Source organism: Pogoniulus pusillus, chromosome 23, assembly GCF_015220805.1.
Source record: "Pogoniulus pusillus isolate bPogPus1 chromosome 23, bPogPus1.pri, whole genome shotgun sequence".
Taxonomy (NCBI): domain Eukaryota; kingdom Metazoa; phylum Chordata; class Aves; order Piciformes; family Lybiidae; genus Pogoniulus; species Pogoniulus pusillus.
The window spans coordinates 13,500,294-14,077,009 of record NC_087286.1 but is presented as its reverse complement, the minus strand read 5'-3'; the positions used below and the strand labels follow the sequence as shown (position 1 = coordinate 14,077,009).

General features: G+C 41.8%; 1 protein-coding gene and 3 long non-coding RNA genes across 22 annotated transcripts; all 4 read right to left on the bottom strand.

Annotated features, from left to right (window-relative positions):
- Positions 1-23,448: 23,448 nt before the first annotated feature.
- LOC135185665 (uncharacterized) lies at positions 23,449-25,033 on the bottom strand. The gene is made up of 2 exons (XR_010306567.1): positions 24,896-25,033; positions 23,449-24,799 (listed from the first exon to the last, which is right to left on the bottom strand). It is a non-coding gene; the product is annotated as an uncharacterized LOC135185665 (long non-coding RNA).
- A 9,181-nt stretch (positions 25,034-34,214) lies between these two features.
- On the bottom strand, positions 34,215-64,258 carry LOC135185664 (uncharacterized). Of its 3 annotated transcripts, none has more exons than XR_010306564.1 (7): positions 64,183-64,258; positions 54,653-54,764; positions 50,220-50,271; positions 48,621-48,692; positions 47,008-47,074; positions 41,059-41,198; positions 34,215-34,589 (listed from the first exon to the last, which is right to left on the bottom strand). It is a non-coding gene; the product is annotated as an uncharacterized LOC135185664 (long non-coding RNA). The 3 variants fall into 3 exon arrangements; XR_010306566.1 differs by lacking the exon at positions 34,215-34,589 and adding an exon at positions 36,467-37,793; XR_010306565.1 differs by lacking the exon at positions 34,215-34,589 and adding an exon at positions 39,794-39,965.
- Positions 64,259-105,628: 41,370 nt separating this feature from the next.
- On the bottom strand, positions 105,629-562,352 carry PARD3 (par-3 family cell polarity regulator). Of its 17 annotated transcripts, XM_064162594.1 has the most exons (26): positions 561,365-562,346; positions 518,790-518,891; positions 431,560-431,740; positions 404,088-404,266; positions 392,267-392,398; positions 355,003-355,094; positions 352,956-353,039; positions 342,529-342,654; positions 340,825-341,207; positions 333,154-333,293; positions 331,561-331,689; positions 328,041-328,079; positions 314,968-315,156; positions 314,112-314,282; positions 303,189-303,339; positions 296,192-296,381; positions 290,951-291,102; positions 289,801-289,845; positions 283,292-283,519; positions 275,532-275,748; positions 251,733-251,843; positions 233,478-233,735; positions 146,281-146,401; positions 134,100-134,227; positions 111,751-111,948; positions 105,629-105,798 (listed from the first exon to the last, which is right to left on the bottom strand). In XM_064162594.1, the coding sequence occupies exons 1-26, from the start codon at positions 561,482-561,484 to the stop codon at positions 105,714-105,716; spliced, it is 3,951 nt and encodes a 1,316-aa protein (XP_064018664.1). In that variant the 5' UTR covers positions 561,485-562,346; the 3' UTR covers positions 105,629-105,713. The 17 variants fall into 17 exon arrangements, with proteins under 17 accessions (XP_064018664.1, XP_064018657.1, XP_064018660.1 ...); XM_064162587.1 differs by lacking the exons at positions 105,629-105,798; positions 111,751-111,948 and adding an exon at positions 129,212-131,361 and having other exon boundaries at positions 561,365-562,350; XM_064162590.1 differs by lacking the exons at positions 105,629-105,798; positions 111,751-111,948 and adding an exon at positions 129,212-131,361 and having other exon boundaries at positions 146,281-146,398; positions 561,365-562,350.
- Positions 562,353-565,266: 2,914 nt separating this feature from the next.
- LOC135185824 (uncharacterized) lies at positions 565,267-568,112 on the bottom strand. The gene is made up of 2 exons (XR_010306640.1): positions 567,974-568,112; positions 565,267-565,413 (listed from the first exon to the last, which is right to left on the bottom strand). It is a non-coding gene; the product is annotated as an uncharacterized LOC135185824 (long non-coding RNA).
- Between the last annotated feature and the right edge of the window lie 8,604 nt (positions 568,113-576,716).

Below are 576,716 nucleotides of genomic sequence, written 5' to 3'. Positions count from 1 at the left end.
TCTCTCCCTTACTACTTCTAAAGAGAAATACCCTCCTACACAGATTTCACAACTCTTTGGTCCTAGCAGAATTTCCTGAGCCCACAGTGTATGAGTCAGTTGGAAATTTCCGTAGTATTTTCCTCTCAGCCTTGAAATAAATGTTAACTGAACTGTGAAAAGCAAACTATTCACCACATTTGTCAGAACAGGTTGACACCAACAGTATTCCACCTTGTACTGGCACCCTGCAGTTATTCTTTGCACTGAAACATAGAGAACTTGAATCCTCTAGCTAATACTCCATCAGTTTTGCTTTCCCATGTCTTCCTAATAATTCCAAGTCCTGAAGCATGAATACCTGTTCACAGTCCTCACCATGACCAGCCCAGTGAGACCAAGCTGTCCCACATGTTTACAGGAAGGTCTTGGTAACACAAGTGTCCTGTGCAATACAAAGGGAAGCAGAGGGGGAGTCCCCATCCTTAGCAAAGCTCAGGTACAGACCTTGCTTCTTCCCTTCCAGTACCTTTTGAGTCAGATCAAGTTCATAATGAAGCAGGGAGTCGCAGACTGTGTTTTGTTGCTTATACTACTGAAATAAATGGAATCACTTGGGTTGTCTGAGACTCCCTACCACAGATAAAACCAGAAACAGCATAGTCCCTAGTGGGTATATGTGATTAAAATTTGAATCACTTATAATACTTTTGCTTTTGACAGGCATTCAGAAACAACCACGACCTAGGCTACTACCATTCTTTTTCTAAATGTAATTCCACTTTTCCTTTTTTTTTCCCCTCTCAGCAAAGTTGCTGATAAGCCAGAAAAGATCAGAGAAATAGATGTATTAGAGACACGATTTTACATGATTATTGGATCTTTGTTCCAAGCAATTTCTGCATTTTAGGGATCAAGGTGAGCTTCCCATAATGCACCTACTAGTAGGCAGGTATTAAAGTTTTTCTAGGCATTTTTCTTTGAGACATCAGACTGTGAGATGAAAAGATGCCCCAGGAATTTGCTGACCATCACACACAATGGCTCACTCTGATTAAAGCTATGTTTGCTACCTGGACGAAGCTACATCAAAGTGCTAATTAGGAAACATGTATTCCTGACTGCTCACCTCTGAGGCTAATATGCTTCCACTTGTGCTAAAACCCCCAGCTGATGCAGAGAACCAGCGTGAGCTAGGAAGAGATGTCTGTATAATGGGCAGTATTGCTGCACTCGACCATATTTTCTGTGATATATTCCCTTTATGAAGAGGAACAAAATTTATGTTTATCTCACTTTACTGAGACGTCCAATTAAAGAGCCTTATCCTACAAAATCATCTGCCTGAAAGTAAAAATGAAAGGAAATTGGTCTGATTCATTTATTCCTGATGATAAGTACTTAACTACCAGTTTTCAGGAGCTTCTAATCCTATAATATTCCCAAAAGGCTTGCTATAATCGGTATAGGCCATGCTTATAGGAAGGAGAAAGGGAAAACATCACCCACATGTTGTTATTGAATATGAGTGCTTTTGAAAAGATTGTCTGATTTACCAAGGCAAGCAACTGTTAGTTCACAGATGAAGCAGTACACAGGACAGATATATACACTCGAGTTGTAGAATCATTAAGGGTGGTTTAGGTGCCCTTGAGCTGGGCTATCGATTTCACTCCTGATATGCTCTTGCCACCCCTAGGGTCATCTCTAGTCAGCTTAGGTTTATCCTCCTCCCACTTTGAACCTAGTTTCAAGCCCTAGCAATGAGCCTCTCCAGCTCATGCATGAGAATCATAGAATCACAGAATGGTTTAGGTTGCAAGGGACCTCAAAGATCAAACAGTTCCAACCTCCTGCCGTGGGCAGGGACACCTCCCACTAGAACAGGTCACTCAAGGCTTCATCCAACCTGGCCTTGAACACCTCCAGGGTTTGGGGATCCAGGACCTACCTGGGCAACCCGTGCCAGTGTTTCACCACCCTCACTGCAAAGAACTTCTTCCTAACATCCAGTTTGAATCTCTCCTCTGCCAGTTTAAACCCATTACTCCTCATCCTGTCATTACAAGACCTTGTAAACAGTCTCTCCCCTCTGCTGTAGCCCCCTTTAGATGCTGAAGTATCCGTCTCCCCCTTTGAGACAGCTGAACTCTGTCCCCAGCAGGAGCAGTGCCACAGAAATGTTCCCATGATCAGAGAAAACAAAGTTCTGCTTGTGGCACCAGCCCCACAAATCCATCAGTTGTGTTGTCCTGTTCCTTTCAATGTTCAGTGCATCTTCCCTGCCACTAAAGTGACTGAGGACAACAGTACCTGTGCTCCTGATCCTTCAACCAATTGCCCCAGTGCCCTGAAGTCGTTTTTAGTTGCTTTGGGCCACGCCACCTGAGCAGCCTGCCACAGGCTGCCAGTCCTCAGCACAGGTACTGAAGCAGGCAGGATGTAGCATGCTGTGTGTTAGAGATGCAGCCTGTCCGCAGCACCACATGTTCTGAAATCCCCTCTGATTGCAGAGGGCCTGTCGGGAGCAGGGTAGTGCCTCTCTTTGCAGGTATATTGCCTTTCTCTCCCAAACTGACACATAAGGGCAGTGGTACAACAAATCAAGTCATACTGAAGAGGGGGAAACATTATTCACCCTCAAGAAAACAGCATCCAGATCTTCTCCCAGCTAGTAAAAAGTTCTGCATACAGTTAAATGTAAAAGAAACCAGATCAGTCTCTCTGAGTCAGACAGGTTCTGATGCTTTCTTATCTAAGCAGCAACAGAACCTCATTGTTTCTTGGTCGAGCATGGGCCATTTGGAGGCCATATGGACATCCAGGTTTTATTACACATGCAACAGATATTTTACAGTAACAAGTCTACACTCTGAATGCATCTTCATAAGGTGAGAGTGAAGCTGCAGGGAGATCAAGTCATTTTTCCTTTAAAGAAGAAAGCAAAATAGTAGGACTAATACCACTAAGTGCATTACACTTAGTGTTCCACTTCATCTGTTATAGAAGTAGGCGAGGATAGCAGAGGTCTATTGAAAATGACTGTAAAGGTGCCGACCCTTCAGAAACTCAGCTGCTTTCATGTGTTGCTTACTTGAAGAAGTAATTAGAGTTCTCACTCCTTGGCTAATGCCTCCTAATGGTCACTTTAGTCTTGAAAATTGTACAGTGCCGTAATTGTTGGCAGGTAGAGTGATTGTGTAAAAAGGTTTATCAGGAATGACCCAGGAAAAAAATCCAAGAGGGTGGAGGGGGGAATTTTCTGACAGACTATCTAGACTTTATGCCCTTTTCTTAGAAAAAGAGGTAGAACAGAATAATTTGTTTCACAGTGTCTGGACAATACAGGCTATGGGAATACATAACAGAGGTCGAGCACTGCAGATGTGAAAGTCCAACCTTCTGGCCAAACAATGCTCTCCTGGTATATGCTCCTGGTTTTCCTTTGGATATTTCTCTTGGAGAACAGAGTTTCTTTCATCCTTTACAAAAAGTAGCTTCAATATGTATTTGAGAAAGCTAGAGGCAGCACTCTGGTACTTGGTACTTGGTTATTTTATTCTATTTGCTCATGTGCTGTCCCACTGCAGAAGGGTTAGAGTGGGTGAACAGCTTTGGAATGCCCAGCCTGAAGAAGATGCACGCAGATGACCCAGAGGTGCCAGAGCTGAGTAGAATGTGGGCCAGATAATGGTTCTTCTTTTGTCAATAAAACCTTGACTCTATTGAAGCATAACTGGCATGGCTAAACAAGGAATTATAGCTGAGAAAGGATTTCAGTACTTGGCTCATCACTTGTCTAGCAGAAGTCTCATCATAGTCAGAAATGCATCATTTCCAGTGTAGTTTAGCAGAAATCTTTGGGCTGAATCCCTACTTCCAGTGATGAAGCAAAGAGAAACTAAATGCACAGACTCCTGACTCAGGATCATCAATAACTGAGCTGTTAAATCAGTTCCTCCTTGCTGAATGGCACTTTGGTCACAGCTAGAGGCTGTTGCATGGGGAACAGGTTGTCTTTAAAATCTCGGCTGTGCTGTACTAAAATTGTGCCAATAGAAACATGCCCTTCTAAACTCTTATTGGCTTTGTCAGGGTGCAAAATTCCATTTTCCTCACAAATTCATAGTAATTCGAACAGGTGTCAGTCACTTTTTTCATTCCCAGGAAACAATTTTATCCTGTGGAATACATTTCGTTCCTGCCATGGCACAAAGCGAACTATCTGAAAAGGATAAATAATGCTTAAGGAAAGATATTTCACTCTGCTTCTGCAATGCCAATTTAAAAATTCTATTCCTTATTGCATTTTCTCCTACAACCTGCCTTTGTGATGCTGCTGCTGTTTGCATGCAAAAGCTATTTAAGTGGAACGTTGCCCTTCGCTTGTTCAGAGCTTATAATGAAGAAAAATGTGCAAAAGCATTACTTTGCAAAAACAGATAAGTAAGCAAACTGCCTGACAAATGATGTCACCCATGCTTGGCAGACAGAAAAAAGTAATGAATGACTGCATAAGCCTGCAATCCACAGAGCATGAAATGTCTTGGGGAGTAACAGTCTGCACTCTGCATTTCTTCATGCATCTTCCCAGTTTTCTGTTTCTTTTGCTAGGCTGCAGAACCTGCAGCCTATTGCAAAGCACTGGCTGGAGGGCTCCTGAAAGGTGTCCAGGATCAATCCCTCATGAGATATTATCTTCTTCGGACTGGCCTGAACTCCAACCTGCTCAGTGGTATTTAAGTTATTACATTAAGTCGACAGAATGCAAAGAGTCATTACACCAAGGTGCTCAGCACAGAGAATGTTTTGCTCTATAAAAGAAAGGGGAGAAGGCTTTATTAGCCTAATTGCTCTCATAGACAGCCAGAGGTAAGAAAATCTCTATTAGAACCATTAAGCTATGCTTCTTCAGGATCTGTCTTATGCTAGTTGTGTGTTACTCGTGGCATCTGGCAGCGTTTTCACTTAAAACAGGGCTGCTGTTTGCTTTTCTTGCCAGCTCTGCAATCCATATTTGCTTTTGTTAGGGGAAAGTGAGACTCTTTGGTGATGCCTCTGACAGAAAGACAATAAGCAGTTTGTATGCATCCAGTGTAGGTGAACTCACTGCTCTGCCGTGCCTGGCTAAGCACTGTGCTGCAGAGGGGAAAGGCAGCACTGTGGCTGTGTCTTGCAGCCACTCCTGAAATGCTGAAGCCGGGGAACAGGCTGCCCTGTGCTTCAGGCTGAACCTCCAGAGAGGTTGTAGAGTGACATTTTTCTGCCAGCCGAAAGTCATCCAGGCTTCTCCGACTTTGTCCTTTTCTGATCTGACACATCCCTTGTCCAGAGATGGAAAAAGGACATTTAAAGCACTAAAGGGAAAATTTCTAACTAAAATCTTATTTTAAGGAAAAGCTAACTTGCAATATGGTAGGAAACAGCGATAGTGTGTTCCTTTGGAGGGCTCAGAGTGAGGGCAGGGATCTGTGAGATATTTCACTTACAAGAAGAAGCAATTCAAGGTCCCCTGTTAGCAGCCAGCTCTGAGTAAGGGGCAAATCGTAGCTAGAGCTCTAGAGCTCCCTCCCTTCGTGGCTGAGAAGGAACAGCAAAGAGGAGCTCATGAATCATGGAGATAAATATGATGCAGAGCAAGAGATTTGACCAAATATTTCCTCAAATACCATCTAAAATAAATAGTAAGTTCTCCTTTCCCATGCCTGCCTGAGAAAGAGATGTGACAGCCACAGAGTGAGAAGAGATAAGAGAAAGTGTAGAAAATAAATTAATCCAGTTCTAACTATATGAAAGTACACAAAGCACAGAGCAGAGCTTGAAAGGAAGAACATTTTGCTTTGTAAAGGTAAATCAGAGGAGCAGATTTTTTTTTTTCCTGCTTTCAAGAACATGGCAACACCACTTACTTCCCACAGCAGGCTGAAAATCAGCATGAGGGGAGGAAGTGAGCACCAAAAACTAAAACAAAAGCTTGTGGTACGCAGGTCCTCAGGGGAAAGATATTTAGGGTTGGTTCTGAAGTTAGTAGTGTAACTTTTATAAGAAAAGGTTTGGTTTTTTTTTTCATTAAAAATAGGTTATTTTTTTGGTGCCATTATTTCCCAGATTCAGCATTCCAACATTAATTACATTCCATGATGAAACTGGAAGGTCCAGAATTATCGTGGGCTATTTCTCATGTGTTCTGAAACTAGGATATTTGATATGATAATTCAGACTAAATAGCAGTTGTCTGCTTTACATTATCACAGTATCTCACAGTATCACCAAGGTTGGAAGAGACCTCACAGATCATCAAGTCCAACCCTTTACCACAGAGCCCAAGGCTAGAGCAGCTTTCCATGACTATAGTTAATAAGTAAATAAATACATAAGTATCTGTAAATGGGAGTGTTTTCTTCTTTGCCAGTTGAATTTGAGTTCAAAATTTCCTGAGGTACCCTTTGAATCAAGAGGGAATGTGAGCTGATCAGCTGGGGATCTGGCTGGCTGCCTGCCAGGAGCTCTGGTTGTGTAAAGACTGATTCATTTACTGTCCCAACAACCAGAGGCTGTGTTGGTTGTAGCTGAGGACCAATGGTTATGGTGGTTATGCTTGAGCCTGAGCCCTCAGTCACTGACATTGCCTGACAGGAGGTCAAAGGGGACCCTCAGGCACAGCTTCCCTGTGGGAACTCTTGTTGGGTGTAGTTAACAGAGGCAGGACAATTACAATCAAAGCCTCACCATGGTTGATTCTATGATTCTATGATAGCTGTTGTTATTTTGAGTGGGACAACTTGGCAGCCCAGTGGTCCATACCCGTGCTGACATATGTGCAGTTTGAAAAGTGATCATACAAATAGAGTGGAGGAGAATGGGGTTTTTTCCTCAGGGGAAAAAAATAGTTAAGTGTAGTATCATATTTGGAGGTTCTCTTTCCTAATAACTGGAGAGGTTACTTGCAGATGCAGAATGCATACCCTAACACTATTCGGTGCTGTGGCATGCTGTAACGTGTACCCTTGACCTGATTGAGGGAATACCAAATATTTTAAGGAAAAAAAGAACAGGCTTCTGCCATGAGAGGAGTGGAACACTAGAACAGGTTGCCCAGGGAGGTGGTTGAGGCTCCATCTCTGGAGATATTCAAAGCAAGGCTTGACAGGGCTCTGGGCAACCTGATCTAGTGGAGGATGTCCCTGTTGACTGCAGAGGAGGTTGGACTGGATGATCCCCTCCAACTCAGACCATTCTGTGATTCTGTGAGTCTATGATTCCATGGCTATTCCTTTCTGTGATATATTTATGAGAGAGAGTTGGGAATATTATCTGTACAGAGTGGAACAATTCAGTTAATCACCAATTTGCTGACAAAAAAAATTAATCTTGCTCCAATCACGTGAAGCTCTTGAAAGACTTCCCTTGTGGGCCAGGATTACCCACTGCATGATTCTGCTGCTTATTTATGAGCAGTGTGTTACTGGTTAGACCACACCTTGAGTACTGTGTTCAGTTCTGGGCCCCCCAGTTTAGGAGGGACATTGAGATGCTTGAGCGTGTCCAGAGAAGGGCGACGAGGCTGGTGAGAGGCCTTGAGCACAGCCCTAGGAGGAGAGGCTGAGGGAGCTGGGATTGGTTAGCCTGGAGAAGAGGAGGCTCAGGGGTGACCTTATTGCTGTCTACAACTACCTGAGAGGTGGTTGGTGGCCAGGGGGAGGTTGCTCTCTTCTCTCAGGTGGCCAGCGCCAGAACGAGAGGACACAGCCTCAGGCTGTGCCAGGGGAGATTTAGGCTCGAAGTGAGGAGAAAGTTCTTCACTGAGAGAGTCATTGGACACTGGAATGGGCTGCCCGGGGAGGTGGTGGAGTCGCCGTCCCTGGAGCTGTTCAAGGCAGGATTGGACGTGGCACTTGGTGCCATGGTCTGGCCTTGAGCTCTGTGGTAAAGGGTTGGACTTGATGATCTGTGAGGTCTCTTCCAACCCTGATGTTACTGTGTTACTGTGTGATATTAATGTTCAATAGTCAACTTTTGTTTTTACTGATGTTCAGTAGTCAACCTTTCTATTTTCCCTAGAATCATTATGCACTATTTGCTTAAAAGCAAAGCTTAAGAGCTTGTTTTGCTGGAGTTACCTTCCAAGAACCTCATTTGCACACACCTTCTGACACAGATAATGTTACTGCACTCATAAAGGTGGATGCAAACTGGAATATCTGCATATACAAATACTAAAATATTCAGATAATATTAGTATCTCTGTTCAGATAATATTAGTATTGTTTACAAAGAGTAAAATATGCAGAACTCAAAATCTATCCCCCCAGCTGTCAAAAAATGCCTCTACTTCTAGCTGCACCATGAAGCAGGACATCTTTGTGTATGTGAGGCAGATTTTCACCAGCAGAAGAGATTCCCAGTGCAACAGGCTGGGTCCTGAGGAAATTTCCCTTCATTTCATGCAATTTTCCCCCCAAGTGCACGAGTGAGATAACTTGACTTAACGATGTCATTTCAGTGCCAGCCTCTTCAGCAGCAGTTACTGAAGGGGGGGAAAATAATACAAGAATTAATTCCCTGGGTGCTTTTGTTAGTTCTTCATTATTTTCTCTTTGAAAATTATTCTTCTATACTTCATCTTGAGCTGCCTTTTTTTTTTTTCCAGCTGAATAGCCCTATTGCTTCTGCTGAATACAAGGACATGACCACCCACACTTAGAAAAACCTTACCTCTTGCTGAGTTTCTCTGAAATGCTAGGCAGCAGGGCTCATGCAGCAATAAAACTTGGTGATCACAGGGGAAGGAAAGAGTGCAAGGCTAGGAATCCTCCTGCTGTTTCCATATGATTTCCTAATTTCAAAATAAGCTGGGAAATAATAGGGGGGAAATGTATTGTGAGAGTTTCCCCTGTGCTCTTCTGCAATTTCCCATCTAGCCTGTTCTGTGTATGAGGAACTCTATTAAACTGCTACCCCAAAAGCAGTAGCTTGGCAGTCAGTCTAACAAGCAGGAAAACTTTGTTCTCCTCTATTCTTTTGGACCAAGGTTAGTGGCTCTGGCATTTTGGTTATTTTTTCCCTGCTCCCCAACAGGAATAAGATCTTGATTTTGGATCAAAGCTAGAAATGAGTGGATTCAGACTGGATGTTAGGAAGAAGTTCTTCACCATGAGGGTGGTGAGACCCTGGAACAGACTGCCCAGGGAGATGGTGGAAGCTGCATCCCTGCATTACAAAAAGTGAGGACAGCAGGTCGAGGGAGGTGATTCTCTCCCTCTACTCTGCTCTGGTGAGACCCCACCTGGAGTACTGCATCCAGTTCTGGAGCCCCCGTTACAAGAGGGATGTGAACATGCTGGAGCATGTCCAGAGAAGGGCCATGAGGATGATCAGAGGGCTGGAGCACCTCTCCTGTGAGGACAGACTGAAAGAGTTGGGGCAGTTCAATCTGGAGAAGAGGAAGCACTGAGGTGACCTTATTGTGGCCTTCCAGAATTTGAAGTAGGGCTGCAAAAAAGCTGGGGAGGGACTTCTTAAGATATTAGGGAGTGACAGCACTAGGGGGAATGGAGCAAAGCTGGAGGTGGGGAGATTCAGAGTGCATGTGAGGAGGAAGTTGTTCAGATGAGAGTGGTGAGAGCCTGGAATGGGTTGTCCAGGGAGGTGGTTGAGGCCCCATCCCTGGAGGTATTTAAGGCCAGGCTGGATGAAGGCTCTAGACAGCCTGATCTAGTGTGAGATGTCCCTGCCTATGGCACAGGGTTGGAACTAGATGAACCTCGTGCTCCCTTCCAACCCTGACTGATTCTGTGATCCTATGATTCTGTGTTTACATTTGGTGCTCAGTTAGGTCCCATATTAAGGTGAGATCCAGCGGTGATGATTTTGACACGTGTCCACACAGACTGCCAGAACAACCCTGGCAGTTTGGGGACTGGGCTGCAGACACTTAGTGCTGCTATCATTAAGAACAGATAATGAGTCCTACTTTTTGAAATTAAAGTCAGACCTCTTCAGGCTGCAGCACTCTGTTGTATTTTATACTTCTTTCCTTCCCCATAAGGCTTTTTCTATAGAGGAAGAACCTGACTTGATTCCTCATCGCTGCCTACAGCTACCTGAAGGGATGCTGTGGAGAGGTTAGTGCTGGTCTCTTCTCACGGGTGATTAGTGATAGAACAAGAGGGAATGGCCTCAAGCTGCCACTGGATATTAGGAAAAAAAATTTCACAGAAGTGGGTTGCCCAGGGAGGTGGTAGAGTCACCAACCTTAGATGTGTTTAAAAGCAATTTGGAAGTGGTACTTGGGTTTAGGGTCAGCCTTGTAGAGTAGGGCTATCGGCTAGACTTGGTGAGTTGGTGATCCTGAGGGTCTTTTCTAACAGGAATGTTTCTGTGATTCCTTATCCTAAGCTACCATATTTTCAATTACAGTTTCACACAGAATGGTGATTTTAAGGATACAAAGTGGAAGCTAAGCAGAGTTTGTTTCACACCACAAATAGGATCATAGAATCAGTCAGGGTTGGAAGGGACGACAAGGATCATCTAGTTCCAACCCTCCTGCCATGGGCAGGGACACCCTACCCTAGAGCAGGCTGCTCACAGCCTCATCCAGCCTGGCTTTAAACACCTCCAGGGATGGGGCCTCAACCACCTCCCTGGGCAACCCATTCCAGGCTCTCACCATTCTCATGCTGAATAACTTCCTCCTCACCTCCAGCTTCATCCCCCCTGGTCCTGTCACTCCATAATATCCTAAGAAGTCCTTCCCCAGCTTTTTTGTAGCCCCCCCTCAGATCCTGGAAGGCCACAATAAGGTCACCTCGGTGCTTCCTCTTCTCCAGGCTGAACAGCCCCAACTCTTTCAGTCTGTGCTCACAGGAGAGGTGCTCCATCCCTCTGAGCATCCTCGTGAAGTTGCCTAGGAAAACAGTGATCTGGAATGTCAGGTGCTTTAGAAAATACCTAAACCTAAAAGCATTACAAACCCTATCAGTTATGAACACCAGGGCAAGCCCAGATCTACTCCTCTACCCAGAGGACCGCCAGCTTTACACTGCAGTATGAACAACCAAGGCAAAATCAGCCAAGCAACTACTAAATTCCCAGCTCTGTCATGTGCACATTTGAAATGTCTCTATTCCAAGGTACCATTTTCCACACCTCTCATCAACCACAATTTTTAGGGGAGGTTGTTTTTAACTTTTTTTTTTAGTTCAGAACAGTCTATTGGCATTATTTGAACTTTTGGGTTTGCTTGGGGTTTTTTTTGTGGTTTCCTTTTCCTTTTTGTCTGTATAATTGTTTAAAGGATAACCTGCTGAAGGAAACAAATGGAAAGTGACATCTCACTGTGACAGAGGATTAAGAATTCCAGGATTTTTATTGCAAAATGGAGTGGATCATTGTCGCTTCAGACAGTGGATTTTTACTGCCTTACCACCTAATGAGAGCACATGCGGTCTTCAGAGCTGAAGTCACAGAGGGGCACTGCTTTTAAATCCCATGAATTGTCTGGTAGACTTGTTATTTGCTTTTCCCTCTCCCTCCCCAGAGTTTCGCAGCCTTTGAACACCTCAGAAGAAGTGCTAATGCTTTACTTCACAGGCAACGTCCGAGCTGCAGACCCGCCCTGGCGCAACAGCAGCCAGAGTCCCATTGCTCCGCGGTGCTGCTCTGGGCTTGCTGTTTGTTTTAAAGCCTGTTAGGGGAGCGGGGAGGCAGCGAAAGGACAGGAGAGCGGTGAAAATATGTCCTTAGGGGGGCCGCCGCTGCGCGGGAGCGGAGCTCAGCCGCGCCGGGCTCCCTGCGCCGCCGCTCCCGCACTCCAGCTCCTCGCTCTCGGCATAGGCTGGCACAGGCCGAGTCCCACCGTGGGACTGTTGCTCAGCAACGGCGGTGAGAACAATTTGGTTTTGGACCATTCAGAAGATGATTACATTTGCGGCGTGGTGTTTTTTTGTTTCCCCCTCTGGTACCTATTCCTGGATGCTGTAAATATTCATCTGAGTGTTTGCATATACAGTAGTTTCCCCCTCTAGGTAAAAAACGCCATCCAAAGGAGCTTTTAGAAGTCCTTTGCTCTGATGCATGCCTACCTTTCCTCTCGTTCAGTAGATATAATGTGGCAGATGAAATGGCATTGCTGGGCTTCTGGGGGGTTTGTTTTGCTTTGTCTATGTCAGAGGAATTTCAGCTGGAGCAGGGCTGGGCTCTTTATGACAGTGCTGCTTCATTGCTTTGTTCAAGGCACAAACAAGAGAAGGATTTAAGTAGTTGTGAACACCTGAATGACTTTAAAGCGTTCGAGTAAAAGATAGCTCAGATCTCCAGATTTCCAGTTTCCTTCCTAATTGTTTCCTTATCTACACATCTTTCAGCGTCCCATTAGCAAAGCATTCCCATGCTCTTCACTTAAAAGGATTTCTCTAAGGTTTGTAACGCAGTATTTAAATGCCCGTTATAGATTTCTCCGTGCTTGCACTCACAGTAGTTTATTCTGAATCTTCCAGCTTTTTTTTCCCCCCACAAAACAGAGCTGCAATGGTCACTTCCCAAGCCTGCCATCCTGATCTGCCACCCTTTGGCAGGACCTTCCCTCACTGCTGAAGAACAGAGAAAACACTCCTGGGTCCTTCTGTCTATAGGGGCTTCCTTCGTGCCCTGCAGACCATCATACAGACATCCACCCATCCATGCCATGCTTAGCTCTGAATATCATCTTTACAAACACTACATGCAGTCTTCCCCTTATGTCTTTCCCTCAGACACGATGGTATACAAGAGGGGAGGGAGAGAAAATCAGGAGAGAAGAAGAATAGTTTAGAAATCAAGTTTTACCTGCCCAAACCCCAATGCGAACATGTGTGTGTGTGTGACTGAGGCACGTTGCCATGTTGCTAATTTAAGTCTGTAAAATGGGAGATTACTGTGCTTTTAGCAAGGTATGTGCTTGTGTGCTGTACCAGCTCGGGCAAGTGCAGTCTGTGCTCTGCTGGTGTAGATACATGATGGGAATTAGGTCTTTTAGCATAACCCTTGTCATACATTTCCTCTCTTGCCTTGTTCTGCCCTTGACACTCCCCCACACCAATCTAAGCTGCCAGTTTACAGGGAGGGGAAGAGGTGACAAATCTGGCATTTCTCTCAGCTTTTCAAGGACACTTTGCTTTGCCTTAGAGGTGTCCTTACAGCGTGGGCTGGGTGTCCATCAGAGGGGCTGGCAGGCACGCTGACACCCCCCTGCCAGCCAGCAGTTTGGGCCCCGTGCCATGACCAAGACTCCAGCTAATCCCTCTCCACACGCCACATGGCTCCTCGCTCCTGCAGCCTTGCCCTGAGACCTGCACTGCACAGAAGAAACCTTTTATGCACCTTAGTCTGCAAGATGTGCCTGTACAACACAGGAAGGAGCCAAGCAGGTAATGCACACACAGAGGCAAAGTCAAACAGCGCTCGGATAAGCTCTGTTTCAGACTCCCCTTTGTGCGTGCCCCATCACAAAAGCAATTTTTTCTTCCTAATTCATTGTATTAGAGCAAATGCTAATACAAGACTGATCTAAATACAATATTGTATTTTTTTTCCTCACTCTCCTCAGTTCAATTTAGCCTATGAGTGTTCGTTTTCTTTCCTTAGACAGTTTTTCCTCTTTAAAATGCAGGTTAAATGCTAATCAATGAGGTAATCTTCATAAAAATTACCAGATATTGATGCTCAGCTCAGGCCAGATATTTCCTCATTATTTTGAAGGAGTGTGTTACCAACTCCTCCTGCAGTGAACTCCTTGATACAACATATATTTATCCAGGCCCTGTGGGGGTCATTACAATGAGATTCACCTCCGTGTGTGCATGTGTAGCTATTTAAAAATAACCCCCTCAAATCTCTCCTTGGTCTTCCAGCAGGGAACATATCAAACAGAACGGCCAACCTCATACACACATCAGTATCATGCTAACATAGCTGAGTTTCACTGAACCCAATGCCAAATTAACTTTTACAGGGCAATTACAAAATCTTATAATCATGCAAATTAGTAGAAAGAAGCTTACATTTCCCAATTAAGTTGCCACCTGCTATTCCAAGATCCAAGTTAGCAGTGGTAAACTTTCCCTCTTTTCGTTTTGAAGAAGGACTCTTTATTCAGAGAGTCATCAGTGTATGGCTCAGCCTCTGTAGAGGCAGGGCTCCAGCCTGCAGTCAGTGTAGGCAGGTTATCTCAGCAAAAGACAGACAACCACACATCATAGTGTGAAGAAAAAAGGGCATCAAATCCAGAGTTATGAAATTTGAGTGTCCACACCCTGGCTTCAGCTTGAGTCCATGCCCAGGCACCATCTGTCCCCTTCCTTCTTCTTCCTACCTCCCTCTCCCTCCCTGTATGAAACTGAAAAGCTGTTGCTGGGTCAGGGTGGGTCTCTGAGTCCTGGAGATGAGCACACTGTCCCCCACCACAGTAACCCTCTCTCTGCTTAGTCCAGAAACACTCTGATATCCTGTACAGAATGAGCACATGGTACATTTCAAAGCTTTCTGCCAGCTCCCTGCAAGGTAAGCAGTAGGATGAAGTGACCAGTGGATGTAGTTAATTCACTTTAAGGAAGGGCAGGAAGGTGAGGTCATTAAATGGCTTTCTGCAAAGAAAACAACACCCCCTCAAAAAAAAAAAACAAACCAACCTAAAAGAAGAGGGAGATAAAAGAGTCAAATGCCTAAGTTCAGCACAGAAAAAGTGTGATTTTTTATTACTTATGAAGTTCAGATTTTGTCAGAGTTTTTCTTGCTAAAAGCAGCCAGAAGAAGATCGCAGTGCCTGGGCTCCTAAAACAGCAAAGATGCCAAAGCATACTGTGGCCTACAGAATTAGCTATGATGATGCAAATCAAGCATCTCAGAAGAGTCAAGCATAGCAGATAATGAGAACCAGTGTCAACTCTGGAAAATGTCAGAGAATTAAACTCTTATTTCTTTGCTCCTTCTCTTTACCTCCCTGCTCTTTGAAGTGCACCCACAAACTCTGACTTGCACAGCTGGGACAGGATCTATGCACATGTAAGGCACTGCCTTCAGTTTCCTAGAGGTTATTTGTCAGTGGTTTGTAGCCAACAGCACTGCTTTTCAGTATCAGCTTAGCTGACAACCATCCTGATGAGGTTCATATGGCTTTGACAGAAAGCTGAGCTTGTGCAAGGGACTGCAGAGTCTTAAATTTTTTTGAGTCATTAGTAATTTGTAGCCAGCAGCCCAGATCCATATGAGGGGCAACTTTTCAGGCCAACTTGACAGATCTCCTCAGGTGCTGAACACTTCCTGGGCTAGATTTCCATCTCTGGTGTATTGCCCTCATGGCAATATGAGTTTGATGGCTTTTCTGGAGCGAGTTCTTACTCATTCAGCCCACTACAGTGGTTCTTTCCTGACATGCAGCTCATAAACTTACTTGTAACTAAAAGGAGTTGGAGTTTGCTTTTATTATTTTGAGTGAGAAGTAAACTTCTGAAGAGAAAAAATAAACAGCTACTGAGCTGTAAAAACCAACTCCTATTACTTCTACCACCAGCCTCACTGCAGCTGTTCATAACCACAGCCACAGAGTATAAGGTCAGCACAAACCCAAGCAGATAACAGAAAACAGAGATATCTTCATTCAGAGTGAGAACTCCACTGTCTTCTGTCTTTCGAGGCACGACAAATGTAGCGACATCAGAGGACATGTGGATTAGCCTTTCTATCTTTGGATGCATCAGTGTTTGAGAACCCTGAATATGTTACAGTATCTCATCCTCAAAGATTTGCCACTAGGGTTCCAGCATGACAGAAATTTTGATTCATGGCTGAAAGCAGGAGTGGAGTTGGGTTTTTTTTGTGTGTTGCAGTTGTTTTTATACAGGTAGTTTTGATTGAAGATCAGAATACCAAATGACTACAGAAATTCCTACCTTGCCTTACAGCCCAGCATTTCTAGGGCCGAGCCGATGTATTTGCAATCAGTAGCAGTTGTAGTTTGTTTACAAGCAGAGTATCAAAGCACCATTTCATAGGTGGAAATGGGGAGAGAAAAACCCCACAGTTCTTGTGCCAGATCGATGTGAAAGATTACACAGCTGCAGTGTCTTGAGGTTACAAAGCTGCCAGTTTAACAAGCAAGATAAGCAGCGATGCTGATGTATTTATAGGAGTTGGGACATTTATATTGCTTTTTAAAAGAAATGTAATGAACCAATCCATAAATAGTACAAGGATCATAGGTTTATTGCTGCCTTTGTGTAATGGAAGCTTACAGTATAAAAACATGCCAGTAAGAAGCTTCTGTGATAATGACATTGGCAATAAAACGTTAGGGTCAGGGACTGCCTTTTTGGAGTGTGTGCATGGGCAGAGGCTAGCACAAGGCAGCAGTCAGCTGGCAAGGACCTTGAGCTGCCATTGTAATGTAAATATTAGAAAATAATGATGGGAGATCTGAAGGCTACGAGAGCCTGAGACAGGAAGCAGATCATTATCTTGAACAACAAAAATATGTTCAATTAATATTTATTTAATAGTCGAGATCTAATCTGCAGATCTTGTATGTGTTTCAATAGGTTTTGGAGCAAGTGCTTGGACATGGCAGATGGCAAATGTGCTGGATGAAGCAGCTGAAGACTATAAGCTGCTCCACAGGAAATCCAGGAAAGCACAAGGATCTTCTGACTCCTGAGACTTTAAGGTAGTGAGAAATGTTCTTATCTCATTCAAGAAAAGGTATGTCAAGCAACAAATTATATCCTTTTTTCTCAGTACCTCTGAAAAGTATTTTTTCCTCTCTCCTTTATCACTGATTGGCAAGCCAAAACAAGATGTAAAGTCTACTACCAAAATATCCTTTCACTGTCCCCAGCTACATGTAAATGGTGAACATTTCCCTTGTGTAATGTTGTCACATGTTACCAAGTGGGGCAGCTTCACCTTCTCCTACAGGCAAAAATGGTTTAGCATTATGATAAGAGGACTGCAGAGATAACTCAGCTGTCATCACTGAATTCTCACTCCTCTCTGTGTCATGCAGCACTGGTCAAGGATAAAGCTGTTGACTCTCCCCCTTGGCCATAGAACATAAATGAACAACGTATTAGGGGTTAAAATGAACTTTCTTGCCAAACCCTGGTCTGACTGGGGATTTCCTTTTGAATATCCTGGCTCTAGGAGGAAAGTTGGGTATGCTAAACACTTTACTACTTAAGTTTGAAAATATTGGGATGATGTCTCCAAAGTAAATACTGGCGAGATTCTTAAGCAATAAGTGCATTGGGCTGTAGCTGGAGGCTGGCACTCAGCCATGGTTAGGTGGTGTTTAGTTCTAGTTTCCCAGCCGACCACTCGTAAGTAAGTGTTAAAATGTGGAGTGAGAGTGATGAGGGAGAAGTGATGAGGGAAAGGCTGAGAGTACCTCTCTGACACAAATTGCCCTTTTGAGGTCAAGGCAGGTATTATTAGAAGGCAAAGTTAATCAGAACTCAGTACTATGGGAAACCCAGTGCCATGAAGTCTCCTCCTCTGAACTTTCAAGTCTGCATGGAGATGAGTGATGTCCCTCTTAAAGTGCTCATGTTCATACTCTTTGTTTAAACCCCCTACTCCTCAGACATCACCTCCTCATGATGGAAGCTCCTATTTCTCACTTTTGAGTCCTTTGATTTTCTAGACTTGGGGAAAGCCACTTTCAACTTGCATAACTGTGAGGCTCTCACTCAGCATTGCCACCTCTCTGTCACTTCCTCCTCTGAACAAAAGCCTGGGATCCCCGAGATGCCATTGTTGTTGTATCTGCTGGGGACTTTCAGAGTGCTGTACATCAGTGCACATGTGTTTGTTTTCAAAGTCAACAACAAATGTAACATTAAGCACCCTTGACTGCTCCACTGAACAGCCTTGTCTGCTTCATGTTGCAAAACAGACCTAATTCTTACTGGAGCTGGTTTGTGACTGAACTAATGGTGCATGCAGAATCGTAATTCAGTAAAGTGAATTAAATTATCAAAAGAGTCTTTTACACTCAACACTTATCATTGCCTATGCAAACTGTACTTGTGGGAGGGCAAATTCTTTCACAAAGCTTAGGGAGAAGTGGGTGGGAAGCTGTGGGCAAGAAGGAGGCAGAGGCATCAATTCACAGAAGAGCTGAGGGGCTGGAAATATGCAAACGACAAATCTAAACAAATCAGCAACCCCCCAAAGGAGAAGCATCAGCGGATTGCAGGAGCAATTTCCTCTTGCAGATCCCATTTGCAAGGCACTAACTGTCATTCACTATCTATACAGTTTAATAAGGGACAGGAATTCTTTGTTGAGGAGTATTTGGCCGTTTTGGGAGGGAGCTCCCTCAAGAGTTCCAGAGTAGTTGCAGGAGTTCGACCAAAGCATAGAAGTATTAATTTCTCTGAGCAGCAGCAGCATTTTACATGCATAGGTGACTGTTCATGTGTTTTTCCCTCCTGTACCTGCTTCACACTTGATATCATGTGATCTGTGTGATCACATTGTCCTGCTCTGGCAGGGGGGTTGGACTTGATGATCTCCTTGGGTTCCTTCCAACCCCTAATATCCTGTGATGCTGTGTGTGTGATCATCTGCTCCTTCAGCAAATGCAATCAGCTGGATTTTCTAGATCTCTGATCATCCTCAGTTCCTTAGTACGAGACTCTCCCCCTTTACTCCCCATGCATTTCAAAGCACCTCAGATTAGCAAGACCACTGCTGAGCCCACTGAGGACTGTGTGGAACAAAGAGACAGCTTCACCTGTCCCTCCAGCTATGCTTGCTTGTACGTCCCTGCAAAGAAGAAGAACATGGGACAACAGATTGGAATTACTGTCTTATGTTCACTACCAATCCACTGTAAACTCCTGCTCTGCCAGGCTGCCTGCTCTGTGTTATGTATTTGTGCAGATGATTAGCTCTGGTGTACCACACAACACTGCCACCAGACAAACAGCATTCTGGCCTCCAGCTTGTCAAGACTGCTTTGCATTCCAGAGCTGCGTGGCAGTAAATATTCTTGCAGTCTCTTCTGGGTGTCTCTGTCTGTATAATCTCTCTTCCATCATCTCTTAATGAAAGTGCCAAGTCAAGAATGGCCTCCTCTGTGGAGCCCCATTTGATGAATCCTTCCATTTTTAGGCTGCCCATGGGATTCAGGTCTGATCAGGGTTTTGTTGACCCAGTGCTGATGCCTGGGCAGGAGAGAACAATTTCACATAAAACTCTGACACAAGCCCTATTCTTTCCTACTTCTATTGTGTCCTGCGATACAACTAATACTAAGGCAATGAAATCATTGTCTCCAGCTGTTTCCCAATGGAATTTACCAAAAGGGTAGTGAAATGATCTCATTTAAATCCCTTTCCACACAGAGCATTGAACCGTACCAGCCAACACCAACACTGGTTCCAGTGCGATCATTTCCTTGACAGTCCTGGACAGTTTCAGGGAGATTACAGATGGATGGAGCCTGTTTCGTTCCAGCTGGACTGGAGTGCAGATGGATCCCAAATGTCAGAAAATAGATCCTCACAGTTGAAATACTTGTGGATACTCAAATTCCCTTCGAAAGTGACAGTTCTGGAAATAACATTTTCAGTACCAGTAAATTAGTCCCAGAATGGCATTTCCTGGCACGTCCACAATCTGGATGTGGTTAGCTTGAAAGAGACACAGAAAAAATATTGAAGTGAAGATACTCTTGTGCTTGGAGTTACCCCATGGGAAAATATCTAGGCTTGCTCGCTCCTATTTGAAAGCTCTTCCTTTCTATTTGGATAGTGTTAAGATCAATACAGGGAATGAAAATCAGGGAGGTTTCTGGCTTGTATGAAAAGCAGGACACTTATTTGGATGTGTTAAAGCTGCCCAGACAGCTAACATAATCTACAGTGAGTATTTTATTTCTTCAATGTGGAAGGATGTCTATCTGGCCAAAGCTGTTTGGCCTCCAGCTCCAGTGGTGCCACAGAGCAGGAGCACTACGAAGATCTTGTTGTCCAGATAAAGCCCTGTGGCAGCTGGCAGTGCTCAGCACTTTGCAGGATCACACAACAGCTGGTAGGAAAAATACTTGAAAGTAAAGTGTTAAGACTGTAAGAAGATAATCTAGTGCGTTTTCCTAAAAAGCAAGCAGAGCTCAAATGCTCTGAAGGACCTGAAGCCAGTGCTACCACCACGACAGCAGGCAGCAGCAGGCTGTGAAACCTGCTTTCCCTGGGATGCTCCGAAGCACTAGCAAAACACCCAGCAGATTCCAGCACTGACGAAAGCAGCCACAGGCACAGCAGGTCCAAGCACACCCGGATTTTATCCATGCAGCCAGGGAAGAAAAGAAACTTTGCTAAAATTCCTGCTGATTTCAAAGGAAGATCCTCAGAGCTTTCTACCATATAGCTCATGCTGTACTGTCCTTTTCTCTATTGGAGCCAGGAACAGAGACATACATCAAATATAGACCAGCTGCTCAGAAGGACATGAGATACCAACTCTTTAATCACTTTTATAGGGAATGCTTTATGCTGGTTCCCAGTAGGGACTGTAGTCTGGACTATAATTTTGAATGAAAGACTTTAAATTCAAGATTAGTCTTGAATGTGTATGGGAGAGAAAAGAAGAGAAATCTTCTTTCTCTGCTGTATAGATTGTTTCTATTTGGATTGAGTGATCTGCAGAGCAGATGGCTAAATAACTGCCAAGCTTCCCATAGGAAGCTGAATCCTCTGTGTTCACAGGTATGCCCATATAGATGTAATACATCTCCTTCTACCCTTTTACGTACTGTGAGATGTGTGATGTATTTAAGGGTCATTTGGATGTGATGCTTAGGGATATGATTTAAGGTGAAACTTGTTGAGTAGGGTTATAGGTTGGACTTGGTGATCCTGAGGGGCTTTTCCAACCTGGGTGTTTCTGTGATTGTGTGAGATGCATCAGCAAGCCTATGAGTTGCACACAGGGCATATTTGTGTCCTGACTACCTGGCTGCAAGAGTCTTCCTCCAGGTCTTCTGTGTAATAAATAGACCAGTGAAATTGTTTACCACAGAGCAAATCAAAACATTTCAGTCTGGAAATTGATGTCTGTTACCTGATATGATATATGAGCTGTGGTAACTCAGGATGCGGTGCGTGCTTTGCTCCAAGTTCAGACAAATGTCAGTGGATATTTAACAGATTTAACTTTTTTACCTTTTTTTTTTTTTTCCTTTCAACTGCATGAAGGGAATGCCTTTCTCCCTTCTCATTTTAAATATGAGCACTGAGTGACATTTCCTCTAATTTGGAAATAAAATATGGCAGTACTGTTACTCAGTCTGTGCAGGGGAAGATGGATGCCTCGCTCCTGCTACAGAGATAAAGCATGGCTCTTGGACCATCCCAGTAATAAACTATGAGGAGGACACAGCTTTACCAAGGTAATTTGCTTATGTATTTCTGTTTGGTTTGGTTTTTTTTCATTTGACTGCTGCAGCAGCATTGAGAAGCAAAGAAACTCATAAAAGTCATTGATTCCTGCACTAATTTCTCATTTCATGACCAGATTGGGCAAAACGTGGCATCTTTTGTAGCCCCAGAACCACCTTGTTTGTAAGTGAGGCTCATCACATGTGAGATGAGTTTGCTCTTAGATCTCAGATTTGGGGAAATCCTGCACTGCATCCTAGTATTTTAACAGCAGCAGTTTGCCAACTCCTAACCCATCCCAGTACCCACCAAAAGCTCGACCTGTTTTATTAAAGGCCTTTTAATATTTCAGGTCCAAACTCCCTTGTTGAGAATTCATATTGACTCACCATCTTTTTATTATTTATCTATGTGTTTCTCTTGATGCCAGAAGGGATTATTTGCAGATGTTAACATATTTATTTTTTCCTGATACATTCTAGCTTCCAGTTTAGCATTCCCTGTTTTGAATCTGCTGTTCCATAGCTAATTCCATGAATGTGATTGCCATAAGATGCACTCGAGTCTTAGCTGCTTGTTTTCTTTTAATGCTCTCATTAATAGAGCACCTCTACCTTATGGCAGTGAAGTGTCCTCCTTAGGCCTTTTGTAACCTGAACTGTATCCCATCAGAGAGCACTTCTCCACCCTTTTATGCCTCTAGAAATGTACTTCCACGTTATAAATATCAATAGAGCTGGAAGGAAGCAACATCAAAATCTCCAAGACAACACAGAGAGATACAACAAATCAAAGGCAAAATAGCAATGGTTTGATTAGACTTTTAAATAGGATATTAAAATGAGGTTTGCAGTTAAATACAATTGTCTCTCTGCATTTGGCAGGGAAATCATTAACCCAATGATGTTGAATTTGCACAGATTGCTAAATAGCATAGCATAACATAGAACAGAACAGAATAAGATAGAATAGAATCAACCAGGTTGGAAGAGACTTCCAAGATCATCCAGTCCAGCCTATCACTCAGCTTTATCCAATCAATCAAACCATGGCACTAAGTGCCTCATCCAGGCTTTTCTTGAACACCTCCAGGGACGGCAACTCCACCATCTCCCTGGGCAGCCCATTCCAATGCCAATCACTCTCTCTGCCAACAACTTCCTCCTAATATTCAGCCTATAGCTCCCCTGGCACAACTTGAGACTGTGTCCCCCTGTTCTGTTGCTGAGTGTCTGGAAGAAGAGACCAACCCCACCTGGCTACGGCCTTGCCTCATGTAGTTGTAGACAGCAATGAGGACACCCCTGAGCCTCCTCTTTTCCGTGCTGCACACCCCCAGCTCCCTCAGCCTCTCCTCATAAATGAGCAAGAATTGCTTTACATGGCAGTAAAGCAGACAGGAAACATACACACATGAACAAATAACTCACATGAGGATACAAGGGTCTTTAAAAGATCAATAACTGAATGGTTCCTGTTATCATTAGCTAGCCCTCTAGCTAATAGTTCCTATTGTCATTAGCTAGTCCCCTAGGTAATGGCAGGAGTAACCTTCTAGGAGTAGTCTTCTTATGGTCTGCACAACTAGAGAAGCAAAGGGAGGTATGGACTCATGTTCCTGTGTTTCTTCTTTAGAGCAGGAATGCTGTTAGCTGTGTGGATGTTACCAAACTTTATAGCTATATGCTCACAACATGTAAAAGATCCATAATATTATATCCCCATATATCAAGTTATTTTGATGTTGATGCTTTCTCTGTCTGACTCCTAGGATGCAGCCAGAGAAGTTCAGATATCTGGAGGCAAACACAGATTTGTTTTTCTGCAAAATAGACTTATCCAAACAGAACTTTCACATATCAATTCAGGATTTGGTTTTAGCTGCTGCTAGCAATAAATATTCAGGATATTTTTATAAACTGAGCTGTGATTTCTTCTGCTTAATGAAAAACTTAACTAAAATCCATCAACTTCTGGATATACACCACCTGTAGATACAGTTTAATATACATTATGTGTGTGAGAGCAAGCCAGAATAAACAAGAGCAAGGTGTAATCTTTCTTCCACAGGTGAAATGTAATTTTATTTAGGACTTAAAACCAGGATTATTTGTTATCATGTATTATATTGGTACTCATTTGATTATCATTGCACTAAAAGCAAGAGAAAAGACAGTCCTTTATCACAGCATGTGAAGCCTGTGACTGAAATGAGATCCTGAGTCTCATCTCAGCTTATAGAGTGGTTACTTCTGGGTAGTCCCAGTACAGTTAATCATTTCTCAGTCAGAACAGGAAAATCAGAATTTACAACTCTGCCATATCTTTGTTAATGTATCAAACAAGAGAGAGCAAGTGGCACATGGAAGCTTGTATAGAGATGGTAAACTTCATCCTCCTTGAAACTATCATTTGACTTTTGCTGCCCACTGGGAACCATCTCTGTGCTGTTACCTATATCCCTATCTGCAAGAGTGTGGCAGAAACAGCCTAATAATTAAACAACATCAACAGCTGTGGATAAGCACTTGAGCCTTATACACTGGTATGTGCAGGGCTAAAACAGGCAGAAGTAGGAGATGGTGATGACAGCTAAACATTAATTTAAATTGAGACCCAGAAAGGAGAGACCTTGATGGAAGACTGCTGAGCACACACGTGTCATCCATGGGAAAACAGTTTTCATTTGGGACCTGGAAAATCAGAGAGAAATGTGAACTAAAACTGATATTGACTGAGTGGGAGAGGAGGAGAGTCTAAGTAGCTGAAGGTCAGCCTAGAATTTGAAGGTGGGTGGGATATGCAGCACAGACTCACATTTGAAATAACAAAGTAATTCTCAGAAGTGATTTCTTCCAAAGTTTTTTTAAGCAATGAAATAACCACACTGGTCAGTGCCTACGACGTGATCTCATTCCCAGAAGTACAGTTCCAGTTTCACATAACCTCTTAAAGTGGTTATGTCATAGAGATGCTTCCAATTTTACACTTGAAATAAACTCCAATACAGCCTCTCTACCAACACAGGCTAAGCATATTGGAGAAAAGACCCTCCCCACTTATTAATGAAACTAACATAATGCCTCCAGAGAAATTAAAGGAGTTTGGGGCTATATTTAAAGGTGTGCTGTATTGAAAGGTATTGATATTTCCACTCCAAGGACTACAACACATCCACTTACAACATCTAGGCTCACAAGGCAACTCAATAAAGCAGTTCAGCTTGAGTGAGTTCGGTGGGGTTGTGCCAGCCATGGATTTGACCTGCTGATTGTAAAATACAGGGTTATGGTGTGAATGAGATGAAGTTTCAGATTCACATGAATATCAGACAGCAGCAGCTATAATCCAGTTATTTCAGGCTTCACCTGGGAATCTTGCATGAAGAGAAGTCCTGCTTCTGTCTGAAAAACACAGCGGGTGACTGAAGTATTCTAAAATTAAAAAGAAAGAAAAGAGGCAAATAAAAGGCTAAAGGGCAGAAGAGAGAGAAGACAAACCTTGCTAGGGAAGTGGCACACCACGGGCCAAATTTCTTGAACAACACACAATAGTGTGAGGATCTGATCTTTATCTTCAGCGTTGAATATGCAGGATACGTTTCATATGCTCAAGATATGCAGCATCTGTCTTGATTCAGGACTCTGCAGAAGAATCAAGAGGGGAGCCATGCAGTAAAAGGACCACACTAGGCACCTTGCTATGCATGTCCCCTGCTAGCTGTCACAACACTCCTTCCTTCTATTCAAATGCAGCACATAGCTGAGATTTCCCCAAATAGCAACGTTAAGTGTTTCACAGGAAAGACAAGCGAAGGAGAGTAACCCCTTTGTGTGAAATCAGCTGTACCCACTAACATTTCCACCAGAGATAACTATTTGTTGTTAAAATGTCAACTCAAAACAAGGAAATATCAAGGATTCAGACCTAAGGAAATCGTTAGGTGTTTTCCCCAAGAAGCTGTATCCATTTCAGAACTAGATCTTCACTGACACCCTGCTTCTGGAAAGCATCATTAATCATTTATGTTTTGCCTTCCTGGAACAGGAACGGATGTAAGCCTGACTTTCTGTGACTTAGAAGAATAAACTATTGTTACACAGACCATAAAATGGAGAAGAAAGGGAAAAGATATTGTTGCTTCTAGCCATTTAGTCTCCAAATCTGATCTTCTTTGCCACCATTTTGCATCTGTGGAGGAAGAGCATCCTTTCTGCTCCTTCATTTCTTTTAGTGCCCTCAAGCTGCCCTAGCCATATAACATCTTGTCCATTTGTTCCATTTTTGCCTTCATCTTATCACTTTGAGTCAGCCTCCTCTACACCTATTAGATGTCTGTACTCCCCCCTGTCCCACTTCAAAGACAGAAAGCATGAGCCAGTGGTCAGAGCATGTGTCAGATTTTCAAGGTGGCTTTCTTCTGCTCCTGTCACCATGCTGTTGTCTCTCCCTCTGCTATATTTTCTGCCTATCACTGCTAAGGATAGTGTGCAACTGAAATACACTACTTGTTCACAGGAAGACACACAGATTGAGATTGGCCACAGCCATAGACATTCACTTCTGGAGGTAAGAGTGCCATAGCTCCCAGCTGGTGGCCAGCAATAACCATCCTGTCCAGGGCTAGCATAGCATGAAGACTAACCTCTCTGAACACAGATCAGAATGCTTGTCTTGGGCAGCTGATTCAGGGAGATCCAAGCAAAGACTTTCAAGCCTGATGCTAAACTGCAAGGTGAAGATGCCCCTAGGCCGAGGGCACACGCAAAGAGAGGAACAGGACCCCTTCTGAAGAGCCCCTTCAAAGCAACAGCTGTTCATTGGACAACAGGTTGTAGCTGGGGCCAGTAGCTGAATCAGACTACCACTGGAGCATAGCTGGTGGCACAAGCTCATTATCTTGTTGCTCAGCAATGTGTGCTTACTGTGAGGACTTCTGCTGTTCTTCATGGGACATGGCAATGCATGATGGATTTTTTTGAGAGGAGTAACTGCAGAAGCCTCCTTACCTTTTTTCTGCTTCGAGTTGGAGAGAACCTGGAAGAAGAGAGAGGCTCTGTCATCTGAGGAAACAATAGAGCATGGTAAGGTGCAGGAAAAGGGAGATTGTAAGATTATGGAATGAGCATAAGGGACCCAGCAAAGGAGGGCATAGCCTGAAGTACTGAGAGACCATCCAGAGTGCAGAGAGCACAGGTTGACCTTTTAGTGTAGTAAGCAAAAGAGTCTGTAAATTTTGTCACAATCCAGCACATCCCTGAGGTGCTGACATTCAGAGCAGCCCTGCCAGAACATCCCTGATTTGCCAGGACACAGTGCAGGAGGAAGGTCATCTATAGACTCCGAGTTTACTGCATTTAGTTCTAGACTTCCTGCGGGGTAAGCTTGTTCCTTTGACTTTTACTCCAATAAAATCTACTTTTCAAGTTTAAGAAGTGCTTTTGGTCTTTTGGGCTGCCTACTACATGATTGTGCAGGATGTAGAGCTCTGCTGAACCTGCAATACTTTCACCTCCGAGTGACTTTGGACTGAACGTAGAAGTGCACTCGAACCTTTCATCTGGCAGATGAGGAGCAGCAAAGAGCTGAGGGAGGGAACATCTTCAGTCGTCAGAACCATCTGCAATGTCTCCTGTGGCCTAAATTGCTTTCAACTCCTGTGTGGACTTCCTTATCAGAGATAAAGTCTGAAAGATCAGAGCACCACCTGGGCACCAGCAACATGTCAAGATAGCACAATTAGAGCTTGCTAGCTTCTGGGTATGCCTTAGCAAGCATCACATCTGCTCCTGCACACACTCCAACCGGAGTCGGCAGATACACGTGTGGCTGAGCCACCCTGCAAAGCAAGGTGGTACTCAAACTGCTGCCTTACCTCTGCTGACCAGGCACCACGCTTAAAATCCATGTGGGCTGAGTAAATTTGGGTAAATACTGTCACATCTCTTCTAATGTGTAATTAATGTACCCAAACAGTAATTCAGTGCTTGAAGTTGTAGCTGCTCCTCTGTTTTTTTGTGTCGTTGTTGGTGGCTCTTGTAGTTTTGCTCAGTGTTGACTAATTGCTTTGTACTTTTAGTTATTGTAGGCAAAACAAAAAGCAGTTCGAGTTTTTATATCTATCTATCTATCTATTCACTTTATATATATACACATATACACACTTCTAAAGTATATATATTTACACTTTAGAAATGGCAATTTTATTTGCAGCTGTTGCAGCACCAACAGGATAAAATCTCATTTCTGCAGCATTTTCACTTGTTTCTAGTGAATTTTATCTGGCAGATTTTTTTATAGAGCAAAGCAGAGCCACAGAAAATGCAACATTTCATCCTTCTGCAAATTGGGAGGAAAAAAATTGCCAGGGTAGCATAGATTTGTTGTAGCTCCAGGTTTTATAACTCATCAATGACTGACAGAGTAAAAGGGGACTGCACAAAGTTTCACTGAGTTTCGACAGAGGGACAGATTTATCTCTGGCATAACTCAAGCAAAGTTAAGGGAAGAGTCTGGCTTGGAGACTCCAAGTGGATTTCCACAATTTATGGTTTACAAATCCACCTTAATCCTTGTCCTTCCTATCTGTTATGGGCTACTCACAGGCAATAAGTATTTGTCGGGTTGCCAAAGAGCTGTTGTTTATCTTGTTTTAAGTGAGTTTGGGAGTCTGTTTGTTTGTTTTCACAGGAACTATGACAGATGCAATTCCAGGGGCAACAATATGCATGGTTACAGTGTAACTGCTCTGCAGATCAGACAACAGCAAGACCATCCATCTTCCAGGTGAGACCTCTCAAAAAGTGTGCAGAAATTTCTCTTTAAGAAAGTCTGGGGTCACAATAGATTAAATCATTCCCCAGAGTGACCGTGGCATTAATGTGGCAGAAAGGCAGACTCTCTTTCTACTTAACTATGGGATGATTTGCATCTGGGCAACTCCTTCAACTTCCCTCTTCTCTGTTCAGGCACAAACATTTAGTAGTATTGTCACTACTGCGTTGTTGTCCAGGTGGGCTGTGTTCCTCTCCTCCATAGTGAGGGGTGCAGTCAAAGCTGGTGCTTCTGAATCAAGTAATGAACTGATTTTGGTCTTATTTTTGCACATTCATTTTCCACACAGATGATAAATTTCACTCCTGCTCTTATAAGTAGAGCTCTGTTGGGCACTCTTTCACTTGGAAGTGTGCAAATCCTGATCTGGCTTGTCTTCACTGATATATTCTCTCTGCCAGCACTTTTAGGGCCTCCAACCTTTTCTTCTGTCTAGACTCTATCTTTTGATTTATTCCCCAATTTGATTTCATCTCTGATTTAATAGTGTTCTCACTTCCACCTGCCCTTTTATTTTGTTATTTTTTTTCTTCTCAACTCTTTAGTATTTGACCTTTGCTAGACCTTATTTAAAAGATGTATTTTGCCCTTTCTATTGCTCTATTGTTCTTACTGGCCTTTATCTCCAGCCTCTCTCCAACCTCATAGTTCACTTTGGAGTGAAGCAGGGTAAGGAAAATAAGGGTAAGACAAAGCTGACCCTGATTTCCAGCAGACTTTGTGTTGGAGTACCAAAATCTTGAAAGGCTTTTGGGCATCAGTCCTGTAGCTGGGGCCCAATCTTTGGAGATATTCGAGATCAGGTTCAATAGGGCTCTGGGCAACCTGATCTAATGGAGGATGTCCCTGCTAACTGCAGCAGTGCCTTCCAAGCCAAACCATTCTATGACTATATGGGAAACTCTGAGGGGCCACATCATACCCCATGAGTACTGCAGATTTGTAATCACCTTTGCATTTGTTAAATGTTATCTGATCAACATTTGAGGTTCTTCTGTTACATTTTACTGTATAATACTATACGTTAGGCTGAATGAGGACTGAGAACTTAAGACATAGAGTAGAAAGCAAAGAGGAACGTCAGGATTCAGCCCACTGTTGTTACAGTCAAAAAATAACCTCCACCCTGAAGAGGTTCCACCACATTTAGGGAATTCCTGTTCTCAGTGTTGGCTTTGCTAACCCAGCAGAGCAGCATGACTGGAGCAGCCCACCACAGACAAGAGCAGCATTGTGTAAAGGCAGAGCTGGGGAAAACTTCTGTTACCATGATAGATTTGTGTAGTAACAGCCCAGGATGATAAATTTAACAAGTTGGTCAGGGTTAAATTGGTAAATCATGCAATCAGTTCTGGGTTAAATATTAACAGAAGATATTCTCTGGACCAAAAAAAAAAAAAAAAACAGGACAAAGTTGATTACATTCCTTCAAATGACTCCCAGATGTTAAAAGGGGCTTTCCAATGAAAATGATTACATAATCTACAAGCCTGAGCCCCCTCTTAAAGCAATGGCAGCAAAATTCCTGTGAATGATCTAGGCCCATGGCCATGTTGTCTCTCTACAGACAGATAGGGAACCTTCACATGTCCTGAGAGCTGTTGAATTGAAAAAATGTGAATTGAGCAGATTTCATACTTAATGCCTTAACCTAAGCCTTTTCACTGTAGGATGAAATGCAGCTATATTTGCAGTTTTGTGGCACTGATTTATAGAATCATAGAATGGTTTTGGTTGGAAGGGACCCAAAGATCAGCCAGTTTCAACCCCCCACCATAGGTAGGGACACCTCCCACTAGAACAGCTCACTCAAGGACTCATCCAACCTGGCCTTGAACGCCTCCAGGGAGGGAGCAGCCACAACCTCCCTGGGCAACCTGTGCCAGTGTCTCACCACCCTCACTGCAAAGAACTTCTTCCTAACATCCAGTTTAAATCTCCCCTCTTCCAGTTTAAACCCATTACTCCTTGTCCTGTCATTACAATACCTTGTAAGTAGTCCCTCCCCAGCCTTCCTGTAGCCCCCTTCAGATACTGGAAGGCCACTCCAAGGTGTCCTCAAAGCCTTCTCTTCTCCAGGCTGCAGAGCCTCAACTCTTGTCACCTGTCCTCATAGGAGAGGTGCTCCAGCCTGCTTCCTTTTTCTATGGCTTGCAATGTATGCCTTGGAACTGGGCAGCAAGCTCTCAGAGTCAAGTACATCTGTAACTGAAATGTCAGTGGAAATGAGGCACACTTACTAAATACACCTGACCTGCATATTTCTGCAGGCAAACGTGCCCCTGTTTAACATCTCATCCATTCCTTCTTCTTTTTCATTGAAGAATCGACAGCCCCAGGTGTCAAAACCATTCAGGTTACCAGTTCACCTTTCAGGTTCTAAATATTTCTTATAAACTATTGGACTAAAAATAACATTTGGGCTCTGTTTTTTAACTAACTTCTGTGATTTAGAATTCTTGGGGTGCTACTCCTGGTTTCCATGCTTGCTTCTTTGCCCTTCCTGTTGTTTTTCAAAGTGGGGATTAAACTCTCATCTAGCTCATGGAGCATCTGGGGGCTGGTAGCAGCATAACCCTTTCAAAATGGAATTAAAATAGACATGTGGTGTTCAGTAGCCTCTGTGTTGAAGCTGTGAGCATTACTTTTGCACCACTGGTTAACTAATTAGTAGACTCATAGGTAAATGTTTGTCCAACAGTTAATGCCTTGATGACTTTGCTTTTTTTTTGCTTGCAACAGTTAAATGAATCTTTGAGTGACTTCTCAAGAATGAAATTTGCTGGTAAATGTAATTCTTAATTAGATACCTGAGATGGACATACTGATCACATCTGAGATAGGGATCCCACTCTGCTGCCGAGCATAGGCAAAGTTGTGGTGGGTGCTCAAAACTGTTATGGAAAGAATGGGGGGATTAGAATTCTGAAAACATGTATTGTCAGTAATTAATGGTCCTGTCAATAGTGAAGACAAGGTTCCATCCACAGGACAAACACGAGGCAAAGAACAGCACACATGATTTTCATCTCTAAAATAATTTCTCTTCTGGTTTTTGGGTTTGGTTGGGTTTTTCTCTTTCTGTAGATCATAGAATCACAGAAACATTCAGGTTGGAAAAGCCCCTCAGGATCAATAAGTCCAACCTATAACCCTACTCTACAAGATTCACCTTAAACCATATCCCTAAACACCACACCCAAACGACCCTTAAACACATCCAGGGTGGGTGACTCCACCACCTCCCTGGGCAGCTCATTCCGGTCCCTGACCACTCCATGAAAAACATTTTCCTAATGTCCAATCTAAACCTACCCAGCCTCAGCTTGAGGCTCAGCACCAGCCTCTCCACAACTTCCCTTCAGGCAGATGTAGACAGCAATGAGGTCTGCCCTGAGCCTCCTCTTCTCCTGCAGGCTGCACACCCCCAGCTCCCTCAGCCTCTCCTCACAGGGCTGTGTTCCAGGCCCCTCACCAGCTTTGTTGCCCTTCTCTGGACACATTCCAGTATCTCAACACCTCTCTTGAAGTGAGGAGCCCAGAACTGGACACAGCACTCAAGGTGCGGCCTGACCAGTGTTGAGTACAAGGGAAGAATAATCTCCCTTGTCCTACTGGCCACACTGTTCCTGATCCAGGCCACAATGCCATTGTTATTGCTATTGCTACTATTATTATTCTCTTAGCTTTCAAACCAAATAAATCAAATAAATTCTTAGTACTAAAGAAAGCTCACGGACCCTGATGCTGTGCAGCCCTGACAGCCTCCGCTTACACTCCCTCAGTTAGTCCTCATAAAATTTATTCTTTAGGCCCTAGATCATCTTTGGTGACACTTTTGTTGCAACAGGTTTTAACACCAGGAAAACTGTGTTTTAAAAGCTAATGTTGCTCTTCTCAGGAATGATAAGGAAGTAGGCATCATTTAAATGCTTTATGCTGACCACAGATGCCTTAGTGATAGTGATCTTGTGCCATCTTTACAACTATTGGAGAAAAATAGGCACTGCCAGACAACAATTTATCAGACCTTTGTGCCCAGCATGCTTTAGATCTTGGGGATCTAGGAATGACCTAAGTGTCTCTCCAGTTGGCTTTTCTCCTCTTACATATGAGAAGCACCTGTGTTAATGAGATCTTGTGAGGTGGGGTTTTTTAATGTATCTACATTAGGAAAAAGATTCAAGATCCAAGCTGGAGCTACAGAGAAGACCTCCATGGCTGTCTAGTGTTTTGGAAGCCACAGGGATGCCCTCAAGGCAGAAGAGTCCCTGATACCCTTGGAAGGTTACTGAAAAACTGGTGTCTGAGCAGGTCTGAAAGCCTCATGGAACAATTCCTGCTCGTTAAAAGTCCCACCAACTCCATCTCCCAGTGAGGAGCAGATTGTGCTCACACCCATGCATACAAATGAACGGAGAAATTAGTTGCGGTGTTCCTGAAGTGCTATCATCTCCACCAACCCTAAAAATCCCCTTATTTTCCTGATAGGAGAGGTTCTATTTTTCTTTAAGTGCTGACAAATATATTTTCTAACTGAGATCAAAATGGTATGATTTTCCCTTGAGTGCACTAATGTTTTATTGATATATATTTATTTCTTATAATCTCTCTGATATTTAAGGAAGTTTATGAGTTTTGCTTTGGGTTTGTTTTTTTCTTAGCGGAGGTTTCTTTTAATCAAATGTGAGTATTAACTATTTATTAGCTATGGTCAAAAATAAACTTTCAGATCTGGAGGGCAAACACACGGTAAAGCTCTCACAGTTTAATCCTGGATTATGCAAACCCTTGAATACAGGGAAGCTCATTTGAGTGAGAGAAGCAGCAGGCCTGGGAGGGTCTGGGGCAGTGCTCCCTCAGCTCCATTCCCAGGCACCTGTATATCTGCCTCTGTTCTTGGGGGTGATGGATGCCCAACCTTTTGCATGCTGAGAGCCAAGAAAATAAAACACATTCTGGTTTGTGCCAGAATGAGAGGGAGCTCTGCCCTTAGTGTTTCCAGTGTTGCCCATCCTTATCTGCAATCAGATGTGTATAGTCCACCCAGCTTAGAACCCTCCTTCTTGTCCTGCTTGTATCCCACTGTCTGCTGCTTCATCCTATGCTGTGTTGGTTCCAGAATGGCAGTTTCTGACATTATGTTCTTACCAAGTAGCCACAAAAATATCTAAAGACCTGAATTACTGCACTTCCAGGAAAAAAAAGGTGGCAAAAGCCTATGTTAAGAAACTTACTGTGTTTTGGAAGGAGGCTTCACTGACCAGTGATAAATGATTTAGAGGAATCACAGACTCCTAGAAACAACCAGGTTAGAAGAGACCTCCAAGATCATCCAGTCCAACTTCTCACCCAGCTCCTCCATCCAATCAACTAGATCATGGCACTAAGTGCCTTATCCAGTCTTTTCTTCAACACCTCCAGGGATGGTGCCTCCACCATCTCCCTGGGCAGCCCATTCCAATGCCAATCATTCTCTCTGGGAAGAACTTCCTCCTAACATCCAGCCTAGACCTCCCCTGGCACAACTTGAGACTGTGTCCCCTTGTTCTATTGCTGGTTGCCTGGGAGAAGAGGCCAATCCCCACCTGGCTACAACCTCCCTTCAGATAGTTCTAGACAGCAATAAGGTCACCCCTGAGCCTCCTCTTCTGCAGGCTGCACACCCCCAGCTCCCTCAGCCTCTCCTCACAGGGCTGTGTTCCAGGCAGCAGCCTAAGAGTTGCACAGTGGTGCCACAGTTCATGTCCCTGCTTTCCTCACCTCTGGTTTTCTGCAAGTCCACCACCTGGTTGCTGCAAATGCAAACTCCAAGACACATTAGAGGAGAACTGATAATCCCCAACTGAAATGTCAGAAAGTAACTGGTGGTTTTGGCTCCTGTTAGTTGGGGCTCAGCTTGAGGTACCTTAAAGAGGCTTGACTACCAAAGTGGTAAGGGTAGCTCAAATCCATCATTCAGATGCAAGAAAAGAAACCAAAATCTTTTGATTTTGAAAGCTTTGGCTTAAATGTTTCAGGCTGGATGTCTTTGGTTGTTACATCTATGACACTGTCTAAAAAGAGTATCACTGTCCATGGCTGCAGTGGCTTTCTGTGGACTCAGAGGTTTCCTCAGCTCGTTTTTAACACAAGTTCATTACTTTTCCTGCTGTAGTTTTAAAGGACCTTAGAGAAACCGGCGATAAAATACTCACTTTTTGTTTACTTCTAAATGGTCATAACTATTGAAGAAGAAATTGTTCATGGTTCCCAGCAGCAATACAGGACAGGAAAGCAGAGGGTCCTTGTCCATAAATCCATTCTGAAGTGCAAAATAAATGTTCAGTGATCCAGGCCATAAAAATTCAAGACTAGAGACTGCAATTGGGAAAGAAAAAAAAAAGGTGGTCTATTAAATTAAGATGCTACTAGGTGTCATTGTGACTCTGTGGGTAGCATGTCTGTCTCACAGCCAACTACTTGTGGGTTCAAGTCCCATACTGGGAACTTTGGCTCCCATCCAGTGTACTGCAGTAATTATTACTGCAGCATGTGGCACTTTTAGAGGTGTCATCCTTCAGAGGAAACGTTAAACCTCCTGTCCTTCTGCCAGCTCTCCTGTTGGAAGTTAAAGATCTCCCAAGTCCCCTTGAATATAGTAAGTAATAACCTTGAGGCTCTGGCCAAGATTTCCTCTCTCAATAAAAGAGTTTGTAATGGACAAGGCGTATTTCAGAACACAGCAGAAGTCATAGAAACCAGTGGAAGAAGCCTCATTAAGATGTCATAGTTCCATTACATGTTTTTTTAATGTAGCAAATCATCTGTGTCCAGAAAAGGGCCACGAGGACGATCAGAGAACTGGAGCACCTCTCCTATAAAGGAGACTGAGGAAGTTGGGGCTGTTCAGTCTGGAGAGGAAAAGGCCCCGAGGTGACCTTATTGTGACCTTCCAGTATCTTAAGGGGCCTACAAGAAAGCTGGGGAGGGACTTTTTAGGATGTCAGGTAGTGATAGGATGGAGGGGAACAGAACAAAGCTAGAAATGAGTAGATTCAGACTGGGTGTTAGGAAGAAGTTCTCCACCATGAGAGTGGTGAGACCCTGGAATGGGTTGTCCAGGGAGGTGGTGGAAGCCTCATTCCTGGAGGTGTTTAAGGCCAGGCTGGATGAGGCTCTAGACAGCCTGATCTAGTGTGAGGTGTCCCTGCCCATGGCAGGGGAATTGGGACTAGATGATCCTAATGGTCACTTCCAACCCTGACTGATTCTGTGATTCTATGATCTATCTGATTGAGTTTCAACAGCATTTTCAAGCATCTGCCATGAATACAGGCACATTCGAAATGCAAACAATTTCCACTACACATCTTTGGAAGAGAGGTAACTTTCATCACCACCTTAGAAAAACTCAGTCCAGGTTCAGGAAGTACTGTAGGTTACTTCTCATCACCTAACCATCTTTCCTGGCTCCCAACTGATTGCCTCTACAGCTCCAATGAAAGCAGGGGCTTCCTCTGCCTTTGTGATGGACCCAGCTGACACCCAGGCAGGCAGGGCAGCAAAGAGGTGTAGGACCCCAATGCTAAGGGAACATTTCTTGTCATGTATCCTTAGGGAAGCCATGTGCTTATCACAGGAAAGGATAAGAGCTTTCACCTACTTCGCTATCCCCTGTTTTCTAATTGTAATAGGCTCCCAGCTCTCTGTAACCGTTTGATGATGGCACTTCTTGTGAGTCACATGCTCCAACCTGGGAAACAAAAATTAGCACCTCGTTCACTCACAGTGAACAGGGAGAAAGTCATTATAGAGAGCAGTTTATCTCTTGAAGGGTGCACCTAGAGAAGTCAGAGGAATTTGTTCTCTTGACAACTGAGGAAGCAGAAGTGCCTCTTGTGGACTTGGACCTCAGATAAAGGAACCCAACCCTTACATGCCTAAATCTTTCTTATGTCAGGTGAGAACGTCCTGCATTTGCACTGGGAGGAAGTCTGAGGCTGCCAGAACACAACAGCCTGCAATGTTGCATTGGACTCTCCTTTGTGCACTTCACCATTAATACTTTTTACAACTTTTTCTTTCTAAACACAGAATGTACCAGCAAGGGCCAAAAGCCTGAATGTGTGACAGAGAAGCTGCTCTTTGCCCTTAGTGTCAGAATGCTCACATTTTGTTTTAGCTTTTTTGGCATGTTTCTTTCCAGCAGCCAACAAAATGAGCTCCCTTGATGGTGTCTGGGCACAGCAGCATAGTACTGGTTAGCCATGTGCCAAAGACTTCCCAGCACTGCCCACTCGTTCCCATTGATGTTTTGGATGCAGTTTTAGGGGGGACGTTGTTGTGGTTTCTTGCTCCTGTCAAAGTTTCCCTTCTCTCTGCCCACTAGCCATTGAAGAAAATGAATGGAGGGAGCAGCAAATGTCTTCTGTCTCCCTTATACCTTTCTCATTTCAGTTCTGCTGTTCATTTCTCATCCTTCCAGTCTCAAGTGCTCTCCTGAACTCCTCACTTGGGTGACCTCCTTTCTTAATTTAATCTGGACAAAGCGCCAAGTTCATTTGGAGCCATAAAGCTTGATTTGCTGTGTGCTCTTGGCAAATGTGAATAAGCTCCCTGGCTCCTTTTAATCAGCTATCATCATCTTTTTTTTTTTTCCAAAAAGACCTGCTGCAATTAGGTCACCAAAGCAAGTAGTCTCTTGTGTTTTATTGAGAACAAATCTGTCCTACTCCGACTTGCTGCATAATTTAATTTTTAAAGCTTGATATCATTTTGGTTTCCATGTAAGGCAACCCCACAAGAGCAATTATATCCTTTCAAAGGCAAGGTTACTACTGCTAGAACCAGGACCCAGAGGGCCTGGTACTGTGCTGTGTATGGTAATAGTACTGATTACTACCACTTACATTGCAACATTCATCTACCTACCCAGCCAAAAAAAGCACTCTGCTGGCATCCTCCCTGCGACTCTGCACTGAGCTGGTGCATGGAGGGTCTGCTATCAATTAGTTAATCATTTAGCAATGTTTAGAAGATGTAAGGCAGCTGCTAAAATCCAAGTCTTATTGCTGTGTTAACTATTTACTGCTCCTTTTACCTTTCACTTTTTCTAGTTCCCCCTATCAGAAAGCATTATTGTGGTATTAACTGCATTTAGCATCTCCTGGCCCTGACATTTAGATGTCTGAAATGTTTTGGTATCGGAACACCTCAGGTGCAACATTCTGCATGAAAATTTGCTGTCCTAAATTTTGTTTCTATTAGCTACTTTGAAAAACACAAGAACATAGTATGGTACAGCAGCTTACTCATCTAGCTGGAGCAGCTTTCCAGATTAAATGATTTGAGGAGTTTGGGAAATGCTTTTGGCCACTGGGTTGGCTTTGGTTTCCAAACTCTGGTTCTCTCTCAGTTCCCCTCATCACCTCAGGACTAACAGATACTTCTGGTGCACTGGGAGAAATCTCAGCTGAGTCATATGTTTTGAGGCTCTGGTTGGCACTCAGATTGGGCTGCAAGGCACAATTAGAAAGCCTGTATTTCGAGAAAGACTTGTAGTAAACACATGTAGCTGGAAACCTGGGAGACAAGAGCAGAACTCAGTAAGGTGATTGCAAATGTTGCTGGTCAGAAGAATGCTGTATCTCCCCATCCACCTCACTACACTCTGTAAAGTGCTCAAAACACAAACACATTTTGTCTGATGTGGGCAGACACAACAAGATCTAACTGTAGTATGTGGAGAATGAAGGGGCCCTGCTCACTGAGCAAGCTTGTGTAGGTGTTGCACCATCCAAAGATAATACATTGCAATTATTCTAACACATGACTTGGAGCCACCACCTCATATTTAAGATGTTGATTTTCACTTCTATGCAGGACAGAATGAGAAGTAGGGGATATTGTCCTACTCTAACAGCAAGAGCTTGTTTAAAGGCTAGGATGACCTGTAGCTGATCTGTCTCACAAACTTCACAGGCTTTCTAGATTGAACGTTTCAAAATTCTTCTTGTGTTATAAATCATTAGCTACCCTCAGGACTGTCAGAAACAAACTGCTGATGTAACAACACTTCAGCTCCTTCTGGAGCAACTAATTAAAAGCCCCTTTCACACACTCGCCTTGTCCCGCCTGTAGCTATTGGGACATGTCATTTTTCAGTCAGTGTGAGGGCACTGGAGTTAGCTTCCTGGAATTCCATCAGGATAAAAATAAAGTTGCTCTTAATATGTGACACATCATTCAGAATGGCTCATTCCAGACACTCTGGGAGAGGAAAGTAATGTATGCTTTGTCACCTGGGGCTATGTTGTGCCATGTGGAACTATTTTAGAGCTCAGCGCTTTTGATGGGGACTGCAGCTAATCCTATTCTCAGGTACCAGTACCAAAAGAGCATGACTAACGTGCAAATCATACCCAAAACCTGTGAGCTAGCTTGTGCAGAAAATTAGGATCTTTGGAAGCCTCTCTGCCACAGGGGAAGCTGTTCTGCTTCTGAGCAGACAGTGCAAAGCGGAGTCTCTGCTTTTTGTGCTCAGCCCAGGAGGTCCAAGCAGTCCATCAGAAAGCACAGACTTGGCCCTGAGCTCAAATCCTGGCAAACCTCAACCATTCTTTGAAAATGACCACTGAAGTATAGCACTAAAGAAGGAAAAGAGGCAGGGCAGCACAGGCTCCTTACATTGCTAATATGAAATGGAATAAAGGCAGCTAAGTGTGGACAAGACAAGGATGTTAATTAACAGATAGATAAAGCCATAATCACAATAAGCTTTATCCAGCAGTATGTAGTACCTGGTATCCTTCTCTGTTTTGTTCATGCCTGCCTCAATATTCCCTTTAGGACTTCTCCAGAGCTTTTCCCAGTTGCTAAGGGCTCTGCACAGGCTCCTCAGGCCCTTTCCAGTCAGTGCCACCACATCTCGTCATGAACCTGCCACTCTCTTTCAGCATCAGCACCAGGAGTACAAGCCAGAAGGATTCCTGATGTTTGACCTCTTGTGCAGTTTGTGTATCAATTCTGCTTCAAGCTCATTCTCCTGCCTGCTCTGGGACTCCAAAGCCACAGTCAGATGCGCTACATTGATCTTGCCTCCAGAGACTGTGAGAATATTTGCTTTCTCTGGGAATATTTTTTTACTGTGGCAGAAAATCAGACGTGGGCACACATAAACAAAGAGAGCTGGAAGAACATCTGGGACAGCAGAATGCCCAACAGAGAGATATCCTGGCCTATTTCCACTCTTTTGCCTCTTGAAACTCATCCCTAGGGCCATAAAAAAGTAAAGAACAAGAGCATGAATGTTTTTCAAGGAACTCTTATCCTGCATCTCATAGTAATTGCTACGTGCCTTCATCTGCAACCCTGTTTTGTGCAGAACCTTCATTTGTCCTTAGACATCAAACACTCCTCAACTTTGAAGAAGTTTGAATACAGATCTGGCCTGTGCAGCTGAAGCACACCTCTGGCATAATGATTGGAAAAGAAAAAGGAATGTAGTGAAGCAGAGCACAGACAAATGTCTTCCAGAAATCACTGTAATCAAGCAGCTGCTTCCAGCATGAGATCATGTCAAGATGTCCTTCAACATGGTGAGCACAGTTTTGATGGGAGTTTATGAGGAGACTAACTCTATGAAGCTCACAGTGTTACTGGCTTCTTAAGGCAGGTGTTTGTTAGGAGATTAGTTTGTTTCACAGACACGGTTAGAATGTGCTACTCTCAGGGTTACTTCTGCCTCACTGGATCCTAAATGGGAAAGTAAATTGCAACGAGTTATATATCTGGGAGAGGAAAAGATCTACAGGGCAGATCTTTTACTAGTAGAGTAACTCAGCTGTACGCTTCACACTCCAGCAGTTGCCCAAATGAATTTCAAGCCACAATTTGTTAGTTTTTAAAGGAATATGTCTGGCATTTGAACATCAAAGACAGAGCAAGAATGTTATTGTGCTGTTGGTGCCACCCAGATGTCTTAAACATAGATTAGAAACGCAGTGGTTTAGGCAGCACAGAAAGGTGTAACAAGGAAGATGGCAAGGCATAAGCATCGACCACGTTTTACTTGTAGACACAGCATACAGAGACAACAATATTCTTCTCCAGTATGAGCTGCCATTTTTAACCTCAGTTGCTATGGTTGTGATGTAATTTGAGACAGAACAAGGGGGAATGGCCTTAAGCTGAGGCTGGGGAGGTTTAGATTGGACATTAGGAACAAGTTTTTCATGGAGAGAGTGGTCAGGCACCGCAATGCAGTGGTCAGGGAGCACCCACCCAGGATGTGTTTAGGGTCGTTTGGATGTGGTGTTTAGGGATATGGTTTAAGGTGAATCTTGTAGAGTAGGGTTATAGGTTGGACTTGGTGATCTTGAGGGGCTTTTCCAACCTGGATGTTTCTGTGATTCTGTGACTTGGCTGTAAAATATGAAGGGTGTCCTTGAGCAAGGGGACTGAAATACATATGAGAATAGAAGCTCAGAAGGAGACAGGGGACACCTCTGAGGCTGAATTGAAAGAAATTCTTCTTACAACAGGAATTCTTAAAGGGGATCTGATTTTTATCATGAGTATGGCACAACCTGAGAAGCTGTGGGACTGATTATGATAGCAATAAACTTGATAAGAGTAAAATAAGAACAAAAGCTAAAGAGGCAGATTTTGTGCAGCAAAGGGGTTCACTTTCAATCAGAGAGGCATGTTTAACCTCTTGGGCATCGAGAAGGTGATTGCTAGCATAGTTCAAGGATTTCCTGTTGTAATAGTTACTTGTTCAACAATGCAAAGTTTCTAGTACTATAGGTAAAGAATTACTCTGGGGAAAAATATTCTCCAAGTTTACCTGTGCTTTTAAACTTGTCAGGCCTTCTCACCAGCTCTTGTCCTCCCTTAGCCACAGAACTGAACTATGGGAATGCATCAAAGTTCATAGGATTCTTCATGTGCCTGGTGTTTGGACCATTCCTCCTGGTGAACAGCAGCCTGTGGAAAACAGCTCAAATCAGGACAAAGGACAATGGTTCAGTGTGAGGCTTTAATTAATGTCCTTTGACAAAAGAAATGCCAGATTTGACTGGGTAGCAGAAAAGGAGTGGAATATTAGGTAATAAACATCAAGCCAACTTCAAGGAAATTAAAATGTGATCATTACTGCTGGACTGTAAGGATATTATTTATTTTATTTGTGGTCAAGTGCCCCCGTGTTGGTGAAAACTGAATGCGAAGAAAGATGCAAGTGCAAGTTGAAGTAGCAAGGGAATTTCAGGGCACAGATGCTGCACTACTTTTGCTAGGTCATCACATCAGCAGAGGGCTTGTCACCACCTCTGGTGGTGTTAGGCAGACCGAAGAGAGAATACACTTTCATTTCTTCCTGCCACTATTTCCTATTCCAAGCAAAGTCTGCATCAAAGCTTGAGGCCTTTGCTGGTGCTAGTAGCACTTATACCTCCATAATGTTTTAGGAAATATCTTTATCAGATGTAATTTAATTAGAGATCACTCAGAACTGGTTCCTGTGCATGAACAGAGTGTACAATTTTGTCCTTCTAACACTCCCAAAGATATCCTTGTCTAAAGCCAGGCAAGGCAGGGAAGTGCTGTCATTATGCTTTCAGAAGACAACACTATCATATTTACTCTCATCTTTTACTCATCCTTTGATAGCTTTTTATGATTGTTCCCTGACTTTTGGCCTGCAGCCATTTCCCATCCTACGGGGAATGACAACCAGAGATGGTAAGAAAGAGGAAAAGATGACAGGAAGAAAAAAAGTCAAGTAAAACAAGATGAAATTCTGCGAGGTAAAAATGAAGGTTTAAAAGAAAAGTTTGAAATACAGCCAAACAAAATAAAATATTTAAGACACATTGCTAAATGCAAAAACCTTTGCTTTAAAGACATTTAACAAGCACAGCAAGACAGTGGCAGAGGAAGAAGAAAGGGGAAGGAGAGCAGTGGAGAAACTGTGTTGCATTGTCACACAGGCTTTTCTCACAGCGCATTTTGAATCTATGCTTTAAGGGTGGCTGGTTGTGATTCATAAAATAAATATCAAAAAATGTGCCTACTTCTGAGCAGGGAGAGCAAGAAAATCTCTCAGTCCAGAGACTCTCAGGAGGTGTATCTCAGCTGCGGTATGGTTATTGAAAACGTAAAGGGGCGTTTGACAGAATTGTTCAAACACGTTTTTGTAATCAAGGCAAAGAAATGCAATCAAAACATTCCCCCCCCCCAAAACGTTCACATCAGTTTCAAAATGTGGCATTTCTTCTGAGAATCAGAAAGTACCACCCTGCTCTAAGCCAAGTATTCTGAAGTCCTGAAGGAGTATCTGCCCTTTTACTTATGCCACACTGGGATGGGCAAGGAGATTCTTCTGCATTACATTTTTAGTAGCCTCTAGGTCCGTCTAATTGTGAACAGGACCAGGTTTGAGATCATGAAAACTTTTACAAGACACAAGAATTGCTTCCTGCCCAGCTCTAGCATGAAGGCTCTTATATCACCAAATAAAATGACCTATAATGGCTAAAATAGCTTCGTTAGGTAGGTTTACTATTGTGTAAATTGCAGCAAAGGCATGGGACTCCAAGGTGCCACGGTGGCAATCCCATTCCCTACCTTCCAGCACAAGGTATGTTTTGAATTTAAGCACGTTGTACCCATTTCCCAACTGCAAATTGGGCGGCACACAACGAAAACTGTGCTTTAAGAGCTTTAGCATTTTATAGACATTGCAGCCATGCACCAATCCTTTACCTTAGGAAAAAGTAAGGGTTGCAAAGAGCTTGCTATAAAAACACTTTAATCCCCTGCACTCACTGCATGGACTATGACACAAAACACACGAAGTCTTGTCCTTGAGGAAATATGCTTTGACCCTTTTGTTTCCATGTCTATAAAATGGGGTGATAATACTCATCTGCTGTGTAATTGTGTGCTCTGGAGAGAAGAGCAGGGTGTTTTCTGTGAAGTGGAGATCACTTGGTATTGCCAATAGCCTGAGTAATAATAATGCAACTTAACAAACGCAGCAGGAAATATTTAAGCAAGCTTCAGTGAATCAACTCAAAATGCCAAGACTATACTATAGAACTATGTAACTGCAGCTGCAACTTCTAATTTTGGGGTCTTATTTCCATTAGATTTTTAGTTCAGGTAAAGCACAAAGATAGGCTTTTTCAAAGTAAAAATGTTCCAGCACTTTGTAAACTTCAGTTACAAAACCAACAACTTCTGCCTTACCCAGAGGATGTTTTACAAGCCCCATTAATATCAAGGTCTGATATTCTGATGTACTTTTGGGGCTCATCTCTAGTCAACTGGCAAAATATTAAGCACAATGGCAGAATGTTATGAATAAAGGCCTGCCAAGATCTCTACATTTGTGTATATATTTATGTATTTGCTCATTCACTTAAATAAGCTGCAGATCAAAATACTTATTGTAAAAGTCTGGGAAGATCACTCTTCTTTTTTTTTCTCCCAGATCATCAATAATACCTTGTCTCCACTTAAGTCTCTTGGAGTTTTGCCCTTAATTCAGCAGGGCAGAGCTCTCAGAGTGGACTTTGAAACAACTGGATTAGGAACAGCTACTTTTCTGATCTCCCATATTTCACAGTGGGAGCTGAGAAACAACATTTTGAGGGTTGAAGTCATTTAAGCCAGCCAAGAAGGATGCAGGCAGTAAACTTGTTACTTTACTCAAAGATTGACTGTCTGGACAATGCTACAAAGCTGGACACTTACTATTTTTGCATTAGTTCTCAGAGGTCTGAGGCACAATCCATGGTGCGAATCACAGGAGGGAAGGTGCACACTGCATGCAGGGGCGTAGCAGTTCCCTGTTCACCACATGCACACAAACTCTTACACCCACACAAACTCCTACACTCATATGCAGCTCCATTGATACAACAGAGTTTCATGCATCTCAAATTAATAAGAAAGGAAACATAAAATACAGGGTAGTGCTTCCTCTAAATTCTGGAGACTATTATTTAACAATTTGATTAATGCATCTATTATACATTCTTAGTACTTTAGACCCCAGAAATACTTCTGTTGTGATACCACTCATTAAAGGAATCAACTTTCCCCCCTTTTTATATTCTATTGTCTATTTTAAATTTTTCAAAGAGAAATATAAATGTTCTCTTGTCTAGAAATTCAAGCCCTGGTACTACCAACCAAGTGTCCAAAGGACCTTGTTTCTCTTTTTGCTTTCTGCCAAGGTCACAGGGTCAGTGATCTTCCTGTTTTCTCTAGGCTACTTTCTGGTCATCCTCTCCTTCTGTACTCACATAATCAAAGCAATGTTTCTTTTCTTCTCCAGTCTAGGCCTGCCTAAAGGACAGTGACGTCTATTGTTTCACCCATCTACTTTTAGGGAGGAACTTACTTCTCCCACCTGAATGACAGAGAGTTTACATACTCATTACTATGGCCCGTGAGTGTCCAGGGACGAAAAGCATTTCTCCTGCATTTAACCACGTTCGGCAGCCCTCTACCATTTCACTATTTAACCCTGTGGGCTGAAGTCAGCCTCTGTGCCCACATTCTCATTTTGGCAATAATTAGGAGCCATATGATCCTACCAAGAGCTGTGTATTGAGAGGCCAGCAAAAATTCCTGCTGCTTGGATAAGCTCTGTCCAGTAAATTGGAAAGACCTAAGACCTCAAAAGATCTCCAAAATTTTATTTTACACACAGAGGAAACATATTTTTGGGGGGAAGGATAAGAAAAGGAAAGCCTGTAATGAACTCTGCAGTCAGGTAGCCTCACACAGACCAGTTTCTCTACTGCAACCGTTGCTGCATAAGTACCCTGCTGCGGTGAACTTTTTTTTCTAAGGGGCCAAAACTATTTGGAAGAATGCTCCACCTGTTTGCCCAGTTTTCTCCCTCACAAGAGCTGATTGGGGTAATTGATTGTGGGGGCTGATGGAGGGGGCGGGAAGATGAGGTCAGTTAATTGCTGCCTGGGGAAGAGGATGTAGGAGGTCTCTTTTGTTCCAGGCTGAGGGCCCACTTGTAGTAAATGACATACAACAGAGATGCTCAGAAGACACTCTTTTAAGACTTTTCCCACAAGGGAATAGCAGATGTTGTCTGTGATTTATGGGTCTGGCTTTTGGGGTCTAATACTGTAAAATGTCTGTGCAATCTGGGCTGGTATCACAAGTGAATGCAAATAAATTTACCCTGAATGAATGTATTACAGCTCACAGCAGAGCCAAACAGCAAGCACCCAGTCTGGGTGAAATACCTTTCAGTTCTCCTTCCGCATATCTGAAATACGTGTGGACCTCACACGCTTTGAGAATTTCCACAGACAAAGCTTTCTGGAAGAAAACAGCCCTCAGATCCTGAGCACTGCTGTCCCATGGGTTCTCTGCCTTTAGATTATGGGAGCTCTCACATCTGTGCTCAGACTTGCCAACTCTAATAAAATGCATTTATTTGAAGCTTTACTGATGACAAAAGGAAAAAAAAACCCTAATAACTATTGAAATGGAAATCAACAACTGTTCCAGGTCACACTAAATGGATTTGAGGACTTAGTAACCTGGCACCCTTGAAAATATCTTCTCCATAAGGCCAAACAAAATGAGCATATTTGGAAGCATTTGGTCAGGTTTCCTAAATGCACCCTCCTTTACCCAACAAATACAATTTCTCTTTCATTTCTTCCTTCTTTTTTTAATCCTCCCTAGACCAAGTCAAATACAGAAGCCCTAATACAATCTTTTCCATCTTCCCTATTCCTCTCTCTCTAGTGAGTGTCTTTGATGCAGCTGTGATTTACAGCGGAGAACAGCAAATCATCTGTACTCCACACACTGTTGTTTCAAGTGAGGACAAGGAGCTTTAGAATAGCACAATCCCAGAACAAATAGTTCTGCTCAACAAAGACACAAACAACCTGCTATACATTTGCTGTTAACACATACATGCATTTTCTTTTCCAATCCTTAATGAACATTTAAGAAAGCAAAAGCAAGTGGCTTTGAATTTTGGCTGGGAGAACATTTAATATGTTTTCACTTGTGTATTGATGCCATGGCTAGAAAATGGTATTTTAAATGGTATTCATATGCCATACCTCTCACTTCTCTGCCAACAGCCTCTTATTGTAAAGGGGTTTATATGGAAAATATCTCAGTTTATCTAAAACATCAAGGGAAAAAAATAGATCTATTTTCCTCCCTCCCCCATCTCTCTTCTCACACACATAATTAGCCAGCAATCAGGTATAATAGCTAGGCATGTAAATGCCTTTAGTTCTGTGCAGGTGCAAAAAACCAAGGTTACACACCAAATCAGGCCCAAAGGAATAGTTTTTCACTAAAGGACATAAAAACTGCTTTGATTCTCTCCTCCGAAGTGCTTCCTCACATACAGATACTTCTTTCACACATAGAATCATAATGTAATCACATCCCAGCCCCTGTGCTGTATAATGCAAAACCAATGTCATGTGGGCTACGAGTGAGTCAGTTTTGGCATCAGTTTCAGTAATCTGGAGATAGCAACACAGTGAAGAGAAGAAAATTAGCTCTGGAAGATGGAGAGATTACCAGGAGAGCAGCAGAGAAATGGAGATTTCCTTCACAAAAATCTTGGGGAACAGATTATTTTCTGAGGCACTAAGCTGTCTTTTTAGTTACAAGGAAAGAAAAAGCTAAGGCTCTGGGAATAACCTCTGTATATATGAGAACCTATGTAAGAGAAAAAGCTGTCAGAGTTTCTAGTTTTCCCATAGTTAGTGTAAAGGTTACTTACCTTTGTCTTCCACTAAAGCTGAATCAGCACTTTGAACTTACAAGCAGAAGGTAAGAATCTTCTTTTCCTGGGCATAAAGGAGATGAATTCAGAAACACCTTCTCTCTCAGATCTTCTGTCAAGCTTCAAAGCTAAAAACTTGGGCAGAACAAATTGCTCAAGGTACACAATCAGTCACCATCCAAAGAAAGGAGCTGTGAGGACAGGGGTAGGAACACAGCCTTTGTGGCATCCAGTCTAACTCTGCAGCTGACAGTGTGTAGAGTTACTGATTTATGAGGGATAGTAACTAAGAGAAGAAATTATTGAGGTGGTTGGATAGTTGGGTTAAAAGGTTTGTCATCACGAAAGTAACCCAGTCCAAACCCATCCTTACCGTGGCCAAAAAAACAAACACGAAACACAGACACTGTGAGAAGCTCTGGGTTTATGGTCAGAAAGGTTACTATGTTTTCCTTCACAGTCACAGATCATTAATTTGAAATAACTTTTCTGAGGGTCTGTGGAGGTCCTGACAAGGTAACTTGGCCAGTGTAAGAGAGACGATGGGAAAATAAGTATCATGCAACAAATTATCTTTACTGTCAGTTTTCAGACTTCAGCAATTAAAATTCCCACCTCTGTGCAGACACATTTGGATGGAGAGAAGCATGCTCTGACTTGTCTAAAGCTAAGTTAAACAAGCACAGGAAGGCAAGATCCCTGTAAGATCTGGCACCTTCGTGCTTAATAATGTGTTTAGATAGCAGCGATTGCAGCCTGTCCTCTGCTACACTCCTCTCCAGCCACAGAGCCAGAGCAAAGGGAGTGCTGAGTACTTGACAAGAAAGTAAACACTGCAAACATGCCTTTGCCTGCAGTATAATCTAACCCGGCTGGTACTGAGACAGATGAAGAGAGTTTGCCTCTGGCTCTGCTAGGCTCCCGGCAGGAGGATGGGGATGCACAGCAGCAGGGCAGCACCATCCGTGAGTGGCTCTGCAGAGCTCTGCTTCCAGCCCAGGGAGGTCTGATGGAAGGGCACAGCAAAGCTCTGAGCTTTCTGGGTGTTGGAGAGTTTGCATTACTATCTTTAAGCTCTCAGGCTGGCTCGTTTGCAAGAAAAGTCAGACTGCCTCAACACATGAGAATTTAGCACAGCATTAAACTGCAAATCCTAAAGCTGCAAAGACTCTTCTGTGGGAACCTGAACTTTCTGCCCTGCCATCCTATACAGTATCAGCTTTTCACATTGCAGCTCCTTCCTTCTAACTTAGTTTTCACTCTGCCTTTGGAGCCAAGTGCTCCGAAGCCCCCTCATACAGACACCCAGGCAGAGTCTGGAAGAGCTTCCAAACTGAAAAACTGAGCAAGAAGCCCAAGAAACCACATATACAAAATGACCACACTCACTGCCACAGACATTTGGTGCCTCTGGGAGTGCACTCTCTGAACAAAATTGAAATACAGTTATTTGTCCTCCTGAGCCTGGCAGCTTGAAGTCACTGCCAGGCTCTTTGGAAGAGGACTCTGCAAACACCATTGTAAGCCATTCCTGCTTCCCTTGCACTCCCTCCCCTGCCTTGTCTTTATAATCTATACCTTCTTCCCTCCATTATTGATGAGATTCTTACCTTTTGAGAGCCAAAAAGCCACCCATTGAGGCTTACTCCATTAGGCCATAAATGCTCTTGAGCTGCTGGAATCTGTTTTGAAAATAGACAATAAAAATTAAGAAGAAGAAAAAAATCCATCTCAGATCAGCTTCTCATAGTCAGAGGCCAAAGACAGCTGTTTTGAGGGGCTCAATCCTGCAAGTCATGAGAAGCTTCTGAACTGTGCTGAGCACCTTCATCTGAAAAGAGCTTAACTAGAGAGAAAGGTAGCAAAGCACCTTCAGCACCCCACTGGTTGAAGCCACATGTTATTGGGACTCCCATGGATTTCTGCCATCAGAGCAACTGGTTTTGAGAATAAGTAAAGAAAAAAGTCTCCAACTGATACCAGTAGGAATCCTTGGCACGTACAGGGAACTAAACATTGTGGTTGAGATCTTCTCTGCTTATGGGAACAGTCTTTCATTCTGCTTATGCAAATGATACATATTATACAAATTATGCAAATAATTACCAAGTCATTCTGGTAGACTGTATAATAATAACAACAATAATAATTATTGTCATTACTATTGTTGATGTTGTTTGTCAGGACTGTTGTTAGTCACATTTATTCTCATTGTGCCTTGGGGCCAGCCAAGAACAGTGTCCAGCAATGTCCTGTGCAGACAGGCAGTTGCTGCCCCAAAGAGTTTGCGAACTGAAGAAACCTCATGGATGCAGAAGAGGAGGGAGAGACAGAGGGACAGTGCTGGAAGGCAGAGCTGACAGCTGGGGACACCACAGCCCCCTGTGGCTGTATGTTTCCTGGTCATTTTCCTGGCTGTGGAAGGAGCAGTGCAGAGAGCCACAACAGAGCTGGCTTGGATGGACAGGGAGGCAGGGACTCATGGCCAGCATTTCTGGAGTACTGTGTACAGTTCTGGAGGCCCCAACACAAGAAGGACATGGAACTGTTGGAGCGAGTCCAGAGGAGGCCATGAAGATGCTCAGAGCGCTGCAGCAGCTCTGCTATGAGGACAGGCTACGAGAGTTGGGGCACTTCAGCCTGGAGAAGAGAAGGCTTCAAGGAGACCTTGGAGGGGCCTTCCAGTATCTGAAGGGTGCTCCAGGAGGGCTGGAGAGGGACTATTAACAAAGTCTTGTAATGACAGGACAAGAAGGCATGGGTTTAAGCTGCAAGAGGGGAGACTTAAACTAGATATTAGGAGGGTGGTGAGACACCAGAACAAGTTGCCCAGGTTGCCTGTGGATGCTCCTTCCCTGGAGGTGTTCAAGACCAGGTTGGATGAGGCCTTGAGCAACCTGTTCTAGTGGGAGGTGTCCCTGCCTATGGCTGGGGAGGTTGGAATTGGATGATCTTTGAGGTCCCTTCCAACCTAAACCGTTCTATGCCAGGGACATGTGAGGGTCAGCAGCATCCAGAGGTGTGTAACGAATACATCTACTCCTTGGTTATAGCTGTGTGAGAGTTCTGTGGGAAGTGTCTGCTCTATAAAGATACATTTTACCAACTCCTGGCTCAGTGCAGGTCATTCTCCTCGTACAGACTGGGACTGGGCACTGCTGATTCTCTGCCACTAGGTACAGCCTGTCTGGTTTAGCATTCACACCTACCCCCAAGAAAACTGCAGTGGCAGGAGGCTTTCTCTTCCTATTGTGTGCACACCTAAAGACAGAAGGGGAAAACTAAAACTTTAATAATTAATCAAAGCAAGAATGATCCTGAACCCTCTTTATTCTCCCATCAAACAGTTTCCAGGTGTTTTCTGGAATGAAGAAAAAGTCATTGCTAGCCACTGGTCCCTTCCCAAACTGGCTGCACTTAGGTTCCTTCCCATGACTCTGGAGCATCTGGAGTAACTTCATTGACCACTCCTCTAGTGATAAGTGAAACAAGCTGGGGCTGGTTCTCTGAGCTTTGCAGCAGGTAGCACAGCCCAGGTAAACCCACACAGCTAAATCCTCTTACCCTGCAAAGTAGGTTGGCCTTGGCTTTGCTGGGTGTCAGGCTCTGGCTGTGGCCCACGCCCTGCCTGGCAGAGCATGCTAGTGCAAGAAGGGTCTGAGCTGCCTCAGGGCAGTGCCTACAGCCTTGGTTAGTTTATTAATAGAGCTGCTAAATGTCTTGCGTTTGCCAGAGCTCTGCTGTTATTTCTCCTTCCTGCCATTTTCAGAGTTAGTTTGCTCATTGTTATTCCAAAAAAAAAAAAAAAAAAAAGGAAAAAAAGTGGTAAAAATGACATGTTCCCTAAAAAAAAAAAAAAAGGAAGAAATGGTCTCACTACTCAGGTTATGAAGATAATTGATCAGCCCTTTTGGAGCACACCCATGTAACATCTAGTGCCGTTTCACCAACAAGACCTTCAATCCAGTGAAATTTCACTGAAGTCTTTTATCCTTGATTAAAAGCTCTGGAGCTGTTTTGTGCTGGAAAACTGGAGGAACTTTTCAAATCTCAGCAGTCTGAATTTCTCAGAAGGACCTCCGTGGCTGTGATTTCCTGTGTGAAGCACAAATTATCAGGAATGTTTCTGGAGAGCTGAGAGATGCCAAAATGATGCCAAATCCTTTTTCCTTTGGTCTGCATTTCACCAGTTATTCCTGTCCTGTTTCAACTTCTAAGTAATATGGAAGGATGAACCTGCTCCCCTACATTTTTCACTCTGTTTTCACTCTTCTTGTCTGTGCCCTCCCCCTTTCCCACAGTCTCCTGTCAGTGACATACAAACTCATCTATTATCAGCTTGAATTGAACTTTCAGAACTATAATGTCCAAATGGGTCGTATATTAGGTGCAAACTAGTACATTTAAACTATTCAAACAGCATCATTGTGGTGCCTAGGAGTAGCTACCATCAGAGAAGTGTGTAACAACATCTTTCTGACAAGGTCTCTTACAATCAGAAAAGCTCTAATCTATTTACTTGTATTGGGTATGATGTGGGGAGTTCACAACTGCATATAGTAACCTGTCATTTGTGAAAGCCTCAGACTCATTGTGGAGGACACTCTGTCTGTTGTGGGAGGGATAAGACAGATGAATGTGAGGAAATAGTTGAAAGGTTCAGCTTCCACTAGAATAAATCTGAATAGCCTTGAGCTGACAGATGTAAAAGAACAATTGTTTAACAACTTCCTTTCTACAAAGAGACAATATTGCAAGTCCCTATAAAGTACAATACACCATAGAATATAAACACAATGCAAGTATGCTTAGCAAATTAAATAGCTGGGATGAGAATATTTGGAGAGCTGGCCTTATTTTCTTGACTTCTAGCTTCCCAGAAATGCTGGCTAGATCTCAGCTTACAAGTGTCTTAGTTACTTTAAATCTCCATTCCTATTATCCCTTACTGAGCCTCCTGGTAAGCTGAGTAGGTTTCATAGTTCCACAGAATAGCTTTGCTTAGTAGAATAGTATTTATCTTGGCCACCATAAAGTTCTTTGTGTCAAGCAGAACTCAGATTAAAAACTCAAAAGAGAGGAGAAAAGACCAAGAAGAAACACTCCTTTGAAGAAAATGAGCAGAGGCACTGCCAGATTAGCAGACCACCACAATACAGACAAATGTCCATATTATCTGAAGTGTACCTTCTTCCTATCGCTCCAAGTTTCCTCAGTGACTCTACTTGCTGATGAGGGAAGGAGGCAGGGAAGGACATCAGTAGTCAGTGGATGCAGGATCCCAGCTCCAATTCATAGCATGATCAGGAACTCTCAGCTGCACAGCTTGGTGCCATTTTCTCTGCTCCTCCCAGCAGTACTGTTGGGCTAAAAAAACCCCAAAACATTTTAGAAATCAGCTGGGAAAGAGAATCAGAGCAGGAAATCCATCACAATATGCCTTCTACTCTTGCCATACATATGGAGGCCAGAGGTAAGGAGATGTAGCCTGTAGTCCCTTTGGCACTGATTCACATACCATGTGCTTCTGCAGAGGACCAAATCGTGGCCATGCACCTGAACACCTTCCCGAGTTCAGTCAAGGCAGGCAACCCACTACCACCCTGCCAAAGCACACAGATCCAGTCCTGACTGTTCAAGCACTATTCCAATATCACCCTGGGGACTACAGCAACAGATTTTTCTGTACTTGTCCTTTTCTGCATCTCACCAGAACCTCCAGAGCCAGTGAAACAAAGTTCCGTTTACTTTTGCTTTGCTATGACTCTGTACATCAGCTGTGCACCAAAGGAATCCAATTTGTCCATTCAAATGGCTCAATTTCTAGAAACCATAGATAAAAAAGAATTGTCCCTAATTATTAAGCCATTGCTGTATCCTGAACAAAGAAATGTCACAATCCCTGTCTAATTGTTAGCCTGAAACAGGGCTAACTCTGAAACAGCAAGGAAAAAAATTCTCAAGACACTGCTGAGTAAATTCTGTATTTATGGAACTTTTGAGATAAGATGCTTTACACTCAAGCTGGCAGGAAAACTGAGAACAGCACTTCCCATGCAGGAATTGTGGCATGGGGATGGCAAGTTTTAAGGTCAGCTACAAGCCACTGTAAATACATTTGCATATTGTACAGTGGCTGGAAACGAATGTGCTATTGTGAGCATCTATTCAAGATCCCTGCACTCCAGTTGGCTCTGCCTGCTCCATTTCAGTGTAGTATCTGGCAATGGAATTATGCTGTGAACAATATACATGCTGGAGAATAATAGGTTGAAATTAATTCCCCCAGTGGTGTTTTCACCGCACATTCACCTTCTTGGCAAAAGTGAATATGTGTAGCTTATCTTAGACATTGCACTAGGAACAGACATTTAAATTCATTTTAAGCAGCTTGAATTTTAAAATAGTGCCCCCTCATCTTTCCAAAGTTGACTCCCTCCTTCTACTCTCAGCTCTTCAACTCTTTTTCAGAAGTGCTTGCATATACTTAAACAATAATTCTTTACCCTAAAGCATTATCTCAAGATTAAGAACATAACCAAGCATCATAGCATTTTTCCTGGCAACAATCAGGAGCTCATTTCAGCCCTAAAGTTTATCTGTTTGGTTCAAAATGCAGCAGGACTTTCTTTTTTTGACATAGAGCCCTACAAACATTTGCAAAATATGAAAGAGACAGACGTCCTCAGACTCCTGTCACAGGTAATCAGAAATCATACTCTGAATGTGTAGCTTTGCCTTGTACATCCATTTGTCAGGACAGTCCAGTCTTAGACACAGATCACTGCTTTGTAAATGGATCATCTCTTGTCTGAAATACTGAAGTGGAAATAAATCTTATGACATATCCTGAGCCTTTCTTCTGTTGACTTTTTTTCCTAACTTGGAATAAATTGAGGGATTATCTCTTGTATTTCCTGTATTTAAAAGAAAAACACTTAAAGATCTAATGAATATAGTTATCTCCTGGGAAAGAAAGAAAGAAAGAAAGAAAGGAGTCCACAAATAAAATGATGGCATAGATAAATATAAAGATCTGCCTTACACTGCAAAGGGATGAGAAAGAAAGGAAACAGAACTCATCAATAGATATAGTAGCCAAATTTGCCAGATTTTGCTAGATCACTGGCAAAAAAAAAAAAAGGCAGAGGTAAGCCTCATTAGCTCCTCTATTCATGAGTGTCCTCTGTAGTGGCTACAACTGAAATGGTGATTTTGGTTTGGGTTATATGTGTTGGCTTTAACAACACTTCCAGTTGTCATGTCTTGCAGAGGAAAGATTTTGCATGGGCCCACTGTGCAAAGAAAGAGTAAAATGTGACATTGAGAGGAAACACTAGGAAAGCCTGGGTTTTGGCTTATTTCTTACCTTTCGGGAGAAAGAGCATCTTTTTAGGCAGGTGCCTTTTGTCAGTCATTAGCCTTCCCATTCCCATTACAAGAGGTTGGGTTACTGGTCCTGATAACTGCATGGGTGCAAAGCCAGCAGCTTGATCAGTCTGTGAGTACCCATGATGAGGACACCACCTACCTTAATTCCAATTTCAGGATCTTTCACTGACTTGCTGTATGACCTTCAGTAAGAATCTTCCCTGCACACTGTTATTCCCAGCAGGATAAAGATATAATGATGTCTACCCACCTGGTAATGAGATTTGAGGGCTACTGATAAAGTGCAAGCCAAATTCTTAGTACCATCAGCATTTATTTGACTTCAGCAGCGTCAATCAGTCGGTCTTCATGGGAAGCAGCATCTGAATTTGGAAGCAAAAACTGTTAAGCAAAAATTGATACAGAGGTCTGTTTAATGCAATATTCTGGGTATTGAGTAGTAGCACAAAGGAGTTTATTTGTACCTTGTGAGCTTCTTCGTGTCTCAGCTGAAGAGAAAGTAGGCTCCTGTAGAAAAAATAGTTTTGCCTCTAACTAGTGATTTGCAAGTGAACTTCAGCCTGATTAATCTGGATGTTCCCTGCTACCTACTTCAGTGAGAAGATGGAGCAGATGACCTTCAGAGCTCCCTTCAAACAAGCTCCTCTATGATCCTAACTTGGTGCTGCTGCTTTCATTTCCTCTGTCCCTTGGCTGCTCTTTTTACAACACACTCTTCTTGCTTTGAATCCATGCTTCTTTCTCTGACATATTTCCCTCATTCTTTTTTACATGGGTTAAATAGTGACCAAGAGAAAGGTCTAAGCATAGTTAATTGCCTTACTAGATCATCCTTGTTAGTGAAATACACCCTAGGCAAAGGTGCTGGATGTACCAATTAACGGTCAGAACAGTTTTGACAACACAAATGCCAGGGAAGTTCTCTCTAAAGCTTCACTTGCTATTCATCCTTTGCATGTTTTCAGTGTAAACTCAAGAGCATCCCACTACCTTCCTTGTTATTGTTTATGATCTAACCAACTGCTTTCTCTTCAAGAACAGACGTCTATCTAAATTGATAAACTACATTTTACAAGCTTTGGCTTACTCAGAACGAAAATACAGAAACAGGTCCATGCCAGAAACTGAGAAGCTCCACCCCACTGCATCTGACCCCAGTACTCAGCTGCTCTTGCAAAGATTTTGAGTGCTGGAACTAGATCTGAGAGGAGAATGTTTGTGTTCTCTTAAAAAAAATGTAAACTAGTGCTCAGAACAGGTGTAATCTTTGCTTTTACATAAATATTGTGGTTATTCCAGCAGCAGAGACCTTTCACTAGAAGTCAATTCATTGCTTTCTTGCTGGAAGAGTGTGTTGAATTGATATCATTTTTTTAAAACAAAGTATCAAAGAAGATTTGCTTACAGGGAAAACAAGTCAAAGGGAAATTAATAGGATGTTTCTACAGAGGCCACATAGCAGGATTTGTAAAGTTCTCAACTGTTTACAGAAGTCTGTGACACTGCATTTTCTTCGTTCCTTGTCATTGGCAGGTCCTCATGTATGCAGATGTTCTCCTCTGGGGTGAGCAAGTGCTGTGCTGACATGGATAAAACCCCTAAGTGTTCTGATCTGCTTTCACCTTTTTTAAAAACACTTCATTTTATGATAGAATCATAGAATGGTTCAGGTTGGAAACGACCTCAAAGCTCACCCAGTTCCAAACCCCCACCATAGGCAGGGACACCTCCCACTACAACAGCTCACTCAAGGACTCATCCAACCTGGCCTTGAACGCCTCCAGGGAGGGAGCAGCCACAAGCTCCCTGAACAACCTGTGCCAGTGTCTCACACCCTCACTGCAAAGAACTTCTTCCTAACATCCAGTTTAAATCTTCCCTCTTCCAGTTCAAACCCAATGCTCCTTGTCCTGTCATTACAATACCTTGTAAGTAGTCCCTCCCCAGCCTTCCTGTAGCCCCCTTCAGATACTGGAAGGCCACTGCAAGGTGTCCTCGAAGCCTTCTCTTGTCCAGGCTGCAGAGCCCCAACTCTTGTAGCCTGTCCTCATAGAAGAGGTGCTCCAGAACCTGTAGAATTATTGAAACATAAAGCATAAGAGGAGGAGGGTGTGTTGCAGTAAAGAATCAGGCAGGCATTTAGGGAACAGGGTAAGCTCTGTGTTTTGGTTGGTTGTTTTTGTTTTCTTTTCTTTTGACACACTTTTAATCCTGCCTGTTCAGAGAGAAAACAAAGAAAGAAATGGCCACCTAAGTTTATGTAGAGATCAGGTTGACTATCAATGTCACCTGTGCATGTGGAAGTGTGAAGTATTTGGTGAATTGGTTTGCAGTCATCACTGTGACAGTGTGGAATCATAGAATTATAGAATGACAGGAGCTGGATGTGACCTCGAAAGATCATCTGGTCCAGCTCTCCTGCCAGAGCAGGATCACCTACAGCAGATCACACAGGAATGCATCCAGATGGTTATTGAATATCTTCAGAGAGAGAGACTCCACAACCTGCCTGGGCAACCTGCTCCAGTGCTCATCCTCTCAGTGAAAAAATTCTTCCTCAGGTTCACATGGAACCTCCTGTGCCTCAACTTCCACCCATTGCCCCTTGTCCTGTCACTGGGCATCACCAAGCAGAGCCTGGCTCCATCCTCCTGGCACTCAGCCCTTACATATCTATAAACACTAATGAGACCACCCCTTCGTCTCCTCCTCTCCAAGCTAACAAGCCCCAGCTCCCTCAGGCTCTCCTCATAAGGAAGATGTTCAACTGCCTTAATCATTTTTGTGGCTCTGTTCTGGACTCTCTGAAGCAGCTCCCTGCAAGGATAGGCTGCAGCTCATCAATATGCAGGCAAAGCAGCCTCAGCCATGTCTGCTCCCCAGTGAGGATCCCAAAAACGCATACATTTCCAAAACAAATGCATCGAAGTATTGGAAGAGACATTTGTCATCCATCTAGAAGGTTAATTAGGCACGAGTCAAACAAAGGCACTATCCATCTAGAGATCTGGAAGCTCAAACAGCCACTCACCTTGTGACTGTTTTAATGACTCAAAACCTCCTAGAAATAGTGCAGTGGCCCATCAGAGGGTGGACAGCAAACACATTTTGGGAAGTATAACTGGCAGCAACAAGCTCACTCCTAGGCTACTTTGGCAGCAGAAACAAAAATGAATGGCTTCACACTCTGCCTCAGTGCTAGCATAGCGACATGAGATGTTAGACTTCATATTAAACGTTGTCCAAGGCAAATGCTACGGTGGGAAAGCACCAATGTGAAGCATTAAGCATACCCTTACTGTCAGAACCAGTGACAGCTTTGTGAGCTTTTTATCTGAAGGATCAGCCAAGCTGGGAAGGAAAACTCTGCTGAAGTTTGCTAAAGGTTGGGTTATTTCTTGGTTTGAATTCTCAGAAGGCTTAACAGAGGGAGTGAATTTTCCCTGCAAACCTATGTGAGTACAAGAGGCCTGACTAAACATCGAACCAGGAAAACCATGAAGCATGAAGGTGATCAGTGCCAGGGTGGTGGTTAGGGAAGCGGTAGGGGCTGGTTATGCTGTGGTACAGGGAGGGGAGAAACAGGCGAGTGGAAATCAGCTGGGGTACTCATCTCTGTGTTACTTGGGATATATTGACAGAAGCAGACATGATGATTTATCTGGAAGAAAAGAGCCTGATGATAGATAGAGAACTCGACCTCATTAAGAGAGAGATGCATATGATATCCCTGCTACAGGCAATACAGAATATAAAATGGATCTGAAAGAAGTACTGTCAAATCAATGTTTAAAGTCAGTAAAACAAAAAACCAAACCCAAGCACTTGAAAATACTTTAGCAGAACAGAGATTTGATAATATGACCCTTCAGGCAATAAAATATGGTCTAAGATGTATTAGTGTTAGCAAGCCCAAAAAGCTTACACCTTAATTAACTAGATAGTCCAGCAGATGTAGTGAATGTAAGCTTGCTGGGCCTTTAAGGAAGTACCTGGCATGATGGGTTTTCTTGCTTCCCAAGAAAATCACTTAGAGACAGGAAAACCAACACTGATGTCTTGCCACCCACTGGACAGCAGTGTCACAGTATCATAGAATTGTCAGGGCTGGAAGGATCCTCAAGGATCATCTCATTCCAATCCCCCTGCCTTGGGTAAGGACACCTCACACTAGACCAGTTTGCTCAGATCCATATCTAGCATGGCCTTAAAGACCTCCAGAGATGGGGCTTCCACCACCTCTTTGAGAGGCGTCACTGACACCCAAGAGATACCACAAAGCCAAGGCTAGGTAAAGAACAAGGAAAGAGGCACGCAGCTAGATAAAAAAAGGAATACCAGGATAGCAAGAGTCACAGCTCATTTTAGTCCATGATCTATGCACATCAAGGGTTGCTTCCAACAAGACTGTGACTGATGATCATTGACCTTTGATGTTTGACTGATCTGAAGTTGTTTACTGATATTTATTATTTAACATATATTGACCAGAAGAGGAAAGAAAAAAAAAAACCCACAACTCCACTTGATTGCTACTCCAAGTTACTGAAGACTGCAGACTTCAGAAGCTATGAGAATTTGTAGAATCCGATCAGGTAATATCAGCAGATTTTCATGTCAAAGTTTTTTGATTGGGTATTGGGTTTTTTTGGGGAGGGAAAAGAAACAGATTGATACAGAGCAGTCATTATGCTGTTTAAAAATAAATTTCCTGTTATTAGAGTAGGTCACTATTACAGGATGTTTGCTATGTAGAATAAACCTTTGGGGATAGCAATCACGTTGGACAGAGAGCAGATTGTGACAGCAATAAGAAAGTGCACAGCACAACAGTGTGGGAAAGGCAAAAGGAAGACAAAAAAACACCCCTACACTGATGTATATTCTTAACAGAGATTCACACTGAGATATAACCTTAAATAATTGCAAGAGCCGAAAGTGTTTTATCTTCTTTTCCATCCATTTCCCTTGTCTGCTGGAATGAAAAAGGAATCAAGCTTTGGGGGATTTGTTTCGTTGTGCTTTGTTTATTCCCTGATCCCTACAAGACTCAGAGCGCTTGTGCAGCAGTGACAAACACTACATGTCCTGCTATTGATCAGTGCCAGCACAGAAAGTCACCAAGACAAATAAAGTAACCCCCAGCCCCTTTTGACAAAGCCTGAGAGAAAAGCCGAGCTGGCTGCCAGACCCTGAAAGCATCTTGTTTGTTTGGGTTGAGCACAGAAGATGAGACCATGAGAACTCCACCCTGCCTGGCTGCTTCCAGCAACTAAATATGAACATGAGTATCTTAGCTTAGGCTTTTACTGTCACTGCAAAATCACTACCAGGAGGCTGAGGCAGTCACACTAGAGCAGGACTCCAGCACACAGGACTTGGTGAGACACTGGCACAGGTTGCCCAGGGAGGTTGTGGCTGCTCCTTCCCTTGAGGTGTTCAAGGCCAGGTTGGATGAGGCCTTGAGCAACCTGTTCTAGTGGGAGGCATCCCTGCCTATAGCAGGGGGTTTGAACTGCATAAGCTTTGAGGTCCCTTCCAACCTAAACCATTCTATGACTTCAGAGAGCTGCCTCAGCTCTTTGACTGGAAGGCAGATGCAAAGAGAAACCAGTACAGCTGGCGGTGTCTGCTGCTGTACTTTTTTTTGTTATCTGGGGTTTTATTCTACATCCATTACCTCCTCCTCCCCCACTCCCCTCCGGCATCAGGGCACTTCTGCTCACAGCACCTAAAGCAATCATCTGCATCAGCTCAAGTTTCCAAAGGGCCCTCTGAGGTACCCTGAGGAAAGCACCATGAAGTAATTGGGTCTGGGATCTTGCAAAATCAAGACAAATATTGCCCAGTGTCACAGCTTTTATGTGACAGTTGTAAATAAATAGAAGCCAGCTGCAGCACTAAAGCCATCTTCAACAGGAGACCTTTCGGACCCGATGTGGAACAGCCAACACTCTTCTGTCATGCAGTGACACACTCCTGAAGTTTAATCACCTACCACCTGCTGATGTGGTATGGATAACATAAACACCTTGTGGCAGTGACTTAGGCATTTTTTCCTGAAGGCACAGGAGTTAGAGAAGCGCAGAACGCTCTGTCTGGATGAAAGTTTGGAAGTTCAGCAATAAAAATTAATCAGGAAGGACTGTGTTTGTCTTCTCTGGTGTGAGCTTCTGTCACCTCAGGCAATGCCTTAAGCAAATGGAAAAGGCAGCACTGGTCATCAGGTAGGTTCAGTAAAAAGGGAAAATGCAGCTCTCTATTTCCTGATTGATGGCAAGACAAGTTACTGCTTCTGTTATTTCTTCACTGAAAAGGAACAACTGCTTGAGGAATTGGAACCCTTTTACATAAGACTGGATTCTGACCAGTCAATGGACAAGTGCTTCATGTGAATGAAGACTTAGTGGACAAAAGCTCAGCTTCCTAGCTTTGACCAGCTTGACATAACTTGGTTCACAGTTGAGATGGAGGAGCTGTGTCCTTCAACTGTCCCAATGTCATTTCAGAGACTCTGAGCTGTGCAAGAGCTCTAAGGACACAGCCTGCCTAAGGCGTCTACTCCAAATCAAGACAGAACCTCTGCACACACTTGCCTCCACGTCCTCCTGGGGACACACCACGTCCTCTTGGGGCATGGTGCTGTTTGCAAAACACTTCATTGCTTTTTCTTGACACAGGCATTAGTGTTTGCAGCAATGAAGTGTAACACACATTTCCCAGAACCATTGGAACTAGATGACCTTTGAGGTCCTTTCCAACCTAAACCCTTCTATGATTGCCATGGCAGCAGGGTGAAATCACTGTTCATTAATCTCATGCCAGGGCACAAATTTATCTTTGCAAGGTGAATCCTTGCTGGCTGTGGGACATCAAAATGCAAACAGTGGGTGGGGTTCTCCAGTTCATTTGTAGTACCCTGTGTTTTTCCAGAGCTGCATGAAACCATTTAACTGCTTACTTGGCTTTAGTCCCCTTTGCGTGGTCCAGGTGCCAAGGCCTTGCTCATCCCTAGGCCGTTACCAGGGGAGGGAGGCGTGGTCATGAGCTCCATGCCCACCTTCTCCCCAGTTGCCCAAGACAGCTGTGCTAGCTATTTCCCATCACTATAAAACAGCCCGAAGCCTGCTTTGCTTTATGCCAAGGACTGGTGTAGGCAGTGCCCAGCAAAGGCAGAGCAAACTGCTGACCTTTGCCATTCTGTTCTCATAACTTGCAAATGAGCGCAGCTTAGCTGGCCCAGGAGCCTGGCCAGCATGTCACAAAAGAGAATGAGGAGTTAAGTGTTCCCTTCCTCTCTCAAATGTCTGAAATTCATTTGGCCACTCCATGGCTGGAAGCCACTGCACCTGTGAGTACGTCCCAGGGGGTCACTGTGTGGCCTGTCTGCCTCAGAAAAACTCGGCAGGTTCTACAGTGGGAAAGTGAGGAATAACAGGGTCTGCACCACGGGATTTTTATTTTGGATAGTAAACCACTATTTATTTTCCTTTAATTATAGAGCAATCATGCTCCTCTGAAACAGGGCTTGCAGATTTCACTGTAACTCCTCTCTTAATTGGTTGTTTGTGAATGCAAAGGTTTCTACCATGACTTGGGAAATGAAACAAAAACATAGTTTCTACATTAATTTAATTCTCTTATTTCCACCCATTCTCTCACAATCAGGTTTCCTTGATATGCCTAATCTTTTGCAATGGTTTCCATGGCAACTCCTCTTCATTGTAGTGCCACCAAGGACTCCTGTAATCAGGAAATTCAACTTTGCCAAGGGATCAGGTTTTGCTTTTCACCCCCTGCTCTGCTCTGGCAGACCTGAGCAGCTCCTCTGCTTCCTCCTGTCTGCTACACCTTCCCCACAGTCACACCCCAAGGCAAGGGCAGGAAGCACACAGAGGGATGTTATAAAGCCTTTAGGACTATTGTCACAGCCAAAGCTCCCTTTTTGAGCTCTGCTACACACGACTGCCTACTGCTGCACTCACAGTAATTGCCCATCTGAAAGGTGAGGTACTCACAGCTATTGATCTCCAGGACTTCAAAATGTTGCCCTTGCTGTAGTGTCCAAACCAACAAAATAGCTCCACAAAGCACATTCTCATCTGTGTGGTGTTCAGTTCCACAAAGAAGCCTCTTCTATTGGACACAATACCACAGCTGTAGTGTACAGTATGTGAATTAGCCCACACTGTCCTGCACACAGCCACAGCAGCAATACACAGATACATAACTTAACTCCTGCTGTACAGCACAAAACCACAGCCGTAGTACACAGCTGTATGAAAATAGCTGATGCCAAGCTGAGCTGGCTCCAGCAGTGTTTGGATTATACATTGCAAGAACTGTATTTTGTTGCTCTAATTTCCTTCCTACAATTTACCTCCCCCTCCTCCAGACCAACCAGCTCTGAGGAATGGACTGTGTGACTGGCAAATCAAACATTATTATTAATCACTGTAATTACTTTTCTTGGCCCAATTGCAGAGCCTGAGAAGCTAACCACAGTCTCTAGAGTGCAACCTTAACTACAACATGTTTCTGAGCCACCATTACCTCATTGTTACTCATGTTTAACCAGAAAGAATTTGAAACTCTTTTTGTTTTTTCTCCCTGAAACCTCCCAAACCACCTATGTGACACAAATCAGTGTGAGAATCTCTGTGTGTGTGTATCTCTCTGCTTCCAGCTAACCACTGACACTGCCAAAACCTCCAGTGTTTCATCCAGCCTGAGGGATAGGCAAGTACATTTTCCTCCCTTACTCACAAGTACTGTGTATGCTTTAAACCACGCCAATGATACCATTTTCCACTGCAAAGTAGTTACCTTCTTTGGAGAAAGCAATACTACATCCAGCCTACTGCTCAAGCCAAGCAAACTTTTTGTTCACTAATCACACAGCTTTGAATGCCCAGACAATAATACAAACACCCTCTTCCAAAAAATGTGGCAGCTCCGTGACAACTACAGAATGACTGTGAGGACACTGAATGCAGAAGGAGACTTAAAAAGAGCCATGCCCCTCAGCAGAGTGCCCACTTCTCATGTCCAATCACCTGCTTCTCATATCATAGAATCACAGAATGAAGCAGGTTGGAAGAGATCTCCAAGTTCATCCAGTCCAACCTAGCAGCCAGCCCTGTCCAATCAACAAGACCATGGCACTAAAGTCTTTTCTTGAGCACCCCCAGGGACAGTGGCTCCACCACCTCCCTGGGCAGCCCATTCCAATGCCAATCACTTTCTCTGTGAAAAACGTCCTCCTAACATCCAGCCTGGACCTCCTCTCGCACAACTTGAGGCTGTGTCCCCTTGTTCTGTTGCTGGGTGCCTGGCAAAAGAGACCGACCCCCACCTGGCTACAGCCTCCCTTCAGGTAGTTGTAGAGAGCAATGAGGTCTGCCCTGAGCCTTCTCTTCTCCAGGCTGCACACCCCCAGCTCCCTCAGCTTCTCCTTTTAAGGCTTTTGTATCAGGCCTCTCACCAGCTTCATTGCTCTGTTATGAAGGGGCTAGTTGAAATCTGAGTTTGGGGTGAAATGCAATGAGGCCAGTTCAAAAGTTATTAAATAATTCATTAACATACACAAAATAATTCCCCCCAAACTTATTTACCACCCTCCACACAAGCTCTTGGATGCAGTTAGCAGAACTACCTTACAGACTGTCTCTGTACGCTGGCTTTAGCAATGCCCTTGACAGAGTCCGGCGGCTTCAGTCACCGCCGGTGAGGTTAGTTAAATTCCTTTAGCAGCTTGAACAAGGAGTTAAGAATACTCACTAGTCCTCATGTCTGTGGCCCGAAACATCGGCAGGAAAATAGTCGGCAGAAGTCCTCTGGTGAGTTCCAGGTGGGCTGCAAAGGGGAATCAGCTGCTGCCTGAGGTGGCTGGAGAGGGCGCAGCAGCAGAGCGAGGAGCGAGCAGCACACAAGCAGCTTGTTCACCTGTTCAGCCCCTTTCATAGGACAATGGCCGAGGCTAACGGTCCCATTGGCCACACAATCACCCAATGGCCTCTGGCAATCCCCCAAACAGGCCCAGAAAAGGCAGAGCCCACAGGTGCTGTGTGCCAGAAACGGGCGGCACCTGCGCCTTGCACGGGGCAGGGGCGTGGGCCCCAGGAAGCCCCTCTCAGGCAACCGGATCAAACCAGACTGGGCTGCCTGGGCTGCCTTTGTCCTGTTCTCCGCCTCTGGCTGCAATGCAGGCAGGCAGGTGAATGTGGCTAGACAAGACAGGACATGCTGAAGCCCATTTTGTGCCCTTTGGGGCTATTCACCACACTCTGTATGTCCAGTCCGTGCCCCTTGGCCCAGACAGTCGTGCCCCGTCCCACGCTGCTGCCCACACAAGCACATTGCTCTCCCCAGAACTAACACTTGTTTGCAGGGTTCCTTGTCTCTTGGCTCAGTGAGCTGATGCAACTCACCTTGCCACCACATAGATGCTAGTGCCAACAAGAGGCAAGGAGCAGGAAGAAGAATGTCCAGAAGGGAATGAATTGGAGGAGCCCTTTCATGTCAGGTCTCATTTTATGCATTGTTTCCCAATGCTATACTGAATAATACTTAGCAATAAACAGACAGTGAAAAAGAAGATTTTTGTGATGGTTTCTTCTACACCCAGAATATCAGAGCCTTTTCTCAGCTCTAATGTCCTTTCTGCAGGGACTCACATAGGAATAGCCCTGCCTTTTCCTACTGGACAGTGTGACCTGAGATGGAGGAAATGCACAAACCTGCTTGTGGCTTACACTAAATTTGTACCTGGGGTCGTCCACATGAGAGCACAAAAATTATAGGTGTGTGGCAGCCCTTCCCAGCTACCCAATGAACATGGTCACCATATGGTTATGAATGTCACTGGCATTTTTCAGCCTCTACTCTTCAGCTAGCTGAAAAACAGGCTGAGTGGAAATGGCTGATGATTACAGAGCCAGCTGGGTGAGGGAGAAGGAAGGAACAGGTCAAACACTTTTCAGCGTTTGAGGCAGCCTTTCTTAGCAATCATAATCAAGCAGAAGGAGTGCCAGTTCTCATTGTCTTTGTACAGGCAGGGGGAGGCAGGTTATTGCTAATTGCCAGCTGCTTGTGAAGACTTGAATTAAAACTCAGCATCCACTTTGTTTTTTTTCCCAGGGCTGAAGTAGTCATCTGTGAAGTTGAGAAGCAGCAGGTGAGTGCTGCAGAGGCAGAGAACCGCTCACTGTCCCTGTGTAAAAGTGACCAGGAAGGCAGAGTAAAGTCCAAGACAAAGCAATAAAGCAAGAAGAGAGAGCAAGAGCAGCCCAGCTCTTCCTGTGGCACAGCCTTGCACCTGTGACCAGCTGCCCAGGGAAAGCAGCTTGGGTCTCTGTAATCATTTAAATGGCAGAAGAACTATGCCTCCAGGGCATAACATGTAGGAGAAATGCAGCCCATGACAGAAAAGAGTTAGGAGGGGAGAAGAGTGCTCAGTAGAGCAAACTTATTCATATCACTTACTGAAGGTGATAACATTTGGCAGGGACTCTGAACACAAAGCAAGAAGTTATTACAGTGTCCCCAGTCACAGAGAGCTTTACTGAGCGATCAGCTGTTCAGAACAACTCTCACTGCCATTCCTCAGTATTTGCCATCATGTACAAACGATACCGTAGTGGCATAGGAGACAGGTAAAAGAGGCAGAAAATCATCCTCCAGTAAGAAATCTGTTTATGTAGGAGGGACACAGCACCAGTTGTGTGTATAAGGAGCACTGAAAAGTCTTGGATTAGTCACTGTCAAAGCGCAGGTGAGACCCTGGCAATAAGCTTGTAAGGAAGAACGCTGAAGTAAAGTTAGAACAAATCTTTTGATGCAGGCTTAAAAGCCAAAACTCTTGCCAAAAAAGCCTACCTCTTTACAAAAATGCTCTCATTTTCATCCAGCTTAGATCTTATATCCAAATAATGGCTGCTTTTAGTTAGAAAATAATCCACAAGCTCTTTCCTGCCCTTGTTGCTATGCAAACATGGAGAATTTTCATCACAACTTAATGCAAATGTCCTTGAGTTTGACTTCTTGCAAAACATATGTAGATGGGAAATTCTAGTAAAGGTACTTCTAACTTTGACCTCTGATTTTCAGTTATAAATGTAAGTATTTTGCTTCTAAAACTTGAATGAAAACATCATGACTGCTTATATAAAAAAAGTGTCTGTAATTACTTACAGGCATGACATTTTATCTGCAAGGCAAGAAGTCAGTGCTGAAAATCTGACCCTAGGAAAAATTAGCAATGAATGTTCCAAGTAATATTTCCTCATTCCTCCATCACACATTTGGCCTAGCATTCTGGATGAGGCACCTGCAGAAGCACATTTTGCTCTAATATGGAAAGTTTTGCTATAGGACAGCAGAAGAAATTAACTCAGACATTTTTATGATCTTCACAGACAGCTATCCAGACTACAGATACAGAAGTCATCAGTCTCACAGTCCTAGCTGCTGGTTTGGTTTGATTTTCTGCCATGGCTGTAATTGGATCTTGCCTTTAGCCTTACCTCCCTGACCCAGCTCCCTGACTAGCAAGCTTACCAGCCAAAACCTTGACCATGGCTGGGGGAAGCACGTTGTGTTCAAACCTCTCAGATTTGAAGAGCTTTGTGCCCTCACATAACACTCAATTCATGGCACATATTTTGCACTTCCCAATCCTTACACACCCTTATTGAGGGGATGCCTGCATGTGCCTCATGCACACCTCAAGGAAGCTTTATCTCCACTTTTCCTTGCCACATTCCTTGAATTTCCTAGTATAAGTAAGTGGGAAGATTGACAGCCCCAGCAGAGCCTTACCCTTGTTTGTCCTTAGCCAGCGCTTCTGTCACTTTTAGCTGTCTTCTGCATCTCCAGCAAAGGCACAAGGCAAGCTGCAGGCACCTTAGCTGCAGGCTCCTCTAAAGACTGCTCCCTTCAGCAGCACTCTGCAGGGAAGGCATCCAGTCCATTAACTAATTTATCAACATTTACATTACAAATATTAGCTAATTAAGTAACACCACTTCTTTACCATTTACTGCATATCTCCAGCAAAACACTACTAGCTGGATAAAGAGTCTCAACAGGGCTGAGGAGTTTAGCTTTCCAGTCACTCATTCCATTTGGTGTTATCTATGTTTATTTTTGTTTCTCCACCTACAGATATACAAAGCAATGAAAACAAGCCACAAATCCACATACTTGCCTTTGGAGTCTTTGATCCTTAAGACAAATGTACAGTTATTAAAACAGTTATCAGACACTTACAATCTAAGTGTTGCTAATGGTTTTTTTCCCCCCCTCTCCTTTCCTCTCTTCATAATTTATGTAACATTTGTTCACAGGAGTGCAGCTCTGGCTGATGCAGCAGTATAAAGTAACTAACTCACCTGAAGCAAAATAATAACGGATCTTTGGGGAGATCCCACTGTGAAAAGAGCCAAGATTAAGGAAAGCAGAAGTTTAGAAAGCTGGCCTGAAACAAATCCAAGCAAAACATGCACACACCAGCTACTTCGTTCCAAAGGAGGCAGGTGGCAGGCTTACATCCTCCTGTTCTTCAGCTACCCATTTCCTTTTGTGGTCATTTTTCATAGGAGTTGCTTCCCCTTTTTTTTTTTCAGTCCTAAATCTGAATATATTCTTTCTGTACTGTGCTTGCAGTTTCCAACTCAGCTTACACATAAAATGATTTGACCGCAGCTTCCTACATTCCAAGTTTATCTTGCTTCTGCAATCACTTTCCACTCCTCTCTTTTGGATACTTCAGTACCAGGAGGATGTGGGCAAATCGAAGGGAACTGAGAGAAAATAAGTTGAAAGAATCAAGAGTCTGAATGAAGTCACATTAAAATATGGGTTAAAATAGCATAGGAGAATGAGATATCTGTCCAATATTTGTTTATTTGGCCTGATGTAATAATTGGAGGATTATATCCTGGACTCTCAAGTGACAACCAAATCACAGATGTATTCCAACAACTAATTTGTGAGAGCTCAAACAGTGAGGCACGCACAAAACCTTTGTTCTGCTTCTCCAGTGCCTAAGGATCACATCTATCTCTCTTTAAAAAATCCTGTCAGATAGGTCTTCTTCAATGCAGCCAGAGGTGGCCAAATTCAGACTACTAAAGATCATAGGAAAGTGAAGTGTCTTGCCAGTTAAATGCTGCAAGCATTCAGAAAGGTGAACAAATAATTAAAGCAGTAAGTGAAGACTAAAGGAAAATAATATCTCATGAGAATATCAGAAAACCAAATCCTAATAATGAGGTGATCATCAAGCAAAACTACAGCTTGCCATGAAAATATTTTCAGTAAGACAATTTGAAACTGGAACAACTGAAATTATAAATACAAGGCAAGGTTTACTACTCCTTTACTATTATTACTATTGCATTTAAGAGCACAAAGAGAGGGCAGGGTGGGAAAATGTTACAGGTCAGAATGATCATGCAAATGACTACTCCATATGCAGTACAGAATAAAGTCCATAAGCTACCAAAGAACAAAGTCAATGCCTTAAAATTTGTTCTTTGTTCCAGTTCATTGATTTTATTATGAATGCATAATAGCTGGGGGAAAAATAGCTGAGGTTTATGCCTTCAGATAGAGCATGTTTCTTTTTTGGATATACATGTTCAGCTCTTGGGACGAGGAAGCGGTGAGGATACTGCACTCATATGTTGCATAAACCTTGTTCAGCTTTACGATACACAATGCACACACAAGTAGTTGGCTAAGAAAAAGATGCATTGTATTTGTGACATACACCTTCCACTGGCACTTTGCCACATCTTGGGCAGGGGTTGGAGGGCTTGACAGCTCAGGGTTTCACACTCATGTCCTCCCCACCTCTGTGGTCAAGTGTCCAGACAGGCAGGATGGCTCTCTTGCTGCCATGGCATAGCTGTGAGCAGGCTGACTGGGACAGTGTGGACTGAACTCTCTCATGGATAAGCTATTTCTAAATTGGTCAACATAAAATTTAAATGCTCTTGGTATCTGTGAGACATTGAATGCTTTGTCAGATTTGCTAAACTTTCATCACAGCTTCTAAAACTGCTGAGGGAAGACATGAGCAGAGAGATGGACAGAGAGATAAACACAGACAAGTAGCACTGTTGGGCACACCTCCTTTTTTTCTTAGACAGCCAGGGACAGAAATTCAGGAGCCGAAACAGCAGCACTGCCTCTACCTCACCAAAGCAGCTGCTGAAACTGTATAGGAAGTTCCTGTACAGATTCCTGTTTCTCAGGAAAAAAACTAAATGTTTACTTCCATAATTAATTCTGTGCTCATTAGACCAAAGCATGAAATCATATTTCTCTGATCCAACTTTCCTGGACATCATTCTCTCCCAGTTTCCTTTTGCTCTGCTGAAGAAACTGTACAGTTGCACACACAGATACATACAATGCCTGTGCCCCACATTCTTGGTCAATAATTTAGCATAGTTATCTAAGAACTAAAGCAAGATTATTTTTTCCCCTGGAAATGCAAAACTCTTTTCACCAGCAAAAAGAATTTAAAATAGTCCAGGTTGGCAATTTGAAGTTATTACTGGATTCATTAGAGCTTCAATACCCTACCTACTGCTGAGCTGCTGACAGGACAAGATTTAGCTGAAATCAGTGGATCCAATTAGAGCCAGGGGTCCACACACTGAGCACTTCCAGAGTACAAATTATTGGTGACATTTCTAAACAGTGATTGACAGCCGAAGCCAGCACATAATTCCTACACTGCTTTGGAATTTCATTATGAGCAGGAGTGGACTTTGTAACCTTTCCATGGCACTAGCAAAAAAAAAATAATAGCAATAATAAAATCTTCCAGTTTTTGCTCTCCATTTTCCAGCATAGACAAGTTTTATTTTACTCTTGTTGGGTTTTTTTCCCCAGAACAATTGGACTTGCCCAGGATTCCAATTTGCATTCAAATTTACCAAGGCTGAAGTCACAAAGAGCCACCTCCAGACCTGGGGAATGTTAGATGTACCTTTGTGCAGAAGGTACTACACAGGTACTAACAGCTACTTAGTCTCCATTATCAACCTAATATGCCAAAAAAAACAGTGTTTACTCCTTTTCCTCTCTTACACAATGCCTCCTTGGGAATGTTTTTTTTTTCTGATCTCATTAAAATTCATTCTGGTATGTTATTTATTAGTCCAACTGATTCCCAATTATATCTCCCTACAAGCCTTGCCTCTGCTGGAATATTATAAACACATCCCATATATAAATAATTAATAAGACAAGCATGCCTTTCTTATCGTAAGTTGCATGTTATCAGCAGACTGACAGTTCACATTTGGGGCTGCAATCACTTTGCTTCCAGCATCCTCTCAAGTATCAGTCTTGCTTGTTGCCATTGCAAGGGAACACATTTAACCACCTTGGATGTTGTACATGGCGAGATAAAGAGGCGTGCACGTGTGAGAAGTCAAGGTCAATTATCCCAGTGTGCTTTTCCTGTTATTGGTATAACAAACTGTTAAAAATTTAGGCCCTGATCGTGTAATTATTTTGTGTGCAAGGAAATCACATGGACATCAAAGTGAATTAGTTCAGCACAGAGAGGGGCTGCACGATCAGGCATCTAGCAAAATGTTTAATATTTCAAGTGTATCATTCTTCACAATGCTGCACTGTCAAAGTAAATGAAGCAGAGTAATGCACACTGGGGAAAAAAAAAAAATCAACAAATTCCATTTCTGTCTTCCCCATATAAATAAATACTGAAGATTCTATGACATGAAATAAGGCCCTGAGAAATAAAATCTGATTGGTAAAATTTTGCCTAGGATGCTGTAAGAGAAAGCCCCAAATACACAATCAGTAGCTGAGTTTGCATCACGCTCTTCATTGCAGCTGCAATGGGCTAAATTATTCTGTAGAGATAATGCACTCAGTTAATTTATTACAATATTACTTACACAGTAGGAATGATCACCTGAGGCTGATGGCATTTGCTTGTGTTCTCCACTATGTGACCAAAACTTTACAGAGCGAGAACATATTCCCCATTTGCAAACTGCATCAGCAGCAGCATCATTATGGTTATTATTTTGTTCAATGAATTTTTTACTTAGCAATAAGGTAGTCATTTTCCAAATTACAAATGAAACAGAGTATGAACAACTGCTTTTATTCTCACTGAGCTGCACAATATTTTCTGGTCAAATCTGCAGGTAAAGTCTTAGTCTGTCTGAGTCCATTGAAATTTTATTTGTCATCAGTATAAGCAAAGCAAGAAGTGGTTCTAAGTCACATCAGTTGCTATTATATTGTAACAGAAACTCAAGGGAAGATGTCATTACTGAAGACATAATTGAAAACCATGTAGAGGGGCTCTACGAACCTGGACATCCAATTCTGTGGACAAGTCTTTGTCCCAAGGGAAGCTGCATCCTTCATCATCAATAGAGCTGAGGAGTCTCTGTCAGACATCTGCAGGAGTCCTGATCCTCTCTGTCACTCCTGTGGTATTACAAGAACTGGTTTTAGAAAATTGAGTTGGTTTACTCCTAAAACATATTGCTGTAATAGTCCTGATATGTCCTCAGCATAGCAGCACAGTCCTTGTGGATCAGCCAGACCAACAATCCCACCAGTGGAGTAGCAACAGTGATTGGGGCTCTAACATAAGGAAGGAAATCAGCTTCATACTTAGCTAAAGCCCACTTCATAACCTTCTTCCCTGCTCAGTATCTTTGCCTTTCTAGCCTAGTGGGCCTCATAAATTTGTGTGCTCTTCAAAGCTCCCTCCTTAATGCTTTTTTCCTTTACACCCTTTAGATAGAGCAAAGCACCCTTGCTTTTGTCATCAAGATTTTTGCCAGCTCATCTGATTCTCAGTCTTCTCCTTCAACAGGGAATTATTTCCTTCCTTATTCCCTTCCTTTCCTGGCTGCAAAGATCTCTCACATGATATCTGACTGTAATCTGTTGTACACAAATATCCTGTGAGAGAACAGAGGGAGGCCAGCAGGATCTGCTTGCTCAATATCCACCATTCCATCTGGGATGCATAAAATTCCTAAACAGTATGGGGTTTTGCCTAAAGATGCTTTCAATCTTCCTAGCTTTAGCTGTACTACTGAGTAAACAAGCACTTCACTGTCAAAACTCCCAGCCAAAAGTGACTGTCCCATGTCCAAGTTGAGCTTGGACCGAAGTGGCCCTAGCTGTGCACTCTACATCTGACCATTGCTGCATGTTCTGGAGATCTGTTTGTTTGATGACTTGCTTTCCTGCTCTAATTCCTCTGAAATGTGGATGTCTAAAACATATCTGTTGTTACAGAGCTCAATACCCTTAGCTTAGGTTATGTTACTTTACCATGGCTGAACTATTATTAGCCCTTAGGAGAAATAGCTGCCAAGCTGCCCAGAGGAAAATACTCTATCAACAGATCTTTTCTCATGTGCTGCCACACTGCAGTGGCTGCACAGCACGATCTCACTGCAGAGCTCTGCTGGAAGCAGCTGGACTCCTGAACTGACTGTGCAAACGGCCTCCAGCAAACTTCTGCAGCCTCTGCCCTTTCTTCTCCCAGGAACCATGCATGCTCAGTTGGGCAGGCAGTGGGTTTTTCTTATTGATCAGCCTCACACGCAGAAGACAAGAACGAAAAGGAGAAAGCAACCTTTGCTGGAACACTTCCTTCTCTTAGCCCATCCCAGAACCTACTATTCTTATTTTAACAGCACATCCCTGCTTCCGATCCAGGCAATGAATACAGCTGCTAGATCTTCCACATTCCTCTGGAGCCCTTTGCACCAAAGCTGCATGTACAGAGAAATCATTTATTCTAGGATAGGAATCAAGTCCTGAGGACCAGAGAGACGTTACTTTCCTCCACCTTCTCTAAGTTCTCAAAAGTCTGGGCAAGGCTTCGGCAACTAGACCCTCCTTCTCCTCTCAGCATGAGAATTCATCTTCCCAGTACACATAGAGGAAAGCACATTCAGGTCTAAGTCTCTGCTTACACCGTAGAGACAGAGTTACTGCTCCTATGGTCCTCTTCTGCAGTCTTTTGAGAACAGATATGAGCTCACACTGTCTAGTCTCCAAGACAGCTGCTGCTGCTACTGTCTTTTTTTTAATAGCAGAATGTGTTTGCTTGGTTTTGGCACTGGGCTAGCCACATCCTCAAAGCTTACAATTGTCTTGGAGCAAAAGAAGAATTTGTTCCCATAGAGTGCAGAAGATACTCTGGAAATGTTCTAATCTACACATTCTCCCATGCTCTGTTTTCCTTGGTCTGTGTTTTAATCCTGAGAGTTTCATAACTTTGAGTGGGAAATCTCCCAAGTCCTGGGACACTGATTCCAGCTCCAGTAAATAGGTTTGTGGAAGTCCAAAGGCTTTGCTGCACTTCCTTGCTCTAGGCAACATATAACAAATAAAATTCACTTCTCCTTAGAACTGCATCAGTGTTTAGTGTTTCAGAGCATGTCAGTGACCAGAGTATCAGTGTTCTTGCACTTTATTTCCTTTTACAGAACAGGTTAACAGACCTCAAGAAACTGTAGTCCCTAATTAGGAGTCTGCCACCTCCACAATGTCTATACATCCCAGGAGTCTGAAATTCCTACACCTTTAATTGTGCCCTGGATGTTCCTCTGCTTTTTCCTGTAGCTATTAATCTGATAGCATCACACTCCTGGTGTGCTTGGTCTCCTCATATCTAACACTTCCAGGATGTGTAAAGGACACCATTTTTTTGGTGGCCCTGTAAAGGACACCATTTCCACAGCCCAGAGATTAAAAAGCCCTTGCAGAGTGTTTAGAGTTGTCTAGTTTAAGAAGGCTCTGAAAAATAGGAATTAAGCCTTTCTTCCTTGCAGTCTGCTTTAGAACACAGTCACTTTCCCCTATGAATATTATTTCTAATATACTCTTCTTCTCAGAAGGTAACACTTACATGGACCATCATTCTTCAGTGATCTTCCCTGTTACTGCACACATTTCAGTCCAGTATTCAAACCTGTGTATTAGGCCTGAAAGGGAAGTTCATAGTCTCCTCGTTCTTGTACCAGCACTCAACAGACTCTTACAAGCACTGATGCAACTCGGTAAGTAAGCAGGAAATTGAGCTGGGCATAGAAAATCAATACTTTTGTGGGGGCTGTGTCAGTGAAGAGCCCAGTGAGTGCCAAGCTGAGAAAGAAGAGAAGGATGCATATGACACAGGTGATGCTCAGGAGCCAAAAGCAGGGAGAAGGGTGGTAAGGGCAGGAAAATAACATCTCCCATGTGCAGCCACAGGAAGCAAATAGGCCAACTCAGTTGTCCTCATCTTTCCCTCCAGACACACTTCCAGCTTGTTTGCCACAGCCTCACCAGGTAAGGTAGTGGGAAGGTGTAGCTGAGGAAGATGCATTAGTCAAGATTTAAAAACAAAGTCTCTCTACAGCCTAGCCCTGAGGTGGTCATTCCAATGCCAAGCAAATAAAAAACTGCTTCGGATGTTTGCATTGTTTGCAATTTCACTGTCCATTAAAGCACTTAAAGGAAAAGTCATATTAGGAAGTTGTGAGTGAAGTTTCCTTTTCTTGACAAGGAGTCTGACACTGACTTCCCATAATTTAGGCACATTGAGGTGGGTGGTTTTAGAAGTGTATTTACATCCCTGTATAGTGAGTTACAATTAGTCAGTAATTATGCCATGTGCTGTGGAGGTGACTGGTCCTGTACCACAATCAGCCAGCAGATAGCTTGCACAGCACAGTATTTCATTTAGTTGGAAAAGACTTCTGAATAGCAAATACATTCCAGGAATTCAGAATCAGATCTTAACTTGCAAACAAGGCAAAAAAAAACCAACAAAAAAAAAAGAGCTACATTTGCTGGGTAGTTTATTTCCAATAAATAATTCAACCTCTTTCAGTAGAAACTCCAGTGTTCTAAAACACCGAACTGGCTTTGCACAAATGATTCCCAGTGCAGTGTTTGTTCACTGGCAGAAGTCATCTCCACTGAACTCTAGAAAATAGCATACATCTCACTAAAACAGTTTGGATGTCCTGCAAAACGTTAGCTGCAAAACCTTCCCTGTTCTCTGAGCATAGGCTAGTGTACAAAACACTGTAAGCTTCAAGCATCTCCTGGTATTTTATGCCACTAGAGAGGAGGGAATCAGTGCAGAGAATGAATTATTCTTTCACTACAACACTGCCTTCCAAAAAGTCTATTTCAACCATCCTGGAGCAAACCTCAGTATATCATAGAATCACAGAAACATCCAGGTTGGAAAAGACCCCTCAAGATCACCAAATCCAACCTCTAACCCTACTCTACAAGATTAACCTTAAGCCATATCCCCAAGCACCGCATCCAAATGAGCCCTAAACACATGCAGAGCTGGTGACTCAACCACCTCCCTGGGCTGCTCATTCCAGTGCCTCAGATATTGACCAACAAGTGACAGAAGAATCCTTAAAACTAAACACCATCAAATCAGTTCCAAAGCCCACCGGAGAGCATGAGGTTTTCTGAATATGCGCTTACTCTTCCCAGCATCTGTTTTTTTATTCTTTTGCCCTTCAAGCAATGCAAATTAATTACAAAAATTAGGACATTCCTAATAGAATTTTTACTGAAATGTTACAAGGTTTAATTTGTGTGAAAATGCAGACAAGTTTATTTGTTTTGCAGGAGTGTGGAACTTGCCTCGCATAACACTCAAGACTTAGCTACAGCTTTGATAGAAATGTTATTTGGTAATTATCTGCTCTTCCCTCGGGGACAAAGTAATTAATTCTCCTCTGCAGTTCACAGCATATTTTGGGTTTCCACACATATGAAGGATGGAATTTGGAAGATTATGATCGATAGCTGCTTTATTGACAACCAATAACTCATCATCCTGGCAGCTCTGTCATGACTTTTAAAGAAAACTTGGGAACACAAAAGTCAAACTTCACTTCTTCACCTTGTTGTTTGTATTTTGGAGAGGGGGCAATAAATCTAAAGGGAAATGAACACTCAGAGTTAGCTTTCTTCAAAGAGGTTATATTTTGTACCTAAACAAATAGTGTGAGTGCGTTTTGACATGTCTCCCAACAGCAGGAAAACCTTTATGTCCCCGTCCCCATTTTTCTGACTCTTTGTTCCTTTCCTTCCCAGTGGAGAGTAATTTGAAGTACAGGTTAAATACAATATTAAGCAATAAATTTTAGGTGTAGGTGAGGAGCCTAACCTCCCCCTAAGATATAATTTAAGGAATATGAGTTATAATTGTTTGTCTGAAATTAAGGTGTTCATCACAGCCTCCACTGAATCACACTGTGGTGTGTTTCCCTCTTCCAAAGAGCACGGGAAGCACATGTCAGCTGATAGAACCCCAAACACAGAAGTGCTGTAAATGCTGTCTTTGTGAAGGCGAAGACAAAAATGTTCCTATCAGTGCTTTGGACTCAAACATAACTCAGTGGAAGTCACTGCTTTCAAGAAGAGCTTTTGTAGTAATTGGTTTTACAGACACTTCTGCCTGTGAGAAGGGAAGTCTTAATTCAGTAGGGCTATGGGGAAAAAGCTCACCTCTAGGGACTGTCACATCAGATCTGCCTCATTCTCCATCCCAGGTACAATGGCCTGGGTGAGCCATTTGGGCTAGAGAATTAGAAGTATGGTTTCCTCTAAGGATTTGTTATGAACAAAATCTCCTGGTAGAGATGAGAAAATACAGCATAGACTTCCCTTTTTTTTCAGTCTAGCCTACCTCTTGGCAGACTCAACAAAATGTTCATCTCCAAAGGCAATCTTGTATAACCTACTGCTCCTTCTAGCAAAGGTTCCCTCTTCTTCTGCATGTGATGTGCTTTCTGATAGAAACTTGGGCTTGTGGTTTGCCACTTGAAAAGTAACAACAATATTTCCTACCCAACAGGAAAGCTGTGTCAATAAACATATTAAAGATGTGAAAGGATGGGGCTACAGAAACACAAACACCAATTCTGTGGCTGAGAAATAGGAAATTAATGTTCTTAAGTTGTTACTGTCTAAAATGCAGTCAGCTCTGAAACAGAACCTGAGACTCTCATTTATTCCATCAGCAGCTGAGGGACTTGGCACCAGCCACTTAACTGGTGCTGGCCTTAGTCAGTTTTAAAAAAGCTCATGGATGTAATCTGTCAATAAGCCAACAATCAGATGTTTTACAGGAAACTATTCCATTGACAAAAATTAAGTTTAGGAAGAAGAAGCTAGAGGATTGGAACTGGCTGTACTTCACAACAATGCTGGTAATAAATCTTGACAATAAAAGGGAATGAAATAGCCAGAAAAGTGAAATCACTAAAAATAAAACTAGAGACAAATTACATTCATCCCTGGGATTTCATTCGGATATCTGACTGGAAAAATTTCCAGCCACAATAGCTGCAGCATCCCAAGAGATCCACAGCTACCTTCACCCATGCAAGTCTGCCAATCAAGAAGACAAATAATGAGTGATGCTCCTGTCCTCATTATTTATGCCTCCATTTGTGGCCAAGATAAAACACTCAAAGTGGATAGGAAAACAGTGGTCATGTCCAGCAAAGACATCCCTCTAGGACTCCTTCCAGACTCAAGAGCCACATTTGGTAAGGAAAATAAACCCTACAGTCTAAGGTATGAAAAATCCCTTCCAAGCCCAGACCACAGGACGCCTCCGTTTTTCTGCACAAGGCACAGCCTGGCTCTGGCAGTGAAACACTCACTCTTACCTCAGACAGCCAGCAACTCACGACATGAGTAGCCCTTGCACTCATCACAGGACTCATTAGCATCTTCTGCTCCTTTCATCACAGCTGAGAAATAAACTTTGTGCAAACCAACAGAAGAACCGGTGGAGTGCTCAGCAGCCCCTGCATCTCGTTTCCCCTGTCTTCTACAAGAGGTATCTCCCCTGAGGCTGAAACACATAATTTGCAGCAAGATTGTCAGCATGAAGAATGTCACTGGCTTCCTACTTTGTCCCTCCTTCTCCTGGGATAAGATACCATAGAGCTCCTTCAAGCACAATCTCTCCTGCAGCATCCGGACACGTGCATTGCCCAGCATATGCAAGCATCAGCCTCTCTGTGTGCTAGACTTTACGCTACAGACCCTCCAGCCAACACTGTGGGATCTGATGGCTGACACCTTGGGATCTGATGTTGCTCTATGGAGCAGACCATCACAAAGCAAGTGCCTTGCTTGGTTCACAGAACCACAGCCACAGGATTAGCAGAACACTGCTCTCAGGCTCATTAACATGCCCTTCCTGTCCACTGAGAAGCAGGGCTAATTACTGTGGCTGCAATAGTGGCTGCTAAAGGCTTAGGGTCTTGCTGTTCAGGAGCCAGTTTAGTTGGTACCAGTCTGAGATTACCCACATCACACTATATTGGATGTGGTGAATGAAATGAGGAATAATGAGGTGAAAAAAAAAAAACCTTCCTTTGCCTTCTTTTCATACTTCAGCTAAGGTTTGGGTCGTGCTTGATTTCAACACAGGGTGGCGGCTAGGGGTCAGTTTTCACTAGGGACAACTCAGTTCTTCTTATCCTAATCACTCAAGTCATACTCTTCATGATTAATTCTCTCATCAGCGCTTCAAGGTCTTTGGGGATTTTGGCAAAGATGGCTGTGCTACCAGCTGATCTAATGTGGCTTAGGTGCCCTCATCTATCATGATGTCCTCTCCCTCCCTCCTCAAGGTTTTATAAACCTTTCCAAGCTCAAGGTGAATTGTTGCAGTGTGACAGTAGCTTCTTGTCTAGTTCCATTCCTCCACGTGATCTCTCAACTTTTCTTGCCACTGCTTAGATGTCACTGCAACACACTGTCCACTTGCTCTGGGATTCTGAGCAATCCTTCTTCTTCCCCAGCATTTCTCAGGCTGGCTGTATCCAAGTCTCTTTGTCTACACCATTTCTATTACACATCTCATTAGAGGTGTGCACCTGCTCCTGTTGAAGCCAATAGGAAAATTCCCACTTACTTCAGTCAAGGCAGGTCTGGAGCCAGTGGAAGGCCAACTGATAAACTGACTTTCAGTCCAAACCCAGAGAGGCAGGAGATTTTCCAGGAACACGACTTGCCACTTGAACAAAGGAAGCTTTTTCTGACTGAAGCTGTCAGAAACTTTACTGTTTATAATCAATAGCTCCTTTGTTTATTCACTGCTGAAGACCTGAATCAAGACAGACTCCATAGAGCTGTTAATAAACACAATAAATCACAGTCCAGTAGCTTTTTCATAAAGTGAACTTCACTAATGTAGACACCATTATCACTGTGGACTACAACTGCTTATGGTGTAAAAGGATACCTGCTGTTGGAAATGAATGAAAGCACACTCCTGAATGGCCAGCACTGGATGTTCTCCAAGTAATAGATCTGCAGTGAGCTGTACTACATCAGTGTACAAGCACAATGTTGAGCTAACCATTTGATGCAAGAGAAAACAAAACAAAATGTATGTAAAAGGAGATAAGAAAAGCCATGATGTGTTATTTTGGGATCTATGGCAATTTGCAAACAAAGAATACATTTTTAATTTAAACAAGTCTGGGATCATGGAATTAAATGTATGGGTTGCTATGTCTTCAACATTGTTCTACTATCATTACTAGTTTGACTTTGTGGAGATGCTTCTTCTGTGAGAGTTAGAATGAGATCTTAGCACACAGTGGTTTGAAACAGAAGATGAGTTTCAGCTTCCTTTGCAGACAGCATCAGTCTCTCATCTCTGTAACCTAAAGTGTCTTTCTCCAAGCATTCCAACTAATCAGGACATATTTGAAGTTTTTAAGATAAAACACAAGACAATCCACCTTATTCCCAAACTGGAGTTGTTATTATTTGAAGTTGAAATCCTCAGGAAATCAACATCTGCTCAACATTTTCTCCAAATCTAAAAGCCTCTTTTGTCCTAGTTCTTGCTTGCCCCATGGCTGGCTCTAGCATCAGCCTTCTCGTGCCAGACACAAAGTGTTGCTGTCACTGGCTGTGGAGCTGTAATCTAGGTTAACGTCCACTGAGCTGTAGTTTGAGCTTAAATGAATGTCTTTCATGATATTTTAAGGCATTTAAGGCCAGGCTGTCTGAGGCTGTGGCCAGCTTGATCGAGGGTAGGGTGTCCCTGCCCATGGCAGGGGAACTGGAACTAGATGATCCTTGTGGTCCCTTCCAACCCTGACTGATTCTATGATTTCTACAATTCTATATAAACCAAATTTAAGTCCTGCCTTCCAGAAATTGTTCCATTAATGAATTTTCCCCCTATCCCTTCACCAGAAGTAACAAACCCAAACTGACAATCTTTAATCACATTCTCATGGAGCTCATTAAAGAAACTGGAAGTTTTACAGAGCGAGCTGTAGGATCAAATATATCCTTTGTATCACTAGTACTGCAGTGAGCTTTATACATCAGCTCATAGCTCCTCTGTGCTGCTGATCCATGTGTGTGGCCATGCTGTTCAGAGCATAGCTTACACAGGCAAAAATGACAACAGAGATAAAACTGAAACTCTGCTCTGTGTTCAGCAAATGTCACATAAGGCAGCATCACTTTACTTCTTGTCAGTGTTGTATAACTCTTAGGTTTCCATCCACCAAGGAACCTTTCTCTCCAGCACTTTTGCACAGATAAGAGTCTAGTGGGAGGTCAGTTGCCATGACTGCATGCCACATCCCTTTTCTACTTGATATCATGCTTCAGAGATATTAATTGCACTAGGTAAAAAAACTTAATCTTAGTGATTTGAAAGTTAATTGCCATGGAGAGTATGAAACAGCTCTTTACACCCTCTGCCAGTCATGCCTTCACTAGTGATTTGGTTAGGACTTTGGCTGCGTGCAGGTTTTCAGAAGATATCAGCCCAGCTTCCTGATTTTGGTTTTCATGACAAAAATCACCAAAGTTTCCTCTCCTTCCCTAGCAAATGCCTGTGAAACAATGCATAGGTGAAAGCACCATCAATTGCATAATGCTCTTCACTGTGACATCCTGTTCCATATGATGCTCTTGCACTTCAGCTAGCAGCTACACCCATCTTCCTGAGTGACACACTCTCAGTTTAACTGTGCACTTCATCCACAACCCACTGATTCCTTGGCTCCTGAGAACAGACTAATTGCAAGGGTGTGCTGGATTACAGAACACAATTTGCCTAAAAAGATTACCATCTAGCTCATTAATTTTACATTACCATACCATGCTTCTATTGATGTTATCACAATGCTTTCTACAACTACTTACTGCAATCACAAAACTACACATCACATAGCCATTAATGTGATGAAAAGGGGTTTAGAGATGTTATTATTTATTTATGTTATAGCAATGCCTCCTGGGCTTGGTCAATATTGGGACTTGCTGTGCCAGCCCAGAAAGTGTGCTCACCTGTCCTGTAAAACTTGGAGTCTAATTGCTCTTAGAGCTAACACACACATTATACCAAAGAAGAAGAAAGGAAAAAAAGCCCAGTAGATATGGTTTCCATTTAAGTAAAGCAAAAATTTACATAATTAGAGATCTTATGGGAATTTATGAATGTACATTATAGCATAATTACAAGAAAAGTTGTTAAACAACAGCACTGAGCAACAACAGGGTGGAAGACATTGGCGAAAGCAGAGATAAGAGAAGCCTGGACTGGTGAGAGCTTTCATCCCAAAGGGACAGCCTGATGTGGTATTTGAGGGACAGGAATTTAAATGGATCAGATAGAAGCTGATCTCATCAGTGAAACCAATGCTGCAGGGTTAGCATAATTAGATATAATATTTCTGAATGGTAATGACAATAGTACAATAATTTGTGAAGTGACTTAGACAAGGAACTAGATTAACTGAAGATGAGACATGTGAGCATCAGTATTCTGAGAGATGGTCTGGCAGAAGCAAAGAAGGAAATTCTATCAGCAGTCAGGGAGAAGCCAAGGAGGCGATTCTATCAGCACTTTTGAAGCAGTCAGAAGGAATCCAGGTCCCTTCTGTTCAAAAGCCAATGCTGACCTGGTCTGAAAGATGCATTCCCCTTTTACAGAGAGTTTTGCAATTCTGAGAAAAATAGCCTTTAATGGCAGAATTAAATGGTGTGTGGAAAGAAGAATTTTCACTTGAACATGAATCAAGATTCTGTTTGAAACAATAGACATATTGAGGTGAAATTCTGCAGCGTTACCCATATGTGTCCAGCATCATCTGAGACACTCACGACACCATGCAGAAGAGGCTGTGAGGAACCTGGCACAGCAATCTGGACTGCAAGGATTTAGGGATGTTGGCATTCACAGCTAACTTCAGAAAATTCTTCCCTTTTCTCCCACAGCAATAGGTATGAAGCCACGAGATTGACAGCTCAGAGGAGGACCCGAGGCTGCTAGACAGACTGTCAATCAGGAGCTGAATTATAGAGCTGAAGTCCTCAGGGCTTCCTGACTCCTTGCTGCAGAGGCAGGAGACTAAAGCAGTGAGATTTGCCCTGCCCCAGCTCATCACAGTAGTTCTTCACCCACACTGCTGCTCCCAGTTTCCCTCTTGTTGCAATGTTATCAAAAGGTCTTATGGGCAACACAATGGCTCTGAGCTTTGTTGACTGTCAGTCTAGCATGGGAAAACATCACTGGTATGGAGGTGGTGCTCCTGGGACTCCCTGTTCCATGTTAAGAACCTCTGCAAATTGAAGAATCTCAGCCAAAAAGAAAGATGAGCCTAAAGAGGTGCTGGAAGGTGTCCAGAGAAGGGCAACGAAGCTGGAGAACGGCCTGAAACACAAACCCTGTGAGGAGAGGCTGAGGGAGCTGGGGGTGTGCAGCCTGGAGAAAAGGAGGCTCAGGGCAGACCTCATTGCTGTCTACAACTATCTGAAGGGAGGCTGTAGCCAGCTGGGGGTTAGTCTTTTCTCCCAGACAACCAGCAACAGAACAAGGGCACACAGTCTCAAGTTGTGCCAGGGGAGGTCTAGGCTGGATGTTAGGAGGAAGTTGTTGGCAAAGAGAGTGATTGGCACTAGAATGGGCTGCCCAGGGAGGTGGTGGAGTCACCATCCATGGAGGTGTTCAAGAAAAGCCTGGATGAGGCACTTAGTGCCATGGTCTAGTTGACTGGATAGGGCTGGGTGATAGGTTGGACTAGATGATCTTGGAGGTCTCTTCCAACCTGCTTGATTCTATGATTCTATGACAGTAGGTCCCACCTGCAAAACTGATTCAAGGCTCTGTGGTTCACACATGCAAGGCAGGGAGTCTGCAGACTTGCAGGAAGTCCAAGCCCAGGGCACTGGTGTGACAAAGGTTCTCCAAATGGCAGATTCTGGAAAGCAGTTGCTTTGAAGCCCCAGCAGCCCATCAAACGAGCTGGCAAGGAACTCAGGCACGTTGCTATCAGAAACCCACCTGTGCTTCTCTTGTAGTTCTTCACAAACAGTGCAGTTCCAGAGGACAATCTGGATTTCATAATACAAAACACGGTTGGAAACAGCCAGTAGCTACAACAGGAAGGGCAAGCAGGGGAGGTAAGAGATTAGGAAAATTTAGACCACTTCATCAGCTTCTCACTGTGGCTAGACATAAACAATAAAAATATAGAGAAATAGCACACAAACCCAACCAACAGCAAGGAAATACATACATTTACAACTACTATTCATACTCACAGCTTTTTATACCTACAAAGAAATGCCAACAGCATTATAATTGTACCATAAATTCTTCCTGCAGCACAATCCAGGGCATTGCACAGAATTTGCTTATCCACAGTATTTGGTATTGGGTTTTATTTTCCCCATGCTAGCACTGTCTTTACATTGAAAAGATGCAGCTGTGGTGATGCTCCTAAAGGCATTTGTCCTCCTGTCTCACAGACATGGTTTCAATTAAGCTTAATTACAACCCCTGTAGTTTCAGACCAAAGCCTGCTTCACACCATGTGCAGCTTCTATTGCAGGACAGCTCGAACCTGAAAGTTCTGCAATGAGAATAGACGAACTGCTGCCACCCCAACAGTGTTACCTGTAGTGATGATGGGTCAGATCCAAAGTCTTTTTCTAGTAATATCATTCAAGTCTCTGCTGCTGCAACCTGTAAGCAAGCAAAAGGATGGAGTGAGTGAAAAATGAAAGCAGCCCTCCTGAGGCAGATTTTCATCGTGAATCTCACTGTCTCTGATGATTTTCTGAACCCCCCCAACTCCTGCTGTCAGTTGATTATAAAGACCAGCTTCCTTTTTTCCTTAAATAAATAAATAAAAAGAAAGAGTTACTATCACTGACAATTACAGGGAAAAGTCATGAAAACATGAGTGAAGTGCTCCTGCAGGGCTCCAAGGAGGCAAGGGGAAAGGGTTGAGCAGTCTGACAACCTCACTCTCAGCAAAACTCAAGGTTTTCGAAAGGGCTCTGGACTGTTAACAGGCACCTATGAGGAGTGAAGCAAAGTACAAATTCATGTCTGAAAGTTTAAGACTAGAGGAAGTCATTCCCTTACTGCTGAAACTCAAGGTTTTGACACAGATACAAGTGCAGTCATGGTAGAGTCACACACCCCTTATCCTACTCCAAGCTTAACTTCTTAACAGCGACACGCTTAAGGCTCTGAGTACTACCAGGTTTTTATGTCACCCAGATCTTTGCTGTTCAGAACCCAACACCTGCTGTGATGGATTCTGGAGATGTTGCAGTCTAGCTCTGCTCAAATACAGAAAATAGCATGGGAAAAAAACCTGTGAAATAAATGCAAATCCACCTTCTGAATAGGCCAGCTGCATGGCACCATATTAGGAGCTCTGTTTCTTAGGCACCAGACAAGTCAGTTCTGAATTTGTTGATGCCATGCACAGGATCCATATAAAGCCAGACACAGAATCCAAGAACAAACAGAAAAGGAAAAACAGGCAGCATTTGCTCCCAGCAGCGACTGCAGCCACATGGCAATCTTGGCTGCCATGCAGAAAACATTCATTAGCCTATTTAACCAAAATTAACTATAAAAATGCACTCTGTTTTCTCCCTGCATATTGGTAAGGTGTCTTTTAAGGTGTTTTCTAACCAATTTAAAGCAATTTTTTCCTGTAAATGGTATCATTATTATCATTATGCTGGAAAAGGTTAGATCATGATTTTTTTCTCAGAGTTCTCAGAATCACATTTTACTTGCTAAAATGTCAGGAAAAAAAATCCCTTGCATTTTAGATTCACTGAGGTGCAGTAAATTAATGTCAAGAGATATAGCAAAGAGCATCCTATTGGGCAAAATGAAAGTGATAGTTACAGATAAATGCCCCCCCAAATACCTTTCCTCTCAGACAAATTGAATCAATATCTCAGCTTCAATGGCAAATATTTCAGATGACCTGATCAGACCATGTCTCAGTCCATGGCCCTGACTCCACTGGAAACAGACACAAAGTCATTGTAGGTTGCAGTCCCAAGTTTAAGTCACTGAATCAAAGCACAAAGTTGGAGTTGACGATCTTAGTAGTCCATTCCAGACTATATATACATGTATATATATAAATATGTATGTATACGTATAAATACACTTGATTTAGAATCAACCAGGTTGGAAGAGACCTTCAAGCTCATCCAGTCCAACCCAGCACCCAGCCCTGTCCAATCAACTAGACCATGGCACTAAGTGCCTCATCCAGTCTTTTCTTGAACGCCTCCCTGGGCAGCCCATTCCAATAGCAGATCACTCTCTCTAATCACTTCCAACCTAATCAATTCTATCATTCTACCTCAGACTTTGTTCACTTGCCTTCCATCTCTTATGATGTGATGAATCAATTCAATTCTCCTTAGGAGAGTTGTCTGCATGTAAATCTGTATTTACCACCATGTGTACTCTTCAGCTGCAAATACCTATATCTATTTGAATTAGGTCTTTCTGGAAATAAAGAGCCTTTAAATGACATTTGTTTTTCAACCACCTGAAGATGGTGGAGATTTTTCTTTTTCAAGAGTGTTGGGGTTTCATCCTTTCCTCTTTAACAACCCTCATTTGTCATAAGAGAACATAAAAACACCTGTGCTGGACCAGAGTGGTCCATCTAGCTCAGCATCTTTGCTCCAGCAGGATAACAAGGCAAGCACAAACTGACACTTGCCCAAAATACAGTCCAGCAATTTGCAGCACACAGATTTTTAGCTAAAGATGATGCCCTTGAACTTCTTAGCCCTCACACTTTGTATTTTTGGAGTTGTTTTTTGAGCTCCATAAACTTTTAGCATCTCTAATATCCTGTGGCAAGAAATTCTACAGTTTGCTTACATGCCATGGGCACCTTCTCCTTTTTTTATGTTGAGCTTTTCAGCTACCAGCTTGTAGATGTAACTTGTCTGCTAGTTCTTGTGCTGCAAGAAATCTATGCTCACCTTCTCTGTGCCTCTGAGGATTTTATACACATTTGTCAATCTCAGATGGCTTCATTTGTCTGGAATTTCCCCTATTATTCAAGACACAGCTAAATAATGAGTTTATACAGTGAGGTAATACTTTTTGTTTTGCTTTCTGTCTTTCCTCTAGCATTTTTTAATGCTTGATTTGGATACTAATGGACACCAAGCTGATGTTTTCACAGGACCTTCTGATAGATCCCCTACAATTCCACTCCTATAACAATCAAGTCAGAGCTCATCACTTTTTGGGTGAAGTGAGATTATTTTTCTCCTGTGCACATCGCTTTACATTAATGATTTTGAATTCCTGTGCCAGTTTATTATCTCATAGGGTCCTTCTGCAACACTTTATTCATGTTGGCTGTCATGTCTACTACCCTGAATAACAGTCCCATCAGCAAGCTTTATCACTCTACTCTTTACTTCCTCAATAACTGCTTATTGTTTAATCTCTACTGCTAGCAGTTTCAAGTGTTAAGTGGCATGAGTTGTGTATGATTACAACACAGTACATCAGGAAGGAAAGATTTAGAAGAATTATTGCACAATATTTCTATCCCTTTTATCACCTTTTCCTCTTGCCCATCTGTCCTACGTTTTCCCTGTTTGTAATACTCTGCAGAGAAAAATTGTATGTCATTCAAGGAAATTACACTGCTAGCTACTCCCTGAAAAGAACATTTGGATAATTAAAAGGTGGTTTCTTGTTGTTCTGGAGCCTGTTCTAACCAAGCAAGACCTGAGGAGAGCTCCGAAAAAGAACTTTGGATGTACATGAAGGGAGAATCATCATTTTGTTCATTTAGCGTGATGTTCTGACAGAATCAACTGCAGTTTTCTTCATAGTGTCTGGTGGACTGACAAGAAATCTCTCCAAGGCCAGAACAAAGAATGCTCCAGGGACCTGACAGTACACAGGATTTATGTAGCAGCAGACCATCATCCTATTCAGAAGCATTTAGCCAGAGTAGTTTGCTTTGCCTCTGCATCCAATTTCCATCACTCAGAAATGTCAAGGGACCAGAAAGATTTAAGAGCAGAGGGTAACCTTTGTTTGAGGGTTGGTTTATTCATTCGCAACACGCAGGAAGTATGAGTATGTACTTTAAAAGGCAGGGGGAAATGTATAAAGTTGTTTTCAAACCTGACTGGCAACAGACTGTTGAAAAAAAATTATCCTAGAACCCTAAGATACACCTCCCTGGGCAGCCCATTCTAGTGCCAATCACTCTCTTTGCCAACAACTTCCTCCTAACATCCAGCCTAGACCTCCCCTGGCACAACTTGAGACTGTATGCCCTTGTTCTGTTGCTGGTTGTCTGGGAGAAAAGACTAAGCCCTAGCTGGCTACAACCTCCCTTCAGGTAGTTGTAGACAGCAATGAGGTCTGCTCTGAGCCTCCTCTTCTCCAGGCTATCCAGGTGATAGGGTGGACTTGATGATCTTAGAGGTCTTTTTCAACCTGGTTGATGCTGTGATTCTAGAGATACCTTTTTTATATTAGGAATAGATATGTGTGATGGTTTGGGTGTTATCCACCCCCCTACTCTTATGAAATCACTCAGACTAGACTCAGTCAAGCTGGAAATTAGAATGAAGCTTCATGTTTACAGCTTAGCGCAATATACAAACAGATATTTACAATATATATAGCAATATACAAGTTAAAGGTAATACAGAAACCAGAGTCCTCAGGAGGGGTTCCCAACCACCCTTCCACCTCCTTTCCACCCCTTTACCCTGTCCCAGACTTTACCTTATATTCAAGGTGAGCCTGGAGAATTAGCCAGGAGGGTTAGGAAGCAGACAGATTAGTTACACAGACAGCAGGTTAGGGAGAGAAATGCAGGCAGCCAGATCCAGAGAGCAACTCTGTTATCTATATTTATGTTCTTGCTTTTATACATCTCAGCAAGCCTATGAGTGAAGTAGACATCAGCATTGTTTCCTTTTCATGGCCTATATTCTAATTCTTCTCACCAAAATATTCTATAGCTAGCTTCAAACTAGCACAATGTGTTAAAATATATATAATTTTGCTGGTTTTCCTCGCAAATACTATTTGGTGGCCACAGGGTTCAGCAGCTACCTCTTAACACTCCAGCAGCCATCACAATTGAACTGCATTCTTCCCAAGAAATGTCACTTCCAGAATAACTTTGTTGAAAACAATATTAAATGCACACCAAAACATGCCTCAAAACATGCATATGGGAGGGTGTAGAACGAACCCTCAAACTCACCTTCATGTGATGAAAATTCCCTGTTTGTTGCAGGTGGACAGACTAGATTTTTCCCTCTCTCCTCTGAAAAAAAAAGGAAACATGGCAGCTGTACCTAGCACAAGGCATTGCCATCTGTATTCATTTGAGTAAGCCAATTTAGTTCGTACAATAATAGGAGTTTCCAAGCTTCCAAAGCTACAGGCAAAAATAATGCATTCCACTTTGCTTTCTCAGAGCTTAAACCTGATTTTCCTCCCAGCTGAACTGATTGCCTTAATGGTGAGTATTCATATTGCTATGTTTATTTGGTGGGCACATGTTTCAGAACAATATTGGGATCTATAATTCTGTAAAGGGAATAATGAAAGGCAAGTAAGGTCACCTGTCAGTTTTTGAGCCCTAAGAAAACACATCATTCTCAGAAAATCACTTTCTGTATTGAAAATGTGCAGGAGAAAATGAATGACAGAGGGATAGAGAAAAAAAAAACAGAAGAAAAGCTACTTTGTGTTTCCTTTTTGATAGAAGGGGAAAAAAACCTCTGTACCAACCAAATGAGGTTTTTGCTGTAGCATAATTCAGATGAGTCATAATGTTGATTCTTATACCAAATGCACCAGAGTCTCTGTGAGATAGCAAGTTCAGACCTACAGTTGAGAGAATTATTTATCAGTCTGAGTTGAATAAGACATCATTCATTTAACAGAAATTAGAAGTAGCTGCCTTGGCAGAGTTTGCCTGTGGAATTACAAGAGGATGGGCAAGAATTCTTATAAAGCTGAAGATGTCTGTTTACTGACTTGAGCAGACTTTGAAGGGAGTCTCTTTGCATTCTGCTTGCAGCGCTCTGTGCACAGAGTTATCCTTATCTTTAAATGAACAAATGCTGAAAATCTTCTACCCTACCAGTCTGTCTCAGCAGAGAAGGATAAACGTGCTCAGCTGAACGCACAGTTAACTCTCTTCACCAGGGCTTCACATGTGGACTGTTATTTTCATCCTTATTTCTAAAGATTTGCTTCAGTCTGAAATTCCAGTTGCCTTAGAGGGGACTTATGATTTTTTTTTTGGTGTAATCTCACCTTGGCTTCCCTTAATCCAAATTAAGCAACACAAACATGTTAACTGGTAAATCTGCTTTATTTTGCCCAGGGTAAAAGCTCTGTTTTAAATGGTTGCAGTCATAAGGCACTTCTTACAAATATGAGACTGAATTTGCACTCTGCCTGTTGCAACTTTTATTCCCCATGAAAGGAGCATTCAGGAAAGAGCTATATATTCTAGGCAGATAAGTGCATAGCTTCATTTCATAGTGCTCATGACAGCAAAGAATTACACTTAATGTTACAGTCAAGCTTCTAATTCATTGTTTTACCTCATTCATAGCTTTTTTTGGCAAAAAGGACCCTGTGGACTTGCTAATCTCAATGCCTGCATTAAAGCCTTTCCTAAGGAAACATCCTTCCATCCATTTCAAATTATACATTTTCAGTTTTAACACATGCTTAAACTACTCTTGGATAAGCAATAAAATAAGAACAGCTGGTCAAAACACTTCTAAATTTTGATATGGTGCCAATCACAAGAAAAGTAACTCTTTAAGGCCAAATTGGAGAAAAATATTTGAAAATAACATGCAGAATTAAAAATAAAAAGAATGAGATCTTGTAAGAAAAATGCTAGGCAGGGATCACCATTTCAGTCTAATCTATAATAGTAGTTCTAGCACTTAGCATAGAATCAGTCAGGGTTGGAAGGGACCACAAGGATCATATAGTTCCAATTCTCCTGCCATGGGCAGGGACACCTCACACTAGAGACACAGGCTGTCTAAAGCCTCATCCAGCCTGGCCTCAAACACCTCCAGGGATGAGGCTTCCACCACCTCCCTGGGCAACCCATTCCAGTGTCTCACCACCCTACTTATAACCAATTACAACACCTCCTACGTTCTACCAACAAGCTTTGAGCTCAGGTCAGGAGCCTAGAAGAGACCTTCACATCCATTAGGGATTTGAGCCCATCCTGCTTTTGCTGTTACTGTTCAGCACTACCTTTATTAAGCTTTGCAACGTTCCCAGCTAACACTGACATGCTAACAGCTGCAAAACCAATCCTGCAACACATAGCTTTATCTTCAATATTCTTCTCTTCTTCACTTGCCTCCTTCTCCTCTGCTGGTTCCCTGTGCAAGCTAAAGAGTTGTAACTTACCCACAGAGAGAGCACAGTCATAGCTGCAGTTCTGGATCAAACATCCCTCCTCTCCTCTTGCCTCTTGACCCCGCAGCACAGCTGGCAAGTGAAGCTGGTGATGCACACAGCCGTGGTACAGGTCAAGGGGAGGCTGAATATCACAAAGCAGGAGTTAGCAAAGAAGGTGACAAGAAGAAATAGAGTAAAAAAGTGGGAGAGTAAGAACATGAAAAAAAACAACAGCCACAACAACAACCTGTGACAGTTCCTCAGAACACAGCAACAGGTCTCCTAAAATGGAAAGAGAAACTAGGAGGTGCTGGGTTAACAGGAAGGGCTAGAAGAGGTTTGCTCTAACACATACCAAGAGTAGTACTTGAGGGAAATAATGTCTCTTTAAAGGTGCTGAAAGCCTGCTCAAAGCACTGAGATGCACTTTTTAAAAATAATGTGGGGGGAAGAGCAGTGCAAGAGGTCTAAGAGCAGAAGGAAATAGTCTTATTGTGCCAGTCCCAGACATGCTTCCACAATATTTCTCTGTATTCTTCCAACAGGGCTTGAGCCCATCCTACAAACTGCTACCTCTTAAGTGATTTCATCAGTGAAGCTGTTTCTTAAAGGAAGTCATGAAAGAACAAAGCCAAGCCCCAAAATGTCAGCCTGAAAATCCTGTTCTCTCTGTCAGCATTCACTTCTCTGGTCCTAATGAGGTCATGACTTGCCCAAGGTAGCTCCCAGCTAGCCAAGCCAACATAAAGATCAGACTTTAAGCATTAAATGTAGATAAATTCTCTACTTGGTTTAGGCATTAAATTGTAGAGGGAAAAAAAAACCCCAAACCTTTAGTGTAGGCAAAATATGGTCCCTGAGTTTACTTTAACATCAGACATAGAATCACAGAATCAAGCAGGTTGGAAGAGACCTCCAAGATCATCCAGTCCAACCTAGCACCCAGCCATATCCAGTCAACCAGACCATGGCACCAAGTGCCTCATCCAGATTTTTCTTGAACACCTCCAGGGATGGTGACTCCACCACCTCCCTGGGCAGCCCATTCCAATACCAATCACTCTCTCTGGCAACAACTTCCTCCTAACATCCATTCTAGACCTCCCCTGGCACAACTTGAGACTGTGTCCCCTTCTTCTGTTGCTGGGTGCCTGGCAGAAGAGGCCAACCCCACCTGGCTACAACCTCCCTTCAGATAGTTGTAGACAGCAATGAGGTCTGCCCTGAGCCTCCTCTTCTCCAGGCTGCACACCCCCAGCTCCCTCAGCATCTCCTCATAGGGTTTGTGTTCCAGGCCCTTCTCTGGCCACGTTCCAGCACCTCAACATCTCTCTTGAATTGAGGAGCCCAGAACTGGACACAGTACTCAAGGTGTGGCCTGGCCAGTGTCGAGCTTAGACCTTTGTTTCTCATGGTGAAACTTTGCTGCAAAATTGCTTGTGTTACTGAGTGTTTCCAGTGACAGAATGCTGGTGTTCAGTCTGCCAGGGATAGGATGTAGACACTTCAAGCAAGAGAATTAACTTTCCTATCAAAATAACTTCATTTTTGCAGCCTAATCAAAGGGGCACTGCGAGGGTTGTTAAGTATGAAAATGCTCAGCAATTGGCAGCTGTTCCATTTGGAAGTGCTCTCCTTCAAGGGACACTGCCGACTTTAAAAAGTCACATGCAAACTTGGTCTGAAGGCAGCGTGTGGTAATTAGGAAGTTTAAGGGTAATGTTTGGTTTCCCTTCTCATTTCTGTGAGGAATTTTGTGAAAGCTTTCCTGGCTCTAGCGAGACATCAACCTGTAATGTTTTTAAATGTCTGGCTGGAAAGCCATTGCTAAATCCTTTCTAAAGCAACTTCAGGCCTGTTTTTCAAAGGTAATTCGTAATTCAAAGATGCAGATCTGTGGCAGTGAAACGGAGCCTTGTTGGAATGGCAGGAGGCATGTATCTAAATTTTAGATTTCTAAATACTTTTGCAAACTGGGTCACTGAGTGGTTAAGAACCTGTGCCACTGACAAGACAGTGAGATTTGTATTCCTGACTCCTTTTAGTGCCTTTAAAGTTTTATTCTCCTGGAAAAAAAATTCTTTTCCCTGTTGCACTGTTGCTCCTCCGAGCAGCTTCACATCCTGCATGAATTCAGTCAGCTAAACTATGCCTCTAAACATTTCATCTTTTTTAAGCTCTAGCATTCAGCTATTAAATTTAACAAAGGACACACATTAGCCACTGTTAGAACCCAACACTGTCATACACATGCCAAGGGAAAAACATTACTCACATTCCCAGATCTGTTTCCCATTACAAATTTAGCAGATTGGGTACAGTTGTAAAGGTAAAGTTCAGCCTGCTCTGGGAGAAACAGTCTCTTCAAATAATTACTTGAATTCCTGTTACACCCTACTGTGTAGGTTCACACAGAGAATTTTGGTCTGTGTTGAGGCTATTTCAAAGGAAGTTGATGCACACAAGTGACCATTAATGCCGGGTTTCTTTTATGTGGCCAACAACGTGGCTGAATCTGCAAGAGGCTTTGACATCTCTTAAACAGAATGAGATTCAAGTGGGTCGTTTAGCAGCTGGTTGAGTCCACCAGTTACTCATTCCTGTTGAGTGGCTGACAGTTGCCTACTTCTGCCCTTTGCCAAGTGATATTGTAGCTCTGGAAGACATTCTGTGAAAGCCCTACAGCACTTAAATCCAGGGAAAAGGGAATCACTGTAGAGGAGATTCATACAACATGAAGTCTGGCTATATGTTCATTTCTGATACCAGCTTTCCAGACAAGCACCTGCCAATTCCCTTTTACTCACCTTTGGTAACTTCTGTTCCTCCGTGGAGCCTTGCAATGTTTTCAGACAATGCAATTCCACTGAATTTAGTGCCTGTGAACAGACAACTGTTGGTCAGCAAAGTCACCAAGCTCACCCAGGGAAGGGTGTCATGCAAACGGTTGCATTTTGCAACAGAACAAATCTGTTTGATATGAGCAGGCTCAGACTGCCTAAGATTGATTTTCTGCAGCTTACTTTGGAAAGAATCTGAAGGTCAGACAGCTACCAGCTCAAGACCTTCCATGCTATTCCTAGTACTACTGCTGAAGGTAACCAGTTGTGTTGGGTTTTATCCCATACATGTCTTGCAAGGCTTAGCATGAATACTACCAACACTGTACCAAAAGACATGTGGCTAGCAGGATCAGGGAGAGGATTCTGCCTCTCTACTCTGCTCTCATGAGACCCCACCTGCAGCATTGCATCCAGTTCTGGTGCCTCCAGTATAAGAGGGACATGGAACTGCTGGAGCAAGTCCAGAGGAGGGCCATGAAGATGATGAGAGGGCTGGAGAACCTTCCCTATGGAGACAGGCTGAGAGAGCTGGGGATGTTCTGGCAGGAGAAAAGAAGGCTCCAGGGAGACCTTAGGACAGCCTTCCAGTACATGAAGGAGGTTACAAGAAAGCCAGGGAGGGACTTTTTAACAAGGGCTTATAGTGATAGGATGAGCAGGAATGGCTTTAAGCTTGAGGAGGGCAGATTTAGACTGGAGATTAGGAAGAAATTCTTTAGAGTCATGATGGTGAGACTCTGGAATAGGTTGCCCAAGGAAGTTGTGAAGGCCAGGTTGGATGAGGTCTTGAGCAACATGGGCTAGTGGATGGTGTCCCTGCCCATGGCAAGGAGATTGGAACTGGATGGTCTTCAAGATCCCTTCTAACCCAAACTACTCCATGACTCTACAAATCTACCTTCTGGAGGAGAAATCTGGGCATACTTTAACCCACTTTTGGGGCAAACCCTTCTCAAAGGACCCTCAGTCCTTTGCAAACACATCAGGTCTGTAAGCAAGACAATTACTCCACCTCACACTCATGCTTTAAAATATGCTTTTCACATCAAAAGCATTACCACACTGCCCTTATTTCTGGTGACACATTATCTCCGCTTCTCTCAGACAGGTGGGCCTTATAAATGTTCAACATCATCTCATATCTCCTAGCTGTAATGTATGTTTCATTTGTCACACTGAAACAGAATTACCTCAACCCACTTTATCAGATCCCTTTGGAGAATCTGATTTTAACCTGACATGCTGGGAACATTAGAGACTGTAATTGTGTAGGGTTAATCGTACAGGTGTGGAATTAGGAAGGGTATGTTGAGTTGTGACAAATAGTATCAGGGTCAGACTTGAGGTTAAGAGAAGGAGGACGTGGGGTATTTCTTTTCCCCTCTAATAGAACAATTAACATTTAGCCCAATCAATCTTGCATTTTTAAATGTCCTGCTGATAGGTCATGCACCATTACATCAGCGTGGGAGGGAGAGCCAATGCAAATAGGCCACTGGATGTCACCTCAATGGCATCTTCCTGTAAATCTAATATGGTGTCAATGTAATAGAAGAGCACCAAGATGAACAAGAGAGGAAGAATCAGAGATTCAGAAAACTATTAGCTAAAAGGCGTGGGTTTTTAAGCAGGATAAGCAGCACAGCACTGACCCTATCACTGATGTCTGGGTAATGATATAGCTGGAGGTCTCTAAAGCTAACAATAACTGTAGAAATATCTTTAAACACTAAATCTCATTTTGCAGTTCGCTGTCCATGGGTTAACAGAGGGTTTTTTCCCCCTTTATTAAAGAACAAAGAGGCAGCAAACCCAGCTTTATTTGTTCAAACATTACTGGGTGGTGAATTTAAATGACAGTCTTTTTGCACAGACCCAGGCTCCTTGCTTCTCAGCAGCTCCTGATGGAACAATATGAGAAAGGTTCATCCAAGGAGCTCAGACAAGACTGCAAAGTGACTTGTTCCCCGTGGAGACACAGGTATCCTGGCAGGTGGGTGCATTATTGCAGCATAAGGAAGGGCATGGCTCTGCAGTATATTGGAGACCTAAGGGAACCCTCTGAGTGCACAGCATCCTGCTGTGGATGTAAAACAATTTCCTCATGTCCCTGCCCCACTGTGGGTCACTTATGGACTGCAATCCCTCTAGGGTGTCCCTGACCCTGGTATTAGTGTTGTGTCCCTCACCAAGGGTGCCTTCAGCTCCCAGTAGCTGCTGGAATTTTTAAGTCTACATTTGAGCATGCTCACTCTTTGCTTCTTTGATGCTTAAATGGTTAGTTTATGCATGCAGTGGTTAGATTTTGCTGGAAAGTGTGGGTTCCTCCACTGTTTGCCTCAGGGCAGTCTGTCCCATGGTGCTGCCTCCTGCCTCAACACCTGCAAAGCTGCCTACAGTGAGCCCTGCTGCTTGTGTCCTCACTAGTGTCCTCACTGCTGTCCTCAAGTAACTCAAATGTTGTCAACTGGCATGCAGCAGGACCACATCTTACTCACTCTGATGTTATTTGCATGTACAGGTCCTCAACTAATACCAAGAAATACACTCTTAACAGGTGTGGAAAAATAACACAATTTCCAACAGCTGATAAACAGCCTAATCAACTTAATTACTCACAACTCTGAAGTTCAGCTCCAGAAAGAGATCATGCAGAACTGCATCTCACATTATCATTTGTTTCCATCACTGCTATCCCACGGAGGAACACGTTTGTCAGCTGCACTTTTTGCATGTGTGTTGTGAAATCTTCTACAGCTGAAATGTTCAAAGCTTAAAATTCCAATTCCATATGATTAAAAAAAAACCAAACTCAACAAAAAAGCAACCACAACAACTCGCCAACAAAAAAAAACTATGACAAAACCAAACCCCAAATAAGCCTAAACCTCCACACCCAAGCCTGTATTTCATCCAGGATGAAATTATACTCCTTATAGCTTTTCAGATAAATGAAAACTTCATCCTTGCTTTCCTGCAATGGCAGCTCCTGGCTCCTGGGTCTCCTTGGCCTGTTTCAGACACAGCACAGAAGCACCAAATACTCACAATACCTGGTTTTGAGGTGCTTGGAGATTCCCAGCTCTGGCTGATCTGTTCAAGCAAATCTGTTAAGTCCTCAGACTTTTATCCCTCTTCTTTTCTGCAGGACCATCAGGGTGTCTTACTCAGGAGCAGGCTGCAACAAAGGACCCCAGTCTCTGGTCTTAGGCTGTAAAGTCAAAGGTTCAAGCTGGGGAGGGACTTTTTAGGCTGTCAGGTAGTGACAGGACTGGGAGGAACAGAACAAAGACAGAAATGGGTAGATTCAGACTGGATGCTAGGAAGAAATTCTTCACCATGAGGGTGGTGAGACACTGGAATGGGTTGCCCAGGGAGGTGGTGGAAGCCTCATCCCTGGAGGTGTTTAAGGCCAGGCTGAATGAGGCTCTAGACAGCCTGATCTAGTGTGAGGTGTCCTTGCCTGTGGCAGAGATGTTGGAACTAGATGATCCTTGTGGTCCTTTCTGACCCTGACTGATTCTATGGTTCTATGATTCTATGATCACAGAATCATAGAATCAACCAGGTTGGAGGAGACTTCCAAGATCATCCAGTCCAACCTAGCACCCAGCCCTAGCCAATCAAATAGACCATGGCACTAAGTGCCTCATCCAGTCTTTTCTTGAAGTCTTGACCTTCAGGGACAGCCAATCCACCACCTCCCTGGGCAGCCCATTCCAATGCCAATCACTCTCTCTGTGAAGAATTTCCTCCTAACATCCAGCCTATACCTCCCCTGGCACAATCATTCTGTAGTCAGGGTGTTTTAAAAAAAAAACCCTTTCACAAGGTCATCCTTGCACTGAAGAGCTGAGAAGTCTTTAGGGAAATTCACTTTCCCCATTTGCCTGGGGGCAAAAAAGAACAAATTGCCTGTACAACTTTGCCTCCCTTGAGGTGTCAATCTTGAACTCCACTCAGAGGTGGGATTGGCTTCTCTCTTTTCATTTATTATCATCTTCTGAAGAACTCTTTTAATAACAAGAGGCTATCTGCAGCGTCTCTGATTTAAGTAGCAACTATTGATTGACCAGTTAGAACTTCCGTGCTTTATGAATTGTTCTCTGGAGGTGACAAAATGGGGAAATCAATGCTTCAATCTGCTTTTAACCTGCACAGCTCCTCGTGCAGGTTACACTTCTCCTAAGCAAGCTTTGGAAGCTGAAGGAATATTTTTAAAGCACCATCAGATTTTGTAGGTGCAGAAGGGACCAACACATCAGAGATGCAGTTTATTAAGTAAGGCAATCAACAACAAAAAAAATTAGCACCTTAGGCCAGAGGTAACAACTTACTCCAACTAGAGCTCTTTATAGAAGTAGAACATTTTGTGAGTCTAAAAACATTTTAGACAGGAACAAAACCTGATAGTTTGAATTAGTGGGGAAATACTCTTACTGTGGCTGGCCTAAAGCGCCAAGGCACAACCTTCACTCCCTGATTGCTGTTATTACCATGGCAATAGTAGTTTACTTTATCAGCCTGAATCCTTGCAGGGGGAATAAAGAATGGATTTACACAGATTTGCAGTAAAAATACAGCGGAAAGTCATAATGCATAGGCCATAGAAGATGCTATTATCTGAGTCACTGTTTCATTCTCTGGGTGCCAGAGTAGTACTGCATGATAATTCACCTACCTTATCACAGCAGCAAAACCTCTTTACACTGAGAACGAGGTACAGGATAGGTTAATCTTAATGGCTTATCCTGATAGATTAAGTGCAGATGCATCAGATCTGAATTCAAATGAAGAGCTATACGCCGTGTGTTCTGGTCGTTGTTCCATGGAGGAGGCACTACAAAAGTTCAATATACTTGAAAAAAACCAACAACAAAACACTAAAAAACCCCAACAAAACAAAAACCCAACAAAACCAAACCCCAAACCCCATGTATCCTGCACAGCTTTTGTCAGAAATGAAAACAATGCACTCTGAGGTTTCCACACATTGCCAGGAATGTTTGGAATAAAGAGACTTTCAAGCTTATGAAAGACAGCTTTTGCTAAAAGAAGAGGCATGTATGAATAATGGCCACACCTGTTAGAAGCAGGTTATTGTTCTGGTTTCAGAATAGCCATAAAGTAATGATCACTTCCTCATTTATGAGGCAAAAAAAAAACACCAGGGAGAAGGGCAGTGTGTAGCCAGCCATTATTTCAGCAAATGAGACACATTATATTCATGGGTCAGATCTTGCACTGATGCAAAAACTGTACCTCCACCAGCTTTAAATACCTAATTCCACATCTTTTAAGGGTACTGTTTATCCTGAAAGGTCAATAATGCAATCAACCATTCATTATTGTGATGATTACCATGAAAAAAATTACCAGCTCTTGCTTAGATGAACACACCTTCTATTTTTATCTGTGCTTATTATAAGTTTAAACGTTGGATAGTCTAATGGGGTAGCAGGACTCTAGAAGTATTCATCATTAATCAAAAGCTTAACAAGCCACCAAAACAAGACTGAAAAATAAAATTTAAGTGGGACTAGCAAAGAGGAACATTTAAAAAAATCAAAAACGAAACAAACACCACAAATCACCTGAAAAGCAATCTAGGACAATAAGTACTGTGGGTAATAAAAGCAGCAGCATTTCCTTCTTTCCTGCCCAATTAAGTACAGAACTAATAATTACAATTAGAGCTGCAGTAATGAAAATGCATCGTAGCTGAAATAAAGGAATGTTGTATTCATAGCTGAAATGGTAATGCTCTGGGTTGACAGATCTTCAGGCAGCAGCAGATAGATGGAGCTTCAGTTCTTTGAGATAGAATGATAAAATCATAGAACCAACCAGGTTGGAAGAGACCTCCAAGATCATCCAGCCCAACCTATCACCCAGCCCTATCCAGTCAACTAGACCATGGCACTGAGTGCCTCATCCAGGCTTTTCTTGAACTCTTTCAGGGACAGCCAATCCACCACCTCCCTGGGCAGCCCATTCCAATGCCAATCACTCTCTCTGACAACAACTTCCTCCTAACATCCAGCACAGACCTCCCATCTGGCACAACTTGAGACTGTGTCCCCTTGTTCTGTTGCTGGTTGCCTGGGAGAAGAGACCAACCTCACCTGGCTACAACCTTCCTTCAAGTAGTTGCAGACAGCAATGAGGTCTGCCCTGAGCCTCCTCTTCTCCAGACTGCACACCCCAAGCTCCCTCAGCCTCTCCTCACAGAGCTGTGCTCCAGGCTTCTCACCAGCTTCATTGCCCTTTCTGCTTCCTCCTGGATTACAGGGAGGCTATACTGGGCCCTGGCTCCATCTGCTAGCTCAGGAGGCCAGTTGTCCTGGAGACAACCTGTCCCACTATTGAAGATTGAGGCAAAGAAGATGTTAAGTACCTCTGCCTTTTCCTCATCTTTTGTCACTATGTTCCCTTCTCCATGTAATAAGGACTGGAGGTTGTCCTTGCTCCTTCTCTTGCCTTGAATATACTTATAGAAACATGTTTTATTCTCCTTACCAGCAGTGGCAGCCTAAGTTCTAAATGGCCTTTTGCTTCTCTAATTTTTTTCCTGCAAGACCTAGCAACATCCTTGAACTCTTCCTGGGAAACCTCCCCTTGTTTCCAAAGGTGATACACCCTCTCTTTTCCTTAATTCCTTTAGCAGCTCCTTGCCCATCCAGTCTGGCTGCCTCTCTCATAGGCTCACCTTCCAGCATACTGGGACAGCCTGCTCCTGTCCCCTCCCTCCTGACCCCCAGCCCTCAGATATTTATAGACATTTATTAAATCCCCTTTCAGTATTCTCTTCTCCAGACTGAAAAGCCCCAGGTCCCTCAGCAGCTCCTCCCTGCTGCCCTCCTTCTCACTCTCTCCCCTCCGCCCACTCTCTGTTACAGGAAGATTTCCCAGCATCAGGTAATCTGCACAACCACCACTGCTTTAAAGTGCTGAGGGTGGTACAGCAGAAGGAGGGCACTGCTATCATGCAGCACATGGCTGAGGTCCAGCAGAGATAATCGTTTCAAACTACCCAGGAAAAAACTAAGCAGCATAATAATGTTAGTCAGGTAGCTTTTTCCACCTTATCAACACCTGCAGACAGAAACCTGCTCTGACAAATGCTACACCAGAGGGTAGGATAAGTGGAATTAGAAAATATTACCTTCAGGAACTGTTGGGCTCCCAAATACGAGGTGCAACAGTAATGTAGATAGCATGGCAACGCAGACAATAAGTACAGCTTTGAATTCAAACATGACCTTCAAAGAGCTTTTTCTTAGCAGCACAGAGTAAAAGCCCTAAACCTTTGAAAGAGCACAACCAAACAATAAGCCCCCAACTTTGTGTACACCTCTGAGAATTCACTCTCAATAATGAACTCTCAGAAGTCTTTCATCCCTGTTTTAAAGACTTTATTTATCAAATTTGAAAGCTATCTTCCCTTTGCCTCATTTTTATCAGGCTGAAGGTATCTTATCAATATTCACTCAGCTAGCACAAGCATATTTCTAAGTGACAGTATGGAACAGTAAGCGATAAACTGGAACATTTTTGCAGCTCAGACCACTGTGCAAGATAAAAGCCTATAGGCTCCTGCAAAAGCAGCAGGGCTTTGGCCAAAATGTCAGAAGCAACTATTTTGTGGGGAGTGATTCATTGAGCTGACACTTCAAAAGCTGGAGGAGCTGTTCTAGTGCTCCAAGCTAGGTTTGAAAAACCTAAACTCCCTTGAACTAGAGGTTGGAAACTGGCAGAGTCTAGGAACCCTACTCTCACTCTTCCAAGCGGGAGACAAATCATGCTCCTCGAAGGTTAGGACAGAATATTCCATAGGCAAGATCCTCTACAAAGTGGAGCTGTGTTTGCAATTCACAGGCAGTAGAAAGCCATGATGCTTTTATTAGAGAAAGGGACATTCCCAGATATTTTTTTTTTTGTCAAAGCTAAACAATTATTATTCTCTTTCAGCACTGGATTTCAAGAGTGGGTGTAGAAAACTCCTGTGTGAACATAGTTTGAGAATTCCCTAGGAGGAAATGTGCTTACCAGGAAAAAAAAGGAAAAAAAGAAGTCCTGATCATTAAATGCATTAAAAGCAGGTAATTCAAGTAACTATATAAAGCTTTGACAATGAAATAAACTGCCAAAAGAGTTTGCTCCTATCACTTCAGTGTGGAAAAGAGCTGGTTGATTGAGAAATCTTCATTGCCACAGGCACAGGCTGTGTGAATGCATGCAAGCTATAGAAAACATTTCTACACTACGTATGAGACAAATGAAAAAGCTTGGAAGACTACCAAAGAGAACACTCTGTGAATAAGCAACCCAAAAAAAAAATCATGTTGAAAGGATGAATTAAGCTATGTAAGGCCTTGTTAATGACCAAATCTTGCAATCAACCTGATGGCGAGTCCTGCAGGCGGTAAGGGATAGAGGGATAATGCTCTGCTCCCTCTAACTTACTTAGCAATAATATTCTACAGTGGAAGAAATACAATAGCAACAATAAATTCTGCAAAGGGAATGAAGTTTTACCTTGTACTAAAGCAGCAGACAGCACTTTGATTTAAGCATTCCCTTTCTTCATCTGTTAGGCAGCCAAGGCAGACTATTACAAAATTGATCTAAGGCACATCATGATTCAGTAAAATGATTCTTTTAGGACAATCTATTTTTTTTTACTACTCTTGATAATTTACTGTGTGCATTAAATCATACAAATCATATATGCATTCACCATGATGAAAGGTTGAACATGAGGCGGCAATGGGCTCTGGTGGCCAGGGAGGCCAATGCCATTCTAGGATATATTAAGAGGAGTGTGGTTAGCAGGTCAAGAGAGGTTCTCCTCCTGCTCTACTCTGCCCTGGTGAGGCCACATCTGGAATATTGTGTCCAGTTCTGGCCACTCAGGTCAAGAAGAAGCTCAGGGAACTGCTTGAGAGAGTCCAGCACAGAGCCACAAAAATTATAATGGGAGTGAAATATCTTCTTTATGAGGAGAGCCTGAGGGAGCTGAAGCTCTATAGCTTTGAGAGGAGGAGACCAAGAGGTGACCTCAGTCATGTTAAAGGTGAGTGCCAAGAAGATGGAGCCAGGCTCTGCTTGGCGACGCCCAACAACAGGACAAGGAGCAATGACTGGAAGTTGAAGCATAGGAAGTTCCATGGAAACATAAGAAAGAGATTTTTCCAGAACACTGGGAAAGGCTGCCCAGGGGGATTGTGGAGTCTCTCCCTCTGGAGATACTGAAAACGTGCATGGGTGCATTCCTGTGCGATGTGGTATAGGTGATCCTGCTCTGGCAGGGGGGTTGGACTGGGTAAGCTTTCTAGGTCCCTTCCAGCCCCTCACCTTATGTGATTCTGTGACCAAAACAAAGCAAGAATTATCCAAAGATATATTACAGAACCAAAACTTGTCACTGGAATGCATCCTGTTCGTTACAGATTTTAGTCTTTGTCTATCATTACCATGGTGGAAACAGCAGTGATGTAACTCTTCTTGGTCTCATAACAGCTAAGAATAAGTCCTAGATTCAGTTACATCACGAAAAACAGCTCAAAGTCTCCTGCTGTTGATGATATAGGATACTTTTTCCTGGTAGTGAATCTTTTCTAGAGGTGACATAAGACACAGTATCAGTGGCAGCACTTGTGGGGCTTTCTTATTCCAAGCACAAACTTCAGCAAACTACCAGTTGGCAGAAGAGCTTCTTTACTGCAAGCCTGTTAACTCCAGTGCTTGAGAAAACTGAGAGTGGGGAGGAGGTGGCTCACTGGTGGTGACAGAGCTGACCAAAGTCTAAAAATCAATTCATGTCATCAGCTTTAGAAAGGTAATCAAGGGTTACATCTACATTCCCCTAACAAGTGCTAATCTGCAGAAGGTTTAACTACAGTTGATTTAATGAGGCTACTCTGAGAGCTGGGAGAAGTTTGGGGATTTTACTTAAGAAACAGTAGATGCAGGAGCAGACACTTGGGATTTGGCAGCTGAGGATGAGAAGCCCTTGTTAATCATGTTTTCCTAGAAGTCAATAATTAAAATCTCAGCTTTTCCTAAAGGAATTCCTCACTCACTGTGCCTGCAAACAGAGTCCCTGACAATTGTCATATGACTTTCAGGCTAAATATTTTAGCCTCTAGGACAAAACTTTATAGGTCTTTTATTTTTCCAAAGTCTAATTAATTATTAGAGCTTCACCAAAAAAAAAGACATTTACTGCGGAATACCTCTGATATAAACAGCTAGGACCTGTTACAGCTTTCAAAACAGATTTAAGTCTCTCAGAGTCAAAAAGCAGTTCTGCCCTCATGAACTACCAGCTTGAGTACTGTGCTTGGTTTTGGGCTCCTCAGTTTAAGAGGGACAGGGATCTGCTGGGGAGGGTCCAGTGGAGGCTCTTTAGTCTGGAGAAGAGAAGAGAGGAGATTTAATCAATGTTTATAAATATCTGAGGGCTGGGAATCAGGAGTGGGGGGACAGGCTCTGCTCACTTGCTCCCTGGGATAGAACAAGGAGCAATGGATGAAAGCTGCAGCACAGGAGGTTCCAGCTCAACACTAGGGGGAACTTCTTTACTCTAAGGGTCCCAGAGCACTGGAACAGGCTCACCAGAGAGGCTGTGGAGTCTCCTTCTCTGGAGACTTTCAAGGCCTGTCTGAATGTGTTCCTCTGTGACCTGATCCAGATTGTATGGTCCTGCTCTGGCAGGGGCATTGGATTCAGTTATCTCTTTGGGCCACTTCCAACCCCTGATATCCTGTGATCCTTAGAAAGGGTTGAGGGAGCACATCAGCACGGTCCAGGACATCTTAATTTGGATTTTGGTGACTCTGTGTGAACTCTTCTTTCAAATTACTTTTTGTCTCAGTGAGAAAGGAAGCAGTGGTATCACAGAGATCACTTGAATGTAAGGAGACCTGAGAAGAGCCTTTCCAGTTGCTGTAGGAATGTTTCCTACACTAAGTCCATCATTCCTGTTAAATGAGTAACCTCAGGGTGAGGAAAAAGGAGTAAAAGTGGTGGAATCATCCAACCACTGCAAGTGGGCAGGTGACAATGCTTCACACTGCTCACCAGGACTTAGCAAATAGTTAAAAGACTTTATTGTTGTTGTTAGCTTAAACCGTATCAGCTGCAGAAAGGAACAATAGGGAACTGCTGAATTATCAGCTTAGCCAGCCTCCTCTTGAAGCTACCCTGGGTTCTCACTGTAATATTGGAACCTACAGCTCACCCCTCAGCTGACATCAAGGAACCAGTGATGTAATTACAGCTTGAAGAATAAACCAAACAAAATAATGAAGCAAATAATAAATAAATTCCCTGTGGATAGCAATAAGTAAAGGTCTTTGCACTGGCCCAAATTTTTCCATAGTATTAGTTCATGATATACAGGGCTGCTTTTTAAAAGCTGCTGGTAATAAAGACAACATCAAATCAAGTTCCTTTTGTCATAAAGTCTGCTCTAAGCTATATATAGTTTTCTTTTGATTATCTGAGCAGGAAATAAAAGTGCAATAAGAAAAAAGAAGACCAGCAAAAGCAAACACACCCATTTTCTTTTCCATTTCTCTTCTCACATGTCATTTATTTTCCCTTATGGAGGCCACCAAGGCTTTTAATATATTTGAATCTCATACTCACAGTCCTCCACAGGCATTGACCGGCGAGAAGTCATCTGCTTCTGCTCTCATATTCAGCGTGGTAATGCACAGTTCTGGTGCTCTGAAACACAGGTTTGGTTTTAGCCAGCTTTGCTTTCAGGCACACTCCTGAAAACTACCTGCTAAAGTGCAGACTGTCGCGGAGGGGGTTCTGCCGCCTGTGCCAATTGTGGCGGAGGGGAGAGATTAATTGGTGCAAGATGATATTCTATACAAATAGATAATTCATTCATTTCAATATTCTGAACTCTAGTCACCCCCAACCACTAAGTTTTAATATTAACATTTGTTCCACACGGTTATGAAAGACATTCTAGGAACAATATCAAGCAGTAACTTGTTAACAACTAGCATGCATTCAAACTATAAACAGAGAGGGGAGTTTCCCCACGGCAAATACTGCTTGGGGTCAATATGCTGCTTGCCCAGTAGGTGGGCTGAAGCTCTTTCTGCAATAGCAGGAGGCAATAGAAATTACAGAGGCATTAAAGCATTTGCTCACAAATTCTTACTAATTATCAATCACCCTCTGGGGCTACATCACAGCCAATTACAAGTGTCCAATCTTCAGGGGAGTCTGCCCGTGGATATTGAAGCTGGAATCCTCTGGCTTCAGGGGAAAGGAGAATCTTCCCAGCTTCTGGGGAAAGGACAGTCTCTGTCCTTGTTCTCCTGGCTTCTTCTGGACAATCTGTCCAGGGATTCTTAGGCAGGACCTCAGGTGCAGAAGGAGTACGATGCCGTGCAGTCTCAGCACGGTCTCACACTGGCCATGTAGGATGATTGCATGCAGACAATCCAGGGCCTGCTCCTGGTAACCTGTCTGGGGTTCACCAGGCAATAATAAGGCAGAGGGCGTGCAATAGGGTACACGGCTGCACGGGAGACTGAGCTCCATAGAGAATAGCAGGCGGTACAGGATCTAGTCCTGGTAACTCACCAACCACAGTGGTGTGCAAGTGTGCACAGCTGACTGGGAGCCCATGGGGGACTCTGTCTCTGTAGAGAAAGGTAGATGCACTGCGGGTGAGCCCTGAGGGTGAGGCTCCAGGGAGGCAATAAGCAGGCATCAGCAAAAGGCAGTGCGGGTGAGTCTAAGCCTAATAATGAGAACGAGTGAGCACCTTGTTGAGGTGTGTATCCTCCTTTATCAAATGTGGGCCGAGATTAATGACCCTTTGGACACCAAAATGACCAATCAGCTTATGGCAGTTAGCCACAACATACCATAATAGGCAAAATCCACAAGCCTGGACCTCCCAAATATGGGGATAGAGCGGGTCTAGCACCCAGTAAACATGAGCTGGGCGTGTGTGGTTACCTTACACAACCACATTATAGACCCTGGGCAGGCCAGACTTTATGGCACCAGGCCTATGTGCCCCTTTGTGCTCATTTAAGTGTTTACCTCTGGTTTGGGCAGAAAAACATGTCCAGGCAAGGCATATATAAGCCTATTTTTGGGCCTATGGGCCCTCCATGACACGCACCCATCACCTCTAATTGAAGTAAATATGCCCTTCCCACTAAGTGTACATCCCACTTGGTGAAACTTTAGGGCACACTGCATTAAATCCTTAGGATACCTTCCAGTTCCCAAATTTCTTCCCCCCACCCCTGCCTCCTTTTGCCATACCTCCATCAGGGAAATTGCTTCTATTGTAAGGATTAATGTCTCTCAATAATATGAATAGTTAATTTCCCAACAGGATATTTAATGCATTCACATCAGCACATCATAGTGGGAAATGTGTGGCCAATAACCACATGGGGTTAATACACACTAGCTTTGATGATCTCAAAGCCAGATATTCAGCTGGTGTTCATTGGAATGCATCTCCATTTCATTCTGTGAAGCAAGGCCAATCTATAACAGTTGAGAATTTGGCCTTTCATCCTCTTTCTTTTACAAAGCTAGAGCAGAAATAACTAGAATCAGTTCCTGGTAAACTTTTCATCTCGTTGATATTAAACTTGATCCCTCATAACCAGATCCTTCATGAATTCCAGAGACTTAATCTTTGCTAAATAGTTTTTCATGAGCAAACACTAATGACTTTGTGTCAGTGGAAAGGAAATTAAAAAAATATGTTTTTTTGCAGGGAAAAAGATGTGTTAGAAACACCAAATGAATGAATGAATCCCAGCTTTTACAAGGATTCCTAACTTTTGAGTGCTAACAATCAAGAAAGCTGCATGCCTTCTGGGGAGACAGGACTAACTCCTGCTATACCTGTGAGCTGTTCCAAGTACTAGCCAGAATAGTGGGGTTTAAATTAAAGGCATACTTTGCAAAGAATGACCTCAGCTTACTTCTGAAATACTCACCTTTTTTTTCCCCCTCCTAGCATAAGGAATTCAAAACATATGAAGCAGGGTGAAGATTACTCTTAACTCTGAGGTCCTAGTTAATTCTGTGGGACCTCAAGAGTGCTACTGGAGGCAGATCTTGCAGTAACACAGAATCACAGAAACATTACGGTTGGAAAAGCCCCTCAGGATCACCAGGTCCAATCAATATCCCTACTCCACAAGGTTCACCCTAAACCGTATCCCCAGGCATCACATCCAAACAACTTTTAAACACATCCAGGATTGGTGACTCCACCACCTCCCTGAGCAGCACATTCCAATGCTTGACCACTCTTTCTAGGGAAAAAAAAATTCCTAATGTCCAGTCTAAACCTACCCAGTTTCAGCTTGAGGCCATTCCCTCTTGTTCTGTCACTAATTACCTATGAGAAGAGACCAGCACCAACCTCTCCACAACCTCCTTTCAGGTAGCTGCAGACAGCACTGAAGTCTCCCCTGCAGGCTTCAGTGCATCAGAGAATCCAAATATTTGCTATCAGGAAAACTGGAAACTGTGGCACACAGAAATGGAAAAGCAAATGTGTTAATTGTGGCAATTTAGTCAAAGACTTTGCATTTTTGAAGTGGATCTTCTAGCTGTTCCTACAGCTCTAGAAAACCCCTGTGGGAAATGATGGTAGAGATGAAGAGTGGGCTGTTTACTGCTCATCCACGTAAGGGCACTGCATGAGAACAGCTGATATGGCAAAAGCCCAGGGAGTCAGTGAGAAAAGGAGAAACAAAATAATTGTGCCAAAAAAAAAAAAAAAGCTAAGGAATGCCAAAGTGGGAAAAAACCCTCAGAGCAGAACCTCAGGTCACCTTGAAAGGTTGTTGAGAGAAGGCTGATTACAACCTTGGTCTGATTTCCCATAAGGAAAACTTAGCATCTCATCAGTTCTGTGTTCACACAAACTCATGGAAACAACTTTAATTCAGCCAAGCTATGAGTTAGTGACTATTAGTTTGCTGTTGGGTTGCAAGCTTAAAAGTGAAATATTTGCTTTAAATGTGTTGCTGTTGTAGGCAAGCCACAAACATAATGAGGGAAAGTGAAGAAAGATCAAGATTTTCAAGTGGGATTCAGTTCAGATTAAATGGCTTCAGAAATCCAAGCAGATGATCTGTGAATAGAAACCGTATCATGTTTGCAGTCACTTTATAGAGAGCTGGGTAATGTACACCACGCTGCAGTGCTCAGCCCAGAAAATGTCTTCATCTCTGAAGTCCTTGCTCTGACTGTTTACAAAGACTCAGGAACAAGAGTGTGTCATTTACTCCTGTTGATAAATGGACTCATCAGCTACAAAACTGCCCTATGGCTGTGTTTAGTCATTGTTACTGAAGGTACAGAGATGGCAGGTGTCATGCATTTCAAACAAGTACATTCAAGTAATAACAGAGTGAACTTGTGCTGAACACTGCTACTGACATGCTATAGAACAAAACCCCAATGATTCAAAGGATAAAAGAAGTCAGAGAAGATAGGTAGTGGGTGGATGGATGTACTACACCAACAATTGCATCCTGCTGAATTAGAATGATGGGATCATCTAAGAGAAGATGTAAAGAAAAACTCAATTGCAAAGCCTTGGAGACCTTACCTTTAGCTCCTTCATATATAAAAAAGATGTCTAATATTTAGCTGTTTAAAAGGTAAAGCTTCTTCCTTGAAGTTTTAACTTTTGGGGCAAATGCAATCCTCCTCAATGCTTCCATTTGGAGAAGGAATGAGGGAATCACAGAATCATAGTATCTGAACTCCTTTTCAGCTCCTGGCATTCTAAAGATCATCTGGTCCAGCCTGCCTGCCAGAGCAGATCTGGGTGGGTTTTGAATATCTCCAGAGAGGGAGACTTCACAACCTCGCTGGGAAGCCAGTCCCAGTGCTCTGTCACCCTCACTGTGAAAAAAATCTTCCTCAGGTTCACATGGAACCTCCTATGCCTCAACTTATACCCATTGTCCCTTGTCCTGTCGCTGGGCATCACTGAGAAAAGGCTAGCTCCATCCTCCTGGCACTCACCCCTTACATATTTATAAACATTCATGAGGAATGAGGTACCAGATATTACCCTCCTAGAGACAAAGACATTTGGAAAGGTGGGGACATAAAAACATTTACTATTTATGTGTGCTCAATTCCTTCAGGCATTATTTAGCTTTTGATTATTTGTCTAACATACTAATGTAGGCAGTTATTCTGATTATTTGCAGGGCTAACTATGCCAGCATGACAGTCAAACATCCAGAAATGGCACTACCCAACCAGAGGTCCTGTTTGCATCTGGATTGCTTTACAAAAGGTTATTATACCTTGGGGGGAGGAGGGGAAGTGTATTTGCTTCTATAAAGTGTTCAAAACTACTGATGAAAAACATTTACAATAAAATCATCAAGGTATAGGAAAAGTTGCAAGATTAAAAGTGCCTTTTGCTAAGCGCTGAAAGCAGAGTGAAGATGGGCGACGCTTATCCAGATTGGCTTTAACGGATCTCAATAAAGCTTGGGCTGCTGCAGATGATTAAGTTAAAATCACGCCAACATACTAATGGTTCTGCATATTAGCAGTGTTAACTACTCACAAGATTGAGGAGGGATTATTACCTGACATTTTCATGTCCTTCCTGAACTCCAGAGTGTGACAGTTTGAATTAAAACAAAGTTATCTCTGTCAGGAAAGGATGAAATAGAAGCGGCAAATGCTTAATCAAGCCAGAACTTGGGACGCTGAATTGGGGCTAAAGGTGATTACAGTCACTGGTGATGGAATGTTATCCACCTACGTGTTATATTGGTGGAAAATAATAAGTTATTAGTTGGAAATTTGGGAAGTGATTCATCCCAAAATCTTACATTACGATGACAGAGGAAAATTACTGTATTTGTATTAGAAGAAGGTTAAATGTCTCTGCCTGGACTCTGAAAAGAACCACAAGAAGACATAAGAAGTTTAACTAAGCCATGGGAAGAGGAGACACTAAAAAGCTGACCCTGTTGTTTACATTCAAGCTGAATCAGGACCAAACCATGGATGGTAAATTTGGGGCAAGCTGTTTCCAAACGCCTAGGCAAAAAAAACTATCAGAGGAACTGTTTATTGTAAGCTTTCTACTTAATTACTAGCAATGAAATCAAGAAGCTTCCTACATCTGATCCAAAAAATCCTCAGAAGAAAGGCTACTTGCTTACACCTAAGCTAAAAGCAGGCATCCTCCTGGTTTTGGATCCAGTTCTGAACATGTCTGAAATCTGTGGGGTTTACTGCAGTGCTGGATATTTGCAACAACCAAATTAGTACTGGTAAGGAGATCTTTCTTTTCACATGCAGTCAGCTATTTCCTATTAATCTGCAACATACAAAATACCTGAAGCATCCTTCCCACGGGTTAAAATTACATATATGGAGGTGTTCAAGAAAAGCCTGGATGAGGCACTTAGTGCCATGGTCTAGTTGACTGGATAGGGCTGGGTGCTAGGTTGGACTGAATGATATTGGAGGTCTCTTCCAACCTGGTTGATTCTATGATTCTATATATATGAAAACAAACAAGATGCTCTGCTTCTAACTATCATCTGATGGCCACTGAAGCTGCCACAATCCACAGCTGTTTCATGGCTTTTTGCAGACCCTCAAATATGCCCATCAGGATTTTCTTACCTTCTGATTGTTGTCTTTAATCCTGCCAAAAAATGCAACTCCTGCTGCTCGCAGAAAAGCCTGAGCAGTGTCTTCTGTAACAAACCTTCGGTCTGTGGTGTAGAGCTGTAGGAAGTGGATGACCTCTTCTGTGCAGCAGGAGTGCTGCTGACCAGATGACTCGTGGAGGAAGCACGATGTTGACACAGACAGTCAATGCTGTTAAAAAGATTTTGTTTAGCAATCGTTTATTTACTCAGGAACTTGGTACTGCATTAGCACTTTTGTTCAGGCTTGGGATTCACTGATTACTTCCAGAAACCCTGACTGCTATCAGAGTCACAGTGCTAGAATGCTTAAAACCAAACACATGCTACAGAGACCCCTATACAACTGGGCTGGCTGCTGAATAACTCTGCCATGCTGTGCAAACAGGAGTTAAAACATTTCAGCCATGACTTTTTATTGGCTTGCCCACCAGTAAACATCTTCACCTAAACTTATCTATCATGTCATCTTGATGACTACAATTCACGGAATCAAAGGGGCTGGAAGGGACCTTGAAAGCTCATCCAGTCCAATCCCCCTGCCAGAGCAGGATCACCTACAGCAGATCACACAGGAACACATCCAGGCAGGTTTTGAATATCTCCAGATAGGGAGACTCCACAACCCTTCTGGGCAGCCTGTTCCAGTGTTCTGTCACCCTCACAGGGAAAAAAAATCTTTCTTGTATTTACATGAAACTTCTAATGCCTCAGCTTGGACCCAATGCCCCTTGTCCTGTTCTCAGGCATCACCGAGCTGAGCCTGGCTGCATCCTCCTGGCACTCACACTTTACATATTTATAAACATTAATGAGGTCACCCCTCAGGCTCTTCTTCTCCAAGCAGCAAAGCCTCAACTCCCTCAGTCTCTCCTCATAGGAGAGATGCTCCATTCCCTTATGCTTATCATCTTTTCAGCACAAGTGTGGCTGCAACAAAATCCCTCTTCTCCCAAGGAACACTTGAGGCAGACTTCTAAAGACTATGTCTTTTAAATCATTCCATTTGTGTTTGCAGCGAGGTGTAGGTGTTCCTTGTGTTCTCGCAGCGTTTGGTAATAAGCCATAAGACGCAGATGAAGGAATCTAGTGAGCTAAAGAGAAAGTCTGGTAGTACATTGTAAATACCGTTCCTCCCACGTGAAGATGATTGTATGTGTCACTATGAGAAGAAACATTTCATCATCATCCTGCAGGAAAATGCTACTATTACAAAAGCCAAGGTCATAAACATGAAGCAAGGAGAGGAGAAGAGTTTAGTTCTCATCTCTAAGTCTAAAGGCTACTTTGAAACAAAACTAGGAAATGAGGCAATACAGGTTCGATTAAATGCTTTTGAAGTGAATTGAAAGATCCTCATTTATGTCAAACGGTGTCAGATCTGTTCCTTTGTGATTCTGTGCTGCTGGTTGTGTTTTATTGTTGCTTTTTTCCCCTGGAACACAGCACTGCAATCATCTTTGTAGCTGCAAAGCATTTCTCTGTATTGTAGTTTAAAGACTGTGAGGGCTCAAGCCACAGGGACACTATATTTCACCTTGCCTATAAGGTGGGCAAGGGAAACTGAAGGCAGAGTGGTTGAGACAGGCAGTAGCAGCTGTCACTGGATCTTTACTGTCTAGCAAAGCATGAAACCTAAATTTTATTTATGAACGTGAAGTTTCAGCATGGAAAAAAACCACCAAAAATCCAACAACCCAGACCGAGCATCTCTTAGGGGTATGAATAAACCGATGGAACTATCACATGGCACTACATACCTTTTTTTTTCAGTCTCCTGCTTGGGTGAACTGTATCTGCACATCAAACATCAATTAAATAAGCAAAAATCAAGCTGAAAGAAAAATGCATCCAGCACACTCTGTGATTACTTGTAGAATTCAGTCTTTTCCCTGCAGCAGCCTGTCACTTCCTGCACGACAGGGAACTCAAAGCTTTCTCAAGATAGGAAAGATTTCCACAGACACTTTGACATGATTGCTTGTTTGTAGGAGTAACTTATCTTAGGGGAAGACCTCCTATTTCACACTACATGTCTAAAACTCAAAGCTGTGATACTTATATGTTCTCAGCTAGTTTCCCTCTCAGTGAGGAAGGTAACACCCTTGGTTTTGTTTTCCTCCTAACGTTTTTTTAATAGCTACATTCTCCTAAGGCTGGGAATCCTATCCTCAATCAGGCTTTGTGGTTACAAACCTTGCAAGTTAGAGGAAAAGAGTCTGGTGCCAGCTGCATGCTCGCTCAAGGTAAATACCTCACAAGTGTCAGGCTGATAGCTTTTAAACACCTTATGCTAATTATACTACTGAAAGAGAAAAGCATCAGGCAAAATTAAAGAAAAGCATGTGCACTAAACTCACTGCCATCAGTGAATGCATACAGGTTATTGAATAAATCATCAACAAACCACAACAGAATGAGGATGCAACAGGAGATAGGAAACAGCCACAGATGATCATCTGGTTTCCTTGAGCATTGCTGGTCAGAGTAAATACCATTAATTCCCCAAACATCTCCTTGATGGCAGACCTGGATCCACCTGTACAACGAAAGCTGGTGAGGGGCCTGGAACACAGCCCTATGAGGAGAGGCTGAGTGAGCTAGGGGTGTTCAGCCTGGAGAAGAAGAGGCTCAGGGCAGACCTCATTGCTCTCTACAACTACCTGAAGGGAGGTTGTAGCCAAGTGGGCTTGGTCTCTTCTCCCAGGCACCCAGCAACAGAAGAAGGGGACACAGTCTCAAGTTGTGCCAGAGGAGGTCTGGACTGGATGTTAGGAGGAAGTTCTTCACAGAGAGTGATTGGTATTGGAATGGGCTGCCCAGGGAGGTGGTGGATTGGCTGTCCCTGGAGGTGTTCAAGCAAAGCCTGGATGAGGCTCTTAGTGCCATGGTCTGGTTGATTGGATAGGGCTGGGTGATAGGTTGGACTGGATGACCTTGGAGGTCTCTTCCAACCTGGCTGATTCTAAGAAAAGACTACTAAAAATATCACAACTGCCACCTATGAGTTTCAGAGATTAAAAATGTATCTCCAAAGGTGACTGTACAGTGGGCTATTGAATTGGACCAGGGTGTGCCAGAAAAAGCAACAGAAAGAGCCTTCTTCTGTGCCTGTAAAGCTGCAAGCACATACTAAATTGATTTGCTTAATGTTAAATATAAGCCCACCTACAAGCTGCCTCCATGTAGCTAAACTGAATTAAGACAAATTAGTCTGAGCTGTGTCTAGTCACAGGCTCTGAGTACAAAGGCAATTGTGTATGAAGTGGAGCAACAGCCACACTAATGACAATCAGTGTCTTGATCTGCAGTTATTGGAATTTGGGGCTGGACCATCCTTCTAGTATTTTAACTGCTGAATGTCTCACATGAAGACTGGAAATGTCTGGTTAGCTTCCTTAATAGCGCATCTAATCTCTTTTATTTGTGCTGCACTGCCAAAAATATACAGACAGTAAAAACAGTTGGGGTTTTTGTTTGTTTGTTTTTAAAGGCAAGAATGAGCCCATACAGTTCAGAATCAAAATGCTTCCCTGTCTTTAGTGACTGCCATGGTCCAATCTGTAATTGCAAAGGCAATCAATACAGGACCTCTCAAGCAGTACTCCTGAAGGAAGATATGCCTTGCCAAAGCATCTGGATCTAGAATATAGCAATAAAGAACTACACAACTTGCCAATAGAGCTGAGATTTCTATTGGCATGCATTGTTTTATTAGATGCAAAGAGGTTTTCCATCTATGGGGCACAATGGCATGAGTTAAGAGGAGCTTTCCAGACACTGGATTTCCTTGCTACTGTGAGTTTAAAACAGATGGTGAGCATTTTAATAGAACTTTAAGGACAAAAGCTTTTATTTAGTGTTATTTTTTTCAAACAGCAAACAAGTTTTGTCAGACTGGTGATGAGTTGTGTTGGATTTGCCCAGAATGCAAACCATGTCCTGGGCTGCACCAGCAGGACAAGGGAGGTGATTCTGCCCCTCTGCTCTCATGAGACCTCAAGTGGATGACTGCATCCAGTTGTGGTGCCTTCAGCATAAAAGGAACGTGGAGGAGGTCCAGGTCTAGGGGCATGTGTCCCTGTCCATGGCAGGGGTGGTTGGAACTAGAGGCTCTTCAAGGTCCCTTCCAATCTAAACTACTCTATGAATCTTACCTGTGCAACACAGCAGTAGCACACATGATTCTGATGGAGACAGAACAAGGGGAAATGGCCTCAAGCTGAGGCTGATTAGGTTTAGATTGGATATCAGGAAAAAGTTTTTCATGGAGAGAGTGGTCAGGCACTGGAACGAGCTGCCCAGGGAGGCAGCAGAATCACCAACTCTGGTTTAAGGGTCGTTTGGATGTGGTGCTTATGGACATGGTTTAAGGTGAATCCTGTAGAGTAGAGTTATAGGTGATGCTGAGGGGCATTTCCAGCCTGGATGTTTCTGTGATTAGGACTAAGCATTCAACGCACATTGCCTTTACTAATAAACACAGGCTTTCATGCCTTTACAAATACTAATTACCTTTCTAAAGCAGCAGGTTTGTGAGCAAGGTAAGGATCAGGAAGAGATTAACCACAAAGCAAGAAGAGTTGTTTTTTCTCCCACTTAGCACTAACGAGTACAGCACTTGGCAGTGTAATACACCATGGGGCATGGGTGGTGGTATTCAGCTGGATCTGGGGGCTCAGGGACTTAAGCATGTTTTCTTCTTCAAATAAGAGAAAGAAATTCTCTCAAACAGAGAAGTAGAGGACACATCCTCATCCTACTGAAACACACAGGAATCTTGCTTTAAATTTCAGTGGGACAAGATTTTGACTTTAATAGGGTGGAAGTCATCAGACCTAACTTCAGTACTCAAAAAATCAGCTGCCAATCACCCAGGCTTTCTCTAAGGCTGGGGCAAGGCTCAGCATACAGTTTTGAAGCCTTATTTAGGATAAGCAGAAGTTCTTTCCACAGGTGGCTTGCCCTTCAGCTAACTCAGAAATATGTTTATACAAGCAACTTCTCCTAGATAATTAATTTTAGACAGCTGAAGTTAGATAATGTAAATCCCACCCTGAGTGGAGTGTGCATGATAAAGACACACATCCTAGAGAGCAGCATGGCTGGGGCAGGAGTTTACAAGTTCCTACTTCTCAGTCTTACGTTCAGTAAAACACATTACAAGGCACTAAATTCTTGTTCTGAAGATACTGCAGCCAGCACATTACCTTATTCCATAAAGGGTCCTGATTGCTTTGTTCGTTATCCCTGGCACACCCACTATTTTTAACGAGGATTGTTGTTTTCTTTGGAGCCAGCACATCCCTGTTGGCAGCCACTTAGATCTTTTCCAGTCTAACTGCATCCTGCAAAGGTGTAACTTTAAGCTCGGTCTGTGCACGCACAGGCGAGCACAGCCCCTTCCTCGGACGGCCTGCAGCCGTACCAGTAGACACTCTCAGGATCTGTGTGCTGCCCACAGCCTGTCCGGGAAGGTGGTTACGAGCACACAGAAGTGCCAGCTTGGCTCCTTCACCCTCGCGTTACTCAAGTGCTGAAATTCATGCGTGCTCCAGGTCTGTGCTATAATGAACGCTGAAAAAGCCTGCAGAGGTCAGACTGCCCGGCAGGAGAGCTCACAGAGATCTCAGCCAAGACGTGCAGCACAGGAGAGCGCTTCCTTAGCATTTCAAGCCTTTCTCACTCCCCTTTCAGGGCCAAATCAAAACCAGCTAGGGAGACAGGACTGAATACACAGCCTAGCAGTTAGGGCATTTATTGCACTACAATTTAAATCAAGATGAGAGAGTGCTTGACGCAGTCTCAGCTAGCTAGCAGCTCAGCGGCCGCAGCACTGTCCGGGCTGATCAGAATCAGGGGTTTGCACCATCGTGCTCTTGTGGGTGCTGTCACCTCCCGGGCTATTGATTGTTCTGCAGGCTTTGTCCTCACTTAAAAGTTTCCCTTTCGGCAGATAATTATTTTTTTTCCTTTAAGATGAAAACCTCTCTGTCAAAAAATTCCCAACCAGCTCTTTCACTAAGACAATCAGCAACTCGAATCAAAAGAACTGCGATAACCCCAAACCTTAGGACTGAATTGCCTTAATTATATATTACACTTGATAGAGCAATCAGAGTTGCTTTGATTTAGTATATGAATAGATAAGATCTGTGTGAAAGATTTAAAAAGTCACTCTGTGCCTCTCTTTTTTTTTTCTTCTCTCTCTCTTCTTCCCCCCTGCCCCCCCCCAGTTGACATTACCTTGACACGTTCATTTAGTCTTACATTCTCTCTCTGGCATAACTGAACTCTGTGTTGCTCACTGCTTATGACTGCAATGGTAAATGTCCTTTTGTGTTTAGAGGAAGAAACAGAGGAAAAAAAAAAAAACCAACCTGTCAGCAAAGAAATGCAAGAAGGGGGTTTGGAGTACTGGGTTTGGTTTAGGCTACTGGTTTTGGTTTAGGCTTTCTCAACAGACAAAAGCCTAAAGCTGAAGTTCTTGCTCTTCTTTTTGTTCCAGCCAGAAATAAAACCCTCTTAGAATACAAAATATTTAGCTTAGCTTTTAAAATCAGGTTTAAATTTTCAGCTATCAAATACATTCCTTTCTTTGAACACAGCTTCAGCCAGATCCTACGGTTTGACTGAAAAAAGGATATGAGAATGCATCTGTTCAACAAGGAGAATAAGATTAAAGGTAGAGGATGGTATGTTCAGGGTGACAATGCACCATGACTTTACACCAAACAGAAGAAGCATGAAGAATTATCTCTAGGTTACACCCCCGCCCCTCTCCCTGAGAAAAAAAGCAACCAAAAAAAACCCAACCTTAAAAAGCAGATACTGAAGCCTCAGGAGAATGTTAATGTGACAGAAGGCAGGACCTTGAAAATTTATTTCTGACTGTGAATTGTGGTATTTAGAGGCCAGGTTTCAAAAACTGGTCTCTATTGTTGCCTGCATAGTTTGCAGATGGAATTTCAGCACATGACATTTGTTCTAGGCTTCACCCTCCCTCTCTCTCTCTCCATCCTTTAGTGTGACTTTGTTGTTCATGTTTTCCATGTCTGAGGCTCAAGACTAACGTGTCTCATTTGGGCATGGTAAGCTCAGTGTATAAAATTACATCCATGTACTGTTGCTTTTAACTGAGCAAATAAAAAAGGCAGATGAAGATCAGCAAAGATGAAGTTAGAAGACTTCAGGTTACGATAACAAGAATTTTTATCAGTGTAGGCAACTAAAAAGTGAGGACATGCCAAAGCATGCAGTGAAGTCTCTGTCCTTTATCATCAGAACAAACTACAAGTCTTCCTGGAAGACTTTCTTGATTCCAGCCAGGAGCTATTGAGTTTGGTGTAGGAAGTACTGAGCACAGTCCTACAGCTGGTATTGAAAAGGAAGTTAGGTAATACAACAGGTTAGTAGAGAGGTCTCTTCTGACCTCAGAATCTCTGCAGAATCTGTATACTCAGGACTAATTTGTTAAAAGCCTGGCTGGCTGTTGTGGGCAATGAGGTATTGCAATACTTCAAGGGTTCTGTGAAAAAGGACTGTTGCCAACATTGCTGACTGCAGTCAGCATTTTCTGAAGATCACAGGAAGTGAAAATACAAAATAAGCATCCTTCTGATTCATGTACATTTTCCCCAAAATGCTTGCTTCCAAGCATTTTTCATTATCCAGCAACTGCACACCTTTACACGTGCAATAAAATACTAAAAATTAATATCTTCCACTGGCTTATGATACTGTCACACAAAATAGATGTCTAGGAAATATTACTACTGCACACTAAGTAGAGCTGCATCTTTGGCTGCGAAGATCTTGTCTGTAAAAGTCTGCCTGCCTGGGAGCACAGCCTAATCTGAGAAGGCTCAAAGAATCATCCAATTAGAAAGCTATCAGTATTAAAAATTCACATTTTCATTTGGTTCAAAGATATAAAAATGGGAACTAAAGTCTCCAAGGCCTGGTGCCAGGACATGGTTTGTCCAGTGCTTTTAGACAGCTCGGGGGCTTGTGTTAACACAATACAATCAGGCAGTCTGCTGCTTGCTGCTGGTTGGTGCCTGTTATGAAGGGGCTAGTTGAAATCTGAGTTTGGGGTGAAATGCAATGAGGCCGATTTAAAAGTCATTAAATAATTCATTAATATACACAAAATAATTCCCCCAAACTTATTTACCACCCTCCACACAAGCTCTTGGATGCAGTTAGCAGAACTACCTTACAGACTGTCTCTGTACGCTGGCTTTAGCAATGCCCTTGACAGAGTCTGGCGGCTTCAGTCACCGCCGGTGAGGTTAGTTAAATTCCTTTAGCAGCTTGAACAAGGAGTTAAGAATACTCACTAGTCCTCATGTCTGTGGCCCGAAACATCGGCAGGAAAATAGTCGGCAGAAGTCCTCTGGTGAGTTCCAGGTGGGCTGCAAAGGGGAATCAGCTGCTGGCTGAGGTGGCTGGAGAGGGCGCAGCAGCAGAGCGAGGAGCGAGCAGCACACAAGCAGCTTGTTCACCTGTTCAGCCCCTTTCATAGGACAATGGCCGAGGCTAACGGTCCCATTGGCCACACAATCACCCAATGGCCTCTGGCAATCCCCCAAACAGGCCCAGAAAAGGCAGAGCCCACAGGTGCTGTGTGCCAGAAACGGGCGGCACCTGCGCCTTGCACGGGGCAGGGGCGTGGGCCCCAGGAAGCCCCTCTCAGGCAACCGGATCAAACCAGACTGGGCTGCCTTTGTCCTGTTTTCCGCCTCTGGCTGCAATGCAGGCAGGTAAATAAGACAGGAGACGCTCAAGCCCATTTTATGCCCTTTAGGACTGTTCACCACAGTACCACAGCTGTTGGCCGACTTCTGCGACTTTCCTGTTTGGCTGCCAAATGGGACAAACAGAATTTCTCCCTCTTGGATCCTCAGGATCTCTGTTCTAACCCAAACAACTCTTCAACCTCTTTGGTAAAACGGTTGGGTAGAGGACCAGCTTCAGCACTCCATGAAAGGAGAGGTAAAGGAAAAAAATAACCCAACAATTTAAAAGGAATCCCATAGATTTTCCTGAGTTGTTCTCTCTGCAAGGGCTTACAAACTGTTGTGCAAATAGTTCACCACATCACTCACTCCTTAGTCTAACAAAGGGCAACCTGGAATGTCTGGAGGGGCTCTGCACTGTAACCTTCTGAGAAGACCTTGAGAAAACTCTAACCCCACATGCAAACCGACCACAGACGTGTGTGGCTTACCAGGGCATCTGTTCGGGGCTCCTCTTTGGTAGCACAGCTATCTGGGGGGTGTGAAACCAGCCCTTTTGGTTCCCCTCTCCAACCTACAAAACAAAGAGTGTTCTCCCTCTGTCCAGCTGTGTGGCTTTTTTGTCTCAGGCAAGAGGGAACAAGGAAAGAAACCACATGGAAGAACATTTAACACTAAGCTCTCTCCCATTCTCTACAAAATCTGGAGCTGGCTTTAAGCGAGAGAAGTTTGGTTTAGACTTTCCAACAGGCCAATATACCCCTTTGGCCCTCATGTCCAGCATTGATCCACAGAGTGCACTGTAATGAATTCTTGCGGGGAGGGAGGGGGAAAGAAAAGCTTTTTTCATTGATGGCCGTGTGAGGCCCTGTTTAAAAGAGAATTAAGTTCTTCTTTCCATATGTTGAATGGCATTCAAGATCCAAATGAGCATTCGTTTTTACCTTAGACATTCATCAAGAATGTGCTGGCAAATAGCAAAGGCAGGAAAATTGCTGGAAAAACTGGGCAGGAATTTCTGCTGTTCAATATGCTTTAACCATTCTGGCTGTAGCTCCTTTAATTAAAGGCTATTACTTTGGCATCGGGGTGCTCCAATTTTACCAGAAATCGTGACACTAAATGCACCATATATGTTATAAGGGCACAATCTAAAACATATTAGCTCGGTGGTTGCATCCTTAAATGCCTACACGTTACAATGTGTCAGAAAATCTGGGTTAAAAGGGTTCCAGAACTGAAGCCTAGTCAAAGGGAAACAGCAAGAGCTTTATTTTAGTGCCTGCTCTGACAGGTCACTGGATTGTGATTATGCAGTCAGATATGGTATTCATCCCCCTGATAATGAAAGGTGGCTGGGTGGCTGGAAGGGACAGGCACGCAAGGCAGCGCTTGCTCCTCGGCCGCACTATTTCTAGTCATCCTCCTTGCTGCCTCACTCGTGCTCAGGAAGGATTTGGGCCTGTGGCTTAAATGGAATTGGAATCTCTCAAGAGGAAAAACTGATAAGGAAACAATGTGTACTGGCCAGCGTTTTTGGGAGAGGATGCTTAACAAAAGCAGCCTGCGTTCTGCATTAGAGTCCTGCATTGCCTCCTGTATGTACCGCTTTCACTGCTGCCTCTCAGCACCAAGTCAAGACAATAGGGGGACTGTTGCTGCTCCTGGCTGAAACTCTACCAGGTGGATCTGAGCATCACCGATCAAATGTCATCATAATGCAAATCACTCAGCACTTAATAAGTATACATGGTATTTATAGGGAGATAAACCCTTAATCACATTTCATTTGTGGACTGGGAGAACACACGTGGTACACCTAGGAGATAGATCAGCTGCTATGTAACATACCTCCTTCTTTTCTTACTTAAATCTGCAGAGTGCCAAGGCAGATTTCCAGACCCTCCTCTCCAGGCTGAGTCCTGCATCCCAGTTAATTAAAGAGAAACTTAATACTTACATTAACATGATTGCTACAGTTTTTTCTGTGCTAATGTCAGCCTGTCATACAGACGAGGCAAAGCAGCTCCTTCCACCCTCTGGAGAAAAGTTGTCCTGGCCTTCCTGGACAGTGAGCTATGAGCTTTGAGTCAAAGCTTCTGAGGAGCAGCTACGATGGTGCTGTTGGCACAGTGTGGTGGGGCAGAACTCTGTATTTACTCTCATGCAACTAAAAGAAACCACACCTCAGCTGTACACCTGTGGACAAACACAGCCTTGAATCTTTAAAAGAGAAAGATGTGCCCCAGCTAAGATACACGTGGTGCCCTTCTACTCAGAAGGAATAAATGTGCTTCAGGCTCACGCTTACCATGGTCCTGTGCCCTCCATCTTTTCTCCTCGTCTTTCCAAACAGACTGCACCTGCTTCATGGTGTCCCACTCATTCTGTGGTGTAACATCAGGGTGTGCTTCCACCACGGCAGTGTCTGAAGCTCTGTTTGTCATTTCTATCTGTCACCCAAGTCCTCTCAATCAGTTTTACAGTTGTTCAGTTCCAATCACTGTAGACTGTGACATTTAATATCAAATACTCTTCCAACGTTCCCACATTAATAAACACAAACAGTGAATCCTCTCTCTGCTGTAATGATGACTTCTGGCATAATTTAAAAGTGCATATCATTATGCCAGCATTAAGAATTGGTACAGCTTCATGCAATGCTGGAATATATATCCAAAAACTAATTTACTTGAGTTGTAATGTTAGGATTATCCTTCTGTCTTTCATGACTGATGCTTCATCTGGAGAATGCTTAATGTTTTCTTGTCAATGAGCGTTAACTCAAACGAATTATTCCAATCTGTTTACTTTGTCCCTTTCTAACAAACACAAATTATAATTAAAAGGGGAGGGAAAAAAAGCAAGAAAGAAATGCAAGCAGCATTGAAAGCCTGGTATGACAACATCTTGCAGATTCTTCTACTCTTAAGTCCACGTCAATAAGCAATTTAACAATAGAAGAAATCTCACTGGGAGCCCAACAGATGAAATTATTGTGGAGCAGAGCCTTGGATAAAAGTTTTTTTCTGTGCCCATGTAATTGCATGCAGCCATCCTTGTGTGAAATCCCCCATCAGATTACAGGGTTTGTTGTATGTAAATTGAGGACTAAATGCTTGGTAGCACCTTTCAGCTCTGCAGTGCTGGAAATGAGTTTTCTAATAGGAAATTAGATTAGTAATATTTTAGTCAACAAAAAAAAAAGGCAGAAAATTTCTGCATAAAGATGAGAAAATTATTCTTGTGAGCTGACTTAAAAGAAATGAGAAGGAACAACTGTAAAGTTCTGTATACTACTATTGATAACAATTTCTGTGCATTATTTTTCAAAGAAAGAATAGGATATTCAGACACAAATTATTTCCACTTTGCTGGCTGTAGTATCAACTGAGCTTTTGGTTAGCATAATTTAGTGCCTTCTATTTGTAATATGATTTTATACAGTTCTCAAAGTGGGGAACAATATGTGGAAAATTACAATGAACTCAGTTCAGATTATAAAGTAGACTTTTGCAAATCACCAACCAGGCACTAATACAAGACATTGCCACCCTGCAATGGAACATTGCTGCTGATGATTAGAATAACCTTTAGTGAGTTTCAAAAGCTAATGTGAGAGAAGACTTCTTAAACCTCCTCTGCAAATGCAAAACAGCTCCTCTAGCACGAATTTGCCTTTCTTGGTAGCCCATAGCTGAGAAAAACACATCATCAGCTATTAATAAATTATTATTAATGTTATTCAAAAACATTTACTTGTTAAAATAGTTCTTGCAGTTGGGCTGAGCCACGGAGCACCGCTTCAATGTATGATACACTGAGAAACCTGAGGAAGCTGCGTGTCATGGACAGGAACCAACTGATGGTTGGAAAAATGAAACACACCATACATCATCACGAGAAAGGAAGTTCTAGGCAAAGGCATTCCCGTTCCTAAGAGCCTACTGGCTTTTAATAGCCTGGCTACAGCTGAAGTATTACAAAGCTTCATGCTTGCCTCTAAAGAAGGTATAAAATGTGATGGGTACCCAGAAGGGGGTCTCAGACTTCAGCAAGTTCTAAGAGGGAATAAGAACTATATTGCTGGAGCAGTGAAAACTAATGTCTTCTCCAGCTTGCTAAACACCAAGGTGATAACTGCCCAGAGCTCCTGGCAAAAGATTGTGGCTCCTTGAAGTCTCTTAAAATTCCTCAACATATTTCTTCAGCTTCAAACAGCGACCATGGGAATGTATTTCCTAGTTCCATGAGGAAGCAATCTCTCTCTCTCTCTCCCTCTATAAAAGCTTTAAAGCAGTCCCTTAGTTAAATGAAGAGATCTGAAGAACTCATTTGAACTGCCAAATGTGGCAAGTCCCCAGCTCTTACTGGCTCTAACAATGTGCTCTGTGCTTACAAATGAGAATACTGTTAGGACTAGGAATACATCTTAAAATGGGACAGCCATGCACTTGTTGCAAAAAATCTCTATCAGCAACTCCTAAAAAGCTCCATTCACACCAAAGAACTCCCAAATAGTTACCAGCTCTTACTGCCAGCAAGAGTATTCTGCCCTACACAGGATAAAAACAAACCACAGCCTCTAATCCCAAGGCCTGGCAATCTAAACACATCCCAGGAAATTCCATGGGTGGAGGGTCACTGAAGTTGTTTTACTTGTGCTGCCAATTCACATCTTACAGGCCATACAATAGAATGAATCTCTAGAAGGGTCATGAGTTTTGCACTGAGGTTACTCGCAGTTGGTTTATCCTTTTTTGATGCCTTTGGTCCGTAAAAAGGAAAATAAAGTAGCACTTACCTACCAGTTGCTCTAATGGTGACAATAATGTGAGGTTTAATTTTTTTTTTTTTGCTAATACTTCACTCCTTCCCCTCATTTTTAATTTCTTTCTTATTGTCCTGAGACAAAGATTACTCCAACAACAAGCAGATGAAAATCAAAGTGAAGCTATTATCACCCGCGGCTGTCATCCCTCCCTTTCTGACAGATGTCACTGCACTTCTCAGCACAATGTGTGAATGTAAGCCTATTCCAGACCTTGGTTGCTGTAAGATGTGCAGATGAAAACAGTATTTTTGGAGCCAGTTTGTGAGAGGAGTAGGTCCAGGCATCCTTTGGAAGGGCACAAGCAGCTTCCTCTTCCATCCATCTGTCTTTAAGCCACAGTCATGTCTGTCAGAGCTCTGAAAGCATCAGCCAGCCAGAGAGAGTGATACTTCATGCAGCTATTATTTTGTTCACAGTAGATAGCATGCAGTGAGCATAAATAGATGTTTTCAAAACTTTCCTGAACTTCCTCCAAAGCTCTTCAGTTTGATATTGTGGACATGCTGGAGCATGTCCAGAGAAGGCCCACGAGGATGCTCAGAGGGATGGAGCACCTCTCCTATGAGGACAGACTGAAAGAGTTGGGGCTGTTCAGTCTGGAGAAGAGCAGGCTCCCAGGTAACCTTCTTGTGGCCTTCCAGGATCTGAAGGGGACCTACAAAAAAGCTGGAGAGGAACTTTTTAGGCTCTCAGGGAGGGACAGGACTAGAGGGAACAGAGCAAAGCTGGAGGTGAAGAGATTCAGATTGGACATGAGGAGGAAGTTGTTCATCATGAGAGTGGTGAGAGCCTGGAATGGGTTGCCCAGGGAGGTGGTTGAGGCCCCATCCCTGGAGGTGTTTAAGGCCAGGCTGGATGAGGCTGTGGGCAGCCTGATCTAGGCTAGGGTGTCCCTGCTCATGGCAGGGGGGCTGGAACTAGATGATCCTTGTGGTCCCTTCCAACCCAGACTAATTCTATGATTCTATCTCACTCAGGCAGGACACTGTACAGTCTTCATGTCTTGCCTGGGCTGTGCATGCTGCACACAGAACAGGAATCAAAGCCAGATTCTGTAGTCTACTTTCCTGCAATCCCCGCTCAAGCTTCTAGTATCAATTTAAAAGATGTGATTAAAGTGTAAATTACAGCAGATAACTCTACTCCCAAGGACAGAAAAATATTAAAATAAGTTTGCAAAGCTAAGAGGGAAATATCAATCACTGGCAAGCTGCAGCCTACGTTATGAATGAATTGCATGTCATTTAGAGAAACAAATAAATGCAACAGAATTAATCAGTGGATGTAAAAGAGAGAGTGTGATGCTGACACCAAACAGAGGAGATGTATGAGAGAGCATGAAGCAATAATCATGTGCATCAAATCATCAGCTGGTTTCTGTATAGATGAAAAAAAAAACCTGAAGAAATGCTGCAAGAATTTTTGAAGAGGGTTTCAAGCTGGACACAAAGGCAAATAAATCCAATCTGTGCCTCTCTCTGTTGCATGCTTGCTTGCATGAACACGCACAAACAAATCCTACTTTCACACAGTCGGTTTCCCCATCCTGGATTTCTGACCCTTTCTCTGCCAAGTTAGGGCTAAAACTTAAACTAGAATGCCAGGGTGCAATGGCACAACAGCAGCATAAAAAAAATAGGTGAGGATTTTTGTGCATTTGCATTCCTGACAGATTCCTCCCAGCTACTATGAATTAAAGTGAGGACTGGGGAGAGAAAGATGTAGAAAGAGTCAGGCACAGCAAACAGAATTAGGAAACATTTTGAGAAAGACATGCAATAGCCAAACTCACTTCAAGTCTCAACACTGCGAGTTCAAAGGTTTGAGTCACTCAACAGTATCCTGTACGTGGCCAACACTGCTAATCTGGCACACATCTTCCTTGTCTGGCCAGTTTCTTCCCTCTCTTTCTCAACATCCTCTGCACAGATACACACAATGTTACAGCCACTCACAAGCAGAGTGAACATCAGCACAGCTTTGAAAGGCAAGCCATGCATCTGCAGTCGGGATGGGCTTACATTTTGTTTTGTTTTCCTTCCTGCTGTTTGCCAGCAATAAATGGCAATTGTATTTCCCAGCCATGCTCTGCTGGGCTCTGCGCCATTTTTCGGCTGGTTCTGATGGCAGAGCTCTCAAAGCCATATATTAAACTATCTGGCCTCTGCAATGACTCACCAGGCCTGCACTCTTGTTTCCAAGGAGGCTCTGTAAGAACAGGGGAAGTAGAGTTAGTTTTTGGTGGTATTTTTTTTTGCAGAAACTCTTCTGCATGAGTAATATTAAACTTTCCCATGGAATTTCAATAGCATTAACAAATTATTTTGATAAAAAACCAGCAGGCTTTGCAGATGGGTAGGGTTTTTTTTGTGTTAATGTTTAAACATAGAAAAATGTGCAAGCCTTACACCCACTCCTCCATGCTGTAAGCTCCCTTACAGGCTGTCCTGCACCCATCCTTCAATACACTAACGTTAGAGAGTTAATCTTGTAATGGCAATGCGTCCACAAACAAATCAGTGCAGTAATGCTGTTAGCTCAATTAACTTTTGGATCTATTCAGTATGCAGAACTAAAGGTCGTTTTCCATTCACACACCTCCCCTCCCACTCCCTTCTCGCCCTCTGCGGCTCACAGGAGTTAATATTAGAAATGCTGTCTACGCTGTGTCAGGGAGAAGAAAGGATGACGAAGCCAGAAACAGGCCTTATTCTTCACTAACATAACACAGGCATGGCCCACAGAGAACATCTGCCTTCTTTCATGAGCACATCTAATTATGGCAAATTGTTAACACCTTGAAGAGGAGTTTCATACAAGAGTAAACTTTAACATATGCCATCCCCACACGTAAAACACCCTGTACTTCATACTTCTCCAACATATGCCCTTTTTCCTACAACAGTTTATCAAAGGCCTGATTTTGAAAAGGACTTCAATCTGTTTTCAGTTCCTGGGGATACTTTTTTTTTTTTTTTGGTGCTTGCAATTATTTCCCTGTCCAAATAATTCTATAGCTACATCAAACTATGTAATCTAGGAATGCACTCGGAGGATGAGACAGCAAGGCCTATAAAACTGCAAATGCAATTATTTCCCTCCTCCTGCAAAATCATGCTTTGAGTTTACTTGGGCACCAAAAGCTGCCTGTCCACCCTGTAGTTGCTGCTACTCTTCCCCTTGAGATCCCACACTAAAGTCACAGTGAATAATTTGACACTTATTGCCATGGCAACGGCCTGATGTCATGCATATACAGAATTATGATAGACATTCCTGCAGTATTCAACAAAAGGAGGAATGAGGGGAAGAGGGAGAAAAACAGACAACTCCAATACTAATGAGGCAAACAGAGTATCACTGGCACTGTAAATATTGCTTTACTCATAAATCTGCCTTCTCCCATTTTTCACCACATTAACGTTCCTGCAAAGGGCTCCCATCAGAGCCCAAAACAGACACTTAGCACAGAAGAGGCTTCCTCACTCATGCCTGGATCTGACCAGAGCACAGCAGGTGCCCTTCTGACAGTGCTCTCCTTTGGGAGAGGACTCCACAGTACACCATGAAAGAGTTCTGCTACAGAGGTTACCCTTAAGAATGCACCTTTAAAATGTGACAGGTATGGCCTAAAACAACAAGAGTGTTAACCTGTGCTGTTCTACCCTCTGAGGACAGCCTTCAGGTGTCCAGTCGGGCTGTAAATCTTGCTTTCCTTTTGCCAGCATTTATAAGCGCTCGCGGAAAGACACACGCAAAACATTAGGAGCAGGATCAAATAACATCTGTTAAATATCTTTTTTAAACTCAGTGTCTGCAGCAATTCTCCTAAGAGTCTCCAGGCAATAGCAAGACGAGGATGGAAACAGCCTTTTTATTCTAAATTTCATCTGTACACGGGAAGCCGTTTTACACAGTTCCGTAAAGCCTGCGTAAAAGAGCCATTGTCAGCCACTTACACGAATAACAGATTTTCAACAGGGAGTACAATATTAACAAAATCATTAACAAACAGGCATAAAAGACACAGGTACATGTGCTGATATTCACAGGTATTCTAGAAACTAGTCGGCGCAAAAAGAAAACGTGCCAGGTAAAAAACATAGGCTTTGTGTTTGCTCGTTTGTTTGAAACCACGCGATACATGATCTTCTCGCTCACTTTCTCTCTTGCCTTTTTGTACATGATATGCTGAGATTCATTCTCCAGCCTTTTGGTTTTGGTGAGTTTGGGTTTTTTTTTTCACATCAGGATTTGCAGGCACTTCAGCAACCCAGCTGTATTTATTAACGATACATGAACTTCAGCCCAACGAACAAAACCAGCTACTGCAAGAGACAGTCTCACATCCCATACCCATAAATATCACTCACTAATGGAGCAATCTTTTCTTTTCTTTTGCTTTTTTTCCTCTTTCTTTCACTACTTTTGGACACTGACATGTTCTCAGGATGATGTGTAACAGTTTGTTCCTCTTATCTCACATTCATATACTTCAAGGTTTATTTGTAATGCAGCAACAACGCAACAATACGTATGGGGAAGCACAAGACATTTGTCCACAAAGCTTCACAAACTGTAAAAAATAAGATTAAAAAACAAAACAAAACAAACTTTTAATTTTTCCTGCTTTTGCTTTAAGCTATCTCCAAGATTTGTCCAAATAAAACAACTGCATAGCAGATGACTATGGGATGATACCCTCCCTAGTTCTCCATCTAGGCACAAGTGTCACAGGACCAAATTCATCTAGAAGTAAAGCAAAGCAGAACTCAGTTGTATGTTTGTTCAGAGTTTCCCATCTTTAATAAAACAGTAAAATATACTTATCAAGGGCTTGGCTGTGACTGTATAAATAGTCTCTCTCCAGTTATTTCATTTGTAATGGACTGGGTATTAAGATTATAAGGCAATTGTAACAGGATTCTCAGGATAACTGAAAGCTTAATATTGTTTTCCTCATGAGTCAGGATAAAGGCTTTTTTAATAAGCCCAGAGAATGGGCAGAGAGAAAAAAAGAGTGCATATGTGCATAATAGGAGAAGGATAGTTTTTCAGCATATAGACACTTAAATATTGATCAACAAAGACCTGTAATGACTCCATCACAAAACAGCTTAGAACTGAGACTGTGATCCAGAGCAGAGCTAAGCCTCATCCACTCACGAGTGATATGTAACTCTCCTCCTGATGCGAGGGAAATACAAAAGGACATGTCAATGATACTTTCAACCTCAAATTCATTAATTTTATGCCACAAAGCTGCATGTTGGTGTAGTAAGTCACTGCAAAGTGAAAAAATAATAATAAAAATGACAACAAATCCTAGTAATAAGCCATTGACAACTACTGGACCAGGCTATGGGACTCGTTACGCAGGGCGGCGCTGCTCACTTCTGCTATGATTGTCAACTGGTGGAACATCCTTCCATGTATTCAACACTTGAGACAGAAGGGAAAAGACAGAAGGCCCAGCAATGCTCTGCCCGTGTTTTTAAAGGCACTGAAACAGACAACAGATGTAGTCTTTAGTACCATCACTTGGGAAGGTCTGCAAACTGCGTCCCCATGTGAAAGTGTTCCTTATTGCATGAGAAGTTGATCTTCATTTTCTTCACCTCAGGAATAGAATGGTCTTCCCTTTTCTGGTGTTTGCAGTCTGTTCAGCCTTGCTACCTGAGATGGTGAAGGTGGTACATCTTGCCTGAAAGGACCTTTAGGAGGAGTATAATTAGGGTCCTGGATTTTCTTATATGAGTCATAGTTGCTAGGCCCTTCAGAAGTTTTTTTTTTTAGCTGTTGTTCTTTCCGCCTCTGCTCTTGTCGCAGCAGTTCTTGTGTCTCTAGCATTACCCTGGCATTGAAGCCATGTCCCCCCATATAGCCATTCCTTGATCCTTGGTAGCTGGAGTATCTGGGATTTTCTTTCGCAGTCTGGAACCCTTCTCCAGGGGAATAGTTCTGCTCCCATGAGTCTTGAGATACAGAACTGGCATTTTTTCTGCTTTGTCTGCAAAATAAAAGAGAAGAGGCTTTAAAGGCAGAAGTTGTGTTCCTCAGCTACGGTTACTGACAACAATCCCTGGAAAGAAGGATGCTTCTGCAGTGCCATCAGGGTTCTCCCAGCTGCAGGACTCTCCTGAAGTCATGCTCTCTTCTGCTCCGAATCTGTCATCTTGCCTCTTCTGCTGGCAGAACATTTCCTACTGAGTTGAGCTGTATTTCCAGGCCTCTCTGGGAGGACTGTGCCCCTGGAAACCTATCCAGTGCGACAACTACTACCATGTTCTCAAGAAAAAAGTGTGACAGTTCAGCTGCAAGCTAGGAAAGATCATACACATGGCTGTGCTTTCTCAGAAACCAGATAACAGCCAGCACTTGGAGAGTTACTCATGAAAGATTTGAATCTAGACTCACACTTGATTACAGTTTTTAAACACTCCTCTAACAGTGCACAGGTCAGAAGATAAAACTCATTATTGATAGGTAGCTACACAGCTGAGAGTAGCTTCCTCCCATTTCCAGAACTAAGGAATTTTGTGCTGTCGGGACTATCTCCCAGACTGCTATAGCTTTCATAAAAGAAAAGGCAGAGATAACCTTTTCTGCTCATTTTTTGGCTCCAGGGGGTAGATAAATAAATCAAATACATCCAGGAATTACAAATTCTTATCTCTTTTCTCAATAAATCATCACATTATTTTAAAGACAGATTATGGTTTTGAAACAGCTTTAATTTACCATCAAGCTGCTGGATGCTTTTATGGATTTCAAATGAGATTGGTGAAGATAAAGTAAAACAATTTTGTGCGGCAGCAAAAGCTGTACCCGCTTTGAGATGAAAATTAGCGTATGAGAATCATGGAGTAAACCAAAATATATCGAGACATTAATCAGTGAGGAAATAATTGAGTTGTCTATAATTGGCTTGGTTTTTCATGTCAACACACATGACTCAACGTGACCTCACCCAGATAGTACACAGTGGAGAGACATGAGACATGGAGAATTATTCCACCACGAGCAAAAGTAAAAAGCCACCCTAATGTTTTTGCAATCTTCCTTCCACACATGTAATTTGAAAATGGCCACATCCATCTTATTTCATAATAGAGTTGGAGACTTCTGGATGAAAATTGTTACTCAGGGTGAATTTAAATTATTACAGTTTAAATTACAACAGAATGTAAATTCTTATGTAAATCTTTATAGCTGTTCTTGGTAGTCTCACATCCAGCTTTGCCAAAGAAATGATGTTTCTGAGCCATGTTTTATCACTCCCTGGAACAAGAGCAAATTGAGCGAACCTCTGTAGGCTACGAAACTGTCAGGTTTCTGATCTAGAACAAGATAAATTTTAAGCACAAGAAAATTAACTTGGAGTTAAACATAGTTTGTACAGTTTCACATGGGACAAGAGGATGACTAGTCAAACTTATTTCATTTTTTGACTGTTTTCTGGTACTTGTTCAAAATTAGCTGGCCCATTTTCCCTATCTTTCTGGGAAAATCCTTTAAAATCGACTTGAGAGTTTATTTGCCTTCAGTACTAATGATTTGAAGGTACAAAGGAGGAAAAAAAAAAGAGGCTCCTAAGGGCTACACAATAGGAAAAGCAACAAAGCTCAAGAATGAAGCCAGTGCATAAACTTTAATCATTACAGCCACAGTTGCAACATTAAGCTTGGGACCCAAGTTTCAGAGTAACAGTAAGGTTTCCTTAAAGATCAGTTAGGAATAGCTTGTAAAGCTAAAGCTGGGTGTCCTAGCTTTTTATAGCAGTATGCTGGTATTTACAGTGCTTAACTTTAGCTCCAGGTCCTGTCTGCTTTCGGCACAGCTCCAATACCCAGAGTGCTCAAAATCATTAAATTATCATTAATTACTCAGCCATTATCATGGTGAAAACCACGGTGAGTGATTGTGCTAGTTTGAGCCTAGCTAGAATGTTTTGGTGAGAAGAATTAGATTACAGGCTGTGAAAAGGAAACAATGGTGATGTCTACTTCATGCATAGGCTTGCTGAGATGTATAGGAACAAGAACATAAATATAGGTAACAGAGTTGCTCTCTGGGCTTTGTGGGCTGCATTTCTCTCTCTAACCTAACCTGCTGTCTGTGTGACTAATCCATCTGCTCCCTAACCCCCCTGGCCGACCCTCTATTCTTCCTTGGGCATAAGGCAACATCTTGGGTAAGGTAGAGGGGTGGGAAGAAGGTGGAAGGGTGGTTGAGAGCCCCTCCTGGGGATTCAGGTTTCTGGGAGGGCTGTTGTGTTTCTGTATTACCTTTTAACTTGTACATTTCTGTATATAAGTGTATATATTGTAACTATCTGCTTGTATATTGTGCTAAGCTGTAAATATAAAGCTTCATCCAATTTCCAGAGCCGCTGAGTCTACTCTGTGTGATTTTCCCAAGTGTGTGGTGGGGGAGCAGGTAACACCCAAACCATCACAGTGATATTTTCAGTCACTCTTTTCAAAACAAGCACTGCTATGACACAATGCAATGATATCCAAATTTCCTGTACATTAACTTTCTCCTTACAATAATTTCTGCCACTGGAACTGCACTGCAACTGAATTCCAAGTTTGAAATACTACCATAATTGAGCAGAACACCGGAAGTGAATTTCTTGTATCCATGCTAAACAAAAGTGTCTGCATCAAGTGCAACATTTTCCTTCCACAAAACAAATCAGCTCCAGGCTGACACCCACGGAACAGCTTCAGACAGGCACCATACCTGGGTAAGGAGCTGTACTGCCGCTGAGCTTGCTGGAAGCTCTCTCTTTCTTCTTGTCTCTGCCGCTGCATTTGAACCTCTACCGATACTGAGTGTCTGCCGCTTTGTGAGTAGGTCTTGGTGTTTGGCTGCAAAATGAAAATGAAAATCTCTTAAAGAAAGCAGAAGAAAGCATTTCAACTGCTGTTGCACACATACAGCCCAGTTTGTTTCAACAGGTGGTGCAAGTAGCTACCCTTCAAGATAAGTAGGTTTATAAATATGTAAAGGTGAGTGCCAGGAAGATGGAGCCAGGCTCTTCTCAGTGATGCCTAATGAAAAGACAAGGGGCAATGGGTGGAAGCTGAGGCATAGGAAGTTTCATTTAAACGTGAGGAGGTTTTTTTTCCCCTGTGAGGGTGACAGAACACTGGAACAGGCTGCCCAGGGGGTTGTGGAGTCTCCCTCTCTGGAGATATTCAAAACCTGCCTGGATGTGTTCCTGTGTGATCTGCTGTAGGTGATCCTGCTCTGGCAGGGAGGTTGGACTGGATGAGTTTTTGAGGTTCCTTCCAGCCCCTGACATTCTATGATCCTGTAACTTCTGACTCACAGCAGTGGCCTGTGCTAGACTTTCTGTTTCTCACCTACCATTTCTCAGACGTACCAGTAAAATATTGGTCCAGATTGGGTTATGATTTTTTAGTAATACTGTAATTTAAATGAAGTTGCTGGGATAGATCCTCAGACACAGTAAGTTAGCATAGCCATTGAAATGCTACGCTTTACAGCTCACTGAGGATTGAGGGAGAGGGAGCACAGTGGCTCTTCTGAACCTCACCAGTATGCTCAAGATGCTGCTCTCCCTTAGTGAAGCCATCCTGTTTTGCTTTGGACCAGACACACAGCCTCTTCGGGGAAACATTTTCTGCTTCAATATGATCAAGTAGATAAATTTAACAAATCCCTTGTGGAAAATGGGCAATCCTGTATCTCTGAGAAGGACTTTAGATAACATCTTAATGAGGTGACAATTTGAAACTCTGAGGCCAATACTAAGAGCAAGCCTTTGTGTGGATAGAGAGCATTACCAGTCAAGATCTGGCAGAATGGCTTGATTCAAACTTTGGTTTATGACCACTTTTCCTTTCACATTACTACTTTGTTCAGGCTTTGTGATTTCAAGTTGCAAAATATGGTGCCACTAAAATGAAAGAATATTCTGGGCTTCTTGTTTTAGTAATGATGTTTCACCTAACAAAGACGCAGGGCATTATTTTATCTCCTTAAAGTTACCGGTTCTATTCAAAACACAGAAATCTGATCACTGGGAGGTTAAGGAGCACATCCACTTGCCTGAAATAGCTTGTCTCAGGCTTGCTTTTGTTAAAGCTTTTTTTTGCAGCTTTATCTTCCCTCAAAACAAACACCTCTTGGGTTTTGCCATTCTAATTTCTGCAGCAGAAAGATATAATGGCTCACAGTGATCTGCAAGATAAAAGGCTTTTCAAAAGCCTCCTGCATTGAAGACAAGTTTTAGAAACTAGAAAGTTGTCATTTGTGACACAAACTCCTTTGTCTTACTATATAGTCAAGTACCTGCAGGCAGTCAGAAACACAACAAATTTCAAACAGGTGTGCAACTTTCAGAAACCTCATTTTCAATAACAATACACTTCAGACAGAGCATCAGTCTCAGCTCTGCACTTACCAGACAAAATGTGCTGAAAAACTGCAGTTCCCATTACAAGATTATTGTGCAAGAGGATCGGAAGGAGAAAGCACAAAATATGAGCAATGGAGAACTTGGGAGGATCCTTAATGCAACATTGATGTCTACTTCAGAACAGATTTATCCTGCAAAACCCCTCTAATGAAAAATGCTTCAGGAGTGCTATGATGAAGCAACAAGTTGAGTAAAGAGAATTGTGTGTCAGCCTTGTGGGAAATTTTCTTAGAGATGAATAAGCTGTACATATGTATGTCCAAACCAACAACCTCCACGGAGATTTCTGACTATATTAAATAAGGGCAACACATACAGAGCAGTGTTTCAGTTATTGCATATGTCAACATTTCAAACTTTCTTGACTTTATTGAGAGTCTTCTGACATTTGGTATTTTATTGAAGGGCTCAGCTATGGAAGCAAGTGATTACCTGAAAATCACAAGATTTATTTGTGAATTCTCTCCAGTGTGGTTATAAGCAGCTTACAGAGAACCAGAGGGAAACTCGCAAGTTCCCATCTCAAGTTCTCCACAAGGAATACAAACATTCAAAATGAGATTTTAGACCAAATCTCCTCATTTCAAGGGTTCCACTTTAACAATGTGTTGCAGCTACATTATGTCATATATGGGAAAGCAGTTATCACAGATAAGACATGAAATCAGACAGATAAGACATCAATCTCTTTAATTGAAAACACAGTTTCACTGCTTTCAGTTCGCTGTAAATACAGTGGACTTCAGGATTTTAGAGTACAGCGAATGGTTACATCACCAAACAGGTGGAAGAAGAACTGAGCTGCTGCTCAGTTCAGGGTTATGTGAGACACTAAACCGCATCATAGAATCAACCAGGTTGGAAGAGACCTCCAAGATCATCCAGTCCAACCTATCACCCAGCCCTATCCAGTCAACTACACCATGGCACTAAGTGCCTCATCCAGTCTTTTCTTGAACACCTCCAGGGATGGTGACTCCATCACCTCCCTGGGCAGCCCATTCCAATGCCAATCACTCTCTCTGTGACGAACTTCCTCCTAACATCCAGCCTAGACCTCCCCTGGCACAACTTGAGACTGTGTCCCCTTGTTCTGTTGCTGGTTGTCTAAAAGCATGAATGCAAGGGGGAACACATACATGTGCAGAGAGTTGGTTACCACAAAAGCCTTTACTACAGTGCCAGAGTCTTTGAAAGCCTTAATGGACTACAGATGGACTAAGACCTAAATGTAGCTTCAGAGGTATTGTTTTTAAATGGGCAAGGAATCAATGGTTAAATAGACGATCACGTCTGTCTGCCTGCTGAAATGCATGCCCAGAATGACTGGATCTGAGGAGTCAGGTCCAGATTTCCTGCAGCTCACAAAGAATTTTGTCTAGTGGTCAGCATCTGGGTCTAAAGACAAACATCTAAAATCCATTATCTGATTTTCTGAAGATATGCCTGTATGGCCTGTTAAACTAAGTGGATTTGCAATGCTTAACTAATCTGAAAAAGGATACTTAGAGTCCTGTCTGCATGTTGTTCACATCTACAAGAAGCTCTTCACATAATCAAATCTGCTATCTGATTGCAAGCATCCAAAAGTATGGCACTGAGACATAAAAACATTCCCTCTGTATGCAATCAGATGCCACATAAGATGCCACATATACACCCAGATAGGTATGGTAGGGGTTGCAAGAGACCTCTGGAAACCATTTAGTCCAACCCCATTGCTAGGGCATGTTACACAGGATCACATGCAGGTGGGTTTTGAAAGTCTCCAGAGGAGACTTCACAACCTCTCTAGGCAGCCTCCTTCAGTGCTCTGTCACCCTCAGGCTAAATAGCTTCAGGTCCCTCAGCCTCTCCTTGTAAGAGAGAGACTTCAATCCCCTAATCATCCTCATGGCCCTTTGTTGCACTCTTTCTAGTAGCTCCCTGCCCTTCTTGAACTGGGGAGCCCAGAACTGGACACAATAGTCCAGATGCAACCTCACCACAGCAGTGTGGAGGAGGAGGAGAACCTCCTCCAGCTGCTGGCCCCACTCTTCTGAACACACCCCAGAATACTGTTGGCATTCTTGGTCATGAGGCCACACTGCTGGCCCACAGTGACCTTGTCCACTAGCACTCCCAGGTCTTTTCTTTGCAAAGATGCTTTCCAGCAGGGAAACCCCTAATAAGGGTTTATTATATGCATGGAGTTATTCATCCCCACGTGCCGGACACTACACTTGCCCTTGTTGAACTTTATGATGCCTACCTCTGCCTAGCTCTCCAGCCTGTACAGGTCTTGCTGCGTGGCAGCACATTCTGATGGGCTGTCAGTCACCCCTCCCAGCTTTGTATCATCAGCAAACTTGCTGAGTACACTCTGGTCCATCAGTCAGATCATTGATGAGTATGTTGAACAAAATGGGACCCAGTACTGACCCCTAGGGAGCACCACAGGCCTCCAACTAGGCCCTGCATCATTGTCACAACCCTCTGTGTTCTGTTCTCATTCCACCCCACTGTCAACTCAGCTAACCCTTAAGCTTACCTGCAAGGATACTATGTGAGACAGTGTCAAATGGCTTGCTGAAGTCAAGGTAAATAACATCCACTGCCCTCCCTTTGTCTATCCACCACCACCACAGAAGGCTATCATATTGGCCAAGCGTGATTTCTCCTTCATGAATCCATGCTGACTGCTCCTGATAATCTTCTTTTCCTCCATGTACTTAGAAATGACCTCCAGAATGAGCTGTTCAACCATCTTACTAATGAAAATCTCATTCTTTCAAATCCTTTTAGCAAAAACCTCAGTGATCCCACAGTGAATGTCTTTGATGCATGGTTATGATGATATAAGATCCTAACTTATTCCTTTTTTGAATCCTTAACTTGTTCAGAAGAAAGAAAATCTCCCTACAATGACTTATCTTTTCAACAAGCTTTCAATTAATATCATCTAAACCAAATATATTGATATGAGTAAACTTAGTCTTCAAAAGAGATAATTTTGTCTCAGTCCTCAGAGTATACTTTCTGTATTTATGTAAAATAGATATACAAGCACATATCTAAAGCCATGCACACTCCATTTATGCCAGCACAAAACAGAGGCAATTTAAAAAAGGTTGAACTCTTTTCACATCTTTTTACATCACCAGAAAAAACAACCAACCAAAAAAAAAAACAAAACCAAACAAGTGCAAGGAATACACAGAACACAGTAATTTTACACTGGTATCAGCACAAGGCTAAGTACAATTATAACAACCTGAAATCATCTCACAAACCTGGCAACAGCTCATTCTTCACAGCACAGATTGATAAGAACTCTGGCATTGTTTGCAATGAGATGTATGACAAGCTCTGACCTTTTAAATCAGGATGTGGTCAAGGCCACAATAACAACCAAGGCTGCATTACACAAATAAATGTATGTTCTTGCCTTCCACAATACATTAAGTGGCAGTGATAGCTATTGCATTCAGCATTGCTCAATACCCTGCAGAAGCTCACAGAATCAGTTTGGTTGGAAAAGACCTTTAAGATCATTGTAAAAGTGTGCTTTAAGAGACATGAAACTGCACAGTTCTCCCCTCAGATGCATTAATTTAAAACCAGGGCTGCTAAGTGAAAAGTTTCTGCAGGTTTCTCACTTTATGCAAACGACCTTTGTTATTTCACAGTGAATCTACCCCATGGCTCATCTTGCACTGACCACTCTCAGCCGTAACAGGCATCAAAGCCCCTCTTTCTTCTCTGTCCTGGTTAAAACAGCACTGTCCACACACTTTCTTTGCCTGCAGAGGGGCATTTCTGCCCACTGAGGGTAGCTCAGCATGGTGGCAACATGGATCTTCCAGGACTGGCCCAGATCAAAGATGCCACAGAAAGGATATGATGGAGGTGATCTAGGGCACTGGGCTTTCAGGCAGATGCAAACAGGTAGGAGACAGGAGATACATCAGAGGAGCTGACACACTTGACACTCTACTGCCACACTGAGAAGCTGGGAGAAATACTCTGACTCTTAGAACTCCTTTGTGTTGAACTAGAGAGATGACTAAAGGAACAAATCTCTTAGTGTTTTCCTAGTTACTAACAAACATAATTATTTAATACCATAATAAATGCGCTATTTTTTATCCAGCTTAAACTCTGGTTTTAATCAAGAAGTTTCAAGATCACCTGTAAAGTTGGTAGACAAAAGGCTTCCCAAAATATCCCTGGTACTTACAGTAGAGCACTAATTAGATAAGATTAAACAGCCATTCCTGCTCTATGTCCAAATGTGTTTGGCATGGATGACAAGCAGCCCAATAACTCAAAATTCAGAGGATAAAAAACATTCAAAGGTTCTGAGAGATGTCCCTGAAAACTGCTTTTACTTCCATCTTCCTGTTCATGCTGCTATGGTGAACTGAATACAGAGCATCATTCTTTGAAGAATAGCCAACAGGTGTGTGTATTAATTCAGACAGCACCTAAGAAGAAAATCCCATTCCTTTCTGTATCTTTTAATGGCTTTTATAGAGGAAGCTGTGGAGGGCAAAGTTTTCCATTCTGTGTACAGCAGCAGCAGAAAGAAAACCTTCAGGATGGTGGAATGGAAGCACTTAGCCCTGAAATTCTGCCTGGGATACATACCTGCACTGCATGCCTGTGAGCTATAAATATGGTTACAAACTGAAATTACTTAAAATCTTCTAACTTCATTTTCTGTTTCAAATAAATTAGTAGAGTGAAACTAGTGGAGGGAAAAAAAAAAGAGTTTAAAGTACAAAGTTTTAAAGTTAGAGCCTAAATCTTAGCAAGAAATTGCTGGTGTTTCATTAAATCCTTTGCATGAAATGAAAGTGTTTGTGAACTTATGTCCTGCATAACTTTGGTCTCCTCTCTGAAACAGGCTGGGGTAGAAGCAGCGATTTAGCCCCTAAGGTATTCTTTATCTCCTGCAATGCTCCATTAAGTATTGCCTCATACCCTGAATAAAATACCCTGAAAGTGACTCCTGAAATGGATTCATAATAGAAATAATTAATATGCTACTTCTCTTTCTCATTAATCTGCTGAGCAATTATATATAATTTACAGCCTGATATAAACTTTACAATGTTTGCTTTAAGGATAAGCTGTTAGTCGTTTTTCCAGGTAAAATGAGTATGTTATGTTCAAAATTGCAGCTACAAAAATCAGGCTTTTGGTTCTTCTCTGAAAGAATTTTAGATTATTTAGGAATCATCATGGCCTTGAATAGGTCAAGAACTTGGATACAGGGATCACAGGATGTTAGGGGCTGGAAGGGACCCAAGGAGATCATTGAATCCAACCCCCCTGCCAGAGCAGGACAATCCTATCTACCACAGGTCACAGAGGAACACATCCAGACAGGCCTTGAAAGTCTCCAGAGAAGGAGACTCCACAACCTCTCTGGGGAGCCTGTGTCAGTGCTCTGGGACCCTTAGAGTAAAGAAGTTCTCCCTTGTGTTGAGCTGGAACATCTTTTACTGCAATTTACACATTGCTCCTTGTCCTATCACAGGGAGTAAGTGAGAAGAGCCTGAATAAGAATGATAAGATATGAGTAACAAAACCACACTAAAAAGATTTTTTTTCATTGAATCTCTCTTATAGAGAAGATCTACAAACCAACACAGAGCAGAAAAAACAAGCACAGTCCCTAAATCTTCTGAATATTTATCTCTCTGGCCATGCCTAAGTATATTATTAGGATTTCTGAAGGTTTTCCTTATTGAAGATCACACACTTATTTATCTGCCACAAATCTGTGCACTTAAATAACAATACACTCAAGCCATTCAGGTAGTATATGTATTTTTACCTGGTTAGATGTCATCTTTGGGGAGAAAAAAAATAACCACATTTTTATTTGACTTCTGAATATTTAAATTAGAGTTTGCTTAGCTGTTCTCTCAGTGTCAGTTTTCTTCCACTACCCAAACAGATGACAGGAGATGAGTACATCCGTGAATGGAATTTGTAATTTTCTGCACTGATTTTTTTTAATTAAAGGTGAAGGAATAAGTGTCCAACATTGGTCCTTTCTGCATGATGGTGAATTGCTTTTGTGTTTGTATTGGTTTGGGTGTTTTTCACTGTTGACATGCTTCTACAAGCAGAAGGAGCAAGCAGCTGTAACATGTTGATTGAATTAAAATAATCCTTTTTTTTTTTTAATTGGATTGTTCACACCCATATCATTTGGGGCCAGGATGCTGTACTTGTGTTATTGAAGGTAAAGATCTGTTAAGTAGAACCATAGAATCAGTCTGGGTTGGAAGGGACAACAAAGACCATCTAGTTCCAACCCCCCTGCCATGGGCAGGAACACCCTAGCTTAGATCAGGCTGCTCACAGCCTCATCCAGCCTGGCCTTAAACATCTCCAGGGATGTGACCTCAACCACCTCCCTGGGCAATCCATTCCAGGCTCTCACCACATTCATGCTGAACAACTTCCTCCTCACTTCCAATCTGAATCTCCCCACCTCCAGCTTTGCTCCGTTCCCCCTAGTGCTTGTCACTACCTGAGAGCCTAAAAAGTCCTTCCCCAGCTTTTTTGTAGGCCCCTTCAGATCCTGGAAGGCCACAAGAAGGTTACCTGGGAGCCTGCTCTTCTCCAGACTGAACAGCCCCAACTCTTTCAGTCTGTCCTCATAGGAGAGGTGCTCCAGCCCTCTGAGCATCCTCGTGGGCCTTCTCTGGACATGCTCCAGCAAATCCACATCTCTCTTGTAATAGTGGCTCCAGACCTGGATGCAGTACTCCAGGTGGGCTCTCACCAGAGCAGAATAGAGGGGAAGAATCACCTCCCTCAACCTGCTGGCCTCACTTCTCATGATGCAGCTCAGGATCTGGTTGCTCTCTGGGCTGCAAGTGCACACTGCTGGCAGATGTTGAGCTTCTTGTCCACCAGCATACCCAAGTCCCTCTCCCCAGGGCTGCCCTCCAGCTAGTCACTGCCCAGCCTGTATTTGTATCACTGCCCAGCCTCCACTTGGGTATGGACCCATCGACAGCCCCTCTTTGGGTGCAGCCATCAAGCCAGTTCTTTATCCATCTCGTGGTCCACCCATCAAACCCATGTTTCACCAGCTTAGAGACCAGGATGTGGTGTGGGGCAGTGTCAAAGGCCTTGCTCAGGTCCAGGTAAATGACAAGTGAGATGCAATTGGGGAAAAAAATACAAGATACGGAACAAATTGCAACTGAAATGCCACAAACTTCAGAACTGTTGAAAGGAAGGTTCAACATCAGCAGACCCAATACTGCCCAGAAAAAGTAAACCAACAAAAAACTCCACAAAAACTAGAGGATTAATTTTGATACCAAACAGAAAAATCAGCTGCATAAAAAATCCTGCCTTGTTATAAAAATGTGATAGCAACAGCAATGGCCTTAAATATTATCAGCCCTACTCTGAGTCTATGCAGTTCTACACACACAGATATACATTGCCACAAACTCTGACTGGAATTAACAAGAGCAGGATTAAAATGGATTCTATATTTTGTTTGCTATTGTAACATCAGGCATAGACTATTGTCCTTGAAACCCTCTTGCACCTCGTTTTTAGAAACAGGGGGAAAAAAAGTCACATAAGAAAAAAAAATCTGTGTCACCTCATTCCACCACTATTACTTTTGTGTGTCTGTTAAGATGCTCAATGCTCTATGAACACTCGCAGGCAGTCAAGTATTTTGTTTACTGGCAGGGCATCCACAGCCAGGCAAGAAGCTCAGCTCTAGCACAGTGCTTATCAGTAGAAAAATAACCTTCACCTGATAGGCACATCCAGAAAGGGACGGGGTCAGGTGCAGGTCTCTCTGCCCCGTGTATCGCTCACAGCCCACATGATGTAGTGCTCCAGGGTATGGAGATCTGCCTCCAACCCATGGAGGGGACTGAAGGTATTTGTCACAGGTAACCAGACTCCTGTGTCACAGGCCATTAATAGTCTGGGATGGACTGGAGTTGGTGACGTTTGCAGGATCATTTTGATAATATATTAGCAGGTTTTCGAGCTGCTGAGCTCCTCTGAATATCCTCGGAGCTGCCAGATTTCCGTCAGCATCCATTACTCACGCTGCAAACTTTGTGTTCATTTACACCTTCTTAGAGTAACCAATAGTCTCAGCACTTTGTTCCCTATCCTCAACCCTCCCATCAGCCTGTTAATGAAAAACACAAACTACTTATCACCTCATACACACACTTCTTCATGGATGGCTTTTTCCTCTCTCTAGCCAAACCGGGTCAGAGGTGGCTGCTGTCTTGTGGCTCAGAGGCTTCTCTGGATGTGAAGCCTTTTGTTTATGTGGGCTGTGTAACCCTCAGGTGAAAACACACTTTTCAACAACAGTCCATGCACAGGTGCACTTCTCACTGCTGTGGTTTGTAACCAACAGCCTACAGATGGAGAAGGCTGGAAGGACATTGATGAATGTATCTAAGTGTTTCCCTGCACGTGTATTATAAACCATTTTTGCATTTTTCTGTGTCATTGGTATTTAATAATACATCTGGATCTGTTTTGAGGAGATGTCACAAAGTCCATCGTTTTAGACTAGTCTGTTAAAGTAACACACACCCCTGAAGAGAGATGGTTATGGCTCCTTAACATTGCAATGACTGCTGAAATGGATGAGATCATTGCTTTATCCTTTCCAAGCACTGTAAGCTTGAAAGGCTGGAGCACAGGATGGGGAAAAAAATAAAATAATGACAAAATGCTCTGGGCCAATTGTTTTTTTAAAGTACTTATCTGAAATAAAACATTTGGTCACCTAGGTATTTAGCAACAGAGCAGCTCTTACAAAAGCAACAATAAGCTTCAGAATTAATATTAATACACTGAAGCCGAATTAGTCACTTTGAGCTCATTTGCATGATCTAGAGAAGGGGAGTAAATAGAGAGATCCCATTTGTTTGACTAAGAGAAAAAGGAAAGGTCGTTCTTCTGACCCCCAATTTAGGAAATTATTCCATTCCTAAGGTAATCAGCCTGTCATCTAAATAATTCCCTCCTCGCTCATTACAAGAAACTATAATAAAAGCCAAGTTGCCTGTCTAAAGTTGCTATGGCATTTAGATATACAACAATCTGCCCCATGACCTTCAGTAGTTAAGTTCCAAGTCTTCAAGAGTGCAAGCTTTTTTCCATACAGTTTTCCCAAGAACACTGCTCAGATCTCACATTGGGAGACTAAACAGCAGTTGCCTAATGGGAAGTACCTTGTACACCCAGTCCCCTTTCGCCCCCAAACTGCTGCACTGTCACTGTGATGAGCTATTGCATTATCTTCACCACATCCTATCAAAAACATCTGGCCATAAAATAAATGTTTACTTAATTTATTCAATTCCAGAGAAGGTTAGAGGTTTTCTAACATGGGAAAAAAAGACCATGGCCTATGTTAAGCAGCATTAGGTCATTCAGGGATACATTTACCTTTGTTCTCCTCCATGCTGCACATCAAAAATACTACAGCTTCAAACTGGTGAATTTAAGGCAGATGAGGACATTTAGCCTCAATAAAAGTAAAAAAAATCTTCTGTACAGGGGCTAAGATGCCCTGTGCATTGTGATGTTACCTAGGTTGTCCTCAGTGACTGAATACATGCCTCCAGCTACTTCCATCTCTGTCTCGTGTGCACCCTAATGCTAAGTTAACAACAACCCATACCAGCTTCAGAGGAAGCTGTGAGAGTTTCAACTGCTGTCATCGCCCAGCTCCCTCTTTTCCTGAAGTGCAGACAAACTGTTCTCTGTCTTTACTGTGGAATTTTAAACAAAAATACAATAAAATAGTTGTCTCATATTTAAAGGAACCTCATTTAGGATACATAATTGATTAAAAGGCAGCACTGATTCATTCAATTACATTAAACAAGATAAGCACATGGATTTACATAATTGTATCACACTGCTAGATCAGACTGAACAGGATTTAATGATCAATTAGGACATATATCTCAAGACAGAACTGTCTTGGCTCATACAAGTGGCAAAGGGGTGCTGTGGTGAAGCAGGCTATTACGTGTATATCTTCTTTTTAACCCTGGAAATACATAGTTCTTCCTCTTAAGGGAAAGATTGATGTGTATGACAGTGTTTCAGAGGAAATACCATTAACAAGGTTACACATTCTCTCTAAGTACTTTATCATTAGTGTTGGTTTTATTCTTATTTTGCTAAAAAAATTCAGTCTAAGTGATACTGTATTTGAGGCAAAAAACAATCCAGGGAGTGAGTCACAGAACTGAGGGTCTAAACACAGATCAAATAATGCCAGGACAGGTGGCTGAAGAAGTTTCAAAATCAAATCAACCTCAATGAACCAAACATGAGGACAACAGAAAGGACATAAGTGTGGTGGCCTCTGCCCTGCATCCCTACGGGTCTGCTGCTAACCAGCCAGAGGCAGCAGGAGTCAGACAAGCTTTCTAGGTTCAACAGGCTCCACACACTTACCCATGGCTGCTCAAAGCTGTAAGTACGTCTCCTGTCTTCCACGTCCTCATCTTGCTTTGCCTGCTGAAATTCTTGTCTCAGGCGCTGTATCCGGTCATGATTGTTAGGGGTTGATCTGCTGCTAAGAGAGGAAGGATGGAAATGATCAATATACTTAGGAACTGCCATCTGTGCCTGTCATTTCTTAGCATGGGACTGTTACTACAGTGCAGGAGTACAGACTTAAAAATAAATTCCAAGAATTTAGTACAAAACCCTTTAGTATTTTTAAGATGATTAATGCTGTTTGACTGATAAAGAAACTGGAGATGCTGTAAGGGAAAGAAGAATGAGGCTATTCCTAAAAAATATCAAAAGTTACTGGTGTTTTTTCAGTCTGTGTTCCTTCTAGAAGTGAAGCAGAATGCACATGTTCTAGTCAGACTTACCATAGAGGGAAATTAAGAGAAAAGTCCTAATGATCTCTGCTACTGAATAAGCATGAAAGACACTTTTTCCCAATCAATAAATTCTAGTGTTGCCAGATCTTTACTCACATCAAGTTCATTATGGTGTCTGAAGGCCTCACCTGTATAAAATTTGATTATTTTCCCCAGTCAGTAAGATCCTCTCATCCCTTAGTTCTCTTTTTAACAAGTCTTTCAAACTGAGCACTGAAAGGCCTGGGGGCCAGTAAAACACAATCCATTTGATGGTGTGGTGGGCAAGAATGTCTCCAGTGCCAGCAAACCTTGTGGATGCTGTCTGCTGGAGAGGGCTTAGACCCACAGCCCACCCCAATTGTGATTTACCAGTTACCAGCACAACCAAACCCTGAAATTCTTCAATCCCATCAACTTTTACACTGTATCTATCCCAGGTAACCTGCTTTCCATAGTACAAGTTTATGTGAAGCCATAATGAAATCTGCCCAGCAATGGCTTATTTCACAGGACAGAGGGAGCAGGTACTTATGAATCTCATCGCCATTCCTCCAGCTGTGAGGCTCACACCTGACCCCTACAACTCCCATCATGTTTCAAACACATTAATGTGGGAACCACAGGAAGCCTGACAAACAAATATATTATATCAAAACTAAATAGAAGCATTTTAATCTCCTCTTACAGCCTGCCTAAACCCTGCAGTTCACAGTTGATTTCAAAAGAGCTGATGAAGAATGGGCAGTTATTTGTTCCAAAAGAGAAATCTTCAGGGAGTCAACAGAAAACAACTCCACAGATTCCTGTTCTTGGACACAGGATACAGCAAAACACTGTGAGTTTATATTGCATGTCTTCTCTCATAAGAAAAAAACAGATCACAGAATGGCTTAGGCTGGAAGGGACCTCAGAGCTCATCTACTCCAACCTCCCCACCATGGGCAGGGACACCTCTCACCTAGACACAGCTGCTCAAGGCCTCATCCAACTTGGCTTTGTCTACCCCCAGGGAGAAGGCAGCCACAATTCCCTGGGCAAGCCATTCCAGAGTCTCCTACTGAAGAACTTCCTAAGATCCAGGCTAACCCTGCTCTCCCTTGGTTTAAAACTATGTCCCATTGTCCTGTCTCTAGACACCCTTATGAAAAGTCCCTATCCAGCCTTCCTCCTGTAGGATCCCCTCAGGTATTGGAAGGCAGCGTAAGGTCCGTCCAGAATCTGCTCTCCTCTAGGCTGAACACCTTCAGTCTCCCTCAGCCTATTCTCATAGCAGAGGCACTCCAGCCCTTGGGGCATCTTTGTAGCCCCCTGCTCTGGACTGGCTCCAACAGCTTTGTGTTCTGGAGTCCGTTTGTGACTGGTTTCCATGTCTTTTGAGACTGGTAAGCAGTGTGGATGGGATGCTGTAGGTATTTGAGATGTTACCACCCATTCTTTTTAGTGCCATTAAATAGAGCTCGGTTGGCCAAACCAAAAAGCAACTCAACAAACCACAATTAGCATGGTTTTAGGAAAGGCTAAGTTTTGAAGAGGCTTGGAGTGTTTCTCTTTTCTTTGAAACTAAATTTAGCAAAGTGTCTTATTTATTTATTTATTGCAAATGAAAGCTTTAAGAAATGCTTTATCTAGAGAGCAGGTCAAATTCTATGTGCAAACTGCCATGTGGAAAAGCTGTTCAAGAAAGCTTTATTTTAGAACAGGCTGAAATGAAACATTGTGGTGTTTTCAAAACTTCACTGTAGGTGTGTTGCTAATTCTGCTTCCTTAATTCAACTTAGTTTTGTGGAACAGCTTATCTCCATTTGCAGTTTTATGTTATGCTAATTTATTCCTTTACTATATAGCCACTTGTTGTTGTCTTTTGTTCCCCATGCACATTTTAAATGCTATCATCACAATCCAGTACAAGCCACAGAAAACATTTCTAAGTGGTCTGATGATGTTTGAAACTGCTGTTGTTAATGTCCCATACTTTCTATATAGGGGTTTTTGTAAGATAGATTGCACTTAAGTGTAACAAATTACTTTAAATATTAGTATTTCAGATGTAAGAATATATGCTTGAGAGACAGATGGCATTGAACTTCAGTGCCAAATGATTAGAAAGGCACTGTGTGTAGACACCTTGAAGTACTCAGATGATCAGTAAATAATCACAGAATGACTTAGGTTGGAAGGAACCTTAGAGCTCATCTACTCCAACCTGTCTGCCATGGGCAGGGATGCCTCTCAACTAGACTTGGCTGATCAAGGCCTCGTCCAGCCTGGCCTTGAACACCCTCAGGGAGAAGGGTTGCCCACAATCTCCCTGGGCAACCTATTCCAGAGTCTCACCACTCTTGTTCTGAAGAACCTTCTAAGATCCAGTCTAAACCCTTTCTTCCCCAGCTCAAAACCATTCTCCTCTTATGAAAAATCCCTCTTCAGCCTTCCTTAAACAAAGGTCTTTTCAAACCCCTGTCATCCATTGACACTGGAGCAGTTATCCACCAGCAAAGAAAACCAGGAGGTAAACCTTAAGAATACTGAACTAAGTCCTGGGCATCATAAGGAATAGACACACTCTACCAGTCCCAAAACAGGCCACTGGAAGGGATATTATAGATCTGAGGACTTCTGTATGTTTTGGGATTGTGACTCATTAAAACAATTACATCAAAAGAGGAGCAGCAAGAAAATGCACAGCATCTATGCCATAAAACCATGTACCCTCCCAGACAGCAAATGCATGAACCTGACATCTCTTACACTGCAGACATGCAACAACAAAGGGCAAGGAAGATCATGCATTTATGACTAACTTGTTCCCAGACTTAAGAAGATCTTGGTCTAAAGCTGACTTAAGAAAAGTTATTCCAAGTTATTAGTAGGTTTGCTAAGGGCAGAGAAGAGAAATCTTTTAACATTACTTCTATTTTATCTGAAAAGCAAGAGACATGGCCCAAATTTAGAGAATTGCAAAAGAACTGAACTATAAAAAGGAACTATTTCACTGCATCTACTCAAATCTCTTTGCACTGAAGAAGTCTATGAGACACAAAAAGTGAGGTCAAGTCAGCAGTTTTTGAGTGATAATTAAAAATCCCAACAGTTTTATTTAGAAGAGGAAAAGGCAGACAGTTAGGGAGGGGCTATGATAGCCTTAAGAAAAGGTTATTTGAGGTCTTAGGCTATATCTCAGACTGGCTGCTTCTTGTTTCCATTTTCCTCTCAACCTTTTTCTGATACTCTAGGCTAAATTAGTCAGCTGCCCTAACTTTCCCACCAGCAGATCTCTATCCTGGCCTGCCATACTGTCTCCAGTTGCTTCTCATGCCTCTCTTCATCCAGCATATTTCATGATTAGTACTTTCTTGCTCTATTTTTCATGTTTCCCACTGCACTCAGGGAACACTTTGTGTACTCGCTTGATAGCTCATTCATCCCCCAGCCAACAATTACTAATTCCAGAAGGAGAGAAAAGCAAAAATCATAATCACAATAAACAGCTGTCACAAAGAAAATTTTGGAGTCAAAAGTGCAAACCTAACTTTATTCCTTTTCAGGCTCTGAGATACTGTTTTATCTACAACTCTTGGCTTAAGTCACATCATTACCCTTGGGACAGATGTAAACAAATTATATCCGATGTGAAAAGTCCTTAGCATATCTAAAGCAAAATTAATTTTGACTTATTGAATTAATTCATTCAAGAGAGGCAGGGTCATATCAACAGATTATGAGGATGCAGGGCTGCAGGGGTTCCATCTGCTTAAAGTCCTGTTTGGCTTTTGCAGATGTATGGTGCAAGCCCTCAAAAGTTTAACTGAATGGACCATGTTTTGTTGGAGCTTTTCATTCACATGAACTTAAAATCTGAAGGTAAATTCACCCCATGGAATGTAAGGCTACTAGTAGGAAGGAAAGAGTGTACTTTGAACTTCGTACAAAGTCTATAGAAGATTTGACCTATGCTAGTTTTAAACATTTAAGCAAAATTGGAATCACTGCTCTCTACAAACCCTTCCCTCTGCCTACTTCTTGACTGAACAGCTGTCAACTTACAGAGAACAATTAGTGCCTCTTAGCATCAGATGCAGAGGGCTGTCATTATTAAATGTCCTTAAATACAATAATAAACAAGGAAAGGTTTTTAGGGTGTGAGTTAACTTGGGTTGCAAAGTGGCTGGCCTACCTTGTAGCACATACTTGGCACCCCACTGCCTGCCAGCTGCAGACAGCACATTTCACAATCAGTTATTCTGTGAGCCCTGCTTTAAAACACAGCCCCACGGGCATAGGCTATAAATGCAACTCTAAGCAAAGCTTAGCCAGGCCCGAGCTGACACATACTTTCAGAAACAAGTAGCTGCAGCAATGACCATCATAGTCTCAGATCATTAAGCAGTGTGTCTGTGTGATGTCATGCAGTGATGTACAGAGCTGTAATCCCTTCAAAACAGACAGATTTTCAGTTTGATAAAGTAGATATAAACATGCTACTGACCAGGGATGACTAAAGCTTTGGAAAAAAATTAATTATTGACCTGGAAAAGCGTGGGAAAGGGTCCTAACAACATCACCAAGCAGCTGTAACATGGCTAGAATAACCAAAAGGTTAGTAAACAAACAGTGTTCTTTACACCTTGAAATCTTTTAACACAGATTGGATCTGCCAGGGACTCTCTGGCCTGACCAGCTGCTTAGATCTCTGGGTAGCAGCTACAAACCACAGATGGGTTCTTATTCACTTCAAACTGGCAAATAGCTTTCACCTCTTTGTATAAAATAAACTCCTTTCCATTTGGACACATTACTCTTGACATATTAGAAATCAAGTGTTCTACCTATGTTTACAGGTAGAGAAGAGCAGAAAAAGACTTTATTTCCATCCCACTGAGGTTTTATTATGTCCTCGCTCTGGTGGCCATCCTTCATTGGCAGTCTGCATCCATCCCAAAGTTCAAAACTAGCTGAATATCTATGAAATTGCCCCCTCCCTTCGTGGCTTCAGCAGGATGAAAACAGCCCAACAGAAAGCAGACTGTTTATAATCTAATAGAAAAGCTTCTGCTACGTTTAATGAAACTCAAGCACCCTCTCGCCACGGTGCTTACTCTGAGCAGATGGATTTGTCTGTTTTGGATGGCCCTCGAGGGTGGATAAGCAGAAACTGTCAAGTTGTTGCAAAATGCCACGGACATAAAATAAAATGAAAGTGTGCTCTTTACCAGGCTTAAAGTTAGCACCATGCTCCAATGCATGGTCTGCTGGTGTGTTCACATTAGAAAGACTGGTTAATCGTCAGTGACATGGACAACTCTGCCCACATGGCGTGGGGCTGGTGAGGGTTGAGGAGCAGCAGTCTGAGCCACCTTATTCCTGCTACTGTCTTGCCAGAGCAGGTTGGTCTTTTCTTATCACTTTGCTCTAAGGCTGGGGTTTTTTGACATCTAAATACCAGTCCTCAAGCAAACATCAATGTAATCATTTGGCTGGTCCTCTCCTTCCAGAGTGCTCCTCTCTGAGACACCAGGCAATAGGTTTTCCATGTACACATGGATGTTAACATACATAGACAGTACAGAGACAGGGGCAACAGCAGCCAGCACTGTATGGGAGAACTACCGTGTGACTACAGAATCACTATAGTCAGTCTGAGAAAAAAGTATTAGCTGAGCAAGGGATCAAATTTGTTAGGATACAAAGGTACTTGTAACATGGTGTAGTCATAGCTTGGGAGCTGTGGGGTTTATCCTGTGCTGTTTTGTTTTTCTTAAGTGTCAAAGAACTTATTATGAGTAAAGCATTAAAAGGTGAGGAAGAGGTACTCAAAAAAGTATCAATTATAAAACTGCACCTAAAAATAACTTTTCTGCACAAGCTTCATTAAGTGTTATCAGCTAGTATCTTGAGTGTATAACCCCAAAGCACAGGTCATAAATTCATAATAAATCCCCCATATGTTCACCAAACACTGGAATTCAATTTCTCTTCCAGTTGTAAGAAAAAGGAATGTGCTGCTCAAATTAATTATGCATGCAAAGTTAGTTTCTAACAAGGGCAGCTTCTTGTATGCTGAAGGGTATACATCCTATCTGAATTTCCACACCCACCCCCCCAAATCTCCTTCAATCTCAGCTTATTTCTATTCTTCACAAGGTTATAAAAATCCTTCTCTCTTGCCATTTCATATTTGCTAAATGAACACAAAGCATTACATATCCTTTAAAATCTGCAGCTTTAAAGGCAGCTGAATTCAGAGATTGGCTTAACATGACAGGCAAGATCTAACATATTACCTGTACACATACCCACAAACTTCAGCATATTAATGCCATCAAACCCAGGATTTAAATCCTAGGATTTTTGTCAATATGTGTGCATGTTCAACCAGCTCATCAGGAAGTTTTCTGCCGCTCTGTTTACCTCCAGTGTGGTAGTCATCAGTTCCAATACCATGAAAAAAATGAGGCAAGTCCCCAAATGTACTTGCTCTCTTCAGTGAAAGAAATTAATTTCCAAACTTTGGCATTGTGATTTGTCGATCATTGGACACCAATTTCCACAGAGTAAATCATTAAAAATCAAAACCATATATCTCTGTTCTCTGGGTTGAAAAAAGAGCACTCAAACACCCTCAATTCTGGGCTCGCTTCTGACACAACGCTCATAAACAACACGGAGAACTGGAGCTGATAGGGAGGTCACCTCACCACAACAGTCCCTTCCAACTTTCCAGACTAGATTTCACTCTGAGTCCCTCTGTGGCCCTTGTGTAGCAAGGCCATCATTTCACAGCCAGTGAAATCTGAAGAATGCACCCAAGACCCTTTTTATTGCCACCATCACTCTTCCTTATTAGCCTGTCAGAGCCTGCACACCGGAGACAGAAACCCAGTCTTACTTTTCAGGGGAATTCTTCTCCTAAAAAGAAGACCAGACTTTAGGAGCTTGCTACAAACTTCTGAAAACAGATTCTCAGCTACTGGGCTATCACACAGCCTAAGTCTTCCTTGGGATCTGTTAGATTTTACAGACAGAAGCAAAGTCAAATTTCAGCCACACATCACTTGCTACAGCCACTGTCATAGGCTACTGCAGCTTCTGAGTAAAACATAACAAAAAACACACCACAAACAAACAAAAACCACAAGCAACAACAACAGCAACAAAAGCCAACAACAAAACAAAGCAAAAAAAAAAAAGGAAAGAAAAAAATAAATCCAAAGAAGCCAACCCCCAAACAATAAAGAGAACCTCCCATGTAACCTAAAAAACAAAACAAACCCATGACTTCTAGCTGGGAATTTCTTATGAAGGTGCTAAGAAAAGGCAGAAATACAGATATAAGGATTGAATCAATTAGGACAAAAGAAACTACAACTATTGGTGATAAAGCAAAGGAGAGATTTGCATTTTTGGTTCTAAAGGAACCACAACGTTACTTCAAAGGCAGGCAGGGAGCAGTAGGCTTTTAACTTACAAGCATCTTCCTATTCTAACTGGAACAGACAATGATGGCTCCAGTGCTGCTGGGTCTGATGAACATCCACAATTAGTCATCACAGGCTATTTTGTGTCAGCACGAGGAGGGTTGCTTGGCACAGTAACGCAAAGGCATTTAACAAAGACCACAGAGAAGAAATCCTCTCCTGGACCTAGCTGGGTATCCCTGTGCCAGCAGAAGGGATCACTGGAGAGATCCCTCATGGGCTTTAGGCCATGTCAGCCTTTGTTTAAACTAATCCAGCTGCTTTGCTGGAAGCTATTTGGGGAGAGCTCCCTCTAATCTCCTCTCTGGATGTGATGTGGGGGCAGAACCCTTCAGGAGAGAGACAGCAGCAGGAGAGCAGCTACTTCTCAAAGCAGGGCAGCTACTTGCCAAAAGGACCAGCTGTTTGTAGGCACTACCGCCTATGTAGTGTGGATGTTGTTAGGTAGGTATAGGCCAGCTCCCTCTAGCACACCTCAGATGACTCAGCCACTGCTGTGTGGTGACACTACACCTTACAGATTAAAACCTGCTTCACAGCCCAACTCTAGCGAACAAAAAGAGCGGTGAAAAAGTCCTTATCTTTTCATGGGAGAAATCTTAAGACATAAAAAAGATAGAAACAAATAAAAATAGAAATCCTTGAAGCATTAGATTGGAAGAATTCATCAAAAGTGAGTATTATTTTACCCAAACCATGTGCTGTGTTTGAAAATGCTGAAATTTAGGTCTGTTGCAATGCAATAAACCCAGCCTTCTTTAAAATGTATATAGGTTACTTGAGCACAGAGTCACTATGGTTGGAAAAGACCTCTAAGATCATCAGGTCCAATCATTGTTTAACTCTAGCAGGGAGACTACTAGACCATATCCTTGAGCATCTAGACAGATGCACTGACATAAATTACACTGAAAACCTCAGAGATACTTTCTGTTGTTTAATTTCTCTTTAACCACAGAAAATGCTTAGGATCAGAGCATTGCAATGAGTAAAACACAACAGAATGTTTCTGACTCTCATGAACATCTACCCTCACTAAAAATGGCATCCTATTTTAAGGTATGACTAAAGCTACAGTACCAAGCAGCACATCACTAGACACACAGTGATGTATAGTCAGAGGCATCTCTTAAATTGCCCAAATATTAAAAAAGATAATATAGTGGGCAAAGTTCACAAGGCTCCCACAGTCCTTACTGCCTGCTAACATAATTACAGCATCATTATTTGTGTTCTTTGCAAGAGGGGCTGTTGCATTATCTATCTCCAAACAATATTTTGATTGATTTTATGTTATATCTTACTCTAACTATAGGCCATTTTCCAGGTGCAGAATGAGAGGCTGTCCATTAAAATCAGACAAACAGAAACAATTTGCCTAAGGACACCAAGGCTGGGGCAAAGCTTCATACAGCTTATGAAAGCTGAAACCTGGGGAGACTCTCTCTGCTAGAAGCATTACAGCTGAAATCCTGTACAAAAACCAGAGAAATGTGGAATCATTATTTTGCTTTTGGTACTAAATAATTTGCAGCCTCTAAATAAAAGTTTAAATCTGAGCTTACTGTGAAGATGTTTTTTCATCCTTTCATGCCTTACCCACATGACTCAACCAAGAAAAAAGAAAACAAAAATCAAAGCTAAGACTGATTACTTGAATTGGTGCCTACATTCACATGGCTGTTGCCACCTTATGAAGCCTATCACCAAGATTTACACCGATTAGCACAAAAACTAATTAAGATTTCTAATTAGGTATTATTTGCAGATGGAGATGTAAAAAAAATCAATATAATATTTGCAAAACAACTGATTTCTGGATGAATTCTTTCAGAGATTTGTCACAGAGATGAGGACTTTACTAAATAGATGTTTTAATCATGCTTTACCCCCACACTGTCTTCATTAACTTTAAACCTAGAAATTGCCATAAAATTAAAGTTCTGTTTGGATAAAAAGAAGAATCAATTGTAGATAAGAACAGCTCACAACTTTTCTCCAAAGATTCTAGTGGGTATTTAGTGTGTCAGCTGTAACTCAGCTTATACTAGCTAAGACATTTTCAAGTTCTTTCACTTCTTATTCCTCTTGGAAATACTGAAAATGGAATTCTATTTGTGTGGGATGCTCAGTAATTGCTGAAGGGTTTGCTATGTTTTCAAACACTGGATTAGAAATGTTGAATTCTAATACTTATAGTTGCTGGGCTGTCTCAACCTAAGTGCAGATTTCAGATACCCCAAAGTGCATTTTTCTTGCTGCAGAAGAAATACATTTACTTGTAACACCACCTTGGTGGTTTCACAAGAAAATTAGCCTGATAAAGGCCAGAGTAAAACTAATTTATTTAGTGGGAGAAGGTAAGATGGGATTTTTCTCAACCAATTTTAAACACCTAAAAGGCAGGCACGTAGTTAAAACTACCCCTCTAGACCCTTTCTTAGGGAAATACAGAGAAACAAGTTACTCCAGAGGACAATTCACAGTACCTGTTTTAGGATGTAATTACTTACCCTGGAGAGCTCATTAGTTCTCTTCATTGACAATGAAGAGTGGAGGGACAAGCTGAGGCTTAGATGGGGATCTTTAGACAACAACGTTAGAGCAGATAAATCCCTCTCTAGATGGTAAGTTTGACTTAAAGTAGGTGAGGTTTTCCTATGGAAATCTTGTACTAGGAATGCCTGGTAGAAGGTGATGGTCAGCTAGAATGGCAGCACAACCCAGCAGCTTAATCTTTAGCCAGAAAGATGAACAAGAACAAATTTATCTAAGTCACTCAGCCTCTCTCTGAATTCACATATCAACAAATGGACCATAGCCTTCTTTAAGCAGTGGGTTTTGAGACATTGTATAGAGTGATTAGTTCTCATTTACACTCATTTACAGTTCTCATTTACACTCTGCACTGGTGAGACCCCACCTGGAGTACTGCATCCAGTTCTGGAGCCCCTATTATAACAGGGATCTGGATGTGCTAGAAAGTGTCCAGAGAAGGTCCATGTGGATGATCAGAGGGCTGGAGCACCTCTTCTGTGAGGAGAAACTGAAGGAGTTAGGGCTGTTCAGGCTGGAAAGAAGAAGGCTCCGAGGTGACCTTATTGTGGCCTTTCAGTTTCTTAAGGGGGCCTACAAGAAAGCTGGGGGGGTAATTTTTAAGGATGTTAGGTAGTGATAGGACTGGGGGGAATGGAACAATGACAGAAATGGGTAGATTCAGACTAGACGATACAAGTCCTTCAGCATGAGGGTGGCTAGATCCTGGAACAGGTTTGCCCAGGAAGGTGGTGGAAGCCCCATCCCTGGAGGTGTTTAAGGCCAAGCCAGATGAGGCTTTAGACAGCCTGATCTAATGTGATGTGTCCCTGCCCAAGGCAGGGGGGTTTGAACTAGATGATTCTTGTGGTCCCTTCCAACCCTGACTGATTCTATGACTCTATGATAACTGTAATGGTTTGCTGCACAGTAGGCTGCACTCCTGTTTGTAATCCTTCTTTATATAAGGAAGAAGAGAGATTCTTAGTCTCTGAAACATACAGACATGTAAACCCATGCCTGAGATAAACCAAAGATTGCAACAGAACAGCTTCAGTGGTTAAAAACTCCTCACTATGGCTAATTTGTGCCTTAGTTTTCACCTTACTTTGGCAAATGCTATGCAAATGCTCCAAGGCTTTCCTGAGTAACGTAATTGCTATATGTTCTTTAGTAAATAGAAAGAAATTAAACACATATAATAAGCAATTCCACTTAGAATGTTCCATTACAAAGCTACAATGGTATTCTTTCATGTTGTTATTCTTGTTCTCTGAGGTTGATAATGTTTCATTTTGACACCATAATGGTGTCTCAGGGGGTTTTGACGACGATGTGTTTTGACATCACGTTAAAATATATCCAAACTGATAGAACTTTATTTTGTAATCACTACCTAGTTTCAGTTGGATTTCTAAGATACTGCTTTATTCTGGCATCATTAATTAGGGAGATTTCAGTCCAAGTGGCAAGTGCTAAAAAAAAAAAATAAGAAAAAAGTTTTGAAGATGTAAAGCATGGCTGTGTAGCACACCTCACTGCCACTCAAACTTGTGCTGGCCAGGTAGCCCAAAATATAGCAGATCAGTCACATGCAAAAACATGAAAAATGCTCTTCCTTCTACAGCATGAGAATAAAGTTAATAAAATGCACTGTAATTCTATTTCAGACACTTGAGGCAGGAGGCTCAGCAACAAAAATGCTGCTGCAAACCAGAACCTTCTGCTGCTGTTGGAGTGTCTGACGTGTGCTCACTTCATCAGTCCCTGTATAGAAACCAGAAATTATTTCCTGAACACTATTAATAAAGTGAGATTTCTAATTCATGAGCTTCACTGAAATGGAAATTGCTACATACGTGATTCTAACTAAAGAACAGCCATGCCAGTTCCTGTGCAGAGCTTTAAAATGCAGTGCTGGCCTTGAGCTTAAACAGCACAAGCCTCAATCATAGAATGGTTCAGGTTGGAAGTGACCTCAAAGCTCATCTAGTTCCAACCCCCTACCATAGGCAGGGACACCTCCCACTAGAACAGGTTGCTCAAGGACTCATCCAATTCTGCCTTGAACACCTCTAGGGAGGGAGCAGCCACAGCCTCCCTGGGCAACCTGTGCCAGTGTCTCACCACCCTCCTGGAAAGAACTTCTTCCTAACATCCAGTTTAAATCTGCCCTCTGTCAGCTTGAACCCATTAACCTTCATCCTATCATTACAAGGCCTTGTCAATAGTCCCTCCCCAGACATCCTGTAGGCTCTCTTCAGATACTGGAAGACTACTATAAGGTCTCCTTGAAGCCTTCTCTTCTCAAGGCTGAAGAGCCCCAATTCCCTAACGTACAGACCCACTGAACCCAACCCAAGTTACCCATTGAACCCAGCCCGACTTGAAGACTTTATTGGTATCTGAAGAGCTAGTCAAGAGCTTTGAAAATGTTTTAGGGGAAGAAATAAAAATAATTCTGAGCTCTAAGCTTCTTGTTACCAGCATGAAATTCACAGATTGATTCTGAAACAATTTGCTATAGAAGTGACCTGGTAAGTTATTCCTGAGCTACCAGCAAGATGTGGGTCATACCCATCTGAACATGGCTGCTTTATAGCAGTATCAATCAGTCTCATCTTTTTGTTATTTACTAGTTCTTCATTCACTCTCCACAATGAATTAAAGAGCAACTCCAGGGAAATCAACATATTACACGTACTAAGAAGTATATTTATTCAGCACAGCAGCTGAAGTTCTACTTACTAAAATGATTGCTGATAAAATCTCTAATTTTAAACATTAATGCATAAGATTTCTTTGCCATTCAAATCTGATCAAAGAGATTAAAGAATTTCTTCCTTTCCCCCCACTCTCCTAAAGCATAATGCTTAATAGAAATTGCTTGTATTATCTTATTTCAGAGAGCAGGCTAGAACTGAGACAATCCCTTGATCCCAGTTCATGAATAAAGCATTTAATGGGCTGCACTTGTCAAAGGACACACTAAGTATTTGATCTATACAGTAAACAAATGCCTATGAAAAACAGCCCCCTAAACAAAAAAAATCTGCCATTATTACTCCTTATTTAAGATACTTCCCCTTCCTTCCTCTCTTCTTTCAAGACTGAGACTCTGAAGACATAGTTGGGGGGAGAGAATCACATTGAGATGAAACCAGAATTTTTTCAAACAAATCCTGGCTGCAGGCAAACAGCTAACAAGTCCTTCTAAAGTTCATGCATAGCTACTGTCCAGTACAAGAATTAATTGTTACAATACTAAAAAATACATAATTATTACAAAATAACAGGAGTCTGAAGTTGTACCCTGACATTCTAATGTTCTCCACATCTTCTTTAAGAGTTTCCTCTGGGCATTTCCAGCAAAGAACTCCTGCCAGCAGAAGAAAATGAAGCTACAGAACTCTTGAGCCTGTGTAAGCCTGAACCCAGCTGACCTGAAGAATTTGATACATACCTTCAAGCTGCTCTTTCATGCTCCCAAAAGACAAGATGAAATATCACAAACAAGTAACTCTAGCTATTAACATAAGAAACAGCGCAGAGCCAGTTCCATTTCATGCAAATTAAAGACTTGTTTCTACTGGCACTGACCATTCTTCACTAGCCAAAACACCCTGAGAGGCCTGTATAAGAAGACTGTGTTATTGTTAACAAATGCATTTATTAAAAATGCATGAAACCAATTTTTTTCTACCTCTTGAGCCTAAAAATGCAGCCTATCTTCTTCGGATATCTTGAAGGAATTGAAATAAAATTGGTAATAATATTTTTCAATCCAATGAGCCTTATTAACTCAATGCCCCGTTAAGTGAGAGACTAATGAAACACCAGCACAAAGCTCCACTGGTATTTATCATTAATCTCTGCAACAAAGTTATCTCTGTACTTCAAAGGGCTATTTTGTAAAGGTCACGTTGTATTTTTTTGCCACATGCGACTGCCACGATCCTGCGAAGCAGGTAGTAGTAGAAGACACTGCACATCACTCGTGTAAGCAATTGCTTTCTCCAAAGATGAATTGTGCCCTACAAAAGGTAGCAGAAACTCCATGAGTATCTCTGGGAGTTTTCACAATTAGCTAAGGCCAGGCTTGGCTACCAGAGAGCAGTTTACATTGCTATGCTGCTAACTCAGATGAAGTTGAACTCCTGTGAATTTTCCATCTGAGCTGCACAGTAATTTGCTTCTCGAGGAAACCAAACCCAGGAATTAGAGGCTATCTAAGAAAAGAATGATAAATATCCTTAGAAAGTCTGACCTGCAGAGATCTGATTTTGCTGCCCTTTTGCTATTTACTTTTTATTATTTTGGCCACATTTCTGCATCATTAAGCACTACTCAAATAGCAGGATCCTATCTCCGGCAGACCCTGCACAGACTGCCTACTGTCAGCCCTTTACCAAAGATTTTACAGTTAAGAAGAGATTTATGCTTGCACAAAGGAGAATACACATATCTGTGAGATGGTCCTTTCCCCCCCAACAACTGCATGCAGTGAGTGGCCAGCTGGGTGCCTGCATCTCCATGGACTGCAAAGGGAGATGAGCTATACAGGACCACACTGGAGGCACCTGAAACCACATGGCTTAGGTATCAGGCAGACTTCTACAGCACCTTAATAAGAAAAATCCTCTTACAAATAGTGCTTGGAGAAATTCTGGGGGATTTAGATATCATCCAGACTTATGAAGAAGGCAACCTCACAGTTGCTCACTGGGTTAGGAGTTGACTATCATGCAAGATGGTGATGATATCTGCCATGACTGTGAAAAGAGCTGGCAGGAAAAATTGTGAGTGCAATAAGGACATTTTGCTATGTTGAAGTCAAGTAGTAGTAGGGGCTGTTAAAAGGAGCATCCTGCAAGACCTCCTTCAGCCCCTCCCTATTTCTTTGCAGTAAGAAGTATTGATTCCAGCCACCCCTACACACAATGGAAAAGGCAGTCAAGGGAAGTCAGAGCAGTTGGGGACAGCCCTCATTTTCAAGAGTTTTACTGTCACTCTGAGTAAGAGATAGCAAAGAAGCACAGTTGTGACTCTGTGATTCCACAAGTAGCTCCTCCAAAACATTTTGGGGACTTTTTTTTTCCCAAACAATACTATTTTAAGCCATTGGCAAAAACACAATAAGGCAGTCTCACAATTTACAGAAGGTCTCCTCCTTTCATTCTCCTGTTGGCCGAAGCCAAGCCAACAAAAGCCAGACACCAGTCTGGTTATCTGATTCCATGTAAGGAACTATACTTGCCCTGGTTGTGCACAGGTAATTGCTTCTTTTGCAAGGGCTGTAAAAGCCTGCACTGAGAGAACAATACAACTCATTAGCACAGGGGACTTACTTAAACCAAATGCCAGCTCTTATATTACAGCTACGGCTCTATTACTGGTGCCCAATTCAGCTTGCATTTTTCCCAGCTCGATCACTCCTAGTAAGTTGCTCACACTTGATGCAGAGCAGGCATAAAATGAGCAGAACACAAAACTTTGGCCATTTTAATTTAAATTCTCATAATGGCAGGTCAAATTTATGTGAACTCTTTAGTGAATTGGTTCCTTTATTAGTACCCATTTTAATTCAAATCAGAGTCTTCTACAGAAGATTAATTAAATATTAATCAAAAGTCCAGGGCAGTCTAAGCTTCTGTTCCATTAACCTACATGTGACTCCATACAGCACCACAACACCTCCCCAGCCCCCTCCCATTTCACAGAAGGCTTTTAGGGGGTTTTCTGTTACGGTGCAACTCCTTGTAAATGCAGCCATGCTATTTGCAGTGTGTATTTAGGGGTCACGATTCTTTTTACTCTTCCAATTAAAGCTGCTCTTAATCAAAATTAAGCTTTCAAGAAACAATTAACAGAAGTCAAAACTTTCCTCCAACAGTATGTTTAAGAGATGTACAGTGTGTACCCTCTATTACTACTGGTGTCACCGAACTAATTATGTGATGTTAAGGTTCACCTTCTTGGGCGTAAATTTTGGTTTGAGTTGACACTAAAAAGAAACATCAATTTATTAGGAGATAAAACTTGTTCCACAGTAATGGAACAGCTGTGTATATAAATTTATTGCAGCTTAATGTTCTCACACATAAAGCAATTAGAGCCTTCTGACAGACAGACTTGCTAAGTATAGTGTGGAGCATATAGTAATATGCAGTTACAGGCACAATATATTTAACAATGATCATATATATTCTGTACAGCAATATCCATTTCTCAAGCCTGTCCTACCCTAGATGTGTTCTTAATTAATGTAAACCTATACTTAGAGTCTTGTGAAATTCTCCTGCTGCATCGTTTTACTCATAGATACCTTCTGCTAAATTTGGTGCTAAATTCATTTGAAGATGATCAGGGGGCTGGGAGAACAGAAAGCTCCAAGCAGACCTAACAGCAGCCTTCCAGTACCTGAAGGTGGCTACAAGAAGGCCGTGGAGAGACTGTTTACTAAGGCCTGCAGTAACAGGATGAGGGACAATGGTTTGAAATGAGAAAAGTAGATTTAGATTGGATTTTAGGAACCAGTTCTTTACCATGAGGGTGGTGGAACACTGGAACAGGTTGCCCAGGGAGGTAGTTGAGGCCCCATCCCTGGAGATATTCAAGGTCAGGCTTGACAAGGCTCTGAGCAACCTGATCTAGTGGAGGATGTCCCTGCTGACTTAGTGATGCAGGACTGAATGATCTTTGGAGGTGTCTTCCAAGCCAGACTATTCTATGTGGCTTCCCTTCTCTGCCAAAACAGCAGCAAGATACCTGCCCCTAGAAACAAGAAAACTGCACAGGAACAGAGGTAACAAGTGGAGCTTCAGTGGTGTCACTATCATTAGGTGATCAAAACTGCACAATAAGGGGTGCTAAGACAACCAGCTTCTTCCTTTCATTGTCTTTTCTGCCTTTGTCTTGAGACGTGACACAGGTCAGGGAATGTGAGCACAGAGCAGAAGCCAGGAATTCTGACAGCTCTGGAAAAGCTCTTCTTAACCTATGTCTGCTGCAGCTTCAGGAGCCGCTACCTGAAAAACCCAACAACGTTTAACTTCATTGGTGGGGTTCATCCAAACAGTAAAGCTTCTGGAAGAGTCCTGAAGATACAGACTGACAACATTAAGTGTCCTCTGTTATGACATACTTGCAATATACAGATTGAAAGTAAGTGGTGAAAAAATCAAATGTTATTTTCAGTATTGCTGTTACAATAGAATTTTTTTCTACTACTAAAATGTAAATTAAACCATTTCTGCAGTTCCAGACTGTTTAGTTTGGTGTCTAATTTATTCTAAATAAAGTTCTTTAAAAGTACATCCTATCTCCTGTTTCTTTCATAAAACACACAAAGAGCTAAATGGTGGAGCAATGGTGGAGGTTTTGTTGTTTCTTTTCTGTTTCTTTTTTTTTAAACCATCACCTACCCACCACACTAAATAGATTCCTTTTCACTGTGCTGACAGCTGTTTCCCAGGTAACCAACCTAGCTAGAAGTTGACATCAAGCAGTGTAAGGGAACCAGCACTCACATCTCTGCATTTACATGTTCTGAGGAGCACTTTTTAACTGCTGCAGTGTCCCCAGTGCCTCTGGAAGTCAACAGAGCTGGGAGTATCCAGCAAGTAATGGAACAAAGCTCATCAACAGTCAAAAAGTACCAGCCAAGGGTGATTTTATATACAGAATAGTAAATGCCAGTGGCAGTTGGAAATTAAAATTATTCTCAGTGGTAAAGCAGCAGGATTAGACTTCACATGAGCTGTCACCTTTTACGGGTTCTACCTGCTCCTTCCCTTTTCCACAAGGGACCTGGGACAAAAGCAGCAGGTGTTTTGCTGCTTCTTTCCACAATCAGGAATCATTGTCCCTCCAGTTTCTGAAAGCAGCTGTTCAATACTCCTTACCTGATAAATCAGATCATCTGCTGTCAGATAATGTTCTCCTGCATTTCATGGGCACTGCAGCACACACAGTTCTAGTTATTTTGTGTCCATCTGTCTTTTGCTGCTATTAATTGAAAACTGAATTACTCTCTAAGGCACTGCCTACACTTCTATTTTATAGCTCTCTGTTATCCTGAGTTTGGCCACTTACTTTTCAAATCCATGCCATCTGATGCTGCAGTGTAAAGCACTGTAAGACAAGACTATATATTGGATATGGCACTGAAGGAGTAGGATTTACCCTACAAGCATTAAGGGCTTGCATTTGTTTTTTCTTTAATTAACAAAAAAGATAATAAACCCCTGTATCTTTGGGAAATTCACTGCCTGATCTAAGTGAGTATTCTTGTTGATCAGTCAGTTCCTAATAATACCTGCTATAGAAAAATTATCAAGCTTAGGTTGGATATTTTTATGAGCAGAGGAGTAAACTTCTTTTGGTTCCCTCTCTTCTGAAGAGGTGCAGGCATTATTACTGTTACTTCATTGGAGTATGGGGTTGCAGAGCCAACAAACGAGATGATCTCAACAGTTCTGTAGGCAATGCACAATGCCATACATGCATGAGCATATGCACACCCACCCTGCAACATGGGAAGACAGCTGAAAGTCTTGGACAAATATTGCACTCTGTTTTAAAACAAAATCAGGCTTTAGTGTGTAGAACAAGTAATTTGTTCACACTGTGCTCAACTGTTCAGATATTCAGCCACTCCAGAATTTCCTATTTCTAAATTAATATTAATTTCAGACACTGCTTTACTTCCAGTGTTAAAACAATGGTCTCTTACAGTTAGCAGCAATTGAATTTTCTTGGTGTTTTAGTATTCTGCACTGTGTCTTTTCATTGTCGAAGCATAACTGCTTTTAAAATGAACTGAATAGCTTTTCCTTTTAATAGTCCATGAAAGACTGACCCACCACTTTCCATGGTAAAGCAAACATCATCACAACTATTCTAGTTCTAGATAGAAAGACTCCATGGTGCCTCTTATCTAAAGGAGCATATCTACCAAATAATCTACTATGATTTCAAACTCTTGTTATCCTCAAGCCCTGAGGTCAGACCTTTTCAGATGGGGTCCAAGAAACAAACAGTGATGAATGGAATTAGCCTGTCTTGTGGTTTGCTAAGTGAGTGTGGCTGAACATACACCAAGACATCCCAAAGCTGTCCCATTTCTCTCTGGAACACAGTGATTCTGTGAGAGCTGGTCCCCACCACTCCACAGCACTAAAACCAGAAAGGGAATAAAAGAAACCTTCTTCTTTTCACCCTCGTGGGCATGGAAGAGAGAACACTACTGCACATTTCAGTACAGTACTGCAGCCTCTTCATCCACAGAATCACAGAATCGCTTAGATTGGAAAACTGCACCAGCACAGGATGGGAGGTGATCTGCTGGAAAGCAGTCCTGTGGAGAGGGACCTGGGGGTCCTGGTGGATAACAAGTTAACCATGGCACAGCAACGTGCCCTTGTGCCCAAGAAGGCCAATGGGATCCTGGGGTGTATTAGGGAGAGTGTCCAGCAGATCAAGGGAGGTTCTGCTCCCCCTCTACTCTGCCCTGGTGAGACCTCGTCTTGAATCCTGTGTTCAGTTTTGTGCTCCCCAGTTGAAGAGGGACAAGGATCTGCTGGAGAGGGTCCAGCAGAGGGCTATGAGGATGATTAGGGGACTGGAGGGCATGGCTTATGAGGAGAGGCTGAGGGACCAGGGGCTTTTTAGTCTGGAGAAAAGAAGACTTAGAGGGGATTTGATAAATGTTTATAAGTATCTGAAGGCTGCCAGGAGTGGGGGAGACAGGCTCTGCTCACTGCTCCCTGGGATAGGACAAGGAGCAAGGGGTGTAAGCTACAGCAAAAGTGCTTCTGCCTCAACACAAGGGGGAACTTCTTTATTGTAATGGTCCCAGGCACTGGCACAGGCTCCCCAGAGAGGCTGTGGGGTCTCCTTCTCTGGAGCCTTTCAAGGCCTGTCTGGATGTGTTCCTCTGTGATTGGTGTTAGATAGCATTGTCCTGCTCTGGCAGAGGCGTTGGACTTGATCTCCTTGGGTCCCTTACAAGCCCTACTATCCTGTGATCCTGTGATCATCAAGTCCAATCATTAGTTTCACACTGAAAAGTCCTTGACTAAACCAAATCACTCAGCACAACATCTAATCACTATGAATAGCTATGGTTGGAAAGGACCACCAGGATCATCCAGTCCAACCTTCATTCCAGCATCCTCACCAGACCATAACCATCCAACCTCAGTTATGTTGGTTTTAATAATTACATGGAATTTCTTTTGCACAATCTGTAATTTCTTCAAATTAAATTGTATTAATGATACATTATCTTGAGGTTTACATGGACAGATATTTTTCCTAAAGACAATGCTTCCAATCTATCTCCCGTCCCCAAAATATGCACAGGAGGTTACTGATTTCTAAAACCAGTTAAAAGAGAATTTCTACAGGGCATAAAATTCAGACTGGGATGAAACTCTCAAATGCTAGACTCTTCCATGGGAGAAGTAGCCACAAAACACACCGATGCAGAAATGATGAAAAATATTGCTCCATTTTTTTTTATCCACTGAAATGAAATACTTCATTATTCCTTAAATCAAAACATTCCTTTCAGTTCACCTGAACCGTACATGTTCCATTTGGGATCACTTCAAGAAACATCTGTGCGCCCACGAATTGCAAGAGGACTGCAACCCAAGTGCTTTATGTGGCTGATCTCCAATACAGGTTGGATTTGTCCACTAAAAATGATATATTTTGTGATGTACACCTCAAAAATTCAACCAGAAGTAAGCACATATTCCCCCATGAGACACAACCTCCAGGAACGAGTTGCCATAGAAGATTACATCAATGTTACCTGGCAATACTGACATGAAAAAAACCCAACCCTGCTTAACATATTAAAATATTTTATTGTGGATTGAATTGCCTGACCTTCAGTAATAAGTTGCAATTACATTCTCATAATGAATGGGAAAATGACAGCTTATATTTTAGTCACTACCATTGGTTTACTAAAACTTGGCTCATGGAGAAATTTTACCAGAAAATAAAGCCATAAATGTTTTAAAAAGTGAGAAATGGAAGCAAAGTGGTTTATTTCTAATTTGTGCAACTGTGTGGAAGCCATACAAAAATCTGTTGGAAAAGCAACATTTTCAGTACTGCTGGTCAAAAAAACCCACCCCACCCCCTTCAGAAATAATGGGCAATTTATGCTTTCTGAAGTCAGCTATGACAAAGTGAGTAATTGTTGGGCAAGGCATACCACACTTTACAGGCTGTGCTCTTCCTCGGAATGAGGTCCTGAGGCTGCTTTAAAAGGGGTAATCTTCTGTAATCTTTTCTGGTGCTCAAAGCAATTACTTTTCAATGGGAAAAAGCAAGTAGGAGAACAACAGTATCCAAGAGCAGAGTTCACTAGTTTGTAAACCTTGACCTTTCATACTACTCAGTTCTTGACCAAGTCGGTAGAAAGAGAGCATTACTATTAAATTGCTGCAACCCTCCTCTCAGGTGGCATGGACCACAACGAGGCTGGAGTCTGGGAAGAAGAATTTAATGAAGAAACCTGTTTAAGATCTGATCTTTTCACAGGGATTTTTCACTAGCCTGTTCCAAGAAGGGGAGAGTTTCATACAAGGACAATGCATGTAAGGCAGATGAGAAACAAGAAAGAAATGCTGCACCTGCCCCCCTCATTCTCCAGCAGCAAGTTAAGGGCAGCTGAGATGGAGAGGAGGGTGAGGCAGAACCCATTAAGAGCGCATGTGGGAAGCCTGAGAGAGGCAGGTGCTGCTGCTGCTACAACGTTTAAAGTCAGGAAAAGAAGCTGCCAATAAGAACATATGGTAATAGAGCAAATTTGCTGGATGGAATGTATATTTTCCCCCTGCTTACTCCCTCTCAAATAAAGAATTTGGTTTTATGTGTCAGAGACTTTAAATAATAATAGGCTGCTGCAGGAGGCAAATGTTAATGGCAGTAATACGAAATAGGCTGTTTCTGAGTAAAGGGGAAGGGTTTCTAAGGGGTTTAGGCTACCATTACTGCAGGCCAATACACACATCTGCTCTTCATGGGTTAGATTCATGTTTTTGCCCTCCATGGCATCTGACCACCTGCCTTCTGCAGGAAGAAAGTCAATGGAGCTGGAAAATTCCTAGCAGCATTGTAGGATACTGGGGACAGAGGGGATGTGGAGAAGGAAAGCACAACAGTGAAAATAGGTTGAGCATTCCCTGATTGTGTTTAAGCTGGTATAAAACTAGGAGAGACAATATCCAAAGCATTTCTGCCTCTCAGCTATTATCTTTACTTTTTCTGTAGATCCTCTAGGAAAGAAATGAAGAGAAGTGGGAGAACTCATGTGGGAGAAAGCAATTTTTGGAAGAGTAAATTTAAATTAGAGGAGAGCTAAGGGAACTTCGAGGCGGGAGGAAGAGACACAAACATATGTTTATTGAGATATCAAGAGATTTAAAGGCTGATGAAGTACTTATGCACAAATCTGAAGGGGAAAAGGAGAACCAGATAATAAAAAGGTGACAGCATTACTAAAGAAAATACTGGGAAAAGATGGAAAGAAGAATGGGGTTTAGAAAACCTATAATGAAACAAAGAGGCGATGGAAACTCTAAATGATCATGGTGAGGATCATCTCACTCAAATTTTACACAACCAAAGTTCAATGTCTCAGTGAAAACTTGCCAGTTTTTAAACTAGAGAGAGCAGTCAGTATACAGAGGCAATGTAGAACTTGCATTGGACACCCAAATTTTCCAGGGGACATGTTCTTTAGAGAGCTCTTTCTAGATATAAAGAGAGCTCAACAAAAGCTGAACTTGTATATGCCAAAATACAGAAAGGACTCCCACCCTATGAGCATGAGACTAGGAAGGAGAAGCCCAGTATTTTACCTCAAGGAGTACTTGACATAAACAAGTGAAGGCAGTAGTAGAGGGGAGGCAAAACCACCTGAGATTGAGAAGCAAGCCTGTAGAAATCACACAAGTGTGCAGAGAACAAGAAGCCATTGGAGAGAAAAAATTTTGAGGAGTGGAGTGCCAATAGAAAGTTTGTTTCTCTCTCGTTTTTAGTACGGAGTGAAATAACTGAAGTTGGACCTCTGAGATGATAGCCTTTACACCTGGAAATACAACCTTCCTTTGGGTTTAGTCTGAAAACTCTGCAGGCACAGACAGGGAGTTTTGCTTTCTCAGGAGGTGAATGTCTCACTACAGCACAGGAATGGAAGGTCAGCAAAATCCACCAATCTCTGCTCCCTGTAGCCTCAAGCTGAACAGGTATGCATTTTAGAAGAATCCTCCTTTCCACACTCTTGCCAGGATCAGCTTAAAAATTATGGAGTAGCCTAAGAAAAAACGAAAACTCTCAGTAAGAAAGACAGAAAAAGCCTAAGAAACTTGTGCCATGAAAAGAAAGACTTAGGGCACATGACATGCCTTTGAGGGCTGCATTTCATATTATAAAGAAAACAAACCTTTCCCCTTCATATGCAGGCCTCTAACAGAAAAAAACTAGGAAAAAGGGTCCTGGCTTCAAAAGATGTGTCCAGCTGATCCTTGGGATAAGAATGAAGGCCACAAGAAGTGTTTGTCAGTGTGACAAGGAGCATCAGACAATAGGCCTTGGTCCCTGACCACCTGCCTTACAAAGTCAAAATATTACTGGCCCTTTCTGGTGACTAATGGAGAAAGTGAAGCATGCAGCTAATTAGGTATCAAAGCACAGGGCTAATTAAATACCAAATACATGCAGAACAACAAACACAATCAAACTATGACCCTGTCTGCTGTCACGTTCCTGTTGGAGATACAACATCATGTGGTTTTCCCCACACGACAGCATGGAAATTGGGCAGCCACAGGAAAAGGCAGCTAGATATGACTAAAGAAATGCTACAACCTTTCAGAGACATTTGAGGACTGCATGTCCAGAGCCAATAAAAAGAAACCAGAGATGAAGCTAACAAGGAACAACACTGTCCATCCAAGCACTCCTTCCCTGAGTCTGCTTCCCTGTATTCAAGGAAGAGGTCTGAGCTCTTGAGTTATGTTTTCATAATTTATCAGGAGGTCAAAACGGCCTTTCTTGGGTCTCAGTATGCAAAACTCCTCAAATCACTCTAAGAGCTGAAACTCAGCATTTAAATTAATTAAAATTCAATAAGATCCTATTGAATGCATTCATTAGGAGGAGTTCACCTGCAGCAAAACTACAAATTTCTACCCCACTGTGTGCTGGGTCTTGTGCAAGACCCAGAATCAGACTCTTTGTAAGACGCTTCAGCATTAGGTATTCTAGGTCAGTCATACCAGGAGACCCGAACTCACAAAGTGCACTTAAGGTTTTATCCAGCTTCTCTCTCTCTCTTTTGTGTTTTGTTTTTTTCATTCTTCTTTTTTTTGTTTTATTTTCTTCTTACCATTTTTTCTCCCACCTAAGTATTCTTAACAGGCTTTGGCCAAAATCTGAAGTACTTTGCGTATCTTTTGTGTTTTGACTTGTCCTCTTAGATTAAAATAAAAGCGTAATGAAAGTCAAACAAGAACAGCCTGTAACATTTTCAAAGATATGTTCAAACATTAACTGATTCATCCTCCCTGGCTCATTAAGAAGAGGAAATCGCAGCAGAATTCTGTGTTAAAACTATTCAAAGAGGAGATGACAGATCCAGGATCAGTACTTGATGATCTGTGAGGTCTCTTCCAACCTTGGTGATACTGTGATACTTATAAATTCCTGCATCTCACCCTGAGTCTCAGTCACAGTCCTGCAATAAACATCTGTGGGAAAGGTCCCTGGGCAGGCTCAAAACCATCACATCCTCAATACAAAGTGAGAGATTTGCTCATCTTTTCTTTTTTAACATTTCAGCAAAGTTTTAGCCCTTTCAGGTTTATGATTTCAATAATCCACCGTGGTAAAAGTAATTTGTGGAACAAGATATATTGCAGGCTATTCAAATATTTTCCACTACCTATTAGTGCACTATACAGCACATCAATACAGAGCCCAGATATTACAGCAAGGCACATTCTGGACATACCCAAGCAGACTGATCAATTTAATCTCTGTTGCAATACAGTGCATTAGCGGGATGACTTTTTTTTCCCCCCACTCCTTCTTTTCCTTGGCACAGCTTAGGAAGCTCAGAATTAGGACAAATATTCTCTTTCCTCCTCAACAAACGCTTAACAAATGACAAAAGTGACAGCTTTGAAAGATTGATTTTTTTTAAGTGAGGTTCTGTGTGGTAGCTTATGAAAGCACTTTAATTTAGAATGATTATTAATCAACCATCCACTCAGATAATTTTCTAATTTGAGGGGGGGAGGGGGGAAATAATCTATATTCTGTCTCTTACATACCCATCAGGTACTAAAATATGAATGTCTGTGCTCATTAACAAATACAAATAGGGAGCATTATCTGATGCAGAGAGAGTTAATGATGAGATGCAACACTCCTAGCTGACAGAAAACATTCTGACTTTTAGTAGAGAAGAGATATAATCTGCGCTTTCAATATTTGATGACATTACAAATATTTTATCATATTATAGCCAGAAATACCATACATGTATGAAATGGCAAACCTGTTCTGACATACTGGAACACAGCTGCTTGTTCTCAGTGCTCTCTCCGGTAAATTCTACAGAAAGCAGAGACTCAGCTTCCTATTAACAAATCATGGGATAATAAAACACCAAGTGCAACTAAGGACAAAAAGATTAGAGTGCAATGCAAACAGCAGAACTGGCAAAGAGAATTTGCAACTTGATGATTAAAAGGTATTTTGACTGACATTTAGTCTACAACTACCTGAAGGGACATTGTGAGAGGCTGCTGCTGGTCTCTTCTCACAGGTAACTGGAGACAGAGCAAGGGGGAATGGCCTCAAGCTGAGACTGGGGAGGTTTAGATTGGACATTAGGAAAAGGTTTTTCACAGAGAGAGTGGTCAGGCTCTGGAATGAGCTGCCCAGGGAGGTGGTGGAGTCACCCACCCTGGATGTGTTTAAGGGTGGTTTGGATGTGGTGCTTATGGATTTGGTTTAAGATGAATCTTGTATAGTAAGGTTATAGGTTGGACTTGGTGAGGGTCTTTCCCAACCTGTATGTTTCTGTGCAATTTATAAACCCATCTTCACATTGATTTATTGGTGTGTGGCCTATCCATTTTCTTTTCCCAGCATGAATGCTAGACCAATTGGAAATCTAATGTAAGGATCTACCACCACACCATTATTCTGAAGTAACTCAAGGAATCCAAGCAGTGTGCAAATTCATTTTCTAAACAAAATAAAATTAAAGCTCAGTCCTGAGGAGTTAATGTGGGATGCAGACAAAAACCACCCACAGAGTAAGTCCTGTGCTTCCTGGTCAACTTTTCTATCTGCCTGGCTACTGAGTCAGAGATGAATGCTACCCTCACTGCAGCCACACTTAACGGAGCAAAACCCAACTTAAAAACAACAGTTGTATTCCTTCCTTGAATCACTCTATTAGTTGCATAGGAAGCTTCAGAAGAAAAACCAAATGAATGTACATCTACAACAAAACACTGGCTTTTTGGAGGCACACACCACTGACTTGGAGGCTGTCAGTTTTTAGGTGTGATCCACAATCCTTTCTAAACGGACCCTGGAAGCGTGTCTGGTTTAAAAATCCATGTTTCTTGTGACATGTATATACGAAGGCATAATTTATGAAGGAAGACATGCAAACACAATTGTAACACAAAATATGTGGCAAGGGAGTCATTTACTAGGCTTTCATACAAAATACAAATTTATTACTAAATGTCTATGCCTAAAAGTCAGTATGTAGTACATCATATTTTAAATTATTAACATCTCTGCTGGAGGAGCTTCCTTCATAAAATATTTACACAGCACATCTCAGGGCTCTGTATTTTGCCAGCAGTTACTCAAAGTGTAAGATAAATATAGTTAGCAGGTCATTCTTTTCTTTGATAAGCTATTCTTTTCACTACAAAAAAAAACCCCATGACTGTTTAAGCTGTTCTACTGCTATGTTTTTGTTATGAAATACTCTGATCCAATATAATGATATATTTTGATCCTTGAGAGCTTTTGGGGTCAGAGGGCACCGCTTTTGCTAATGACAATGCATGTCTGTAAAACACAAGAGGCAGGCATGTTTCAATTACTTTTCCAATTAGCAGCAACAATCAATGCATGCTGCAAAAAGCCTTAAGGAAAGTGGTGAAATGTGGCAAAGTATGGATCTGATTCTATAAAACAAACCCAGGAACAGTAAAGTATTAGCATTCCCTTTATTATCTCTTCAGTGCTGCAAGACCACACAACTCTTTACTTCAAATCAGGCAATCCGGAAGTGTTGCCTTTTCAAAACACAGGCAGCAATTCAAAGTAAGCATTAGGTAAGTTACTCTTTTCTATCCTAGGCAAGAAGAAAACTGCATATGGGACACTTTGTTAGAGAAAGTAAACTGAATTGATGATGCAAATTTCAAATTCATTGGATGCTTGTTTAAAACTAAGCAATAATTATGGTCTAATTTTATGTCTTTGCTCTACAGAAAAAGCAAAAAGATCCTCCAGTTTTTGGCATACAGTTGCCTGGACTACTAAAAAGCTTCTCAACACAGTATGAGAATTCTGCTGGCATTTGTATTTTGAGTTTGTCAATGTCAAAATAAAAGTGTAACGAAGAAGAAGCAGAACTATAGACTCAAATGGATCTTTAAATAAACCAAACCTAACTCTACCCAAGCTATAAGGCACATATGTTTTGTAACACGTAAGATCCTACTGTTACCAAACATTCACCTACATAGTTTAAAAATTCATTTGAAACCTTTTCTTGATGTTCATACAGCTTTATCAAAGATACAAAGTGAGAACTATTTGGGTCAATTTTAGGCTAATGGTTGGTATTAAATACAGAAACATGACGATGAGGGAGCATTAATTGTACACTTCATGATGCACACACATCGCTTTCTGTTGTGGGCTACATAGTCCACAGCAATACTTCCCAACTTTCTATACTCCTGGAAGCACAGAAAAGAGTATTCTCTGATCATTTAATTTCATTTCTAATTTAACATTATTTAAAACATACAGGGACATGGTTTAGTACTGGCCCTTTAGTTGGACTGGATGATCTTTACGGTCTCTTCCAAGCAGAAGAGTTCTGTGATATTTCTAATGAGAATTGCTTTCAAATCTGCAGAACCAGATAACTTGTGGCTTCTAATTCCTAAGGAACGGTCTAGGGGGTTTCCTCTGGACAATCAGTTTGAAGTGCAATAGCTACTGTGACACAGAAGACATTTTAAAACCTAGCTAAAAGACTGTGTTAGCATTTCAGTGAAGTGGGATCATCTCAATGTGACATCATAGTAAGGAAAAACTGGGAAAATAATGTTAAAAGGGACAATCAGCTGGATTGAGTGGGAGCATGATTAATACCAATCAACAATGTTTAATAGAAAACAAGTCTTCTGAGGCAACTTGATACCATTTTGTGATGATATTACAAATTCAGTGGATAAAGATAACTTTTGAAAATACTTGCTTTAATTTCTGTATAAATATCACTCCCTATTATCTCTCTGATGAAAAAAAGTAGCAGGGCAGAAAATCAACATGGCTTATATATTAAACATGTTAAAAAGAACACTGAGGAATCTGAAAGAGGAATTATAAAGGTGCAATCATTTACAATGTAGTGAGACTGCTGTTAGGTTCTTCTCCCAAATAATCAGTGACAGGATGAGAGAAAATGGCTTTGAATGGGGTTTAGATTGGGCACTAGGAAAAAATTCTTTACTGAGACAGTGGTGAGGCATTGGAATGAGCTGTCAAGAGAGGTGGTGGATCTGCCATCCCTGGAGGTGTTCAAAGAGTGTACTAAGGTGGTGCTTCAGGACATGGTTTAGTGGCCACTGTAGTTGGACTCAATGATCTCAAAGGTCTTTTCCAGCCTTAGTGATCCTAGGATTCTGTAACAGGACTGAACAGCAAACTCAAAACACATATCAAACCCTAAATATCTCAGAACAAACTTGTGGACAGCAGTGTTAACCAAAAGCACCCTAGAAGTCCTGATAAATACACAACATAAAATGAGTTCTTCCCACAGCACAATGGTTCTCAGAACTTGAGTATTTTGTGGATTCTTGCACCCCGATGTGCAACATAGGCCTGGAAAAATCACTTCTCTCTGCACATGGCAGTGATAATGTTAAAAGAAAGTCATTTGCAGTTCTTGTCACCACACTTCCAAGTGGCTGTCTATTAAAAGAACAGTGTATATTATCACAATAAAAGTGATTAATCTCTGGAATAATTTACAATAGAGGCGGTTATTTTTTCTCTCACCTGAAACCTTAAATTGAAATCAGAAATATCAAAGTGAACAAGGCAAAGAGGAATTGATCAAAAAACTCCAGATGAAAAGTATGAAGTAATTTCAAAAGATCAGAAAATCTCTTTCCCCCCCTCCTCCACAGGGAACATATTTTGGCACAGAGAGAAAGATCATTCATGTTAACCCTTCAGTGAGCAAAATATTTCCTTAGTTCACAGGGGAGCTGTGGGGACAAAACTGATTTTCATGTTTTCTGTAAGATTAATTTGATGCCAGCAAAGAGAGAATAAACACACCTCCTTCCATGTTAAGTGATCTTGTTTCTGGTGTTTCAATACTATTCATTAATTCTGTTGTGCTTTAAATGAAACATGTTCAAACAGCATCTGATCTCATCAGGGACCAGCTCAGCCTGCGGCCTCAATGACATGTTGAAACTCAAATTGTAAACAAGATTGTAACAATAGGAACAAGCCTAAATCAGCTCTAGGTAATAACAGTTAACAATTATCTTTCACTTTGGAACGTGATTTAATGGCCATGGTGGTGTTAGGGGGATGGTTGGACTCGATGATCTTAAGAGGACTTTTCCAACCAAAACAATTCTATGATTCTATCTGCCCTTCACTTCAGCCTTCTGAAAACAAGCTGGTTTAGACTACTCCCAGAGCTTCCAGCTATGATGGATAAATTCACTATAGTACTTCTGGAGTCAAGAGGCACTTGGCTGTGCACGACCCCTCTTTATTTACTTATTAATCAACCAAGAGTCACAGCGAGGTAAGTAAGAGTTAAACCTTTTTGCTGACTGAAAGGTTTACTAATAGCTGTGGAATTTGCATGTCAATACACACTTATTACAAAAAAGAAATATACTTGTTATCTTAGATGAACAAATGGACTACAAAGTTCAAAGAAATACTTTTAAAGTATACCTTAAAATGTTTTGTTCTTCATGCACTGTAATTGTTTTCACAGAATCATAGAAGAGTTTCAGTTGGAAAAGCTCTCTAAGATCATCGAGTCCAACCATGGACCTAACACCACCATGGCCATCAAACTGTGACCCAGAGTGCCATGTCCACATGTTTCTTGAACACCTCCAAGGATGGTGACTCCACCTCCTCCTCCTCCCTAGGCAGCCTGTTCCAATGCCTGACCACTCTTGCAGGGAAGAAATTTTTCCTAATATCCAACCTAAACCTCCCCTGGCCCAACCCAAAGCCATCTCCTCTTGTTCTGTCACCTAACCAAGAGGTTATTATAAATAAGGAGACTTACACTGTGTCATTTCATGTGCTTCAGGACCAGTGAGTAATGAATGATGCCAGCTGATCGCTGTTGGATTGAGTGAGAGAAGTTGCAGTAGGGGCTGCTTTGGAAGGTTTTCATGTTTTATTTTATATTTAAGGTCAAGGGTGCTATTAAATCACCTGACAAATGGCACAACATGTTCAGAAGGAAAGAAGCAGAAAACTTAGAAAGAAACCTGTTTAGTTGCACATCAGTATAGAAACTGCACCACACAGTAGAAATATGATAAAGTTACCACACAGTAGACATGTGGTAAACCTAATAACCTGAGCACTGCGGACATGATGATACAGGGGCAAATAAAAACATATTCTTGCTAGAAAAGCCTCATGGTTATCCATTAACAAGAACAATTAGCATTTAAAATTGCTGATCCTGGAAGTGGTGCAATTATTCCTGCCACTTCTGAGAAAGGTTCAGTTAGGTATTTGCAGGGAAAATAATAAGCACAGAGGTGATGTGCTTTGTCTCAGGGACAAAACTTGCACCTGCACAACTTTTTAGCACTCCAGGCTTGCTAGCACTGACAGTGAGCTCAGAGATTTCCACTTTGACCTCATCAAGAGGATAAAAATGTTGCACATGTCCAAGTGGGGGAGAATTAGATTTTCTTCACACTGCCTGCAAAAGCTAATTCAGAGCAAAGATTTGTTTCCTGAATGATTGGTGTCCCTGAACATGAATTTTAGATTCAATTAAAAGAAACAAGAAGGTAACTACCAGCAATTAAAATTCACAGAGCTTTTTGTGGTTATAAAATCACCAACAGCAATGCTGGTGAGAATAGAGGCTGTTATTCTCCTACTGAAAGACCTCTGTCTGGGGTTTCCACCTCAGCTTCCATTTAGTTGCTGTAGCTTTATGTAATAGTGCTTTTGCTTCCTCCTGCCAATAGTCTGCTGTGGTAAATAGGAAAAATGTTCTTGAAACTGCACAGCTCACTCACACATTTTATATCTGAGAAATTAGATCAGTTTATGAGCAGCATATAACAGTTCTCTTATCGAGGTCCCATGATTTAATCCCTAGTTTTATGACATTTATGTATTTTCCCAAAGCACCAACTGATGGGAGTTACACAACCCTTTCAGTTTTAATCCAGTTCCCTAAGAAAAGGAAGCTTTTATGATCACACTGGTCTGTATTTCAATCTATGAAGAGCCTTCTAATAAGTTTTGAACCTATGGGATGATTTAAGTTAAAATTAGGGATAAAAGTCTAAAAGATAATTCAGTTCCTAAGAGTTTCATACAAATGACTGCCTGAGCCAAGGGGAGAAGCTGAAATGGCTGGCCCCTCTGTGGGAAACGTGGTCATAACTCAGCCCTGAGATCACAGAATCACAGAATGTTAGGGGCTGGCAAGGACCTGGAAAGCTCATCCAGTCCAACTCCTTGCCAGAGCAGCATCACTTATACCAGATCACATAGGATCACATCCAGGCAGGTCTGGAATATCTCCAGAGGGGGAGACTCCACAACCCCCGCTGGGCAGCCTGTTCCAGTGTTCTGTCACCCTCACGGGGAAAACATTTTCCTCCCTTTTACATGAAACTTCCTATGTCTCAGCTTCCACCCATTGCCCTTTGTGCTGTCATTGGGCATCACCAAGCAGAGCCTGGCTCCAGCCTCCTGGCACTCACTCTTCACATATTTATAAACATTAATGAGGCAACCTCTTAATTTCCTCCTCTCCAAGCTCAAGAGCCTCAGCTCATCAGTCTCTCTTCATAAGGAAGACGTTCCACTCCATCATATTTGTGGCTCTGCCCTGGACCCTTTATGTAGTTCCCCAAGATCCTTTTTGAACTTGAGGGACCCAGAATTGGAGACAATATTCCAGATGCAGCCTCAACAAGGCAGAGTAGAAGAGAACTGCTCATGACCAGCTAACCACAGCTGTTCTAATACACCCCAGAATGGCACTGGCCTTTTTGGCCACAAGACCACATTGAGTGGAGCTGCTAGCTGGTTGACCAACATGCCTGTCCTGTCTGCTTGGTGTGCACACAGCTTTAGACAGGCTGAATTTGCACAAATGCTGCTACTTTTCTGTCAGTCATGTATTAGGAAGGGAAGATGTGGCATCTTGCTGGGGACAAAGAGTTTAAAAAATACAGGACAAAAATCTGTAGGACAAAAGACTTTCAGTTCTACTGCTCAAAAAAATCATTTTTTTTCTCCTTTAGGTAAGACCTGCTCACATGGCTGGTGCAGAAAAACCTGCAAACACAAGCCACTAAATCTCTAAAGGCTCAAAAATCAATAAAGTGAGTCTGAGAACAGAACAATTTTAATCTCAAGACTTCTTTAAGCACCCTTATGATCTTGGGATGACAAGCACTGATAATACTGTAAGAAGGTACATCAAAAAAGATGCCAGGGCCAAATCCTTGTTTAAAAGTGAGACACAATGCTCAGAGAGGCACAGAAAGGGAATTTCCCAATAGGGAATGTGAACAAGGAGATGAGGATGTGGTCTAAACTGCCTTTACATTGCTGTATCTTGAATCACTGCAAAACACACTGCGAATCAGAAATATACCTACTGTACAGCTCATAGCAGGGCACAGACTTGTAACATTAATGAGCAACCTTTTTATGGAAATATTTCTTTCCTTTCCATGAATTTGTCTGAGAGCCTTACAGGAAGTTTATGGAAAGAATGAGCCTCTAAAAACCCACAGTCAACCATTGCCTAAAAAGCTGCCTCTGCAAAGAAGTATTGAAACGATTAAAGGCTAATAGAGAGAAGAAACTAAAACATTACTTTGAAATGTTTCATTCCACCTTATTTTGAAGTTTGTACACTGGTACAATACTACCATTAGCAAATTAGATCTGAATCCTCCACAGCTACTACTATGTCATTATAAGTAATTGAATATAAGCCTATGGGTCATTGTAGCAGAAAAATAAAATCATGAAAGCAGAAATGGAGTCCTTTTTGCCTAATGCATTTCAAAAAATAAAAATACCAGATGGGTTTTAATTTAGGTAAAATGAATAGAAGCTCCCACAGTGTCTCCTTCTCCTCCCCTAACTGTCCCCCTCTTTCCACTCCCATTCGTTTATTCTGTGCAAGTTTCAGTTCCGTAGGCAATTAAACTGACCTCAAGCACAGGAGTCCAGCTACTCCCTCCTTAATAGCATGTCACAATCAACAAGTTCCCTCTAAAATTGTGGGAAGTCAGGCTTTCTGACTGAACATCAGAGGTGCTTTGATAGCCTCTCTCTGCCCTCACAGTGATACAGGCAGCTTTCCTCCTTGAGATACGCTGACATTACTTGTACCATCTCAAGATGAGAGCAATGCAAGAGAAGGATCATGTATGTGACTCAGGTTAGGCAGTTCAGATTCCTTAGCAGGAAGCTCTTAATGGAGAGGAAACCAAACTCCTCAGGAAGCCAAATTCAGACCATTTCTCTCTAAGGAGAAAACAGCTGGGGAAGACTAACTTGTGCATCAGTGTCGAACACTGAAATTCAGGAATAAAGAATTACCCCCAGATGTCACAATGAAGCTCTCCTTACCTTTTTAACCTGCATGACAAAAGTGCACTTTTAATCACACCTCACATTTCTACTGTGTAAAAGCTCTCCTTTCAAAAAAAAAAAGGGGGTAAAATTGTTCTGGTTTGTAGCCTGGATCTACCTTGTCAGAAAAACAAAATTAAAAAGCAAAATTGTAAATATTAAGGTCTGAAATGTTTAGGATTTCCTACATCTCTTGTCTCTTAGGGAAGGATTATTTTGGACTTGATTAAGGCAAAGGTCTAATGAAGTGGTTTGAGTTGGGTTATTTCTTCCTAAAACTGTGATATATAATTGAGGCATATTGCTGTAGGAAAAAATAGCAGCAGTGATCCACAAACTATCATCACTCAAACAAGTCTCAGGAAAACTCTGCTCAGTAACTTCAGTATGGACCAGGAAGGTCCTCATACAGCCAAATGAAGTGAAGGAAGGACAGGTACATAAGGAGAACAGAAGTAATACAAAACGCAAGTATCTGGGGGGGTTGGGTACCTGACAAAAACATGCACTAGATTTACTTGGAAATCCACTACTAAGAGCTTACTATTAAGAATACTACTAAGGCTCTTTTTTGATAGTGATAATTGTGATAAAACATCCTAGAATTCCTTTTGCTCAACTAACAAAGCTGCTAAACAGCACTGTGGCCTTGACATGAGCACAGCTTGGACCTGAACACACACCAGAGTGTACAATGTTCTTCTTTTATTCCAAAAGAGTAAATATAGTGAATTTCCTAAATCAGCTGACAGTTGGTAAATGACCACAAAGCACTTGTCTCATTTCTAGAACAGGGGCTGACAAATGTAAATCAATGGGCAGCTGATTTTCTATTATTCATATGACAAAACGAGAGATTTTGGTACAATTTTCTGTTCTGTTACTGCAGCTACAACAGCAAGCTCTACGAAGGAAGACCAGACCAATAAAGTCAACTGATATCTGCAAGAGCAAAGCTGGGCCCAAATTTATCAACAACAAAATCGTTAATAACTCTGCTTAATTACAACCTGTTCCATCCAGCACAGAATACACACGAGTATTCAAGGAGATTTAATTATTTAGAAAGTTGAAAGATGTAATAAGCTATTTTTGATATAGAAGGAGACAAAGAAAGAGACAAAAGTCAACATTTCAAACTGGTAATTTTTTAATGATCTGTACTCAAAAGCTGTCAGGAAATATTCTCTCTAATACAATGAGGCAAATTCATTCTTCAAGGCAAGGTAATAGTGGGTAAAATAGGCTTGGTAATAAAAGGAAGGCAGAAAAGTTATTACTCCATGGAATCATGGCATGAGCAATGAGAACAAACAAAAAAAACTTTGGACACTGACCAGCAGAGAGAAAGGAAAACTTAGACACAAAAGCTGAGTTTTAAAATCAGGCCCTACAAAAAATAGGTAGTTTGCACAGGACCACAAACACAGAGGAGAGTTATCAAATTCTTTAAATGAGCCACCAGTGCAAAGAAGCTTACAGACTTCTTGGAGAAGGGACTTAATATTCTGGCTGAACAGTATATTTATTAATATATCCTTTGTTTCTTGTGCTATTTTCACCCACACATAAATACTGATAGGGAAACATATACATGCATTGTTGATGGAGTTGCAGCTATGCCACATTTCTCTATCTCCACCTTCATGCTTAGTCTTGAGGGACCATCAATACCTTCAGCTCATTTATTTCATCAGAAAGGAAAAAGATTTTCTCAGCTTTTCCAAGGCTCACTGGATTCCTCTCCTTACAAACAAGCTGTGCTTCACGTTCTCAATCCCAGAATACAGCAGAAAGATGCCAGCTGGCTTCTAAAATGCCAGCCTAACAGGGACTAGGCTCAGCTAAGCTGCCTAGAGTCTGAATGCTGCGCAGCCCTGGGGGATATAAGCAAACTTTGGTGGCCCAAGAATTCTGGTTAAGTGGTGTTCTGTAAAATAGGGATATAATGTGCACTGCATGCCTGGCTCAGACAGATGCTATCTAAGCTGCTTGGATGCTGACATTTCAGCTGACTATTGCTCATTATTAGCATATGCTAATTACATGTTATTTATGAACAGCATACCATGCTAATCAGTTATCTGAGTCGTTCATGTTACACCCAGTTAATAAAGGACAAGGAGACCTCTTCTGAAACAAGCCAGGAGTCTCTAGTCCTGTACTCGCAAAATACAACACGAAGGAGTCACCTATATGTATGACCAACAGAAGCAGTGAACTCCCTTCTCCTTTTGCCACATCACCAGACAACACCTTACATCTAAACAAAGACTTGTGACCTGTAGCCCAGAAACTTGCCTTTTTCGACTACAGCAGAATGAGCTCTCAACAGACTATGGAAAAGGATTATAAACAATAAAAATCTCTAAATGCTACCCCAACAACAGAGTTTTGCTGTGAATAAGCATAAAAAGGAAAAAAATAATCCACAAATACTAAATAAGATGCAGAATACAAAACTGTTCCTGAGAATGTATGCAATGATTGAGGATTAATAACTGTGCCTACATCTAAAACTGTCACGTAAAACTGCTCTTTTTCTCACAATAAAACCAGACTTGCTATATAAATTATATCCAACTTCATCAACTCAGATTTGTATTAAGGACAGATTTATCTCCTAGCTTGTTATCCAACACTAGCATGTCATAGCTCATAAATTAAGACAGTTTTATGTGAGTTCAAACCTGAAAGCTTAAGCCTGTGGTGAGTACCAATAAAGACCTTACAACTACATTTGCCTTGCATAACCTGAAAGCATAAACTTTATCATTTATTCTCATGACCTGGTTTTAATGCACATTTCTTCATATGACATAAGTGTACATGAATTTTTAGTTCATACTTATTTGTACCCAATGACCATAATCCATCAAGTTCACTGCAATATAAAAATTCCAGTGGTTTCCAGAAGTATATTACCAACTATTTAAAACCAGTAAAATTAATCTATTTTTTACCTTCATTTTAATACAACATTATGAACTCTTTCTTTGCAACACTGAGCTCTGCTGTTGTTTCCATGCATCTCAAGAACAGCTCAGAGACTGATGAAAACACTACACTGGGCAATACAAAATAATCTAGATTCCTAATCCCAGTTTAATTAGGTGGATTTGAATTCCATAATAATAGCTACAAAGATGCTTAAGAGAAATATTAATAACAGTGTAACATCACAGAAAATATTGGCATAGCTACTTAGGCCTCATGGAGGACAAAAATTCCTACAAAGTCAGCCTAACACATCGGCTCTAACTTTTACGTCTGCTAAATTTGAGAGCTATCCTTCTGCAGCACACTGGAGATGGAAAGACAGATGTTTTAAATCTGCAGAGCCTCGATACCACTGAGCTCTGAAGGCAGCAGGGAACAGAATGGAAGGAAAAAAGTATCCTGATAGAAAAAAAATCCCCGGAGTTAACCCGCTTGATCTTTCACACATACCAACTAGATTTTACAGTGCCTCGACAGTTCTGCCACAGCCAGAGGTGCTCGCTATTGTACTTCTGCATGTGGCAGTCCTACCAGCAGATCATCATGATCTCCTCTGCTTTGTTCCAGTCTTAGAACTCTTTCAAAATAGACCTTTCTAAATATACTTCCTGAATAGTTCAGTTCTGTTGGAAGCTGAACTAAATAAGCTAAAAGAGATCACCTTTATACCCATTAGAAAGACTATCTAGCGACAGAGATAATCGCCTCCAAAAAGAAGGAATTAAACCAGCCAAGTTAAACAAAACAAACCAGAAATTATTAGCTGTATGAACACATCTTTGCATGTATGCTTTCTCATAAAGCAGAGAAAACCTGCTTCCAGTCCCAGGTTTTTATAAGCTGTTCTTCAGAAAAAAACAGTGAGTAAAAATAGAAAAGCCATTAACTGAATTGAATGGGAAAACTCCAGTTGATTTGAACCAGCTCAGGATTCTCGTTAATAAGTTTAGCTAGATATGCTAAGGCAAAAGTTCAGGTTACAATCTTCGTCACCCAGAAAAACAAAAGAGCTGTTATTTCTGCAGAAGAAGGAGGGACAGCATGCAGACTCCCAGACACCAAGCAAAAGCAGCACATATATCTAAAGAGTAACCCCTCTCTTGCTCCTGTAGAAATCCTGATCCCAAATCAAGCCACTGACAAACCTTAATCATCCACTTGAAATGAACAAAGGTTTATTCTAATATTCACTTTGTTATTGCTTCTGCCTCGTCGAACACATAAAGTATGATCATCAGTCACAGCCTCTCAGAAGGAAAATACACCAACGTAACATTCCTCTGGGAGGGAGGTCATTCAGAGCCAGTTAGTTATTCAGCTATAGGAATTAAGATCAAGCAAAATATAGTTTTACACCCTAAAGCTAAACCACTTCTTCCATGCTAATTGTCTGGAAAACAGAGTTACCTGCTACAAGCCATGGAGCAGGAAGATCTCCCACCAGCTCAGACACCAAATAAGGCACTTGGCGCCTCATAGGATGAGATTCCAAAGTCCTGTTTCTACAACACTTACATTTGAAGATCAAGGCTCAGAAATTAAGGACATGATGTTTTCCATATGCACAGTACTTAATGACTTAAAAATAAACATATGTACAAGTGTTTCTGTAATTAGGCTCTCTGACTGCAGTGCTGTCTCGATCATTTGACTCTTTAAAAATCTTAGTTTCCTAACATCCTCTAAGGAAAACGCAACCCTAAAACCTGAACTTTCCCACCTTGGAGACAGACACTTTTCATACAGGTTTTTTGTATCACTCCAAAGGAAAATGGATTCATCTCTTGCAGTACTGTGAAAACCCATGAGAACTCAGAAGCGATGCCTATACTCTCATTAGAGAGAAGTGGATGTTTATGATTATACATTCACTGGCTAATTTGGGAGAAATACAAGAAATACAACAAAGAATGGGAATTCAATTCAGGCCATTTCAAGAACGTGGGCTTCTTTTGTTATTATAAACAGAAACTTTCAGGGATGCACTTCCAGGGCATCCCACACTAGACCCCGAAAAGCAGCCACGAGATTGTCTGCAGCCTGAGGTTTTAGGGTAGTGTGACTCCCCTGGCACTTGATTTAGCTGGGCACAGGAGTCTCTTCAGGTTTCCCTGTTAGGCCTGTCAAGGGCATTTGAGAGAAGGGTTTGTACCACTGCAGTTGAAACAAAACATATCACGAGCATGAGTGAAACTGTATCACACTCTTTATCCTAATGATTTTTCATGATGACAGATGGCTCCATAACCTCATGCCTCAGTCCAGGTGCAAATTACTTTGAAAGGCTGTATTGACGAGCTCATGGACACAGCACAAATGCTGCTTCAGACTCACAGTAATATTTACAGGCATATTAAACCACATAAATATAAATATAATGAGAGAGTAATGCATATTTCAGGAATTTAATATCCACTGCAAATGAATTAATGATTTCACCTTTCGTCCTATAATGTTTCAAGCCTCTGTCTAAGTTTTGGTATCACGTTATCCTTTCAAATTAACTGTAATTTTCCACTGCTATGCTTGCTATGAATAAATTGCAAACATCCTAACAAATTACAAATATGCTGACACATTCACACACACCAAAAAAAAAACCCAAAAAAAACCCCACCAAAAACCAAGCCAACCCAACTGCTTTCTCATGTGGAAAAAGGTCTATTTTTCTTCACTTGGATATTAATTTCCAAAGTTGGTGTTTAATCCTAGGGTGTTTGCAGTTTTGATCTGAAAACTTGTAAGACAAAATATTGCCTGAAATGAAGAATGAGTGTATTTCTGAGGATAGCTCATCAGAAGGGGTTTATCACAGAATCAGAGAATCAACCAGGTTGGAAGAGACCTCAAAGATCATCCAGTCCAACCTAGCACCCAGACCTATCCAATCAACCAGACCATGGCACTAAGTGCCTCAGCCAGGCTTTTCTTGTACACCTCCAGGGATGGTGACCCCACCACCTCCCCGGGCAGCCCATTCCAGTGGCAATCACTCTCTGTGGCAACAACTTCCTCCTAACATCCAGCCGAGACCTCCCTGGCACAACTTGACAATGTGTCCCCCTGATCTGTTGCTGGTTGCCTGGGAGAAGAGATCAACGTGGCTACAGTCTCCCTTCAGGTAGTTGTAGACAGCAATGAGGTCACCCCTGAGGCTCTTCTCCAGACTAAACAACCACAGCTCCCTCAGCCTCTCCTCACAGGCCTTGCATTCCAGGCCTCTCACCAGCTTCATCGCCCTTTTCTAGCCATGTTCCAAGTATCTCAACATCTCTCTTGAATTGAGGAGCCCAGAACTGGACACAGAACTCAAGGTGTGGCCTGAGCAGCGTTGAGTACAAGGGAAGAATAACCTCCCTTGGCATACTGGTTCCTGATGCAGGCCAGGATACCTTTGGCTCTCCTGAACACCTGGGCACACTGCCGGGTCATGTTCAGCTACTAGCTACCAGTACCTCTAGGCCCCTTTCTTCACTATGGGACAATGTATTAAAACATGCAAACAAACAAAACAAAGCAACACACACACACAAAAAACCCCAACAAACCAAACCAAAAACAACCCCCAAAAAAAGGAAACACAAAAAAACCCAACTAAAAAAAGACTAAAAAAAGATATAGCTCTTCAGATAATTAAAGTGCTTTAGACCACTACCCAATTGATTTTCTCCTTGTAAAGGTACCTCAATTGAAATGTTCAGAATAAATCATGTGTTAAAATTATCTTCTAAAGTAAGAGCTGAGTGCATATTGATTAATAATTATTTGCACTAACAGACTGAACTAAAGCAATATCATCAATTACTTCAAAAATCTGTAAGATCAATCACGATGGAATCAACCATTGAAAGACTCACACCACTTTTCTCTCGATTTCAGAAGTGCTCATCAAATGGCTTTCTTAGAGGTATCTTGGCTTCCTGTTTCTAGAGCTGCAGCAATTTATTTCAAATCCCAATTAGCACTGGGAGGGTCAGCTACATCACACAGCTCTCACCCTTAAATGGCAGGACAGCAAGCAAAGGAAGTGTTTTCCACATCAAGCATGAATCATGAGGGGGCATTTTTGCCAAAGATGTTCAGCTAATATTTCATACTCATGCAGCAAAGAAAATGCATACAGCACAAACTAATGGCCAGAACAGGTGATTCACATAGAGCCACTTATACAAAGCTGGAGGATATTCAGTATAAATTAACTCCATTTTACACAATAATGAGTCCTACTTGCTGAGTTTGTCTGGGCAGCATAATAAAACCCTTGTAATTCTCCCCTGCCCCCCCCCCGAAAAATCACAATTTAGTTTGCATGGTTAAAAATAGCACCCTTATCATTAATCCCTTACAGCACCACAGGAATTACTCAAGTCTGGTATCTTACTGAAAAATCAAAGAGAATTTTCCTTTCTCATGATGTATGGCACCATTAGAGTCGAGTGGGGAGTTCTGCTGGCTGTAGCACCAGATTTTAAGCAGGTCTGAACTAAAAAAGAGCATCTCTCTGCTTCTGCTTTTCAGTTTCTTTTCTACTAGGTTTCAGAAGCACTGAATAGACAGAGAGGTAGACAACAGACCCTGAAATCTGGTGTTTAGTCCACAGACTGGTGGAAGACGTTCAGAATGGCAGCACTGACCGTTCAGTTATTCCTTAGATTTTTCTCTTTCTAGGTTGGCTTACACAGGACCAACTCCTACTTGCCACAACAACATTTTTATGCAGTTTCTTTCTCTGTAATGCACAACCTCCCCCTTTTAATTTAACTAATTGTCTCGGTTCTAATTTAAATTCCCAGAGACTCAAAATATATTTGATAGAAGCAATAACAATTTTATAGAGTGCCCTTCTCTCTTCCCTCCCAAAAGAAAAGAAATAGATGTAGAGAGAGGAAAAGGTAAGCACACCCAAATAAATAAATCTCACTTGATTTGGAAGTTAAAAAGATTACCAATACATTAAAAAGGAATTTGAGGGAGGGATGTTACAAAGGTGATGGGAAAACAAATACAAAACGTGTAAATACAACCAGATTTTGATGGTGATGGCTTCATCTGTCTCGTGGGTGATGGCCACATGGTAAAACAAAGAGGAACCAGGAACAGGTTGGTGATGCTGGTAAGCAGGGAGTAAGAAGAGGAAGCCCCCTGCTTTTATGTATCTTTAGATAGGAAGGGGGAGTGGGCTAACCATGAATCACCTGGTGGTGTTCAGACCCACCCCAGGGAGTGGTCAAGACCACCTGGGGTCAGGTTCAAGGTTTACTCCCCCTGGACAGTTAACCCTGTACAGTTGGCTTACACAGGACCAACTACTTGCCACAATATCTTTATGCAGTTTCTTTCTCTGTAATGCACAACCCCCCCCCCCCCCTTTTTTTTTTTACCTGAAACAGTAACAATTTTAGCTAAAATATCTAATTTAAATTTAAACATCCTTTCCATAAATGAGATGCACAGCTCTGTCTGAGCATCTTAATTTTATGCATTTTTATACTTCTAAGCAACTTAGTAGTGAGGACTGCTTATTTGCATTCATTTACATACAATTTGCAGGAAAAGCTGGGGGAAAAAAAAAGTTAGCAAGGAAATCGATCATTTTGACTTTAAATAAAAATATTTTTGTAAGAATAAAAACCATCCTGAATGTTGACTGTCTTATTTTACTTAGAAAACTGCTTTTGATACCTCCATAACTATCGAATGGCACTTCTCAGAACTGGCAAAATTTGTTGACCCAACAGGTTTAAAAAAGAAGAAAAATCCAGCAATATTTTGGAAGCACACAGATGAAAAGAGAATTTAGTTTCCTAGCCAAGGTCAATCACTACCCTGATATGTTCTGTCTCTTCTCTGAATTTATGTTTTACTCATTTTATAAGCCTCCATCTTTGTCGGCTTAAAGGGCAAAATATGGACCCACTACTGAAAAATAGTGCAACTCACACAAATTAAAAGTGTTTCTGCCACTGATTTTAGGTCCTGTGCTATCTGTGGGTTCCTTCATAGATGATGTTACAGTATATTCAAAACAATCTAGTGGTAATTTCACATCTACATTCAGCATACCTGCATGTGCTTTTAAAGCAGTGATTTTTCAGATGTAGCCACATTGCTCCTCCCTATCAGCTGTAGCTCTAATTAGCTGTTACTAAATCATGCCTGTTCTCAGAATGAAAATGGCCAATGGCTTCTCATTCCTTAGAGACCGCACACAGTTTAACTCAGTTTATTTCTTCGTCACATCCAATCTGTCTCCTATTACATCCTCCTGCCTCTGTAACACACATGTAAAATCAGGAACTCAGTAGAAAAGGCAAAGGGAGAGAAAAACATGGAACAGATGCTGTGCTACAACTGAGCTTTCTGAGGAGGCACATTAGGAAATTCTGCAGCGCAGAAGTGGTCTCAAGAAATAATCATGACTGTGTTTTGCTAAAACATGCACCAGTTCCTACCGTCTGCCAAAGTGATAATTTTATCTGGCTTTCCTCACAGCCTGGGTGTGGGGAACTCAGGGAAGTGTCAGGGACAGCTCACGCCTGAAGGACTTCAACACACCTAAGGAAAGCCAGCAGAAGCATGCACTTGGTACAGACCTCACTTAGCTCTGTCTGCAATGGCTAGGCGAGGTGAGACCTCCAACCCACAGCTCCTGCCTTGGCAGTGGGACTGGGAGACACCCCTTTCTCTGCAGGGCATACACAAGGGAGGGCAAAGCCCAGGGTCACTGTGAATGCAGCCCAGTGGCCTAAAAGCAGAGCTGCCTCAAGTTAATGTAAAAGGAAAGACACGCTTCCTATGTCCTGCTTCAAGTATGCTGACAAGCAGCAGGAAACAAAGTATGTTTTCAGGCTTCCATGATCATTTCATGTCTTTGCCAGCCCCTCTTTTGCTCATGTGTGTGCTCCTCTACATATCTTCCAAATTCCTGTGTGATTCAATATATGCATCCCTAACATTTTCCTTACATGACTTCAGCTGCTAAGTACTTTGAAAAACAATTCTGTGCTGATTTTCATCAGGCCAGTAACAGATTGCTTTGTATTATATTGTCTTTATATCATAACACCTCACACCATAAGATTCTAGACTTTCAAACTCACAACATTCCTCTACTGCACACTTTTAAATCTGACTGAAACACTAAAGAAGGAGATTTTTACTCTGCCAAATGGAAATACAGCACAAGCCCATTAATTTTTGTAATCAGATTAAGGCGTTGTAATAAAACTTTTAGTGACTCAAGGGAAAGATTGTTTGAGAGAGAAAAGTGTAATTAAGCAAAACTATTGTATCTGTATCACTAAAGAAAACACTAAAAGTAATTTGAGTCTAGGGATCAGCACTTCGAACCTTCCCTAACCCTAGCCTTAACCCACAACCTAACTTTGTGGCGTAAGCACATTTTGTCAACAGCAGCCCAGATGCCTGATGAAATTAATTAAGTCTGCTATCTCCTTACAATGGAAACAAGCCCTTGTCCACATGCTGTTCACATTTCTGGCACGACAGGCATTTGTTACTGAAGTCACCAGTGTCAGCAGCTAGAAAGTACAAGGCTGAGCTCTCTTTCAATTCTTTTCTCTTACTGCTTCCAGGCTCACACGTTAACTGTGATACTCCACAAGTGCCATTCTTAAAAAGTCCCCTGCTGCAAAATGTTTAATTCTGATGATTCTTGCAATGAGAAAGAAATAGTCTTCCAAAGTGCTGAAATTCTTTGTCCTTAAAGTCCTTTTAGTCTCCTTTAGAAAAACTGTGTGAGTCACAAGTAGGAGGACTGCAAGAAGGCAAGGTTTCATTTGCCTTGCCATCATGTAGCAGCTGTCAACTCTTCCATGCCAATGACAGACATGTGAAACTGCATGAGAATTTGGAAATGTGATATGGTACAGAAAAAAAAAAGAGAGATGCCAGGAAAAGGTTAGTCCATGCTGCTGCAGCCTCCATAGAGCAACTGAGCAGACTGATGTGCTTTGTCATTACACTGAAGCTAATGGCAAGACAGAAAATAAGTCCACGGCATTGCCAGAGCTGGGGCTCTCAGCTTGAGGACCATGCCTTATGGGCAGATGCTCTGCACAACCTCCCAGAGATCTGGGAGGGTTGTGCCAATTACTCCATGGATCCTCTAGCTCTACACATTTATCAAACCACATCAACCCAGAATAAAGCCAAGATATCGAACCCCCTCCCCAGAGGTCTTATTATTCACCCAGCAGTCATATGAGCACTTGCCTTTTGATAGCCATCTATATAACCATCATTCTCACTTAGATTATAGGGGCCTGAAGCCCCAGCTTGGTTTGTTTTATAAGCAGGCAGGTTAATTTCTGCCTGCTTGACCCCTGAAATACAGATTTTAAAAAACAAAGTGAGCAGAAGACTCTGAAACCCCCACAAGAAAGTTATTCAGCACAGCTCGGCTATTTACTGTTGCTTACATTTATTAACTGTGAAAATAAACTGCATTTGTTCTTAGAGATTCACTAAGCAAACATGAAATAGGTTCCCAGAAGCTGCAAGTTAGTCACAATTTTTTAAGTGACAGTTAGCAATGGAATAAACAATGGCATTTAGTGTACAGAAAAATGATTTTTGGCAACATATTTACACTCCTACAGAACCACAGTAGAATCCCAGATCTCCATAATCACCAATATGTTATTTGTGTAGGATAATTGTGTGACTGACAGTGCACACATCTGTGAGAATAGCTGCAGTACCAAAATACACACACATAAAATGATTTCCTCTTAATAGACATGACCATTGCATTGGTAAGAAAAAAAAACCCTGTTGCCCAGAAGCCATTATCTTATATCTCTGAAATGCTGCCCTTGGACTTCATCTTCAATTTGAACACACTCTAACCAAAACAGGAGGAGCTTCAAATCAATATTTTATGTCCAGTGGTCAAGCAAATAACTTCAAATGTCGAGCCAGAAATTAAAGTGGGTCTAGGTATTTTGGCTACTGTGGTAGTTAAACTTAGGACCTTTGCAGTGAGTCACCACAGTCACACCATTACTGAGATATTATATTTTGCAAGCACGAAGATGGGAAATTTTCCAGATTGTCTGCCAAGATTCACTGCACCTAGGATACAGCAAGTGTCATAAATAGAATTTGCCACAGCAAGCCTTGCAATAAGTGCCAGAGAAACGCAACAGACCTCCTGCAGTCTGATTTAACATAAACAAGCCAAGACATGGAAAAAGTAAAAACACTGCCCTGCAGTCACTGCTAAATAGCTTTTCCAGTTGAGCATGGAGTAGTCTGACACACTGAGAATGTCTATCCAGCGCACAACAGCGCCTTATGTGCCGTGGCTTCTGCCACATCAAGAGCAACCTCCCATTCCTGCTTGTAAGAGAGCAAATTTTTGTTCAGAAAGAGATTAATTTAGAGTCTGCTGTGCACATACATGTGAATATTTGCTTTTACTGCTTCCCCACCCTGAAATAGCAAAACAAACCCCATGCATGTTAAAACATATGGCTGGGGTGAGAATCAGTAAATGCAAAGTTCTTTCATTTCCTCATTGCATCTCACTTGATAACCACTTGTGCTATCCTGATCACAAATCTTCCTGAGAACACATCACAATAATAAGTCTTCCTCATGAAAACACAAGAACCCACAAATTGCCTTACAGCCTGTTTCATTTTTATTCACAGAATGTTAACTTTAAAGGATAAAAGCAATTATCTACAAATAAAATAGGGTTTAATTGCTATTTTTTCTTAATATAGGGTTTGAAGAAGTGCTGCTCTTCCTGAGGTCAGCTTTTAAAGGTGGAGATGTTAAAACAGATTTAGGAGAAGAAATTGCTAAAACATTACTGTAATTGTGATCACTGTGTTGTAATAAACATTACAAATGGCATTATTTGCAAGCACGGCGATGTGATTACAGACTAAATATAACTCCTAATTTCTATGGTTTAAGGTTTTAGATTGCAGTTATGGTATGTTACAGAGCACCAGAGAATTCAACAGAACAAAGGAATGAAGAAATGGTATCTTTTAAGTAACTGCATTGAAAAGGTAACACTACCTTTAAAACAAAACATTGGTCAATTAGCAGGAAAGGGCAAACGCTTACTCTTCTTCCTCTTCATCTTGCTACAAAGAATCACCATTCTGGGAAAGGTCATGGTCCATTACAGAGAAATTGGGGGAACAGGCTGCAGTGAACTCACTGCTATTCTTCTATGGCAAAGTGCAAAGCCCTGCAGTTACAAAAATGTGTACAGATAATGTTTTAGCAATGAAAAGGTGAACTTGTAAATGACTGCACCATGAAAGCTCCAGGCGTAGAGCTGGCATGAACAGGATTGTCAGTTATTGTTCTTCCATGCACTTCCATCACTACAAACTCTTGCTCTTGAAAAACAATTCAGCTTCAAAGGGCAAACAAACCCCAAACTTAACAATTCTTTGGACACAGCTTAAAAGCCCTAGGATGTCCTGAGCACAGGTTTAAAAACATAGAGATTGAGTAAAATGAGGATTTTATATATGACTGGGAAAAAAACACACTGAATTTGAAATCATACACAATATAACTGTGAACTATTCAATCATATGGGAGAGATCCTAACTGAAGAGGAAGGCAAAGGGGTCAGATGAAATCAACATGAAGAAAATGTATGTAACTTCAGAGATGCTTCTTTTAATTGCTTAGGAAAGTATGACTTCATTTTAGAATGGATTTAACAAAATCCACTCACGTATTCAAGTGTTGTTTACCTTTTTACAATAAATTTCATTTGAATGCTGAGAGCCCTGATATTTTGGGAATATAACATCTGGAAAACCTCAAGAAGATTTCATTCCCTTCATACTTAGATAGGAAAACAATGTAAAATGGAAAATAATAACCTCATGGGATCTTTTTTTCCCCTTGCTATTATATTGCAATGATACCAGTGTAGATAATTCTGACAGGAATATGCTCACTGTGTATATGAGTTATTTATCACTCTACTACAGGTACTTCACATACAGCTGAAGATGTTGGGGATACACTAACTTAGGGAGCACGGAAAAAAAAGTGGCATAAAAATCTGTTCTGCTAGGTTGAATTGTTAATTTTCTGTTGATACACTCCTGGGTAACAGCCCATCTGACAGCATCTGCAGAAACATTTCAACTATTTTCTAATTTATGGGGGCTTTAGCTGTATTTCTGCATTTTGATATGTGTTATTTTATGTTTACTTCATTAAGAGTTCATTTTGTAATACCAGCACCATCAAAAAGACACAAATGCAGGACTACAGCAAGGTCTGTGTTCATCTAAGCATCCGCAAGTCAACAAGCAAATGATTTATCTTGTCCAAACCTCCTTGTTCTTAGTTTGCTTTTTAATCAAAGGGAATGCAACTATTTTGCATGTATCATGGAATGCAACATTTAACCACTGTCTATACTTTTCTGATGTTTTGTGGAAAAAGAGGCAACTTAGAATTAATGACACTCTGTGATAAAGTTGTCCTGGTCCTTAAAAAAAACAGGGGTGCTGGATGTTCTCAGAAACTCATTTGTACCTCTCCACATCACTTCCCTAGAGCTCTTTCTTACTGCATATGGCTGTGCTAGAGGATATAGAGATATGCTAGAGAGTGCTCATAGTTAAATATAGATGTGCTGCAATTCACTTCTCATACAATTTTAGCAATCCAAAACAATATCTGTGTTGGGTATTATTCATTTGCTCTTCATTTTTCTTCCCAGGGTAAAAGGTTATCTACTTCAAAGCTATTGCTTTCATGCCCTTCTAGGTTAAAAATGTTAGAACTATTCCTTAATGACTAGAAGCAACTCTGGGGAGCTTCTGGCTAGGAGCACCACCTTGTACATCATGTGTAAGCTGAGCCTCTCAAGCAATCAGCAGCACTGGCCTCCTGCACGAGGTGCTTATTTCCCCTGTAACAATAGGCACAATTAAGTCAAAGCAAACCCTATTAACTCCACCCCAGGCTAACCCCTGCACGCTCACCGGGTCTCTTGATTAACTGCACAGGACTGATGGACAGAAAGGTGTCAGGAAAACCCCGAAGAATTAAGCCTGCAAGGAGACTCTGCAGGAGGGAGAAGATGCAAGAAAGAAAGAGCAGAAGGTGGCAGTTTAAAACACTTATTAAAGGAGTTAACAAAATAAAAGGATGTAATTTAAATCACCAAATGACAGAATCCTATTGTGATGAAGCAGTGCAGCCTCTGAAAGTGGATACTCCCTGTAAAGATCACACATGTACCTGCACAATAGCATTAGATGAGGACGGAATTATACACCTCAGTGACATCAGACTTTGTGGGCTCAGCCTCCTTGCAATAATTGGAATAGGTTTTCTATTGATAGTTGTAATCTTAAGCAATATGAAGTGTTTATTAGTGCTCACCTGCTGGCAATACTTTAATGCCCCTTATACAAAAGCCAACAATAACATCAATCAGCAACTCATTAAAATAAAACTCAAAACGATGCCAGTGGAACGTTAGAACATATTTGAAACGTGTTCTGTTAGCTTTCCAATATTCCTATATTCAGTTATAGCACCAAGGTATGAGCCAATATACAGAAGCTCAGATGTTGCTGTAATTTTAGCACAGGGCAATGTTAATTGCAGCATGTCAAGCTATTTAAAAATGAAATTAATAAAAGGAGACTTAATTTAATTTTTGTTGCATACCAGTTAGAACTCCTGCTTCTGTTCATCACGGCTGACTACTGTGTCGTTTTGGACTTTTATAGCGTTGTGTTCTGTGTAGAAGGAGGGCCCTCCCCCTCCCCAGTGGCAATAGAGTGCTGAGAGATTGTTCAAAGACAAAAATACGTACCATCAAGTCCCTAAAATGTCATGATAAACGAACTCAAATGTCACTATTAAAATATTTCCTTTCATCAGTTTCACAGCACAGATCTCCTACTGCAATGCTAGAACTGCCTTAACTTTGCTAATACATCTATGGGAATACTGAATTTCTTTTTGAAGGTTGAATTTAAGACAATGGCAATGCGTGTGGCATAACACTGAGATAGCCACCTGTAAAGTGGCTTAAAAGGCAGCCCCTGGAGAAAAAGTCTTCTGCGTGACCCTCTTCCTGAGCAAAAAAATGTAAGTGGTTGAGTTCATCACAAGCAGACCCCTGAAACAATTCTCTGCGGGCTTCTTTAAATGTGAAAAGCATCATTTTGCTTTCAACTGTTCTGTTAAGAGTTTCTGGGAAAGATGAAAAGGTAACATGGCAGAAGAGAGAACTGCTTATGAAGAAAACAGAAGACTAAATGAGGAATTCAAGGGTACCCAATTTCTTTCCTTTGCCACTGCTATTCAATGCCATGTTCCCAGACAGCAAGGAAAAATAAAGAAAGAGCTCCTTTAATGCAGTACCAGGAGCAGTAAAAATTTTGCTAGTTTATTATGGGTAGCTTCTATAACATTTCATGCCTTTCTCCCTCCTGTCTAACTATTTTCCATTCAAATATCCAGGTGATGCTTAAGAACTTCTAACAAAAGGGCTGATAGGAAGGGAAGACTAACGAACAATGTATGTTTCTAATGAGAACCGAGCTGCTACCTGCAGAGTATAATACAGGATGATCTGTCTTTGGAGAGAGGGGGAAAAGCCCAACAACATAAATGGAACGCTGTCAAATTTATAAGCAGCAATTTAGACAGCAAATATGTTGCTTGGGTTTCAGCAGTCTTAAACACTGTGAGCGGCTTAACCTTATCTCCCAGTGCCACTGCCTTCCTGGAGTAATTGATGCTCGGAGTCCCCCAATTTCACATAAACCAGGCCACTGTGTTATTGTATACAGCAATCTAACTGCTAGCAGAGACAGGAAACGGCGCTGAACCCAGATCAATAGACATGTCAACAGTAAGCTGCTTAATCTAATTCTGCCTATCTCATCTCGGAGCACAGAGTTTGCAATTTTACTGCTAGGTCCCTCTGGCAGGAAATGGTTTGGAAAGTTTAGTCTTAAGAAGTTTAAGCGATATGCTTATCCTTCAGGCTCTCGAATGTTTATTCAGCAGAATAGCTGCTTTAAATGTTTTATAAATGGTAGCAATGTAAACAAGGCACTCCTGAATTCTTTCCCATATGAAAGCTATAAGGGTGATTTCCTCACAGTGGACAGGGAGCTTAACACAACAGCCAATTACGCTTAAAGGTAGATTGCATTTGTACAGATGTACCGAAATAAAATAAACTTGGAGGATCAGAAACAGTTTTCCCTATATCTCCTCCTCTGCTCTGATGACATTTCCACATGGAAACACTTCTTTTTTGGCAATTAACATTGCTCCTTCTTCTTTCTTTTTTTTTTCTTCCCTCTCCTTGTCTTTCACACACGTGAAAATTACTCTTTCTTTGCAAGGAACTTCAGTGTCTAGGCTGCTATAACACAATCTCTCACAAGAAATTAGATCAAGTCATGAGAAACCCTGGCATAGGCTCTCCTTCAGAAAGCAAGAGGGAAGAATTAAACCGATGATATTTTCCTCATCTTCCTACTAAGAGCACACTTACACTCCCTTTTGAAGGAAAAAAAGACCCAGACTTGCAGAGCTTTGCCCCACACATTAGCTGGCCATGAGAGAGCCTCAGCAGTGCACCTGGAGACAGGAGCAGGAGTGTTCCTGCCACAGCTGTGACAGGCTGGGCTCCACATTGTCCCATAAACTCCCTCCAGCCATGTGCCTGTCTGTCAGAGTGTTATCAATGACTTCATAGCAAAAGTACAGACATGCACATATATATAATTCACAGTTCACTGGTGTCAGTTCCATGTCCCACAACTCTGAGAGTTCTGAATTCTATCTCAAGTGTGATGAAGTCACAATGCAGCCCCTGGGGTGTCGTGGGGCCATGCCACTCAAGGGGCAGTGGTTGCTGCCAGCAGAGGGGAAATTTAAGCTCCTGGTTAACTCTGAAATCACAGTTGATGGCTTCCAACCATGACAGACCTTTAAACTACTTTGACAGTCTATTTGTCACTGAAAAACAAGTGCAAACTTGTTTAGAGGATAGATGGTGTTACATTCAAGGTACTGTGAGGAGGTTTCCTCCTCAGCTCTGCACAATGCTGGTGTGCTTGTGCTAGCCATTTTTAAGTGCTTCAAATCCCCACCCATAAAATAAAACTTCCTTAACTGCACTAGAGTGCTGAGATGCTCAGCACGTTAGAGTCCACAAGGTGTTCAGATACTGCAGTGCTGAGTGTTACAGAGAAGTCAATAAAATGAACTCCATAAATAAAACGTTACAAAAGCCCACTTCAGACCTTCAGTTTGAAATCATGAGACTGCTCCCTTGAGTTAGTGCCTTAGAAATAAATTCACCAAAGATTCCCAGAAGCATACAGCTGAGGATAAGAATTAGTAAAGACATGATTATAATTTAGGTGCTTGTGCATTATTTAGAGAGCAAGCTGCTTACTGTTGGAAGTGTTACAACACACTGCATACCTCACATGAAGGCAAGCTGCAAGAAAACAGTATCCACAGTTGCCCCCTGAAGTAAAATCTAAAAAAAAAAATCCAACTTGCTATCTACAGACTTACTTGTTCATTTATTGTGAGCAAAACTATCTTTGGCAAAGACTTAAGTGGAAGGAGTTTGCACAGCTGGCCTAAAAATCTCTTCAAACTTCCCTTCTTTCTTTTCACAAAACTTCTACTCTTTTGCTCTAAAACCTGAAACTATAGAACAGTGTTCCAAAGATCAAGAGCATACCATGAATAATCAAAGGCAGAGGAGAAGAGGTTCTTTTGTCAACAATTCCTGGACTCAACTACAGCCACTTTTATAAGGAGTGATTTAGTAAAAATAATAAAAATCAGAGGAGACAGACTCCTCGTTCATACAACAAGCACTAATTTAGTTTAATTAGTTCACTTCAAATAGAAACTTATGGCATGAAAGCCCATTTTGGCTTCAGACTTGCCCCCACTCCCAGTCCATATTTTCAAAGACAGTACACTCCAAATGCTAATTAACTATCACTCTTTTCTAAACTCATGCATATCCCTACAAATCTGACAATGTGTGTGTGGGGGTTACATGGATATAAGACTAAGAAATTATATTTTCATTAAAATGCAAACAAATCAGAATGACTTTAATCCATCATAAACTACTACTAGCACAAGTATATTTCTTATGTCAGCAAAAGACTCAAAGAGCAGCTAAAAACACGAACACATTCCTAAACCTAGTGACCCACTCCCAGAGATCTTCATCTGAGGAGGTGTCAGTGCTTGTCATTTCAACTTCACTTTAATGCAACCTCCCCATTCTTTGGATTAAACTGTGAATTTTCTGCTCTCACTTTTCATTCAACTTCTCAGAGAAGCAATTCTTGTACACTGGAAAATAGTAATTAGCCAATCAAGAACGCCACAAGCTGGAAATAATCCATTTTGCCAGCTCATATATTTAAGGAAAAAAAACATAAATCTTATTCTTTACAGTCACCACGTTGGGCAACAGTGAAAACAATATAACTATCATGCATGTGCTCCTTATTATTTGCCACACTTATATGATGTTTCTCAACATAACTGAAGTAGTAATCTCTTTGGAGGAGGACTCTGTTTCCACATGCATTTGTTTTGTATCTACAAGTGAAGCCATCGATCATTTCTGTAATGCAAATAAATGATTAATCCCTCTGATCTGTAGCAAAAATGTATCCTGGGAGCTCAAAATCCTTCCAGCTTCAGCATAAAGTTGTGAAACAAAAGCAAGTACAGAATCTTGCTGTCAAATGGTAAGGAATCTACTTGGAAGAAAAGAGAATGTCCTGAAGTTTGAGCGAAGTAATTCATGGTCCGAAGTTTTAAAATGTGGCTGTACAAAGAACAGTTGCACAGAAGACACACAAATGGGTTTTAAGGTTTCTTGTATTAACATCATGGAGAACCTTGCCATATTTGGCACATGCATACAAAAATACTCCTCAGTCCATGATAAAGCCCAGGTATGTGGACATTTAAGTATTAGCCCATTTTTAGGAAACCAGATCACAGCAGGTCCCAGAGTTCAGATTCCCTATTTCAAATTCCAGACATTTAATTCCCTTACTTGGGAACACTTTCAGTTTTGACAGTGTTGTACAAACTGCCTAATACCACAAAGACTGAGGATTGGAAAGATGGTTTCAAAGTCTTGTGCCAAAAATTGAAATAGAGGTAGCTCATGTGTGGCAAAATTTAAAATGTACACGTTCAGAATATGGAAGCACAACTGTTCAGCTGAGGAGCCATGTGCACAAGTGTCACAGGAAGTTTTATGATGTTCTGATCCTTGTTAACAGAAAACAAGACTAGGCTCCTTTGTAAAAAGTCCCACATCATCATCCTGAAAATGTAACTTTTTGTATTATCCTGATTTATGGGAGATCAGATACAGATTCACAGGATCACAGGATGTCAGTGGTTGGAAGGGACCCAAAGAGATCATTGAGTCCAATCCCCCCGCCAGAACAGGACCATACAATCTAGCACAGGTCACAGAGGAACAAATTCAGACAGACCCTGAACGGCTCCAGAGAAGGAGACTCCACAACCTCTTTTTGGAGCCTGTTCCAGTGTGGTTACCCTTACAGTAAAGAAGTTCCCCCTTGCATTGAGGTGGTACCTCCTGTGCTGCAGCTTATGTCCATTGCACTTTGTCCTATCCCAGGGAGCAAGTGAGCAGAGCCTGTCCCTCCCTCCTGACCCCCATCCCTCAGATATTTATAAATATTTATTAAATCCCTCTCAGTCTTCTCTTCTTCAGACTAAAGAGCCCCAGGTCACTCAGCCTCTCTTCATCAGGCAGTGTTCCATCCTCATAGACCTCTGCTGGACCCTCTCCAACAGATCCCTGTCCCTCTTAAACTGGGGAGCCCATAACTGAATGCAGTACTCAAGATGGGGTCTCACCAGGGCAGATTCAGACCCTGCAAGCCATCAGGCAAGAAACCTGAAGGTAGGTGCCTACCGTTTTCTTAAAGTGCTTGTTGATTTGAGTTGGTGTCTAATTCCCACCAGGATCAATAACATTTAGATGGTTAACCTGCTTAAGCACTCCTGAAAACCCTATTGCATGCTTAAAATGCTGCTTTGGCTAGTCTGAAATACAAACACTGCTTCCACATTTTCACAGCTACAATTGCCATTATTTCATGACTCCACTGACCCAGGAGAAACTGCAGGCAGTCCTTCCAAAAGGACTAAGTCAAATTGATGGGTAGTTGTCTTTTTGACCCCTTTGTTAAACAAATGCTTCCAGTGCTTTCTATCTGGACTTAGATAAATGAGCAACAAATTAAAAGTAACATTTTTATGATTCACTACAGTAGCTTGCTTTCCGTGTCTTTCTCTTTTCTAATACAAGGTTAAAAGTGACTGGTAAACCTTTTAAGGTTATTGAAACTAAATTATTAACGCTGTTTTTCACCTTCCTTTTGTCCTCTTCGTGGCATTCTCCCTGATTGCTTACTGCTACTCCACTCCTACAAGTTGTAAATCAAATGAAAACCTTTAAAGTACAAAACCATCTGATTAAATTTTTTATCCACACGGGAACCACAGATATGACAAGGAGTCACATTATGCATTTTTTAAATTTAAAACATCTCAGAGTCTTTTTTTTTTTCCTTTGTGTGTGTGAAAATTGAGCACTTTCATCTCTGGAATCAACAAAAAGGATGATTCTCACTCATAAAACCCATTTGCAACCTTCAAAACATCTTTGATATTCTCTTCCAGTGCAGAGATGCATTTGGTGCATTATATGCAGGCATAAAGTGTGGTGACACACAGGTGGTCTGCCCAAATTGGAGCAGCTAACAGGTCTGCTCCAAACTCAGAATCACAGAATGAAACAGGTTGGAAAAGACCTCTGAAATCATTGAGTCCAACCTACCACCCAGCCCTGTCCAATCAACTAGACCATGGCACTAAATGCCTCATCCAGCCACTTCCAGGGATGGTGACTCCACCACCTCCCCGGGCAGCCCATTCTAATGCCAATCACTCTCTCTGTGAAGGACTTCTTCCTAACATCCAGCCTAAACCTGCCCTGGCACAGCTTGAAGCTGTCTCCCCTTGTTCTGTCACTGGGTGCCTGGGAGAAGAGACCATCCCCACCTGGCTACAACCTCCCTTCAGGTAGTTGTAGAAAGCGGTAAGGTCTGCCCTGAACTTCTTCTCCAGGCTGCACACCCCCAGCTCCCTCAGCCACTCCTTGTAGGGCTTGTGCTCCTCACCAGCCTTGGTGCCCTTCTCTGGACATTCAAGCACCTCAACACCATTCTTAAATTGAGGGGCCAGAACTGGACACAGTACTCAGAGTGTGGCCTAACCAGCTTTGAATAGAGAGGCAGAATGACCTCCCTAGTCTTGCTAGTCACAGTATCAACACCGGATCACCCATTCCATCAAGACAGTTGGAAACATAAAGGAAAAACGTAGCAAATCACGATCAAGGAGACTAGTAAAAACCTACAGTGCGGCTGAAGGAAAAGACATACCTTCAAGAAATGAACTCAGTCTAGCAGGAAGTCAAATGCTGATTTCCATTTTTCTGAGGTTTTTAATGCAATGCCTATCTTATCTAAGATATGGCTTTATTTGACAGCATAGTTCTGGAAAGTTGGCAAACAACAACACTCCTAATGCTGTTTTTCAGACGCAAAGTATAGGATGATCCATCACCAAGTTTTGAAGATCTGAGCTCCTGATACTCCAAAACAGAACAAACCAAGTAAACTGCTGCATTTCAGTTTTCATTGGATTTCATAGCTGCTGCACATTTACGGTCTGCTTGGTTGGCACAAAGTTACTGCACATATGCCACAGCGGTACGAGGTTTGTTTCTCCAGCAGTGGAATTCCTGGATTGGAGTTAAAACATCAGCCACAGTTACAAGTTGGCCATGAAGAAAGCCTATGGTGCTAATACTACACTACTTAACATCTGATAACATATCAATGTCTGATAACACATTCATTATGGAGATAAGAAGTTACAGAGAAGCACTAAGCTCTCACTAAATAGCAGACTGCCTGCTGGCCAGCTCCTCATTTATCCCGTTGACATATGATTTGAAAACAACAGCAGCAACAAGGTGTCCTGCAAGCTGATTGTTACAGTTCTAAACCAAGTATTTGCAATGCTAGAGTTGAAAGCACAGAAAGGCATTTGATGTGCGTGGTGCTTCTCACAGGAACAAGGTCAGTGACTGAGGAAGGGGTGCTGAGCAGGAAAATCTCTGCATGTGGCAAGCTTCAGCAAAGCTCATGGAGAATGACTGAAGTGAATCCCTGAGATATTGTTATTTGGGTCACTATAGGCAATAAAGAGGGACTCTCCATGAGGAGAAGTTCTCAAAAATGTTTGTTTTCCTTTATCTAGGATTTCAGGTACTTGTTGCACTTTGTGTTTCACACAGAAGAAAAGCATTATCTCAGCAGGATGGAAAGCGCTGGTGGTGAACGAGGTTCTGTGATGGACAGGGACCTAACCTGGGAGCAATGGCTAGGATGATGAAAGCTCTGAGCCAGAAGACAGCAATTTGTCAGCATTTTTTCCATACTCAGTGTAGCATTCTTGCTTTTCCCTCCAGCATTAAAACCTGAATTGCCATTTCCTACTGGAAAGCGACATGGCAAGATTTTCTCATGGAAACCTGAGCAAGCTGCATATAGAATGAAGGAGCTCTTCCAGCTTGTATTTATTGAGCAATTTGTTTTCTCAGATCTCACTTTGTCTTCCTTTTACCCTACCTTTTTCTTCCTGCCTTTGTTTTGGTGTTCAGACACTTAGACTCTCACAATCAATCACAGCAAAGTAGCTCCTATAAACCTGCTTAGAGGAAAACATTTTCCTCCTCAGCCCTTCAACCCATTCCCTAGAAAGCACCTTTTTTCTCTAAATATACAAGGCAGCAGCATCTGAAAAAATGAGTATGACACTACATGATGGGAGAAATCATTTCAGTTCTGCCACCCTGCTGCTCTGCAGAACTGAGACTTTTGTAATAAAAGATAGAGTTTAAATTATTTGGAGATTCATTTATACGATATGCATTAAGAGAGTCACTGGACAGAATAAAGAAAAGCGAGGGCATAAACAGGCAGGAATTCTCAGCGAGACGCCATAACCTCCAGGGAAAGATTCATAGTCTATTTCTCTGGCCTGGGGAATTTTTTGCTCTAGGGTGGCACAGTTGTGACAAAGGGAGAAACATGTCACAAAAAGGTGAGAAATGAATTCCCGCCTCTCGTTTGCTGAAAGCTGCCTTCCATTCTGGTGTTAGATGAGGAGTTTGGCTCCTCTCTTTTTCAGCAGCCACCACGACACATTGTGTGAGGCCTCCAGCTGAGTCAGTACACGCTCGCTGTGCTCTGCACACACAGATGGGAGTAGGCAGAGAAATGTCAAGATACTTGGATTAGCTTGGGTTTGGTCACGCACAGAAGCAGAGCTCAGGGCACCTGACGAATCCTAAACTGAACACGAAGCATCCCTTCATGTTCAAAAGCACCTTGCTTTTTAGGTATTAGTCATTAAGCAGCTTCCAAGCTGGCACATCTTGCTCTCATAGCTCTGTATCCCAACAGTAAAGGCACCTTGCCCTGGCAATGAGACAAAGCCATCACAAAAAAAAAAGTGGTCTGACGTTTCAAGTTTCCAAATCACTTGGAACACTCGCACGCAGTTAGCTCTCTGCTCTTACTGTTGCCAACCCCCTTGAGGGAAAAGCAATCTTCCCATCCACTCGTTCCATGCATGGAATTTTTTTTGTCTGACATATTTCAGTAATTGGGCACGTTTGCTCATAGCTAGTTCTAACACAACCAGTAGAGGTTGCATTTTGAATCTATAAGAATAAGCTGGCAAGTGGCATGAACAAAATTAACATTTCCAACAGTACGCAACACATGGGTGAATGTTACTCAGCCTGATGGGATGCACAATTTTTAAATCTCATAACAAATGCCTGCATACTATTCCTCCACTTCTCCCTGAACACTCTATGGGTTTGACTGAAGGCTATTTCCAGTACAGTCTATTTTAATTCAGCACTTTCCCCCATGCTCTTTACCTGTTGTAACATCCAGTACTGGCTCTTCAGTGACTTGTTTCACTGCCTTCCTTTCCATTATCATTGTAAGACTTCTGTTCTCTCCTGGTATTCTCACTGACTCAAGACAAAAAGCGAGTCCTGTTCTCCCTCTATACCAAATCTAAAGTACTATTCTGAAGTAGAAGTTGGTGAGAATTTGCTAGTTTCACCTTTCGAACAGAGATAAAGCAACAGCCTTTTCCTGTTGTACTGCATACCAATGCCAAACCACAGAGCAACTGCAAGTTCTCAACTAAGTATTAAAGCAAAAATCTGCCCTCAATTCTCCCTTTTCACATGTCCAATTGATTATCAGAGTCATTTTACGGATTAAAGGTGTCACCACATTTAGAGAGATCAAACATAAAATAAGGCAAAAAGGACAGAACTACCATGGCATCTGTGTATTTTTTTTTCTTTTTACTGCTAGTAGCCCAGGCCTTCAGGATACTCCTTGCTCCTCACCCAACTTTCAGAAGATACATAAGAACAAACATGGAAGAAAATAACTTCTTAGGAGAGCTGTTGTGGTACTGCTAAACAGCAGTTCATTGTTCCCTTGCCTTGGATAGTTTTAGCTGTAGGTCTTTATTTTACTCAAAGATCTCTTACTTACCAATGCCCTGACCTTGGCATCTGCGCTACTCTTAAAGCTAATGTGATCTGCTCACACAAAGCAGACTATTGCTATGGAGCATAAGCAGTCCTAGTGATGTCACTGAACTCATTAAAGATATAGTTGACTTCTTGGCCCTAGAAAACCTAATTATTAAATGTAACCTTAGCTGAAAACAGTAGTGCTTGTTGATAAGCAAAGCAAAACAATAGGTGTTTTGTTCAAACATAAAAATAGTACTTGACCAATAAACAGGAGCTCTTACTTTGCAGCTATGGCAAACTGTAGTTAACCATGGAATTCCTGAGATAATGGATGTAAAAAAAGAAAGGAGTATTTTGAAATGCAATCAAATGCCTTACATTCAAAATTTAATTCCTAAAGTGCTTCGTAGCATTAACACCAGGTCTAGAAAACTGTGGAAACAGCACATGCTGCACATTCTCGCTCTGAGGGCCTAAAAGAGGAAGATAAACCTATTGCAAAACTGCCATACTCTTATCTTCTGAGAATGATTCTAAAACACGTTTATAGCCAATGCAAAACACAATAACTGTGTTGTAAATGTAACTGCTATATTTGTTTGTTGCTATAGCTATGGATTGCAAATTTAGAAAGGAAAAATACACTTCAAATACTACCACTGACAATAAGAGTCTTATGCTTTTACATGCTATTAAACAGGCCACCTCCCACTAATGATATATAAATCACAGCACCATTGAATCAGTTTCTTTAACAATTTGCTTCTTTAAATGTCTTAGATTGTGCTTCTTAAAATGTCTTAGATTTTCCCAAAGACTTACTGTATTTCTTTTATCTAAAAAAGCCAACAACTACCTGATGAATTCTGAGTCACTACACTCCATCAATACCATTTACACAAACACCAAAATCAGAGAACCCAAGTATTCTTGAAATAGAAGTGGCTAAAGGAACAGTTAAAAAACAGAGACTCTCCAGGATCAAGATGTTTTCTTTAGACTGACTGGAATATATCTAGAATGTTTACGGACATCCTTCCACTTCCTTTTGTCTCTATAAAGTAAGTTGGGAACCACACTCCCCACATAGTAAAACACTACACTGAACAGAATGGACAAGTCTAACTACTGACCACCCAAACAACTTTAGTGAGCTTAGTGCAGCTTTGCAGGTATTTCTGCTGACTTATGAAAGAAGCCAGTTACAATCACCTGCAGAAAAAGGTCAGCTGGTTCAGCTGTATTTTAGTTTTATTTGAGTCATTTAATGTTGGCTTAGCAAAAGTTATCCCCAGTGATGGTCTTACGGAGAACAGTCCTTCAGAGGCAACACCCATCTGTCACACAAACTAATACAAGCTGCTCACTATGTATCGAAGCTTAGTTTTGTGTAACAATTTCCTCTGCTCCTTGTTGCATGCTTCAGGAGTTTAGGAGATTTTTTTGAGATCTGATCAAGCTCCATCTCAAAGCTACTGTTTAAAGAATCATTTGAACAATGTCTGCTGAAAATATGTTTGAGAATGGTGAAAAGACTTCTCAAAACTACTCCAAAATAAAAAATATGCACATATATTTTATCACATAGGAAAAAACCCCAAACCTCTTGAGTCCATACAAATGGTTTAAAAAAACATCAGTACACCAAAAAGGTGGTTTAAGAGAAGTGAAATCATATACACAGAGTTTCAATCATAAACAACCCCCTTGTTTTTAAATGTGTGTGTACATGTGTAAGAGGACTGGGTATATCTGACAGATGACAAGGTCAAATCACCCAATTTTGGAGCTAATACAAACTATCACAGCACTCTACTCATAGGTGTCACGAAAACTGCATGTGATTTTCAACATTTAACTACAGATCACAGTCTGGCTTCCTGCAACTCTTTCAAACAGATGGTCAGAAGTGAGGATGAAAGAAAGCAATTTTTGTGATCTGTTGTTCATATGAGAATGTTATCTTTGTTTTGTTTAAGTGTCACAGCTTGCAACGGTAATGAGCTGAACAGAATATTTAAAAGGGTTAAGCTTTTAAATTGTGCAGATTTCAGGAAGAGGCAGGATAACATCTTAATGCCTAACAAGTCAGTAAACACTGCACATACCTGCTGGCCTCACTGTTTAAGGTCTTTAAAAAAAAAAAGGTGTGAGTATCAAAGCACTTATTTTAATGTCAGATTCACTGCCATTAATGTATAATTATCTAATACCTAATATGTCCTTGTAACGAACAAAATGCATCACATAACCACCCCTGTAATTACAAAATATATAATCCTTACATATGCACATGCTTCAGTTAAAAAAAAATACACTACTGTAACCTTCTGCTAAGGGAATTTTGCTAAAATTCTAACTGTTTGGTATCTTTCCACCTCTCTTGCTTCTGTTTGGTAGCATCTGTACTGTAACTATATGCAGCAAGGGGTCAAGATTTGCTGTATTTGCTATACAGTTACACCCAGCATAGTGAGGCTTGACCTACATGGTGGTTCTCTAATAGACATTAAATCAAAGACCTAACTGTAGTAATATCTAGTCAAAGGCATTAAAAAGAAAAAGAGACTAACTCAGCTCTCACTGAGTTTTCCCTGAACACAGGGAAGCTTGAGAAGCAGAATGTGGAGGCCAAACATAGTAGACATACTGCTCCAACTCTCAATATTTTTCTTTTCCCAAACCTGCTGGTATTTTTTGACAAATTCAGTACCTGGAGTGAGTGGCATCCTGAGTCACAGGTGTAGCTGACATATGACATCTCACTTTCAAGATACACTGGCAGTGACACCCTTAACAACACTGATGCCTCTGTACACAAAATCCTTCAGTGAGCTGGAAAATACTACAAAACCAAAGAAAGCTCCAAAATTGCTGCAGTTGAGAAGTTTCAGAATAAGCTTTTTTCAGCAAATTTTCCAAGATTCTGAATCAGCGCTTTATTGTTGAAAGTTTGTATTGAGAAGGCAAAGCCACCAGACAAAGGGAATGATAAGCATAAATCCACTCAAGAGTGTAGCAAGTAACCGCACTTCTGAAAGAGTACAGAATTGCCCCTTCATTCTGTCGGGAAGACTTTATGTGAGTAAGTCAGCTAAAGCCAAATGCATTCATGGCTACACTGTACAAAATTTCATATGCTAAATACCAACAAAACCAATCAAATTTAAAGGAAAAAAAAACGAAACAACTTGACTTACAAAGAAGTATTGTGAGAGACTGTGACAGTGTAATAATATTAACAACAACCACCACTGCAAACTAGAATATCTACATCTATAACCACCTATAAATAAAAAAGAAACATAATCATATCCCTTAGTGGTGTCCCCTTGCTCTCCTGAAGGCAAAGGAACTCTTCTTTAACCAGATGCAATCTTTCTTACTATGTTTTCAGCAGCTGTCTGCTGATTTCTAACCAAAGCTCACAAAAACTGGCTTTGGCAACAGACTGTAGTTTCTCAGATGAGGAAGCAAACAACAATATGTTTTTTCCCTCCTCTTCCAGAGAACTCGAGATGCATTGTGTCTTAGGAGAGAATTGATGTGCTCTATAATGTGGTCAACACCTTGAATACATTTAATGAAGGAACATCAGAGTTCTATGGTATTTGTATACTTCAAAATGTGGACAGCTACACGACAAAGATAAATGCCAGCCTGGGAAACAAAAAAATGGACTGTAGCAATTTGTAAGAGCAGAAAATGAGAAACCTTTAGACAACAATTGATTTGGATTTGGCCGAGAAACAGGCACACTAGGAACAAGTAAATTGACACATCCTAAAAAAAAATATATTCATTTGGGTTTATTCTAAAGCACTCTTTAAATGGGGGGAAAAAGTTCATCACAACAGCAACATTCACTGAAAGATGATATTGATTTAGTAGGCTGAGCCTGAGGGATGTCAAACCAGAAAATCACTGTAATCAACTACAAAGGAAATTCATTATGGCAAAAAAGGAAGTGGGTGGCTGAGCAAAGCTCATGAAAGAAAAAGAAAACAAAAAATGCCTGCTGTTAGATGCATTATTTAAAAAACAAAACCAAAGTGAATGCTAAAATGGCTCCTAAGTAGTAAATACATGTATGAGAAACCTAAAAGATGTATTGACTAATGAGAATATAGGCTGCACTACATTAAGGAGACACTGTGGAGTTCAATAAGCAAATGCATCTTGCCACTGTATTCTAAAAGACAAAATTTTAGGTTTAAGATTGAAAAGCTGAATACTTAAAAACATAACATTTGCATTTCTCAGAAGGAGTGCAAAAACCTGTGCAAACCCCTCAATTTTAATCTACTTTTCTATAATGAAACAAGAGAGTGCTAAGTAAAGCCCAGCAGAAGCCAGCATGTTGATAACTGACAACAAAGACAACTTCAAACATCCCAGAACAGGGGAGATGAAGTTCAGTGTGCCTCAAAAATGTGTGGGTTTAAAATAATTTCATTCAGCATTTGTTGAATTGGAAAGGAAGAAGAGAGGAAAGTAAACGGCGGGTGAACTGAATGTTTCTTTTGGTGGTAATAAAATCTAGAGCACTGATGGAATGTAATTTAATCCAAACCAGCACCAACCACTTATGTTCTTCTACAAAATATGTGCTTGACATAAGGCTTGATCTTTCAGTGCAATCTGGAAGCAGGAATGGCAACACATCCAGCTCAAAGCTACGCTGTGACACGGGGTGGTGTTCAGCATCGGGTTCCCAACGCAGCCTCCGCTCAACATTCTGACAGCCAATTTAGGGAGGAAAGATTCAAATGTGATTTATATTTTTGAATGCCCTGCTTTTCACATCTTCAACTTGAGAACATTTCTCTGATGCAGGATAGTGGTGCAGGCAGCTGAAAATGAGGCTAGACGAGTTCAATACAAAGCAGTCAGAAAACTGTGGCAAGCAGTATTTGGCCAGAAAAATTTAGCATGCAAGTTGCAAAACCCCCACTCCCCTCCATCACTTTAACCTATGCTAAGCTAAGCAGTAGGCGAGGTGCTGAAAAATAGTAGGCAGCTTGCAAGTGGTGGCAAATTTTACTATGGCTGCTGGAAGTGGTAATGTTCAGTCAAGCTCGAAGTACATCTTTATCTTCTACCAGGTCTTCATTGGTGGTGGAAAATGTGTAATAAAACTCAACCCCACCAACTCATCACCCCCCACAATAAAATTTGGGTGCTTGCATTATAACTACATGCAGCTTTACAGGACTGTTCTTCACTGCTGTCAGTAAAGGGCATATTGGCACAGATTTAAATGGCAGCTTCATGAATATCTGGAGTCAGAGAGAGAGTGGGATTCCCCTAATAAAATAAAGCCACCTAGAGCTGTGTTATTAATCTTAGTCAATTAACAAAAGAAGGCTATTAGGGTATATTTAGTTGACCTTAGACATTTGCTTTAGGATGAAGCAAATTACACTGTAGATCCCTCTGACTGTATTAATTAGATTTTGATTTTCTATAAGCAAAGCTCAGGTGACGTGCTCAGTGTATATTTACATCTAATTGGATGACTCCTATTTGCTTTGCAAAGTGCCTGCAAGTGGACTCATGAAGCCAGTAAATTGTATAGGCAATTAAGTTCATAAAATCACAGACCTCTTATTTCTGCCTTTTTGTTTTGTCTTGAATTGGTTTGGTTTGGCTTTTGGGTTTTGTTTTTTTTCTTACTTAATTTTTCTACCTTAAAAGAAACCAACACAGTTGGACTGGATCAGAGAATAGGTCCATCTGCTCCATATGTTCTAACAGTGACCACCAACAAATATGCAGGAAGGAGTGTAAACATACAAAGATGCATACTTCCAGGCAATGTAATTTACACTACAGACTTCTTCAGCTGGTCGCTATTTCATCTTGAAGCAGAGATAACAACTTATCCCTCAAAGAGTTTCAGTTACAATTGTCTGTGCAGTGCTTCAAAGCAGTAAAGCACATGACAAGTGTTAAGCACCCTTGTTCAATGTGTTGCACTTGTATTCGAGGTTGGATGATGAAATGTTCGGATTTAATGTCTATTACAAAATAATTCATCCAAAGCTTGAAGTCTATTAGCTGCCAACCAGTCTACCAATTTACATAATTTTCTGATTAAAAGCACCCTGAAGACCACTGCAGTAATAATGAGGTGTTTCTTAAAGAATCCAAAGCAATACACTTATTTAAAAATGTTTAGTGTAACAGCAGTTTAAACACAGTGGTTACAGCTTTCATTTTTCAGACATATGAAAACTAAACGTTTGCCTCTCTGGCAGTTAGGGCTTTATGAATTTTCAGAGCATTAGTTCTGAAGTTAAAACTTCCTATAACAGATTGAGTTTATGTTAAGTGCAAGATAATTTACTCCATTTTGAAGTATTTAGCACCAGGAGTTCTTGTAATAAATGCTATCACCTCTAACAGGTCTCCTTTTCCTTTCCTCTCAGCCCTAGCAAAACATTTTCCAAAATGTAGTATGCAAACATCTTAGCATGAAACAAAAAAATATTTTACTGGGGCAAATGTTCTTTAAAAAATCCACTTAATCCTACATGATTAGCAGGAAAAAAAACCACAACTTACAAATAATAATAGAAGTCAAGTCAATAACTTTCCATCAGAGAGTTAATGTAATATCATATAATAGGCTGCCCTGGGAGGCTGTGGATGCCTCCTCCCTGAGGGTGTTCAAGGCCAGGCTGGATGACACCTTGAGCAGCTAAGTCAAGAGGTGTCCTTGCCCATGGTAGGACATTGGAGTAAATGATCTCTCAGGTCTCGTTCAGTCTAAGCCATTCTATGATTCTATGATAACAATCAATGCAAAAGTTCTTGATAAATTTGAAGCATGGAATTCTAAAAGACTTGAAAGACTTCAGGCCTGAGGAGAATCAATCTGCTCATGCCAGACCATAAAGACTTTTAACGCTGCAGAAATCCATAACTTCTATGGGCAACCTACTTCCAGTATTTAATTTTCTTAATCAGACAAAAGAAGCCTTTTTAATTTCCACTGTGAATCTAGTACTTTCACCTATGCAATAGTAATAGGGAGAACAGACTATTTTCCTCCTTTGGAGAAACACAGTATGTCATATCAGGGTGGTTCTTGGAGTAGCAAAGATCAACTCTTAAGATGTATATCTTTCTGAAAATCATTTTTTAAGCAATTTTCCATTAATAAGTATTGCCTATGAAGTAAAATAAAGTCTATTTGACTTTCTTTCATGTTAAGGCCTTTGTAATGCTGGTGCTGCCAAAACAAAATATTTAAAATGTGTTATACATAGAGCTAATCATAAAAACCAAGGGAGAAAGGTTCCATTGCAAATCTGAAAATAACCTCTTGTTGCATTTTAAGGGGTCATTTACAGTATGCCATGACTGCTTCACTAATATTACAGTTGCTGAGAAATGAGAATTCTTATATGCTGTTTCAAATTAGTCCCTGAACATCTCCCCCACTCTGTCTTTTATTGTTTGCATGTGCCTCCATTTCACAAGAATCTCAGCATCTCCACACCACATTCTGATACTGTAAGGCCAGATGCAAATTGATGCTCATTCACTATGACACCAGGGGGATACAACATCACATGAGCAAAACAGGCAATCCCTGGAGAGCTACGGATGGCCAAGTCTTCATGAATGGCTTACGCTTGCACAATGCACAGAGAATAGGCTTGGCTGACTTTGGACTTAATGAGTTTGTATCAATCTACTAGCTAAATGACCTCAGGGCAGGATTAATATATGTATGGGTAGGGAGCATTAACCACTCTGACTAGAGTTATCTCACTTGGATGCCCCGAATTGCCCCACTAAGGATACTAGTTCTCTCCCTCGACGATAGAGATAGCTTGACTTTCTAATTTAGGCATCATTTAGCTCTTTTTAATGTTTTGGGGTTTGTTTTGGTCTTTTTTTTTTCTTTTTTTCTTTGTGGAATCTCTGTGGCTTTGGCTAGGACACACCCCAAGAGGTTTAGGTTCAGTGGAATCAACTTAGACCAGAATATTTCCCCTTTGCTCTGTGAGACGCCACCTTGAATAACTCATTTGGTTCTGGTGTCGTGATCATGAGGACACTGAGCTGTTGGAGCAAGTCCAGAAGAGGGCCAAGGGTGACTCAAGGGCTGGAGCACTTATGCTATGAGGACAGGCTGAGGGAGCTGAGGTTGTTCAGCCTAGAGAAGAAAAGAATCCTGGGGGGTACCCTAGAGCTACCTTCCAATACCTGAAGGGATCCTACAGGAAGGCTGTAGAGGGACTTTTCATAAGGGTGTCTAGCAATAGGACAAAAGAGAATGATTTGAAGCTGAGGGAGAGTAGGTTTAAACTGGATCTTAGGAAGTTCTTCAGTAGGAGAGCGGTGAGACTAGAGAATAGGTTTCCAGGGAGACTATGGATGTCTGCTCCATAGGGGTGTTCAAGACCAAGCTGGATGAGACCTTGAGCAACCAAGTCTAGTTGAGAAGTGGCCCTGCGCATGGTGGGGAAGCTGGAGTACACGAGCTCTGAAGTCCCTTCCAACTGGAGCCATTCTATGATTCTGTGACTTCAGAGATATCCATTCATCAACCAGGAGCCAAGACTTGAATTTAGAGAGAGGAGTTTTGGAGCTAAACACTTCAGTGGTGTTCCTTTGATTTCTCTACATTTCACCAAGTTTTCTTGTCAGCTAGATCCATAAACCACCACAACTACCTTAATGATATCAAACTCTATCTCCAGTATCAAAGTTCAGTTTATCAAACCATCAAATCATATTTTCATCAAGGGCACTTTCTCCTCTTCATAAGCACATGTAAGACCTAGTTATACTAATCAACACATATATATATAGAGAGAGAGAGAAGCAAATGTAATCTATTGTACACTGAGCCTGTCAAAATGCATCAATTATTCAGTCAGATTGATACGACTCCATGAATTGCTTCAGTCTTCACCACAGAGCAGGCTTGGAAAAGGTTTAGATGAAATAACTGAGAAGGAATTGAAAAAAACTATTATTCCTAACTAAAATGTGAGGTATAAGCAGGGAAGGTGTAAGTAGGTGTAAGTCAGGTTTTGGACTGCTTAGAAAGCATTTCTTTTTCTGTTCTCTCTGCCTAAGCTCTTTCTAATTCAAATGATGTTTCCATTCTGCTGCAGGCTTCTCTCAGGAAATTAATTTCTTAGCTGGATGTCACCTGAGGACGACCAAATGAACACCTAACATCTCTGTAGCTTCTTTTCCTTCTAATGCTGCCTTCTATTCTTACATTTCACACAACAACTGCAAGATCTTTATGAGAGATGACCTGATCTTGTTATGAACTACAAAGTGCTGCACTGCACTCTGTGGCAATACACAAGTAAGATAGCAGCACTGCTTGAGGATTTACGTTCTGAAAGTCCTCCTTCACAGGGCAGTGTAAGGGGCAAAACTGAACGGAACGAGATGGGAAGACAACTGATTTTTTTTTTCTGCTTTCCCTTCTTTTTACAGAAGAGCTTTGTTTTCACAGAATCACAGAAAATCCAGCTTGGAAGAGACTTTCAGGATCACCAAGTCCAACCTACAACCCTACTCTACAAGATTCATCTTAAACCACATCCCCAAGCACCACATCCAAATGACCCTTAAACACATCCAGAGTGGGTGACTCTGCCACCTGCCTGGACAGCTCATTCCAGTCCCTGACCACTCTTTCTGTGAAAAACTTATTCCTAATGTCCAATCCAAACCTCTCCAGTCTCAGCTTGAGGCCATTTCCCCTTGTTCTGTCTCCAGTTACCTATGAGAAGAGACCAGCAGCAGCCTCTCCACAGTGTCTCTTCAGGTAGTTGTAGACAGCAAGGAGGTCTCCACTCCGTCTCCTCTTCCTCAAACTAACCATCCCCAGCTCCCCCAGTCACTCCTCCTAAGATTTACTCTCTAAGCCCTTCCCCAGCTTCATTGCCCTTTTCTGGACCCACTCCAGCACCTCTACATCTCTCTTGTGCTGTATTTTCTTATCTTTCCTAATAATTTCTCCCTCTCGTTTTCCGGGGCGGGGGGGGGGGGGGGGGGGGGGGGGGGGGGGGGAAGGGCAGGGGCAGGTGTTTTGATGTTGTCTGGAATGGGATACATGCAGAAGCTATTTATATGACAGGATGAGATACCTGGCTATGAGACATGACTCTTCCTTATCCAGTGCATATGCAGGGGAATAGATCAAACAGAAGTCCTTTAAGGTCCATTAAGCTTGACAGCCTCCTCTCCTCCGTTGTGTGTTCAGCACAAGTGACTGCTGTGAGACACCAGCGAGGGCTGCAGCTTCCTCTCCTTTTAATGCCAGCTCAATCCTGGCATTCTCCAGTGACTTTGCAGTGAGATATTTTAAAGAAGTTTTTCTTTTCCATCAGTTTTTCAACTGAACTTAATATAGTGCAAAGTGAGGGCTTATGATCCCAGGGAGAGATGCACCACATAGACTAGCACAGCACAAAAAGCATGAGGATATGTTTTCCAGCACCTCCAAGAGCCTTGACTCTGAACCGAGGGGACCATTTTCTAATCAAAAGCCCTCATATTTTTCATTCACTGCTACTCTTTTGATAACAGACGGCCCAGACAAACAGAAGCAAATAGAAACTCTCTTCTGCTGTTCATGCAAGCCTGTTCACAAAATGCCTCCCACAGGCTGCTTTCCACCAGCCCTGCTATTTCATTTAATCTGTTCAGTCCTGAAGGATCAACTCAGGCAATTATACAAGGAATTTGGGCTCTAAGGGATAATTGGATGACTTGCATGCAATAAACTTCTTCCACGCTCTCTTCACTTTTTTCTTTTGTTCTCTTTGCTCAGCCCTTTGTTTCTCATCATTAATTTTTTTAATCAAGTTTGCAACACCCTTGCAGATACAGCAAGATAGTAATGTGACCAAACAGTGAGAACCTAAACACCTACATTGTGGCTCCTGCTGTTTCACGCCTCTTTAAAACTGTTCTGATGCGATACCAAAGGGAAGAGCAGCAGAATTCAGATGACAGCATGCAGCAGTCAAGGCTTTGTTTTCATACTCACAGCACTGCTGAAGCTGCAGAGAGGGAATGAACAAGCTCAGATGTCTTTGCCTAATCTCAGGTGAATCCTGGAGGAAAGCTCATACAGGGGAAAAAAGTGCTAGGGAATTTAATTGGTTGTATTCTGGTGAATTGTCTGTGAATTATATTATAGCCAAGGAGCTTACTGATGTAAATTAAGGACTGCTGAAATCTAATTACCTTTCTTTTCCCCTTATAACTATTTTCATCCCCACTCCTTGTCATCTCCAAGTCCCAGTCTGGGACCCTTAGACACACAATCTCACTCTCACTCGAGTCCTCATTCTGATGCTTCTAACTTTCATTTCCTTCTATTTTGACAAGTCCCTCTCACGTCACAACCACTTCCCTTGTGTTACCCTTCCTAATATCTTATTTATTTACTACATAAAATTGCCTTCCCTTCCTCACATGATTATAAACTCCTCTTAGTTGCTTTTATTTTCTGTATGCTAGTACAATTTGTCAGTTTGAGTCCACAGTGGTTTAAAATCACATGCAACTTCCAACATCCCCCACTAATATTACAGTAACATTCTCTTTTATACTAAACGTCAGTGAAACATTAATGATCATTATGCTATTAACCTTGAAAAGGAACAGCAACAACAAAAACAACACAAGGTCTTCAACCTCCTAGATTAAATGTGCAGAGATTGTGCAACCAACAGCTAAATGTAGAAGCACAGAATCACAGAATGGTCTAGGTTGGAAGGCTCCTCCAAAAGTCATCTAGTCCAACCCCCTCTGCAGTTGGCAGGGACATCTTCAACTAGATCAGGTTGCCCAGAGCCCTGCTGAGCCACAACTTGATAATTTCCAAGGATAGGGCTCCAACCACCTCCCTGGGCAACCTATTCCAGTGTTCCACTACCCTCATGGTAAAGAACTTGCTCCTCACATCCAATCTAAATCTGCTCTTCTCTAGTTTGAAGCCACGAACAGGAGTTGTTTTTAGTGCCCATCTGTAGGAAATACAAAAGTTGCAGCCACAGCTTCCAAAACTTAGCTCAAGCTCTAAGAAAGGAAATTTTTCTTCCTAGATGCCTACATTCAGCCTCATGTGAACAAATGGACACAATGACCTGCACACCTCCTCTGAGGACCTGCTCTGGTAATACTGACAGACATAAAGGAAAATCAGGCCAGACTGCACAGAACCTTGTGAAATGCTGTGGGTTTCTTACCAATGAAAAATACCCATCAGAAACAAGGTCAAGCATAAATCAAAATCTATTTCTCCCCCTTCTAGAGAGATAGGCAATTCAAGAGTTAGGCATCTTCAGATAAAAGTATGAGGGATTTTAAGATGAGATACACATCTTACTGAGAAATCAATTGAAAAATACTTTGCAGTGTTCTTGTATGACTGGAGGGAGGATGCAGCTCTGCTCTCCATATCTCCTCACTGAAGAGCAGGATTGAGTAGCTCGGGCAGTATGCAGAAGGATGTGACTATTGAGTTGCTTCAAATTATACTCCTGTGCTCTGCATAAATTGACATAAATTGATTGAGGATGGGAATAATAAACTAAGAGGGTGAAATACAAAATATATCATTAAACTAAGCTCACAGAACACAGAAGGAAATGAAGACGGTAAGGGTTTGAGTCTTAGAGTATTTCAGAAACCTGAACACCACTACAAAGTCTCAACAGTAGCTAATTTACTGGTTTGTGACTCTGGAATACACATGAATATAAAATTTTCCTCTTTCCTTAGAATCTCACGGGACAAGCTCAGATAGGTATTGAGAATTTCAGACACTTAATGTCTTGCTGCCCTATAACCTTATACATTCAGGAGAACATGCAGGTGATAAAACAAAAATGTAGGTTAAATACCAGGAAATTGCCTTCTCAAATGAGAGCCATAAAAGAAGAGTAGCTTATCTCTCCACGTAAAGCTGATGGACAAACTCCACTTCAAACGGGGACTGAATATGCACTACACCAGTGATGGAATAAACCACTGCAGGTATCAATTCCGTGTCTGGAGGGAACCAGACCAAGTGATTAACCAGGTCTTTTCTACACCTCAGTAGAAAATGTTTTTTGGAAGAGCATCATCAGGTACTTCTTAAAAGTGTTAGCCTTGATGCCCTTGATGCCCTGGCCTTGATGCCCTGGCTCAGCTTCTTTTTACTTGAATTCTCCTTTCCGACTCTCCTGGCTTGTCTCCACTCCCTGATTTACATGCAGTCAAACAGCAGCAGTGTTTCACTGCACAGGTGGTTGCTTGTCAGTGTAGGGAGCGGTGAGGGGATCAGCTGTGAAACGATCTTTACACTGACTACAAGTCCTCATGAATGGTTATGATGTTCTTTGGAGTCCTTACAAATATGCTATCCAGAAGAAAGGTAATCCTGGATAAACCCTCCTTTGCCTCACCTGTGCTTATGAGGAGGGTGGTTGGTTGGGGCTGGGATTTTGTAGGTTCTGTGGTTCTTTTGGTTTGGTTGGTTTGGGTTTGTTTGTTCTATTTTTTTACAGAGAAAGAATAGTTGCCCCCTCCTTTGTCACAGCAAGCTCAGCAGGCAGCTTCCTCTCCCCACTCACCATCCTGTCACACTCCTGATCTCCACAGGAGAGTTAATTCACTTCCCCCTCCCTCTCCTCCAATGCAGCCCTTCAGCTCTGCAGGAGGCATCCATGTCTCCCGAGGCTCGGTTCCTGCAATGCCACAGCTCTTGCCATCTGCACATTTTAGTTCATGAATAAATACAGGTCAGCAGCACTGAGAAATGCTTGGAAGCCTCTGTCTCACAATTCCCTGCCAACACAGTATCATTTCTCTTTGAGCTGTGATTTCTTTTGTCCAAGAAATGTTGCAGATGAGCTGCAGAACCTCAGCATTAAAACAGACAAACTGAGAATCCTTCAGCAGAACACAGGCTGTCAGAGCAGCAGGTCCTACATGTCAGCATTCCTATCCATGCAGAGAGCAATGTAATTGTCCAGCCACAGCAAACCAAACCTCAAGAACTAAGTATACAGAAGGGCATGTCCAGCCCAACAGCAACCAAAACTGAGTAATTTCCTAAAGGTGCTGCATGAAGCGTCATTTTTGGTGGGGGTGATGATGTATGCACTATGCCAAACCCATGAAATAAAGGAGAAAAGGCAGCTTCCTATATGTCAAGAAGAATAAGGATTTATACTTTCTCCTCAGCCGTTTTCTTTGTGTTTTGAATAGTGTAGTGGAGAAAAAGACATTATGTATCCCAAATAACTAGTGAGAAGCAAGATATGTACTTAAGTAACTCTGAAATGCACAGGTGATTTAGGAAAAAAGCCAATTTCAGCAGTAAGTCTAGGAAAAGGTCAGTGATAAAAATTAAGTATTATTTGCTAAGGTAATTCTTACTATTTTACAATTTTTTGATGCCTGAAAAAATTTGGGCCTGTTCCTTTTCATATTCCAAATCATACTAACACACCAGAGCTGCACAGTGATAGGATGAGACAAAATGAACACAAACTGGAGTGTGGGAAATTCTGATAGGAGAAGCTTTTTCTTTTTTTTTTTTTTTTTCATTTTATATTTTTCTTCAGATAGCACAAAGCTGGTCAAATACTGGACAGGCACCCAGGGAGTTGAATGAAATTTCCATCCCCAGAAATATTCAGGATACAGCTGAAGCATTCAGCAACCTGTCCTGATCTAAACTGCTCTGAGCATAGGGTTGGACTAGAAAAGCTCTGGAGGTCACATCCCCTGGAGCAGTGAAAGTTTGGAAAAGATTTTCTTAACATTAATGCACATAGGCAGAAATACACACACACGAAAACCCTGCCACAGCTGAACACATTAATGCATCTGCACTGCGCTCCGTAACTGAATCTGCTCTGCTCAATGTGGACACACACTAACATATGGCACACTACATAGAGGCATCTGAGACTCAGAAGGAATATTAAAAACCATGAGCACGAGCTGAAATAAAGGAGGATTATTCCAGACACTAAATGCTGTCTTAGTTTTACCTATTTTCCTGTTAAATTCCAACATCTTAAGCTGCAGCAATTTTAACTATATCAGAATAGTGCAACTAATGAAAGCTAATGAAATTCAGTCTGCATGAACTGCTGACTGCGGGTTGAGAGGACAAACAACAATTTAGCTCTGACCATCTAAGCAAGATGTAGAGGACATTCTTTTTTCAAATTCTAATTAGACTGGACTGAGGAAAATGGCTACAGATAATAAAAGGAAAGAAAAATTGGCCCTGCCCTAAATCACAGTGAGTGTGGAGAATGGACACCACTTGCACCCATGGAGTGTGGCAGGTTTATTATGAGTGAGAAGAGAAGCAAATGAAAATGAAGATTGTGACTGTTCTCTAGCCACCCACAGAAAAGGATCAGGGCAAATTCCATAGCATTTGGACTGTTTAAATCCACTATGTTTCACTGAAGCAAGTACCCAGCCACTGGTTGTTTCACGTGGTGCTTGAATGGCAAGTCTCCTGGATACTGCTCTACAGGGAGACCTTCCAAGAAGAAACAGGTTATGAATCTCAACTTAAAATAGCAACACACATGCTTTTGGGGACTAGAAATTACCAGAGTATGATAATGTAGACAAAACTTAGCTGAAGAGCACTACCAAAGTGAAAGCAACAATTTCTTTTAATTGTACACCCTTTCACAAAATGCTTTTGCATGAATTCCCATAATTACTTTCCTTTGGGAAAACAAACATTACTTAGAGCACTATTTTAATGCCAAGTCAGTTTTAGATGAATTATAAAGGCTTAACTGTTTGACTGTGCAGTCTTACTGACTGTCCTAACTTTCTTAATTTCTCTATCATCTAATATTTTCGCTTTGCTTGCCCTATATAAAATTATGAATGTCTGAAGTTTTTAGTATGTGTATTTGTGAAATTATTATCAGATACAGAGACTGAAAGAAAACTTTAGCAAAAGCAAATGCCTGGAAAATTGCTTCTGCAGAGAAGAAGCCTCTGCCTTAAGTACAGTTTGAAAAAAGTTGGCTCGATTAGTAAGCTGTGAATGTTAGAAATATCTCAACAATGTCTCAAAGATGAAAGAGCGTATCACAGAATGAAGAAAGGGGGGAAAATTAAATTATGTCTGCAGCCATAATGAATCAAAGCCCAGAAGGTGGTCTCCAAATCAGCAGGTTTTGATGAAATATTAAGGAAAATGATTATTGATGAAAAATGAATAGGCTCTTTTTGATTTTAGCAACCTTTAAATCACACTTTGCTAATTAAAATAGCTTCAATGCATCTTTCCATTCCTTGATGGGCATTTAGCAATCCTTAGGAATGGGTGGGTTAATTTCACCATATTTTAGCAAATATATAGGAATTTATCTTAAGCAAACAGTCACAGCACTGTTTAAGATTATGTACAAAACCAAATACTTTATTAAACCTTCCATTTCCTTTTTCTCTCCCTTTTTTTTTCACACTTCATTTGCTAGCATAGTTACAAAGCAATGACAGGCAGATTCTGCTTGTTCCCTTTGCAGCATACAATATCCAGTAAACACATGCTACAGCTATCAATGAGCCATGAACTGTGTCTCAAGAACCAATGACTGATGCTACTATTCTCTGTCTCCTTTGTTTGACAGGTCAGAGCACTTCTAGGACAATCACTTCTACTACTTAGAAGAGGGATCTGCTGGAGAGAGTCCAGCAGAGAGCCACGAGGATGACTGAGGGACTTGAGTATCTTCCCTATGGAGAGAGACTGAGAGACCTGGAGCTGTTTAGTCTTGAGAAGACTGAGAGGGGATCTGATCAATGTCTATCAATATCTGAGAGATGGGTGTCAAGTGAAGAGGGCCAATCTCTTTTTGGTGGTGCACAGCAATAAGACAAGAAGCAAGAGATACAAACTGGAACACGAAGGTTTCACCTCAACATAAGCAGAAACTTCTTTACGGTGAGGGTGACAGTGCACTGGAAGAGGCTGCCCAGAGAGGTTGTAGAGTCTCCTTTGATGGAGAATTTCAAGACCCTCCTGGATGCATTCCTGTGCTGACTACCCTGGGTGATCTGGATTTGGCAGAGGGGTTGGACTCAACGGTCTCTAGAGGTCTCTTCCAACCCCCAATGTTCTGTGATTCTGTACCATGCCTGCTTTTAAAGGGAAACCTTGGAACGAGGGAAGACTGTAATTGAGACTGAATTGTGGCACACAAAAGACATTGAGTTATCAAATGTGATGCAACTCAGGCACGCCAGGCATTATTGATACAAAACTATACACAAAAATTGAAATTAAGCAAAATCTCCTTTGCTTTTTCTTTCCTAAATTAAGTCTTATATCACCATCTAAACGATGGGCAGATGAAATTACCAATCCATTAGAAATACGTGATCTGTTTACTGTAATAACATTTCACAGAATCACAGAAAGTTAGGGGTTGGAAGGGACCTCCAGAGACTCAGTCTGACCTCCCTGCTGAAGCGAGGTCACCTAGGGCAGGCCACACAGGAATGCATCCAGGTGGGTTTTGAAAGTCTCCAGAGGAAGAGACTCCGCAACCTCTCTGGACAGCCTGCTCCAGTGCTATGTCACCCTCACCGTAAAGAAGCGTCTCCTCATGTTGAGGTGGAACCTCCTGCATTCCCTCTTGTACCCACTGTTCCTTGTCTTGTCACTGGGCACCACCAAAAAGAGACTGGCATCTTCATCTTGACACCCTCAGATATTTACAGATGTTGATAAGATCCTCTCTCTGCCTCCTGTTCTCCAGACTGAACAGCCCAATTCTCTCAGTCTTTACATGAAGGATATTTTTCATATATTCACCACGTAAAAGATATTTCTATGAATCTATCAGGTGATTGAAAAGCTACTTAAGTGTCACTAGCACTAAAAAAACATCTTTAAAGGCTCATTGCAAGTAAATAAGTCTGATGTTAGAATGACATTTTTCAGAAATACATAATCATATCAAATAGGTCATTCAAGAAACCTTCTAATATCTCACCCCACCGTGTCTGAGCCTTAAGGAACAAGATTTCAGACACCTTAAAAACTACTTCTTTAACAACATGCTCTGAAGCGTAAGGCTGCAGTACTACACACTGGTTCTGAGTGCTGAGGTGGTTTTCAGCTTTCCAGCCGAGAACAAACTGAAATGAGATCTTTCAGCAATTTCTCATTTCCCAGAGTTATCAGTATGGCATAGTCCCTAAGCACTCATTCAATGAGTTTACAAGATGTTAAAAGGAATTGGCCTCCACTTCCCAAAGTAGATGTAGTGATGTTATTTTCCTTCTTAAAATATACTGCAGAGGATTCCTCCACACAATTTGACCTCACTGCTTCCGCCAATGATAAAACTCCTTGGACCATAAGCAGGATGCTTTTTAAGCCACACAAAAACCCAAGACTGGCCATAAGGATAAACAATGTAGCTAAATATAGTTTGTCTCATCCGTGAAGGAGTTACCACTCATTAGAAAAGAACAGATCAAAAACCTCTCCGAAGTCCTCCAACAGCAGAACACAGAAAACCAATTCAGTTTTATTTTCCTTTTCATCATTATCCTATGTTAATTTAAAGATCTAACTTCTAATTTTATACTCAGTTTTAGCAAGCAGAGACAGGATTCAGCAAACATGCAGCACTCCCTCCAGCTCTGCCTCTGCACCCTTCTCCTGTAATCAGACAACTCTAAATTGTAAACCCCTCAGCTCTTTAAACGCTTGGAAAGAAGACTGAATCTTTCACCAAAGAGGAACAGATGGGTTGACTGGAGGGACATAAAAGATACAGGAATCATAAATTTGTACTCTATTTAGAAAGGGCCACATTCAATAGCAACAACAAATTAAACTGATTAAACTATGGCATTCAAGTGCTGTGTAACATCCGTTTGTAATCCAAATTTTGGTTAGCAGGACTAGCAAAGAACAGATTTTAACAGTTGAGGCTGGTAAAATCAAAGCACTTCATTTAATGAATGAGAGAGTCATTGCTGTTTAGCTTTGTGAACTCAGATATTCCCCATAATTTTCCCAGGATGAAGAAATTCAAATTGTATTGATTGCATTAGTGGAAAATGAAGATGTGAATGTTATACATACAGCTGTTTTTTTGGGCTGCAGTCTCAAGCCTTACAATAACCGTTTGATGCCCAAAACATTACCTTTTCTGATTATTAAATCATGTTAGGTTTGGTTTGTGTTGGTTTAAATTTATTTTCTTTTTTTAACTAAATGCTGCCTTCTGAACAAGTGCAAAGGTTGTTCTCTTTCTCTCCAAGCAGCTAAATGCTGAACTGTTCTTTATCAGTGTGCAACAACAACAAATATTATATGTAATTCAGTTGCATATTTAATATCCTAATATATATTATACCCCTAAATGAATGAAGGTGACAGGTTTTCATCTACCTTTTACGAGAACAGTCTCTGATCATAAGCAACAGCTTCATTTAAAGACTTGAAACCCTCAGACCCATAGAGGTTCTCCTAATTTGCAGAAAAGAAAGCCTGTTTGAAGTCATGCAGAACACGGGCACCAGGGGCACACTGCAGAGGGCCCCACTTCACCCCCTTGGTTTGTAAGCCAGAGCGGGAAGTTCACCTCTCTCTTATCTTTCTGTTTTCCCACTGCAGCCGTTTGTAGAGGTACTAACTCAGGCTGCTGATGTAAAAACAAACAAATAGCTGTCACACTCCAGATTACACAGCAAGACAACTGGAGGGAAGAGGAAGCAAAAGCACCAGGGGCTCGTGGAGGCTGTGGCTGTGGTAAATGGTGACAGACGCGGTTCTCACAACAGTATCAGTGCTCGGTATCTACTCAGAAAAAAAGAAGCAGGACTTCCAAGTCATTAAAAGGAGAGAGCTGAATAGAGTTCACTTTAAGTCTGCTATTTATTCCACCAAAGTGGTAACCCAAACACAGGAGCGCAATTGCATACTTTCACAATAGGGAGCCTACATAAATCCTCATGAATTTATATTAAAACTTGTCTTATATTCTATCAAGATGGAAGAACAAAAGAAAACAAGAAACCTCAGATAATAAAATGGCAATTCTAATAGTGTCTATTGGGTTCTAAATACACAAGTCTATGAGGGACCAAGCTAATTTTTAGGCAGTCCTGGGGGCAAGGATTACTAGCTTATAGGATGAAGGGTAAAGGAACAAAAAGACCCAACGTGTTAGTGCTAAAGTAAAATTAAACCCCATGAAGAGTCTCACAGAGGCTATAACTAATCCTTCTCTGGGTTATCACAGTCAGAGGAGTTAAAATACCACAATGACTTCCAAGTATTATTTCCAGTTTTATATGCTAGGGAACTGCAAGTAATTCATTAACCCACTGCTCTCCAGCGGGTTGTCTTGGGAAGTCTGTTTGATTATCCCATAACCATCTATGTGCCATTTTCCAGACCAGGGAAGGGGGACACTCATTGGAAGGTAAGCATTTAAAACCTATTACTATTAATTTCTCAAACTCCACTGATTACTTAGGGAACAGGTCTCTGCACTGAAATGCTTTCAGCCTCATCGAGTATTTATGGTCTCTTCATCCACATGAGTACTGCCTTCCTCTGGCAGTGTCATCTGTAAGGCTCTGATGGCAGAGGGTGAGGAACAACGAAGAACAAGGGGTACAGGAACACTTCCACATCAGCAAAGAGAAGTAAACAGAGGCAGAAGGGAAGAGCTTACTCATAATCTTATTCACTCAAGGTTGTTAGCCCTCTGCACAGCTCTGCAGGTTTTCAGTGTCATTTATTAGATGGGTTATAGTGCTGTGGCCTTTCCTTTCCTGACAGTGCTCTTCAAGCCAACTTCCAGAACCACCAAAAGAATCTTCATTTAAGCAGCAAGAAATATTCTAGCATTTACAGGATGCATCACTGAGTAATACCTCCTATCTCCATCTCTGCTGGGCCTGTCAGTAAGCTCAGATTCCTGGGCATAAATGATCCCACCGACTTTAAAACATTCCTATGACTGACATCACTAATAAAGAAGCTTAATATAGCTGCACAAGCACCTTGTTTTTTTAACAAATATTTATCCAGGCATGGCAATATAGTATTGCATAGCTTTTGTGACCCGTTCTGCTATTGCTAAGAGTTACTTTACACACACTAGAAAGACAGGGTCTGTTTACTACATTTTTTACATATTCCTGTATTATAGTAGAGTGCTTCTCTCCAGTTTCCAGGATTCATTACTCTCATGCCAATTCAAGCACAAAGATACTACCAAGTGAATAAAAGTTAACATCTTAACAAAATGTTCTCCCGTTTTTTGGAAAAGCAGCAAGCAAAGTATGTGGCCTGACCTTAAAAACAGCGTACTGCCTCTCTGCACTGAACAGATGACAGTTAAAGCAAGTGGGGTTATATTCAGTCCCAAATATTCCTTTGACATAACTTGATTCTACTTCTGATAGAAAAGAAACTGGTTCATAAAGGTCTCCCTTCTAAAATGAAGATTTTTTTCTTTTTAATGGCAAAATGCATGCAAAAAGCATATGATTATGGTATTTATGTTTCCATTAAAATGTCCTCAGCAAGCTGGAGGAGCCTAGCCTACTATTTTCAAGCTATTTAGATTTACAGCAGCACAGTGCCTATTTTATTTCAATTATATTTCAGGACAATGCACTCTTGGTGGGAAATGATTACAGACTGACAGCCAGTGAATGTCCATTAGGAGTTGTCTTTCCACCTACTGCTCAGCTATGGATGTCAGGTGATCACTATAAAACCCCACTGTATAGCATCATTGTCATCTACATGAAAAACATTGATCAGTCATGCAGCTTCTATTCTGTAGGATGCAAAACATACCAGAGTCATTTTTTCAGCAGAGTTAAAAGCCTTATCCCCAAGAACACTGTTCTCGAGATAGTTCTTCCTTGCATTGCAAAATAAACACAGATTATACATTCCACTTTGGTTTCACTCCATTAGTGCCTAACATATGAAGTGAAAAACTCCTCAGCTGCCTGTCCCTGTAAGCTAGCAATACACAGGATGGAGTGAACACTGCAAGGGTAGCTGATGTATATGCAGCTATACTGATCACCAATCACTCCCAATGGATTTGAATTGCTTATTTATTGCTAGAACTCCATTTCTTCTGAACCACAAACTCCTCCTCCGCTAAGAAAGAGAATCTGCTTTAATCCTCTAGGTTCAAGAACAGAAAACCACATTTTTTAGTGCTCTTGGAAGACTTGCCACGACTAGTGTAACTGGAAATTACGGTGTTTCAAGATTCACAGGAGCTACTCACAAGCATGGATTATCTATGAAGCCCAAAGTAAAGAACCTCTCCTATTTCAACTACATATTTAACAAACAATAGCTACTATTGAAAAAACAAACCAATCAAACACAAGCACACCCCCAAATCCATCAATTATTCACCTCTGATGCAACATAAATCTGCATGAAAGCAATTCTAAAACAGTTTAGAGTCCTGCAAAGATAATTTTGCGTAAAATTCAGTATTTCTAGGGTTGTGGGGTTTTGGTTTTAATAGCCATTGTTGATAAGATCACAGAATCACAGAAATATCCAGGGTAGGATAGACCCTCAGGATCACCAAGTCCAACCTACAACCCTGCTCAACAAGATTCACCTTAAACCATATCCCAAATCACCACATCCAAATGACCTTGATGGGTAAAGCGAGGCCACTTACACACATAGAGGTGTGTGAGGCTCCAATGTGTCAGCTAACATTTCTTTCTCCTTTGCTGCATTTTGGCATTATACAATCCGCTTTCTGATTTAGAGAAATGGATGGGCAAACTTCTTAAGGATCAGTCATGTTGTTCTTACTGTTTTATACACATCAAAGAAGAAGGAGGAAGCAACAGGCTTGTTCTTAAAGCTGATTTCAAGCTAGGTTATAAAATAACTTGGGAAGCCTCTGCCTGACAGCTTGGCAGTAGCACTGCAATCGTTGTCCTCATAACAGCCTTAAAGTTGAAGAAAAAAAACCACAGAAATAAAATGATCCGTGACTCTGATGAGCAGTTGACTTTCTTGTCCTCCACTTTGTTATCATTTATACACCACGGCACAGTTAAACTCACATTGGTTGGCTTGCAGATGTTGATGAAAACAAAAAGCCAAAGGAATATTAAAGCAAAACAAACCCCGACAAGGCCTCACACACAGAAGCAATAATTCTCTTGCAAGTTAACGAGAAATTTGTCATAAGTGCTCAGCAATGGTATGCAAACTATTATGGGACACTTTGTTATAGGCATCCCTGTAAGAGACTGTTAAATAACCTTTTGGCCATACTTAAATGTCAGATTTTGTCTGGCACTAAGCACCAAATCGTAACAGAAATAACATTTCCCATATAAACAACATTGCTTATAACATCAACGTGCTGAAGATGTGAACCAGCCTGGCCATTACCAGCTCCTGGCAGTTCAGCGCGAGGCTACTGCCCTGAGAGTGACTTCCCTTCCCATTCACAAAGGCTGGAAGCGACAGTTCTATTTAGATAACCTCTGAAACATCCAGAGGAAAGGAAAGGAAGGCAGGCAAGAAGGTAAAACACACCAAAAATAACCCTCACTGCAGGTGAACACTGATGGAAACAACCCTTTGAGGATGCAGAACTGCAGCCATTTCTCCTCAAATTTCTTGTAGCATTTTCGGGATAAATGCAGAGAAGAGAGCTCCCTGAAGAAGACCCTCATGAAGTGGCTCTTGGATGCTTGCTGTGGAAAAGGACATTGTGGGAGATGCCAAGTGAAGGAGGAAGGTCTCACTGCTGGAAAAGGACAGCAAGAAACAAGTTGCAATGTACATGAGATGAGGAACCTGGCATCCAACGGATGGGGAAACAATTGTTAACAAACAACTCAGGCCCACGTGGCCATAACTGTTGCTTAAAATGATGCTCAGATGAAACTTCCCCAATACACCTGAGATAAAGTTTGTAAAACATGGTATCTTGGAAAGAGAGCTCAGCAGTGATACTGCAGAGTCAAGTTCTCAGACATCGACAACTGAAGGCTGCTGCCTCAGATGTAGTGATTGTCTCTGTGCCTAAAGCAAGCCATGTGCTCTCTCAGCAAGGGGATCACGGTACAAATAGGACTCCTGGGACAGTTCAAGTTGAGCCTGAGATTGTGTGAGTTGCTGCAACATTCACTAAAAGGTCTTCTGGAGCTGAGTGGGACTCACCAGATCCAGATAGGCTGTTAACAATAGTGTGAGGACAGAGGAAAACAAACTGCCTACACAAGCTACTTTCATGCCTCAGCCCTCCAAACAGGCTCCTCAGAGCATTTTCCTGACAAATATTCATCTTTTCCCATCTGAATTACCTATTCCCTTCCAGGTGATTCTGGCCAAACATGTCCCTCCTTTCCCACAGGAACAGCTCCATTTTTAGTCTCCAACTTGCATTTTCTTCCGGTGCTCAATCCCATCGTGTGCACTGGGTCTTTCCTTTTGTCACAGCATGATCCAGCTCTGACAGACAGAGCTCTCCATGTTCCAGGAACAGCCTGAATCTGCGTAACTACCCACACTGCTCTTCAGTCCTACCCCTATGATTAACATCAGAATCCCCCAGCATTCTGTTCCCTCAGCTTTTACTCACTCTCTCCCAGCTCTTTTATCAGCAGCCACACAGTTAGCTGGGTCATACAGGTCTTACATTTCACCGTGCCAGGTTTGCATCAAAGAACTTTTTTTTGTTGATGTGACATCGACGCCATTCAGCTCCAGAGTGAAACACTGCCTTTGGTTTAATAAAACAGCAGTTGAGTCACCACGTGGCAGCCAAATCCAAGCTATCTCCATTTCCAAAGGCACCACAGGACTGAAGCGTCAGGCACCTACCTGGGCACATCAGCACCAGCCAGTATAAAACTAAGGAATATAAAGTTTCAAGGGCACAGCTATCATCTTATAAAATGATCTTGCTTTCCTCACTGCAATTATGTATATTTCCACAAAATATAAATGATGTCCATTTAATATGAGAAGGAGGCTTTTTACACAGTGAATTGGAACAGTGCTTGAGAAAAGAAAAAAGCCAGCTGCACTGCTGAATTGTAGTAAAAATATATCTATCAATAAGTGCATCTGGGATTTTCTGATTTCTCATGTTAGAGGATACATTTCTATCAATACTATGTGAAGAAACTTTTAAAAAGAGATCTAGTGGAGGATTAAACACACCAATCTCAATCCTCAACTAAAAAGAGTTTTAGACAATTAGTTGAACTCTGCATGACAGCCACTTTCCTTAAGACCAAACACGAATTCTGTTAACCACCTAGAACAGAATAAGGCAGTCCTCAGGTCCCAAACACTGCAACTAAAGACACTGATTTGCTAATTTACCTAAAAGTAATTTTTTTTTTCCTACTGGAAAGAACAGAGAACAAAACAATGAGTGGTTTTCCTATAAACCAAATTAATAACCTTTGAATGAGTTGACAAGACTTCCTGCACTAGTAGGCATTTAGTGGTAGCCTTTGTAAAGCTGAGAAAATACAGAACTGCAAGACCACGAATGTTAGCCAAGAAAACAGATGTGTTTGCATTGTTCAAGTATAAAAAAAGCTGTGAATTTTGCCTTTGGTTACTTCTACTTTGTGTTAGTTTACACACCTGTTGTAGCTTCAGGTTTTCAACGGAACTCAAAACTCTCAACAGAAACAGAAACTTTGCCCAGTTCAGCACAAAACAAAGCATTAAATGGTTCAGATAATGTAACTACAGAAGAGTATAAATCATAAGCTACCACTGGAGAAGAGAAAGCAACACAAGAGTCAAGCCTGCACTTCACTCATTTGGTCCATATATAATCATAAATCTCAAGCTGTTAGACTGAAGCTCAGGACCACAGCAAGACTAGATTCCAGTTAAGCTTTAACCCACATTTTCTTTAACAAGAACTTCCCAGAGGTTTTTGTAAGTGCTGTGAATCAGTTGGAAATGTTGTGTTCCACAGCCCTATCAGTGAGACCTCTGATAGATAAACTCAATGATGTCACAAGTTTGAATTTAACTTGAATGATACCAAACAGTGAGTCTTAGAGTTCCAAACCCTCTGAAGAGTTAAGAACAGAAGCAGTTGCTCTGCAGAAAGTAACTTCCTCACACTGGTTTGATTTGCATGAGCTCAACACTTCTCTGCCCCTTAGCTTTTAGAGAGCCACTAATAAAACTGCAGTTCTGACTTCCCACTGCTGTACAGGCATCCCCCATGACAACAGCACTGCAAGGGCCATGAACCTACTCAGGACTGGGGGACAGAAATTACTCTTACCCCTCGCCAGGAGTAGGAACAATGGCTCTGCACACTGAGCAGGAGTTTAAGGAGAAATTCTATTTACAAGAGCATATATACAAAAGGCAATCAGGCAGAATAGGTACAAAACCCGCTGGGCCCGAACTGGCCTTCTAGAATCCTCCACCCCTTCCACCCTCAGTCGGCCTGAGGGAAGGCCGAAACTGCCCTCCCGAGCTGGGCCTGCAGGGCCTGGGTGGGCTGCAGTGACGCAGCTCAATTCCCTGCCAGCCGTGAGGTAAGAGTGCACTGTGCCCAGAGAAGGGAAGAAAGGCAAGGAAGAGATAAAAATCAGTCAGCCATTGCCTTTGAAGCTGAAGACAGAACAGAATAACAACACTAACAACATCCTGGGACGAGCGAGTCCATCCCCCTGGGGTGGGCCTCTGTCCCTGTGATTTTGCTCAGGGAGACTCAGGCTCCCTCAAGCTACTGCAACATCCAAAGAATGCATTAACTGCTGTCTGGTGCCTACCTGTCGACAGGCGAAGACTTGGAATTCCGTGGTTTCTTCACTTGGGCGTAGAGGGCTTCCACGCTCTGCCCGTCCCTGGGGCTCTGCGGCCGGCTGCTGAGCGCCGCGGTGCCGCTGCTGGCAGCGGAGTCGTAGGGGGCACTCCCCGAGTACCCTGGCTCTGCGCCGCAGCCGAACAGCCGGTTGAAGTCCTGGATCTCCGCGTAGTCGCGCTCACGGGCTTGCCTCTCTCGGAACTCTCGAGTTTTTGCTTGAATTCTGAAAAATTAAAAGAAGGCTGAAACTAATTTCCCCCCCCAGCTCCTGGAAAGCAGCAGTTAGCAGAGAGCTTAGGTAGCCCATCTGAAGGAACGCAGCAGAAACGCTTCCAGTTTCAGTCTGCCATGGACCATCAGGTTTACCTCCAATATTGCAGCCTAGACCAAAGCAATGCTACGATCAGCACTACCACTTAAGGAAGAAGTCTGATCATCCATTATTAGGGTACCTGTGACTAGCCATAGCTGGTGCCAAACAGAGCTCACCTGGTGGTTCATGCACCTTAGCATGCCTGTACCTGACCTGTCTGAGAACAGCCTGACACCAGCCACACTGGACCGTACCCCATTAAAGCAAATCAAAACAGATTTAATGCTTCTAATTACTGCATTCAGAGAAGAATTTTAGTGTACTTTCTTAGCCCAAACACTACAAAAATCATACCTCTTTTAGAATTAAGAGCTTTCATCAGGGTAGAACACATATACGTACTTATGTATGCATGCATGCATGCAGTAAGCAGCAGTAGATCCTTGCACGAATCATCTACAACATACACGATTTGTTTCAAATGTAAACCGACTGAATCTGGCATCTCTGCAAAGCAGGCAGTTTCTTCTCAGAAAGGAACAACACGTGCCTTGTGGTCACTTCACCAATGCAAGGTGATGCTGTGCTAGGCTTTTGTTTCTAGATGCACTTGTTTTAACTGCATTGACAGAGAAACCAGATGCCATTTAGGAACACGGCAAATGCAAATGCAGCACAGGTCATATTTGCAAAAGCACACAAAGCTGTTTTACTAAAATCTGATCTGGGCTTCAAAATTTCTTTGGTATTTTAGAAGATTTGATGTATCACTCACATGTGCACTGGGAACTGAACCCCTACCGACAACACTGTCCACTCTCCACACCAACATATTGCTCTGTCATCACTGCCAAAAGAAGCACTCGGCTTTCACCTCCCCTCCACCAGTAAAATGTGCTTTTTCATCTAATGCAGCCATGGCTACAGTGTGACAAGAACCATCCCTTCAGACTACAGCTCTGTCTGACTCTCTTATGTGACATTTCCAAAGACAGCTTCTTCAACAGCTTTTAAAAAGAGCACCCTACTCAAAGCCTCTGCCTCTTCTCAAAGTGAACTTTGTCTCTTCTGAACAGCCTTAAAGTCATGTAGCTAATGGTTTTGGAAATGTTGAACTTAGCCCCATTCAAGATCAGTCTTTCAAGGAAAAAAATGAAAAAAGGGAAGGGAAGGGGAAGGGGAAGGGGAAAGGGAAGGGGAAGGGGAAGGGGAAGGGGAGAGGGAAGGGGAGAGGGAAGGGGAAGGGGAAGGAGAAAGGGAAAGGGAAGGGGAAGGGGAAAGGGAAAGGGAAAGGGAAAGGGAAAGGGAAAGGGAAAGGGAAAGGGAAAGGGAAAGGGAAAGGGAAAGGGAAAGGGAAAGGGAAAGGGAAAAAAAAGATACACAAAGGATTCAGGCTGGAGATAAAGACATCAGAGGTGCCTGCAGTCGGTGAGGCCACATCAGTTACATCTGCAGGCTGCCTTTACAGTTAAGGAGCTGCAAGTCAGGAGATTCTAGAGCTACACAGCTATACAGCGTTCCACACTGACACAGTGCGTGCCAAAATGAAAGGAATGGCTTGACAGGCACTTTTGAGGCTGTTGTTTAGGTCTTTCTTGAGAACTTGTATAGTCAGCCTCAATTCAGCTGCTCAAACATACCTGATGCCCTAGGTAATCCTGCTGCATCTCCAGAGAGTGATAACTCAAATGACACAAGATATCTGTGTTCGAGCATATGAACCCAGTGACCAGCTGCTAGGTGAACATCTACATTTACATGTCTTCATCAGACTGAGTCACAATTTCTTCTTTCTACACTGACAAAGACTGCTGTAACAAAAGAAGGGAGTAGGAGGATGGCACCAAATCCTACATGTATTGACCAAGGATACCACTGAGTAACTTAACTCCTTTCAACAGCCAGTGCCATCTATACTGATAGTTCAACAACTCATTTTTAACCCTCAAGTTATGCCTTGTCTACTCCCATTGACTTGTACTACAACTCTCATATGTAGTCACAGTGGAAAGAAAAACAACCATACAAAAAATAACAAACAAGCATAAACAAACAAAAAAAACCCAGCAAAACATCCCCCCCCCAAAAAAAACCCCAAAACCCCCCAAAAATACAAATCCACACACAAAAGTCCCAAACAAACCAAAACAAGACAAACCACACAAAACAGAACAAAACACCCCCTAACAAACAAAGACACCAAAAATCACCCCAACAAACCCCCCCACACACAAGTAGGAGAAATGTGAGAAAGTTCAACTTGAACCAACATAAATTTTTGTATTTTGCAATTCTGCAAACACAAAAATTCTTTCCTTTTTCATTCACTATGGAAAAATGGAAATGAATACTGTGACACTATTCAGCTGCCAGCATGTTCCTCCACGATTGCAGCAACAGCAAACCAGAACTGTTTCATCTAGTGACGAAGGGCTTGGGTTTAAATGCAAAAGCCACTTCAAATTTAATGCCTATTTTAAAAGATATAAAATATATTTTTAACATTCTCTTATACTCCAAAGCTGTAATTTGGAACTGTTACAACCATAATCACTCGGAAGTTCTCTACACAGAAGAAAAAGCAGTCCTGCAAAAAGCCTGGGGGTTTTGATTACTCATTCTGCAGGTTTCACTTCCAGTTTGGAGTCCTGCATCAGTTAAGCTGTGGAGGAACCATACAACTACGCTTCCAGACCTAAAGAAGCAGGTCCTAGAAGAGGGCCATGAAGATGATCAGAGGGCTGGAGAACTTATCCTTATGGCAAGAGGCTGAGAGTTGGGGCTGTTCAACCTGGAGAAAAGAAGGCTTCAGGGGGACCTTAGAGCAGCCTTTCAGTACCTGAAGTGGGCTACAAGACAGCCATGAATGACATTTTTACAAGGGCTTGTAGTGACAGGATGAGGGGCAGTGACTTTGAGCTTGAGAATAGGATGAGGCCTTAAGCAACTTGTTCTAGTGGGAGGTGTCCCTGCCTATGGCAGGGAGGTTGGAACTGGATGACCTTCAAGGTCCCTTCCTCCTGGACCATTTATGAACCTATGAAATGACCAGACATACTCTTGAAAAGAGTAACAGCGACCAGTGATGTCTTTTGCAACTATATAATCTTTTTCACTCTGAATATATTTTTATATAAGAACCTAATGCAGTGCTATTTTTCATGTTGGTCCCTCGCCCCCTGCCCTTGTGCACATGCATGATACAGCCTGAATCATTTGCTAGCATACACTGCACTAAGTACATAGCCAGGCAACGCCAGGGCAGACTATTGTGGGAAAGATTAAAGTGATTATGCAAGCACACTCTGCAGCACAGCCAAGCACCTGGAATCTGCTCTATGCTTCGGCAGTGCTCCCACTATTGATATCCAGGGTCTGGAAAAGCATTTGACCACAATGCTTCAGCTTCACAGTGTGGATGTGTGTATGGAACTGCATTCCTTCATGACATGGCACAATAAAAATGCATAGGCCTGGAATTCCAGATCAGCTACTTTTGAGGATTTATGACCTTCTGATGGATTTTGTGGGGGGTTGGCAATAATAGTAACGCTCAGCATGCACATAACTCTCATTGCCTTCAAAGAATTCTGCAAAATCTGCTCATCAATTTGGTAGTGTTTAAGTGCAAGCCAACTTTTAAAAATACAAAAGCTAGCCCCAAGAAGTTTCTAAATCCTTCCTGCTGAAGTGTTAACACAGAAAATGTCAACAATGTACTGTCGTGCTTTTGAGACTCAAATTATAATGTTGAGTAAAGCATAAACTATCCTCCTGCATTTGTGTGCCATTCAATTCAAAAGCTAATGATAACTGCTTCCAGTGACAATATTGTTAGCTGCAGAACTTCCTATAATTGTCAGAAGAGCTTTTCACTGCCAGCTAATCCAGTAATGATAGACATACCCATTGTACAGAAATTCCCACACATGTGGAACGGTGGCCACAAAAGTAAGGGAAAAGCTCATGTGCTGCCACCTCCAGCAAATAGCAGCCAACTCATTCCCTTCCTCAGAACTCTGTGAACAAGAGTCAGCCTAAAGATGAAGGCAACTACTGTTTTAGGCACCTAAATTTAGGTGTCGACATATATTTTGGACTCCCAGAAGAGCTGGTCAAGACTCAGTCACAGCAAGCAGCTGCCCACAGAGTCTAGAGAGCAGTTCAGAAGAACATGTGCAGTGTGGCTCTTTTGAGGTGAAGCCAAACCCTTCTCCAAGCTCCATGAGCTGTGCTGAGTACCTCTCCCTTGACAACAAAGGGCATTTAGACATGCAGCTTATATGTAGATATTAAATAATCATATCAATCTGAGAGCTCGATCACACCCTCAGCCAAGTGTTTACAGTCGTTCAGTCTGAACTAAACTTCAACTTCTTCCAGCAACAGAAAACTCAAATCTGTGGTGCTGGCAGAGCTGTTGAGTAAAAGGAAATAACCAAAGTTGGCAGAAGAAAAGAAATCAACCCTAATTTCATGCAGTGTTAGGAGTGAAATCATAAATATATTCCCAATCCCTTGGGAGCTCCAGTCTCCCTTCTGAGTTTTTTTTCACATTAGTGACTTTGATTCTTGCAAAAAAGAAAACCAAAAACCAAACCAAAACACCCACTTAACTGATGAACACAGCATGGGAAGGATATTCATGGCCAGTAGATGACATTTACCACTGCGATGGCAGCAGCGTCCTCCCCTAAGAGCAGGAACAAAGTTGGCTGCTGCTTCTGGTGTGCAATGGCTTGGTCAATTCAATTAATCCTCTTGATGCTGCCAGCATTCAGCTATTGCCCAAGTGAAATCCACCTCCTTGTCTTTTCCACCAAGGCTCACTCATCTACAAAATCAGTACTGAGCGCTCGCAGCTCCACATATGTGCGATGGCTGACAATGTTTATTAAGGATAGAAACAGCCTTGTGTAAGGACAGAAGCTAAGTGACAAGCCACTCACCGCTGCCAGTTCTCAGTTCTTCTGCCATCAGACTGGCACGTGTTGGGATGATGGATTGAAAACAGAGAAAAATAATGACACATTCACAAAGCCACTCAGCATGCCTAAGTTAGTCAGATGGGATGAATGCACTCGACCCAAATTTTTGCCAGATACCATTTCTAATAAAGAGGTCAGGGGGTGTGCTGGCCAGCAGCCAAATCTCGTCAAATTTGCTCCTTCCTTCTTTACTAGAGAAAAATACCTTGCAGGCACAGTGTGCCAGCAGCTAAGCCAGGTCTTGCTGTTCCTCCTCCCCCTCTCTTCAATTGCCTTCAGGGCTTTAATGGCCCTTTCTGTAATTTCTGGCAATCAAGTCAACACGGGAGTTTGTCTTCTGTATTTTTCTCTGACCTTTGTTGGGATCCAAGTAAAATTTTTCTGACAACTACTCCTCTAATGAGGGTACCTTGATTATAGGCATTATTGTGATTTCTTTCTGAACCAGCATATGACACTTAGCTTTTCTTACCATGATTAGTGCTAGTCAGTTATCACAGCTACAGCCACCTCTCAGCAAAGCCATCTGCTTCCCTGGGAAAATCATTCTAAAGGGTCACTGTGGGCAATGGAATATTGTAGGCAAAACCAGCAGTTACTTGTAAACAAGACAGCTTCTCTTCCTCATCTGCCCCTCCATTTCATTCAAAACTTTGCCATATTAAAACCAACCAACAAAAAAAAACAAAAAATCCCCAACCAATCAAAAGGAAAAACCTCGCAGTCAGAAAAGACTGCTCTATAAATATGATTTTTAAATTGAAAGACTGGGCACCGACATTTTTTCAGTAATTAGAAGAACAATATTAACAGTTCTGCCTTATCCTCTACGTACATGTAGCCATGTGCACATGTGTGGCCAGCTGGCTGAAATATGACTGTTCTCTGAGCTCCAGACACATGAAGACAGACATAGAAAATGTGGTCAGTTTGCTAGGGATAAGCAGAAACCTACAGGGACAAAATCATAAAGGCCAAGGCACAATGTGAAGCAGAAGTAGCAGGGAGCTTTAAAGGTAACAATAAATCACTGCGTAATTGCATTAGCAGTAAAAGGAAGAGCAAAGGAAAGGTTGCTCCCCTATGCAGTAGTGAGGGAACAATATTGACAGATGATGCTGAGGAGACCTAAGGCTTAATGGTTTTTTGCCTTTGCATCTGTCTTCACTGAAATGGTTGATTGCAAGCAGGTGGCCAGCACAATTGTTACTGCCACCAAACCCAGAAAGATCTGCAAGCTAACAGCAAAAGAAGCTGCTAGAAAGGGGTTAAGTTCAGCTAGCTGAACTTCATCTGACACAGGTAACTGTCAGTAACCAGCAGAAGTTGCTGAGGACAGCTGAAATACTGAAAAACTAGAAAAAGCCAAACATTCTTCAGAGGAGGAAGAGGAGAAATACAGACTCATCAGTTTAACTTCAAGCCCCTTTCAAATAAATTGGTAAGCATAGAGAAGCTAATGGGACAAGGAGTGGCCACCATGGGTTTATCAAGAACAGCTGTGGTCAGCTTAGCCAGATTTCCTTCCACAACACAGTGAATGGCCCTGTGGGCAGAGCAGAAGCACGGTGTCCCAGGGTAAGTAAAATAGCTATGGGAAGGATCCAATAGGCTGAAGCAGGCAATTCTGCAGAGCATCTAGGGAGTGGCTGACAGCAGTTCACCGTCACAGAATGGTTTAGGTTGGAAGGCACCATAAAGATATCTAGTTCCAACCCCCCTGCCACGGGTAGATACACCTTCCATTAGACCAAGTTGCTCAAGGTGTCACCCAACCTGGCCTTGAACACCTCCAGGGATGAATGGATTGAGACTGCCCAGGTGGCCAAGAGAGCCAGTGGCATCCTGGCCTGCATCAGGAGTGGTGTGGTCAGCAGGAGCAGGGAGGTCATTCTGCCCCTGTACTCTGCACTGGTCAGACCACACCTCGAGTACTGCGTTCAGTTCTGGGCCCCCCAGTTTAGGAAGGACATTGAGATGCTTGAGCGTGTCCAGAGAAGGGCGACGAGGCTGGTGAGAGGCCTCGAGCACAAGCCCTACGAGGAGAGGCTTAGGGAGCTGGGGTTGTTTAGCCTGGAGAAGAGGAGGCTCAGGGGTGACCTTATTGCTGTCTACAACTACCTGAAGGGTGGTTGTGGCCAGGAGGAGGTTGCTCTCTTCTCTCAGGTGGCCAGCTCCAGAACAAGAGGACACAGCCTCAGGCTGCGCCAGGGGAAATTTCGGCTCGAGGTGAGGAGAAAGTTCTTCACTGAGAGAGTCATTGGGCACTGGAATGGGCTGCCTGGGGAGGTGGTGGAGTCGTCGTCCCTGGGGCAGTTCAAGGCAAGGTTGGATGTGGCACTTGGTGCCATGGTCTAGCCTTGGGCACTGTGGTAGGGGGTTGGACTTGATGATCTGTGAGGTCTCTTCCAACCTTGGTGATACTGTGATACTGTGAGACATTTTCTATAGGGCTCTCTCTCTCTCAATTTACTCAAGATTTTCATTATCAGTTAGGGTGGTACTGAATCCACAAAAAACCCAAAGGAAAGGAACTCTGGAGGAAAGAACATTTCAAATGTTCTTGAAATACAGAGTAGACTTCAAAACTAGAACTAACTTCAGCAACAGCAACTGGAAGGTAACTCGCATAGTCGGAATAATTAAGTATACCATTAAAAGTAAGAAAATTCTGTCAGTTGCTTCTTCAGGAATGGATCTGGAGGTTCTGCTGGCTAACAGATATTCACAAGTCAGCAATGTGAAGCTGCTGGGGAAAAGAAAAAGACAGAATGAGGACATAACAGGAAAAGAATAATCTTTCTCATCTCTAATGCAAGTACCCTGTATTTAAATTGCAGCACGAATAATTGAGAAGAGATACTGTGGGCAGGGGAACTCTGCATCACAAGGTAATGGAAAAGACTGCCATGGGAATCTGAAGAGTCTATGTCATTGTCAACTGAAAAAAATGCAGGGCAGAACAAATACCTCACAGGAATGGTGTAGCCAGGAAATCCTGCCTTGGAAGAGTGACACAGTCCCTCCTCTAGATCTAAAGTTCTGCACCTAGACAGAAATTTCACATGCATCTGTTTTCATTGTATTGGTTCTACAACAGCAGAGTAGTTAATATAATAGAGATGAGAGAATAAAAAAAAAGCAGCTGCTTGGCACCTCAACATTAAAGAAATAAATGTATACAATCAGTCTTAATTTTCTTTCTCCTTCAACAACCACAGCTCATCTGCCAATTAGAATATGTGATAGTACTTACTGTCTCTCTGAAGTTCCCCCCTCCTCAAATCCCACACGCAGAAGAGATGCATGAGAATTTCAAAGAGCTTTAATGAGCTACAACCCAGGAGGGCTGTAGTTTGAAAAAAAAGAAAAAAGAAAGGGAAGAGTGAAAAAGGTGGTAAGGTGATTATTTTAAGTGCACTAGTACCTTAAGGAGAGAGCAATGTACTCGCTTTTGTAAGGACTCATATTAAAGAAGGCTATTAAAGAAGGCAGCAAAATACGAATCATCATGTAAAGAAACTAAAACATAAGGAAGAGAAAGTAAATATTATGCACATAAGCAGGTGAAGTGCAAACCAATTTGAAACCAAGTGACAGTGAAGAAACTAAGGGAGACATCAGAATAATTTAATCTGGTGGAATCTCTCACATATTTCACCCCTATTTTCCTTATCCCCTGACATTCTCAGTTCATCCTTTGTCTTTCCATAGTGAATATCGATCCAACCCCAGCACACCTCCAACCTGTCTTCTTGAATCTTGGGAGTATGTAACTGAAAATTGTTATGTCATTAAAACAAAAATAAACCCCTGTAAATTTCCACCTTAGTTATGTATCAGTGGAGTTTTCAGACTACTTTGCAGTTAACAATCTGCAGCATTTTGGGGTGAAGGGTATGCCTGCTATGGGTTCTTAAAGGCTGTGTTTCAAGCACTGGTGAATGTATCATGTGCATATGTGGTACAGGTCCTCCTGTCTCCAAAACAAACACTGTCAGCATTGAAACTTTCTTATTTTCTTGTTTGATCCAAGGGTCAATGACCCCAGCAGTGGAGGATCACCCAGATGGATAACTGGGATAGTCATCCTGCTGGGAACCACGTTGCATCAAAGGACACCATTCCTGTCTATAAGTAAAATGGAATTCAGTTTTTCTTTTGCATTGCAAAACCGACCAGAACAGCTAACCTATACACCTAATGCAACAGATGTCTGATCATTACATTACCTCCATCTCCTATTTAGCTCTTTTGCTGGACTGAACTAGAAAGGAAGATCATGCGATTCAGCTGTTACTGAAAGGCAGCTTGGGAGAGCTCCTGCTTCCATCCCTCTTCACTTTAAGAGCACTGCTTTCCTCTCTCACACAAGCTTTCTTGGATTATTTCTTCCTCTAAAAAATTTAACTATTTTTTTTTCCAACTGGAGAACAATGCCAGAAAGCAGCACTGGTGGGTAACATCTGCATTCTGCAGATATGTAAGGAGCAGCTGGTCCTGCATGTGCAAGAAACAAATGACAAAAGCACACCATATATCAAACAGTATTATTTATCATACCATATATCAAACCAGTCATTCCCAGATGCTGCAGGCAGTAACTGGAGGCCAACCTGCAATATTATCATGATTTGGCTACTCAGCATCTACACTCCCCTAGCTGAAGTCTAGTAACAAAAGGGGGTATAAAATTCTGCTGCTAGCTCTATTTCACATCCATTATTCTATATTTCTAGAGTGCTATGAATAAATTAGACTAATCTTGAAGGTAGAAAATGAGAAAGTCTTAAGTAACCTAAAGTAACCCACCCCAAAGCCAACAATGAAAACCTCACACCAAAGCAAGGGTTAATGACAATCTCATACACTGAAGCTCAAAGGACAAGCAAAAAAAAATCCCAAACACCAATAAAGGATAGAGCTTATAAATCAGTATCTTTGCTCAGGACCCACAGATCAGCACCCACAACACCTCCAGGATTCACTTCTAAAACCTTGCTGGGTCACAGTACTGAGAGCAGCACGGCCAGAAACAGAGCCAGGTTTCTTACAAGCCACAAAAAAGTTTCTTCTAGTATCTGATTACAAAATAAAAGTTTCTGCTGTGGTGTGAAGGGAGAACCTATCTGCCTGCCTGTCATGACTGCATCTTCAGATGTCTTTCTGACTAGTCCAACACTTGCTGCTGTGCCTAAGAACGAGAAAGAAGAGTGAGGTTAGCACTTTTTTGTTAAGACTCCTGTAGCAGAGTCTGGACAATCTGATGGGTTTTTCAGTTCTGTTCAACTCAGCAACAGTAGGTTCAGTAGCTCTCAAAAAAGGATTTGCTACAGCAACTCTCCCATAATTTATGGGACAGAGAGGACACACTACTGCTTCATCCTCAAGTTCTTGGCATTCTAAAATGAAATACAACATATTTGTGTTTTTACTTAGAATTTCTAAGAGAGCACTGAACCCATGTGATCTGCAAGCTCCTATCTTTTAGACTACATAAATGGTATTTTAAACTACACTGCAAGGAACTAGACCAGCCCTTTCCCAGTACTGTATCTTGAATTACTGCAGAGGAATAACAGAGGAACTATGCTGCTAGCCTGAAGTCTTAAAACCTCTGCACATACAGTATGTATCCAGAGAACGTGAGCAGCTTTGTTTAGAAAACTACCTCAGCAACTTTCATTCCACAACAGCCTCGATTTACATATCTCCCAAAGTCAGTATTTTTTATGAAGTGGAACCAGTCTGAAACGCTGTTCCATAGCTCAACAATCTCACGCTTCACTTCTGTCTTCTCATACAAAAAATATTGCCATTGATTCATTTCCACGTCCTGTATGCTCATCTATAATGTAAAAAAAACACTGCCAAAAGCAGCGCTGCAAATCTCAGTGAAACTGGAATAACCCATCTCAAAATAAGTGAGAATGAGAAACACATTGCTCTGATTTTCTGATTCACAGAGGAAGCTTTTTTTTTTTGTCTCCTTGTGAGCTGGGAAGGGGGTTAAAGTTTTAGGAGAAAAGATTTTGCATAAGTCGCTTGAGAAAGTACCTATGTTCTCAGTGTTTGCAGTTATAACAGATTTAGAGGTAATACTTCTTGTGAAAGCTGTTAAGTGGCATCAGAATACTGCAGCACTGAAACTAAAGCTGAACCTTCGCATTATTTTAAAGACATAGATAACGCTTAGGACACATAAGACACAACAATGCTCTCCTTATCACAGCATGCTGTCTTTTTTTCCTGAAAGTAAGAGGAAACTGCTTGATGAAAATATTTTGCTTAAAGGAGGGAGAAAAAAAAAAGCTAGAGTTTTCCAATAAAAATATTACAGTCTCTCTGGGAAATCTGGACAGACACCAAGAGTGTCCTGCTGTTTGGCCTCCCTACTCCATCTGATACTTTAACAGTTCCAGATGGCCTTTACTACAGGATGACCTCCCCTCTATTCTTTTATTATGACCTTTAGGTCACAAATTATCTATAGGATGCTGCTGTCATTCTGTAAGACTCTGTCATCCTCTTTCATCTAAAGAATAAAGATGCTTAACATTAAAACTCATCTTCGTTAGGCTGACCTTCCAATGATGATCAAAACAGACAGTTATTCCAATCAATGTCATTGCTGGAGAAAATATGTTTCATTTTTTGCAACACTGACATTAAGAAGCCAAGGCATGGCTTTAAATCAGATCACTTTTGCAATTTGACTTGGCTGGACAGCATAGCATTTAAAATATAACAGATATTGCTGTAACGGTTCTGAAGAGTTACTTGATTAGAAGGACATGGTGGGTTTGGGAGGGGTATTTTTGCAAGTTATTGATGTGGCTTTCATGTAAACTTTGTTGATAGCAGGTAATAAAGCTTTACGTAGGTTTAATTAATTATTTGTCTTTCCCTGTCATCATAAAAGGAACACACTGAACTTGCATAGGAAAATATAATAAATAGCCCCAATGTACTAAATAAAGTGATAAGGTTAATTTCTGTCCTGCTGTCAGTAAATTCGTGTTAGCAGTCTCTCGTCAGCTTGACATCAATTAATGATTTTAATTCCAGACTCTTGTCACAGTACTCACCACCCTTTCGTCTAATTAAAATGGATGATGCATGATGAAGGGAAAACACAAGACTTCTGTTCTTGTTGTAACATTTCTATTCATTAATATACTTTTACAACAAAGGACTTGTGGCTTTAACGGCACTAGAGAGAGATGAAAAGAAGTTGGTTACATGCTGGAGACAGAAACCCTTACACCCTTAGGAAACATTTTACAGAACGACTGAATCCTTCAGGGAGAAATAAATTAATCCAAACCCCCCCAGTGTTATTTTAACAAATAACGAACAGAATGTTTCACTCTAAATTTAGGAAGAATCGGTACGTGAACAGCACCCACTGAAATCCTAGCCTTGTTTACGGTCAGACAGAAAAAGCAAAGCTGTCAGCCTACTGACTGAGCTCCAAAAGCAACAGCAAACCGCCAATACAAACGCCCGCTCCAGCTCCCCGGGCAGACTTCTGCCAGACCGAGGTCCCCGCGCATCTCTCCCACTCTTCTTCCTGCCGTACTCTGGCACCAGCATCGCCTCCTGCCTCAGCCACTACCAGCATTCTCCCCCGTCCCCGCCAGGCTAAGTTCTCCCCGAGACGCCAGCAAGGCGCTGCGCTTCCCCAGGCTGGGCTTTGCCGCGGGAGCCCAGCGCAGGGCCGGCCGCGGGCAGCCGCCACAGCCGTGCCCGGAGCTCCCCCTCCCGGCACCGCCGCCCCCGGGCAGGGCCGCTGCCAGTCCGCGCTGCTGGCGCTTGCACAGAGGTAGGGAACGGTAACGGCGGGATGAGGCGCACGGAATCCCTGCGTAGCGCGAAGGAACAAAAGGTTGGGTGTCCCTAACAGGATGGGGGAAGGGAGCGAAGCAGACGGGCTCCTTCCCAGGGGACAACCAGGCACAGAAGGGACAAAAGGGCTAAGTGTCCTCTCCTAAGGAGAGCAGTGGCTAGAACTGTACGGCTGCTTTCTCAGAGCTGAGGGAGCCCCTGGCTCCAAAAGCCCCCATCTGACTGCTCCACTACTCTCCCACTGCTTCCACCATAACATCTCTGTAATTCTCTTCCAAAAGTTTCCCCCTTATCTCAGGACTAAGCCTCCCAACACGGATATTCAAGCACCTGACTTCACATCCATTTCAGCTGAAGTTGAGGTAGAACACAACACTGAAATTAAAACTCTTTTATGATAACCCAGAGATTTGTGGAACATTAGTAAAGTTCTTAAGTCAGTGCATTAACCAGAAAAAACATCCAGTGGACTCTTCTTTCAAGAGGAGGAAGTGGCTCTAGAGGCAGATTGAAGCAGAAGCATTATTCCACCACGGCTGGGCTCACATGATCTGGAATCATGAGATTGCATTAGAATTGCAACTTTCACCTTGGAAGTGTTACCCAGCAGTGAAACACCCTGGATACAGCTGCGTTTCTTGAGTGCCTCATAAAGCAGCATGTTTATTTTGTTCCCCTGTTACCTACTACCTGGGTACAAAGAGCAAAGTTTGAGTTGGGGAGCCCTTGGTTTCACAGAGGAAGTCAATCTAAGGCTGAAGACAGAGTCAGCATGCATGGACTTACTAGGCAGAACTGCTCAAGCTTGAGCTGAAAAAGGGCAGAACACAGGCAAAGGTAGTTTGCTGAAGATTTATTTTGTAATGAACACAGGGCTGCAGTGAAAAAAAAAACACAACAAATTCCTCCCCAACCAAACAAAAAACCAACAACCCCACAAAAAAAGAAATGCAAAGAAAAATCCAAGAGTGAAAGAGAGAACGTGGTATCAAAGCCTGCTATTAGAGGGATGTTTATCTCCCTACAAGAGCCATCAGTAAAAGCCACAAGACAAAGGCAGCAGGTTTTCTGAACAGTTGCCTTCACAACTCCTAGTATAGAGAATATACTACAGGGTGTTAAAGTCAGAAAAGATCTCAGGGCAATCAGTTTGTGTGATACCTATGGACACAGTTGTTACATAGTCAGAAAAGTATTCTAGGAGGCCCTCAAAGACCAGATGCAGATAGTTTCTAAAGTGGAAAACGTCTGTGGGCTTCCCAAAGCTCAGACCCAGTAGTACAGCAGAAGGTGACCATCCATCTGAAAACTTAAGTGGGATGTAACACTAATTCTGCTTGGTCACTGACAAAAAGCTTCAAAATCTGTCCAAGTCTGTCCTACATAGCAGCACCTGTGTCAGACTGTAATTAGTTCAAAGCATCTCTGAAAGCTAAAGATATTCCATGCATCTCCAATCTGTAAAATCCAAGATGGCTCAGGCACAGGTGCATCAAAAGACTCCGGAATGGACAGAAGACCTTCTACAACAAACCCAAGAAGGAGCCAGGCTGAGTGAATGCAGCACCTCAGCAGTACCCAGTTTTAGTAGTTTGGTGATGAAAGAACATGGCAAAGAGGGGCTCCAAGTTAGCATCTGTACAAATCAGCTGGCAGAGGACTAGAGCTGTGAATTCAGGTCTTATTTTGACTTCCTCAAGACTCTGCAACATAGTCTTTTTCTTAGGAGACACAAGGCCAAGTTCAGAAAACTTCCTGCTCAGTTTTGCCTCAATGTTTTGAGTGGTGCCACTGCACCTTTCTAACAGCACTGCAGAGCCCTTCTGGACTTTTTGGTCAGTGCTTGGCAGACGCTCAAGGATAACGCAAACAGACTTCTGGAGTAAACCAGCATTAAAAAACAGTGCCACAGGGACAACATCTCCAAACTTGGATGAACTATTAATCCAACATCTAGAGAATTCACAAATAGCAAGCATTTTACCAGCAGTTTTGGTAAGGTTGGTGAGTGGTCCCCTCAGGTGACACTCCTAATTGTTCCAGTACTCAATTTCAAGTTGCCTGTATTTTCAACTAGGTCATTTAATCTTCTGTTCCAAATTAAGACTGTCACTAAACACATGCCATTGGCAGCTTAAGAGATATGCTCCTTAATAAGAAATTATTAATACTAATACACTGATAAAAGGCAATTTTATTCATTTCAATCATGGTAAATTGAAGAACATTAATTTGCTTATTTGTCTTATAATCGATACGAGCGCTACTTTTAGGATTTTAAAGAAAATACTCTTGTAAGCACAATCCTATTCAAATCACAAAGCCAAGGCATAATAATTCCATAAAATTATGGGCATGATTGATTTTTTAATGGACCGTTCACTTGCTCTCTGACCCCCTAAGGATTTTTGCTCCTAGCCTCTCATACATAGTAAATTCATTAAATCCAACTTATTTCCCCAAAGTATTGCATCATTCCAGAGGTAGATAGTATCAAATATACCAAGTAAAACAGAGCAAGTGAATTGTACTGCTAGAAACACCCAGGAAGAGAAAAAACCGACACAACCCAAAGTTAAAATAGCAGCCATTATGGACCAACACTGACAGCAATATTTTACTCTGCCTCCTAGTAAGCATTTGGAGGACTTGTTTGGTTAATTTGCAAGAGTACTCTTTATTGTTAGCATGTATCTAACAACATTATTTTACAGGATCAAAAGGTAATTCTCTGCAACCCAACTGCAAAAATATTTATAGTCTCTACAGACCAAATCAACATCTGAATTTTTCAGAAACATAAGGAAGCACCTCACACATTTGGTTGCTATTTTATTCTCTTTTATTAGTTGTACATGCCACTACCCCAAAGAACTTGCATTCTCTTATAGACATAACACAAAGGAAAGCAAATACACAGTTAGGGAAAGAGAGTAACAGGAGGAGGAGAGCAGAACCCGGGTTACAGTAACATCCAGCTGTTACGAAGTTCTGGCACATGCATTTTCTGCAGTCTCAGTGAACAGATAAAATTGCTTTTATGACACACGAAGAGTGAGATTCCAGGAAAGATTCACATTGGTTAGCATAACCTAACAGACAAGGATTAGGAATTTGCTCCATGCATAGGGTGCTACACAAATAATTTCATAGTTCTACCTTGGTACCCAGCGTGACTATTGCAACCTCTCTTACATCACCATATGGACAGTCTATACTCTCACCAATCTTACTGAGAGAGACAGAGAGACACAGAGAGACAAAGAGAGAGAATGAAGAGAGAGAAAACGTTACTAAGTCCAACCTCAAGTCTTTCTTCTTTGAATAAATGTATATGGCTGGTTTTCAGGGGACCTGCTGGGCAGGCTTGGGTTCTGCAGTTGCGTATCCAGCACTGTGCACATGTGGCTAACCTTCCTCCTGTCGTGTGCTGGTTGGAGCAACAGGCTTGGCTTTCAGTGCCTGCACCCATGGCATGAATTGATCCACAAGTGGCTGGTTTGCCCATGTGTACAAGGAAGCTGACTGCACAACCACCCTCGTGCTCAGAGTCACTTCTTCCCTTCACTTGCCTTTAGCATTTAATCTGAACACACATTGCTCTTAAAAACAGAAACTAATTTAATAACCCTCCCTTCACTTGGTTCAAAAAGAGGAAATAAAAACCAGACAAGCAGAAACCAACCACAAGCACTGTGATCCAGCCATTCTCTGCTGTCAGAATGGACGCAGAAAGACGTGAGTACATTTTTACATCAATTTATGCTAGTGTATCTGCTAAAGAGTAAAAACTCTCCCATAATGTAATCCAAACAGATGGTCACAAATGATAATGTTTCTGCAGTTTTACAAGTTACTGCTGATCATCACTCAATAATAAATGTATACTCCTAGCCTGCCTTAACTGCAGTGTAAATCACTTAACCCTAAGAGAGCTGAAAAGCAAACTCTTCGGGTTTAGCTGAGGAGACTACACAAGAGTTACTACAGCTCGGTTACTCCATTGAGTTATCAGAGTGGTGAAGCCATTGTTTACAAACTTCTGTTCTTACCCACAAAAGACCAAGGTGCATAGAGATGATGGTTAAAGGGATCATTAGGTCTAAATGGTCATACCTCCTGCACAAGGACAACAAAACCTGCAGTAACCCTCAATTTATGGCTGAGCTATAGCATAACTTTAGATAAACCACCACAACTCATAGTTCACTTTCACTGCTACATGTGCCAGAGTCTATTTACCATTCAGCATTCAAACTTTGTAGCCCTTTAAAGGTTTTCTCCTTACTGAAGAGGTGTCTACTTAAAGGGGTCTTCTCTGCATGCACATCCCCAGATATTAGGTAATTTACAACCTATGTTTTCCAAGATTTTTTTATCTAAATTGAAATAAGTGATACCATAGTCTAGGCCCCAGGTATCTAGGGTTACAAGAGACAGGATGAAAAGAAGATTGAAAATATTCAGAAAAGCATATGACATATAAATATAAAATATATATATTTTTAAAAATAGGTTTTTAATGTTAAAGGAAGCTGACAAGGAAAAATAGAGATACTCACCACTCATTTTTACAATTAGCAATTTAATATACAAATAAATCATTCCACAAACAGACTGCATGACATAAATAGACTGAACTCCAGTGACAAATATACTGGTAAGTGTAATCTGTAGGCTTTTTCTAAATATATCAATGAAAAGAACTAGATAGGCAAGGCTTTGAAGGAAAATACAAAACATACTTCACTCTGTATAAATATTTGTTTACTGAAAATGTCAATAAAATCAGTTATAGACTAGATAGAGGAAAACATTTCATTTTATTACTTCAGTCTCCTTAAGAAGGAAAGGAGCCCTGGCTCTATAGAAAAGATACTTAATGCAGCCAAAGGAGCTGCTGGTACTCATGTCCAAAATAAATGCAGCTTTGTCTCATTATTTAAAGGATATTAACATATCAACATTTGGGAAATTGCATCAGTGAAAAGTGAACTTCAGTTATTAAAAAACAAAAACAAAAACAAAACAAACTCTCTCTATCAAGGTTTAAGCAAATACTGAAGTCTACCTCTCCTGTTCTTGCTTCATTCGTATTCTCTCCTCTTCTGAAGTAAGAGCTTCCTGCACTTTTATTTTACCAGTTTTCTCACTCTTGTCATCTTTGCGATGTTTGCCAAACCTGTTAATAACACACAAAAAAAATCTAACTTGTGAAATGAACAAAACTCTGTTTTCCTTTTCCTATGACAAAGAGAGTCCGCCAAGAAGGGCTGCCTGGAAACCAGGAAAGGAAAATACAAAGACCTCAGAATCCCCCTTTTTCCCCCCCACTATTTCAGGCTGCTTTCAGGTTGGTTTTGCTTTTATATTTATAAATTAATTTTATTTTCATTTCATTCCTCTTAAACGTTTATAGAATTCCTCACTAAAGAACGGAACAAAACTCTAATAGGACCACATTCCTTTTTTTTTTCCTGCCAGGATTTTGGGCTCACTATTCTTAAATACAATCAAACAATGTTTTAGCAATTACTCAACACTCTCACTGCCAAAGAACACAACTCAAGTTTACATTAAACAAAGGCTTTCAAGTATGAGCAGCAAGAGACCCAGCACCGGTTGTCTGACGACTGCCCAGAGAGCAGTACCACCCTTCACCCCTGCCCCACCAGAGCAGTTTCACCACACAGTGGACACCATCCAAAAATGCAAATTTCTTCTTTCCCAGCACCAAAGTCTTTGTTTAAAACTTTGCTATCATGACTCTTTTCCCCCAGGGGTGTTCCAGTGCAAGGAGGCTCGGTGGAGGGATGGAGCTGGCTGAGCTGGCCAAGATGGAGAAAGATGCTGCCAACCCAATGTTTGCCCTCTTCACATCTCCTCTAGATACATTTCAAGTGTTTCAAGTTTCTTCCCTATTTGCACATACTACTGTTTTCTTTTAAACTTTCAGGGAGAACACAGCATGGCACCTGAGATACTCAGTTATTACTAGGACTAATTCGAGTGTGTTTCTTAGCTATTTCAGACCTGATCTGAATGGAACTGGACTAATCTGTATGGAGTGAATGAAACAAACATTTAAGTATAGCCCTTAAAAACACCTGAAGTTCAGATGATCATTTTTTATTTAAGGCAGAAGAGTTAACATGTATCTATTAAACAGTACCTTGATGTAGACCTACCCTTCAAAAATAGGAATATTTATTATCCATGGTTTAGTTAATTAGAAAGGTTAGCTGATAGGTTGGACTCGATGATCTCAGAGGTCTTTTCCAACCTGGTTAATTCTGTGATTCTGTGGTTACATAAAAAGCAGCAATACTTTGACTCTTTAAAAAATCAAATAGGCTGACACTGGTGGCACTTCACACTGAAGTTTATGTTAAAAAGTTACACGAAGGCACTGAGAGAAATGCATGAAGCCCAGAAATGGTGTGGACAGGACACCCTGAACGCTCACAAACAGTGAAATAAACCACAGTTCTTAAAACTTTCTTCTGACCCAAAATGTAAACTGTTTAAAATATCTAGAGTCCACCAGACATTTATAATATTTTCCCTTTTATTCCTGTTGATTTGAGTACAAAGCCATTGTGTGGGCTGAAGACATACCACACAGTGACCCTGCACAATGATTCATTTCTGGATAATCAGTTGAGATGTTATTGTACTGTGCAACCATGTTTATGGCTTTTAGGGCAGCTGTTTGAAAACACAACACCACAAAAATACAGCACAGAAGAATATACACAAACTTGGGTGTGCTCCACTGTTCCACAAGTAATCCAGGCATCTGAAAACTAAAACTGTTCATTAATAATCATCTGGAAAGGAAAAGGCAGAAGACATGACAGGGTTAAGAAATACAAAACAGGACATAAAGTTGAAATGTCTGATTTTATAATACAGCATTTGTAAAACCAACCTACTCACATTCAGTGCCTAGCAAGACTAGCATGTACTTTTAAAACACCCATCTATTTATTAGAGAGTAGTCAAAACCATTGTACAAAACATTTACATATATGACACAAGAGATTCAAATCAAGTTCTGGATGTTGTACACCAGACAAGAGAGCATGGTTAATTTAAAATAGCCCCAAATCCTTCAGCCAAGAGTGGAGCTTTGGCAGAAAACCACTGGAAATGAGCCATTTTACCCTGATACCCGCAGAGTGCCAGAGGTGGCAGGGGTCTGACTGATGGAATATGCAGAGCTGTGAGGAGACACACAACATATGTGGTACTGTAGCACAGCATCTCTGGGATGCCAGCGTTTGCTTCTGTCTCTTGTCCTTTGCTGACCCATTGAAAATGTCAGGCAAAGCAAAGCAACCAAACTCTGGAGTAGACAGTTTAGTTTTGACAAATAACAAGAGGTTTTAAAAAAGAAAAAAAAAAAAAAAAAAGAAAAAGGAAAAAATAGATAAAATTGAATTAGTACCCATTAGGTTTTGGCAGCAAAACAGTGTTTCTGCCACCATAAATCAGTTGACTCCAAGTATAGACAGAAATATATGGAAATCAATACCATATTAAAAAAAAAACAAAACCAAAACCAAAAGGAGGCAGGAAATTTCTAATAACCCTTGTAAGCAATCCAGTAAATGTCTGGACAGGCTGCACAATTGTGGGAGAGTATTTCTAATGTTAACACATAAAGGAAACCTAACAAAAATGGATGGTTTGAGTTTGCAGACCCAGCAACCCAAGCCCAGAGTACACCAGGCACTTCAGTAGAGGCAGAGGCAGGTTCACGGCACTGGCAGCGCTTGGGGCGACAGGAAGGCTCAGCTGCTTTGACTCCTGAGCAAGCTGTTGCAACAACCCTTCTTCTCTTTCAGGGTTTTCTGCTGATCATCTGACAATGAGTGTTCCTTCTGCCCTTGGGGACCATCCTGATAAAAGTCTTCAGAAGGTATCTCTGGTCCTTTCCCAGGCATTCCAAAGGGTGCCCATATTGTTCCCACTTTCCAGTGTCCATCCGGGACAAGCTCTGTGGTCATGTTGGCAGTGGACAGCCTGGCAGAGCATGAACCACCGTGGTCTTGCAAAGTTGCCTTCTCTGGCCTTTGTCACCCGCAGAAGTGATACATCTGCCAAAATCACCACTGCCTGTAACAAGTTCAGCATCATTAACTGCACTGCCCCTACACTCAAGCCCAGAACAATCAATGCCATCCTCCCCCCTCCCCGATCATGGCTTTGTGTTTTTAACACCATGACAGATAACATCTCCATGATAATCATAAGTCATGGAGCTGTAGAACACTTTGGGAACACACTGTCCTATATGAGTTTGGCGCTGAACAAGTCTGCATACTTTCATTCAAGGTCTCTGTGCAAAAATATTCACAAGTTCAAGACTTTCCTACAAAAACTGCAAGTCTAACAACATCTCTGCTAAGCTTCAGCTTCCAGCAGCAGAAGTAACAGCCAAAGAAAAGAAAACCATTTTCTAGGCTCCCCCAAACACTTGAGAAAGGTGTTTTAAAAGAACCGTGATGGTGATACACCTGGACACACAGGCATATGGTTTATTTCTATAGCAGCAGTCAGCACTCCCCACTTCAACCATCACTCAAAGATTTTGTTTGCTAGCAAGTGTGTTTGCTGTTTATTTCTATCAAAGATGTTTACTCCATGAAGTACCATTACAATCACAGTGAAACCCATAGCCCAAATCAGCATCATCTCCACCAAAGACATTTAGATATCGTTTAACACTCATATTCAACAGGATAGCAACATCCAGCAATACTCAGGCACACCACTAAAGTTCACGTTCCCCCAGCTGTACAGTGGTGGCTACACTGGTGTCAGGCTATTCAAAATCATCCTGGGGGAGAGGCTTCCTGCTGTGATTCACGAGTATTAAGTAAAACAGGCTATTTAGTAATACGAGCATTGAGACCACTGAAAGTCAAGCAGTCTGTGCAATATGCTTTCAAAACACCAAATGCACATCCCATGCCCACCCTGAACTGCTGCTCTTCAGTAGCCCTTGTGAAGTTGTGTGAGTCAGGTCCCACAATTAATGACAGTATTTAGAACACCCCAAATTTGAGTGCATTGGGCCAGGGAAAAAGATCTGGATTACATTTGCAAAAGTTTCACCTTCTTAAATGTGCAAGTCGCTGACTTGCCCACAAACACTCCTCTGTCACACCTTCACTGCAATCCACTAGCAAATGCACCACTGTAAAGCTTATTACTTTACTGCTCAGCTACTCATAATGTAGGGAAGCTGAAAATAGTATGCACGTCCCTGACATGATCCATGACATCTCTGGAACTTTGCAATTCCATACTGCATGTATTAAATGTCCTGGCACACCTCTGTAGTTAACTTCCCCCACTGAAGGGACTGCTCACTAGATGGTAACAACCTAAGGCTGGAAACTCCCAAAGGGCAACTGTTAACAGTACCTCCCTTGAAAACCAGCAGCCTTGTGTCAGACAGACTCTAGATTTTTGCAAGGACATGGCCTTGAGGATACTGCCAAGAGATTTGATCCCAGCCCTCGCTGCTCTCTTCACAGATGCAGGAGCTGTTCTGCACGCAGCTGGTTGGCAAGTGCCTGAAGCACCTGGAGATTTTCGGGCACTTGTCTGAACCTGTGATGGTCTCATTCTCATTGCTGTGAGGCTGGCTGCTGGGATACTTGCTGCAGTGCTTACAAATACAAATGAAACAACTTTCCTTCTGAAGCACTTCACTGCTCGGGATCTGCGCACAGCAATGCTCCTTGCATTAGTGAAAAGGGGGACAACATTTTAAAGTAATGCTAAAAAATAATACTGGAATGAAACCACTGAGCGGGGCAGAAAAGGAGCATCTGTAACACCAGTGTTCAGATAGTCTTTGGAATCTAATTCCAAGCTCCTGTCATTTGCTAAGTTTGGTGCCAACAACTTGACTGAGCTTTAAAAGCCTTACCTAAATCAGATACAAAAGCACAGGCACCAGCTACTGCGTGATATGCAGCAAAACTTCATGCACTACTGCCTCACAAAGTTACCTGGTGGAAAAGTTCTGAAAAGGCTGAAGCCTGAGCTGCACCAGATGCTGTGAGCACCTGCAGCCATAGCAGTACAGCACCAGCAGCCACCACTTTCTCCAGCCTGAATTCTTGGAAGCAGAGCACAGAATGTTATTAGTAAAGGTGGAAAATAAAAAGCATAAGTGAAGTGCATATTTTCCTTGAAATCCCCTAGAACAAGAACAAAAATGTACCTCTCCATTCACAAACATACAGACATAGCTCAATACTTCTTTCAGGACACACACTGCTCTTTGTAACAGGAACTGTAATAAGTACAGGAACACTCCCTCCCATAACAGCTAGTTTATTCAGTACCTCTCTCATCTAATACCTGCTATAAAAAGTATGGTTAACACACAGTTCAATTTTATTTTGTAACTGCATAAGCTAAAGCTTGAAGAAACAAAAATCCATGACTAATTGAAATACAGGTTGTAAATTCAAAATACCCTGTCTGTCCAAGAGTGTGAGGAATTGATGAAAGGCTGCAGCTGAAATCTTATTCACTCTAATTGCCAAGATACTCCAGGGTTCTACTTAATTTATAGCTTCCTAATTCTCATTTTACATTGAGGGTTAGAGAAAGTTTCAAGTGTAAATGCTCAAAGTCATATTCACAGATCCAGAGACTTAATCCTCAGATCCAGCCAACAATAGCAATCACAGTAAGTGAAGGAATTAAAAACCACAAGAGGACCATTTGTTAAAGGTATGATCTCCAGAATATAACAGCCAAGGCACATCAGAGGAAAGGACCATCCTCAAATGCAGGGACATTAGCTTGTCACATTACTATCAATAAAAAGACCTCTGTGCCCAAAGCATGATCCTCAAATATGAAATCCCATGAACTCTGGATAGTCAAACTAAAATGCATACCCAGACCTCTCTGTCAATCCCTACCTGACTTATTTGCAAGCTCATTTGCTTGGATGACTGTCACCAACTCAAAGGTGGCCTAACCCAAAGCCTTCTGCACCCAACCAAGAGGCACTGACTAGCAAGTGCCTTTGGCGGCTTTGGGCCAATGCATCCCAGCAACTAAACAACATGAAACTCAACAGAGAAGGCAGTGTAGCAGAACGCTGAAAGAACGAGCCCAAGCTACAACATAATGGTGTGTGTATATATATGTATATAAAATCTGTGAAATGTATAGAAAAATAAACATACAGACATAAGGAATATGTAAATGACTCTGCACAAATAAATACATAGACAGAACAAATGAAGAAAGAAGGATGTATGAGTGGTAGCAACAGAAATCCCACGTTTACAGCTTCTCTAGCTTCGTTTTTAAAGGGTATCTACCAGCACTCTTAATGCAACAAACACAATATACATATAATCTGCTAAATGGATTCCACTCTGATGTGTTACTGATGAGATTGGCATCTGCCAAACCATCCACATATTTCATTAGAATAAAGAGCTATGCAAGAAACATGCATTAGATGATTAATGGGGAAAAAAAAGCACAGAACACAAAATTTGGTTGAGACTGAAGTTCAGTAGCATTATGTTCCTGAAGAGAAAAGAGGGCCATAATTAAAAATTAACAAATGGTAAGTGTCTTGAGCTATTCTGTCAGCGCTTTCTCTCTTCAAGGCATCTTTTCCTCATAGTAGTGAGGAGTATTCACATACACACACAACCCAACATAGAATCATAGAATGGTTTAGGTTGGAAGGGACCTCAAAGCTCATCCAGTTCCAATCCCTCACCATAGGCAGGGACACCGCCCACTAGAACAGGTCACTCAAGGCCTCATCTAACCTGGTCTTAAACACCTCTAGGGAGGGAACATCCACAACCTCCCTGGGCAACCTGTGCCAGTATTTCACAACCCTTATGATAAAGAACTTTTTTCCTAACATCCATCTTAAATCACTCTAAGGATTTTGCAATGAGTTCTGCAATCCTTTTCACCCTGCTGTATCAGCAAAAATCATAAAATTTACATTGCAAAAGATGATTGTGAAACAGAAAAGTGTTCTGTTGTGAAAAAAAAAAATCATCAATTTGTAAGCATAAACAATGATTCAGCAAAGCACAGAAACAAAAATCACCCTGGCTGGGGACGATTTGAGGCCTTACAAACCTCCCTTTCAAAGCAAAATTGTGCAGGCACTGTTTTTAAATATATGCTTGTAAGTGGAAACATTTGTATGTTTGCAATGGATTTCTAGAAACAGCCACTTATCGCATCTAATCCAATTAGCAGATCAAATTCTGCTTGTCAGGAGGGAGTGGAATGACTCAGCAGCAGCACTGTCCGGAGATGATGCAGAAGCACTGCTGTATAGGCAGCAGGAGCAAAGCACCCTGATGTCGGAGCTGGTGGGCACAGTTAAAATGGACATTGAAAACTCTCACTCTCCAAGGATTGTCTTGCCTGAAGCAGCAATCCGTCTGGTGCAGCATTCATCAGAAGACCCCTGCCAGCAGGGTTCCTGGAGAACTCTGCTGCCCCAAAACAAGAAAGATGCATTACAAAAAGACACAAGTTACTCATGAAACTGAAAAATCCCTCTGAAAAGACACACTTGTACCTCTTCAGAACAATGCACTTTGCCTTCAAGCAATTAAGAAACTCACACATTCAGCCATGAACAGGGAAATCTAAAGGAGGAGAACTGAAGCGGTTGTCACTCCCAGTTATCAGCCCTCTCTGAAGGTGCCACCCTGTACACCAGCACTGTAAAGCACCTGAAGGCCTTTAATGTTACATCCGCACATTTTCTCACAACAGCCTCTGCCTCACCTCCCAAACAGTAAAAACCACATTTCAGCACCATTCAGGTCAGGATCCTCTTCAAACTAAGGCTACTCAAAACCAGCAGCCAGGATGGCACACAAACCACAACACTTCACGTGCAACACCACCGGTGATTCCCACAACTCCCTGCAAAGAAGTGGAAACAACATATGGGATCGGTAACCGTTTCCAGCCACTGAAGCTTCAGCTGCCTGTCTTCGTGAGTCAGTATCCCAACTGCATAGAAAGTGGGTCTGATGCCAAACCAAGAGACATGTCAGGAGGTTTCATTCAATTATTTTCATAAACAGTTTTGATAACATTTCCTGAAAGGCATGACACAACAGGCAGAATATTATTCACACCAAGTCGCTCTCTTTTCACAACTTAAGCGTTCGTATTATTTACTTCCAGCATAAAATGGTGGAACTTCTAAAAAACAGATTTCTTTTATGGAGAGACCATCTGTTTACAAATGTCTAAACAGAAGATAATCTTCTTGCATTGCTACTTGCATTGCCACTGACAGCTCTAATAAATAAATAAATCAATCACAAGAAAACAAAAAACCACACCTAAGAACTAATCCAAATGACTGCAGTTTAAAACACAGACTGAGAAAGTCAAAGGGAGAGGGGATAATTTTACGATGCTATTATTGGAAAGGCAGCAGCCAGTCAGCAAACAGACAAGAGATCCTTTTGTTGTATGGCCAAATCAACTCAGTAAGCAACAGCACTATGTACTAAAAGTCACCATAAATAACTCTTTTTTCATGGTGGTCAGCCAAAACCTGTTAAACTGTGGACTGTGGCATCCCTGAAGGAAGCAGGAATAAAAAACAAAGCTTCTGTTTAGATGCAACCCTGCTACCAACCACCAGCCATGGGAGCAACCACAGAAGCAGTACATGTCATTTTAATGGATGCTTTATAACAGTCTAAGCATTTTGAAGCTTGCTTGTGTGGCAAAAACTCTTTAATGTTGTGCATGGATTTGAAAAAGAGAGCCGTTATTGACCACAAAGTTACTTGCCCCAAGATTAAATCTGATAGACTAAGTGTGTGCTATTTGTCATCGAAGAAAGTAGCTCATACATGTGACAGCCAAGCTAATTCAGTCTTTTAATAGATAATACAGTCTTAATGGGCAACATATCCTTTCATTACTGTCACTTAACTTACTTTCCAATGCTCCTGTGCCCCTGCTCAAACAGAATTTGCCCATCAAGACCGCAGTGCCCTGTCAGGTAATTCAGTAGTGGGCAGCAAGATGTTAAGCAGTGATCTGAAAATGCAAACGGCAATAACTAACATCTCACACAGCAAAGAGCAGCCTCCTGAAAACATCCAACTTAAGGCCTCCAGGATGACAACTTAGAATCATAGAATGGTTTGGCTTGGAAGGTGTTGTGGAGGCAGGGAATGAATGTGGCCGAGTCAGGGATTTCATACAAAGATAGAGTTATTTTATTTTCCCCAAAGCCCACCCCCCCAAAACTATATACAGAAATTAATTTAGTTTTAATTACCAGATTCAGCTTGTTTGAGAATACCTACAGGATGCCATAGATAATCTGACTATTTTGGAAGTCAGAAGTTGGAAAAGGCTTTAGCTATTAATTAATGGCGTTTCCCAGTTACTAATAAAGCTGAGCCAAAATAACTCACCATCAGGCTTAGTCGTGCAGCCTGTCCCTCTCCTTCCCTTTCAGCAGCTGCAGGAGGGTCGTTAAGAGTTGTTAGGCTTTTCACAATGGACCTTAATGGCTGTAGCAGTCCTTTGGAGCTCTTTCTGTATCCAGGCCAGGCGAGGGAGGGGGGAGAACTCTCGGGCAGGTACCAACGTTCAGGCGGGAATGAATCCAAGGCGGGAACCCCAAAGGCGGGAAGCGCCCCAATATTTATACCCTCTCCAGACAAAGAGCAGAATTACCACTTCCTTAGGTGCGAAGGGCACTGCACGGGCACTCCTCAGGCTGGAAGGACCCTTTGCTCTCCCCCTTCAGGCCTGCAGGGCAAGCCGGCGGGGGGGGTGGGGAGGGGTGGAATTGGCAGCTTTTCCTCTCCCATTCAAGCCACAGGGGGAGAGGAATTTAGGGGTATACAGGACTCCAGGACAGAAGGGACCTCAAAGATCATTGAGTTCCAACCCACTGCCATAGGCAGGGACACCTCCCACTATAAAAGCTCGCTCAAGGCCTCATCCAGTCTGACCTTGAACACCTTCAGGGACGGAACAGACACAACCTCCCTGGGCAACCTCTGCCAGCGTCTCACAACCCTCACTGGAAAGAACTTCTTCCTAACATCCAGTTTAAATCTCCCCTCTGCCAGTTTAAACCCATTACTCCTCATCCCATCACTACAAGACCTTGACAACAGTCCCTCCCCATCCTTCCTGTAGGCCCCCTTCAGATAGTGGAAGGCCACTGCAAGGTCTCCTTGAAGCCTTCTCTTCTCCAAGCTGAAGAGCCCTAACTTTCACAGCCTTCTGCAGACTGCCTACATAAAGGCAGACATACAGCCCTCTACTTTGCAACACATAGGGAGAAAAGCATTTTCCCAAAATCTGAGTGTGAACAGCAGCCTGCCACTACCAGGTGCCTGCCTAACCTACAGGGTAGCTGCCGCTACCAGGTGCCTGCCTAACCTACAGGGTAGCTGCCGCTACCAGGTGCCTGCCTAACCTACAGGGTAGCTGCCGCTACCAGGTGCCTGCCTAACCTACAGGGTAGCTGCCGCTACCAGGTGCCTGCCTAACCTACAGGGTAGCTGCCGCTACCAGGTGCCTGCCTAACCTACAGGGTAGCTGCCGCTACCAGGTGCCTGCCTAACCTACAGGGTAGCTGCCGCTACCAGGTGCCTGCCTAACCTACAGGGTAGCTATGCTGGGTGCCAAATCTGGTCACCTGCCTCCCGCTCCTGCTGTACTGAGCAGGTTACAAACCCTGAGCATAGCACTCCCCACCTGACAACTGCTGCCTTGCGAGCACACAGCTTCTGTTGTTACATTTGTCACACTCTGCAGATTAGTTTAAAAACTGTGGCCCAATTTAAGTATTAATAACACCACATTGTATGCCTCTAATTACCAGTGTCCACCAAGAGCATTTGGAGAGAGCATTTAAACGGCGGCTACTCTTCAGCACGTTTTCTCCACAAACTATGCTTCTAATTCCTGCTCTGTTCATTTTTATGCCATATTGTTTCAAAATACAATGCTTCAAAATTGCAAATTACATCTGGCTCAAGGGCTGATTATGAGAAATACTAGCACTTCTGCCTCTGCGTGAATAACTCTGATAATAATGAGAGATTGATTGAGCTCCAAGAAGTCCAAATGATGAGAAGGGTCAATTTGAACATTTCTATTAGCTTCTTTTGTTAAATCTAACACTTTGCCAGGCCAGAGACAAATACTGCATCTGGTTACCATGATTTTTTCCCAATCCTGCAGAAGTACAATTTAGAAAATGGGGACTGGTCTAAAGGCAGATCTTATAAGAAATGCTAATGAAACATAAAAACCCACCTGTTTTACTGGCACTCAAGAAAGGGGGGAGAGGGTGGGGTGGGAAAGGAGGAAGGGGAAAAAAATAAAGTTGAAGGGGAAATTTGCTTCAATACTTCCCTGGCAGAAAAGGAAAAACGAGTCTTCCTAACTCTATTTTCCAACTGAAACACTTGCACACATATGAGTATGGCCTGTCTTAGCTAAACATGAGCTACAATACAAAAACCATTACAGAAGTTGGCTAAGCACATGCAACAGGCAGAGGAATGACACACAGGAGATACTGGACTGTGTCCAGGGAAAGGCAACGAAGCTGGAACACAGCCCTATGAGGAGAGGCTGAGGGAGCTGGGGGTGTGCAGCCTGCAGAAGAGGAGGCTCAGGGCAGAGCTCATTGCTTTCTACAACTACCCAAAGGGAGGTTGTAGTCAGGTGGGGGTTGATCTTTTCTCCTAGGCAAGCAGCAACAGAACAAGGGGACACAGTCTCAAGTTGTGATGGGGAAGGTATAAGCTGGATGTTAGGAGGAAGTTGTTGGCAGAGAGAGTGATTGGCATTGGAATGGGCTGCCCAGGGAGGTGGTGGAGTCACCATCCCTGGAGGTGTTCAAGCAAAGACTGGATGAGGCACTTAGTACCATGGTCTAGCTGATTGGACAGGAATGAGTGATAGGTTGGACTGGATGATCTTGGAGCATTTTTCTAACCTGGTAAATTCTCTTATTCTATGCTAAGACATAGGGTGACAAGGCTGGTGAGAGACCTCGAGCACAAGCCCTACGAGGAGAGGCTGAGGGAACTGGGATTGTTTATCCTGGAGAAGAGGCTCAGGGGTGACCTTATTGCTATCTACAACTACCTGAAGGGTGGTTGTGGCCAGGAGGAGGTTGCTCTCTTCTCTCAGGTGGCCAGCACCAGAACAAGAGGACACAGTCTCAGGCTGCGCCAGGGGAGATTTAGGCTGGAGGTGAGGAGAAAGTTCTTCACTGAGAGAGTCATTGGACACTGGAATGGGCTGCCCGGGGAGGTGGTGGAGTCGCCGTCCCTGGGGCTGTTCAAGGCAGGATTGGACGTGGCACTTGGTGCCATGGTCTAGCCTTGAGCTCTGTGGTAAAGGGTTGGACTTGATGATCTATGAGGTCTCTTCCAACCCTGATAATACTGTGATACTGTGACATTGGCTAGAGTAGGAAATTGCAACATTCATCCAGAAACAGTCTTGCAGCCTTGCAATTCTGCTTTATAAAATCAGCATAAGTTAACATATACACACAAAACGTTAATCAACTGCTGGTACTTCATCTGGAACCTTCCAAAGACTAAAACTTCCCTGCAGATCTCATTACCTAGAAATGTTAATAAGTCAGTCAGCACTTTTCCTGTCAATTACTGGAAATCTTCATTGATACACATCTCCTAGAAAATGACTTCTGTAGGATACAGAAAGAGATAGGCAACGTCTCCATATCTTTAGTCTTATTCACACATTTACCCTTATAGGAGGTAGGGAAGGCAAAGATGATTTCCAGCAGAGGGCAACAAACAATACTACAGGATCTGTGGGCTAAGTCTAACCAAAATATTCTTGAAACCCAGGCAGGTGTGCAGCTGCCATTCTCTTCTCAGGCAACACCTGCAACACCAAACAGCAATTCCCCTCAGGAGCATTCAGGCACTCAAGTGCTGGTGGCTTTGCAGTCTCCTGTCCCATTCTAAGATCCACAGTGTCTCCTATATCTCCTTGGAGATAAAAAAACCAACTTTAATTATATAAAAGAATAAATAATCATAGAATTAACCAGGTTGGAAGAGACCTCCAAGATCATGCCATCCAATCAACCAGACCGTAGCACTAAGTGCCTCATCCAGGCTTTTCTTGAACACCTCCAGGGATGGCAACTCCACCACCTCCCTGGGCAGCCCATTCCAATGCCAATCATTCTCTCTGGGGAGAACTTCCTCCTATCATCCAGCCTAGACCTCCCCTGGCACAACTTGAGACTATGCCCCCTTGTTCTGTTGCTGGTTGCCTGGGAGAAGAGGCTAACCGACATCTAGCTACTGCCTCCCTTTATGTAGTTCTGACAGCAGTCTACAGTGCCAATAGTCTAATGCCCATAGGGCATTTTACAAGGTGGTCTGAGGCCAGCTCAGTTAAGTCACACTGACTACCCCTGAATCTACACTGTCATAAAAAAAAAAAAGAGACAGCAAAAACACCTGAGGCATGTTGCTTTGAAAGCTTGCTATCAAGACAGGGCTAAGGCAGAGGTCATAGCCTGTGCCAAGGCTGTGCTTAGTAGACATTAAGATGCCACTGCTGGCTTCGCACACCCCTGTCTATTCTGTCAGCTGATAGTCTGCCCTGCAGCATGAAAATTCAGTTTACATATGCAGTATCTTCTGGGTGGAAAATGAAGAGCAAGGCTTTGCACTGCAGCAGCAGCACCAGAACAACTCTTCTCTTGAGGGGAGGCAACCAGACTGAAGTGGATGATGGCTGCGAAGTCAGTTTGGCAGCAAGTCCCCGCAGCAGCTGGTGCAGGGGCTTGCCCAGAGCTACCTGGGGCTTTGGAGACACTCAGCATCCTATGGCTGCCAGTACTCAGAGCTCGAGCTGTCTTTACAGTGACTGCAGTTGAAATAACTATATCAGTTGTGAATTATATTGTTGACTATTTCAGGGCCAGGCTGGGAGTGGAGATATATTTCAAATTGAAATAATCTACAAACTAGGACTTGCAAAGGACTAATTTACAGGTCAGAGATGTTGGTTTGTGGGGAGGGTTTTTTTGTTCTAGTCACCATGCAAACAAGCTCTCAGCACAGGAAACCTCAGGCCTGGACCAGCCCCATGCATACTGACATTTTTCTTGTCATTCATATGTGCTCAGGCACTCTAAGATGTGGGTCTATGTTTGTTTAGAAACCCAGACAGCTGATATTTAAAATAAACCCAACCTTGACATAAAAATACCTGGCACATGAGACATCCTTCTCTAAATGAGATTAGCTCTGCTCATGCACAGTGCTGCACACACTATACAGCAATTATCGCTGCCATCTTAATATTTCTTCTGAATAAACAGACTAAAATAAATATTTTTTTTTAATACCAATGAGATTGACACTGTCTTCACATTTTATTTATCTTACATGAGCAGTTTTCTTCCTTTTGCAGCTATCAAATGCAAACAGAAGTAGCAAAGTATTTGGAGCTCCATAAATTACACTTAGAGATGATAATGCTGTTGGTGTCATTACCTGCTCAGCAACATCAGAGGAAAGAAAAACTTTAACTCCAATACTGCATCTAAAACTCCTGCTTGCAGCAGTATGCTGTGCTCTGAATTTCAGCACTAGGGGTTAAAGACAAAGATAACATCTGTAATAACATTGTGAAATAGTTGAGATTTATTTGTGGCGTGTTGCTTTTGAAATGTGTAACAGCAATTCAGCTTGCACTCTAAATGCTGCTGGCACACCTGCTGTTGAATATGCTAGAAGCATTTGCAATCCGTACCAAAATATACTACTTCCATTTTTGTGGTACTCAAATGTGCTGATCCAGCTAAGATTGTAGGTGCAATTTTGTTATTAAATCCTTTTTGTCAGAACTTTCAGAGCTAATCCATAAACTTTGTTTGTGATTAGACACTTTCTTACTATGTACTACCTGTAACAGCAGAGAAAGAGAAAATAAATCTATGTATGTTTTTCAGTCATCTATTCACCATCCATCCACCTTCAAACTAAACTCTACAGCAGCATCTGGCAGCTGTGTGTTTTTAGCTAGTTCTACAATACAGGAAAGACCACAGGACATCAGAGCCCTTGGTGACATTAGCATAGACAAGGTATCAGCTAGTTTTTAAAATGAGAAAACAGTTCCTCCTGAAAGCTTCAGCGACCTCCAGGAGATTTCCATATTGCAAGCACAATGTTAAGGATTGACTCTGCAGATTCCATTGACAAAGCCAAGTCTATGAAGTGAATCCATCTACTGAACGAGTCATTGCTAACAGAGAATTTATCTGCTAAAACAGAATTACCAACACACTTTTAGTTTACAGTATAAACCAGTAGCCTGCTACTGTATTTGTTGAAAATAATTAAGCTCACCAAGTAACCCCTTGAAACCATACTGTGGTTCTTTTTTCTTTTAAGACAAGGAGTTGCAAGACTGCTATCAAAAAAAGTTCTGAAAAGTGCTAACATTTGTAGAAACTATGAATTTGCACTCTGCAGAAGCAAACACTGCAAAAACTGCTCTTAATCACACCATCAGCAAGCGCCAACATACACTGTAGACCTAGTTCGTGAAGTGCATTCCAGCAGGGCCTATTTTACAAGCATCTACAGCCCTTTTCTTGCACTCCTGCTTATTGTAAGTTTGCACAGAAGCAGTAAAAGTTAATATGCAGTGGAAGACTACATTAACTACTGAAATGTTATTGCACATCAGAAAGGTTTACTGCTACTTTGCAAACATGCTTACCTGAGCGCCATAAAATGCTGCCATAATGAGTCAGATCTACTGTGGTGCATTGCAATCAAGTCCTCACACTGCCAATGTAAAAGCAGCTCCCTGATACAAAAGCCATTCCATGCAGTCCCTGAAGTACATTTTTGTATATGATGCACATTTTGTTAGTATTTTGGAATTGGGTAAATACACCCCAAATTGTCAGTAGCAGGCCAAATGGCCCAGAACAGAGTATGCACACACTGTGTTCTGTACTTGAGCACAAAGCCACCTCCTCCAGACATCCCCAAGCTGCAGGTCTCTGTAAGACAGACCTGGGACAAGCTGCCATACAGTTTACCCTATTCTGCTACCCGACTCTTGGGAGCTTCTAATGACCAGAGTCAGGCATAGGGACTTACTGGGTATCATTCATCTCTCTGTGACTTCTCATCCTTAGGTTCTTACAGCCAACACTGAAGAACTTACCAAACATGGAAGGAATGAAAAGTACTACTCTCTCCCTCCTCCAAAAGCAATACAAACTTCTTTCCACGTGTGTGGGCGTTCACCTCAGCCTCCTTTTCTCCAGGCTCAACAAGCCCTGCTCCTTCAGCTGCTCCTCCACCAGCCCTCTTCCCTAGACCCTTCAGCAGCTTCCCCGCCTTTCTCTGGTCCTATCACTTGTTCCAGCTTTGTGCCTCGTGTGAGGTTTTACTTGAGATGAAATGCCAATTTTAGGGGTTTAGCTCAAAATCAGGAGACCTTGTCTGATGTAGCATAAAAAAAGAAGAAAGGAAGATACCTGCAGACTGTTTTTCTCTCAGTCCCACAGAAAACAGTTGCCTTTTCTTGCTCAGTGGATCACATCAGACACTGTTAGGTGCCACATCAACCAGTCAAGCCTGGTATCCTAACAGTTGTCAGTACAAGACAATTTAGAGTAAGATGCTTGGAGCACAGTAAAAGTAACCTGTTTACTGATCACTTCTTCCCAAATTCCCAGCATGTGATGGGTGACTCACAGTCACAAATGCATGCTCAGCTGTGGTTTTTCCCCATATTCTTCATGTTCAAAGAACTGTGAGGACAGTGAATCCCTGAGGGTAATCACATATCACAAGAATCCATCAAAATCTACACTTTTTGGATGACAGTCTTGTTGTACAGCCACACGGTTTTGCTTCATGAGAAACAGAAGCACATGTTGATTCATTCAGCTCCTTTGTACCAGTGATTATTCACCGTATCTTGTTCCTATCTCTTCTTAACTGAGGACAAATACTGTTCACCAGGAGAATGGTTAAGCACTGGAACAGGCTGCTGAGAGAGACTGCTGAGCCTCCATCCTTGGAGATATTTGAAACTCAACTGGGCATGACACTCAGCTGATGAAACATTGAAGCGAGACTGCTGTGAGCGGGAGCTGAACCAAGCAGAGATCTCTTCCTGCCCTAAATCGCTCTAAACTGGTAATATTTTCAATATCTTTTCAGTTCCTACTAACTCTTCTTTTTTTTTTTTAAACCTCCAGAGGTCATCAACAGAGTCAAAGTAGAGAAAATACTACTTACATTGTGTTTCTAATATTTCCTTCTCTCTTAATCTTTCTACAAAACTTTAACAACTCATTTTTCCCCTTGAAAGGTGAATTTAAAAGCCTGAATAAACCCTCTGAATGCCTTACACCTTCCATTTTCTTTCTATGATATGCAAGGACTCACAGGGGTTATTCTGGAAACCATACTGGCTGACACCCATTTGGCCATTTTCCCTGAAGTGTGTTCTATAATTCTGTCTTTAATGACTATTTCTCTGCACAACAGTAGTGCTCATGGAAATCCTAACAGGAGGCATCAGCCTGCCAACACGAATACAGCTCATTGCTCCCGGGAAGTGAAACGCAGCAGCAAGGTGAATCTTTGCCTTTTAGAAAAGAACAGCTGCCCTGTAGCTGCCAGCTTAAGTACCTCAAGTAACTATGACTTAATAGCCTATGCCATCTTCAGCTATCAAAATATAGTAAGCTGCATTAATTTTCATCTAAGACAACATTCCTAGTCCTGTTTTTAGAAAGGATTTTCAAAGAAGACTGCTTTAAAAAGATAATCTACAGCATCCATAATGCATACCAATGTACAGGTGCTACCAGTAGCAAATTACATCTCCAGAGAACATTTCCAACAGATAATGAAACAAATGTCATTAATAGGGCTTATCATCCAGCAAATCCTTCATGTCTCAAGACAGTATTTATTTACCATACTTTGTGAGGGACCAGCACACTGCCTAGTTAGGCTTCAATTATCATATCAGGTGGAGGTAAAAAATCCTTTCTACATGAGCTAAAACTCAAATTTCCTTTGAATCTCTGAACTGTCAACAAATTCTTCTCTGAAAAGGCTTGCTTTACAGGGATTATAAAGTAGGTGTCATCCTTGACACTTGCATTCTATATTCATCCATCAGGCCTGGAAGAGAAGCACGGCAGAACGCCGGGCAGGATGGTGGAGGGCTCAGCTGTCACGGCGCCTGCCTCCCTCGCTTGCTTTGCACGCAGAGACGGTGCCGTAGGTGTCAAAGGTTCTCTATTTAAACTCACTGACAAGCAAAGGAAGAATACTGAGAGAATATGTTAGCAGCCACTACGAACTCATCTCTAGTAACAGGTCATCCTGACACTTACTTCTGCATGTTGGAAACAAAAGCCTCGATTCTAGCGAAATTAAACAACCCCAAACCACAAATACATAAGATACACCCCATCAGATTTACAAGTTCAAGATTCACTCTGGGAAAATCCAGTGTTAAGAATCCATGGAGCAAAGCCCTGCTTTCTGTCAGAATGACAAACTAGAAAGCCACGTAGGATTATGTTAATCTCTCGCTTCAAATCTCCCTCGCACAATTGCATACCACTGGTTTCTGTGTTTCGTTTAAAAGTCATGGACTTACTAACCACTTAATGAAGCTGCATTCCTTAAATCCCTGACAGATTATGTCTAGTTGTTTGGTTTAGAAACACAAGTTTGCCATTCCACTGCCCCTTGCCCCCATGATGGCTTAGTCAAACCCTGGTGTGTTTGGGGCTGCAGGCAGCGAAACACATTTCCTCAAAGCAGCTGATTGCACCAAACAGCAGAACACAGGAAGATGGAAAAGCACGGAGAGGAAGGAAGGAGCCTGGCTTGCCTTTCCAAAAAGGAAAGAGAAAAAAAAAAGGTATTTTCAGTGAAGCTTATCTCTTTCAGTCCCTTACTGGAAATAAGGAAGTGAAGAATATGAAAATGCTTTGAAAGACATTTATAAGAGCCCGGGGTAATTGTCTGCATCAAAGATGACAATTTGCTGCACGGCTGATTTCGTTTGAGAGGCTCTTCTGATTCTGTGTGACCCAGTGGCCAGCTCAAACTTTGAAAATGGATCAGGACACAGCAGCCCAGAGCAGCACAGAAAAGAAGAGTGCCATTAATAGTATATGACTTGCAGCCAGGATAAGGACTATGCCTCTACTCTGAAGCTTGAAAAAGGCGCTATGCTTAGAGCTGGCATCAAGGATTACAGTGGGGCACACGTTTTCTTGCTGGTGGCAGAAGAGGGGAAGCAGATGTGAAGTTAACAATAGTCATGCCAGCTGGCTTACAGCAGTAACAGCCAACAGAGTGCAAATGGTCCCAGATTTCATTTACCTGAGCAACGACCCAGCTCAGCGTTCCTGCTTGAGCACAAGCACTGCAAGCTGTCAGCGATGTCCTCAGGTGAGCACTGGCAAACCCAGGTGCAGTTTGGTGCATGAGCAAGGGCCTTCCAAGTTTGAAATGATACAACTGGCAGGTGTTTAAGCAATGCCCTCCACCTCCTCTATATTCTGAGGCTCAAGATTTGTGGTAGTTTGTGCCATGAGCAGAGCACTCAAGAAAAAAAAATCATTTCTAACTTTCAGAGCTCGTTCCCATGTTTTCTGTTAAGTCCATACATCAGTAAATGTCATTTACCAACACAAACTCCTATTAGTGATGCTTCCAAGGAAAATGCCATTACTGCTGCTGCTTCAGCTACCCAATGATGAAAATCAGACCACAGATTTTATTTTATTGAGTTGAAGGTATTTGCCAGTCCTGTTGATTAGGGTATAATTTAACAGTATGTTACACAACTCAGATACTTTTTTGTCATGTGCCTGCTTAAAAGTCTGAAGGTTGTTATTAAATGAAAAAGAAGGTAATTACTAAATCAATGGTGTAACCCTTGTGATTTGCTTTTCATCTCCTCACAGACATTACGCTGGGAAAACTTAAATGAAAACCAGAATAGGCAATAGAAGGAAGTCATGTAACAAGCACTGGTAATCCATATAGGTTATTCTCCCAATTGCCCAGTCAGAGGTCTCAGATGTCTAATGTGGTTGAAAGGTGTAATTCAAAGCTACAAATGATATGTTTCTGAATCTGGACATGTGCAGTGCACCTTGGAAGCAGCTGTGTGGGGAGAAGAAAAAAAGACAGCAGTATATCTGATTTCAGCTAAATAAGCTTGCAAACTAAATTACCTATTTCCTCTCACAGAACTGGAAGATACAACACTGCAAGACTCTCAGAAATAATTCTAACTGTAATTAAATCTAATTAGGATTAGAGTTTAATGGTAATCTGGGAATATTAAATTTGCATTGGCTATCCTGCAATAGTAAAGAGAGGAATTAAAGAACAGTTACCATACCTTATGGCTTCACATCTCCATCAACATTAGAGGCCAGATTTTCTTGAAATATAGAGCCTCCAGTACTAGCAACACAAATGTCTTGTTCCCTGAACCTCCATGCACAATGCTTATATTCTGCATTGAAAAGTTATGTTCATAAGGGATTGCCTTACAGAATCATGGTTCTGGGATAATCATGGTGGAAAACTATACACGGCTTGAGGAAGCTGAGGAAAGATGTGGAGCTGACATTTCAGTTGCCTGTAACTTCATCAGTGCAGTCACCCACCTACAAACTATATTTAAGGCTGTACATTGGGAATAAACATGAATGAAGTACAGGGAGCACAAGAGATCAGCAGCACTCCAGATGTGTCATTTCATCATCATCCAAACCCTATAAATGAGAACAATCTCAGACCTTTCTATCTTACATCCTCAGGGGTTCCACTTTCATAAATTAACTCTGTACATGACAGGGGCAAGAGGAGGGGAAGAATGTGGCATAAACAACTATTCTCTTTCAAGAGAGATATGTCAGAGAAGCACACAACATAGAAACCCATCAAATTAATGTATCCCTACCAGCACTAATTGCAGGTGCATTGTTTGAAACTGTGAAGTCTCTTTCTTAAGGCAGCACTGCAGCAACTTACATATCAACTGATTGTCAAGGTGATTTTGATCAGGAAGCAATAATTAGTAGGCATATTTCAGACTGCACTTGGAGAAGCATACAGATCTTTACAAAACTCTGACATTAACACATACATCCACTCGTGCCCTCTTAGCAGTGGAACAAAAAACCAGAGAGCTTCCTATCAGCTTCCCAAAAACTATTTGCTCAGCTGGCAGTGGCCAACCACGCACCTCCTAAATGCCAGCAATAGAGAAGAAGGAGCTGTTTGGCCTCTCATTTGAAATGGGATTACAGTCACAGACACTGCATATGATCCTAATGAAGGGATAAAAGGACAAGAATGATGCAGCTCTTCAGATAAAACAAATACATTCAGGTGAAAGCAAAGTTCTGCAAGTCCTGCATCTCCTCCAACAGACCAGTATTTTGTTTAACATTCTTCCATATCAACTTCTGCCCTACAGAACACTGAAATAAAGTGTCAGTTAACAGTAATTTCATCCCACAAGTGCTCTTGCCCATACAATCTAACGAAGAAAGATTATTTTAAGAGCACTGAAAAGGGGGGGAGGGGGAAAGTGAAAAAGGAGAAAAGAAAAAGACCTACAATGAAATCACAGTGTGGCACAGAACCAAAACATGAAATAATGCTTTGATCATGGATTTAATTTTAATGTTACTGTTACTGTCATCATTATTTTCTATCGTACAACTGCTTTCAGTGATTACCTGGTACCTGTGATGTGTGTCAGATGTACAGAGAAACAAAGCATGGCATAGGCAGAGGTAGAAGCTTATCTTGCAGACACAATAAAGCCCACCTCTCAAACAGTATTGAGAAGCCTGTCAACAAAGCAAATCAAGCACTGAGTGGAAATGAGGCATAATGCTTAATTCCCTCAATCAGCAAACTCCTGCTTGCAAGGAGCACCTCTCTTGGGTGGGCTGACAAGGCGCAAGCTCATTTACAGACCCAGGAGGAGTCAACTGCATCCAGATAGCATTGCTCCCATGTTAATTAAGAGGAGACTGAAAAGTAAAGTTCACTTGAAAACGGTAGTGAGGGAAAAAAATAACTCTTGAAGACATTGACTGTTATGAAGAGCCCACAACGAAGTGAACATCAGATCTTCCTGTCAGTCAAATCCCTGCTGCTTCCAGATTAAAGGTGCCAGAAGTGTTCTATCAAGCATGCAGACAAAGTGACTTCCTATTGCCAGAAGCACCTGATTGGAAATGGTATTCATTTCCACTTTCACTCTTGTTTCCATCTAGGCCATTCAAAGCCACACAGCAGCACCAGGCAATAGGCTCTAAGGCTGGAGGGCAGAGAGGAGCCAACAAGCCCCCCAACAAGCTGTCTTTATGGAACAGGAAGGTTCCTCTTGAGATGGGTTCCCTGCAGGTCAGCCCTTTGTCTCCTATCAAATCTTGCAAAACAAAGCAGCTGCCTTACAGGTCCTCTGAGTACTGGGAATGTTACACAGGAGGAAACTGTGCACCAACAAGCTGTACAAGCTTTCTGACTGAACTCATGACATAACACTCATAGTATTCAGTAAGTTACCTAGAGCCCATAGAACTTATCATGATTACACCTGTTGTTTCTGCTGTATATAAATGTCAAAGACTGCAGGAAAGAACCCATCAGCATTTTCTACCTCTCATCTTCCACCTTTCCCCAGTGCAGGACAAAATATTTTCAAAATAACATTTTTCCCCCCCTGCTTAACAAACATCTGATTAAGTTTGTAATACAATTCACAGACACAGACCAACTCTCAAGAAGCTCTGCAGTTACCACGTTGGTTCGATTAATGTTTTATAGGACAAAGAAGGTAAAGAAGGATGGAAGTTAACTGAAGCTCCCTTCATGTTTTCAGAGCAGAATCATTGTAAATAATCTTTAAAATAATACTGTTAGCTCACCTCAACATTAAAAAATGAATCACTGAAAACACTGCCTTAATATTTCTTTTTCTTGGAAATGTATTTATTTACTCTAGCTAAGCTAAAAGAAAGACTGATTTTCCTGCTCTCTCACCCTTTACCACAAGCGACCAAAGGTGCTTGTCATGCTTCACCATCTACTTAGAACAGCAGGGTGTCCCTCAGCAGTCTGTTTCTTCCAGATCACTTATGTCTGCTGGAGAGATGACTCCTTCCAAAATATAATCACTGCTTGGTAAAAATCAAGCCTTTCACTGACCCCTTCTCCAGACTGTAACTTCTCAGAGCACACAACTTTATTTAGATCCTGTTTTCCTTGAGAGAGGCATGCTGGTTTTCAATCTCAAATCGATTTATCCCTTTCACATCATGCCTCCATGATACCAAACAGCCTCAATAGTAAAGCAAATAAAGCCACTCATTTAGTAACATATAAACTTTGGGTACAGTATTAGGAATAGCACAGTTCAGAAAAAGTTTAATTTGTTTTGACCTGTCAAATGATATGTACACTACCGAGGCATCACCAAAGACTCTTTACAAGACCAAGCAGTTTGCTGCTGAAAACCGTTACTGACTTTACAGCCCTTTAACCTTCCAGCCACCTCCTTCTCCTCCACTCTGAGCTGTTTCCCTTTCATGACACCACTCAGATTCATGGATAAATCAGTCTATGCATCATGTATACATTTGGGCAGTAAGAAGAGGCCTCAGCAAACAGTCACAATGAAAATAAAAGATGAGACTTCTTTTTATAACTCATTCCACATTTGATTGCAAAGCACCTACCTGAACATGTCTCCTAAGCCTTTCAGCATTCCTTTCTTGGCCTTAATTTTATCCTTCTCTTTATCTCGATCTTTCTTCTTTTCCTTTCCAGTCTTTTTTCTGTCACCTTTATCTTGGCTTCCATTCATCTGTCTCTCCAGTGAGTGGGATGGCTGGTCACTTGCTGTGGACACAGATTCTCTACCAGATCTTGAACTCTCCTCTGTGTCTTCCTCCACTGAAAGCACATATTAAGAAACAACATTAGGGTAAGAACAATCAACAAGAGCAGGCTTTTTGGTATAGTGAGGAAAGTATTTTCAGACAGAACATATGCACAACTACAAAATACTTAAAAAAAAAAAACCAAATCAACCTCATGTTGCTTATGTTGGAGTTTTCTGGAATGTTCAATTGTACTATTAGACTCCTAAAGCAAGGAATTCACCTTTGCAGAACACTCTGCAACACATAATTCACGCTTTGTGGGTACTCTGAATAATTTATGGATTAACAAAGAGGATTAGCAGAGTGATGTTAATTGGCCTGTTCTGTTCCGGTATCTAAATCAGTTGAGGAGAGCTTTAGAAATATCTGCATGGAGAAACAACAGCAGTGCAGTATGCCTTGTCAGTAAAGTCTCAGGAATACTCATAAAATTATGAAAGTCATTAAGGACTCTCAACCCTCAATGCAAGCCTCAACAGAGTATTTCTTCTACTGCAGGTAACAGAGCGGTTTTGTCACAGCACTGCACTTCCTGGAGCAGATTAAAACACATCATGCAGCAGGATTTCTGTTCTTAAGTTTTATCTTTGGTTGAGATGGGGCAGGCTGGAAGGTTTGGGTGGGGAGATTCCATCCAGTGGCACAAGGAAAATCCTCTAAGGACAAGTAACATGTTCCTTCTCAGTTTCTAATCCAAGATCAAAGCTCAGAGAATCCTGGAGTATACTCAAGGTTAGATTTAACAGAGCAGATGTATTTCAGAAGGCTTGAAGAAAAATGACCAAAGGAAACAATCCATTTAAACTCTGAAAGCGCCTCCAGTAACCTAGTGAGAAATAATGAAACACTTCAAGCTCATGGGTCAGAATATTGCAACCATTTTGACTTAACTTTAAAGCCAAGTCCAAAAATTACCCTGCCTGGCTGACGAAGCTCTGACCTTGCAGGAGCTCTAACATGTTACATCATCCCATTGTAAGTAGGGCTACACCACTTCCCACCTCTTCCAGCAGACAACACAAAGCAGCAGTTAGGATCACACATGCGTACACTGAGCTGTCTCCTACAGCTCTAACGACTGCAAAGGCTTAAAACAACTTCTGGCAGGAGAAGTTGAAAAATACCATTTTTATCTCTATATATGCAGTTTATGGAAAAGAAATTGTTTGTAGTCCATAAGATCTGGAAATGGTCATGGCTTTTAGAAGAAAATAATAACAATGTTATAGTTTAGCATATGTTTTCACCTTATTATTCCTGCTAATATTATATCTAGACTTCAGCAACTCTTCAACAGCCAACTGAAGTGTGTGATTCTTTAGAAATGTCTCATACATAAGCAACCAGAGAAGATAAACTTGCTTTTCTTAGTCATAATTCATATTCACCTTACAAGCAATTCACTGAACCTGAAAAGTCTACAAACACTGACTGAAAGCCCTTCAATATCACCTCTTCTCCCTCTCTCAGATACTTGGCTTGAAAACACTGTTTATTCATTAACAAACCCGTGCAATACACTTAGTACTTACTCACTAAGCATCTCAAGACTTCCATATATATTCTCCAATCCTGGAAGTTCACATAAACAGATTTCAAGTAAAACATACCATGGCAGATCAATCTCCACATTCATAACTATTTTTGCATCTACACTTTTACCATTTTTTAGAAGCACAGAACTATAAAATGGCTTAGGTTGGACGGGACCTCAGAGCTCGTCTACTCCAATCTCCCTGCCATGAGCAGAGACACCTTTCAGCCTTGAGGCTGCTCAAGGCATCATCTAACCTGGCCTTAAATATCCCCACGGAGGAGGCATCCACAACCTCTCTAAGAAGCCTATTCCAGAGTCTCACCAACCTGGTAGTGAGGCTCTTCTTCCTAAGATCCAGTCTAACCTACTCTCCCTCAGCTTCAAACCCTTCCCTCTTGTCCTGTCTCTGGACACCTTTATGAAAAGTCCCTCTGCAGCCTTCATGTAGGATCCACTCATGTACTGGAAGACAACTGTAGGGTCCCCCCAGGAGCCTTTTCTGAACACTCCCAGTTCCCTCAGCTTGTCCACACAGCAGAGCTGTTCTTGCTCTTGGATCATCTTTGTAGCCTCTTCTGGACTTGCTCCAGCAGCTCTGTGTCCTTCTTACACTGTGGACACCAGAATTAGATGCAGTACTGGAGGTGAGGTCTCAACAGAGCAGAGTCAAGGGGAAGAATCCCCTCTCTTGCCCTGCTGACCACACTCCTCTTAGTGGAATCACAGAATCAACCAGGTTGGAAGAGACCTCCAAGATCATCCAGCCCAACCTATCACATAGTCCTGTCCAATCAACTAGACCATGGCACTAAGTCTTTTCTTGAACACCTCCAGGGATGGCGACACCACCACATCCCTGGGCAGCCCATTCCAATGCCAATCACTCTCTCTGCCAACAACTTCCTCCTAACATCCAGCCTAGACCTCCCCTGGCACAACTTGAGGCTGTGTCCCCTTGTTCTGTTGCTGCTTGCCTGGCAGAAGAGACCAACCCGCACCTGGCTACAGCCTCCCTTCAGGTAGCTGTAGACAGCAATGAGGTCTGCCCTGAGCCTCCTCTTCTGCAGGCTGCACACCCCCAGCTCCCTCAGCCTCTCCTTATAGGGTTTGTGTTTCAAGCCCCTCACCAGCTTAGTTGCCCTTCTCTAGACACCTTCCAGTATCTCAACATCTCTCTTGAATTGAGGAGCTCAGAACTGGACACAGTACTCAGGGTGTGGCCTGACCAGTGCTGAATACAAGGGAAGAATGCAGCTCAGCACACAATTTGCCTTTTGGGCTACATGAGCCAGCTTCTCATCAACCCACTCTGCACCCAGCCTGCATTTGTGCCTGGGATTGGCCTGATCTGGATGTGGGATCTTGCGTTGTGACTTGTTGCACTTCATGCACTTTGTATTGCATGAGGTCTTGCATTAACTTTCGTGGTAACTTGTCCTCAGGAGTTCTCTGAGTTAAGCAGCTGATCCAGATTTTCAATTGGAGGTACAGTTCTAACATTCACATAACTTAATTATAGAAAATTAATAGGCCTGTCCTATACATGCCTCTGTACTAGCTGTACTGCTACTTTTTTTTGGTTTTTTGGTCACAGTGTTTCTTAATCAGTGTCTAGGATGATATTTAGTTATTATTAAAAGAGTTCTGGAAAACTACTTTGGAATAGAGATGCTAATTTTTTGCATGTTAATTTATAGCTACAATCTGTTCCAGTTAAAACCAACTAGACATTTAAAGATTGTACTTGCAAACGAATATAATTAGTAAAAAGAAGGAGGGAAAAAAAAGGCATAAAGGCATTAATTTTCTGACAAATTTTTAAGTCAAATGTTTACTTGGGAATTTATTGCTAGAATTCTACAAATGAGTCAGTGGTTGATACTCATATAACAAAACATTAAGTTAATCATAAGCATCACACGTACCGTGCTGAGCTGCTGAGCAACTTGTCATTACAATGCTTCCTTTTATTCTGCATATTCTGTGGAGATAATATTGCCTCCTTGCCACACTTGTACTGCAATAAATATTTGTCTAGCATACACAGTTTGCTTGCAATTAACTCCATAGCTTAGACTGAGCCCTGTAGACTAGGATGTCTGTTCTCCTGGAATAAACACTGGTGTCTCTGCTGCAGTAAACAGATTTCCAGTTTACTTACAAGCACTCGACATGAAGAAACTTGTTTCACTTGTATGCAGCACAGTCATCCTGCAATTAACATATACCTAATTACTGGTGTTTAGAACAAATGCAAATGCTGCTCAATTAAAATTCAAGCCCAGGCTACAAATGAAACTTCTAATTTTTGTTAAGTTGTGGTAACGACATTAAGGTTACTGCAAAATGCAGAGCGTGTTTGTTTTGGTGCTGTCATTTCCTTCCTTTCCTGCAACCTCCTGCCTCATCCATTCAGGATGCTGAAACCAAAACCAAAAAAAAATTAAATTGGAGTATACTTTAAACATCAATTAAACCTGAAAACTGGTGTCATTTCATGAAACACACTGTATACTACAGAGAACTACACAAACAGGTATTATGAAGCTATTCTCCTAATTAGGCCATAAAATGGAAAAGATGCACATGAGGAATCAAAGCTCCTTAATGCGAAGCTATTTTGCCACTGAGCATCCAGGCCTCTTATTGTGATATTTAATACAGCCCTGGATTCCAGCAATTAAGATTCAGTAGAAGATTAGAAAGCTTTGTCAATTTCTCCCAGTCCAAAATGCCTTGTACTCGTTCAAGACATTAAAGATAACATTTTGCTTCCAGTCAGCTATTTCAAGTATTAAGGAGGAAAAAAAAAAGGAAAAAAATAATCAGGAAAAATTACCTGGGGGAGATTCTTCTCCCCCTCTGCTATGCTCTAGTGAGACCTCACCTGGAATACTGCATCCAGTTCTGGGCTCCCCAGTTCCAAAGAGACAGGGGTCTACTGGATGGAGCCTGACAGAGGGCTACAAGGATGCTGAAGGGACTGGAGCACTGCCTGATGAGGAAAGGCTGAGAGCTCTGGGGCTGGTTAGTCTGGAGAAGAGAAGGCTGAGAGGGGATCTGATCAATGTCTATAAATATCTGAGGGCTGGGAGTCAGGAAGGAAGGGACAGGGATAGCCTCTGCTCACTTGTGCCCTTCAGTAGGACAAGGGGCAATGGATGGAAACTGCAACACAGGAAGTTCCACCTCAACATGAAGTAAGGGTCACAGAGCACTGGAACAGGCTCCCCAGAGAGTTTGCAGAGTCTCCTTCCCTGAAGAATTTCCAGGCCTGTCTGGATGTGTTCCTGTGTGACCTGCACTAGATTGTATGGTCCTGCTCTGGCAGGGGGGTTGGACTGGATGATCTCCAGAGGGCCCTTCCAAGCCCTAACATCCTGTGATCCTGTGACCTGTAAATGCTGAACTCCCACATCTTTCCACAAATGTTACCTTCCAGACATTTGAACTTCCACAGATCTTCTCAAAGCCTTTTAAAAACGTTATCCCAGAACTAGTCACTGGTATCCAATTTTCATCCTACATTTAGTAATTTAATCACAGGTTGTTCCAAGGACAGCAACTACATTCCAAAGAGAGTCAGCCCCTTTGCCACACATGCTAAGGGGTGATGACACGGTAAGAATTCCTCTATATAGTTTTCTGCAGTGCTATTATTTGCTACTCCAAAGAGGGTCAGTTGTCTGGAATACAGAAGCAATCCTAGCACTGAACACTTGAGAAAGGGGAAAGAATTCAAGGAAGACAAATGGATCCAACCACAAGGGCATCAGCAAATTGATCACCAACATGTTTGCCTGGGTTTTATAATGAGAGAAAGCCACATTTTAATTCCAAACAATTATAGAATAATTGAATACAATTAAAAAAACAAAGCAGGCAGTGTCATTATGGCAGCAGTGAGGCATCAGTTACCTCGGGACCCAATTATTACATGAACTTCCACAGATTTGTATGTGTCCAGGCTTTGCCCAGCTGAAGGCACCAGCTGCTAAATTTCTGGGACTTAAGGCCACATATAATTTATACTAAGTAGAGCAGCCTGAGGTGCTTTCAGTAAAAACACAGGCAGAGGCATGTTTACAGAAAGACAGGCAACACATCCTGGGCCAGTTATCTAAGTACCACAGCCACTCTAAGATAAGATTTCAAGGGCAAAATTCTGTTCAACCAAGTTATCACATGTGCTTTTCTACACATTTGCTTCTATTGACCTGGCAATGCAAATTTCTGGATTACATCTCCAGTGTCTTATTATAGCATGTGGAAGAGATTAAAACATGAGTAACTGAACAGAATGCACACTTCTTCACATACAGCTTGGTCACACTTTGCTCAGTCCTTCTTTACCATGTGAGATTTGAGAACAACCTCACTCTTGCTCTCTTCCATGACACAAAGATGCCCCCTGGTCCACCAGTACAAGATTACTTCATCCACACAGAGAGATGAGGACAAAGATTTGCCCCATGGTGTTTCCACTTCTGTCAGAAGGCTTTGCCTGGTTTCCGCTACTTCCATGCAAAGCATACAAAAGCCACCAAACACTTCCCTTCTACTCTCTGTGCATTGCATCAACAAGCTCACCCCCTCCCTGCAGTCATCTCATAAACCTATGCTCACCCAGAAAGCATTAGATGACAAAAGTTTTGCTATATTATTTATCAGATGAAGTTAAACTATCTGCAACTTCTGGATAAGCCTTGGGTACTTGATACCTCAAAGCAGGAAATTACTATCAGAGGACTCACACCAAACAAAGCCTTTTAGAAACTCTGGCTCTTCTACCCCAAAAGACCATAGGCATGCAGACTGGGAGAACGAGAAGGACCATTACATATTTTTCTTCATATCTCTTCTTCTACTGGCCAGAAACAGATTGACAGCCAGCAGCACCAGATCACCATTTAGCCTCACTGCTGTGTGAAATTGCTAGGTGTCGAAAAGCAAAGCAGAATTAATTCCATCCATAACCACCTCTGAGAAAAGTGATGGGCAAAAGGGCCTCCCTTTTAACTTCACAGCATTTTTGGAAAGAGGTAGATTTAAAATAAACCAAGGGAAAAAAAACAAACCAAAACAAAAGGAGTAATTGCACAAGTAGCTTGTAAAAGAAAATTAGGGAGGGGCGCTCATGAAACTCTGAAACTACAAAGCAGAGAATGAAAAACCTCTTTTCAAGCCTTTTTGGTTTAGCATTCGGGCTAAATAGTTTACTACTTCAGCATTCCCACCATTATCTTCATTCATTAAATTTCTAGCTAGCTACAGGCTGATGAAAAAGCATTCTGGTGGTGTGTGACAGGTTGAAAGTAGCACAACACAAAGGTTAAAAATTCAGTGATTCTAATACAACCTCTGATTGAGGTAATTTACCATTCATACTATTTTCATTCAATACCAGTTGTCATTTTCCCAGCCCATTCTTACACAGTTCAGTAATGATAAGGTTAGCTTTGAAGTGATTCTTTTATGTTAATGACATTCCCCACATGTTGGGTCATACTTCGGGTTAAAGAACTGAAAATGTAAATGAATGCCCATTAGAGTGGGTAATAGCTGATCGTTAACTTTTTATTTTATTAGATCTGCCAGACTTACACTAATTAAAGGACAGTGATTTCTTTTTCTTTCTCCCAGACACTACAGTTGTACTCTTTCAAACTTAGACACACGTATTTTTGTAGCAGAAATTCAGCAGGTTTTGTCTTTCTGCATAATTCTTTTTCCTAATTTAAATTAGTAAATTAATTAGCTGCCTTACAGATTTTTTTCAGACTAATTTAAGTAAACACAGTTATAATAATCTTATTTACTTATTTTAGACAGGAAGGCAGCTGCAGGGTTACAATTTGTTAATACATATGAAAGGAAAAAAGCGTGAGAAAAAAATTGATGAAGTCAGTCCTATTCTTTTAAAATCCTAAAATTATCTTCTGCTACTTTTCATCACTTTCTAAAGGAGTTAACCTATGTTGTTAACATTTTTTACGTACAGCAATTGTTTACTTACAGGTTTCCATGCCTTCATCATCATCATCTGCTACAGGTTTATCATAGGATTTGTCTATGGCAGCTCTGAAGCTTTCATTGCAGCCTCGTCCTCGGATAATTCGCGGGCGCGGGCGGTGGAAGGGAATATCACCGTTCAGAGTCACCTCAGCAACTGCTGTCTGCAGACTCTCTAATGAACTGGATTTCTTCAGACCTAATGAAGGCCCCACATCTCTGGTTGGGGAACCTTGGTGATTTAAGGAGGGGGGGGAAAAAAAGTAATTAGAATTAGTATTGAGAACTGCACGCTTGATTATGCATATCCATCGTGCAAGTCTTTGGGGACACACTTAACATTATTCACATCATCTCTCAGTGATCTGTAGGGAATTCTCTGCAGATGTGTTGGTCTCAGAAGTGAATGAGTATGTCAAGACACAGTCAACGAAACTGACAGTGTTAGCAATGTCTGGCTTTTCAAACCAGTGAAGAGAGACAAACACCCATTACTATTATTTTAAACGTTCTGAATAGTAATCATGGGGCTTAAAAACACAGCTAAAAAGAAAGTCAGCAACACTTATCCACTGGCATCAGACACAACTACTAATTATTTTTGTTCTGAGCAGAAAATTTTGTCTGTACTACTACTACAACAACTGAGGAGCAGAGACCAGACTCTGGACACATATCACATTGTGTTCAGAGTAATTGCCTTGCAAAGTAGCTTGACTTCTGGCTTCAAGGCACCTAACTACTTGCTTTTGAGTTTTAAACACTTGCATCAAATTGCTAACAACTTCAAAACTAAATGCTTCTGAGAAATATCAGTTGACTTGCTAGGATTTTGAGAAGCTGTTTAAAAACATCTGTGCAAAGGACCCAATTAGGCAATACCAGTTATCCAGCTGGAAAAGAAATACATTCCTGGCACTCACCAGATTCATGTTTGGGCAGCACTACAGCTGGGGCTGAGGGCAGCTCTTACTGCTGCAGCATGTCCAGAAGTGTGCCAAGAAAGTACCAGGAAAGTACTCAGCAAAACCCTTTCCCCAGTTGGACTTTTCTTCTCAGGTTTGTGGACTAAATGTCTAGCCTCTCTTTGTAGATACACATGCTCACAGTGCTGAGGGTTACACAATTAGATCACATTGTGGTTAAAAGTGGGAGAACTAATTGCAGGGAAAAGACATCATTGCAGTCATTGGAAGTGATTTTATTCAAAAGTGTAGTAGGGTCTTGGGCAGATTTTCCATAGGATTTGAGGCTACAGAGCAAGATGAGCTGGGACATCCTCATAGCTACACTTCCTGAAGTTATGAGACCAAAGCCCTCACCTAAAATACAGAAAATTCACTTTTTCTCTACCTAAAGGGAGTGTAGAACACATAGGAGTTTCATGGCACTGCAGCAGTTCTAGGCAATAGGTCCTTGCTCTGTTGGTGTCAGTATTCTCATTTGACAGAGGCACAGAAAGGTAACTTTCAAAGCCAGCCAGCACTGAGAGACAGAGCCAAGAACAGAACTGCCAGGAATATCAAACCAGTATGGTCTGGTGTAAATAATGCTGTAAAGGGAAACTATCTTCCCTAAGTATTTACTGTGGAATAGTCCACAGCTCTCGAGCTGGTCCCTATTCTGCCAGGTATCAGGAGGGAGAAGAGGGTTACTGCTCTTCAACAAACCTATGTGTGCACTGCTAAAATAACCTTCTTTCATGGCTTGGTATTGGGTGTGGAGGAAAGGAGGTGCTGGACCTACAGCAGAGATGCAGACCAGCAGCATAGCATATGTTCTCCACGTCACTTGTTAACTCGGTATGAGAGAGAACAAGGCAGCAAACACTTTCATTTTGTATTCAGCTATTAGAAAATCTGAGCAATTACATTAAACTGAAATATCCCTCAGATCAAATAAATTCAAACAGCTGTCAAGTCAAACTATCTCCTTCAGCTGCCCTACTGATGAAGTGAACTTGTAAATAGAAACAAAACAAAAATCCTCTTTACTCAACTCCTTCAGTTTGGTTTCCCCAGAAGTCTGGAGTCATGCTGTTTGGACCCTCAGTCAGAAATCAACATACCCCAGCAAATGTGAAATTCTATCTTCATGAACTCACATCTCTTAGAAGCAGCCACCCTCTCACTCACACCTCATGGTTGTTAGAGGATCATGAGGATGGCTGGGGGTACAATGCAGCTGCTGGGGTGAACAAGAGCAGCCAGCTGGGAGAAGTGAGATTTGAAGGCTTCACAACTGTGCAAACAAGCATTGGTCCAGCTTCACCGAGTTTCTGAATGTGGGCTGAAGTCCAAGACAAGTATTTCTACATAATACTGTCTTTATGAGTAAAAGAACTCCAATGTAGACAGTGCCCTATAAAGCTGTCCACTTTCTAGCATAAGCCAAAATCTGCTATTCCTCCATTGGTGCCTGCAGTACGCAAGAAATGAGATTTGAGGGGGAGTTACTTTTACTTTTCAGGATTGCATTTTGTGAAAAACAGTCCACAAGACAGGGAAAGGAAGGGAAAAAAGAGGAAATGAGATGATCCCATCTAAACCAGCTGTTTGACAGATTCAGTTTCATATACAAAAGGAAAGGGTATCCTCTTACATGGCAACTTACTGTAAACTTCCTTATTCCAGAGCCTGCTTTTGCAACCTTCCACATGAAATGCTCATAAATCTTTTCTTAATTACTGAGTGGATCTTTTTATAAACAGTGATTATAAATGGGAACATAAATGCCTTCTTTATGTTAGCAAAGGACATGAAAAAAAACCCATCCATTTCCTGCCACCCAATACAGATCTTTGTGGGAAGTGTATTTATGTAACTTGTTCATCCCCAAAGGAAAAGCTGGATGGGATATGACCTAACGTTCCTTGAGTACTGTAAAACTAATAATGGATTACAGAAGTGATAGGAATATTTATTGAGCTTGAGTGGCCACAAACACCAAAGTGAACAGGTTCCACAACTGGAAAGAGGGAGATGTTCTTTTGCAAGCAATTTAAGTGCTGTGATCATAAAGCTACGTACATTTAGCACCTTCACTGTCTTCTATGGCCACTTCATATCAAGTCTACTATTTACAAAATATATAGTTAAGCATCCCTGGAGATTGAGTGAGTTCAGAATTTATTACTAGAATTCACCAGTCAGAAAGTGAGTTGTTTACCCATAACCTGGCAAGAAACAGCAAACTTTCTTTAAAATTGATTCTGTTTAAAATTTATGAGTCACATCAAAACCTTGTTTTCTAAATACAAAAATGTCAGCATTTTCTTCCAGCCTTTACAGCACTGGTGGTAATCATCAGAAATGTTATCTGCTCAGGATGAGTTCTACTTCTATTTTGACACCAGAATTTAAAGCAGGAAAAAAGAAGGGAAAATGACACATCTACCTACAGCATCTGTATGTGACTGAAGGATGAAAGGGATTCTTTTATTGGCTTTTAAATTTGAAGTTTATTGAAATTTTCCTTTCCAACAATCTCCTTAACAAATATCCTTTGAGGGAGCCTCATGCCCCTGCAGCACAGCAGTCCTCCTACCACACACTGCCTGTGCAGACCCTCAGCCGTATGGCTCCACTCTACAGGCCACCAGCCCCTACCCAGCTCTCACAGGCTTTGCAGCATGCTCAAATCAATCCCACCAAGCACAGCCCCAGCCCACCACGCATGCACCACCTGCATCACCATTTCTGTGGCTCCAGCCTGACAGCCCTTGGGCACAACAGCCAAGCTTTGCCCCTCCAGGCCATGCAACCACCCCTTGCTCATGCACGAATGTGTGGGCAGTGTGCACATCTACTCGTGCACAGCACAGGCAGCCCTCACCACAATACCTGACAGCAAGTACAGATCCAAGGAGACATTTAACGAATGGAGTTTTGCTCCCTGCTCCCAGCTTTTTGTTTTCTCCCTTCTGCTGACACCATTGAACAACTCATTGTGCCTCAACTTCTCTAAAATTTCACATTTCTATAATACCACAAATCCATTTAGGCGACTTGCAAATGTAAGAAGAATAAAGAATATAAAAAGATACAGGATGATTTTCTCCAGCCACCAATTTTAAGGGCTCTTAAAGAAATTTGTTATCAGCACTTTCTTTTAAATGGTTTTAAATGACATTTTTTGTGTCTTCCTGAAACATTATTAACTCTCATGTTTAAACGCTGCCAGCAACTGATGCCACAAACTTCCTTCAGTTTGATTAAACCAGTTTTGCAAAGGCACTAAGTCTACTTTCTAAACACTTTCTTACAGAACACCAGTACTGGGCATATTTATTTACTGACATCTGTTCCATTAGATGTTTGATCTGTTCTAGATGTTCTGTTTCTAGTTCAATTGATTTATACACTGAAAGAGTAATACTTCAGCTGGAGAGAGCAGGGAAGGAATAGAGCAAGCAACTGCATCAAAAATAGTTTAGTCTGGGTTTATTTTAATGAAAATGCTTTTTAAAAAGAAAAAAAAAAAGCTGTGTAAAACTAAACTATTTGAATAAATATTCTTTGCTTTTTTTCCTCCCTTTCTTTTTCCATTTCCACAACATGTACATGGAAAAATAACCAGTGAGATCTACCGTGTGCCTGGACCTCGGTGAATGAGCCATGCTCAATTGCTACTGACTATACTTCTAACCTCTAGGATGAACTGTAAACACTGCAAGGATTAGACACTTCAAGTGAACTATAGAAAGAAAAATAATTAAAAATCTATTAAAGTAACTAGGGCTGGTGAGTTCTACACTCTTCTCTTCAGCCAATACTATTAAGTTCAACTTTGACTGTAGCGGAGTTTGTTTTTACTTTCTGTAAAATAAATACACATTGAAGTTTTCTGGCTTCCAGAGTTCATTAAAACATAGTTCACTGCACATTGGAAGCAGCTTTTTTGTTTTTCTCCTTAGAACCAGATGATTTTTAAGCCAAACTACAGTAAGTGGTTTGTTTAACAGCCATATCCATCTTCAGTAAGGAGAGAAATCCAGCGTTTATATACAAAACCTGGTTAAAAGCACGCAAGATAAATAAAATAAAAGTAGAGTAAAATACGGATTTGCCTTTTTTTTTTCCCAGCCACTGAGCTCGCTGTGCATAAAATATGTAGCTGCTTAGTCCAGATGGCTACAGTCATGCTCTTTCACCCAAGTTGTCTGACTTGTCTCTTTTTTTTGGAATTTAATCCAGGTGTTAGAGACAGACAAAGCTACACTCGATTAACACCACCCTCTAGTGAGGCTGCCAGAACCACTATGCAATTCTAAACCCTCAGCATCACCTTTTACTGAAACATGTGGGCTTCACACCATTCTAACTGCATCCATTTCAACAGGCAGCCTAATAAGAAAATGAAAAATCATTTACAATCATTCTGAGTTTGATCTGTAGCTCCAGCTCAGGGCTGAAGGCAGCTCCTAAGCACTGATTGTTACCACAGCCATTAACACAATTCATACCTTCACCCTCTGATGGCTTTAATCTTTCAAAACACTAATACATTTTAAATTTGTGTACTCGTTTTCAATTTATTAATCTGCAAGTCTCTGGCCATATTCTGCAACATTTTAAGAGCTGCAGGTTCTATTTGTTTCAGTAAGACTCGTAGTTTTATCACTTATCTCCAGCTTTTCAGTATCCCTACTGATGCTGTAAAGTGTGGTTAAATGGAACTGCAGCTCTGAATTATTAACTGAAAATTCTGTCTGGAATGCCCCACTCCCAAAATCAGGCTAAAACAAACAAAAATTCCTGTGTTAAAATGGTGAATTGTTCCTAATTATAGCTAAGCAATGCTATGGTGTCCTCTGGATCTAGCCTAATTAAAATACCATTCCAAAGGTCAAAAGCTAACTTATATTAATAAATCATAAAGGTTCATAATTGCAGTCGGTACACTATTTTAATTACTACTAAAAAAATAAGCTTTGGATGCTATTTCTCATGATCATTGTGTGAAATGTTACAATTGATGGTACGGGGAAAAGAGTCTCTTTAGGTCTTCTTCTGTTCTGTTACAATGCTTGGGTTTCAGCTCCAAAGGCAAATCAATCTGCATAAATAATCTTCCAACTCAACTCACAACATGCAATTGATGACCACTCAAGGCAAAGCTAGCAGTTTTCTAATTAAAATAATTACTTCCAAGCACTGTGATATCACTGTAACAGCAAACATCTAACTCTTCTCCTTCTACATTCCAGTTTGCAGATAGATTTCCCCAGATCTGTTTGAAAGGACTAAAAATCCAAACACCTGTGAATATTTCTGAGTTCAAAGTGCAGAAACAGGTGTCCACGTGTGACCTGGGTGAATATCTTATCGCAGCTATTTAGCTCTAGAAAGAATTTCCTTGTTCTGTACGACTTGATTGTTCACAACAATAGAAAGCAGTCATGCAAGTACTGGAATATTCATGTTTTCGTGCAATTTGACTGGCAGTTCTGTAATTGTGGTAAGTTGCTTTGACCAAGGTTTCTATAGCAACAGCCTTACTATCAATTCTTACCTGTTTTCTGGTCATCCATTGTACTGAGCTTAGTCTCGTCAGCTACTGTTAAAAGGTAAATGTATAATGGTTAGCCTAGTTAGTGTCCATGCCCCACATGCATCAAACATTCCTTCCGGTATGCCCTTTTTATTTGTTTGTTTCTTTCTTTTTAAGTTAGGAGACCTCAGCAATGTCATACATCATGCAAATAAACTGCAATAGTAAGCAAACATTCTGGGTGGAAAAGGCAGCAAACTAGTAAACCTTCATGCAGTGTCAGTCATGTTCACATCACAGGCAGGTACAATAGGTTATTTACACGTTAGCACATCACAACTAGTCCAGACAAGTCAATACCACCAACCTTAATGAACCCCAAGGACTTTGGTGAATTAGGGATTGCAGTTAAGATACTCAAAATCATTGTAAAGGAGCAAATTGTATTAGATTTTTTGTTCTGAGTAGGGAATTTCAACAATCAGACCTCACTGTTTAAGGTGACTGGAGTCTGCACTTCAGAATCTAAATTCAGTGGCAGAAGCATAGATGGGCTTGTTAGCAATTACTTATTCTCGGTTGTTTTATCAGTTGAAATTATTCTAGTCGATTGCCTGTCTTAGTCACTGCTACTTTGTAGGGCTGCTGATATAAATATTAAAACCTGGGTCTCAAACAGATGTCAGACTAGCCCCATTTTCTAATTCTGAAGGAACTCTCCAAATATAATACTTGCATCTATAATATCTTAATCAAAATCCATCTACAAAATGAGAGACTAAGAGAGATCTTTAAGGCTAATTGCATTATAATCACGAACTGAGAATAATTCTGTCTACCCAGAACCACAGTGCAGTACAGTCTTATGCAATTATTCTACACTGAGTGCCAAAAGCCCTTTTTGCCTCCATTTTAATAAACATTGTTAATGTTTATGCAGAACCATACATCCAGAGGGCTAACCATATTTAAATGCATGGACATTTGCAAGTGGTACAAACAACACCCAGGCCACTTGGCCATTCATGAGAAGAACACTTTTACTTCCCATCAGCAGACATTAGGTGCAGCGATACTGCACGCACACAACGTGTTTGGAATGACAGAATCTGGGTACTTACAACATGAAAATCAGGTGCAAAGGAAAACAAGTGAAAAAAATATCACTCACTACCTAGATCCATGCTTTTGGATTTTCGTGTTTTAACAAAGTCCAACTGACTGGCATCTGAAAATTGCTTTGTACGCTTTTCTGACATGCTCTGGCGTCCAAAACCCTCTCGCTGGAAGGCAAGCACTGGATCAACATCTGGACTAAGAGTGCTGTAGGGAGGGAAAAAAACCATGGGAACATTTATCAAGATCAGGCAACCTTTGGCTCTGCAGAGAAAAGCATTTATTCAGCACTTGACTTCTACCAAAGACAAGGTGCACATTTTCAAACGAACCACTGCAACAACTCTGTTGTTACACACGCGACAGATTTCTCTACTGCACTGAGCATTTCTACTTCAAAAGTATCAAGCATTTCACTTCTAAGTTTTAAGGAAAGATATACATATCTGGAGCACTATGCAAGTGCTATCAGAACAGACAGCCCCAACACAGCAACAATTTGAAGGAGAATAAAATAGTTCCTTTTTCTTCACGAGATCAAAAATACATTCTGTTGATAGCAAATGATCAGATTTTTCTTTGTGACAAAAGGCATAAATTTGTCCTGCCTAAAGCCCAAGGAACTTTAAACTTTTTTCCTGAAAGACTTTGCATTTAAATTTCTCTCCATATGTCAAACTGCCTGTTCATTTTTCCCACCATCTCCTAGTTTGAACTTGACTATAACAGAGAAGTGTAATTTTACTCACTGCTTCCCTACAGATCAAGTACTCACTACATTGGTTCCACCACTACATCAGGAATGGGGGGAACTGGACTAAATTTCAGTCCTGTCTGCAGGTTTCTTGCGTGACCTCAGGTTGAGTGAGTCAGGTCCTCAGTGAGCAGTGCTCCAGCATGCTTCAGCAGAAGTGTGCTGATGATATTGTCAAACGTTGGCAGAATCATGAATGCAAGAATATAGGCAAAAGCTGGTGTACAAGCTAAACTCTAAGCTTGCAGTATGTCACCATGGCCACAATGCACATTAAAAATAATAACAAAAGAATAAATTAAAACCCAAGACTACTCATTGCTAATAAACACTAGGAAAGGAAAATCACCAGGCCAGACTGGATGAGGCCTTGAGCAGCTGAGTCTACCTGAGAAGTGTCCCTGCCCGTGGTGGGGAGGTTGGAATAGAAGATCTCTGAGGCCCCTTCCAACCTAAACCTTTCTATGATTCTATGATTTTCTGACTCCTGGAGAAGGTGAGAGTACTGAAAAAGAGCTTGAAGGTAAGCCCAAATAATTTAAATTACTACATCAGCTGGCACAAAAAGAAATGAAAAAGCATAAAATACTGGGGGGGGGGGAGAGGGTTTTGTAGTACTCTTCTCTGTCCTATAGGACAGAGATCCTCAAATACCCCCTTGATTGTTGTTTTTCAAGACAAAAAAAAAACCTTAATATTTTGTCACCAAGATCCCTATATAGACTAAATGCTTCAAAATAATTATCTTCTGCTTTCAGGGCTAAGTAGGATGTATCTCTCATACCAAGTGAGAAACAGGCAAATAGTGAATTTCTGCAGAAACCAACTTATACTTTTACATTCTGTAACATGCACATGGTTTTGTATAGCATGTAACCATAATTTACAGAAGCATCTTTGATCCATAAACACTTGGATATTAGGCACAAACGTGAAGAGAGGTAGAGAGAAGTGCCTCAAGGCATCAAGTACTACAAAGGATGAAAATCACTACCTGTGTTACCAGGCAGCCTAGAAGAAATTCGGTCTGCTAGTGGCAGATTTACAAATAATAAGATATGTGCATGTGACAAGCATATAATACTTAAGTGAAAGCAGGAGCAGAGCTTCTATGAATAAGTCAATGTCAAGAGCCTTTTGACTTTAATGTTTCTGGCTCAGGCTCATAATGTTTTACATTTAATTACTGCAACTATTCCAGAGATGTGTGCACAATTTAGCAACATTTTGAAGCATATGCTTAAAAGCTCTGATGAATCAGAGCCCAAACTCAAAAATAACTATCTAGTAGTCATATTCACTCCCACAAAACCCTGGAAAAAATGATCTCCATATGATAGAGAGATAAAACAGACACGAGCAATATATGCTTATGCCATTTACAGCACTGCAAAACATAGCTGAATAAGAACCACCTAAGGCTGGAAACACACTCTGACTTAACTGAACTTAGAGAGTTTCAACACCTTTCATAGGCAGATCATAAATGACTCTCCCAAGGCCACACAGGAGTTTCTGGCTCACTGCTAGTCAGCCCTGCCTCTGAAGGCCAGAAATATGTGGTTTTACTAAGTGAGAATTTTCTCTAGCAACATCTGTTAACACAGCTCATGTTAGTTGAAGATGACTGGCTTCATCTTGCTGAGGAAAACAGATCCTCTGACACATTCTTCAAAAAGGGGGATTTGCTAAAACTATTTTGTTTGGATGGATGCTCCTTTTTTCACAGGAGCTTACTTTGATCCACATATATAAAGTTTCTAATAAAGGTTAATATAATTTTCATGCAAATACAGCAGGCACATATATATTCCACCTGAAAACCTAAGAACAGACTAGAACTCCAATGTTAAATGAAACTCAAAGAGGGCACCACATAGGTCCTGGAGAGAGCAATGGGGTCTGGACATGGTGTCAGCAACTGGGAATGACGGAGATTTGGTCCCAGGGATTCTTCTGACACTGCTTTTAGAGGCCTTCCTTCTGCTTTCCTTATCTGCACTTATCACACCTAACCTGCCACAACTACTTGTTAGGGGAATTGCCACTCCATGTTTGCACAGTAACCTGCATGCTAAATGCACTGATTAGGACCAAAAATTACTTGCTCTCTGATTCACAGTATCTCATACCTTTTTATGGTACAAGCCATCTGAACCCTAGAGTCATCACTTTTCATGTGCTGGTTTATTTCTGTTATTAGTGACCCACAAGAATATTTTAGTAATTAAAGAAGGAGTAGATGACAGAAGCTTGAATGCATAAAGTATTCAAAAGCCCCCCCAACTGGAAGAGAGCACACAGGAGGACCTAATGCTCCTAAAAATGCCTCATTTAATATTTCTTAACCACATTAATAAAACACAGAAGGTGAGTTTAGTGCAAGTCATTAAGCAATGCCAAATGCAATTTACCATATTCTGGCATACTTAACAAATAAGATTTCTGGAATGACAGCTGATCCTTAAAAGAATTTAACCGTCCTCTGACCCTCAATGTTATTAAAATTCCACTTATTAATCCTGTCTTATTGCCCCTTTGTTTTCATAACATTTTCATCAAGGATTAGGGAGATATTGTGAGACTGGAAAAGCTTACATTTTCCTCCGTGATTCGGAACAGCTGCCATTCTTGTTTGGATAACCCTTCATCCATATTCTTCTTTTTACCCTTTGTGCCTTCCAGCAAAATCACACAATGCACCTTCGTTTTACAACTCTTCCTTTACCCATTAGCAGCAGGAAATTAATGCAACAACCCAGTTCTACCACTATTTACTCTTCTTACAAATAGAACACATTAGATGGTCAAGTGCCCCACTGATCTACTCTTTTAAATGCTGTTGTACCTAAAGATATGTTACTGTTTCCCATACAAATGTTTAAAGGTTTTGAGCATGATCAATTCCCCAGTATCTAATCCCTATTTTCTTTACTTTCATTTTTAATGAAGTTTATGAATAGGAAGATATGTTGCACAAGTAAATGAAAAAGCATCTGCACGTTTGAGATGGGCTCTTACTTTATGCTGGATGTTTTTGCTGATGTTCAGCTAAAACCAAATCCCTCAGCAATAAGCTATTATGTGCTTGCTGCCTTGAGTACTACTCTCTTTAATCACCTCAGATTCTCAGCTCTAAAAGCTTTTTAAAAAGACAGATGGACTTTTCAAGGGTCCATATTACAGGTATGACTTGTCCAAGAGAAAAGCTGAAACCTTTTTAAAACAATAAAATGTTAAAAATTAAAAAAAAAAAGAGAAAAAAAATAAAGGAGGATGGGAAATAAGTTACCTTTTTATACAGTCATTAAAACTGTGCTTAAAACCCAAAGCTTGACTACTGGACATAAGATGAAATAAATTACTAGAAAGCAAAGAAGAAGCTGACAGGTGCATATCAGCTGGCAGGTGCTATTGCTGTTTTATTAAGATATTGCTGACACATTCATAACAAGCTCAAGAGACAAGAAAAAAATAAGAAAAGTCATACACTTCCCACCATTTGTGGTAATTATCTAGCTTCAAGAAGTGGTAGTGTACAGGGGTGGGCTTTTATTTTGCTATTACTATAGATAATAACAGGGCTTGCAAATTAAACCTCAGATCTGTATTAACGGCACTAAGCAATACACAGTAGTTCTTTGCCAGGAGCCTAAGTAAGTCAATAATGGAGCTCAATGCATTTCTCATTCAGACTCTGACATTAAAATGTATTAAACAGAAATGAATTTATAGAAATTATTTTTGCAGATAAAGTTACTTTCCATACTTTTAAAATGTGGAACTATTACTTTCCATATTTTTAGATGCTGAGCTGTTGCAATGCAATGCCTTTGTAGGACAGTCACAAATCACATCATGATTGGAAAGGTATCTCTGCAGGTATAACAAGGAAATTTTAAGTAGTTCATGTTGCACATTCTTTAGCACTAAGGTAAAAATAAAGAGCTGCCTTCACCTCTAAAGAAGTTTTAAAATGACAGTACACTGTTAGGAAAATCAAGAAAGCATCCAGAAGTATTGAAAGGCTCCTAAGGAGATATTGGTGTAAAAAAATAAAATCTGGTTTTAAGAACTAGAAATATTTACAGTGAGGATTATAAATTAAAACTTCCAACTGGAGTTATTTCATCTTTCACAATCTCAAGTGTTTAATTTTGGTAATTTTACATCTTTTTCTTTTTTTTTTTTTTTTCAAAAGCTAGTTGAGTTGGCAGCTATATTAACCATAACTCATCAAATTAACACAGCTATGTACTGATTTAGCCTCAATAACAATTAGTAACATTTCCACAAATGTTCTTTGACAGAGCACCAAACTGCAAGCAGAAGTAGAAAGTCTAACAAGTTATCAGTACAGACTTCCTTCCTGAAACAGGGACAATTACCACATTCGAAATAGTGAAATCCAAATGTGATGGGGAAAAAAGGAAAAAAAATAAAGGCAAGAAGATTAATCCTAGCAGTAGCCAAAAATTAAACTAATGGAAGAGACGTAACCACAGTCATCTCTTTTGTCCTTCCACTAAATCATGCTCTTACCAGTCTGTTGACTCATTAATTGTAGATTTTGTCCATCCACCAGCATCAACAGTGCCAAACCCAACATCATCATGGGAACTGGATGACGAATGGTCAGAGAGATGAGGAGGGAGGACTGACAGCCTGTCATCTTCAATAATGACAGTGTCATCTTGGGGCATGTTCACTGTTGGAGACAGCTGATATTTACCTGAACAATACAAAGGAGAAAAAAGCCCAAACACTAAAATAATGGCAGAGGGTACCTCAAATAATATATATTCACAGCTGATAAAATGTCATGTCAAAATGTAATGCTACTGATAAGAGTGACACACCACAGATAATAAAATTAACTATGTCTCACTTTATACATGTCTTCCTATGCAGAAGTCTGAGAAGTAAACACATCAGCAGGACCCACAGCACAAAGATCACAGAATCACAGAGCTGGAAAGGATCCAACCTTACCTTTGCTCAAGTAGGGCTACCTAGAGCCAGTTGCCCAGGACCTTTTGAACATTTCTACTCTACCGCATCATCTATGGGCAACCTGTGCCAGTGCTCAGTCTCTCTCATAGTAATAAAAGTGTTTGCTGATGGTCCTCCTCTGGAGACCTGCAAAATCTGCCTGGATGTCTTCCTGTGGGACCTGCCCTAGGTGATCCTGCTTTGGCATGGGGGCTGGACTGCATCATACTGGGAGTTCCCTTCCAAACCCTAACATTCTGTGACTCTGATTCAGTCTCTATCACTACATTTACATGCAATAGTCAAAGCCCAAATGGATAAAACTTTCTATGTAAAGAGCCAGCTAAAATCATAGAATGGTTTTAGTTGGAAGGGACCTCAAAGCTCATCCAGTTCCAACCCCCCACCATAGGCAGGGACACCTCCCACTAGAACAGGTCACTCAAGGACTCATCCAACCTGGCCTTGAACACCTCCAGGGAGGAAGAAGCCACAACTACCCTGGGCAACCTGTGCCAGTGTCTCACCATCCTCACTGTAAAGAACTTCCTAACATCTAGTTTAAATCTCCCCTCTGCCAGTTTAAACCCATTACTGCTTGTCCTGTCACTACAAGACTTTCTCAGTAATCCCTCCCCAGCCTTCCTGTATGTAGCCTCCTTCAGATACTGGAAGGCCACTCCAAGGCCTCCTCAAAGCCTTCTCTTCTCCAGACCGAAAAGCCCCAACTCTTGTAGCCTGTCCTCATAGCAGAGCTGCTGCAGCCCTCTGAGCATCTTCGTGGCCTCCTCTGGACTTGCTCCAACAGTTTCATGTCCTTCTTGTGCCATCACTGCACTACATGACACTTTTGGTACAGCTTTTTGAAGTGTGTGTGGGATAAACTGGCTTCGAAAGAGATCACTGAAGTAGATTAAAGAAGTGGCTGGAAGGAAAAGGTACTGCACAGTGAACATCTCATCACTGTCAAAGTGGAATGAATGCCTTCGGTTTGCATGAGGTCTGATTCTTTGCCCAGCAATAGCTTCTTTGATGGGCAGGTGAATGTTTAGCCTGGTAATGTACTTCTTTCCAAACACAATGCCTACAAGACTGTTAACTCAGTAGTTAATAATGTCTCCAAAGAATTGAGTGTGAGAAGGTACAACCTTCTGGCATTCTGCAGATTGAGCTCCCCATTTGAGAGGCTACAGTCATTCAGGAACATTTTTAACTTTTCACTACTCTTCTTTCTAGCTGACAAGGTGAAGACTGACATTTTAATAGTTGCTTTGGAATTAAGGAGAAAACCCATCTGATGTGCCTATGTTTTTCACTGCAGATGAAACTAGAAACAGGTGAAAGGCTTCACCTCCAGCAGATGGTTAGACACGCCTCAGCAATGGACTCAAAGCATCCTTTGTAGAGAGCGCAGCTGAAGTGGACAGAAAATACCCTTGGAGAGAGTAACTCTGCAAGTGTTGTCAGAAACATTACAAGGAAACATTAAAGGATTATTGCAACCTGAACGATTCTATGAAACATCAAAAAAACCCTTCATCCTCATCAATCATCAGTGCATTTGGCTGGCATACAAATGTGAGACGTTGCTCAAGCTGTCTAACAAACCTCTCCAAGACAGTAACTGCCACTTGGGCTAGAAAAGTGCTGTAATAGACCCTGAACACACCTCAAGTCCAGTTTTGCATATAGTAATCCAAGTTCAGTGAGGCAATCTGTAATATTTTGAATGGTATAATTGGGAAGAGAAAACATTCTCCATTGTGTCTCATATCAGGACAACAAGGGTCAAACTTGAGCAAGTTACCAATATAAACAGGCATAACCTCAGAACCACATCAAACTATGAGGTAAGAAGGGTCTTTGAAGAAAAGGAAGCCTCAGAGCTCCTGTACAGGAGCTCCAGGACTTTCAGCTCAGAAGGAAAAATAGACCAAAAACCACACTTCAAACTGTTTCTTTATTTTCCACTAGCAGCATATTTGTCCCTACCAATATAGGAAGGTTTGGCAAATGCTAATACTAGTGCTTGTTTTTTCCTAGCTAAATAGATAAGGGATGGGAATAATAGTCTGGGGAATATCTAAGGACAAAAATACCTCCACTATATCCTAGTTTTGGACTTCAGGAGGGTGATCAGATCTGTCAGACCACCACATTGTGAATGAGATTCAAGCCAGGGAACTGCATCCTGCTTGTAAAGGGTTATTTCCATTTTGTTGACACACACAGTCTACATCCCAAATAGAATCTTTTTTAATCTCCTGATTTTATCCCTTAAGATAGCAATTATTTATGTAGAGAACAAAGAATTTCCTATTGTGTAGGAACCATCAACCTGTACAAAGTTCTGTGGGGATCCTTCAGGATGAAAAGTAGATTTCAGTGCAGACTGTTGTTACTCTGCACCCACTGATAAATAACTTCTGTTTATTCAATGTTAGCAACAAAACTCACCTTGTTCACAAAAAAAAACAAAGCAGCAACTTGAAGAAAGAGATGAAAGAGGACTTTGTACTACACTGCTTGTTGAATAAGAATAATTTATATAGACAGCAGCTATGGATTTGCTTATTGCAAAACTCAGGAGCACAATGGCTGATATGCAAGAAGAGTGCATCAGAAGTAGAACCTTGAATTTTTTAATCCTACAGCCAAGGAAACCATCATATAAGAGTTGTTATTTCAAATGTACTCACATCTTGCAACCTGAACACATTAAAAATATATACATAAGCATTAGAATTTCTTAAAGCCATCTGATTCTTAGAGGAGAAGAACTTGTGCAAATAAAAAATGCCTCATCAAAACCAAGAATACTCCCTGAATACAGGAAGTGGCATCTCAAGGAATCACAGAATGTTCGGGGTTGGAAGGGACCACAAAAGCTCATCCAGTCCAACCCCCCTGCCAGAGCAGCATTGCTGAGGGCAGGTCACACAGGCACACATCCAGGTGGGTTTTGAATGTCTCCAGAGAACAAGACTCCACAACCTCTCTCAGCAGGCTGCTCCAGGGCTCCAGTACCATTACAGGGACAAAGTCTTCCCTTATGTTCCCGTGGAATCTCCTCTGCTCCAGCTTGCACTCATTGCCCCTTGTCCAATCATTGGACACCCCTGAGCAGAGCCTGGCTCTGTCCTCCCCGCACTGCCCTGTACATCTTTACCTACAGGAATGAGGTCACCCCTCAGGCTCCTCTTCAACCTAATAAGCCCCAGCTCCCTCAGCCTGTCTTCACAGAGAGATGTTTCACTGCCTGTAGCATCTTTGTGGCTCTGTGCTCAACTCTTTTAAGTAATTTCCTGAAGTCCTTCTTGAACTGAGGGGCCCAGAACTGGACAAAATACTCCAGATGTGGCCTCACTAGGGTGGAGTAGAGAGGGAAGAGAAGCTCTTTGGACCTACTCACCACACCCCTTCTAACCCACTCCTGGATGCCACTGGTGTCCTTGGCCACAACAACATACTGCTAGCTCATGGGCAGCAAGATCCCCAGGTCCCTTTTTCCTATGCTGTTCTCCATGAGGTCAGTCCCCGCTCTATACTGGTCCATGTCCACGGGGTTGTTCTCTCCCAGATGCAAGACTTTCTACTTGTTCTTGTGGTATTTCATTTCAGTTTCTCTGCACCCTACTCTCCAGGCTGCCCAGATCTCACTGAAGGCCAGCACAGCCTGAGGGGTATCAGCAGCTCCTCCCAGTTTGGTGTCATCAGCCAACACTGCTCTAGGTTTCCTTAACCAGGTCATTGATACATATACTGAATCAGAAATTTTCAGTGAAATATCATCAAGTGAGAAAAAGAATTAAGAAAATCTATAATGGCAAAAGCAAATCAACATAAGAATCTTCAGAAACATTAAAAGCTTCATGGAGCCTTTTTAGAGTAAGCAAACATTATTTTACATAATTCAAATCACATTCTAAAACTGGTATTTGATTCCCACTCTCACAGCAAGGTTCTGACAATCAGTTCTTGCTGTCAGTTATGGAGTGAGAGAGTGAAGAAATTGTCTTAAATACTTTCCCTGAAAATTACTTTTAGATGCATTTAAAAGAAACCAAACTCTATTAGAAGTTTTGTTTCAACTTTAAGTAATGACTGCAAAGAGCAGGCAGCTTCCAGACCCTCAGATTTTCACACAGAATCACAGAAACATCCAGGTTGGAAAAGCCTCTCAGGATCACCATGTCCAACCTATAACCCTACTCTACAAAATTCACCTTAAATCATATCCCTAACCACCACATCCACAAGACCCTTAAACACATCCAGGGTGGGTGACTTCACCACCTTCCTGGGCAGCTCATTCCAGTGCCTGACCACTCTTTCCATGAAAAACTAGTTCCTAATGTTCAATCTAAACCTACTCAGTCTCAGCTTGAGGCCACTTTTGAATGGTCTAATTTAGGAAGGAAGAAATGTCAAAATTCATCATTTTTAGCTAACAGCAAAAGAAGCAGACATACCTACTCCTTCACACATGAAATCAAACTCTCATCTCCTCACCACTAAGTACCAAGGGTACGACAAGTTTACATAGTTAATTCAACTGAAGGGTAAGTGAAAAGTCACCAAGTGATTCAGAGAGCCTGTAAGTTGCAGGGGTCTTTGCTCTGGGGAGAACACTCAAGGGAACCAACACTGCACAAAGCACTCCTTTTGGTTTGGGTTCATGCTCAGGACCAGCGTGGGTAGGCACAGACCTCCAGTCCTCCTCAGTCAGATTGGACTAACTCTCACCTTTAGGCTAATTTTCATGGGAGGAGGAAAACTCTGTAAGAGTCACGTACCCTCAGACATAACATGCTTAAGAAAATATATAAGTTCTGAGTTCTATCTCATGATAAATGCTAATAGGGCAAGCATTCCACTGCCTAATAAATGAGTCTTACTCTGAAATGAGCAACTCTACCTATCTCTCCCCACAAGTAATAATGACTCTCTGCTGTATGGCACTGCAAGAAAGCATGCAGGCAATAAGATCACAAACACTGCAAGTCTTAGCTCAGTGCTACTGAATAATTCAGAACAAAAATACCATGTTAAAAAACTGACTGCTACCTAAAAGTCCAACAGCCTGAAAACAGACTGAAATATATATGCAAACTGTTGACTGGAAAAAGCCTAAGTGGTGGATTTTCATTTCTGAAGGCTGAAAATCAAGCTGAAGCAATTAAAAACTAAGTTCAGCCTTCCTAAGTTTATAGCAGCATCTTCTAATATATTCTGTGTGGGACTAAAAAAGCTCCCAGATTTAATGGCCATGTTTTAAACTTACAACTCAAGCAAGCAATCTTCTGTCAGGTACTATTTTCATCAAGCATGTTTTTGTGTTTAAATTTGAAAAGCCTTTCCAACTAATCCCATCCTACTCAGTAAATCCAACCTTTCCTGTGGCAAGGCAAGTCTTTATTACCTAGCTGGGTATATTGGAGGCTAAGTTGCCGCACAGCAACTGCTAGCAACCTCATTATCCACTGGGGCCATGCAGATGGTATGGCAGAGAATCTACACAAGGGATACTTGAAATTAGTTATAAGGTTTTAAAAATTGGTGTCCTGCAAAGCAAAGATTCAATCAAATTAATGAAATGTCTTAATAAGTATGAATGGAAGTAAGTTCGCCTTGTTTGGGTTTGTACCGCAGTATGACTGCAACAGAGGACAAGAAATGCTGAAATTAATGATCAGTTCTCATGAGTCACTGACTTCTATGTGAATGGAGACCCAACATGGAGACTAGAGCAACCAAGAATCCAATGCCCTGGATCAGACACCCAAAAAACATGTTCACAGCTCCTGGTTTATGACCTGCCATGGAATATGAAAACCTCACCTTATAATTCCACCTGACTTGCTCACATTAACCATGCTGAATCACAGAATCAAGCAGGTTGGAAGAGACCTCCAAGATCATCCAGTCCAACCTAGCACCCAGCCCTATCCAGTCAACTAGACCATGGCACTAAGTGCCTCATCCAGGCTTTTCTTGAACGTCTCCAGGGATGGTGACTCCACCACATCCCTCGGCAGCCCACTCCAGTGTCAATCACTCTCTCTGTCAAGAACTTCCTCCTAACATCCAGCTTATACCTCCCCTGGCACAGCTTGAGACTGTATCCCCTTGTTCTGTTGCTGCTTGCCTGAAAGAAGAGACCAATCCCACCTGGCTACAGCCTCCTTTCAGGTACTTGCAGACAGCAATGAACTCTGCCCTGAGCCTCCTCTTCTGCAGGCTGCACACCCCCAGCTCCCTCAGCCTCTCCTCATAGGGTTTGTGTTCCAGGCCCCTTACCAGCTTTGTTGCACTTCTCTGGACACCTTCCAGCACCTCAACATCTCTCTCAAATTGAGGAGCCCAGAACTGGACACAGCACTCAAGGTGTGGCCTGAGCAGCGCTGAGTACAGGGGAAGAATAACCTCCCTTGTCCTACTGGCCACACTGTTCCTGAAGGCTCCTGCCTTGTGGTGCAACGCAATACATGAGTCACAGAGAGGAAAGGGAAGGCAGCCCCTGATGACCAGAGCTGGTCTCACTCACCCATTATCCGACTCAGCGCCGTGCTCCTCGTGGGCGACTCGCTCAGGCCCTCGATCCCGCCGTAGAGGGAGTGGGAAATCCTCCGTTCCCGGTCGTCCAGCAGAGTCTCTATGGGCAGCTCTGGCCCGGAGGGGCTCCCAGGTGACTCCAGCTGCACAGAGAGAGGGAAATTAGTGCCCAGGGTCCACTTAGCAGCATGGGGGAATTGTCACAACTTGCCTAAGGCCTAGGCCTGTCTGGGCACCAAATGAGCTAGAACTTCTCACCCTGGACAGATATAATTCGCAGTGACAGCTCTGCTTAATGATCAACTTTCTAAGCCACTTTACACTGCACCTCCCATGGTGCCCTGTCAGATCTCAAATCCTTCAGCAGAAAATTGGTGGAGGAAAAAAAAAAACACCCACAAACCAACGTTGCATTTGGTGTCTCTTTGCTGGATAATTCCTCAGACAGACAGTTCTGGCTCTTTTCAACACTGCTGGGCAGACAGCTGGGCCATCATGCCCACACTGACAGCTTGTCAGGACAAGGCCCCTGTCAGGAGCTCCATTTGGAATTGGGCTGCTGGAGCTTTTTGAAGTCGTGTAATTTGCTTTCAGATGTGATCATCATGGAAACCCTCAGGAACCCCACTACACCTATTAGTAACCAATATGCAAGCACTCAAACGTTTTGTAGCCATGAGGGAAGGGAAAGGAAAAAATATTAAAAAAAAAAAATCAGGCTTCACAGTAACTGTTTTTCTTTTTTTTCCCCCTTCTTCCTTTTTTCTTCCTCGAATGGGTTCTTCACTCTGCCTTTTCTGGCCGCAGGAGTACAAAGACCTCACATGTGCCATTCAGTCTGCAAGCTTCCCCAGTCCCTGGTGCTGCTGCAGTGTCCAGCTAGAGCCACAAAAACCAGAACTGGCAAGACCTGAGGTACCCTCTGCCACCACAGCTCTCAACCCCCTGAAGCTGCCAGGTCCTTGTCCACCATGATTCCAGGCAGATCTCCCTAGCCTGTTACAAAGCAGGTGAAGAATGTGGTGGAAGAAATGCCAAAGACGGGTTTCTTGGCCACATGGCAGAGGTGGAGACTGCCTGTATGTCCACCTCTAGCTGCTCTCTGCTAAGGGCTCCCCTGAGTGACTACCCAGCACAGCCTTCCTTTGCAGAAGCTGCTGAATCCTTGTTTTCAGAAAGAGGAAAAGTTGAATTTTCCTCAGCAGGTCTCACAGAACCAGAGGTGGGCGGAAAGCAAAATCTACATGAGGCCAAGCTGGGTTTAGCCCCTAGGAGTGAGGAGAATGAACACTGAGCACTCAGCAGTCAGCTCGGTCACCTAGTTCATCAGCACACAGTCACTTGCTGTGGAGACATAAGACTCTCCACACCATCACCCAACCCTCACAGCACCCACCCTCAGGTCATCTGAGCTCTAGCACCCTGATGGCTACTCAGTAATGGTACCAAAGGAGCTTCACTGAGGCCATTCAAGCAATTCACCTAAACCATGTAAACTGAATCCAGCTCCACTGAAAAAACAAACATTAAAAAATAGGTGCATTTGGCAGGGTAATCAGATGAACTCACACATCAAAGCCTTAGTTGCTTTCACCAACACGCCTGTTCGTGTTGAAATGTGCAGCTAAATCTCAAGAACAATGTCCCTACACAAATCCCATGGCACAGATCTTATACGCACTGAAATACAGTGGGCACCAGACACTGCAAGATACTGAGCATGCTGCAAATTCTTTGAAGCCACTGGGAATGCTGACTTCAAGGACTGGTCTCTAAATGAGCAGAAGAGCAGTTCTTAGTTTCAGGAACTACAGTAACAAGCAACATGTTTGTTGGCTGTTTTTTCTTCTTTAAACAGCTGCCCATTATTAATCACCCTACCCAAAATCCTCAGATGACAAAGAAATGTATGCTATGAAAGATTGTTTTAAATCTGCTTCAAGGGCTACAAAGCTCTCAGCTACAGCCTCCACAGCAGGGGCTTTGAAGGCAGCCTGATGCACTAACAACTTCTGACATCCAAGTGCTGGCATAATGCTGGGTACATGGAGGGGCAGAGGTTTGTGAAATGCCACATGACAGAGTCGAGGAGACCACGATCGGGAGGTCACAAAGTCTGCACAGAAATTATTATTTCTGTTCAAAGCCATCATCTGTTTAATACAAATGAGATATTTAATGAAGTTCCAAATTGTAGACTTATCTCTCCCAGTTTGATAAGCACTGGGGAGATTTACTGCATCGGAGGGTCAACACAATTACAATTGGAGGCACGTCAAGCTGCAGGAGAATAATAAACTTGCAGTGCAAGTGAATTAGACTCAATAAGGTTTAAATTGTGAAATGAGGATTTGTTTTATTAGTTTTTTAAATTGCAGATTACAACTGACAGCTTTACTGAAAAGTAAATTAAACAATATTTGTAGCTGCTGCTATAAAAGAATCCAAGGCAAATGCAGAAAGAATAGGAAAGTTAAATTCTGAAACGCTGCAAGAAAGCACAGCAACGTTACACTGCTTGAAAGTTTAAACTTGCATGACAAATGCATTAAATGATGAACTAACCTTTATTTCACTGCCTTTAAATAAGGTGTGAAAATATCAAAGTGCTTTGGGATTTACTCTCCCAGTGCTATATTGATGACTTTATGTAACAAGTGTCCAGCTTTTAGTGAGCCACATCGCACAGTCCTTCTTCATGTGACAACCCATCAACTTTCAAACTCATTTGTAGGAAGGTCTCTAGAGATTTTCAGGAGGATACTGACAAGAAGAAAGCTCTGAATCAGAGAGATACACAGAAATTCACTCCTGGTAATGCAGTAAAGGGAAATAAAAGAAATAGCAGGAGCTTGTATTTAGATGGCAGCGTTTAATAAAGTGAATCATGTATTTTATCATTTTCACAAGGGAAACTTTCTCAAATTTAATTAGCATCTCAGAAGATGGGTTTCAACAAAGGCATCAGCAGCCAACCACACAAATATTTTACAAAGTATACAATGCCTCTTCTAAAATACATATTAAAAATGAAATAAATCAAACCACAATTACACAAGTGGCTTTCACCCAAAAAAAAACCAAAACAACCCAATACAAAAGCAACAAAGTGTTTTCCTTACACTGCTAACAGGAAGGCTGTGGAAGGAAAAATACATAGAATTTGGAAACTGGGCTCTTGGCAAGACAAAGAGACCAACAGTCCAAAGCAAGACTGCAGTTCAAATAAAGACCTGTGCTCCCTGATGCATTTCCCATAAAGAGCTTGAATTGCACACTTCTCTTCTTTCCCTTAGCTGAAATCAGTGCCAATGGGTATAATTCAATTTGATTAATTGATAAAGAGTAGGGAATATAAACAAAGATGTACAATGTCCTGACCTTCATTAAAGGTCTACCAAGAAAGGCAAGCTAGGCAGCAGCTGCCCCATATACTTTCTGTCCATAGCTGCCCCTGGCAGGTGCACTTCTTGATGCGACAGTTAAGAGTCCTGGACTGGCTGAGGTTGAATGAAGTACTGGAGGTTATCTAGTCCAACCTCTTGCCCAAAAGATGTCAGCAAGAGCAAGTAGCCCAATGCCTTCTCCATCTGGGTTCTGATTAACTCCAAGGACAGAGCCTCCACAACTTCTTTGGGGAACCCATGCCAGTGGCTGACCATGCTCTCAAAAGAATATTTTTTCTTATTTTTTAAACAAATGCCTTGATTTTCAGTTTTGTACCCACTGGTTCTTGTCCTGGCACTGGGCAGTCCTTAGAAGAGTCTGGATCATTCTTTATTCCTTCCACCAGGTATTCATAGACACTGGTAGGCTTTCCCTGAGCTGCCTTCTCTCCGGGCTGTAAAGAGAGAGTTCCCTCTCTGGGCTCCTAGCACTGATCTATAATAAATGATCATATTCATAAAAATGCAATAAACCCTCACATGCTGCAGACTGCCTGTAGCTCTTTTTCTCTCTCCATTCTCTTGAAATAAAAATAGAAGCAAGATTTTTATTTTTTTTTAATAAAAAAAGGTCTCTACCCTGGCCCTTTGTCATTCAGATAAGAACCAGCTGTTTGCTGAAGCACTGTCTGTACTAACTAGCCCAGCTGCTGCTTATCTAGATGATAAAAGGACAACTAATGCAGTCCTTTTCACTTAAACACCACCATCCATCCTATCTGAAGTTATGCACATAAATATGAAAAAAGTTTATGCACAAGAACGTTGCCAAAATATTCAAAGCATAAACAGTTTCTTCTGTTTTTTAAAGAAACAATCAGACTCCCTTTTCCCTTCAGAAAGTAAATTATCCAAACACTGGCATGCAAGCTGTAGGGATTATAAAGAAACTAGCACACGAATTTGCTATGTATTAGCCTGTACCCAAGGTACTGAAGCTTTTTTTGTCACACAGAAATACCCTCCAGGCTTTCTTGTTTCCTTTCTTATTTGTGTACTGTGGCTTCAGATTCCTTTTTCCAACAGAGGTAGTTTTATAATACTACTATCAATATTAAATATGATTTTCCTTGTTACCACCCAAGTTGGGACCCTGCATTAGGGACAGACTTTACAAGGCATAAAAAATAAGTCGGGAAAAAGCCAGTGAAAGGGTCACATTTGCCTTCCACCACCAATCATGCACCAGCAAATGTAAAATTAGCACAGTGTTTGTCAGAAACATTGTGTTCTTGCTCTGACAACTTTAGCAAGCAGAAGATATAAACTGCTTTCAGAAGATGGGGGGGGAACTCACAGAGCTGTGTAAAACGTATGTAGCTGGTAGGTTATGGGGTATGTGGAAGAAGCTGCATTAAGGTGGAGCTTGTGAGGATAGAAAACAGATAAAGGAGAAAAAAAGTCAAAATAAATGTGGAGAGGTAGCAGGGCAGAACAGAAAACCATGGAGAGTCCTTCCTGACAACTAACTTGTTAAAATGTTTCTTGGGATGTTCACTATTAGAAATTTACCCAAGTACACTGAAAAAATCATACACCAAACAGACCACCAGAGACCTAGAAGGAGATCATTAAAAAGTCCTGTATTAGAAGCTCAAATAAAATATGCCACAATTTAAACAAACCAAACACCATCATGGCCCAAGAAACAAAAGGAAGCAGGAAGAGTTTAGGCAGCACCATTCAGAGTATGCTTGGGCTGAAGGCAAAATGTTCACCAAGGACATCAGACCTAAGAAGGTACACAGGGAATGAGTTCTACTCCTTGCTGGCAAAAGTAAAAGGGGCACTGCAGTAGTGAAGCTCAACAATTTCTTTGCCTGACTTTACTGCTGAAGGTTGGGCAAATTTCCACACCTGACCACATTCTTTCTAGCAAATAAGGAGAGGAGTGAGATCACACCAGAACATTAAACCAAATGCGTAGAAGTTAACATGCCACTCAGGTCAGATGGCATTCTCCCAAAAGCTCTACAGGAACTAAAACATGAATTGCAAGCTGCTGGCCAACACATTCAGCATACTGTTACCAACAGCTGTGGTGCCAGAGGACTGCTGGCTGTCTGTGCACCTAGACAGAACTAGAGAGGGAATCTCACCTCCTCACAGATAAAATGGTGCCATCTACAGTACGGAGTAAGATCACTGAGCATGATGGACATGGGTCAGGCAGATGTCCATGGGGAAATCTTGCCTCAGTGGGATGCTGGAGTTGCACAAAGGTGCCACCAGGCTCCATGAACTCTCAGACAAGGAAAGAGAGACAATGTCTTTGCATTTTCCAAAAGCCTCTCCCAAGGTTTCAAACCAAAGGCATTAAAGAAACTAAGTATTTGTGAGACTGGACTAAGTTTCCATCTTCTGAGTTGAAATCTAGCTAAAGGATTGGACATAAAGGGTGAAGAAAAGCCAGCTGTAGGTGTCCCCAGAGATCATAGCTGGGAACTATTTATGCTGGTTAGCTTTATCAATGACTTGGAGAAGGGAATGGACAGCAAAACCAAATCTGTGTTTGGAGAAGATGTTAAAGCATCAACTCCTGAAGGTCATCATAAAACTAATCTAGTAAGAAAAGAGAACAGGAAACCTGTCATATCAATTTCAGAGAAGGTAACTAGGTAGTGCATGCAGAGAAAAACGATACTGCATGTTTTATGCTTTCACACATACTGGGGGGGAAAAAAGAGGCTTGCTTGTCTCCTTTGTTTTATAATGAAACCACCCATCTGCAAAATCTCTCTTGCTGATCTGCCTACCAATCAATTTATTTTAACAGTTGGTGAGGTCCTCATATTATTTGGATTCATAACTGTTTCTCTGCTTCAGAGTTTGCTCTGCTTTCAACTCGGCAACTGGAACAAAGGTGAACAAGCACACAGAAATAAATTTGGGGATCTGCAAATCACTTGCAAATCTCCATTGCAGGTAGGTTTGGAAAGGCATGAGTTCTATCAAAAAAGGGCAAGAGACAAGAAAAACCTTTGAAATCTCTCATTTTGAGAAACACAGTAATGCTTGCTCTCTCTTAATGGCAGACAAGTGCTGCCTGCGTGTGACACGAAGAGAGCATGGACGAGCAATCTGTGCCTCTAAACTGTCCAGGTTGCAGGACTGAAAAGAGCAGGATTCTAAAATGAGCAATTGCCTTTATTTTCTTGAATCAGCGCATACTGCTGCCAGCTGCAGCAGGGCCCCGCCTGACAGTCCTGCCCCAGCGCTCTGTTTGCATCCTGAGGATACAGCCAGCAGCTGTTTGCCCATACAGGCTAATCACCATAATATCACTAATTAACAGAAAATGGTGCAAGGAGCTCCAGTGTTTCTCCTTAGTGATTTTTAAAATGTCAGCCCTGAGTTAAAGATCTAAAAGCTGATGGTCACATCTTTGGAAAACTGAGGTGTGAGTCAGTGCTAGTGTTAGCCTTCCCATTTCCGGCACTGCACAGCTTTCAAAGTGCACCTTCTGTGCTTTCAGAGTCAGAGAATCATACAATGGTCTGGGTTCAAAGGGATTTCCTTCAGTCAGCAGGGACACTCTCCACTAGATCCAGCTGTCCAGAGCCTTGAATATGACCAAGGATGGGGCCTCAACCACCTCTGTGGGCACACTGCTCACTGTCTCACCACCCTCATGATGCAAAACTCGTTCCTAACATCCAACCTAAATCTCCTCTTCTCTAATTTCAAACTATTGCCCCTTGTCCCATCACTGCAGGCCTTCAAATGTTAGGCCTCAACACACAATGCTGATCACAGAGGGAAGGCTGAAAGCTGAAAAACTAGGTAAGAACAGCATATTCAGCTTTTTCAAAGGCACATCCAAATCTCCATGTTTTCATTACACTAATCTAAGAGCATCTATCCAATACTCACTGCGTGATTTTGTCTGGAGGAACTGATACATTAAACAAAGCTTTGCAAGTTTTGCAGTAGTGCAGCTTACAGAATTAATTACATTTCTGTACTCTGTGTAGATGTAATGCTAACAGGAGAAAAACTCAGATACACAGTTTTGGTTTGGAGTTCATTCCTAAACTACCACTCACTCCATGCTTATATCAATATTTACTACAAGATAATTCACTTGAAATCCTGGATGGATTATATTCTATCTCCTAGTGAGTCAATGAAAATTCTTTCTACAGGCAGCTCTTCAGTTCAGTAAAACCACAGCAGCATGAAAATGTTTTTTACCTTCTGGGAAGTCTGTGGTCTCTTCTGAGTTTACAGTTACATAAGCACATATGACGTAAATTATCTCCTCACTACTTCTCTGAGGACAAGATAATGCTCTGGTGGTGGTTATGTACACTTCTATTGTTACTGTAATTGCCTTGAAGGCTTAGTCCACAACATGAGAACTGTTGAAGCTGTATGAGGCTAAGTCACGAAAAACAACTATCAGAGGTCACTTCATAAAGTTTTGAACAGTACAACACTCAAAGTTAAGTATCTTCACGTCACAGAATGGCTTAGGTTGGAAGGGACCTCAGAGATAATCCATTCCAACCTCCCTGCCATGGGCAGGGACACCTCTCAGCTAGATTTGGCTGCCCAAGGTCTCATCCAACCTGGCCTTGAATGCCCCCAGGAAGGAGGCTACCACAACCTCCCTGGGCAGCCTATTTCAGAGTCTCAGCACACTCCTACTGAAGAACTTCTTCCTAAGATCCAATCTAAACCTCCTCTCCCTCAGCTTCCAATCATTCCCCCCTTGTCCTGTCACTTATGAAAAGTCCTTCTGTAGCCTTCCTGTAGGATGCCCTCAGGTACTGGAAGGCAGCTCTAAGGTTCCCCAGGAGTCTTCTCTAAGCTGAACAATTGAAACAGAGAGAAGTAGTAGCCTGGTGAACCATGCTGTCACATGAATTCTGCCCTCTCCCACAGTTCTTAGGGCTTCTCATGAAATAGATATTAAAAAGAATTATAGTACTATCTCTCTTAAAATCCAATGACACCTCAATTTTATTGAAGAAAAAAGCAAAATGGGTTGCCTATCTCAGAGGAACTCAGTTTGATCTTGAAAATGCAAAATGATTACTGAAGCTACTTCATTGAAGTCTGAGCACTGCAAGACTTCCTGGAAACTGGCTTCTTGGATACTGCCAGATCAGCAGGAAAACAGCTTTATGTCTATGCAAGTTGTGCTTTCATCACATTAAAATATGCAAACATTATTGGCACCACATTTCCTTTGGGTCATCAAAGCAGTGATTCCTGAGAAAGGCTGGTTGCAAAAAAATTATTTAGTAAAGATGATCACTACACCAATAATTGCCTATCATCACTTCTCCAAATCATTATGGCTTATCTCACCAGCTTATTAAGTAGTGCATTAAAAACTGCAAAGCAAGTCCAAGACAGTCACAGCTCCCCATCCAGTTCCCTCTGTAGACACATTTCAGTGTATCTGACTGATCAGCTCTTTCATCTTGGAGCACATAGACTACAGACTAAATTGTAATACTTTTTTGCCATGTGATCTCTGCAAAATAAACCACAGCAAATGTCAAGAAGACATAGGGCAGCAAACTATTCTCAGCTTGAGCAAAGTTTCTATCAGGTTTAGGGAATAGTGTCTTTGGTTCATCACTGCTCCATCACATTTACACAGTCTAGACACATTTGATCTAGAAGATGTCCACTAAAAGTGAACATCTTCTATATACTTTTTGAAGAAATTATACTCAATGCAAAACAAAGTTGAAAATATTGCACTCTCTTAGTGTAGTAACACAGAAAAGGCTTCTGAAAGTGGCTACAATTCAGGAACAGCCAGAGAACCACAGAATGGTTTAGGTTGGAGGGAACCTCAAAGATCATCCATTTCCAAACCCCTGCCATAGGCAGGGACACTTCCCACTACAACAGGTCGCTCAAGGCCTCATCCAATCTGACCTTGAACACCTCCAGGGAGGGAACAGCCACAACCTCCCTGGGCAACCTGTGTCAGTGTCTCGCCACCCTCACTGGAAAGAACTTCTTCCTAAAATCCAGTTTAAATCTCTCCTCTGCCAGTTTAATCCCATTACTCCTCATCCTATCATTACAAGTCCTTGTAAACAACCTCTCCCCAGCCTTCCTGTATCCCCTTTCAGATACTGGAAGGCCACTATAAGGTCTCCTGGAAACCTTCTCTTCTGCAGGCTGCAGAGCCTCAACTCTCCTCATGCTCCAGCCCTTGATCATCTTCATGGCCCTTCTCTGGACTCCAAAGTCCAGAGTCCAAAGTCTCCAAAGGACAGTCTGAATTCCAAGTTCAGAACTTGGGCTAGAACAGGACATTACTAAATATATAATGTCGGAATTCCTTAGACATGAAGTGACAAACTGCGCATCCAAGCTGGCTTTCCAGTGTGTATATAGAAACACGTGTGTGTGAAGTAAAGCTGTGTATAAGCAGTCAAACAAGAGGAACTTTCAGAGAAACTAGTGTCTTCCTGAGATGTGATTTCATAATGCACTATGGGCTGGAATTATTTTAAGGTCGATTTTATGCATTTAAAAAGAAACCATTCCTTTTCCCCCTAGGCAGGATCAGCAGTACCAAACCAATTTGTGAACATCATTTTTGAAGTACGATGCTCAAGAAATAAGATTCTAGACGAGGCCTTACCGATGTTAACAGGAATGAAAGAATGACTTTAAGCTAGTTGAAGAACAGATGCTTCCCCGCCCTGCCATTCAACTGCACCCTGGTTAATTCAGTGCAATTCTCCAATTTGTCCAAAGCATTTGAAGTCTAATTCAGTTCTCCACTGCAGCTGCACTTCTCAGTATCACAAACCCATGTATTCTTACTATGTAACACTACTTACATTAATCTAGAAGATAAACTCTCAGAAATTATCAATATGCTTCAAAACATCAACACATTAACATTGCACAGGAGGAGCAGAAGTTGCAAATAAAATCAGAAAAAGAATCATCACCTTGCCTTGAACTCAGCATTTCTTACTTCCCTGCAACGAAGGCAAAGGCAAAATGTACTTAAACCCCAATGTAACAGAATTATTTGCATCAAGTTGTGAAGCACCTTCACAGGGAACTTTTAACTGTTTAGATCAAGTGGAATAATGAAATGTAAGAGCTCTACTCTTCATTAAAAAGACTGAAAGTGACAAAGAAGCAAATCAGTTAACAGCAAGTCTATAAAGGAAAGATTGAATAGACTTACATAAAAAACCTCCAAAGAACAAAAATCACATAAACGGTGGGATCCAATTACAAAATCAATACAGTTTTATTCAGTGTTTCCTGTTATTCATTGATGAAAATACTCCACAGAAAAGCTTTATTGATCAGTAATAAGGCTTGCATGTCTAATACTGAAATTCAGATCATTCTGCAATTCTTTCTTTAGCTTCTCAAATATTATTTTTCAGGTCTCAGAGGAAACATGACACCTCCTATAAACACAAACACTTCACAAGTCAAAGCTCCCAGGCCCGGTATCAAAAGCAGATTACCTCATTGCATTTACTTATTCTCCTCGCCACAATAAGCTGAATCATTCCCCGTTTGTTTCCTTCAGTGGACATGGATCTCCTTAATGTTTCCATAGCATCTTGGTTTGTTTTGCCCAATAATGATTCTCCATTTACTGCTATGAGTTGATCATTCACTCGAAGCCTGCCATCCTGGAAAAGGAAAGATTATAGCTAGTTACATGAAACACACACGGAAGAAGTTTAGTCTGCTGGGGAGAGGAGAAAAACAACAACAACATCAGCAAAAATAATTATAGAACCATAGAATCAAGCAGGTTGGAAGAGACCTCCAAGATCATCCAGTCCAACCTAGCACCCAGCCCCAGCCAATCAACTAGACCATGGCACTAAGTGCCTCATCCAGTCTTTGCTTGAACACCTCCAGGGATGGTGACTCCACCACCTCTCTGGGCAGCCCATTCCAATGCCAATCACTCTCTCTGTGAAGAATTTAATCAGTTATGTTTAGTCCTAATATTTTATGGCCAACTGAACTCTGGTGTAATGGCTTCTATAGCAGCCACTGTTGGAAATGCCTATTCCAGTATAGATTTTCACTGCAAGCCCATTATCATAACCTGTTGGCACAAACAGAATACAAATTGAACCCTACCAGAGATGCCTCATATGCTTCCCAAGAATATAAAAGGTCTTTTTCAAGTCTGGGATGTGCAAACATGAATCTGAACAGAAACCTAAATGTTACCTCTGACAATCTGCTTGGGATAAACTGGTTACAGAGCAGTCTCATTCTTCTTGAATCTGTGACTATTCTAAACCAAGCCTTATTGTGGAACAGGGAGGAAGAGCAAAGCAGGCAGATGTTCCCTCTTACCTTGGATGCTGCTCCACCGTTAATGATGGACTTGACGAAGATCCCTAAATCGGCATGGTTTTCTTTTGACCGGTTACCTTTGACGCTCACGCCAAGCCCTGCTGATCCAGAGTCATTCAGTGGAACCTCAAATGTCAGGAATTCCCTGGTGCCATCAGGTGTGAGGACAAGCTCCTCTTCTTCTGCTTTCTGTCAGGAAGATTAGCATGGAATTACAGAGCAGCATTTCTCTTGGGGGATTCTCCTTCCTCTACAGCTGTTAGCATGAAAAGAAAAAAGCCTAACCTGCTTTTAACTACAATGCCACAATACTTCCCACAGTAATTATTTGAAGAAACATGCACAAATTGTGTATTTTTCAATCACTTCCAGCTGATGCCTAGATTTAGAAATATCTTACATTTGTGTCTAAGTGCTTCTCTGTCTAGTACACTAATTGAATTGTGTGTCATTCCTGAATGTGCCATTAATACCAGCTCACACCTAAGCTGCTATTTCATTAGCCAAAAGAGAGCTGTATCAGAAATATTTTCCTACTTGCAAACCTACAGAATTTCCTAAATATCATCATCTATGGTGGTTTTACAGTCATGGGGAGAAACTAAGTGCAAGGAAATTAAATTCAGAAATTACCCATTCACCCCATTTAGTTTAAAACTAGCTGTGTTAGGTAAAACAGAAAATTACACAGCTGAGGTCTGCCACAACACCACTCTGCTGTCGTCAGGTTTAGTATCACATCTAACTCTTGAGTGCAAATTTTCTTTCTTTCCCAGCTCTGTCCTTCACCTCTGTGCCCCTACCTCTATCTTTGGTTCTTTGCTAGCCTAGCTGGGACAATCCCAGATTCTGAACACCTGGAATTATGGCCCCAGGCCTGCCAGAGTCCCTAGCAAAGAGCTGCTCGCTGATGTCCTTCCATGAAGCCATAAGCTGTGCGAGTGCTGACCAGCCTCTTGCTTCACCTTCTACCAAGCACAGTGTGGTAATGAGCTGGGAGCAGGAGCCTTGCAATGTTCCCTGTCCCTGCAGGGAGGTGACACTTGTGGGGGCAGCAGCATGGGGACACAGAGTGACAGCAGCATCAAGACCCAGGAAAGAAAACAGGGAGGCCCTGAGAAGCATTGCTCACATACAGGTGGCTGTGCTGAAAGGAGGAACAGAAGAGATGAGCTACTCAGCAGCCCTGTCCCTTGTGGTAGGTGATGTCTACTTGTCTCTGACAAGCTACTCAGCAGCCCTGTCCCTTGTGGTAGGTGATGTCTACTTGCCTCTGACTATCTTTCAGTTATGACTAAGCAATTAGAACCACTTTTGGTTGTAACTTCTTCAATCAAAGAAAAAAGTCATGCCCTTACAGGCAGTTCTCTGCAGTGGGCTTAGTGTCTGGCCTCCAGAAAGACTGTCATGAACCCAGTTGAGCTGTTAACTTCTGCCCGACATGAGGGAGAAAGAGAACATCCACCAGAAAGTGCACACTAATATCCAAGAGTCAACTGTTCTTCTCTGGAAGAATTAATCTGACCAATTTTTTTCATAACCTTAGCAAATACATCACCTCCCTTACTGACACTGATTTCATACTGACTTCTCCCACATCACTCTCATCTATTTGTCCTGCTCTGGCAGGTGGATTGGACTCGATGATCTCTCTGGGTGCCTTCCAATCCCTGACATCCTGTGATCCTGTCACTTGCAAAGCTTTCTCCTGTTTTATTCCTACTCTCAGCTACTTGGAGCAAGATACTAGAAGTTAATGTGTGTGTGCTGAGCTATCTCTGTTTTCTAAGACCTAAAGAAACACAAAGCTGACAGGCTGCTCTGAAATCCAAACACAGACTATAGCAAAGCTGGATGCGAAAGCCATGTGGAATACAGCTGACTGAGATGATTGGTTTGGGCACGAGCATGCTAGTTGTGTCACCACTGACCTAGAAACAGTGTGAAAATGTCAGACGGGAAGGCAGTCAGGCTGTGGAGAGAAGCCCAACAGCCAAGGGAAGGAAAACAGGTGCTCTGTCATTTCCAGCTTGGTTAAAAGCACAAACCTTAATGTGCTCATCAGACCTCTCCTTGCATTAGACACTGTTAGCTCACCTCTAACCATCTGCTTTTTTTATAACAAAGCCTACTGCTTCATCAATTAAAAAACATCAAAATCTAACACCCACTTATCCACATGCCATAGCTGGGCTGGCTCGCTCATGACTCCCATCATCCAAATACATCTCCTGGCCACACGAAACATCATGATTTGTGCTAGCTGTCAGCAATGGAGAGGTGCCCTGCACGCATGAAGTGAAATGCTGGATCTAAAAAACATTTCCCAAATTGGGAAAATTGCAATCCTAATTTCCTGTTTGGGTCACAGAAGCACCAGTTCCAAGCATACATTTGAATGCATCCTTCATCAGGTGGCTGCTGAATAAAACAATGTGAGACAGATGCATGTTACATTTCAGTTTCTGGAATGCTGACCACTTTCATATTCCTTAATAACTAGTTGTAGGACTAAAAGCTCAGAAGCCAAATGGGAGATGAAGGCAAGGCAGGATGTCTGGGTAACCCAAGGAAGTACGTAAGATTGGTACGCTGTAATTTACTACTGATATCATACATGTACAATTAATCTCCCCTTGCCCCAGTATTTTATATCTTCTAAAACATCTGTCAGAACATCAGCCACGGGGATCTCCCTTCCAAGACAGAGAACTAAACTGCTTCCCAACGCAGCCTGCACCCATCAGGTGCACTTCTTTATGCCAAAGACAGAGCATATGTGTAAGCATTGCCAAGGGCTTGGCTAATGTCCTCTATACTACTACTCTTTTGCACTGTTTTAAATGTGAGGCATTGCTTTGCTTGTTTTCTACTGTCCCAAACAGAGAAAGAAGCCAGTATTAGGCTACAGACACCTAAGCATGCAGGTGAAACTTATGGCTTAAACTGAAAGCAGAATACTCCTTAGCAGCTTCACATGAGTAAGTAGATTATGCTCATGAATAGCAGCCTCAACACCAGAACACAGTGTTGAAGCTAAGAGAAAATTGCTCAACTCAACCACAGGAAAAAACTACCATCACTGGGCTAAGGCTAAGTGCTTTAGGCACTTAATTTGGTAGCTTTTTCCAAATAAACCAGCTTGTTTCTCCACCATACTTCTGTCCACAATTTCAGGAGTGGCCTTTTGCCATCTCCAATCTGTATGTCATCTATCAGCACTGTACACTTGAACATAGATTATGAGAAGAGAATGCTAGGAAGTGAACAGATATTCCTTTTTGATATCCCACCATTTTTTATAAGACTAGTCAGAAGAGAAATGCGGCTTTCAAGAATACTGGACATGGATATGAAGGTACCAACCAGCATTTGCGCCACACCATGGTACAAAAGATCTTACTACATGTATGATATAGTCAATACAACTTCATACATAAAAACCTTGGAATAGACTACATTGTGGTTAGGAACCTCTGAGTGTGTTATAAAGGAGCTATTCAAAAAGTGATCAGGGGGCTGGAACACCTCTCCCATGAGGACAGTCTGAAAGAGTTGGGGTTGTTCAGTCTGGAGATTAGAAAGTTCCATGAAGAACTAACAGCAGCCTTCCAGCACCTGAAGGAGGCCTACAAGAAGGCCGCAGAGGGCGTCCTTCCAAAGGCCTGAAGTGATAAGACCAGGGGCAATGGTTTGGAATGAGAGAAGAAACTGTATGTTAGAAACAAGTTCTTTACCATCAGGTTGGTGAAATGCTGGAACAGGCTGCCTAGGGAAGCAGTTCAAGCCCTATCCTTGGAGATATTCAAGGTCAGGCTCAACAGGGCTCTGGTCAACCTGATCTAGTGGATGATGTTCCTGCTGGCTGCAGGGGCTTGGACTAGATTACATCAGGAAGGTCCTTCCAACCCAAACCATTCTGATCCTATTCTCACAGAAACAAGTGGGACAATTTTACCCTAATACCATATTTTCCATCAAAGTTATAGAAACAGAAACAAATCAACCAACAAACAAAACCTAAGACTGGTTGAATCCTTTGTTCCTCAAAGCCCTTTGGAGTACAGAAACATTACCTGTAGAGCAACTCTCCCCAGTCAATTGACTATCAGCTCTTCTAAAAAAAAACAGCAATACCTGTGCTGAAATCATCTTGAACATTCAGTATCCAGGTGTAACAAATCACAGAAACTCCCTAATACATCCATGAGACAGCAGAAAAATGCACAAAGATCTAAAATGCAGCATTTAAGACTTTCAGCTGAGAACACAATCACTTCCTAATTGCAATAACTTCCATTTGATCTTGCTACACTCTAAATGAACAGCTTCACCCTGTCAATCAAATGTCTCCACACCATTTTCATGATTAGTTGATCTATGGGAGAAATTTATTCTTTCATATAGTTTGACAGGCCAGCAGTAAACATGCAAGCAAAATCATGTACTGTGAACCCTGAACAACAAAAATTCAACTCCCTTCAGATTTTTCACATGCTCTGTCCAAAACAATTAACAGCAGAACAATATTCTGTTCAGGCAGAGTCGGCTGAGGAAAAGGTCATCTGAAATGACTTGGGCTGGGTGAACGAAGCTGTTCAACTATGTAATTTGCAATAAAAATTCTATTGGTGATGAAAAAAATGCAGGTGAGAATTTTTTACTGGGTTGTTTTTTTTTTGCTTCGAATTCATACTTAGCATCAATTTCTGCTAAATGACACTCCAGATAAGCTTTTCACTTTTGAAACGCAACTTAAATGTACTGTAAACTTAAAGATAAACATCCTGACTAGAGCAAATGTATGGCAATGCTTCAAGTGTATACAGAGATGTTTAAAAGCCACAAGATAAACGAGGGGGAATTATTTTTCTTTTCTATGTGGCACTGGTTTCTGATCTGATCATAAAGACAGATTTAATTTTATAAACAACACTAAAACAAACCCTGACGCTGAGCGCAGTAAGTTTATCTCATCATATTAGTAAGAGCATCTCTTCCTTACACTTTCATGTTTTACATCCTAAGAAGGAATTTCTTGCCTGAGACTTCTTGCTTTACAGAAATCTCATCAGGGTTCAGCCAGTGAGCAGGCATGAGATGGGTGAAAAAAAGGAACCGAATAGCAACGAAAACCTCCTCCCACCTAACAGGGGGGAAGCAATTTTCAATCAAGCTGGGACAAGTTTCCCAAGTGGCTTGCTGCAGCTACAAATCTAGCTGCATTCTCTCCAGCAAAGTTCATTCTCTTGCAAGCTTAGACATGCTACCTTCTCAGCAGCTATTAAGGCACTGGAACTTGTCTGCAAGTTATGTTGTGATTGTTTATGGAGAAAAAAGTTAATTGTGAGACTCTCAGCAAAAATTCAACACACTCCTGTTTCCCCTCACAGAAGCAATTAAAAACTGTTGCCCAGTTATGTCTATGAAAACATTTACAGGGCTCCTGTATGCACATGTATGTGCATGTGCAGATACAAACACACCCTTATATACAGCACAGTGAAATTCACATGCTCAATTATGCAACTCCAGCACAAACCCTAATGCCTCCAGTGACCCCATCTACACCTTCACCTTACATGCCCCCAAGTCTTGTTGTGCCCTAAGCCTCTTAGCCTCAGTTTAATTATTATTGTGTTAACATTTTGCCTCACAAATGTGTCTTTTTTTTTCTGAATCTGTTCAGGTGGAAAAATCTCATCTCCTTGAAAGGTAAGTTTGAAATCCCATGGCCATGAGAGCTCTCCAAATCTGTGAGGTGTAGGCTGTAAAAGAACTGGTAAAACCACACAATTTGTCATTTGGTTCCAATAAATGGGGAATTCTAACCTAACACCAGAGCCTCTTCCAGGATACTTTCAGTCTTAGAAATCACTCCCAAGAATGGTTTTAGTACAACATTTGTTACTTTTCTTCTGTCTCATGAAGTATCAGTGATACTAAGAAATCATCACTCCTACACTGGTAAATCAGTAAAATTTCTCCAAGTACTGTTCTTGTTTTAAACCACAGGACAGCTGCAGGAGAAAGGAGGTTTCGCTTAGCTGTTGTGGCAAAGACATTGTTGACATCAGAGATTACTCCAATTGTTTTGTTCTCCAGGTCAGGTGGGTGCTGTCATGCCAGGCCACCTTCTGAAGCGAGATGCACCAAAAGGCAATGACTCATTTTCACCCATACAAATACAGAGCACATAAATCAAACAACTCTAAGGTACCACAACAGCTTCCTTGGTCAACAAGTGTTTCGTCAGGGATCATGATGTTCAGTAGCTATAAAAATGCAGATGTATTACTGCTGGAGGTACTGAAAACAGCAATGTAGGTGGCCTGCAACACACCTCTCTAACTTCAGTTGAAGCCTTTCCTTGGGAGGAATAACTGAGAGCTGATGCATCCTGCCCTGTGTAGGCATTAAAGGTAAATATAACTACAGCTCAATCTGATTTAAAACTGGACCTCCAGCAGAGAAAAGGCTGCCTACTAATCCAATAAGTGACACACACACTCCAAGCAGGTTTCCTCCTGAAATACAACAAGCCCTTTTATCTTTTTTTCCCCTCCTTTTATTGTTTTTGAGGATTTTTTCAAATCAAGCAGTCATGTGTTGCATTACAGGTTATAAGGGGTCTGAAGTGTCTACTTAACTGGTCATAAATGACATAGGACTTAAGCCCAACTTCATAACTGAAACTTTTATGCTCACATTTTTCCCCCAACTCTTCCTAGGTTAAGTATTTTAATATCTCCCATATGTTAGACAAACACTAATGAATCTTATTTGCACATATACGCCAAGCCTCATTATTCATATTAGCTAAGTTAATATGTCACATCTGGGCAAGACCACACTCTCGTTCAAATCAAACACCAGCTGCTGAATATCAAAACCTACATCTGAATTCTGAGATTATTTTTATGGGAAATGTGGTCTGCTTTAATTTTAATCCCATCAAGGAAATGTTTTTTGCATATTATATATGGATTAACTTTGGTAAGTATTTATATGCAGAAACGCCAGCTTATGAAAATACTGCAAACCAGGCCACTTACATTTCCAGTTATGGTCATTTTAAGGATCTAATTTAGTATTAAAAAAACCAACCCTGTTCCATGTTAAAAAATGGTATTGCTGTAAAAGTTTTTATGCATTAAAGTTAGTTCAGCAAAAAAAAATAATGTTTTCCAAAGCCCAAAAATTCTAGCATGAGATTTTCATTTGGTATGAAAATCAAAGCTCTGCAAAAGCCCAGCCTTAAGTACATCCACATGTTTGTTATTTATCTCTGTAAGAAGGCTGTTGCTTGTCTATGCTAACATCATTCTCCCTAATGCTAACACTGATCTGGGCTGTCATAGCAGGTTTAAGCAACTGAGATGCTACATTTCAAATCAACTGATCGGACCACTACAAAAGATTTTGTTGGTTTGGAATCTCAAAACTTGACACAGGGATGAGTTGGTTGCTGCTGCCATAATGACACTATTTTATCAAGGCCAGCAGACCCTGTTCCAAACTGTTGTTTCTACTAAAACTTGGTGCTCCTACTGTATGTTCTGGAACAAAGAGACCATTGTAAACCATGCTAGTTTGAAGCTAGTTAGAATGTTTTGGTGAGAATGACTAGATTACAGGCTGTGAAAGGAAAACAAGCTCTGAGCTGCATCTTACTGTCTAACCTCACCCTCAGTTTCTTTGGCTAATCCACTTTGCTTCTTAACCCCCTGGCTGAACCTCCATTCTTCCTTGGGACTGGGCTAAGGTTGAGAGGGGTAGGGGGAAGGTGAAGGGGTGGTTGAGAGCCCCTCCTGGGGACTCAGATTTCTGGGAGGGGAGTTGTGTTTCTATATCACCTTTTATCTTGTATATTTCTGTATATAACTGTATATACTGTAAGTATCTGCTTGTATATTGTGCTAGCTGTAAATATAAACCTCATTCAATTTCCAGAGCTGGCTGAGTCTAGTCTGGGTGATTTCTAAAGTGAGGGGGGGTGGGAGGGCAGGGAACACCCAAACCATCACATAAAGCTAACCTCATTTCTTGACAAGACAGTTATCCTAGGGACTGAAAACCAATGGATTAGACTAACAGCAGGTGTCTGTTCTGCCAAAGAAGACTGAGCTACAACTCTACCCTATGCTTTTTGTAAGGGTATCTAGCTATAGGACAAGGGGAATGGTTTAAGGCTGAGGGAGCGCAGGGTTAGACTGGATCTTGGAAAGTTCCTCTGTATGAGGGTGGTGAGACTCTGGAATAAGCTGTGACCTTATTGTGACCTTTCAGTATCTTAAGGGGGCCTACAAGAAAGCTGGGGAGGGACTTTTTAGAATGTCAGGTAGTGATAGGACTAGGAGGAATGGAACAAAGGTAGAAATGGGTAGATTCAGACTAGCTGTTAGGAAGAAGTTATTCACCATAAGGGTGATGAGAGTCTGGAAAAGGTTGCCCAGGCAGGTGGTGGAAGCCCCACCTCTGGACGTATTTAAGGCCAGGCTGCATGAGGCTCTAGACAGCCTGATTTAGGCTGATGTGTCCCTGCCCATGGCAGGGGAGGTAGAATTATGGTTCTGCTCTGGCAGGAGGGTTGGACACAATGACCTATGGAGGTCTCCTCCAACCTCTAACATCCTGTGATCCTGTGAAGTAGATGACCCTTGTGGTCCCTTCCAACCCTGACTATGATTCTATGATTGTGGGAATCCTCCTCGGAGTGTTGAAGGCTGGATGAGTGCCTAAGCAGCCAAATCTAGTTGAGTGGGGAAGCTGGAGTAGAAGATCTCTGAGATCACTTCCAACCTAAGCCACTCCATGACTATTATTCTGTGATTGTTCAAGAAAAACTTCAATGCCAAACAAGCCAAGGACACAGCTTCCTAGAAAAATCATTATACTTCTCTCACTGGCCTATTGGACATACAAGAGCTGAAAGACTAAAGTAGCAGATAGAGAGTGTCTTACAAAATGCCCTTGGAGCACAGTGGTATCTCCTCCTTCCTTCAGGTAGTGAATTGTCACGTAAAAGGCATAGCTGGCTAATTTACTCAGAATCACAGAGAGAAGCCTGGCAAGCTCAGCAACTGAACCCAGAAACACTAGTAGATTTAGCCATGACATTATCCTTGCATTGGGAAAGAACACAGTGATCACAATGAAATTCAGATAATAACAGGAATATGAGATGTTTGAGTTCAGAGGAAAATAAAAGCAATCCCATTTGCAATTTCTAGCAGGGCTGCTAAACATTTATATATTGTTCCAACACACCAACTACTCTTGTTATGGCACTGTTGCACATCCTGCACTCATAAAATTCATAACATTCTGCTCACTTACAGCAATTTGACAGAGAAACAAACGAGAACAGAAAAATGAAGCTTTCCCATGCTGCTGAGTGCAACAATCAGAAAATGAAATTCTCAATCCTAACTTTATTTTTTTTCCCCACTCCCTAGAAAATACTTAAATGATAATTATTGTTTTTCTAGCATTAGGCTTACATGAAAGTTAACTTGCTGGTTTCTGAATTCAGAAAACAAACAGTGAATGACAATTGCCAAAGCAAAAATGTTACTGAAGCACTATTGACTTCCAAAGAGTATGAGGAAAAAATTAATTGGCAGATGTTTTACACAGCATAATTAACAGTTCATTTCAATGCTCTCTAACAAGATTAAGATAATTATGCTTAGAAATAGAAAATGTAATAATGATAAATTACTAGTTTTCCTATTACGGTCAATCTCCTGCCTTCCAAGTAATCACCATGTTTAGAAATAGGTGCATCTGCTCCATGGGATCAGCTACACAAATGCCACTGACTCTTGGCTGGGGGAGACAACCTTTCAACCGTGATGCAGATTTTCCTGCTTCGGGACTGAATGCAGTGCCTGTTCCACTTACCAGCAAAATGGAAGGCAAAACCATAAAATCATAGAATGGTTTAGGCTGGAAGGGACCTCAAAGATCAGCCAGTTCCAACCCCCCACCATAAGCAGGGACACCTCCCACTACAACAGTTCACTCAAGGACTCATCCAACCTGGCCTTGAACATTTCCAGGGAGGGAGCAGCCACAGCCACCCTGGGCAACCTGTGCCAGTGTCTCACCACCCTCACTGCAAAGAACTTCTTCCTAACATCCAGTTTAAAATCTCTCCTCTGCCAGTTTAAACCCACTGCTCCTCACCCTGTCATTACAAGACCTTGTAAATAGTCTCTCCTCTGCCCTCATGTAGCCCCCTTCAAATACTAGAAGGCCACTCCAAGGTCTCCTCGAAACTTTCTCTTTTCCAAAGCTCAAAAACCCCAACTCTGGTATCCTGTCCTCAAAGGAGAAGTGAGCAGCACAGTCAGTGGATAGCATTTGAATCTGCATTAGCAATTTGCATTTCTTATGAATAACTGGAGAGCAAAGCTCAAATTCTACCAGCTGAGCAAGCTGCAAAATCTCCTCATGTGCAAGTTCAAGAATGAAAATCTGTACTCTCTGATGGTGTGCAAAACATAAAGCCAAATGCTTTCCTACATGTGTAGTAAAGAAACAACTCCCTCTAGGATTCCAGGCCACAAATTAAGCTACAGACATCGAGTGCTACAGCATTAGAGTAAGCCATTTCAAAGTAACATCTGCATGATTGCAACTCTTGAGTGCTAATAATGTGTCAATTAATTAGGCTTTATATTTTGGGGTCTCCATACAAATTTGACTTCAGGCCTTCCATTTTCAAGGGTTCTTTTTTAATTTCAAAGGTGCATTTTTATTCTACTTCCCCACAAAGACACAGCAATGAGAAAAAAAAAAAACACTACCATTTTGCCTTGAAATTAAAAACAGACTTGTTTTTCACCTCTGCCTCATTTCTATAGCTCCCCTGCTTTCATCATGCTTTTTTCTCTCGTGTTTTTCTGTTTGGTTCTTTTTTTTCTCCTCTGCTTTTTACTATCAAGTCCTTGACACGTGTAGACTAAAAGCTCACAGCTAACAGCACAAAGATCAGAGCAGGCACAGAAATAGAAATTGCAAGATTAGAAGTCTGAAAGACCTGAAAAGTAGACAGAGAATGAATAAATAGGATTGAGGCAGAACCAAGGAGAAAAAAAGGAAAGCAATGAAAAATACTTTAAAAAATAATAATAATAAAGTGTGACTGTATTATTAATGTACAGCTGAGGAAAACGAGTTCTGTAGGACTGCACCATCACACTTATCCAAAGCAAAGTAGATTGGAAGGAGCTAAGTGCAAAAGCATTCCACACTGACACCTTTGATGTTCAGTCCAGTTTTTACTCCCAAAGAGAAGTAGGCAAATTTACAGAGACCTGCTGTTCCTACTATTGATCACTGCTGCTTTGTGCCTCCAAATAAATAAAAACAACAAAAAAAATCTCCATCACTGGTGGGAAAGCCAAGACATTTTTTGAGTTAACCAGTCTCCTAGCTTCATTCCCCAACTAATCAAATCTGTTTCCACATGTTTCCCAAATCACTTCCACATCCGAGGCTGGCTAGGGCTTTCTGGCTGGTCCTTCTGAAGCCCCTAGCTACTTGCTCGCCCCCTTGTCCATCTTGCATAATCTTATGATTAGCAAGCAATTTTATCTTGTGTCTGTAGAGAACTCTTATTTTCCTTCAGTATTTCCTTAGATGAAGTCAAGGTGTTGTTCCCAAAAATGGCAGAGAATGGATTTAGTCATGGAATTCTCCACAAAACATTAACTCTGCAACAGATGTGCTACTGATTTATATAAACACCTTGCAGGCAATCTGCTAATCTTAATGAGTTTTTAGGGTAGAATTTCAACTCCTAAAACCAGGAGACTTTGATAAGGCTGCACCCACAAATTATTCTCAATTGTAGTTAATTACAGATAGAAACTCTGTCCTGGGCTTTGATCTTTGATCTCCTTACATATCAGCAGTACGTGGTAGGAAACCATGAAGATAAAAGCATGCACACTGTTACGTGATGTACTGAAGAGGTACTGCAAGGCATGTCTGAAACAATGAAACATGATTTTGCAAACGACTTTCGTGCTAGAAGGACATCAAAAGCCAGAGGGATAAAAGTGAATGCTGCTACATTCAACCCAAACATCCATTTTAGCAGTTAACTTCAATTGGTATGAAACCTTAACAGTATCAACCAATATATACCCTTGACTATCTCACAGAGATGCCTCTCACATCTCTTTAACTAGTTTTGACCTCCCTTTAATCCAAGACACCATCTTACCACTGCTGGTAAGGAAGACAACCGAGCCAAGCTTCTGTTTTTCAGCAGCCTAACTAATTGCAAATCCCGGCACGAATCCTCCTAAGTCCTCCATAATCTAATTTATTATTTAATTTTGATATAGGTATCTAATTAAACAGAGCTTCCTGAAGTTAGTTTTTTATTAAGATATTGTATATATTTACAGTAATTTAATATTATTCCCTTAATATTTCATAAAGTAAGCCTTTTATTTTAGAAAACCTTCTTACATTAGTCTAATTTGTATTAAAAGTGCTCCTGTCCAACTGACTAAAATGAGGTAAATAAACAGAATACAACCTCAGCATACAACCTGTCTGAAACAACACATACAAACCCGTTTCAGCCTTCAAAGAGTTATATTGGACACTTCCCCAGAACTTCTTAAAAACATAGAATCATATCCAACAAACAGAGGTTTGCTGTAAGCCTACAACTGCAACTTAAATCCAAACAGCCTAATTTCTGTGTTTGTATCTTGGGTTTCAAACATACAATCATGATTTGAACAATTAGATCCAACAAGTAACCCAAGCTAACAGTCTGCTCTTAGCATTCCAACTTTATGCCTTTGGCTGTCTATAAAAGATGTAATTTCAAATAGCACTTGAACATATGTAATGACTGAATTGTAGATAATGTTCCAAACAGTATTTGAAATTACATTAAAAACTGCATTTAAAATGTAAAGCTAGAGAGAGCCATCTACAGTATAGAAGGTGAAAGGAGGATCTGTGAAACCTTGATGGAGAAGTGCCATATCAATGTAAAAACATTTGGGAGCCTTCCAGTATGGAAAAGACAAAACTCTTACCGTTTCCTTTGGAATTTGTGACTGGCTTTGTTCTGCATTCTAAAGGAAGTAAAAAAAATAAATAAGAACAGGACTACATACAACATACACTATCTATCAGCAGGGGCATAAGCAAAGAGCTCCAATTCTGACATGAAGTGGCAATGGAAAAACAAAGGGTGCTTGGCACACCCCTGGTTTGAATTTGTCTAAACAATAACTGTAGGAGAGGCGAATGAAAAATCTTCCAGTGACCTGAGACCTGTGCTACTGACTTGATCTGGCTGTGAGGGAGGTGGTTTTCTGGCTAAGGAAGAATCCCAGCTGTTTGCACTGTTTTCTGGCCTGTGGAACATTCTTGTTCAGGGGTAGTCTCCCTTGGCCTTTCCCTACTGCTTTGAATTTTTCGTAGAAGTATCTCGTCAGTCTAGATGAACTCTTACAAATGTCTTAAATGAGTAGCACAGATGGGACCCCTCCTATACCTTGCATTCCTCACCTATGGCTCAGTGCACATAAGGCAAACACACATCACTGGAAAACCTTTCTGCATTTCATAACAGATTCTGGAATCACACATAAGGAACTATTACTCCTCCAAGGCCACATCCATCAGATGCCCTTTAGAGCACCCTGCAGCCACCTTGCTGCCAGCTGAGCAATCACTTTAGGGCTGACCAGCCTTTCAGTTGGGCCAAAATGAAATGCTAGAGGGGTCAACAAACTTACATGCTTTGGGCTGTTTTGCAGGAGATTCAAATGACTAAGCACACAAAAAACAACCCAGTGAAAAGGTATCCCAAACACACAGTTAGATTTAACTGCAGCCAACAACCAGTAAGGAAAAAAAAATGAAGTCAACTAGCAAGACCATGTAAAGGACACACATACCAATGGGCATAATAGCTTGTGGGCTACAGGAGACTAACTGCTGACACTGAGAAATTACCTCAAGAGCTAAATAATCTAAGTCAATCCTTCAGTGGGTTCACATCTTCAGCAGCAGGCTCCAAGAAAATCCTCCACAGCAAGTTATGTTGGGTTATGTTTGGTAAGCACAGTGTAACGAGTGTGCACTGGTTAGAAAAGTAAACTCCAGTAATTTGATTTTATTCCTTGCTTCCACATTTTACTCACTTTTACCATGATCTGCTGCACTGGATGACGTCTGTCCATCATACACACACCTCTTAACCTGACCACACAAGCTACAAAGGTCCCATGCTAACCTAAATGGGCTCAGCCTAACATTCTTGTAAGTTTTAGACAGCAGCAAGCATTCTCATAGGTCCCTTCCAGACAATCATGGTAACATACATGAAAGACATTAAACTCCACAACTCGCCTGGGATGTTACTATCTTCATTTTACTTATAAAGAAACCAAAGGATAAGTAACTTTTTAAAAGTCAGTCAATAAGACAACTCAAACCATGAAGCCTAAATTCCCTATGTTAGGATTACTATCTGTGTAAATGCTACCAAATACAGAGCGGTTTTGATACTGAGCAATACTCAGCAAGCAATAGCAGCTCCTGCCCATTATGAGATGGATAATATCAAGCAACATGATCTTATGCATACAATTTCAGAGACACATCCCACTCAGTTAATATTTAAAGCATGCAAATGTAGCAAATATGACAGAAATAGGGGAAGGATGCAAAGACAAATCATTCCTAAGTGGCCAAAGAAGATTTACATCTGCACAAGGTGAACTGATAGGATTTCAGATCATTTCCCTCCCTCCTTCAGTATCAGTTTTGTTTGTTTGGGAACACAGATCTTGTAAAAGACATTAAGAGGGGCTGGTCAAAAAGACTGTGGTGGATTTTTGTTAATTCTTTTAAGATTATTTCTTACCAGAGAAGAAAGAACAGCCCTTGTGATGGGTTTTAGTTTAACACCTTCCTCAGCAATCCTGCTCCTGCTCTGACAGCTGTCAGCAGAGCTCACCTAACGTTTCTTATGCCAAAACGCAAACACAACGAATCCCTTTGCAACAGAGGATCATCACCCTGCTACTGCCAGTTCAGATCTGACCTGACTACACAGTGCAGAGCCCACCTCCTGCCTAGCACAGCCATGGGCAGATGTAGTTTCCCTGTGCTGCTTTTGAAAAAATAGCTGAGAGACTATTGCTTGAGCAGCAGCAGGGAGGCTGCTGAAGCTGAACTCATTTAAAGGGGCTGATTTTCTGTTCTTTTAAAAACTACATCAAGTACTACCACTAAACCTCTCCATTACATCATATCTTTGTTTTAGAATTCTCTTAAAACAAAGTACTCTGCATTGTAACTTCTCGGTTTACTGCAGAAATAATTCCCACAAAATTGAGACATTTTCTTACTTCTGAGTTTATTTAGAAAAGTTAAAAAGCATTTTCATTCACCTTGATGAAAGACAGCAGCAATACTGTGACAATTACATCATAGGAAATTATACACAGATTGCTTTCACAGTTTCTGTAAAAAGATAGGGCATAATATGATTTCAAATTGTTCATTTATCTTCATTTTATGACAACTTTCACTTCAGTACCTGAAGTCATGTTCCAAGGATATTAAAAGTGTGGTTTGTCTGCCAGCCTTGCCTGCCACTTCAACTTCCTAGCTTTAATTGTAGATTTGAGAAGTAAAAGGCTGATGTTCAGTATCTTGGAACAGCTAAACAAAAATTCATTCCCTTTGCATTCCAAATAACACAAATGCAACAGAAAAAAATGAAGCAATCTATTCATCATGTTTCTATTTCTCCATCTTCTCACTACGATGCAGCCAGTAAGTTATTTTTTTAGAGCTATATATAGCTATGAGAATGCAAATAATAAATAACTTCAGTAGTTTAACTGAACAGAGAACAAAGTAAGGCTGCTCCATTCACAGTCTACTTTTTCATAACCAAAATTATCTTGAATAATTATCAGGGAACTATCTGTATACACTGTGCAAGTGGTGCAGGTACAGTATGGATGTAATTTTACTTCCATTTTGTGTAAATTCCACAGCAACATTTTCTGAATTATCCTCCTAAATTAATAACTGCAGGGTTTCCATTCCACAGAGATTGCTTTTATATTCAAAAAAAGGCTAAATGTTTCTTATATATTTCATTTTTTGATAGAAAGGTATTTATATATCTTGTTTTGGCAGTTTTATATGCTCTGAAATACTGCAGTGAGCACATAGTGGGACAAATGGCAGGCTTTCAAACATAGATTTGTCTCCATGAAAGATATGAAATAATCTACTTGTCTGCATTCATCCAAATCAAGGCCAAGCAATAACTTCTTCTATAACAAACATCTGCACTCAAGATAAAACTCTTACTTTTACATTATTAACAAAGAGTTAATTCCAGTAGCAGATCTCAAAAAGAAAAAAAAGAAAGAATGCAAAATGTTCTAAATAAAGCAAACCAGCATTGGTTGGTTTTTGTTTCTTCTAGTCAGTGCTAGCCATGCATATTTACTACTAAGTGACAAGATGAAATCATTTGCTCATACTCATCTAAATCTCTTAGCTGCTCTCTATTTTACGCACCAGTTCCCTTGGATGGAATGTTTCTTCCTGTCGAAAAATCAGGAGGCCAACAGTCCCTCCCATCTTGGTACTCCGCAGCAAGGAGACAACTTCTTCTTGAGTTTTGCCTGTTAAATCAGCTCCGTTTACCTGTCACAAAGGAAATGTTATAAATTGACTCCAAACCAGGAAAAACTTTAGAAATTCACACCAAAAAGTCATCGCTGAAGCAATCTGATTATTGACCTATTTTAGTGTCCACTGAACAGCCTAAATGCAGCTTCATATATGAAGACAAATAAGAAGCAAGACAGCTGCATTTCACCTCTCTTCAGCCCCAACTGCATACTCTAAAGCAAACTAATTCAACCTATCATTACTTTCTGCAAGAATTTCTGCATAAAGATCCACTGGCAAAATCAAAATGTGTGATTCAAGAGCAGCCTTGTTTCCACATGCCTTGGTGTTATACATATCTTCCAAATATATCTTGCACAATCAAAAGTAGATTTTTCTTCCTCCTCCCCTTGAAAAAGAAACGTGGACCAGCTACTCTTTATTTTGCCTTGTGTTCAGCTGGCCAGCAACTTGGCCTCCACGTACCACTTACTAGCACAGACAGGTATGGAATACACACAGGTAAATTTCCCACTCTATGAGCTAACTTGAGGAAAGAAGCCAGACAAAGAGCAGTATTTTTAGGCTTTGCTTGTTCAGAAACATTCTGGAAGTATAAGGAAATTTGGAAATAAATCTGCTAATGGTGTTAAGCAAAGAAGCACAGTGCTCAGCGGTAGTCAGCAAACCATCTTTCTCCTTCCCCTTGGAAGATCACAGCTCACACAGCTAAACAGCTTTTAACTGTTGTCTTAAATGCTTCTCAGTCCCCTTCCACCCAAGTCATCTAGGTTACCTGGAATTACAGTAATTACAGCAGCAATTCAAGCCGACTTGGCCAATTTTGCAGTAAAGTGAAGTTAGGGCTCCAAGAGGCAGTTACAGTCTCAGCTGTACCGCCAGTGTCATTTGGCTTAGGGACAGTAATGAAGAGCTGTGGGTGGTAACATCTTATAACACTCCAGCTAGATTTGCAGGAAGATCTCTGCTGTGCACCTAAGAGAAATGTAATTCCCTTGAGGACATCCTCCCCTGAGGGGGGAAGTGGCCTTGTTTTTCTGAGGCATTACCCTCCTCTTTTACTGTCCCTTTCAGTGAACCAACTAAAACCTTTTCAGGGCATTGTCTTCCCTGCTTGGCAACGTCTCTGCTGATTTCTGGTCTGTCACTCCATGGTGATTTAAGGTCACTTGTTAGGAAACAAACACTTGGCTTCAACTTAAAGCACAACATGAGACTATGACACTGTATTCATAGATGGACATACAAACTCATATTTTCATAGTATATCTGGGTCAGCTCTTAAAATAGTTATGTACTGAAAATGCACAGCCCTTGATCTGTTACCTAAAAAAAAAAACCCTTAAGACAAAAAAAGAACCCTGAGCTCCCCCCCAAAAAAGAAGAGGGAGACACTCCTATATGATAAACTACTAAGAACCTTCAAGCATGAGCTCTTCCCAAAACACAGATAAACAATATCTGACACTCCATCACCTCAATTAATCGGTCTCCAGCTTTCAGCCTCCCATCCTGAATAGCTGCACCTCTTGGAAGGATGTTTTTCACATAAATTGGAGCAGAGCCACCAATTGGGACATCTCTTGAAGTAATGCTAAATCCCAAGCCTTCTGTACCTGCAGCATAAAAAAATACAGAATATTGCTTACTAAAATGTGCATTTGGTACTACAGATTACTTTCATCCAGCAGAACAAGCACACACCTCACTGCTATCATCCATGAAAACATACATGTGACAGAATTACTACTGCATGGGAATGAAAGAGGAAAAAAGGCATGTAGAGGAAGGCTACAGCTGAAGCACTGAGTGCTGGCACAGGTGGCTCAGCAGGCCCTCCTGGTAACTTGCTGTTCTGACAACTTCCAAGTCATTGCCACATTTCCAACTTTCTATTTCAGATGAGCTGAGTGACAAGGAATCAGAACAAAGCATATCTGACATCCTATCACTCTTTCCCCCCTTGTCAATCTGCATCTTGTCAATGATCCCTTCTCTCTCTTTTGCAATTCTTCCAGCAATGTCAGTTGGCCAACACTGCTGGCCATGGGGCTTTGTCAGCTCATTTGTGGACACTGCCAGGTGACAGACAGAACTCGAGCTCAGCGGTCTCATTTCTTCTGCTCCACGGGACCTCAAGCTGTTTTCTGTCAACAGCTCCTCTGCTCCAGGGCTTCACTCCGGCTTCTCATCGAGTTCCACCCCACCTTCTGCTGCACAGGCAGAGAGCAGAGCCAGGTCACTACTTCCAAGGTCCTGCTGTGCATCTACACGACTGACTGCACTTGGCTAACAATAACAGAAACCAAACAGAAACACTGAAGATGACCCAGAGAAACCCAGAGAAGAGGTCCAGTCAACATGGCAAACAAGACTCGCTTGTATTGCAAATGAATTATGCCCACAACTGGTTACCACAGTGCACCTTAGGACCGTACCAGCTCTGGGATTCACAAACCAAGTGAACAAACAGAAGCTTTTCCTCCTATGCAGAAAGCTCATTTGAAATCCTCCCTTTGATGCAATCTGTACAGTGTTATCTACAACCTTTGAAACTCTGCACTGAAACCCGCCCACATCTCTCCCATCGAGTCTGTTCAGGACACTTAACCTAGCATGAAACCAGGCAGTCACTCAGCAGAGAGCATCCCTGACAGAGTGTCAGAATCTACAGCTTCCATTTGAAACATCTCAGAGGTTGTCAAGATACGTTTACAGCTAAAGCTCACTAGCTAGACCCACACATGTCCAACACCTACATCTGATCTAACCTGCTAAGGCAACTCAGCAACTGCAGGCAGCTGCACAGCTCACTTCTTCTAGAGAATCATGGTGGCTAATATGAGCCAAGCTTTGATGCAGCTGTTCCCAGCTATGAGCCCCAGGAAGCTGAACACAACCTATGTGACAGGCTTGTATTAGGTTTGAGAGACAAGGGTTTGGCAGCAGGGAGGGTGTGGGGATGGCTTCTGGGAGAAGCTGCAAGAAGCTTCCCCTGTGTGCAATGTGGACAGTGCCTGTCAGATTCAAGACAGACCTACTGCTGCTCAAAGCCAAGCCCATCAGGAACAGAGGCAGTGCCTCAGGCACAGCTTCTTTTTTTTTTTTTTTTTTTTTTAATGTGAAAGGCTGAATTAATTTCTCTCTCCCTGTCCCCTGTGTTCTTTTGCTAAGTCTACTTTTTTTAACTGAGCATGTTACTACTCACATATGAAAAGAAAGCAGGAGTCTAATATAGTCAACAGTAGCCTACACAGAGATTTCAGAAATCTGCAAAACTACATCTGATTAAAATTTAGAGCCTATTATATTACCAAGATGATAATTATCTTAAGAACTAAAGTGACACATGTCACAGGGCTGAAGGTGACACCACCTTTTAAAATCTTCATCACAGGTATAAGCTCTCACATGCACACGTGTACATGCAGCTTGTTCCTCTAGGCAAACTGTGGTGGGACAACCTCTCATCCTTGCAGCATTCAAGATAGCTGAAAACTTGACATTTCAATTTGAAAGTCTTCATCCACTTTCAGGCTGATATAAAATTTATCAGTGCTATTACACAGAGATGGGGAAAAAATAGATCTTTTAAGATCCATATTTTACTTCAGAGACCTCACCATTTTAATGACGCTCCCAACGTTTTGTAACATGTTGCAGCACGTGAAGATGATCTGTGTAAGTTTTAATCACATCTCAGCTTTTTATTGAATTTATCTTTTCCTTATTCCAAAGATCTGTGTAGAACACTGCTCTTCTGAGTACCAGTTTTGTATGCTAAAATTCCTAAAGTAATATCATATCAGAACATGACTGCACACTTAGGACAGTACTTTGCTATTAATAAGCTTAATCCTCACAGCCTGATTACGATGTCATTACAGATGTCTGGTTCACATACTCCAATTTAAACCCCCAAAGGAAAAAAAAACAGAAGTTGAAATACTCACATTACAAATGCACACAGGATATAAATTTGGACTGTGGCATTTTCTGCTGTCAAATCTCTAGAAAGGCTTTACCAAAGCCAGCAGAACACCACAAATCCACACTGAGCCCAGATATTAGCAGAAGAAAATTTTAATTACTTGTTTCTGTGAAAGGAGGGGTCTCAGCTGAGCTACATTTTGCTATGCTGCCCAGTCCAGCTTTGCAAAAGGCAGCTTTTCCTTCTGCCTTTTCTCCTCCTCGTTTTACCATGCATGCGCTACAGCTGTCCTTGGCCGTTTAACACAGCTTCATTAACTCCTATGCTTACCATATATAAATTAGAAGTTCACAAGACTGGGACATAAATGCATGTAACAGAGCCCCCAAAAAAATAAGACTTCTGTGACTGGATTGATTTAAAGATTACTTTTCTTTCTGTACACAAAATTGATTTAGTTATCTCTGGTCCCTGCCTTTCAATTCTCCTGTTGATAGAAATGCATACAAAATCTCAGTATTTTCCTCCTGCTAAATTGTTCTCATTTCTTAAGGTGCAATACTGCATTATAATCACAGAATGGCTTAGGTTGGAAGTGATCTCAGAGATCATCTACTCCAACCTCTCTACCCTTGGCAGGGACACCTCTTACCTAGACTCAGCTGCTCAAGGACTCATGCAATCTGACCTTGAGTACTTCCCAGAGAGGAAGCATCCACAGCCTCTCTGGCTAGCCCATTCCAGAGTCTCATCACCCTCACACTGAGGAACTTCTTCCTAAGATCTAGTTTAACTCTGCTCTCCCTCAGATGCAAATCATTCCACCTTCTTCTATTGCTTAGACACCCTTAGGAGAAGTCCCTCTGCAGCCTTCCTGTAGGACCCCTTCAGGCATCTCTAAGGTGCCCCCAGAGTCTTTTCTTCTCCATGCTGAACAACCCCAGCCTATCCTCATAGCAGAGGTGTTCCAGACCTTGGATCATCTTTGTGACCCTCCTCTTGTGGCTCTACTTTTGAAATTAATTTCTCAAGGTCACTTAAGTGGCTTGGGAATCTACATGTTCCATTTCAAAAGTGACAAAGATTCCTACTGCATCTGAACAGGAGTTCTAGAGTAAGTCTAAGAGAACATATCACTTCAAAAGAGAGCTGAAATAAATATTTAGCATGTCAGTTCAAAGTCTGGCTCAAGAAGCTGTGGGAAATCAGGAGAGTATGATGAAAAATGCATGTAAATCTATACACTTCAGCTATGTGATGCAAGATATTTTCTAGTCAGGTTCAGTCTTGTAAACCAAGATAAGGCCATTTTAAACTAGCATGCTGCTGAGCTCGTCATGCCATCTTATTTGACTCTCCAACGACTTACTGCAGAAAGGAAGCTGTGGGATGTGGCAGGGCTGAGTGCCACCAAACCACAACTTGGTACTCATGGAGCTCGCAGCAGTTTAAGCTCGGCTCTGTGTGTAAGACAGGGTGCTATTAACCACAGAAGGGCCAGCAAGTCAAGCAGGAATCCAACAAGGAACTGTGAAGAGCAAGGACTCTTGTTACCCTGCTCACAGCTAAGGGTAGTTATTAAACACTGCAACAGGCTCCCCAGGGAGGTGGCTGAATCGTCACCACTGGAGATGTTTAAAGGACTCAGAGATGTGGTGCTGAGGGCTGTGGTTTAGCATGAGACTTGGCAGAGTTAGAGAATGGTTAGACTGGGAGATCTTAAATACCTTTTCCAACTAAATACATCTATGATTCTAATTTAACTATTTTTCTCTGGTGCAGTGCAGAAAGGTGCCTCCTTTCCACGATGGACCTGTTGATTCCTACATATTTCCTGATGTAAGGTATGCCATAGTTGTGTCACTCATTCCTTTCTCTTGAAGCTATACTCTTTGTAGGAGGAAATATTCCTCGGGCCAACAAGGAAGAAATGACAGCAGTTCCATGGCTGGTTCTTAATTTGCTCTCTGTAAGCAAGAAGATACGACTGAAGTCCTGATCAAAACCAGTAAAATGGGACCAAGTTACAAACTTCAGTTTTGACATTTTATCCCAAGGATTATATATTTAATTTAGCTAGGCAAATGTAAAGTTAAAGACAGAAATGACTTAAGGATAACCAAATAAAATTCAGCTAATTTAAAGACAAAGTACTTTAGGTTTGTCCTAGTACAGAGGTGCCAAAACTGGTATACATGAAATCTGAGTAATCCAATGTCCAGCTGAAAAAAATGTCTTTTGAACACTCCATCAAGTATCATTCTAAATGCTGCAAGTTGCTCATTACTCAAAGCCCAAGCCTTACAATCATTTCTTATATCAATGGGTTTTTATTACTTACAAGTGTTGGATTAATTCTTTCTCAGTTGCATGGGTTCTGGAATTGTCCTGGTGTATAGGAGGTCAAATTTTTTCCTACTGTATCAGTGGTTTTACTTTTTCTACATGTTAGATACTCAGAACTGTGCTATTTATACTTACTTAAATATATATATGTATATAAATATAAAATCTAAGCATAGTCTCACTGTCAATCTCTTGCTCTATCTTAATTTGTGTGAGCTATTAATCTACACTGTTATACAACTTTAACAGCATTAGAATATCAGCAATAACCCCTACATCTATATGCTAAAAGTTCAGGCCCTGACCTTTAAAGAAAGATAAACAGATATCCATTTTCATTTAGAAAAGCCAACAAACATTCAGCATTGACTGAAACATATGACTGACCTTCTCTTCTGACTTTATTAAACAGCTAAATCCTATGAAAGTTCAGGTTATTTTAAAATATCAAAACAGCAATAAATATTAAGAAATTGTAATTACAGAAGCAGGTACTAGAAGGTTATCTTAGCGTGTCATCTTCTATAAGAGAGCTCATGCAATATACAGACACATAGCTGGCATACAGAAAGAAGCTCTGTCTGTATTGAGAGTCAATTCTCATATAACACAACAGGTTAAATCAAAAGTGAGTTCCAAGGTGAAGCCTTACATGCTTGCATGCCTTAATGCACCCCATGAGGAGTTTTTAATCTAATGCTGGTAATTGGTAGAATAGCTGCTGTCTGCTAGCTACAAAGAAAGCACATTTTTAAACTATCTATAAAGCCTGTATTATTACAACATCCTTCATTAAAAATAATCAAAGGCAATCAACATCCTTATTGCACTCATATTTATAACAAACTACTGGGGAATCCTTAAGTGTTTTGCTTCCTTTTTTACTCCACATGTGTGTTCTCAGAGTGATGGCATGAAAGCCAAAAGGAGAGAGCATCTCTCTTTCCACAGTGGATATTAACAAATTAAAGACAGCAGTGAGAAAAAGGTGTCCTTTCTTATGCAATTTTTTTAGGCATCATGCATAAAATCCAGTATACTGAACAGTTTCTATCTGCCTGCACCCTGAGCTTGGTGCCATTTCTCCATCAGCAGAATTCTCAGATAAGCAAACCCTTAGGAACAAATATCCCCTCTAAACTTCTGAAATCTCTTCCAGCTATGGATTTCAAGGCTTTTACTAGAGTAAGAGCTACCAAAGTTCTCTGCTGTGAACTAGAACTTAAAATATCTCCCAGATAACTTCCCATCAACACGCAGCACACATCCTCACTCCAAAATCATCTAATACATTGGTGCCAGCAATGCTAAACTACATTTCAGAAGTGGGAAGACTATCTATGTAACAGAATCCAGTGCAATGTGGCCACAACCTAACCCTGCATCAAAGGATCCACAGCACATGAAAATTATCTTTTTGCATCTTATGAGCAGGTATAATGCCATGCTTGTTTAGTGGAAAAAAAAATTGTTGGTGCTTTTAAATTACATGAGATGCATACTGCAACTCTGGCTAGGGATTGTTTTATGTAATGTCCACAGATATAATATATATATGTGTATAAAAGTACTGTGGTGACTGAGAATACTGAGAATATCTGTAAGCATGGTGATCCCTTAGTCAATAATGTGAAGTTTTTCCAAGCTGGCTGATCTGAGCTGATGGCCTAAAAAAATTTCATGAAGGAGCATCAACAACAGAAGCAAACTGTCAGCTCAACCTTATGTCATCCAAGTTTGTAGAGCTTAAAATTCAGTAACCAGAAAGAAGCAATCTGGTGGTTCATGTGAAGTTCACAGAAAGAAAAGGATAATGATGATGTGACAAGTAGCCTGGCGCCTGCAAAAAAATATAAATCTCCACCATTCAGTGCACTGCCTTTGGTAGCTTTCAATAAGATTAATTAACAGAAATTATTAACACTAAGCACATACAATGTCCTCAGGGGAACACACTCTGAGTTTGTCACATGGGTAAACTTTTTGCTGTGTAATGTAGGATATTCTCGCTGCTAGAGACCAAATTACATCTAACCTTAAACATGCTGATTTTAATGCCATAAACCTTGCAGTATATATAATCCTTTTAAAAAAAGAATGATTTCCCAAGAGCTAAGCAACATTTGTATCTCACTGTCATTTTATTATACTTCAAACTATCTTAAAAGCATCTAGATAGTAAATTACCAAATGTTCTCACTTTGGGCATTTAACACCTCATAAAAGTTCCAGAGATGCTCCAATGCAGCTCCATGGGCACATACAAGGCAGATGCACCACTTTCTTCTCTGCCCTTGAGGGATTCTCACTGCCATTTGAATTACATTAGCATAAGGACCAAGACAGGGAATCCCCCATTACATGACACCTATTTAAACAGACTTCCACATCCCCATGGAATAAAGAAAAACTTTATCTGGAAATTAGAAAGTCCAATTTACCAAGCAGATCCAACACAGTCTTGAAATCTAACAGCCAAACCCCAGTTACTCAATCTGAGAAGTCTTGATAGCTGTCAAGCACAGACCATGGACTACTTGAGTTGATTTATTTATATTGAAGCACTCACCACTCCCCAGGTCTTGGTGACAGAATTTGTAGCACTTGCTATACTTCTCTATTAGTTGAGAGACAGAAATCAACATTAAACCACTCTTTGGAAGAGCCTTTTGCAAACACTCTTCACACATCGAATGCATGGCTGGACCCCTGGGGGTGCTGCCAGGGCCAACTCAGCCCCTTGGCTTCACAAGCCAAGCCATTACATCTGGCAGGCTGTCCTGTCCTGCCCCATACAATGGCACTGGGCACACATCCATACTGTATGCATGCACACTTCATGCCCTAGGAGGAGCACACTAGTGTCTTACCTTTTCTCAGCTGTATACTGAGCCTCTTCCCTATCTTTTTGGTGTTATATCCACTGTTTGCAGTGGAAGTCAGAACTTTCTGAGGTGATGGTGCCAGGCCTGAGGGTGGTTTCCCTGCCGAATTCACACTATGAGGTAGCTGCGAGTAGGAGTCTGTCTGATCGGACTGGTTACCCGTTCGAGACATTCTCTGTAACGTGTGAAGTCCAGAATTGTTCATGCTTTTGCTGTCAGCATAGTGGGCGTCAGGGCTGAACCTGCTGTTGTAGTAGGTGTTCTTCTCGCCTTGGGACAACTGCTCATACTGCTCTTTATTTGCCGCGGGGACCACATGGAACCAAATGAATGACGTACGCATGGCTTGGCGGAACATATGCTGTGCTCTAGGTATCAAAAGGAACAGAACATCAGCAAATTAGGACTGCCAGGCTACAAGACATTGTCAGCATAATTACTAATGCTAATTAAGTAACGCAAGCTGACAGACGCGTTGCACTCAAGCATAAACCATGAAACCCTAATCTGTTCGATAGTCTTCTCGGTCTGCTTTTTGCTAAGGTTTATTGCCATAAGGCAACACGGTGGTTAAATATGGTTAACAATGACGGTACCAAATATGGGGTTCAGGAATGCCAAAATTTGAAGCACAGCCTTGAAACGCAGACAGTTCTAAGGCAGGACTGCAGTATCCTTTGCGTTTTTGGACCTTGATAATTGTGACCACAGTGACAACAATCAGAAGAATAAATGTCACACTTTATCTGAAGAATAGGTGCTTCTGTGATATGCTGAGACTGCCTGCAGGCTTGCAGAAGTTTCCTTTGCACTTTACTTTCTTTTAAGTTAGTAGTCTTTCAGAATACAGCATTAGGAAAGGGGGAAAATGCTCAGTCCTGCAGAGAGACACTGTGCTCTAGGTCATGATCTAAAGTACACAAAGCCCACAAGTCTCTGCACTGACTTAAACTGATTCAGAATCAAGAACAAGCAGAGATGAGCTGCTTTTAACTACATGGTACAGTCGTCTTCCAGTCCAGGTTAGTGTCAAGGAAGTAAAAACCACGTTTCAAATGTATAATAAGTATGGGATGATCAAGGAAATTATTTTTATTTTGGTCCTCAAAATGTCAGAGTTTTCAGAACAACATTATCAGCTTGGAATCACTCGTTTTCTATAAACGTCTTTCCTGCTTTCAATGATTTGTGTGAGAGATAGAACCTGACTTCACTTTAAAAAGTCTTTCTGATTCACTGTTTCAGGATTCTGCCAACTTGAGGTGGTGACTGCAGCTATTTCTGATCTCTCAAACCTCCCCAGAAATGGTCTGCACACCTTTAATTTTCACACCTATAAATGCACAAATATTTCAAAAGGACTAAAACTGAAGTTTCCATGGTGTCCATTTGCACTGAACGTGATGCACTGCAAGTGTAAGAGCAGAAGTCATATGGGAATGTCAGAATTAACCAATGCAAGAAGAAAAAATCCATAAGGTGCAACAACAACCAGGCAAGAAGTACGGATGCTCTAATGAAAATAATTAATTTTTTTGCTTGTTTGACTAATTAAAAACATTAATGTCCTTTGGTGCACCTTTTTCCTAATTAAAAAGGCAAGCTTAGAGAACTTTTCCTTATTTTCCTCAAGTTCCTGCAAGGTGCAGCGTTAAATAATGCAATACACGGTGTGGTAAGTGCACTTACTGTTCAAATCTCCTATTCCGAAGGTCTCCATCGTTAATCCTGATAATACAATCATTCTCACGAAAAAGGTTTTCTTGTTCAGCTTTTCCACCCTTCTCCAATCTCTTTACCAGCAGCCCCAGGGTTCTGGAACATTAAGATTACAAATTATTACTGTTTGAACAATTTGCAGCATTGAAAATTCTATTGATTTAATATTTTATCATAATCACTACAGAAACTAAGTTTTAAACCTCCTTTACCTTGAAATAAGATACCACAGTTTCAAATAATTTCTAAGCATTACCTGAATTATTATCCCTTAGCCATGAAACAAAAATGCCTGGGTGAGTCAAGCATGTCATATAGAAGTAAGAACCAAGAGGCAGCGCGACAACAGCACGCCCGTTCTTGAAAAAGCCCTCGACTTCTGAGCAGTAAAAGCTCCAAGCACCACACCTCTGAGAGCTGTCAGCTTTTCTGCTCCTTGACTGAAGCTGAACAGGTTCAACTTTTAACTTCTGAATTAGCAGCTATCACTATCTGCTTCTGTGCAAGTGAAACGTGAGGTCACCACACGTGGTAAGCAGCCTGCAACAAAGGCGTTGGCAGAAGATTCAGGAGCTTCATATGAACCAAATGGGTTTATTTTTAAACCTTAAACTGTTTTCACTGAACAGGATAGAGGAAAACACAAGCTTTAATGCCATTTTTAATTCAGCATATTATTGGATCAATAATGAAAGAAGACAACTAGAATTTGATTGTACAATGAGTTGGTCACCTCTCTCTACTGATTTCCCACAGCGTCACCTTAAGGACATTCTCAGAGAGAAAAGATTAACAAGTGCCTAACCTGAAACTATGAAATGTTCCTGAAGAGTGGATCTCTGAGGTACGGGCAGGACAGTGTGGAAAGTCAATCATACTTCTATACCTGCACTCTAGGTTTGAAGGAGGATTCAGTCTTTGAGACTAGTCTTGCATCAACACTGCACGTGATTTGGTTTTGTTTGTTTTTTAAGAAGATCAGTTTTACATTGAAATCCCACAGGAGGTACCTGTGGGTCAAATTCTCATCACCCAAGTGAAGAGCATCACTTTTTCAAGATTCATTTCAAGGCAATGGCTGCAAGACCACCTAGGTCCTGTAACACACAACTTCCACCAATCACAGCACTGCAGCTCACACATGCCTCAAAGTAAATGAGCAGTCAGTGATGCTTCTCATGGGCTCAAAAGCAATACTTGCACCTGAGCAATTCATTAAATGGGTCAGAAAAGCAAATTTAACTTGAACTTATTTCTTCCACTTTAAATTCCTCATTTACAAATTTATCAGCATATGCAAATAAGACATTTACTTTACAGAACAGTCATACGCTTGCTCCTACAAGGCAGATGAAGGAGTAAGGGAAATGATCCTAGTAGTATTTCCATTTTGGAACCACCTAGAGACATTGAGATATGATGTTGAAAGAATCTATACATGTAAACAGACTGTCAGGAGAAAAACAACAGAAAGCATTTTGACAACACAAATCATCAAAGGAATTTGAGTCAGACATTAACATTTAAGTGTTACTACTCTGTTTCCAACTGATACAGAGTGCTCAACAAACACCTGACTTACTGCACCTATAACCTGTCCAGGACCTGTCAGGGCCCATCAAAAGTAAATCTTCTCTAGTCTCATTTGGTTCCAGATGGACCAGTTGGATGCAGTCATTGATGCTAACTGTGACTGGGCTCAACTTGAGCTCAGCTGCTGCAGTCAACAACCTGTCTCTTTGCAGTAACACGGATGAGCACAGGGACCGGAAAGATTCCATAAAGCTAACAAATCATTTCTCTAGAACACAGACATTTCAGGAAAAAAAAAAAAAAACACAGCCAATATAGTGTGCATCTGGTCCTATCCATCCCCACCCTGAGCTGGTTTGTGTTTGCAAAGTCGCAACTTTCAGAGATTCCTTTCGACAACCCAGCACCTCCCATTAACATTTAAAAAAGCAGATCTATTTTTTCCACGCTTCCCAAAGCAAAAATAATTCTTCTATGGGATATTTTTCTAATCACTAAGGTGGTGAAGCACTTTTTATTACCTAGATATTTTAGGTGGCTTTCTGTTTGCCTTTCTCACAATCCTCCAGTAATTGGCATGAGAAGAAAGAAAAGTCCTAGAGTTTCACAAGAGTCACACACCAATGTTAAGAGACCACACTGTGCTCCCTTGATTGTACTAAAATGTGCTGATAACTGTGAAGGCAAGTGCTGACAGAAAGGAAGGCAAAATGAATTTTAAAAGTATTGATTCATTCTGTTGCACTTTTTACTCATTAAAATAAACTCTGAACATAGTCTCAGATTTGTCAAACTGATCATTCTTTAAAAAAAAAAACCACAGGTAATTTGCTGTTCACCAAATGCACTGAAGAGTTAGGAAAGATCATAATAACAAGGAATTACATTACATCTATTACACTGGTTTGTGTCACTATTGGAATTTAGATACATATGAAACTGATGGGTAGAAAACAAGTTTGTGACTTTTTCACATGCGAGTTGTTGCATTTCTCCTTGGAGACAATGTCTTTGAGACCCAAAATGTAGCTCCTGAAGTGGATATCTCTAAACAAGAAAGAGATAAACAGGCAAATATAAACTTGGGAATGCTACATTTAAGGGAAAACCACTGACATATCTGAGGAGGAGAGGAAAGAATTTGGTCTACTCCTCCTTTTCTTTCATTTCACGCCCAACAGCATTTTTGATGCAGGTGTGTTCCTCTGTAATGCCCAAAGACAATTGGGAATTTGGATGTGCATGAAACGCTTGCACAAGGGCATACAGTGCAACAGGTCTGCTGTTGACAGTCAAACACAAAATATCAAGATAGCTATGTTAAATATCAACCCACACTCCACTCAAAGCACAACACTAACTTAATGCTGTGATGATACACTACAGAAAATCGTTATTTCATCCCACTGCCTCCATGATTAGAAAGTAACTGGGTTTTGCATAGCACTTTGTTGAAACTTCACTTTCTGCTGTTCCACATTCTGAAGTCATATTCAACTCTCAGTGTAAGAGGAACCTTCATGCATCGTTTGTCACTTGTTAAACTTACTTTACCTAATCTAGTAAAAATATTACTAATCCTAACCAGTGGCAAAATAACATAACACACAAATAAACTACCAGTCAAACTTGCAAATAATCTCATTAAACAAAGGCTACAAGCTCTGTTAATGCAAGATTGCTCATCTCAGACACAACATATGGTGCTCGTGAGGATTCTGCTTTTAACAAATGTTAGAGCTAGGTTAACCAAGGCAGACAAAGCTAAAATCACTGGGAACAGAGTCAAGGCTGGATGAAAAGCCTGAAACCAGGATCCACAAGGTGCCCTTTTATTCAACTTTTAATACAAACACATGGGGCAAAAGCTCCTTTTAGACAGTTCCACTGAAATTTTTCTTCGGTGTGGTTCTGCACAGCAGAGTTAACTCTCCTAGAACATGAAGAAACCAGACGTTCCCAAAAAGATTTAATAACAAAAGTTAGCAATTCCCTAGAATATTTCTTCACCATACTATGGTGAGATGCAAGAACTGGTTCTCCAAAAAATGGCTTTATGGGAGCCCATGGTTGTTGCTGCAGTAACTAGAGATCAAAAGAGTAGACCTGATACTGCAAATATGCAATAACCTAATAACTAATTGAATTTTTGAACCCTGACGTATGCCAGCACCATTTATCTGGGTAAGTTGAGGTGTAGCTCTGCTGCAGTTCCAGTATCACATTTCCCACATTAGGTGAAGACAAATTTTGAAAGCCTGCGAACTAAGCCAGAATAAAACACAAAAGTCAGTATGTAAGAGTGTGTTTAAACACAACCCTGTAGCATGAAAACAAAATGGGTGCATTTGAATTTGCTTAATCTTGTCCAGATAAAGTTAGTCACCACACTTGCCAACAAATTCTTCCATCATAAATGACTTTCAGCTACCTCCTTCAAGAATGAGATCAAATATTGTGTGAACCTCAGCAAAACACTCCACAAGTCTACAATCCCATTGAAACAACAATTAGAACTGGAAATGTGGCACCTGCACTATTTTAGGATAACATTAGCTGACACAGGGACCGAAGGGAAACTATTAAATCAAAGAGCTCAGTCTTTGTATTTGTTTTAAATAGTTAACTGGGAATGCAAACAGCTTAGATTATATTAGCATTTGCACCACTGTATTTCCACAAGGTTCATTACTCTAATTATACAATTAAAATAAACTGGGCTACATGTGTTAAGACTCCAGTTCTCAGTGCAAATTACAACCAATGATAAAACTGGAAACATGCAGCGAATGCTTTATTGACATCTGAATTGCCTGAGTTAGTCAGAGCAGCTCTTTGAAACTGTGAGTTCCCCACATGCCATCCAGCTGCATGGAAATGATAATCATCTGTCTTAATAAAAACTGACAGTGTAGATACTATGGAAGTAATACAAATATTACATTGAGCATCTAGAAGCGGATTGGGCCATCGCTGCCCCTTGTACGCACACACTGAAGTTATTTACCTATTACCTACAAGCTAACTGTAATATAATCAAATCAGACAGAACAGAAAATAGTCAATTTGGATGTTTGTTTAAAATCACTAACATGAAAAGGCAAAAACTAGATTAAAGGGCAAAAATAAGGATTGATTGAAAAAGTGATGTGCATGGTTCCATGCAGTGAAAGATCTCTGAGAGGTTCTCCGGGAATATAAACAGAGTAGCTGTTTCCTGTGATGCAGAGGTTAGAGTAGGGAAATCAGCTTGTTTGTTCAAGTTAATTCTCCTGCCTGATCAGTGCTAAATTGGACATAAACTCCTTTGCACAACGTTGACGTCATGGCACTACTGTAGAAGCATAAAAATAACTTTATCAGCTTTGACACCTGAAGTCTGGAGCCAATTTCCAATCTCTGCTAACTACTGCTCAGCATTTTGGCTTGAATAATACTTCAAATTAAGTTTACAGAACTTTTAAAAGGCTGAGATCAGACAAAGAAAGCCTCCAACTCAGCTAAAAGGGCGAGGGAATGGCACACTCATACCACAGCCGATATTTTCCCAGTGCATAGGTTTCTAAAAGACTGTGGCCACCACTGTGACTTAAAAGTCTGGAAATGCAGGAGTGCAATAGAGATGTAGGCAACACATGGCTCCTAGATGATCAAACAAGAAAAGTGTGGCCAGTAGGTTTAGGAAGGATCTCCTCCCCCTCTCCTGAGATCGCATGTGGAATACTGTGTCCAGTTTTTGCCTTCCCAATTTGAGAGACAGGGATCTACTGAAGTCAGTCCAATGGAGAGCTATGAGGATGATGAAGGGAGAGAAGCATCTCTCCTCAAGAAAGACTGAGAGCCCTGGAGCTGTTCAGTCTGGAGAAGAGAATGCTGAGAGAGGACCTTACCAATGTCCATAAATATCTCAGGGGTGGCTGTCAAGATGAAGGTGCCAGGCTCTTTTCGGTGGTCCCAATGATAGGACAATGAACAGTGGGTACAAGCTGGAACACAAGTGGTTCTACCTCAACATGAGGAGCCCTGGAACAAGCTTACCCAGAGAGGTTGTGGAATCTCCTTCTCTAGAGACTTTCAAAACCTGTCTGAATGTGTTCTGGTGTGATCTGTCCAGGGTGATCATTCTTTGGCAGAGTGGTTGAACTTGATAATCTCTCAAGGTCACTTCCAACCCCTACCATTCTGTGCTCACTAGGCAGTAGTAAGGATATTCAGTATGGAGAATGGCTATTACATATGACTTCCATTTCCTTTGTATCCTGACTACAACTTCTACAATGAAGCATGAAATGACTACACCATAAACTCCAGAAAATTAAAGGCACATCCACTAAAAGCAGCAAGAACAGAAGAACTACAGAACAGAAAAATGTAGAAACACTGTTTTGGTCTGAGGATTGTGTACACAACACCACCTACCTTCATTTAAGGGGGTTGATATTTTTCATAAGGCAATTAAACTCAGACTCTTATTTTGCTTATTGAGACTTCCCTGATATTTTTAAGTCGTAACATAAAAACACAGATTAAATAATTTTTAGCTGCCAGGTTTTAACTGTGTGGTTTATCATGATTTGTGTGGCATGCCTCAGTAGAAAGAGCATCTGGCAGAGCCCTACGTACTGTTCTGCATGAAAGTTACATTTGATACTTACTAATGGATGTCCTTTATGGGACTTTCAGAAGAAAATCCAAATTCTTTCCTGTCTTGTTTTACTAAATAGCAGTCTTGGGACTATGGGAATAAAACCTCCATATCATTATTCAAAGGTATTTCAGATGTTATCTCATATATTCCTAATGTTCCCTGAATCTCCTTCTACAGACAGACATGGCAGGATTTTGGAAGACCAACTAGGGTACAGAACTTGAGAAGCTTTCAAAAGCTCTCAAAAGCAGCAGAGGCCACATAACAGTAAATTATGATATAATTACTACTAAGCTTGCAGAGGGAAACTCAATGCAGCTTCATTTATGCATCAACACAACATCCACCATCAGGGCAGGACTGTCCAAAAGCTGTTCTCCAGGCACTGAGTGCTTGCTCTCCTCTCTGAACACGTAATAAGGAAGGAAGGATTGGTGCTAAAGGCAGTTTTGCACAGATTTAGAATTTTCTTTTCTTTTATGCTTTCCTCTCATTCCTTTCCTCTTTGGTCTGTTATTACCTGAACACTTTCCTGTTCACTTCCTACTCTGCCCTTCTTTCTGCTTTCATTTTTTGTGCCTCCTATTCTGCTTAGCACTGCATCTCTGGCACAGTGAAAACATGCAGGCAGGTTTTGCGAACAAATCTTTTATCTTGAAATACTTCAAACCATAAGGTGATGCATAGGCATAGCCCAGCTCCCTTTTTTGATAGGTATCCAAAACACATGATCAAGAAAGCCAACAAAGGTCTGATAAAGCTCTAGAGGTAAAAGGAGGACAGTAGGGAAATAGATACATAGACAAAAAGTGTAATAATCACATATTGATTGCTATTGTATCAACATTGTATTGATCCTGGTTTTTTTTTTTTCTCCAGAAAATAACAGGGGCTTTGGGGTTTTTTGCATTTAAAAGTCTATGTTACTAGAAAGAACTAGTAACATCTATACAGAGGAGGCAGAGATCTTTGCAGATTTTGCTCAAGATCGAAAACCAATCCTGAAGAGAGGTTCTTACACCAAATCAAAATCCCTGGGCATCCTTCAAAGCATTTACTGAGTCCTGGGTTTGGGTATTAAGGTTTCTACTGAGCAGATCCCTGACTCAAGGAAGTCAGTTCCCTGTGGCACAGAGCACTGTGCTTTGCAGTCAGGGGAACAAAGAGCCACCATGTGCAAGAGTGAGAAGTAGGCATAAGATTCATGCCAAGCATCTGACTCTCGCAAAAGAGGAACCAAATGTATCTTATCTGCTCAAAAGAGCTGGCAGACCAGGAGGGGAAAACAAACAGTACCTAACCAGAAAGAAACTAAACCTCCCGCCACAAAGTGCTCCAAAACTGGAGTTAGGTACATGCCTTTCCCTGCCCACATTACAGGCACTAGGAGAAAATATCTTTGTTCTCACTGAAAGCAGGCAGAGGTGTGGGCACAAGTGATGGTGAAGCAGCAGTACAATACAGGTGCTCACAATCCAATGAACTCTACTCCCGCTACAACACAGAGAGCATGGGAGAGATGTTTTGGAAATATCCAAGGTTCTCACCAATTCTTCTCCACAGTTAAAGAAATAGATTCAAGTATCCCGTCCAGCAGATTATTTGAGGAGGGGAGAGGTGTTCAAAACAACTCAGCCATCAATAGCATTTTTCAATGAGGTGAGTTTTAGTATAATGAATAAAGTGCAGATAAACTTTAATAGAAAAAAAAAAGTTTCCCTCGTCCTAGGATTTCTACTACATCCTGATTCTAAACATCTACATCTAAAATTGGTTTTCCTGTAAAAAAACTTTTATCATAAAATCTCAAACTCAGGACAGGAAAAGAGTAAACCAAATCCTTCATAGTTCCTGCCACAGCATCTTTAAAAAAATGAGGTATTTTATTTCATGTTTATGGCTTGTTCATTTTACATGCTTTCATTATCTATAAACAGTTGAAGTTTCTCCTCAGACTTGACAACTAAATTAACTTCCTGGAAGTGAATTTTACTTGAGTTAAAAATTCTTATTCAAAATGTCAAAATATACATTTCTAACATCAATCTTATCAAGCAAGTACTTAGTAGAGAATCAGTATTCTTAAACTGGTCTCTCCTTGGCCTTCACACTGTCTAAATCCCAGATAACTGTGAGAACATTTCAACAATTTCCAACTTTAAGGGATTTACTTCTGAATTTATGTTGGAAGCATCTTTCCATCCCCACACTGAACTCAGTAAATTTCAGATTATGAAGAGAAGAATGTATCATATCATGGTAGATTTCTTCTTAATGCTTGTAGTCTTCAGGAAAAGCAGCCTTAATTTTTTTTTTTATTCCCTTTTGTCCTACCACATGTCAAATGGCTATCAATGCATTTGGTTTAAAGAAACAACTGTATATAAACCTCTTATATTGTGTTTTGAATCCTGTGGAGGTGTTTGCTATAGAAAGAAATGTAGCGTTTCTGAAAAGAGGATATTAATACTTGAGATGCACATAGATAAGAACAGCAAGTTTGGTTTGCTCTTAATTACTGAACTGAAATTGCTGCTGGGTCAACAGACATGTGAGAACATAACACTCCGTGTGTAATCAAAGATTGCTTTCTAAAATGTGTATTAGTTTCCCTTCTCCTTCAGGAGGAAAAGGACAGAGTATACTTAGAATATGCACCCCCAAAATAAAACCTGCATATATTCCTCAATAACATATTTTAAAGTTCCAGACCCACTGCTAATTACCACAAGAATTCTTGCTTCTGAGACACTGTCAATGACCCTAAATGCTAAAACTCTTCTTTAGCAACCTAAGTGTTACATATAGAGACTCATGGAATGCATCAGGTTGGAAGGGACCCTTGAAGGTCATCTCGTCCAATCCCTCTGCAGGGAGCAGGGAGATCTTTAACTAGATCAGGTTGCTCAGGGCCCCACCAAAGTCTGTCTGCCCTGCAAACTATACTAAGACAATGCTGAATGTCTTCAAGGATGGGATCTCCACTGCCCCTATAGGCAACCTGCTGTAGCATTTCACTACCCTCACTGTGAAGAACTTCCCCTTGACATCCACCCTAAATCTGCCCTGCTCTAATTTCAAACCCTTGTCCAATGTCCTATCACTACAGGCCTTTGTAAATAGTCCCTCCCCAGTCTTCCAGTACATTCCATTTCAGAATGTTGCTGAAATGCTGCTGTAAGGTTTCTCCAGATCCTTCTCTTCTCCAAGCTGAATAATCCTTCACATTGTATTTTTAAATGTAAAAGATTTTGGACACTTTTTTTTCCTAACAACCCAACTGCAGGAGCTCCAGCCTGTCATATAATAAAACAGGTTCACCTTCCCCCAAACCACAATGCTTCAACTGGTTTGCTATTTCACTGTAACCTCAACAGATGGGACCATGCTAAATGTCAAAAGCATGATGATTGTTTTCCACTCTTCCCAAGCACAGGCATAGGATGTCTCTGGTTTGGACTCCTGCTGTTAGTTGGGAACTTTTTTGGCTCTAAACAGTCAGCAAGGAAATGCTGCATAAATATCTACCTGAATTAAAGCAGCTGATTAGAAGTTTTAAGAGTCAAAACGGAAATGTCTTTATACTCCAACTTCCCAGGGGATTACAACAGAACCCTGCAGCTGTAACTCCTTTTCACAGAATCACAGAATTCACTAGATTGGAAAAGACCTCTAAGACCATTGAGTTCAACCTATCACCTAACCCTTCTAATTAACTAAACCATGGCACTCAGTGCGTCTTCCAGTCTCCTTTTAAACACCTCCAGGGATGATGACTGCACCACCTCCCCAGGCAGCCCATTCCAATGCCAATCACTCTTACTCTTTCCTTGAAGAACTGCTTCCTAACATCCAGCCTAAACCTGCCCTGGCACAGCTTGAGGCTGTGTGCTCTTGTTCTTTCACTGGGTGCCTGGGAGAAGAGACCAACCCCTGTCTGACTACAGCCTCCTTTCAGGTAGTTGTAGAGAGCAATAAAGTCTCCTCTGAGCCTTCTCTTCTCCAGGCTAAGGCTAAGCCTCCTCTTCTCTTTTAAGTGGAGCCTTTCCATTATGACCATTCCAAGGACAAAGTCAGTAAGCTTGTGGTGTTTCCTGCCTTTCGAAGAGCACACACTATTTTACAGCAGGCAAAAAACCAGAAGCACACAATACAAAAAGTACCCCCACAACACAACCAGATTACAATGCAATTAAAATCCTACACGATACATTACCTTCCGCCTCGGGCACTGAAAGGCACTACATGGATTCCCAGAGGCCCGCCGTCATTGGAGACTTCGACGAGCTTTACCATATCACTGTGAGACAATGATGAATGAGGGAATGTGAACATGGACCGTGAAAGGCACCAAACAACCCCACAGAAACATACACAGAGAGAAAAACAGAACTATTCCAGAAATCAAGGCATGGTGATGACAGCACTGTTGAATGCTACGTACCTGAAGATTAATCTGATGGCATGAAAGGAGATCAGTCATCAAAAAAATAGTTCACTTAATCAAACAAAGATCAATTACATTTTTTGGTTACATTAAAATAGGTATCATCATTGCATATTGATTTATTTCTTCCTTATTCTAAAGATTGATTCAAAGTTAAAGTTGACTGTTGGGACCACTGAGCAGAAATACCTTAAATACCACATACAATTTTTTCCTCAGAAGCCTCAAAGTAGATCATGGCACTAACATGATCTATTTTTCATCTTAGGGAGAGCTTCCTCTAAGTCTGAACATTAGATTTCAGGTAATTACCCCTTAATCAAATGAGAATTATTACATTTTAACTGGTTAAATTATTCTAGTTTAAAACATATTGATTTCTTTTACTATGATTCCACTTCTTTTCTTGGAAGATTGCTGTATCTCCAACTCCTTACTAGACAAAATTACCAAAGTCAGATCACAGGATGGCTTAAGTTGGAAGGGATCTCAAAGATCATCTACTCCAACCTCCCCACCATGGGCAGGGACACCTCTCAACTACAATTGGCTGCTCAAGGCCTCATCTACCCTGGCCTTCAACATCCCCAGGCAGGAGGCAGCCGCAACCTCCCTGGGCAGCCTATTCCAGAGTCTCACCACCCTCCTACTGAAGAACTTCTTCCTAAGATTCAGTCTAACACTGCTCTCCCTCAGCTGCAAACCATTCCCCCTTCTCCTACTGCTAGACACCCTCACTAAAAGCCCCTCTCCACCCTTCCCACCAGATCCTTGCAGGTATTGGAAGGCAGCTCTAAGGTCCCCATGGATTCTTCTTTTCTCTAGTTTGAACAAGCCCAGCTCCATCTGAATCCTACCAGACATTCTCCTGAAGCAAATATGCATCTAGTTTTTTTCATTAGACCTTCTAACATAGAGAGAGAAGAAGTAGAAGCAGGCAGGGGAGGTTCAGAAAGACATGAAAAAATTCTAGGACTAGATTTGGATCAAACCTACTGATGTATCTGAAACATGCTGCATCTGGAAAGGTGGAATACAGCCCATAAACATAAAGAGGTATAAATACCCAAATGAGAAAATAATACAAGAGGGCCAAAGCACTCAGTAAATCTGGAAGTGAGCAAGCTGAACAAAAGCCACGATCTCAGTTTCTGGCTTATGCCTCCCTCTAGCACTGGACAGTTTTCCCACATTTCCTGGCACTACACACAGGCACAGATCTTGGATAAACTTGTTTCTCATAACTGTACAAATCAAATCTCATCTAGAAATGGAGCAAATACCAACATCCTTTGATAGCAGTAAAATATTCTCCTGTTGTATTTTGTGATGAAATAAATATTCTTTACCAATTTTTTTTTTCTTTTTCAGAATTAGGAGGAGCTTCCCAATCCTAAACATCAGTTTGTGATCCATTCACAAAGTGTGGAAGCTTATGACCACACAAGTTATATGACCCTGAGATTTGCTCCTTGGAAATTCTTGCTTTTTGATCCCTCTGTGTTAGCACTCACCCTATTCCTTCCATCAGCTTTTCAGAGTTCCATCAAATAAGTATCTTCCTTGAGGCAGAAAATTTACTGCAGCATCAGCACTTACAAATGTCAGGTTCCAATGCTTGTGTTTAACACAGGCTTTTAAACTGTTTAAAATCTGCTTTTAAAAGGTCCATGAAGCAAATTGTTTAAAATAAAAACAACACATGACCTAAAAAAGTCTGTCCCACTTTCTTAAGAGCAATATTCTGAGTCTTTTGCTGGTCTATGTTCAGCCTCAGGATTCATCATTAGAACATTGTGTTCTGCCAGTAACTTACTCCAGGGAAAAATTGGTAGCATTCTCCAAACCAGTGTCTGCATGTCCAACAGGCTCAACTCTGCTGTTGTCCTCCTCTGTCCGATCATCATCCTAGAGAATAAATAAATAGATAAATAATATCTTTAAACACAGGTTTAAATAATTTCACTCATTTTAATTATGTCATTTTACCATTTTCAGACTGCAGAAATGCAGCAGGGGTAACTGTATTTGCAGTGGAAACTTCCAGAGTGACCAAAATCTTCTCTGTTTCTGTTTGGAAGTGTTGCAGAGTGGGTTTTGTCACTTTATGAGTTTTTGTAATCATATTATTATAGTTTGGTCAGTTTTCTATCTTGATTTTAGCACAGGGGTAAAAGCAATGCTACAGATGCCATCAGAACTAACATTTTTTAAAGAGGTAGGCAAGTAAAAGCACAAAACCAGCTGACAGTCATCAGTGTTTGGGCAAATTCCTTCCAAGCCCACTCTGAGGACTCGATCAAACACAAGGTAGCTCGCTCAGGCTTCATTTACAAACAGTCAGAAGCAGAACAAGAAACTGCAGCTTGTGTAATTCTTTAAAGTACCAAGAGCGCTTCAAACATTTTATCACAGGCCTTTATTAGCAGGATGCCAGAAAAGGCTGATATCAAAGAGTTACATGGGGCTCTAATGCTAGCCAATTGGTTTTGTTTTAATTTGATTTTCCAAAAAGTCCATACATTATTCACCATATGTATAATCTGAATGTCAGAGTTGTGAATGCTGTACTTCCCAAATCACAGAATCACAGGATGTCAGGTGTTGGAAGGGACCTCAACAGATCATCCAGTCCAACCCAACTGCCCGAGCAGGACTGCCTACAATAGGTCACAGAGGAATGCATCCAGCTGGGTTCTGAATCTCTCCAGCAAAGGAAACACTGAATGTAGACCTAAGAAATTCAAGGGCTACCAGTAAAGATCTAAAGCCATTCTTATGCGTGTGTTACTCATTAGAAGCTTATAATTGTATTATTTTCTGTTTGGTCGCATATATAAAGTGTGAACAGTAGGTTTCAAACACTGACTTCGGTTCTAGAGCCAAAGCAATCAGGTCAATAAAACAGTAAATGATAGGTTATGAGTTTAGCACAGAGTCAGACAAGATATTAAATTATCAAAGAGATATTAAAGGCAGGCAGAGGCAGTTGGTAATGTCCAATTGACATTTCCACCGAGATTCTGCAGAAGCAGGAGGCTGGAAGTCTGAAGCTTCCATGGGCTGTAGATATGCCTCATGCATCCTGGATAGCAGTGCACTGCTTGAAGCCAGGCTACTTGAAGATTGATGATGCTGTGTTTTGAGAGGCTTTAATACGCACTTCTTCCTCATCTATCTCTGTTAAGCACTAGGCAAGCAATACATTTCAAAGGTTAACCAGCATCTTGAACCTGCCTAGAACTGCATTATGAATGTAAACAAGAAGTCAAAATAAAATATTCTCCTTACAGTAAAAGTTGCACAGGAACTCAATACAAAGAATAATCCATAAGTCGGGGTTAACGTTCCTATATTTACTGACACCAGCTGAAGCTCTTTATGTACCATGTACCTCCATGACAATTCTAAAGGTAGATATAAAAAGGCATTTATAGGAAAATCAGGCTACGTGGAGTTGTTTCACTTTAGAAAGAAGGGTTCCATATAGTTTCATACAACATCTTGCAGATCACTCTTGCCATGGGTTTCTTGCTTTGAAGTTAAGGACACCAGTGACTGTAGAAAACTAGGCACTTATATTTCACTGAAGCTCTTATTTGCGAGACTAAATGTTATCAGTGTTGCTGATGAAACGCAATTTTGAATCTCAGCTATGACATACGAAGATTCATCACAAATGTGACTTTGTTAATCCAATGTTTTGGGCAGTTTTCCATCTGTGGTCTTTTCAAGTAAACACACAATGACTATAAACACACATAAGAAGAAACTGAGGTAATGTCCTACCTTCTAGTAGATACACCTCTGCTAAAAGATAAATGTCTGTCTTTATGCTGTGTCATTTCAGCAGATATCTATGTTTGTACCATCATCATCCACCAACACTTGGGCCCTACGCTTTGCCATCTTTCAGTCCCACAAGATTTTCCCTGGATTACTTTAAAGCACACCTGTAATCAAAACTCCTCTTGCCCAAGAGGCTTTGCAGCAGTCCTTTGGACTTGCTCTTGACAGACCCATGTTCAGTGCCCTCCTAGGATACAGCCTGTCATGCAAAACTCAAGCTAATCCTTCTGGAAAGCCTGTTTCCATTGCTTCCCAGCCTTGATAGTATCTTTGCTCTCATTCCCAGGACCTCCTAATGTCAGCACACACTTAAGTTTCTCCGCTTGTTCAAAATCCTGCTTTCTTCCTTTCTGCTTCACCAGGTGGTCCAGAGCTCCATTCTGCCAAGGGAAGAAGCATCTCCCTGCCTACTCTGAGTGCAGCCAGGACAAAAGCAGCAGCCAGCTTACCTATCACATACTTCCTGCCTACACATCCTATCTTTGGAACACAACACACCAGAAACTGCAACCCAAACACTGTGTAAAAACAGATGTGACTGGAATCATCCCATCTACTTTTGTGCCTTTTGTGCTGAGAATTATAAACACAGCAAGTTTTGGAATCAGACTCTCTGTCAGTTATCCAAGCAATTAAGGAACAGCAGCTCCCACACGCCTCTGTCTGGCTTTTCCCGGACAGCAGACAGATCTGAATCAAAACTATGCATGTGCCTGTAAATAGGTGCTTAGAGGAGGAATCACAACCCCAGTGAAAACACTACTGCCATAATCCACAGATGTATGATGTATCCTTTTAAAAATCTTTAATATTACAGTAATCAGGCTCTCTTTTCTGCTTAAAATAAAACAGACTTTGATTTACATTGAAGCGAAGGGAAAGAAAAATTGGACACCTGCAGAGGGGTTTGACTCAAAATTCGGATTTACTAAGAAAAGTAACTAGCTGTGAAAATCTCTGCACCAAGCAATTATTTCTTTATTTGGAAAGCAGTTTTCTCCTGAAAGGCAAATTCCACCTGGACGTGCTATCATGAGGTAAAACAAGGAAAAGGACATTTAGAAGAGCAAGAAAGTTTCTGAGAACACAGACTAATATTATTGTCGATATTCTTCAGAAATAACTGCCTGGACAAATTCAAAACATATATGGTTGTTATTTTCTCTACAAAAACACTACTTCCTGCTAGATCAAAAGCTACAGCTTTTCATGTACAGCCACCAGTGAAAGAAGGAATGCTTTTTTCCAAAAATTAAAATAGAATAATTTAATTTTTTTTTTACAGTGCAGAGGAAAAATTAAATCACCTCTTTCAATGCACTTCCAAGGATCCTGATGTGTTCAGTGAAAAAGTCACCCTGGCCTCACTGTGCCACCAGACATGGATGCAACTTTCCAGAAATAGAGATATTGAGATACTGGAAGGTGTCCACAGGAGGGCGACAAAGCTGGTGAGGGGCCTGGAGCACAGCCCTGTGAGGAGAGGCTGAGGGAGCTGGGGGTGTGCAGCCTGCAGGAGAGGAGGCTCAGGGCAGACCTCATTGCTGTCTACAACTACCCAAAGGGAGGTTGTAGCCAGGTGGGGTTGGGCTCTTCTGCCAGACAACCAGCAATAGAACAAGGGGACACAGGCTCAAGTTGTGCCAGGGGAGGTCTAGGTTGGATGTTAGGAGGAAGTTGTTGGCAGAGAGAGTGATTGGCATTGGAATGGTCTGCCCAGGGAGGTGGTGGAGTCACCATCCCTGGAGGTGTTCAGTAAAGACTGGCTGAGGCATTTAGTGCCATGGTCTAGTTGATTGGACAGGGCTGGGTGCTAGGTTGGACTGGGTGATCTTGGAGGTCTCTTCCAACCTGGTTGATTTTATGATTCATATCAGCTCTCATGTCTTTTGGCTACTCACATGGAGATTAAACAATATAATGGTAACAACAGCACCAAAGAGAAAATTAATTCTTTGAAATGTACTGTGGGTAGCTAATGAGAATTAGAGATTTTAAAGAGTTGTTCTTTCTTTTAAATGGATCTCTACAAAATTCCCCTAAGAGTCATGTTTATGCACTGGTACACAGCAGTGGATTCCTAACCAAAAAGAAAAATCAATTGCCATCATTCTAAAAAATAAAAATTATATTTATTATTCTAAGTTCTATAATAAAATTAATGACCCACGAGCTGAAAATTATTAAATGGGACTGTTATTTCTAGCAGTTCTGACTATAAAAAGGTCCATTTCACACTTCACCTGTACTGCACTAATGAAATATGTCTGAAAAGTTGCCAATTTGGTTTGTATTCCTGAAGAAAATTTCCCTGCCACCTCTTAGGGTTACAAAGCCCTGAGTTCAGTAAGTGATGTCAGCAGCACACTCGCTAACAGAACCTTCTTCAATATATATAAACTCAAATTGTTCCCTTAACTACAATTACTCACCTCTGAGTGAAGGCCACCTTGTGTCATTTCCAAAGCTCCAAACCAGCTATGTCTTCCTTATCTCAACAGATGTTTTAGCTCTCGTTATCAAAGCACCAGCTCCTGCCTCTGATCGATCCACAATTACTACGAATCACCACTGTATCTTCTAAGAAGCACCCTCCCACTCCTCTCTGTTGTCCAGTACTCTCTAATGGATCCCCCAACAACATCATCAGAAATTCTTCACATTCCCTTGTCTTTTGATGCGTACCTGCAGAAAACTCAATACCAGCCAGGGAGTCTAAGCAGTCAGTGCAGTCACTGAGGTCCTTACTTGTCCTCTTTGTGCAGTGTTTATGCCCAGGTGCCTGGTCAGCAATCAATTTCATCCAGATACAATGGGAAACGGGCTTCAAAGCCATGTAAGGGTCATGCATAATTGTGTCTTCCCTGAGCACTTTGTCTCATCTCTAATTCAATACCAACATCTCCATTCTACCAGCAACTGAGCAGGGGATGAAGTAAAGGTGCTTTGGTCCTTTTCATTTCAGAGGGATATATGGATTATTTCATTATTGTTCAGAAAGTGATTGGGTTCTCTGAAACACAGTAATTCTGCTTTCAAACTCCTTGAACTCTCCACAGCAACCTCCACAACACTGCTCCTTCAACACCAGATGGAGGCTACCTCTCCCAAACCCAGGCCTTTCCACCCTGAATTTTCTCTTACCTTGCTCTCAAATTAGAAAGCTCACTTTAAGCAGCAGGAGTGGGGTTATGGCAAGCCAGGACAGCCAGGGTACTGGTGCTCATGAGGCTGGATGAGGCACTTAGTGCCATGGTTTATTTAATTAGAACATGTTAGGTGATGGGTCAGACTCAATGATCTTGAAGGTCTTTTCCAACCTAATTAATTCTGTGATTATCTGCACCTATCCCCATCCTACAGCAAGCACAGGCTCTCAACGCTGCTGGCTCAGCCCCACTGCAGAGCTCTCCCCTGTGAAAGTTCATTCAACCACTCTGGGATGAAAAGAGTCTGGGAAATCTACTTATACATGATAGCAAATTTGTTCATACTGCACACAAAACAATTTTTTTCTGACCTGTGAATTTGTTGGCTGAACAAGAGCTCCAGCCTCAGCAGAAAGCTGGGCTCAAACAGGTACACAGAACCGCAGATCAACCAGTTGGAAAAGACCTTTTAAGATCACTGAGTCCAACCTATCATCTAATCCTTCTAATTAACTAAACCATAGCACTAAGTGCCTCATCCAGCCCCCTTTTCAACATCTCCAGGGATGGGGACTCCACCATCTCCCGGGGCAGCCCATTCACAAAATCACAGAACGTTAGGGGCTGGAAGGGACCTCAAAAGCTCATCCAGTCCAACTCACGTGCCAGAGCAGGATCACCTATACCAGATTGCACAGGAATGCATCCAGGCAGGTCTTGAATATCTCCAGGGAGGGAGGCTCCACAACCCTCCCAGGCAGCCTGTTTCAGTGTTCTGTCACCCTCACAGGGAAAAAAATCCCTCCTCATGTTTAACTGAAACTTCCTATGCCTCAGCTTCCATCCACTGCCCCTTGTCCTGTCATCAACCATCACCCAGCAGAGCCTGGCTCCAGCCTCCTGGCAATCACTTTTACATCCTTTACATATTTATAAACACTGGTAAGGTCCCCCCTTAGGCTCCTCTTCTCCAAGCTAAAGAGCCCCAGCTCCCTCACAAGAGCTATATGAAGGAACCCTCTTTTAAAACTTAATTAAACCTGCTTTGTGTTCTCACTAGTCTGCAGGATAACTGCAAAGCATTTTCACACAGGGTATACAACACTTAAAGCCTTTTTTCTAGCATTAGCAACAGAAAGCAGAGTTGTGAAATGTCAAGGGATTGCACCCATTCGGGTAAAATGGCAGCGTACCACTCTGCCAGCCTATGATAAATACATCTCTCTGACATGAAAGGCTGTCAATACACAGCCTCTGTTTTGGAACACGAATTCAAGCTTGTTTGTGTTCTAGCATTTCATTTTTGACGCAGTGAGTCAAAGTACTGTAAACATCGAAGAGAAAGGAACAGCATATAATGTCCAACAGGTCCTCTGGATTTTACACTAGAGAAGGACACATCAATAACAAGAAGTTCCTCAAAGTCTGCATATCAGTATTATTTTTGCCCCCCAGCAGGGACACAAGAAAAAATAATGCCTTCCCTTCATCTATCTCCTTTAATTCTTTTGCATTTTTCTGTAATGATTCTGAAAGAAGAGGCAATATTTCTCATTAGTCTCCTGGCAGTTGTGCTTTAGAAACGTTTGTTTAGTCCTTGCAGCATAAAGTAGGCTCTCTCTGTATGATCAGACCTGATAGAAAACAGCTCCTAAGGGACCTATTTTCCTGTGTCTTAACTAGCACAAACATACCAGCATCAGGCTTTTGTGCTAATGTTCTCTCTTCTTGATTAACTGGCCAAATCTCCAGAGAATGGCAATTTTAAATCACATCTGAAGAGCAGTTACAAAGATCACATGGGGAAAGAACCCCAAAATTACTGAATAATAAAAGGGGGAAAAAATGGTTTCTCCCTCCTGAACACATGTATGTGCACAAATAATTAGATGAGAGCTTTGTGCAATCCACATTAGCCCCATATTAGGTGCACTGCTATTGTCGGCAATCCAGAGACAGAGAGGACAGAAAAATCTTACATTAAATCATCATCCACTTAAAAAAAAAACCAAAAAATTGATTAAATCTTTTTATATATATAGGAGTTAATATTCTCCTTACATCTCAGTCATCACTATGTTATTGACTTCCTTGTGCAAGACAGTCACCCCACAATTGGAAGTGGCAATATCCATACCGTTTCTATATGCCTCACTACTCTGAAATGAAATCTGCCTTACTCAGTCAAATCCCTGAATAGATATCACACAGAAACAGAGGAGCACAGAATGGAAGGGATTTCCCAGGTCTCTGATGAATATCAAATTCATCCTCTGCTATCACAGGCAATCATCTCTTATTTCCTATTTAATAAACTGATCAAGCTGAGCCTTAAAACCGGCTGGCTTCAGGATGGCACTATTTCTGTTGTGGAGCGCCTCAACAGGAAATGTTTGCACAGATTTAAAGAGAGATGGATTTGATTTCCTACTGTCCAAAAAAAGCAGAAAACCAGATAGCAAATGAATTTAATTTGATTCAACCTTCCTTGGACAAATCTATGTGACAGACACTTCATGCAGTTTTGATTAACTACCTTTTTATTATGTATTTTTCCATGCCTAATGACTCATCTTACAAGATATATTAACAGCCTTGTAACACTAATGAAAACAAAGCAAGTCCTACAGCCTTATTTTTGTCATGTATATTAGTTTACACGTTTACTGAAGTCTGTTAGGGGCTCAGCAGTGAAATCATACAGATATGTTCTGTAACTATTTGGTGGCAGACATCTCTATCACGCAGCTATCTGCAGGAGCACACCACAAATACTACTCAGCCACTTAATGGAAAATGCACTAAAAAAGCTTTTTACTAGATGATGCTGCAGTTAATTCTTTTTTACTGTAGGCACTGCAGAAAGCACTGAAAACTAAGAGAGCCTTTTAAGACTTTTAGTAGGTTAGACAAAAGGTTTTCTTTCTAGTGAATTTAACTTGAGATGTTTCACTGGTTCTGCTTCTTCGTAGGAAAGAAAATATCTGACGTGACCTTACAGTAGTAGCTTGCCAACAAACAGCATGAGATACATTAAAACTCAAAGGGGTTTTTTGTTGTTGATCGAACGTGCTTGTTAATTAATGTAGCTGAATGGTCTATGCCCACCAGCATAGAAAGAATATTGAGGAAGGAGGGGAAAAAAAAACACCACCACACACAAAAGTACAATTGGAAAGACTTAAGCAACTCAGCAATCCCATATAAGGGAAACAGCACAAAATGGGATCTGATAGAAAAAGAAAACCATAGTAATATCTGAAGCAATGCTGATTCTCAAGCATTGAACAATAGGTATTGTACACAGTTCATAAACTGTATTATCCTTTTCAGTGAAAGCTCCAGACCATTTCAATGACCTCTCCAGGAGTGCTGGCAGCCCAAAACGGCAGGCAGAGGGAGGAGCTGTGCTGTAAACTGATAGCTACCATAACTAATCCATACATCAAGGCATGATCATCTACAGATGGCAAATATCAAATGGAAAACAACAACACATTGCTGTTTCCACCAGATTGTATTTGAGATACACGATAAAGAAGATTCAAATGTTTTTGTAGCACTACTGTTTCATGGTCAGTCATTCTTCAGCGGCTCTAAGTCAACAAATAATAAACATCATCATGATACTCAAAACATATTAGAAAACCTATAAGGGTGATAATCAAGTGCCCTATATTCCTGATTACTGACAAATGGGTTAATTGTTGCCACATCAAACCTGATAACACCTTGATGATCTATTTAGTGTATCAGAGACTTAAGGTAAAGACAACATTGGGTCCTTTCTTAACTCCTACACTGACTTGCCATACAACAAAGTAAAAGTCCCTTAAAAGTGCATCTCTCTATCAATATGTTTGGGGTAAGACTCCATGTTTTCAAAGATGAGTGAAGACAAGACACTAAGATACCACACTTTGAACAGCAGTGATACTAAAATGGATCTCAGTTGTCTCAGCATCAGCTTAGGGTGTTAAGCCATGAAGTACCTCTTCTTGCTCAAAGATACCAGAGAAGCTTCAACTCTTCCTTTCTTACCACTTGGTAATGCTTGCAGACCATAACCTTGGTTTTAAACACTAGGTGCAAAGTATCTGAAGGATTACCAAACTCAAGATGATGATTCTGTGGAACAGTTCCTTTACAGAGTGACCTATAAGCAAAACCCACCACATCTAGTGTCAAGAGTCAGAAAAGGTTTGGCATGACCAGACAGGGCATCCCAGCACTTGCCTGTGGAGGAGTCTACTAAAACATATTTCTTAAAGCAATGTTACAACAGAAAGCAAACTAAGTGATCAGCTGCAACACAAAAGTTCTAACCTCTTGTGTTCTAAATATTAGAGACATATAAAGCAGAGATTGCCACACTTTCAGTACTAACCAAAGCACCTAAAGAACTTTCTGATCAACAACAAACTGTAGATGTGTCCACTGTATTATAAAGTACTTATCTCACAGACACGTATCAAATTGTCTCAGATTGATTACTACCTTAAAAAGGGTACATTTTGTGTAGTTCCAGTATTTATTCTGCTTTCTGGTTCTCCTAAGGCTCCAAAACATATCTGTTTCACAGGCTGTGCTCTGTGTTTGTTTAAAGTAAGGCTTATCTGCAGACTATTTCCACTTTGAAACCTCTGAAATTTTATACTCTTGTCATATGATTCACAGACTGACATGTAGACAACCAGGACCTGCCAGTCTAAAACAAATATTATTAGGGCTAAATACAGATTCCAAGTCATACTTTGATGTCAGTCATGGGAAATATTTTCAACTGAACTAGTTATCAGCTTTATTTGAAACAAGGCTACAATTATAGGCCAATGTATAGTCAAATCCCCTTGGAAAGTTTAGCCCAAATGCTAGGCCTGGTTTTGTTCAGGCTCTGTTCATCGTTTAGCATGAATATTGCAGGAATTAACTCACTTACAGAGATAGCCCCACGTGAGCTAACACGAGTGTAGCACTTGTGATGTAACAAACACTTCCAGCTGATGACTCCATGTATTTGCCTTTCATCACGTTAACTGATAGACACACCTTGAGTACTGTGTTCAGTTCTGGGCCCCCCAGTTTAGGAGGGACATCGAAATGCTTGAGCGTGTCCAGAGAAGGGCGGCGAGGCTGGGGAGAGGCCTTGAGCACAGCCCTACGAGGAGAGGCTGAGGGAACTGGGATTGGTTAGCCTGGAGAAGAGGAAGCTCAGGGGTGACCTTATTGCTGTCTACAACTACCTGAAGGGTGGTTGTGGCCAGAAGGAGGTTGCTCTCTTCTCTCAGGTGGCCAGCACCAGAACAAGAGGACACAGCCTCAGGCTGTGCCAGGGGAGATTTAGGCTGGAGGTGAGGAGAAAGTTCTTCACTGAGAGAGTCATTGGACACTGGAATGGGCTGCCCGGGGAGGTGGTGGAGTCGCTGTCCCTGGGGCTGTTCAAGGCAAGATTGGACGTGGCACTTGGTGCCATGGTCTAGCCTTGAGCTCTGTGGTAAAGGGTTGGACTTGATGATCTATGAGGTCTCTTCCAACCCTGATAATACTGTGATACTGTGAGATCATCTGTACACATACACACCCCCCCAGTTACCTCACAAAATACCTACATGTATAGAGAAAACTGCCCCTGCATTAGGAGATGTTTTATTTCAATTACTTATTCATTGTTATAAAACTAAGTCTGTTTTTCTTTAAGGAGCTTCAGGTTACACACTCTGAAAAATGAGCAGTCATTTTATGTGAGGAAGTTGATCTTTATGAAAGGAAAAAAACCCTAGAATATATTCACAGATTCACAGAACGGTTTGGGTTGGAAGGGATCTTAAAGATAATCCACTTCCAAACCCCCTGAGGGACACCTCCCGCTAGCCCAGGCTGATGAAGGCCTCCTCCAACCTGGTCATGAACAGCTCCAGAGAAGGGGAACTGACAGCTTCCCTGGGCAATCAGTTCCAGTGTCGCACTCCCCTCACTGTGAAGAATTTCTTCCTAGTCTCCAGTCTCAATCCCCCCTCTCCCAGCTCAAAGCCATTGTCCCCCTGTGGTGGAGGGCCACACAGGCCCAAACAGGTTCGTGCGCAGGCCTGTGCTGGCCGGGCCGTTTTCCCGCCCAAAGGCGCTTCTCTGTCTAACCCCGGGGAAAGCTCATGAAGCGGACAAAGCAGCACCACAAGCCTGGCGCCTTAGAGTCTGCCCTGCCCTGCTTATATAAGGTTGATGCAAACAGGCTGCATAAGCCCACCTGTGCTCTCCCCATATTTGGGGGTACCAGGCCCGGGGACCCTTCCTTATTTGGCATGCTCTGGCCTGCTGCCAGACGCTCACTGGACAGTACTGTGGCCAAAGGACCATCACTCTCGGCCCACATCTCATAAATAGGGCAATCCGGTGCTCCTGCCACCCTCCTCCGCCCACCTCTCCTAGCCTCTTCGTCGCCTGGGGCCACTACCGCTCTATGTGACTCCATCCCACGGTACTCTGCACCGATCCAGTGGGCGATCAACCAGGCGCTCCCGGCCAGCCGCCGCTCCCGGCCGCTGTGCCCAGCCCGACCGTGCCCGTGGAGCCTTCGCAGGCAGTGCCCCAATACCCGAACTGAACTCTTCAGATCCACGAGGATCCACCACGGGGCTTTCGCTACACATATTTGGGACCACAGAGACTGTGACCCCAACTAGTGAGTAACTGAACAGTCCCTCTGTGAGCAGCTGAGAAATCTCAGTGACTTTACCAGCGGCACTTTGTGCCACAGGACTCTATCCAGAACCTTTCCAAACCTCTACCAAATTCCTCAATCCTGCTGAAAATAGACATTCTGTACAATAATTTCACTGACTGCATACAAAGAATTTGTGTGAGTTAACTGTATATAAGTTTGGGGGAAATTCTCTTTGTATATATTATTAAATTATTTTAAAACCTTTCAAAATTCGGCCTCATATCTTACCCAGAGGCAGACAAAACCTCTTCACAACACCCTCATCCTAGCACCAAAAGCCCTTGTAAAAAGTCCCTCCCCAGCTCTCCTGCAGTCCCCCTTCAGGTACTGGGCAGGCTGCTTCTAAGTTCTCCCCAGAGCCTTCCCTTCTCCAGGCTGACCAGCCCCAGCTCTCTCAGCCTGTCCCCATAGGAGAGGTGCTCCAGGCCTCTGATCAGCTTTGTGGCCCTCTTATAACGGTGGCCGCAGAACTGGAGGCAGTACTCAGATGGGGTCTCACCAGAGCAGAGGGGCAGAAATCAGCTCCCTCATCCTCCTGGTCACTTGCAACATCAAGCATTCCCACGGCATCCAGAAAATAGAAATATAAAAATATATATATATATAATGCTTCTAAATAAAGATATGTATTTAGAAGGCTACAGTAGTAAAGACATTATTTTGTTTTCAAGGTAAGCAAAAAACGTGAGAGTAGTATAAGTAGAGTGTTTTTTCCTCACAGAGTAGTCTAAAGTAGGTCAAGTTAGGCACACCCATTAGTTGGATCCATCCTATAAATAAATCCACGCTGTGTTCACCTGCTTGTAAACGAATGTAGAGCAACAGAATTTTAAATATCATTGTTTTGTTTCTGTTTAGGGTTGTTGTTTTGTTTCCAATCTGCCAAGTTGGCTTGTTCTGGTAGAGAGTATATCAATAAATAAATGGGTCATTAAGTCTTGTGTGATTTTTACAAGCCAAAGAAACGACAATGGATAGAGAAAATTGGGACACACGCTTGTTTCCCCTGCAGAAAACCAAACCTATTTGCCTCCACCTCTAAGTTTAGAGATCTGAGAGATGTATTATAGATGAGTCACAGTTTCCCCTTGATATCCAGACAAAGGAAAGGAGAAAATTCTGCATAAATCACTTCACCTTTTCTCTGTAATGCTCCTGAACATATTATTCACTTTACCTTCTCAAAGACCATGATTTTCATCCTTCTGAGGACATTTTCCCCCCTTTTTTTTAAAGATAGAAAAAGTATTTTTATTTAGCAAGTTGTCATTAGGCAGTTTTCAAACAGGTCTTGCAGCTCTTCTATCCTTATTTATGTCTTTTTTCTTTGTTTTTTAATCTGAACTCGTCCCTTGTTGCTTGATTTGCAGATCTCTATCAGCACGTGAGGGTTTCACTAGCTTCAGACAAGCACAGAACAGTTCCATCCCCTCGAGTACTCAGCAGAACAGTCTATTTAGAAGCAAGCTAAAAGTATAGCCCTCTGTTCTCTGTCACACAAAACATGATTTTACTCACACGGGCATCTTAACAACAAAATTAAACTCTGGCTATTTTTCTCATCCTAGCTCAGGACTGTTGAGAGATGCCGTAAGAAAGCTTAATGAAGAGTTGGAGATGTAAATATTTTATATATCTCTTTTTCAGTAAGGTGAAAGTCCCTGTGGTGGTGGAAGTTTCAAGTCAGCATGCAGTCCTTAACTTTGAATTTCACCTCATTTAGGAAAAGCACCTTTCAAAGTTAACTTTCTGTTACTGAAAAACTCCCAGTTAATGCTGCACAAAGAACTAGGAAAACACAACCACACTGTTTTGTCACCTTCCTTAAAGCAGATGGGTTTCCTCTCATTTAGTGATTTATCTCCAATTCTTATTTGCTAGGATTTGCTAATATTTAGCTTTGATCTGGGAGTTTTGGTTTAAATTCCTGCTGCTGGAAATCAAAACTCCAGACACATCTGTTTTAAAGGTCATTTGTGTCACACATGCAAGCTTCGGGATGCCTCACTTGCACATTTTGAAGTTCATTCTTTCCATTCCACTTTTTCCTCCTGCTAAAGGAGCAGTACTAGGCAAGCTCCCCTAAGTCCCAGGGAAGGAAGATCCCCAAGGGAGCTCTAGCACTGCAGCAGCAATGGGGAGCACCCAGCCTCACCACAAAGCCACAGAATCACAGAATAGTGTAGGTTGGAAGAGACCTCAAAGACCATCTAGCTCCAGCCCCTCATGAGGCACCCAGGCCTGTGCTGAGCTCCTGTGCAGTCTGAGAGATCAGATTTTCCCAATTTGCAGTCTCTCTTGTACAGTTGCATGCCACTTTCTGCATTTCACCTCATCCTTCACCGAGAGACTCCACTGAAATTGCTTCAGCTGAGCTTCCCTGTTATGCTCTAGCATTTTCTTTTTTGGTCTTTTGTACGACACGGATTTCACCTTGGGCACCAAACAAATTCACTATTTTAATAACAGATAATATTATAGCATTTTTCATTCTTCTTTGCTCAATTTGTTTTGCTGAAGTCAACATGAAAAACAATTTCCAGCACCTCAGCAAATGCTTCATTTATGAATGCTCCATTCTAAGTGCCTACAGGGTTACAATCTGCTCTATGACAATTTTATTAATTTTTTAATCAAAAGCATTAAATCAAATTTAAAATAAATGGTACTCAGTACTTCTGCAGTGGCCTCCAGCACACTCTGGCAAAAGAGCTCCATGGACAATAACAACTTTGGCTTCACTGCACCTTCAGGAGGAGGATCAAAAGTTATTCCCCAAATTCTTTAGAATGATAGAATCATAGAATCAACCAGGTTGGAAGAGACCTCCAAGATCATCCAGTCCAACCTAGCACCTAGTCCTATCCAGTCAACTAGACCATGGCACCAAGTCCCTCATCCAGTCTTTTCTTGAACACCTCCAGGGACGGCAACTCCACCACCTCCCTGGCCAGCCCATTCCAAGAAAATGAGACACAGAAGAGTTCCTTCCACATTTCTGAGGTTCATCTCCAGCCTTAGATGCTTTCAGTTCTGGGTGATCTCTCTGATACAGACAGAGCCTTCCTTTCACAAAAATGGAAACCACTTGCCTGTACTCCTGAACTCAACCAAGAAAGAAGCTAAAACAGCACTAAGCAGATTTCCAAAAGCTTAATAAACCATCCTGCCTCATCATTGCCAGCAGCAAGTCATTCCCATTTAGGGCAGCAGACAGCATCACAGGCCCCATAACCTCTGCAGGCTGGTGGCTGCAGAGATGCTGAGGAAAGCACTGGATCCCTCAGGGTGGTTTGGTCCCAAGCCCACAACAGCATGTGCACAGCACTCAGCATCACATAAAACTTCGACACCAGACGTGATGAAAGATGAGCAAAAGCCAAACTGCACCATCACCACCACTTCACTAAGCTATGCAAAGACCACCAAAGAAGACCTCTCTTGGTCCAAAATGTACCAAAGAACATCACACAAGTGCTAGAATCACAGCTCCAGAAGTATTCGGCAGATTAAGGAAGACTGAAAGGAAGACATGTCGAGAAATAACTCATGAACCATTTGTTGCACCAGAGGCAGTAACAGCTTCTCAATACAGTGATTTAAAAAACTTCTTCTAAGAGATCTTGTTTCCATTTGTGAGGCTTTCTCTCCCTTTTACACCCCAAGTCAGAGCAGGAGGGACTGAATTCAGCACATGTGATGGAAATGCAGCACTTCCAAGCCATTGTACTTCACTGTGTTGCCCATAGTAACACCTCAGCCTGGTGTTTCATTATTCTGCAAGGCCAGTACAAACCACAGATGTGGCTTGTTCAAAGAGGCAGTCCTGTCTTTTCCCCTCATGATCACCACCACCGGATCCCTCTGACCACCTTCTCGTCTCTGCTTATTCAAGCATTTCTATCTTTATACAAAAGATCTAAATGAAAATTAATGTTTAATAAACCCAATTTTAATTGGCTATGTTTCCCAGGCTGGTCCAGCTCAATCTAATTAACAGTCTCATAAAAGCTTAGGGAGGCACAAGGGAGGAAGAAAAGCATGGCCAAGATTGCTTCTTTCAGCAGCACAGATGACTTAAAATGTCTCTAATATCATGGCCTCAGAGTGTTTGAAGGGATCCTGCTCACCTGCAGTTTCACACAGAGCTCAAGGCGCTCCTTTAAGCAGGCAGCAACTTGCACTGCTCTCTACCCAACCTCATCCCTCTTCCATCACCTCCTTCAAAGTCCTTCCTAAATGCCTGTGTTTCATTCACTAAAGCTGCCACCTCAGCACTCCCTCTCTTTCAGACCGAGCGTGCTTTCCAGGAACAATTCCCTCCTGCCTTTGTATACTGCTGACCTACTTTGCACAATTTCTTTTCATCCCTGCCAGTTTCTAACCCACAGCAGAACTTCCTTTGTCACCACATAAGCAGCCACCTAAACAACTTCATGCAAATTGCTCAAATTCCACTACCTTCCTTAGAGGAGACCACATTAAGACAAAGGCACAACAATGCTTTTGTGCTAGTTTGAAGCTAGCTGGAATGTTTTGATTAAATGGATTAGATCACAGGCTGTGAAAGAGAAACAATGCTGATGTCTACTTCACTCATAGGCTTGCTGAGATATCTAAGAACAAGAGAATAAACATAGATAAGGCATTTGGGCACTGCCTGAGCTTTGAGCTGCACTTCTCTCTAACCTCACCTCCCGTCTCTCTGATTAATCCACTTGCTTCCTAACCCCCCTGGCCAGCCCTCCATTCTTCCTTGGGGCACAATGTTTTGGTGAGAAGAATTAAAGGCTGTGAAAAGGAAACAATGGTGATGTCTACTGCACTCACAGGCTTCCTAAAATGTATAGAAACAAGAACACAAACATAGATAACACAGTTGCTCTTTGGCTCTGGCTGCCTTCCATCTCTCTCTAACCTGCTAATCTGTCTCTTTCCTAATCCTCCTGGCTGATTCTCCAATTTCATCTTGAATGTAAGGCAAGGTCTGGGATAAGGTAGAGGGGTGGGAGAAGGTGGAAGGGTGGTTAGGAGCCCCTCCTGCGAACTCAGGTTTCTGGGAGGGCTGTTGTGTTCCTGTATTACCTTTTACCTTGTATATTTCAGTATATACCGTAAATATCTGCTTGTATATTGTGCTATGTTGTAACTAATAAGCTTCATTGAACTTTCAGAGCTGGCTGAGTCTAGTCTGGGTGATTTCCAAAGTGTGGGGGGGTGGGGAACACCCAAACCACCACAGCTTTTAAGTGCTATTTCCTGAGTTCATTAAAAGCTAGATGCATAAACAGAAGAGAAAAAAAAACACACAGTTTGTGGCTGATTTCCTTTTCACCCATCCCACTCCCACAGCAGAGGTGAAAGCACGCAAGCAATACAAACATCAGAGAGGCAGTTAGCCAAGTGCTTCCTTTCATCAAGTCACAGATGCACAGACTGCATCTGGTTGAAAAGAGCCTTCAAAAGTCATCTTGTCCAACTCCCCTGCAGTCAGCATGGGCAACTCCAGCTAGATCAGGCTGCCCATGGCCACATCATGTCTGATGTGGTTGGGGCCTCAACCACACTCCTGGCCACCCTGTTCAAGTGTTTCACCATTCTCATTGTAAAGAACTTCTTCCTTCTGTCTAGCCTAAATCTACCCTGCTCATTTCAAACCATTGCCCTATCACTACAGGCCCTTCTAAACAGTCCTTCCCGAGCTTTCCTCTATGTCCCTTTCAGATACTGAAATGAAGGTATCAGGTCTCCCCAAAGCCTTCTGCTCTCCAGGCTGAACAGCCTCAGATTTTTCACCCTGTCTTCACAGGAGAGGTGCTCCAGCCCTCTGATCATCTTGGTGGCCCTCCTCTGGACCTACTCCAGCAGATCCATGCCTCTCTTGTTTTGGGTGTCCCAGGTGAGGTGTCCCCAGAGCAGAGCGGCAGAATCACCGCTTTCACTGGAGCTGTAGTGCTCACAGTGCTTCTCACCAACTTTGTGTATTTTATATTAGTTTTTATTATTACTATTGCTTTATTAAATCTGTTTCCATTTCAGCCCACAGGTCTCCTTTCCCATTCTCTATTCTCCTTCCTGAGGCAGGGGAAGGAGAGTGTGTAGTGTCAGGCACTGGGTGATAGAATAAGCAGCTAAACGAAGACACCAATACTCCTGCCTGAGATGGGAAGGAGAAAATGTATCTGCTTTATCATTACAGAACTCAGATCTTGAAGAGACTAGACAGTGAACCTTGGAAATAAGTGTGCTAGTTTGAAGCTAGCTAGAATGTTTTGGTGAGAAGATCTAGATTACAGGCTGTGAAAGGAAAACAAAGGTGATGTCTACTTCACTCCTAGGCTTGCTGAGATGTATAAGAACAAGAATCCAAACATAGATAAGGCACTTCTGCTTGGGAGCTCTGAGCTGCATTTCTTCTCTCTAGCCTCTCTGCCGTCTCTCTGACTAATCCACTTTGCTTCCTAACCCCCTGGCTGAACCTCCATTCTTCCTTGGGACTGGAGTAAGGTTGAGAGGGGTGGGAGAAGGTAGAAGGGCAGTTGGGAACTCCTCCTGGGGACTCAGGTTTCTGGGAGGGCTGTTGTGTTTCTGTATTACCTTTTACCTTGTCAATTTCTGTCTATAACTGTATATACTGTAAATATCTGCTTGTATATTGTGCTAGCTGTAAATATAAGCTGCATTCACATTTCCAGAGCTGGCTGAGTCTAGTCTGGGTGGTTTCCAAAGTGGGGGGGGGGGGGGGGCAGGGAACACCCAAACCATCACAATAAGATACAGGTCACTACAACTTACAATTAAGAATTGATTCAGTATAAAGCTAAAGACAGTTTAAAAATAAAATAAAATTAAAAAAGCAAGATATCCAAACAAAACAACAACAACAAGAAAATTGTGACAAAGGCTGTGACTTCTCACTGAAATTAATAAAGCTCACAGTGTTCTCACAGAGTGATATGATTTGAAGAAATTATGGTGAGAAGCAGGTAAGTTTAAAGCCTGTGAATTTTAATTTACTAAAATCAGCAGGTTCTCCACTCTCTTTTTTTTCTTTTGGTGGTCTATCCTCAGCTGCTTAGAGGCTCAGAATAGTTCCTTAATATTAATAGTTATCACCTTTTTTTCAGTTTAATTTATATTTATATATATATATATATATATATATATATATATATATATATATATATATATATAAAGTAACAAAACTTAAAAGAAATATCCTGCACATATATTCCAGGCAGCGTAGGCAAGAGAAATTCTTAATATCAAATTACATGCACTTGTCTTTCTCTCTTTACATATAACCAGGTTGAAGGCAAGTATGAACAGAATAAAACAAGAACAAGAGTATATATACACAGAAGAAAAAAACCACAACATTAAAATAATCCTCAAAATAGAAGAGCTAATACTTTTCTAAGGGACTGGCAGCAAGATAATGTTACCTAAAGAATTAATTATCTGGAAGAGGAAGTTAAAGTGATTACATTTGCCAGTGAAATACAACTTTGGTTTATGATTATATTTGCCAGTGGAATACAACTTTGTTTTATGATTATATTTGCCAGTGGAATACAACTTTGTTTCAAACCTATCTTTCAAAACATGATCAATGAGCTTTGTGACACTTCCCATATATAGATACATACCACAGTAGTGTACCGAGATGTCTGCTGACTGAGGTAACTGGTATTTGAATCACAGAATGGTTTAGTTTGGAAGAGACCTCAGAGGTCACATCTTCCAACCTCCCTGCCATGGGCAAGGACATCTCTCAACTAGACTCGGCTGCTCAGGACCTCATCCGACCTGGCCTTAAACACCCCCAGGCAGAAGGCATCCACAGCCCCCCCAGGCAGCCTATTCCAGAGTCTCGTCACCCTCATACTTCTTTCTAAGATCCAGTATACACCTAACTCCCTTAGCCTAAAACCATTCCCCCTTATGAAAACCCCCTCTCCAGCCTTCCACAGGATCCCTTCAGGCACTGGAATGCATCTCTAAGATCCCCCCAGAGCCTTCTCTTCTCTAGGCTGAGTATGGCATCAGTACATAGAAAAGTACTTAATTTTACCTGGTTTAAACTGAGTCCAGCCAAGGCCACAGAATGCCTGAAGGAGAGCAGGACATCTGTGTGCAGACATGGCTGGAAATTATTTCTCTCCATGGTGGAAAACCTACGTAAGTAGAAGGGATCACAGGAGAGGATGATGTGCACAACTGGTGCATAAGTAGGGTAGCTGAGACATCTGTGCCCATCAGCCCTGATACTGGTCATACAAAAAGGACTGAGAAGTTACTTCTACTGACCTGTGCTCATTGACCCTTACTACCTCTTGACCTTTATGGAAAAAACTCTACATCTTCCCACTCACCACTCAGTACCATAAAGGTCAGATGGAGCAAGGCACAGATGCAACACATAGGAACCAGCAGTCACATTCTGAAGTGAATATATTTAAGCACTGTAAAGCTGGAAGCTTTTTGTCTACGCAGCTCAGGTCATCTGAAGAGTGAGTACTAAGCACTTTCCTACCAAAATGAGGTAAGAAGAGAGATGATGGGTTTAGAAATCTTCTTTTTCCCTTAAAAAAATACTGAACTGCACAAACACTGAGCCTGTTATAGTCTGATGCAGGTAAAGAAGGATGAGTTGCAAATGCTGGATATGGAAAAAAGATCAGAACGGAACTTTCCTGTTGTACAAATCCATGTAGCTAGGAGGAAAGGAGGTGAAATGAGGCTAAATATCTGAAGAAAGTCTTTAATGGGGTGATATATCAGATTGTGAAATTCTCTCAAGGGAAGAAGCAGAATCCCCACTGCTCAACATATAAAAGCATCATGGACAAAGCAATACAAGACAGGCTACAGGGAATAACTCAATACATAGCAAGAGGATGGTTCAGTTGACCTAATAATATAACAGGATTTCAAATGACTAGATAATTCCATTATCATTAACCACATTCACAGCAGTACAAGCTAAAAATGCCGTTGCTATGGTAATCAATCCTCATGCGTGCCGCAGAAAATGAGTGAGACGCAAGGGACGGCAATGAATCGAACCAGCCTCTCCTGTTCTCAATGAATTCCATGTCCCAGTCAGCTGAGAAGCCAGCTAACAGCTTCCCAAAAGCCTTTTAAAATAGAAGGCAAAGCACAACTCAATGCCTGGTATTCAAACATGAGTTATCCTTAGACTTACACAGTCAGTTCAGGATTCAAGGCAGCACCAAGGTGCTAGCTCAGAAGGGATAGAATCATAGAATGAGTCAGGGTCGGAAGAAAGCACAAGGATCATCTAGTTCCAACCTCCCTGACATGAGCAGGGACACCTCATGCTAGATCAGGCTGTCTAGGGCCTCATCCAGTCTGGCCTTAAACATCTCCAGGGATAAGCCTTCCACCACCTCTCTGAGCAACCCATTCTAGGCTGTCACCACACTCATCTTGAAGAACTTCTTCCTAACATCCAGTCTGAATCTACACATTTCTAGCTTTGTTCCATTCCCCCCGTCCTATCACTACCTGACAGCCTAAAAAGTCCCTCCCCAGCTTTCTTGTAGGCCCCCTTAAGATACTGGAAGGTCACAACAAGGTCACCTCAAAGCCTTCTCCTCTCCAGACTGAAGAGCCCAAACACCCTCAGTCTCTCCTCATAGCAGAGGTGCTCCAGTCCTCTGATCGTCCTCATGGCCCTTCTCTGGACACCTTCCAGCACATCCATAGTGCTCTTGTAACAGGGGCTCCAGAAATGGACACAGTACTCCAGATGAGGTCTCACCAGTGTGGAGTAGAGGGGGAGCTAGAGGATGCTACTAGAACAGAGAGATTGCTCTCATCACTGCACTTCACATCTCTTATCTTAATACTTCTGGAATTATCTTAAATCAAAATAAACCAACACTATGGAAAGAGCAATGCATGCACCCTCCTGCTCACGAGACCAACTTCTTTTCTGTGTGGAAGGCAAGAAAAAGACAGCACAGCAGGTTGTTTTTGCTGGCACTTTCTAAGTAGTCCTATGGACAAGAAATCATAGCAGGGAAAGCAGTCTACTTTTTATCAGTAATTTATTCTCCTAACTGAAAACATAACATAGAATAGAATCATAGAATCAGTGAGGATTGGAAGGGAGCACAAGGATCATCTAGTTCCAACCCCCCTGCTATGGGCAGGGACATCTCATACTAGACCAGGCTGGCCAGAACCTCATCCAGCCTGGCATTAAACACACAGATTCTTAAGATTCAAGCCACAGGAGAACGTATGATCAGCAGTCTCTTGATCACATATTATCAATTGTAAATCAACTCCATTCCTGAACAGATGTCATTACAGTGTTGTAATGAAGTGCACATCCCCCATATGCACTGGTTTGCCCAATTAGCTTCTCCTTTTACAGCAACAGAACATTTGGAAGTTCTTGGAAGCATTTGAAAATTGGGAAATTAAACCTGGCAGTGATAAAATCCTTTGAGACAAGGAAGATGTGGGAACTCAAATTCTGAAAAACAGAGTTTCAGCAATTTCTGCTGCTGCTCAAATAGAGTCTGTTTGAGTCTCCAGCAGTAGAACTGGAAAAGCCCACTGAGATTTTATTCAAAGGACAATTAGGAATTTCAAATACAACACCAACACTCCTCTTTCTCTTAAACTAAAAGCTTCTGGCCAAATATAACAAGAATGGAGTGGGAAGGAAAGCTCAAAGCACTCAGTAAAAACCACCATGCTCTCCCACTTTTGTGAGATGCTGAAAAATGGCTGTGGAGTGCATTGAGGAAAAACTATGTGGAGAGAAGAGAAGACAACTAATTCCACTCCTTGACATTTCAAAGCAGTGTTTCCTTAAAAAAAAAATGCTTTTCTTGAGTAAAAAATTCTTTCTTTCGGTCATTTGATGCACAGCATTGTTAAGAAAAATCATTTCAAGCAGCCCAGACAAACAAAGGGTGTCACAGATTAAAGGAGCCATGCAGGCACAGATTCATAGGCTGCACTGGGTTGGAAAGGACTCTCAAAGGTCGTCAACCTCCCTGCAGTCAGCAAGGACACCTCCAACTAATGTGGCTGCCCAGGGCCACAGCAAGTCTCATCCTCAATGTCTCCAGGGATAAGGCCTCAACCATATCTCTGTTCCAATATTGGACCATCCTCTTGGTGAAGAACTTCCTCCTGCTGTCCAGTCTAAACCTACTCAGCTCCAGTTTCAAACCATTGCCCCAGTTCTATTGCTACAAACCTTTTTAAACAGTCCTTCCCAGCCTTCCCATAGGGCCCCTTCAGTATAAAAGGGACATGTGCTGGTATTTTAATGTCACCCTTACTCCTTGTTTTGTGCAGCACTACAAAATATGCATTAGAAACCAGAAAGAACAAACAAACAAAAACAAAAACAAAACAAACAAAAAAAAAGAAAAAAGGGGGGGGGGGGGGGGGGGGGGGGTGAGGAGGAAAACAAAAAAAAGGAGGTTGAAAAGGAACTAACAATGATAACAAAGACCATAGGAAATATGTCTATATTCTGGTTTGAAGATTAACTATCAGCAAGCAACCACACCACAAGGTAAAAATAAACTTTCAAATCATTTGCTACAAAATATTTGAAAGAGGATAAAAATAAACCAGCTTGATTTTTTTAAAAGCAATTGAATCTGACCTTAAGGAATGCATTAAGCGAGGAACAAAACATATATGTCAAGGAAAAGATCAGAATAGCAGTGGAGTTTTCCACATCACAAGCACATACAGAGGCAAAATATTTGATGGATCTGCTGTACAATTTTACTCTCACAGTCAAAATTTGTTTACTTTTTTCTTTTTTGGGGGGGGATGGTAAAAAACCTTCTCAGAGCTAAGCAGAGTGTGCTAGTTTGAGCCTAACTGGGATATTTTAGTGAGAAGAATTAGATTAAAGGCTGAGAAAAGGAAACAATGGTGATGTCTACTGCACTCACAGGCTTCCTAAAATGTATAGAAACAAGAACACATAGATAACACAGTTGCTCTTTGGCTCTGGCTGCCTTCCTTCTCTCTCTAACCTGCTAATCTGTCTCTTTCCTAACCCCCCTGGCTGATTCTCCAATTTCGTCTTGAACGTAAGGCAAGGTCTGGGATAAGGTAGAGGGGTGGAAAGAAGGTGGAAGGGTGGTTGGGAGTCTCTCCTGGGGACTCTGGTTTCTGGGAGGGCTGTTGTGTTGCTGTATTACTTTTTAACTTGTATATTTCTGTATATAGCTGTATATATCTGCTTGTATATTATAGAATCAACCAGGTTGGAAGAGATTTCCAAGATCATCCAGTCCAACCTAGCACCCAGCCCTAGCCAGTCAACCAGACCATGGCACTAAATGCCTCAGCCAGACTTTTTTTGAACACCTCCAGGGACGGTGACTGCACTACCTCCCCGGGCAGCCCATTCCAATGCCAATCACTCTCTCTGCCAACAGCTTCTTCCTAACATCCAGCCTAGACTTCCCCTGGCACAACTTGAGACTGTGTCCCCTTCTTCTGTTGCTGGTTGCCTGGGAGAAGAGACCAACCCCACCTGGCTACAACCTCCCCTCAGGTAGTTGTAGACAGCAATGAGGTCCCTGCTGAGCCTCCTTTTATACCATAAATATAAAGCTTCATTCTTTAATTCCCAGCCCCCAGTCTAGTCTGGGTGATTTTTCTGAAGGTGGGGTGGGTAGGTAGGTAACACCCAAACCTTCCCACAGCGAAAATGCCTCGAGTACTATCAGAACATTCCTGAAATGCTAGCACATGCCTGAATTCACGAGACCTTTCTTCGCTGGATGAAGATACAGCCTTTTTATTAAAAACACTCTGCAATGCACTGTCTCTGCATTTTGTTTCCATTTTAATAGATTTCATTAGTATTTTCCTTGGAAATTCAACAAAAAACATTCCTGCTTTGTGCGAGTTGCAAGTTGTCGGTGCCAAAGCTTCAGCCAGCGTTTCATGAGAGAATTACTGAATTATGTCTGTTTATGATTAGAACTCAGATTTCTCAGAAAAATTAGTCCCTCTTGGGCATTGAAAACCAAATGAGTACGAAAGACTAGAACGTGTTTAATGGGACCAAGCTAGCTTTGTCCCACCAAAATGCTTTGAATTAATCCAAACTAATTATTTTAAAACTTCAACAAAGACTAATAAAACTCATTTCACTTCCAAAATATTACATGCACTAAGTAGAAAAGACCTGATAAAATGATACCATTGGAAAAAAAAAAAAAAGGCAAATTTTGAAGGCCAAGAATTTTATTATGCAACTGCTGTAAATAATTTGTTGGGTTGTTAGTTTTTTTTTCATATAGGTTTGTGGATGAATCAAAAAGAGCATGTGTGAGAAAGAGAAAGAAATCCCAGTGCAACTGAGAAATTAAACTGAAAAATTAAATCAAGGAGCCAAAAAACAGACAAACAGATGGTAAAAACTGGCAAAAATAAAAAGTAAAAATCGTGCTCTTAAGTACCAACAGATGCAATGACTTTAAAATATTACTCCTTGAGGATACACAAAGACAATAATCCCAGATTGTGATTTCTGAGCCAGTCTACCGCTGCACTAGAGCCATGAACTGCACCGTCTTGTGCAGAGCAAAACATGTGTCAGAGAGAGCAGTATCTGCACTGCCAGTCTACTAAACCAGAAGAAAATGCAACTAGCTAAAGCTGTGAAATTAACGTGTTCAGGGGAAAATACATTTCAACAAATAAAAAATGAGCTGTGTAAATGAGCTAAGAAAGGTGACTTGCAGAATCCCTTTCCAGAGCACAAACTGCTTAGTTGTTTCTAGGGAGAAGAGACCAATACCCACTTCACTCTGACCTCCTTTCAGGTAGTTGCAGACAGTGAGAAGGTCTCCTCTCAGCCTCCTTTTCTCCAGGCTAAACAACCCCAGTTCCCTCAGCCATTCCTCACAAGACCTGTCTTCCAGACTCTTTGCTGCCCTTTTCTAGAGCCTCTCCAGGACTTCAATGTCTGTTTTGAAGGCACTGAAGACAGGAATCCAGTTACTTCATTTAACATAGGTGGATGGACAGTAGGGATGCTGAACTACAAAAGCCAGCAAGAAAGCTTGCTCTATGTTACCCGACAATCAGAAATACACCATCATGAATCAGATATATTTTGTCTTTTGTAAAAGTGCTAAACTTGGAGGTATCACTTCTCCTCAGGACACCCACTAGCTTCCAGCTACAACAAACCAGCAGAGCTTCAGCAACTGCTCTTTGCCTGCTCAAACATTCCAGGAGGCAGCTTAAGTGACTCCCCCATCCCAAAACAAGAGTCCCAGCTGCATGCTGCAGATGTAAGCGCTGCTCTGAATTTGCTCCAAGTTTCTCATGTTTGGCTTTAGAGTAAACAAGTCAAAGCTTGCCTGACGCCAGCATGCTCCAGTCCCCCCAGGGCCTGGCATGGGAGGGCACCCCTTCTCTTAGCCTGTGACTCCTTTGATATTCACATGCACAAATGGTATCAAACACAAGTAGCTGTGAAATGAAAAAGGTCATCAGAGAACTGTGATGCAGTGATGTAGGAATATGGATTCATATAAAGAGTTCTTTGGGTTTTTTTTTCTCCCACACATTCCCCAGTATCTTCCTGCTGCACTAGTGCCCAACGTGCCTCCTACCCAGTCTTCAGCTTTTCAGTAAGACTGACATTTGTTAAATTTGGGGGGGGAAGAAATATCTGAGTCCTTGAGTCCCATTAATTTCGTCTACCCAGAATACTGTGATCTACACCATCCTGCTGAATGATAATATGTAAGATGATACTTTTGCATAGTAACTGTTTTTAGTGACCTTCAAATCACCATCAAAATCCAACAGTCCTGATGAGAGGATGAGTTAAAAGAGTCTTCACAAAGAGAAAGCTATTTATAGTGATGAAGTGTAACTACAAGGAAAAAGGACTGCTGGGCTTTCTCTAAGAAATCCATGCTTTGTTGTAACAATTCTTACTTAGAAAATCAAGATAAATAAAAAATGGCCTGGAATAGTCAGTGAAACTTTCAATAATTTGAAATAGAGATGTTCACAGATACAGCTGCTTTCTAGTGGGTCATTTAATTTACTCAGTGCTTTGCATAAATGGGTTGAAACGATAAGCAATCATCGACTCCTACACACTAGGAAAGCAGAAATTTTTGAAGACAAATGAGGCTATCCAAAAGGAAAAGGAAATTAAGCTTTGATACAAAGTGACTGAGTGCTGGCTTCCTGCCTACTATCCTGAAGAAAGACCAAAAGGACCAAAGATTTTGCTCATAGCAGACACTTCACTCCTCGAGCATTCTCCACTCTGTAGAAATTCTTTCCAACGAACAGCCTAAAGGGTTTTCTTATTATTGCTTTTGGCTTGTTTAGGAAATAGTTGCATATGCATGCTGCTCTTGATGTCAATTTTAAACCGTGAAAACAAACAGTAATAGATGTGCTAAAATAGTAATAGCCAACTGATTATGCTCACATTCATAAATAGGCATCCCTGGGCTGGAAAGAGAAGCATAAAAAATGTCAATCTGATATAAAAATTGACGTCATCACACGCACTTGGCATGAAAGGGAGTGATAACTTCACGTGGAATATGGGTAACAACTTTCATTCTTAAAATATCACACCCAAGAGCTCAAAACTTAGAAGCAGCATTTATTTCAAAAGCAAATTCTTTACAGCACTACATTACAGAAAATCTTTAGTTCATTAGTACTTGTAGAGCCTTCGTGTGCTTCCAACTGACTCTTTCTTTATGGGAGCACCATGAAGTTGTGCTGTACTTGCTTTAATTTTGCCTGTCCTGCACATGGAAACTCCTTCAGCCAGAGTAACAGCATCAGTTACAAGCCAGTTTTCTTTCTTTGGCACAAGGATGCAGCAAAAACCTTGCTCGGTGCCACAAGACAGCTGTTCAGTCGTAAGAAAAGACTCCAAATTGTTGATTAAAACAGATTAAATGAAAACAATTGTTTTAATAAAAGGAAGAGAAGAAGAATTGTTCCTTCTTCTGTTTTGCATGCAGCATATATACAAGCACACAACTTTCCATACACCCTGATTTCCTAAACAGTCCAGTTCCTATTCTCCCTGCTCAGTCCCTCCCTGACCCGAGAAACTAGAGGCTGACCAAGTCACACACACTCCAAGTAGTGTCAACCTAAATTTCAAATAGGCTTACTCCCCAATCAGTCAGGGACTGAATTGGCAAGGCTGGTTTATTACCTTTCCTCATCCAGTTATACTGATGACATAAGTTACAACCTTAGGGTACATCACATCAGCCAGGCTATATTACGTAATTCCATTCACTCCGCTGCTGCAGTCACTAAATCTTGCTGTGTCACTTCATGAGGAATCATGGCATTTCTCAAAGTATCCCATAAATTACAGTAACCACTTCATATAGCCAAAGAGGACTACATTCAGTAATGAAACGCTCATACTTGAGCAATAAAATCTAGATTAAATTTAAAACTCAAAATAAAACAAAGCCCCAAATTACTTCTATGTAATTCAGTTATTAACTCTGAAGTTACAGCATAGCATTCCCCTTTACAGCAAAGTGCAGCCATGTCATTAAAATGACCTGTCCACACAGGGTCTTGAAGAATAAGCACCCTTCCTATTTCCATCAAGGGAAGACAAATTAACTATCACTTCTACAACAGAAAGGACAACCTTGACCCTCTTCTGAAAGCATCTTCCTCATAATTAATAATTCATGGAAAGAAAAAAACGTGTAAAAATCATCCTACTAATATTCAGTGCAGCAGAGAAAGGTAAGTTTCGGTTTTTATGCTTGCCCAGTAATAACCAATCAGGTTTTTTCTATTCTGTTTGGAATTAATTGACTTGCATGACTCAGCAGTGACTCACCTGAATCTCACCTAAAAAGTACAGTGAGAAGCAAAGAGCTCTCACACATCCATCTTCCTGTCCACATAAGGTGTTCTACTATTACTATAAGAGTGGCTATAACTTTCACTACAAAATAATAATAGAAATATTTAGAATGATAGAATAGGTCAGGGTTGAAAAGGACAAGGATCATCCAGTTCCAACCCCTCTGCCACAGGCAGGGACACCCTAGCCTAGAGCAGGCTGCTCACACCCTCATCCAGCCTGGCCTTAAACACCTCCAGGGATGGAGCCTCAACCACCTCCCTGGGCAACCCATTCCAGGCTCTCACCACTCTCATGCTCAACAGCTTCCTCCTCATGTCTAGTCTGAATCTCTTCACCTCCAGCTTTGCTCCATTCCCCCTAGTCCTGTCACTCCCTGATAGCCTAAAAAGTCCCTCCCCAGCTTTTTTGTAGGCCCCCTTGAGATTTCTTTAAATTAAGTACTGTAAGCCATTTAGAAGAAAAAAACTGTACCGGAAGAAAAAAATTCCATATTATTAGAAAAAAGAAGAGACTCATTTTTCCATTTCAAGTTAAGCAAATTCTACAATGCAAATGAAGTTAACTGGAAATTAAGTTAACATGAAGCTTAAGCTAAAGCCAGACTTACTTCCAACACAGAATTATAAAAGCTTGATTGGGCAACAAAAGCAAGAAAATTCCTACTCTTGAGTTTTCTTCTAATTTGAAAAGAACATGGATAAAAAAAATCCACAAACCTAAAAGCAACAGTATTTGGGATAACTTTTCAATTTTGAACAGTGTCTTTCTGACAGAGTATTAAAAAGGGTAAAATCAAGACACTAGAAAATGAAACAGAGAAAGTATTTGGGAATTTTTGTCCAAGGAACTGGTTGCTATCCTGTAGAAACCTGTACTGTAAACCACAAAGTAGGTAAGCAGGAAAAACAGAAACGTAGAGCAGAGATAAGGAGAACAACAAGAAACAGAAGGGGGGGGGGGGGGGGGGGGAAGGTAAAATATGTACTATCAGTAGCACCTTCTGAAACAAAAATGCAGAATTTCTTTTCAAGCCTCAAAGACACAGGCAATGGCTTAGATATTTACACTTTGGTTAAAAGGCCAGAACGCAGAACAAGCTGAATGTGAATTTTAAATTAAGACTACTTTACCAAGGGCAAGGGAGAATCCTCTACAGGCACAATTAACAGAATTGCTTTAATACACTTAAAACTTTTAACCTTTCTGGTCTTTGAAGTGAAGAGTGGTACTGCATCTATTTCAGGTTTGCACAGAAGGGCTGTGCTGCCCTGAAAAGTTTTACAGTGCTATAAACTAATGAAATAAATTATCTTAATTTGGTTAGATCTATTTTCATTAACTGTATTACCCACCCAGGGACTGAGGACAAATTTCAATTTTACTAATGTATTTCACTTCTGCATTACTTTGGCACTCTGTAATTGCAGCTTCTGCTGGGTACTGCTGGCTCTGCTGTCACAGGGCCACCTTGTCCCATGCTCTTGCCCACGCAGGCAGGGCTGCGAGGAGCCCATGGGACCTGTGCAGTGAAGCTGTGGCACCACAGCCCATCAGCACCAGTGCTAACTCCTGTTGTGTTCCCAGCAGGGCTCTTGAGGACATGGCAGCAGCAACAAGCACATTATGAATATAGCAAGAGTGCTACCCCTATAAACAAGTGGCTGGGATACATTATATATGCCTGGACTAACAAGTAAACACATGGGAAGATAAACCTCTTTGACAGCATGAAGAAGGGAAACAAGTTCTTGAAAGAAGAAAAGGAAGACCCAAGACATCCTTTAGAAGAAACACTTTCCAAGGCTCAGCAAAAGATATTCAGATGTCCTTATCTGCCCTGCTACCCTGGACAGACATCAGCCACAAAAGCCAGAGCTAGAAGTGTCCTGCAAAAATATTTAGGGAGCAGACAGAAAACCAACAACAATAATTTACTGAAATACAAATATGCTTCTTAGAGTGTATCTGTGCTATCGTAATTCTCTGGCAAAGGCTCCAGCTGCAGCACCCAAGCTCCGGAAAACACAGGTGGGGAGCAGGAAAAGGAAGATCTGCCCAATGTAAACAAAGAGCAGGTTGAAGACCATCTAGAAGATCTGCCCAATGTAAGCAGAGCAGGTTCAAAACCATCTAAAGAACCTGAAGATGTACAAGTCTATGGGGCCTGAGGAGATCTACCCATGGGTCCTGAGTGAACTGGCAGACGAAGTTGCCAAACCATTGTCCATCGCATTTGACAAGTCCTGGCAATCTGGTGAAGTCCCTGCTGACTGGAAAAAGGGAAACATAATCCTCATCTTGGACAAAGGAATAATGGAGAACCCCAGAAATTATAGGCTAGTCAGTCCCACCCCTGTGCCTGGCAAGATCATGGAGAGGAACCTCCTGAAAGCTTTGCTAAGGCATAGATAAAACAAAGTAGAGGTGATTGGTGGTAACCGACATAGCTTCACCAAGGGCAAATCATGCCTGCTGAACTTGGTGGCTTTCTGTAAGGGACTTTTTACAAGGGCTTGTAGTGATAGGAAGAGAGGGAATGGATTTAAGCTTGGGAAGGGAATATTTAGACTGGAAATTATAATGAAGCTCTTTACAGTGCAGGTGGTGAGACACTGGCACAGGCTGCCCAAGGAAGTTGTGGATGCCCCCTCCCAGAAGCTCTCACAGCTAGACTGGCTAAGTCCTCAAGCAACCTGCTCTAGTGGAAGGTGTCCCTCAGGTGGGATTGGAACTAGGTGATCTTTAAGATTACTTCCAACCTAAACCGTTCTATGAATCTATGAAACCACAGGGTCCTGGTAGGAGATCCCATCACTGGATGTCTTCAAGATGGGGCTAGATAAAGGTAGCATTATCTAGGCTCTCTCCAGGTCTCTTCCAACATGGGCCATTAGATGAGTCTTTAAATTTCAGCCAAGTTTATCTGTCTACATGTAGGGAAGTGTTTGAGCATGAGGACATACACCTTAACATGGTATATATGACTGCTTCTGCAATGATTAAACCCATGAGTATCTGTGTAAAAATCACTTTTCATGGGTTTGATTTGGCTTTTGTATTTAATGGTGGACACATACAAAGCTACATTCTGGCACTGAATTCATATCTACACAGCAGCACATAACTAGGAGTAAGCTGTAGCCCCCAAAGTGCCTCAACTTATTTAATCCACAGTATGAAATGACAGATTATTTTTCAAAGGAGAACAAGATAGATGCCAGCATGAAACACTGTTTATAAAAGCATCACCGCTACAGCTGTCCCCAAGCAATAAATGTGTTTATTCCAACCTCCTGCCTCATATAAACTGAAATCCTCAGCACCGAAAAACAACTTCAAATCCATTCATGACTCCAAGACAAATAATAATAAGAATCTCTTTCCATGCTTTATACAGAAAAATGCAGGGCTGCTTCTGAATTCAGAAGACATGACAACTCTTCTAGGGAGTAGGAGTTAAGAGACAGATCGTTAAGACCTATAAATCAATGGGGTTTAAATGTGGGAATTAAGTTTAGACTTAGAAATCTGGATCTGAAGCCTATTAGGTCCAAAGTCATATTTAAACCTCACAAGACCCTGTGATTTTCCTTCTCACTACAGGTCTGTGATTCTGAATCTCACAAAACACAGCAAAAAATGTAACCTTGAAAGCAGAAACCATAAACACAGAACTAAAGAACATACCTGCCCATCACAAATCAGTTGTTTCATTCTCCCATGCCCCTTCAGATTGTTTCATTCTCCCATGCCCCTTTTACACACTCTGACACATTAAATACAGAACCAGCTCCAGGAGCTCTCCCAGGCTGACATGCATTTGTGGGAACTGGGCACACACCACAGCCACAGCCTCAGCTGCTTGAAGCAGCTCAGCAGGGTCCTGCCTGAAAGCAACCCAGCTGAGCTCAGATATGCCACCACTCCATGCAGACCTGGACTCCACTACTACACAACATAAGTTTGAATATTCACTCTATTAGAAACATTTAAATGTAAGTTTCTCCTTTTGGAGCTCACTGTACATAGTTTTCTAATATAATAATAGTAAATGCTGCACAGGGAGAATACTGAAACAAGAATGATCACTTAACTGTGGTCATGTGCAGATGAGTGACATCCTAGGACCACTACACATATGGCAAGGCAAAGGATATTCCAAAAAAATGATGCAATGATTTTGACCATACTATATATGTAATATCTACATACAATATGTAATATACTATCTAGCATCAGAGGCTAAGCAAAAGCATTTGTGCTGGTTTGAGGCTAATTGGAATATTTTATTGAGAGAAATTAGATCATTGGCTGTGAAAGGAAAACAATGGTGTCGTCTATATTACTCAGTAGTTCTGCTGGGACATATGAAAACAAGGACACAAACAAAGATAAGTCAGCCTCTAAATCTTCTGCCTGAACCTGCATATTCCCAACTGATCATTCAGCTTTTAACACCTCTTGCTGACCTTTTCAGCTCACTCTGCACATAAGGGAGATCCTGAGATAAGGGAGAGGATGGAAAGGGTGGAAAGAAGGTAGCTGGTAGCCCCTCCTGGGCAGAATGGCTGGTGGGAGGGGGTTTGTTTTACTTTTTACTTGCATATTACTGTGTATATTTGTAAATGTATCTGTCTATATTGTGTATATATGCTTGTAAATTGTGCATAGCTATAAATACAGCTTCATTCCTTAACTTCCAGCCAGCTGAGTTTAGTCTGGGTGAATTCCTAACCTTGTAGGAGGGCGAGTAACACTCAAACCACTACAGCATTCTTAGGTCAAATCAAACTTTTCACCTTCCTCCTTAAACAAAAGCAAGCAAACTTGTCTTGCTGTAGCCCTTGCAGCCTTCACAACTGCAGCAGGTGGATGCCAGTATGATCATATGGCCAAGGATCCACTTCAAGTAGTAAAACCCTGAATTTCCAAGTGAATATAGGACAGCAGAGACTTTGAAGTCACTCAGGGGTACCTTGAGGTCTCCAAAAGAGCTCTCTCACTAGCATAAACCTTAACTGACTCCTCTACCAATGCACTGGTCACTGCCTCCACCTGCCCATAGTTATAGCTATGGTCAATTATTTAACACATAGCCAGGTGCCAAGCCGCTCCCTTCTCAGCTGTGTTCTACAGCTCTACCTGCAGAAACAAGCAAACCTACATGAGCCATGGCACTGTTTGCTAGCTGGTAACACTGCTTCCTTCCACACTGCTTCCTTCCCTGGGTCTGGTTTCACAAACTTGGGATAGCCTCCTAGCTACACTCACACACCAGTGCCTTTTCTATAGAACCACTTGATAAAGAGCCCCCAGAAGAGAGGCAGGACCCTGCATCAGGCCTGGAGCTTCCAACATACACATCTCTCTAGCTTAGCAGCAGAAATCCCTTAAGGGGAACACGACAAGCTTTAAAATCATCCCTATAGTTTATAATTTATACAGTGTCATGGTCCTGCATTCATGAAGGTGGTTTTTACAAGAGCAGAGCGAAGGAGCGCGTGTACTCAGAGAGAGGAAAGCAATGAGACTATCTTGAACTGTACAGAGTAATGGATAGTCTGTTAAAAATGATTTCTCCAACTGAAGCCTAGCTAATCCTTTTCCCAAACCTTAAAGCATCACCCCTTACTACCAGCAATAATTTCCAGTGCTGTTTTAACCTCCGCATCTGAGGAAATTGAGATAAAGACCTTCACCCCCTGAGCCTCCCCATCTCCAGGCCATGAAAGACAACAGTTGCAGATCTTCTCACTATAGCTACAGTCAAACTTAGAAACAAAAGCCAAAATACACCTGCAAGCAAGGAGAAACACAGCAGAGGCACACCAGTGAACATAAAATATTTATATGCATTAGCTATACCATGATGAAACATTCACAGCCAAACAAATCAAGCAAGCTGCATTTCTGCCTTCTAGTCTTTGGTTACGACATCAAATAGAGGCAGGGGTTCTGTTGCTTACTGAGAAGTCTGACAACATGGGTAAACTAGAGCATGAGAATCCACAGGAAATTAGTAGTTTAAATTCACCAACGTACCTCTGAAGCTCTGATTATGCTTTCTCAACTGACAAGAGCTGAAATGCGCTAATTTATAGCCTGCAAATGTTTTCAGAGAGTACATTCAATCATGTTAGAAGCAGGCCTTATTTTGCTGAAAATACAAGCTGAAGGTAGATATACTCTACAGCTGGAGATACAAGACCATATGCTACTTGCACATCTCATCTTGTCGAGAGAGGAACCAGAGAAACTCTACCAGATTACTATGGGCAGATGCCACCAGCAAGAACAACTGAGGGGAAGTGTTCCATACTGCACGCTCCTGCTCACGATCAAAGCAGTGCTAACCAATTTCTCTTCCTATTTCAGAACACACTGGAGTTGCTTTCATCTTTTGCTAGATACTAGAAAGCTACTGAGCTTTTAGGAACCAGATCTGTCTCAAGAAATAACATGAAATTCTACTTCATCTCCTACCTAGCTTTCATGCACTGACAAATACAGAAGTGCTGTCAAATACACAGATCCATGTATAGGGATTTGCACACAGGTTTAACTGAACCAGCCTTGCTGTACTTGCAAATCTGAGCAACCACTTCATAATTTGGCAGGGCTGCTCCAGGATTTACCTCTCCTACTGTTCTCACACCACTTCCCAGGTACTCTTAATCCTTCTGCAAAATGGGCCTTGTCAGAACAGCAAGGAATACACTGCTCAAGTCCAAGGGGTCTTGATTGCTGCCAGCTCTAATATTTCACTAATGAAAGTAAAATGACCACATCCAAGAAGACTTCTGTGTACTTAAAACTCAAGGAATTGGTGAAAAGTTTAACTCTTCCATGCATTCCCTATTCATGTCTCCCTGGTACGGATCAGCATGAGTCCAGATTTGATCAAGGCCTGGAAAACTATCTCTACAGCTACTCCATCCTCTGACAGGCCCTTTTCCCTCTGCAGAGCTGGGCTGCAGCCCACTCTCATCATGGGCTTGCTTCTCCTGTGCATACCCTGTTAAACGGGTTTCAATTTAATTAATTATCCTGCTGGTATGAAACTGCAAAAGGATCCTGGTCTTCCAGGTACATGCAGATTCATTAATACATTTAATGAATGAACTCTCTCTCAAAAAAAAAAACAAAAAAACAAAACAACCCAAACCATGAGCAAAACCAAACAAAAAGCAGAAAACTTGCTCAGAAAAAAACATGATCTTGGCATCTTCATATTTGGAACCAGTTAACTCAGGTCATAAATACACTTGCAGATTACAACTAGTGCCCAATTGTTTACCTAATTGGTGAATAAACTGAACTTGTTAAGCTCTTCAGAGACTGAAACTTAATATAAACCATGATCTACTAAAATATTTATGTATCCAACATTTTATAAGATGATCACTATAAAGATTCCTAATCCAACTCCTTTTGCTGAGGCAACAGTTTCTTTAATTGCCATAGTGAAAACCTAATGAGCATGAAAAAATGCCTTGAAAATCTCAAAGGAGCAGAACTGTCACAGGAGATGCCTTCAAGTCTGGGCACCAACTTGCCATTTCCACGCAGGCAGACACAGAGACAGCAGCTAAATTCATCCACACTAACTCCAGGAAAATAGTAACCTAACTACCGCAAACATCAACTGTGTGCAGGAAAATACACAGGGGCCAAAGAGACAAAGACTTTCTCATAAAACACATAGTTTTAAATTACTCTGCAGCTAATTAAAAGATACAAACCAGTTAACTGTTCACACTTCTTCACTTACTACTTAAGCTCCTTTTTAACTAAGAATGGGGTTGAATAAAGAATGTTTGGAACCTCCTAGGATTTGACAATACTGGACTTCAAATGTCAGTATGGGATTTCTGGGTAAAGAAGACATCATCCCAGTGCTGTACTTTGAACTTCCTCCCCCTCATTCACAAGGCACAGTGTAAGAGGCTTGGGTTGTGGTAGCTGTCACGTTTCATTTTCAAGCTAAAAGTAAGTGTGATAGCATTGTGTTCACATTTAATAGTAATATATATGCTATACCAAGCATTGAAAAGTGCAATGCCAAAACTGACCCGCATTTGGCTATTCTCTAATAACCTTAATGGCTTTCAGTGGCAAAATGTTTATCAAAATAAACATCTCTCATTAAAACAACCCTATTGTCACCCACTGTGAAAACCAGCAGCACTCCACATACTGCATAAATGTGTTTATAACTCAAAACTGAAAAAAAAATGCAGTTGTCCACTTCAATCTTAATGCATTGGGTTTTGGAAGCAGAAAGAATTCCACACAAAATCAACTCAGGATTATGCTGGTGTTTGTGTTATGCTTAGAGAGTCTGTACCACATATGAATATACTTCTTGGTAATAGTTTGTAGTATCTTAAAGATTAGATTGATAAAGTAATATATATATTTATACACACATATATATTACCTGTTCTTGCCTCTCCAGCCACTTGTCCACCATGGGATGACTGGCACTTAACGATGAACGAGCATTGTCTCTCTGAAACTGGTTAGACCAGCTACTAGTATCTCGTGGTAGGCTCCTGTAGTTTTCATCTTTCTAGTTTAAAAGAAACAAAAAAGTGTCTTATAAAAAACAACCAGTCCTTGCACATTCCCAATGCAGCTGGTTATTAAATGAATACAAAACTGACAAAAGAGAACACAGGGCCAGCTGGACCCAAGGACAATGCGATTGTCCAGCTCTTCCAATGCAGAAGCTTCTCTGACTTAACACCAGAGAAGCTCAGCTAAAGCCTTTGGGCGCTTTGTAGCTCCTGCACTGACCTTAGCTTCACTACCTCTCATTTCCAGCCTACGCACTCAGCAAGGCTTCAGAAGCATGGCTTTCCTTAGTTTGATTCTCACCAGAAGTAAATATACAGCAATCCGCCCAGTGACAGCTAAGGCCAGCACATAATTTTCCCAAGCGTAGGCACGTAATCAGTTTTACAATCAAAGCTGCCTCACTGCTCCAGGTACTGTCCTTTAGAGCAGAATAGCAAGATATAGAGTTCAAAACCTGAATTTGCTATTGCACATAGTAAAGCTCTGCTTGGTTTGCCTGGGGGTACAGAAATACAGTCACATTTGTAACACAGCAGCAGATGGAGATTGTGCTGACAGAGATACACTTATCCCATTGAGACTGGTAAAAAAGAAAGATTTTTTTTTCTTTTTAATTGATGAGTTTACACATCCTTCCCACAAGCTGTACAAATTCTTCAGCTTCTAAGGATGATTAGTCCTTACCCAGTCTGATCACTGAAAGCCAATAAAAACACAGAGGCAGAACTTTAACGATGGGAGTTACCCTCAGCCCACAGTCAATGAATTACAAATAAGTTAGCTCCCTCCAACTGAAATAATAAATGCAACTGAAATTCTGCTTAGCTTTCCAAAAGAAGAGTATAAATATCTTACAAATATCCTTTTTTTCAGAAGCAAAGTAATTTTTTGCGGTCGATGTTTGTCTGTGTTCATGCCAAATCAGATAATTTAGACAGCATCCATTTGTTAAAATAGGATTGCAGTCCCACATATTTTGAGTAACACTGCTTTTAAGACTCTCAACTAGCTCTAAAGAACCATAAACACCAGTACATATCACAGACAAAAAATAGTTGGGTTTTTTTTTCAGTTGTAGGACACAGCAGATTTTTCACCCTTTCTCAAATCAATACTTCATTCCATCAGCAGGAGTATTTCCTTTCTCTGTTTACTGCATTGGTTATTTATTTGGCCTGGCACAGAATTAGTCCAACACTCTGAGCTACGGAGTGTAGCATCAATTTCCTTATGTTTGTCCTTCACAGCTTTATTTCATGCAAATGTCTTGCAGGTTTTGCTAGGAAATTAAGGTCTGACTGTGATACATAGGATGGTTTTCAAAAGCTTCTGGTGCAACAGCAACCTCTTCCCAGACATAGTGAATTTAAGCTTTCTGAATTGATGATGACTTCTTTTCTTGGAAGAGACTGCATCTTGAAATAAGTCTTCCATTTCAAGACATTAAAGCTTGAATTCAATCAGCACCAGATAACCTTGTAAAAAGACATCTACATAGTAACCAGCCTAACAAATCACCATCAGAAATGAGTTTACCCTGCCACAAAGGAGTAAGAATTCTGCAACTAAGAATAAAAGTCCAGCTCCCCAGTGTGGTTAACCACAGTGCAAACTAGAAACCTGCTCAGTCTTTTGCTCAGAAAGGGGCAGTGGAAGTCAGCTGTTATTTTGTACAACTGTCCCTGAGCAGAGTTACAAAAGGGAACATTCTGTACAAATCGATTTTTTCCTGTTGCTTCTCTTGCTTAATTCTCTCCTGGTGACAAAGGTGGCAAGCACAGTTCCTATAAGCCAAAACAATAATTTCTCTTGTTCAAAGTGGTAGGAAGGTATAAAAACAAAATCCAAATCAGACAAAGAAATAATGAAAGATCATTTTATACACAGAAAACCCCATACACTGCTGTGTATGTTATTGTCATCTCACAATAACTCACTATCTGACAGACCATCACCTAGACTCTGAATAGAGATTTCTGTTTATGGAACTGAGGTTTCTCTATAGATAATCCCACTTTTTATTGATTCACGTTAACAATGTTCAATATAAACTTTGTAAAAAGACATTTTTATCTGTGCTGCACAAAAATCTGTCTCCACACAGCATCCATTACCTGTGCACAGGAGTGTTTTGCAAGGGAGAAGGAAAAAACATTCATCAAGGGATGTGTTGTCTTTCAGACACTCAAATGCTAAAGCCTCTGATCTGAATTATGCTGGACAGTCTTAATGCTTGGAGTTTATATTTGAGCTTCATGCTGTAAAACTCTTCAATGTCACAGCACACAATATAAGGGAAATTATCTGAGATAAAATAGTTCAGTTGGGGCTCTCTGGTGCATCTCTACTAGTGCCAAGAATTTTGCAAGGAGTTTATTCTTAATACCACCTGTACCAACCAGAAGAGTATACTTATTCCATCTACAGAAATATCTCTGCTGTAGCCCACCTCTGTAGAAGATTGCCTTTTGCCTGCTAAGACCTAAATCCTTCCATTTCACACAGAAGGCATCAAAGTCACTCAGCAATTTTTCTGACAGCAGAAGTAAAAGCTGTTAATGGTAGAGAGAGGTGGTTCCTGTAACTTCTTATGTTTCTCAGTGCTGCTCAGAGGCTCAAAATCACACTATTATCAGCGGAATAAATACCTTACCAGTGTTGCAATCACACACAGACTCATGTTGGTATCAGAAAAACAACCAGCCATAGACAAGTCCTCCTCAACTTTCCTCATCATTGCATTTTGTCAAACAGCTCTCCATGCATCCCACAGGTGACAGCACTGGGGGCAAGCAAAAAGCTAGACCAGGAGCAGAGGCCAGCACTTCCAACACCACCACACATAGTCCTTCTTGCAGACAGCTCCACAACAAAACCTGCTGCTGCCTGGCTGAACCCCCAGCTCTGCAGGGATCTCCATTACTGCTACTGCCAGGTCTAATTCAAAGATAGTGGGGAGAAAGCAGAGGTGGAAGTGAAAAGCATATCACTGCAGCTCAGACACTGGGATTTACCCAACCATCTGCAACACTGTTTGCTATTTTAAATACATATACAGGGTGGGGTTGCTTTAAAACATGCAAATGTTAACCCAGCAAGCTCTGCTGCAGTTCAGCATGATTTACCATCAGCACACACGCTCCCAACATCAGACTGGAAAAGGTGTGTGTCACTTTTAACTGCAGTACCATAAAGGAAAAGATTTCATGGTAGAGAAGCCATCAGGGTCACACAGGGAATTCTCATTCCAGCTGCAGCTGTAAGCCCTCCTGGGACCAGGGCTGACATGCATCATCAGTTAATTAAATGCCCTAATCTTTAATTTATTTTTTTTTTTTTAAGTTTCTTTCCCCAGCATCTTTGAGGACCGAAGGCCATGTCAGCTTTAACACGTCTGAAATGGAAATTGATCAATGTAACACTAAAACTGCCAAGCCACAGTATCACTGCTACACTTAACTGCAGCATTTTTAATGAGGACACATAACTAACACCTCCAGGTTTAGTTCAGGTAAGTCATTGCTGCAGGCTTGGGTGAAAGTGGACAGGAAGAATGAAACCCTTTTGTATGCTTTCAATTTCAGGTGATTTGCAGTATGTAACAAGCTCCTCAGGAAAGAGGAGTCGCCGGCCCTGGGGCTGTTCAAGGCAAGATTGGACCTGCACTTGGTGCCATGCTCTAGCCTTGAGCTCTGTGGTAAAGGGTTGGACTTGATGATCTGTGAGGTCTCTTCCAACCCTGATGATACTGTGATTCTGCAGCTTGTAGATGAATAGATGCACTGGCATGACACATGGACTTCAGTTACTACCTGTCAATGCACAAACTCAATTGGGTACCCCTACAGACTCCACGCAACACTAACCCAACCAGAATGTCCTCCATATAGTACAGTGACAGTTCCACATCCATTGCCACATCTACCATCAGGCCACATATCAAACAGTATAGTAGTCAGAGGGTTCCCTTTCTTTTGACTTCCCACATGCCCAATGCCAGTATGGCAAATTTTGGTGTTGCTTGTTTGGTTTTGGGTTTTTTTAATACTAAACAGTAACATAAAACAAATTAAAGACTTCTTCGAAGTAATTGTGTGGAAGAAGATCAAAAAATGTAAACCAAGTTTTCACTTGAAGCACTTTTACAGCAAACTGCCCACCTGTATTTATGATCTTCACTAAGAGAGACTATTTTGGTTATCGATTTTTTTTTCTATCCATTCTTTTCTCTTGTACACTGTGCACTTGAGGAAATGCTTTTCACTTGCTTGGGCTTGATTTCTTGTGATGGTGGCCCCACATTGAGATAGAATTTGGCCATGTTTGTAAGAGATGAGACTTAGCTTAATCTTTGGAGGGTTGAATTTCATTTGGTAGACTTGGGGTAAATTCATGTCTAGAAGTGTAGTTATTGTTGCTGAATCACTGTAAAGGCTGGTCTTTGTTTTTACTCTCTATTACATCCCTGTAAGACCCTGAACACTCTGGTGCCACTCTCACAAGATGCTAAAAGCTGTAATTAACAAAACATTCAGATAGTTTATGTAAATGTATATCTGTCTGATGCAAGCATCTGTTTATAAATGTAATTATATACACATATACATTTTTCATGCTGTCTGAAGGTCTAATAAACATTCCTAAAGTACTTTGTTTGGCTGTTTCCTGCATTGTTTTTAACTGGACATTAGGCAAATAAATGAGGGTAGAAGACCAATTGAATATCCCCATTTCTCAGAAACAAAGAAGGCTGAACAAATAATGTCTACTTCACAGCTAAAACACATTACATGTGGGAAAATAATTAATCCAATAGATGTACTGAGTGAAAGACAACGAGTCCATGACTATGAAATTCACTTTCTTAAAAAACCCAAACCTTCTTGTTATGTAAAGGTCAGATTTGGAACTGTTCTACTTAGCAGCTGCTTTTTAACAACAGTTTGCACCAATAGTTTACCTTGAAATTAATTGTACCTGTCACTTTATAAATGCCTATGCACCTTTAAGAAATGGACACTACTGCTTTGGTGAGCTTCCTTTGTTTTTCCCTCATTTTTATCATTCTGCATCTTAGTCTCAGAGCTTGCCTTTTTTCGAGGTGTATTGAACAATGTGATGCCAAAAGCTACAGATAAAACCCAGCCATTTAATGCATATAAGAAGGAACTGGTTCAAATCACCCAGTATCAGGAACTTTTGATCTTAGGCCATTAGCAGACTCCCACATGAAAGAATTATCACAGCTTTGTGCCTCCTTTCAGCTCTGACACGTAACAGGGGTCATTTCCAGAAACAAGTGAAAAATGTCTTGGGATGAAGAAAGCATCACAAAGAGCTTGCATGCCCTGTTTATGATGAAAACAGATGAAAGGATTGACCACTCTCTAGTTATCTTGGTGTTTTCAGAAAGACCTGTCTTTAGAAATGATCCTCCCTCTCTCTCCAGCTCTGTGAATGGAACTGATGCAGTATACTTTGACAGTAATTCATGAGATGCCAACAAGGAAAATGGAAATGAAAAATACAGTGTTCTGCTTAAGTTCTGCCAACTGATGCTCAAAAGTTTCCAGAGTTGTCCAACTCCAATTCATGTATTTTGTGTTATGGTTTGACTGACAACCAAGGCCTGATCTTAAACAAAAACCAAAGGGATGAACAGGTATGTTTCTGTGCCTGCAGTGTTACACGTAACTATTCAGTGTCCCAGAATATGGGCTAAATTAAGAGTAAACTAAAACATGAGGCTGCCTACTCAAAACACTGGAGATCTCTCCTGTTTACAATGGAAAAAACAAAAATGTCATGATCTCTGCATGCATACATGCAAAGCCAGAAATTACCATGCTTGGGAAAGAGTAGCTGGAAAGCAGCCTAGTGGAAAAGGACTTGGGGCTGCTGATGGACAGCCAGCTGAACATGAGCCAGCAGTGTGCCCAGGTGGCCAAAAAGGCCAAGGGCATCCTGGCCTGGACCAAGACCAGTGTGTCCAGCAGGAGTAGGGAAGTGATTGTGTCCCTATACTCAGCCCTGGTGAGACCACAGCTTGAGCACTGTGTTCAGTTGCGGGCACCACAGCACAGGGAAAACATTGAGGTGTTGGAGCACATCCAGAGAAGAGCAACAAGGCTGGTGAGGGGTTCAGAGTGTAAACTTGCTCAGCCTCAAAGAACTGGAAAAAAATCCTCATGACATCAGATCTTTCTAGCACCCTGCACTAACAACCTGTATCATTTGGGCACAGAGGACATTTGATAGATATGCTTCCATAAAGGGAAGGCTCAGAGCAAGAAAAGGTAAAACAATGAAAGAGATGGAGGAAATTACACCTTCACCTGGGATTTGTTCCTGGCATTTTCTCTGCCTTTTAACACATCTGGTCATGACTGACTTTTGGATGCAAACAGTTGAATCCTACCTGTGCACACAGTACTCTGCAAACAGCACAGCACCAAGTGGTGCACACTGGCTGCTACCTTTGTACTAGGCAAAGATTTTTCACTTTATGTCTCCCACTCCCAACCTGCTGAAGATTATAATACTGTATTTGTTTTCCCATTTTGAAAGTCAGAAGTTCTGAATTCCATCAACGAGATCCTATGTTTTTAATTCACTAAAACATCACTAGCTGCTCTGCTAAAGAAAGTCAGACTCTTTCTCATGGTACTCAGGGAAAGCATGAGAATCACAGAGGCAACGAGCACATAAAGAAACACAAGTTATTTTACTGAAACAGCTTTCTTACTGTAAGGGTGATCAAATACTGGAAGAGGTTACCAAAGAGGTGGTGCAGCCTCTGTCCTTGGAGATGTATGTAGTCAAAACTTGACTGGACACAGACATGCTTTAGTTGACCCTGTCTTGACCAGAAAGGTCAAAAACTAGACAATCTCCAGAGGCACCTTCCAACCTCAGCTGCCTTGCAATTTGAAATTGTACATACTACCCAGAACAAAACCAACACATTCTATGTTTATTTTATATTGCACTCTGGCTACAATTCCTCTAAACTGTTTCATCATCAACTGACAAGCTGCCAGCAATGAGTTACTACCACAGAAAACCCAATGCATGTAACTTCTGGGGTTTGAATTTCTATTAATCTCTCTCCTAAAAGGACGTTTTCCACATTAAAACACTATTTCATCATCTGTGGGCAGCTCACTCTCATTCTCCCATCCCTTCAGTCTCCATGAAATCACATCTGAAATAACAACACTCTTGACTGTCTCACCAAAAAGAGAAAAGCCATGCTCAAATAAAGCTGGATGAAGAAATATTCACAGCCGTCGAAAAGGAGATTTAGACTGGATGTTAGGAAAAAGTTCTTTAGCATGAGGGTGCTGAAACAGCAGAGCAGCTTGCCCAGGAAGGTGGTTGAGGCCCCATCTCTGGGGCTATCCAAGATCAGGCTCAACAAGGCTCTGGGCAACCTGATCTAGTGTAGGATGCCCCTGTTGACTGCAGAGGGGTTGGACTGGATGACTTTTGGAGGTCACTTCCAACCCAGACCATTCTGTGATTTTATGGCAAGACAACGATATAAAGATCTAAGGGAAAGAAATGTGACTGTCACTAATGCAGCTTGCAGCTATTAAAGGCAGACAGTTAAGCCAATAGGCTTTGGTACTGAATTAAGAATGTGATTCAGAGTAGCAGTTACTCAGAAAACAACAATATCAAAAAAAGATTTTACTGCAGTGAAGAAAAGCACACATTTTATGCTTCAGCTGCATGCAATCTGTTCAGCTGTACAGTTCAATACAATTCAAACAGAATTACAGCTTGCAAATCAGGTATTACTGCAGGCCTTGGAGAAGTTATTTTTACTAAGATATTTCTTCTTGTTTCATTAGAGTGGCTCAAGGAAGCAAGAGACAGGATTAAGACAAGCTGTGAGTCACTAGGTAGTACAGATCTGCCTCACACACACAGAAGTATCTGAAAGTGATTTTAATATTCAGTTAGAAAAAACTGCCAAGAAGTGAATCTACCTACTGAGGCTGCCAATAATCATGAGCCAATTTTGTGAGCACTTAACACAGATGAGTGTAAGTGCTCACTAATCAGTTGGTTGAGACCACTCATGGGAAGCATGCAGAAAGATGAGGTCAGGAATTACCTAGCTGAATACAGTTACCAATGCTACTAGAACTTGTAAATAATCACTAAATAACAATAATTCTTCAAATAACTAAGTACTTTGTGACACACAATGTCTGGCTTCAAGTTGTTATACAGCTGCTCAACAAAGGAACCAGAAATGGTCAAGGCTGGAATCCTAAGGAAGCACAGAGTGCATTGAGATAGCCAGGCAACAAATAAGATTATTTGGAAAATGGATGAGAGAGCAAGCCCAGCTCAGCGCAAGGCTTTCACACCAAAACATCCTACCTGCTGTAGTAGAACTCTACCTCAAATTCAACACTCATTCAAAGGATCTACTTAGGTCACTCCAAACCCAGCTCTGTCCCTTTTTGGTTATTCTTTTCTTTCCCTAAGGACACAGGAAAGCCTGATTGTCCTGCTTCATCTACCCTATACTCCTGCTACAGGTAGCACTACAGTTTATTCTACAGGGTCCTTCAAGCATCCCCACATTTTTCCTCTTCCTCGGTGGCCTTTTCCCTTGTTGTTTGCCCAGAACCACCAGCATATGTCCTGGGTCCTCACAGCCTTTGGTGCGTGGCAGCACTCCCACCCCTTCATTTCATCTCAGCATGGGCATCTGCCCATTTTCCTGCCATTCCAAATTCTTCTTACCCAAGATGAAACAAATACTAATCAGGAGTCTTCTCTCGCTTGCCCCCGAGAAATAAATCCCTTCTGCCAGATACCGGCAGTTTCCCTCTGCTAATTCCTCCAAAAATTGGACAGGGTTTCTACCTGTCAATGATTTCTCTTCAGAGGTGACAGGCTGAAAGTAATGTCACTTCTTAAGAGTCAGTAGGTGGATGAAGCTTTTGGCAGCTCTCCCAGAAACGCTTTTCTTGTATCTGCAAGATACTGCTGGGGCAAAGTTGCTAATCTACAACTGTGCTGCAAATCTCAGCCCAAGAACATATGTTCTTGTGCTGTCAAGAGAGAGAACTGCAGTGAAAACATTACGTAGTGCCAACTGCCCACAAAAGATAGATGGGTGCTCAGGACCGATGCACCGAGCAGAAAATTAAGATTGTTCTTACTGCCCTGCTTGAAGTGTCTGTGTCAGCTACAATCAATGGAACAGTCTGGAACAAAAAGCATAGCCATCTCTTTCTGTTATCTGAGTAGCCATAGAAAACAACCTAACACAAGATAATTAGTGTGGACTTGTTACAGTTCAAATAACAAAAATACATGTGTAAAATTCCAGTGCTTAAAATCCACTTACTTTGGTAAGCGATTGGTGACAGAGACTTCCAAAATGAACCTTTTAGAAGAATACTGCACATGAAATTGTTGCTAATACTGGAAGAGGAAAGGAGAACTCTCAATATCTCTTTCTGAGAAATGGGATTCACTACAAAGCCTTGCATGAGGAAATCAAGACACTGAAAACACACAAAATAACCAGTCTAGCACAACTGAACTTGAGCTTCATTTATAACATAAAATGCACAAGCAATTATTACTTGATTCCAGCTGCTGACTGCATCTTATCTATTAAAGTAGTCCATTCAGTGATCTGATCTATTTAAAAGATCATTGTATAGACTGTACCAAAAGGTTAAAAGCCATGACCAGTATCTATTGTTCCAAGTAGCCTACATTAGTACTTTCCAATTTGCTTGATTGAATGTTCTCTTGTGTGCCTTGCTTCCCATCACATGCATTCCAATTTCCCAGTTTTTCACCAAGCTGCAGTAGCCATGAAGTATTTTCATGCAAATCAAGAGTAATTGAAGAACTAAAGATGACAGGAGACTAGTGTGAAAGATCAGCGGCTCTTCAGTTCTCTCCCATTTCTGCTAACTTTAGACACTTCAAGAAATCTGAACATGGTATGGTCCTCCCTACCTGTGCTTGTGGAGTAATGAACTGCAGTCTCTTTATCATCTCAGAAAAATTAACTGAAAAATAGTAACACTTCAAATGGATTTGATTTTCATCTTTTCTTTCCCCTTCCAAATCAGAATACAGAAGACATTTTTCAAAACACCTTGCACTTGTGTGGCACACCAGTACAGGTGACAAAATACACCATTGTCTAGCTGAAAGTCCCATCAAACAAACACTTAATACCACATTAAACTGACACCTCTGTAAGAATGGGGACTTCAGTGTCTGTGAGTACTGCACTTTTACATACGTATTTGAAATAAACACCCACAGAAATCAGTTCACAGAATACATTCCTCTGGAAGAGACCTTCAAGATCACACAGTTCAACCTTCAACACAGCACTGAAGGGTCAGCACTAAATCATGCCCCCAGGCACCAGTCCTATGCACCACTCGAACACCTCCAGGGATGGTGACTCCACCACTGCTCTGAGCAGCCTGGTCCAATGTTTGAGAATCCTTTCACTGAAGCAGTATTTCCTAACATCCAGCCCAAACCTCTCCTGGGGCAGCTTGTAACAATTTCCTCTACTCCTGTTGCTTGCCATCAAGGAGAAGAGGCTGGCCTGGCCCTCTCCTCACTCCAGCCTCCCTCCAGGTAGGTGTAGAGAGCAATGAAGTCTCTCCTCAGCCTCCTCCTCTCCTCTAGACTGAACAATCCCAGCTTCCTCAGACACACTCTCCAGGCCCTCCATAAGCCTCCCTGCTCTACAGTTACCCTTCATCTCATTAGCAGCATGTGAAGACTTCTTTATTTGGGGTGTGGGAGTTCTGGCTGCAGAGTTTGTATTTATACTGAACAGAAGTAATAACCATAAAGGAAAATCCGAACGGCTATAATAAGTTGCATATTTTCTAACAGGATTCTGTTCTGTGCAGCCAGAATGGTGACCAAAAGTGCAATTTTAATTTAAAATGCCTTGTTCCTGTTGAAAAACACACAATTGTTTTTCCTTTTGAGTTTGTCTGCATGTTACCATCACAATTAGGGGCAGTGCTGGAGGCTGTACAAAAGAGAATACATTTCTTACGTATTTTTTTTCAGTAATGCTCTGAGAAGAGAGCTTCCTGCTGACTTCTCTAGCTAGCAATACAATTTGTGTAGAGATACTGAAATCACATGGGAAAAATGAAGGAAAAATGCTCACTCTACATTTCTCTGTTTTAGTTTTAAGAATGCTATCAAGGAGACACAGCATTTGCAATTTGTCCTTTGTATTTACTTGACAAGCGCCTCAGAAAGTGAAAAGTGGCAATGCTGTGGCAGAAAGAGAGAACAACCCAGTTCTGGGCATGCAGATTATGCACTGACATTAGGGCTAGTATGGAGATCAGTAAAAATCATTATAGCCAAGGACTGCTTGCATTCAAAGAAAGCACATTACAGCATTTAGGGCCTGCTTGGCAGAGCTTCAGACACAGGCAATGGCAAAAATCAAGTGTTTAGAGCCCCTGCTGTGGGGACATGGCTGAGAGTCTCCGAAGGGCAGGATACATCTGCAACTCAAAAGCTGCTCTAGCAGCAAGGGAGTTTGGTAGACAAGGTCATAAACCACAAGTGTAAATCAGGAGCAGGCGACAATTCACGATGCGCACATGTCTATTGCCTATAGGGCGGAGAGGAGGAGAGCAATATACCTTTCTTTCATGAGGACTGGGTACCCCCGGGCTGTTCTGCTTGAGAAAGCCTGCTGTTGTGGACCACCTTGTAGGATTTTTCCGTGAAGGCTCTTCTGAAGAAAAATTTGTGTCACTTACAGAGGTTGAGAGGCCAATCAGTGCAGGGTCGCTACTACGTCGGACATGAAGAGGCATATCTGTCGAACAAAACAGACAAGTAAATAAACACTGACTAGATTTAAAATGGTTTGCACATAGCAAAAATATTTTTTCAAGCTCTGGATGGGTGGTTTTGACCAAATGTGGTTTCACAGAGTAAGGAGTTATTGACCTCAGCATAGCTCCTCAAGGACAAGGTTTGTTTCCTCAAAACCACAGCCTTGCTGCTTGGCCACACAAGGAGAAAATGAGGGTGAAAGCAAACTCTTTGAATTGAGCACAGCTTGCTGGCTCTGCAGTTGCAAACACAGCATTGCCACTACCTGTTGGTTCCTGTGTAAAATAAAACAACAAACAAAAAACCACAGCATAAGCTCAAACAACTGAGAAACTAAGGTGATTCACAGATGTTTTTAAAAGCAAGTAGCCAAAGGCCTTAATCCAACAGCCTGTTGACAAAGAGGTGGACTAGGATGTGTCCCCCACTCCCCTGCCACAGCTGCAGCATGGGCACTGCCAGCGCAACACTCTTCCAGGAAACTACTCACCAGCCTCTCTGCTACAAAAGGCAGACTCCTCACCTTCCAAAATATACTCCCCATTTCTCTCTCCAAACCTGTGGAAGTGCCTGATTTCTATTCTGCATTCTCCCTTTGCCTCTTCCCAACCACCGAAAGAAGATCTGTGCTGATTTACCCTGATTCCCTCAGCGTCCCAGCCTGCATGACTGACAGGAAAGAAATATTTCACTAGTAATAAACCATGCAGCAGGCAGGTAGACTGATTGGAAAGAGATAGAGGTTTTAATATAAGTAGAGGTCAAATCCTTTCTAGAAACTTTGATGGCACATTGAAGTTAGTTTCTCTTGAAATACAACTTAATTTTTTCCCATTTCATTTATTATCCTACAACAAATATCTACACATCTATCATCTCCTTCCCTGTACAGAAGTTTCATTGCCTGTATTTGCAACCTCTTAGCACACTTTCACTCAGCATCAGAATGCAGGGGATGTGATTTAGCAGTTTTATTTCTCTTTACTGCCACACTGGGAAACCTGAATGCTAAGTAGAAACAGAAAAGGTGAAAGCTATGGCATGTAAGCAGTGGGGTGAGTGGGAAAGCCATGATGGGCAACAGCTGAGAAGGAAAACCAGGACACATTTTGATGAGAACAGCTCCTGAGGAAGCCAAAGGTTCAGGTCTCACAACAATAGCAGAAAACACAGTAATATGAGTTTCTTCAATAGGTAGTTTTAAGCTTCACATTATCTTGACACTGACATTGCATTGAATGATATTAAACAGTCTTACTTTGCGTGGCATTGTAAAGACACAGGAATACAGTGAGCCATGCCACAGGGAGAAAATATGTGACACTCTTCATTTACTTCTTTTGCAATTAGGACTCCTGCTGCTGAGATATGCACAAGTGCTACATGACCAAACACCAAACAGTCACTGCTTCATCTTCTTGTTATTCAAACAGGAATAACAAAGAATTCGTGATTTTTCTCCACAACTACTGTCCTCCTTCCTTGGAAAACATCTTTTCTTTTCATTTTGTCTTCATTTTCACAACAAAGATATCCACAGGTATTCATTTTCAGCAAATAAAATGTTTTCTTCTATAAATATTTCTATAGGCATACATATGTATACATACATATATGAGTGCACAGTAGCACTACAAGTCATTAAAAGAACATTTCAGAATTAAAAAGTTCTGAGTGAATCCTACTTAGATTTTGATTCCCGAGTGTATACTCAAACTCATAACAGGGTTTTCGTCTGACTGCCTTGTCTTCAATTACATCAAGTTTCATGGAGCAGCTGAAGGTAAAGTCTCTCCTTTCCCCCTACATGACAAAGACAAGGAGGTTCGCTATCGAATCCCAAGAGATTCCTATACCAAAGGTGGCTCAGCTGCAGTCTCAGCAACAGCGCCACAACATGTAATGAAGTGACCCATGAAAAGCAGTGCCTGTGCTGCTGGCATAGCGCTGAACACTCATTTATCAGATCAGCCTGGGCAAGAAAGTGACTCTGTGGTCCACAGTGCCAGTTAAGGAAAATACAGATCTATATTTGTTGCAAGCAGCAGCCCATGCATATTATCTTGTTTGCCTTAGCTACCCACCCTACAGCACAGCACTATGATTCTCAAACATGAGTTCACTCACTCCTTCTGCTCATACATCTATATATAAGCACGGTGACAGCAAAATGTTCCTGTATCTTTACACTGTTTCTTCGAATTGCTTGACAAAACAAAAGTTCAGTTGGGTGAACTTCTGTAAGAACAGAAGCGAAATTGCCAAGAAGAAAGGATGGGAGAAGCTGGAACTCAGATCAGCACTTCTGGAAAGGAGCAAGCAATTACCACTGCTTTGGCTGTTGCTTTGTAGCAAAAACCTGACAGTTTACAGCAGAGACTTTCCACCACACAGGAAGTTAATTGTGCAATGGAACTCGCAAGTATTAAGATGCTCAAGAGCATATTAAGATAAGAAGTTTCCCTACAGAACCTGTTCCCGATGACCCTTTTCACTTCAGCAAGGTTAGGTTTTGAGCTATTCACAGATTCCTACTGAACACTTCTCCACATCTTTCCCCAAAAAGCTGTCAGTCTAAAGATACAAGAGGATCTTGTCAGTCCTTATGAAAATGGCTCCACACTTAAGGAAAAGCAATTTGTGTTAGTAACTGAAGTTCACACTACACTGAAGTGAATCACAAAAGCTCATCATTTGGAAGAGTCAGAAATTTAAACATCTGTTAATTTTTTTTTTTTACTCCTGCAATGGAACAAGCACATGGAGCTAGCTCTAGTGTGTGCTGCTGGGCAATGGCCAGTATCTCTCTCCAGGTATTAAATCAAGAATTAAATCTTACCCACTTTCTGTTAACCACAAGTTGTATATACAGTCTCCTGCATTCCACTCTCCAGTTCCATTCTAAGAGACCATTCTGACCCTCCATTAAAATAACAATGCAAAGGAATATACTGAACAGATTCTTTTCCCAGTATACCATTGGTTACAATCTTCGGGTTTACTTGAATGTATAGATTTGAAGAGGATACACTTTGAAATATTAAAAGGAAAATCAAAGGAAAAGAACTTAATAATTAAATCAGGAGATGAAGTGTGCATGGGACTGATGCAGTGTCACTGATTCCAGGATGATGGCTGATAGTGTTTGAAGTCTGTGGTTTCTTTGAAGAGTGGATAAAACAGCAATGAACTCTAATCACAGGGCTTCAAATTCTCTGTGGCACTAATGCACTGTAAATATTGATTTGCTTCTGCAGCTAAGGTGCCTTTTAAATAAGCACTTGAAACAGTAAATCTAATAACGAATTACAGGAAGTTTAAAAAGTCTCAGAATTAAGGAAAAATTAAATGAAAAATCATGAAAGTTACCACTAACTCAGTTCCTGAGCTACATTCAAGGACTTGAAGCATTCAACCCCGAGTGCAACACCGCAACTTCAGAAAGAATTATGTGTGACAGAAAATCCCATTAAGTTATGTATATAGGCACAGGTCTGCTAGAAAATGGTTATTTGTGGGATAAATCCAAGCTGGCTAACAAAATGCTCACATTCATAATTGTGAAATTCTGACTGGAAGTCTCATTTTATTAAAAGCAACAGCAGTTTGACTATAAATTATAAAACCAGCCAATACCCATTTTATAACCATCTTTAAACTTTAAGAACACAGAGTTGTACCTTCCCTTCCTGCCAGCAATTCCATTTTTATTTTAAAAGGGTCATCACCTTCTCTGATTTTCTAATATGCTCATGAGCAAAAGCATTTGAGGATCTGGCAAATTTCATCCATAAAGCTGAATACATCATGCTGCACACAGGCATTCGGTGCAAAGGATGGTGGTCTCTCGGAGCAGAGCTAATATATACCCTTCCCATATCAATTTCCTCTCAGATGTCAGCTTGGAGGGCATGACTACAAAAGCACATTCAGATCTTGGCTATGCTATATAAATATATGTAAATTTCAACTGATGTTTCAGCTCCACAGCACCATTGGCAGCTTGCACAATTTGGTGTGCAGTGACTTTAAAGCACAGAAATGAAAAATTACCTTAAGGTCATTTCTAGCCAGCGCACACAGACCACCAGGCCCAGGACTGATAAGCAGACTTGAACAGGATTTTTTCCTTCTTTTTCTCTCCACACTCTACTCTGAGACAATTATAAAGCAGTAAAACAAAAAATCTCTGTGGGAGAGAATAGCTTTGAGCAAGGAAGCTGCTCAGGTTAAACAGAGGTCCTGAAAGCAAGCCTATAGATCTATCTCTACACCAAGGTCTTGTATACACAAGACATAAAAATCCTACCCCAGCATCAAGAAATCAGCCTGGGGCTGGGAGGTAGAGACTCAACAGGTTTATACATATTCTTATACAGCAGCTTCTGTTTATTCAGGCTGAATTAAATTGCATCTTTACAGTAGGAGTACTAACATCTCCACTGGGTTATTTCTCTTGCCTCCACTCAGATGAGTCTCCTTTCTTAGTTTATCACCATTTGAACATTTGATTGCTATTTATAGTACTGTTTCTATTCTACTACTCAATTCAATTCTGCTGTTACAGTACTGTTTCCTTCATCTTTCATGGTGTTAAATCAAACCAAACATGAATCCTCATGGCACCCTGCTGGACAACAGTCTCAAGACTTCCAACTTTCAAGACTGCTGTGCAGATTTTCAAACCACACTGAAGTGTTTATGCTCACACCAACTTCGAAGTGTAAGTATCTCGGAAGCTCCAACAAATGCTCTTGCATTTGCAAGTATTCTATCAGCTGTGCAGTGAATGCCCATCATTCACCTACAAATGCAAACTCCCTAGACTTTACAGCTCTCCCTTTCAGAATTACAAGGACACTTAAGATGACCTGGTTTAGATAATTAGCATTTCTCTACTTGAAAATGTTTGTGCTTAAAAACATCACCTTCTAAAATGAATCTCTACATGCAGAACTTTCAGCTAAATAACAAAACTGCCATTAAATACATAAAAACCATTAACTTCACATAATTGCAGACATTTAGAACTAATTCACACAAACACCCAGCCGTTACTCCTCTAGCTGTAGATCTTCCAACAACAGTCTATGTACTTCCTCAAAGACATATTTTCAATGTCAGCAAATACTGCTCCCTGTTTTCTTATTTCTTTAGCTTTAAAATGGCACATTCATAACCATCCACACAGGAAAACCATGACACATCACAACTACTCTGTTTTCCTCATGCCGCTGCTCCATGCCATTGGAGGTCTGGCAGGTAGCCACATCAGGGGCAGGGCAGAGGCCGCAGCATGGCACTAAAAATGCACAACGTGGTACAGCAGATGGCATATGAATGAGACAGGTCGTGGGAACTCTTAACACTCAGCCTGCAAAACCTGACAGGTGTGCATATGTCCCTAACCAGCACATAAAACGTAGAGAAAACACACTTGGTTGCATAGAGCATACAGATAAAACCCCACTGCCTGCTACCAGACCTTTACGAAACACAAGCGGCTATGTCAGCATGCCGGGGATCTGAAACCACTCTGAGAAAAGTAGAACCATGGATGGCAGTGAAGACAGTGCAGCTAAGCCACCAAAAAAACAGTCTTATTACAAAGCAAAGGAAACAGATCCTTACCTTCTTAGCATCACTTTCAATTTCTGTTAATTGAACTTAGGTTTGCCATTTTCCCAACCATGACTGCTCAACGACTTTGAAATGCAGAAATAAGAAAACATCAACCTGCCACAGTTATATTTTAATAATGAGGTAATGTTAAATCCCTATCTTGAAAGGACTTCAAAATACAAATCTTCCTCCTCTTTCTCCAAGATTCTTTCTTCTTACTTTTGACTATTGAGATCCAGGAGGAAAAAAAGATGATTGCACCTTGAAACTCAATTTACTGAGACACTGACTTTTAAAGCTAATTAGAGAAAGATCTTTAAAACCAAAATTAAAATTTAATTACCTACACCCTTCTCTGGTTCCTTTCTCTGGGCTTTTATATAAAATGCAAATATCTTTGCATGCCAAAAGAAAAGACAAAAATGTCAGATCTTACAAATGTTCTGCTCATCTCTGTCAAAAAAAAATCATGTTTCAGTATGTTTTAATGAGTTGCAGTTTCTTTTTTTTTTGGGTACATACTTTATCAATTTCCTTAAATCATGCTGCATTATCCCTTTACTTATTGCCACACTACTGCTACAAAAGTAGGGAAGTGCACTTTCAGTCCCCTAGATGTTAAAAGGTTTTGCAGAATTTGTTCCCTGCTTCTTGGAACAGTTGTGCCAGAGTAGAAGCAGCAGCATCATCCTTGCTGCTGCACAAGGGTTTCTGCTTGTATTAAGGATCAGGCCTTGCTAATAAGACTCTGATATTTAGTTATGTTACAAAGAAGCCTCTGTACTTTCTGTCTTCATTCAGGAGTCATTCTGCAGTGCAGGTGAGGGTTTGCAGTGACAGGAGCAGACTCCTAGCTGCTTTGAGTTGGTAACTCTTCACTGCTCTGAGATAAAACTGGCAGATACTTTCATTACCACAACTTGTACAAGTCCCCCAAAACTGGATTATAAAACTGTTCACAGAATCACAGAATCAACCAGGTTGGAAGAGACCAAGAGACCTCCAAGATCATCCAGTCCCATCTAGTACCCATCCCTATCCAGTCATCTAGACCATGGCACTAAATGCCTCATCCAGTCTTTTTTTTAACACATCCAGGGACCCCAACTCCACCACCTCCCTGGGCAGCCCATTCCAATGCCAATCACTCTCTCTGTGAAGAACTTCCTCCTAACATCCAGCCTATCCTTCCCCTGGCACAACTTGAGACTGTGTCCCCTTGATCCTGCATAATGCAATGGTGTGAAAACTACAGATTATTTATGGGCTAAATGCTTTGGGTAGGCTCAGAGAACCTTGGTAGGGAAAGAAAGTCAGTGGACAGAAGGGAAGAGTCACAGGGCACCTGGCCTCTCCTCCCTGTGGGCTGGGGCAAGCACAGCCAGCTCCAGCTTTGCTCCACTGCAGAGTGCTACAGGAATTGGTAAGATTTGGGGCTGCAGCCTGGAAAGGAGAAGGCTCTGGGGAGATCTTAGAGCTACATTTCAATATCTGGAGGGGATTCAAAGGAAGGCTGGGGAGGGACTGATTAGAGGGGCTTGTGGGAATAGGATGAGCAGCAGTGGTTTGAAACTGGAGCAGGGTAGATTTAGGTTGGACAGAAGGAAGAAGTTCCTTACAATGAGTGGTGTAACACTGGAATAGGTCTTGATGTGGCCCTGGACAGCCTGATGCAGCTGGGAGGTGTCCCTGCTGACTGCAGGAGGTTGGACAAGATGACCTCTGAGGGTCCCTTTCAAACCAAAGCAATCTGTGAGTTGCCAAAATCCCAGATATAAAAATGAACACTTCTATCCAGCTCACAGGCCACTGTCAGGATGGAGAAGGCAATGACTTTAGGATAGCAGCACCTGGAGGTAGAACTGAACCTGCATTAACCAAAATCCACAGAGCTTCATTGCAGGAATTATTTAGACAGATTTTTAACTGAAGTGTAACAGTTATGACAACCAAGAAACTTGGCTACAGTCATTTAAAGGTTAGAGGCACAAAATTTAAAGAAGAAAGAAGACATGGGAAGGAACAACCTCTACGCACGCTACCGAGTTTCTGACATGGCAAAGAAAAAACAAAGCCTAACAACTGACGTCTACAGTAAAATAGAGTGAGCCTGGTCCTGAACAACCATTAAAAATGACTAACAGCTTCTGCAGTTTGAAGGCACTCGCTGTTGTTCCCATGACAGAAACATTTACTAGGATTATTAGAAACATCTTGGTACAGCCATGGCACATGCTCTCATTTAAAGTGTTAGCAGACTTCTGCAAGTTCCACCCAGCTCAGATCTGCTGCTGATGACCAAGAAGAGTAAAAGATCTCAGGCAGAATGAGACAAAGGCCATGTCATGCTACCCCATGTGCTCAAAGAGAATTTTTAGCAGAAGGCTCCTCTGCGCACAGGGACTAATACAGCCCAAAGGCAAAACATGGACCATGGAGATCTCAAGAATATGATTTTCTGCATCAAGCTGCATCCCTGAAGACAAATCAAATATTTGAGTGTTTAAGTAATGAGATGAAATGCCACCAACCCTCCTCATCCACAGAGGGTGCACAACAGCAGAGCTGCCATGTCCATGAGATGGGGAAGCCAGACAGAGCAGCGGGAAGATGCAGTGCTGGGCTGACCTTTCACGGGGGGTAGCTCGGAGAATGGGCTGGGAAACTGCAGTTTGGAGATCATGCAAACCTAAGGGTATCCAAACAAACTCTTTGCAATTACAAGCGGAGAAAAAGGAGCTCCAGCTATCAGCAAAACATGCTGAAATCTCCTCATTAACGTCTCAAGGTTAAAGATCACTTTCTGCAGAAAACTCCAGTGCTTCCAGTAGCCAAATGGAGAATAAGACAATTTAGACTACAGTGGGAGTTGTTAGTGAAATCACTCAGATAATGACCAAACAAGGGGACAATAAAACAGAACATCTGCTGTTCTCAGGGGGCTGACAGACCAGCAGACGTCTTTAAGTCACTGTCTTTACTACAAAGAAATTCTAACACTATATTCCCTCCTTTTTTAAAACCACATCTAACAAGCTGCAGGAGTAATGCCTGCTTGAAGCCCAGGCCAAGCTGACCATGCCTGCCTGCCTTTCCATGCACTTTACAAAGTTCTCTTCTGGATATGGAGAAAATTTTCTTGGTAAAACTTTAGCAACATCTTCCCCCTCACCCTCCCCTCCTCTTCCCCTCCCATTTATTTTTTCTCTCCTCCCTTTTACAGCCATGGAAGAATGTGGTTACACTTCACTCTTAATTACACACCTCGCACTTTCTTTTTCATTTCATATTGCCAAGGCTGAAGAGAGTAAAACATTATTCCTAAAAGTTCAAACCTAAGAATAAGCAAATAGACCTTCAGCTGAAGTTCAAAAAAGAAATCTCACTACATGGAAGGCAGTTGATGAATTTTTGGATCAATGACTTTTCATGCTGGCAGTTGCCAACTTTCAGTGTAATTTGTGATTGGTTCTAGCTCAGAGATTCAGATCATCTTTCTTAGTGGAGAAACAGCTTTAGCCAGAACTAACAGAAGATTTTACTGAAATACTATGGTATGTACTTCATGCCAGAATCTGTCAGATTCCCAGCAGCTAACTTTTCCAAGCTGTCTCCACACCACAGGCCTCCTTCCTTGTATCATCGTGGAATGTGCTACAACAATTCCAAATATCCACATGTAGAAAGGGGACATGAGTTGGTCAGATTCTCTAAATTACAATGATCATTAGTCATTTTATAATAGTAAGGAGTTTTCATTCTCTTTCATCCTTCAAAGCAGATTCATATGGTATTTATTGTTCTGCAGCCCAAAATGTATTAATACACTGAAGTGAGAAAAGAAGGGGACAGACAGCAGATACTACTTGGTCCTTTTCCATGAGCGTGAATAGAGGCTGTTGCTTGAACATGAGGAATCTCAATAGATTCAAAGGAAAATCAAGAGCCTAGGAGAGGTTATGTAGCAAAGCCCTGCAAGTAGTTATTTGGATAAGAGAATTCTGAAAAAACAGAAAAATGCTGTTACAACTCATCTGGCAACCCAACACCTCCTTGTGCACCTGAAGCCAGTTATGTGCCTTTTGCTACTCCTACACATACCTTGCTCTCTCCAGGGCCTCACTGCAGAAAAGTAACAAGCTGAAAATACCTCCACTGAGGACAGACAAAAGAAAAACCAGGCAGTTCCTGCAGTCCAGGCAAGGCCATGGCCAGGGCTGCCTGCACATGAGCTGGTGGACAAAGACACTTCTCTGAGTGCCACGCACCCAGGCACAGCCCCTGCAGTGCCAAGACTAATGACCTCAGTCAGACACACTGAACGGTTCACCTATCCGTCCACATGGAGATGCAAAGGAGTGGGATCAGTAACTAAATTGCATTTTGAGGCCACAGTCAGAATGTAAGGAACATCTATGGGCTTTCCCTATCCAGCTTGTAGCTGCCTGTCTGCAAGATGCTGCTGCTAAACCAAAAAGAATATTCACTCTAATCATGCTTTTTAGCTTAAGTCCTCCACAAAGGCTCTGTGAAATGCAATTTGGATATTTTTCACTCCTCAAAAGGAAGAGCAACCACTAAAAGAAAGTCATAGGAAAGCCATGGAGTTATTTCTTCAACTCACCTGAGAGGAATGGGTTTTAGAGAACACATCTTAGTACCATCATTTTTACCTTACATTAGAAAGTTTTCTGGTATTTATATCTCCCAGTATATTGATTCTCAATCCATTCATCCTTATGTGGTGTGTACACAGCACCTGGACATTCACAGAACAAACACGGGGATGACGTACAAATGACTCTGGGTAGAATATCCATAGGCTCTCACAGATCAACTTCCCTGCAGCGTGCAGCAAGCAGTCAATGCACTTCTAGTGGGAAACTTCCTCTGCTTATTGAAGGGCTTAGCTCAAAATCTAAACGTTAACTCTAAGAAATGGTTCGTACATGTTTTGCCACAGTACACTGGTTTTACATCAAATAAGGTGCTTCTAACTAAAACCTACTTCACTGTTTAATACAAGTAGCAATCTTGAATTTCACATAAGAGGAGAAAAATAGCTTAGCATGGGTTAGCTACCCATGTTTATGCAAGCTCTGAAGGCAGAGTCCTTTAACACCTATATGAGAACTCACCTTATCTAGATTTTATTGCCTCTTGGCATACAACCATCATAGACCTCTTTGTGTGACTAGTACAGCAACTGTAGTGTAAGGCAGATGGAAATAAACCAAAGTGGTATGTTTGCTCCCTCTGAGATTACCAAAACCATTTGTGTAAAGCAAGGTTGCTCTCGTGTTCCTCAGAAGCAGTTGGGTTATCTCAAATACGACTACCGGACTAAAAACATTGGTCAAGTGTAATCGCTTTTACTCTTGCCATGTAGCTAGAGAGAAAAGCACTTAAACATCTCTGAGAGCCTTGCTGCTCCTCTTCAGCAGCAGCACCTCAGTAGCTTCCTTGAGAAGAATGGGAATCAAAACCACCTACACTTATTCAGATATCCACACTCCTCACTCCTGGCTGACACAGGCACAGTGTTGGGACACTGATCTTCTCAGCCTGCTGACTTCAGGAAACAGGCGTAGAAAGAATTCAAGAGAGAGAGAGATGATGAAGCTCTCATCACACCCACAGCCCACAGGTAGGTACTTAACATACTCCACTGAGTCAGTGAATCATGCTGTCACAGACATCTCTATCAGTCACTCCAACATCCCTTTTTGACCACAGAAGGTTTGGAGCTCTTGTCCCTGCACATACTTTGTTCTTAGGAAGTCCTGCAATGCAGCCAGAGAGCACAGAAAGCCACCTTTGCAGTAAGTGGCACTTGAGAACCCCACTCCTGAGAGGTTTTAACAATTTTGTTTTCCTTTCAATTTACAGCAGAGGAAAAGGGAAGACATGGAGAGCATATGCTTTGAATTACATTCTTGAGGGACTCACCTGGAAACGACTACAGAAATAAAAGCATAATCTACAAAACACACTATTAAGTCTTCAACAGAATATACTTGTGCAGATCTTACTTTCCAGAAAAAAACAGCCTCCCTGGACACAGACTGGAGGAAAAAAGTCTTTGCACGAAAAAAACAAACACAAAATTTAGTGCATCAAAACTCGCTTAGCAGCATGGGGCTGAAAAACATTTCCTACTGCTTTGCTACACAGCAATTTGCTCACCTAGCCTCTCCAAACAGCAATCTAATGTCAGTGTGAGGACAGCAAGAAGGAAAATTGCTGCCTAAAGTGGCAGGTTTGTTGTTGTTTCAAAATTCTAAAGAGTTCACTGGAAACTTCTGAAAGGAGCATCTCCAATTCCCTGAAATTACTGATAATCGGCCAAGTGAATGGAGAACAATTATGAAGAAAATTGAATGCTTCCAAATGCCAATTTGCTGCACATCCTGAATTAATATTGCATAAGCATTTTTAGTGTCTGGCTGTAAAAGCAAAGGAATAAAAATCTAGGCCCACAGGCATCACTGCATGGCTTTCCTCACAGGATTTCCTATCACCATCATCATTTCTGCATTTTGTAATCATGCTTAGGAATTTATGTGGTGGCTTACAGCTATTTTTCCTATTTAAAAAATATCTATTTTAGTTCTTTCAAAAAAAAAAAAAAACAAACCAAATCACCTATTGTGCTAGTTTGAAGCAGGGCAGAATGTTTTGGTGAGAAGAACTAGATTATAGGCTGTGAAAGGAAAACAAGGGTGATGTCTACTTTCCTCAGAAGTCTCGCTAAGGAGTTTGGAAAGAAGAAATGAAAACATCAGATAACACTCTCGACATTTTCTCTCACTCTCGCTTGGGATGCTGACAGAGCTGCATCTCTCTAACACACCCTCCACTCACCTTTGCTTCTTAACCTCTTGGACGAACCTCTATTCTTCCTTGGGACTGGGGTAAGGTTGAGAGGGGTAGGGGGAAGGTGCAGGGGTGGTTGAGAGCCCCTCCTGGGGGCTAAGGTTTCTGGGAGGGCTGTTGTGTTCCTGTATTACCTTTTACCTTGTATATTTCTGTATACAACTATAGATACTGTAAATATCTGCTTGTATATTGTGCTGCTGTAAATAAATAGCTTCATATACATTCCCAGAGCTGGCTGAGTCTAGTCTGGGTGATTTCTAAAGTGTGGGGGGCGGGGAACACCCAAACCATCACACCTATAAGGTAAACCGCCTTCTGCATTGAAGCTTTGACAATGAGCAGTCAGGCCACAGCAGCATGAAGCCAGAGATAGAAGCTATCTTTTCCTGCTAATTTGGTCAGGTCAGATTTGAAGCTGCTGTTACAAAATACAGTCTCAGGAATTTTTTATGGTACAGCCACAGCAGCAGTTGGCCATGAAGTACAGTAAAGAGGATAAATACTCTGGGAAGAAAAGGACTCAAGACATCCATCTTTCTGCTGAGCCAACACAGATCGCTTTCTGCTAAAGGGCCAGGAAAGTGTGAAAAATTAGTGTGGGATTTTTATCAGCCTGTTTCCTGGGTAGCAGCCCAGCTGCCAGCCAGTCCTGCAGGACAATGAGACCAGTCCAAGCCATGGTGATAGAACCAGGTGCTGCTGTCCATCCTCCTTATTCTACAGTAAGGAGACGCATCAAAAAACATAGGCAGAAAAAAATTTAAGCACCTCTTCATCTTTTTATCTTAAAATACATATACACAAAAAACAAAGCACACAAAAACCCAATCCACACTCTCCATCTGCAAACAAAACAAGATATAAATGAAGAAGCAATCAAGCTGCTGAAAAGTTTGCCAGAGAAAAGGCAGTAAGGCCGGGGAAAGGACAGGGGTGGGACAGCTACAGAAGCAGCTGAAGGGACATCATGAACAGGGAGAGTGCAGCTGGAAAAACTGCACCAAAAATAAAGTGTTAAGAAAACAAAGCCAGAAGAATGTTAAATGAGAAGAGCACAAGTCCAGGGATGCAAGGAATCATTCACAACACGTGCTGCAGCACTACAGCAAGACTCCAAACAAGCCTCATAACTCAAATCCTGAAGACACCCTGTGATCATCCTGTCAAACACCTATATAAGCCCAGGTACACTGCACAATAATGTCTGCATTTAGTCTTTTAACTTCTGTTGGAAATACAGAAAAATATTGACTTTAATTTCAAGACTTCAGGAGCCAGAGAATCCATCAAAGCCCCAGGACTGTCATTTTTAAAGCTCTGCAATTCAGTGAATGTCTTCTACATCTGAGACATCCACAGTTTGTGTTTCAGGAAAGGTAATTCAAAATGTCATCATGCACTTATACAAATCTAAGATTACACACAATACCATTTTTCATTTTGTGATTAACACTTGAGAAATAACAAAAGTGTAATCATATGGGATTATCCTTTCAAGTCTCTAACTATTTTTTTCCTTCCAGCTTCTGGCACAGACTAAGTCTCAGATTCTACAGATAGTTTTACAAAGAAAAGAGAGAGAGGGTGGCAGAAAGCAGAAGGAGTGAGGGCAGCAGAAAACAGAAAGAGGGAGAGCCTCAGAAACCTCCTTATTACTCTCTTCATAATCATATATTATTTACATGGCTCCTAGGGTAATTGTTTATATGGCAAAGTAGCATCAAGGAAACAGTTACGCATTTTATTTGTCTCCAGAGAGGTAAGCATTCCCTGCCACTAGCTTCTCTTTATTTCCTTCTGTTCTGATTCTTTGTTCTTGAATTCTTCATGCCCTCCCTTTCCCTTCCTCCTCCTGTTTCTGATCACAGGCAGACAGATATAAAGTGGTTGCCCCCTTTCTAAAATTTCCATGAGGCATCAAGTTAACCCAGCTGAACCAAGTTCTCAACCTGGAAGTCCACAAATAGAACCAGAAGGAAGGAGCATGAAGTCACAGCTAACCTCCTCTCAAGTCAAAGCCTCATCCCCATCACACATGCTGAGCATCTCACATTCTGCAGCTTGATAACTGCAGACAGAAAGCACAGAGCATGTGAAGAACCTTTTTCAGCAGCCTCACTTTTGCATTTCCTCACTTTTTACTGTTAAAAATGACCCTCCAGGTGTCTTAATGCAAATGACAGAAAAAAACAGCAGAGGGGGAAAAAATCAAGTAAGAAAATACAGAATAAGCAATTTATATTGCATGGCAAGTCACACAAAAGAAGGAAAAAATACAGCTATGACTAAAATGAAACAATTACATTTACCTTGGCTGCTCAAGGTGAAATCCAAGTTCTAAATAGAGCACATTACCTATGAGTGAAAACCACCATCCATCTTCCTAAAACTATGGTTTTATGATCAAGAGCTTTCTCCAAAGGAAACCCAAGCAAATGTCATACTTTCTTTACATGCCCCATATGCCACTCAAGTGTACAAATACACAACAAGAAAAAAAGAGAGAGAGAAGTGAAAAGTCAAGTACAATTTCCTTTGAAAAGCCAATGCTTTTGACACAGCATAGGACACATTAATGGGTTTAATTAGATACTCAACTTATTAAATCCTACAATGCATGTGGAATGAAAGGTCTTCCTCCCAGAGAGGCCTGAAACTCTGTTCCTTTCTGAGGAATTCCAAGCTATGTCCCCATCTTATCTGCTTTCATGGAACACTGAAAATCTCTTGTCCTAGGACTCAAGACATCTGCCAGCTCCGGGAGGCATAAAGCAGAGAAAACACACAACATCGATTCACAAGGACTCGGTGTCTGTTAACACAACTGGATTTGCAGCAAACCCGTGAAAGCACATGTACTCAGAGAATAAGTAAAACATCTGGGGCAGTCTGGATGAGGGCAGGGGGAAATACAAACCCATCACATCACAACAAATTAAAATACTTGGTTAAAAAATTTTCACTCTTAGTAAAAGATTCCAACTTTGAAAACAAGAAATGGAAATGAAAGGAGCAAAATCCTATCCCTGCGAGAATCCAGAAACTGATGCTGCTACACAGCACATACAGCACAGCACAAATTGCTCAGTATGAGTGAAACTGATGTACTGCCTTCAGGGCTTGAGAAGTAATTTAATATTCAGTTCAGCCCATAATAGGAATCCCATGCAAATAAATCACATCCACAAAATAGTTCTGGTAAAAACACAGAGAGGAGCAAGGCTGGAGAAGCTTGCACGTCCCCAGCAGTCACAGCAGGTAAAGGGCACAGAAACACTGGTGTTACTGTGATGCCCCCATCACACAGACATTAAGATCATGAAAGAAAATCATAGAATCATAAAATGGTTTAGGTTGGAGGGGGCCTCAAAGATCATCCAGTTCCAACCCCCACCATAGGCAGGGACACCTCCCACTAAAACAGGTCGCTCAAGGCCTCATCCAATCCAGCCTTGAACACCTCCAAGGAGGAAGCAGCCACAACCTCCAGTGTCTCACACCCTCACTGGAAAGAATTTCTTCCCAACACCCAGTTTCAATCTGCCCTCATCCTGTCATTACAAGACCTTGTCAATAGTCCCTCCCCAGCTTTCCTGTAGCCCACTTCAGATACTGGAAGGCCACTCCAAGGTCTCTTCAAAGTCTTCTCTTCTCCAGGCTGCAAAGCCCTGACTCTCATAGACTGTCCTTATAACAGAGCTGCTCCAGCTCTCTAAGCATCTTTGTGGCCTCCTCTGGACTGGCTCCAACAGTTCCATGTCCTTCTTGTGTTGAGGGCTCCAAAACTATACACAGTACTGCAGGTGGGGTCTCACAAGAGCAGATGTAATATAAAAGCACAAATCAGTTCACACATTCACACACTGTGCTCACCTGTGAGCTCACCCCGCTGGGCATGCACCCAGGTGGCCACATGTCACCACAAGAAGAGCATGGGGTCTCACTCTGGCAAAACATCCACTGCCCTGAGCCCTGCTGCCCTGCCTCAGGAGCCAGCACATACTCCCCAGCACCAGTGCCCTGCGGCAGACCCACTGCCTGCACCGTCAGCGATTCCAGCTGCTCACTTCCAGTGCTGCCGAGGACACATCTCAAACACGCACTTCTGTGGAACTCTCATCTTCCATGGCCTTTCTGGACTTGGTGCCACCACAATGCACTGCTGTACAGATGAAAGGTCACAGGACCAGCTCTTCAGCTAACACAGGAAATCCACAGTCCAAGCTGCAATAAGCAAGTATCTCTGCATATCCACAGCTGCAGCTTCACCAAAGCTTTTACACCCTTCCCTTTTTGGGGGACTATACTTCTGAAACACAGCTGTTTTCCCCTCTCTCCTTCCACTGCTGCTAACTGCTTTGCCATCTCTCTTCTCTCTGCACCTCCTGCAGACACTTCTGCTCGCCAGAAAGGCAATGAGCTGGCGGAGACCAGGAACCCTCTCCCCAAGCCCTCAGATACATGTCCCACAGCCCCAGTCACCGTTGAAGCAGAAACCAGCGGTACTACCTCAGTACAAGCAGTAACTGCAAACAGATTTCCCCCTGCTCTCACAGACGCAAACTGTGAGAACACTTCTTTTACTGGAACGCTCTAAGCAACGAGGCAAAGAGCTACGGGAACACAAGATTACGGGAACAATTTGCCCCCTTATGTTTCTCTACTTTAAAGGTGAACTCAAACCAGAGGTAAAGGTAAATCATCTGCATGTACAACACTCATAGAAAGATTGCCTACTTTGTCAAGCTAGAGCTGCAACTTTATTCATTCACTCAAGGGCTATTTCTCAAAGATAAATGTCACACAGCTCATTGGAAAAAGCAGTCCTATCGTTTTTTCACCGCTGTGCTCCCAGTAGGCCCTTCATTTTTATTTATTTTGCCATGAGTCAAGAGCTCAACTAAAATTTTAAATAAAACATGAAGAGGCTTCACTATGAAAGACCCTTCAGATGGAAATCATCGGGAAACTCAGGCAGCGCTTGACCTAAAATCCCTCTGTCTTCTAATGAAGGACTTTAAACATCAGAGCTTAAAATGAGTTCGAATAGAAGAAAGCTTTCATATGCAGAAAACATTTCTCAGGTTTTGGTTCCAAAAAGCCTAAAAGCAGAGAGATCAAGAGAGGATTTACCAAAAATCAGTGAAAGATTAATTTGTATATTGTACAGGGCTGGTTAACAAGGCACGTGGGTCCACTCTCTGCCTTGTCAGAAACCAGTGAACATGATTTTATTCTTTCTCATCTACAAAAAAATGACCTGTTAAGCTTTTCCACAAATGTTATTCCATTTGGAACAGTCTCAGCTGTGTTGTTCACCATTTTTCTGCCTGCAAACCTGCAAAGGCAGAGACTTTAATAGCATATGTTTGAAGGATGGCTTCTTTCTCCAACCACAGGCTGAGCATGCATACAGGGAGGGAGCTTTCCACTCCCAAGCCCATGGGGAGTTGGAGTGCCCTGCACAACAGTAAGGGCAGGATGGCCATAACATGCAGGCACTGCACAGTACATGAGGGAATGGGGTACAAAGGCACTCAACTGCACAGAGCAGTAAATCCAGTTGAGGTGCTTCAGTAGTCAGTAATTTCATCTTATGCTTGTTCCCTCCGATTTAGGCCAGCTTTTTCAGTGCCACATGGCATGTACTGTTAAGCTTCAAGGTTTTGAGAAGGCATCCAAGAAGCACAGCTACTTCTTTGCAGATGTTTGCCAGTTCAGGAGCAGTACCACATAAAGTGACTAGATACCAGTGTCAGACCCAAAGGAGATGACACTGTTGGTTTAAACGCAAAGCCGCGTGAAAGCTTCTCAGACTCAACTTTACTCTGACAAAAACTCACATGGGACTATATGCATTCATGACATACAGTCCAGAACCCAAATACACTTCCCCAAGCATAAATATGCCTGTTTAGGAACTTCTTCATGCATGACATATTATCTACAACCCCTATATTGACGGTGCCTCCATGACAGGGTAACCTCAAGTATTTAGGTCAGATTTAGAACCTGAAGTCTGTTGACTCAAACCTCATCCATTGTGCCTGCTTTGAATCATCTATCACCCAGCAACTGCCAAGAGTCCCAGTTTTACTTCCAGCTGTGAACAATGCTGTACAGATTGCTAAATCAAATCCAACCCCTCAGGATAAGGTTTTAATCGCTGATCAAAGTTTGCTCTAAGAAGCCTAGTGCCCAACTCCTGTGAAATCTCCAGAAGCTAACACAATAGCTTGGTACTGCTCTCTTTGTACAGCACTTTGCTGTATGCATCCAAGTAGTAGTACAAATATTTTATCTTAACACAAGAACCAATTCTGCTGTTTTTTCTAAACTCCTCATGGTTCCCAACTGCCTTCCTACATACACAACCACTTCCATTTTCTCTAAATCCAGAAATGTTGACATAATTAATTACCTAAATCTGTAATGGAGGCAAGCAACACAGGCCTGGAACACAGCCTGAGTTCACATTCACCTTCAATCCCACACAGCCAAGCTCTGGCATCAGCCTGGGTGGTGAAAGGTTCCACAATTAGGTGACTGCTGTGTCACCAAGGAGAAGCCTCGTCTACCCCTGCCAGTGTCATGAGGGGGTGATGAGCATGCCCTGCCTGCAGACCAGTCAGCGACACAGACCCAAGTCATGCCGGAAGGAGAGCAGGTGAGGAGCTCATGCCTCAGCTCTGCTCAGATCAAGTTCGCAGGCTCAAGATAGGTTTGTCACCTCCACCGCATGCAGTGCTATTGAGGGCCAAATGCTCTAAATAAAAGCTCTTCTAAGCAGATATGCTTGATTCTCACATGAAATGCTTCATGTGACCCTAACATGAACCCACAGCATTTCTAAAGTTGGAGCTCATCTTTCTCACACAACTCATCTAAGATTTACAGCAAGAGATGGGTGGGAGAAAGAACAAATTTTATCTTCTTAGAAGTATGAAATAAGGCAATAAATTTTTGGAAAGTTATTTCTCATTCACTCTCTTTATTTCTGCATCATCTTGCAGTCTCTTTCAGTGCATAAGAGAGTAAATACAAGCCAAACTAAAAAACAAGCCTATTCAACTAGCAGCCATCTGTCCCTGCTCCATCCCCCTCAAAAGAACACATCAAAAGACAGGGAATTTAAAGCAACTTTTTCCTAGTAATCACTAAAAGAGATGCCTGTCTGAAAAAGAGGATGTCAGCCTATGGGCTGCAAATGCAGTGAAGAAGGAAGCAAGATCTCTTGAGAGTCAAGACCAAAAGCAAGCAACAATGCTGTCATTGAAATACAAATGCAGCCTGATTAAGGATGTACTTTAAGGAAAATACCTTACAGCCCTGGGCTTAGAGTCAAGAACATCCATAAGCCGGGCTAGTGGGGAGTGATGACACACACTAGCTCCTGCAGTCAAGACAGGGTGGCACAGGGCCCCCTGCACCACAAAATCCTTCTCATAGGATCATCTCACTTAGGACCAAGCAAATACTTCAGTACCTCTGACAAACTCTGCATCTTCTCCTGACAGCAAACTGTCTGCAAGCAGTTTTTGTTAGTAGTCCACTGACAGGAGACCACTGCTGTTGCCTCAAAGCAAAAAAACTTCACCAGGATAGCCACTACTTTTGCAGCCTGGTGGCTGTGGATATTAAGGGTGCCTTGAAGCATACCCCATTGTATGGGTATGTACCTACAAATCTGTACCTACAAATACTGCACAAGGCTTTTAGGGACTGTTAAACACAGTGTAGCATGCACACACCTCCATAAAAGTGAAGAATTTTACTAGGTGGTTGTCTGCACCATGAAAAGATATCCCCTACTCATTTCAAATTTATGTTCCCTTGCCTTCATTGTGTTTACAAGGAAATAATCAAAAAATAGACTAAATAATGAAAAAAACAGAGGAGTAATCAATAAATTATCTATTGAAAGAGCTATTACACTCCTTGATGATACACATGTGATGGCAAACTCTTTTCAACAAACAAATAGCCTCATCATAACGGGATTAAAACCATGATGTCACAGTACAACAGAACTGAGCAGCTATGTTGCAATGGTAGATTGCATCTTATTTTTGTTCTCTTAAGGAGAAAGTTACCTTTCATTTAAAGAAGGAGAAAATAACACTAGCAACAACATTACCACTACATGTTCATATTGAAACAGAATACAGCTGTGACTTCTGTGTTAACTTCTTGCTGAAGTGATCATTAAATCTATTTAAGATGTCCATTTTAGACTAATAACCAAACCGGACTTCTTAAACTAGTCAAATTCAGTACTTCACATCTTCATAACCATTTCTTATTAACTCTCTTATGCTACATTCTGTAGCTATGGTACATGATGCCACCAGGTATGGCATTTTTATTACTCCCCATTATCAGTACTGTAAGATAGAAGCCCTCACCATATGGAACAACATCTTGAAGTGCCCCGTGATTACTTGGGTTTCCTCTAGAGAATCCAGTAAGTTCTAAAAATTCTTTACTTTATTGGTTTCATAGATTTTTTTCAGTCCTCCTAGAAGCTACAGTATTTTGCTTGATATACTGAGAAGATTGAAGATATTAAAGGTTAATGCAGAAACTTAAGCAGTTTAGAATCCATTTGTTTTTACAAATGTGTCACGGCCTCATCAAAAACACATGGTTTTTAAACTGCTCAACAAGCCCAAATTAACAGCAGAGCTCTATGCTTGGAGAAAACACCAAATGGAGATCACTCAAATCAGAACTGTGCTGCAGAAAGAACAAATTTAGCCTCATGGAAGAAAGCAGCACCTGGTACTGATTTTTTGATTCAGTAACTCTGGCTTTAAAACAATCACATCCTTGATAGAGCTACAGGGATAAATGCGATAAGAATTCCTGAACAGCAAGAGCAGCAGAAGGTGAGGAAACAGACTTGGGTAAATCTTCTCATGTTCCAATGCATGAGAAACCTTCCTTATTCAGCTGCCAACTACTTGGTACAAGCCTCAGTTGCAGGTTCTTTTCAGATTATCCAGGAAACATCTGAGAAACTGGCAAGGAAGTAAAAGCGGGAATGATAGGAAATCTTTTGGATTTTGTTCACCAGACCACACTGGAATAGGAGGCACCTGAGCACCAGCTGGTCATTGATGAAAGTTCCTGCCCAAGAAGGCTCACCATGGAAAGCCGATGCAGCCCAAAGCTTGGTGGAGCTAGTGGCAAAGCTGCCAGTGACTTCAGCAGGCATTGCCCGTAAAGCCATCATCTGTCGTGACAAATGTGGATAATGTTCTCTATAGTTTGTAAGCAACTATTAGCTTCATCTGATAAGCTCCAAACATCTGGGGTATGACGAACTCATCTTACTCCTCCTCCTTCTAATCTCTTGCTTCCGCAGTTCTTCGGCATTTGAAAATTACTTTATTTCCATATATAAAGCTGACTCACAGCTGAAGAAGGAGTCAAAGAGATACAAAGAAGAAGGGAAGTTTTTAATGGCCATATGTGGGAAAGAGCAATGAAATCGTCATCAGCTCTGAAATGAGCAAATACGCAGGTCCTCTGCCAACACACTAACATGTGTGAGCAGTGCTCCAGGCCTTTAAACAAAGGCACTTAAAAAACATTAACAAATTAATTTCTAGAAACTGAATTCGGGACTCTGGACAAGTACTTTCATCAGTCACTGAAGTGCCACATTTAAAGCAACAATTTTGAAGTGTCTGAAACTCCCTCACTTATTTATGTGCTCACACCTTTAACTGGGGGATTTAGCATTGGCTTTTCTGAACGTGCCAACTGTGAGGTGCTAAAAAGAAACCCCACACAGATTTACAATGGACACAAGAAGTGGCTCACTCACGGTCACTACCCAACCAACGGCTTTGGAAGAGAACAGATCTGCCATCACCAACCTGCTGCCTTCCTGCCCAGCAGTACGCAGAACACAACTGAGATGCTTCCACAAAGGCTTCCTTGTTACAGAAGTTGTAAACACATTTTGTAGGCCTACAGGTAACAAACCCCAACTTTTTACCAGGAAATGCCAACTGCCCTTCAGTTAGCAGACACAGAGAAATTCTACCTTTTCTTAACTAAATACAGCAGACCTTCCAATGCTTGGTTATGACCTCCCAAGCATCTTCTTATTGTTGTTCTCATTCAACTCTCTCCAACTTGTTTACAAGCCCGGCATCACTAGCCACTCCAGCAGAGGTCTTCCTGCTCTCCATGCACACCAGCACTTGCCTTTCTACTTCTGATGTGAGAGCCCAATGTCCAGACACACTACAATAAAGCTCTATATTCCTCTTCTTGCCTTATCATGTGCTTACCTACTCACTAGCACTGCCTTAAAAATTACTTGTTCCTGTCTAGATGCAGTGACTACGCACATCTCCCTGATTGCAAACCAGTTTATAAATCTATAAAATGAATGCTGAACTGAGATTTTGATACCCAAAGTGCTTCAAACTCCACCCTATTTTTTTACTGCATACTCTATATACCAGCTCAGAGATTATAACACTCAAAACAGTCCTAAAACTAAGAAAGACCTCAGGGACCGTTCTTGATATATCCTACTAATTTATCCTACACTCCTCAGAAAGCAGAGACAGATCCACAAATTTGAAGGCATGCAAGTCTGCAATCTTCAACATATCAACTGATGCTCAGTGAAAGTCTGCAGGCACGCTCTGTGAGTGAAAAAAACTTCTGCTCATTGCAGAGTAAGAACGCACAGGCACAAAGGGAACATCAGAGCAACAAGCCATGCAGCTCACTGAACAAAGATGTGAAGATGCACCTTTGCACTTTCAATGTATCTGCAGGGCCAGCTACACACTTGTTTCATAATATTCTCATCTAGGCGTCTTTTTTTTCTCCCATAGACTACTTGTGTGACCAGAATATGAAACTGATGTTTAAAGTCCTACTAAAACATAAGATACAGATCACTTGAGCAAATGTATCACTGGAGTGCACCACTTCCATCCAGATCTTGGTAATTGCTTAGGCTCTCTGGCTGGTGTTTCAGGGAGATGCTCATACACACCAGCCTTTAGGAGAACCTTACGATTATCTCATATCTCATTTTTTAAAAACTGATGCATCTAGCAAAGACATGCTGAAAACAAAAGCAGAAGTCTTGCAAAGGGCAGGGCCAGTGGATCTGAGTCACAGAGTCACAAACTAAAACAATACTAAACCACGATGGGCAGCTGTATGAGCACAGCATGCTCATGCAACTGTCTGCTAGGTATTTCAGTATCAACATCATTTGCTTCCACAAAGAATACCTTCACAAAGCAAACAACTTCAAATTTATTAATTGTACTTGCAGTCACTGAATTACGCAGGAACTTCAGAGGGTCTACGAGATCTCTGGAGGTCATTTGGTCCAGCCTGCTCAACACAGAACAGGGCCGGATAGATCAGGTTTCACATGGCCATATTCAAAGTTCTGTTCACCTCCAAGGAGAGATGGCACAACTTCTCTGAGGAGCCTTGTCCTATTCTCAAGATGAGAACTGTTCTCCTAATATCGAACTGGCATTTTTCTTGTTTCAACTTGTGGTTCTAACCTCCAGCAATGATGTACCCATGTAAAAAGAGTCTGGCTTCATCCTCTCCACACCCTCCCCTTAAAGAGCTGAAGAAAGATCACCCAGACCATTTATTCCTCTCTACTCTGGGCCACAATTTTAATTTTTTTTTTCAATTGGTCCTCTAAACCTCTCAACATATTTCCCAAAAATTGTCATCTATTAAAAACTCTTTTTAACTGTAACAGTTGAAACATTCAAGAAGATTTAGAGGTCTGTTCCAACCTGGTTGATTTTATGATTCTACGATACACTGAGAGCAAGAACTAAGGCCACCCTTAGTTACTTACAGAGCTAAATAACTTGAAAGGACAACTAGAGAGAGAGATGACCCTTTTCACAATGTCTCCTGTAGCTGGCAAGGGATTTTATTTACAATATATTTAAATGCAGTACTGGGAAACAAACAACTTGGTTCGCAGGCAGTGCACCCACTGCTGAACTGTCACCACCTGACATCCTGTCTTATCTGCCAAATTGCTCATTAGGTTTGGCAATTTTCACCTGCGCCTCCAGTTTATATTTCAGCAGGGAATAAACATCAGTCTGCTTTAACAATCTTCTGCAGTGAGCTTCCAGCCTCTTCTCAGAAAGGACACAGACACACACAAAAAATGCCTTGGAAAAAAAAATACAGCTCAGTCGAACTACAGCAGGAGGAGTTTGACTTGGGTAACAGAAAAGCAGCAAAAGAGAAGAGCTAGATAAGAAACATAAATCAATCAACTGCTTGCACCAAATTGTGTTTTCAAGTTGCAAAACAACATAGCGGGTATGAACCAGCCGCACTTAGATGGGAATATTCAATTTGATGCAGCCCTCACCATGTGCCAAGTACAGGCTATGCTTGTGCATGGGAAAAGAGGGAATCCAGATGAATATTACTTCTCCAGCTGGACTTGATCTAGCTAACCTTTCCCTGGCTGGGAGAGGAGCGATGGCGCGATCTATAAACAAACAAAAGGGGTAGCATGGCAACCAGAACAGAGAGAGGAAAATCTCAGCAGGCCCTTAAGCCCCGGGCTCGGGCAGAGCCGGCTGGGTGCCTCTCGGGTGCAGGTGAGCGGTGGCAGAACGGCACAGAGCTGCGCGCCTGCGAGCGAGGCGCTGAGACACAGAGCCCAGCCTGCGAGCAAAAAGCACCCGAGATGTAAAACAAAATGTCTCGAACGCTATAAACCTATTTCAGATGGAATACTGTTTTTCATTTGTTAGAAGTAAAATATTCATCGCCAACCCTGCAATTAGCTAGAAAATTACAATAATTACAGCAATTTTGTATCCCATCTCCAATCCAATTAATAGATATATGACCTTGTCAACATGTAATAATCAGGATCTGCATCTACCACAAAACTGGATGGGTTTTATTTGCTGAATAGAACTTACACAGTAAGAAGATAATTATTTGAAATACTGAGAATACCATTTGTATGCTATGCTTCACTTCACAAGTTATAAAGGAAACACAATAGGGATATTATTTCCATTTTCGATGTATATTTAAATGAAATTCTTGAAATAGGTATGTTTAATATGATAACATTACTGGCCTGGGATTCTAAGTCTGTGGTTTGGAACATTTGAAAAATGAAATATGTCTAATTGTCAACGCAAAAGAAAGGAATTAAGTAGATAAGAGAACAACTCTGATTTGTGATAACATATTTATGACAAATTGTTTCCCCCTTTTTACTTCTGCTTGCTCTCATAAAAAGTGGCCAAAGAACTGTAGCTCTTACCAATGGTTTTAAAAGTCTTCTGCACTTCTATAGACTTTGTATTGTAGAGTCTCAAAGCACTTTTTGGTGCCATCAGTGAACTAGTTAAGTATTCCAAGTGTTTTCCAGAATGACACTGAAGATAAGTGAGCTGTCCAGTAAATCACTGGATTTTATCTGCACTGTATGATTTTGATGCTCTAACATCAATGTACTGTATAATATACCAGATAATCACACTAAGGAGAAAATGTGTATGTATTTGCCTGCTCTACATCCCCCGAAGGTGAGAACCCAGGAGGACAGCTTTTTGGCTGGAAATCAAGACACGCATTTAGCTGTGGCATACCCTAGTGACAGCGGAATGGAAGGGTGCTGAAATTCCAGGATACTTTATTCTGGCATTAATCCTTTCCCTAATTTAATTCTGTGTTGCAATGAAGCATAGTTATAGCTTGACACGTAAGTCTAGGTAAGCTAACTGTTAAGTGATGTCCCCTTAATTTTAGAAGGAACACTCTGGTATAAAACCCTTCAAACTTAATAGAGAGTAACTTTGCCATTTACATTTTACCTGGTCACTTAAATACAGATTTCATCCATTAAAAGAACACCTACAGGAAAGTAACTCCTTGGGAATAACAATAACTACTTAAAAGACAGTACCTGTAGAATATCAAAGTATTGACTGATACTACCTTCTGAGAATTCTCTAGACTGGAGTCACTACATCAAAAGTTGGGTGAGCAAACTGATAGCTGCTGCACATGGAAGGGCACAATGTTTTATTCATAACTGTTTTGCCTGTATGGTATTTTTAACAACAATGAAAATTAAAGAGTAATTTTCACTGTCTGATTTTTCTTCTAAATAAGCTACAATAGTCCAAGATTCTGGCTGAGCAAAAAATATGATGCATAATTCCCTGCTTCATGGCTTTGCAACAGATGTTCCCCAGGTTGAAATAAACAAAATTAAGAGATGTTCCTGGCTATGGTTTTGGGTTTTTTTAAGATATGTCTTTTCTCAACTCAGTAACTGCACATAGCAGCAGCTGTTTTCATGGAAAGGTGACAAGCACAACCTAGCAGCATTGATGGGTTCAGCAGAACATGTTCCTATCTTCAGCTTCTTTTTACCCTTTTCTTCATAAAAAGAGTAAAACTGGCAAAGTGGAAATTACACAGTGCACCACCTGCATTTGGGACTTCTGCTGTGACTTTCAGTGTAAGAACAATTTTAAGCTGGCAGCACAGGAGTTTATTACTCCTAAAAGCAGTTTATAAATGATTCATTGTAACTGAGAGCTCTGTTTACTAGCACGCAACAAGCTTTTACTCAGGTGCTCAATTCTGAGCAGCTTTTGATAAGGACAGAGAAACAAATCATTTTCCAGTAGCACGAATGGGCACCAGCACTTGGCATTCTCAAAAATCAAAATGAAACACATCAAGACACAGAGAACATTTACTTACTTGCACGAAGGACTGAAGGGGTGACCTCAATTTCACTTGTTGCTTGGTAAGGCTGAAAGGCCGACGCTGCATTGGAGCCAAGCTCACTACCAAAAATCTCTGGGCTTTGTGTGCCTGTCGAACTGGCACTGGTGCCATCACCTCCGTGGTGTGGGTCTTGCTCATCAAACACGGCCACGAGCTGCAAATGACAATTTAATCTTCTGTTAAAAGAGTAAAACTTTCCAAACCAGCAAAGTGTCATTGTAGATCAGCGCTTCATCACTTCTTCCCGCCACAGAGCACGGAATGCCTAGCAGCAGAGACTCGGATCAATGCCTAGATCACAACATCATCAGCCCAAGCAAAGGCAGCTGTTAATGGGATGGTACCAAGGGTCAGAAGCACTGATGGGACAGGAAACCAATCACTAAAAGCCACAGCACCAAGTCAGGAAAGGAAGGGTCACATCATCCTCCTCATCTAACTCACTGAGTGCTGCTCAATGCCTGTGCACTGGAATTTATCACCTGTATTTTGGTACCTCTCTATCCATCATTGCTGAAATCAGGAGCAAGCCGACAATTTTACAGACTAAAATCTTGCAACAAGAAATTGTATTAATACATATTAAAAGCTCCAAACAAAATACAGACACCCAAAGCCTCACAATCACTACAATTTTTAATCGATCTGTCACCTACGAGTTTATCATCTATAAATAGGATTTAAGTTGTAGGCTTCCTTTGCAACATTTCTTCTACTTTATGGAGATACTTCTGTATTTGTTTGCAGTCAGCTTCTCCAAGATAAACCCAAGAACTCAAACACAATTTGAGACTTGGCCAAGTTGTTCGTTTATTAAAGATTTACTAAATCTGTGTTCACCCTTGCACAGGAAATAGGAAAAAACATCACAGTAGTTTTTGCAAACCTGAGATATTTTTTCCCACCTATAGATAAATGTTTTTATTTGCAACAAATCATTTATCCCAGTTTCTCTTTGGTGACCTACTGAACAGGAAAAGGCCAGCTCTTACACACATTTGATTTTGGAACTTAATTTTCAAGATGGGTAAAAAAGTTTTATGGATAATAGCATTCTGCAGCCTATAAATTAACCTATAATGTAATATTTGAGAGACATTTCCAGGGAAGCATTACATTCTCCTGCCCAAATTGGTAGGGTAAATGGAGCAAATCAACTTAAACCTAAGCTGATCTCTGCAAATTGTTTATTTTGTTAGAACAACACTTTGTATAAGCTAAAGGTAATTTTCTCTTTTCTTAAGGGTATATGACATGATCTCATTCTACAGATTTTAATATTACTCAAATTTCGCTTCTACAAGCATCACTAAAATGATATCAAACCACAACCGTAAGTCTAAGTGGAAACCGTGGGGGAATTCAGCTTCTGAAAGTACTTTCAGGTATTAACTGCTTTCGACAAGTAGTTTTGAGATGGCAATGAGAGTAAGCAAACTTCTGCCAGTAATTCCAAATTTAGGGTCTGGCATGAAAAAAAAGAGAAAAAACAACATACTGGTAAGAGGTAAAATGCCCCAGATGTCACCAGTGAGTATGTGAAAGGAAAGCCAGGCCGCAGATGCAGACAGCTAGACCATGTTTTTACCATATAATTACTCTATGCTTGAGAAATCTATGCACAAGAGAGATGTGACAACACCTAAAATGCCAGCAGATCAAAACTATTGGAAATGTAGTTTTCTAACAGCTTGTAAAATACCAATGCTTGCAAAAGCTGAGGCCCCCTTCTCAAAAGAAGCACACTTTGCTCCTAATACATGTACTACTTCTAACAAGCTAATTACCAGTCTTCCAGCAACTGAAAGAAATTAATCCACAAGTGCAAATGTGCAAGGTATTAGAACAAAACACAAACAATACGTTGAGAAGTTCCAGCCAAGAAAGAGCAAATCTTTTTCTCCTTTGCATGGCATATATCAAGATAACCTTCCAAATTCCATTCTGTTCCTTTGAGGCTGGTTGAAAAATATTACTGAACTCATGCTGCTGCAAGTATTTTATATATATTATATATAGGTACAAAGCTATGTGCATATAAATCTCTCCATCTATGCTCCACTCTAAGCTGCCTCCAGCTTTTTGCCTATTCCAGACAGTCTATAACCTACAAATTCAGAATGTCTGAAAACAAATGTTTCTCATTTCAGGCTTATGGCTTTTGATCTTAGGTATTTTCACAAGTATTCGCTGTTTTGACAGCATCAAACCTTCAAAAGGCTTCAGTTCCCTTAAAAAGCCTACCACGTTGTAACATTTCTGCATACAACACTTGAAGAAATAGAAGCCATGCCAGTCTGCTCCAAATCTAATTAGTGTTAGGAGCACAGGTTAGGAAGTTCGTTGTAAAACAGTGTCACAAAGCTACACACAGGCTTCATCATGAGCTGGAAAATCTTTGGGACCGGAAGACTTAATGTGAATAAACAACACTGGGTCTTGATTTCCAGAGCTTGCTATGTCACACTGTGGGTGAGAATCTCCTAGGCACAGCCAAAACATCTTCTACTCTATTCTGACATCAAGCATTCATTTCTGATTATTTTTTCCAACACTACTTTAATCAAGGGAACTTCTTTAAGGAGTAGAATTATGGATGCTTGTACCTCTGAATGCCCCAAAATCACACCACAACTACCATTTAATTTAATCCTTTTTGCTAGATAGAGGCAGCTTCATCAAGTAAATGGCTTACAAAGAAATCATAGAATCAGAGAACCGTTTATGTTGGAAGGGATCTCAGAGGTCATCTACTCCAACCTCCCTATCATGGGCAGGAACTCCTCTCAACTAGATTTGGCTGCTCAAGGCTTTGAAGACCCATGGGGAGGAGATATCCCCAGCCTCCCTGGGCAACCTATTACCAAATCACACTACCCTTGTACTGAAGAACTTCTTCCTAAGACCCAATCTATATCTACTCCCCCTCGGTTTCAAATTATTTCTTCCTGTCCTACTGCTGAACACCCTCATAAGAAGTTCCTCTCCAGCCTTCCTGTAGGATGCCTTCAGGTATTAGAAAGCAGCTCTAAAAAAATATTCTACAACCTGAAATGTCAAAGCCACTTTACTGAGACTCCTGTGGATACGGAGTAGCAGGAAGGCATTCCAGCAGATCACCGCGTTCAGCTTTTGCAGTGCATCTGACTGGCTTCCTGCAGCAACACGTCACTCAGAATGAAACACACTCCAACCTCCAGTTCTTTCTGAAAGAGATCCCAGAATGAGCTTTACTATTGCTCTGAGACTCCAGGCATCATACTAACCAGGTTATATTTACTTAAAGAAATAAAAAGCAAGAGGAGTGATTTGTTTTAATATTGACATAGCAGAAGCAGTCTGCATTCCAACATTCATTATTGCAATTTCCGTCTATCCTAAGGTAATTAAAAATTAGTAAACACATATGCAGTCTTAATTAATAGACTGCATTAAGTACTTGAATGTTAATTAACTGGATTAAAAAGCTATTTGTATCAGCAAGGGTTGTTCACATTTTCATTAAGGGCTAAGACCATATAAAACAATCCCTCCCTATCAGCCGCTACAATCAGGTCATCCTTGGGCACAAACCCACAAAAGCAGAAATCCTCCACTTCACAGAAACTCACAATGCTAGAAACCTTCACTGTGTTTTTCCTCCCATTACAACAAGATCAACAAAAAATAAAAAAATCACTTGAATTTTGCATGTTCTTAAGCATCTGTCCAAAGTTTGTTAACTCTTTTGTAACACTTATTCATGAATCTGATGCTGGCTCATTTGTAGGCACCAGTAATGGTTTCAGGCTTTCGTAACACCAGTTAGAATTAGAGCTTTAGTCTCATGCTAGATCGACAAAAAAAGATCCTCTGGTTTCCACACCCTCTGGTCCCCACGTCCTATGGTCTACATCACATCTTCTGCACCTCCTATCCACTCTTTTTGACACAGTTAAACTGAAATAACTTAGTTTTTCAATGACTGAGAGCCATTTTAAGTATCTGGTTTCTTCTCCACAGAAGGCTGCAGCCAGGTGGCAGTTGGTCTCTTCTCCCAGGCAACCAAGGACAGAACAAGAGGACACGGACTCAAACTGTGCCAGGACAGGTTTAGGCTGGACATTAGAAGTTCTACACAGAAAGAGAGACCGGCATTAGAATGGGATGTCTGGGAAGGTGGTGGAGTCAATTTAAGAGAAGGCTGGATGAGGCACTGAATGTCATGGTTTAGTTAATCAGAAGGGTTAGGTGATAGGCTGGACTCGATGATCCTAGAGGTCTTTTCCAGCCTGGTTAATTCTGTGAAGGACACTTAAAATTCCATGAAGGCCATATCAGATCAATTATCAACAATCAATTGCCCCATAGCTGATCTGTTAAGCAGCCAGGAGCATCTCGATTCCCTTGGCTGAATCATGCACTTCCCCTCCTGGCCCATACAACTTCCAGATGTGATCTTCCCTTCCACAGCTGCTATGGTCTTCTGGCACTTAGGCTGCACATCCCCTCCTGCAGGATGGCCACCGCGCACAAAGCTGCCTTTCACACAAGCTCTTCTGTTTCTGCTGCCAGCAGAATAGAGAGCACAGCCCTCCTGAGGCAGCTCCGAGTGACAGAGCAGCTCAGCACCAACTTCTGATGAGGCACTCATGAGGGCAAGGATTCTGGCTCTCCACTTGTGCTCAATAACTGAAATAACCTTTATGACAGAAGGCTGGTCCTCGAAAAGATAGCTTTGATGGCAAAAGTCTAAACTAGCCTTCTTAATATATCTCCCCTTAAAACAGCTACTTCATCGGTTTTGCTTAAAATCTGGGTTAAGCCCAGCCCCATCCTGCAGCTCCAACACACAGATTTCTGTCTGCACACAGTTTCTGACAGCCACATCTGCTGATGTGAGATATTTCCACAGCTCTCAGAAGGCTGGCATACACTTTTAGGCATGCAGCAAGTACCTGGAAAGAGGACATGGAAAAAAACCTTACACACCAGCATCGCTGGCATCCCTTCCTCCACAAACACCTCTTCCCAGTCCTAAGCAAGTCTGTACCATGAACCCACAAGGCAACCACTGAATTGACTACACACTTGCTCTCTAATAAGCACAAACGAGGTGGACTGCAAGAGAATGTAAACAGATTTCTACAGTAACTCTTTATGGTTGGCAAAAGCCAGGTGTACCCAAAGCAGCCAGGGTATTAGTCAGTCCAGGTTACAACACAGAGCTAAAGAGTTCTTGTTTAATAAGTCTGCTTTCAGCTAATGGCACCTCACACTCCAACACACTCTGAACAGTGAGTTGCTTGTGAATAAACAGATTAGTACAAGAAGGGAAAAAAGAAACAACAAACAACTACATTTGGGGAAATATTTAGCAAGAGAGTCACCAATTATTATCAAGATACGAAAGAAACTAAATACAGATTCATTTTGTAGGCTTTCTGATGGCTGCAGTGACTTTAATAGCCCCACAGTAGACTCAAATTCTTATTACTTCTTGAGCTTCACTTTTCTACATGGCTCATTACAAAGCCATTTAAATATAACTGCTATTTCGATGAACTGGCAAGAGGAAATACAGGGGGGAAAAAACAGGGACATTTGCACAGACAATGCACTACTGCCCACAGACATTAGAAAAAAATAATTAAAGAAATGGGTTAGCTAAAGTAGCAGCATCCAAGAGGCATTCTGTGCCGAATGTGCAACCTCAGCACCCCCTCGACAGACTGAAGAGATCACCCAAAACTTCAAAAGGAGAAAAAGGACAAGCAGTTTCAGTTTTAGACAAACTGTCACAGGAACCAACTTGTATCACTTCAATACAATCCTTAGCCCTTACTGGCCTAATTAATCAGGTTCAGTTATAAGAAGGCTGACTTAATGGTCACGTTCTACACCAAAGTAACACTTCGTATTAGATTTGGATTATACAGAAGTGTAAACTTACACAGAATCACAGAATAACTTGAAGATCATCTAGTCCAAGCCCATAGTGTAAACTGTACAGAATTGGATTATACAGAAGTGTAAGCTTACACAGAATCACCTGAAGAGTCTCTTGAAGATCATCTAGTCCAAGCCCATAGTGTAAGCTGTACAGAATTGGATTACACAGAAGTGTAAGCTTACACAGCATCACAGAATAACCTGAAGAGTCTCTTGAAGATCACCCAGTCCAAGCCCATAGTGGTGGTGGAGTCGCCGTCCCTGGAGCTGTTCAAGGCAGGATTGGACGTGGCACTTGGTGCCATGGTCTGGCCTTGAGCTCTGTGGTAAAGGGTTGGACTTGATGATCTGTGAGGTCTCTTCCAACCCTGGTAATACTGTGATACTGTGATACTGTAAACTGTACAGAATTGGATTATACAGAAGTGTAAGCTTACACAGCATCACAGAATCACCTGAAGAGTCTCTTGAAGATCACCCAGTCCGAGCCCATATCCAAATCAGGGTCAGAGAGGGAAAGCTGCTCAAGGACACATGTAGTTGCATTTTGGATAACCTTGAGATGGAAGCTTCACAACCTCTCTAGGAAACATCTCCAGTGTTTGACCACTCCTGATTTTATTTTTTTTCCCCTATATCAAACTGAAACTTCCCTTGTTGCAACTTCTGCCTGTTCCCTCTTGCACACCCCCTGTGGTGGAGGGCCACACAGGCCCAAACAGGTTCGTGTGCAGGCCTGTGCTGGCCGGGCCGTTTTCCCGCCCAAAGGCGCTTCTCTGTCTAACCCCGGGGAAAGCTCATGAAGCGGACAAAGCAGCACCACAAGCCTGGCGCCTTAGAGTCTGCCCTGCCCTGCCCTGCTTATATAAGGTTGATGCAAACAGGCTGCATAAGCCCACCTGTGCTCTCCCCATATTTGGGGGTACCAGGCCCGGGGACCCTTCCTTATTTGGCATGCTCTGGCCTGCTGCCAGACGCTCACTGGACAGTGCTGTGGCCAAAGGACCATCACTCTCGGCCCACATCTCATAAATAGGGCAATCCGGTGCTCCTGCCACCCTCCTCCGCCCACCTCTCCTAGCCTCTTCGTCGCCTGGGGCCACTACCGCTCTATGTGACTCCATCCCGCGGTACTCTGCACCGATCCAGTGGGCGATCAACCAGACGCTCCCGGCCAGCCGCCGCTCCCGGCCGCTGTGCCCAGCCCGACCGTGCCCAGCCCGACCGTGCCCGTGGAGCCTTCGCAGGCAGTGCCCCAATACCCGAACTGAACTCTTCAGATCCACGAGGATCCACCACGGGGCTTTCGCTACACATATTTGGGACCACAGAGACTGTGACCCCAACTAGTGAGTAACTGAACAGTCCCTCTGTGAGCAGCTGAGAAATCTCAGTGACTTTACCAGCGGCACTTTGTGCCACAGGACTCTATCCAGAACCTTTCCAAACCTCTACCAAATTCCTCAATCCTGCTGAAAATAGACATTCTGTACAATAATTTCACTGACTGCATACAAAGAATTTGTGTGGGTTAACTGTATATAAGTTTGGGGGAAATTCTCTTTGTATATATTATTAAATTATTTTAAAACCTTTCAAAATTCGGCCTCATATCTTACCCAGAGGCAGACAAAACCTCTTCAAAACACCAACCCCTGTGGACCTCTAAGTCTAGCTCCAATTCCACCATCCCTCATGAGAGTGCAGCTGTATCCAGAACCAGGTACCTTAAACACAGTCATACAGCATCCCTCCAAAACCAGAGACAAACAGTCACTGCTATCAACCTGCTGGCCACAGGCTTGCTTATACAGCACAGGATGGAGCTGCTCATCTTAATCACAAGGTTATGCTGCTGGCTTAGGAGTCATCAGACTGTCCCCTGTGTCTCATACCCAAGCAGTGGGTACGAGCCATACAGCAGGTATGTTTATTCCAGCCCCCACATAGGACTCTGCATTTGCCATTCCTGAACATTATCTGCTTTCTCCAACTCCCAGGGTACAAAATAAACCCTCCTGGAAAATACATCATAAGTTTCATTGAAAGTCACCCTCAAATTTGCCAAGTAAACACCCTTTACTTTCAAAGCTCAACGCAACACACCATGGTAATTCAGATCTTCAAGAGCATCCATTGATTCAAAGAATGCTTTAATTTTTCAGATCATTTAAAAATATCTGCTTTAATAATTCATTAAAATCTAAGAAACCATTCTGAAGTAAATATACAAGCTTTTTATTGTGGCTTTGCTTTTGATTACTCATTTCCTGTGGCACTTTGATCTGCAAAATTCTATAACCAATACTAAATTGCAACCTGATCTTCTCCTAAGAGGATTTCAAGGCCAGTTCAGGTACTATCTTGTAAATTTCCAGACTACATAATCTATTTTAAACTTCAAATATTTAAAACATATTAGTTTAATATTAGATATGTCTATCAGACTTTTTCCTCCCTTCCACTGCTGAGCAATAGACCAAAAACAAGGATGACTGTGGCACCCTGGAAGGTAATTTGTGTGCTTAGGTATACAGTTTAAGGTGAATCTTGTAGAGTATGGTAATAGGTTGGATTTGGTGATCCTGAGGGTCTTTTCCAACCTGGATGTTCCTGGGATTCTGTATGCTGGGTCAAGTCAGGCTTAGGTTTAGACAAAAAAATAAGACACTAACTGAGTAGTGCTAGAAACATTATGAGGGCCATTGGAGGTACTTGCCACTGAGCTGCTTGTCAGGTGGGCTGGATTTACTCTTTCATGACCTCAGACCATGAATATACAGGTACACTTGTGCCTGACATACTGAACAAGACTCAAGCCAGCAGCTCACATGTGCAGCCTGACAGACACAGGTACATACAAAGCACACAGAGAATGATTAACCTGCAAAGTTCTTCAAGATCTGCCCACCTACTGTATGGGCAAAGCAAGTTCAACACCAGACATGGCCCTTGGCTTGCATCGCCAAGACTAAACATCTACATTTGTTATCTCCTGCAGACAGACCAGATAGCAGCCCTGTCCTGCATGGCCAGAAAACAGAGCTGGAAGAAAAAGAGCAAAGTAGAAGCAGACTACATATCATGAAGTTGAAAGACATGGGGAAAAGGACACATGCTGTGATGGTTTGGGTGTTCCCTGCCCCCCGACACTTTAGAAATCACCCAGACTAGACTCAGCCGGCTCTGGAAATATGAATTAAGCTTATATTTACAGCTAGCACAATGTACAAGCAGATATTCACAGTACATACAGTTATATAGAGAAATATACAAGCTTAAAAAAATGTGATACAGAAACACAACAGCCCTCCCAGAAACCTGAGTCCCCAGGAGGGGCTCCCAACCGCCCCTTCACCTTCCCCCTACCCCTCTCAACCTTACCCCAGTCCCAAGGAAGAACAGAGTTTCGGCCAGGGGGTTAGGAAGCAAAGTGGATTAGTCCAAAATGGAGGTTGAGCCAGCAGCCCAAGTGAGAGTGGTTATCTATGTTTTTTTATTTCTTGTTTCTATACATCTCAGCAAGCCTATGAGGGAAGCAGACATCACCATTGTTTTCTTTCCACAGCCTGAAATCTATTTCTTCTCACCAAAACATTCTAGCTAGCTTCAAACTAGCACACATGCCAATAGGGCTTGACTAGGATCATGAGCTAAGAGATTCCAGAGCTAAAATGAGACTGCAAGAATAAAGAACACCCTCATTTGCTTTAAACAACCTATTTCTTTTTTCTTTGATGCTTCTCAGCAAAAATGAGGACACCACACTAAGATACTCAACTACTACAGTCCCTCCACACAGCAAGTACTGAAATGCTTAATTCTGTGCTCTTTTGGGCTTTGAGAACAGCTAGGAAAAATATCTCTGTCCTGAATTAGAGAGTTTTTCAATCATAGGTTTTTTAGCATGGTATTTCTTGTAATGGGTTGTTTCTTGAACAATTCTTCCTTTGAAAGCATATAGGCTACCCTGTTATTTCCTTAAATCCTCGATTTATACAGAAAAGATTTCTCCCAAAATCCCTTTGTAAAAGCAACCCTCTTGTTCAAGGCTAAGGACATGTTGTGACCATTCTGCAGCCCATATGATTTACCAAGGGTATCTCTTCAGCTCGTTTTGAAAAGAAATAGGAGAAGGGGAAAAAAAACCCACACATCTTGGCTTTAAAGAGGTGCACAAAGAAAGCATGGTATCAGAAGAGAGAGTGCTATGCCTGGAAAGTAGTGGGGACGTATCTGAGGGCATGAATAAGCCAATTTCATCTCCTCCATTTCTCATCCCTCAGCACAAACCACACTGAGGGCAACGATGTTAATAGGACTTCAGAAGCAATTTTACATTTTTAGAATGCACTGTAAAAGTCTCCCTCCTTTTCTAAAGGGAGAGACAAGGCTCAGAAAGATTGCCCTGCTTGTTCTCCATGCAGCTGAGGGTATGGAGGAGTTTGGTATTTTATTTCTGCCACAGAGGTCAGCAGTTAAGCAGTGACGCTATGCAGTAAGTAATCCAGACACTGGGTTATTAGAGGGGCTGGTGTCACACAGCAAGATACAATGGTGAAATAAAGACATATTAAATCTTAACAGTTGTCTCATCTGTCATTGGAATCTTGAGTATCAAGGGGAAAATATGGCTTCAGGAACCTCCAAAAAGTTCAAGCTTTCCATTCCTCTGTTGTAGAATCAAAACAGCAGCATTCAAAACCTAAGATTTTCATTTCAGCCAAGGTGCAGAAAGCTACCTAGTTAGCTGAAGCAGAGGCCAACCTTGGCAAGCTTATTAAACTTCAAGAAAATAGATTTTGTAAAATAGAGTTCTTCATATTATGTAGTGTGTGCTGCTCAGTGTAATTTGCATGCAAAAGCCAGGAGAATGTGATTAAAAATACCCATCTAGAGACACAGATGAAAAACTTCAAACATTTCCTGATTCCCTTCTGTTCCACTCATTATTTCAATACCTCACTACAACAAAGGAATAGATAACACTTGTCCTTGACATTAGCCTAAATTATCTTCGGTGTGCAATACAATACCTATTAAATTAGGTTTATTTTAAATCAACTTCAAGCTCTGTTCAAAAGGTAAAACTCTGTGTACCTTTTTTGCCTTCTGTGTAACACCTTTTCCCCCCTGCAAGAAAATTTTTAGAGGTCTTAAAAAACAATAAGATAGGGAAAGGTTGGTTGGTTTTTTTTTTAAACTAACATCATTATCTAGCATTAAAAAACTGTCAAAGAGAAAGACATTTACCTCTGGCATTTTAAAACAACAATATTGTTATTTTGTGCATGATGACAAAAAATAATTAGCACATCAGGCAGTAATTCATGCCTCCCCTTCTTTAAATAAGGCTCTAAAAAACAAAAAGCTTCCATACAAATGAGTGATTGTTCCCTCCTGACTAATGTTTTTCATTATTTTAACATGTAACAGTAGTGAAAACAATGAAACTTAACTCCATTAGGACATCAGAAAGTGAAGGAAAGGTTACTGTCCAACAGGGTCAGGCTGATGGCAAGCAACACATACTGCCTCAGATCCATGGAGGATGTCTTCTACTGTGGCAAACCCTAGGTGTGGGGGATCGGACTCAACAGAATTATTACACAAATCTACGCCAGATAAGGTGCTCTGCTCTGCTCTTAAGCAAAAGACATCTATTGGGTAACATTTGCTGGGCTAGGAAGGGAGAGCATCCCAAAGCTGCCATACCACATTTTTTTTTCCCCCAAATACCTTTTGGCTTTCCTGCAATCAGGAGGATGACAGTGATCTCTGTGTGAAGGAAGAACAGCCTGGTGCATCCACAGCCATCTTGCATACACCATGATCTGCTAACAGGATCCATTTATTTCCCACAAAACCCCAAGTTAAACCACATAGTAACTGAGCCTAAAACCCAGGCTCCCAATGCCAAAACCACTTACAAAACTATCTGGAGCCACACTTTCCAAAACAATGTGGCAGATAATGTTGAAGACCGCCACCTCACTTATTTTCTCCCCATAAGATCATTAGAAATCAGCTGCCAAGATATGTCTGAAACTCAGCTTTTAAAAGCTGCCTGGTGACTTTTCAAATAGGACCTCTAACTGTTAGTCCTAAAGCAGCAGGACAAAAAGTCGAGAGAAATAATCTCAACAGGAAGCCAGGTGGTTAATATACGTTCATCTTCCAAACACATTCCTTGAAGTCAAATGCACTTGTTTCTGTGAAATACAAGAATAAATAGCAAAGGAGACCTCTGATATTAGTCTGACAATGGTGTGTAGCAGCTCATGATTCTTGACTGTTCAGTACAGGAGCCTCTCTGCCTTGCAGCCTCTTCTTAATGCAGCACTAAACAACTATAACCAGAGACAGGAACATAAACAGGGAGAATTTTAATCCTAAATCATTCAGTCAGAAAAGCTACAAAAGACCCAAGTCATGTTTTCAGGACTAAGCTTGAAAATTAATTCTTTAAATCACTGTGGAAACTTGGACCGATGCACCTAGATAACAGAAAAAAATTAAACTAATAGAACCATAGAATGGTTTGGGTCAGAAAGGACCTCCAAAGGTCATCCAGTCCAACTCCACTGCAGTCAGCAGGGACATCCTCTACTAGATCAGGTTACTCAGAGTGGTGTCAAGCCTGACCTTGAATAGCTCCAGGGAAGGGGCCTCAACTACACCTTCCTGAGCAACTCATGCCAAGGTTGCAGCACCCTCACAGTAAAGAGCTTGTTCCTAATGTCCAATCTAAATCTGCTCTTCTCTCATTTCAAACCACTGCCCCTCATCCTGTCATTGCAGGCCTTTGTAAACAGTCCCTCTGCAGCCTTCTTGTTGCTCCCTTCAGGTACTGGTAGTCTGCTATTAGGTGTCCCTGGAGCCTTCTGCAGCCTGAACAACCCCAGCTCCCTCAGCCTGTCCTTCATAGCAGAGGTGTTAGGCAAAGAGCCCTACAGTGCAAACAGAGATTACATTTGTACACACTCTCATTTCAAGCTACCAAACTTGGGAACAAACTATCATTTTTATCTTTCACCTTGACTCACATAGCCATGAATGCATTTTCCAAAGATAATGCAAATGTCACCCAGCCTGAGAGGAGATACAAATACTGTCATAACCCATCAGCTTCAACCTGTGGACATGGACTGCATTGAAAACTTCAAAACAGATTCCTTCCATCCTGCAGATGCCCTAATTCCTCCCTGTCTCCTTTGGGCTGATCTTGCCCCTCTTTGTTTCTCCTCCTAGAAAAAATAAAGTTAGAAGTAGCTGGCACTCCAGACCAGAGCAAAGGCCTGTCTCTATTTGAAGTGCCTATATTCTATTTCATAGTGAAGTCAAACATCATTGTATGGTTATTAAAATCACTCATGATTTCTATCTGTGCCAAATGGATCATTACACTGTCAACCCTCATCTACATTATGCAAAAATATGCAGAACTTAACATCTTTTGTTGAGCTGGCAAAACAGTATATTCACTAGCAACTCCATTTCTCATTACAGTTTTGCACAAGGTTAAAAGTGTGTATGGAATGTGATTACTGAAAGCTCCATTCAGAAATACCACACCAAAACAAGCTGGTTTGGCTTCCACAGCAGATGATTTTAAAACTACAACTAAATTCTTCTGAGTAGTGCTCACTAAACTAATGGTGTTCTCATTCGTTTATAACTCCCTTTAATTTTTACTGTGATTTTATATCAACAAAATCTTTCAGAACCAAACATTCCCTTTCAAATACCCTTAAAAACACAGAATTATTTGGTGCCTTAGAGGGCCCTGCACGAAGAAAAGTTGCTTTTCTTTTTTTTCAGCAGCTGGGAGAGGCATAGCTAAGCACTTGCAAATCAACGCTTGTTTGGGAGATCTTTGTTGCTGAATTTCATTTCTTGCTAAATTATACAGAAAAATACAATCAAAACAAATCAAAGGAGGACACTCGCGGCATAGTTAAGTTAACATCCATTTGATTAAGATTTGGTGATTCTTTGCTGATTTGTAATTGCTTTTAAAAAAATACTGATTTGGTTCAAAGTATTTCCAGTTTAAAATATTTTAAGCAAAATAAAATCAACCACAGCCACAGCTGGAGACACTCAAGGGAGCTTGTTTTGCATTGCCTAGCAGAGGAGAAGCATGGCCAGCTCTGAAGGCAGAGGGCAGAAGGCTGAGAGAGGACTACTACATGCCATGGAGAGTCATAGGGTCACTGGATTTTCTTCTTAACCCTTTTCTCTCTTTTTAAGTGTTCTCCTCTGTAGACTTCATGATTCTGCTTGATGGGAACTCGTCACAGCCCCCAAGGCTAACTCCATCTCACCTGTTCCCCTCCGCTTTCTCAATGTCATCTAGCAGACAGAGGACTGAATTTGGTCCTGCTACCTCAAATGCAAGAATTGTCTCCTGGGAAGCTCCAGCCATCTTGAAATAGCTTTTCTGAATCACTGTCTCATGAAAATTTCATTTATTCCCTCTTTCTCCTATGGGACAATCTCTGCAATTTGTATGAACTTTTGGAAAGCCTTTTTGGGTTGTATCTTGTAGCTGGAAGCCACACAAGACAGGCGCATTGCATGAGGCTAGCACAGGTAGCTGGGTAAACTACGCTGTCAAAAGTAATTAGCATTTAAAAGGACTAAACAGAGGAAGCAGATAATACCTCCAAGATCTGCTTTTAATTAAAACATCCTACTAATTCATATTAAGAGGCAAAGACTGAAAATCAGAGAGAGCACAGCTCCTGAAGAGAATAGTTTTTACACTTCTCATTAGGGGTCACCTTTCCTGATGTGCAAAACCATTTTAAAATTACCTGCCTCACTGGAGACCACTCACTTATTAAAACAGCTCTGCTCACATAAATACAAAGAAAACACACATTTAATCAGCAACATTTAGGCATTCATTATATTTTCAAATGTCCTTGCTTAAAGATAATCTCGCCCCTCACTGAAAGCAAACCTTATTTCACAGTCTCTCTGCCTAACTGCTATATCCCAAATGATTTCTCTACTTTCCAAAATAATTAGCAAACATTTTATCATCTCTGCTAAAACACTAAAAGGGTATCAACACTGAACCCTGTAAGTAGCTAAAATGAATAGCACATAGCAGGGAAGCCTAACGTGTGTAGCCTCTGCACATAAATCAAGCTGCCTTATGCATCCTGACAGCTCCATCTAGCCACAGCTCCACAAAAGTAACTCTATCCCAGGCAGAATGAATTCATTTACACACAGCACACACCAGCTATTACAAAAACTCTTGCGGTCAGAAGTGTCGTTTCCAGAATGCCTTTACTAACGTTTAACGTTAGATTAACACTTCCACAATCGTATCTGTGCTTCAGGTTAGTTGGGTTTCAGAGAAAGACAGGATCAGAAACATCACCTCTTTAAAAGCCCCAAAATTAGAGCATCTGGATAATGGCAGGAACAGATGCCAGAATCACAACTTGGCAGGAATTCCTGAGATGGGAAACTCAAAATGTCTTGGGGAGAAAAGAGAGCAAAATGGGGTATAATGTAAGAATGCAAAGCACACAGTGACAGAGAGGCAACGTGCTGGATGTGCCCACGTCTGACGGAGTCAGATTTCATTAATCATAGTATCAACCAGGTTGGAAGAGACCTCCAAGATGATCCACTCCAACCTAGCACCCAGCCCTAGCCAGCCAACCAGACCATGACACCAGTCCTTTCCTGAACACCTCCTGGGACGGTGACTCCACCACCTCTCTGGGCAACCCATTCCACTGGCAAATCACTCTCTCTGTGAAGAATGAGCAACAGTACCAGCACAACAGTCAGCTGCCAGAAGCAGGGGGAAGGGAGGGGAAGCCACCTCATGGTGCAACCCCAGCTCCACCAGGTTACAATCTACAGTTGAAGGACTCGCCTGTTCCTCACCCATGGCAGTGCAGCCAGGTACTAGGATGAGGGCAGCAGAAGCACTGATGCGCTGTCAACTAGTGCTCCCCAGCTATGCATTGGTGTTACAGGCTGCACAGCCAGAGAGAAGGGCAGAGAGCAAAAATCAGGTATCTTTTCCTCTGCTCTTCCTTCTTCCATCCATCACTGACAGCTCTACTAATCTGCAATTCACCTTTCCGTATATACAGGGGCACTGCACACAGCAGGAAAATAGCATAGGTCTCTCCCAGGAAAGCTATCTAAGTAGCTCTGGACACACTGCTCTAAGTGTGGGACTATATATATGGAAAATCTAAAAGGATTAAAATAATCTGAGGAAATGAACTCTCGTTTCCTTACACATTCTTACTGTCTACAACACCAAACACTGTTGACTTGGTTTGTGCAAAGCTCAGGCTCTTTAGAAGCGACCCAAGTTTCAGACATGGAGAACGGCTCTAATGCCTTCCATTAAAACAGAAACCACCACAGGCCCCCCAAATACACCTTGCTTAGACCTAGCTTTAGGCATGCCCATTTGAAAGCACTGACCTGCCACTGTGTGATGATAGAGAGGACTAGACAACATACTCCCACATATTATGATATCCTTTGTCAGAAGTGGTAAGGGAAAGGAAGTTTTTCAGTTCAGAGTTGTAGTTAATGCAATGTACAGATCACTGATAAAGCATTTTGTGCTTAAGCTGATCTAAATTACAATTTCAAATGCTGCTTGTTTACCAAGAATATTTGAGATTCAAATCCTATGTTAAGTCCCTTAAAACTCCAAGTGATAAATCCTCAAGTTTCAAATATGTAATAGTTCCATTTTATACATAATTCCAGAATAACTAATGCAGAAGAAAAGGAGATTAGTCCTCAGAGGTGAACTTGTGCAGCTGCCTCAAATGCAAACAAGAAATGTAAATCTGTCACACTGCTGTGCTCCCACCAAGACACACACAGCCTTTTGCCCCAGCTAACAGCACCATGTAGCCATGGGTGTCAAAGCTCAGTGAAAACTGGAATTTTACTGAATTCTCTCAGAATTCACACAGGAAAAAACTGCAGTTCTCATTACATGCCAGAGCAAATGCTCCTTCAGCCCAGCAGAAGCAAGCAAAGAGAGATCAAAAGGCAAAGAGGGGCTTTGAGTCCCCCCAGTCCTATCCACCCACGCTCCCTGTCAGTCACACAGATGTCTTTCAAAATTAACCCCAATCACAAAACCACCAATTCCACGTGCAGAGAAGGTAAAAAGCTGAAAATGCCACACTTTCCTCACAAACTTATATCTAATACTAAGGACAGAAAAGAGGAGACTACAACTAGAGAAAAAAACATAACTGACCATGGCTTCATTTCACTGTGCTCCAAGGACAGACTCGCTGCTTCTTATACCCACTAACCCCCATACCTTGGATGTTTTGGTACGGACACTTGTGAGGTGGACAAGGTAAGGGAGAGTGGCACCTAGTGGTTTTGAGGGCAGTTTTGGCCCCTGGACTGGAGAAATAATTTCATCGGGAAGGCAAGCACTGCCCGGACTGCCTCAGCCATCCCTTTGCATTCAGGCATAATGAAGAGATCGGAGGAAGAGAACGGGCAGGGGGAACACCAGAGAGGAAAGAGAAGTTGCACTGTAGTGGAACACGATTAAAAGAGATTTATCACATGTGTCATTTCTAATTTGGCACTGATAGCTTAGCATTATTTGATACAGATATTTTATGCTCTCAGACGCCTGTTCAAAGAGTGCATCCTCGACAGCACTCAGAGCAGAGTGGAAAACAAGCACACATGTGCATTTGCGTCAGGGAAAAAGAGTGTAAGCATCTGTACGAAATACAGATGCATCGTGCGTGGCTCCATGCAACACTCAGCAGACACAGAATGAGCTGCTTTTTCTAGAAGCTTGTATAACAACGGCTCTCAAGGATTAGGGCTGGGCTAGCCACTAAACAAGTGACAGACAAAAGAGAAGAGAAAGGGAAGAAGGGAGAGAAACTAACAAACTGGAAAACTAAACCAGCTTTCATGAAAACAATAACACAATAACTTACATACAAATATATGCAACACCAGTGTTGAACCCAATCTTCCTGATGGCAATAACATCATCATCACCACTGATACCGTGGGCAGGCACTGGGACTGCACTCAGTGGCAGATGCAAACTAGGATTCAAGAGCTGGATTCTGAAACTGGATTCATGAACATACAGATTACGATCAAAAGCAAAACAGAGTCCTCCTCAGACACTGACCAGGGAAGAAGAGGCTTGACCACTGTCGTCCCTCAACTTTACACTGAATAGGACATGCTGATGGAATTCTTCCTTGGTCAGTTCAGGGTCACCTGTCCTGTCTGCTCCTCCTCACAGGTGCAGCCTTTTACCCTGCACCCCCAGCACACTATACAAGACGTAGCAGTGACCTTGGTCTGCACACCAGTCCTTGGTGCTAACTAGAAGCATCATCACTGCCACTGCTGGAAGCAGAAACCATCACACTGTCTGCTGAAACTTGCTGCTGATTGCAGAAAATGCAGGCACTTAGACTGAGCTGAAAAGGAAAATCACTGAACAGAATTAGTGCTGTTCTGGCTCAAACCAGGACAAAAGGTAACAAGAGACTCCAGGGCAGGAGCAGAAGGCAGCGGTGCCCAGGTGAAGGGAAGACTCATGGCCATGAGACACATAAGGCCTTCAGAACCAGCACAGAATGACCATAGAGTGGCTGCAATGCTGGGATTAAAGCACATGCCTCACCTTCACACATGCTGCCAGCACAGAGAGGATAACAGAGCTATATCTCAAAGTCAGCACAGACAAAGCAGGCCTCGCCCTCCTTGGTGGGATTTAGCAGTCCTTAATTTATAGCAGAAAGCCAGGGAATGACTTGTGCATATCAGTTGTTTCTTTAGAGGCCAATTAATTCTGTCCCCAAAAAAACCTACTGCAGCTACTCCTCCCTCACTCCTCCACCACTGCCAGAAAGCTGCAATCTTTATGTCCATTTTTATATTCATTCTAATTCTGACAAAAGTTTAGTTTATGAGTTTATTTTGGGTCTGTTATCAGCTGTATCCCATCAGATCCAATTTAGTAAATTGTATACTGAAGATGCCCAGACAGATCCCATTAAGGGTTTGGCATATGAAGTATCCTCTGAGAAAATAACTGAGCACCATCATCACCTTGGTCCTCCAACACTCCTTCCCACAAGCAAACTTCAGCTCCACTTGGGGTTATTTATGTGCTGGTCTCACTTCACTCACATCTCTACAACTCAAGCCTCAGTAAAGGGACTTCCTGGAATATCCAAATGTCTACAGCAAGGGAGCAGATGGTTAAGCTACACATAACTTGGTAAAGAAACCATGGCCCTGAAGTGACTCACTGCAGAGCTGAAGTACCAGGTGCATGAGCATCAGAGCTTTTAAGAACTCAGCCTGGGGTTCTGCATTGCTCTTCTGAGCAAGAACAGAGTGCACCTCTGGCACAGACCACCTCAATGCAACACAGGCTCGATGCCTCCCAGAACAGGTCCTGGGACCATGCTACATGCTCAAGAGGGCACGTAGGTTTGTCCAAGGAGAGTATGCCCTCTCCATCAGCTGATTGCACAGAAGTGGAAAACCACAGGGAAGAGGGAATGAAGATATGCAAAACATGCTCGTCCTCTGAAAGCAGCGAACAGCTTGCATCACTCACCAAGCCCCTCTGAAACAAAGCAAAAATAACTTCTGAGGCCTGTGAGCAAAAGCAATAAACAGTTCAGTATTGGCTGCTCTAAATTTTGCATTGGAAGTACATTGGAATCTAATTTACACTTCAGTCATTCTTATAAATCCTACTTAAAGGTTAAGTACTTTTCCATTCACCTTCCAAGATATACTTCCCAGGAGAAAGCCCTGACTTGGAGCTTTTATGTTTGGATACAATTCCAGTGTTACTTTAAAACACTTCCTAAACTCTGTGACATAAAACTAAACCAAGAGAGACAACCCAATTAAATATATTTAACAGCATACTTGCTGTTTCACTGCATTCACTTTGATCTCGGAAATCCAATAATATGGAATAAACCAAAAACTGTGCCTACAGAACTACTGGAATCCAATAAAAATTAATTTAACCAGACTTGCCCAAACTGCTTAATTTTTTTTTAATGAAATCTTGTTATAAACACAGCAGAAGTAAAAAAACTTCAATGTAAGGTTCTCACAGATTTTGTAATTCAAAAGGCTGTCATGATTTCAAAAATAAGTAATAAATAAATCAAATAAAGGCATTCAAGTTGTAATTAATTCTCTCCAGAAACATATATTCAACCAATTTTTTTTCCTTTATACCAAACTAAGAAATGTTTTCCTTCTCAGTTGGTTCATAGAAAGTGCAGTATAGCTCACATGCAATGTGTCAGGCAGAAATAACTCAAACTGAGCTGACACAGACTACAGTTCTCTAAATTCCTCTTCCAAGGTTTACCTGCAGAGCACAATCAAATAAGGGAAGGGTACAAGTTTCAGAGCTGACAAAAGGCACTTGGCAGTGGAACCTGAAGGGATGCTTCTGCTTCTTCCTTTCTCTAATCCCTAAATGACTGACTTCGGATCATATCTCATTTTCTAGTCCCTCTGGTGATACAATAATTTAAGACCAATGCTCAAAATTGAGTTGAAAGATCAGATCAATGTATCATCTATCTACTCCTTTCCCCCCAAAAAAAAAAGAGAAATGGTTGGTTAAAAAACTCCAAAAATGCAACTCACTCCACCCTCATTTATCAAATAAGAAAATGGAAACCATGCATAAAATATCACTTTCTGTGTTCAGTCATTTACCTGCAATAGGCACTGGCTGCTGGTGGCTATGAACTAAAGGTTTCACATAGTTTAAAGAGAAGAGTTGTAACTATGTTCAAGCTTCAAGGAGACACATCTATTACTCCTGCCAGAAAGCAGTTACCAATGCCAGCTAAACCTAAAGCAGTAGCACTTCACATACACTCTTTAAGATGTTTTTCTGATACCCCAAAGCCTGGGACTTTGCAGGAGTGTTAACAGAACAGCTAACCAGCAAAGAGCACCAAGTACTAAATTGCTTGGCATCTATTCAGCAGCCAGACAGATTTCCTACAACCTGTGCACCAAACGGTCTTCCACACACTCAGCTTGTTCTGTTTAGATCCTGTCATGCAGCAGACTTCACCTTGCAAACTGACCTTAAGACTGAACCATAAAAAAACTCACTGAACTTTATCTTTCAGTAATATTTTTTCCTAGAGAAGTATTGCATCATTTCAGACATCAATCTTAGGAACCTGTTTTGAGGAGCTGATCTCTGCATACCAGCAGGGAATTCTGTGTACCTGACACTGAATGGCTCTCTGGAGTGTGTAGCTATTGACATGAGGGCACCGGCACAGCTTTAGCACACATCAGATGTCTAGAGTTAGGCAACATAAATACTTTACTGCAGAGGTGTTTGAGAAATGGAGAAAAGCAGATTAAAAAAACGAGCTGCACTCCAATTATTAAGCTATTGGATGTTAACAAATATGAGAACTACCATCAAATATCATTAACAACATATAAGGAGTACTGGATCTACAGAACAGATGTTCGAAAGGGAACAACCACAGTAACATAACTGCTGCACATCAGCTTCTCCACATGGCCTAACTCAAGGAACAACTGACTAAAAGGCTACAAACATGTAGTCTGGGAGACTGTCATGGCTGCTCAAGTGCTCACCATGTCTTTCCAGACCAAGGCTCATGTTTTTAAGTTAACTGAAAGAAACAAAAGGTTACAAGGAGCTCATGACACCATGCATGCTATGATCCCATTTTGATTTCGAAGCTCCAGTCCAAACTGCATTAAAAAGACACAACAGAGCCATTCTCACATCTTTTACTCAGCAATCTAATGAGAGTTGACTGTGCTCAAGTAAGAAATGAACAGGCTACAGACAAAAATTTGGGTAGTCAGACATCTTTACTATTACATACATGAAAAGATTTTGACAAGTGTCCAGCTACATTAGTCACGCAGACAATCAGTCAAGTGTTTATTGGTGTCACACAAGACTACGTGGAAAGCTACAGAAGCATTTCAATTAAAATGCTGAAAGCAAGTTAGGAAGAATTCCTGTTAAAAGTACTCATGATCCTCCAAACAACATGTGTGACATATGTAAGCATAATCACAGATCACCTGCAGATGCTAGCGTGGCCCCAAGAGGTACTAACCCTCAGGAACAATATGCAGTCTAGACAAAAGCTGAAACTAATAAGGGGCTGCCTGCCCCAGTTTCCCTGGAATTGTCCTCAAGCACAGAATAAATTGATGATCTGATCTTTAACCACTGAGCCCTGTGCTACTCTTGGCTGAAACTGCCCCTGCCAGGCATTTCAAAGGAACACAACCCAGTTTTTTGTTTGCAGGTTACTTTAGACACAACCTAGTAAAGCAACCAAGTATAACTCTGCCTTCCCCAGTGAATAACCCCACTCAGTATCCCTGCTATGCTCTGCCAATCAACCAGGAAAGAATTTCTTACCTTAACTAGGGCAGAGCTGACACCAGTGGCCTTTGGGAGACATAAGGGACTGCAAAAGTGGACAGCTGTTCACATGCAGGATTCGAGATCTGTCTGTCCATTATTAACCACAGAATGTTGAGGGGTTGGAAGGGATCTCTAGAGAATATTGAGCTCATTCCCCCTGCCAGAGAAGGGTTACAGAGGAACATATCCAGGTGGCTTTTGAAGGTCTCCGAGAAGAAGACTCCACAGCCTCTCTGGGCAGCCTGCTCCAGCATGCCACCACCCTCACAGTACAGTGATGATTCATCTACTTACCTGTGCTGCTGTTGTCAAATCTGAACCTTTTCATGCCCTTCAAAATCCTATTCACAGCCTATTTCCCACTCTAGACTTTGAGTGTTAGACTAATTAGACTAAAAAGTATTAGAGTAATGAGGCAACTGAGGTAGAGAACAGATTCTGGCAGTTAAGAGTGACAAGCAGCAAACCAAGATAGCCATTTTATTATTACACATGGGCAGCAAACCCTTTCCCCATGCCACTGCCTGCAGGCAAGAAAGCAGGAAGATATTCTGACATTCTGTACCTGGAAAGTGAAAAAATGATAAAAGACAGAGTAAACAAATGTAGACTGCATGCCCTGTGTGCTGCCACCCAGCCAGTGCAAGAAGGTCATGCCTGCCTCACTGCTACAGCACTGTGCCCACCATGGAGATGCAGCCACATCCCTGAAACATAACTGCTCGAGTTTCTGCACGCCTCCGCACATATGCCAGATCCTCTTGGAGTCTCAGGATGAGTTATTCCTCATCCCCACGTCAGGCTCTTCAGAGTTTGCAGCATGCTAAACAGGCTCAGGATGCCTACGCAGTTACCACTTGCTACACGCCACACTGGGCTTCAATCAGTCCCTTTTTCTACACCAGATGTCCCAGAAAGTGCATTTCCCTGCTAAAGGCTAAACTTTACTGAAGGCTTCTCATTAGAGTTTAAATCTCTTACACTACGGACAGAGAAGGCTTCAGACCTCTCCCAGCAGAGAAAACAGAGAAGCATCTGAAGTGATGGCATCTCCAGAACAAGCAGATGTCTGTGCTCACAACAAGCCATGGCAGTGTTTGGTTTGGCTTGTTTTATATTATCCCCAAGGAATTACCAGTGCCCATCTAACTAATGGTAGTGCACCACTGCTAATAAATATATTGCTTTTATTTTCCTTAAAATCAGCTTTGATTCTCTCCCTATCATTTTAGGCAGTTAATGTATTCTCTTCTCACTGGACAGAGAATGAGCACATTATGTGTCCATCTTCCAGGGCCCCTGACAGCCAAATAAAACACGGTTATTACTGTCAAAACTCAAATGAAATATGCTGAACATGGCAAGAAGTTATTAGTCTGATGTTTAGAAGACAAGCTAGAAGTGAAAATGCAAAGGATATTTCCCTTACTTTTCCAGGCTTTTGTGGGAAAATAAGGTTAACTTCCTTTGATTATTGAATTAGTTTCAGAGTTTTGGTTTGGTGTGTTGTTTTTTTCTGTGTTGAAATATCTTAATTATGCCATTAAAGAGATGCAGGAAATCATTTTTTTATATCTCAAAAATAATGATAAATGAGTGAGCAATTTCTCCTTAGAAAAAGATTTATAGTATTACCTTAAATATTATATCTGAAATTATACACAGTAAATCAACCAGGTAATGTCATTTCAGTGCACACTTAATTCACAGCAAGGAAGATTTATGATGTGATAGATAAATCTAGAAGCACTAAACAAAAGCAGGCACCTTTCACATCTCTTTCCTGCTGCAGCTACAAAAAAAAAAAATCAATAGGAACAAAAAGCACACTCCTGTACAAAGAGTGCCTGTTTTAACTAGGTTTGCCTATAATTAGACAGCACAATCTACTCTGCATAATAATTGCACAATACAGAGGCACAGTGAAATGCTGAAGAAAAGGAAAAGGAAAGATTTCCTGCACATTCAAGTGGTGGAAAAAGGTGGAAGTGGAAGATCACTGAGATTTCATCTCTCCTAGAAGTCCAGTAGGAGAAGAGCTGCACTGAACATTGTATGTCTCAAAACTTCAGAGGTGGAGAGGATGGTATGGGACCAGTCCCACCATAACTGGCTCACAGGGACTGGCCCCAGGCAGCCTCTATCAGTCCTGTTACAGTCTCCAAAGGGTTTCTCTGAAGATCCTTACTTTCTGAAGTCACCCATTGGGATGAACATTGTTTGATGATGGACTCCTGAGGTAGCATGCACATAAAAATGGCATTTAAACAAATTAACTAGGCAGTAGCACTCTGCAGCAGGTAAGTCCACTGACACCTTCTACGTACACTAAAAAGATACAGCAAGGTCCATGTGGAAGAGTAACTCTCAAATGTTTCTAGAAAACCAGGCATTTACTAAGTAAATGAAAACAAAACTAATGGGGCTGGGGGAAACAAAACCAAACCAAAACACCAAAAAGAATCCAAACATCTCCCATAAAAGATGACACCCACCCAAACACACAGCTGCACTCCATCCATCCATCCATCCATCCATCCATCCATCCCAGAATTCTGCCTCTGACAACAGACGCCAAAAGAACAAGACAAAACCACCTCCTCTGTCTCCATTCTCCAGATACCTGCATCTTAGGGACATCCTGAGCCACAAGTGCTGTCCCTGTATTTGGATCTTCGAGGCAAAATTAAATAGATCCTTGTAATACAAATATTTTATACTACTATTTTGAAACATACCTAAATGCAGGCCCTTGCATTTAGTGTTATTTATGACACTTGCTCAGACCTGCCCGTAACTGTTCATTTCAAGCAGTGCACCACAAAGCAAGTGACAAATCTAACAAGTTTTCCTCGTTTTTATTTCTACTGCAATGTGTCAAACTGTTCTATAAAGCCTCAAAATAGATTCCAAGGGAGCCTGGACATCCAACATTTGTGGCAACCTCAGGAATAACCTTAGGAGCCCTACTTAGCTCTAAAGACTTCACTGAATCTGTTTTCAAATCTAAAGGTTATTTCTACTAACAAAGTATTTTTCCAACTGCATTGCAGGTTCTTTCTGGGTTGCAGAAACACTGAAAGAATCCAGGATAATAGCTTCTGACAGTGTGAGAACTGGAATCGTCAGCCAGGTGCAACAGTCATTTGGAGGAACTTTACAAGTTCATAATATTTGCATTTTAATGCAGCCAGTCCTAGTTCTGTAAGAGTGCAAAGGAATTTATATCCAACTTCATGTTCTCATAATGCAGAGGAATTATACAGGTCTCTTTCAGAGGTCTGGTTACCCCTGGAATGCAGGTCGCTGGCAAAGTACTCACTTCACTCCTTCTCCAAGAAGAGCCTCTTGCCCTTTCTGAAAAGTCTCAGTGCACAATGGAAACACTGTCAAGAATGATAAAGAGCTGCTTTGAATTTTGATAGGTTTCTCTGCACTTGAAGCTATGTTAGGAGGAAGGGAGGAACCTGCTCTTGTCAGAGAGTAAGTTTTGCAGTCACACAATGGTAGGAGCATCAAGTATTTTCTCCTGGTCTGCAAAGTGATAAGGCAGTTTTCACCCTTAGCTGTTTAGATTAAATATAAAAGAGCAGAAGCATAACACTGATGTTCTGTTTTCTAAGTGATTTTGGTTTTCACTATATTAAATCATAAAATGGGTTGGAAGTGACCTCCAAAGAAAATCTAGTTCAACCTTCCCTGCAGTCAGCAGGGACATCCTCCACTAGAGCAGACTGCTCAGAGCCATGTCCAGCCTGACTTTGAATAGCTTCAGAAATCAGGCCTCAACTACCTTCCTGGACAACCTGTTGCAGTGTTCCACCACCCTCATGGTGCAAAACATGTTCCTAACATCCAATGTAACTCTGCTCTGCTCTCATTTCAAGCCATTGCCCCTTGTCCTGTCACTGTTTTCCCACAGCAGCACAGTAGTCTTGAAAAACTGCAATTCTCACTCAAGATGAAAGTAAAAATTGCTGAAAACAGGTTCAGCAAAACTCTTAAGACCTTACAACTGTAGTAGTTGTATATATAACACACTTTTAACTCTACTGGAAAAGCAGACCTGAAATTAGCTTTTGTGAATAGCTCTTTCACAGTGAGATGAAACGTCACCATTTGTTCTATCACCAATTTTGTTTTCACAAAAATTCACCTTTTCCACAGCAAACCTTTTCCACAGCCACTAGGCTGTGACTCTTCAGTTTTATCACAGTACCCTACCTACCTTTTTTTAACGAATTCCAGCCACAAGTAACTACATTTACCAGAAGGCAACTCAAATACACATACAATAGTGATTTCCATGGTTCTAAGTCTCTGAAAATCATCTTGGATGAGAATCTGTAGAGTTTCTCTCATCTCATTTTATGAAACATAAGCATATTATCTGAACAGCATTGTACAACTTACTTGACACTGAGTTCTCCAAGTTACTTAAGCAATTTAAGCATTGATATAATTAATTTTGATGTGCATCTCTCTCTGGGACTTTAATAAACCGAGTAAGGAAAATTCAAATTAAATTAAAGGAATGTAAACTGCATTTCAGAAGCTCATAAGTAATGATGTTAACAATATTTCCCCAATACTTCCTAGATATTACACATTCATACTGTTTTTTCAAGTGCAGTTAGGTTTTTAAGAACTACAGATGTAGCTCAAGGATTCCCAGAAACAATTCTGAAGGACTGGAGTTAAGGGGATCTGGCAATATGACAGGATGGGTTTGCTTGCAGACCATGCACACACCTCTCTTACTCTTCAGAAATCAGCACATGACATAGTGCTGGGTCCTGAAGTTCTTGAGGGGAAAATATGGACATTTCTTTCCAGGTCTCCTCATATCCTCAGGCTTCACACATGGGAAGAGCCTGCTCACAGATATGCCTGACTCCTTCACTCCAAGCTTCTTGGAAGAAGAGAAAGGGACAGCTTAAGGACTTGGAGCAGCAACATCCAACCTCAAAGCATGGGTAATTATATACTGTGTCACTGCATCAGTGTATACACTGAAGAAAAGCAGATGCAAAGGTAGAACTGCCTGCAAAGACAGCAAAAGATATTTTCACCAGCTAGAGCTCATGGAGTTTCCTCACACATGGCAAGCAAAAAAGCAAGAGGGATAAGGCATTACTGGTACAACACAGAATCATGGTGAGCTCATCTACACCAATGTAATGAACTGACTTCTTTTCGATTTGGATTTGTCTTACATTTAGAGAATGCTCCTTCCACACAGAGTCTCCCAAAGTTAAAGTAGCTCCCATCATGTGCATAAACCAGTCAGAGTTTGTTCCTGTATTATAGCTAAGACTTGGAAATGAGAGAGGAGGGATAGGGGAGGGCAAAATAAAAAATGAAAAGGTGGTTATAAATTACAACAAAGGCTGCTCAATTTGCAGCAAACAATTGCTCTCATAAGCAAAAATGTCCTGAAAGCAGACCCACTGTGTATTTCATATCCCAGAATCTCTCCATTTGGAGCAGATAATTTCTGCCCCACTTCCCATAGAACAATTTGATATTTCAATCCCAAAGCAATCAAACATACAAATGGCTTCATTTACTTGGAGAAAACTGATGAACCTTCATCTGTAGGCAAGCTCTTTATTGCTCAGATTTGACACAAGAGTCTACTTGAAGCTCAACAGGAGTTTGTGAATAGCTCTTTGTGTGACACACTTGCTCTAAAAAAATACTTGCTTTTTTAATTTTACTGTTTCCCCTTTACAGATAAAGTTAACAAGAATCTAAGCAGCCATCCCATTCCAGAACAAACATGTTTCAAGGTAAGAAATAACCGTAAACACCTGCATGCATGGAGAAGTCCCCTGCATGCATTTTCACAGCATCAGAGAATGAATCCTAGAATGGCTAAGGTTGGAAGGGATCTCAAGAGATCGTCTACCCTGACCTCCCAGCCATGAGCAGGGACACCTCTCCAACCTGGTCTTAAACACCGACAGGCAACAGACAGCCTCCCTGGGCAGCCTATTACAGAGTCTCACTGTCTTATCACAGATAAACAGTCAGGAATTTCAAGAACACAGCAAAATCTTTCAACACTCCACTGCAAGCAAGCCAAATGGAAATCCCTCTGATGCAGAGTAGTCACACAGTCCTCCTGCAAGCATCCATCTTTCCTAGATGGATTTCAACTGTCAGACAAACACAGGACAAAACGGCCATAGTAAAAAGCCTGAAACCAGCAACATTAACCTACCAATTGTGATAAGCACTAGAAGATCCTTAAGTTTCTATGAAAGGCTTTCCACAGGTTACTAACACACTGTCTACCCACTCTCCCTGGAAATACTACCCTCACCCATCTTGTTACAGAAGAAAGTGGAGTTTCATCTCACAATTCACAGATGCTTTTGTATGTGCTGAAAGGTTTTGCCAGTTACTACCACCACCCAGCACTGGCTCTGGTATTATTAGGTCTCTGTTAATACAGTAAAAAGCAACTATTCTTTCATCCTAAAATAAGAGCTGTATCAAAACATAAATCAAATACTACAGAGAGAAATTGTCTTTCAGTTAGAAAAGAGATTTTAATCTCAGGGTAGTGATTTAATAATAGGAATTTGCTGAGCAATCCAGGGTGAAAGCTGCTTATTGTACAGCAGTGGACGAATGCAAGACAACCATGAAATGTTTCAATGTCCAAAGGAAAAGAAAATACTTCTTATTCTAGGAGTGTTGCCCTAAATGTAGATGTTGTTTGACACATTGAACTCTGTCTCTGAAAGAAGAAAACAGGAAACTGAAATACACTCCACTTGATACACTTGAATGAGACTTACTAAGTTGAACGATGTTCGCTTCAGGCCATAAGGAGCAATACAATATTCATCAAAGCTCACCAAATTGAACTTTTCTCTCACTTGCTTACCTCTGGCCCAACTGTTTCCCCCCAAAAGTAAATCGATTTTGCACTGAGAAATATTACAGCTGAGACAAATGCTTCCCGGCAAACCAAAGCAACAGGACAAGGCACTCTGTAGCATGAGGGCATTTGGTTCATACAAATTAGCATTAACATTCCACCTCAGAAACAGATGCACAGGGACTAACTATTCTGTTCACCCTCGACAAAACAACTACGATGTTTCTTGCAGCAGCTGCATTTCCAAGTGCTCCCCATCTTAGGTCCCTACAGTGATGCCATTTGCAGGAGCAAACAGGCTGCACAGCCACAACATTGCAAGGACCACAAACAAGTCCCTCTGTTGTGAAGTACAACAGAGAGAGACAAGTGGGAGAAGCCTACTTGTCCTCAAATCCATGAGCTATCTGCAATGGCAGGTGGCACACCACAGTGGGGAGGAGGTTAATGTCTCAGACATTTTCCAGCACTGTTGCAAATCATGACCTCCAGAAGTCAATCGTATCTGGAGGCCTTACACAAACAATAGCTTTGGTCACCCATACAAAAGGTTTTCCTCTCAAATCTCCAAGTCTCTTGTCCTACATTTACTATAACTATGGTAATTTCAAAGCTAGATTTAAAATGTCCAAATCCTTGGCAGAAGCCAAGAGTCTTGGCAGGTACCACTGCCAGCTTAATGCTCAACTCCTTAGAATAGATCTAAAAGGAAAAATTAATCAACAGAAACCTCACACCAAACAGGTCCCTGTTGCATTGCCATTTCATATGAGGGAGAAGCACAGGACTGCTTCTCATTATAGGGCATCAACACAGCACAGCTGTGAAAGAAACCAACTCAAAGGAATGAGTACAGTCTCTCAACACATCTAGCAGGTGCCTTTGACAAGAAGGATGCTCTTCCTATAGTACCTAACAGAAGAATTGTACTCTTAGGCTATTATTTTGTATTATCACACTCTATTAGCCATCCACCAAAAAAACACAGATTGTTAAAAACATTGACTCCCAGCCCAGCAATATCCTTTGACCTTGCTCCCCCACTGCAAGTGCACACATCTACAAAAAAGCCATTTCTGAAGTAATGTCACCAGCAGAAAAACCCAACAGAAGAGGATACTGTTTAGAAATGTTCACATATGATCCAGGGGGTGATTCCATAGATTAGATTGATTGTATACATTAGATCTAATCTATAGATTAGATTTATAGCAATTCTGCAGAGAAGTCTATTTTGTAATAAGTCATTCCTCACTTTGTTCACATTTCAAAACGTTCTGCTAAAAATCACAGCTCCTCAGTTTATTTTTATGGTTGACTGAGCCTGACAAATTCCATGGGGGTTATGTATCATTAATGCCACAATAAAAGGAACTGCATTAGTGTGTGTAATTATTGAAAGTGTTTTTATTAAACCAATGGGTCTTTGCTTTCTCTACAAAGAAAATTAATATGCTGAGAGCTGTAAAACAAAGGTTGAAATCCACAATTACTATAAAACAAATATACCACAGGGTACACAAGGGAGATGGAAAGCATACAGAAAACTTCCACAGTTGTAGGACAGTAGCATGCAAAAAACTTCAGTCTATGCAAGATGATAACACGTAATTCACATTATGCTTCCCAAGACACAGCTTGTAGCAATGCACTATTTGAGAGTGCAAAAAAAGATCTTTAGAAATTAAGTCAGAAATGAAGACAACAAGGAAAGCCAAAGGTATGTATCAGGGAACTACTGGAGTGAGCACAACGGAGAGCTACGAGGATGATTAAGGGACTGGAGCATCACTTTTACAGGGAAAGACTGAGAGCCCTGGGGCTGTTTAGCATGGAGAAGAGAAGGATGAGAGAGGACCTTGTCATCGTCTACAGATATCCAAAGGGTGGTTGTCAGGAGGATGAATTCAGTCTCTCTTCAGTGATACCCAGTAATAGTAGAAGTGGCAATGGGCATAGACTCAATCACAGGAAACTTCATCTCGACATCAGAAAAAACTTCTTTACTGAGGGTTATAGAGCACTGGAACAGGCTGCCCAGAAAGGTTGTGGAGTCTCCTTCTCTAGACATGTTCCTGTGTGACCTGCCCTAAATGGTCCTGTTTTGCAGAGAGTTAGGACTCGAGCTCTGGAGGCCCCTTCCAACCCCTAGCATTCTGTAAACCCTGGCAGCCTGTTAACCGCTCAGGACTTCTTCCTGCTCGCCAGTTCAGGTTGGTGAACACCAACTTCAGAGACACAGAAGAAAGGAAATGGTTTCAAATGTGCTACACATAAACAACTCAATGTGCTATCTCCACTTGCTCCTCCATTACGTGTCTCCATGCTGGCTACTTACTGGGCATTGACTATTTTCCTACAGTAAAAACCAAACCAAAAAAGCTTTAATTACTCCACTTCTGATACCACTTCTATGCAAATCATGCACAATTTTTATTTTATTTTAAAGGTGCCAAAAAGGAGAAAATAGGACTTGGATGACACACTTCCCACATCTTCCTAGGTATGCTCAAACCTAATGCCAGATGGAATTTTCTTAGATGAAATTTGCAAAAAAAGGCAAACTAGAGACTGGCACATCCACACAAAACGTTACAGTGAGTCTGTGGAAGTAGTTTTTAGTTTCCTCCAAGAATAAATTCTCTGCTCTGTCAATAGCACACAAAATAAAGCAGTCAAAAGAATACAACGTCCTTAAGAGGAGGACTTTGAACTTTGTGTGTGTGGCAGAGCACCAGCTTCCTCCTGTACTTCTCAAAGTCCTCAAGTATTTGGCTTCCTCCCGTAAGGCATCTTTTAGAGTTCATCCTAAGTCCACCTTCTCTAATAATAAATCCAGTACTTGGAAATCTACAGCAATAGATTTTGGCATGAGCACATGACTTGCTACATGTTTGCACACCGCTACATTATGACCTTCTCAATACTATAATGATCAAACACTTTTTAAAACCCTAGGACCTCGTGTAGATGTGTATGTTGATCATCTCCTACAAACATACTAAGAGAGCATCCTCTCTTCTCCTTTCACAAACCCCATTCTGCCCATACTAAAATTTCAGACACTTTTTGGTTTAGTCAAACTAGAGAAACACTGAGGTACTTGAGAAAAATTGCCTAAAACGATGGGCTGGACCACCTGGGGGTCTGTGAACCACTCCTAAACATCTCCACACAAAGGAACTATGAAAATCAAGCAGTGTATATGTGCATACATTCACTGCCAAGAGGTCTGCATTTTCACCGGGACAATACGAAGGTCTCTGCAAATCAAGGGGAAGAGGAAAGACTTTGTAAAAGACAAAGAAAAAACTAAATGCTTGCATGGAAAGGCCCTGCAACTCAGTACTGGTGTTTTAGCACGCTGTATTTTTCAAAGCAGTCCTTTTCTCAGTCTTTGACTGACTTTCAGTACCATAACGTGGCAAATCCTGGCAGAACCCACTGCATCTCAATTTATGAATTAAGACCGCTCAAATACAATTATGCTTGTTCCCCAACAGTTCTAACTGCTGTCACACCAGTGTAACCCTGCAACTTCAGCCCAGCAATAATGGAACACAGATGTGAATTGCTATTGACATAAAGCTAGGCAGAGACTGAGAAGGCACTGTGGGATCTACCTGCTTGCTCAGACAGCTAAGCTTTAATATAAAATTATTTGATAGTACGTTGGCTTCTTGACACAAATCTTCAAATCATATTATTCAGCATTCCAAGGAAACTCAAATGTTTCACAACGCAGGACAGTGACTGTAACAGACTGAAACCCCATGCAGGTGCCTGCAGAAACCTTTAAAAGCCAGAACAGAAACCTGTCTTCCTCAGCTCTAGTCCCACATTTTATTCAACGGGGACACCACCTTTCACGTTCTTAAAACCAGTCTGAAAAAGAATACACAAACACCCCCTGCCCCAGCAGGTAAGGAATTTGGTTCCCACATTTCTTATCTTGTGCACACAATTTAATCTTCAAGCTGCTTGAAATGCTTGCAGAATTCGAATTTCATAGGCTACCTACATAGTGCAACCCGAAAAAAAAAGCACAGAAGAATCTGAGTCATCATCTCCCAGTCAATAGATTTTATTCACTGCTAATTCCAAGCAGCAAGTCTTTCCAGAAGGTTAACAGAGAGGTATTTGACAAATAAATTATAAGGCCTCCTTTAAGATCTATGAGGGGGGTGTGGAATTTCAGGTCATACTAACTAGAAGAAAGCACAGTGTGCCTCCAAAACAGTTCTTCAGAGTTGCCACCCAGCAGAAGTTTACACATAGATGAAAAAGTGCCTGACATCACCAGCACAAATCCTGTCCTATGAACAGGGTGAGCAGAGAAGCAAAGTAACGTTTTCAGAAGTTGCAGTAATACAGTTTCAGCGTATTTGCTGCTTGGGCTGATAGTATAAAATGAAAATTAGCAGGTATGAAACTTAAGTTTTTACTTGAAACAGTGTAATTAGCTGGGTAAAAATAACTCTTAGCAAGATGCTGTTTCATACTTGGCATTATAGCAATGCCTACAGTCTGCATAAATGTCGTCATAGGCATAAACAAGCCTAAAGAAACTCTAATTCAGGTCTGGACAAGACTTCCTAGGTCAGAAGCAGCAAGGAGCAGGAAGGGCTAAGCTGTTTTTTAGAAGCAAGCTGTTCTGTTGGCCATATGCATGCAAAGATGGTTTGTGCCTAAAATACACTTAATATGCATTAGAGATAACTAAAAGCTGGCAGCACAGTGCCAGTTTGTCCACGTCAGGCTCCCAGAACACTCAGTACCTGAGCCTGAACACTGCATTCCAGACAGATTGATCCATCTGGGCAGTTATTTTTTGTGAGTTAAAAGGTATCACCCAGATTTCACATAACACAGAAGTATGACACAAGGAAATCAGGGATTTGTCTGAAGCAGAGCAGTATCACAGAGATGAAACTGACTGTGGGCCATGGTCATCCCAAACTCCAGCACTCTGCCTGCAAACTGAAAAGCCACTCTTTGTAGTAAAAAGTGCTCACACAGCCACATGAGGCACACCAGACAAAGCACAGGTAGGAGTTTCTCAGACACTGGCATCTCCATGACCATATGCTGATTGGGAAAGACATCATTTTCCACAAGACCACCACTGAATGGCAACTGAAACAACTGCCTTCCTGACGCCATCAGACACCAGGCTTGGCACATCTCTAGTTTACCCTAACAAGCCATTCTATGTTTAACTCAAACTGGCTGCTTTCCACACTGGAGTGCTGACTAAACAACAACCAAGCATCTCCCAGTCAAATCCCACGTAAAGCCAAGACAAGAATATTTATAGATAGGAGTGATGCCAACGTTGGGGCATACTGCCCAACAGCTCATGGGCTGGGACCCATTCTCATGCTTTAATTGCTACCCTCTACGAAGAGCATACTGGGGCTGAACACTGTTTCTATCTTAAGTTTGACTTTTCTTGAATAGTTAAATCTAAAACACATCCCTGAAGCTCTTTGGATTATGGCTTCAGAATTTTCCAGGGAGGACATTAATCTCCATATATCAACAGACATGTGAGGTTCAGCTTTAAAAGTTCTTTACTCTCACTGTCCAAAATCTCTCTAGAGAGAAAATTTCATTAACGTTAAGACTAAAAGTAAACTTCTGTAATTTAAAGGCCCAACAAACACTGTCATATTTTCAGAAATACAAGTCCAGTATCCTCAGTAATGTTCAGGACAAATAAAAACTGCAGATGAGAAGAAACAGATCCAAGAAAAACACACTGAGCAACTCTGTCTGTTGTTTCTCCTGACAGTCCAACTCCCTGTATGCGGCAAACAAACCTCTGCCCTCCCATGGCAGGAGCGACAGAGATGGACCCACACCCTTCCCTTGCTCTCCATCACCTTCCAGGTCACACATCACTGTCCTGCCCCAGAGATGGCAACTGCTGGACTCCTCATCACGTTAACTCACCAGGATATGGGCAAGGATGGTCCCATCGAGGTTGGCAACTGCAACAGGAAGTTTTTCTTGGAAAAAAATGACAAAGTAACATGGTAATAATACTTCTTGCCTTCAGCTAACAAAGCACCAGTGTTAAAGGAGCTTCTAGGTAACAGAGACCACTACAGCTGCCAGGAGGATCAAACCACAGAACACATAGCTTGCAGATTTCAGTTTTGCTGAGATTACCTTCTCAGAACACAACATTCAATTGAAAAAGCTGCAAATAACTGCCTCAAGACAAAGGCTCAGCCATACGTGTGACTGGCGCAAGGAAATAGGCAGAAACCTTCCAACATACCTACTGTGTGTGCAGAAAATTCACCTAAGTTCAATAGGACACCTGGCACAGGTAGCTCCTGACATGCAAAAAGGTCAGTAGAGTTTGCACATGTGCTTCATACGGGACAGCAGCACCATGTCACTCCACAAACTAAAAGGTTACTTTTTGTACATGTCTTTCATATTTCTTCCACAGGGCTGCATCTTCAGTGCAAAGTGCATGTGGAGTAGCAGGACTTCGGCAGGAATCTTGCTTGGAAGGGGATGTTCCCTTAACTGCAAGGCAGTAAAGCAGATTAGAGATCACAAAGATGCTTCCAAATAAGCAACCCTATTCCATCCACACTGGCTTGTACAGTCTATGGGAATCACATGCTCCTATAATATCAGTACTGAAGCCACTCTGGTTGTAAATTAAATTGTCTTAAATGTGTGTATATATACATATGTGTGTGTGAGAGAGAATATTGAAACTGTATGTGTTTATAAAGACATATATAAATACTTAAAATAGATGTGAATCATATTTTTAAGAAAGGATATTCCCTCATAAACTTGGTTAAGCAAGGGATAAAACTCAGGGTGCATTTTCTTAGAAGAATGCTCATAAACCAACTGTAATTTTGTGGAACTCCATGACTTTATGCCTTTATTTTTAGGACTCTTAAGCTGAGGGAAAAAAATAAAAGACAGGGGAGGGAAAAAAAAAAAAAAGGAAGAGTTCAAAGATTTCAAGACTTCAATTAATATTCCTGAGGTAGAACAATCCTGCTGGTTCTTGGTTTTAACCTGCTTGGTAACACCACTTGGCAGTCAGACAGAACAGAGCAGTAAGGTGTGGTAGCTTTGTTTGTTTCTTGGGGTTCTTTTAACTTCTTTCCAAAACAGAGAGTTTACACTCAGATTGTCTGATCACTCAGCAAGCTTTTCCCAGCTGGCAGTTATCACCAGTCCAGATGACAAAAGCCTTACAAGTCCAAACTGTGTCAAATCTGAGCAGCAGCCAAGGAGAAAGGCATCAGGGTCTGGCAGCCACTGCACACACATGCACACTGTCAATCAAGTATTGCTGCCATAAAGGTAAATATCATCAAACTTTACAAGGTGAAGCCTTTGGTTTTTGTTCTTCTCCCTAGTCTCCACGCATTAGTTTAAGAAAGAATCAGGGCTACAGATAGCCTTATCAGGTGGCTCACAGAACTGAAAGGTCACATCCTGAAAAACAGCACAGAAGCTCTGAGATAACAGGACGGTCACTTACTTATCCCTCAAACAAAGCATGTCGTATTTTTATCTTGATTGCTCAACTACAGAGAAGCTGCTTTCTTCTGCTACCTTCAAAGAGATTTAAATTTTTCATATCTGACATTTAAGAATTGTTCAAATAGTCTAACACTAAGGCAGAAAAACCCCAAGTGGCATAGAAAACTGTGCCACTGTGTGAGACACAGGCTATGTTCTATCCCACGGCCACAACATACCAGGATATTCTTTTATCACAAGAAACCAACTTTGAAAGAAGTACTAAGCCACCCTTATGATACCTCTAGCATTAAGCACTATTCTAATCAGGTTTTTTCAACTCAAAACCACCCTCATTATTTAATGGAAACAGAAACATGCAAACTGCAAAATATCCTTCCCAAGCTATTGAAACGCTGCCACCATAGAGAAACACGTCTGCACTGCAGAGATACAGTTGGCAGAGGCAGCTGTTCTGTCCAGAAGCTACATTTGCTTTATAGTTCCCTGGCACTGATAGCACTGATGGCTACTTGGAGATGAGGGAAGGAAAGAGCAAGTTGCAAGTAGAAGATCTGAACTGCATGTTAGAGCTTTATTCGTGCAGAAACACCAAGTTAATGAGGTCCTCTTACCATTAATTTTCATTTTTATTTGCAATGGGATTAGATCCATACAGAAACTGTGACCTAATTAAATCTATACAGTGCTTCCCAAACAGGCCATAAATGGCTCCTCGCTTGCTTGGGTGCAGCTGTGATTCCCTACACACACTCTTCCATAAGCTCACGTAGCACAAGGCTCAAAATAGAGAGCAAGTACACAGAGAACAGGAGTTCTGCACAAAGGCAAAGCATGCTTGCACTGAACACTGCCAGCTTCTCACCTACTGCAAAAAGTGTTTTCAGTGCCTCTAAGTGACTGACCTGACTGCCACTCCGGAGACAGGTCTCTCTCAGCATCTTTCTCAACATCCAGTGGAATCTTCTGACCAGGGTTCTGCACATGTCTGCAGGCTGACCTCCTGCAGAGCACCTGCTCCAACTCAGGGAATCAAAATTTAAACACCAGGACCATACACTCACTCCCAGCTTACTCTAACTCACTTTCCAGTTGCTATCAATTGGACAACATCATGATCTAATTACACAGCAAGAGAAGGAGAAAAAGCTGAATAATTGTTATTACTCCCAGCAGTCTCACCCGGGCTGTAACCTTGCAGTATTTAACAGATAAGCCTTGGTACAATATACTTGACATTTACATTTTCAACCATATGTTGCACCCAACTGCCCTCACAATATTGGTTTAATTAAGACACAGGACATAAGTGGGCAGAATCACTTCACTAAAAAGGCATATGTTAAATAGTCCTATAACCAGTATAATATAATTGAGCTCTGTCACTTGGAAAACCATTGCTTAATTGGAAGAAAAATCAATATTTCCTCTTTTCACAATGTTTTCAATTTCATTCTATGCAATCAAGGCAGCACCAGAAATGCATACCAAGCAGTCAACAGGGCCAGAGGAACATAAAAAACCCACTGAGGTATAAGAATGATTTCAGAGTAGTGGGTTTCTTAATAATAATTCAACATCTAACATGGCATTTAATCAAGGTTTAAAGCATTTAACTCTCCAAGAGAACAGAGACAGAAGTTACAGAACACCATTATCAATACGAAGAAAAAAGCAACACTGATACACAGTAAGTACAAAGGAAGGCAAACATGACAAAAATGAAGAGAAACTAAAGGTCACCATTATGGGGTGGATATCACAATGCAAAACATGCATTCCAATCATTCCTACTGCTTTAGGTGCTGAAATCGCGCTCTGTAGCAAGTGGCTCAACTCACAGGGTCACGTTACCAGCCATAAATCTTCCTTATAATGAAAAATGTATACAAGGGGAAAATTCAAGTTACTGTTCCTTTTACCATGGCATAAGGAATTTTTCATGCAAACTTTATAGCTAGGAGGAAGCTGGGAAAAGACTTTTTACAAAGGCTTGTAGTGAAAGGATGAGGAGGGGTGGATTGAAGCCTGAGGAAGGTAGAATTAGACTGGAGATTAGGGAAAAAATTCTTTAGAGTGTGAGTGATGAGACTCTGGAACATGCTGCCCAGGGAGGTCATGGATGCCCTCTCCCTAGAGGTGCTCATGGCCAGGCTGGATGAGGCCCTGAGCAACCTGGTCTAGTGGAACGTGTCTCTGCCCATGGTAGGGGCTTGGAACTAGATGATCCTTAAGGTCCCTTCCAACCTGAAGTCATTGTATGAAACTAATAAATGTACAAGAGGAGCCTGTAATCTCTAACAGCCAACCCCATTTTCATCACTAGAGTATGCCAATCCCATCCTTTCCTCCCACCTGAACAATCAATCAGCAATACTAGATCTTAGGATCCAGTGTCAAATGTCTTAAAATCACACCAACAGCTTGTGGCACTCTCCAAAGAGACACAGCTCTGTACTGTAGCCTGAAGGTACAGGGCGGAGGTTTGGGTACCACATTCTTACAAAATGCTCTGGTTTTGCTGCAGGGAACTAACAGGGCTCATCTTGGAACCATGAGAAAAGCAGACAAAGAGACAAACTCAGAGGAAGATGAGAGTTTTCCACTTGCTTCCCTCTCAGTTTTACTCTTGAGAATATTTTTGATTCTACCTCCCCCTGTCTGTGCCTTACGCGTTACTTCTCTCCTCAGAGAATTCCTCTTATTAATACTTGTAGGAGGTTTTGTATTTTCTGCTGAGATCTCATTCAGAACACAACTGTTAAGTGAATTTTTATTAGCTGTTGGTGACATGGATGCTATTAATCCAGGATTGTTTTCATACACAACCTAAAACAGTTATCTGCTCAGAAAGGCGTTTTCATCCAAGACACTTCACACCTATAAAACACACTTCTTTTTACAGCTGGAGTTAGGTGGAAGGCTCCTTTCCTCCTCTGCACAGAGAAAGATAGCAAACTGCAATTCAGCTCCATTTTAATTTGGGATTTACAAAAAAAATTAAGAGATACAGTGTAATAATAATAATATATTATTATTATTGTATAATATATTGTAGATTATACATAGATATTATAATTATAGAATATATAATATTCAGATAATAATAATTATTATTATAATCTGAATTATTTCTTTTCTAACATACAATTGCCTTCCTGTTCTGGGAGGATCACATGGAACAAACACCAAAAAAGCTTGCATCTCTGAAATCCATGTATCTGAGCAAAGAGCAAGGCATCAGCTAAACTGATCAGCAGGCAACTAAAATTCTGTTTAAAAGGAGTGTTTGCTGCTAAGTGCAAAGATAACTTGCAGAATCAAAGTGTTAAAGATAGAAGGAGGAAAATCTTAGCTTTTCACTTCAGAATTTACCACCAGCCATGAATAGGACCACATTATCTACAGGCACAATTAGACTACTACAGGCAACTGAGCTTCAGCTCAATAGGTGAGCTGTTTTTACTGGCCAAGCATATACTCTTTGGTACAAAACCCTTTCACCACAAGGCTGCAGCTCAGATACATTTTCCTTTGCCACTGCAATAGGCTCATTATATTTATCACAGGAGTGCATCCTACTTGCTTTCTAGCAACCTCTTCTCCATGCTGTTTCTTTCAGGAAAGCATTGGCTGCTCACCATTCCCAAGTCACCAGTTTCACTCCACAGCATTCTGACTTGGCAGCACTCTAAGCATATATTTTCTAAATGTTCTCTTGGAGTAAGAAACTGAGGGACTGAAAATTGCTCAGATATCTGTGGAACATAAATACTGGCATATTCTGGCTATTAAGAGGGCTGTGAAGACTAAGGACACCAAAACTATACAGTAATCTGCTGCAATACCAACCAGCTGGTGGCAAGAGAAGGGACAGGAAACCAACTGTACAAAGTATGAAACCAATGTATGTTCCAAGTAAAAAGAATATAAAAACTCCATTTCACAATATGAATTAGGGTTCAACACAACTCTAAAAGAGGTGCTAACAGCACAATGTGGGGAAAAGAGAAATGCAAAGAGACAAAGGCAACACTTCCACTTTGTTTCATCCTGTGATCAACACTTAACGTAGAGAGAAGCTGCAGAGACAATGGTGGCACCATGAAGTGCTAGAGAGAGCATTTTTCTTTAGCTCTATGCTACATTCATAATAAAAAGCCTTACCGAACATTTTCCTTCAATAACTCTAAAGGATGCATTCCACATTAAGTCACTTCAGAGGGTTGGGGTTTTTCCCCCCAGTATCTATCTTTCATGAGAAAATGCAGATATTGTTACTTCATGCAACAACTTCAGACAAGGACACAGTTTAAAGATATTCGAGTCTACAGGCATCAGAACGACTAACTCAGCAGCAGCATGTAATATGCTTTAATAAATTATATTACTTGACTCTGATTGTTTTATTAAAATCACAGTAAAAGCTGAAGTGAGAATTAAATTATTTCCTGCTCATTCACCATTGCTGTTTTATTGGTCTGAGACCAGCACTGCTACAGTCAGAGGAATTCTTCTCTATTGTTTCAGTGTATGAATCAGCCATAAGCACTTTATAGCTTTACAGAAGCACTCTGTTGTGCAGCTTTTACTTTTAACCTGATCTCCTGCTCTTTGGGATGTAGGATGAATTCAGCATAAGCAAGGTCACACATCCATGACCCACCACACACCAGCTTGTGTGGTAAAGAGAGGGGTGGGAGCTCAGTCCTATGAAATATTTAGGTCTCTGGGAAAAATACTAACGTCTATTCCAGACTCACAGGAAGAAATATATGCATTTCCAGCATATTTCATAAGCATAATAATTGGAGTGCTTAGAAGTTAGGGTGATAGAAAGTTACATTTATCTTTTGCAGCACATTAGTGTACAATTACAGCTGGCCTAAAAATAGGCCAAGTCACTCATGGTTGATGAGATCAAGAATTGTATGACTTCAGTGATTCAGTTTACTACCAGGCCAGTCTTAAAAAGACCAAGAATTTCTGCAGATTAGAGAAAAACATAATGGCTGTTGGTCATCAAACAGGCATAATCTGTTGAACTGAAGACTCAACCTAGGAACTTAGAAAAACTGGTTTTAAAGAAATCATTAAATAACCTCCACTTTATGGATCCTGTTGATAAAAGGCACCTACTTGATTGACTCAGCTGACAACAGCAAAACTTCCTTTTTAGACCTCATCTACTTAGAAATCACTCTCTTAAATTTTTTCTCACTATATCTAGCAAAAGATAATGTATTCTTATTTATGTTTAAGCATACTACTGCTATAACAAACTTGCAATTAATTAATATAATCAGGAGAGAAACTCAATTTTCTCCCCTGCCTGTGCAGGTGAATACACAGAACAGATTGATATTTCCCATTGTGAGTGTGGCTAAGGGTTTCTAAGCAACCTTGCTCCATCATCTTGTGTGACAAAAACAAGTGAAGAGTTTGAACTGCAGTCTGATAGAGCTGTGAATACTAATGACTAGCCAAAGAAAAAAAGGCATCTCATCATTGATTTCTGAATGAAACAAACATTGAACTGAAACCTCAAACAATTAAATTTAAGTGTATCTTCAGTAACTCTGATGGAAATAAGAACACAGGTTTCAAACAACCAACATGGGTAATTCTTTCTTCCACATGCATCTTTTCTGCAGCACAAAATAGCCACAAACATATCCATTCCCTAAATCTGCAACCACACCACTATAGATGGCAACATTTCTTAGGCACAGACCTTACATTAACCCTGTTATCACTTCTGAATAGCCAATCGACATCAGCAGAACATTAGATGCCTTGACCTCACCAGCTAGATGCAACAGGCCACAATAGCACTGGCAATGAAAATGATGAAAGCAGCACACTGCAATTCTACCCCCAAAATTAGCTTTAAGTTATATATAAAGGTCACTCATTTTCAGGTATTTCCTTTTGAAATACTTGCAGCAACTACAAGATACAGTAAGAGGACAGAAATTTGCCTACAAGTCCTTGTTCATCTACTTTGAATTTTGTCTAATATCTAAGAAACATGTATGGGGGGGGAAAAAAAGCTAAATGTCTTTTCACAATCGTGTGTTGTGTGACCGGGAAGGGTTACACAATACCAACCCTCAGCACAACTCCTCAATTACCAATTCAACATAACAAAACCTCATTCTTTAGAAGAGCATTAATTATATTGCTTAGGCACTAAAAACGTCTCCTGAGAAAGAGAATATTTTGCCAGAAAATAAAGCAAGCTTTGACCATTTCCTGCTTACTAGAAATCAGAAAATTTATGACTACTGGCATAGCCTCTTGGTCTAAATAAGATGGATCATAGAAGGGTTTCAGTTGGAAGAGACTTTTAAGATCATGATTATTAACGTTTTGTCTTTTAAGGACAAAATCTCAGTGTTTAACTGCAGCCTCTTCTCAACTACTGCAGTTTGTCCCAGAAGAAATGAAAACAAACTGCAAACCATCAGTAGTTAAAGTGCTTTCTACAAAAGAACCTCAAATCTCACTGTCAAGTATAGAAAGCAAAAAGTACAAAGGTGAGAATATTGAAATTAAGGACACAGAGCCTTTTTTTCTTTCCTATAGCAGAACATGGAGAATACACCATGGTACACACGGGGCTGACCAAGGATAATTCAGTGCAAGAATCAGTCACAGAATCTCAAGCTCTACCTCCTCATACAATGGTTGCTAGATGTGTTTCTGTTTTCTTGCAGACCTAGAGTCTGAGTCTGGCTGCATCTCAGGCACCTTTAGGCAACACACCAAACACACAAGATTTGTTGGAACCACACATGTTATATTACAGCTTTTTTAAAGGCTTTACTTTTGCTCAACTGATACCTTAAGAGAAAGAATTTAAGGACAGCCACGAAGTAGCTAAAAATTGATTCTGCATACACAAGATTTGCCAATGGCCTGAAAATTCAGCCCACTATATTCTACAAAGATGAAGAGACACAGTCCTAATGCTGTTGAGCTGCTCTGTTTGGAACTGCTAATAGATTTTTACCAGGTAGCAGAGATTTTCAGTGGATTTTCTACAGCAATCTGTAGGACAAGAAAGCATTCTGCTGATGTAAGAATATGAAAATACCATTTCAATGTGTGGCAAATTAAAAATGGGAAAGCTTCTGGAAGAAGCTTTGAGATAAATATATATTCTGTATATACACATATACAGAAAAAATATATATATAAATAACAGAATCATTTTGGTTGGAAAATACCTTCAAGATCACCAAGCTTAAACATTATCTAACTCTGGTTCTAGACCATGTCACTTAGCACTACTTGTTCAGTTTCCTCCCCACTCGGTCATATTAAAAAAAGAAAAAAGCCTTTTTTTAAAAATCTTCTTTGTATTGAACTGTAAATACTGTAAAAATACTTTCTAAGAACACAACTACAGTAATTTACAATTAAGTTCCTTTACAAGTGTTAGTGTTACACAGTATTACCTAGAAATAGGTATCTGTTATCATATTGATCTACTTTCCCAAGCTGAAAGCAATACAGACCATGTGGAGAGAGGATCTGTAATGAAGTCAAGCTGTGAAATCACAATCTCATTACCCTTTTGCTACTCTCTTCCCACACTGTGCAGGATTGCTCTGACAAGTAATAGGGACCTCAACCACGAGGCCACTGCACCAAGGGTGCAGTGAAGTTTCCTGGTATAAGAGTGAAAGAACAAACTAGTGGTTGGACTTCTAAACCATGTTATTTTCCTGTAAACCATTAAATGAAGCTGTTGCTAGGGGAACACTTCAATAAGAAAATTACAGATCATCCTCTTGGCTCCACTAGAGGTCACTTTGAAAGGCTCTCAGCATCCCTCAGAAAACTCTTAGTTCTGCAGAAACTGTATCATCCTTGACCAAAAAAACCCCACCAAACATGAATAAAACAAGCAAGTCAGGATTTTGAAGTTTTGTCATCACAGAAACCCTTCCCCAGGTGTGAAGCAACACCCAGAACATGGCACAAACATTAACAACCCTCTTTGAACTTCTACATGAAGCTGGGATTTTTTCCATCAGGTCAGTTTCATCTTGTAGCATTCCCTTAGTCCAAATTACTAACATGCTATGCAGAAGTGCACAAGGAACCTTACAAAACAGTAAAAACTTCTCCTTGAGTGTTTCTGCTTTTACACTAGAAGAGTACAACTTGGGATCTCTCTTGCTCCACTACAGAAACATCAAGGCAAGAAGTCATTCCCCACTGCAGTTGTTTCACATCTCTTTGCCAAGGTCCAATTGCCATTCCCTCCACAATCTGCAGAGCTTTTGGACCTAATTACACCTCATAGGAAAAATGATCTTAGAAATCACATTTCTAGTCCTCTCTCTTGCCGTGCTCTGATTCACTGTAGATGGCAAGCAAGATAGGATTAACCAAAGAGGCTCAACTATATCTTGCAGTTAAGAGATAATCACCAATTACTGCTTCAGACAAATCTGATTTGGCCTTACTGCAAAAGAATAATTGTATGATGGGGAGAGAAAGAAGGAAAGAGACCTTAAGATTTTGATAAAGCAAACTGATTTTCTGCTAAGAAAATCAAATTGTATACTTGAAGCATTCTCTCCTGATTAATACCACCATATTTTCTGAAGAAATTCTAAACTAAATTGTGTTATTGATCAACTGGGAACTTGATTCAATTCACTGCTGCCACTTTTTTCTCTCTAAGTATTTATACAACAAAAAATAATAACAAATGGTCATCACTATGAAAGTTGAGTGGCTTACAAGTTCTAAGAGGAATGTAATAAATTGTTTCAGCCAAAGCCTTGTCTAAAGTGAGTTTCACTACAATTGTATGTATGTATCTTAAAAGCAGTTTGCACTGTTTGATAAAGCCTCATTTCACAACATAATTCACTTCTATTAAAAAAAATAAACCACTGCACCACTAATTCTGCCTGACTTTGATATTTACTTTCATTGAATATCTTCACATTATGAAAAATGAAAGGGGAACCAAGCAATCTCTGGGTTGTTTTAATGTCTGTTTACTCTAAGATTTAAATTGAAATAAATAAAGGAAGGTTTTGAGGGAGAACTTCTAGATCACTATTACACATCAGTGATTCCAGATAACTTCCAAAAACAATCTCTTTGACTTTCTGAGAAGTTATGGATAACTCATCTTTGGGGCAACAGAGAAGTTGTGGATGCCTCAACACTGGAAATGTCTGAGGTCAGGTTTGACCAGGCTTTGAGCAATCTGACCTAGTTACAGATGTGCCTGTCCATTGCAGGGGGTTGGACTACGTGATCTTTGAAGGTCTTTTCTAACCCAAACCATTCTATGATTTTATCACAATAGATTTAAAATGTCCATAACAGTAAGAGCCTTTCAAAAGCACTGGTTGTTGGGAATTATTATGGAAGTCTACCAATCCAGTGATGACAGATAGAGCAGCCCAATACTGCCCAACTCACTCCAGGGTAGAAATTTGAGAAAATTAGGTGAGGAAAGAAAAATAACAGCACACTTCAAAACTGTAAAAGACTGGATGAGGCACTTAGTGCCATGGTCTAGTTGACTGGATAGGGCTGGGTGCTAGGTTGGACTGGATGATCTTAGAAGTCTCTTCCAACCTGGTTGGTTCTATGATTATATAATGAAAGTATATGGAACTTCCATTGTTCACAAAGATGTCCAGTTTTATCTTGGTGATGTTTAAAGAGATGGCCTTCAATGGTAGATTTTGAATGCAAAAGCAATCCTCCTAGGCATAACTGTTAGACATTCAGCACCAATCAAAAATTAGACTACAATTACCTCAGAAAACAGAAAAAAAATTATAGCTTTAATTGCATCCTCAAAAAAATAAGCAAGAAAATACAAGAAGCATCCTGCAAAGTAGAGCACATCATGGATTATGAGATTCCACAGGTGTACCTTTAATTCTCCACTGTTCTGATGCAATACCTATTTATTAAATTAGAGGAAAACCAGTAAAAAGCAGCAGATTCACTGACTAACAGAGCTGGGAGGATCTATATGTGGACAAAATTATCTCCCTATTCTAAAGTAGGCTTTAATATACTACTGAATGTCCTAATACACACACAAGGTACAACACCCCATTATCATTTTCACCAGACACACAATTCCTATTTATGACACACAATGTTGTGCACCATCAGTAATAACCAATTTAGATTATAAAAACCCTGGGGCAGTGGAACTAATAAATCATAAAACAGCTTAGAGCCATTAGAAAACATTAATTCTATTCTCAAAGCTAAATTACATTTTGCAATTTCTATCAATGGGTTTGAATGGAAGCCTGAAATGATGAATGTTTTATCAGAGATAGCACAGACAGTGAACACACAGCCTGCCATATAGAATTTAATGCTGGTGCTGCCTTAGTGTCCAAGTTAAAACCGATACACTTATCACTCGTCCCAGCACTGTTGAACACAACAGATTGCAAAAGTAAGCTATAGATTTGTAATTAAGTCTGCAAGCTAGAAGGCTCACTAGCTGGTGGTCGACAGGAGGTACTGCCAGCCACAACTCTAACAGCCCCAAAACACTTGTGCCAGGGAGGAAATCACTTGTAATTGGTACCAGCGTAACTGCAATGCATGCATTTGATTCTGGTGTCTGAACCAAGGCTCCCTCTGCTGTCAGATATGCTGGTGGAAAAGGCAGAGCACTCCCAGGCAATGTTCTGCATTTACTATGTACTAATGCTCCCAATATAAGAATAAAAATAATTAAGCCAAATAGTGCAACTAATCCTGCTGACACTCTCCATTCAAAAAGGAGATGGCAGAGAAAAGAAAGCCAGACCTTGCTGTCCAAGCACCTGCACACAAATGAAAAAGCAGCCGTTTAGTACAGAAGTAGCGAGGTACCACTACCCCAGGCGTGGGGTACGATGCACAATTACAGTCTTGTGCCTGAAAAAGGTAGCAAAGGTGACTTTAAAAGGTAGCAAAGCAAAGATTAGAACAATAGCCACATATCCTGGTCTGCAGAATCTTCATTTGACCTTTCCTTAAAGTTGTATTTAAATACACGACCAGCACAGGGCATAACAGTCAGGGATTACAAACAGTGGAGCCTGCTTGGAGGAAAGACACAAAATGTAAACATGCAGAAATAATAAGTGACTAATAGTAAAGTAAGTGAGCTTTTAAAAAACCCAGCATCTATAAACCCTGAAGTAAGCCTCCTGAAGAGGAACAAGACCTCTCCAAAGAGCTGTCACTCGCTACAAGCCTCAGCAAAGGATTTAACCATGTAGTAGTGGCTGTTTTTAGAGTACTCCATTGAGGATTCATCTTAATAGCTAAGCAGGCTACCAGTTAGTTCTTTAAAGGCAAATATAGATGAATTTATCTGCATTATGCATATACAGAGAGAAATGTGATATTGTAATAAAGCTGATGGGTAAGGCTACTGTTAAGAATGAAACCAGTGTATTTTGTTTAAATTAAAATATACTTCTTTTTCCTTCTTTACATCAAAATGAAAATAGAATTTTCCACAGCAGTAAATCACATATTACCCAAAAATCACCTAACACTGTCCTTCCTGAAGAAAAATACACAAAGGCACATCTAGAAGATTTTTATCCTTGATTTCTCACATACAAGCAGCTTGGTTTTATATTATCTGTATTAAAAATCTCTCTTTAAAATCAGTGGTAAATTTTAACATTCATTTTCTCTTCCCACAGGATTCTTTCACAAAGAGGTACAGAATAGGCTTTGTTTAGTTCTGGGTTTGCCATTATTTTTAGTTGTGTTGTGTTTTCAGCAAAATTTCTATTAACTTTTTCTCCCCTCAATGGAATTAGAGATTAAATCTCATCACTTCTCAAAAGCAAAAAGCAAATTGTTCTCAACAAAAGGATTTCATATGGAGTGCAAGAGATGGGGAAAATCAATTAGCAGAGATAATCATCATGGAAATCATCTTCCCCCTTAAAACACTGCAGCTGAGTTCATCTTCCTACTTCTAAAACCCCACCAAAGAAAGCTTCTAGGGGAGCTGGGTAGAGGATACAAGACCAATAAATTTAGGTTTGAATGTGTTAATTAACAGCCAGATCGACTAATTGCTATCATAAGCTGTTGAAAATGTTCTTGATGCAACTATGCATTTCTGTTCCATCAGACCATTGGCAAAGATGTATTGATAGGAGGATTACTAATAAAACAATTCCACTCCTGCATTCACCAACTCCTTGGCCAACAGCCATCCCCTGAAAAATGCTTTAGGTAAGAAAACAGGGCTACCATTTTCTGTAGCTGTAGAGGGCTTTAAACAACTGCAGCAGCAGGAATCTAAGAGCTTGTCTCTTTGTTTTGCAGGAAAATTAATAGGCAAGACAGGAATCGTTAAAAAAGGTATTCAAATTTGCTACTTTGAATAAGCTTAGCACTCCAAATAAAGGGGAGGAGCAAAGAACAGCACACATTTGGTGAACAAAGGTCTTTGTGACATTATTGCTGCTCTTTCTCACGGCTCTGTGACAAAGCCCAGATCTCTGTCTCATCACTTTTTCTTATTGTTTACTTCCACTGCTCCCTTCCCTCACATCTTTTTTCTGCTTTCATTACCGAGTTTCCTTCCCTAGTCAAACTCGCATGCAGACTGCCAGCACACTTTCCTTCCTACCCTTGTTCCAGCACATCTGTTTTCTCACAGCCACTCCATAGGACAAAGTGGTGTGCCAGGGTACTGGAGTCCCAAACCTGTGTCCTTGTTACAATGGGGACACTAGAACTGGACGCGGCACACACACAGGTACTAGCATCACCTATTTAAAGATGAAGAGGAAACTGTGTAACTTATTTAGGGACAAGATGATATAAAAGAGGTTTAATTGTACACACATTTGTGTAGCTCAATGAAGGCTGTTTTTGCAATAACCAGGATTTCCTTTGAGTTTCAAAAGCCTCAGCGGAAACACACAGTTTAAGTTCAAATACAAAGCAAAACTAACAATTAAAAATCCTAAATTACACTTAAAGATAAGGATTAAGGAAATTATAACTTGTTTTCCATCCAATTTTTATAGAAAGGAAGTGGAACAGAGACATTTGTAATGCTGAGAAATTAGATAGAAGTATGAAAAACGTAAACAACTCAAAGGTTGCAACAGGAATCTGGAAAACAATTTCTTTCCCCCCATAATTAGAATTCAGCAACAATATGTACTGAGTCCTTGGTTGATTTATTCTTTTGCCTGGCAATACTGTAACTTCATGACAACCCAAAACATACATAAGGCAGATCTAAGGGTTTGAGACATGCCACTCAACTATGGGGTTTTTCTTTTGAAATTAGAGTTAAGCCACCTTATCAGAAGATAGAATTCTTCTGATAAGGTGGCTTAACTCTAATTTCAAAAGCCTCAACAACTAACTGCACACTACAATAGCAACACTTCTACAAGCCTGGAAGCCTGGGAAAGTGCCAAGAAGGATTCTTTCCTATTCATTTCACTCCACTCAAACCCAGATTCAGCAAAGCATTTAATACTCAGGGTTACATTTCAGTTTAAACAGTTGCAATGAAATGAATGCAACTCTTCTCTGTCCAGGTTCCTTAGAACTGTGCCTATGGGGAAGAAACCACCTTCTTCATGGATGCAGAAAAGCATGGAATTCTTCTGTAAGAAACAGAAGAAGGCAGAATTATGCATGAGCACAGGAACTGCATATTGTTCAGGGGTGTCCTCCAAAAGAAGGCACCATTAGATAACAAATAGATGCCCTAGAAGGATCCCAGTGGCAGACAGTAATAGTAAACCACACTTTAAAAGCTTTCTATCTCATGAGTTCAGGCAAAACTAAAGCTGCCATGGGTTAATAACATGTTTTAACTCAATTTTGTTGGGACAGTAACAGGGCCTCACTTACCAGAGATGGATAAATGATACTCAGTGCACATGTGCTAGAAAAGACCATTGCTTCTGGTATCATGTGGTTGTAGGCCAAATCAAGGGTTTTAATCATTGCAATGGCTTTTTGTTTTCATCTTGTACTGCAGTCTTCCTCAGATGTGCAATCCACACTCAGCAGTTCAGGAATGGGAAGAAAAATCAGAAGCTGGAACTCTACTACTGCCACTGCAGTGGTCAAGGCAGAAACGATTCAGCAGGACTCTTCTCTTTTGACGGTGGCCACCAAACAAGATTGGTTTGACCACTTACAGAGGACCTGCAAAGCTGCTCACAGAAGGGTGGGCATGCATGGCAGCTATGGCACTGTCCCCCACACAGCAGGGTGTTTACTTTTTCACACAGACATCACACAGATTAAAATAACCTATTTTTAAAATGTTTCTGTTACCTATTTCAAGCCCCGAGAAAGGCAAAAATACACAGCTTTGCTAGGCTTGTTAGGAAAAAACCCCAAATCCACTCTTGTACTTTATTATGTTGATGTTCTTGTATAAAAAGACTATTTTAAGAGAGAGTTTATTTATAAAATGTGTTTTAATTGTCTAGACTCAAATGACAGAGTGATGAGGGATGTCAGAGAGCCCTGGGTGTCACCCTGCATCCACACTGGAGAATTGCCTGCCAAGGTGGGGCACTGCAATGAACTGTTGAGCTCTAAAATGCTTCCTCCAAGCAGAAAAACTCATAAGCAAGTTTCTGTTGATGGGTCCCTCAATTAAAGCTTGCATGGTGAGCAATGTAAGCGTAAGACCACAGAGACCTGATCCTACAGGTCACACATAAGGCACAGCACGTGCAGCAGCCAGGCCAGCCTGTGATAGATGGGGAAAGACCCCTGACACTGCCACAAAGAGCTTCCTTGCTTTTATCCATTTCTTTCTTTGGCTCAATATTACCTGGGAGCACGTTTGAATTTAATTTCCTTTGGTTTTAACAAGCACATCTTCCAAAAGAAAATCACATTTAGAAAAAGCCCACTGCATCTGCTGCTGACAGATAACATCGCAGCCCAGCACCCGAGACGGTTTTGCTCACGACACCACAACATCAATACATCTCCCTGCAAGTGCTTGATGCGCTCCCAGTCCCAGCATGGCTCTCACCAAGCCCATGCAAGGTCAGCAAACTGCCTTCTCTAAGTATTATCCTGGCCAGGCAGGAAGGCATGGGGCAGCAGAGCCCTCCTTAGTGAAGCAGCCAGCCAAGCAGCATTTTCAAAGATCTACCAAGACACAATCCATCATCCTCCAGAGGCATAAGGAGGGGAGTGCAGGCAACCAGCAAAGCCATGTCTCATAAAAGCAATGGTCAAGAGTTAGAAACAGTATCAGCAGAGGAAAAGTCACCCAAAAAACATTCTGCACATGGGCAGAAGTCCACTAACGTGCTTCTGTACGGTCAGCAACGATGCCCTGTTTTCCCTATCCAAAGAAGAAATACTTAAGCTTATGCATTTCTAGTTGTCGGAATACAAAATGAAACCTTCTGGAATAGAGATTTAGGTCCCTACACAAAACAACCCGAGTGTACACACTCCAAAATATTTCAGTTCATTGTGCCTTGCAGAGAAGCATTCATCCAATCCAGTCCAGATAAAAATCCAAAAGGTACCATGAGAACAAAGTCAAGCTAAGACCTGTCGGCTGAGGCTGAGAAAGCAGAGACAGAGGTGATTCTCTTATTACACACTGTATTCAATATTTTCTTGCTCTGAGTTGTAAGGACCTGTCAAATCTTTTTTTCTTGTTGTTGTTAGCAACACCCTATTATAAATTATCAACCACACACTTAAGATGAATATATACACAGGTGTTGGGGTTCTATAAATCTCTAATGTTCCAGATTCTTTTAGTTTTAACGACTTAAACAATAGACAGATGCACAAACCATTTTTCTACTGCTGTACAACCTCAGCTATAATACATCTTTATGGCTGAAATAGGAGCTTTTAACAACATCTGTGCAGTTAGAAAAATATAACTCAGCTTCCTAATCACTGTAGGGAATAGGAGTCTTTTCAAAAAGTACTACCTATTGTAAATACATATTAGTGGCACAATGTTAAAATGATTATATTTTTATTTAATTACAATCCACTCTACATGGCAGTTGACATAGCCTAGATCACAATTAATCTTGATTAGCAAACCTGCAGCATAGTACTGCTCAGAGTAATCAGGATGATTGCACAACATATGATCTTTATGTTTCTGTTTTGTCTCCACAGTGGTTATCAGATAGTTATCAATTTTCTAGCCCGGAAGAAAGTTTAGACAGGATGGCAATAAGGGAACCAGCTAACCTGAATGCATTTGACTTTAGCTACAGGAAAGCCTTGAAGTCCAAGCAGATTTTTCTTGATTTTTTTTTTTTTTCAAACAGTGAGAAACCCAAAAACACAAATCTGAAACAGTTAAATATGTCAAGATAAATCCTCTGATAAAACAAGCAAAAGTAAAAATACTATGATCAGTTAACTGCCAGAAACTTCCTGCACTGAAGGAACCTATAGAAATTGATTCTTCATAGCTAATAGTAAGTTTTAGTACCCTGTTTAATTTAGGTTATAAATGTTCACCCAAGGATCATCAGTCTGCTAGGGGCACATTCATTTTATTTGCTTCCTATGCCAAGCACAGCAGACACTTCTACCAATAATGGCTCAAACTGATGCTGACGACAGCAGGGCAGAAAAAAAGAAAAAACTCTTCAAAGGAGGACAGAGACTAGAACTGGGTAATAAAAGGTACTGGGCAAGAAGAACGAGCAATTGGAATTGTATAGATAAAAGAACTGAGATAAAAGCAAGGCAAGATGGAAGAGGCTGGAAGGGAGCAAGTGAAATACATGCAATTCAGTGGAAAAGGGCAGAAAGTCTTCCCCATCCAACACTCTCACTGTCCTGTAGGCAAATAGCTGAAAACATTCCTCTCATGTACAGCACTGCTTAGGCACAGGGATTACCTCTTGTTACTTGCATGCAAAGTGAAGGGAAATATCCCACAGCACAGCAACAGCAGAGGTGTGGGCAGCAGAACAAAACTCTCAGTGATCAGCTGAAGCCAAATGTGGTTTCTAGTTTGCATTTTGCAGCCACAAGAAACTGCACTCAAGGAGGAAAAAGACTTATACACTACTACACAGAAATGAACAGTATCTATATAGAGCTCTCTATGTTCCAGCATCCTTCATGAGGAGTGCTACATTTGGGTACTTGATCATCACTTTGTTTGTATTTTGTAATTATTAACATTCTACATTAACACCTATGGACTATTTATACACATAGGTAGAGAGTTTTGAGACTGTGTGAAGGAGCTGAGCAATAAAATCAGTACTGAAAGGCTAATTCTGCCACAGTCTGAAGTTCTTCTCTACACATACATCAAGTATTATGAGAGATAAGGAGAAATACCTGGCTTGGAAATCAGAGAATAAATAGTGAATTACCTACATTCTTCTGTGCCTATATTCCAAATTACCTTTGTGAGCAATATTTTTCCCAAGAACAGTTTGTATCTTAGATGTGAAATGAATCAATAAAATTCTGTGTTTTTTTTTTAACATGGTCTGACAATAAAAGAGAACTAAAAGTATCTTCTCTTCTGCCCTCTGCTAAACCTCAGAGCTCTGAGTAGGACATTTCTGCATGTACGATTTATTCACTGGGGTCAGCACGAGCCACTGACCATGAAATGGAAATAAATGTTTCAGTGGATATATAATGACACCTTAATGCAGCTTCTCCTTAATCAGTTAATGCCATTAGCAAGCCTCTGAAGAAGAAAGATTTGCAATCAGGCAGCTAACTACAACGGTCACTACATGGGGAGGAAAAAGAAATAATAAAACCCACCTCCACAACATAAAGAAATAGGAATGGAATTAAAAGTCCCAGAAAAACAGTTACTCCAGTTTGATAGGGCCAGAATGAAATCTCAAGCAACCTGATAACTTAAAGCCATGCAACTGTGTTAGCAATTTCAAGTGCCTCAAGAAACTACTGTCCTGATATCACTGCCAGTAATAGAAATCAGATATTAAGTGTTTTGAAAAGACCTGCATTATACAGCATGGCCAATCCCTGAAGTTATTCAGTCAGAGTTCATCACTGAGCTTAGCTTCATTTTCAGAACTTTTCTGACTGGCATCCCACCAGTTTTATCCGCACAGGAAACTCAATGTGTAAACAGAAATTCTTGCAGTGAAGCAACTGTTCCATTCAATAGTACAGTCTAGGTTTGGGTACCCAAAACAACCAAACCATAATGTAGAAGGCTTTTAAGGGGTTTTAACAAGGTTTGGGGTTTTTCATTTTGCTAATCCTCATTCCTCTGCAAGTGAATAAATACTTCATGTTAATGATATAATTAGGATGAAAATGCCTCTGACCAGGAATTTCATTTCTCTAAAGTGCTGATCTCATTGTGCCCTTTAAGTGAAACTGACAGAGCTCGCCTATGAACAATAACTTTAGAACATCAGAGCACTGTTCTTAGGATATAAATATTACAGCCAGTATATTACATCTTAAATATTGCCCCAAAATGCACCCTCCAAAGAGCAGCCACCTCACACATTTTTACAGACATTAGTGACCTCCATATTAACACAGAAGGTTTCTTCTTCCCAGCAGTCAAGCTACCATTTCTCAACCTGTGCTGCACCTGCTGGGATTTCCTGCTAGCAGAGCCTGCACAATCTCCAATCAATACATAGGAAGCTAATGTAAAAATCACAGTTGAACTATGGGATGTTGTCAGACAGCACAAGAGCAGATCTCTGCACTATGTGTTAAGTACCTATGCAGAAGGCTCACACGCTCAGGTACTTAGGACTAAAACCACTGCTGTTACCACAGTCCCCTGCTGTTTGCTAAACCAGGAAATTTCACAATGGAGGTTTACAAAGAAAGAGTTTTCCTCAAGTCTGATTCGAACTCAGGATGTGTGTAAAAGCACACAGACCAGACATACTTGTCTTCTATGCTTTGTAAGAGAGTGCAGCCAAATAGAAACTTTGTAACAGAAGCACTAAGTTTAATATTAATTTGATTCACACTGCTAAAACCCATGTTGCTCCAGAACACAGCATGAGATTGCTGTTCATAGTCTTCTTACACTGGTTGCCCACGTTACCCTCCTGTTGCTGCCCATCTCATTGTAAACTACATTTTAGCTCCTATGGAGTTTGCAATAAACTATCCCTTGGGATCCTCCAGCTGCCACAGTAGATCTGTGACAAATTCAAGTCAAGTATCTGGTGCTGACTACATAAAGAACCGGTTAATGGCATAAATCACTGCACCCCCTCGCCAAGACTAAAAATTCTCTGATCCTTCACAAATTACTCATTTGCCCTCTCTTGTTTATGCCTGAAATATGAAAATAGGAAGCCAATCCAATACATGGTGTTGAGTTGCCTCAATAGGAAGCCAATCCAATACATGGTGTTGAGATGCCTCCTTGGGAGATTCATACAGGATTGATCAATTACTTTTCAATTACAATTGTACTAGACTGAAATAGTTTTCCTTAGCAATGTCAGTTCTTCAGAAGAAAGATAGTATAGATGGAAAGTGAGGTTTAGAAAACCAAAAGCTTCATCTAGTATAAGCTACAAAAATCTAGGTGAATACACATAAGGAATATCCCAAATCCCTGGTAAAGAGAAGCTGAGGTCCTCTCCAAGAAGCAGCACTTTTCTGTACACCTTCCCATGTGCTCTGTGTTCTTCCATGTGCTAATGAAAGATCCCATGCAAAGATACCAATTTTCACCCTGGTACCTTGAGGCAAACCCTGCTGCTTTTCTCACATTCTTAAAAGAATACCTAACCTTTTCCCAAGGGTGGAATTTTGCTGCTCCATTATTTTTGCCAACTTCTGACTTGAAAGATGTTTGCTCTTGTTCATGTGGCTGGGTGGGAAAGGCACACAGCCAAGTGAAATGAAAATATCTCTGCATCCTGTTCAAAATAAATGAGCCATGACATTGGGGGGAAAGGAGGCAGAGAAGAGAAGGAGGGGAAGGCAGCACACCCAGAAAACTGATGTAAGCTAAAAATGTGAAGCAGAAAGTTATTAATTAACCACAGCTAAAAAAAATAAATGGAAAAAAAAGGACAGTCTAACACTTATGAAGCTAAACTGGCACTTGGGAGTGCAGTACAAGTCATGTGTTTGGGATCTGATCCTTGGCACTCAGGTTACGAGTTCAAATGCCCATGAGCAGCACGGAGGCAAACTGGCTCCACAATGCAGCAGGTATGTCCTTATGTGATTTCTTCTGCTGGCTAGGAGATGAATAGCAGTAGTCAATTCTTAAAGAGCAGTAGCTACACAAATGAAAGGGGTTTCTACAGTGATCAGATGACCTTTCATTAGCTCCCCAGTTGTAAATCTATAACAAAAATATTTTACTACCAGATTATGTGAGCCTAAAAAAAACCTATTACAAAAGGCCTACTACAAATATGGGTACTAGAGGAATTAAATCTCACAGATCCTTAAGAATAGGAAGAAATATGCATGCACTTATGCTCAGCATCTCAGGTGACTCATAAATCTTAGTATTAAGCCATCTGCTCAGCTCTCATCTCCACTAATTCAGTCCTTATGTTGAATTATGCTCCTTAGTTATTTTTGTAAACACCTCCAAAATATTGTATCACTCCTGGTGTATGTGTTTCCCAGCCTGGAGGGGATGCTATAGGACACGTGGCTACTGCTGTGCCTCGGCAGAATCCAAAGAGGAACATGAATCTCCATCTTCTGCTGAAGGTTCACAGACACGAGTCCCACCAAGGCTAGGGTAGAACAGTCTATTACATTTGTGTCAGCACTGGCTTCTAGACCCTAGAAGCCAAGGGAAATGCAGTACTCAGCTCATTACTGTCAAAATGTTTATGATGCTATACAATCACGCTTCAGATGTTTGATCACAGGAGCCAGCAGGAGGACAAATAAATTTGGCTGCAAACACACTAGCTCATTGAAATGCAAACCCTTTCAGTACTATCAAGCACATCAAGAGCACACACAGGTATTGTTAGAGATTGTCTGGCCTTCTAGAAGGGATTCTTTGTCAAAAAGGGGTTTGTTGGGTTGAGGTTTCTTAGAGAACACTACTGTGGCCTAAGCCACACGGTGAGTTACTTATGATCTCGATTACACATTAGTCACTTGGTCACATCAACCAATTTAGCTTGTGAAGTATGAGGTTTTCAGAAGAACCTCCATTTCTGTGTTATGACAGCTTTAAAGCTCGAAGATTAATACAATAAACATAGAATCATGAAATGCATTGGGTTGGAAGGAACCTCTAAAGGCCATCTAGTCCAACCTCCCCTCTGCAGTAAACAGAGGCATCCCCAACTAGAACAGGTTGTCAGCTTTGTTAAGCCTGACCTCAAATGTCTCCAGGGATGAGACCTCCACTACCTCCTTGGGCAGCCTGTTTCACTGTTCCACCACTTCAGAGTGAAGAACTTCTCCCTAATGTCCAATCTAAATCGACCCTTCTGTAGTTGAAACCCCCTTTCCCTCGTTCTAGCGCTACATGCCTTTGTAAACAGTCCCTCCCCAGCTCCCTTGCAGGCCCCCTTCAGGTACTGGAAAGCCTCTATAAGATCTCTCTATAATACCTTCTCTTCTCTAAGCTGAAAACTTGACAGCCAGACGAAAATCTTCCAATTCTGAAGACACCCAGAAAATCCCAACAGGCAGTAAATTCTTTAACAGAAATAAGCCAGAAGCCCTGCAGTTCATGCCAGTTCACTATGAAGAAGATCAGCCCCTTGTAACTGCTCAGCAGCAGTTACTTACTTCAAAAATACCTGTTCCAGGAAGCCCAAGCAGCATCTACACAGCAGTAACTGAAACATTACAAGCTGAAGAACATCTCAGCATGAGCCCACCGCTGAAGAGACACTTCGGATACATAGGAACCTGCTACAAACAGCAAACCCTGGTAGGTAATCAATGCTTTGTGTGAACTCTTCCTCTATGCACACAGATAAATGCATCACCTCAGCCACCCCATCTTTACAGAAACAATCATGAATATTTCAAGCTGATAACTCAAGAAGGGTATTTTGTATCCTATTAAAAGGCAATTTTGTGATAAGGTGCAGCCTAGCAGTAAAAATTTGCTCTTAGTGACTTAAGGGTAGTTACTATCTTAATGTTAGCCTAATTAGCACAGTTCATCTTCAGAAGACCTAGCTGGAAGGAAGCATGCAATATTCATACAGGATAGAACAGTATACAGAAATTACAACTGCAGAGGAGAAACCCACGGGGGGAGGAAACTACACTGCTGCCTTTCTTGGTTTCTTAATTCTGACTACAAATGTTAGAGACATCTATAACCCAGCTCTTCTACTGCACTTGGGCTCATTTGACTTTGCTCATTAGAAAGGAAACAAAAAGAACATCAACTTCACACCAATAGTGCTATTTTCTAAAGCCAGTTTGAAGCCTTAGTACTCCTCCTCTGATTGTAGCTGTACATGTTTGCCTCTCACTATCTGTTTCCTTCAACAGAGGAAGGAGTTGAAGACTCCTCCAAATTCACTGCCTTCAACCTCCCACCCCAACATCAGGGCTCTATCTGTTCAGGCTGCTTGCAAAACAGCAGTCTGTGTCTGGGTTCCCAAGTCCTTGCCAAAGCTGAGCCTCAATCCTTTGTCCTGCAGGCTGACTAACCCCTTGACCACCCACCTTTGGCCCAGCTGCTTCTTTAGCAGTAAAGGATATTCAAAAGACACATTGATACTGTGTGTCCCTCTTCCAAGAGGATTTTTAGCTTTCACAATATGATAGTGAAGCTGGAACACAACTGAAGAGATACAGGCCCACGTAGAGGCACAGAACTAACAATACAGTTCTCATTCCTGACCATCACCAAAACTGGTTGTTGCTAAAGTCACAAACATGTGTAGTTCATCATGCTGGGCTTCCAGCCCAGTACAACCACAAAAGCCCATCTGCAAACTGACAAAGGGACAGCAGAAAATGAGAACACAGGTTGAGGCAGAGATCTATTGGCTGGTCTATGAAAAGACTTTTCTGCTAACATATACTTCACAAACATTATTTCCACCATGCAATGCTCTTGCTTAAACTCCTCCTTCCTGTATTTTACTGAATGAAACTGGAACTCTCATATTCAAACATCTAGCAACAAGCTAACTCTACCTGCTCTTCTCCACTCATCAACTTCCAGGGTCTGCCAGGCCCACACAATGATAGATCTGCAGCGGATGCACAATTGCAAACAGCTGCTGGTACGATTCCCATAACAAGATTACAGAAGCCCTTGAAGAACTAAGATCAAGTGCAAAACCCAAAAGACTGGGAAGCCTCATTAACTTCCTGGTTAATCAAAATTGGAAGCTGTCTTTAGAAGAAGGGTGACTTTTGAGATTTGGCCATAATTGGTAATTGATAGCAATAAGACAAAAAGCTTTTAACCAGCATTTCTTGGAAGGTCTGTGCTTAGTTTGTTTGGAAATGGAGAAACATTCTAAACAGCAGATGATGAGGATTGCTACTGATCTCTTCCAAGGTAGTGGCTGGGTAAGGGATCCACAATCCACAGGGAAAATAGCAGTAAAAGGTTATTTTCCTGGCATACAGCTTAAAAAGTTTATTGCTGTAATGAAGGGAATAAGACAAAACATAGTTTGAAAACTAGATGGAGTTCACAGCTGTTTTCTTTGTTAGAAGACAGCTGGACTGTGGCAAACGTAAGCAGCACTGTAAGGGATCAAGGTGGGACAAAGAATTAGGAAAAGACAGTAACATCAGAGAACTGAAGCTCTGACACCACATTCAGGTGTGAGAATTATAGACAGGACCAGTATAAATGGAGCCAGAGGTGGCCTGCTCATTTGCAGCTGCCCCCTTTACTGGGGAGACCACAATCATGCACATACAGAAGCATGCACCACCTCTCTGCAAAGATACTACCACAGCAGCAATCCACAACACAGATTATTGCCTCTGAAGAATAAATTCCTCCTCCCCTGCCCCTGGAAAAAAAAGCAGTTGCAGAAGGGCAGCACTGCTATTGCTCTGGGCACAGCAAATACAATACGTTTAGAAACTCATTCAGTTACTGAATCATAAAGGAGAAAGATCTCAATGCTGCATATGCAAGAAACAAGAAGGCACGCTCCTTTCAGACTTTTCTGTGGCCTTTAAAGACAGGACATGGAGAATCTGGGAAGATGTAAGCATTTGTGCTAGGGAAGAGCGCTGACACACCTGGTGTTGGGGGGATGGGAGGAATGGAAATGTTTTGGAAGGAGGAGGAGGTACTTCTGTGGAAGTCATCATTTGGATAACTCTTGATAAGCAGTGCTGAGGATGACAGAACTCTGGGTATATGCCACTTTTCCTAAGGCTAATGCAAGCTCTTAGAATCACCTTCACTTTTTACTTGCACAGAAAGAGAGATTTCTTTCTTTAAAGTCACAGTGTTTCACTACAAAGCTAATGCAGATGCAAGGATTTCCTAGTCATAACTAACATTTTCAGAGCTACATTTTGATATGTAGCATTAAAATGCCTCAACCACAAACTCACAGTGACCTCTGCTGAACAGTCAGTGCATCTGCCACCGAAAAGGGAGCTAACCCGGGCAAACCCACCCTCACACATCAGCCACACCAGCAGATCAGGAGAAGAACATCACCTTTTAAGTTACAAAACCCCAGAGATCAATTTGATCTTAGAACAGATAAAATTTCGTGGAGAGTATCAGGAAAAATCTTCTAGTAACCTAAACAGATAAAGTTTAGACCAAAGCTTTATATGTCACTTTGTGAGCTATGTAATGCTGTTACCCACACCTAGTAATTTCAGCTCTTCACTAAAGAAGTATACTTATTCCAGTACATGAAATAAGAAGAGGCTGCCTGTGCTCCCAGGATGTAAATGATGGCTGTGGACAGCACTGGCTGCAGGACAATTAAGAACAGTTCCGTTCCACAAACGAGGAAATTCAGGACTCTGCCTGGCATGCTTTTAATGCTCCCATTTCTCAAAATCCTTTTTCTAGGCTAGGTATAGTGGTGCAGACCAACAGTGGACCACTGCTTCTCTCCAGCTGTGACCTTCAACAGAGCAGAAAAGACAGAGCATCAACCAAGGCTCCACAGTGCATGCTGTGGCCACAGGAAGGGAATGACCTCTCCCATCTTCTCCCTAAGCAGTGTCCCACAATTGCTGTTATGGGGGGGAAACCCCAACACAACTCCAAGCCACAGCCCTGTCTGTCCCAAGGAGAGAGATAAAACAAATGAGTCCAGAAAAAAATAAGACTCTTCAAATCACTTTTGCTCTCTGCTTCTGAGGTTGGGTGGGACTGGTATCATCACTTCAGCCTGTTTTTTCTTCTGTAGCTCTCATTTTCTTCCTGTCACTGAGCACAGCAACCATCTTCTTCTGCTGGCAGACTCCATTTTGCTACACAGATTTAAGTCCATCCTTCTTTTCAAGTTAGAAAGTAAAGAGCTGAGAGTCTGACCAAATCTGCAGTATCCTTGGGCATTTTCTCCAGAATCCAGGAAGCATAAGAGGACAGAGCTCAGAGCACTCAGTCACAGAATTATTGAGGATGGAACAGAACTCTAAGATCATCAAGTCGAGCCTATGACCTAACACCACCACATCGACCAGACCATGTCAGTAAGGGCCAATCTTTCCTTGAACATCTCCAGGGACAGTGACTCCACCACCTCCCTGGGCATTCCATTCCAGTATCCAATTACCCTTTCTGTGAGGAAGACATCCAACCAAAACCTCCCCTGGTGCAAGTTTTTATCAGTGCTCACAAGAGCCATTTAATCCAAATGTGCACCTCCATGCATCACTTAGCTTTTGTTTAAACAACATAGCTTTTATTTGCATAAAACTGGACTAGTTAAAACTCCATCTCAAATTGTATTACACACTGTGTAAGCATGGAATTTGCATATTGTGCTACCAAACACTAATCCTCCCCTGAGAGGCTTCCCCATCACTCTGGTCATGCAGGCACAACTGCTCCCAAGGCAGTATCTAAGCTACCAGACACCACCTCTTCTGCGCCCTACAGCTCTGCGACACAAAGACACATGGAACTCTGGATTTCACTATCTGACATAGTCTAACAAAGCTTCCCTTCATGACTAGAAAGAACCTCTTACTTTAAACTTAAACACTCCAATCATGTTGAAATGAGCAATAGTGCTGGTTGCAATAAGCAGTCTCAAGTTACAGAAGAGACACAAACCAACACATTTCAGAACACTATGCCAAAAAGTGAATTTGAGCTGAGCTAGGATTCGTCCAGCTCCTAAGTGAAATGTGCAGTTTTGTTCAGTGTTTAAGATTTCACCCATCTCTGGCAATTGTAATTCCATTTCAGAAGACAGCTTTTTGCTTTAACAGCAATTGCAGTATTGCAAGAATGATGCCCTGATGAAGAACACTCCACACAAATCTCAAGGATTTTGAAAAGGCACTCACAGAATCACAGAATAATAGAATCACAGAATGGGCTGGTTGGAAGCAACCTCCAAAAGGCACCCAGTCCAACCCCCCCTGCAGTCAGCAGGGACATCCTCCACTACAGCAGCTCCAGGGGTGGGGCCTCAACTACCTTCCTGAGCAACCAGTTCCAGTGTTCTACCACCCCCATGCCAAAGAACTTCTCCCACCATCCAACGTCAATCTGCTCTTCTCTTATTTCAAACTATTGCCCCTCACCCTGTCACTGCAGGCCTTTGCAGACAGTTCCTCTGCAACCTTCTTGCAGTCCCCCTTCAGGTACTGGAAGGCTGAACACTCCCAGGTCCCTCAGCCTGTCCTTGTAGCAGAGGCGTTCCAGCTACCTGGTCATTTGCATGGCCTTCCTCTGGATCCTCTCCGGCAAGTCTATGTCCTTTCTGTGTTGAAGGCTCCAGAGCTGGACACAGTACTTCAGGTGAGGTCTTAACAGAGCAGAGCAGATGGGCAGAATCACCTCTCCATCTGCTGGCCACACTTCCTTTGATGCAGCCCAGGATGCCACTGGCCTTCTGGGGTTCATGTTGGCTCATGTCCAGCTTCTCATCCACCAGAACTCCCAACTTCTTTTTCACAGGGCTGTTTTCTGTCACCTCATCCTTCAGCCTGTATTAATAATGAGGATTGTTCTGATTGTTCCTCAAATTAGGATCTCTCAATACTAAGGGAGAGCAGAACTGAAGGCTGAATTTAAGGACAGAGATTCCTATCTTTAAGGAGAACAAAGGCTGTAAGTCAAAAGCCAGCACATTGACCCATTATTTCTGTACAGACTTGTGCCAAAGCTTTGTGATCCTGACACACATCAGACATTAAACACAAGGTTGTGTTTGCAAACCAATCCTTAATGTGTCCTACTGTGCCCATTTAGCAATGCTTGTGTATATATAACAATACCCTAAGCAATTAGTATGCACATCATATGCAATTCTTCAATGGCTGACTCAACAGCAAGATGGTAACTCACAAACATTTTATGGTATTTCAGTGACTACAAATCCACAATATAATTTCCATATTTTTATGGCTCTAAATAAAACTCAAAATTTGTTTTGAATGAAGTGATTCTCCCACAGAAAACTGCATCTTTAGTTTTTTAAAACATTCCATGACATACAATATGTAGGGAGAGTTTATTTAGCTTCAGAGACATATTTTGACATCATAAAATTTCCTGGGTTTGGCAGTTCTGAGTGACTGGAATTAACTTATTTACTTGGAATTAACAGAAGAACTTAACCAGATGGTACGAGAGCTACAGTTGATTAGATCAATGACAATAATGCCACCAAGTCTGAGCATCTGACCTTGGCAAAACAAATATTGCAATGTTTACAGTAAAAGAGGCAGACAAATGTGTAAAGAGTGGCTGCTGGTAAACTGTTGTGCTCGTTTGAAGCAGAGTAGAATGTTTTGGTGAGAAGAACTAGATCATAGGCTGTGAAAGGACAACAATGGTGATGTCTACTCCCCTCAGAGTCTTGCTGAAGAAGAAAGGAAAACATTAGATAACACTCTTGCCATTTTGTCTCACTCTCTGCCTTGGGCTTCTGAATGAGCTGCAGCTCCCTAACCTCACCTTCCACTCACCTTTGCTTCTCAACCTCTTGGCTGAACCTCAATTCTTCCTTAGGACTGGGGTAAGGTTGAGAGGGGCAGGGGGAAGGTACAGGGGTGGTTGAGAGCCCCACCTGGGGACTCAGGTTTCTGGGAGGGGAATTGTGTTTTCTGTATTACCTTTTACCTTGTATATTTCTGTATATAAGTGTATATACTGTAAATATCTGCTTGTATATTGTGCTAGCTGTAAATATAAGCTGCATTTATATTCCCAGAGCTGACTGAGACAAGTCTGGGTAATTTCAAAAAGTGTGGGGGGTGGGGGACACCCAAACCATCACAACTGTACAGGCACACAGCTCCTCATTAAAGGAATGTTTCTAGAGAAACTGAATGTTATCTTCTCACCTATTCTATAAAGATGTCTCCATTCTGAAAGGTATTTTAAATATGCATTCCAACCAGCATTCATTTACATATATGCACTAATTTCACTTGTACTGGTCCATTTCTAGATTTCACAGACACTTAGCTAATTGAAATTTTATACAGCACACTAAACACAACATAGGTCATGCACTGACTTGAAGATTTTTATAAACCAAAATTACACCCAGGTAATACACATGCATCTCTTTATTTATTGCAAGTAGTTAAAAAAAAATACTTCATTAATATATTTTTGCCCTAAAGCTTATTTTGAATGTCCAAATAATTTCCCAATTGCATCTCAAAAATTCAACTCTGTAGTTTTCATCTCTGTACCCCAGGGCTTTACTGCACAATGCAACATATTTTAATATGGTTAAATGCTACTGATGTTGCAAAATGCTATTCCTTATTGAAAATGGTCATTAATACCACTTCATACCTCAGAGACTATGGTAGTCATTTGGTAATAAAACACACTATTACCATCATCTTCTAATAACCTGAAAGTGCTGTAATCTTAAGGCCCTAAATGCGATATGGAATATTATCAGAACAAGCACATTCTGGTCATTATTTAGATGGCAACATTTCCCATGTCTCTCATACCTCATTCAGTAATTGCACACTCCTGCTATAATTAAGTTTGCCCATTTTAAATTGTCCATAATATCACAAAGGTTCATTTTCTGGTCCCGTGGGACACATCACTGACTTCATTTGAGACGCAAGATACTTTTTAATGATGTGTTTTAAATTGTTTATTTTTATTTAAGTGACTGTATAGAATAATAACTTGAAACATCCTGAATCAGATAAAACAGTTTAGAGTGGAGAAAGAGAAAAAAGCAACAGTGTTATAGAATCATAGAACGGTTTAGGTTGGAAGGGACCTCAAAGATCATCTAGTTCCAACCCCTCACCAAAGGCAGGGACATGTAAAACAAGAGTGAAATGTTTTTCCTCACCTTGAAATGACTTTACTTGTGCAGCAGTAGAAGTCTTTCAGGGAGAGATACTGCTTTGAAATGAGCAGCATTTACTGGAGACAGTCAGACTCATAGGAGCACAAATGCTGTCTCCACAGCTTGGTCAGGACTCTCTCTACCAGAGCCACACACATGCAACAAACACCCACTTCTCTCCCTTAAATTGAGACTAAAACACTTAACATAGAAGGGGGGAAAAAAACCCCAGAAGACTGAATTTCTTCATTTGAGAAAGACATTAAGGCTACAATGCAGCGTATTTTTTAGAAAGCACAGCTGTGTTCAAGTGCAAACTGCTGCCAATAAAAATCTGAAAAGGTATCTAACGGTAAGATGCATGCTTTGCAAAACTGCTGCCACTGAAACACTATAGCAGCAGCGGCATCATCTGCCGGCTCTCCAGGGCATCTCTAGCCCACCCAGCCTCCAAGCAGGAGGGCATACGAAGCAAGCTCATGAGTGTAATGGAAGAGACTGAACACAAGAGGTAGCTCGCGTCTCCGCGTTCTGCCTGCTCCAGGGTCTCCATCTCCTTCCTACTCCGAACCAAGGAAGAACGGCATAGCAAATCAAGCCATCACGATGAAAGATGCGTTTTGAAAAGCAAAACAGGCAAACAGAAGCTTTCTGGGCTCCGAGCACTCACAGAGAGCACTAAGTGGGTTCGTCTGATTGTATCTAAGTGGAAAGTGCCTTCTTCACTCTGGGTCATTCCAAAACTAAGCCTCGAGTCCACACAGAAAAGTTGATTTTAATCCAGGTTGCTTCTTTTTCCCCGGTAAGAAAAGGAATGCCATCTGCTCCACATGTAACCCCAAAATATTTCTGAGGATGATTATAACTGATCCTAATTCTAGCTCCTTTTCTTTTAATACCACACCTCCCTCTTTGAGAGGACAGCACTGTAGCAATACTGAAGGTATAAAATAGAACTGCACAAGTTTTCACGTTTGTTTTCAGGTATGTTGATTAAAAGCTGGAACAGCTGAAGAAAGAAAAAAGCTGCAAGATGTAGGATGTGTATAATATATCAAGTAGATTCTAATTACTACCTGTTCTTGACAAAGAGGTTCAGAAAATTAATGCTTCAACACAGCACATCTAATCGTTTCAATCATCCTTTAATACAATGGACAAATCCATCAAAATCCAAAAGGATTTGGTTACTGTTTTGTTTCTAGAAGTGCACACCAGGAGCTCTCATGTGCTTCCTAATGACAATAATGGAACACCTGGCTACGATGGCCTGTACCTGCCTGCAGTTCATTCTCAAATCGTTTCTCCCATTAATTACAGGCATGCTGAGAACAGAAAGGCAATATTCATTATGAACAACTCCGGGCTGCTGCAGCCCGAGACAGCCAGAGCAGCTCCCCCGCAGCCTGCACACGCTCAGCTTCAAAAACCAGAGGCTGCAGAGCAGTTGCAAGAGCACTCAAACTATGCTCATCTACCCAAAGGAAACATGCTGCAAAAGAAAGACTTCCAGGCGTGTTGAAAAGCACAAGCTGCCCTGATTTTCATACCATTTGGACATGTTAGCTGTTGGTTAAACCCCAAAGCATCAGAAAATAACATGCAAGATCTTGCAAAAGTGGCTTTTACCTTTCGCAATACTAACAAAAAGAAGTTGGTATGTTAACATCAAGGGTACAGTTCCCAACTCAACCAACAAAGCAGCAGGTGAGCTTTGGACAAGGAACCTCTGACAAACAAAGCAGAACTGAGGCACTGTCTTCTCCTGTGTGTGCATACAGACACAGAAGCATATACCTACATACATTTCAGATTAGGACCCTCTCTTTTGGGGTTGCATCACCAAAGTGGGCATGTCCCTGCAACACCAGGATTCAGGGTTTAGCCAACATTCCTTGAGTGGATGAATGCACAAAACATAAAATAGTAGTTAATATTCACCACAAAACCAGCACTAGGGACTATGCAAAGCTGCACTTTAAATGCAAGGTATGCTACTGTCATGTGTAATACTCAGCACTGCGATAAATCAAATCTTATTGCCATGTCAGTACTTGCACAGAATCTTTCACTAACAGATCTCAAAGTACTTAATGTTTTATGCTGAAAAGCAAACTACCTATACCAAAGCACTTAATGCAAGGGATACAGCAAACTCCACATCAGATTTCTACGGTATAAAATTGACCAAAGCATAAGAAACCACAGCTCCACACAATCCCTTTCAAAGTAGTGAAACATAAAAGGGCAGGAGGGAAATAAACTATAAATGTGTATTTTGAGATAAAACCCCCATGATACTTACCTTTGCACCATGTTCTTCAGAAACATACAAACGTAACTAGAAACTATACTAGTTCCCAATGTTTACTGAAAACAAAGATAAAACAGAAGTGGGACCTTAAGTTTCCATTCTGATTACCTCTCAGAGCTCATTGACTCCACATAAAAATAAGCCATTGTTAACATTTTAAAGGGCAAGAGATAAACTGGCATCTCTTTCATCATTCATACCTTTGTTATGTTCTACTTTTGACTTGTTGAATGTACCCTTTCCACTTGTTATTGAAAACATCCGAAGCAGCGACTCATTCCAACAATCTTTATTTAAATAACTTCAGGAGATTTAGTGAAATATTTAACCTAAGCAGCTCAACACACTCAGATTTTACCCATTCAGTGAAAAAAAAGAAAGAAAAAAGAAAGAGAGAGAGAGGAAGAGAGAGAGAATTTTCCCAGTTTAACCAAGTAGCACTTGCAACAGACTGGGCACTACCCATGCGAGCTGCTGCACTGCCAAGAAGCAGAAGCAGGCAACTTAGCCAATGCTTACCCAGCTAACCTCCTTCACTGGACAAGACAAACTTGAGGAATTCGACCCTGGAACACATACACATCGAAGCACCAAAGGAGTTTAAATATCAACTAGGGCAGCTGGATACCATTTTATTTTGGCCTGAACTCAAGCAAAACAAAACACAGGCAGCCTGACTGGAGAGCCGACAGAAAAGGCCCTGAGCAACAGGAGTGCTAATCCAGGACCTGCATCATCCTCCACTTAATTGAATGCTGCTAATGAAAACTCATTTTATTCCAGGCCGCAGCTTTGCATGGGCTCCTCTGCCAACGGGGATGAAGGCACAGCAAGGCTAGGCACACTACCAGGGAGGAGTAGGAGAGAGAAACAGCACACAGGTCACCAGCATTCTCCTACCACTCAGTGATTCCTGAGAAGCACTTTCACAACACTGTGTAAAATGTCTGGATTGTCAAAGTCAAGGGATTTAGGCTCTCAAGACGCTCCCTTAAATTGGACATTCAAGTGCATCTGGAAACAAGGCTGCAGAGGCTTTTGGAGACGCTGACTTTAGCTTCTCTCACTAACCTGCTTACGCTCCCTCAGTGGCTGCTAACCTGGGAGTGGTTCTCTTCAAGCAAAGCTAAATTGCAACTGCTCCTCCAGGAAGATCCCGAGCCAAAAACTGTCACCAGAGCCAAAAACTGTCACCAGAGCCAAAGGAGAGAAACCTATGCAGGCTGCAGCTACCCTTCAGAGAGTGACATCTCAGACTGACCTGTTACTATCCCATTTGTGAGTGCCTGAACAAGGCAAAGCAGACTGTCTGAAAAGGTTTTGCTAGAGTTTCTTTCATTATCATCATTAGTAATTGTTTTGACTAGTGCAGAGAAGGCATATTACAACTGCTGGGGCATTAAGAACAGGGAGGTACTCCTCATTGGGACACCCAAGCAATTACTCCAGCAACACTCCCTAGCGTAGTTCACATCCTTTTATGTTTGAAGAAAATAAAACTGAATTACTGTGGTTCTCTTTTATTATTCATTTACTCCTCACTATAAATATCCTAGATAAAGAAGTACTCCACTTATCAAGTTACAGACAGAACACAAACAAGTGCTCTTATTTACACTCAATGAATACATTTCCACACTGCTACACCACTGAACACTAGGAACATCTCTTCGTCTTACAGTTTGCAACTTGAAAAAGTCTGAGTATTCCTCTACTTGTTTGCTTCCATACAGTGTCTACTTCTGTCAACCAGAATATCATCATTAAACACCACTGCTTCTGCACAGATAAGATTTACCTTCCAAACATAATAAAAATTATGTTTGGGTATGTGAAATACCTACAGCTTACCAGAGTTAGATCATTGGGATTTCTGCCAATTATGCTTATATTTGTGCTGCTTTTTTTTTTAACCTGAAAATTTGTTTATTTAATCATCTATCACCTTTAAAGGTTTCACTAAGTAAACACACAACATTTGAAAACTATTGCCTTAAATCTGCCTATACTGAAGCTCATTGCCCTGTCACCAACTTACTGCTCCCAAACTTCTTCCATTAAATTAATTCACTGAGTTACAGATGTTGCCATTGATTTATCTACTCAACTAAAAGCATAATGAAGCAGAAAGTAAAACAAAACAAAACAAAACAAAAAAAAAAAGCTTCTATTGCTTATTTTTCCCTCCCCCTTCCTAATTTTGTCATGGCTCCAAGAATAATTCCCCCAACAACAATAAAAAGCCGTATGGCTTTTCGCTTCAGTCTCTCTCTGTAAAATCAACTCTACCAGAAACAGAATTAAGAAAATAAATATAGAATTAAGAAAACAAATAATGGTGCAAAGATAAACTACAAAACAAACTGGAAGAAACAAATATTTAATAGTTCAGGCTCCATTTTTGACATTCATGTAGCTTTTAAAGGGGACTCTTTTAGGATTATAGCAAAGAGAAATAAAGAAATATCTGTAAATCTAAATGTTTTTTTTTGGTTGATGAAAGCATGAGATATAGCTTCTAAATTTTATGAGTGCAGCCCAAGTACAAATCTAAACAAAGCTAAATCTAAATAAGATCCACTCTCAGCCTTCTCTTATCAAGACTCAATAGCTCAAGTTCTCTCAGTCTTTCTTCATAGGAGAGATATTCAAGTCCCTTCACCATCCTTGTAGCTCTCCATTGGATGTTCTCCAGTAGATGTAAAGGAAAAACAAAATCTGGAAACCTTTCCCTGTTCTGTAATGCAACTGTAGCTGTTCAGGTATCTAAATGATAAAACAATCATCTGACACCAAGACATTAAGCAAAGGCAATGCTCAAGTTATTTAATTCACCTGTGTCAGAGTGTCTATTTTCAGCCCACCTAACTTCTGACAGAGCATGGGAGGAAGAATAAAAAGAAATTGGTTACAGTTCAGTAAGTGAACATCTTTTTACACTCAGAGTACTAAATAGCTCAGTGAGTTTTTTTGTAACAGCAAGCACTAACATTTTAGTGACTCAGGAAATCATTGTTATTCTCAGAAGACAAGAAACTGCTACACCACCATTCCACAACTGTTTCCCCCAATGCAAATCTATCCACATCCATGACCAACTACCAGTGTCAGTGCTCCGTGGCTTGCCTAGGAAGCAAACAGGTGCAGCAGGCTGATAGGGCAGAGAGGGATGTCTCAGCCCTGCATCTGCAGCTCTCCTATCGTACTCGGCTGATGCCACGCAGTGACACTCCGCTGCCCACTGTCATTCGTCAAGGCGGTTTGCCAGTGTCACCACAAGAAATATGTTCTCTGCTGGCAACTTGTTTTAATGAAAATGTATTGCAATACCTCAAAAGTTTTCAAAGCTGACTTTTATTTCTGACAGCTGACAGATTCACGACAGCTATTTTTGATGAAAGATGTGTAACAAGAATGACTTAATATTCAAAACAAAGAAATCATCGGCGTCTGCCTCAACGTGCCTAAGTGCCAAGAGAGGAAGAGCAAGTAAATTGGGGAAGCAAGGGCTGCAGAAGAGAATCTAAGGAAGCTTATTAGGAATGTTTCACCTTTACAGTATTTTCAAAATTGGAGCAGTCCTTAATTGACAAATTGCCTTCAAAAGAGTGACAGACTATGGGACACTGTGGTTCTCATAAGCACAAGTTATGACACTTCATGTTTTATCTTGCCCTCAATAAAACCAGAATGAAAGCAATGAAATACAGACAAATGGTAGAGCCACTGCTACCTCAGGTTTTTAAGAGTTTTCCTTTTCAGGAAAGTATTGTGTGGGCTTTATTGGATTTTGTGAGGGTTTTGTTCTGGGGGGAGCTTTTAAAGCATTACGAGATCTAGTAGCAAACTCTTTTATGTAAACCTTCCATGGTTCATCTTAAAGACACTCAGCAGATAAGTAGGGAGTTTTTAAGTTTACAGAGAGCTTTCTAACCATCCATTTTAATACATATGGCAGAGATAAGTTCAAACCCCTGTGTGAATGCTTTTCTCATCATTAGGAAGAACTATTACTTTTAACCTGTTTCACATTTCTTTACATTCTTTCCAACTTTCAGTCTGGACACCCACTCTTCAGATATTTATAAACATTGGTATGGTCACCTCTCAGCCTTGTCTTCTCTAGGCTAAACAGCTCCAGCTCTCTTAGTCTTTCTTCATAACAGAGGCATTCAAGTCCCTTCATCATCCTCACCGCTCTCTGTTGGACAGGCTCCAGCAGATCTCTGTTTCTCTTGAACTGGGAAGCCCAAAACTGGGCACAGTATTGCAGGTGTGGTCTCACCAGGGCAGAGTAGAAAATTAAATCAACATTTACGTTTTCCCCAAGAAACTACCCTTAGAAGAAATAATTGGGAGAAAATGTGTCAGTCACGAAAGCTCTCAGAACAGATGACAAGAAGCTAGTTAGAGCAAAAGCATGAAATATGACCATCACACTCACTACTTCATTCATTTCAAATAACAGAAGAAGAGTCATTAATATTTACTGTATTTCAAATCAGCCAGATAATGCAATCAGCAGCCTCAAGTCAGATCAGGCAGCAGCTGGATAGATGGAAGTCATCTGCCAGGGGCTGTTCTTCAAAAAGCCACTAATACCATCAGTGAAAATTACAGTCCACAAATCAAAGGAATGTTAAGTGCTTGAACTAAAACACATATGAAATCAGACAGCTCCCACTGGATTTTCCCCATGTGCTATTACCTCCATGATCAACTCACACTTCAAGTGACAGAAATTGCTGAGAAAGCAAAACATTGCTTGCCTTCTGTCTGAGAACTACACTTTGAGCCAGGGGACATATTTTTAGATAATTAAAATTAATTTTCCTTCCTTTTTGTCAAGAAACATTAAAATCAACCTGCTATAAAGCAAAATGCTCACTCTCACACAGAGTAACAGGAGGCAAAACTTCGTTGCTGTTACAGAAGTGACAAACTTACTAGCTGGAAATCAGATAAAATCATTTTCAATTGACAAATCCCATAACAACAAACTGTTAACTTTTTTTAATGGTATTAAAATGAAAGCAAAACCCACACACTCAGAAACTTCACTAACACTTCCAAATGCATCAAAATATTGCTTGTATATAGCAGAAACCAACACAAGTTTGCAGGCATGCAAGTGTCATCACTACAAAAGCAGTGGCAGAGCACTTCAGAAGGTACTGGCAAGCACTGCAGGGTACTAAACCACAGCTTTTCTGTTTCTGTGGAAATGCAGGGAATATGAGCATCTTGAAAGGCAGTGTTTCCAGTAGGTACATCCAGAAATCATTCCTCCTTTTTTTACCCACCTAGCTCACACTGGCAGGGTTTTTTTCTCCTCTTTAACTTGAACAGGAGTACACTCAGAAAAGCATTCCTGCAGCTGACAACAGTGTCTTTTGAAACGCATCAGTCCCATTTTGAGGATGTAGTCCTGCCCAAACAGCAAGTTAGCAGCAGGAAAAATACATAGAAAAGAGAGTGGAAGTCAGGCAGGGGCATTACTTCAAATGCATTTTGCTTCCCTGCCAACCAGGGAATGCCCCCAAGAATTTTAAATGAATAATCAGTGTGCAGCAGCACTGGCTGGGTGCCAGCTGGATGCTTACAGAAAAGCACAGGCAGACCCCTCCTGGACAGCATTTGGAAGGAGAGTTAGGCGTCTGCCCTTGTGGTGAAGGAAGCTGCCTCCAGAACGGTCTGTGACAGCATGAAGTGTAGCTGGCATGCCCAGCGACAGCCACCAGCACATGGACGGATGGACCACAGGGTACACAAAGAGATGTCAAGTGAGCTGGGCTCATTTGGTTTAAAAGAGGACGCTAAAAACCAAAGCTTGTTGTCCCATATGGTTTAACGGGAGGGCAGCTGGGATCTTCTGGGAGGTGACCAATAGTGGGAGGAGAAGTAACACTGAGACTAGTTGCAACACAGGCAATTCAGATTCTGCTTTGAGAACACTTTTTCACCCTGGCAGCAAACAGGTGCCTAGAGAATCTCCATGCCTGCAAATGACACAGACACTGGGCTAACTGGCCCTGCTTAGAGCAGGGTGGTTGACTAGCTGACTCCAGAGATCCCTTCCAGCTTCCATTTTACAAGTCTTTGACTGTTTCATTTCCCACTCTCACTGGTGTATGCCTCCATTTCAAAAGCATATGAAAAGTACCAGCCAAGACAAAGCACATGTTCTGAACTGTGAGAAGTTTGGGGACTACACATAGAACCAGTTCAATATGCTGTGTCTGGCCAAAATGGCCTCGGTCTTCTGTGGGCCACCACTGTCCCTTTGCGGGCACAAGCAAGACAAAGGACCTGCATTCCTCCGCACAGACTTCCCAGCCCATACTAGGTGCTGCTGTGCACTGCCAAATCAGAGGTGCTATCTACCACTTCATTCAGTGGGCAGGGTTGCACACCTGAAGGCAGTTTTGCTGAGGGAGACTCCTACTTTTTGCTGTGACATCCACAACTGTGGTGACAGTAAAGCTGCTGCCAGCCTCCAGCAGGAAAGTCCTTTGTCTCTCCTGTTCTTCCATAAGCACTGTCCTGTTTCTGGCAGGTTTAGTTTTCAGGCTGATGAACACCTTGACCCTGCTTGCCACAACGAAAAATGCCTACTGCTGGCAGCAGGGCAGCACAGCCATGGCAGGGGGTGCACAAGGACACAGCAGCAGGGCCTTGGATCAGATAAAATCCATCACAAAGCCACACCTTTAGGAAGCCAAAAATGTAGTTAATCATGTTAACTCTTAGATGAGCTCTAACAACAATTACTCAAGCAGAGCAAAAGAATTAATAGCTCGGTTTAGATCAGATGAACTTGTAAAATTGACAAAATAAAGCCCAATAATTTACTGACATTAAAAAAAATCACCAATTCAATTTGAAGTGCTCCTGGCAATGTGTTGTTATTTTAACGCCACAGCAAAATACTTCCCAAGATGACAAGCCTTAAGTGATGCCATATTAACCACCAGGATGAGAGGAGGAACTTGCCGCCTCTGGGAGAGGATGACTTATCTATCACCACCCAGGAAACCAGCACAGGGGAGGACATTAGCCAACACCTTCACAGCAAAGACCATCAAGGCACAACCATTTACACCGCTGCAGGAAACACTCTACTGCACACATCTACCACAATACCTAAAAAGAAGCCTCAGCCTCTCAATACCATACCACTCTGCTCTGCTTTTACTCTGTGTTTGACTCAAAGTGGGCCTACTTAACTTGTTAAGACCAACCTTGCTCTGCTATCATCACAGTTCTAACAGTAATAGGTAGCCCCCACAGTTCACAGCTGGCTGTGCTCCAGAGCGACCAAGCTTTGATAGGTCACGTTTCTTCTAACACCACAACTGCCAGAGTTATCTCCCAGTGCAGCTTTACACACATCACACATTTTTTTTACCCATGTGCTTGTCTGGTCTCATATTAGAAGAAACAGGATCAGATTTTCCACAACAAATCCTGAGTTCTTGCACGTAAGTTGACTTCCTTCTCCCTAGAGAATACATTCAAGATCCCCAAGAGAGTTCAAAACAAGCTCTTGGAGCAGGGAGGGGGGAAATCAGGAAGAACATCAATAAAAGTAATCACTGGCTCTGGTTTGCAAAGATAACATCCAAAAATTAATTATTTGAGATGCCACTCATCCTGATTTTTTCCTTTACTACTGAACTAAGAAGTACCTTAACCAATGACAAATAATTTGCTTTGCAGGTACTGCTGCTGTTGAGTTTCACTCACCAAACCTGTCACACACCAATAGTACATCTACTATTTAAGTTCCTTAGGAAAAAAACACCAGAAATACCAAACACACACACAAAGAAAAAAGTCCCACAGCTCAATTCTGTAGCTTTCTATGGAAACAAAACAAAAGAACAAAAAAAAAACACACCAGGATTTTGCAAGAACAAACCCTAAATCTGCAGCCTATGATAGATCTTTGTATTCTTGTAGGAGGCTGCAATCCTGCCAAGTTCCAAACCCTTGTATTCAAAACATAAGTAGCTATCAGGAAAACATTTTCAAATCTTAGTTAATCCACTGAAGCCCTAACACATGTCAGAGTAATCAGTCAGCTGATGATGACACAGAGAAAGAGGACTCGAAAGACTCTCACAAAAGGGCTAAAAATAGCACTAGATCTCTTTTTCACGTTCCCTTGTACATAAGGATCTTGATCTCAAGTTTTCCTCATGTAACTGATTTTGTTCTTCATCAAACATATCAAAAGAGGCAGCTCCTAAAACTACCAAACCTTTCATCTATTAATGTTGCGTAACTGAGGAGTTCACAACTTGTCAGGAAAAAGAGAATTTAGAGGATTAAACAATCAAAGCAGGAAGAATCCACTCAGAAGTTGTCCAAGCATCTCCTTGAATTCAGCAACTGAGCATACTTTTATCCTTAGCCACTAGAGGTCAGAAAATAACCATGGCAGCCATCCAAAAGATGAGGGGCCTCAAGCACCTCAAGGTCTGGGAAAACTGAAACTATATGCATCTAAAAATTAAATTATCACATTAAAGTAGCCTTTCCATCCCCCCAAAAGAGCCCATGGATGCGAATACTCACAGGTGCTATTTGGTATTTTATATATTCATAAAACTTAGATAGTAGAGGGGGCAAAAACACAATCAGAGCTTGGTGCCCTTCTGAAGATGTTGCAGACTTCTTCAGCTATTTCCTCACTTTAAGCTTCTGAAACTTCAATACAAACAAAGGGGCTTCATCTAAAGAAACACACTGAAGCTACAACACTCTGGTATTCTACTAGTCCATACTTCTCTATTTAAGCAGACCTTACAAGTTTTCAGCAGAAAGTAGTAAAAAAAAAACCAAATATAAGCCCACCCACATCAAATTCTCTTTTTAAGCCAGTACCAAGGTTTATACTGGACACAATAACTTGAATTCTCTTCAATCCGAACAGACAGAATGCCTTTGATATTTAGGACCAGGTGCAACGGTCAAGGCCAGGAAACTATTTACTTATGTGAAATTCACTTCTACTGCTAATGAAAACCTAGTCTATTTTAAAGCATTTCTGGAAACACTCATTGCAAAGTATCAAAATGCTTGGTGTTCTACACAGCTAATTAAGAATGGCCTGCAAAGCTCCTTTAAGCACTTCAAAAAGGCAACCTGCATGCAGAAAGGCAGAGTGACAAACAGCCGACGATGATCCTGTGCTCCTCTCAGTCCAGATCAAACTGGAGAGCTGCACACAAAGGCAGTTCAAGAACTGACTCGCTTGATGTTACTCCATTTGCTATGGTGCACACTACATCTTGTCTTTGGAAATATCTCATTTCATTACATCCCAGCTATAGAAGACAAAGTTCTGAGTATGAAAGTCTTTTACCATGGCAGCGCAGCACTGCCAAGGCATTAAGCTGCCCTCTAACCCTAAGAACTGGTCCCACCAGAACAGGTGCTGCTGCTGACTCGCATGACCTGTTCTGGAGTAAGTAAAATACTTCACTCCCTATAGCTCTCAGTCTGGTACATTTCAACATTAAAACTAATAATAACAAAGAGCACTGAGTCTGAATAGTACTTTCAAGAGTTTCAGTACCCATCATGTTTTTCAGCACAACAGACACCACCACCAAAAGCTCACAGGATGTGTATTACACCATAGGAGTAACAAGTGGAGACAAAACAGAAATCCTAAATCAGGTTGTAAAAGCAGGACAGATACAGCTTGTTCTTGAAATAAAATTCCCACCACGAGGTCAGCTAGCTTTTAAGAAACACTACAGCAGAAAAATCCAACTCTACCTGCACACAAGCTTGTATGCACACACATCCACACTCTCACTCGGATTACAAATCAACAGGGATCTTTCCACCTCATAATAACACAGCAAGCTTAACAACCTCTAAGGCTTTAGGAAATAAAGAGGGTTTTTTGAGGAATATCCAAATACAAACCTGCTTTTTCTGAGCCTGTCTTTTCTGAGCACCCAACGTAGCTGACTTAAAGCTAAGAGACTTGGTCTGTCTTCTCACTTTCACTGAATCTCTCCGGCGATCATATGAAAAAGACGACGACTTCTTTGTAATTTTCCTCTTAGGTGTGTCTGCCATTTCATCCACCAAAGTATGGTTACCTTCCAGCAAACAGCCTCCCAAGAAAAGAAGAACCCAGTACTAGCAAGCTGCCACCAAGCTTACAGGGAACAGTCTTCAATCCCATAGGAAGTACAGCAACCTTCAAGGAGCAGAGGCCACCTAAGAACAACTTCAGTTCTTCCAACAGGCTGCACAAATGAAAAAAGCTGATGGTCCTGTAAGGCTGTATGTCACCGAGGAGCAGGCAGAACTCCTTCCTGCTGTATAGACTCAAACAGGCTTCAGCAGTGATGCTAATCTGAAAAATGTAGTGACTATCCTGCTGAGCACGCTAAAGGTAAACGGAAGGTAGCTCCCTGCACACCAACAGGGTGTGGAGTACACCAGCAGGGTGTGGGGATGAAGCAGAAGACTTTGGGTTCAAAGCATCTTCTTAACTCCTTCCTTTCTGGAGTACTCCTAAGAAGGTATCTCAAAAGTCAAATGGATGAAACCTCCCCCCAAAGCAGATAGTGTGTTATTTCCTTCTCTTTGGATCCAAGGCACTTATTGAAAGAACCTTCAGCATGAGGTCGGTGATGCATTCTTTAAGGACCCTATTTTAGCATAATTCAAATATTCCCTTTGCTCTTTGTCACAAAGACTACTCACACTACAAAGTTAACAGGTACTCTACCTACTAAGCCAGCTAGAAAGTACAGTCCAAGCCTATCTGTTCATCTCACCATCCTTCCTGGGAAATAGTTACACCACTCTCTGAATACCTGTTGGTATCAATGGGTAAGAAGGCAGTGCTAATGGATTGTCATCCTAGTGACAGTGTGGGGATCTTATCAGACAGCTGAGATTGCAACTTTTGCAGCAGGACTGTGTTTAGGTAGGAATGTTTCCCTTGCATAACATATTAGTCAAGGAACGCTACAAGAGTGTAGAGCCCCAGGACTTGCTGCTATTGATTTCCATTAAGCAAAACATATTCAAAGCACAAAGATGTGCACATAGGAAGGTGCCTGCAAACCCAGCACTGTCAGGTTTATGTCTGTGTTAAGAGGCAAGAAGGAAAGCTCTCTTTTGACAAACTTGTGTCACTGTCCAGGGTCTTTTCCAGAAACCTTCCCTGATTTTCTCCATGACTTCATGTAGAAAACAACTGTGAATAACTGATACTTACAGGATTAGCCATTACTATAATTAAGCTTTAATATGGGTCAGTCCTCTAGTCTGTGAGTCTCATCACCTCTGTTAAGAAATACTTCTAAAGTCAGAACAGTATTTCTCTCAAGACCTGATGATATCAAGGAGTAAGAGGTTACTGTTAATGAATTCCCATAACTAACTTCTTCAAATCCTTCCTTTCCCATAGAATGAATAATATACCTCAAGGACAAAGTGGTATTGCTAAAATTAATGAAAAGCTATTTGAGTATCATGCATTTATTAGCCATAATGGTCTAATCCTAGACTCACTGTAGGTTTCTGTGTAGGCTTACACTGAAGAACTAGGAAGCAGTGCTTTGTATCATCTATGCCTAAATAGTCAATCTGAAATTATCACAGGACAGAGAAGTAAATCCATTCTTAAATGGTTTTAGTAGAAAGCGTGGGGTTATAACACTGCAGTAGTCATTCACAGACGTATATTGTCCTTCGGTGTTACTAATATTAGACAGTGACACAATCATTTCATAGACTCATGGAACCAACCAGGTTGGAAAAGACTTCCAAGCTCATCCAGTCCAACCTAGCGCCCAGCCCTATCCAGTCAACTAGACCATGGCACTAAGTGCTTATCCAGTCTTTTCTTTACCACCTCCAGGGATGGCGACTCCATCCCTTTCGACACTGTCTGTGGTTTTCACCAAAGATTCTTCACAAATTGACACCTTAAATTGCCAGCTCCCTTAATTTACAAGCATTCTGAAAAGACCTAGAAGAGGTCTTGTTTCCAAAGAGAAAGACAGTAAATTATGAAGAAAATTGAAAAGGACAGAGGACCTTAAAATCTTTAAAGATACAGGAAGATGTCTGAATTACATTTTTTCACATTTCCCTAAATACAAAAACTTGCAACTCTCAGCAAATCAATTTTGAAAACAAAGAGTGGTATTTTTTACACACAAAATCTATCTCTTTTCATTTAGTTTGCTACTGAAAACTTCAGTTTATTTTGGTGTCCTGGATCTCGCTCTGAAAAGGACAAGAGAATCATTTCTCAATGTCACCTGTGATTTTACATTCACCTACAACAAGCTTCTTCCCTTCTCTTTTCAAGGTTGAGAGTCCTGGTCCACCCTGACACTGCTGGCAGAAAAGCCTTTAATATATACCTGCAACCAACACTGCCACTTCCTTTGTGCTTTTGCTATTGCTAGAAACTCTGTTTTGGTTGCTTGATTTGTGGCTAGAGGAAGTAGAGGGTTCACCACCAGACTCCATCACCCATCCACTTCTCTACCCATCGCTTTCCCACAGCGATCACTGCAGAAAGTGAGGCCACTTGCTGAATGGAAAGGGAAGGTCTCAACCTGCCAATGTTCCCACCCTCCCTCTTCCTATTTATTTCACACTTCAACTACTCGCAGCAGTGAAGTCCTCTCCCCTTCTCCTTCAGAGAACTGATGATACTCACAAAAGAGCACAAAAACATTCAGCTGTTTTCCAAGGAGCGGCCTTCTGCCATTTCAGTGAATGAATCTGCTACTGACACCCCAACAACTTAGAAACATTTAGGAATAGGTAGTCCTCCTAGAATGCATCTGTTGTGTGAACTAAGAATCATTACCAGTGTAAACAATAAGAAATTGTAACAGGGCTTGAGAAAGAAGTTAGGAAGAGCAAACTGGTTTAGACTGACTCAACAGTCAGTCTTGTCACAGAATCACAGAAACATCCAGGTTGGAAAAGACCCTCAGGATCACCAAGTCCAACCTATAACCCTACTCTAAAAGATTCACCTTAAATCATATTAATGAGCACCACATCCAAACAACCCTCAAACACATCCAAGGGGTGACTCCACCACCGCTCCGGGTAGCTCATTCCAGTGCCTGACCACTCTCTCTATGAAAAACTTTTTCTTAATGTCCAATCTAAACCTCTTCAGCCTCAGCTTGAGGCCATTCCCTCTTGTTCTGTTTCCAATTACCTGTGAAAAGAGACCAGCAGCAGCCTCTCCACAACATCCCTTCAGGTAGTTGTAGACCCTATCAGACAGCCTAGAGAGAACAGGCAAAGAAGTTCAGCTAAAAGTCAAAGGGAGGAAGAGGATGGATGCCCAAATGACCACTAGGAGACCTCCACAGTATGTAAGGAACATGTGTGCAAGAGACTTACACACATAACAAATTCCATGAGCTAAGATGAATATACTAATCACTTCTTGCAGAAACGATGATTATGTCTCAGACATGAGCAGATACTCTCTGAATTTTACTGACTTCCTTTGGGACACTTCGGTGAAGCCATCCCCTCTGTGTCAGCACCAAAATAAAGTGATGCCTGCTTCCTGACACCTCACTGGTCTTAGGGAGCTTACTTCCATGGGTTTTAGTCTTATCCCTATGTTTGAACTTCAGAATGTTTACTTGAAATGCTACAAACAGAAGAAAATATCAGTATTGATATTGATATTTCAGGTTGGACTGGATGATCTTGGAGGTCTCTTCCAACCTGGTTTACATTATGTTATTCCAAATACATCTTCATTAAACAGCATCTGGGAGCAAGGACTATGTAAAAACTTGTTCTGCTTTAAATCCACCAGCCAGGTGGACCTAAAAACCACGTGGCCTTCCCAATAACAAGAATGCAGTGCATGGAAACCTGGCAAAAACAAACATTTTGGCTTTATCAATTTGTCAGAACCTCGGCTAGCATCAAATTGTCAACCTCTATAACATGTAATTAAGATATAAAAAATAGTAATAAACCTGCAGACTTCCAGAGTTTGTTGTTAAACATAAGAGGGTTTGTTTCTTTTTAAACAGAAAATAATGATGGAATTGCTCTATGAAAGGTTTCTTTCCTAGTAGCAACTTTCCCAAGCTCAGTGGCTCGAGTAGTTATTTTAAGCTGCTACAGGAAAAGAATGCCTTATGCTCAAAATTGTTTTGCCAAGTCACTTATGAGTAACAACAAATTGTTTCAAGGTCATCCTGCTTTCCTGGGAGCTGGGCAGGCATTTACAGAACAAGAGAGAAGCTGCACAGTGTAGCAGGAAAAAAAAAAAATCACAGCAGTAGCTGAAATTTACTTTGATGGAAAAGTGTTGAGGGTAACAGAAGAAGGACACACCAGCCACTGTACTGAAAAGCCTAAGAATCAGCAACTGCTTTGCATTTTTAGGGTTTGCTGTCAGATTTGGTACACCGGAGCTAGATACTCTGTCATTCACTCCAGGTGAATTCACTCTGTTAATGGCAGAATAAAACTTCAGAAATCAAAGTTGTTGTTCTTCGCTGTTCATGGGTTTAGAGTTAAATTCTCCAGCTGCAGAGTCAGAGAGAATTCAAATGTAAATTGAGCTGTAAGTTTGCTTAAATCAAGCTGAGAGACACCCCAATTAAGAACAAACAACACTACTAGAAGAATTCAGATTGTGTGCTGATGGCAATCTAAAGATAACACAAGTTTATCGGTGGGACTCTCATCAGGTTCAAAAGCTTTTCAAAAAGCTTTTGGAGATAATGAACTGACACGGGGTTAACAGATTCTCATTCTTTCCACCAGCAACACGTTGCCAGCGTTCTACCCACAATTTACTACAGCACTGGGGTCTTGTGTAACTGCCCCTAAAAATAACGAGTGATAGGACAAAAATCAACATCAACAGGATACTGTAATCACAGCTCTCCGGTCCTTAGCTAGGCTCTAGCCTTAACTTTGTAATGCATTTGCTCAAAATAGACTTATTTTGTGTTAGTTTCAAGTTAACATTTGTTACAGTCATCCTTTCCAAACTCCCATTTTGTGTATCACATGCCTAACTCAAGAGTGCTTTCCAAGAGGAAGTAAACAACACAACAGCATTATTTAGAATTGACCATCTGTTTAACACAAACAGTCAATTCCTTTCCACTACACTGGGAAAAGCTCCTAATGTGCTCTCATATTAAAGGAAGAAGCTGCTCAAAGAATTTCTCCCATCACACTTGAAGCAAGCAGGCACTACATTTCTATCAACAAGACTCTCTACAGGACTTTAAAGGCAGATTTAAACGAAGTGCAACTGCTCTGACTGAATTTCAGCAACAATGTGATTACTTAACATAGTTAAATCTAGACCATGAACGTTCACAAACCAAATTTTAGCACAGTTCTATGAAATTAATATCTGCAATCCACTCTCCTCATCAATATTCCAATTGTGGAAAACAGGATTGACTATTTCAGTGCACATTCAATGGGCAGCAAGTTAGATTGATATGTATACTTTAAGAATTTCCTGAATATTTTTGTCCATGGGTAATAAAGAGCCTATGATGCCCCTGAATAAGTATTTTATGTTACAAACAAAATGTGAGGATCACTGAAGTTTTCTATGTGCTTCTGCTTGACAGAAGAACCCATGACTCAGGAAGTTGGGGTCTTTACCTTCAGTTAGTTGGGTTTTTTTTGCTGCTGAGAATGTCTGCCTAGTGAGAACTGAACTGAGGTCATCAAGTGTGCTATCACCAAGCTGGAAACATGTCAAACTGACATATGTTTTCTGAGATCCTTCAAGCTTTTCCACATAAGAGAAATCCAAACACTTTATTAACCCATCTCTAAAATGTTGTTCTAATTACTAAATGAACAAGAAGTCAGTGTTTCAAAAATAACTAAAACAAATCAAGCAGTTGACTGACTAACAGCAAAATTATAGAGTTATTTTTTCCTTCAGTTCAGGAAAAGAGAGATTGGTTATTTATCTGGCCAAGCTTTCCAAGGAATTTCCTCAAAGTGTACCAAAGATGCATGATAACAGCTAACTGATTTTAAAAAGTACAGCCAGGTAGTAAAGAGCACAAGGAACCTGTCTTCAAGAATGTAAAGACGTTCCCTGTGCAAATGAACACAAAGTTACTGAGCATTCAGCTTTGAAATACCTTTGATATTTTTTTTTCCAAACTCAAAACAATGCAGAAAAGTTGATCTTTAATTTTGAGCCTAACTAAACCTACAGACCTCACTAACCATGGGATGTTCTCCTCCCCCCCTATTCCACCCTGCTGAGAACACACATGAAATACTGTGTCCAGTTTTGGGCACCCCAGTTCAACAGAGACAGGAAGACTGCAGGAGTTGAACATCTCTGCTATGAAGAAGGCCTGAGAGACCTGGGGCTGTTCAGTCTTGAGGAGGCTGAGAGAGGATCTGATCAATGTCTATAAATATCTGAGGAGTGAGTGTCAAGATGAAGGTGCCAGGCTCTGTTTGGTGATGCTCAATACAAGGACAAGGAACAACATCTACAGACTGGAACACGGGAAGTTCCACCTCAACATGAGGGTGAGGTCTTTAAGATGAGGGATCTGGAGCACTGGAACAGGCTGCCCAGAATGGTGGAGTCTTCTCCTCTGGAGACTTTCAAAATCCACCCCAGGTGATCCTGCTTTGGCAGGCGGGCTGGACTTGATGTCTGTGGGTCCTTTCCAATCCCTAACATCCTGTGATTCTGTACATACAAAATACCAATATCTGCAGATATAGTCAGAAACTTGCATTGATGAGAACTGTAGCAGGTTCTGCTAACAGAAAACTAGTGAATTCGTTTGCTATGGAAGAACCATCATCAGCTATCAATCTAAAACTAAAGGGAACCAGGAAGGTCAGTTGTAAAATGTTAAGACAGGAAACAATAAAACAATGACTAATGACTTAAATGCTTGAAAAGCAGCAAATGTGAAGGTCAAGTGAGAATGATTAATTCAAAGATACAAGCCAGTACAGCACATGTCTATTTCACACCTTCCTAATCAATGCTGCAAGGCCTTTTAAATAAAGAAAATTTAACTGATAAGGGCAATCACTAGAGATGTGCCAGATTCAAAGAACCAGAGGATATAAGCTTGGCAAATACAGAGTAAATCTAATTAGTAGGTATCTCGTCCATCTATACAACAAAAATAATATTGGATGAATGACTTAGGCTGTTTCAGTTGCAGTCAGAGTTTTTCAGCTATTAGTCACACATATAAAAACACCCACAGAGTTTCACTAGGAGGAATTACCCCACTTGAAGGCGGTAAGGCAAGGTAACAGCCAAAGAATGAGGTCTGGAAGTCATCAGGATTCAAACTCCTTCTGAAGGGAGGAGCACATGAGGAGCTAAGTCATGCTTGATTCAAGTTTTAAAAATACCTCTATACACACACACACACACATATATATGCATATCTATAGTGACAACTTGCACCAGGCTCCTTAAGGCCTGGAAGCAGAAGCTAAACTAATCACACAGCTGAGCACTTCAGTGTGAGATAACTAACAAGAGGTTTTAATTAGCTTTCTGTGAAATCTTAGCTGGGCACTATTTTTATGGAAGAAATTCCTGAAAACTCAGCACTGTTACCCTATACAGCTTGAGTAATCCCAGCACCTCAGACAGCAAGGAGTCACCATGTCCCTAGACTCCTCACATCGTTTCTCTTTATAAAAGTGCTGGTTGAAATAACTATGTCAGTTACATTTTGTCACAAGAAAGAACCGCAGGCAAAGTATTTCTTTCTGAAAAATTAGCCCAAGAGTCATCCTTTGGCCAGTTTTCAAGGAACTTTCAGAACTCTTGTTGCCTCCAACAGAAGCAATTAAAGACCCTGTCTGTGAAGGAGGGGGGTCCTGAAGCACATTTCCAGACTGAAGCCTGTGTCAGGCTCAGACACTCTGCAGAGTCACAGCAAACAGAGAAAAGTGGCCTATTTACATAGGATTTCACAGTTTGCCACAGCATTTCTTACCTAACTCTTCTGCAACTTGTAATTCAAAGACACAAGTATCTACAACCTCAAAGAAGCAGCCAATAACCCAAAGCCTCTTAGCTGACCGTGATTTAAATCTCTACTTAAAGTAAAAGCACTCAAGACCCAGCACTGAGTAGTTTCTCAAGTTCTGTGTAACTGCCAGATTCTCCCAAAAAAGGTTTTTACAAAGCAATCCACCAGCCCTCCAGAGTTTAAAACCAGCATGGGTTTTCTGCACATATTCAACTGGTAAGGTGAAGCTAAAATACTACCTCAGAGGTTCAGTGGTTTTGCATTATTTTTTCCACTGTGCGAGAGGTTTTCCTTCTCACAGTCCCCTTGTCTTACCAAAACCCATGGCAAAGTCATGATGTCAACAAGAGATTCCCTGTATTTTTTTTTAAAAAACCTAAGAAAACAGACTTCTCACATCTGTTAAGTGAACTATGTAAGAAAAACTTCTAAACTCTCTCTCCTGGCCTTTCAGCCATGGGCAGGAAAAACAGGGGCTGTGCTGAGGCAAGGAGCATGCCGAGCTGCATTCGTCGGTAGGTGCACTTACACGGTCTTTATCATCAGCCACATCACAGAGGATGTCATCCAGATCCAAGATCCCACCATCCCCGTGCTCCAGTCGATGTACTTGTATCCAGTAGTTAGGATCCTGCATAAGAAGAGAAGAAACTAACATCAGATATCACACACCAGTGGAGAAAGGTTATTCCACCATACGGTTCGTACTGCTGCCCCACAAATGCTCAGTGTTAAAGCAGCCATTTAGGTCACATTCCTGTAAATAAATGTAAAGTGAGATGCTAAAGCCAAAGCTCTTTCTTTAAATCACACCAGATTAGACACACACTTGTCCTAGTTTATCAGCCCTGCATGAGTCACAGTCCCATCACCAACACACAGGGGAAGAGCATTCCCAGTGTTACTGAATACATGCACTGCAGAAACAGGAAAACATGTTGCCCTCTGAAGTATTTCAAACAGTGCTTAAGAGGCACAAAACATAGCAAGACAGAGGTAAAATGTGGGAGTAGTTTTTACAGGACAGCTACAAAGGGTGTGAAGCAGTATTTCAATTCTATCAAAGAGCTTTCTAGCTGCGCTTCGATTGAGCTGGGAGATGGAAGATCCACATCTCATACAAAGAACACTTTCCACTATTTAATTAAGAGACACATATACACATAGACAGACAGGCACATGGCTAATACATATGCATGTGTATGGTTTTGTGTGCATACATGCACCCACCAGTAACTGGGAAGACAGGCTTTACGGTCTTCATTACCACTTTTGATACAAAAGGAAACCATAAGGAGTAAAGTTGTGTCCACAAAGCATCTCCTACATATTACTACATGACCTGAGTGTTGTTCCATACTCAACATGTTATTCTGAAGAGCTTGTTTTCTAACAGAGGGGAGCTGCACTGTAAACACACAAGCTGAACGCAGTACCTTGCTTCTCAAATACTCCCCCATAACACTGCCAAGGCCCCAGGCTGCTGTGAAGTGTCTAGCACAGTATAAGAACTTCCTTGATTTTTACTTCAGAAGTGACTAATGTGAGGACCTTCAAACGTGCAACAGCTTGCAAAGACCTTGACTTTCTAAAAATAGCAATTAGCATCAGTGTCTTTTCAGGTATCTCTGTCTAGAAAAGCCACCTTTAAAGAGCAAAACCAGGTAACTGTGAAAATTACTTCATTGTTTGCGTATGTATATCCTCCTTAAATACTGCTGCAAATCATCACCAGATGGTCAAATAACAGAATCACAACTCACAGTGATTATGCTGGTCATTTCAGAAAGGAAACTGCAGATGTATTTCCCTAATTTCTCCAAGTATCAAGGATCATAGAATCAACCTCCAAAATCCAGTCCAACCTATCACCCAGCCCTGGCCAATCAACTAGACCATGGCACTAAATGCCTCATCCAGGCTTTTCCTGAACACCTCCAGGGACAGCGACTCCACCACCTCCCTGGGCAGCTCATTCCAATGCCAATCACACTCTGTCAGGAACTTCCTCCTAACATCCAGCCTAGACCTCCCCCAGCACAACTTGAGACTGTGTCCCCTTGTTCTGTTGCTGGTTGCCTGGCAGAAGAGACCAACCCCACCTGGCTACAGCCTCCCTTCAGGTGGCTGTAGACAGCAATGGGGTCCCCCCAGAGCTTCCTCTTCTCCAGGCTAAACAACCCCAGCTCCCTCAGCCTCTCCTCATAGGTTTTGTATTCGAGGCCTTTCATCCACTTTGTTGCCCTTCTCTGGACACGTTCCAGTAACTCAGCATCTCTCTTGAACTGAGAGGCCCAAAACTGGACACAGTACTCAAGGTGTGGTCTGACCAGAGCTGAGTACAGAGAAGAATAACCTCCCTTGTCCTACTGGCCACACTGTTCCTCTGCTCCTAATCATTACCTTACATTTCTTCTAAGCAACTATTTACTACACAGCTCACTGATTTTCCTACTATATAGCTTATCCCCAGTCAGCACTTAGTGTTGTAGCAGACTGTAGAAGATAATTCAGCACCTATTTTTTAAAGCAAAAACTCTGGAATAATTAAAAACAGTACTAGGTTATTCACACTGTCATACATAGAGAGGTGCACACACAGCTACAGAATACAGCCATTTACTCTGTAAAAATGGTACACTGCATTAAGTTTAAATACTCCACTAACACTTAAAGATGGGCTGAGAAAAGCCTTCTCTGTACACCAGAAATACTTACAAGTTCCTTAACAAACAAGTTCTAAAGGGAAGTCAGCTGAAGAGGTGACTTTGTAAACTCTCCAACTACAGGAAAGAGAATCCTTCCTCATCCTCCAGCCCACAACAAAAACCTCCTCCATCTCTCATACCTACACTGGACACTGAAACACAGTTGGGAAGACCCAGGCTTTGAACACATAACCAAACTGAGAAGATAGGAAGCATCTTGCATTCAAAGGACTTAATTCAGGTTTTCCTTCCTAACTTCTCCATCTCTAAGCCCATTCAGAATTGAGCCCTAAGCCAGGATTCACTGCAAAATGAGGGAAGGAAGAAAACTAGTTCAGGCTTTAAATGAGTCTGATCCTTCCTATGTCACATGCTTCACCATTTTTGTTTGCATCACTTAATCCTCTTAGTGAGAGCGGAAACATCAACAGAAGATAACTGCAAGACTGACTCAGTGGCTTGACTACATCCACCAAAACAAACAGCACCCAAACTGAAACTACAACTTCAATACTCCTGTATTTTTAATTCCTCCAAGTATTTCCCACCCTCAAGCCAAACGTAAGAAAACACGCACCAGTACAGAGCCCACAGCAGAAACACCCACTTCTAAAGCACTACTCTGCTAGTTTAGCAGCTACAATCTACTGTAAAAATAGCTATGATACATAGGCTGCACCACTTTTGCTAATTAGTTCCTTTAAAAGTTTCTCAATATTGCATAAGAAGTTTTAGATAGACTTCATTTTTCCTGCATCACCTATTTGTTGTGCCATAGCCTGAACTGCTCTGGTCGCTTTTCCTGCCAGACAAGGTCCTGATACAAAACAATACATCAGCAAGATCAGACAAGAATTACATAAAACTAGTTTGGCAAGAGTTTGCTCTGGCAGGATTTGGTAAGTAAATACAAAATAACAATGCAACTTTTCATTAAAGCTCTCTCCAAACTTCAGAGCAGTCCTTCTCTTGAGGCCGTTTTACTCTATTAAATGTTCCATACAAATCAAGGACTGGGAGGGAAGGAAGGTCTAGAGGGGGCATGGGGGGGAAGGTTTACTCACGTTTTGTAGAGATTAGTTTTAAAATAAACAAAATAATTGAAGCTAATCATTTTACCAGGAAAACCCATAGCTACATACTGTTGCAAATTCTGACAACTGTTTCTACATATTAACAAACCAAACAACATACAACCAACAGAAGTTGCATAAAAATCAGCTCCTGTGCACCGTTTGCTAAATACAGAAGAAATCAGACCACACTGAACACTGATCTGAACTCAAATGCTGCCACACCACTGTGACACAGGTATCTGTACTCACAGCCTGCTCAAGCTGTGTTTCTCAAGCACAGCCAACAAACAGACATTCATCACTCCCTATGCAAGAGCAGCAGTACAGGCTTCAGAAGCAGCCAAAAACACTGTTTTGGCTTGGACCAGTTACTGAGTCATAAGGTGGAAATAGACAACTACCAAAGTTTATTGGAGTTTACACAACTTCACATGCAGGATTAACTGGTCCCATCACTCCTTCAGGACACCCAAAACACCTTTGGGGTCACCCTCAGTGGGTGGCAGCACAGGACTCTCAAGTAAATCTCATCAATATGGGACAGGCTGCAACACTTACCCACAGAGACACAACCTGCTCAGGGCATATACAGTGGAGTGCTTAGATAAGTGGAAAGGAAAATGTCCTCCACTTACAAACCAAGAAGAGCGCAAAATCTGAGTTCTCAAAAGTGTATTTTTGTAAAGATGAAAAAGAAAAAAACTACTAAACAACACTGCAAGAATTACTTGGAACTTTCTCAAGAAACCTGCTTCAGAGTTGTTCTGGTTTAAGAAACACCTCCGAGTCAGACGTTTGCTGTTCCTTCAAACTCTGCATTCACGTACTACAATTTGATTCTCACATTTTGTCAACACAACAAAGCCTCATTTATATCCTCTCATGATTATGGTTGTGTAAAAGGGTAAGGCACTTTGCAAACCTGCCATGAGATATCAAAACATGCTTTGATAGAGAACTCCCTAGCCACACTGCTCCACCAATGTGCAGCTTCACAGTGCGTGATTATTTTGTGAAAGCTCGCTGGATGCCTTTGTCACTAGCTCATGCAGAAGAACTAGCACGTTCACTTCATTGAATAGAAGGGTGGAAGCAATGCTAAACCTGATTTATAATATCCTCATTTAAATATTGCATCACTCAGTTCAAGTCTAAGCAAGTCAGATCTCTTTCTGGTGTACACCCATTTAACTATTCTACTTGACTGTGATTATAAAGGTACTTAGAATTTAAACTACATTTTCTGCTCCAAAGTCCTCCTGTAATGGAAGATAAATATTTGCTAAGTGAACACCAGCACTGAGAGTGGAAGCAAGAGCACGTTTCAAAGGCAGTAAGAAGGCAGCCATTCGTATTCTGTTTATTTCATAAAACATGACAGAGGGCAAACTGGGAAAGCCATCAGTTCCAGTAAAACCCTTCAGCGCTCTGTACCTAACAATTTTATGCTCCCACATGATGGAAACATGGACCATATGTGGAAAACAGTATCTAGAAAGAGGATTGGAAACTGCAATGTGTTATTCATGGCACAGGAAGATTCTCATTCCTTCAGAACTAAATAGGTGTCTGGGTTTTTGCAAACGTACCCTTTCCAAAAAAAGTTAAAGTTTAACATAAAAGTCCACATCAGATTATTCTTTAAAATACTCTGTCTGTATCATTGATATCATATCACAGACTTCTAAGAAGTAGCCATCTAGCTAACAGAAAGCAGAAAATCAGGCTCCTACAAAGCCCACTTTACAAGGCTATGTTTGCAGATTACTCCCACTGCTGTGATTTAATCTCATGTGCCCCTCAGGAGGATGTCCCAGAGCATCAAGAACTATTTTACCTGCATGGCTACAGTTAGATAGTTGGGGGCAGGATGCAAGGAGAGTCATTTCTTGTGCTTGGCTTGAAGTCCACTCAAAGAACAGTACTGGGGAAGGCCAGCAAGCCCTGGCTAAGAGCTGTCTCTCTGCTTTTTACTTCTGACTCTAACAACTCCAGCCTCCCAACTGCACCTTTCAGTTGAGTGCAGACCAACTGTAGTTGCAATTACAATTTGTTACACAACTTGGAATCAAGTAAACCAGATTTCCCCCCCACCCCCTGTATTTTCTATTCTGCTCAAGCCAAGATAGGAAGAGTATTTCTTACCACAGAGTAGTATCTGAAGAAACAGATTGGCTGTGCCAAGCTGGGCTCACCAAGGTTCTCCGTGCCTATAGGACACCATCACAGAGAACTGTTGTGCCCAGTATTTCTGTAGCTCTCCAAGGAAAATGGGCACCAGGACAAGTGAAAGTGCATTAAATAGTCTTAAGTTCTCATCTATAAATCAGGAGATAAAGGGAAAGTTTGTACAGTTTTTTAGTTTCTACTTTAAAGCCAATTGAAATCATGGTTATGTGTATGGCTATCTTCACTCTTTTCAGAGCAGAAGAGTACACACAGATCAACACCAACTAAATCAACAGGTTGGGGTGTGTACAGGACTTGTCTGTTCAGCAGCGTACAGCACTTGGGTGTGTTAACACAGTCTGAAAGGATAATAATGGTTAATAAAAAACTAATATATCTGAAAATTTGCCAGTGAATTCATTCATTTGCCTGTCTAGCTCCCTGCTGCAGGAAAGAACCTTCCAAACAAGCAGCTAGGTGCCAAAGGAAAGCCACAAATGCTTGCAGTGTCAGCTGGCTTCCAGTTACGTTCCACAACCTGACAAGCTGGCACGAACAAGCACCTGGGTTTGAATTGCATCTCCCTCCCATCGCCTGCCTCTCACATTTCGGGCACAGAAACCTGCTCTGTAGCACAGCACAGCAGCAATGGAGGAAAATCGGTTTTGGAGAGGTCTGCAGTCTCTAAGGTACCTTGACACTGCACCGGGGACGGCTGGCAGCATGGATACAAACAGCAGTACATTTACCATCTGTGTCAGGGCACAAGCCAGCACATTTCTTAACTGCAGCAGCCCAGTAACCCTCAGAAAGCAACTGACACCTGTAACAGCTCGAGTTACCAGGTCAGGAGTTGAAGGATGGTTACCTTTTCCGTTTTGGACTGCACTCCACCTGCAATCAGTCCCCTCATACCAATTTCAGAGCATGTTTACTCCCCCTTGCTCTGTGTCTCAAAGTCAAGAAAAACAGAGTTACAGAAGACCAGGGGAAATAGCTGACCACTGTACAATAGAAAATAAGCCTCTTCCTTTTCATCCTTTTGTTCTTCAACCCATAAAATTGCTTCTTGGCTCTGTGGCTGTGCCACACTGGAGTTAATTTCTTGGCATTTTGTATTTCTAAGAAACGGGAATAAGCACCCAGGAAGGTTACAAATCATGCCACTGGAAGGGGATGTGATCATGAATTCAGTTTTCCAAACGCACAAGTATGTATACAAAGTCCTCAAACAAGAGATTCCAGATATGAACCAGTTATGAAAAACATGAAAAACAGTCTGAAGACTGAAGCACCTTGTTCCACTTTTATCCTCATCAACACTCTGCCAACTTGACTAGAAGGGCTTTAATTATCAGAAATCCAACAACAGGCCCAGTATCACTCTTCCTGAGACACCAAAATGTTGGAAAGGGTGTTCATGAAGTTAAAAAAAGTCACATTAGGTTTTGTATGGATCCCGCATGTCCACTTGCAACAACAACTGTGATTCTTCCTTATGCAGTGCTGTGCAGAGAACCATGGCACCATTTTTGTTGGAAAGGCACCTTAACATCACTGAGCCCAAGCATCAACCTAGGCTAACCATGTTCCTATATCATCCATCTTTTAAGTATCCTTGGGGTGATGACTCCACACTTACTGGGCAGCCTACTGCAATGTTTGACATCCCTTCTGGTGAAGGAATTTCTCCTAATATCCAGTCTAAACCTCCCCTGGTGCAACACGAAGCTGTTTGCTCTTGTCCTATCCCTTGTTACTCAGGACAAAAGACCAACATTACAACCACCTTCTTCCAGGTAATTGTAGAGATCAAGGTGGTCTCCCCTCAGACTCCTTTTCTCCAGGCTGAACAACCCCAGTTCTCTAAGCTGCACTTCACAAGGCCTGTGCTCTACACCCTTCACCAGCTTCACTGCTATTCCCTGGACATGTTCCAGCACCTCAGTGACTTCCTTGCAGTGAGTGGCCCAAAACTGAGAACAACATTAGAGGAGAAGCCTCTGAGTACAGGGGGACCGATTGCTTCGCTAGTCCTGCTGGCTGCACTGTTTCCAACACCAGGTGGGATGCTGTTGGCCTTCTTGATCCCCTGAGCACATTGCTGGCACATTTTCAACTGTCTGTCAAGCAACACTCCTAGGTGCTGGGGCTCCTGCTGTGTTTTACGTGGCATCTGGTGGCCTATTCCAAAAATACTACATTGAAAACACTGCTCCTTGTCAAAATGAGTGATCCGAGTGATGCTTCTTCACAGCACGCAGCCCTCAACCACTAGGAGGTGCCACTACCAAAGGGCCAGTCCAGGCTCCTGAGCACCCCTAACACCTGGCCTCTTTTTAGCATCAAGCAAGGCACCCACAAAAAAAGGAGAAATTATTCTGTCCTGCCACTAAGATGTTTGTGGCAACTAACTTCAAGAATTAACAAATTAAGAATAAAGCTTTACATTTGGCTATAAAAAAAATTAACATTTTTACTATGGCTAATGATTGTTTATACTGTGCACAATTAAGTTCTGTTTGCTAGAGGGGAAAACAACATAAGTATTTAAGTAAAGAGTATTTAGTGGAGTGATATTGTACCTCTAACTCCCTCTGTCCACACTGTGAGTACTGAATAACATTGTCCTGCCCAAACTGCAGGATAGAACATTCATGGAGGATTTATTCTGCTGTAGGGAAACCTTAGACATTTATCCAAGCACAGCCAAAAAGTGTGTCAAACCTACAAGTAAGAAAAATATATCCTTTCCAGATTATTTTGCTTAACAGATACTACTCTGCAATCTGCATTTAAATACAAAATATAATCCCCCCAAAAAAGGTCTATCAATTGCAATTTGTAATTACTATTGACTCCAGATGACAGATATGAATTACAGTCCTCAAATCCAGAGCTCAGGAATATGTAGTGAAATGTACTGGGTATAATGGTGCAGAATCTTCTTTGCAGGGACACTACAATTTGAGCACTGAAGAAATGCAGAGCATCTCTGGACTGCAGCTCAGCAATTGAATCACAAGTGAATATGACAGAAGAGAAAAGTGCTTTGTTTCCCCCAAGAGCTTCTCTCCTGACAGCATCGCTTGGATTCCAGCACTTCCTGGGTTTTGTCAGCCCCTGTGATAGTTCTTAACATTCAGTACTAGATTTAGACTGCAATTGTAGATCCTACTGGAATAACCACCCACATGTGTATGTCTGTCCACACAGATGTATATGTTGTAGCCTGGCATGTGTATGATTGATTTATGTTGATTAAACAATTTGAACCTGGTAAACTGTTTCAAGGGAAGACTGGAGGGAGATAGAAATACAGTTGTCTACCCTAGTGACACTCAGCCATGCTGGCTGTCTCAAACCACTTCCCTATCCCTCCAAGTGTTCCACTAGAGCTTTCAGAAGGATCTGTTCCACGATCCTCCCACCAGAGCAGACTGGAGACCTCACCAGAATTTAAAATAAAGAGAGAATCAACGCTGTTACCAGCTCTGCATTTTACCTTTTCTGCTATTTCAAGTTTGCATCCATGTTTTGTTCTCAAGGCCACCAGTTGCTGGTCCTCCTCACTGGTCTGCAATAATCCTCTTTTTCAAACCAATAACTGAGCTCAGGTCTGGTCTAAGCCTATGGAAAGCCTCCGTTCAACTAGAAGAAACCAGAATCCCACTCTCTCACTCTTGAGTAGTAAAGAGCTCCTGTAACAGTAAAACCCTAACTCCTCTCATTGACCAGTGACTCTCCTCATTTTCAAACTCCCCTCACAACCTCATTTCCAGCTCCAGAATTTGCTATAAATACAAAAAAAAATCACCAGCCCCCCCAGAGCTACTGGGTGCACCACAACCTTCCCACTTACTCTGGCTTCCCAAAACCCATTCTACTCCTTCATCACCAACATTTATTAATGGCATACCATCACTTCCACATCTGGCCAGCAGTAGAAACAGAGAAGAGAGATGACAACTATTGGAGAAACACTTACTGAAGGGCACATCCTTTCCATTTCTTACACCAGTATTCCTTCCACCCTGACAGCTTCGCAGACCTAGCCGCATTAGTGCCTACCTATATGCCAAACTAAGACCTGACATTGAATCCACTAGGACAGGAAGACAGGAGCTAGCATTAAAGACCTCTTTCTCCCTCCTTAGTTCTCTTCTCTCTTGTCACCTCCAGCGACAGGGAGCAGCTAGCAGCAGTGCACTGAACTCTAACCCACTACACATCTTTCAGAACTGCTGAAATCTCTAACAGCAAGCCTGCACTCGCCAAAACTCAACCAGAAGGCTTTATTAAGAGACCAGCAAAACCAGCTCGTCTCCTTGACCAGAAAAGAAAGCAGAAAAAAAATAACCATTAAAAGCAGTGAAGCAATACCAAGACCTATTCTGAACAAAAGGTAAATCTTCCAAAGCTTCTCAGGTGATCTGTAAGTTTATCATATAGGAAACTACGAAAACTGCTTCAATATTTGAAGCTCAGGGCATCACACTTTATTTCTAGAAGATCTGGTAGGACACTTTGGTGTTCTCAGTCTAACATATAAGGTGGTCTAAATTAGAAATTCCATCTCTGCAACAAAGTCAGCCTTAGTACACCATACAAAGGAATGACTGCAATGACAATGAGAATAACAATGTCAGAAACAGACTCCAACGAACCCTAATATTCCACCTAGAATTACACCTTCAAGCCTTATAAAACACAAGCAATTACCTGTCTTCTGTTCCACCAGACAAATTATGAGTATCCTCTACTTGGCCAAACTTGAGTTTAAAAGCTCCAGTTCCTAGTTGTTTACATGCTTTGAGAAACTGACCCTACTGAAAATGTTCTCAATGCTAACAGCTTAATTCTATACTAGCTATAAACACACAGAGACAGACAGAATCTGAGAGTTCTTCCTAACGAAGGGCAAAAGTTTTTACATAGGGTTGATTGAAAAAAAACTAATAGAAAAAAACCACACACACATCACAATATTATTCATTTATGTGCAGCTCATATGCTCACAGAAAACTACTGTGGTTTTTCTTCTTTTACAGCACTGCAGCTTCACTTTTCTATAACTAACTCTTTCAAAACAAACACAGTATATTTGAGACTAAAACCACCAAGCAGCAAAGCCTGTCTAAAGAGCTGGAGAAGAAAATGCCACAGCTTCTTAGAAATTACATCCCCCAGAAAATACTATGACTTTTTTTTTGTCAGAAAATCTGCTTGTATTATTCATCTGGCATCTCTCCAATTGGTGTCCCACCGAGATGCAGACAGAAGAAGGTGCTGGCATCCCTTGCTAACTTTGATCAGTGCATAACCAATGCTGCTGCTATGCACATTAAGATAGTCTCAGGATTCACTACAAAGGAAAGAATGCTTGCTGCTCTCTAACATAGTAGAGGAGAAAAAAAAGAGCTCAATGAATAGAAATAGATTAAAATATGGCATCTGCTTGAGTGCTGTAGCATATGCTTCACATAGTGCACACTAACAGCTCCCCAGACAGTACTGCATCAAGCTAACCAAAGTTTCAAACCACTTCACTTAAACACAAGCCTCCATCCATGTATTTTACCAAAATACTTGAAAATAATTGAGCTTTGCAAGTTTTCCCCTAGCAACCAACAGGCCTTTAAATCTCCTCTATTCTACACTTCTAGCAACAGCACTGTTTTAAAAAAAAGTAGTTTCAACAACTGGATAAAAGCCTATTTTTGAACAATCCATTTCAAAATAGCAAGATGCCTGGACTGACAGAAGCTAGCAAGCATCAAAATAACAACCTTGTATATATAGATAAATATATATATACACACACCCACTCATATATAAAACCCACTCTGCAGCACTCAGAGCCAAGAAGACTGTTCTTAAAGAAGTCTGCCTGAAAGGATTTTTCATCAGCTTGCTTTCTCAGGCTTCCATCATGCTCTACTTTGACTTGACATTAAGCACGCTTAAGATAGATTAAAATATGAACTAAAGTAAAATCATTTTCAAGCACCTGAATGCACATTTTCATTTTCCAGGAGCAAGGGGCTTGCTTTTTTTGTGGAGAATTCTTTGCCTCAGCAGAAAGCCTCAGAGCAGCTTTTCCAGGCTTTTTTCTACCGGCAAGTAGCTCCCAGTCCCACACAGCCCAGAGCCCTAGCACACACAGCACAAGTCAATTACACACAACACCTAAATCACCACCTGGGGACTGAGCTGCTCTATAGCTACAGCAGGCAGGCTGCTGCGAGAATTCCCTGGGAAGATCCTAGCCTATATATAGTAAGCTGTTCAGATATGGAGAGGTCATGAACTTTCTTACTTTGCTGAGACACAGAGCAAGATCTACCGGTTACAAGCTACAAAGCTGGCCAGGGGCCTTCACTATTTTGCAAGTAGGGAGCATTTCCAAATCACAGCCCAGTACCACCTTCAAAGCTAAAGGATAGAAGGGGAAGAAAACGAAGTTTTGCTGGATTTCTATCTTCAGCATCAATGCTGAAGAAAAGGGAGAGGCAAGAAACCTATCAACTCAGTCCTCAATTCCAAAACCAGACTGTTTAGACAAGTAGATGCAACAAAATGCATGACCATAAAGTAGGTGGAGGGACATAAACACAGGGTAATGCAGGAGGATGGATTACAATCAAGTAATCAGACACTGACTCACAGCAACACCCTCAGCCAAGCTGTTCCAAGCTCACATGCATGGATTTCAGTCAGGTTTGCACTGAATAGAAGAATTTAGCCCCAGTATGTTCTTTTGCTAGACAGCTTCTAACTTCCTGCCTTCTAAAAGGCCAATGTCATTTTGCTCTGCTCTTTACATAGCTTACAGGTTGCTCCACTAGGAATGCAGGTTCTTTCCTGTATAGAAAGACAAAACTACAACACAAAGAAACTAGACAAAATCTGTGCTTAAGCTTTCATATATTCCAAAGACTGAAACAGCTAAGATCAATACAGCAATGACAGAAGCCAGAAATAGCTCCTTAGGTAACTACTTCTGCATATATTAACTATGTAAAGAGATATTAAGTATGCAAAATTTGGACCTCAGTCACAACAGAAAGATGCCTGTTAATGTTAGATCAAATTAGTTTGCTTAGGACTTTAACACTTCAAAAGTTATTTAGAAGCAAAACTTTACTTTGAGCTCACCTTTTGCATGCATCAAAACCAGGTGAGGCCACAGGCACTTGCAGAAATGTCTAACTGGACCAGAGTGCAGGCAGGACGCACAGGGCATTCCCAGCTCGGCTCCAGAGGGGTGCAGGCAGCAGGACTGCAGCTGAGCAGCAGCACACAGTGCAGGCAGTGCTGCCCATGGCAGTGCAATGACAGAGAAGCAGCTCAGTGAGACATCCTCCTTCTCCAACCCTAGCCTACCAGTGACATTACCACAGCAGTTAGATCTCATCTGCCTCAGAAAACCTAGAGTTCATAATTGATCCATTTGGAATTACAGTGGCCTACCTCACTGAATTTCCTAAATCACACTTTATCATTTCCAGAAAAGATTTTGCACAGACAGGTAAGAGGTGTCTGTAACTTGTTAAAACAGAGTTAGCTACTTTTACTTCTGGAACAGACATATCCACAGACTATTTTGGTGCAAGCTCAATGAAAGGAGAAACACTTGCCATTTCTCGTAAGTACAGCCCTGGTGTCTCATACATTGCTTGCACTGAAAGGGAAAAGGGCTCTCCCCACACACCCCTTACCCCCTCTATTCTCCAGGCTTCCTCTGAAGCTAAAAGAAAACAAAACAGAAACTAAACATTACTGTACTGTAACAGGCAGCAAAAGAGCTTGGGGAAATTACACAAACCACTATCACTGCAGTCCCTTCAGAGACTCAGGGGGTTTGTCCCACACCAGTAAGCCTTATGAGTCTAAATTATACAGATGAGACATGGGTAAGCCAAGGCAAGCAGGAAGAGGGGTAGAGGATGCGGTACACTGGGTGATGTTTAGCCTCCTTTTGAAGATGGACAGAAGCAGCTCTAAGCACAGCACAGAAGTTTCACAGGAAAAACAGTAAAAAAGGGAAGAAGAAACCAAAAAAAGGGGGAAAAAAACAAACAACAGAAGCCACCAAATAATAGTTTAAAAAAACCCCAAAACTACAACAGAATTTATCATTACTAACAGATCTCCATCACTTGAAACAAAACTCATCACTGCTTCAGCAAACTTCTGAAAACCAGTGTCTTTGGACTCACAGTTCAAATTCTCAGAGTGCAGCTCAGACAGGAGATGAGCACAGAGGGCTGTGCAATTAATCTGTACTTACCTTTAGATTATTGTTGTCTACATGAGTCTCTCCTGTTTCAAGGCTCAAAAGCAAAAGGGGATCAGTGAGAGGTTACTCAAGACTTCTGTTTCTTACATTCTCTTTTGATTACAGACTAAATTCAAGAGACTGTGCTGGAAGGCCAAGATAAACGTGCAACCACATAATTGGTTTGGCTCAAACGGCACTGAAGGCAGAAGAAAGTACCCCCAACTGCAGAGATATCCAGCCTGTGCTGGAACATCTCATTAGACTTTGTTCAACATGAATGTTTTGCCTGGCTCAGGGAGTGACAGTAGATACACCATAAAGAGCCCCTGTCTTCTGCTAAGACGTGTAGAGCACATCTGCATTGTTTTTCTTGCTCACCCTCAGACAGCATTTGAACTTGGCATAGAGGACTGTGGCTTATTTTAGTGAAATTCTTGCACACTCTGTCCTTACAATGAGTCAGTAGTAACAAACATCTGCAGACTTTTCAACTCCAAGCACACCAGAAGCACTCAGGAAGCAAAGTAAATAAGCAAAGTTCAGAAATATATTTGATTGCTAACCCACGGGATGAGGAAAGAGGAAAATTGTCATTTTGCTATAAAGCAGGTACAGAGCAATTGACAGAGATGAATAAGAAATGAGAGTGTGTCATAAGGTGACTGTGTAGCAGCCAGCTCACTGGTTTCTGACTCTCCCTTCACCAGATGAGAGCAGATTCTGTTTACATCAGAAGACAACTAAAAGGAAACTTTCAGACATATCACACTTGACTTTGGGGACAGCAGGGATAAATTAAGGAACTTCTGCCAGAAGTTTTGGTCAGCTACAACATGCAGGACAGAACCAGAGGTCATATATGATGTACCCCAGCATAACAGCACTGCCTGCCCCTGAAGGAAGACTCTTATCCTGCTCTTCATGCTAATAAAAATGTTTTGATTACTGCAGCTGAATTAATACTGAAGATGTTTTATAAAATAAGTAATAAAATGGAGACTGGAAGTATTTTGTCATTCACACAATGATAGGAACTGTTACAGTGATCTTGCAAATTCTAAGCTGCTCTGCTAACTTGTTTTGTTGATATTGCAATGCATTCAATACTAAAACAGATAACAATATAACAGGACCAGCAAGAGCAGGCACTTGTGGAAAATGATGCATTTGTCCTCAAAAAGAAGAGAGGTTTGCAGCACACATCACAGACTTTTTTTTGAAGGGTGTCAGAACGCAGCAAAATCACAGAATGGTTTGGGTTGGACTTCCAATGGGCATCCAGTCCAACCCCCTGCAGTCAGCAGGCACATGCTCCACTAGACTGCATTGCTCAGAGCCTTGTCCAGATTGACCTTGAACAGCTCCAGGAATGGGACCTCAACTACCTTCCTGGGTAACCTGTTTCATTGTTCTACCATCCTCACAGCACAGAACTAGCTCCAAATATCCATTCTAAATCTGCTTTTCTCTCACTTCAAACCATTGCCCCACATCCTACCTCTGCAGGCCTCTGCAGCCTTGTAGTGCACTTCAGACACTGGCAGGCTGCCTATTAGGGGTCCCTTCTCTCCTCCAGGGTGAACACCCCCAGCTTCCTCAGCCTGCCTGCACAGCAGAGGCATTCCAGCCTCCTGATGATTTTCACAGCCCTCCTCTGGACCTGCTCCATCAGGTCCATGTCCTTCCTGTATTGAGGGCTCCAGAGCTGGCCACAATACTGCAGGCGAGGCCTCAGCAGAGCAGAATGACAGAATCATCTCTCTCTGTCTGCTGGCCACGCTTCTTTTAGTGCAGCCACTGACCTCCTGGGCTGCACACGCACCTAGTCAACAGTCAAATGATAGGTTCTATCAGATGAAGTTTTCAGAGGAAATTAAGCAAGGAAGTGAATCTGTGGACAAGGCAAATCAAGTACTTTGTCTGTCTTCCTCCAGCTCTTAGTGTCTTCACATGGCTTTTGCTGCACACACAAATTTTGAAGCTAATTGCACTCCAAAAACGCTTATGAAAAATGTATCTGATTTCTTGGAGCCTTTACAGTAGCAAATGTTAGCTGGAGAAATGTAGTCACAGGTGCACTAAAATGCAGTTCCTGCTGCACAGTGCAGAAAGCTGTTCCATACGAAGGAATTTAGCTGCTGCATCATGCCCCATGGAAATCACAACAACAACGAAATTACAAAAAGCCAAAATGAATGTAAGTGAACCTCTGTCATGAGCTGAGTTCACTGGGTAGGACAAAGCAAATCACATTCTAGAGCTAACAGGGGTTTGCCTTCAGCAGTACCTCACAGATTGCATCCCAGCCCAGTCACACGAGCACTTAGGCTGCACTTTGGCTCCTGGCATTATAGATGTCTGGCCTTAAAAATTCCTGCAGGTTTCTGTTTGCTTTTTTAACAGATGTTTTTTAAATAATCCTCCCCCCAGGGCATCTCATTTTGTTTCTTCTATCTGGAACTTACAAACCAGAAGTAAACAGGACTTACTATGGAAGTACACAAACCCCAGTAAATATCCACACCCAGAGACTGTGGATTGTGGAGGTGAACACCTCACTGCAAATGCAGTTTCAAGTACGGCAGTAGGTGAAAGAAATACAGAGACTGGTGACTTTCTTCTTTCCCCACAAGAACTTTCCTAAGGATAAAATTATTCCTTTCTAAGTCTGATGCATCCATGGATCATTTTTGTGATGCAACTACATCTGCAGGCCTTGTACTGCATCCTGACTCCGTTTTAGTTTTACCAGCTTGTCTCTTAAACAAGTTGAACTTCTCTTGTTATTAATGTTTATGATGAAGCAATTCCTCTTGCACAAATCAATTATGTGCATTCCACTTAAGTGGGTTCAGGCTTCTCAGTGTCCCTCAGTGCACATTTGGACTCGCCAGTATATCACTTCTCTCCAGTGAAGAGCTTTAAGAAAGGAAGATGACTCTGAAATGCAGACAGTGTTCAAACTTAGTGCCAAAAACCCTCTGCCATGCACTGTAAAAAGGACTGCAACAGGCACCTATATTCTGCAGGCCTCTCTATTTTCTGTCTCAAATAAAAGCACATTTCACTCGCTAGCAGGCTTTGAGCACATGCAAACAAATCACTTGCTTCTTCATTTTAATTAATTCTTTTCTCATTGATTTAGCCTGACAGAAGTTTAGCTTTTTTAAAATCTCAAAGGCAAGTCTCCCTCCACTTTGTCTGGAAAGAACATGCCTCTTTTACTCGAAAAGGGAAAAAAAAAAAAAAAAATCAAGACACTGGGAGCAGAGAGAGTGGAGGAAGGTATGGGGAGTAGATGTTTCAAGGTTTTGCTTTTGAGTGTTGTTCTCTGTTATGCTTTTTTGAGTTAAGCTTGGTTTTATTATAATCTTCATTAACTTCACAGCTATCCTCAGGTGTCAGAAGATCTAGGAGAACAACAATTTCCCTAAAACAACAATACTTGAGCAGTGGATTTGGGAATTACCTGCTTTTCATTTCAAAGTACATTTAACATAATGATGTGTAAGTATGGTATGAATTACTTCTCAAAAACTCTGGAGAACTCTCTTTTAAGGAGACAGGCAGCATTGCTTAGCGCCTTCTGTTGTTACAACCTCTCATGGGAATTCTGCTACTAGGAAATCTGGAGCAGTAACTCTCACTTTTATAACCTCAAGTGATACAACCTCAAGAATTTTGCTGGATAAGTAAAACATCACCAAAATAAGAAAAGTAATCTGTCATTAAATCCTATGCCTTCCACAAGCTTACAGAATCTTCCAGTGTTAGCCATTCTTGTAAATGCTGTGTGTCATCTCTGTCAGCCAACGGATGTGTTGACTAAACATACAGGGTGAGAAAGCACAAGCAGTGCTCACAACACACTACAAACATTAAAAGGGCCCCTACAGCACTTTGCCACAGGTATGAGTACTCTGAAGCACATGACTCCCAGCAGCACAGCCTAGAAAGAAGCTGCTTCTGCTGCCACCAACACCAAACACACCTGCAAACACAAGTAGGCTGGAAATACTCTGAAGCCTTCCAACAACCAGGACGGCTAGTTTGGGCTGCTGGATTGGGGGCAGGAAGGACAGGGTAAAGCATAACAGAGAGTTGCTGGGGCCACAACTGATCAACTCACCACGCCCAGGGGAGTGCGAAGAGTCACTGCCAAGGGAAAGACCTGCTGCAGCTGCAGTGTTCCCCAGAGCAGACAGTGCATCACTTGCTGAGCTTCCTCAGTAAACCAGAACTTCTGCAAGCATCTACTTTGCAACACGGTCCATAGTCATTACAAGTTTCTTCATCCCACTTCAGGACTGGGGCAATTGTGGTAACTCTCCATGTGGCTTCCACATTCTGACACAGCATGAAAACAACTGAAGCTGAGCTGACTCAGCTCAGGTCTTTCTGTTCGCTTACCTCTCTATGCCTGTCTTGCTTAACAGAGGCTGCAGTCCTTCCGTCCCTCCCTACCAGAGTAGCTCAACAGCAAAGCCCAGTGTGCATGCAGACTAACAAAACTCCAGTAAAATCACCACAACCACTCAAAACCAAGGCTTATGATTAGTTTACTACCACCATTGTTAGAGCATTCCCTAACAATGCCCAAAGAAGGCAGGGTCATCTCCTGCATCACTTGGATTGTATTCATCCTATTGACAATCCTTTAAATCGGTCCTATTTTCAACCCTTCTGCTCCTTCCTTAGAAGCAGGTACCTCCAAGACCTCTTGTTCTCAGCTGAATCATTCCCGTAACATAATGCTGTAACAGAACAAAACATTTCATCTCTGTCCTTCAGAAAATCATTTTTTAAATCAACTTACAAAGCAAGAAGCAGAGATCATGGAAGCCAAGACCATGCAGCAATGTAAAAACAATGAGCTATTCACTCGAGGGAAATTGCTGTCCACTGAAATGAGATACAAGCTTCTTTTTGTTGTCATCAAAGAATTAAATGAAGAACATGCACTTATAATGGAGTAAACATCAGCATGAGGGGAGGGGAAGACCTACTAACTGCTGTCCTGCAGAGAGGCAGCAAAAAGTAGGATTTTTTACTCCAACCCCCATGTTTCTTGAACTAATTATAGATTAGTAACTCACAGCTGAGACTTGGAAAAAGCTCATCATATTCCTACTGATTTAAAAGGAATCTGTACATGCACAGTATATGATTGGGAGTCCCATCACCCTGCTGCCCGGTTCTCCCTTGTGCAGAAAGAGGAACACGAAGCATTCCTATTAAACGGGGGAAGAGAAAAAAGGACACAAGTATTTTACAGACAAGAAGATGCTGCCTGCATACATTTGATGTTATTGATGCCCCCACTACTAGAATGCAAACAAAACAACAGAAAGAGCTGGCTGCGGGGAAGCAGAGTTTTTCTTAGTGGGAGGTGGCCTTTCTGGGTTGGGCAGCATCAGCAGGGAACCCCTTCACAAGCTTTAGGACATTAAATTGAATGCATGCTGACTTCAATCCCAAGTCCCTCTGGTGTACCCTCGGGCAACTTTCAGTTGCCATTTTCAAACATTTTCTCTCCTACTTCCCATCTCCCTTTTTATATGCAGCACCAATCCTTCTTTGGTCCTTCTCCTTACAGGCAGCCTACTCTCCTTTCTCCCCCAGCTCTGTTCTGTGAGCAAAAGCAAGAAAAAAATCACCACAACTTTTTTTTCTCCACAAATTTTGTCCAAAGGCTAAAGAAGTTTCTTGTCCACTTCAAAGTGTTGCTGGCAGGACCATAACTGAACCTTCCACCCTGTTCAGCATGGGCATTACCAGAGGGATGATTATTCTTCTTGGCCTTATTATTCCTTGCCCTCTGGCTACAACATCCTACCCTTCTCCATTCAGGAGCTACTCTACTTGCTCTTCAGGTTCTTCCCCACTCCTGCCACTGCTGACATTTTACACAGCTTCTCCTAGAGTGACCACTTACCTCACCCCAATTAAAAAAAAAAAAAACTTTGTCTATTCATTTTGGCTCCAACCCATTTGCAGCAGAAGACTCTGTCCCCTCCACAAGTTATGTACCCACAGGCCCTGCCGTGAGCACTGCACAGAAGATTCCTCTCCACGTCCCCTGTAGCAAGGAAGGGAGTGCTGCTAATTCTCCAAGGTCACCATCTTCACTCCTACAAGTGTCAGTGCAATAGGCTCCTGGTGCAGGTGTAAATCAACAGACAAAAAGCCTCCAGCCAAACAAGCCCCAGAGCACATATGATCATTGCAGGCAATTGTACACCAATCTTCTTCATCAGATATGCAACATCTCCTAATTCTGTCTAGTCTTTGAGAGTCATCCCCACATCAATCTTCTAACTCGGAGTAAAACAAGCAACATGTGAATACAAAGTAATGGGAACAGATACACCCAATGCATTTTTCCTAGAAGGAAGAATTCCTCTTCCTGGCCAGCACTGATATTACTATATACTTTTATAATGCCAGATAGCAGTATTCTTCTCACTTGGACAGCAGCACCTAATAAAGAATAAGATTCTAATTTTTTCATCACAAATTCAGTTTTGAACATCTACTATGCAGAACTTTGAAGAGTCAAGAGCAGTCCATTTGAAGGAGCTAGGAGCTGCTAACTGGAGCACTTTGCTTCAAACCACTATCAACTTGAAGAGGTTCAAAGCCCACTTCTATCCGCCTGCCAGAGTTGGCACAGGAGTTCCAAGAACCTCTAATTTGTGCAAATGTCTGAAATTAATAATGTGAGAAATTAAAACCTTCAAGGAAGTAAGTACTAAACTCAGACTGTCAGGATTTACCTGGTGTGAACTTTCACGCTGGCAAGGCCTGACCAGGCAAGTTTTGTGCACCAACAAGGTGCTTTGTTTTCGCCCCGAACGCCCAACGTGCCACCCAGACTGCTTCACAGGGCACTGCAGGTGGTAAAGCATCTCTGACCCTTCAGCACCATTAAGCCGTAACAGAAGGTTCTCTGGTGCTTGATCAGAATCTCCATTCACCCAGATTTACTGTTTCTTGGCAATTGCTATTCATCATAATTTGTATTTGTTCACACTACCCAGAGGAAAGAAAAAAGCCTTCAATTCAGATTTGGCACCTTTAATTTGGCACTTTATTTGATGGATCCACAGAAACAAGATCTCCCATCTGTGAAGTATTTTTAAGGACTTGAGCAGCTCTGAGTCCAAAAATTCATTCTGTTAGTACCACATAAGCAGCTTCTCTGGCTTTGCAATACATTAGCAACACTCTACATAATTTCAGTACATGTAGGTATAAGCATAGGCATTCACCAGGCCAGGGCAGAAACACACCAAATGGAAGCGGAGGAAGAACAGGTAAAGATCACAGGAGGATCTGCACTGAGGAGCAGGATGGCTTTAAAATCCTTGCTCTACTCCAGAGCACTCAGCACCCACCAGCAAGCATTTCACAGGCTAGCCCACCAGCCTGTGGGAAAACACCTGAGTAACACCCACGCTGGGAGACTAAAACCAATGAACCAGTGATACGCAGGGGAGGTTTATGACAAAATACAGTGACAAACAGCACAGAATCAGATAGGAAACTCTCTGATGGACACACCACTATCCTGTCCTGAGAGAGAACGTAACATTTGCGGTGGGTTTCACTGAAATAAATAAATTAAAATCTTTCTAAAAGGATTTTATGATCAGTACATTAAGAAGCACTAAGCTGCAACAGGAAGAGATGGCTTGCAAAGAAACAGACAGATCGATATTCATCTTCCAGACTCTCTAACTCCAACACAATACAACTCTGTTTCAGTGGTAAACTGCAGGTCTGGAAAGGGATAGGCTCACAGCCCCAAAACAACTGTCAATATTTCACAGTGCAATGGCCAGCAAGAAATACTTGAGCAATAAGGTTTACAAAAATCTCTGCTCAGTGGTACAGAACTCCCTATGCCTGTCCATCCTTAGCTGGAAACATTACACTCCAAGACTGCAAATGAGCATTTCACCTCCCAAGACTTTTGAATTCAAGACAGGGTGACAACTCGACTGTGTGTGATAGTATTCATGTCCAGACACTGCAGACAGATTTCCTTCTTAAACTCTTCTAAAAAGCTGATAAAAGTTTTCCTGCCAAATTTACCAATACTGCCAAAGCTGTTAGCCTCACTTCAAACCCCTGCAAGTAACAGCCTGCAGCTTTACAGGCCTGCTTTGCTTTGTAACACGTTGCCTGCAGATCAGGGTTACCTGACGCTGAGCACATCCAACAGGGCACTAAAAAAACACTTCAGCTTTTAACTTCACAGAAACTGCAAAACAATGTTGCCCCCAACAGCTCCTCACTTGCAGAACAACTGTTTTCTTCTCCTCAGAGTTACAAAACGTTTACATTTTGAATGAACAACTGCCCTGAATTCTTTTCCAACAGCTTCTAGATCTGCTGCAACACGCCCACCGATCTGACTGCCACCTCTCTGCCCTACACCGAAGCGGTTATACAACCCTGGTACTTCTCCTGCACTTTCTTCCAGGGCTCCCAATTTATCACACATCACACTTAAGAGTAAAGAAAGTAAACGCACAAAATCCATTTGTCTCTATCCAATCCCCACTTGGCTAGCTGATTTTCAAAGTTGTGGGAACAGCAGGGATGCAGACCTTGGAGAACATTTCAGTTCAGCACATTATTTGGTTGAAATAGGCAACTTTAAACTACTTCCTCTACCATTTGTACCAAAGTCAGTGCAAACTTTTAACCACCTAGGAAGCAGTAAAGCAGAAAAATAAAATACATTATAGATATGGACAGGTTCTTGGGTTCCTTTTTTAAATTCCAACTAATATCTCTTGAGTTTTCAAAGTCCATCTTATTTAGAAAGATGTTATGATTTTTCTAACTATTTTGGTTCATAAGTGGCTGACCTCAAAGACAAATAAAATATCAGATTATTGATGAATTAGAAGTAAATGAGAGGATCTCCTCGCAAGAGGAGACATGAAGAAGGCTTTCTTAATGTCGTTCAGCTCCACACACAGTCAAGCACTCCCTCGAGTAGTGAGTGATGTCTGTGCTTCAGCAGTTAGTGAAGTAAAATCTCCTACAGACACAGCCACACAATAAGGTAGCAGTAGAGATGTTTGAGGAGGTAGCTGCAGCTCTTTCCACACTTATGCTTACTTTATATGAAAGCATAGCAAGCAGCTGTGAAGAAAGATCACACGCTACTTTATAAGGGGACCTGCATCAAGAGGACATAGGTAATGGATAGGATCCAGTGGAGCAACCTGGAACATCTGCTCTGGAAGCATGTGTGCCTAAGTAGCTGCAGGCACACTGCAATCAGCTCCCAGACTCTTAAAACGTGAACTATTTCAGGTGGCCACTTCAAATAAGGTGAATCACATCCTCAAATTATGTATTCCTCTGCATTACCCCTAAACAGAGCCAGTGGTGCCCAGTTCAGCTGCAGACAACAACCCTGTAGATGAACAGTTAGGCTGATCTACATAACCTGTCTTCACCTCCCTCTCCTTGCTATCTCAGCATGAGGATATCAGTTTGTAACATCAATAAGACAAAGCTGCAATTAGAGCATTGTGTAGAGTCCTCATGTACAGTAACAGTTTTAATATAAGAATGTGCTAGAAAAGTGTCTTAAGTTATGCAATAAAAACTGAGCAACACAGACAGACCTGGGTAATTGTTCCAAAGTGGGGTTTAATTCTCAATAAGAAATACTAAGAGCAAGGATTTTGTTGCTGCCAGTGTGCACATCTAGTCACGCTCAACAGCTCACACACACGGCATGAGACCTAATAGTGCCAAACACTCTACAGCTAAATCCTGACCTTTTCAGTGAGAAATTCAAGATATTTATTCTCAAAAAGGCAAGGTGATCTTTTTGTTCCTTCTCACAAACACCTTGGCACACACCCCCACCTCGGTGTGGGTGCTTAAGTCCAGCGTACTCTCTCAACACGACACGTCTGCAGCTTCAGCACAGCCCTGTGCTCAGTCCACGCAGGCACTCCCTCACCCAGAGAGGCTGGCTGCCTTAGTTATCGTGCTAGCTGATTCACTGCTGTATTTAGTGCTGCCTTCTGACTGCAAAGAAGCACCTTTAATCAGCAGTGATATTGGATTTGGTTCCGCTCACAGTGACTCATATTTGGTATTCCATAAGTTCCCAGGGCTCTCTCTCTAGGTGTCTGGCAGAGTTTCACTAAACTACACATCACAAAACAGCATAGTGGGTTTTTTTGGGGGGGAGGGGATATTATTAAGATTATTTTAAAATACTGACTTTGGGAGAATTAATATCAGTTCTGTGAAACAGCAATAGCAATAAGAATCTGAATGTCTCTGAAAAGATTAAATCCGGAAAGTGTAAGATATCCAATGCTAAAAATAAACATATTGCTTAGTCTTCAGAACCATGTTTACTGCTGCAAACAGACAAATTCTAATCCAAATCATATGGGAAGAAGGGGAGAATATATATTTCAATAAAGAGCATGAGATATGCCAGTATTCAAGTACAATCAAATATCTCAAAGCTTGTTCTATAACAATTACTACAGCACTTCCGTGCAACAAATGAATAAGTGCAACTTGTGTGTCAGGCTTCCAGGCAGATGGATACAGGAGGTGTTTTTAGGGACTGGCAGTACTGAAGGACAGTTGTCAATATGCAGGCTAAACAAATGCAATACCTACAAATTACTGCTCATGACTCTCAATCTGAATTATAAAATGCCTAAGTGTGCTGAAGCAGTGATTATTGCATAGAGCCTTGAGCATGTGAAGGTACAAGACTGATTTCTTAGATCACTCATCCCTGACTCAGGGCTAGATGGCTCCATTCCCCATCCCACTTGCTCAAGAGGCACATATTGCTAAAGCATGTTTGTGAGGGCCTGAAGATACCAATGCTTGCAAAGGCTAAGCAAGCTTCACTTCCTGGGTGAAAGATGATTGCCAAACACCACAAAACTGCTCAGATGTCCTGGGTTTTCTCTTACCCTTGCAAACAGCTATCTGAATTGCTGACTTTGTTCACCAGAGACACTACAGTAAGTACATGAATTGCTCACATGCATCAGTAGTGACTGAGCAGAACTGCAGAAAATAAAGTTTAGAAACTGCTGGTCTGCATCACTGTGGATCTCCTCCTCTAGATCCTGTTGATCATTACAGTCATGGAATTCACTAGCAACTGGAGGACAGCCTCCTCACTGTGGCCAGTATCACCCAGACCAGCAGGACTGGGAAGCAGGCTATCCACAAGCTGGAGCCACTAGCACTAAATGCCTCAAAACCAAACGGCATGATCAACCCAATCTGTTAGAGTAGAGTAGCTGGATTCTGAATAACTGGGCCTGCCCACGTACCACCACTCCTGCCCCATGAAGAGAAATGGTACCTGCACAGAGGCTCTCCACCTCAGGACAGCATTCATACAGACTTCAGCAAGTCACTCCAAACACATTCTAGAGACTTGGGGGAGGGCAGTTTGAGAACAGAACCCAGATTATTTCCTGATAAAACAGAAACTACACTCTACTTCAAAAGGATCTTTGCATATGTGTGCAAGTGTGAGAGTGCCAGTTAAATAAATAATAAAAATAAATAAACCATCATTTAAAAGTCCTCTAAACACATATTAAGCAGGGTCACTGCACTAACTCCTCAAAATGTCTGCAACCTGACCCACGGGACCATTCACCTCTCTCCTTAATTATGGACTCCATTCCTGTAACTGAAATCCAATGAAATTCAATCCTGTGATTATCTGGAGCCCTAATAAAGATAGTGAGACTGCATCTGAAAGGACACCACTGCCAGATCAAATGCAGTCTCTTCCCACATGAGCCTTCTCTCTTCAGCTTTCCGTATCAGTGACACTTGGTTCAAACAATTCCCCCAGGATAAGAAGGATGAATGGCATCACGAGCCCACAGGTACCCACAGGCAAAGAAAATTTTGATTTACAGGGAAACAGAATCATTAAGATTGGAAAAGACCTTTAAGATAAGTATGACCAGTGCCACCTAGGAATTTCAATAGGAATCCACCCCTGAAAACCCAAGACCCACCACACCGGCTTCAATATAAGTCTGAAAACTGATGTTCTATATTCAGACAGGAAATAGAGTGCACACTCTTGACAGAAAGAAAAGCAGTCAGCAGGGCATTTACCTACAAATGTGTTGGCATCAACTTCACTAGAGATATTCCAAACCATAGCAGAGGCAGCTCTAGGAAACCTCTTTGACAGGCAATCAAGCAGGACTTTCCACCCCCTCCAGGAGTCCACCTGGCAGGGACTCCAGGAAGGGCAATGACACACAGTCAGGCTAACAAAGTGTAAGGCTTCCTCTGGCCATGATGCCACAATCACCCATGTAGCACCTCTCTCCCAGAATATTACTGCAGAATGACCCAAGCAAGTTACATGGGTAACATTCCCCACTCGCAAAGAGCAGGCTTACAGGCACACATACTCTGTGTAACAGCTTCATAAATACACATCCTTCTGCCTCTCCTTTACACTCCCATTGCTGCAGGGCTGCTACTTGAAGAAACTGCAAGTAACATAATGCTAAATGTATACCAGTCAGAGTTTAGGTCCATCAAGTGACTAGCAACTGTACTGGCAGATTCCTCTGCCTGGACACAAATCTGCTGTTTTCAGGATGTTTCAATCCAGTTTCCATCCAAGTGTGACCCTGATCACGTAACACACCACTACAAGATACTCACTTCCCATAGAGGACTGCTGCTTATCCCAGGATGCCAAGTGGGTCTGTGTATACTAAGGGTGGCATTCTCATTGAGCACCGCAGAGCCCGAGTGAAGACACCTTCCTTTGTCAGATACTCCACCTTGCAGATTTCACATGTAAACAGCAAACTCCAGGCAAACAGCAGACAACTTTCTTCATTCATTCACAAAGCATGAACTATAGAACGTTTGCAAAACTTCCATGCTTTGCAGATGAGAGATTAGGGAAAATGCAAATAGGCTTTTTAAAAGAGAAAAGCAGATAAGGTATTTCAGTGGCCAGTCCAGCTGGGATGACTCCTCTTTAGGGGTTTTGTACACAGTCCAGCTGAATGCTAACAATCAAGCCCACGCTCTCTGCAAGTGGAATCAAATGGAGGTGCTGTAAAAAAATAGATTAAACAATTTGTCCCGGCATGATAAACCAGCAAGCAAATGGCACAATTGTATGGAAGCCTGCTTGGTTTGTGAAAGCAGACATTCCACCCTCGGTAGCTCTACAGCTGCCATCAATTCTGGGGGAACAAAAGAGAGAAAAATTGGAACATTTCCCTTTCCATCCATAAACACAAGGTTTAAAAAAGCAGTGTCCTTTAGTGTTTCTGATCCTCAGGACAGGCTGCTTTCTCTTTTGAAAGGTTCAGCTGACTCAGACCAGTGTCATGTTTGAGCACCCTGTAAATCAGTGACCATGTCCGATTTTATAGGCTCCGTACTTCAGTGAAAAGTAGACAGCTGTATAATCATAGGATTGGGAGGGACCTTAAAGATCATCTACTTTCAGCCCCACTGCCACAAACAGGAACATCTTCCGCTGGACTCACTAGTTGCTCAAACACCCATTCAGTTTGGCCTTGAACACTTCAGGGACAGGGCACCTACAGTTTCTCTGGATAACCTATTACAGTGCCTCCACATCCTCACAAGAACTTCTTCCTTACATCTAATCTAAACCTACTCTCTTTCAGTATAAGCCCATTACTCTTTGTCCTGTCCCTACAAGCTCTTGTAAAAAGTCTTCCTCCAGTTTTCCTGCAGACCCCTTTAGGTACTAGAAGGTCACCATAAAGTCTCCCTGGAGTCTTCACCAAGGCTGAATGACTCCAGCTCAGTCCGCCATCACAGAAGAGGTGCTCCAGCCCTCTGATTATCTTTGTGGCCATCCTCTGGACTCACATCAACAGATACCCCAGGAAAGCACAGGCACAGAAATACCCTTTTAAACCACTTCCAGAACAAGCTTGGAAGCATCCCACTTACAAACTACCAGGCAAACAGAAAAGAAGCAACACCTGAACTGGCAGAGTCCTGCCACCACATATTCATCACCATGCATTGCACTTCAAGAGCTTTTAACGAAACTCAACTTTGTGTCAGAAGTCCTGACTCAGTAGCTGCAGGATTCCCATGGCAGTACTGCTGGTAGCTGAAAAAAAAACCCATCTGTCATTCTGCCTCCTCCTCCTCAGAAGGCGAGCTCAGGCGTGTGAGACAGCACAGCACGTAGAGCATGACAACGCCTGGACAGAAGCACACTGCTGTAATCCATCCTGCACACCAGCCACCCCTTCTGTTCTGTTACTGCACACCTTCAGGAACAGCTCCCATCATCAGCATGCAAGCCTATTAAGAGGGCACAGAATTCCTAGACTATTATTCCGACATAGGGTATAACCTAACATCACAAAAACGCTCAAAGACAACAATAAGAAAAAAAAATACACATACACACGTGGCAGAGTAAAGGAGAGAAGTTTATACATGCTTTATAAGCACTTGCAGACCATCTCCTCTCCTTCTCTACTGCAGGATACAACAGACCACGACGCAAGCACCACTTTCCATGGCATCATTATGGAAGTCAGCACACATGAGGACCAGGAATTCTTCTAAACCACAGCCTTTGAGGTGCAAATAGACATGAGGCAAGATGACATTGCCATGCAACAACCAGCTGCAAGAATCAGAAACAGAGCCAGACAAGTACAGCAAAGGCTAAAAACTAGAAGAACAGAACTGATTTTGATGAAAAAGCAAGACCACTGATGCCACTGAAGAAGTCAGAAATTGCAGTTTCCAAAGGCAGCAAAGGAAGAAAAGCATCAGCACTGTTCACTTCAGGATGGATATCTCTACATACAAGCAGCTTTCATTTTCTATGAGGCTTTCTAATGAAGAGAGAGGTCTAGGGAAAGAAGGCTATGCCACAACAAGGAGTCACAAAACACTGCAAGTAAATCATCAGAGTTCTTATATTCTAGGTCTACTTGAAATCTCTCAGGCTTTCCTGCTTCAAGGAAGTACCTCACATTGTAAGCCCTCATGCCAAGTAACAGGCTGTTTGGTGAAGGCTTACAGTCACTTGAAAATACAAAGTCTGGAAACAAAAAAGATGAACAATGGTTGTAATGTCATCTAGAATTATTTAGTAAATGCTTCCACTTGCACAGGCCACCAGCTGCATTTCTGCAAAGTGCTGGAGGTAACACAACAACTGTGACAGCTGCTAACAGAACCTGGACGCTTCAACTAAAGCAGTAACAATAAACAGCAGTTGTGGTAGAGTAGGTCTTTTAAAAACACAAAGGAGTAAATCACCACTTACTAAACTTAATACAGTCATTTCTAAAAAGCTGGTTTAGGGTGCAATTATAAATTGCAAAACCCCAATTTTCAGGGCTTAGTATTATTTAATAGGTAATATAGCAGCACTCTGCTCTTGGCTCTCTGGCTTTACTGCAGCTCTGTATGTTTCCTTATCCCCGATATAGATACTCAGAATATGACATTACAATCACCAACTGCATCCAGAAAGGACTAAAAAGTATTGGTAGACGGAGTTCCTCTGAAATCAGCATCAGTGGCACAGTAGTCAACAAGCAGCACTGGGACCAAGGCAATCAACCTAAAACAACTGCATACACTTGATGACAGTTCCTTTCTACTGGCATCAGCTGGACACCTGAGAGCACTTTTTGACTACCTCGTATGTTTTGTGCATGACCACCTTACAACACTCCTGTATTACACAAAAATTACAGCAGTTTACTGCAGAAGAGAACAAAAATATTTAAATTTCACTACCCTGGATCAATATTCTCCCTTCTCTACCTTTCTCATTTCAACCAAACCTATCACAGACATCTTCTGGCTTCAGTGTGTCACTAAAAACAACTATTCATAAATCACTTCAGATGGCCATACAAAAGTCAAACAAGCATTTCCTCTGCTTTTACTCCAAGTTAGAAACCTTTTAAAAGGTATGCAATACTGTAATCAACATCCCCACTGCCAAGAACAGATTGCTATATAAAGGTCTCCACCACAGGAGGAGTGAATTGGAAAAAATAAAAAGGTTGCATAAGAAACAGAAATTAGTAATCAGATTAATATGACAGACTCCACTTCTCAGAGGAAGAGACTTTGTCTTCAACAGCCAAAGCTATAACAGAGGCTGGGCTACAGGAGAAGGATTAAATACAACAATATTTTATCCACATCCTTAACTAGAGGGGAAAGATAGTCTTGTGGTCAAGGAGCTAGCAGGTCGGCATTTATTTCCACCTTGGTGCCCAGCTGCTTGTGTGGTCCTGGACCAGTCAGCAGCCTTTTATGTCTCCCTTCTCTGCATACTCCATGCAGATAATTACATGCTTGCCAACGTCACACAATGTTTGTTTGTGGATTTGGTTTCTGAAGGGTGGCAAAGCACAGGAGGACATTACTGCATTAAGAGGAAAGAGCTCTGGAGAGCCATCTCCTTGTTCCTAGTCTGGGTGCTGCATGCAGTTTCAACCCCTTGGTGCATCACAGTTTTGCTGCAGCACAGACAACCAGTACAACCAAGTACTTTCCTCCTTCCTGAGGTAATGCAAAGATGCATAAACTCCTTCTGGGTTTTTTTCTCTGCAAGTTGCAATTAACGTCGTGGTGGTGTGAAACAGTTCATGAGGTCCTGGCAGAGAAGGAGCCAAGGGAACACCTGATGCTGCTGCAGCATTTGGAATACACCTGCTCAGCTCCCTAGATAATACGGGGCTATGCTGAGACGGCAGCAATTAAAAGGAGCCCATTCCTTCTCTGTGTCTATTTCCTATCTGAAACAGCAGGGTACTGATAGATAAATTTCCCTTCCCAAATCACAGCATCACTGAAGCAAAGCTAACTCGGTATTTCCTGTATCTTCACCACAGGACTCAGGCAATGCTTCTGAAAGGAACCAAAAGACACTGTAGCAATTGTTTCCTTCGATCTAACCTCAGAATTTCTAGCCTCCCCTACCCATTTCCACAAATACCTCTTTCCCTATCTCGAGCTCCTGTGCACTAGGAAATTAGTTAAAATGAAGTAAGGAGGAGTTGTCACAAAGGAAAACACCTCTCCATTTTGAAGAAGGTATTACTGGAGTCATATTAAAACTTCTTTGAAGACTCTGATCTCTGATTTACAGCTGACTCAGTGAATATTTAACTGTGCAAGGACACAAAACCTTTTGTCTTTACTAACAGCTTGTACAACCTGTATGCATAATTTCCACGTTAAAAATAAAGGCAGTTTGAAGTAGTTCATGCTGTAATGAAAGCATGTTTTTAGCACTGTTAATCTCCTATAGAGGAATACACCATGGCAGCCCAACCACGCTGCAAATCAGAGCCTCCCCTCATCCTGTAGGAACAGAGCTGGTGACTGCATGGCACATGGCAAGCACAGCTCAGCAGAAGTGAGCCTGGATACAGCTGTAGAAATTCAAGTCCAGGCAATGACCAGGGTAATGGCAGAAGTGAAGACACAAGTGAGAAAAAAATTCTCTATTTTAAACGTTTGAATTTCAAGTGGATTTTATTCGCTGATTTCCAAAAGCTACCCAAATGCACAGGCCCTACACCAGTACACAGCTACAAAAATGACGTGAAAAGTAACATGAAGCACTTGCTAGCACCTGAAGTGCCCTAAGAATCTAGTCTCCTTTACTGGAGTTCTATACCAAGTATGCTTTTTTAAATCCACATTCAAAAAAATAAAATCAAAGTAGTAAATTTTCTTACTTCCAATTTCTCCTTCTGCCTATTACTTAACATTAAAAATGCTCTTGATATTTTGTTTCTCCCTTCTCTATTTAACAACATCTTATTGCAGCATCACACAATACCAAAAAGGAAAAAACAGATACTCCTTATGTCTTAAAACAGATCTCCATCCACAATGTCTTCAGCAACCTCCAACGTTTAGAAACCAAGCCTTTCAGAAAGCAAGAGAACACTGGTACACCAAATCAGAAGACAGATTTAAAGCAGTGCCTGCACACTGTCTGATCACAGACAGACGTGATCTAATCAAGGCAGCACAGCCCACCTGTAAAACAGGGCATGCATCTTACAAAACTGGCTTAATTGAGCTTTAGATTCAAAACAGTTTAATAACTTCCACACAAAATTAAGGAGAGGGAATCCCTTTTTACTTTACTCTGAGACCCAGCCAGTGCGGAATTATGAAATGGAAATAATACAGAACAAAGTGGATTCAAAGTTTGGTGATGGTTATGGCAAATGTTGAACTTTGTTTGCTTGATTCTTTTTTTAAAGTCAGGTCAGCAGAACAGCATCCATGCATAAGCAGCTACAGACACACCTTGAGGGTGTTTTTAGATCCGTGTGGGAGTCTCCCTTCTATCTGATCACCCCATGCAGCCTGCAGGAAGACACCAGACTGCTGCTAAGCCCTTTCTCAGCCATTCACCTCAACAATTCTCCCACTGGTCACTTGGAAAACACTCCCACAACGTGCAGGTTTAGGCTCCATGTGAAACACACAACTGCCAAAACCAAAATTTCAGCAGTAGATTTATGACACAGTTTGCTTCAGCAGCTTGTTTTGACTTCTCCAGATGCTGAAAGGTAAACAGCAGCACATCCAACCTAATTACTTCATATTCAAATATCAAAAGAATATTTAACTGGGCACAAATTAGCTTTTCACACAAGCTAGCTCCTCCTCACTGCTGTTTCCATTCCCCAGCTAGGGCATTACAACAGCAAAGCAAACTTTTTTCCTCCACAGACAGGATGAGGACCAGGAATCCTTTAAGCCAATTACTTTATGAACCCCAAAAGCTACCATACTAGATATGCATTATTGGTGGCTTCCTACTGAGCAGGGGGCTTCAAGCTAACAATAACTATTTTGTGGCAACACCAAAGCAACAAAAGGGTCATCAAGAATTTGACTTCTAACAACTATACCAATAAAGGAAAGATAAGACACTGATTACAGCAACATTTCATGCATATTAACATCTGGGTCTAATTTGCCAAAGCATTGTATTAATGAGCAATTGCTGGGCACAGGCTAACACTTCTCCATTGCCTAATATAACCATAAGTTAAATAGTCTGGTTTACATACAGAACATGACAGCTTCTTTTCAGATCAGGTTAGCTGTACAGAAAATAGAAAAGCTTTTTTCTCTAAATAAATGGCAGCACTTAAAACATACAAATATTTTGCAGGCATAGTTACAGACATTAAAAACCATGTTCACTGCTTATTTTACAACACAGAGCCGACATTAATGATTTCCAATTTAAAAGCTCTACTTATATCACCCACTCCATTTCTTTTCTTGCATTTTTTTTTAGTTTGGACTTCAAATTTTGCAGAATTATCACCAACCAGCTTTAACTGTGCTATTTTTTATTCCATGAAAAGCTAGGAAAAGCAGTAAGAACTGTTAAGAAAATTCAGATGAGATGTGTTCTGCTTCCACTATCTCCTCAAAATAGTATTCTAACAACAAACAGGGAAAAAAAAAACAACCAAATGTTCAATCTAGGATTCAGAAACCTGCATCATGAACCCAGAAGACAGGATTCTGATTGAACTAGGACAGAAGAGGCATCTCCTGTGCTGGGACTTTTTCCCCATCTAGGACTTAGTGCAGCAACAGAAGTAGCATCTTCATCAGCATTAAAGAATCAGCTCAGGACACATCCTCATCCTGATCCAAACCCAAACTGCTGCCTCAGCAAAGACCTCTCACACACCTCACAGGAGCCCTGCAGAAGCAGAAAGCTCAGCCCGGGAGCACCAGGTCCATGGCTGGCCCAGGCTCCTCACCTCTCCCTCAGCAAGCAGCAGCACTGCTTTTCTTACTCAGCAATCACCCCTCTAGTAAAAGGCAGAAACACCTAACAGAACAAGTGAGGTGTATGGAGATGACCACTCTCCAGCTAACTAAATCTCTGTGACAGCAATTCTATAACTTTGAGCAAAGGGCATCACTTCAGGCTTCCAGCAGCTGGAGACTGCCAAAAGACTGGAGAAAAAAAATCCAAGGGGACTAAATCCTTTCCCTCTTCATCCTCACAGGCTACATGCCACACCGAGGTCAGAAACTCATTTGCCAGGACCAGCCAGCCACCACAGGCTGGCCACTGCAGCCTGGCTGCTTAAAATCTCCTTTTGGTACTTGGTAGCTGGCCAGCTTCCCAACACTCACAGCTGCAGGCAAGCAGTCTTCACGGGAAGGCAGAGGGGGAAAATCTGACAGCACAAACAAATGCACACTTTGAAAAATGCAAATAACGTTTGGTGCAACAGGTTCTTGGAGAGACTAAATGAAACCAAGCCTTGTTATTCCACTTAGCGGTTTATTAAAGAAGCTGAAGGTTCTGAAGCTTCCAAAAAAATTTTAACTGTCATTTAAGTTAATAGAACAAAAGTTTCAAGCTACTTGGTCTCAGATGTACTGCAGCATCCCTAAGAAGTAGTTTTCCCAGATTCCATTGAATTCTGCTCCTTCCTGTTCTGAAGGACTCCAAGAACTTGGAACAAAGTAGCTCTTCTCATTATATGCACAAAGAGTTGCATTTCTGCAAGTTTCTCAGAAGTAGGATATTGCTTCCAACATTTAATAGAGGAGGAAAAAAACAGTATGTGGCCTTTGCCTAGGGGGAAGACAGAGTAGCTCAACAACTCTGAAAGCACATGCAAAAAAGATGGAGCAAGGTGAAAGTACTTTTCATGTGCACACACAAACACACTGGCACTCCTAAAAGCCCTAGCTCCATCTAAAACATTTTATACTCACCTAACCTTGTTTTTGCTCTGTTAGTAATAGGAGAGGAAGACCAGAAATCTTTTAAATTGCCATTGTGAGTCTGTAAAGACGTGCACATCTGCAACAAAAACCCTACCGATGTGGCCACTTAAAAAAGAAAACTGCTACCGATGTGCCAGCTTCTTCCTCCTGCAAGAGTCAACATCTTGCTGCATCTGCAGCAGGCTGAAGGTAATAAAATGTAGAAAGTAAGTCCAAAAATGTGACAGTGCTCTTCCAAAACTGTCTCTACTTTCCCTACCAAATTAGAGATTCACTACTTTCACCAAGCATACTGCCCAAAAAGGTTTCTTTCAAAAGGAAAAGTTTTTTGGGTGACATGTGCTGTACAACTGAGGTCCATTTTTCATCCTCTTCCTAAATGGAGCATCTACTTCCAGGACTCCAAGTTAAGCAGTTTCTTCCCATCTTCAGCTTTTTTATTCCTCAGTACTTAATTTACTTCACTACTGCCTTGCTTCCATGTAAACTTGTTTCCCTCTCATGTGAAAGAACAGGCACCAGACACAGAAAAGGCACATCAAACATTACCCCAGAAGCATTTGTTTTCACTGAGCTCCAAGGACATTCCATCCTTTTTTTTCCTACCTTACAGAGGAGCACACTTTTCCCCACACTCATTTCCCTTTTGCAGCCATGTTTCTGTTACCATACAAGTCCTGATGAGCTGGAGACACTGATCCAGGAAGCATGAGCTGACTGTTCCAGCCTCAGAGCACAATGCCTGGCAGGAACACAGCAGCATCCCAGGGCTCAGTTCCATAGGATGCTCATCTCTCCTCCTGGGCAGCAAGAGTGCCACTCCTTCACACAGAAACAGGCCTTTAGCACTCCACTACAGATTCTAGCCCTGAGATATAGTGTATTTGACCTACACCAAGCAAAATCTCTTTTTGTTTGGCACTAAATAGATTATTAATGTGTATCAACTTTTAATAACAAACTGAAGTAGGAAATCATTTACTATGATGTGCTTGGTACCTGATTAAAACAGAACACCACATATTGCAATAAAAACGTTATTAAAACTATTTCTGCTTTAATAAATAGCTGGAACCAATTTGAGAAAATAACTACAGTCATCTGTAAGAAGAAAAAAAACAAACAAACCTGACATTACTAAAGTATTTCAACCAAAATTAATGTTACTATTTCAAAACCAAAAGGGCTTTACTGTTCCTTGTTACTTCATTTTTCCCCCAATTTAGAATTCAAATAATTTCTCTTTTACTCATAATATCAGTAATTTTGACAAGTATTAAGGATGTCTGTGCTGCTGTATTCTTTCTCCTTCTCAAGAAGCACCACCATATTATGTAACTTACCTCAAAAGGTGTTTTTTGGTGTTTTTTTCTATCTACCTTCCAGTACCAGACTTGCTGAGCATTACAGTAAAATGACCTCAAAGAAACAAAGAAAACGTATATTGAAAGTGAGGGGGGGAAAACAAAGCACAGATGGCATAAAGTATCCTGTAGAATTCTGTAATACTTTTTGCTCCACTTTTTATTTTCTTACTGCTCACAAAATACTTCTGAGTGAGAACATCTGTGTTATAGTCTGGATTGATGTCTGAAGAATTCCACCCTATTTTCAATATACACAAGCATTGGTTCAGCATTGTTGCATGTTTTATCCATTCAATTTACGTTTGGATGAAAAGGTTTGTTTTCCTTTGAAGAACCAAGAAACTGTTTTAAAGCTGCATGAACCACAGTCTGGACAACTAACATCACCAGTGTTTCTCCTCCATTTACCCCATCTTATTTTACTAGATTAAATGTGCCACGACCAAAAGATGTCACAGTCTGGTACAAACGAGAAAGTGTTACTTCCAGGGGTGTTTTTGTAGGAGAACTAAAACATCTGTGATCATTATAAGCAAAGTAGAAGTGTAAAAGGCTATGAGAATCAGATGGTTTTCCACTGGTGGAAGGCTATGGCCAAGGAGAAGAAAGGCTGGCAACTCCCTAAACCCAAATTGCCTCCAGGAACTGTTCTCTGAACCTGCTGAGCACTTTCACAGGCTGCTGCACAGTCATCCCCTCAGAGCTATAGCAATTGCCCACAGCAGCTGAACGGTGCCTTTGCTCCAAGGGAAATCACTCTCAAGCCACTCTTCCACAAACACACTCTTCACTTTGATCACTGTTAAGTAACACCGAAATGCTGAGAAACCACCTAATGCCAAACTGAAAGCAATAATGTATCCCATCCAGACAGGTGCTGCTCACAGCAGCCAACCGTGGTATTACCACACACACCCTTTATGGAAAACACCTTCGGAGCTGAAGAGCTTACATCCTGTCCACTCCTTGTGTTCTTCTTAAGCACTACAGAACTCAGTCTTCCTCTTTATTAGCCTTGCTTAAACAACGTAGGTACAGCCCCAGCATGCTCTCAGGCCTGTCGAAGGCAAGCCTCTGCTCTCCGCTCTCGTATCCTGGATGCTTGGACACAAGCAAGATTTGGCAGAGATAGGCTGCTGCAAAGCCCTACCAAGGTTACAGCAGGACTCAGGCAGGTGCCCACCTCCCAAGCCACAGATCGCTTGGGCACAGCACTACTGCATGGTAAAGTCCTCATGCAAGACATGCACAGCCACTGCCATACTTGATCTGAAGGCTCACTCCTAACTTTACCCTGCAACTTCTTGTGCAGTGCATCAGTCACCTGTGTTGACAGGAAAATTCATTTGGCTGAAAACACACAGGAAGTTGGAGAGAAGATGCTCAAAAGAAGTTTTCCGAAACTGATGTATTTCCAACACCAACTCCCAAACTGCAGGATCACAAAACAGCCTTCCGAAGATGAAGAGATCCTGATCCTCTCCCAAATCAGCAGCTCTCCACTGCTGTTCACAGCTGTCACCAAGCCACAGCAGAGTAATGGTTCCTGTCAACTGGGTTTCACCACTGCTGTTGGAAGCCCAAATCAGCCAACAGGTCACGAGCCATCATGAGAAAACTGTCAGCATCACCAGAAAATCTGGGCCCTCCTGGTTAACTTCAGGCCCATCAGTGAAGTACTACCCAGCCAATACTGAACATGGTGCCCCAGAGACTTCACCGTGGTAGTATGAGCTAGAAGTAAACCAACAGTCACCTGAACAACAGATATAGGAAGGGATTTGGGGGTTTCTGATTCCTTTCTGGGATGCACAGAGTTCTTGCACACTCTGAGACTAGCCTATAAGACTTCTTTCTACCTAAAACAGGTAACAAAATGAAATCTAATTCTAAACAGAACTAAAAACCTTTTTTATGCCCAGTTTAGCCACTATTGCACTTCAGTGCTTTCCTTACAGGCACTGATGGACTCAGCTAAGCCTGCACCCAAAACCTAGTGGCCAGTCTCAAGTGGCCAAAACCAACACAAAATCCAACCAACACTGGCAGATTTTCCTATTAACCCACCTTTGGGCATTAGGACCTGTCAACGACATTCACAAGCCACTGTGAAACACCTCTGCAGAACATAAACAGCAATCAAGTTGTTGCTGTTGTGTACCTGGAAGATAATTTGCTGTTTGAGAGCTGGCTTTTAAGCAAATAACCTGAAAAGGCCCAGTCAGATGGGGAAAGAAAAATAAATTAAGTTTTTTAAACTGTAACAGAAAAAAGCTTCACACACTGACTGATACCACCAGCCTCCCCTCTCACACTTCCCTGCCTATAAATATCAGGCCCAGCAATGGCAGGAAGCTTTAAGCTCTGAGAGACCCAAGATCCTATGTACAAACTGAACATATAGGCATTTGACACCTGTTCCCTTTGCATACACAGCCAACTTGCCTGGAGTTCTCTCTTACCAGCCTTCAAACACTATCAAAGAGTGTATTACAATTTCTTCTCACAGATATTAATGTACCACATCACAAAGCCCAGAAAACTTCAGCTCCCACAGCACTTGGTAAGATGGAAGGAAAAGTTGTCTCAGGAGTCCTCCTATACACAAGGTGGAGAAACATCCTTACAAGCCCATGGTAAACAGGACATGAGATAGAGCGGTTCCAGAGACACTGCAGGGATTGAGCATGAGACTAAACAACTCTAACCTATGGCTTTCTATTTCGTATTCTTATTTACATCACATAAAGACAACATCCAAACACTCATTCTTAAACTAATAATATACCCACCCATTACCCATGCAAGAACAACAGTAAGTGAAAACACCTACGTTATCCCCCCCAAAAAACAAAGTGAAGCACACAGAGATGATGACGAGAGTTGAAAGTCACTAAAAAAAGCCAGAATGACCTCTGGCTACAACTTGAACAAACCAAAGCCACACGCTGTACAAATACTTAGTTTTTATTTTCTACATTTTAACATCAGGTTATAGTTGACCACTTGGTAAACACACATCATCTCACCTGTCTGCTCTCTTTTGGAGCAGCCCATCAGCTCTTGTCACTAAGACAGCCATGTGCAGCTGACTGTCTCCTCTTACCTTCTTCCCAGCTTTTTTTAACCATTCAATTACTTGCTAGGAAGCCATAAGCAAAACTGCATCAACATAAAACCTGCATAGCCCTGACCAATAGAGTTTGGAAAACTCAGCTACCATTTCTCAAGCCAGCTGCCCCCTGCCCAAACTGTACTCATCTAACACTCACTCAGAAATTGTGCCAGAGGCTGCATCAACCCAGCCACACAGAGAGCGTCCATTAGGTTGCCACCATGCAAACAAGGCTTCAATAAGCATGATCGATTTTTGCCCTGGACAAAGTGGACTATTCCAGCATCATCACTTCAGACAGAAAGCTTCTGTTGGAATAGAAGCAGAGGAACAGCCTGACATATTAGTAATGTACCTTGTACCTGAAGAGTTGTTACTAGCAGCAGTGCTAACCCAGAATCGTTGTCTTCACATTTATGAATCCTAATCAAAACCACGGATTAGAATCATAGAATCAACCAGGTTGGAGGAGACCTCCAAGATCATCCAGTCTAACCTAGCACTCAGCCCTATCCAACCAATGAGACCATGGCACTAAGTGCCTCATCCAGGCTTTTCTTGAACACCTCCAGGGACGGTGCCTCCACCACCTCCCTGGGCAGCCCATTCCAATGGCAAATCACTCTCTCTGTGAAGAACCTCCTCCTAACACCCAGGATTGCAGTACTTGGGTGTGTTATCTACATGCTTTGTAAGTCTTCATATTTTACAGAGAGGAGAAGCTTACTACCACATGGATTTATTCCCAGAGGTATTTTTGCCATTCTCAACATGTCTCTTCAATCTAAATAATACCATGCCAGAAAATCGAGGTCAAATTTGAAGTTACTCATTCCTGGCACTCCACAACCATGATGCCAGGCTGCCTCACCATGACTGCACAGGTATGTCAGAAGCACTCGTGCACAGACCTCTTCTTGCTATTCACAACTGGAAACCATGACAAAGCGGGAGGTAACATGGGAAGGGCTGACAACTCAGTCCTTAGAGGCTTCAAGTGGCTCTCCTGAAGAGCTGCTGCATACAGCAGACACATTTTTGCAGGATGAGAAAACGCTGTTTTTCCTATAAAACCATAAACTCAATTCAAGTATTTCGAATAATCTTCCACTTTTTTTTCCACAACATCACAGTGGTGGTGAAGTAGATTTCAGTCTGTGTTTAATACCAGCTGTCAACCACACTTTCACATGCGCCCACATACTTCCATCCTCTCAGTTTCTGAATTACCCTGTTCTCTCTGGTCACGTTCTGAAGTGATTTGCTCATGTGCTGCTACACCAGCATAGCAAGAAACCAGCTAACTACTATAAAAAGACAGTCATCTATGAAATCCTGACAATGAAATCCTAAAATTACTATGTTACTCTGCAATGAGTACAGCAAACAGCACTGTACACTTACTTAAGAGACACTGAGGATCCACCTCCTTATTACCCAAACACCACCACAGAAAATCTTCAGCGAACATAAGTTACAAGTAAGGTCTGGGATGCTACAATTAAGGTCTGAGACTATATAAAAACACTCAGAGAAAGCTTGTGGAGTCTACTACTGTGTTTTCAACCACAGTATTTCCATACAAGAAAAATAATCTTGGCAATTACAGGTACGTTGTCCATACCAGTGGCACACAGCATAACCACCGCAAAAACACTAACATAAAAACCATCACATCATTTGAAACCCAGGATGGTGAGCTTTGGGGATTAGGGGTCAGTCAAAACCTGGCTGCAGCTCTGCAAAAGTTTTAGCAACTACACTGGTGCATTCAAGGAAGAGCTACATTCTGAATCTTCCATGGTTCCACAGGTGGGCCACTTCTTTCCTGAACAAACACCCATCATTTGTAACCATGTCACCCTTTCCTGGTGACGGGCCTGTGTTTCCACTATGCTCACTACTGCAATCACTTCCAGGGTTAACATTACACTGCAGAATGTAATTACCACCCCTTAATGCAATTTAGCAGTTGGAAACCAGCATGCAGTCCAGTGCCACAGGAGTTACACAAGCCACGATTTTAGAACATAACACGGCAAAATAATTCTTTTTATTCATGCCATAGGACTGATCAGCAAATTCTGCAAAGACTTCTCATCTGGATGTTGGTGCTTCCCCAAGGGATGAACTTTATCTCTTGCTGTTTTACCATCCTTAACCAGAAAGGTACTTTTGGCCACTGTCTCCTGTGTGCAGACTGCTCTATATAAACAACAGCTGGTATGCAGCCACGGCCATATCCTAGTGAATCATTTTAGTCTTTTTCCAGCCAGAAGCACAACTGAGTTACAGGAGTAACAAAAACACGGAGAGAATGTGCTTGTCCTCTTGAAAGCCAAGTTCTTCAGGAATAAAGTGGGAGGTGATGGAAACCTCGGTTACACTTCTCTCAGCAACCGGAATCCTTCAAGAAAAGTGATCTCTATTTTCTGAGGAATCACCTCAAACCAATCCATATACTGTTCATAGCATTCCTTCAGGTTTCAGAGAGCCTGAGCGTCGGCAAAACTTCCAGGTTGAGAAGAGTGAGTGTCAGAAGGGCTGAAGAGGAAAAGCACACAACCATCTGGACGGCAGAGCAACGGGGAAGGGCACTGCTCAAGTCGTCAGCCAACAACGGTCGCATCGTCCCAGCAAACCGATTGATTAAAAAGAAGTTTGCAGCAACAGAGTACAGAGGGGAAAACGGAAAAAAGAGAGGGCTGGGGGGGAGAGCCCAACAAATCTTCCGCGAAGGGACAGCCAAGTGTGCAACTGCCTGCACACCCACTGACACGGATTTCAACATGGGGCTGAGGGAGGCCAGCGCAGGCGGCACCCGGGACCAGCCCCATCACGGGCCGGGCCAGCACTCCCCGCACCCCGAGGCACCGCGAATGCCTCACGCTCAGGCGGAGCCTTCTCCCGCCACAGCCCCCCGGGACTCCAGTAGTGCGGCAGCTACGCGGACGGCCGCGTTGCTGCAGCCCCCCGGGACCCTGGTCCGGCGCAAGGGGGACGGCCCGCGGGGGGCTACCGGACGCCCCTAAGGCGGGCTCCCCTCCCTCCGCCCTCCTTGCCGGGCCTGGAGGGCCAGGAAGCCTGGAGCTGGATTTCCAGCCCTCCGCGGCGACTCCCGCCCGGCCCGCGGCGCCTCGGCCCCACCGGCCACCCCGGGGCAGACCCGGCACGGCCAGTCCTGCGCCGCTTACGCGGCCGAGGTCGGGCGGCCCCGGCACCGACACCCCTGGGGGCCGCCACTTCGCCGCCAGGCACTGGCGAACAAAGGGCCGAGGCCCGCCAGGCGCCCGCGGGGAGCCGCGCTGGGGCCGTACTAGCCTCCGCGGAGGGGCCGCCCCCGGCCCTCCGCTTCCCCCTCCCCGCCTAACTCGGCTCCCCCTCAGCAGCGCTGACTACACGCTCCCCGGAGGGCTCTGCCGCTGCCGGTCACCCCTGGCCCCGGTCCCGCCGCCCCGGCGGGGCAGCCCGGACTTTCCCCCTCGCTTTCCAACCCGCTCCGGGAAGCGCCATATTGATCGCGGGCGCCGCTCCCTGCGCCCCTTACCTTGGCAATCGCTTTCTTGTACCGGGTCACTGCTTGCTGGATCAGGCTGAAAACTTTCATGTTCCCGTCCCCGCAGGGCACGACCACCCGCGTCCTCCCGAAGCACACGGTGACTTTCATCCTGCGCGGCCGGGGGCTCCCGCGTCCCTCCGGCCCCGCGCAGCCTTCCTCCTCCTCTTCCTCCTCCTCTCCGCCCTCCGCCACGGCCGACCCGCGACGGGGCGCGGCGCTCAGCCCCCGGCCGCCGCCGCCGGGCTGCTGCTGCGGTCGCCCTGCCTCGGCGGCCGGCCCCGCGAGGGGAGGGCAGCGCCAGACAGCGGGGTGGGTTCTGCCGTCCCGAGGGAGCGCGGCCGAGCGGCGAGCCCGGGGCTGCTCACATGCCGTGGCGCTGCCCGCTGCCTACGGCCACCTGCTCGGCGCCTGCCCCGGCGTGCAGCAGCGGCGGGCGGGGCGGCGGCGGCGCTGCCTCCCCGCTCCGGAGGCGTGGGGCGGGGCGGGGGCAATCGGCCGGCTCCGCGGGGCGCCGGGCAGTGTGGCCGGAGCGGGGGAAACAGACGGTTCCCTTTGAAGAGCGGGCCTAGTTACCGGAGCCAGGTAGCCAGTGGTAGAAGGTCTGGCCTGGCGCTCGGTCCCAACGGGGCGGAGGCGTGCCAGGACCGAGCCCCAGGGTGTGCCGCGGCAGCCACTTTGCTGTGCCTTGCCGGGGCCGAAGCGGCACAAGGAACCGCTTGAGTCCTCGACCCTCAGCCCCCTGGCGCATTTGGGTCCGGGCGGGCGCAGCCTGCGGCCCCTCTGCCTCAAGCACAGGAGTGCAGGGAGGGCAGAGAGAAGGCGCGCGGTAGGCAGCGGCACTTTCTGCTGCCCTCTCGCAGCCTGGGGAGAGGCCACCGCAGTCAGGCGAAAGCGGGTGGTCTTCGGGCACCCCTCGGGTGTATGTTTGCGCAATAGAACCGACGCCGAGAAATGTTCATCGTCAGTAACGTCAGCATCAAGGGCAGCGCCGACATCTGCCCCAAGCCGTTAAAAGTCGAATGGTTTACAGACAGCACCCGCATGTTTTCATGAGGTTTCACTGAGGGCGATGGAGTTGAGCTGCTCACTGGCCCTTCAGCGTGGCCTGACAATATATTTCTTTTGGGTAGAAATAACGGAATAGTTTAAATTAGCTGCAGAGTGAAAGAGTTTATAGGACAAGAAGGCAGGGAGGGGGAAAAAGCTGCCTTTTTTTCTTTTCTTTTTTCTTTTTTTTCCCTCTGAACTTGTACGTAGTACTAGAGGCATGAAGTTCAAGTAAGCTTTATAGCACCTAATGTCTACGTCCTTCTACTACTACAAAGGACACTCCAGCACATCTTCAGTGCTCCCTGGCTGGCAGCTGTCTCAGTTGGCAGTCCACCCTTGTTCCCACAGCAATAGTATTAGCAACTTCAAGAACTCCTAACCCGGTACAAATGGCAAAGCCATCTGTGGTTTAGTAGGTAAGGAGCAGTTAAGGAGCAGAATTAATGGCATTCTTAAAAAATCAAAGGTGACATTATTGACCAGTTAAGGGTAAGGTGGAAATTGCATCCCTTGCCCTTTATGTTCCACTTAGCAGTTTTCAGAGAAGGAAAATGAAGTAGAATTTCTATTAGTTTGGTCCTATATGTATCTAATACAATTTAATGGAAAAATATTGAACTTCTCCTGCTAATTGCAGTTTGAGAAAGCTTTTTTGATACTGACAATACCAAACAATCCATCTGTTGACCTGCAGATAATGCTAAGCTTAGATGTTAATTTTATTACCATTACTCACCTGAGTTATCTGAACTAATAATGGTGAAGATCTCAATGCTCTATGAAAAACAATACATCTGTCTGTTAAAGTAGAAAAGAAGCACATTTGCCATGTTCTAGTATTTATCATATCCCCAGTGTTCTCTTACGTGGAATAAAGGTAGAATGAAGGAATTCAGAAAGGTAGAAATTAAACAGAACTGGAGTAAACAGTTTACAGTTCATGACTGAGACAACTGAGCACGCTCTGCATTTTTATGACCATAGCTCACCAAATCTATTATTGTGAAATGTCAAAAAGCAATGTTAACTTTCTGTTTCTGTACTTTCTGGGTGATCACAAGAGTAACTGGGAACATACTTGAAAGGATGAAAGAGGTATAAATCCCTGGTTTAACAGACATCACATGAGAAACTTACAGAAACAGCTGTAAAAATGTTAACTCCACAGAGACTCTTCGAGGCTGTCTCTAACAAGCAATTTAACAGAGGCACAGACCCTGTAATGTTCAACATTGTACTTCAGTTGTCATTTGCATTTATCTGCTGAAACATAATGTTGCATATCAGGAACTTCACCACTGCTTTAAGACTTATTAGATCCAGTTACTGGTTGACAGTAATTATTTCACTGTTCAGACACCACTACAGGTTTTTCGTGTTTTTCTGGGATTTAATTCCTGCTCTTAGTGTCTTTAGTAAGTTTCTTGGCAGATTTCCCAGCGGCTCTAACATCTTCTAAAAAAACATACATATATACACATATAAAATGGTTTTAAAATCAATATTGACAGTTTTTCTATAAAATATGTAAAATTAGACACTTCAGTAGTGAAGTACAAAGAAAAGAAGTTTTTTCCTGGGATCTGATTTAAGGCCAAAGCTTGAACACTCCCACACAAATAGTGATAGTACTGACAGGAATGAGGACCTCTGTCTCTTTCCCACTAGACACATACAACTTACACATACACCCTTGTGAAAACGTTTTGAGCAGAGTTTACCAAGCACAGTGTTTGTTGATGGCTTAGGAGGAAGAGTGAGCTTTAACAAACAGATGTAACAAGCATGTGAGATTGTCCAAGGTCTTATTATGTAAGATAAATGAAGTATAAAACATTATTATAAGAGATTATGAGAAAAGGATTATACTAATCAGGAGAGAAATTGGCAAGAGTTGCTAGTTTACAAAAATTACAATTACTTTGCATGTACTTAACAAGAGGACACCATGCTGCAGTATGGGTGGCTTGGATCTCCTTCTGGATGTTGAGCTTCTCTGAGCTAATATACTATAGAATCCGACCATTTGTTAACCAGTACATTGCTGGAAGGTTTCCATTTAGAGGCAATTATCTGTCTGGCAGGAAGAAGTAGGAGATGGAGCATGGGATGGAGAGAATCAAAGCTTGAGATCTCCAGTTGATTAATATTGAAGTTCTGTTCAAAAAGGCCACCAGGTTGAAACCCCTTCTGTCAACATTGCAAACATGCAAGGAGTGAGAATCATGTAAGTCAATGCCAATTACTAGAAATCATTTTTATCTGGGTGCTAAAAATACTCAGGCAATAGAATGCTGCTGATTTCCAGAGCTATTTCACAGTTCATCCTGCCTTTATATCAAAGAAATTCTCTGGAATAATTTTTAATATGTTGGGGGTTAGTAGTTTGTTCATGGCATGCAGATCATGGAAACCTAGAGGTCTTTTCCAACCTGGTTAATTCTGTGGTTCTGTGATCATAGAGCCATAGAATGACAGGGTCTGGAAAGGATGGTTGCAGTGGTTGCAGAAGTCAGCACTGGGTCCATCTAACCCAGTGTCTGTCAGGAGGTATAGGCTGGATGTTAGGAGGAAGTTCTTCACAGAGTGATTTCCCATTGGAATGGGCTGCCCAGGGAGGTGGTGGAGTCACTATCCCTGGAGGTGTTCAAGAAAAGCCTGGATGAAGCACTTAGTGCCATGGTCTAGTTGACTGGATAAGGCTGAGTGATAGGTTGGACTGGATGATCTTGGAAGTCTCTTCCAACCTAGTTGATTCTATGAATCTTACCAAGATAATATGCATGCCTGTAACTCTTTGAGATCTTTCTGTGAATAGCTTTGTAACCATAGGAGCCAGATGACTTTTTTACCATTTTATTCTGTGATTTTTTTTCTTTACATACTGATGGTGCTTACACAAAGGAGAAAGACAATGCTTCCTGATAGCATGTTTTATGAATGAGACAATCGTTAAAACTCATCAAGTCATTGTGGCCAGCTCTGGTCTGGAAAAAAAAATAAATAGACAAAACCCAAGGATGAATAAAAAGAAATATTTTATAGCACCTCTCAAAAGAGGCTGGGATTTGGGGAATGGGAAGTCCTCACATCATTAAAAAGTAGTTACCAAACTGCACAGGTATTAATGTCAGACTCAGGAGATGCTGAAGCACGAAGTTTGGGAAGACAAGAATTCTTCTTGGTGGTAAAACAGAATGGAGAAATTGTAGCAAAGAAGAGTCTGTTATTTTGAGGGAAAGCCACAAGGCTGTTGGCCTTTCCAAGGGCTGAATCTATGCCTCAAGCAACTTCAGGCAGCAAAAAGGTTAGGGTTAAAGAACGAGTAGAGGTGAAAGTGCTGATTTTTGTCTGCCTCCATCCAGGTCTTAAGCTACTTTTTAAAAGAACTATTTTCAAGGATTGTAAATATTTTCCTTAACTAGAAGCAGCTCTGCAGACTTCTGCTGCAACAAATGTGTTTGCTTTGGGATTATTAGCCCAGTTATTCCCATAGTCTGCCATCAGCTGTAGTTTCAGCAAGCTTTCCAGAGGAAAGGAAAGGAAAAGGAAGAAGGGGAATAGTGAATGTCAGCAGCTGAGATCAGAAAATCCCCACAGAATTTCACAGGACAAAGAAAGAGCACTTTTACAGATTTGGAATTTTATCCCTGCCCAATTTCAAAGAGCAGCTCCAGACATTCAGTCACCAGAGCTTCCCAACAACAACTATGGGATGAAAAAAAGCACAATCTCAATGTTTTTCAGCGTGGAACAAACTAGATAATTGAAGTAGAAAAGTCATTGCTGCCTATCCCTATAATATTGAACACAAACATATCATTAGGAAAATTACATTTTTATCAACTTTTCAATTACCAGTAATTAACAGTAAAGCTGTTAAAAATACTAGAACTTTAGGGATTTTATGACCACTAGAAGAAACTGAGGTGAATGTGGTTGATTTACAGAAGACTGAACTGCAGGCTATTTGCAGAATAAATGACTTAAAGACTCTATGACATGCATTTCAGTTTTATCTTTGGGCTTTGAGAAATTTGATGCTTTTCTAAAAATATCAGAGGTTACTTCTCATCTCAGTCTTCATCTTCAAAAACTACTCAAAGGCTGGGCAGGGCCATGAAGATGATCATGGGGCTGAAGCAACTCTGCTTCAAGGACAGGCTGAGGGAGGTGGGGTTGTTCAGCCTGGAGAAGAGAAAGCTCTGCAGAGCTTTAATAGAAGCCTGCCAGTACCTGAAGGGAACAACAAGAAGGCTGCAGAGAGGCTGCTTGCAAGGCCTGCAGTGACAGGACAAGGGCAATGGTTTGAAATGAGGGAAGGGCAGATTTAGACTGGGTGTTAGAACAAGTTCTGCACTATGAGGGTGGTAAAACACTGGAGCGGATTGCCCAGGGAGGCAGTTGAGGCCCCATCCCTGGAGCTACTCAAGGTCAGGCTTGACAAGGCTCTGAGCAATCTGATCTAGTGGAGGATGTCCCTGCTGACTGCAGCAGAGCTGGACTAGATGACCTTTGGAGGTGCCTTCCATCCCAAACCATTCTATGATTTTATGTTTCCCCTCCCCTTTCTTTCTGCTGTCCAGAAGTTTGCTCTTTGCTTTTCATCCAGCCTTTCAGTTATCAGTGAAGATTCTGACACAGATTTCCAAACTCTGAGGCACAGAATACAGGATTCCAGCAACTAAAAAGGCCTGTGGAGTTTATTCACTGACTTCTGCGGGCTTTGGATCAGGCCCTTGGGCTTTATCTACCCTACTCAAATAATGCATAAACAATATCAACACAGAGCTATAGTACTGGGCTCTGTTTGTCGAATACTTGCCAGAGCTGGAATTAATTCAAATACTGTCAGAGGAACCCATTTGCTGAGGAGAAGCTGTGCCAAATCATTTGCCACAATCAGGTTTTATCTATTGATGAGCATTCCTGAAAAAATACCTTCCTGTGACACGAAGAGGAACACCCACGGGGTATGTGAGTCTAAAGGCCCATCAAAACATGATAGCACATATATTCCACCAGACAAATTATTCATGTGGTTTATAAGCATGCTAATAATATGCTTCTCAGCTGGTGTTCCTCTGAGGGATCTGTGTTTAATTTCTCACCCACTTCTCAACCTTGTTGGGCTGAAAGGGAATGGGGGAATGTTATGGCTTTGGATGGCAAGTTATCATCTTGATGATTGCAGAAAATACTGATAAAGCTTGAGAGGAGATACGTCCTCTGCTCAGTTTCTCCCTGTGTTGAGGGTAACAGAGAGGGCTACATGGAGTAAGGATGTTGCAGCAGAGGCTTTCCAATTTGCACAGGAATTTAAAGGGATATAAACACAGGCATGCACTTGGAACACGTTCATCTCTGTTACATATGGAGTTAAATGCACTCCTGCTGCTACTCGTGCTGATAACACACACTATCTATCACTCCTGCATAAATATTTGCTCCTGAGCAAAGTCCCCTAGCACCTGCAGAACCCCTTCTCTAGTGCACAGGCCAGTGGAGGAGTGTCAAATCATGGAAAAGCTGCAGGAAATTAATTACCTGATTCCTTGTAGGGAGTGTGACCAGGATACAGGTGGTCACCTTCACTGCTACTGCAAAAGCACTTTCTGACAACTTCCAAAACTTTCCAGACATATGCTATGACCAGACTGGAGTACTTCTGAGCATTTCCTAGCTCCCTTTAAAGAGAAATGGGGGGAAAGCAGAAAGCTGAGATGTTCTTAAATTGCTTTTAAGATTTTTCAATGTCTTTCTTAGAAAAAAATGAAATAAGGAAAAAAGAATCCAGAAGAGGGGACACATGATCTCTTTCCTACCTTTCTCCCATTCTGCTTTCATAAACCTCAAAATGTCTTTTCTTCTCCTCTTTCTCTGCTTTATTCTCCTTTCCATACCCAAGCCCACTTCTTTCATCTCACATCCTTTTATTGCCTTCCCTCCTCCTGTCTTCCTTAAAAGTATTTGCAGCTGCTGATACCAGTAAAAAGAAACCTCAGATGAAATAAGAGAAGTCCCATGAGCTAAAATCCATGACAGATTGTCACACACCAGCAGTAATGTATTTTATCCAGGACAGAAAAGATGATGACAGTAAATAAGTTTTCCAATATTCAGTGCACTGCTTTACACCATAAGGATATTTTATTCCTTCACAAAAGCAGCCCAACATTTAAAATCTGTCATCAAAACCAAGCTGCCTTTTCCAATCCAAAGCTGCCTAACTAGCCTTGGCACACATAGGACATGAAGTCCACCACGATGCAAGAGGCAAGAAGAGCTGAAATTAGTGGCAACAACAAAATCACCTTATAAGATCACTTTCTGCTTTTAATCTGTTGATGACTGCACTAAGGCATGGAGTACAGCACACTGCAGGAGCGTCTCTCTGGAGCAGCTTGAGAGCCACTGCTCAATGCCAAAAAAGTCTTCACTCAGGTCTCATCTTGTTTCATTGAGCAAAAAGACATCCTCTATAACAGGCCCTTCAGCAACTGACATTCCAGGACTCAAAGAAACAGCAGTAGGATTTCTCACATGTTAAAATTACAGAATGGTCTTTGAGCATACCTGAGCAGAGGTCCTGCTGCCTTCTCCAGGGGCTGTGTGTTTAGATGTGAGAACAGAATTTAGAGCAGATTAACTCAAGCACCCAAACCAAAACAGATAGGTCAGACAGACAAGATTAGCTCTACCAATCTTCCTGCTGCTGAGGAATTACCAGTTAAGGAGCCTTCTAATTTGCCAGAAGTTCACACTGTGGCTCCACAGTAATCTAGCTGACACTGCAATCATCCATCATGGCATCTGTTCTGGGATTTCAGTGTATCCCAGGTTTAATAGCTGTTCCCTCACAGGGAGATAAATGAGCTTTCTACATGCCTTAGAAATATTTTCTACTGTTTGTTTTCTCTTTTGGAAACAAACAAAACCCAATCAAAACTCAACTTCTTGCTAAGAAATTATTCAGAACTTACATCACAAGTTGATGATATCAAATGCAGTGCCCTGCTAACACAGGATATTGTTTAATGCAGAAAAACGATGGAAATAAGAGCTACAAGTTGGGTGAGCATGTGCATATATACCCACATTGGCTGCCTTTCTGGTGCTACAGAAATTACAAACACACAACCTCACTTGAAATCCAGGGAAGCCATCAAAGATCTCTAATTAGAGCTATGCTATTGGAAGAGGTCAATAATTAAAATTAGCTAGAGGCAAACAGCTGTGTTCTGTAAGGGAAAACAATTTCTTCCCACCCTGTTAAAGCAGTAACACACTAGGCAGAGAGGATTGATTTGGTACAGGATTTTGCAAATGCATTTTCTTGCAAGATTTATCAATATGCTGCTGAAGTTTTCAGGTTTGGGTTTTTTTTTTCCTTCCAGAATCCAATACCTATTCCAGCACACACCCCAAAAAAGGAGCAAACTGAATGCTGCTTTCTCTATTTTCCACTCAAAATAGATTTTAGAAGTCTAAAACAGCTGAGCAGAAATTCAAACAGCACCCATATTTTCTACTTCTTGCTGTTGCAGAGAGCATCTGCAATGGACATTGGTACATTAAAGCTGTAGAAAAAGAGTCTACCCAGCTTGGGGCTTTTCTCCACTTTGCTCCTGGGGATGGCTGATCTCATGTTACAAATGGCCAGATGACACACTCTGAATCACTGCAGTTCAGAGTGTGCTGTCCAAAGACAACCTGAAATGGCCAATAAATTGCAACACTTGGAGAACTGTCTTTCATGTTGCAAAGTTATCCCTATCCACAGCAGGACTGACAGTGGCCACCATTTACAGCTCTGGGCCACTTGTGTCACGAGTCCACTCTGCTGTCTGTTGAGGACTGCCCGGTTGTGCCTTTGAGACTCCTAGCTCTGATGTGCAGCCCTGCTCATTGCAGCGGTTCAGGGAGCCATTACGCAGACCATGTTCTGGCTGGAGCTTCCCACACAGCTTTCAGCTCTGTGGTGCAGGCAAAACAGAAGGTGCTTGAGAGCCATCTATGTAAATCTATCTATCCACTTTTCCTGAAACACTAAATTCTCACCACCTACCATCTGGAGATCTCAGTTTGGTTTAGATATAGGAGGGACTTTTAGCATATTTCATTAGTGTATTCTTGACAGTCTCAAATTGTGCCAGGGAAAGTATAGGCTGGATGTTAGGAGGAAGTTCTTCACAGAGAGAGTGATTGGCATTGGAATGGGCTGCCCAGGGAGGAGGTGGAGGCACTGTCCCTGGAGGTGTTCAAGAAAAGACTGGATGAGGCACTTAGTGCCATGGTCTAGTTGATTGTCTAGGGCTGAGGGATAGGTTGGACTGAGTGATCTTTGAGGTCTCTTCCAACCTGCTGGATTCTGTGATTCTATGATTGATTCTATGATTCTGTGATTGATTCTATGACCCTTGCCTTTGCCTGTTCTCTGAGGTTTGCGCTGGTCTTTGCTGAGTGAATAACTGTAAGCAAAGAATTCAAACACTTTCATATCTCTTTTTTTTTTTTCCTATTAGTGATGTTCTGGAAGGAGCTTAAATGTTTTTACAGTGCCCACATTCAAGGAAGAGCCTATCTCTGCATGTTTTCTCACACCAAGGTCCTTACCTGCACCCAAGAGGCATTGGCAAAATATTTATGATACAGATTTAGCACATAATTTTGTATTTTTAAAACAAGGAAGCAAACAAAAAGACCTGAATACAGTCACATATATATATTTTTTTTAATCCACAACCAAGAAGTGAATTTGAGTGCCTGTATAGGTGTAAGAGTGAAATTGTAAGGGTAAGACAGTCACTGTGAGTGCGCATACATTGTGTATGAGCCTCGAATTGCTCCAAGGGAGGTTTAGACTGTTTGTTAGGAAAAAATTATTCACCAAAAGGGTTGTCAAGCCCTGGAGCAGGCTGCCCAGGGAAGTGGTTGAGTCGCCATCCCTGGAGGTATTTAAAAGATGTACAGATGTGGCGCTTAGTTTAGTGGTTTAGTGGGACTTGGCAGTGCTAGGTTTACAGTCAGACTAGACGATTTTAAAGGTCTTTTCCAACCTAAATGATTCTATGATTCTATATGATTTATGTCAGTACTTAGCCTCCTAATGTTTGCTTTGAATTATATGCCAGCCACAAGGCCCACTGCTCAGCCAGAATCATTTTGGCAGCCTAGTAAATTAAGACTCTCACCAGGAAGCTGTGTGCGAGGGATTTCTTCTGACAAATCTCAGTTTGATCTCATTCTCTCTTAGTCCAAAGCTTTCTACTGATGCACCTCGCTGTGGTCTTTCTCAGACAAGAAACAGTTACTGTATGTAGACCTCACCCTTCTCCTGTACTTCAAGGCACTCTGTTCTGCACGAAGCAATTAGCTGAACTCGTTCTTCCCTTGCAGTTACTGCAACTTTGCATTCCTTGCAGTTCATCATAAAAATATTTTACATATTCTGCCCATCTTTATGAGACATCTTCTTTCATTCTTAATTGTCCTGCAATGAACATACTCCCTTGCCTCTTTTTTTTTAGTGTCTCAAGCTTTTAAGATATGATGACTTATCCTAACTCATTGCATGTTTCTCTGTGTCATCAGATCTTAATTTCCTCTATCCCCTTTGCCTTCTTTTCACATTTTCTGAATTGCTTATGTAATATTGATAGTCCTTTCTTTTTCTATTTTTGTGTTTCCTCTGCATATACTGATCCATGATATCTTCAATAATTCACAGCTGCTTACTAAAAAAACTCTTTTCATCCCTAGTGCAAAGAAAAACACATGCTCAGCTGAAGGATGTGAGAAGCGTGTAGAAAAAGCCCTTGAAGGAGTTTCTTTTTGCTAACGTTGCCTCTCGATCATCCCTGTCACGATTTCTCTTTCTGTTCATCTTCTTTAATGCAGCCCTTGGCAGTTTTCTCCTCTCAAAATGTTTCTTGCAACTAATCACCAGAGCTGAGAAATAACCATCCCCACAGCGAGCCACAGTCCGCCCGGGTCTCAGATTTCTTCAGCCACTAAAGAAGAGGCAAAGCTCTCCTCTAATCACAGTGCCCGCAGAAGGGGCAAGAATTACAAGATAGCCAAATGCATGGGCTGAGCTTTCCCTGAGGCAGCACAGGTGGGGGACGGCAGGATGCAACCCTTGCCTCTGTAAATACTGCAGGATGCACATTAGGAGGCTTTTCTCACCAGTGCTCGTGGAACTAACTGTAAAGCACTGTCTTAGTATGTGGGAAGCCCCAGGTAATTTCAGTGATGGTGAAAGGTGCCAGACCTATCAGACATGGAAGACGTTGCTCTAGGTTTTGCTTGTGTAGTGCTTTACACCTATGACAAGTCAATGTAAAACACCACTGCTGGTCGGTTGAATAATTGCTAGCACACTTGTTTGGCAGCGCTAATGACAAGGCAAAGTTTTCACATAACAGGCACAGCATAAGCAGAGGGATTAGCAGCATCATTTTGCTGGTGTCTGCCAATTTGCTTTGCAGTCAGCAGTTCCACGCATGCAAAATTATTCAACGTATCTTTGATGCCACAACGAAGCAAATTAAGAAGCTTTCTGGTGCTCCAAAGCAGGGGAGTCATTCATTTGTTATTGGACAGCACTGCACAAACACACCCAGCTCCAAACAGCCCTGTGCTGTATCTGCTCTGAGACAAAAACTTGGGTTTGAGTATTTATGACTCTGGAAATGCTTAGGGGAAAAGCACATTGTGTTATCTTACTAACTAGAGACAGTCACTGAAAACTCTGTTCATTTCTTAGCTCCCCCCATGGTATTTTAATAATTGCAGTGAAATCCTAAACTAACTATGTCCCATGCAGTGTGTTCTTGTTTTGTTGAACTCTGTGGACTTTGTCTAAGGGCAGAGAATATTTTGTTATTGTGCTCTGTAGCTTCCACTGGTCAAACGACACCACTCAGCCTCCGGTTCTGTTTGGGATTGTCACTCAAAGCCTTTCTTACATGAAATGCAAGACATTTCAGTTTCACCAGTGACAGCAGACAACGTTGGTGGTCGTTTTCACTAAAGGTATGCCCAGGACAGAGCCCTCAGTCCAATGGCTTTGCCTTACAGGGGAGCTTGCACAGTGATGCACCATTTCCAGATGAACTTCAGTGTTGACAGTGGAATGGAACGGATCCATTGTGAGCCTGATGTGCCTTCATACCGCAGAAAAACTCGGCTCACTGCCACCAAGTCACGAGGCTCAGGCTCATACTCATGTTTGAATATCTGCTCTGAGGACTGCGCTGCCTGCACAGGAGTAACACATCCAGGCAGCCCTGCCCTCCCTGGAGGCAGACGTTCCTCTGGACTCCAGTGCTTTGCTCCTGGAGGTGCCTAATCTTGTCCACGCTTCCAACTTCCACCAGCACAGACTTTCTCAACAGTCATCTTATGGAAGCTTTTATCTGTTCTATTCTCACCTGATGATGAAAGAGACCTGGTACAGCATGGCTATCCTTGAGAAAACACCGCAGAACGCCTCCCTGCCCAGAATTCTAGTCTATTATCTCAAGTATCTCCTTTTTCCTCCTGCAATCCACAGAACAACAGTGATTCCCTCAGGCTGACAGAACCAGTTTTCTTCTTCCTCTTGATGTCTGCCTCCCTGGCCAAGACTTTTCTGCCAAAAGTAACGTTGACGCAGATTTTAGACTCCCCTTCTTCCCTACCTGCCTGCTCCCACATCTTCCTGCCACTGCAATGGCTACTCTTTTAGCTTTGTTAACATCTGTAATCAAGTGGCCTGAGTATCAAGAGTCACTTCATGACCAGTAGACTCCATTAGATATGTCATCATCCAAAACAGAGACCTTTATAAAAGGATTGTTAGTAGCATTTTGTGATATCTGATATGTCTTAGAGGGATAGGAAGTTTGTGAAGCTGAGAGAACAAGTGATAGGAGAACATAAAAATGTATGGCCCTGAGAAAAAGCCTCACAAATAGACTTGAGTGAGCCTGAAACAGGATTTAGATCTGAGGAACTGCTGCTGCTTAAGATCTACCCTATATTAATGGAAAATAGGGCTTTGATTATAAACAAACAGGACTGTGCCACAGACACGCCTGATTTCATCACCAGTTTTTCATCAGAACATGGAATAACCCACAGCACTGAACTTGACTGTTCATGCCAAACAGAAGAGCCCAACGAGCTTAAAACATAGATAACTGTGCAAATAATAAAGATCCTGAGCAGTAACCTCGATCTGGGCAGCTTTCAGGTTAGTTTAAAAGATGAGTAACTACTTTGCTCAGCCTGTTTTGGGATCCAAAGGGAGCTGGTAGAATAAATTCAGCTCTGGAAGCCAAGGGCAAAGAAACAATGTGGGGAACAAAATGAAAGTTACCTTGTGAATGGCAAGTTTTGGCTTGCTCTTAACTGCAGTAATAAGAGAGCAAAGTGATTCACTCTGGCAAAGTTTTCCAGCTTGAGGAGCTTGCAATAGTGTGACCGCCCACCACAATCACTGCCTGCCAGTGAGCTCAGGAAGGGGGGCTGGGGCAGCCAGGGAGGGTTAAGGTGATAGAGAGAAGGTGGAAATGGAAAGCTCATTCTCAGCAAAGGAGAGATAAACGACAGCTGGCTAGGGAAAAGGTAGTAGCAACAGCATTGCAGTCTTGTAAAAACAAAATTGAGTAATGAAGATTTGTTCTGTGATAGAAAAAATGTTCTGTTTTTTTCCCAGCAGCTGGGAGATGGATGTTGATGTGCCCCATGTAGCACTGCACCTCGGAGGCGCTGCCAGGTGACTACAGAAAGGCTTTGTTTTGTGAGCTGTTGAGAGAAGGTGCATATCAGAGATGGGTAAGAAGGGCCGAGCAACTTACCTGGGGCAGGCTAGTCACAGAGTGAAAACAAACCCAAACCAACCCCGATTCTGATTTACTGCCTGAGTGTGGTTAATATTTATCTAGATGTTCAAACTGGATATCAGATTGCACCTTATAAAAAGGTGGCCAGTTGCAGCAAGATTTTTCAGCTAAACTGTTAGGAGTTTTCAAGTACAGACATGCTGCTGCAGCTTAAAAGGAAAGCTACAGAACAGCAGGTCTCCTTATTGTCACTTAAATAAAACCTCCAACACAGTTAATTGTGTGTTTGTATGTCTAACTTTGTCAAAACGTGTGTAATAGACATTTTATTATTTCCATCTATATTTAGTCATAGAATCATAGAATCACAGGATCACAGGATCACAGGATGTTAGGGGTTGGAAGGGACCCAAGGAGATGATCGAGTCCAACCCCCCTGCCAGAGCAGGACAATACTATCTAACACAGATCACAGAGGAACACATCCAGACAGGCCTTGAAAGTCTCCATAGGAGACTCCACAACCTCTCTGGAGAGCCTGTGCCAGTGCTCTGTGACACTTACAGTAAAGAAGTTGCCCCTTGTGTTGAGGCAGAACCTCTTTTGATGCAATTTACACCCACTGCTCCTTGTCCTATCCCAGGGAGCAGTGAGCAGAGCCTGTCCCCCACTTCTGGCCAGCCCTCAGATACTTATAAACATTTATCAAATCCCCTCTAAGTCTTCTCTTCTCCTGAATCATAGAATTAACCAGGTTGGAAGGAGACCTCCAAGATCATCCAGTCCAACCTAGCACCCAGCCCTAGCCAGTCAACTAGACCATGGCACTAAGTGCCTCATCCAGGCTTTTCTTCAATACCTCCAGGCATGGTGACTCCACCACCTCCCTGGGCAGCCCATTCCAATGCCAATCACTCTCTCTGGCAACATCTTCCTCCTAACATCCAGCCTAGACCTCCCCCAGCACAACTTGAGACTGTGTCCCCCTGTTCTATTGCTGGTTGCCTGGTAGAAGAGACCAACCCCACCTGCCTACAACCTCCTCTCAGGTAGTTGTAGGTAGCAATGAGGTCACCCCTGAGCCTCCTCTTCTCCAGGCTATTTAGGGGGGCATGCTAAGCTCTTTTCCTTTGTTTTGGTTATTGTGATTTCCCCAATTGCTTATCACCAAAATTACACTTATTTTTCCCTCAGGCATTTTTCTTCTTTCTTTTTATTCTGTAATTTAATGACCACAAAATTACATGAGCTTAACTACAGAAAGATTAATTTTAGGTTGCAACTGTTTCATCTTGCTTGGATGTTTCTCTCAGTAGGCCATCTGTGTTTGATAGTGTGATACCTGCAGTTCATTCACCTTTCTTCAGAGTAACATTTAGTGGTTTCAACCCTTTCCAGTATGTAAACCTCTAAAAAGGTATCAATGAGTCTTTTGACCCATAAAAATGTGAAGCCTGCTG

What these genes read in the sequence shown, in the direction of transcription:
- PARD3 (XM_064162587.1), bottom strand. Translation starts at nt 561,484, where the DNA reads ATGAAAGTCACCGTGTGCTTCGGGAGGACGCGGGTGGTCGTGCCCTGC. An exon ending in ACAAGAAAGCGATTGCCAAG is followed by an intron (nt 518,892 to 561,364) that starts GTAAGGGGCGCA and finishes CTTCTTATGCAG; the next exon opens with GATCCTAACTACTGGATACA. An exon ending in AATGGATGACCAGAAAACAG is followed by an intron (nt 283,520 to 289,800) that starts GTAAGAATTGAT and finishes TAAATCACCAAG; the next exon opens with GTTCCCCAACCAGAGATGTG.